The 424,443-nt window shown below is 41.0% G+C and overlaps 19 protein-coding genes and 1 long non-coding RNA gene across 28 annotated transcripts; 16 read left to right on the top strand and 4 right to left on the bottom strand.

Annotated features, from left to right (window-relative positions):
* Positions 1 to 13,540: 13,540 nt before the first annotated feature.
* On the top strand, positions 13,541 to 20,519 carry LOC146981286 (ectonucleoside triphosphate diphosphohydrolase 2-like). The gene is made up of 9 exons (XM_085786353.1): positions 13,541 to 13,696; positions 14,693 to 14,810; positions 15,819 to 15,969; positions 16,093 to 16,252; positions 17,167 to 17,394; positions 17,978 to 18,250; positions 19,063 to 19,182; positions 19,734 to 19,868; positions 19,995 to 20,519. The coding sequence occupies exons 1-9, from the start codon at positions 13,586 to 13,588 to the stop codon at positions 20,199 to 20,201; spliced, it is 1,503 nt and encodes a 500-aa protein (XP_085642479.1). The 5' UTR covers positions 13,541 to 13,585; the 3' UTR covers positions 20,202 to 20,519.
* A 650-nt stretch (positions 20,520 to 21,169) lies between these two features.
* nelfb (negative elongation factor complex member B) lies at positions 21,170 to 30,807 on the top strand. Its single transcript, XM_085786354.1, has 13 exons — positions 21,170 to 21,412; positions 22,726 to 22,886; positions 22,985 to 23,084; positions 24,070 to 24,300; positions 24,375 to 24,560; positions 24,669 to 24,781; positions 24,866 to 24,968; positions 27,432 to 27,527; positions 27,651 to 27,793; positions 28,344 to 28,450; positions 28,693 to 28,834; positions 28,971 to 29,079; positions 30,331 to 30,807. Exons 1-13 carry the CDS (start codon positions 21,311 to 21,313, stop codon positions 30,487 to 30,489), a joined length of 1,752 nt encoding a protein of 583 aa, XP_085642480.1. The 5' UTR covers positions 21,170 to 21,310; the 3' UTR covers positions 30,490 to 30,807.
* A 1,754-nt stretch (positions 30,808 to 32,561) lies between these two features.
* arrdc1a (arrestin domain containing 1a) lies at positions 32,562 to 43,218 on the top strand. The gene is made up of 8 exons (XM_085786358.1): positions 32,562 to 32,710; positions 35,217 to 35,327; positions 35,693 to 35,743; positions 37,612 to 37,766; positions 38,431 to 38,613; positions 38,896 to 39,072; positions 39,720 to 40,287; positions 41,958 to 43,218. The coding sequence occupies exons 1-8, from the start codon at positions 32,593 to 32,595 to the stop codon at positions 41,993 to 41,995; spliced, it is 1,401 nt and encodes a 466-aa protein (XP_085642484.1). The 5' UTR covers positions 32,562 to 32,592; the 3' UTR covers positions 41,996 to 43,218.
* A 1,460-nt stretch (positions 43,219 to 44,678) lies between these two features.
* Positions 44,679 to 62,719, top strand: ehmt1a (euchromatic histone-lysine N-methyltransferase 1a). Its single transcript, XM_085786355.1, has 22 exons — positions 44,679 to 45,139; positions 45,726 to 45,831; positions 46,062 to 46,144; positions 47,440 to 47,665; positions 48,036 to 48,181; positions 48,405 to 48,548; positions 49,301 to 49,608; positions 49,755 to 49,838; positions 49,948 to 50,036; positions 50,371 to 50,477; positions 51,752 to 51,874; positions 53,240 to 53,341; positions 53,442 to 53,546; positions 55,300 to 55,454; positions 56,062 to 56,229; positions 58,253 to 58,397; positions 59,137 to 59,214; positions 59,375 to 59,490; positions 60,467 to 60,553; positions 60,674 to 60,752; positions 61,261 to 61,436; positions 62,188 to 62,719. The coding sequence occupies exons 1-22, from the start codon at positions 44,768 to 44,770 to the stop codon at positions 62,300 to 62,302; spliced, it is 3,114 nt and encodes a 1,037-aa protein (XP_085642481.1). The 5' UTR covers positions 44,679 to 44,767; the 3' UTR covers positions 62,303 to 62,719.
* A 1,405-nt stretch (positions 62,720 to 64,124) lies between these two features.
* Positions 64,125 to 149,730, top strand: cacna1ba (calcium channel, voltage-dependent, N type, alpha 1B subunit, a). The gene is made up of 50 exons (XM_085786359.1): positions 64,125 to 64,201; positions 64,247 to 65,354; positions 67,747 to 67,853; positions 71,525 to 71,664; positions 87,637 to 87,728; positions 88,861 to 89,013; positions 90,255 to 90,442; positions 98,316 to 98,419; positions 104,436 to 104,551; positions 104,906 to 104,992; positions 106,073 to 106,154; positions 107,237 to 107,454; positions 108,601 to 108,713; positions 108,818 to 108,930; positions 109,007 to 109,138; positions 110,373 to 110,445; positions 110,533 to 110,650; positions 110,785 to 110,852; positions 111,655 to 111,761; positions 113,603 to 113,668; positions 115,547 to 115,582; positions 116,499 to 117,257; positions 119,354 to 119,547; positions 119,959 to 120,079; positions 120,355 to 120,484; positions 120,574 to 120,633; positions 121,250 to 121,356; positions 129,309 to 129,405; positions 130,414 to 130,574; positions 130,688 to 130,825; positions 131,061 to 131,262; positions 131,975 to 132,139; positions 132,465 to 132,575; positions 132,660 to 132,743; positions 133,989 to 134,105; positions 134,316 to 134,381; positions 134,489 to 134,580; positions 135,301 to 135,451; positions 135,833 to 135,960; positions 137,196 to 137,292; positions 140,425 to 140,530; positions 140,960 to 141,067; positions 142,724 to 142,806; positions 143,381 to 143,547; positions 143,722 to 143,845; positions 144,295 to 144,414; positions 146,167 to 146,205; positions 146,611 to 146,839; positions 147,408 to 147,616; positions 149,090 to 149,730. The coding sequence occupies exons 2-50, from the start codon at positions 64,937 to 64,939 to the stop codon at positions 149,642 to 149,644; spliced, it is 7,251 nt and encodes a 2,416-aa protein (XP_085642485.1). The 5' UTR covers positions 64,125 to 64,201; positions 64,247 to 64,936; the 3' UTR covers positions 149,645 to 149,730.
* A 2,392-nt stretch (positions 149,731 to 152,122) lies between these two features.
* Positions 152,123 to 153,916, top strand: LOC146981291 (uncharacterized). The gene is made up of 2 exons (XR_015036578.1): positions 152,123 to 152,420; positions 152,459 to 153,916. It is a non-coding gene; the product is annotated as an uncharacterized LOC146981291 (long non-coding RNA).
* A 581-nt stretch (positions 153,917 to 154,497) lies between these two features.
* On the top strand, positions 154,498 to 162,365 carry dpp7 (dipeptidyl-peptidase 7). Its single transcript, XM_085786360.1, has 13 exons — positions 154,498 to 154,647; positions 155,187 to 155,313; positions 155,394 to 155,533; positions 156,270 to 156,433; positions 156,878 to 157,013; positions 157,129 to 157,210; positions 157,763 to 157,929; positions 158,878 to 158,938; positions 159,069 to 159,187; positions 159,633 to 159,789; positions 160,549 to 160,613; positions 160,698 to 160,768; positions 161,880 to 162,365. The coding sequence occupies exons 1-13, from the start codon at positions 154,561 to 154,563 to the stop codon at positions 161,989 to 161,991; spliced, it is 1,488 nt and encodes a 495-aa protein (XP_085642486.1). The 5' UTR covers positions 154,498 to 154,560; the 3' UTR covers positions 161,992 to 162,365.
* A 3,967-nt stretch (positions 162,366 to 166,332) lies between these two features.
* man1b1b (mannosidase, alpha, class 1B, member 1b) lies at positions 166,333 to 177,731 on the bottom strand. The gene is made up of 14 exons (XM_085786361.1): positions 177,455 to 177,731; positions 176,724 to 176,843; positions 174,261 to 174,369; positions 173,248 to 173,366; positions 172,406 to 172,539; positions 172,220 to 172,326; positions 171,859 to 172,035; positions 171,580 to 171,728; positions 170,294 to 170,482; positions 169,723 to 169,913; positions 169,493 to 169,613; positions 167,640 to 167,834; positions 167,396 to 167,527; positions 166,333 to 166,710 (listed from the first exon to the last, which is right to left on the bottom strand). The coding sequence occupies exons 2-14, from the start codon at positions 176,826 to 176,828 to the stop codon at positions 166,504 to 166,506; spliced, it is 1,935 nt and encodes a 644-aa protein (XP_085642487.1). The 5' UTR covers positions 176,829 to 176,843; positions 177,455 to 177,731; the 3' UTR covers positions 166,333 to 166,503.
* An 812-nt stretch (positions 177,732 to 178,543) lies between these two features.
* noxa1 (NADPH oxidase activator 1) lies at positions 178,544 to 190,589 on the top strand. Of its 2 annotated transcripts, none has more exons than XM_085786362.1 (16): positions 178,544 to 178,729; positions 179,298 to 179,471; positions 180,321 to 180,403; positions 181,406 to 181,514; positions 182,054 to 182,185; positions 185,292 to 185,399; positions 185,673 to 185,732; positions 185,815 to 185,852; positions 185,947 to 186,085; positions 186,288 to 186,356; positions 186,479 to 186,566; positions 188,086 to 188,192; positions 188,870 to 189,021; positions 189,470 to 189,572; positions 190,053 to 190,176; positions 190,306 to 190,589. In XM_085786362.1, the coding sequence occupies exons 2-16, from the start codon at positions 179,298 to 179,300 to the stop codon at positions 190,410 to 190,412; spliced, it is 1,593 nt and encodes a 530-aa protein (XP_085642488.1). In that variant the 5' UTR covers positions 178,544 to 178,729; the 3' UTR covers positions 190,413 to 190,589. The 2 variants fall into 2 exon arrangements, with proteins under 2 accessions (XP_085642488.1, XP_085642489.1); XM_085786363.1 differs by having other exon boundaries at positions 188,098 to 188,192.
* Positions 190,590 to 195,907: 5,318 nt separating this feature from the next.
* On the top strand, positions 195,908 to 227,345 carry whrnb (whirlin b). Of its 2 annotated transcripts, none has more exons than XM_085786364.1 (12): positions 195,908 to 197,075; positions 210,164 to 210,340; positions 211,259 to 211,384; positions 217,469 to 217,743; positions 219,561 to 219,597; positions 220,595 to 220,780; positions 221,186 to 221,377; positions 222,385 to 222,459; positions 223,690 to 224,380; positions 225,133 to 225,311; positions 225,987 to 226,112; positions 226,878 to 227,345. In XM_085786364.1, the coding sequence occupies exons 1-12, from the start codon at positions 196,362 to 196,364 to the stop codon at positions 227,052 to 227,054; spliced, it is 2,955 nt and encodes a 984-aa protein (XP_085642490.1). In that variant the 5' UTR covers positions 195,908 to 196,361; the 3' UTR covers positions 227,055 to 227,345. The 2 variants fall into 2 exon arrangements, with proteins under 2 accessions (XP_085642490.1, XP_085642491.1); XM_085786365.1 differs by having other exon boundaries at positions 196,323 to 197,075; positions 225,990 to 226,112; positions 226,878 to 227,298.
* Positions 227,346 to 235,440: 8,095 nt separating this feature from the next.
* Positions 235,441 to 251,829, bottom strand: stxbp1b (syntaxin binding protein 1b). Of its 3 annotated transcripts, none has more exons than XM_085786367.1 (20): positions 251,735 to 251,829; positions 246,970 to 247,019; positions 246,791 to 246,872; positions 246,335 to 246,411; positions 245,522 to 245,600; positions 244,194 to 244,297; positions 242,494 to 242,642; positions 242,024 to 242,108; positions 241,380 to 241,510; positions 240,944 to 241,051; positions 240,725 to 240,785; positions 240,090 to 240,155; positions 239,875 to 239,955; positions 239,483 to 239,621; positions 239,070 to 239,179; positions 238,055 to 238,156; positions 237,377 to 237,462; positions 237,119 to 237,273; positions 236,282 to 236,405; positions 235,441 to 235,777 (listed from the first exon to the last, which is right to left on the bottom strand). In XM_085786367.1, exons 1-19 carry the CDS (start codon positions 251,769 to 251,771, stop codon positions 236,293 to 236,295), a joined length of 1,815 nt encoding a protein of 604 aa, XP_085642493.1. In that variant the 5' UTR covers positions 251,772 to 251,829; the 3' UTR covers positions 235,441 to 235,777; positions 236,282 to 236,292. The 3 variants fall into 3 exon arrangements, with proteins under 3 accessions (XP_085642493.1, XP_085642494.1, XP_085642492.1); XM_085786366.1 differs by having other exon boundaries at positions 235,529 to 235,777; positions 236,270 to 236,405; XM_085786368.1 differs by lacking the exon at positions 236,282 to 236,405.
* Positions 251,830 to 255,347: 3,518 nt separating this feature from the next.
* Positions 255,348 to 278,783, top strand: niban2b (niban apoptosis regulator 2b). Its single transcript, XM_085786369.1, has 14 exons — positions 255,348 to 255,634; positions 265,360 to 265,490; positions 265,744 to 265,872; positions 265,962 to 266,067; positions 267,265 to 267,432; positions 270,136 to 270,251; positions 271,288 to 271,392; positions 271,797 to 271,959; positions 272,862 to 273,049; positions 273,248 to 273,403; positions 274,373 to 274,486; positions 274,835 to 274,942; positions 275,502 to 275,613; positions 276,853 to 278,783. The coding sequence occupies exons 1-14, from the start codon at positions 255,580 to 255,582 to the stop codon at positions 277,836 to 277,838; spliced, it is 2,637 nt and encodes an 878-aa protein (XP_085642495.1). The 5' UTR covers positions 255,348 to 255,579; the 3' UTR covers positions 277,839 to 278,783.
* A 975-nt stretch (positions 278,784 to 279,758) lies between these two features.
* Positions 279,759 to 295,686, top strand: npdc1b (neural proliferation, differentiation and control, 1b). Of its 2 annotated transcripts, none has more exons than XM_085786370.1 (9): positions 279,759 to 280,158; positions 287,935 to 288,105; positions 289,652 to 289,741; positions 289,838 to 290,053; positions 291,347 to 291,413; positions 291,839 to 291,920; positions 292,485 to 292,564; positions 293,215 to 293,314; positions 294,078 to 295,686. In XM_085786370.1, exons 1-9 carry the CDS (start codon positions 280,089 to 280,091, stop codon positions 294,147 to 294,149), a joined length of 948 nt encoding a protein of 315 aa, XP_085642496.1. In that variant the 5' UTR covers positions 279,759 to 280,088; the 3' UTR covers positions 294,150 to 295,686. The 2 variants fall into 2 exon arrangements, with proteins under 2 accessions (XP_085642496.1, XP_085642497.1); XM_085786371.1 differs by having other exon boundaries at positions 287,938 to 288,105.
* Positions 295,687 to 299,179: 3,493 nt separating this feature from the next.
* LOC146981299 (alpha-(1,3)-fucosyltransferase 7) lies at positions 299,180 to 300,347 on the top strand. Its single transcript, XM_085788149.1, has one exon. The coding sequence runs from the start codon at positions 299,180 to 299,182 to the stop codon at positions 300,212 to 300,214; it is 1,035 nt and encodes a 344-aa protein (XP_085644275.1). The 3' UTR covers positions 300,215 to 300,347.
* Positions 300,348 to 303,005: 2,658 nt separating this feature from the next.
* LOC146981300 (lymphocyte antigen 6G-like) lies at positions 303,006 to 308,680 on the bottom strand. 2 transcript variants are annotated; one of them, XM_085786375.1, is made up of 4 exons: positions 308,666 to 308,680; positions 304,399 to 304,449; positions 303,613 to 303,720; positions 303,006 to 303,445 (listed from the first exon to the last, which is right to left on the bottom strand). In XM_085786375.1, the coding sequence occupies exons 2-4, from the start codon at positions 304,445 to 304,447 to the stop codon at positions 303,291 to 303,293; spliced, it is 312 nt and encodes a 103-aa protein (XP_085642501.1). In that variant the 5' UTR covers positions 304,448 to 304,449; positions 308,666 to 308,680; the 3' UTR covers positions 303,006 to 303,290. The 2 variants fall into 2 exon arrangements, with proteins under 2 accessions (XP_085642501.1, XP_085642502.1); XM_085786376.1 differs by lacking the exon at positions 308,666 to 308,680 and adding an exon at positions 306,403 to 306,496.
* msh3 (mutS homolog 3 (E. coli)) lies at positions 306,875 to 344,692 on the top strand. 2 transcript variants are annotated; one of them, XM_085786373.1, is made up of 24 exons: positions 306,875 to 307,174; positions 307,298 to 307,412; positions 308,679 to 308,977; positions 309,528 to 309,761; positions 310,085 to 310,201; positions 310,297 to 310,414; positions 310,516 to 310,655; positions 311,199 to 311,365; positions 315,356 to 315,465; positions 315,749 to 315,863; positions 316,642 to 316,726; positions 317,329 to 317,438; positions 319,502 to 319,634; positions 321,230 to 321,417; positions 322,101 to 322,269; positions 322,502 to 322,566; positions 323,271 to 323,387; positions 323,638 to 323,745; positions 324,678 to 324,792; positions 325,197 to 325,354; positions 332,992 to 333,178; positions 341,932 to 342,064; positions 342,222 to 342,390; positions 344,405 to 344,692. In XM_085786373.1, exons 1-24 carry the CDS (start codon positions 307,037 to 307,039, stop codon positions 344,487 to 344,489), a joined length of 3,375 nt encoding a protein of 1,124 aa, XP_085642499.1. In that variant the 5' UTR covers positions 306,875 to 307,036; the 3' UTR covers positions 344,490 to 344,692. The 2 variants fall into 2 exon arrangements, with proteins under 2 accessions (XP_085642499.1, XP_085642500.1); XM_085786374.1 differs by having other exon boundaries at positions 306,909 to 307,174; positions 307,301 to 307,412.
* A 685-nt stretch (positions 344,693 to 345,377) lies between these two features.
* rasgrf2b (Ras protein-specific guanine nucleotide-releasing factor 2b) lies at positions 345,378 to 389,122 on the top strand. 2 transcript variants are annotated; one of them, XM_085786377.1, is made up of 29 exons: positions 345,450 to 346,199; positions 364,279 to 364,385; positions 365,469 to 365,616; positions 368,862 to 368,951; positions 369,040 to 369,176; positions 370,045 to 370,161; positions 370,332 to 370,411; positions 371,592 to 371,785; positions 371,921 to 372,030; positions 372,121 to 372,239; positions 373,195 to 373,355; positions 373,471 to 373,537; positions 374,037 to 374,173; positions 374,687 to 374,769; positions 375,117 to 375,365; positions 376,742 to 376,834; positions 378,412 to 378,905; positions 380,894 to 381,019; positions 381,541 to 381,630; positions 382,362 to 382,468; positions 383,480 to 383,592; positions 383,725 to 383,785; positions 384,427 to 384,530; positions 385,272 to 385,356; positions 385,443 to 385,640; positions 386,120 to 386,199; positions 386,307 to 386,424; positions 386,529 to 386,597; positions 386,728 to 389,122. In XM_085786377.1, exons 1-29 carry the CDS (start codon positions 345,924 to 345,926, stop codon positions 386,818 to 386,820), a joined length of 3,906 nt encoding a protein of 1,301 aa, XP_085642503.1. In that variant the 5' UTR covers positions 345,450 to 345,923; the 3' UTR covers positions 386,821 to 389,122. The 2 variants fall into 2 exon arrangements, with proteins under 2 accessions (XP_085642504.1, XP_085642503.1); XM_085786378.1 differs by lacking the exon at positions 376,742 to 376,834 and having other exon boundaries at positions 345,378 to 346,199.
* A 4,429-nt stretch (positions 389,123 to 393,551) lies between these two features.
* On the top strand, positions 393,552 to 399,640 carry LOC146981303 (creatine kinase U-type, mitochondrial-like). Its single transcript, XM_085786379.1, has 10 exons — positions 393,552 to 393,752; positions 395,510 to 395,685; positions 396,069 to 396,267; positions 396,353 to 396,448; positions 396,562 to 396,783; positions 396,914 to 396,999; positions 397,846 to 397,969; positions 398,141 to 398,275; positions 398,377 to 398,502; positions 399,351 to 399,640. Exons 2-10 carry the CDS (start codon positions 395,534 to 395,536, stop codon positions 399,465 to 399,467), a joined length of 1,257 nt encoding a protein of 418 aa, XP_085642505.1. The 5' UTR covers positions 393,552 to 393,752; positions 395,510 to 395,533; the 3' UTR covers positions 399,468 to 399,640.
* A 1,720-nt stretch (positions 399,641 to 401,360) lies between these two features.
* Positions 401,361 to 402,211, top strand: LOC146981304 (uncharacterized). The gene is made up of 3 exons (XM_085788150.1): positions 401,361 to 401,505; positions 401,613 to 401,714; positions 401,902 to 402,211. The coding sequence occupies exons 1-3, from the start codon at positions 401,448 to 401,450 to the stop codon at positions 402,069 to 402,071; spliced, it is 330 nt and encodes a 109-aa protein (XP_085644276.1). The 5' UTR covers positions 401,361 to 401,447; the 3' UTR covers positions 402,072 to 402,211.
* A 4,388-nt stretch (positions 402,212 to 406,599) lies between these two features.
* Positions 406,600 to 413,751, bottom strand: LOC146981305 (corticotropin-releasing hormone-binding protein-like). The gene is made up of 7 exons (XM_085786380.1): positions 413,540 to 413,751; positions 413,308 to 413,395; positions 412,600 to 412,757; positions 411,231 to 411,441; positions 410,023 to 410,177; positions 407,685 to 407,805; positions 406,600 to 406,928 (listed from the first exon to the last, which is right to left on the bottom strand). Exons 1-7 carry the CDS (start codon positions 413,618 to 413,620, stop codon positions 406,774 to 406,776), a joined length of 969 nt encoding a protein of 322 aa, XP_085642506.1. The 5' UTR covers positions 413,621 to 413,751; the 3' UTR covers positions 406,600 to 406,773.
* Positions 413,752 to 424,443: the final 10,692 nt, after the last annotated feature.

Genomic DNA, 424,443 nt, shown 5'->3' on the forward strand with positions numbered 1-424,443 from the left:
TCTATTCTTCACTGACTTTCCGCATCCAAAACTTAAAAGCTTAGATATAGGAGACAAAAAAAAAAAAAAAAAAAATGAAGAATCAAAAGTATATGAAAACTGTCCAAAACATTATAAAAGTAAGTAAGTTAGTTGAAACCTACATCATCCTACAAAAGCCTTGAAGAATTCGGAAAAAAAAAAAAAGAAAAGAAAAAAAAAAGCACGCAAACAATTTGACCTCTAAAACAAGTCACTGGGGAACTGGCCATTTATTAGAAATTAGTTATGGATGGAGAAACATGTGACCTCCTGCTCCCAGAGGACACATCAGGCCATTATATTTGACTGGTTTGGGATTTCAAGGACTCACTGATAACCATTTTCAAGATTTATTCTGTCATCAGGTGACAACAAGACTGTGGACATATGTCACTGATGTCACTGGGCCTCGCAGTCAAAACACGTCTCACACCCCCGAGGAATTCCTCAGAGGAATCCTTTCAAAATAAGTGTCTCCAGCTTCAGCCAGGAGAGGAGTTTTCTTTTCCCTGTAGGAGGAGTCAACAGCACAATAGTAATGATAATCGTCTGTGAAATGAGACGTGAGACGTATGTAGCACAGTCATCAACACATGGAGAAACAGAGGCAGAAAGAAAATGTGTTCCTCTTGTTTATTCGGGGACTGTTTGTGTATTTGCTGATTTATGGGCGATGCTAATGAATATTCTACCACTGGGTTTTCTCTCTGACTGGCTCTGATCCCAGTGTCAGAAATCCTACAAGAAAACAACAGCTTTACATTTCAAATTATGCAGCAGTAATGTATATTATTACATAGTACATGTTGGCAAGTTATGGCTAAATGAACAAGAGCTCCATGTCTGGGCAGCTCTGTGTTGATGAGAGGTCAGGGTTGAATGGACTGACTGGTTGGAACTGAAACAAAGACTAACCACTCATCACAACTGTGCTGAGCAGAGGATTCTCATCGTCGGTCCATTTGTGTACATCTTCCTGCTGCTTTCTTGTTGTTTACAGTGGTGTCTGCTAGGCTAATGCTCCCCTTCTGCTCCCCCTTTTAAAAATGCCGGTTGTTTTGGTGCTTTCTGGTAGCGTCAGAGCCTGCTCTAGCTTTAGCCAATCAGCCTAACCCTTAACCTCGAGCCCCACCCAGGAGCTTTTCAGGGCCGAACGGAGTACCTACCCTGGAGTAGGTACTCCGTTGGCCCCCGTAAAAGTTCCTGTAAATGGCCCTGTGGGGGAGTTTCCTGCAGTGGAAACACGCACCAATGGGGCTGGCCCCGTAAAATTACCCCGAAGTTCCTGCAATGGAAACGCGCTTGTGGATGAGCTCTGAGAGATCTGAGGCTTAACAGCCCTACATGTTCATCCTTTCATAACCACATCCACCGTCTTCTAATGGCTCCTTACAGCAAGATGTCGCCATGTCAAAAACTGCTCCATGTCATCTTCTAGATGACAGTGAGTTGAGTGACTTCAGTCTCCAGACCTGGATCCAGTACCATCAGCACCATCATTGGGATGTGGCATCTTAAATGTGCATCTGACTTAGCTATCAGCGGAGACGATGTGATGCAGCCAAGTCAACATGGAGCAGAGTCTGAGAGGAAAGTTTCAACATCTGCTGGATCCAAGACATGAAGAACTGAGGCTGCATCTTCCTCTTCCTCTTCATCTTTGCCCTCTTGATTTACAGGCGCATGGTGGCAGCTCTCGCTCATCATCCACCTGCTCCTGGTATCTGCTGCACTTGCTTTCATTAGCTTTTTCCCACCTGGTCCATCCTTCTTGGTGTCAACGTCCAAATATTCAGCTCATTCTTTCGTTCTTCACGCCTGCTCCATCTCGTCCTCCTTTCAGATACATTCTCTCTTTGACCTGGGCTTTGTCAACTTCGGTCCTAACCCAAGAACATGTGCCCTGTTGCCACCATTCTTGGTTGTCTGCCTCCCACAGTCTGGATCATGAAACTGTGGATTTGTCCGCCGATTGATCCCAGGATACACTGATTGACTCCTGCTGAGTAAAGTTATGAAGAAAAGTGTCATTCCCACTGCAATGTACAACCAACCGCACTTTGCTGACTGCAGCAGCAAATAGTCAGCAAAAAATTGTAGAAACCCACATAAGTAGATGTGCGTATACAGTATATATATATAAAAAAAATATATATATATTGCATGCAAATTAGCAAATAAATGATGAAAATATGAATAAACGACATATGTATATGCATAAGCTGGTATGTAGAAGGTCAGATACTTAACATTATGAGTCACAAACACACAAAGTTCCCAAAATGCAAAATATACTCAACATGTCAGAGTAAAAGTTAATTGCCATAGTTCCCCCGCCTTGTATTGGTCTTACCCTGAACAGCCCCCTCTCCACCACAGCATGGCCGCGGTGCCTGTTCTGCTGAGAGCCAGGGCCCCCGGCAGTGAGCTCAGTCCCAGCTAGTGTGCTTTCAGTGGAGGGGCTTGATGTGGGGCTGCAGCAGCTGTCTGCTCCCTCCTCCCCTTGCTGCTCTGATCTCTGCTCTGCAGTTCACACCTGATCAACAACGACTGCACTTCACACAGGAATTTTCCATTTTCTATTTTCTGTCACCCTCCAGAGCCCGGCCCCACCGCCACACAATGGGCCCCAGACCAACGGCAAGACAAGTGGTGCCCTACAACTACAGCACGCCTGGTATGTCAGGCCTGCTTCCATGACTCTTGCTGTGGAAGGAATGGAGAGTCACTGTTCCTCCATTGTTAGCAAAAGCCACCAACATTAAGTGATCAGAGACAAAAGTGAAAACGTTGAATATCACAGCAGAGTGAGGGAGCTGGGGAGCTGAGGTGCTATGATTAGTGTTTTGCCACTGATTTGACTTTATATCCCCTGGTAACTATACAGATTCAATTTCACATGAGCTTGAAATGTCTGAATGATCTTTACTGTTAACAAGAGCTGTTATTATAATCCATCATCCTGCTGCCATGAACCACTACAAAAAGCTTCTAAAGCCTTCAAAATTGTCCATAATTGTTTGTTAGCATTTGGTTGGTTGTTTGAATTTGCTTGATGCTGACATAGAAGGTTTAACATTGACTCTGTCTGAGATCCATCTCCTCCTAAAGTTCATTTGGTTTCCAAATCTCAGTCAAGTTTCTATCTGACCTCGGCCTCACAACAAACCACAATGACGATATATCCACACTTCAAGTTTTAGTTTTAAACATTTGCTTTTGATGTCCACACTACTCCTCAGTTACCAGACCTCTAAAATGACATTTTAATTTACAAAAACTCAGAAACTGAAAAATTAACGCAGACTCTATTGGTCACTCATTGATTGAGGCACTGGTTGCTCCTAAACTGACCTTGTAAATAGAATAAATAAGATAAATATGAATAAAATAAAACTAATATGATGTAAATAATCATATTATTATTATAATTAAATATAATCTAAATAATGTAATCAGAAATGAAATATGTGCAAGGGTGTGTGTATGTGTTTGTGTAACAGGCTGAGTCCTGGTGGTGGGGGGAGTGGTCAAGTTGAGTCCTGGTTCAGGAGTCTATCTATGGCCTGAGGAAAGAAGCTCCTCCTGAGTCTCTCAGTTTTGGCCATCATACTCCTAAACCATTTTCTTGATCTCAGCAGCTGGAACAGGACATTTTAATGCTACTACAACCGTATTTGCTATTGCTTATTTGTGTATGTATATAATTGCTCATATATGCGTTTTCGGACGTGTTAGGTGGACGAGGATCGGTGTAGACATGGCCAGGTTTGGTTTGGTTTGGTCTGAGGGGGATTGTTCAAAGTACAAAGATTCAAAGTTGTAAAAGTGATTTGGATCTCAGTAGTGGATCAAGATACTATAGATGGATATACTTTATTGATCCCAAGTGGTACAGAAAACAAATTAAATGGGACCAGTATATGAAGAACTACTTAGAAGGTGATACAACTGTGGATGGATCAGGGCCACTGAGGCTTGGGTCTCGTCTGGCTTTGAAGGAACCTCAGAGAGGAACAATGGGCCAGTGGAGGCCAGATGTGAGCAGAGATTGACGATTGAGAGGGGTCAATGACGGCTTTTGTGGAGGTCACCGCCAGGTAAGAGGGCGGGTGTTCAGAGCCACTCAGAAAACCATCAGTAACATGTTCCACAGACATAATGACATAAACAAACAAGGCTTGGTGTTACCTCAACTGAGAGGAGGGAAAACTGCCCTCACTTAGGGGATGTGGTGTGGGGATCATTTTTATTTCTTACCTGTCTGTAGTCTAACAGCAAAACGAATCACAATCAAACACTTCAGTTACATTACCCATATTGATTTTTAACTCTAACTCTAAAAGGTCAACCACACTCTGTCCAGACTAGAGGGGAGAAGTGCGTTACCTATGCAGGAGCAGCTCTGGGGTCAGGTGGCCTTGGAGGGAGCAGCGTAACAGGACACTTTCAAAGACAGCACTTAAACACTTAAAAAACCCACAAGTGCGTCTCTCGTTTCTGCTCACCTGTGAAGCCCCAGCATGGAGCCCCAAGCAAGTCGCTACAGGACCCACAACCACGGCTGCAGTCAAAGAAGAGCCACAAATGTTACTGCACATACAGTGTCGACAGAGACACGATGTAGAGATTGCAGGAGTCATGACTGGATGTTTTCCTCTCTTTCCTCTTTACAGAGCAATGCATCTACATATGTGTATAGTTCAATGTTTCTCTGAAGCAATGTGGTCTATAACGCATGTATAGATATATACAAACATACATACATATATATAGCATTTATAGACTATATATGGAATGTGGAATAATTTCTTAATGAAAAAGACATGTGTTGTATACATCCTGAATCCTGAAATACACACTATGTTGGTATTATTTGAATATATGTAAGTACAAATATAAAAGAGAGACATGTTTAAAATTATTGAGAAAGTTAGAAGAAGAAAAAATTATGTTTCAAATATGCTGATAAACCTTTAATCTTTCTACTTTACATAAAACATATATCTTAATATAACCAGAGTATTTATAGCTTATAAGAGCCATATGTCACAATTATATACCCCCATACCAATGTGACAACATTACTCTTGAAGTTAGGCCATATGTAATGTATTACATTTCAGTGATATCAACAGGTGAAACACATAAAACAAAACAAAAAACAAAACAAACATGTACCTGTGGCAGGACTCCTGTTATCCAGGAGTAACGGGGCAGCGTCACTTACTGTCACAGGGCTGGCTCTCACTTCTTGAGTAGCTGCTGGTCAAGAGGCCTCAATCTGACGGGGCTCTGATAACAGTGTTTGATCTTGTTTGCTGAGTGGAAAGCAAACACCGCTCGGTGTCAAAGACGTTTACAGTAATGCCATTAGCCTGCTCAGCTGGGTCACAAGTGCAGCAACTAATGGGGTGATGGAGTGAAGCTTCACACAGGTGTTAGTGCTGTTATCCTGTGAATAATTACTTTTTAATTAAACTGTAATTGGGTGATGTTGTTTTTCATGGTAAACATGTCTCCCAGAGGAGTGAGGGTAGAGTACAATTTATCTGGCAAGATAAAATATGCGGTGTGAAACTCAGCCATTCACCTTAAAGAGTTTAGTTTAGTTTAGTTTAGTTTAGTTTAGTTTAGTTTAGTTTTAAGTTGAGTAATGGTTCTGTGGTTTAAACTGAGATGATACAAGTGCAGGGAGCAACATCATCATAGTTACCAAGTTACCAAGAGCGCGCACACACAGAGACACACACAGCATGTGCATGGGAGGGAAATTAATCTGTGTAATCTCATCCCTGGTTTGCTCTCCTGTGTGTGAGTGTCAGAGCCTCCGTGATTAGTGTTGTTGTTGTTGTTGTTTTTTTAAATTCTTATAGTTAAACAACTGACACCCAGCCAAGTTCTTGATGGCTCGGTGTCCCCTCCTTTCTGAAGATATGTTCATCCTGAGCCTGGTGTGATTTATGGGCTCAACGTGTGGTCTGATCACAGCAGCAAAAGGGGTAAAAATTAGCGTGTTAACCAGGGTGTCATGTTCACATCACTGCTGATGGCGCTGACCTCTGCAGCGTCAGGGTGAATTGGTTTTAGTCTCAAAAGGCAATCAATTGTTGACATTTTCTGACAGTTTTTTTTTTTTTACTATTCCTATTCCTTTTGCAAGTCAATTGATTTAGTGGTTTAGAAACACTTCTTAGTGGGACTCCTTGAGAAGACCACAGTTTACCCCTGAATATAACCAGACTCCTAAGACCTACTGGTGTAGACAATAGTAACCACGGGGGCTCTTACAAATGTTTATTCACCCAGATGTCCTGATTCCAGTGTTTCTGCTGGGCTGCAGGCAGGCGGGAGGGGTCGACTCGGCCCCCAGCGAGGCTCTCAGGTTCAGACAGGAGGCATCAGCAGACTGAAGCAGCAGTCAACAGCAAAGCAGAGATAAAGCGTGAGATCTGACAGAGGATACGGTTACATGTCACTTCTGATAGCTCCCAGCATTCCTGAGAAAATGTCTGCCTATACCTCACTTCAGCACCCCCCCCCCCCCCCCCCCACCTCCTTCTCTCATTCAGTTTGACAGGCTATGCTGCAGATACAGAGGTACAAACCAGTGTGTGTGTGTGTGTGTGTGTGTGTGTGTGTGTGTGTGTGTGTGTGTGTGTCGGGGCAGTGATAGACAAGCTTTACTCCGCTTCCCATCACTCCCAGTATAGGTCCAGTCACACTCCAATTAAAAGAGAAGCAGCTCTGTTGGTGCAGACAGCAGGATAGAAACAGAGAAAGGATCTCATAGCCGTTCCTGACAGCGTCTGTCCTCTGAACCAAGGAAGAAGAAGAAGCTGAATGGGGAGAACCTCTCTAATCCATCATGGTTGTTTGGGCTTGTTGGAAGGTGTTGTTTCAAAATAATGTGTGGCTCTTTGTTTTGGTAGCAATTGTGTTTTACAGTATCTAATTAGGAGTGTCAGTGTCTCTTCCCCAGATGTGTAGTAATAATCACACTGCTATTTTAACTGTCATATGTAGCTACACAAAACAATTAATGCAATGATTGCTAGTCCCACTCTGATACAGGAGTGATGAGCCTGATCAAAACGTGATTTTTTGACATTTGACTGGATAATCCCATTATTGTGAATGATGCTGACTGACTGGTGATATTTGTAGCTACGTCCATCCTGTTCTCATCAAAACAATATCTGAGTAAAATTTTAATGTAACTTATTCAAATATTGCTCAAATATTCACTAGGACAAAATTTTTCTTTATCTATTTATTTATTATTGTTTGCACTTACAAACATGTAATCATAAAGTGACCTACATTTTGGTGGCTACCAAAAGGTCAAGGTCATGGTGACCTCACAAGACGGTTTGGCTTTATGAACACAATATCTCCCAAAGGGAATCCATTCACATTTGGCACATTGATTGATGATGAGTTGGTGGCCAAAAGTAAAAAAAATAAATAAATAAATAAAAAAAAACTGTCATTATTACTTCAGAAAGCAATTATGACAAAGTTGTTCTTGTTTTATGATTTCAGTTGTAACAGGGATGTGACTGAAACTAGACGAGTGGTGGAGGCAGATCATCATGAGGAGATGATACTGTTTTGTTTTTTCTAAATATGTTGTCCTGGGACACACATCACCAAAAGTTCTCACAATCACAATATTGGAATGACTTTATACATTTTCCTTCAAATTTGCAAAGTATAATGAAATGTGAAAAGGGGACAACATCTGAAGACTTTCTCTCCATTGTACGTCTGACCACCACACAGTCTTTAGAAATGTCTTGAGAATTGCTTGAGCCACCGCCCCCGACTCAAAAAAAAAAAAAAGTCAGACCATTCTGTAGGCCAAAATTCAAAGACGATTTTGCAGCATTAAAAAAAAAGCCTGTGGCTTATCTCCCAGTGGAGCGGTGCCCTGTGGGATGCCCCCCCATCCGTCTGACACACATGGAGGCAGGGAAGCTGTCTTGAATGGGGGGACAACATGGTCCTTTACAAAGACCTGTTATAAACAATTAGTCCTGAGCGCCAGGGTTTTGATTTGACCATCTAATTGCTGGTTCAGGGCTGCCAGAGTGCATGAGGTAGCTGTGAGGGCCGAGGAACTGTGAGGGCCCTTGGGGAGGGCCACTGTCACACAATAGCAGCCTTTATTTCACATTCAGCTTCTACAAAGGGGGTGTGCTCAAAAGATTTAATCCCTCATTCAAACTCGACAAAAAAAGTCATTCATATTGAAAAGGTGGATACTACACTGTTTCAGGTGCCTCCTGTCTGCCTCCCTAAGAAAACACTATTACAGTGTGTCAGAGTTTTCCTCTACGGATGAACAAGGCAGCGAGGAACCTGATCCTTATCAGGATCACCTCTGGAGCCTCAAAATGGACTCTTTTTCACAGAGGTCTGACTGACGGGCATCCCATTCCTGACTGCAGCATGTGTAACTGATGAGTGGCTGACACACAAATGCATGTAAAAGGATGGCACGGTGGTACAGGATTACAAGTCTCCTCCACTGCAGCTTGAGCCTCACATGAAAAACTTCCCCCTATACCTGCTCCTGTTATCACCTCAGGAGTTTACAGTGCTGTGTGTTGCATCGGGAAAAGAAAGGCGAGGCAAGGTGGAATGAATTCCACACAACGTCAGTGTGTGCATGAAAGAGATTATTTGACTTGACTTAAGTCATGAAGGATGGAAACCAAACTAACTTACTCATCTGTGTCTACGAAATACAATATTGTGTTGACGCTACCTACTTCACTGCAAAGGAGCAACATTTCTCAGATGTAGTAACAAAAACAACTAAAAAATCTAAATCCTTCTATCTGTAGGCCCACCCCTACAATGTGTGTTTATTTACTTAGCTAATATGAAATGGAAGATATACATTCATATCACTAGCAATACAATATTTTGTTTTATTCATTATTTAATTCTGTGATGCACGAAAATATTAAATGAACCAAAATGCTACGATGAAAAAGCAATCCATAGGATCAGTATGAACTGGTCCCATTGTTTCAGATAGGCTGTGATCCACTGGTTTAGTTACAGTAATCGGGTTAAACTTGTGTAAACTCACCCTCTTTGATTTCAGTAATGAGTACAGTGAGTTTTGTTGTTGTTGTTTGTTTATAGCTGAAAGTTAAAACTACAAAAGTATGACGCAAGTTGTATTGGAGTAGAGTTACCATTTAATTTACAGTCCTGGGACAAGCCCCTTGCCAATGGCTTTCCATGTTACTTGAGTGTAATTACGTTAATGTCACTTAATTGTCTGCAAAGGAAAACGCATCCAGGGTTAGACTGGGTTTTCCAGCAGGCCATATGCACCTCAATGTGTGTTGCATTCACATTCATCAGAGAAAACCCTAAATTTCTCTATCACCTCAGCTGACGGAGATGGTCACTTCAAAGCAGGGACCGAGTCACAGGGGCAATAGAAGCCTGGGACCGACAAATGCACAAGTTGTAAAACTTAACAAGGTGTGAATGCCCTCTGTGTGCCCTGGCTCTCCAGTATGCAGGGGCAGCCTGTAAGAAGTGGAAGCAGCGCCTGTGGTACACTGCAAAAAATGTTGATTCAGGAGAGGCTTGTGATTTCAGGCTGAATACACTACTTCTTCAATACAAGCAATACAAACTGAGAGACAAAGACACCAGAGAAACCAATTCACACACAATTGACATCCATTAAGGCGAGTGTTTGATCTACTTGATGATGACTTGATGAAGGTCTGGTTTATTGAAAGCCTGGATAAATGGATGCTAACTGATCAGACAGATTGATAAACATAACAACACGATTAACAAGAGACCTGAAGTCCATTGTTTTCTTTACAGGGATGATCAACTGGGGAAAGTGACAATGCTCATCTTCAAAGGAAAGCTGGTCATAAACTGTGAAGAGTCAATCATACTGTATGTTTGTGTATGGTTCAGTCTGACAAGTGCTGATTGCAGCTATGAAAAACAACTCATGCCTGATTTGGCTTTAAAGATACAAACACCACTGATGCTATTGATATTATTCATTGATATGTTCAAAGTTAAGGAAAACCACCTGTTTTGTTCAGTCAGTCAAGGAAAAACACGATTAAGGGTTTAAAGTTGTGCTGAGCACCACTCCACTACTTTGGGGCTGTATAATTGTATAGTATTGGGGGGGTTGAAAAGTGAGGGGACTTCATGAAAAATCCTTCTTTTCCTGGGCCAGGCCTCCTACAGCCCAAAACCCTTAACCCAACCTGTCCCAAGGTTAATTGCATGCCACTAATGAAACCAATCAACAGTGACAGAGCAGCCTGAGGATTGCACTGTTTAATATAAGCACTGTGTCCCAGCATAGGTCAACCGCCAATGGTGCAATTGTTAAAAAATGTGTAAAAAATGTTGTCCAGGTGACAACCATTTATGAAAGATGCAGCCCCAGAAATGGCTCATAGATTATGAATGTTTGCACCAAATTGCAGAGTAACAGCAATGAAGACTGTTTCTCTCTGAACTACTAAGTCAATTCAGAATCACTTTAATCTACTGCTATATCTCAAACAGTTATGTCGAGATTTGTAAGTCTAACAGACACATGTCTGGGGCCACACTGCTGAGCTCACGTGATTTATTGTATGGACACATATCACAGCTTTCCTTTTCTTAAGTGAGTATGTTAGAGTGATCCAGTTTGCTATGGCTCCTCCAAGATGAATCAGTGCAGCTGATTCCAAAGTATTAACACACCGAAAGAATATCCTTCCAACAAATTGGCTTTCATTTTAGGGGTCAGGGTTATTAGGTTTATCTGTCAAATAAACACTAGCAGCCGGAATATATAATAAATACAACAGTCTAAAGCGCCAAGTACAACATACCATTCCAACAGAGCTGTTGGAAAGTTGCATAAAGTTGTCTTCCTTCAACAAGACGGCTTAAATGACATGTTTTTTACAGTGCAGCAACTCTTGGGGGTAGGAGTGAGTGTTTGGAGAGGAAACATCAGGTGGTTGGTTGGACCAGTGGGCATGGACACTTCTGATTTATCTGTGCATTTCAGAATTATGTTGCCGACCTCTTCACCTCGCTACCATTTGTGTCACCCCCAAAGTTCTGTTCAGGCAATCACCCCCACCCCCAAACCTACCAACCACAGAGAATTACCCCCCCTGTCCACCACCACCACACACACTTCAAGCTGCAGTGTCATCTGCAGTTCGGTACACACACATACACACTAGTCAAAAATAAACAGTCACACAAAGAGTCGAGCTTTGATTCACCAGGTTGCTGAGGAAAAAGAGGTGGTATCACTGACCAGTCATATCTGAATAGAGGTCAGGGTATATTGAGCTTTTACATACTAAAATATAAAAGCAGGTATCCATGTTAATCAAATGTTGTGGTGTGTTTGGTGGTTATGAGAATGGACAGTGTATAGAATATACAGCATTGCCTATGTGATGCAAAGAGATTTTAATCAGTCAAAATTCAGTCAATTTTTCCTATAGCAGTAAGCCACTGAGTCATATAGCAACATATTGATCACATGAGGGGATTAAAAAACTTTAGAAATGTTTGTGTCTTCAGTGTGACAGTGTGAGTGTTCAGCAGCTTTTTCATTCTATAATGGAAAAAACAGAATATGTGAATAATACATTACCGTAACTCCATCTACCACTATCTGGAAAACAGTCAATTCTGTGTCCTGCTGAAACTGCCATTCAGAATTTAGAGTACAGCACCCTCTAGTGGATAAACCACAGGGTCTCACGTGTTGGTTGTACCCTACAAACTGGCAAACCTTCAGCCAATATTATAAAAGTTTTTTTATATCATAATTTAATTGTTTGTTTGTTTGTTTGTTTTGATAGGAAAGGATTGTTTTAACATTTTTACTTGCAGTTACTGTTGTGTGAAAATAAAGAGAAAAAAACCCTCAAAACAACTGATTAAAGGAAGACTTTATCAAGATGTTTTGAGATTTTTTTTTTTTTTGTAATATCAAACACTGTAATCTCTTTGAGCCAGCTCACAGTCATCTGGGTAGAGTCCTGACAAGCTTTACACACCTGTATTTTGGGCTAGTTAATCCTGTTCTTCATGACAGATCCCCTCAGGCTCAGATTGAAGTTGAAGCATGCATGATATAATATTCAAATCTCTCCATATATGATCTGTTGTGTTGAATGTGGACTTGGACTGAGATAGTGTACGTCAGTCAGAGACTTGTCCCGAAGCTACTCCAGTGTTGTCTTGGTTGCATGCTTTAAGTCAGTGCTGTGCAGAAAGGTGAGCTGTCACCTCAATCTGAGGTCACCTGCGCTCTGGAGCAAGTTTTCTTCAAGGAACTCTTCTTTATTCTGCAACTCCACATTCCTGCTGCTGAGGACCCAGTTTCAGGTAAAGTACTGATTCCTAAATTCTCCAAAATTCACGTCTTATGAGGCCACTAAGCTCCTGGAAACACTCAAGTCAAACAGGTTATATCATTGTGTTCTGCAGTTTCCTTATGAGGGTTTACAGAAAATGTCATGAACTTTCTAAGTAGACTTATGTCTTTTGAAATCTAGACAGTTTATATTGAAAGTGGAACTCAGTCAAGTTGTTTATGCATCTCAAAGACAACTGAAGCAAAGAGGAAGCATCTGACCACAGACCGATGACTCATAGTGAAAGTTATGAAGGTTACTTTCCAATTAAGCAGCAAAACATTTTTGAAAACGTTTCCTCTTTGTCATTTTCGATTATTCAGTATAGCCTGATGGGCAGACAGGGCGTGATAAAGTGAAGGGGTCATTTTGAAGCCGTTGTGTCCTGTATAGTTATTCCAGAAGTGCTGTAAAACTTCTGATTATTCACGTGTGTGTGTGCAGCTGGAGGGGAAGTAAACTATTCTGTGGTACAAATTAAGTACATTCACTATAGGTGCTGTACATTTGTGAGGCAGGCTGCTTGCACTTGAGTATTTATTTTTATGTAGTATGTATTTATTTATTTATTAATATTTTGGTATCCTCCACATTTCAGGGCGACACATTACCTATACATTTTTGACTTGTTTTCAAAATAAAAACTTCACATTCAAAAAGATATTGCTACTATTGAGGCTACAACATGGGTGAGTTATATCTCTTCCAATTGGTCTCATCAGACCTATACTTCAATCTAAATTGAGGAAAAGCTTCAGTGTTGTTATAATCCTGTCATAATCATGTTATAATGACACCTCAGGACAACTAACCAGAACATTTCACTCCTTGTGTTAGCATTGTCTGTATTGCAGAGGCAGGCAATGCCTCCAATATTTGAAACACGTGAAACAAGTTTGTATGAACTTTAACGCAATAATTGTAGTGTCAAACATGTTCAAACTGTGCCAGGTCTTCAGATTAATTCTTCCTACACATAATTGCCACGGAGAAAAAAAAACGTCATAAATTTAGACCAAACCCACTGCATGCACGCCCTTTATTCCTCTGGGTTTCCCTAACGGGCACTAGATGCTCGCGCGTTTTTACGCAGAGAGGATCCAAGCGCACCGGTCTCCAGCATGGCTCTCAGCTTCTACATCCCTGCCTTGGTGCTGTTGGTACTGTCGATAGTCGGGATCTTGTTAGTGGTCCTTCCCGCTAAACAGGTGGAGGCGCCTCCGGAGAACATGGTAATTATCACTTCTGCTCTACTCGCGCACACACAGGTTACTGTTGGTAATCACTGTGGGTGCATCAGCTGCCCCCACACAAAAAATGCTCCTTTAATACAATTTAGTGTTTGCCCACTAATAGAGAAATTGCTCTGCACGGAGTTTTCAGGCTGATGATCTGAACCTTCTCTTTTACTATAGTCTGAAAGTTAGATTATTGCTTTGTGGGGTTTCCCCCCCTTTGTTGACCATCATACAGACATTTGAAAACGGTGCATGAATAGATCTTATCCTGCCATACACAGTCTTTGGTGTTTGCTTGCAGAACAATGCATGAAAAGAACTTAATGCTTTGAAGATATCGTTGCAAAGAGCGCACACACACAAAGGCAAGCAAAAAAGAAGTGTTCTGAATGACACAATAGCTACAACCACGTAGCGTGTGATGAGAAATCAACAAATCATGAAAGGGAAATATGTTCGCAGCCAGAGACCACTTCAACCTTAAAAGGCAAAAGATCAACACGTAGCTTACAGCAGTTTGCAGTTTAAACCAGCTATAGGCTACTGTTGCCACATCCTGTCCCACCCCAGTGAGGTGATGAACAGAACAAGCCACCACAAGTGGGACAACCTTATAGAGAAAATAGATTTAACACTTTATCAATGTATGTGGTACGATTATGTGATATTTTGGAGGACTGATATAGTGCCAAAATCCAAAAAGTACATTTACAGTAAAGATAAAATAATATATACTTTAAGGACTATACATTAAGTTATATAATCCTATGCCAAAACATACACTTTAAACAGAAAAATAAATACATTTAGAAGTTGTGAGAAAGAGTGAAGTAAAACCAAATTAAAAGTTATTCATTCAATATTTCTTTTTGGAATTTTGGAATTTCAAAGCAATATATTGGCACATAGTTCACATTCTGAGCACCATTAGCTAAACAGTTATGCTGTATGTTCTGGCCCCATGTTGTATTTTCATGCTGTCTGTTGTAGTATGGAATCGTTCTGGATGCAGGCTCGTCCCATACCTCCATGTTCATCTACAAATGGCCAGCTGACAAGGAAAATGGCACCGGTATAGTCACCCAGCACAGCGAGTGTCATGCAAAAGGTGAGATTTTTGGACTAATAATGTTGGTGCCACATACTGTAAGATACTTTTGACCAGTACAGGTTTTTTTCTGGTAAAGTTAGTCATGATCAGCCTGGAAGAAAGCATTGTCTGAGAGGTTCTGCCCAAAGAGCAGGAAATAAATAAGAATTATGTTTTTGTCAAAGTGCAAATACGGTACAATGACGAAAATTTGCCCTCAGGTACTTTTCAGATTTTTTTTGTCTTCCTTTGGTGCTCTCAGGATTGAAATATTAGGTCTATATTTAGTATGCATTCCCAGAATGCATTATGGTGAGTTCGATCTTCCTGACATTTAATCCTGGGGTAACAGTATGTGATGGCCACATTTCCAGCTATCAGAATCCGTCCCCCCACTCATTCTTGTGACCATGAATGATGCTCACATTCACATTTGATTTTCATTTATAAAAATTACTTTGCCCACCACCACTAATTACGTGATCATATTTATTTACTATAGGAAGATGGTAAATACCTTTAATGAGATGAGATGAGGGCAGACCAGTCCTAAAGTATCTCTATCACCTCTCTGCTTCAATTATTGGACTCAAAGTTTGATAACGTCAGCTTTTGTCTTATTTCATACTTTGAACTTAGTTACACATGAGTATTGGGTAATTCCAAAGCCTCTTCATGCCACCGCCATATCTGGATACAAGTGGAAGTTGTGTAATGTGGCTGAACAGACCCTTGGTGGTTAAAAGGACACTCTTACTTTCACTTCCACAAAGTTATTCTGTAAAAAAAATTCACTATGCCCTCTCCTTTACGAGACATTGGCTAAGTGGTCCACTTCCCCACCAGCTCCTGCCAGCTTTTTCCTCTTTTTGCTGACATTTGCTTCCAGAGTTTCCTTACTGAACAACAGTCTTAAGTTCAATGAGTGATTTGTCCTTTCAGACAAGGAAGTTCAGTTTTTGAGAAGGTCAAAAGGTTAGGCTCAGGTCTTTGTGAGCAAAAAAACTATTTCCCCTGTCTGTCAAGGTGGAGGGATATCCAGCTATGCAGGTGACCGTGGCGGAGCAGCAGAAAGTCTGAGGCTGTGTCTTGACCAAGCTATGAAGGAGATTCCCAAATCCAGACACCATCAAACTCCACTGTACCTTGGAGCCACTGCAGGAATGAGGATCTTGAAGTTAGTCAACTTTCCTGTAATATTACACTAATGTCATTGCCTCATGATTACGCATCACAAATGGATGCTGCAAGAATTGAATATTGTCTCATTCTCCTTTTAACTCTCACAATGTATGTACAGAAAAGTCAACAGTACAGAGGCCGATCGTGTCCTGAAAGAAATAGAAAAAAAACTGCGGTCTTACCCTTTCAATTTCAAAGCGGCAAACATCCTCAGCGGAGCACAGGAGGGCGCGTTTGGCTGGGTCACAGTCAATTATTTAAATGAAAACTTTGCAAAGGTGAGATCTGATCCTTCTTTCAAATCTGGTCTGATCAAACATTGTCCCAAGAACATTTGAATTTGTCTTACACCATAATCATCAGTGTGTCTTTTATGTCTCATTTCTTATTTCACTCACACACAAACTGTATAATTATTTATTGACATGGCCTTTATATATATATATATTTATATTATTATATATTTATTTATAATCCCCCATGCACTTTGTCTATGTTTTTTTTTTATTATACTGCATATGCACTCTGGTCGGATGCAAATTGCATTTCGTTGCCTTGTTTTTTTTAACATGTGTAAATGAATTCAATCAATCAATCAATCAATCAATCAATCAATCAATCAATCAATCAATCAATCAATCAATCAATCAATCAATCAATCAATCAATCAATCAATCAATCAAGTAACACCACTACTCGGGGATTTTGTTATTGAGCTTATGAATAATATTAGTCATACATTAGTCATAATAATAAGTAAGTAGCGGCCCATTTCTTTGTAATGACTTGTTGTTTGCTTGTCATTTCTGCAAATGTTCTGCAAAAATATATTAATACAGTAAATAAAACTGAGATCTGGGGCCATTTGCAAAACATCTGGGGTTAATGCCCTGGATTTCCAGGCTGAATGACATCTCTGGCACAGATCCATCTGGCAACTGCAGGTGGTTTCACCACCTTTTAGGATCAGGATTCATCCTGTATTTATCTGTATAACCCTTCAGTGCCAAACACATGATAGTTCACTCTGAACTAAACCAAAGTGATGGACCAACTGAAAGACAGCAGTGACAAAGGGCCCCAGTGGTTGTGTGGCTAAAAGAGTCTCAGTTTGAAAGTTGAAGTGTTTGCTGAACGTTGTTTCCTGAGTAAATCTGTCTATTATCCTAACATGTCACATCTTGCCTCTCAGTACGGTTTTGCAGGGCGCTGGCTGCATCCAGGTAGAGAGACAGTTGGGGCTTTGGATTTAGGTGGAGCTTCCACTCAGATCACCTTTGAGACATCAGAAAAGGTGGAGGACAGTGGTGACATGATGGAGCTGAAGCTTTACGGACAAACGTACAAAGTGTACACCCACAGCTTCCTGTGCTATGGCCAAGACCAGTTCCTGAGGAAGCTGACAGCTCTTCTTATCAAGGTAAAGTTGAAAAACAAAAACAAACATTGAGTAATAAAGGAATAAAGGCTTATAAGCCTGACTTGAAATAAAGACCATACCCCCACCAGAGGGGTTAAAGGAAAAGATCAGCTAAATGATACCTTCTTCTACCAACTTCCAGACTGTAATAGAAATCCCCTGTCTAGCTGCAGTATGTTTGCACAAAGATACGCTGGGTGAATCTCCACACTCACTACATCAACCTGATTCATTCTGTGTCACTCTGAACACCTCCTGTGTGAACACAGTGGGAGCACAGGAGCGGCCTCTGTTGTCGCTCTGCAAACATGCAGCTCACACGATGCTGTCTGTGTAGACTGGGAGTTTGATGGGAGGATCAATATCACCCTCACTGGGACAGATAGCAGAGTAAACGAAGCTGGAGAATAAATAAGAATAAATGAAGCTGGAGCTGGCAGCCAGTTAAGCTCAGTTGCTTATCATATCTGTTATGCATGAGAGTATCATCATCCTGCCTAACTATTGGAAATATGAAACTTTTTCACTGTTGCGGTGGGACAAGCAATGGTGTCATATGTCTTTCTCTGTTTGCCTCTTTCAGACTCAAGGTGTAAAGTCCTTTGTGCGCCACCCCTGTTACCCCAAACAGTTCAACATGACAATCAAGCTGGGGAAAGATGTGTTTGATTCTCCATGTACTACAAGCTACAGACCATCCAAGTTTGATCCCCAGATGTCTGTGACAGTAGTGGGCACAGGAGATTATGAGAACTGCCTGGGCAACGTGAAAAATATCTTCTCTCTCAAGCCGTGCAATTTTTCCAAGTGCTCTTTTGACGGAGTCTTCCAACCCAGTGTGAGAGGAAGCTTCATGGTGAGGGAGCATTTCAGACACAAGACATAAGGACACACCATACAAAGATTCATCCATCCATCAGTCAATCCATCTATCAGTCCATCCTTTAAGGATTGTGAGGAAAGTGGAGCCAGTCTCATCTGATACAGACTAACAATTCAGAGTTTCAGGAATTTAGAGTCACTAATTAACTTGCATGTCTCGGAGTGAGGAAACCCACACAGGAATGCTGATCATACATAGAAAGGTGCTGGCTGGGTGGCAGATATAAACCCAGAATCTTCTTGCTGTGAGGCGACAGTGCTTACCACCGCCCCAGCATGCCTTTACACAGATCTTCTTGTTGTTCGTTGTCACATCTATTCTCAGATTATCTTTTCTGGCAGCACTTCTCTCAAGGTCTGTTGTACAGTAGTTATCTGATGGGTGGCACTGTGCAAAGGGTCATGGACAGGAAATGCCACAGATCTTCAGAAAGATTACTGCAGCTTTAGTCAGTCTGGTGCATTTCTATGGTCCCCTGGATAAATTGGGAAACTTTTAATTTAGGACCAAAGATGTACAACAGAGTTTATACCTACCTGCAAGATATCAGGAAGACAACACTGTGGCCTTGTTGGAGTTTTAAATGTAGCTGCCTAAACTAAAGCCTAAAGGCCCTAAACCAGTTATCTCAGACACTGAAGACATTTTCCTTGTAAGTATGAAATACACTGTAGGCTAAGTCACAAAGAACTAAAACTTCAGCCAATGGATGTAATATAACAGAACAAAATGTTAAGTGTTGTGCAACTAGAGTCTGGACTAACTACGTTCCCATGTCTCCATAGGCGTTTTCGGCCTACTTCTTCACTCACAAATACGTCACCCAAATCTCCAACATCTCCATCACATCCCCCAGTCAGATGAAGGCAGCAATCGAGCTGGTCTGCAACATGACCGTCCCTCAGGTACTCTCGAACACACTGCCTTTTGTGCCTAACCCACTACAGATAAGGATTCTCAAATATGTTCATGATTAAAACCAACAAACAGGCAAGTAGACCCTGATGTTGGCTCAAAAACAATCTTATCTTGCTACTGAATATTGTAGACATTTCTATACCATTTTAGAACTGGATTGCCTTATGAAGGATTTATTAATGGCTTATAACTAGTTTATTAATTGGTTTGTTAACACTTAAAAATGTGTTCGGCCTCAAATCAGTTACAAAATTTTGATTCCCCCACCATTCATCATCTCTGCCCTCCATCCGTATTTTCACAACCATTTATTTACCATTTACAAACATTTGTAACCAAGGCTCTTCAACCAGTTATAAATTATTGTAAGTCACTGATAACATTAAGAAGATGTAAACGTGTAAAACTTGGTTGTAGCCTACATGTTTTTATTTGTGATGAATAACGTGTCAACAACTAAATCAATAACCAAGTTACAAACCAGTTATAAATCCTCTATTGTCTTAACGTTGTTTACTAAGTGCATTTGTTCTCACAGATGACTGCAAAGACAAAGCAGCCAGAGAAATACATGAAGAAAGTCTGTGCTGTCGCCACTTTCATCGAGGTCCTCTTAACAGAAGGCTATGATTTCAATGAGCGTTCCTTTCCCTCTATCTCTTTCAAGGAAAAGGTGAGGAGTGAGGGAATTAACTAAACATTTATGCACATCATTTGCTGGCGGTTTAATGTAGTGTGTGTGTGTTCAGTGTATGCCGTACTGAAAACAGGTTGGTGTGCTGCTCTTGTGTTGCTGCAGGCAGGAGGAGCGGCTGTAGGCTGGGCTTTGGGATACATGCTGATCCTGAGCAACATGGTCCCAGCAGAGAGCGCCTCACTGATGAAGGCTCTGCCCTCTGGGCCCTGGATCGCCATCCTCATCATTTTCATCGCTCTCCTCCTCTTTGGAGTGGGTCATTTTCTGATAACCTACAGAAACACAAAAAATAAAGAAGGCATGGTGTGAGGTGGCACACACACGGAGGTGGTGCACCCACCAGTCCAAACTATGGTCCACTTAAGAGTTTGTCCCTCCAAGTTTTTCTGTCTTCATTTTCCATTCCAGTTGCAATTTAGTTAGGGATTTTTGAAATTGTTTGATGTCCTGCATTGTTTTCTTTGTAAATCTACAAACTTTCTTGTTGTGGAAATTCACAGTGTGTTTTACTTGAAATGTCAGAATAAACCAGAGTAAATATTTAGGTGCTCGCTAAAACAACAGATTCTGTCCTGTGTTTAAGTTTCTTATTTGCATGAGACTGGTCAACACCAAAACCCTTTAAAACCACTGAAAATGATTTGAATGACTGAACATTTGTGGTGAATCCTGTTGTGGTAATAAGATAAATATGACTGCTCAGTGAAACCTTTATAATTCAGGTTTTATCCTGCAGAGCAACAATGAGAGAGAACCCCATTAAATGATATGAATGATAAGGAAAGAAGCATCATTGCTTCCTGTATTATCTCCTTTTGGAAAAGGAAACACTGGATCATCCTTTGCCATTCCACGATCCTGTTCATAACTGTCCTGTCTCAATAAAGGCCTCCAAGGCCCAACATTATGTTACATGATCTCAATAGAAAACACTTGTTAAGGGAACTGTGACATCTGCAGTCCAAAGCAGGTCATGAAAATGTTTTTATAAACCCAAAATATGAACAAGAGAGGGACCTTTTGAGGATTCAGATGGGCAGTAGGACATCCTGGGGAATGCTATTTTGAATCATATTTGCCAAAAATGATAATAGATTGATAAAAGAATAGGCTACAAGGGCAGTAGGTGACAATAATGATCAATAAGGTTGCAACATGCCATCAAAACGATGAAGACCATCGACCATTGATGGGCTAGGAGAGGGGGGAACTAGTAGCTACCTCAGCTGCTGTTTCCGACGGACCCTTTTACCAAGTTGCACCACAGGAAGTTTGCTGTGACAGCGGAAAGCGTAATGTGTTGGTGTGTTTAGTAGAAAGCGGTTGTATTTGCGACTGCAGATTCACACACTAGATAGATATAATATTTTTTTCCCCCAAACATAATTTCACCCATTGATGATTGAACGGAAACGAAGATGTTCGCGGGGCTGCCGGAGCTCGGGATATCCAACGGAGAGGACCTGAAAGAAACTCTCACCAACTGCACTGAGCCTCTGAAAGCCATTGACCAGTTTCAGGTAATAAGACTTCTGCTTTACATGGACCATGTTGTGTGAATTACCTGCAGCTACACACACCGTGTTGTTGCATGATCCTCCGTTATCCAACATCGGTTCATTCATCGCTGTCGAAATGAATGAAAGACTGATTAAAGACGCGGCTGCAGCTCTCACGTGCAACAAGTTATGAAGCACATCTGGTTACGGATGTTGATAATGTATGTGAACATGAGAGGTTTAACGCGCCAATACCATTTATAGTATAAATACGATAAATACAGACCGTTCAGACCAAATTGGAAACGTTGCACACAATGGTGGAGGTCCTAACGATACAATGAGAGGGGGCGTGAGGAGGAAGAAAATGTTTTTTTTTATAAATTAGTTTAGCGACTTGTATCAGGCGGTGTGACTTATTTGGTTAAGAGAGAATTAACTTAACTATTCAACCCAAACCCGATGCACAAAAAAAAATACTGAAATGCATCTGAATTGTCAGGATGAAACGAGCTTCCGGTTCGTCAGGTAAGGGTCCCGACTCCGACCTCGTTTCATCCACTGTCCGTCTGTTGCTGTGGAAACCTCTTGATTAGAGCCACAGGTATCAATCAATTATTATCAGTTTAGCAACATTACGGAATATAATCAAAATTATGATATTGAATGAAAGAAAGTCCTAAATAAATGAGGCAATAATAGAAATGTAAGTAAATAATTATAAAGCAAATAAACACATATAGATTCATAAATAAATATCCAAACTTTTTCTTATTATTTACGACCTATCTATATATTTCTGAGGACTTAATTCAGTACCATGTTCGAACCACGCCCCCTCATTTGAATAAAACAATAAAAAAGAGCGGGAATACATGTGACCTCAGGATGTAGGCCAAACGTTTTTCAAACATTAATAAATGTGTAATTATCAAGTATAGTTCCCCTGAAATTCATGAAAAGGTCATTACAAAAAAAATAGAAGCTATTTATTTATTCATGAATCCTTATATGGCTGTTTATTTACTCACTTAGACAATATATTATTATAATATATGATCTATTTTTGTCTTATGGTGAGGTCGATTGACCTTTATAGACAAGACAGGTATCCATTTCTACCCATAACTCTGATTAGTTCATTTGATTTGTTTAATCATCTTATGTCTTGAAATAGGTCTTTTAAGGAATATGTTCAGTCAAATAAGCAGTTGTATCTGCAGAGATTTCACTAGTGTGTGAAATGTCTTTAGTTCTGTTTTATCAGACATCTGTCACTGTAAATGAGCAAGAACTAAACCCTGACGAGTCTTCAATACTTTACTTTACTGCAGATGGAAAATGGCATCCTGCTGCCGACGCTACAGTCTGCTCTTCCCTTCCTCGACCTCCATGGGACACCTCGGCTGGAGTTCCACCAGTCTGTGTTTGACGAGCTTCGAGATAAGCTGATGGAGCGAGTCGCCACCATTGCAGAGGGCAAGGAAGAGGACAGGTAATTTATCAGTCAGTTTTGTTTTACAAGGAACAGAAACATTTCCCTGAAGGAACAAGCCTGAATGTGATTGTGCTTTGTTTTGTCTCCATGTACAGATATGGGAAACTTGAAGAACTTCTGGAGAAGAGCTTTCCACTTGTCAAAATGCCGTCCATTCAGCCTGTCGTCATGCAGGTGCTGAAGCATCTCCCCAAGGCAAGTGGTTCAAAGGCTGCAGCATATTAGCATGTGAACAGTTCAACAGTCTTTTACTTGCTTAATGTTCTCTTGACTTTTATTTAGACTTTTTTATACTTCACTTCTTCTTCTTAAGGGAGTATCTGATGATGCCAGACCCTCTAACGAAACAACTCTTTTCATATGTTGAAAGACAATGAAAAGGAAAAGACCTCTCTGTCTATGTTGAATTAAAACACAAACAAAACAAGCTGCAGGTTTTTCCTCATGACACAACCAAAACAAAACACATATAAACCACTAGGCCTGTCACAATTATGACATACTTGCCTGATTGCAATTATTTGAGCTGACTGCAATTACTTTGCATAATCGTTGAAATCGTTTTCATTCATCTGTATAAAAACATCTGGATGAAACTAACAGAAATGTCATATTTCCATCATTATTTCCTCATCATTTTCCACCATTTGACTGAGGTTTGACTGGTCCTCTTTCAATGACATCATCACGTTGTGCCCCTTTCTTATTCTTCTGCTACGGTTCAATGACACATGTGTGGAGTGCCACAAACTGTTTATTTCTAATAATCAATGACCGCATTTCGATGAGCATCTATTGACATTGGCATCATAGATTTGGTTGCACAGCCAATAAATGGCTCTTCTTCTTCTTCATAAGGTGTGTGTGTATTATTAAACAACGTTTAGATACTATAAGAAATGCATATAATGCAATGATCACAGAAAAACAGATTGAATTGTTAATCGCAATTATTTGTAGATTGTATTTCATGATTGTGACAGTCCTACCTAACCACAGTATTAGGGTCATAACCTCTGTTTAGACAGTGATATCCAGTCCTGTCATCAAAACACCAAAATGTGAGGAAATTCTCTGAATCTTATGGGGATCCATCCAATAGTTGTTGATGATAAATCACTGAGTTGTCATTGTTGTAAAAGGTGTTATGATGATATTTACCACATGCTCCTTCTTGTAGGTGCCAGAGAAAAAACTAAAGATGGTCATGGCTGACAAGGAGCTCTACAAGGTGTGTGCGGTGGAGGTGAAGAGGCAGATCTGGCAGGACAACCAGGCTCTGTTTGGAGACGAAGTGTCCCCGCTGCTAAAGCAGTACATCGTGGAGAAGGAAGCAGCTCTGTTCAGCAGCGACCTCTCCATCTTGCACAATTTCTTCAGCCCTTCTCCCAAAACACGGCGCCAAGGCGAGGTAAGTGACCGCCATCAGATTTCCCTTAAACCAAAGTTAACTGTTACTAACGTTGAGTTGTCTGTACGCTACAGGTGGTCCTGAAGCTGACGCAGATGATCGGAAAGAACGTCAAGCTGTACGACATGGTGCTGCAGTTTTTACGAACTCTCTTCCTGCGAACGCGAAACGTCCACTACTGCACCCTGAGAGCAGAGCTGCTGATGTCTCTGCACGACTTAGACATCAGTGAGATCTGCTCTGTAGACCCCTGCCACAAGGTAAGGGCAGCACAAACAGCCTGGGTTTCCTTTGTTTTGGCCTTCCTTCTGTCATATCATATGTTTCTTTTCTTTTTCTTTTTTTTTTTGTCTCGTCTGCTGTGACAGTTCACTTGGTGTTTAGACGCCTGCATCCGCGAGAAGTTTGTGGACGGAAAGCGGGCGCGAGAGCTGCAAGGTTTCCTGGACGGAGTAAAGAAAGGACAGGAGCAAGTCCTAGGGTAACACACAATGAGAACGAACAGATAAACAGAGCTGCTCATCACCATTGAATGGATGAATGAATGAATGCCTTTTTGTTTCAGGGACCTGTCCATGATCCTCTGTGACCCGTTTGCTTGCAACACCCTGGTGCTGAGCATCATGAGGAACCTGCAAGAGCTGCTAAGTCAGGAGGCTTTACCCAGGGTGAGCACCCTGTGTGCAAGGACGCTGTCAACATGATAGAAAGTCATGCTGATTGTTGTCCTGTTATTCTAATGATTGACAGCAGGGGGCGGTCATGTGATAAGAACCGCCTTGGGCTGTGCTAAAATGATCTCGCGAATCCTCTTCTTATCAACCTCAATGTAAAACGAAATGAGGTAAAGAAAAGAAAATTCATGAGGGCTTAAAAGAAGAGTCTGAGTACACTATCAACTATCTACAACACATATGAATAACAATCGTCCTTTTCTAACTGCAGAAAACAAAACAAACAGAATTGCGATGTTGAAAAAATATACAAATTGAGAAAGTTGAGCCACTAAAAGTAATTAACTATAACTAAATAGTAAAAAAGAGCTGAGCAAGAGGTCAGAATCTATTTAGACATAATAGATTCATTTAAAGCTTTTATTCATCCTGCTTTACACAATGGGGCTGAGTTTAGTCAAACAACCTTTATGTATACATGTGTAGCTGAGTATTTTGTTTCAGTCGATTAGACAAGGATTTTTGTCAGCTCTGATGCTTTATAACTACAGTATGTGTGGCTGCCGTGGTAAAACAGTGATACGTTGCTTTAAATGTTGCAATAGCAAAGTCCAGTGTTTCCTCTACTGAGGCAGAGAAGATAGGAAACTCCTCTCGTTATCGCTTTTGTTTTAAAACATTCAAAACATGAGGAAGGAAGTGCATTCATCATGTTTGTTTGATCACAGGGATACGGACGGGATGTTCTGAGGTCTCACATACAAACATTGTGTAACAGTCAGATTTATCATGTGTAAAGTCTGAGAATTTATATTTTTCTTTTGCAGATGTGGTTTACCGACCAGTTTAATTACAATATGCTTAATTAAAGTCCCACATTTTATTAGTGATTTATTTAATGTGTCAGTCCATAAGAAGATATGTTTGTGCTTTTAAGAACCAAAAACGATCCAAATGTAGTTTTACATCTCCTTTCTCAGACTTCCACCTGTAGCTCGAGTAACAACAGGTAGTTGAGCCAATCAGAGGGGAGGAGGCTCTGATCCTCTCTTCTGATTGGCTCAGCCTTGCAGAGCTTTGTTTACTGCAGGGGTGTCAAAGTCATTATAGTTCAGGGGCCGCATTCGGCCTAATTTGATCTCAAGAGGGCCGGAACAGTAAAATGATCGCATTTGCATATTAACCTGTAAATAACAAGAACTCCACATTTTTCCCTTTGTACTTTGTGCAAAGTACATTATTAAGATGTGTACAGTTTATGAGCTATCCTTTTTACAAAAAAATATGAACATTCTGAAATTTAGGGCTGGGCAATATGAACCAAAAGTAATATTGTAATATTTTTTTTAACTGAATGGCAATATAGGATATACATAGGCCTATAGCCTATTTATACTATTTCCATGATGTAATTATGAGTTTCCACCAATTAGCAGCCAGTAGCCTAGCGGCTTAATATTTTTGTCAGAGGCAAATCCTTAAAAAGGCTGTCAGTTCTAGGTCAAAACCACATGTGGCAAATGACAGACAATTGTAGGTATTGGGCTGATATTAAATTGTAGCTATAGGAAAAATACATCTCCCTCTCTCTCTCTCACACACACACACACGCACGCACGCACGCACACACACACACACACACACCTGTAGCTGCGCTGTCCCTCTCCTCTCTCTCTGTTCCCCTCCTCTGTTGCTTTGAGCTCCCAGCTGTGCGTGGATACGTAACTACAGGTTATATCTGGCTTATCACCGGGCCAGTTCTGCCCCCAGGCCGGTTCTGCCCCACCAACCCGACCGGACACGCCGGTTCGGATCGAGAATTTGCGCTAATGAGTCCGGCCACGTCGCGCCGGGGCTTCATCAGCAGGTCGGACCGTGTTGGGTTTTAACTTTCAGGCCCAGTGAGAACTTGAGCCGAGCTGGACCAAGAGCAGGACTCTAGCGGTGAATGTCGGTGCTGTCCTTACACTACGCAACGAGCCGCTGTTGTTGTGTTGTAGTAGTCAATACGTGAGAGTCGGCGGCTCTGTGTCTCTGTTGTCCGCTGCAACTTGAGGGAGGGAGGGGCGGGGGGGAGAGGAGAAGTGGCGCTCACTCAATCTGTGAGGGAGGGGCGGGGGAGTGAGCTCAGCAGACTGCTGAGAGAGGGCCGAAAGAAACGGAACTCCAACATTTGTCCCGCGGGCCGGATTGGACCGCCTGGCGGGCCGGTCCCGGCCCGCGGGCCTTGACTTTGACACCTATGGTTTACTGTATTTGTTCCATTTATGCTGTAACGTGTCGTGGTTTCCTCACACACCCCAGTGTATCAGCAGCATCTGAAATGCTTGTGTGTGTGTGTGTGTGTGTGTGTGTGTGTGTGTGTGTGTGTGTGTGTGTGTGTGTGTGTGTGTGTGTGTGTGTGTGTGTGTGTGTGTGTGTGTGTGTGTGTGTGTGTGTGTGTGTGTGACTGAACAGGACAGTTCAGACCTGATGCTACTGCTGAGGATGCTGTCACTGGGTCAAGGAGCGTGGGACATGATCGACAGCCAAGTCTTTAAAGAGCCTCGTCTGGTGCGTACAGCATGTTACCAAATCTCAGCAGACTGTCTGAAGGTCTATTTTTTTTAAAACCAGCTGAAGCTCCTTGGTTTTTAACCTATTTTAATCAGTGACCAAATGTGTACTCACCTTCAGGATCTGGAGGTCGTGACCCGCTTCCTGCCCGCCATGATGTCGGTGGTAGTTGATGATCACACCTTCATAGTTGAACAGAAACTTCCAAGTGAGGAGAAGAGCTCGCAGGCGTACCCCACCGCCCTGCCCGACGCCTTCAACAGGTAAGACACTGCAGGAGGAGACCAGGTGAAAAGAAATAACTCACATACAATAAGATGCTTTCATCAGGAGCAGCACCTGAAAAGTTCAAAGAGGAAATCTTTACCTCAACAAGGTTTATCTAAAAAAAAAAAAAAATTGTATTCAGCTGTTCAATCGGAGAGTTTCTGTTTGTAACCAGAAACAACAACTGGTTCACAACAGCATCTTAACCGATAAACAACTTTAATTTAATCTTAAGTTTTACTGCAATCAAGAATGACTGATCTTACTGACTTTATAGATCATGTATTAGGACCAAAATTTCTGGAGCGGTCTTTTATGTCTCCCATGTATCTGATGTGACTGATGTGGGATCAGCATTATGATAATGATAACTGTTGTTGTGTTTATACTGTGAAAGTTCATTATGTCTGCTGAATACTTTGTTTTAGGTTCTTTTTTTAGACAAAGAAGGTTTCTTCACCTTGTTGAAACTAGTCAACAAGGTAAATAAACCCTCTTTGTCAAAAAAAGGAATCCAAAACAAACAAAATGTTGTGTTTCCCTCAGGTACCTGCAGGAGAACAGAGTGGCCTGTGAGATGGGTCTGTACTACGTCCTCCACATCGCTAAACTGAGGAATAAGAATGCCTTACAGAGGTTACTGCCGGCCCTGGGTGAGTGTAACATTTTAACTGTTCATTTTACTGTCATCATGCTTCTTCCAGGTTTCTAGTTTCTCTTCTTATTGAAAAAATTGAAATTACGGTAGTTAAGTTAGTTTTCATGGAGGACACTCTGCTGCGAGAGCTGGTTCAGTTTCTGTCGGGGCTCCTCCTCTAAAAGCCTGGTCAGCTTCACCGACTAAAACAAATCAAGCAAAAGACCAAAAAGACTGACCTGTGCTGTTTACCCGCAGTGGAGACCTACAATGACATGGCCTTTGGCGACATCTTCCTGCACCTGCTGACTGGACACCTCACCCTGCTCTCCGACGAGTTTGGATCTGACGAGTTTTGCTCTGTTGTCTTTGACGGCTTCCTCCTCACGTCTTTCTCCAGGTGGGTGCTGCAAACCCACAATCAAGTGTAGCAGATGACATCATGATCATTATAAGACACTAAGTGGAGTTTTATTTCTGTTACATTGAACTCAAACATCACCACAGTTTGTGTCTCTTGTCTGAATATTTTCCAGTAAGGAGAACGTCCACAGACACACCCTGAGAATGTTACTGCATCTTCAACACAAAGTGCTGCCGTCATACATGGAAACCCTCATGAAAACTCTTGAACCTCCAAAACAGGTTGGCCTTACCCCCCCCCTTCAGCTTGTGCTTATGGACAGTGCTTATGGCTTGTGCAAAATGGACAGCAGTGGTAGTGATGTGGTGAATCAGAGAAGAGCTCTCCCTCTTCTCCGTCTGCCTGCAAACTGGGTCAGGAGCTGTGTGTAATTTACACACATGGATGGAGCTGTAACTTCATTAATTATAAAAACTTCTGGTGTGACAGTGCTCGTACAGTTTGCTTCCTGACCCAAATGTTTCTGTGCACAGCGGACATGTGAGCCGCTGCACAGATCCACACTCTCTGCAGTGAAGTCTTTTTATTTGGAAAGGCAAATCTCCATCACATACATTAATTACAACCATGAGTCATTTAAGGACATAGGAAAGGATGGATACAGAAAGTCTGAGTCCATACTTCCCTTCTGGGATTTTCTTTTACGGACCACTAAATATTCCAGTTGGGAACAATAAGAAAACAGAACAGAACTGGGGAGTGCACCACCTCAGACAATCAAAACGTTGTGTTTCAAACAATAGATAGATGCCCAAATACAAAGTTTCACATTTAAACGTAATGTTTACATTAAATACATTTTTAATATGTTTTTGGATCTCTTCCTAGTAAGGTCTTATTGTCTGGCAGTTCCAAAAAATATGTAAGTGGTTGGCTCCATTAGACCCAAAGTTTAGAACAAGCGTCCCTGCTGTCCGGATGTTGTTTCTGAATGGGTGTGACTAAAAATCTTGCAATATGTTTCCAGCAGAACTCCTGCCATGTGTTTGAGAACCATTGTAGCTGGCTTTTACTGTTTTAATTGCAGTAATGTGTGCAACATTATTACAAGCATGGATGTGATCTAATCACTGAAGTGAATGAAGAATTTAAAAAAAAAAGATTTATTGTATTCAACTTTAAAGTTACTGTAGTCAGTGTGGAAATCCATGTAAAACTGCTGCCAGCAGTGTATTCAGGTAAAGGTCTTTCTACTGTGTTGTTATTACTCATTGCAGAGGTGAACTGCTTCATCACTTTATACATATTACCAACAAGTTCAAATGGTTTACATTTTACAAAGAGCCGTTCACATATCGTCTAAAAGTCATTCTGATACATCACAGTAAGACTACCTAACAAATCAATTCTGAATGGTTTATAACTAGATTATTAATTAGCATAGTGTGTAGCACAGACTTGGTTGTTGTTCTATTGTTTGTGTGTGTGTGTGTGTTGTACTGACACTGTGATGCTGTGCCCTGTAACCACAGTGTAGTGAACCGGTCAAGGAGCTCTACACAAGCCTAATGGAGAAGCTGGAGGCACAGAAGAAGAGCCCACCACCGCCAGACGAAACTCCATCCCTGGACCTCGGGCTGCACCCGGTCACTGTCCCCACCACCGCCTCCACGCCGACCACACCCATCTGAGACGGAGGGCTCAGAATCAGTGACTGAGTGTAAATACAGCTACCAGACGGCTTGCTGTATTTTTTTTTTTTTTTTTTAAATCATCATTATTATTTTTTTGTGTAGTTTCTTTAGCTGCTGGTCTCAGAGGAGGTCTTCCATCTCTTCCAGCAGCCAGAGGTTTTTCTTCAAGGGGGGGGGGGGGTCATGACTTTTCTAAAAAACTTTGTGTTGCAGCAATATTGTCCAGATATACAGAACTTTCATATGTATCAGTATGTTCCACTTGAGATGTGTCAGTAGTGCAAGAAAGGTGTAAATAAATGGTTATTAGCAATACAGAGTGGTTATTGTGTGACAAGGTGCAGTGCAACATCTCATGCAACACTGCAGCACCTCTGTGCAGTCGGTGCCTGGTGTGTCGGCTTAAACAGAAGAAAGTCTGTTGACCTCAGTGGGTGACTCCCATAGACAGGTAGTATCACAGAAACACAACTGTTTGCAATAAGACTTTTTCATTTATGGCAACTTGTATTGAAAATATGTTGAACCATCATTGTGAGCACATTAATCCCCATCCTCATGTGCATCCTCAGTGACATTTTGTGCATTTTAATTTGGCTGGTGTGATGGAAACAACATACATTTTTTCAAGGGTGCATACTTTACCATCGACACCCTCTTGCATTACAAAATAACATCACACAATCTATTTAATAAGACTTTCATTCAAAGAATCAGATTCATTCAGATTTTTACTGTTTCAAACCAGATCAAGCCATTTCTGGATTAAAACATACATTTTCCTGGTGTCCACTACAAGGTCATTGCTGGTCTATTAGGTGGGGACAGCAGGCCATCAGAATATGTATGCAACTAAAATGGAAAACAAAAATTCACTTATCATTCAGTGTATTCACAAGCAGCCTGGTCGTTTACATAAGGCAAGTTGATTCATTGATTTAGACTCTGACTTTACCATCTCTGCTGCCTCATCACAAGTCGGAGGTGAGGTGTGGGATTTGACAAACACGGGAGAATCTAATGAACAAATCTGCTAAAATGCTAAACTAAACTGTAAGAGTAGCTGTTCAGATATATCTAAAGCCTGTAAGTCCCAGACTGTATTAAAAAGCAGCTAAACCTGTGATGGCCTCTGAAGGCTGTAATTACAGATGACTGAGAGAACAACCGAGAGACAACATCTGAGAGAACAACCAATGAGGATGAAGAGCAGTTTCATGTCATTAATGCCATATGCACCTGTCAATATACTGTATAGCCTAATCCACTGATGTCATATAATGGGGCCAAAAGTCTGAGACCCATTTTCCAGAATGCAAAGACATATAAGAAAAACATATATAAGCATCTAGAATTTTTATTTTTAGGTGAATTCAATAAACTTGCACATTAAATTACAAACATTTTGGTGTGATCTGTTTATATCACAAAAAGCAATTCTGCGGATATTTATACATTTACATATTAAATTCCACTTTGAATATTTCATAATAGGCCTATATTATAGTAATATATAGTAATAGTAGTATAGTATAGTAAGCTTGTGAAGATACAAAATCTATTAGCTTCTTCCACATGGTCCTCACCTGCAGCACGGTGGACTTGTGATTTTAGACAATACATTTTTTTTCAGGGCAAACCTGATTATTATAATTTTCTTTCTCTCAATACATGATTAGCTCAACACAAAACATATGCAAGTAAAGGTATACAGACTCAAATACAACAACATTGAATACATACATACAACAAACTTACAATTACTGCATATCAAACAAAGTAAAGAATAAATAGGGTAGAGCAAAAATAGCTACATAGAAAATAGTTCAAATTAAAACATTAAGATAGGAGTAAGAAATATGAGGTTTATAAGTAAATGTTGAATCTTAAAAAACAAAAAACAAAAGTAACATTTCGTAACTGAAGCTAAAAACCACAAATAACATTGATTTACAGTCCATAATAAATCTAGCGAGCAAACCTGATAATCTTCTTCTCAACAGGTGGGTGACGTCACGTGGGGGGCGGGGCTGACAGAGTGGTTTGTGCGGGTGCGCACAGGTGATGCCAGTATCGCCTCAGCGGCTCGGGGAGAGAAGTATGGGGAAACTTCAGGAGTTCGAGATCGAGTTTGACAAAAACAAAGTGGTCTACAGCCCCGGAGAGTCCATCTCTGGAACCGTGACCATCAAGGTGGGCCAGGCGCTGCCGTGCAAAGGTGAGAGTCCGACAACAGACGCAATTATTTCCTGCAGCCAGGTGGAAAATTGTCGAAACCGCCTAACAAGGAAGTGACGGACAACAAGAGCAACTGCTCCACTTTGGAGAGTGTTTTTCAGTTTGGACTCTCTGTGTCTCTTGTGTTTATGACCTTTAAACTAACATCAAATGGCAATGTAAATTATTTCTACCTCACCTGGTTTATCAAGTACTTTATTGGGCTATAATATGTTTAATTCAGCCTCTAATGCGTTTTAATGCGACCTCATGGGAATGCTGGGTGTTTTTCCCTGTTGTATTACAATGGTCTTGGAGACAGAGATGTCTCCAAGATGTTTGAGTCACATGATCATAGTTATATCACACACCGACATTGTCAAAGCCAAATGATTTAGAATTAAAATTAGTATTAAATCATTATATTCAATCGACCTTTCTTTATTGTGAGGGGCCTCCCTCGTTTTCACTGATGCAGTGATGACATAAACATGGATACTTAGATGTATTCACAATAAAAGCAATTACATTGAGAAACAAATGTATTTCTAAATCGTTCAAGTGTTATCAATAAATCCATATTTGAAGACATTGCCCTGAGAAGCATGTATAGTGTAATCCATTCATGAGAGCAGGTATGATATGGTCTGATTCACTTAACTTCACTTTAGATGATACAACTAGAAAAATATATAATTTTCAAGACATTGAGCCGTCATTTGTAAGGTTGAGTATTTTCTTCATTAATTGTTTGGTTTGTGAAACACCAGAGAACAGTGAGAAATGCCCAGAGCAATAGAATACATTTATAAAATGAGTCAAAGTAGAAAAACCTTCTAACATCTAAAAAACCTGGAACAAATTGTTTACTTTACAAAGAAACACAATAATAGTTAAGATTTTTTTTTTAATCACATACTCTCCCTGGTACCATCTATCAGTGTTGACATTTAAAACAACTGAATGAAATGAAGTTGAATTGACCAGTAGATCTGAGCCCTACATTATGAGATGAGTTATGTGAAAACCTAACCCTAACCTCAGCTTTTGTTATTACAAAACATTAAATACATTTGTGCAAATTTCATGGAGGGAAATCTACACACTTGTTTACTGTGACAAGTGACAACTCATTAAATATAAACCAGTGTCAGGGAAAAAAAGGCATGGTCCCTAAAATACAAACACACCCTTTTTTTCCCACATTGTTTCCATTACACCATTTAAATATCTTTTTTGTTGTGAGGATTAACGTCACTAAACTCTAAACAACAATGCAGCATAAATCCCTCCTCAGTGAGCATAATTAAGATTTGCAGATTTTGAAGTGTGAACCTACTGTAACTTAAAGGCCCAGTTATTATCAGTGATCATCATCACTCATTAGCACGTTTTGCCCTAATTATGAAGTGTTAACTAGGCTTTCTCTGTGCGGTCATTCATAAGTGTCCGCCCTCTGTGTGTCTGTGTGTGTTGTGCGTGCATACGTGTGTGAAGGAGTTTCTGTTTGAAAGCTCGCCAGGCCTCCAGTCTGTTTACATTCCTCCCCAGGTAGAGCTGGTCAGACTGTCAGCTTCACGTCGCCACCCACCAGGAAACACACTCTGTAAATCAGTGATCGATTGTGAAGTGGGTTGGGCCACGAGTTTAGGGACATTTATCTCGGCAAATATTGACACCTAATTAAAATCTGGCATGTTTGAAGTTGCCGGCCGCCGTTCCTCTCAAGATATGATGCCTAGTTTCTGAAAGACATATTCTGCACCTAATAGTAACTTTTATCAATAATAGCCTAATAAATATCTATCTATTTAGATAGATTTCTGCACCTAATAGTAATTTTTTATCAGTAATAATAAATATAAATATCCATCTAAAGATTTTTTATATAATCTGTCAGCAAAAATCTTCAACATTAATGGTTCACAATTTGCTTCTCTGTATGATAGAAAAGTTTAGAGATTTAAAAATATCAAAAAGTGCTATGAATCATAGCAATATGCACAGTCTGGTCGTCTGTAATAGAGCGGCTGCTGCTGAGTCATGATCACAGTGCAGGATTTTCTTGAACGTTTGTTGACAAGCTCGCCTGGGTAAACTAGAGTTCAGGCAGTACTTTCTTCAGTAACAGAACTGCAGGAGTGCAGGGTTTCCTAATAGCCACTTCTCTTCTGTCTCTTTCTCTGGGCTTCAAGTTTAACACACTTGTGCTTGACTGACTGAGTGATGAAGTTACACCTCCGGTTGGATAAATGCCACATGACAAAGTAATCAGGTCACACCATTTGTCAGCAGGCCAAGTGTCAGTAATCGTTACTCTTCTTTAAAAAAAAAAAAAAAAAATGATGTAGTGCCAACTTGGCTGGTTTGTTACGAGATGAAGCAACTTCTCAGGCTTCTTTAACTTATCTCTGTGTGACAACAGGAACAGAACATTTTTAAGTGAGAATGCTTTTTGATGTCCTACATATTAAAAACGTTCTTATGTACCGTATTCTCGCCTGCAGCCATCAAAGTGAACTGCAATGGCTTCTGTGGCATCACCAGCAAGGTGAACGACACCGCATGGACAATGGAGGAGCAGTACTTCAACAGCACCATCTCAGTTGCAGACAAAGGTGAGCATTCAGACACCTGGGACGCTAACTACAGAACTGATCTGAAGGGTTTTATCTGTCCCTTATTCACTATCAGATGGATGATGACTTACCGTGACACAACCAGCTCAGTGCAGTCACAGATTATCGTCACTGGCGTTAAATACTTCCTCCCCTGGGAGGAGAGGTCACAATATACAAAATGAAAATACTGGCTATGGCCACATTGAGGAGAATTAACTGCTAAAAAAAGACTGAACGGTTAATAGTGTAGTAGTGAAGCTTCTGTTTTCTCTCCAGAGGTAATGTTGCCGGTCGGAAAACGGCAGAGCGATTGTCACTGTTTCCATTACTGAATGTTATCTCTGTCTGTGTCTGTCATACAGGAACCCTGACACAGGGAGAACACACTTTTCCCTTCAAGTTTCTCATACCAGGTAAGAGCTCTGAGTGATGGGATGAACCCCTGTCACTGCGCATTCTTTCCTATGTGAGAGTGTGTTTTGTCCTCACATTTCACCACTTGACAGACGTGTCCTGGCAGGATGATATTTACTCTACTTCTGTTCAGTCCAGCAGCACCGAGGTCGTGACTTCCATCCCGTCATTCACTGGGGCTTATTAGTTTTGTGTGAAACATTGCAGTGATTTCCGGGCTGATGAACAGAGATGAACACTCTCACACTCTCACATTCACACCTATCGGCAATTTAGAGTCGTCCATTAGCCTGCCGTGCTTGTTTGCTGTGGTTGGACTATGGGAGGAAACCAGAGAACCCACACAGGCACAGGGAAAACATGCAAACTCCGTCCAGGAAGGCCTCACTTAAACATTTGACTTACAGTAGCTATAGTTTAAAGGAGCTGTATGTGGGTTTTGCTTTTGCTACACAGCAGGGGAAAGGCAAGTTTATTGGTATAGCCCATTTTTACAAACAGTTTGTCTCAAAGGACTTAACAACAGCCTCTGCCCTTAGACCCTCACATCGACTGAGGAAAAACTCCCAAGAAAACTCCTGATTTTATTTTCAGTTCCGCTTTTGGCTTCCAAAAATGAAGAAAATGCCATAAAATCAAGAGATATAAAGACTGAGAAAAATTATTACCTTTACAACCTTATTGAGAAATATGTTTTGGATGTTGGCTCTCTACACCATATTTGTTCTGCTCTGTTTGGGTAAACGCAACATACACTACATAACACATCTATGACTGCAGCTCTTTCCAAGAGTTTTAAGTGAAAAACATTTAATCCTTACACTAATGGTGGCTTCATTGGCAATACCAACACTTACACATGGTTACTTTAAAGCAGCTACAATGAAAATCTTCATACTAAAATGGATTCACTGGAAGGAACCCAGAGAAAGTTATCAAGAGCCCCCGAGTGCTGCAGAACATGTAGCTCATTAGCTCATTGTTCAGCTATGCTATAGCCTATGCTATGGCTTTGTTTTGCGTTCACCTTTATTATCTCTAACCTTTTTTAATCCAGATATCATGCTATATTACCATTAACAAAATGCTTCATTATGTGCTTGTGATAAAAAGTGAGCCTGAACAGTGTGTGTGATTTATAGACGGCACTACATACTGTACTATTGACAAACATAAATTACATAACACAACAGAGTCTACATCTATCCAGCAATACCAGCTCTCCCTTGAATGTCAATCTGGCTCTTATTTTCATAGTTTTGGCCCTCATTGGTTTGCTGTACACCCCAAGTCTGATAGTTGAGGTTGTAAACAAATACCCAGGCCACTGAAACTTATCTGGAAGCAACAAAGGCTTTTGATTTATGATAATTCGACTACTTTGCTTGTGTTTCGTCACGTGTCTGACGTTGTAATGATGCCAGCATGTTGTATTGTAAAGGGATTCCTGAATTGTGTTTTATTCTTCGAGGGCAGCTCATCCTGTCTCTCATTACCTGCCCAAACATTTCTGCCACACTTCATTATCATGCGCTGTTAACGTGTAAGATGAGAAAACAACTTGTGTTTAGCCTTTGTGCAGCCGGTCACCTGCTGTTAAGCCTCTTCAACAGTGAGAGGAACAACTCCACAGAAACTCAAAACCAGCCCGACCGGTCTTTTTCCTGCTGTGACTCTGTCTTTTGAAATGTGCCTGCAGGTTACTCAGGCTTTTTTCACGTATTGTTTTCATGTTTACATTACAACACTAGAGAATTGCTTATTTGTCAGGTCATGGAATAGAAACATTTCTCTACATCCACATACATCTACTATTCTGTATTTGCTGTGTGATAAGACTAATACAAGTTTGATCTCTCCCCCGCAGCCACTGCCCCAACGTCTTTTGAAGGAAACTATGGTCGGATTATATACAGAGTGAGGGCTTTTATTGACACGCCACGATTTGCCAAAGACTACAACAAAGAGAAAGCTTTTTACCTGCTAAGCCCTCTAAACCTGAATGAAGTGCCAGACATATGGGTAAGGCAATGATTACATAATGTGTATTGTTAGCTCCTGACTGACTGGATGAAGGTCATGTTGTTCTTAAGGGTATGGATATTTAATTTAGAACAGCAATATGTGACAAATAAAAAACCTGTTCCACGATAAGGAGCTGTAAGGAACAGGGGGGTGAATCACACAATGTACAGAGCATGACTGCTGAGTCACCGTCACCGTCTGAGAGTGAACCACTATGGGGGATGTGGCCACATACAGTATGAACCAGCTTGTTGCCTCGGGCCAAGTTCGTTAAGTTGTTCCTGAGGCAAGGCTAAATACCAGAAGTGGTAGTAGTATCCTCTTGTTGGAGACACTGACTTTGGTCTGTTTACACTGAGACACTTGAATTTTACCTGTATTAAACGTGGGTTTAGAAAAGTTCTTTATAAATAAAGATGATTATTATATATATTTTGCATGATATAAGGACATAAGCAACACAACAAATGGCAAAATTAGATACAAATTGCTAAAAACTGCTAAAAGAAAAAAGAAAAGACAGCATCTGTTGCCCATACAGGATATTTAACATTTCATATACGGAGGAAAAGACGGTCTTGACTCTTGATATATAAAAGTTATGTGTTTTGTGTCAGTCTTATAAACCGAGATGTGTTGATGCTTCCCCCTCTCCCCGCAGGGAACCTGTACATCTGCAGTCACCCAGCAGTTCACCTACATGCTGGTGAAAACGGGCACAGTTGTCCTGAAGGCCCAGTCTGACATGAAGGGCTACACACCGGGCCAGATCATCCAGCTGACGGTCGATATCCACAACCAGTCTGGGAAGAACACAGGCAACATGGCAGCCAGCCTGGTGCAGGTATGTACAATAGAGTGAGCCACGAGCCACACACATTTATCACCCCCTGGTTATTATACAATAGGCCTAGTATATTATCGTGTTACATTACCAGCACATTTTTTAATTCACCATGATAGTCAGATTATTTCAAATATGAATATTCCCAAACATGACCAATCCATAAAACAGTCACACACACAGCATACACAGGTCATCATCATTTGACAGTGTCTTATTTTCAGTTGAGGCCCAACATTTGTTAAGTACAGTTCATGAATATCCATGTCCACATGTTCACAGAGAGTGACCTACGAGATGAAGAAACCCACCCATGATATGAGAACCATAGCAGAGGTGGAGGGAGGTGTGGTAAAGGCCGGCAAGGAGGTGCAGTGGAAGGAGCAGATCATCATTCCTCCTCTTCCTCAGTCCTCCCTTGCTGGCTGTGAGCTGATAAAGATCGAATATTATGTTAAAGTAAGTTATGTTTATTACCTTATACTATATTACATTATATTAACTATATTTTCTTTTGTCTTTGATTCTGTTTGCTTTCAACTGTGCACCCCCTCACGTCTATGTGACTTAATACTTATATAATAATTAATTCAACATTTTGGCAAATTCGCCCATTACCATAATCCCTATAGTCTTAAATAGGTTCATTACCTTTAATTGTCGGTGCATGTTGTTTTTAGATCGGCGGGGCAGAGACGTGAGCTGCTCAGCTAACGCAACAGAGGCGCACGGTACTTTTGCTTTTCCCTCATCAAATACACAATCCAACAACTCCAATGTAGTTTCGTCTCTGCATTTGTCTCGAAAACAACTCTGTCTCGTAATATTACATTATTATTTCATAGCGTGGTGAATGTGCAGGTCACAACTTGTCCACGAGTGCATCCTGGAGCTGTTGGATTGTGTATTTGATGAGTTTGGCTATGACTTATGGCAGTAGGCGAATTTGCCAAAATGTTGAACTATCCCTTTAACATATTGGCCTCAGAGCTTGCTTTACTTTTATTGCAAATTTTGCTTCACTAGATGAGAATTAAACACAGGATACATTTGTGGGTATTAACACTGTCACTTGACATCACCAACCTTAACTTCTGATTTAACAGGTCAGTCTGAAATCTCCAGACGTCATGTTGACATTACCCATCCATATTGGAAATGTGTCGCTGGACAAAAAGCGGAAACCGTCCAAAAAAACAAGTCCCTCTACCTCTGCTGTAGCTGAGGGTACGCCAGCAGCCTCACCCTCTGCGTCTGCTCCTGCGTCCGCACCTCCTCCTGATGCCTCCACCTCCGCCACCGCTCCCATGCCAACAGCTCGCCCTGCCCCAAAACCTGCTCCCCGTCCCACCCCTCGATCCAGGATGTCGTCCCACAATGCCCCCAGTGCTCCTCCAGCTGACTACGATCAGGGAGCAGCGGGTGGGAGTCCAATGAATGACGGCTTCTCCAACAAGCGGCAGTCTCAGCTGGTGTCGCCTCATGCCTTCAGCTATGCTCCTGGCCTCTTTTTCCCCCAGAACCAGCAGCCCAACGGGCCTGGCACCGGACCGTCTGGGCCTACGTTTGGTGGGTCCCCTGGGGGCTCATTACCTTATGCACCTGAGCATGGTACTAGCTCATCAGCACCACACATCCTGCCTCCAGACTATGGTACTTCATCTTATCCTCAAGGTTAGTTGGCATTCACTCATTCTGTCTAGACTCTGGTCATGACAGTAAAGTTTCACTGGTTTTAAAACCGAACTGCATTAAACACCAGATCAGATTCTACAAGATCCCAAGATGGACAAAATCCAGCATTTATAGAGAGAACAGAGTCACACATGATAATGCCTCCTCCTCTTTAAAAGATACAGCCTTTACAACCTAATGCAACCCAATACGTCAGCTCTGCAATAACTTGTACCACTATGAAGCTTGTCACCTCTATTGACACAGAATAATAGATGAGTTAAGTCCTTTGCATGTAAATGAGTTGGGCAAAAATATTAGAAACCCTGTGTAACAGAATCCCATGAGACACCCCAGGAGTGTTAGTGACAGATAAGGAAGAACCTGTAGGCTCATGAATTAGCATTATATTGCTCAGGTGCAGTCCACATTCATTGAGTGTTTTGATGGTTCTACACTGTCTATAATTGCCTCTAGTGTCTAAACGTGTGCAGACAAAAAATGAAAATTGAACTGAATTATTCAGTTAGTTTGGGCCTGTACCATTTGAAAATGCAAACGTATGCTATTTGTGCTATTGCTCAAATAAATAACTCATAATGATGTATAATGAAAAAGTATTCAAGTCATTTTCTCATGGGCAAGTAGTTTCCACACATCTGCATGCATGTTTATAATTTTTCTGCATTATGACAACTGATCTCTGAGCTTCGGAAGCTGAGTCGGGCTCCGTGTGACAAGCATGCTTGTCTATAGCTAACCACTGGACAATGGCAGAAACCATAGACCGATGTGTTTCAAGCTGGCTTCCAGAGATGATAGCCTCCTGTGGCCACAAGGGGGCAGTAACTAACATGATGGATGCAAAAGGGAAACATCAGATCCTGGGACTGAAATGTGTTCTGAAATGAGGGGAGAGATTTCACTTCCTCTTTGGTATTGTTCCTAGTGGTTGCCCAAGGATGTCCGTTGCCTCACAATGGTTTGGTCCACTGCCTGCTACGTGCTCCCACTCACCACCCCAGTACGAGTGGTTGTGAGTGAAAAGGGACATACAATTGTTTTTCAGTGCTTGAAAATACAGACATACTGGCTACCCCACCTGACTGATGTTCAGTCTATGTGCAGCCTTGAAGGAAATCCTGCAGAAATTACTTTTTAGGGCTGAAAAAGGCAATTTGGTCAATCCAACTTAGTAAGAAAAATAAGTGAATAAATGCAGTATGTAGAATGACTCAAGTCTTCATTTCATTGAAATGTCACTGATGGATATTTCATATTAAAAATGCATTAGGGAGGCCCAGTGTGCAGAGCTCCCAGGAAAAGTTTGAATCTGAGGCAACTTGATTGTGCTTTATTCAACTTTTCTTGGATGAACATAACCTGGATGACTAAGAGTCTTCACAGACATTTCACAAGAAATAATACACTTGGCATCCACAATTCAAGATCAAGCTCAGTGAAGCTGGGTGGTCTAAGTATAGCCAGACTAAGTGATAGAGGCTGATGCAGCCCTCTGAGACATTAGCTATCATCACCACTTTAGGGTTTCATGCAAGCAGACAGCCACTCGCCAAACTTGTGGCTGTGGTTGTCTTACGCTCTGAAAGTGAACAGTGTGTTATTTAACAGTGTTCGTATACTAACTACTAATATTGTGTCTGTTACAGAGGCTCCTCCCACATACGATGAGAGCTGCAACACATGAAATCTATGGACCACCACCAAGAAGATTATCAGTTAACTTCCATATCAGTTCAGCAATTCATCTACCATGTGGATGAATTTTCAAAATAAGTGCCCTGTCATTTTCTCAAGTTAGAACTAACTTGGACAAAATGATTATGAGATAAAAGAAACCTAATGTGACCTTGGCTAGTAGAATAGTTATTTTTGTCCTTAACTCCCAGATTTTATGTAAGTTTCAAGTTCCTCTACATGTACTGTATGAGAATCTGCATTTTGAATTGAAACAAATGTGAATTGACCTTGGACACTGCTGCCCAGTGAACAAGTAGCTTAACTAACCGAATCAGGAGTTATTCAAACTTGCCACCAGTCAATGCTGTCTTTTTCTAAAAAATATCTATCTTTTAATCTTTTGTTTTAAGCACTTTGAATGAGAGGCGAGAGAAGAGGGAGAATTGTTGTCTGTTCTTCATACAGGAGTTAAGTTTTTAGTTGTAGATTATTTATAAGTAATTGACATCTGTGATGTCAAATTTGAAAATTCCATCTATGAATCCCGGTGTTAAACATCTCATTTAGATTTTGGTGAAATATCTCTTTTTGTTTCCAAAGCCAAATAAGAAATAAAGCTGTGGGATTTTTATTGAAAATATGTGAAATCATCTTTCATTTTAATACTGGAGAGAAGAAGTTGTTCTGAAGGATATTTTTTATTTGCCTTTGAGCAGGAGTTTCCTAATTTGAGGTATTACCCACAAATTGCTTTTACATGCTTTCTACCTTTTAGATTTGTGCGGCTGTAGTGCAGAGATTTCTGCCATTTTTGATTATTTGTTTGTTACTTTCATGTCCTTAAACTGTGTTGAAATGACTGTAGACTTACTTTCAGAAGTGGTGTTGTAGTTACATTGTTCTCCGTCTACTGAATCTGTGTTTGTCCTGTTCATGACATCATGCCCATCTGATTTATGTAACAATAACCACATCAGGTATTTGAGATTCTTGATGCTGTTCACATCAACCGTTTTAATCAGAGTTATGTAACCACATTTAATTTAGATTTTTGATCAAGTTAAATCTATCAAACAGGTAGAGACACGTGTATTTATTGTTTTGAGTGTTTTTGAATCACTGTTTGGATTCCAATAAATCAGCCTGTATTTTTTGTAGAATGTTCAAGTTTGTGTTTTTCAATACGTCAGAAATAAATACAAATGCAATCTCTCTATATTTGTTTCAAATATTCAATGTGTGCCTTTTGCCCCACATACGTTTTCATAAAACAGTAGGCCCCTACTTAGATTTATTTCAATATGTCTACAGACTGAAAACCTTTCAGTCTGTTGTGTTTGGCAGAGCAGAGTGTTACTCTTACCCTGTAGCCTACATCATAAAGGTTTTAGCCATAGTTGAAGGTTTACGTGTAGAGTATTATTCAAATCAGTCACTTTTCCCTGTGAATTTTAGCCTTATGTAAAATATTAATAGGGAAATCTGAATTCTTTTGTTAACAAAGATCCTAAATTTGACTGTTGTTAGTCACATCTGGCAACACTATCCAGTCTGTGGCCAGCTCCAGAAGTACTGTGCTGATTCACAGTGAAAGAACAAATATCCCAAGCGTTTAATATCATTTTCACACAACACACTTATTCACATAACACGGAAGCCCACCAATGTGACGTGCATTAACTCAAAATATGTTGTTCTTGAGATAATTTCTGTTTATATCGACTCTGGATGTTTTTCTTTTATGACACTGGCAGAAATAGGCTTCCATATAGTAGTAGACAAGTGTTTTTGTTTTTGTTTTGGCACAATACAATATATACAAAGATAGAAAATGTTGAACCAGCTTCCAAGACAAAGGGGAAAACAAAACACAGAATACAACAAAAATAAAATAATGTGAGGGTCTTATTCAAGAAGGGTAAACAAGTCCAGTAAAGAAAAGAGTTTCTGGGCATTTTTGTTTTTCATGTAATATGCCTACAAGGATTTTTTTGTATAGCTTTAGTTCATTCTTCCATCCGTTTATGTGGGGCTTCACCTTGAGGTATTTGCATCTATGAATAAAATGTTTTCCAAGTGTAATTAAATTGATCAGCAAGAAGTCGAGGTTCTTCTCCTTTAGCTGCACTCCAACTTTAATAGACATCCAGGTCAAAGGGCGCTGACAAGTCAAGTGAGCTGTGGGGTTTCATGATTCCGTCAACACGTGAACGCAGCACGCGGCGCGCGCCTTTACGTCGTGCTTTGCTATGCGGGCGAGGGCGGAAGTGGAAACTCTCGTCTTCCTGTTCATCCCTTCTCATCCTCTTTTTTTCTCGTACACAGCAGCAGCGCTGAGTGGAGCTGGTAGGTCGAAACTCTGCTACTCTAACTATTCACCACGGTCTCGTTTCAACTGTGGCTGATGTTTTTTTTAAAACGTTGTTTTCGCTCTGTTTGTCTCCGTTGACTCCCCGGCTACAGAGAGAGACCTGCTGCTGCTGCTGCTGCTGCTGCTGCTGCTCCACCACCAGGCTGCAGCTTCTTCCATTTTTTAAAACTCAAGAGTAAGTTAAACCTGTTAAATAGTTTTGTATTCTCCATTGTTTGCATGTTGGACGTAGCAAAGAGGCACACAGTGCATTGACTGCTTAGTACTTCAGTGGGCTGATATTTTCAAGGGTGGAATAAAACTTCTGTCAACTCCACAGGTGCTACTGAGTCCCCCCCCCCTCCTCTCCTCTCAACACGCACACACAAAGTCTGACTGGCTTTATCGGGCCAGGACCGCAGGACAGTTATGGATCAAAGTGGAGTCAGTGACGGGCCTGGGTCAGGCAGGAGACCCCCCATTCCCTCTGCCAGTACACCCATTGGTGCCAAGAAGCATGCAGCACAGAGTGGTCCAGTGCACAAAGTGAAGATAACTCCCTTCCACAGCTCACCCATAGTCAGCAGTGGTGGAGCCCTATGCAGCAAAAGACCAGAACAAGCCTCTGGAAAACAGCTGGCATCTCCCGGCGGCCTGTTTCTGGATACATCTGGAAGTCTGACTGCTCCAACTCTCAGTGAGAAACACACTGATGCTGCTGTTGCTGCTGCTGCTGCAAGCTCACAGGAGCAAACACCAAGCTCAGACTCTTCAAAGACTCCAATGGGAGAGAAAACACAGGCAAGTCCTTCTCTTATTCTGGTTAAAAGATTATGACGTGTGTTAGGTAATTTCATAGAGCTACATAATGATAAATATGGGATAAGCTAGATCAGTGAACTTTTCATTTTGACAGCGTTACTGTATCAATGTTCAGTCCATTTATTGTAATTTAAGACATAGGATGTAAACTTTGAAAAGATAAAGGCATCAGCAAGTAGTTGAGGTAATATGAGTTTTTTTAAATTTACATGTACACCAAATGTGCTTGCATTTAACCTTTTCTTTACTTCTTGTGTAATTCCCATGCTTTTGATATGAGCATTTCATCTGCAATTTGCACAGATTTATTAATATAAGTGCATGATTGCTAATCTCAATTATATAATTTTATCTGAGTGCTTGAGGACATGAGATACAGTAATTTTGTGAAACCTTAAAAATAAAAGCCAGATAAATGTAAAATAAATCATAAGTCTTTGACCTATAAAATGGTAGTAGTGAGTTAAAAGCTCATTTTAAAGCGTATTTAAAGGTGATGTTTCTTTGTTGTTGTCTTTCTTATTTATGATATGAAAAAATAAAATATGCTGTCTTCTCTTCAAAGCCTGCAAGCAAGAAGGCAGCGCCTGTCACCACAGGGCTTAGTCACAGCCAGAAAGGCAAAGGCAAACAGAAGAGAGCTGTCGTCCCCTCTACTAAAGCTCAGCCAGGTTAGTTCATCCTCACTTCTGCAAACTGTCAATAATAACAACAACAGCGGTATCATTTCTGGAGAGTTACAGCACATTAATATCAAAGTTGCACTGATTCATCAGGTCATACGGTGTGTGTAATAACACGTTTCCCAATGTCTTAATGATCAGTCTCTAAAGGATAGACTTGAGCCTATCATTTCCTGTTGGCCTCCGTCTCTCCTCACTCTGTGCTTTTCCCACTGTAGCTGTGAAGAGGAAGAAGAGGAAGATGGGAATGTACAACCTGGTCCCCAAAAAGAAACCCAAGGCCCTTAAACAGCACGAGAAGGTAGGTCGATTCATTTATTTTATCCTGCATGTCAGACCTCCACCAGCCCACTGTCAGTCACTCACACATTTCAGTGTCATAATCTTCAACAGAACCACCAACAGATAAGAAGTAATCTTTTTTTTTTTTAAATAACAAGACCAGTGATTTGTGAAAATAAAATCAGACCTATGCAGCATTGCATAGTTAATCAGTTGTTCTAGTTTGTGATTGACAGATGCTGTCATCTTCTCCATTTTTTAATCTCCATTATAATTTCCACCCACACATTTTGAAGTTGTGTGCGTGTGTAAAAAACATTTCCCAGTAAGATTCTCTGTAGCAGTCACCAGCAGGGTATGCATCAATTATTTATCTCTTCTGGAGGTTTCTTAGTTTCTAGAGGGATTTCATATTTAAAAAAAAAATGTCTTGTGTATCTTTTTCCAATTGCCTCTGAGGACAGGGCAGTCCCAAGAAATATGAAGTGTTTGTGTTTTGATTTTCCCACTTTCTTAAGCAAACAGGAAGAGAGAGAGGGTGTAATACCTTATGTATATAATACACCTTAACTCCCTGCATTTCTGTGAGCTGGAACACTTCCATTGGTGTTTCTATATTGTTGTCCAGTGTTCGTCAGATACACTGATCCACCCTCCCTTCTCCTGTTTTGTCTTAATGTGTGAAGGTGAATGTGTTTGACAGACTTGAATATATGTATGAAGTGACTCTATTACCAGTATCTGAATTGGCTTAGCTTGGCTCTGTTACATTTTCACTTTCAGATTAACATAATTTTGCATATATTGAGTAAAAAAATCTTGCTTGCACAAGGTATTTCTCTTTAAACATTTCAAACACTGGAACTGTTTTTATTTAATTCTTCTTCCAAAACACTTGTCATCATAACAATTGATAAATTGCTTTGATAGATTTTACTCACAGGGGCTTCACTGGCAACAGCTGGTTTCTAATCAGACTTGACAACTGATTAAAGCAGGGGGCTCACTGTGGCTCATTATGCCATTTGGCATGGATATTTTAGGACATAATAGATTGTATATTCACACATTAGAAGAAGAGAGACTGTATAGATTAAACAAGTATTGTCATGCCCCTTTCATCTAGTCAACAGTAGCAAAATAAGAACATGGAAAAATTATGTAATATTGCAAAAACAGTTGAAAGATAGTACCATTAAGTGGTGGTTTGACTGGGAAAACACATGTTTTTCTCTTTTCCCTCACTAAAACCTGCCTGTTTTATATGTATCGTACAAGTCTGTATAAGTACAAGTGTCACCTCTTTCTAATCAGAAAGAGGAGCCAAGTCCCAGTGTGGAGAAGCGACCTGCAGCAGATGAAGAAACATTTATCCCCTCAGAGGCTCTGAAGGTCGGAGAACAGACGGCTGTCAGTAACGAATCCCTGACAGAAACGGAACCAGAAGTGGGAGACAGCAGCCATGTTGAATACACAGAGCTGGCTTTGGACTGTCTCGACCTGAAAGCTCAGGAGGAGTTGCTCTCGCCCCCACAGTCAGGTGATCACAGCATCTCAGTCACTGATTTGAGCTAAATTCATGATATAACTAAAAAGAACAAAGGTACTCGCAACTCTGCAGGACTCAGCGTAATAATTTATTGTGACGTACGTTTCGAGCAGTAGAGGTCTGACGAAGAGCATACCTCTACTGCTCAAAACGTACGTCACAATAAATTATTACTCTAAGTCCTGCACAGTTGCGAGTACCTTTGTTCTTTTTAATTTGCTTATTGTTTTTACTCAGCACCTGCCCTCGTTGGTGTGATGTGCGTGTCTACTTTGGTTTTTTCTAAATTCATGATATCCCATATTTCTTCTACAGTCCAGTTTCTTGGTGTGTAGTGAAACAATATGATGTGTTTGTGCAGGTGTAGTGGCGGATGCTAGAGTGACAGAAACCCACCTGGCTGAGGAATTACCTCTATGCTGCTGTCGTATGGAGACCCCTCACTGTGGAGGCAGCCTGTCCACACTGGAGCAGACCTGCATGGCCATGGAGAGCACAGATGGAATAGTAAAGATCATCTAAATAATACAAATAATAATAATAAAACACTTTTTGATAAATGTCCTCATCCAGCCACCAGACAGGGAATACAAGTTGGATACAATCAAGATAAAACCTACAGTATATCAGTCCTGGGGCTGGAGGAGGTCATGTTGAGTTCAAATGCACCAGTGTTAAATGGTTTTAAGGCATATTTTTTTTTAACTCCTCCTTAACTGTCTCTCCATAGCCGAGTCGCTGCCAGAAGAGAGTGATGAAACAGGAAATGATGCGTCCGTCCAACTCGGTCCAGCTGCTGGTTCTGTGTGAGGACCACCGGGCCGGTATGGTCAAACACCAGTGCTGCCCTGGCTGTGGACTCTTCTGCAGAACGGTGAGGGGAACCTAAGTATAGATATTACTGTATACACCAATCAGCCATTACATGACTGGTGTGTATCTGTGGCCTGTTTTAAGAACTCATTCTGAATCATTAGTAATCTGATTTGATACATCATTTGCAGTTTGAAATATTTCTCCATGACCTCGTTGCTTGATACAGTCAAAAGATACACAGATCAGTAATATCATTAAACCAGTCACATGGTTTAATGTTATGGCTGACTGCTGTACTGTATATTCACAGTAGAAGTGATCAGTGAGGATTCAGGAAAAGATTTCAAGATTTTTTTCACTTTCATTGTCTCTTCTCCTCCGCATGTGTTTGTTCTTTGTCTCTCTATAAACCCTTTTATTTTTCTCCAAGGCCATCTCCCTTTCATTTGTTTCTCATCATCTGTCCACCTTTATCTTCTTATTCATCTCCCCCTCCCTCCCTCCGCTCTGTCTTCTCTCTCCACCCCCCTCAAACTCTGAAACAGTGATTTCTAAGCAGAGGCACTTGAACATCAGGGTGTACTTTTGCAGTTGCCAGGGGCTACGTGGATGAATTGTTGAGTAGTTCAGCTACTTTCAAAAAGTGAAATAACAACATCGGGTTCAGAAGTTTGGTTTTGAAGTCTCTCAGATGATTTTTAAATCCTACAGAACAAAAAGAAACTTGACATTGTCGGGGTCTGGAATATTTAACTACTGAACTTTTTGACCTTAATGTTGCCTTTTCCTTTTCCCGGGTCTGTCCAACAGGGCACCTTCATGGAGTGCAGGCCATATGGCAGCATCTCCCACCGCTTCCACCGCAACTGCGCCTCCATCTTGAAGGACTGTAAGTTTTGCCCCCACTGCGGAGAAGATGCCAGCGGGGCGAAGGAGGTCACGGTGCCGAAGCCTGACCAGTCACCGTCTGTACCCAGGTCGAACCCCAGGCTGTCACTTCCAGCTGTGCCCACTCTGGCCACGCTGCCCTCAGGACCAACCAGGCCTGCTGTTCCACAGGTGCTCAGAGCGAAGAAGACCAGCGAGCCTCAGAGGAGCAGAGACGAGAGCCCGAGCAGGTAACAAGACATGTCCTCTAATCTTACATAGAAGGATGGTGATAACATTACTTTTTGATATGAGTAAAATCACAACTCTTGTATAAAAATATGTTTTATTCCGACTGAATTCAAATAAAATCTTTACTCTTGTTTTCTCCTCGCAGGTTAAAGGCTGAGGCTGTTTGTGCTGCAGAGAGACAACCTAAAGAGTCACTGGAGAGCATCTTAATGGCACTGGATGACGAGAAGTAAGGTTAACCAAAAAATATTTTGACATCAGTTTGCAAAGAGGTGCAGCCTGGCACCCCACTTTGCACCACAATATAAATAATTGATTGAAAACTTTATTCTTTTCAGTCTGAAACCAAAGAAAGTGAAATACCCCACAAGGCAGCTGTACATCTCTGCAAAGCAAGGAGATCTCCAGAAGGTCATTCATCTCTTAGGTAATCTAACACATGTGATTAGAGATGTAGTGGCCTCAGCTGTAATAACTTACACTTCACACTCACAGAAGTCTTTTAGGTTTACAGCACTATTCCAAATAAAAACCTAAGTATTGTAAAATTGAATGTGACTCAGTTGGAAGTTTCAGTGTAAGGGTTGGAAACCTAACCGATGAGATCCGTTGGTTCTCTGAAGTTCACAGAACTCGCAGTCATGTACCGTAGATGAAACCAGCTGCTGTAAAGATAGAAGATGGTGAACTGTAGTGACTGAGCGGATGTTTTTTTAATATCTGTATTATCACATCAATGCAACAAACTTTGTATGTTACAGTTGATGGGAAGGACCCTAACTTCCTGATGGAGGGCCAAAGCAGACGCACCCCTCTCCATGCAGCAGCTGCTGAGGGCCACCACGAGATCTGCCACATGCTGGTCCAGGTGAGGACGGGTGGACAAGTGTATTTCTCACCGGACAAAAACTGCCAGACTCAATAGGGGCGGGGGAATTGATACAGCATAGTATTTAAGTAGTTTGTGGGACAATATTTTGTATCAATATACAGATGCCGTAGTATTGATTTTTTTATTGATCTTATGTAAATTGAAAACACGAAACACAAACACCGAGAACTTTATCTTATTAGATATTAGATTAGAACTGATGTTGACAAAGTTTTTCTTAAGGGACATACTTTGCAGTTGAAGGTAATAAATTGCAGTGTATCACACTATGTTAGTGTAGGATATCACAAAATCTTTAAAATCGCAACAATTGTGACTTAAATATTGTGTTAGTATCATATCGTGGAGCCTCTGTTACCCATCCTGCATATTTAGGCCCAACTTTAGGTCTTGAATTAAAAACATTTTATCAACCTTCTCAGTTTCCTCATACAGAGACATGGCAGTTGCAACCAAACAATAAAACAAAAGGTTACATGCAAATTTTACATGCCAGAGTGAATCCCTTTTTTTCAGTACCATGGACAGTGCCAGACAGTGGTGTAGTGCTTCCTGTAGAAGCAGTGATCCATTTCACAGGTCTCAGTACATGTTCATAAAAGGAAACACTTTACTTTTATAATAAATTATTTCCTACAAGTCGAATTTTTCTGGTGAGCAATGTTACTTATATGTACTATGGGATATTTACATTTTTCCCTTTTTCATAAATTTTTCATAAAATTGCAAATTTCTCATTATGTTTCCACTTACTCATGATGAGGTATTTAGTGTGTAGATTATTTAGGGAAAAAAGATTAAAAAGATCTAAAAGATTAAAAGATTATATGAAGAAACTGAATGGAGTCTGAATACTTTTTGAATACACTAACTCTCTCGCAACTCCCACTGCATATCCTATTACAAACTCATTTTAAAATGATGAAAACATTGGAAATGCAATTTATTTTGTAATTTTAGGTGTAAAATTAAAACACTTTTCTGTTCTTTCACCAAAAGAATAAATTGGATTCAAAATGTAAGTGGAAACCTGAATTCCTATACTCAACCAAGTCGACAAAAGTTTGATATTTTGTTTTCTGTAGTCTAGACAGTGTTTTAAAGGCCTAAAACATGTTTGGTACTTAGCTGTCACTAACTGTTACCAAAACGTCCCCTGACCTGTCCAGGAATCCTGTCTGTGAAGGTCAGTGACGTACAGTAATTAGTGTTGTTGCACTGTGTGTGTGTGTGTGTCTGTGTGCGTCCAGGCTGGAGCCAACCTGGACATGTTCGACGAGGAGCAGAGAACACCTCTGATGGTGGCCTGTGAAAACAACCATCTGGACACAGTGAAGTACCTGCTCAGAGCTGGAGCGTCCATTAGCCACAAGGTGGGTCAGCACGGTCTAGTCGGATCATCTCGGTTAGTGTTAACGTGTCCTCGTGCCAGATTCTGCCTCTTCATCCATCCATCCATTCAGTCTCACTCTATGAGCTGCTGCCACTGCTCAGTCAATTGAACTACTATTTTTTTTAAAATCACAAACTCAATCTGATTACTTTATTGTAGCCACATTATTAGTGGAGTGTCTCACAGGAGCAGTAAAATATAATCCACGCCTACTTAAATAAGTCAGGAATGACCCTCAGATCAAACAAACCAATAATTTTAGCCTCCTCTAGTGGCTGATTTGTGCCAACTTTAGTACAGACCTTCAGAGTGACATGACTGTCTAGTGGTAATAGGAGTGGGTGTTGCCAAAATTTGCAGCACTTCCTTTTTTTTTTTTAAACAAAAGCTTATAGGAAGTTGTTACTTTGTTATTTGTGCATTCTTTTGCTCATCAGTTGATTTCACCAACGTTTGGCCTCAGAAACATTACAATAAACATGTAAATGATGAGAGAGAAGTGTCCCCGTTGCTGCTGAAAATTAATAATCAGCACACAACACCATCCTGATGTCACTTTACTGAGGGATTTTCTCCTTGTTTGATTTTAAAAACATATTTTTGGGCACAGCAGCTTCAGATCAGTATCAACCTCTGTTGCACCTCACAGAATCACATCAGCTGCCTGTAGTATAATATTCTCTCGTCTAGACTTTCAACTTGACCTTGAAACTGGGAACTCTTCTTCAAGTGCCCATGTTTGGGCCTTGATGTGCTAATGATCAAAACTCATGAAACTCTTAATTGAGAGCTTGTCCAGCCCAGAGAGTGTAGTGGCAGCACTTGTGCAATGTACAAAAGCAAGGACAGTGAATATTCTTGCATGAAACCCAATGCGCTGAAAGAGTATTAAAAGTGTGAGGTGAGTGTGTTAATTTCTTGCAGGCCTGTCTTTCAGCACAGTGCTGTTGACAACCAGAAAATCTACTGATGCAGCTTTGAATGTGATTTTGTGCAGTATATGCCAGGTAAACTTTGATGGTAGAAATATAGAGTGTAAGTATATGGAGCCCTGTAAAGTTTTGCTCTGGAGGGAAGGAGGACTCTGTCATTAAGTGATAAACGTACAACATTTTAATTAACCTCTCCATCTCTAAGCCTGGGCTGGTCTCCAGAGGGAGGGAGAGGATTAGGTACAGAAGATTTCTGAGCTGTGAGACACGTCTCTCCTCGCTATGTCTTTTCCAATGTCTTCTGAGTTTTAACTCAGGGAGTCCAAGCACCAATGAAATGCCCTGTCTTTTGACGTGTTACAGTGGTGGCAGCAGTGCAGTGTTGTTCAATGTGACTAATGTTGTCATCTCAGGATATCATGGGTTTCACCTGTCTGCATCTGGCAGCTAAACTGGGACATTATGACATAGTCCATCATCTGCTGTCCAAGGCTTCCAAACACATAAACTGTCAGGTAAAGACATACATTACTTCATTGACTAGCTGCTGCTTAGACCTCATGCTCTGTAAATACAGAGCCATGTCTTTGAGTTTCACGTCATGTCTCTGTGCAGGATGATGGGGGCTGGACTCCCATTACCTTTGCCATCGAGTATAAGCACAAGGAGCTGGTCCGCCTGTTTTTGGCCAAAGGGGCCGACGTTAACATCAGAGACAAGGTCTGTTACTGGTCTGACTGCTTAATGACTGTACCACACACACACACGCACACTTGCACATAACCATACCTTTCTATTTTTACTCTTCATAGAGTATGACTTCTGATAAGGGATAAATGAGTTTGAGCTCATGGGGTCCACAATGTTTGAACAGTGAAATTTAAGAACAGTACACAGGCAGTTGCTGCTGTGTCACCTTGATCAAGGAAAATAGATAATGCAAATCGTGGGAGGATGTAGGTGTAAATATAGACCTTTCATAATAGTTAAATTAGTCAAACATTTCTGTTTTGAATGAGGACATTCTTCTTGTTAAATCAATTAACCTTGTATGTTAACCCGTTTAATCCCACCGGCAACAATTGTTGCCAGTCATTTCTTCTAACTTCTGGAAGCTCTAAAACTGCTGTTTTAGCTTTGGGCATCTAATGCAAGTTTTAAAATGAAATTATATGCTGTTTACTCTAAAGTGTATCAATTTCATGTAAATAGTGCAAAAGGTCACATGACCAGGCCTCTTTACTTCCTGTTTGCACCTCTTGGGGGAGATGTCTGCCTCAAACGTGTACATGAGGAAGTAAATAAAATACTTTAATTAACAGATATAACTGACATTTTTTGTACATATATTATTTAAAGGGTCTACTACTGATATGTAATGAGAATTATATGCCTGCATGCATATTTTGATCATAAGGAGAGTAGATGTAAGCACGGCAACAATTGTTGCCGCTAGCATAACACATAGTCACATAGCATTATGCGAGATGTCAAAGGTTTTAGCTGTTTATTCTATTAATCTTGTGTTTTTTTCTACACAGCTTAAAAATATCAGAGGTCTTGGATCTTCTAGACCTAAAAAGACCCCAAAGTGATGTGTGTTGTGTGTGTGTGTGTTGTGACATGGTTACCAGCCACATCCAATATACCAGATTTTGTGACGGTCCAACTGCAGTAGGCTATACAAACTAAACCCGGACCCTGTTGATTTGTTCTGCTGATGTATCCTTCTCTGAGGGAGCTCACTGTTGAAATGCCAAATGCCTATTCAATGCAAACCAAAGGAAGGCACTTGATTGGAGCATGGATGAGTTGCTGACTTTTCATGGGATTCTGCTCACATATGGATTTTATTATTATTATTACTATTAGTAGTAGTAGTAGAAGTAGTGGTAATAATAGTAGTATGGCAAGCATGGCAGCAGTCAGTTTATCAGGGGCAAACCAATCTGGTTTGAGTACAAGTTGTGGAGCCTTGTTTCACCCACAGTGTGCATGTTTTACATGGAGCCCTATTGTGGAGTCCACACACATCCGCCTAAAAGTAGCCTATAGGACAGGGCCCAGGTGTAGTCCTTGGTCAAGGTAAACAAGCAGAAGTTCCTCAAGGATGCACATTTGTACATGCCTTGTTAAAATATGTTTCACATGTTAGTGTCAGTTTTAATTTTTTATATGTGTAAATGGGTCAAATTATAGAATTTGTGAAAATTTACTATGCAGTTTCCCACCGGCAACAATTGTTGCCGAGTATAAAACCTAAATTTTCACTAACAAAACCAACATGAAATGAAAAAAAACATACATATTATGTGTTAGGGAGGTCCAAGGAGTGAAATGTATGCACTTATTTTGCAGGGAAAAATTTGGGATTAAACGGGTTAAGGACAGGATTTGTAATTGCCAAACACGATGAATGGCCCCCCTGCCTCCCTCAGTACCGTGACACCTCTCTGATGTGCTCTTTGTGCAGGAGGAGAACGTCTGCCTGCACTGGGCGGCTCTGTCGGGCTGTGATGATATTGCCCAGGCTCTGCTGGAGGCTCAGTGTGACCTCAATGCTGTTAACATTCACGGAGACTCCCCGCTTCATATCGCTGCCAGAGAAAACTACCTGGAGTGTGTGACGTGAGTGTTTGTTTCCCTTTCATTATACAGAACTTAATGTTATGTCCTGACCAGCCCATTGTTAACAAAATGGATGTGATGCAATTACAGGTGGGGATAGACTATTTGGCAACACTCTTTCAAAGTTGTCATAAAAATACATAAATATACATAAATACATCCAAACCACTGCATATCCTGATCATTGAGCCATATAACACTATAAAGTTCGGGATGGTATAAAAACTCATTAATCGAGAAGTCTCTAGAGATAAACTCTTAAGATAATGCTTCACCCTTCCTTCTGAAAGAATCAACAACACAATCAAAGACAGAACTCAGCAGAGTGAAGCTTGTTACAGCAGCAGATTAACACCAATGGATTTCTTTAAGCATATATCAATAAACCTTTGTTCAGGTGTCCACATACTTTTGGCTAAGAAGTGTATCAGGTATTGGCAAATATTTCCCTGAAATACCCCCAGGATATTAGTTTTAGCTACAAAGCTCCTGTTTTGGTTGCCACCCCCCCCCCCCCCCCTGCTAAATAAGCTTATTGTCTTTTTAAGCTCGCTGTTTTCTCGAACACAGTCCCCAGGCCTCTAACTCAAACATCCTCCGTGTACAGGTTGTTTCTGTCTTGTGGAGCCGATGTCACTCAGAGGAATAAAGAAGGAGACACGCCTCTGGATTGCTGCGTCTACAGCTCCAGTGTGTGGACGGCGCTCAGCACCAACAAGAAGCTCACTGATGCCAGGAGAGGCAGGGACTGCTGTGGAGAGAGGATGCTCAGCAGGTAGTGTGCATGTTGAGACTGTGCATCTGTGTGTGTGTGTGTGTTGTTTTTGATGCATATTTCTGTTCTTATTGTTCCTCTGTGTGCAGAGGTATATTCAAAGACGGTTTATAAACCAAGACCTTTCATGACGAGTCAGCTTCCTGTATGCATGTCACGTGGGCTTCTGCACGGCCACGCCCCTTTAGAGAGACCAGAGGCAGCTTGGAGTGTATTGATTCCTATGGGACAATTTAATGTGAACACCGATTATGGTCGGGCCTTTCTCCCCACGATCACTGAAGCAAATTTTGGACTCATTTTTCACAAGCCACATCTCTTCTGAACAGTTTGACACCAAAATGGTAATTTTCAGACGGAGAGATCCGGAGAAAATCCACTTTGTTCCAGACCTGTCTCTGTCTCTACGACACACCCTCGCGAGATTTGGCACCGATCTCCTAGGCAACGTCAAACAAATGGCCGCGAACTCCCGTGAAAATGATTTAAATTATTTTTGGCATGCTAAATATTACTGTTAGTAGTGTAAATATTTAATGTTATCATAAGAAAATATAAATATCTCACTTTCATCTACCTACAAATTGTATAAATCCACACATACGTTCGCAGACGAGGTGGGGTGACGGTTGGCCACGCCCATTTAGAGAGACAGGAAGTGTATACCATTTCATATCATTGGAGCAGCCGCTCATGGAGTATCTTTCCATTTATTGAATATCTTTGGTATATTCACCTGCCCTATCTCTGAAACACATTTGAAAATGACATAAATATGTCCAAGGTAAAAAGGGGACTACTAGGTTTATTTGATGTACTGCGGTTTTATATAGTGAGGGGTTGTGCAAGAGAGAAGTCGAGGAGTTCTTAGGGAATGTGATAGTTGTTGAGTTTAATTTTCACTCGAGTTAAAGACCCAGAGTACTTGATTTTACAATCACCGAAGCATTCAAAAGATATACTATGTCAACATTGTTGAACTGTTCCACAGTTACAGAATGACTGACTGACTCACTGACGGTAGACACATGCAATAAAATGCTTGCTGAATGTGATACAGAGGCTGTCAACATGGGCATAAAACACCTGAATCAACAGAACTGCCAATTGGAATTAAACAAACGTTAGTAAGACATACAGTATGCTCTCAAGTTGGATGGTAATTTTTTTTTGAGTCAAAGACTGGAGTTGGTTCTGGTGAACACAGCAAATATTGAAAATTAAATGAATTAAATGAAATTCTTTATTTCTAAAGCCTCTCACTCTAAAACGCTGACTTAAGATCATAGTCTGTTTCATCTCCTGCCAAAATTTCAAATACAGCTTTTCAAACATGGCAGACAGTGGAGGAGGTGGCTGGAATTGGTTTTTCTGCCTTGAAAATTAATTCCTCAGACTAAAAGCTCTACTTCAAAGGAAGAGTACTTCATTGAAATATAGGTCAAAAGTATAACATTTCTCTTTCTTAAAGTGTAGTGGAGTAAAAGTCACCAGTCTCTAAAAGAAATAAAATAATAAAGTGAGTGAATAAGTTGGGCTAAGCACATCTGGACCCCAGATCTGTATGTAACACGCATACATTAGACTGATAAGTATCTGGTGTTGATCTCTCTTCACTGAACTAGACTCAGGTCTATGTCCTATGTATCTTGTTGCTCCTTTTCTCTGAATCCTGAAAATTTTGCAATTTTTTTTTTAGAATACAGGTGTTTATTAAACATTGTCCATATCCATTTGGTGTGAAGTCCAGAATTGGTACTCCCCATGTTTCCATTACTTGAAAACATGTGATATTCTCTTGATAAAAATACAGACAGGTAACAGAGTTGGAGAAAAACAACGTATATTGTCTCAGCCTCTATACTTCCTATCACTGATTTTTGTGACTGACTTTTCACACTCCTCAAACCATCAGTGACCCCTGTGATCTGTGGAGTTGTTGAGTTCTCATCTGTTTTTTATTTTTTATCTCTACTATATGTTTGAATCAGATTTTGAAGATCACAATCTTTCCCTTTCTCAGGGACATCTCTCGGGGATATGAAGCTGTTCCTATCACCTGTGTTAATGCTGTCGACAGTGAGCCCTGTCCTCAAAACTTTAAATACATCCCAGACAACTGTGTCACCTCCCCACTGGACATAGACAAGGACATCACTCACTTACAGGTGAGTTCCCAGCAACGTCTGCTGTCACCGCAAAGACTGCAGTTCTCATGTTCAGACTCAAACCAACAATGGGGTAAATCCTACTGACAAGTATTGCATCTGTATCTAAAGCCGGATATATCCTCTGTGCCACAGGCCTCCATTGTTGTCCAACTCAATCCCACGCACACCCTCCTGCTGCCAGAAATATTCTCTGGAGCACCAAATGGTGATTAATCCACCTCTGAAGATAGTCCACAAAATGCATTTTCCCCCCTTGTTTGAGTATCTGCAGCCGGCCACTGTGGGAAAGGCTTGTCAGTGACCTGTTTTCAGGACAGCAAAAATACAACTAGATATTTGTGACTCATTCCACGCTATGTTTGCATGCCTCCAGAGCTACAAGAATATTATTTCGGACTGGCTGCCTATCAGTCCCATTCGTGTTGACTTGATATCTCAGTCATGCCTCGACAGAACTTCCACTACGGTACAAGGCACATCAGGACAAACTGATGATACTTTGGTAGGAGGAGAAAAATGAATCAAACACTTCAATCAATTTTGAGTTCACAATCAGAAAAAAGTCATCATCAAACATCCAGTTTTCACCTGTCCAGATTAAAGATGGAAACTCTGCTGGCTCTCTTTTTCTCTGAGGATTTTGTTTTATTAGAATGAAATACTGTACATGCAACAGATAAAAATGACAAAGCATCGAAATGTATACTCCTAACAGCTCATTGATTGTGTCATTCAGCACTGCAGCTGCACAGACGACTGCTCATCCAGCACATGCATGTGTGGTCAGCTGAGTCTGAGATGTTGGTATGACAATGTGAGTATGTTTTTATCAAATCATGATTTTTATACTATGTTACTGCCGGTTGGTCTTGTGCGTGTTCCCTCTAAAATAATATAAAAACAGGTTTTCTGAATGAAAGATTGGTTTTCTTTAAACTAATTAAGGAAAATTATCCATGTGCATGATTGTGCAGGAGGGTCGATTACCTCTGGACTTCTGTCAGAGGGAGCCCCCAGTGCTGTTTGAGTGTAACCATGCTTGCTCCTGCTGGAGGACGTGCAGGAACCGAGTGGTCCAGAAGGGACTGAGGTACCATATTCCACTTTCTGAGATGTTGCATGTAGCTCTTCATCTAATAGGTCCCTCACTTCCTGCATTTCCTGTTGTCAAAGCCCAGAGGGTATTTTTTAAAATTTAGCTCCACAAAATAAAAGCCCTCTTTGGTTTCCTCGGGGGGAAAGATGTTTTAAAAGAGGCAGCAGCAGAAGACTTTAGTTTGCACCAGCAATGACTGAACGCAGAAAATAAAGTTCCAACATGGCTTCCCAGAGAACAAATCAGAAATTATCCGCAGATGGATGAAAGTGAGAGCAGGAACATATAAGTGGGAAAAAACACCAAACAGTAAAGACAATAAAGTCAAACAGGATCTACTTGGAAAGTGTGGAGAGCTCTGCTTGTCTATCTGACATATCCACATGGACAAAGTAACTCAACCTTCAGCTTAACCTCTCTCAGACTGAACTCCTTTTGGTCTCTTTATCACAATATGAACATCAAAATGTCCTCATCATCTCTTACTCCAGCCAAGGTACAATTGTCTTGTGGTGGACCTCCCTCTCTTCGAGGTAAAAACCTTACAGTTGGTCTACAACATGGCAACTTATCTTGGTCTTTGGTCAGCTGTAAAGGTCACATATCATTGTGCTGCCCTCAGATTGACTTCTGGTTTCTTCTACCTATACTCAATCATCTCTCCCAAATGTCCTTCATAGTAACTTAATAAAATTGTTCATTTGTAGGTAAAGTGTAAATCAATGTGCAGGAATATCTAGGAAAAACTGTTTCTGTGTTTGCTGTGTCCACCTTTTTTGTTCTCATCTAAGGAACGAGTAGGTGACGGTGTATACACAGGAAAGAAAGACTACCTCTCTCTGTTGAAACCATTTTCAGAAATATAATCAGTGTCATATTTTGTTTAATTTTCCTCTTAAGCTTGAGCTGCTGCTTCGTCAGCTGCTCGATTACATAACTGTCTCGGTGGTGGTGTTTTTGTTTGTTTCAGAGCCCGGCTGCAACTCTTCAGGACACAGACGATGGGCTGGGGAGTGAGGGCGATGCAGGATATCCCTCAAGGAACATTCATCTGCGAGTGAGGACAGGCTCTCATAAGAGAAACGAATGAATTCAGTGTTTTACAGCATGAAATATTGAAGAGCAGCTGAGCTCTGAGCTCTCTCAAACCCCACCACCCCTCCCCGTGCTTCCACAGGTACGTGGGGGAGATCATTACTGACGCAGAGGCTGACAAAAGGGAGAACGACTCTTTCCTCTTCACCCTCGACAATAAGGTGACTTGACTAGTTGACCTGAATTTTTTAAAGCTGCAGTTGGCAATGGCGGTGGTTTTTATTTTTCATTTTTTAAGGGCATTTTGATAGCATGGGGAGGGGGGCTTATACTAAGGAGGCCAAAAATGATGCCAGGAGGCAGCATTTCTAATTACGTGATCTAACTATACAGCAAAGTATGTGTGTGTGCGTGTGTGTGTTAATTCCATTTGAAATCATGACTTATATTGCAGTAGCAGTGTATGCTAAAATAGTATAATTTTTTTTGCATATCATTCAGCACTAATCACATTCTCACTCTCTTACTCTCTGATTCAGCTTTGACCTAGTCTGCTCACTATAGTTGTAGTTGCATTATTAAAGACATTTCAGGTGCCTCACTTTCTGTGCGACCCAACGTTAGAGATAGTCTCTGGAAACTGTTGTCTGGTTGGCCGAGTGCTCGTCTGTGTTGCCACAATGCCTCATCATGTGACTGTGACTCGTCTGTGGTGATTGTCTGATGCAGGTGAAAGACGTACACTGTATCGATGCAAGACTTTTCGGAAACATCGGCCGCTTCATCAACCACCTGTGTGAGCCCAACCTGCTGGCTGTGAAGGTGTTCACCATGCACCAGGACCTGCGCTTCCCTAGGATAGCCTTCTTCTCCAGTAGGCCCATCAAAGCTGGAGACCAGATAGGGTGAGTGCTGGAGAAACAACCTATTCCTCTTACTGTTCATTAGAGAAGAATGAAAAAAATGACAATTGGTGCGTTTACATCGACTTGAATATCCCAGTTATGAGCAATATCCCATTTATGATCATATTCGGGATACTGCGTTTACATGCACACAGAGAAACCTGGTTATTCATATCCCTGTTTACACAATGAATACTAGTATCCCGGTTTCTGATTACTGCATCTTATTAGTGCAGGTGCCTGTGATGTTTATTTTTCACAACACAAACTGCGGCAATTTTGAAATCTGTTCTTGCCGGTTTGGCGCTGTTAAATGTTGATTGCGTTGCATATACGGCTCATTCATCTTATATAATCTAGCAACAGAAGAAGAGAGCGACAACATGTCCTCACCACTCTCTGCCTGTCACTGCCATCGCGTTGGACGAGGGAGATGTGGATGAAATCCGCAGCCGTGAATGGTGGTCCAGTATCATGTTAATGCAGTTTATGGATTCCGAGTGGAGGGAAAACTTTCAGGTCAACTTTAGTCGACTGTGTGACATATATGATGTGTGCGTTCATTGCCTGCACCTGCGCAGATGTAGCAAAGGTAGCAAAACTACTGGTGTATCCTGGTTTCTGAAATCGGGATATGATGTTTACATGCACAATCACAAAAACGGGATTTAATCCGATCATATCTGGGATAGTCAAGTCCATGTAAAACGCACTGAATGATGATGGGCTGCTGTGGTCTCTTCCTCTCCAGATTTGACTATGGTGATCACTACTGGAGGGTGAAGAGCAAGTACTTCAGCTGCCAGTGTGGGTCTGTCAAGTGCCGCCACTCGGCTGCTCGAGAGAAGGTCCCTGATGGCCACTGATCTCTGTCCATTTCTGACATTGCAGAAGCCACAGAACATGTTTCGTCAGGTAATCACCAGCAGGATGTTACTGTTTTTATCTGAAGTCCACGTTTTAAAACAGTAAATGAAATATGAATTGTGGTCAAATGTGTCATCCAAGAACTCAGGATGTGACTTATTTATACATGAGGTCAAGTTTGTGTATGAAGAATAAGAAATACTGTATGAGAGTGGACCTGACTAGTTTTTAAAGAGCCAAGAATCAGGTTAAAAAAGCTTAACATGTGATTTTATCAACAGATTCTCCCTTTAGTACTGCAAACTGTTGTATCTGTGAGTTAATAATGAGCTGAACTAATGTTAATGGTAGTCTGTCTGAACTCTTCTATGAACTTTTTACTACATGCCTAATTAGCAATTAAAAATTTTAAAGCATCTTTTTGTCCTGTTTTGTGTTAATGAAAGTAGAGACACAAAAGCTCAGTGAGGTCCAATACTGAGGCCTTCCAGTTGTTTGATGGGGTTCAGGTCAGGATGAGGTCTCTATAAATTATTCCACACCAATTTATAAAGAAAACTATAAAGTTATGTCAGTCTCAGTATAATTTATTCTGACCTCTTTTTATTATATTTTCTTAATTCAACATTTCAATCCCGCTTGTTTTGTTTTTGTGGTTTGGAAGGAGGATTTACCATTTGTGTATTGTGAATAAAGTTAGTTTAAAAAAATAAACTTTGTGAGGCAGGTGGAAAACTGTTGCATAGTGGATAACATTGCATTAATGTTTCCGATTTTGGAAATACTGCTTCTAAGTATCCAGGATCCAGAACAGTGGATATTCTATTGTTATGCTTTTGGCCATTTAATACAGTTTGAGCGTTGGAGATATAAAATAACCTATGGACTATAGGATTCAGTAACCAACTAAAATCTCATTATCAACACCGTTATGTTTATATATTTTTTTGTGAAGATTGAAGAAGGGAACAATGACTATATCAACTGAAATCACGATCACTTTATTTACCAAAATGATATGCAATATGATTTATTTTGTGGGATGCTAAATAAATTAAAAAGGGAATGACTTTGATATCCATGGGGTGAGACTGAAATCCTTGAATACACCAAACTTGCTGGGTGGAAATAATTATCTAAAGAATCACACTTTGAGATATTTGCTAATTTTTTTTATTATTATTTTTTTTTAACTCTCATGGACTGACCCTGATTTTTGCTGTTTTAGAGGCTCAATATTACATCAGAAGATTTGAATAATTAATGGAGTTTTCCTGTTGCCATATGTGTGAATTACAGACAGCTCATATCACAATTTGCAGTAAATACTAATGAATCCTAAGATTTTTTTTTGTTTCCAAACAATGAGCCTATACTACTACTAGCTATGTTATGGTGTTAATAACTGAACTAATAAAGTTAAAATCAATTAGCCTTCATAATGGCAGTCCTATTGTCAATTGGTATTTGGTTGTTTGTAGAATCTTTATCTTTCAGGTCAGTTCATTTTCTAACTTGTTTCTTCGTGTTTTTATCAAACCAGTGGTTCTTTATTCTTGTTTGCCAGTAGTTTTTAATTGCAGTTGTCTAGATAGAATATCATGAATGCTGCCTTCGAGCAAACCCCACAGTCACTGTCAGTATAGTAGGAGTGCTGGGGCTTTTTATCTAGAAACTCTCTAATCTTCTTCCTCGGTGCTGTCTGGAGGCTTGGCTGGCCCAATACAACATCTATGTCCTGCGTATGTTGAACAGCTTCATACTCTTTCTTTCTTTTTCCTCTTTCTCGCTCGCGCTCTCTCCTCCCTGTTGCTATGGAAACAGGGCCGGCCCAGGTGGAGGAGCCACTTGGCTGGCGTCTTGTCGGTCACGTGTGGGGGAGGAGGAGGAGGGGGTGTGTGGTGGTGGTGGTGGTGGTGGTCGGGGAGAGTGAGTCTGAGGAGGATGAGGAGCAGCAGCAGGAGCAGTGGAGAAAGTGATATCTCTACATGCACATTAACAACGGCCACTTCAGGGAAACGACGAGCCGCTCAGTCCCGTGATTTCCTCCTTGGTTACCGCTCGAGAGAGAACTGACACAACTGACGGCGGCGGCGTGATTTGTAACCGGCGGCGTCCAACGGTCCAACGGTCAACTTGCATTTAAAAAAAAAAAAGAACGAGTCTTGTATTTTAAAACGGGCGGAAACGATGTCGTTTTTGGACGTTTTCTGGAGGTAAACGCGTCTGGGACCTCTCTCCACTGTGACTGGTTCTGGTTCGCAGTCTTTTTTCTGTGTCGTAGTCTTTAAATTTTTTATTTTATTTTTTGTTTTTACCCGGGGTTTGGTTTGGTGGAAGGCGCATCCTGGATGTAGCTTGATGATGATGATGATGATGGACTTGTAGCGTTGACGCCAGTGCATCATTAGTACCACTCTCTCGGAGACGGGAGTCTGTCTGGGAGGCAGGAACACCCGTGGCAAAAACGATGCATCACGGGAGTCTGATCATCTGAACTTTGAGCAACAATTTCATGTGGGAGAGACAGGCGGCGGCGGCATGGGAGGCGGCGGAGCTGAGGAGGTAACAGCCTGACGCGGAGGAAAAAAAAAAAAAAAAGAGCCTCCCTCCTCTGCTTGTTTTTGTTGTGAATGTTTGACTCCTCTGTTCGTGGACGACACACGCGCGCACCTAAAGGACCTGGAGACGTACGGGACGACAGTGTGTGTTGTGATGCTTCTTTTCCATCTCTTCTCTGTTGTTGTCAGTTTTGGTTTCTCCAGCAAGATCTGCGCTTCTATCCCAGAAGAATGGCTCGCTTTGAAGACGAACTGTCCAGTCGCTATGGAGGCAGCTGTCCCGCGGGCCCGGCCAGAGGGGCCAGCCGGCAGCCGGGGCCTCTGGGGGGGCAAAGGGTGTACAAGCAGACGATGGCCCAGAGAGCCAGGACCATGGCTATTTACAACCCCATTCCAGTCAAGCAGAGCTGCCTCACCGTTAACCGCTCTCTGTTCATCTTCAGCGAGGATAACATCATACGGAAATATGCCAAAAAGATCACCGAATGGCCATATCCTTCCTGCCCAGTCTTACCCCTCATACATGCCCGCGCCTAATTAACCTAATCTGTTTAAGGTCCCGTTCTTAGCAGCACGGCAAACATGTAGCCTATCTAGAATATGATATCTAAGCCTAAGCAAGATGAAATGGCACAGCCTCAAAGCCTGCAATTCTACAATTTCCAAAGAATCATTTCAATCACTGAAATCTTGAACGTCCACAGTTGGTTCTCCTGTTGTTCCCACAGACTAAAACACAGGGCTGCAGCCACAATTGAATCCTCCATCCATCATTTTTTATTGTGTAAACGTGCTGTTAAAGGTCTTCCTTCACAGAATATCTAAACATTGTCTTTGATGTGGCCCAGCTAGGCAGTCACATATGAGGCTTGGAGTCCTTTCTTTAATGAGATCAGTTATTACTAAAAGGAGGAATAAAGGATCTTTTGTTACACAGACATGGTATCTCATCTTAGACCCTCTCTGGGTAAGGTCAGGGAGATTCTTGTCGCCTTGTTGTCTCTGTTGTTTGTGCAGTTGGTCAAAACAAGCATGAATTTTGTTAGAGTATTAAGTACATCAAGGCCTGGATTTAAAGTCCATAGACTTAATGACATCATGGTGGAGGTTTACTTGCCAGACACCTGTGTCAGTGGCATATAGGCTGTAGTCTGCAGATGGTGCTGTCCAGAGTGCTGAACTCCCAGCAAACAGCAGGCTGGCCTCAGCATCAAGGCGGTGGCAATCTGCATGGGTGTGACACCGAACAAATAAGCCATAGCAATAAAATGCAGCAGATGCATTTCAAATGAGCTGCCGGTTCGTTTGTAATTGATTTAGTTTGCAGTGAATGATTTTGTGAGTGTGGCGGCCACCTGTTGAACTTAGTGTATCGACTCACCAACAAAATAACTTCTCACTGGTGTATATTTGGATACTTTTGTAAAGAAAAGTCAATGTTAAATACCTCATATGGTAATGAGTGTTAGAGGTGTTGCAATTAATTCACATTTGTGTAATAGCCTCCATTACTTAAGTCACTGCTTGATTACCCCCCGGTGCTGAACAAACATTTATCATGCTTTGATGTCGTATTGCCTTACTCAGTCTTTATCCTGATGCGGAGCAATCATGACAGCGCCAAAGGATGATCTATTGTGGCCCAAAGCAGCTGGAGCCCATTGGCCGGCTGTCTTTCCTGAGGATGCCCTCCTCATGGCAGAGCAGGAACAGCCCTGAGGGCAAATTGGGGTGGTAGAGCTAATGACAGCAGCGGCGCTCTGCAGGGATGTTGAGAGACCCAGTAATCTGTACAAATCTGTGAATTATTTCATGAAAGAAGAAGTGAGGGCACTGCATAATGACGAGGATCCCAATAGGCAGAGATGATAACTGTATTTTTTATGGGCGAGGATGTGTGAACTTGTCCTACAACTGGTTGACATTGCAACTCCAAATCTGCACGTCAAATTCAGTCACTTGTAATAAGAAACAATAGTCTGTGAACTCAGCATTGTAATTTCCTCCGTGGCTGTGGCGGGATCTTGTGTTTGCCATGTAAGTTCATCAATCCTCTTCAAGTATTGCTATGCCCCAATTTCAAAATGTAGAGTGTAGTTAATACATGGGCTGCATAGTTAATTGAAATATACCCAAACTTGCCATATGGCCAATTGCAGTATCCCAATTACAGGGCCTGCCTCTGGGTAAAATGTGTCAAATGTGGAAATGATTCCAACTACAATATCTGGAAAAATAAGTTCGGTATGCAAAAAAAAAAAAAAGTTACGCATATCATGCAGCTCTAGTAATTACTGTATACTTATCTAGTAGATAGAGTCACTTTTTTTGCAGTGAGTAATTGTAACATCGCAGTATGTTTTCAGATGAGTCCACCTTGTCGGATTTCTTTAAGAATGGCACATGTGCCAGGAAAGAAAAGAAGACATTACTCTATCAGAGCCTTAAAATCAGCTGTTTATGGCTTCCACCTCTCTCTCTCTCTTGCACTTCCTCCGCCGTCCCTTCAGGAAAATAGAATTAGGGTCAAAAAGTGTATTTACAACACACCCATGGGTGCATAGATAGGCGCAAATGAATTTGCTATTTTAACAAATTTGGGTGATGAATGGGTATGACAACTGAAATTGGTCTGAAACTTTAAACTTTATTGCCAGGTGTAGGAGTTAGCCCTCAGGTATCTAGTTTGAAGGATAGACCAACAGACACCAAGCAACAAATCAGCTGCAATGGGTTCATTGCCAGTCATGGTTTTGACAAGTTAAGGATGTTTTATTTGTTAACATTGGAATTTCATCTGATGTTTTTATGTATTTGGTTTGTTATTTGCATGGTAATTAGACTGTGAATTTCCTGTCCACACATGTTCCTTAATGCTCTTACTCCATTTGAGTACATGATCCTGGCCACCATCATCGCAAACTGTATTGTGCTGGCTTTGGAGCAACACCTACCGGCCTTAGACAAAACACCAATGTCAGAACGTTTGGTGAGTACACGACTCCTCCTTATTTCCTACTGTGCAGCTCTTCATGTTCTAATGGTGTAGAAAAGATAAAGACCTGTAGCCACTCACAGTGACGCTTTGCTGTTATTTTTGTCCTGAGACATTTTTGTGTGTTTTGTGTCTTTGATTTCTGTTTATAAGAAATAATTGTAAAATTGGCTCCAGTTTGCATAGCAGCTCACAGAGGTGGTCTGGTTGTTTTCAGCTGCAGACTCTGACTGCTGCAGTGAAGTAATGGACTTATGCTCTGCTTAATCCAATATTTCCCCTTTTCTCTTCCATTTGTTCATGGACTTGAACAATTCAGAGCCAGAATACACCGAGTGAAAATAACGTGTTTTAATAAGAGCTGAGAATGTGCAGCACGTTTGACGCTGTTGTCTATCATTTGCAAACAACATTTGGAATATGTTATATATTTTGTCACAGGATCCCTCTCAGCAGTGTAGGTTCAGCAGAACCCTGCAGAACTGCCTTTGATCCCCACTGTGTATAATTACCTCTAGTTACCCCTGCTGTGCACTACCCCCCACCCCCAGCTCTCATGTTGAGTGTGTCCATTGAAGAAGTGAGTGCTGCGTGAGCCTTGCTGTCCAATCAAATAGCTGGTGGTGGCAGGTGCAGGGGCAAATGTCACTTCTGAGACCCCGTAGCTCCCAGCTTTCATTGATCTCTCTGAGACGGGGATCCTGTCTGACACGTACACTGTGGAGTTTATGATGATACTAAGTGATCAGACACGTGCTGTCAGTACTGTCCCACAGAGTGATAACATCCTCTTCACAGCATTTTTGTCTTACCTTACCTATATCATTACCTAACTCCAGTAAATGTTCTGCTGAGGAATCCGTGTGCTGACAAATCATTAGCAAAACAGACTTTTGTTGAAAATATATGATTAGAAAATTACGAACATAAACAAGGTTTAAAAATACTTTAGAAATAAATTAAATTATAATAAATATTGACACTGATGGTTAAAAACTCATTATTGAGTTCATTATTATTTTGGCAACCACTGGCTTAAGCAACAAATTTTTATGAAGTGAACAGGGAGGGTGCTCACCAGACTGGTTGGCATAAATGAGGACCATGCGGAGGTGGACCTGTGAATGGAAGGATTACAGTATATGAAAGGGGTTTTGCTCAAAAAACAACTCACTGGTTCATGGTGGCACCAAATATAATCCTTACGATTTATCTTGTGGACAGGGAGCCTGCATGTGTCCCAGTCGATGATTTGGTGCATGTGGTGCACTTACCTTTTCCCCATACTTTTTGACCTCCCAGGTGGAGGATGGAGACTGTTTTTGTAGGGGTGCCAGCCAGGCAGTGTGATGCTGACACTCATGAATATAACGATGGAGCAGTCCATCACCAGCTGTATGCACAAGTTGATCTGGTATGACTGCATAATCCTTACGAAGGACAGTAGGAAATTGCCTCTGTGCTAGAAGGAACCCTACAGGGTCTTGGTTGTGATGGACCCTGATGTTGACATTTGAGCTCTAATGAACAAGAACAGGTAGTTCAACATGATAGATAGACCCTACACACCTCCCAACCTCTTTCACCCTTACAGCAGGATGAAGAGTCACTAGATGGGATCCTGGTTGGCTGGGGAGCCACTGGCCGCTGACTTTTTCATATTTCAGCCATCTATGAGCAGCAGCAACTGTCTTTTGCTCTGGAGGAACTGTTAGGGAGCCAGTTCATTTCAAAGACTTAAACTAATCCACATTGTCATATTGTTAACTGATGTGACAATGTGGATTAGTGCGTTTCCTCACTATAATAGCACATTGTTTCGACGTCTGGTGTGTCTAGACACTATGGTGTATCAGCTAGTGTATCTGATGTCCGATTAGGATTAGAGTGACATAACTGTGTTAACATTGGGACATACGAGCATAATGTCATTTACTGATAGTAAAAGATGGCAGGTTGCTGCTAGTGTTTATGAGCCTGTTTAATTTTTTTTTTCAGTAGGTGTGGAAGATCTTTAATTGAGTTGGATTTTAGTAAAATGGGAATTGAAGTTCCTTCTGGTAAGACGTTGCTCAGTGTACTGTATTTATGAAAGGTAATAATGGATGTATGGTATCTAATGTGCTGCTTTTGTTGACAGTGTGGGGGAAGCTGTAACGTTTTTCTATCTGGTTCAGTCTACAGAGCCATCGCGTTATTATTTCATAATCTTATTAAGCACAGGCACAGCTCATAACCCTTGGCTACAAATGCAAGCAGTTCCACTGGTGAGCGGCTGGAAATCATTCCAGTAAAAACTGTTTTAGTAATGGATCTTTGTGTTTGTAGGCTAAATATGCACTTGCATGCATCTTATATGTGGACAACGCAACGCCAGCACCTTGTTGGATAATATTACATTGTGTTGCGAGATGAAACATACAAAAATGTAGTATCAAACTTATAGTTGCCTAAATGATCACAGTATTCATCAGTATTATCACAGTTTTGTTAAAATACACTGAAAATGATTCATAATAGTAAAAACAATGCTGCATGTGCACTCTGTAAACAAGGGGTACCGGTAAGCATTTTATTTTCATGCTATAATATGTTTCAGTCACAGATGCTGTAGACACACCTGTCACTTTCCCTGCATGGTGCTGTTAAACCAGAAACACTGGTGACATTGAGCTCAGGGGGCACAGCTTAGTTTCTCTCTACTGCCTACTGTCTGAGCTCTGTGGTTTACCCACTTAAAAAACACTTACACCCACTGACTTTGGTCTAGTATGATTTTAGAGGCTCCATGACAGCCCTGTCACTGGTCCTGCCAAACCCACGTTGCTCGCCGCGTCTGAGAGACGGTCGCTGGTTGATGCTGACAGAACCTAACATGAGATTAATTAACCACGGTAATCAACCACGCCGGTGATAGTGATAGCCACAATTTAAACAGTAATACTAGCCGACTGGCCTTTCTGTCAGGATATAGCATGAAACTGTTTCTGCTTCATCTCTAGTGGCCAAGGAAGAGTCAGGTTCAACTTTTTGCTGAGTCATCAGAGGAGACTTCATTTTTTCCTGTAGTACTAATGTTAGTCTGAATACACCGTTACTTTGAGAATTATAAACAGGATATCTAATGCAATATCTAAAATTGATGAATGCTGATTTAAAATCAACAAAGATGTAATCAAAGAGGCAGAGGGGAACAATCCCATTTTCAGTAGTTTTTGCATTGGCAACAAAAGTCACGTACAAACTAACATTCTGCTGGTATGTGTCTTGCTTCTTCTAACAGCTTTTATTTTTACATCACTTTCATAGGTGTCCCTGAATGTACCATCGTCAGAGAGTATGACCAGACACTGAAAAGAATGTGTTATTTTTGCTAAGTGATTTGAAAGATTTTGTGTATTGAACTGATCAAATACATTTGGGTAATTTGTGGTGAAGCACTGAATCAGTCATCCGCTGATATGATTATTTGGCTTAAACAGAGTCAAAGAGAAAACTGCTAAACATCAGAGTGGCCTGTTCAAACATACTCTCATACTTCTTCTGTTACTGTAGGAGACATTCAGGTCTGAAGCTGCATTTAAAGATTTTAGTTGTCAGCATCTAATTTGACTTACACAGCCAACTAGTAACTCCTTACTATAATCTCCCTTTTTTCCTAACAGGACGACACAGAGCCCTACTTTATTGGAATATTTTGTTTTGAGGCTGGCATCAAGATCATCGCCTTGGGCTTTGCCTTTCACAAAGGCTCCTACCTACGTAATGGCTGGAATGTAATGGACTTTGTGGTGGTCCTAACAGGGTGAGTAGCACTAGCCTAATGGCTTATACAGCTCCTAAGTGACAGAGCTGATGGGCAGCAATGATTAATGAAAGGAGGGGATAGCTCTGCTCTCCTTCTCTCTCTCTGTTGTGTATGTGTGTGTGTATGTGTTTGTGTGTGTTTTACATTTCTAATGATCAGTGGAGGCTAGCCATTACAGATGGCAGGGTGTTTTCTGTTTCCTTCCTGTCTGAATAAATGGAGTCTTAAGGTGGTATTGTCTCCATCAGATGTGCAGAGGGAGATCCATTTACACACAACCGTGCAGAAGATTAGTGCAACGCTGAAATATTTTTGCGTTGCACCAGCACTGATAGAGAATTGATGAAAAACCATTCAAATTGTTTCAGGCAGTAGTTTTTTTTATTGGACCCAAAGGGCACGACACAGGCTCAGAAACAGCTGACATATTAGGTTTTTTATTGTAAAATCCTGCAAAGCTGGCAAAGGCTGGGCTGGTGGAGGCGAGGGACTGACACTGCTTTTAACTGAGAAACATGGACTGTGGCTCGAATCCTCATGAAACTGTGCAACTTGAGTTTGACTGCAGAGGGATTGATAACCTTTTTAAACACAAATGGCCCAATGTAACGAGGTGACAGTTTCCTGGATGTAGCTCTTAAAGGGAAGTTAATGGATCCTTCTGGCCTGGTTCTGGGAGCTAGGGTCGGGTGTTGGACGGCATGTGTTTCTTACCGTGCTATTCCAGACGTCGAATCGCGTAAACGGCGCTGGAGACAAAGAGCTATGATCTGTAGTAGTGGTCAACAAACAAGGCATGATGAAGGGGTTTTTTGAGCATATTTATTCCAGGGTAGATGTTGTATTTAGCTTCTGCCTTTACCCCTTTTTCCTTTGTGTCTGCTGTGTTTTCCTGCTTTTTTGTTTCTCTTTTGTTCCCATTTTATGTCTGTAAATGTCTGTGTGTTCATCTCTGCACCAATTCTCATTCAGCATGATCCCATCCCATTGGTTCATTATGGAAGTGGATGTCTGATACTGGGTTGGGTGCAGTGCTCTTACAGTGGGCTAATCCACTATTGACTCCCCCTGAACGTAACTATGATTTGAACAGACAGTTGCTGGCGGTAAAACTAGCATTGGTGGAGTAGAGACACTGGCATAAGAGGGCTTGCCAAGCACTTGTTGTTTGGACAGATCAAGTTAGCGTACTCAGGGTAAAGCCTCTCACTTTACTCTGAGTGCAGGTGGTGTTGAAATATATAGGTTTGAGTGTCAGCATCCATAGTAGGCCGCCAGAAATATCTGTTTAAAAGAGACAGGGTGTGGATGATGTCAGGGGGACAGGAGAGATGAGGCGGATCAGCGGATGTAAAGGAACAACTGACAAACAAAAGGGAGGGAAACACAGCAGACGCAGTGGGAAAGGTGGAGAGAGTCAACAACCGTGGCTTTATTAGTTTTTTGCAAAAGTCTGGAGAATCTGCTCATTGTGGCCTGATAAATTGCCTTGGCAGGTAATGACTGACCACAGCAGGCACATGGATTCTGTATCTTTTCCTACTGGATCCAGGTTTTCCAGATTAATCTCTGAAAAGCAGCTGTTTTTGCATGCAGACTTGTGCAGTACAGACTTGTAAAAGTGTTGAGTTTTTATGGTTATCTGTAGTAAATAATAACCTTAAAAATTGAGCTTATGATTAATAAATACTGTATTATTGCCAAATATGCCAAAATCATGAGCCAGTTTCAACCCCTACAGCATCATTCAGTGTCAACTGAAAACAGCGACTGGTAGAAGGAGAAGAGCAGAGAGAGATACCTCTAACTGGGCTTTCTCTTCCTGGTATGTCTACTTGAGTATGGAAATGTTGTACTCCACAGCCACGTGAACATCTGGCAGTCTGTCAACAGCATATGAGTACACTGGTACACTTTCATTGGTACATTTGTCCGTGGCTCCAAAAAAAAAAAGACAGCTCTAGTACAGTATGCATATTTGAGGGGAATGCAAAGGAGTTGTGGTGGGCGGTGTTCAACTGATTGAAAGCAGGCCAAATTATTGCCAGGGTGAATTTCTTTTATACCAGTACAGTCTTCTACTGTACTGACCTTGTTCTCTTTGCTAGCAGCTGTTGTAGTGTTGTAAACAATGTGCTCCATCCATTTCAAACCACTTGAAACTTGTTACCACGTCAACTCAATTTAACCTTATACCCCTGCAAGTAAGCACAAAATCTGCCTCAACAGACTGAGCCCCTCTCTCTTCTGTTCAGGGTAGGAAATGGACATATTCATCTTTGCCCAAAACAGAACTGGAGGTTAAACTGGAGGGTTGGGGGGTGGGGGCTTGTCTTGTCCGTCAATAACCTCATATCACACCAGTATTTTTATCCTGGTGAATCTAGCATAGCATACAGTATGAGTGGCACAGACAGTCTCCATCGGCACTAATAGCCGCAATTAAACATTCATTCCTTCTGCTCCGTGCTGAGTTTAAGGCAGACAGTGAGGGCAGAGTAACAGTAGTCTCGCTCGCCAGACCCTCCTCCAGAGAAGAAGGGAGTAACAGTGATTTCTTCAGAGCATCAGGGCAAAAGTGAGATACAGTATCCATAAATCTGTTATTGTCATTTATCTGCTGCTTCTCTGAGGCTATGTTCATGCAGACATGCTGTGCAACTTTCTCATCATTCAGCATCAGTGTTGTCAGTGCTTTTAAAAACATCATGAATGTTGTCATAGCTCATTGCCAAAACCTACTGAAAGGAGTTTACATATCTGTTAAGCATGATTAAAGAAAAGGAAGCCTCAGAGCCTTCTTCGTGAGAAGATAGGCTGTGGCTTGATAAGGGCCCTGCTCTGCAGATTTTGTACATTTTAGTAGTATCACATGGCTGACATGTTGTTTTTGTCGGTGGCCTGTTGCTCGTCAGCACAGTGAACTAGGTGGGGGGCTGGGCTACATTACCCAGCAGCACACACAGTGCTTCTCTCAATTGCAGACAAAAGTGTTAACTGCAGGTGATCAGTGTTAAGGTGATTTGTGGCTTGGAGCACAGTGATGGGTGGAAGATCAATTGGTGCATCTCTAAACCAAATTTGTTATTGGATATTTAACTGATTGTTGCAGCACTCGGTAAAACTGACTCTCTCTAATGAGATACAACTGCTGTAATGTTGACTTCCTCCCAGCAGTTGATTGTACTGCTGAAATGATGCATGTCCTACACAATATCACCATTTAGTTATTGGTTTTGGAAACGCTCGGTAAGCTGAAAGTAATGCTGCCGGACCTGTTCACTCTGTCAACTCTGATTGTCTGTGGCTAAGTAAACAGAGAGAATCCCTTGGTATTGGATGAGAAAGCTAGTACGGGAATAGTGTTGTTGGTGTGGGGGGATGGAGAGATGGAGAACAGTGGTGGATGTTGGTGGGGAAGGGCGGTGGTAGTGGTGGAGGATGCTGTTACACTGCAGAAAGTCCCTGGGCGCTTGCTGGTTCCACCAGGGGATAGCCTGGCCTCTCTTACATAATGATACAGAGATTTATTTGGCCCATCTACTGGGGTTTATGTCAGGAACCTCACTGCAATAAACAGAGACTCTGCCAATTCCCAAACCCCTCATCAGTGGCCCAGCCCCACCCACTGGAAGTCAGGGAGCCTTTGTTCCTGTTGGCAGAACAGACAGGGAAGCAGTCCATGCAAATTGTGATAAATGCCATCTATGTACCAGAACGATGCAGAGATCTGTGTGTGTGTGTGTTTGCATATGCCTCCATAGGGATTTATCCTAAGACCATTGTTGTTGTATGTTCTATCCCTAAAGCATTAGTGTCATAAATGCTCTAAAGCAAACACTGCAATTTAGATGTTTTTTCCTTCCTTCCAGGCAGTATCACTGGATTTACATTCATTTGACCCGTGTGAAAAATTTTATTAAAGTAAAATTTAATTACCTAAGTTGCCCATAAGATCTGCAGCTCATCTGAGGTAATTTATTTATTTTTTATGCCAATTTCCAGACACTAAAGACACAAATTGAGCGGCAACTCTACATTTAAAATCAATGTAAATGGTGCGAATGGAGCATCTGGTGCGTCAGGAGCGTCTGAAACGGTGCAAATATAGTTGGAAAAATGTAACTTTTCATGCAACATCACGCCTTCTGATTGGCTCACCTGAGATGGATATTAATACCAATTCTCACTACACAAACAGCAGCTTGAATTTGTATATTTAATGTTTGTTCTTCTTCACAGTTTGTCCATTTAGAACACAAAACTATGTCATGAGCATGGCTTTGATCTTTACTGTCCTCCTCTGTTTTCATTAGTAGGGCTGGGCATTGCCACGGATGTCCTGAATCAATTCAATTCTGATTCACAAGGTCCCGATTCAATTTGATAATAATTTAATCACAGACATTTCTATAACATTGCCAATTGTAATGAAATTGTAGTGGTAATTCTAAAGTGCAAGTGCATGATTGGCATTTGGAAATCAATCAATGCACCTTAAATGTCAATATGAAAACTTGTTTTTATTATTTCTCTTGAATGACATGTGCTTTAGTGATCAGATCTCCAAGCGTGAATGGAAAATACTTTTTCTGCATTTGCATGCAAAAGGCAGACATTTGTCTTTGCTTACATGTGCAGAAAAACAGGTAGGCCTATGTTAAAATGACAAATCATAACACAACCCAACAAAACACATTTAAAGGGATAGTAGCATTTTTTTTTAAAGTGGGCTTGTATGATCTACAAATAGCCCCTAAGTACTTTAATTGCAGTAGCAGACTCTCTGCACTCCTCCTGTTAGCAACGCCAGCCCATAGCCCTGCCCAGAGATTTACAACATACATTGTTGTGAATGGACCCAAAGAAACGGCCTATTTTCACGGCCTAAAAGAGGTTTTACCTGAAAAAAAAAAACACAGTTCCATTGTTCGCTATAATATAATTTTTTCCAGCCCCTCAAAGTGCAGGAAAAACACAGTTTTTATTTGGACCTAACCAACTGCTGATCGGCAGGCGCTAACCCTGGGCCGGAGGGATACGTGAGTTGGTTAGGTCCAAATAAAAACTGCGTTTTTCCTGCACTTTGAAGGGCTGGAAAAAATTATATTATAGCGAACAATGGAACTGGGGGTTTTTTTTCACGTAAAACCTCTTTTAGGCCGTGAAAATAGGCCGTTTCTTTGGGTCCATTCACAACAATGTATGTTGTAAATCTCTGGGCAGGGCTATGGGCTGGCGTTGCTAACGGGAGGAGTGCAGAGAGTCTTCTACTGCAATTAAAGTACTTAGGGGCTATTTGTAGATCATACAACCCCACTTTAAAAAAAATGCTACTATCCCTTTTAAGATACATGTCATTTACACAATGATACAATAAGCTGCAATACAAATGAGTACCAGGTGCTTGATATTTAGGGCTGAGCTGGGTTTGGGAGAAAGAATAAATGGATGATAGATATAAAGTGCTGTGTACTGAGGTATTAGGCTGACTCTAAAAAAAACAAATATATATATATTGATATATTGTGTGTGTATATATATACACGTCACCCTGTCCTTACTGACTAAGGTATTTTATGGCAGGGATTTGGAGCAGCTCTATGCGCTCATCTGACCAGATGTCTTTCTGACAGTTTCACACATCCAGAGGAGAGTGTAAAAGACACATATTACAAGATTGATGTCAGGTTTTTTTTTTAATGAAGAATGATTTGAATCAGAGAGTCTAGCAGTATGTGTGTGTAATTATGTCTGATCTCTGTCAGTGCACTTGTGTGGATGTATTTTTGTCAGTGCCTATATGTATGTCAGCTGAGGGTGATGAGTGTATAAGTGAGGGTTATTTACAGGTTGTGAGGGCCCATGTGCAACCAGTCTCCGCCACTATGTGTGTATGTGGATGGGAGCGGCCGGGGCAGCCATGATTGAATTGGAGCTGAGCAGGCTGACATGATAACCATAATTGAAGGGCCAGATGGCGGTTAGAGGGCATTACTACAGCGCTCTGCACATCTTATCAGTGTCACGCTACACTGACAGGTTGAACCATGTTGTCAAGGTAGACACCAAATCACTCGTATGGAGCGCATGCAGCTGAATGTACACACACAGTCCATGAACATGCATGTACACACGTACACATATACTGTATCAACAAATTACCTTTCCACGATGATCACGTTCATTTCCTGCAGGATGTGCTGTTTTGAAAGCCCACAGTAATTAGTTGTTAGCAGTGAGTCACTGACTATGAGCATCCAGCTTATAATTGTAGTGCTGATCAATGGATCAATGGCAGCAGAGCTCAGGTGTTCAGGAAGCTTGTTCCACAGGTGAGGAGCAGAGGAACTAAAAGCTGCTTCACCTTATCCAAAATGTATCATTAAAGTTCACCAATTAACACAGTAGCATGTTCTCTTCTCAAACCAGTCCCTCCAGAAAAACATGATTATGTGATCGCATAATTTAATGCATAATCAGCCAAAGTCCGCACATTTATGCAGGGGCTGCATTTTTTCAGAGACGCCGCACTTTTGCCGCATAAATTGCAGAATTCCACGCAAAATGCGTGGGATATGCGGGACATGCACGATTTCATAATCCCCGCGTTTTCGTTGCAAAAAAAGTCACATATATCTTATTTGAAAAATGTTGCGTTTACTTCACACAAGAGCAGCCATTTTCCTCCTGTTGCCTTGGGAACATTATGAAGCGATGTCATCGGAAAGCTGCAAACCCCGCGAAAAGACATGATGAAGTCCACGAATAAGTCTCATTTGTTTTTGCCAACAAAAATAAGCGCAAAAGACTGAGCAAATAGCTACCTCTGTAAAACAGGAAGCACACATTTTATTTTATTGTTTAATTTATTCATTTTTACAGAAGTTGTAGCGTATTCTTTTTGTAAGTTTGAGCCATGTGTTTATTATGGTCTGAAACAAAATAGCACTTTCTGTGATGAAGTATGCTTGCTTATCATAGGAAGTCATTAGAATAGAAATGACTCTTTACAAGTAGCCTAGTGAGAACAGAGTGTTGGGGGAGTCACTTTTTTTTTTCCTATTCATCAAACTGCAGTTTTTGCAAGTTCCTGCAATTTTTTGCAAATTACCACAATTTCATTGCATAAAATTGCATAAATATTTTTTTATTTATCACAAAAAAACTCCAAATTCAACCTGGGGCTCTAAAAAGAAAATCTTCAGAATCCATCATTTAGAGCTAGGAAACTAGAGCCTCAAGTTGAATTTGCACGGAATTGTTCTTTAATCTTGTGTTTTTGTTACATTATGAATTATCACAATGTATTTATGTTTGGTAACCTTGATTTGACTTCAGTCATTTCTTAGAAAGTCATTTTTCATAAATCCCAAGAAAGGGGGGAGTGAACTGTGCTGGGCAGCTGGCTGTTATTTATATATACATGAGAGGGGAGAGTGACAGTCATGGCATCTGCACAGGAAGAGAGCGATATTTTTGGTCCGTCTGCCTCTTCTACAGTACGACAGGCCTCTCTCTCCCAGTGTGATTATTAAAAATTGACAGTGGATGTTTTACATGGAAGCTTCCGTCAACTGCCATCGTAGCACAGCTGGAAAGAGGTTGACCTGTCTGCAGCCAATAACAGCAGCAAAGTACAGCAACAAAATAGTCAGAGAATACAATTGTAGAATTGTTTTCCTATTATGTGCTACTTAGGTCTTAGGTTTGCAGTGAGTCCTGTCACATTGTGCATGTCATATTTATAACTGAGATTGGGGAAGCTGTCAGTGAGGGATAAGGTGATCAGACAGGAGTTAACAAACCCCTTACTTATCTGATCGGTAGTTGATTGATTTGATATCTGCTGCCGTTGACAGCTGTGGGCTCATGATGGCCAAGGTGAGCTGGAACCTGGAGCTCCTGTTTCACAGCTTTTCAGGCGATGAAAATAATGATTTGTTGTGCTTAAATGTTAAACTGAGAGATTTTGACAAGTGTTTTCACCAGCTGTCTGTTCATCATGTGACAACTGCGGAGCTGACTGACATTTCCTTGATTGAACTGGCTGCACCACACCATATGACATGAACACGACATATTCCTGTTACAGTTATGGTTCAGATACCACACACTTTTAAGGGGGAATGTATTCTTGTGTGGTACTAAATCCATATTTGATGTTTAATCAATGTGCCGTAAGTTTCAGTACAACTTTGACCATTTCCTTTGTTCTTGGTTCTTCAATCGCTTACAATGTATAGAAACATCAATCATAATATGAACGAGATATCTTATTTTATGGACATATGTAGGAAATTCAGAATTCAACATTCTCCTATTTTTGGTAAGTTGTGTTCAGGATCATGTTGGCATTCAGATGGAAGGTTATTTTATGGACATTGGTACTGTTTGTTAAACAGACTGTTATCTGTTTTATTTGGCGATGCCAATCTGCCCCCTCTCTTCCTCTTTCCCTTGTTGTCTGCACAAGCAAGAACGCCCCCTGTTGCTGACTGGCTCAAATTGTTGAGTCACTTTGTTTCCTATTTACAGAGGCAGTGCTGTTTAGAAACATATTATACACAGAACAGGCAGCGAGCCAATTGTGCAGAGATATTCACTATTTAAAGTGTTCATTCTGTTACACACAAGGGCTCAACCTACTATTGACATAAGAGACAGTTCAATTCCATCCTACTCTGACACCATTACCCTTTTGAACATGCCATCAACTGATCATGCTGCAAATCACATGTTTGAGCAGAGTGTTTGGGGAAGAGGCTGGACTTGTGTCCCGCCAGGCAGGTCTGACCTCTACCATGTTCCAATAAGATGTAGGGAGTTGCTAATAAGAGCATATATCTGCCTCCCTGTGCTCCCACCCAGATCAATACTGTATTGAGCTGAACACAGAGCGAATACATTCACTCCAGCACTCCTCTTTGTAGCCAACTGGATCCAAACAGCTGCTGCAGGATTTATGCAGTGGCTCATTCATACATCGCAGATCAAAGCCTGCCTCACATAGCTTAGGATAGCTCTACTCTATGTGTGATGGTAATATTTGAGTAGAATGTATAATTTTTTAGTAACTTGCACAACAGGAATAACGTGGCTCTATTTTATGCTTTTATGGTACTTTTTCACCCAGGGAATCATAAATTGAAAAAAGAAAATGAAAAAGAAAGAAAAATTGAATAATTGATAGTCAGTTCTCTTTTTTTAGGAGAAGTTTCTCATGAATCTAATTGATACATCACAACTGCCCCCGAAAAAATCTTATTAAAATCATTCCAGCCTTTGAATCTAAAAGCCACAACTCAGCATCTTTGCTCCATTTGAATTTAGAATGAGGTCAAGTATTGTGACTGTTCTGACTGTGAAGCTTGAAGACCCTCTGTTTCTTGCTGTTGCAGATCAGGTAGTGGTTTCTGTTTCTTTTCATTTATGTCTGTTTTTTTTCTTTCTTTTTTTCTAACTAACATTTACCTTTCTTCAGAAATTACAATTTTATCCTTGAACCTCTGTGTCTCTAGGTAGATTGCGTTTTTTGATTACCGTACTTACTAATCACTTGTAGACATGAAACTACCGCTGCCGGCTTCACCCTATTTCATGATTATACCAGAGAGTTAGCATTACTGTGAGTGATGACAGTGATGAATTACTTTGACTTAATTTGACTCGTTTTGACTTGTTGGGTGTTTATGTTGAACAGTGTCAAAAGTACTGCTTCCTGTGAAGCAGGAGGTTTACCTTGTTTGATCATGAGCTGCATTTTAACCCATAAGAGAAAGAACACAGTTGTTTCCCCTCTTGAGGTCTGAAAGCACAGTGACTGACTTGAACAAGAAGTTATACTCAGATCCCCTACTTCATTATCGGGGGGATTGACACTGCTAAAGATGTTTATCAATTTGTGCTCCAGGGTGTTAATGCTGAACAGTGTCAAAAGTCATTATTGTGAAGGGTACGGATGCCATTTGATGATATTGGTTCATATTCTCCCAGGCAGTCCTAAATTGAGTGCTGATCATGATAAAGCTTTTATCTTGTGTCATAAATACAAATCACCACAAATGAATATGAAGCAGATGCTGAATACTGCAAATAAGACTATGACTGACATGTTTATAACAACATTCGCAAATTACCAATCAAAAATGGTAACCTGCAAGAGACATCAAAGCAAGCACCACTGACACATTACCAACTTCTAGCTACTACTGTATATCTCATAATTTGTTCAGCAAGACAGAATTATATTAGCATTTATTTGGAGTTGCATTTGTGTTCACCCGATTAACTCAGTTTGTGTTTGTGTTGTGTGAGAAAAATTGAAAGAGAGTGAGAAAAATATCTGGCATTTTAGCTACTAAAATGCTCACTATATTCTCTAGGTAGTTGCTGTATTTGGTTCTGGGCATCTAGTGCAGAGGAGCGGAGGAGAAGAACATTTACCAGTTCTTGCTCTTTCCCTAACCTTGTTCTGGGAGTCTTCTTTGTATGACTGTTTGTGAATTTCACCAGTGGTTCTCATACATGAACCAGTGAAGTGGATGATGCCCCAACTCCATCAGCATTCATTCTCTGAGAATGTTTTTCATACAAGCAAAATTGGAAACAAACTCATTACTCAAATATCTAACTCAATCATATAGAATCAGAAATAAAATTGTGACCTTGTGAATCGGACTCAGTTGATTCAGGAAAGCGCTGGCAATACCCAACCCTGACAGACACTGTTGAGTGTATTTTCATATCACCCTTTTTTTTTAAACAAGTATTGTCACTCTGGTGAATCTATTCTGGGCACTGAGAGCAGCCAGCCATTCAGGTGTTCAGAACAGCTTCAGTCATGCAAAGAGGGTTATCACAATCTAGATGATCCAGACGCAGGATCCTGTGGACCTTGTGATGATGGCTCTGTGGTTGGAGCTAATGCACAGTTGCACACATCTGCCTTAAAGCTCTTGGAGAAGCCAGACTGTGGCGTTTGTACAGTGAGCTCTTCTCTAATGAGCCTCTCTCTTAAGAAAAAGGCTGGAACAAATAAATGAATAATTGAGTAGGTTTCACTGTGGATGAATTAGCCCAGTTGCAGAGTGCATTTTATCCTGTTTGATAAGCACTGTGCACAGTATTGCTCCAGTGTACATTACCTGAGGTACATTATATGTTCTACTTTGAATTAAATATTGTAAAATGTCTATTTTTATCTGATATTTTGCGCTGAAATAGGATGGAGTGTTAATCCAAAACAGAATATTTCCCTATGAAAACAGTTTTTCAGTCAGACAATCCAGGATTTAGTCTCCGGGATACAACCTCAATTCTTTTTTTTCTAATTGTTTGTCTCTTCTTCACTACAAATGACCTGTGATGACGTACTTAAAGATATAGAGATCGCATCACTGGTTCTTTATGAGAAATGCAAATAGCAGGTTTGTTGTCTATTTTAAATAACTCCCACTGTTTCTCATTATAGTGCATACAATGCCCAGCTGGGGACCTGTGCGTGTCTGTCACACATACCACATACATAAGGCATGTATACTTAGGCATAACATCATTGTAAACAAATCCAAAATGTCAATATATTTAATTATAATTTTGCTCCTAAAATGGAAATATTGTCCTCCTCCTCCTATACTGTTGTGAGCCTGCCTGTTTTTCTCAGCAGCGATCTACAAGAATTTTGCAGATTTGTGGCTTTTTACTGTAGAAGGTTTATTGCGCATAATTTTAGTAACTACAAATGTAGTTCATGTCAGCAAGGGTAATCTTTAGGTTGTATTTCACCTCAACACTGTGCTGCCTGTGATGCCCTGTGTGTGTGTGTGTGTGCTGACACACAGACCATAATTGCTCTCCTCCACCTGTGTGGTTATGTCATCGCTACAATGTACTTTGTGTACTGATTATAAACTGCATTTGATCACAGTAATTAGTCACTTGTTCATCTGTTAAATCAAGATGTTTAACAAAATGAATAATAATGGGCCTCCATATATTTTCAAACATTTGCTGCTTAGCCTTTAATATATAGAAAATCATTCCCAGTGGAAAGATTTACAGTATAACATCAAACAACATGATAAAGCCTGAAGGCCTTACTGTATCTCAATTAGAGATGAAGCGGTTACTGGTGTATGTCATGACAAAAATGTTAGATGGTTGGTACCATTTATATCCCACTGTGACTGTGAGCAATTACTGTGGTTAATTACTTTACTTAGTTAATATGAATCATATAAAATGAAAAAAAAATGTTTACAGTGTTGCAACAGACAAACCCAGTACTACTACTGGTCCCTATAGACATACAGTAGATGTTAATGCAAATAATTCACCTGGTAAATCAGTTTCAGGTTGTCTCTCACTTACTTTTAACAACACCAAGACAATACTGATAGCTGTGGTCATTTGAGATATTGTGATCATGATACTACATTGTTTCATGGTGAGCAAAACGAAATGGCCTTAGTGGGAAAAATCTTGTGAGCGACGAGAAAAATCTCGTCACACCCACTGCCAGGAAAGAGATGAGGTGGAGAATGCGTCAGAGCCAGACAGACAATCTCTGCACTGATGTGTTTTCTTTCCGGACTGATGTCTCTGAGACTGCCGATCGATCGATGTCCCAGGAGGTGTTGAAGCCCCCCACTGCATTCCCACCAGCACCACCTCCTCTAGGGAGCTGATTGATCTGAGGGCTGAATGTTGGGGAGGGTCGGGACCCAACAGGCAACCAGGCAACCAGCCACTTCTACCTCCACCTCCACTCGGCTACTGGGCGTGTATCTCTGCATGCTACCTTGCTTGCATTTTCAATCTGAAAAGGAAACCAAGCCAGGAAGCATGCTGCTGGAAGCACTAGCTTGTGGTCGCAGAGCTTGAGTGACTGTGTGTTTATACAGGAGGATCAAATGAACCCATACATCTAATGTATTCTGGCTGAGGGCCACTCCCAGATTGCAAGTCTTGAATAGGCTCTCTCTCCAGAATTGGTTATTTTGCCCCATTCAGCTATGTTATCTCTTTGTCTAGATGCCAGACAGTGATGAGCGTTTATTGAGCATGGTCTGTCATTATGTTAAGCTGATGTTCATTTCATGAATACTGGCTATGGCCCCAAGCTCTGGCTGAACTCAAAGTATTGATCTGCACTTACTGACCATCACAGAAATGGTCCAGCGCAATCTGAACAGAAGGACATATTTCACTTGTGAAATATTGTAGCCCTGTTCTTCAACAGACGTGGAGATAACACCTGTAACCAAATGTAGAGAGAAAAGTGTTCCAACAGTAATTTCTTGCTGCTGTGTGTTTGTTTAGACATCCATGCTTTTTTTTTTATCACGGCTCTGCGCTGGTGACAGTCAGAGTCATGTTGTTTGTCAGGCAGACTGTCCGTCCGTCTGCTGTTCTCATGGACATGATCTCAGTCGTATAAGCAGGTCTTACTAAAAAGGTGTTTGACTGTTTGTCTTTCTGTTCAGAGTGATGTCATGTGACCACATCTCTCTCTCTCTCTCTCTCTCTCTCTCTCCCTCTCTCTCTCTCACTCACACACACACATGAATATACACACATTAGTAGAATAAACAGACATCTCAAGATGAGATCACAGAGCCTCTATGACAACAGTTTGCCTCTCTACACAGGTCAGGTGAGCTTAACAAAGCTCCACAATCATGCAGGCAGACTGCTCTTTTTTTTCTTTTTTAAGTGAAGCAGTTATGATGTTAAGCACTCTGCAGTTATAAAGCTATGATATTGCATAACAGAGCCAACAGGATTGAAACTTAATTGCATCATACCGTCTCAGTGGATGGAGAAAAGTAAGTCGAATGCAGCAGATGAAGGCTTTCTTTATCTGTTAGTTTTGCTGTGGCTACTTTCATAGCAGCACACAGAGATGAGAGTGCATTCAGAAAGTCTTAACACCCTGTCCATGTGTTATGCTGCAGACTTATGCTTTAATTTCCCCCCTCAACAATCACTTATAATGACAAAGTAAAAACATTTAATGGAAAATTAGTAAATTTATTAATAAAAAAAAGCTGAAATATCACATTGACAGAAGTGTCAGAACCTTCAGTATTTAACAGCCTCTCGGTTATTATGGCATGCCAACCTTTACACACCTGAATTTGGGGATTTTCTGTCTGGTCCACTTAAGGACATCCACAATCCCATTGTACTGATCAGCTTTGCCTTAACCCAGGCCAGTCTCACTCTCCCTGTCTCCTTGAAAATCACCCCAACAATCTGATGCTGGTGTGATGCTATTCAGTTCAGATTGCTGGCTTACCTCTGACTTGATCTTTGGACTCATGTCCTCATACCTGTTCAAGAAGTTTATGTGAACTTGCTGTTGAAAATAAGTACCACAAACTATACAAACTATGACGTCCAACAGTTTGTTATTATATGAAACCACATAGGGTTATTTATGTGTCATTTTCAAAGGCTTACTTCTAAGAGGAACCAATGCGCTGGGGGCAGAGAGGGTAGGGAAGTGACGAGAGAAGGACTTACACATTGGTGGTTGTGTTATTTCATATTGACAATGAGAAAATATTAAATTGTAATAACTATTGGTGATCTGATACACCAAGCGAATTGTCCAGATAATATTAAAAGCATTAACATTTTCCCTGACACCATAAAAAGTGTAATTATTGTACTAACAGCAGTAGGACAATAATTTAATTGTTTTTCTTATCTCTAATCTGCTGCATGGCTGCCCTTCTTTTGCACAGATATAATTTGAGTGTGTGCTTACGTTAAGAAACACATAGTCGGGAGAAGAGCATTTGACTCTCACTGAGCCAGTGTTCATCTCCTGGCTGTTTGTCTCTAATGAGATCAGTGGAGCCTCCTTTGTTTCTATGGCGACACCTACCAGTGTTGTCTCTTGGAGAGGCTTCCTCTCTCTGAGCATCTCTCTCTGCCTCCCTCCCTCCCTCCTTCCCTCCCTCCCTCTCTGTCTTTCATCTGTTGATATCCTCCCTGTTCTCTCACAGACACAGTCTTGTCTTCATGTCAAACCCTATGTCAAAGATAGAATTAGTTAACCGTGCTTTGGTATTGAACTTGTTTCCTTGATTGATGTCACCCTAATCATGTAAGAGAAAACCATCAGTCTTGATGTGCAGTAAGGGGTTAATGACAGTTGCTGTACATACATAGGGCTCAGGTTTCGATTTGTTGTTTAACACTGGATCTCAGCCATTGACAGCTCCACTGCTCATTAACAGTTTCTGAACTGCAGTGTTGTTTTTCCTTGGTAAACCAGACTCTGGATAATATGTAGGATAATACTGTACTCATGACCTAGACTCATGCGGATGTTTTTAGGGGGGAATCATATGAAATATATAAATTTATGGCCGGTTTGAAGAAGGCTGGAGTTATATCAAAGTGATTTTTCAAAGCGAAGGATCACATTTTGCCGCCCTGAGGGCCTCCTCTTTCTGATTAAGGAGGATTTTGATGTCACTGCTGATCCAGAGTTTGCTGTTTGGAAAGCAACATACAGTTTAACGTTACAATCAGCATTCAATGTAGTCAGTGGTGTATTTAACACTTCTTTTAAGGTCAGTGTTTTTGCTGTTGTCTTCATGACGCACATGAGACTTCATTCACAACGTGCTCGATGCTTCACAAGTGCCTCCAGTTCATCTCACTTTTTTTTCCAATTTCTCTTGCCTTCAAGTCTACTGTATTGTCTCCCTTTCTAGCAAATAAAACAAGCAATTAAACGTAAACGATAAAAAACAACAACTAGTTGGCTCCTATGTACAGTACTTCTTGTTGTCTAGTGCTTCCTCCGTCAGGTGGAACATGAACTGAGTTGAATACAAGGCAGATGTGCAAGCAGAATTTACATGTCAGATCTTTGCTGCTACTATAGAAAAACATACCGCTACAGTCCAGGTGTCCTGTAATCTTGATTCCTTGTTGTTGTGTGTGCAGGATCCTGGCCACAGTGGGGGCTGATTTCGATCTGAGAACACTGAGGGCAGTGAGGGTCCTGCGGCCGCTCAAGCTGGTCTCTGGGATTCCTAGTAAGTTACTTTCACATGTTGCCACATGTCTGTCACTACCAGTGGAACTTCTGACACTGTATGGCTCTTGAACAAATTAGAGAGACACAGCTGGGGATGTGGAAAGCCTTGAGGACGGGATGATCAACACACTGTGTCTTTTTTGTTCCATCCACACACAACCAGTAAATATAAAATGACAATGTTTGCTTTGGGGCATCTGCAGTTAGTCATCATAATCCATATTTACCACAACCAACAACCTCGACTATGAAAACGCATTAACGTCAATATTTTAAGTTGACATATATTAATTTATTTGGACATATATTTATATTCTGTTAATCATTTATGGTAACACAATGGTGAAGGATTACCTCATTTGTAAGTGTTGTCTTTTCATCAATGGACAGAATTGATAAATACGCTAACAGAGTCATCTGCTTTTGCCTTAGAATTTACATTGAATAAGTGTTTGAGGAAATTACATTTGGAGGAAAATTAATCATTTAGATTAATCTGTACAATTTTATTCAATAAAATAGTTGATCATCATCATGTAATAGGGCCTCATCAGAGAGAAAACCCTGATAGTGATGCAAACACAGGATGGTTCTGTGTCTTCAGGGTCATATCTTCAAATTACCAAAGATTTCATTTGAAAATCAATAAAATGGGAAATGCAAAAGGACACTATGGGACTCAGGGCCCGCATACAGGTTTTTTCATCATTCATCGTAGGTAATGTGATGTTAATTGACTATCATCACCCAAACAAATGTTTCTGTCTTTGTTTCAAAAATCTCTACCCCAATTTGTTTCCTTACTTCAGTGCAGCGATTCATCTTCAGATCCTACAGTGCCCCCCTTGTCAGCATTACATATTACATTCAACTCATCATAGTAAGATCTCCAACTTCCTGTCTCTTGTGCAGATAAATTATTACTTAGTAGAGCACATGAGGACAACAGAGCAGTTGCTTCATCACTTTACTTAACGTCTCTTGGATTCACTAAATATACCAAAGGTGTCAGAGCCTCTGTTGTGAACCTGTCTTTACTACCTCCCCATTGTATTGCTTTTAACCAAACAAAACCCCCCAAAATAGAGGAAAAAATGTAAACGAAACTGTCTTTCTCTTGCGTCCCTCAGGTCTTCAGGTAGTATTAAAGTCCATCATGAAAGCCATGGTACCTCTACTGCAAATCGGCCTCCTGCTCTTCTTTGCCATCCTCATGTTTGCCATCATCGGCCTTGACTTCTACATGGGCAAGTTCCATCGCACCTGCTTCAGGACAGACACAGGTAAGAAACAGGAGTGGGCCTTGGGCAAACTCTTGGCTTTAATCAAGAGGATGCTCCCACTTATCTGTGTAGGCATAAACATTGTTGGTGCAAACATTCACTTGTACACAAGGACAAACTGATTAGACTTTGGTGGCAAAGGTCAGTGTGACGTCACAAAACAACGCTTTTATGAATAACTCAAGATTTCACACAGCGATAAGTACAATTTAACACTAATGGTTCATATTTCATACTGTATAGCTCTGGATAAACACGGATGAGACCTGAGACTTCTTGTTCGTGGATCATTGTTGGAGAAAAATCACAAAGATACATTTAACATGACAAAGGAGGCAAATTCATTAAGGAGGGCTAACTAACTGAGGGAGATCCCACTCCTGACAGACATACAGTAGATGTTCTGTTGTTAGAGGTAACGGCCATTTAACAACAACACAGAGAAAAACATTAGATAAATTAAGTGTAAGCATAACGTTAGTGGCTTCTAGTGTACCATGAAGAGCTGTGACAGGCTTCACAGTGTTACTTGCTCTGAATGCTGACCTGAACCCTATCATTACTTAATAATGAAGGATGTGAAGTTGATCAGTGAAAACAAGAACATTTGCATCATTTGAACTCTAATTGTAAGTCACTCTGGATAAAAACAGGAAATGATGCCAGTAAAGGTTTCCAGCTTGTGAAGCTGAACCCATATATTATGCATTAAATGGCATGTTTCTCAATATCAGAGGTACTTTAAATAAGACTCCAGCTTACTCTAAAAAATAACTATGTTTAGTAACATCTGACTGTTGATTTTGGGCCCCAAAAAAACACATAAAGAGCAGGTTTGAAATAGGATTTAATAAGGTAAGGCCTCAACTGGGGCTTTGGTGGGGGCTGGAGCTGGGACACACAGAGCTGATCCAAACGCAGATAGAGGCTGACTGAAGGTTGGTGACTGAAGATAGGAGGGTGAAGCAGGTAACAGCCTGGGTGGGCAAGAGTGTGGGATCAGACTCTGGAGTTCACGGGAAAAAAGGAAAAAAATATGTAAGCAATAAAGTCACAAGTATAGAAAACACACTTCATAAGGTTGAAAAATTGACCAAATGCTTGCTTCCATGCTGGTTACTGAACAATATGGCGATGAGTGTAATACAGGCACAGAGTTGGCTCATGATTGAACAGTGATAATGTCAGTCTTTTTCTGTGATGTGATTGTGCAGATGCATGTGTTTTTTTTTTGGCTGTAGGCGAGCAGGCAGAAGAGTTCCCCTGTGGCCTGGAGGCTCCAGCGAGGACCTGTTCAAACGGCACCGCCTGTAAGGAATACTGGATCGGACCCAACTTTGGCATCACCAACTTTGACAACATCCTCTTCGCTGTTCTCACTGTTTTCCAGTGCATCACCATGGAGGGATGGGTGGACATCCTCTACAATGTAAGTCCACTTACTGTACTGAAAACATCTGTAGTTGTAAAGGCACCATGTCTGTCGGTAGCTGGGGTTCACTGACAGCCCCTCCCCCCTGGTTTTAGAAACATTTGCCACTTTATGTTGTATTTCATATTTCCTATAACCGTTGTTGTTGGAGGAAACAACTGAGATGTGGTGATTCTAGTGTAGCATATCTGATTAATATAATTAACTTCATTTCTGTTGAGCAAATGTAGCTGCATCGATTCTGAGATGAAGCTCCAGTGCAGCCAGAGGTCAGCAAACAGGCTCAATCTAACAGATGTGGCTCTGAAAGCGTACAGTAGGTAAGCTCGTGTTCATCCCCAGCAGTGTTATGGAGGATGCACAAGCTGTCCAAGGTTAATAGGCTGACATTACTCTGTTAATGCATCAAAAAAAGAAACATCAGATGATTTGCTGCCTTTTCATCTGCACTAGTTAACAACAGCAAGGCAGAAAACATCATTAACACACTGTGCAGCTCAGAGGCAACTCACAGCTACCAGCAACTTTTAAGGTGGAATAATTTGTTGTGAATAAATTATTACATGTCAATGTGACAACTTTGATCATGCCATCTGTTTTCATTAGTTCTCTTGGATGACATAGGCACTAGTGACGATGGGATGTTCAGGTGCTTAAAAACATGTTTATTTCTATAATTTTAATTTGATCATGTAACAAACAAATGCTGTGGGAAAAAAAGGTTGATGTTGTGTGTTACAGCTCTACACCTATGAGTGCAAATTAATGTAAAGACAACATTTCTGCTACCTCTTCACACGTGGGCTGACTTTTATTGTAAGTTTGTCAATAAAGTCAGGCCTGCTCATTTGCAGCATTTGTCTCAGGGAGTCAATGTTTAGTATTTCATCAGACCTACTGAGAACTAGGAAACTTTTCATCAGCATCAAAATGAAAATAAAATTACTGAGGTTAATTTGACTCAGACTAGGTTTTTTAGTCTCCAGGGCGAGTTTGTCATGCGTCAGAAACTAGTCACGGTGTTGCTATGTAGATTTTTTTGGGGGTTTCTAAAACCTTTGAACACCAAACTTCGCAGGTATTGCACACACGCACCAAAATAGATTAGAAATATCTAGTACACTAGTCCAATGTCCAAAGGTCAACTGTCACATAAAGAAATACCACATCCATCCCTCCACATTTACTGTGTAATGGCCACCACTTCAGCGCGATCTCTTGCAATTTGTGAAATCACAGAAACTTTCCCCATTTATTATTGATTTTTCAACTTCATGTATCATCCATCTACCTACCTATCTGGCTATATGATATTCTTTCAAAAGCTGCCACCTTATCCAGTTGTGAAATCAACTCCTGAAATTGTGGCTTGGATGTACTGTAGCTTCCCAGTGTCTCATTATTATCTCTTTGTCAAACATGATGCTTGTCTGAACCCAATTAGCTAGAGGTTTTACTTTATGCTCGATGGATTCAGCATAAAGTTCAGGCAGTGTATATATAGCTCCAGACAGAGTTGATTATCTTTCCCTGCTATTTCTGTGAAGAAAAAGCTTTTGGTTACAAAAATGTCTCAGTAAGTTATATTCTTAGCCGGTGTGACCAGGGCAGGGAGTTTTATAAATACTTAAACACACAGTCTGTATATTCAGCCTCTACTGTAGGTGTCTTCAATCAAAACAATAACAAAATACTAAAATCCTCTGTCTGGTTCAATTATGAGGTTAAAAGTGGCCAAGTAGTAAAAAGGGTCTGTGGCTGAAAGCGAGATAAAAGTCAATGTTGAGATTCTGTCAGACAAACACAACACTGACACATGAAGTAGATGATATGATGTCATTGACAGGCAACCAGTTTTTTTACATTGATGTCCTGAGGTTTCAGATTGATACACAGTAAAACTAAGTGAGTTAAGTGAGTCTGTTGTGTCGTCGGCAGACCAGTTGGCTTTTGCTCAGATAATCTCTGTAACCCATTCACCCCACATACTCCAGTGGGGTGGTATTTGTGCTCCCTGCTCAATATTTTATCACAGGCTATGATGGTCTGGTTGCCAGGGTAGAGTCTGTTTTGCCTGCAGTGAGGATGCTTGTGTGTTACTTCGCACTGTGCTGTGGTGTTTGCTCACATGATTCCTGAGACGAAGCCTCTCCAAAAGATCAGAGTTGGCTAATTAAAAAGGTTTAGAGATGGAGGAGGTGGCGGCTAATATTCAATTCAACCCAGTATGCAGGAATGTTCATTTAATAAATACTAATTGGAGGACAAAGTAAAATAAGAAATCAAAGGGGTGAGGTGAACTCTTGTATGGACACACAACCTATGGCCAAGGCCTGATTTTATAACTGGGACATCATTTTTACAAAGACTAGATCTGTGATTTCAGCAGCAGCACACACACATTCAGGTGACCCACCATGACCTGAGACAGAGAGTCAGAGACCTGAGAGTCTTTTTCTCACACAACCCACAGCCTTGTTCTGGTCCCACAATCATTTTGTACTAATTTACTGTAACTCTAACAGGCTTTTATCAGAGGTTCTTTATGTTTAACCCCCTCTGATATGTAGAGTTCATCATAGTCATTAGTATGAAGCCTTGTGACTGATGACTTCTCTCTGTCTCTCTATCTCTTCTGTTCGTTCGGCTCAGTGCGTCTTATGTTTAGTTCTTCCTCTCCCTCCTATAGTAATAATGGTATTGAAAGTAGTTTATTTGTTGAAATGGACACAAGGCTCAGTGTATTGTACAGTAAGTGCTCCTCCTCTTCCCTGTAGCTACTGAAACTAGAGTTACTATCATCAGTCAATCAGTGACATTCAGGATAATATAAGCCTTTTGAAAAACACAGTTAACGTGCAAATGAATAATACAGCAAGGCAGCACAGATAATGAGATCATTTAAATAATTTTGGCAAATTATTTTGAGCTGTCTTTTCATGTATGGCACATACAGTCATTCATGTGTATTAATAAAGAACATAGTGTTGGTTTTGGGTGTTCTGGTTTGGTTGTCTCACTGTACTGTATCAGTATGACTGCTAATCATCTAGCAGCTAATTACACAAGTCTTGTTCACCAAACAATGATTTAAGATAGTGGAATTAACAAAGGTCCTTATTGGTTATATCCAAGTAACAGACTCTAAGGAAATCATTGTGAATGAATGATTTATATTTACTGCAGTAATGATCCCAGCTTCACTTTTTAATAATCATTATTAACATCTTCTCTTCCACCATCTTCACTAAGATATAAAGGGTTTTCCTCCATCATCGGCCACTGTCATCATTCACATGATGAATAATCCCCATTAGGCCGAGGCGTTAATCCCGAATTAGTCCATATGGGGTCTAAGGGTTGGGGGTTAAATTCACTTCTTCATCCATCATTAGCCAGCTCTGTTTCCTGTCCTCTGGCTCACTGACAGAGTTGCATTGTGTTCTGACTGTGGGCCCACTTGCGCTGCTGTTTTGGCTGAATATGATGGTGGATTCTCTGATTGAATTGTCAAGTCAGGAGTGAAGGCTGTCTCATCCCCTAACACTGAGGGACCCGTCTGTGTCCTCTTTATCAAAGTGGCCATCCATCATGGCTGTACAGGGTCTCATCTATCTCTGACAAAGCTGGTGACTGTCTGATGGGGATGGAGGGCAAAACGCAGACTGTTAATTTCTCATTAGGAGACCCCCAAGAGCTCTGAGCCATAAACTCTGGATTCTGACAGGTGCTGTCATCTGTTAGTGCTTTGCACGACCTCTGTCTACAAAACCTTCAAAACTGTACCCAAACCAAAATAAGAATAAAATAGGGTAAAAGCTTCACATGCCTTCAGCTGGAAGTTGATGGAAAAGATTGTGTTTTGGGGTTTCCTAGAAGAAGTCCCCAAGGAGAGAGCACTGGTGGCTTCACCAAGCTTTAGGGTCAGTTGTGGGAGTCCCCTCCGGCAACGCGATGGCCACTCACCTGTAAACAACGGGGACTTTCAGATGCTATCACATTGAGCTCAGGGGAGCAGGATGTTCACAAGCTGAAGGACAACAACAACAAAATACAGTGTGGTCCATTCACTGCTACTCGTCCTCTGCTGCTGTTTCAACCGTAGCAGTGATACAGTGATTTTTCTGTTAGAAAATTACCCCTGAAAGATATACCTCACTAAAATATTTGCAACCTCAGTGTTGTGTGTACTTATTGTGCCCAAGTTAGTGCTGAATGAGAATAATCAACTTTTATTATTGTAAATCTGGACACATTTCAGTTTCCAGACTTGCACAGACTGCAATCTTTGGCTCAGGCGCCTTGCAGCTAGAATTCACATGGAAAATGCCCAGTGTGTAGGTGTTTGTTTGCATTTCATCAGCGGTGTTGTAAAAGCTGAAGCGGGCCCAGACTTTCAACTTGAGAGACTGTGTTTTTTTCCCCACCGTTTATGCTGTCTGCCAAATTCCCCCCAAGTTTACCTTCATTTGAAGCTCCACCATGAGGAGTCATGAAGTAGGAGATTAGAGAACCTGCCACAATAAATAATATTTTAAGAAAATCAGCAAAGTATCACAAGAGTAAATGATGCAATGTATCTCTGTAGCAATATTTTATCCCACCCCTCCCTACAAACTACCCCTGTCTGTCTAACTGACTTCACACCAAAAGCGTTGGGAGCGTTACGGCGGCCAGAAGTCATTCATTTTCAATGGAGACTGGCGTCGAGGGGCGTCGGGAGCATCGACACGCGAAGAAGTGTCGAGAGCGTCAAATTAGAAGTTGAGAGAAGTTCAACTTTATGCAAATGAGGAGTGTCGCGGTGGCGGCGGCAGCCAGTTGCAGACCGGGAGTCTCACAGCGGGGGAAATTGAGAGCGCCTGAGTGGACACATTTTCCACGGCCGCTGGAGCTGAACAGAGCGTTGAAAGCGTCTGCTGCCCATGCTGCTGACGCTCCCGACGCTTTTGGTGTGAGCGCACCATAACAATACTTTGAAAAGGGTCAAATATAAAGATATAGGGGCTGCAGCATTCAGTGCATGTGGTCTATGAAGGTGTGACTCCTTGTGCCCATCTGACCAGTTAGCACAGTCCTATTTGCTATTTGAACATATGTGTCAGGTTATGACAAGTCTTAGTCCAAAGCTAAACACACAGCTCGTTCTGTCTGTCTGAGTTAGTAGCTGTTATTTCGGGCCTTCAGCTCCTCAGGCCGTCTGGGTGTGGTGTTTCTCGTGAATTGAAGGCTGTCTTCAGGATAACACATTTAGGGGTAGAACATGGATACTAATGGCTTCACTATTGCCTCCTGTGCTCTCTCTCGCTCTTTCTCTCTCTTTCTCTCTCTCTGTTCCTTTAGCCACGCTCTGAGCCGGTATCACCCCAACACTGGCTAATGCACTAACAAACCCAACCCACTGCATGCATTTCCAGCTCACAGCTACATTATGACAGATGACTCTGCCCAGAGCACTGGCACTGGCAGCAGTTCAACATGTATTTGGTGGTGATACAGCCTTCCCACCTCCACTGCTCCCCGCTCTATGTAGACTAATCATTAGAAAGACAAAAGTGGTATTCTGATCTACTGTAATTGCTGGATGCTGTTATAAATAAGCTGTCTTGGGTAAACTAGTGTTTGTATTTCTATAACAAAACAAATTTGTTGTAGCTTCAAAAATAGTCAGATAAGGAGGACAGTTTAGCAAAGCAAACAGTATATAATATTTACAGTAACGGATAACATTGTGAATGTCCCTTCCCTTGTATTTCTGTAAGATACGATATATTTCATGTAAAAACTGTCGATGCACCTCTGGCAGGAAGCTGTGTAATTGTTGTGTCTGCAGTCACTCTGCTCTAATCTCCTCTGTGGTGCTAAGTGGGAGTATGGCAGCAGTTGGCAGCAGATTTAATTAAAACAGCCCTGTTTACTGTATTTTGTTCCACTGTGCTTTATGGTGATTTCAAATGTTTCTTTGTAAAGTCTGCTAATTTTCTTCAGTCATAAAAAGAGATTTTACAATATTTAAATGTTTAAGAAACACTGTTTTTTTTCTCAGCACAAGCTGAAAATCACACACCCTGATAGTGTTGTGACCTTATTTATGCATAAAAGCTGAACTATGTCCTTAGCTCAAATAGTCAGAGAGTAATTATGTACATTTAGTTACACTTAATTTTATTTTAAATGTATTCTGTGTTGAGGGTTATTTTTGACAAATATTGTACTTGACTACCTTTATGAAGTACTCATACTTTAAAGCAGTTTTAGCACTTTTAGTAGATGAATCAATTTACTTTTATTCTGAAAATGTGATAGACAACTCACTGTGTTTGTCTATTGTCATGACAACTTTGTAAGGTTTTGTTAATGTGTGCAGGGGATAGACACAGCTGTGCAGATTGCCAGTTCATATCCGTATATGTCTTTTAAACGAGCCATTACAATTGGTTTCAGCCAGTAATTGCTTCAGCACACGGTTTTTAGCAGTAGTGTGACTGTGAGCACCAGGTGTAAGAAGGTCTGCAAACATGAATACAGCAGAAAGGCCCCAGGCAGGGTGGAGGTCACAATGGAGAACATGAGCCTTGGATTGTGGCTTGTTGCTGTTTCAAAAGCAAATCATATACACAAACTAATGCATCGCTCCAGCACACCACCAACACTCAATTTACAGAACAGACAGAATAAAATAAGGAGTGGCTGCATTATAGCAGTCAGATGGAAAGTCAAATACTGTACAGCTCAGTGCTTCTCTGATGATGAGTCTTGAGAGTTGAGGATGCAGTCATGAGACCGATCAGGCTGTAACGTCTGTGTGTGTGTGGGTATCTATGTCTACATCTCTGCTTGTACTGCTGAAGCGTTGGCTAGGTTTCTAGTGTGGGATGAACTCAGCCAACCTGCATAGAGAACTGAACTCAACCTCAGCCAGGCCCTCTGCTGTATCTACCTACTGTAGGTGTAGGTAGGTCAGTAGTACCATTTATGAGCAATTGCTTTTTTGCTGGTATTTGTCAATATCGTCAGGAGATATGTCAGTCTCATCATCTCCACACACACAATGTCTGAAACAGTAAACATCAGGGACCAATGTAATTTATTGTTTGTGAGTTGTTAAATAACATGAGCATCTTCCTCCTCTGTCTTGACCAGCTGATTCATGTTGTCTGGAATGTTACAAAATACTGAGAGACAGACTAACACATGGTCATCTAATGCAGTGGTTCTCCAGTGACCCCCAGGGTCCTTCAGAGGGTTCAAGTCCCCAACTTTTTCTTGAAATTTTACCACTTTTTTTTATTTTTTTTTAAAGAAATGTTACCAGTTTCTTCTAGAATTTTTAAAAAAATTTTTTTGGAGAAATGTTAACACTTTTTTCTAGAATTGGTTTTGAAAGAAAAAAAGAAAAAAGTTTTTTTTGTTGTTTTTTTTTACCACATTTTTCTAGAAATGTATTAACTTTTCTTTCTTTTCTTTTTTAAAGAATGTTTACCACTTTTTTCTAGAAATTTTTCTTTTCTTTTTTTTTGGATTTGTTCCACTTTTTTCTAGAAATGTTTAAACCTTTTTGGAGAAATTGTACCACTTTTTTCCAGAAATTTCTCTAAAATACCATTGACATCACATACATTAACTCAAAAAGTAACGTTCTTCAGTCTCAGAACAAATAATTGTGGTGTTTGCTTCAAATTTTTGTCCAATGGGGGTCCGTTGTCTAATTTGTGTCAATTTAGGGGTCCTTGATGTAAAAAAGTTTCAGAACCACTGATCTAATGAACAATAAGACAAATTCTGATTAATGCCAACTTCATGCTTTAACTGCAAAAGGTTAACAATATTAATAGTCATGTTTTTTATCTCTATTTTCTTATGTGTTTAGGCGAATGATGCATCTGGAAACACATGGAACTGGCTGTACTTCATCCCTCTCATCATTATCGGTTCCTTCTTCATGCTCAACCTGGTGCTAGGCGTGCTGTCAGGGTGAGTACATGATTGTGAGGATCACCTGAAGAGGGATGATCTCAGAGTCCTATAAACTTGCAGCATAGTGGAACTTTTATTTCCCCCATCTGACAGGCACAGATCTTATTGGATAACTTTCTTCTCATGGTTTTAAGATGTTAAAGGGGAACTATGAAAGTCCGGTCGCTTTTCAGCTGTTTTGCTAACCCTCCTCCCTGGTCATGTGCATTTGTTTTCAATGAAGCCGGCGAGAAAGCAACCCATGGAGTGGGGAATAACGTGATTTATTAACGATGTGTATATTTGTTTAGTTTTAACTGTCATAAACAAGAGATTACAGGTTATGGAAAGTGTTTGTGTGGTGGTGCAGCTGAGACGAGAGCTGGGACACTGGGTCGGCAGCACTGATCTTGCAAGATTGGTTTTCGGCCATGACGCTACGTGGAAGGCAGAGAGCCTCCATTCTCCCTCTTACAAGTCATTAATTTAATTACTCCGAAGCCGTTAAATTAAGGTTAAAATGTAGCATAGTTAAGGTAAAAATCCTGTATACAGTAGTTTTCTCTTTAACACTTAAATCCTGAAAGTTGTCCAAACTTGAATATTAATGTTTGGCCTTCCCCTGAGGTTTCCTCACTGACACTTGACCTACCTAAATGTGTGGGAACTTAACATAACTTGAACTGGAACTGGCTTCTGGTATTTGGTCAAACTTTGAAATCACACTTAATTAACTCATACACTCACTCTAACATGAGTTACATGTGTAACATACAGTAAGAGGTCAAGAGAAATTGTGCCTCAGTCTTTTTTTGCCAGACAAAAAATCAAAGTTACCCCTGGTTTAAAGCTGTTTGAGGTAGCAGTTGGTCAAAATACGGTACAAGACAATATTAAAATGACAGAAATTGTTCTTACAATGTATTTCAAAAGCAGCCTCCCAACATTGATTACTACCAATAACCTTCACCAGCCAGAGAGCCTTCTGATCAGTCAAACATTGCTTGTTCTTGAAATTTTCACCATAAAAAGATCAAGCAATTTCACAGTAAGCTTGTTGAGCCTCTTGTAACCGAGTTTATGCTCCCGGTTAGTTCTCTGTCAGAGAGGCAGACAACTCCAATGGTTGACTGTTCCCTAAGCTTCACCCCCCATTGCTAATGCATATGAAGCTTTTAGCTCTCCCACAGCATATACTGTACTGTAAGCAGTTTACAACAAAAATAAATTCTAGTATCTGTCTCCCACACAGTGGGAAGTACTAGTGAATGTGTTTGTTGTGTGAGCCTGCTTTTTTTTTTTTTTTTTTACCTGAATCAGAAACAAATGCAGTTCATCTGTTGCAGCCTGCTTCAAGACATGGAGAAACTCAAAGTTTAACAGGCCTGCCATGTCTACCTTGGTTGCTAAGCTATTATTGAACTGTCAGTATGTGATATATAGTACTATAAGTGTAAGTATCATGAGGAAAATCTCGAATATCAACATACAGACAGCTAACATACATAGATGTTCTCCTTGTCTGGACTGTCTGGAACTACTTTACATATTTGGACAAATTCCACATCTCCAGCAGCTTCCATGTAATAATCATGAGGGTTTATTAAAACATCAATTCACATGATTGTACAAGTCTGCTCCACCAAGAACAGACAGTGCAGAGCATGTTGGTGTAATTCTGTGGAACATACCCTCCCTTTTTATAAAGTTGTCAGGGTGTTATTACCTTTGAAAAGAGCATCATGGGAGAAGTGTTTTTATTGCCTCTCTTGTAAAATTGCTTTGCAGTTATTATCATCTCTCTTCAGCACCAACAGTCTGTGAGTGAGTGAGTGAGTGAGTGAGTGAGTGAGTGAGTGAGTGAGTGAGTGAGTGAGTGAGTGAGTGAGTGAGTGAGTGAGTGAGTGAGTGAGTGAGTGAGTGAGTGAGTGAGTGAGTGAGTGAGTGAGTGAGTGAGTGAGTGAGTGAGTGAGTGAGTGAGTGAGTGAGTGAGTGGCCTATTAACCATTGCTCATTCAAAATAAATAGGCAGAAACACTATCAGAAGAAGACACAGAAGACACTGTTACAAATTGCAACACTAAGCAGATATAAAGCCACATATTTCCCCCAGGAACTGTTAGAAACAAAACATAGGTAAAGTGTACAATATGTTGTTCTCAGTAAAATCTGATATAAAGTCAACCATTTGTTAAAAACGACAAAAAACTGTCCTGTCAATTTCAAGTTGATAGCTTCTACCACAACTGCTGAGTCTTTGCATTTTTTTTATATTCTCCCCTGAAGTTATATAAATATACAGTAAGTCTATGTGTGTTTGTGTGAACTGTTCTTCCTTTTTTTCTTCATCTATTTTATCTCATTCAGACTGTCAGGTGGATAGATGAGGACAGAGTTTATTCATGTTCACTCTCCTGTTGCTTAAGGCCATTACTGTTTGAAAGAAACCTCAGTACTCCATGTTCCATCTGGTTTCTCTGCCTTTACTGATCAAGCAACTGTAAATCTTTTTTGAAATCAGACTTACTGTTTCTGTACTGTTACTGTTACTATAAGTTTTAAATTGTTGAATGATAATGCATCTCAACTTTTTCTGGGTAGCTTTATGGCAATTAACTGGCTGCCACTGGGAGTGGAGTTTGACTAAATTGAATAAACTGCGAAGCCAGCTCAGCAGAGCCATTGATGTCACCGTCAGGAAAATTATGGACATTAATATGACTGCAGAGTTTTTTTTTCTTCTTCTCTCTTTTCTTAAGTCGACACATGTAAAGTAGTGTGCTCGGCTTTCAAAGTTCTTGTTTCATTATTTGCTACTACCACCAAGACAGGACACTTTACCTTAGCTGTTATATATTTTTACCTTCGATAAACAGCTTCGGAGTAAATGACTTATTATGAGGGAGAATGGAGGCTCTCTGCCTTCCATGTAGTGTCTTTTGGCCGAAAACCAACCTGGCAAGATCAGGGCCGCGACCCGGTGTCCCAGCTCTTGTCTCAGCAGAAACCACGACACAAACACACCCCGCAACCCGTAATCTCTTGTTTATGACAGTTAAGACTACACAAATATACACACATCGTAACGCGTATATGATAAATAACGTTATCCACCGTTCCATGGGTTGCTTTTTCGCCGACTCTTTTGAAAACAAATGCACCTGACCGGGAGGAGGGTTAGCAAAACAGCAGAAAAGTGACCAGACTTGCAAAGTTCCCCTTTAAAGGTGGATTTTTCTTTCTCAAACTGAATCATTTGATGAGATTATTTTAAAGGGCACAGAAAAAAGCAAACCTAAGTGTTTCTGTAGTGCCATCAGCCACCCTCATTTTCTTATTCACATACTGTGCATCCATCCTGTACTGTAGGTAGAAATTAAAGCCTTGACTAAAGCGTTAGAGGGCAGGTAGCCTTTTGCTACCCCCTTTGCGGTTCGGTTGTATTATCCTCCCTGTTTCCTGCTTTCTCCACAGAAGATGTCAAATGGCCTTACAGTTGCTTTGGAGGTGGAAGGTCACTGATGCTGTCTGGCAGGGCCATGCGGGGGCCATGTCACTGTTTAAAGGCCACGATCTGAGCTTCAGAGCAGGCATGAGAGCAGATACATGCAGGGTTGAGAGGCTGCAGAGCCCCAGGGGCCATTCACTCAGCTTTTATTCCATCAGTGTGGACGGTGTGGGATGAGATGTGGGTGTGATCAAAGTTTAAGCCACAATCGCTTATTCTACAAAACTGCCCTCACACATCTGAAGCTTATCTAACTTCTATGTGTCTTCCTCGTGTCAGATAAAAACGCAACTCCAATTTACAAAACAGTATACAACCCACTTCACATAATTGCTTGTTCTGGAGGTTTCCAGAGTTATTGCATTGTGTGGGATCATGGGAGATTTTGTCTTCATCACCATTACTGTAACCTCTTCCCAGTTTGGAGATCCTTCAGTGTCAGTGGTTCAGGAAATCAAACAGACCTTGTGATTAAAACTGAAGAAAGTTTCACATATTAAGTCAGTGTCTCACCAATTCTGTGAAGATAACAGAGATGTCAGGGAAGACTTAGATTGTTTTTAACCTTTGCTCTAATTGTTTCTGTGATAATGCATGAAGCAGACATTTATCAGGTTTTTTTTTTTTTACCAGCAGCTGAATTATCCACAGAGCCGAGTAGAAAATGTTTGTTTTAAGATAGAATTCAACAGTTCCGGTTCCAAAATTTAACTTGAAAATATATCAAAGACTAAAACAATAAAGAAAAACTAATATTGGAAAAATATCCTTGCAGTCTACTCACTAAAAAGCCATTTTCATCTTAAACTATGAGCCATGTTTTCCTGCTGGTTGTTAGGTGCCACTGGTCAGCAGCACAGGTGTCATCGATTATTACCATGGTAACCTTGGTCTTTTAGGCCTGAGTTAGCCTGGGACTAACGTATTTTGCTTAAAATGAGCGAGTCTGTAGTCTTGAAAAACAGTCTGGCGTGTCTTTGACTGATTTGTGAGCAGCATGAAGACGAGACCAGCACTAGTCTGACAACACCATATTGAGACACTGTTGTTACATACTGCACATACAAATACATCCAATGAGCACAAACATACAGATTCAATTCATTTCATTTTCTCCAGAAAGAGACTGATAGGTTAAAATATGTAGAAATACATTCAGTACTGTATAATATCCTGCATGGCTGTTATCAAACACAAGCCTTCAAATGCACAGAATATCAATATATAATGTATATCAACAGAGTTTATGCAAATACACTCTCACACTGTGCACTCAACCAGCACACATGGATGCACTGCTCACACATTACACAGAGAGAGACATGCAGCCACAGAATAAGATGTAGACACACTGGCAGCACATATACAAACAGAAACACCCTAAGGAAGGCAGGCAGGCAGCCACTGCAATGCAGAATAGAGCTTCCCTCTCTGCTGTGTCGGAGACACACCAATCACTGAGGGGTGGGGGTGGACTGGAGATCCCCTGCTCTGTTATTTCAATAGTCTGCCCTCCTCGTCTCTTACTCTCTCTCTCCCTCCCTGTCTCTCCGTCCCTCCTTTTCTGCCTCGTTTCTCACATATCTCATTTTCCACTCTCCTCATTTAAACCGCCTTATTGTTATGACATATCTCAATCTGCATGTTGTACAGCAATGCAGAGGTAATGGACATTTTTATCTGTTATAAGAAGCGTGTCGTTTGATACTCTCACAACAGGAATTCATTTGATTGATATTTTTCCCCGTCTAAGATACAGTAAGTATCTTTAAAATGTGCCAAAACTGTAACGAATAAGACCCAATTCTTATAAAAGTCATTATGCAGCCTTCACCATATAGAATTCAATTAAACTAGTTTAAAGACTACTTTCACATAAACATTAATTAACGTTTTTCTTTCTCCTTCTTTTGTGTGCAAGGAAATAACTAAATATAAATAACTTAATAAATATGTTCTCATGTATTGATGTCCAGGCTGCTGCACATGTGCTTTCTGCTTTGTTTCACACACTCCTTAGTTGAACTGTTTTTCTTAGTGTGTTTTGGACATGGAGGGATAAACATCTATGCTGCCTCGCTGTTTTCAGAATGATTCAAAGTGTTTATGTTTTTTTAAGACACTTTCTAATGACGTTGTTTTATATAATTTCATTCCAAGTCAAAAAGTAAAGTTTTGAGTCCTCTGCAAATCTTTGTTTTTATGAAGTCAAGCTTGACACCAGACTTGTGTCACATGACTGATGGCACTTGATGGATGCTGTTTAGAAAAAAAGACAGAGACAGGAGAGATATGAGCATATTATGTAATTGTGAGACAGCCCTGCTGTTGATGTTGAGTTCTGCTTTTCCACAATATGACAGGACACAGACTCTGTCTTACCTGCTTGGAGTCAGCCTGCTGTATATCTGCCAACCTGCTTCAGGGTCTGTGTTGGCCTGTCACATCAAATAAACATTTCTCTCTCTTTGTGTGTGTGTGTGTGTGTGTGTGTGTGTGTGTGTGGACTCTTTGTGGTTTCTACAGGGAGTTTGCCAAGGAGAGAGAACGAGTGGAGAAGAGGCAAGAATTCCTGAAGCTCCGCAGACAACAGCAAATAGAGAGAGAGTTAACTGGATACCTGGAGTGGATCTGCAAAGCAGGTCAGACACACACACACACACACACACACACACACACACTCACATACATCCATTAGCTTTACCACTTGACCATGCAGGGCCGGAGGCAAATCCAAGCTGACACAAGGTGAGGGTGGGGTACAACCAGGACAGGTCGCCAGTCTATCACAGACTGACGAGACTCACTCACTCACATTCACATCTATGTGTGGAGGGAGCCATGCAAGCACAGGGAGAACATACAAACTCCACCCAGAAAGGCTTTAACAGTTACATTTTAAAAGAAGCTAATTAGCTGTAATGTGATGTAAACTGCAAAGCTGACATCAAATATGAGCTAACATGGTTAAAATGAAGTGTGGACTTGTATTGCAGAGGAGGTGATGCTGGCTGAAGAAGACAAGAACGCAGAGGAGAAATCTGTAGATGGAGCTTGGTACAAAAGGAAACACAACAACTCTGGTGAGTACGGCTGTGTTTAGAGTCCGTCATAATCAGTTAGTTTAAAGAAATCCAACACTGTACAGTTTTATCGCCATGTTAGAGGCATAATCATGTGTACTAAATATACCAGAGCTGAATCAGCACACACAGAGAGCTTGTATCTAAAAAGGAGACACGACTATTAGGGTCATATCATTGAGCTTTTTGCTGATGCTGTGACAGCTGCTCTGTTAAGGTACATTTTGTTTCATCAACATTTCAAATTTGAGAAGTCTTTGTTTGTAGCAGCTGGTGGTCTTTTCCTTTTCCTTCCCCCCTTTATTTTTGCATCACTAACTTTTTCAGTACATTACCATCACAAGCTGTCTTGCATTAGTGCAGCTGTGCTCATAAACATGAACATACAGAAAACGCAGTATAGTCTTTTTCCAATGTGTGTCTGAAACGCTAATGAGCAAGAATATCAATATGCAGAAGTATCAACAGTAAATCCACAAATAAAATACACTATATTGAGTTACTTGATTTAGCAAATTAAAATCGGTTTGACACAGTTTTGGTTTCATTAGTTAATGAATTGTAGTTCCTGGCTCCTCAAACTACTTCATACTTATATAGTACATACTTAAAATTAATATACTTAATACAATATTTTTAATATTAATAGTATAATATTAAAATATATACTGTATATAATATATCAAAATTTGCTAAACACATTTATAATAAGGGTAGGAGTGAGTTAGCGAGGTAAGGTAAGTGGCAGGATCCATATTGTTAGACTTGTGTTTGTGTGTGTTTACTCACACGTATTCTCCTGTGTGTTGACGTCTCCTAGGGCAGGATGCTGTTCCAGCAGTGTGTGTTTATGGCTTTGATGTACAAACGTGTGTGTAAATGGATGAACGTACTGAGTGGTATACAGTAGAGAAGCGCCGTATATGTGCAGGTCATTTATCATTTACATAGTGGAGAATGATGAGCTGATTTAAAGCAAAAAATAAATGAATAATAGTAAACAGATGAGCAATAGTTAAGAAAAATAGTTACATCATTTTTTTGCTTGTGTATTGATCTTTTTCTATATTGTATTTGCAGTGCTAAAAAGGACGAAGAAGAGTAAAAATGACCTCATCAACGCAGAGGAAGGCGAAGATCACTTCACTGACATCTCATCTGTTGGTGAGGATGATACCTGACATACAACATTTACCATCTTACTCCAAGTCTCCAAACTTATCACCAAGAGCTAAATGATGACAAAGATTGAACTTGAAAGATAAACACAAAAACATGATTGTAAAGAGACATGATCCTTCCCAAGTCATAATAGTCATAGTCTTAGTATTACAAGTAAAAATTGTGTGCATTTCGCTGTGGACTGAGGCTTTGATACTTTATAGAACCTAGACCAGCTTTATGATTACATGGACAGACCTTTAATAGTGTTAAAAAAAATACACTTCACAAGTAAAAGAAATTAAATTTTCATTTCTTTGTGTGCTCAGGCTATATACTGTACATGTCATATCTGTCCAGTGCTCGTGATTCCCAGGCTCTCTGGCCATGTTTCCTATTTCTCTCTTCATTAGCTGCCAAATAAAATCTAACAATCCAATGACATTTTGATAAAAGTCACTGAGAAACACACTGTTTGTCGCAGAGTTTAAAAAGAGAACACACTGTTTTTACTGTGATGTGTTGGTATCGGCCTGGAGGTGTTACCGTCAGAGTCAGATGTCTGGATTAAAATAGACGAGGAAATAATTAGCCCACTCGTCTTCCTGTGCCACTAATGAAATTCTAATAGAACCATTTTTCTCCTTCCTCCTTGTGTCCTGTCCCACTTGACATTTGGGCTTGATTTAAGTTACAGAGGGTTTAATATAGTACGGGCTAAATGGGAGCAGAGAGAGGAGACATGAAGACGACGACACTGTGATCTCAAAGAGCCCAGGGCTTCACTGTGGTTACATCACAGTTAGAGCTTGTCACAATATGGAGAATGTACTGAATAAGTAAATTATATCACATTCATTCTTTCAGCCGCACTGTGGCGATGGAACTCACCTCTATAAGAGGTATGCTGGGCCGTAGACTTAAATACGTTGCTCTGGTGTGACATTAGTCGAATCTTGTATTGATGGTAGAACCAAGGCCCAGGGTGAAAGTAACTCCACTCAAACCTAGTCGGGATTTGGTGAGAATACCTCAGTCTTAGGCTTGGTAACTTTATTGCCGTTTTGTATGTTTTGTCCCAACTGCCCCCCCAGGGTCGCCGTTTGCCCGAGCTAGTGTGAAAAGCAAGAACGAGAGCTCGTCTTACTTCAGGAGGAAAGAGAAGAGGATCCGCTTCACCATCCGTCGTCTGGTCAAGTCCCAGAGCTTCTACTGGACTGTGTTGTGCCTGGTTGGGCTCAACACATTGTGTGTGGCCATAGTACACTATGACCAGCCTGAGTGGCTCACCTTTGCCCTATGTGAGCATGAGTAACCCAAACAAATACTGTGTCATAATTTATTAGTATAATTGTATTATACCAGTTGTGCATATTAGCCATTGACCTGGTTCCTGCTACACAGATAAATCAAAATGAAACAAAGTAATAACTCTTACAAATAAAAAACTTGAACTCATAATCAGTAAAATCCTCTATTCCCCTAAAAGGTTTCACCCACCCCGCTTGTTCTGCGACCAGTAGCTTATGGTGGATAATGTCAAAGATTGCTATACATGTAAATACCTTTAAATGTCTGATACGGCCTTAGAAGCATTGCATTAAAACACATTACTGGCAAGTGTAACTGCAACAGCACCAAGGGACGGGTACGGAAGCAGAGACAGGCCCGACTCACAAATATTTTGTTATCTGGATATCTCAAGATACCAAAGATCGTTATCTTAAGATAATGAGATATTGTCAGGAGAAAACTGTTTTTTTGTTATATCAAGATAACCAGATACTCATCCTGCAATCTGGAGATAACAAAGCTGCTTTCTCCTCATAATTACATACTGTTAATAAGCGATGAGCTGTACCAAGCCAGAATGACCTCATATATCACTTGATAATATCTCATTATCTTATCTTATTTCAAAACAATATTTTCTCTGCTTATACTTCATTATCCCAGGGTCACAATATTTTTGGTAATAACAGGATAATAGGCTGTTTTTCACCCGAGATAATGGGGAGTAACATGAGATAACCGGAGTAGGATGTAATGCTAGCCTGTTAGTGTGAGCTGTGAGAGGACAAAATTCACATTACAGTACTAACAAGGCAAAATACTGTAGAACTAGGTGAGGTAAGAACCTCATAGCTGTTTAAGCATCTGGATATACAGTAGACCAACCTCATTAAATCCTGCCCATTGGAAGATACTTCAAATAATTGAAACATGACCTTAGTCATTTAGTTATTTAGTGATATTGTATGACATCTGCTTCCCTTTGTTTTCTTCTTTGTCAAATAAAAACATTGCTGTGTTGTCTTAGACATTGATAGGGAAACGGCAGAAACACATGAGCAAACACATGTCTCACACACTCCAACATGGGAGAGTGACAGTGATTATGCCCTAAAGCTACATTGATTTGTGTGTTTTCTTCTCTACCTGGGCAGACCTGGCTGAGTTTGTATTCCTGGGCCTGTTTCTGGCAGAGATGTTCATGAAAATGTACGGCCTGGGACCCCAGAACTACTTCCACTCCTCATTCAATTGTTTTGACTTTGGGGTGAGTGGCCTCATTCAGCTGGGAGTTCACAGTCACTGATGTTCAAGATTGTTGTTAAGTGTTTGAAAAAGAAAACTTCTGTACTGATCCAGCTGTGTTCACAGGTGATTATTGGGAGTATTTTTGAGGTGATCTGGGCCGCCATCAAACCTGGGGCTTCATTTGGGATCAGTGTCCTGCGAGCTCTGAGACTGCTCAGGATCTTCAAAGTCACCAAGTGAGTTATCAGAACCATGTCTGTGTGCTGGGAACTCTTGGTCATGTCGGATATCTAACAGCTTCTCTGTGTGCAGGTACTGGAACTCTTTGAGGAACCTGGTGGTGTCCCTTCTCAACTCCATGAAATCCATCATCAGCCTGTTGTTCCTGCTGTTTCTCTTCATCGTGGTATTTGCTCTGCTGGGCATGCAGCTGTTTGGTGGCCAGTGAGTATTAATGATGACAGTGATCACACTAATGGCTCATATGTAATGCGACTCCGGATAAACAAGGATTTAAATGAAACGAGTCATAGTGGAGGAAGCAGACAGCCACCAGGTGAGGTGATTGTGGTTTAGCTTGTTCTGAAATGTCTCCAGAAAAGCTGTGAAAGCTGAACAGACAAAGAGTTTAAAGGGTTAGAGGAATAATGGCTAGCGCCCGTCCTGTCAAGATCTTTTTTTTTCAGCAGAAGTAAGTGATATATTTGTGTTAATATAAGTCTTAAATAGTTATATCTTCCGACAGCAATCACTTACATAGAGTGTTTGGTCTGAAACACGGGTCTCTCAGTCCCTCTGCTCTGCTCTGAGCCGAAGAGAAAACATTTATCGTATCCTACAGTTTTTATCCAATGAGGAGAGAGAACGGCATGCAGGGCTGTGTGTGCAGCCAAGGGACGCCGTGAATGTGGCGACGTAGCGGCGAGGACTGTTATGGTGCGTTCAAGGAAACTCGTATTTTTCCGACCGTGAAGTGGTACCAGTTCGATCTGGTACGAGTTCACCGGTCGGAAGTTACGAGTGGCCGTTATAGTGACTTTCACCGTGGAGTGGGTTGCCTGGAACGCTACAAAGTCGTAAGTTGTGACTTGAAGCTGTAATTTACGATTTCAAAAGCCTGCCTGGAACGCAGCATTAGCGAAAACGACCGGACCACTTACTTCTGCTTTAACTGAACGTTTAGAAATATGGACTTATCAAAGTCAAATAAAAAAACAACCAGGATTAGATGAAAATAAAAACATTTTTTGGTAAGCTTGGAAGCAAATGCAGTTTCCCCTTCTTCCTTTCTGGTTGTCTGATAATGAGATCCAGACAGAGGAAATATTCTCATGGATTTAGAGACTGTACAAGAAAGATTCTGCTGCCATTTCCAGCCCTCACCATTTGCATCCCTAAAATTGGAGGTAGATGTAATTAGGTCCCAGTAGGCAGACAGAAATACAAAATGTCAGCATCTGAGCAAGTCATCCATTAGACAGGATTAAACACTCTGAGATCAGCCAAAAGGTCACAAAGACTAGGCGCTCAGATGACACAATCATAACAGGTATATATTACACTGAAATACTGTGCAGCAGCCTCATGGCGAGGACAGTAAGCTGCTGCGGAGAAGTGAATGTCACCATGTTGTGTGTCGTGGCTTTAGGATTTATTTATTTATTTATTTTCCCTGCAGGTTTAATTTTGAAGATGAGACGCCAACAACAAACTTTGACACATTCCCAGCAGCAATTCTCACAGTCTTCCAGGTAAAGGTCAACTCCGTGATGCTTTTTATCCTGCTCTGCTTGAACCTCTGAACTGGACTCAGAAACCAGGCTGTGTCTCCCCTGCAGATCCTAACCGGAGAAGACTGGAATGCAGTCATGTACCACGGGATCGAATCACAGGGGGGCGTTCACGGGGGAATGTTCTCCTCCATTTATTTCATCGTTCTCACTCTCTTCGGAAACTGTATCCTCAATCGATTCAAACAGCCTTACAGCTCTGTGGAGGTTTATCATAGATTTGAAGAACAACTGCAATTGTAAATATTGATTATGTGTTTATCAGTCATTTGAGCTTTTCCTGAAACCACAAATGACCAGACACACTCCTCAATGTCTTCTTGGCCATTGCTGTTGATAATCTTGCAAATGCCCAGGAGCTCACAAAGGTGCAGTATTTGATTATGGCTTAATATATCCTGGCCTCTCAGGGTTTCTCATATTATGATTTCTATTTAGCTGCTGAACAATGAAAGTGGACACTTTCCGGTGATTTAGTTCATCCGTCCCATTCTCGTAGATGCAATATCTCAGTAAATCCTTGATGGATTTTCTTCAGAATTGGCTCAAACATTCACTAGAACTCAAGGATAAACTGACTTAGATTTAGGTGTCAAGGGTCAGAGGTGAGTGTGACCCGCCTTGTGACTATTTTGTAAATGCAATGTCATGAATCATGAAAACCCAGGGGGAATTTCATCACTTCTGACACACTATGACTTCACAAAACATTTGGTCATAACTCGCATAATAATAATAAGACACAAATAATAACACAATTTAACTAAAATGTAGGTAGTAGTGACAACATTTTTTATCCAAGAGGTCAAGTTTCAACTTCAGTGTGACATCATACTGCTCTGAAAAAATACTTCTGGCCATTATTCAATGCTCTAACTCAGGAACGAGAGACTGTGACCATAATTATTTCCTCCAACTTGACTGATTTGAGGCAGAAAGAACTGTGAGGTAGCGACACTTGTCCACATTAAAGACCTACCAGTAATGTGTTGGATGAGGCCCACTGAAGTACTGTAAGACTGTGGAACAGTAGGTAGCAGAAGGCAACTGACCGGCTTTCCAAAACAGGAGCATAGTGGCTCAAATGATCAGAACAACAGGTAAACGGGTAAAAAGAAAAGACTTGCTGTATGTACTGTTTGTATGTATGTTTTTGCAAATATTGTCCAGGATGAAGAGGAGCAAGAGGAGGCCATCAATAAGAAACTTGCCCTCCAGAAAGCCAAGGAGGTAAAGGAGGTCAGCCCCATGTCAGCCGCAAACATTTCCATCACAGCGTAAGTCAACCTCTTCTAATGATTGTTCCGGCTTTCTGAAATCTCTGCACTTTCAATAACACACAGTCACAGAAGAGACACACAGGGGTTCAGGGGTTTGTTCTACCTAACCTACCGCCCACACACTAAAGCCAGTTCATCAGTATGTCTGCCAGGCCAAGGTCATTGTTTTGTCTTAGTTCTTGTCAGTTTAGATTATCATTTTTGTTGTTGTTCATAGCAGTCAACATACAGTAAAATGTATCATACCATAAATGTTTCAGGTAAACTCTCCTTTGCCATCTGTAGAAGAACAGCAACATGATCTGTATACTCTGTATTTTGTAACAAACTATTATTACTGTTATGTGTTTACTGTGAAGGCTCATTTGTGAACATAGAGGTTGTTTAACACAAACATAATATGGGTGCTTCTTCCCAGGCATAAATAATCTCATTGGTGGAGTTGAACCTTAAAGAGTTTTTGAGCCTCTTTGGAACTTCTTTTTGGGGTTGAATGCCAATGAAGAAGATTACACACAAAGGACACAACGTTTTCTTTCAAGTTAGTTTAGGTCCCCCTAATATTTTCCTTAAAGCATTTAGGTATTTCAGTTAAACCATTGCACAAAATATATTCAGCTTTATGGAGCTTTTCAGCATCCTTTACCTCATAGCTTTCAGTTTTACAGTAAACAGGACAGGGCTGGGTTTGTCTGGCTGAGTGAAGTCTAAATACATGCAGTTTAGGGTGAATTACACTCTGAATTTGCTGTTGGTGTCAATGTGAGTGTGAGTGGTTGTCTGTTTATGTGTCAGCCTCTCGCCCAATATTAACAGGGATAAGCTCTAACCCCCACCAAAACCTTCAGGAGTAAACAGTAAACTGTCGGTAATGGATAGATGGACATATACTGTACCTTTATCAACTACAGGGACAGTGAAATTGTGATGAATCTTAAGTGAATGACCTGAGAAACTAGTTAGTGGACATTTTGGAGTAGAAGCAGTTAGAGAACAATATATTGGAGCTGCTGGAGACCAAGAGAAGTGTAAATAGGCCACTGCCGACACGGTTACTTACCACAGCAATTTTAAAGTAGGGAGTTAATACCGTGATGTGGGTTTGCTCGGCTGCCAACAAGTGGCCAACAAGAACAACAAAACACAGCTTTAAATCCTGCAACTTCTTCATCCAGGACAGTGTTTGACTACTCCAAACCTGCTGTGAAAACCAGTGTGCTAGTCAGTGGAAGTTCTTGCCCACAACTGAAACCAGTGGGACCAATTAAATAAACCCATTAAAACACATTGGGACAAATTTTCATCATTGAACTCACAGTTTTAGTTTTTAGTCAAAGGAAGCCAAGTTCATCTGATCTCCCATCAATGGACTTCAATAGAGCGTGGACTTGACATGATTGCCCATGGTAACACTTATAGTAACTGCTGCGTTATTTTTTCAGCTCCACCCATGAAATTATTCTGTATCCAGACCACTCTGCCTTTTCTCGTACCCATACAACTCAGTCTGCATCACCAGTCGTAGTGACATGTTACATGTTAATAGTTTTTTGTTTAAAAAGTGTTAAAAGTACAGTATTTACAGTATAAGTGGTAAAGAAAACCTTGGAATAGTGAAATGAGATAGAATTGTCCCCCACAGCCTATTTGTGACATTTCCTTTCTGGTTCAGTCTCAGTGTTGTGTTTCTGAGCTTTGACCGCCCATCGCACTGAAATGTGAGGAAAGGCTAAAGGACATGAAGAAAATGGAGTAATGTCGAATGGTGTCTGGATGTTCCCTGACTTCATCCTATATGATGTCCCCCCCTCCCCCATTTTTGTTTTGTGCATGTGCAGTTTTCTAACACGCAGTCGAGGTAACGCGCATTCTAGCAGCTCATCCATCTGCAGCGTTAACTCACTGTGAGTTATTACCTCTCTGATACAATTTCTAAATCCTCCCATTGCCCCTCTTCCATCGCTCCTGCTCTGCTGCTACACCCTATCTCCTCCTAGTGTGGTCATTTCATCTTTCTGTGTAAACTGTCCAGAAGAACATGACAGTCCTCCATGCCCGCATCTTGTGATAGAGTTGCGTGTGTGTGTTTCAGTATTCCCATTCCTGTCCTCTGTTTCTGTTATTTCCCTGTGATCAGCAAGGATCACCGGGTTGTGTTTCAGTGATCATGGTACCTGACTGTGTATGATCAGCATCCTTATGTGTGAGAATGATTTTTTGATCTCATGATACTGCATATAATCGTTCATGCTGTCTGTGATATGATTCATTGCCCAAACTGCTGTTACCTGTTACATTATTACAGATAAACACCTGCTCAGCAGAAACAGACAGATACTGAGTGACTCACAGAAGTTGGACACAGCAGTTGTTGAGTCACTCATCAGTCTTATTTGTAGTGAGTCAGAATGATGAATGTGAAAACAAAACCAGTGGAATGAAACCGTTATTTAAGGATATGGCAGGTGAAATCTTGTATTTTTCATATTGTCAACAATTCCTATGAAAGCAGGCATGTATTGAGGTGAGACTTTGGTGAATGCCAATTTGTGGCAGTCACATTATCACCAACACTCAATTACATATAACTTTAAGACCTCATAATTAAAGTGTCCACAGGTGTTGCATCCAGAGTTGTCATGAAGGAGGAGATTAGCTGGAGAAACCCAAAATGCTTTTGGACAGGCTGTAAACATTTTTGTTTCTGCTGTAAGGTGTGCGTGTGCGCGTACTGTATGAATTTCTTTGATTACTAGTTGTAGTTTTTGGCTGACTTTCCATTGGATTTGTTGACATTGAGAAAATACATCTTCAAATGCAACAGAAACACTTGTACACGTCAACCTTAGTCCTTAGACTTTACCACATGATCAGACTACTCAGTGTTTGCTTCAGCAGGCTGCAACAGTTTCTGCCATAATCAAACTCTGTTGCCATCCAACAGAAGATAATTCATCATTACTGTTTAATTACATGTATAAGTCAGCTTTAGGGCACATTGTTGAACTGATACTGTAGGTTTAACATTTGAGAGACACAATATGTGCTTTGAATTGGTGATTAAGCTTCATCTTTGTTCTACATATTTCTGAGGATTTGCTTGGAACTGTGATTTAATTCATAAAAATTCTACACATTTTTGGAACAACTAAGGAGTCCACACTGATGTTAATTCTAGTAACACTACTTTTAGTGTAACTCTGGCTCTCTCAGGCCCACACTACTAGATTTTAATTTCAAAAACCAAACACTTCCACCCACGCCAACACACCTGTCTCATGTACATTGGACATGTGCAAGCTGGTGTAAACAGGAAGCAGACTACTTGCTCTCGAGTAAACCTTTTGGACTGGAGTGGTGTGGATGTGGACAGGAGGCAACAACGTAGTAAAAGAGATGCATCTCTTGAAAATGTAGTAGTGTGGAGGCAGCCTGAGCAGTATGATGCCTCAGTATGCTCCCCTCCCCTTTAGGTTACTCCATTGTAATGGCTCATTATGTCAGGAGATGTGTCCTGTAGTGAAACACTGACACAAACACTTTGACAGACAACTGTTATGCCAGCCAAACATCAGAGCTCTTCATTATTCCCCTGCTCCCTCGCAGCAAAAGCAATTTCTTTTGGGTTTCTGTATAATTTTCCATCTCTACTGTACATGTTGTCATTTTTCTGAAGCTTATCTGCTCCCTCTGTGCTTCTGTCTGTAACTTGTTTCTGTCCCTTTTGAAGTTCCTTCTCTCCCTCTCTTTGTTTCAATGTTGCTCCCTTTATGTGTTTGTAGGAGTTATGTCTGCACCCCAGTCCATCACTACCTGAGGTAAACCCAACCGCCTGCTAACAAGGTGGTGGATGATGATGATGATGATGATGATGATGATAACATGCATAAAAACATACATACTCATATTCTCACTATTTACATCCCTTAACACAAGAACCACATAAATGAAACAGACCCGCCCTGCATTGTTTTCATGCACACCATGTTAGAGGCTTCTTTGTTCATTCAGTGAATCCAGTTCCATGTTGTCCATCCCCCTCCTACAGTAGCAGGAGTTTTGAAGTGCAGTGCAGTGTGCTAGCTCTAAGATGAGTATGAAGAATGTAATTGAACCATGGAGCTTTGAGAAGATGGAATAAATAATTTTCTGTTTTCTAATCTGTGCGGTGTACAGATGTGGCTAATATGACAAGATGCCACATTAAAAAAATGGCATAGTTATATGTGCAGTACAGCAAAGAAATAGTTCTGTTGTTAGTAAGTTCATACATATCAAAAGTGCATGCGTTCAATCATTTCACAAATACTGTATTAAAAGACATTGACAGAGAATATGTCAGAGCATGGCGACATGGCCATGCTTGGCTGTTGTTCAGACGCTCTCCACAGTAGACTGTGACAAAAGAACACAGCGGTCTGCTGCGTTAAAGCACCATTGCACCTTGGTCATACTGTAAATCATCCAAGCATGTAGGGACTGTTCAAAACCTTCAGCTGGTTTTATGTGCCATGAAGTATAAAGTGCATACACTGAATGTGCCACACCTCAAGTGGAACCATGCCTGTTAACGTATCCATTGGAAAAGCTGAGAGCTTTTGTTGACAAAACTCTGCCATTGACATCAAAGTAGAGAATTCACAGAAAATAATTTACTTTTTACATTTAGTATTTTATTGTGATATCGGTGCTCCAGTGGTTATGATTTGTCTGGTTCTTGTGGTTCTCCCCCAGTAAGGAGCAGCAGAAGTCAATGAAGACGACGAGGTCAGTGTGGGAGCAGAGGACCAAACAGCTGAGGAGGCAGAACTGGGCGAGCTGCGAGGCCCTGTACAGCGAGCTGGAGCCTGAGGAGCGTCTCCGCCTCCATCTCCGGCCCGACATGAAGAGCCACCACGACCGGCCGCTGCTCGTGGAGCCTTGTGACAGGCCTTTGCTCGCGGGCCAACCGCACCACCATCACACGCCCTGCCTGCCCGAGGAGGCCGAGACCGCCGCCGACCCTCCTGCGACCCTCCACCAGCCTCGCCGTCACCACCGACACAGAGACCGGACCAGGACGAAAGACGAGACGAATGATAACGGCGACACTGGCGGAAGACAACACGTCCATCACAGTCGCTCCAAAGACCACGACGGCAGCCGGGGCAAAGAGGGGAAGAGCGAGAGATCCCGTAGCCGAGAGGGAGGCAGGAGGCATCACCATCAGAGCTCCATGGACGACAGCGGAGGAGTCAGGCCCGAGAGAGAGCACCGCCATCATCACTCACACCGGCAGTCCCGGGTGGGAAAGGGAACGGTAAACAGCGGAGGCAGGGAAGAGCGAAGGCGGCACAGAGATGGATGTTCTTCTCACAGGGACGGGGATGTTAACTCCAGAGGAGACAGTGGGGCCAACGGAGAGAGGAAGAGACACAGGACTCTTAATTCCAGGGGCCAATCCACAGCTGAGGGAGAAGAGTCCAATGAGAGAGAGAAGAGCCAGAGTCACAGGTGAAAATAATCTCAAAATCTTCATTAACTCATTTTAGCATTGGTCCAATACGGATTCACTTTGTTTACATCGTGTGCAGTCAGAAAGTGATAACTTTTGGGCTCTGCGCAGTTTCTCTTCAGTTGGTTTTACATAGAAACATGAGAAGCTGGCAAGCGTCATCACTGCATCAGAAAGTATCAGTAGATTTCCACATTTTGAAGAAAACAAAAATTGATTAGATATGTTCAATCCTACCATGCAGCTTTTCATATTATTTGGAAATTTAGTTTAATCCGTGTGTTTGATTATTTTATGTGACTTTTTAATGGACCCCAGGAAGAGTAGCTGCTACCAGGTGTAGCAGCTAATGGGGATCAAATCTAAATCCTCCCAGTGATGCCATGGTATGTAAATGTTTAGCCAGATCCATCAGCTTTAGCCAAGTCAAACATGTCACTGACAGTGGTGACAAGTCGCCGAATCCACTGTTTCTCATACATTGATTCATTTGTGGCAGCCCACCGCAATGTCAGCATTGACCCTCACTATTGATTTTCTTTTTTCTTTTTTACTATTTCAAATGAGTAAAATCGTATTTCATCCCAGAGCACATTGATTCACTCACTTCTCTTGGTCTTGGAGTTCTCTTTCTCTCTCTGTCTTGGCTGGGCTGTATCACAACATTTTTTTTTTTTCATTTGTAATACAGAGCCAGATTGCGGATACTTATGTATTTTCATGTAGGGGACAAAAGTGTTATTATTTATGAGGCATGGTTAGCAATCTTTTTAAGGGTTGTAGGATTTATTATCTTCTACCTGTGAGACCTGAATTTGGTTCCCAAGTGGAGCAGAAACAAAAGTGGCTTCAATCAGACTTTGGAAAAAAAAAAAAGTATGTGTGTTTATATGTGTGCCCCTCATAGACTGTAAAAAAAAGGTGCCCCTGCATTCATTATTTCTAGTTAGTTAAAGGGATAGTTCAACATTTTGGCAAATTGGCCCATTGCCATAATCGCTATAGTCATAGCAGTAGGTTCGTTACCTTTAATTGTCGGTGTAAGCTATTTTTAGAACGGAGGAGTGGAGCGGCAGGCTACTCAGAGCTACGCTATGGAGGCTAAAGGAATTTCTTGGTTTTCCTCATCAAACTCATCAAATACACAATCCAACAACTCCAAAAGGCTGTCGTGGACAAGTTGTGAGCTGCACAATCACCACGCTATGAGATAATAATGGAACGTTACGAGACGGAGCTGTTTTAGAGGTAAATTCATGCAAAACCGCTGATGCGTGTTGCGTTCAGGGACAGTTTTTCAGCAAGCAGTCTCTGTATTTACCCTGTATTTACCTCGAAAACGGCTCAGTTTCATAACGTTCCATTATTATCTCATAGTGTGGTGAATGTGCAGGTCACAACTTGTCCACGAAAGCGTTTTGGAGTTTTTGGATTTTGTATTTGATGAGTTTGATGAGGGAAACCAAGAAATTCCTTTAGCCTCCATAGCATAGCTCTGAGCAGCCTGCCGCTCCGCTCCTCCGTTCTAAAAATAGCTTACACCGACAAATTAAGGTAACGAACCTACTGCTATGACTATAGCGATTATGGCAATGGGCCAATTTGCCAAAATGTTGAACTATCCCTTTAAGGGTATATTTGTAAGGGTATATATTGTAGTTAAGTATATTGTATATTTCAGGAAAGCCATAGAGAAAGAGATGAGGGGGTGATGTGCATAAATGGCAATAGCTGTGGCAAAGAGTGGGATGAACTTATTTGTGTTCACAACATATGAACATGTTCATACAGACTGCAACATACTGTGTAGAAGAGAGAAAGTGAAAGTGGTATTGATCCTATTGACAGTAGAATCAATTTTCAAAAACCAGACATAGCATCAAAAGCATCAATATTTTTTGAGTCGATCTGCCAACCCTTATCTCAAATGCCAGATGTGACACATATAATAAATATATGAACCCGTCTTCTGTCTCACGCTGACAACAGACCCTCTGGACTGGCTGACTGTGTGGGAAACAAATGTTAGGGTTGTGGTTAGCCTCCACGATACAGGCATGAGATATTGATATGGAAGATGCTGTTTCTGACCTAGGGACAGGTTTGGTGATTCAGAGGGGGAGTCTCTGGCCATCTCCCCTCGGCAGGACTCTGGAGGCGCCAGCTGGCCTCCTGACCGGGTGGAGGACTCAGATAACCAGCGGAACGTGAGACGAACCGGCCGAAGCTCCATCCACGTTCCTCCTGTGACCGTCACCTCCCCACCTGGAGAGACCATCCTCATGCAAAGTCAGTATCACATTAATGTGACTTCATTGGCAGCCATTTAATTGAAGATCTCTGTGCATAGCCCCAGATAAAACAGAGGAAAAATGTGAAATTATGGTTCAACAGGATCTGAGACTTTCTATGAAATCATGTCACATGTCACACATACTTGTGTCTACATGGACATGACCACAACATAGTGTATGGCTCGCAATAGTTTAGTCTTACTTTCATCCTACACAGCTCGACCTTGGTTAAATGGTAACAATAAAGAATTCCTCATTGTGCCAAGAACATACAGTATATCATTTATTATCCAATTATGCTTTGAGGACATTCAAATAGACGACCACTGCTGGGGGTTCTGTGCTGTTCAATGACAGTCTGCCATGTCTGAGATTGTTGCTGCAATCAAACTGTCTGTGTTCACAGTGAACAGTATTGACTGTGAGACAATGCCCATGAATGAGAAGACTTTGGAAGATCTAGGTCAAAGTGGGCCCAGACCCATCCTGCCTTACAGTTCCATGTTCGTCTTTGGACAAGCCAATCCGTGAGTCACCTTGACCTGCTTTGTCCAACATGCTACAGAATTTAGACTCTTCAGAAACAGGATGATGGTCACCCTTTTCTTGAATCTTATCACTTTTCATGTCTAGCACATTTTAAATTTGAAGTGTTGAATTTATTTTTCACTTTATCCCCCTCACACCCAATACTCAGCCTTCCACTCAGTAGCTGCTGTCACAACTCAGTCTTTGTTACATCTTGTCTCCTGCTTATTGTTTCTCTCCCTCTCTGCGTCTGTCCCTGTCTCTCTCTCCTCAGGGTGAGGCGGTTATGTCACTACATTGTGACTATGCGTTATTTTGAGATGTCCATCCTGGTTGTCATTGCCATGAGCAGTATTGCTTTGGCAGCAGAGGACCCTGTCTGGACAAATGCCCCTCGCAACAATGTGAGACACACAGTGCACATGAACGCAACAATACAAATACAAATTAATTTTGTTATACATTTTCAGTACTAATTCTTTCTTTATTTTAGGTGCTCAAATATCTGGACTATGCTTTCACTGGTGTTTTTACCTTTGAAATGGTGATCAAGGTAAGCATGTACATAGGCAAATGCACAAGTATAACAGTTATAATAATGTCACTGTTTCTTTGTCTTTCACTGCATTTTTTAAACTGACTAAAAACTGAAAGTACTTAAGTAATGAATGTGGAGTGGACAGCAAGGCAGTCTGTGCCAGGCCGTCACCTCACAATGACAATTATAGTGCACTCAGGAAATCAGTCTTCAGTTCCCTTTTTATTGATAATCCATTGTATTTTCATATAAAATCACCATTGTTTACTGTCTCTCACTGATGAATATAACACAGAGGTGATCAAACATTTAAGTAGTTCAGCACTAACACTTTATAAATGTCCTCATAAAGAATTATATGTACAGGTTGGTGTTTAACTGGCTGAGCATTGCATTCCTCCACCCAAAATTACATTACATTATTGATTTGTTAATAGCCAGTTATCATTAACCATCACAATATTATATGATAACTAAAAAGATATATAGTTGAACTGACCAATACAGGCTTATCATATGTCAGAAATAAGGCAGTTTGAAATAAATACAAATTAAACATATAAAATAAACTTACATTACATAGTTTAAAGTGAAATTAATAAAATACATAACAATGATGTGTTTTGCTCAGATGGTGGACCTGGGCCTGTTGCTCCATCCTGGATCCTACTTCAGAGACCTGTGGAACATTTTGGACTTCATAGTAGTCAGTGGAGCGCTGGTGGCTTTTGCATTTTCGTAAGTTCAAAAACTTTTACTACATAAAATAAGATGGATCAATTTGTAAATTGTCACTCCTGATCATCAGAGTTGGTGTAAGCGTGTGATGTGTCAGGGGCAACACACAGTAGGCTACATACTAAATCTTAATGAGAAACAGTTGTAATTTGGTCTGTGTTGCACAGAAATCTGTCCTGCAGCTTCCAGTCTGCTAATGTTCATTATAGGTGAAAGGAACAGCATGTTTAAACAATAGTTGTAAACCAGAAGAGAGCAGAGGAAGATGAGCTCATCTTTTGGTAAGGGTTGACCAAATACAGTGACTGTCAGGGTCTGTCCGATCTTGAGTGGGTCCAGTAATTAGTGAACTTCCCCTTGATGGACTCATCCCAGGTTCAATGGCTGAATGTGCATTATGCAAATTCTATTGTAAATTAATATAGTGCTAACATTAGCACGATATATAATTATAATATAATAATTTAAATGGTGTTACAGATATGTTGTTGCATTTTATCTGTGATTTAGTAGCCTGTGTGTTTATGTGTGTGTCTCTGTGTGTGTATGTTTGTGTTTGTTTGTGTGTGTGTGTGGGTGTTGTGCAATGTGTTTAATGATGATCCTCTCCCTGTTTCTGTGCTGGGATCGTTTTGAAGGAGTTTCATGGGGTAATGCCTCCTCTCTCTCTCTCTCTCTCATCTTGCTTGTCATTATTTATGTGTGTATTTGTGTGATAGAAGAAACACATGCACTGCAAAAACAAGTAATTTCCTCACATATTCAGTCTTACGTCTTACATAAATGTATTCAGGTTTTCTTTAAAGGTGCATCATAGGATGGGAAGTACAACTTTTCAAGAAGATACTTTTGTTTATTCCTGTATAAAATGAAAGTGAATAATAATTCATTTTTAAAAACCCATTATCACATTTTATTATAGGTGTAGTTTTTAAGTGAATTCCATTCATTATTTGACATAGAGGAGTGTGGGAGTTAACTTGTTTGTTGTAACCACTGAAATTGTATTACTGCCTCACAGACTAATCTAACATTCACAAACACAGAAATAATTATTAAATGTGATTTGAATATTGTTCCTACATAAGTTATATTTTGTAGAAGAATTTTAGTAGTAGTTGTAGAAGTATTTTAGTTGATTTCCAGCGTTCCCTGCACTTCCCGAATTCTTTTTCAAAACACACACAAAGTGATTACAGTGAATTGTGGTCTAGAGGCTTCTGTCAATAGACAATCATCTCATTGTCTACTGACACTTCACTGGATTCTTTCTGCATCATTGTTACTTCTTGGTGCAGAGGTTGTGAGCAAAGTCAGCTCAGAAATTCAAGATGCATCACTTGAACAGACTGTAAGGCCTGCAGTATATGAATTGAAATTGCTTGTGAGGATGGGTGTCTATTTTTGCAGTGTTCACTGTTGTGCCTAGGACACATTCCCATCTCGTCGTCCATCTAAGACCCTCCTGTACTTGACCATCATGTGCTTGGCTAAAGGTCTGTCCTCCATACTCTCCTCTGTTATGGAGGGGCATGTCACCTGCGTGTTCACCATCCTTATCTTCCTTAAGCCTCTTACGGGAGGTTTTTTCATCAGCACTTTGGCTCGACACAGCTCTGCTTGGACTGGAATGATATCATCAATTTCATATTCTCTGTTATTAATTCACTGACTAGAGGCTCGTTATGAGCAAGCTGCTGTTGGGGGGGGCATGAGTACATCTCAGAGATTATCAGTCTTCTCAATGTTCTTAGCATGCCTCTTAGTTCGACTGTACGTCATGTATGTATGTTAGCTATAGGTTTTTAATGACTGCCCCATGATCATATTCCTCATCATTTCCATTCACATGCAATTTATTTTATTCCATCTGACTTAACGTGTATCTGTCCAACTCAGCATTATGCTGCGAGTGGGGATATATTTACGTGGTTTGGTTCCTAACAGCGAGTTAAACCCATATACAGTTCTTATCAGCGACTGACAGCTTGTATAGGTATTCAGGAAAAAATGAATGAGACATTATGAAATGATTCTAACTACTCAACCATCTGCAGTAGTAAACTAGCACTACTTTTAGGGTTTACATATTATTAACCATGGCATCCATTTGTTGGTGTTACTTAGATTATAAATATATAAATATATAAATATATATCCGCACTGTGTGGGAACTGGTCCTGGATAGTGCTAGATACAGTATCAGGGCTCAGTTGCACAAATCACTCCAAGTCTTCCTTCAAGTCAGACTTGAGATTTTCTTAAAATAAACACATTTGCACAAAACACACTTATGCCTTCTCCTTAAGGATTCCTTAAGATTAGTTTATTTATTTAGGATTTTCCTCTTATTTTGTTTTATACTGAAGAAATCAGTGTTATGTAAGCTGTTGCACAGAAGAGGTTAGTAACTGGAGTTCCTCTGACTCTGTAGCTGCAACATGAGTTGAGTGATATGGTGATAAATGAAGAAAATGAGCATGCCTTGAAAAGAATGCGAGAAGATTACTCCCTGAGCTACAGTAAGGAGAAATTAAACCAAAAGTGTTTTAACTACTGTAACTTTAACTCATGGTACAGTTAAAAAGTTACTCTTGGTGAGCAGTTAAATTTTGCTGTTTTTAATTTCACATTTACAAGTAATTGCATTATATTAAAGCAACCTGTAGTAAACAAATGCAAAGACGCAGGATGAATAGGTTGCTGAGAGTTAAAAATGTTTTCAGTTTCATAGTTACAGTACTTTACATGCTGTCTATATTTACTAATTTTGTATTTCATAAAGTCTCATTTATTATGTAACATTATTTCTAGTTTTTATTCCTACATACTGAAATCTTCAACAAGTTAAATCAGACTTAAACATATCATTTTCAAAGGCTACTTGGCCTCAGGTCAATTTTTCTGCAAGTGGTTCAAAATGCAAAGCCTTTTTTGATTGACAGCTGTCACTCACTATCCATGCACGTCTCTGGAGCTCAGCCTGCCTGCCATCCATCTGATCAACTGCCTACAAGGATAACAAACCATAGCATCTCCATGAATCTGTCATCTCACCTAGTGGAGCCTCTCAAGTGTTGAGCTCAGTCTGCAGCCTACTGGTGCATTCCATGTTTGATGCTGCAAAGCGCAATACTGCCTTTCCATGTCAGCATAACCTGGTTTTTAGGGCTGGGATGATATTTCTTTTTGTTTTATTATTAGTTTTATTATTATCATTTAGAAGAAGCTTAGAAGTTGGCATTTGCTCTTTTATTTGATGTTTTGGTTGAGTGAAAAGTAGCAGCGTGCAACAAGTGTTGAACAAGTACCTGTTTTAATTGCTGAACAGTCTTGATTTGTTTCTTATAAAAGGCACATTCAGCGTCTAATCCCACCGACTATTTTCTCCTCATATGGCCTGATATTCTTTAGTTGAATCCAGTGTGGAACATAGTCCTTACTATTTACTCATGCAGTTGTCTGCTACCAACCAAAATATAGACAACTTTACGTTATCATTTATGGAAACTATAGTGTTTTGATGTGATGCAAACATATGCTTTTTTTGATTGTATGTGTGAAGCATCGATAAATGTGCTGTTCCTTGTTTTACCACTGTTTTCCCCCAAGTAGATCGCAGCAAGGTGTGACCAGGTGGGGAACCCTCCTATGCCACCCCATCCCCCTCCCTGATCCCTCACCCTATACCCTACCCTAAACCCTTTCCCAACCAAATCCAACCCTCTCTAACTACCATTCTTCTTCTGGTTAGATCAGCTTCATGTGCAAAATATTAAGCCCATATAAGCCAGTGACTCAAATGCCTTTTTAACACAACAGTAATCTCTGTCTGACAGCTTTCAAGTGAAACCTGCCGCTGCCTCCCAAACATTCTTTTAACCATTTCATTCCCAAATGCCTTCTTGCTTTGCATATTTACTTTATATTTCTGTTCTAATTAGTTCTTTTAATGACCTTAACATAAGGATAAGCAGTGATAATCAAAGTTTAAAGTAGTATTTAACAAACAAATTGTTTAAATTGCATTTTGGAATGAAATCTGTTATGCAGAGGCTTTTCCTTGCGTGTTGGACTATCCATCTTTGCTCTCTTCATCCACTGTCACCAAACTCTTTACACTGAATTTCCCGTCCTTCTGGCTGAATTCACATGAGTTCTCTAGTAATAGCATGTGAAGTCTTCCAGCTCTCACACTACACATAAAGCCAGTGTTTATCCGCATGGGGGGCAAGTAGCCAGAATGATATTGTTAGAGGGTGAATGAACAGTTTTTTATACACATATTTATTTCTTAAGATAAAAGTTTAGTCATGTGTAGCCATTGGGCATCCTGCTGTTTAGAGGGCCACTAGTGTGGATATGGGCATTGTTATTGTGGGAAATGGGAGAAGCAAAAGATGACCAAAATTAAAAAAATAAAATTAAAGATTACCAAAATTGTACTACAGTACGCTCAGCTTAGGTCGCATTCAGTCATCATAACAAAACAAGAAGATTAACCACATCATTTTGTGTCATTGATTTGTTCAAATTAGGACACCCCCCCCCAAAAAAAATACCCTGAATGTTCATGTGATCAGTCTGAGTACATACTTTAGTTTCTTTGTGACAGTAATGCAAGTGTGAAGTAAGAAACGTAGAATTCTTTCATTATGGTATTTTATATCTTTATTTCCTGAAGTTCATGTTATCGTGAAGGCTAATCGAAGAAATCTGAACCAGTCCTCTAAATTATTCTTTAATGCATCCTGCTCGCTGTGCGATACATGCTTATGCTGAGAGAGGCAAATGTGTTCTGAAGTGTAATAGAGTGTTGAGAGTTGAAGAGATTTAGTTTTCATGGCTAAGCTCTCTGTTCTCACCCCAGAAAAGGATGAGGAGAAGGTAATGAGGCCACACCTGAACTAGATGCCCTTGTTATCATTTGAGCCTTTATGTGGCCCAAAGCTTCACACTGTAGCCCCTGCAACAAGTCCAATCTCTCTGTTTCCTCACTGTATCTGGGTGTTGAGGGGTATTCTTTGAAAGCTATCAGAATATCTCACATGGTTTTTGCCTCAGTCCTCCCTCTTAGTGTTTGGTCTGATAACACTCTGATCAAATGTTACTGAAAACACATGCTGGACTAATTTGCATCAGAGCATGGAGTTGTTGCATGTTATTTAACCAGGGGGGGGCAAAGGGACCTCACAGAGGAACCATGCCCATGCTGTTTGTCACCCTACAGCTAATTTGCCCTGTTGCCCAAAGTCTAGGATTCTTTGAAAGCTATATTTCCCAACATTTTTTAGGAGACATTAGAGAGTAGTCACTCCAGGCATGCGTTGCAAGATTCCTAGTTCAGCAATAACATTAACAGACATTAAACGCTGAACAAAATCTGTATTGCTTCTCCTGGATCTGAAGTCTTCAAATCACTGCCTCCTTGGAATTAACTTTTCCAGAGAGGATGAAGAGCGTAATTCTCCTATACTTAAAAAAAAAATAAAAATTAGACAATGAGTATGCCAAATTTATAAGATTTCTTCAGAGCCTTACTTGTCAAGTAATAGTATTTATGTTAAAATATACTTTAATTTGATTTTGTATAGTGTACTCAATTTTGCCCTCTACCTTGTTGAAATGTTGATTTGACACCTATTGATTATACACGTAGCATTTTCTTGCCAGGAACGGCAGCCATCTCAATGTGTTATATCAAAAGAGTAATAACCAAGTAGGATCTGTGCCAAGTTAAGCACTTGTATCCACATTTGAAAGCTCTCCAACCCCCTAACCCTCCTGAGCTACCATGCCAGTAATATAGTAAGGCTTTTCCAATCTTACAACTCTGCCTCCTTTACATAGGACCTGCTGCTAAGATTCAGGAGTTCCTTTAAGTTTCCACTGCTGAACATCAGCCACAGTTAGGACCATCAGTTCCTTCCTGGGCTTCATTAGGTTATGACTTCCGGTCAGAATAAAAACCAGCCCCACCAAATGTGAGGCACTGGTTCTCAGACAGATGGTAGACTGTGTTGTGGCCCAAAAAATGAGAATGCAAATTGCATCAGTCAATTTTAAAAACTTTACACAGTGATTGACCAGGTGTGTGTGTGAGAGTAAGGAGGGAGTTTGAACTTTCTTTTTTCAGCCTTCACACAGCTGGCAGGTTTACTTTACGTACAAATGACTACAACGTCATCTGGAGTGCCTTCAAGGCACTAAGCGTGTGCCCTGCGACACTTATTCCCAACTGGATGACTCATCACATCTAACTATTTTCCATGAGAGCAGGAATTTTACTACTTTATCTCAAGCATGCTCCCTCCGAACCTGAGGCTATTTTTGTATCCTGCAACTACAGGGTTTTCAAAGACACCCAAAAGTCTTCACTGCTGTGGTGGATCCCACATAGCCAGTTACTGTATGTCGTGACTGGTGGTTGTGGAGAACAGGATTCTTTTTTGGGGAGCGTAAATAGTGGAAGAGCTTTGTACCGAATGGGTCAAGGATGTAGAAATTATGAAACCAGCCAAGGGTGGACAAAAAAAGATGTCACATCTTTTTCCCCACCATTGTGATGTGTCACACAAATTGTGTTATGGGAATGAAACATGCTATTGTCCTGCTGCTCTATGATCATTTTTGTATGTGATGCCCCACAACTGATGTTTTAGGGTCATTATTTTTGTATTACACTGCAACAGTGTTAGGATCCAACTCTTCCCCTGTATTTAAGTATTGAAGGAGACAGGTATCATATTGACAAGGACTTACCTGTTTATAACTGTAGGAAAGGCTCAATTCTGAAATTGGGATCAGTGCCCTTTTTGATGTCCAGTGCCTTGCCCACCTCAAATCACTAAAAATAACACAGGTATCATACGCAAGTATATCAACTGTTCAAACCCCTGCCAGGCAACTATTGAGACTTTATGTGCAAACTGCACATTAGAAACAAGGTAAATCGGAGTTGTTGTTTTTTTCTCGCATTTTTCTCACATCAGACAATGACATGATGAGTATGAGCCTCTGTCCCCTTATGTTACATTGCTGAACCTGCTATTTGCCAAAATGTGTTTTTCGTGTTAAGTGGCAAATTAGTTTAACTAAGATCTTAATCCTGAAATGCCGACCCGAGACATGTTGTTGATTAAGATCCCTCATGCACGGTCTTAAGTATGACCATATTTGCATGGAGGATAATAGAAGCTTTTCTGTGGATTGACTGCATGTTCAAAGAGATTTCAGGCTGAGTTGTTCATGTAAACCAGGATTACATGATACCCACAGCTGAGCTGAATGGTGAGGAGTTACATGTCCTTGCGTGAAGCTGCCTGTGCTGCGGAGCATTAACTGTGCTGGAATGAATGTGCCTGGAAGTGCTAGAGATTTACCCTCCAGGAGTTGAATAGCTGCAGGGAATGCATTTCTCTTGTTGAGCTGTCTGAGCCTCCATCCAGAGGGCATTTCCTCTTTGAGGGCAGCTGCTGGGTGAGAATCATTCATGGCTTTTTGATGAAGCCAAACGTAATAAATTGTGACAGAGAGTGGCCATAATGTCAGATACACTTTAACTGTTCTCTCTAATGCGTTGGAGTACAAAATCAAACCCTGATAGAAAAAATCAGCACATTTTCTAAACCAGATATATAAATGAGAGCCTGCTTTACTTGCTGAAATATATATACCGGTATACAGTATATTTCTTTTTTGCAAGAAATGTAACCTCTGCTGTATAGTTTTACAAACGCTGCTTTTTTCAGAAAGCTGTTGTCTACCTCATTAACCCAGCTGATTTAATCAGATTTCAAAATTAGTCAAAATTAGGACTTTCCTGTTAAGATCTGAAAAGCTCTTTCTGTGCTGTTTATCCAAATTATTAATACTGAAAAACAAAAGTCTGATTATTGCAGGTTGTTTGTAGATAATTATGTTTGTGGTTTAACAATGATTGCTTTCCACAGGGGGACCAAAGGCAAAGACATAAGCACTATCAAGTCACTGAGGGTTCTCAGAGTACTCAGGCCTCTCAAGACCATCAAACGTCTGCCAAAACTCAAGGTTCTGCCCCTTTACTGTTTATTTTCTTTATATATTTTGATTCATTTATAAAAAACTTTGCAGAGCTCAAATGCAATTAAGGCAGCAAATCGTATTGGCACAGGAGGAGGTTTTGGTTGGGATGGTCTTTTTACATTTATTTTATGCTTTATTTCTTTTTTTGTATTTGTGGAAAGTATTTTATATCTACTGATCACACACACACACACACACACACACACACACACACACACACACACACACACACTGTCAATATGTTCACAAATAATATTAGAATAAATCTACCTCCATGTAGGATCTTCATACCAGTTTTGTTGAAATATAATAAGCCTTTTGATTATCAACCTGATAACATGGCAGTGATATTTGATGATATCTCAGTGCTGCCCTGCCTTGAAACACACTCCATTATAACCTCACTTCAGCTCAGTAGATACCAATCAGCTGCCAACATGCACTCTACTTTCATGCTTGTTTGAAGCGCAAAATGCCCAAATCTATCTAGTTGCAAAAGAAAACAAACAGCAGATCTGTCTCGGTTGCAGCACCTGAAACAAGAATAGAATATATAGACTGTATGCATGTGACCTGGTATCATGCTGGGCAAAATGTAATCATTATGTCAGTGAAGAGCCTTTCTGCTCTTTGCTCTCAGCCCCATCTTACCTGTGTTTGAATTCTGACAAAATGTTCTTGTGTAAGTGAATACGTTTTTAGCTGCATGCCTTATTAATTGCATGATAATGCATCTCACATCTCATCAGGACCCATCAGGAGTAGTCCCAGTAGCCAGTATCCTCTGTGGCTAGTCTGAACATTTGTTCCACTGAGATGGATATAGAATCACATTCAAACTTAACTTTAAAGACAGCTCTGGTTAAGACAGCGGTATCCTGACAGTTTTCAACCATGTTAAAACGACACGTGTGTATTTGTGTGTGTGTGTGTGTGTGTGTGTCTGTGCGCGACTGTGTGTGTGCATGTGTGTGTCTATTTGTGTGTCCGCAGGCAGTGTTTGACTGTGTGGTCAACTCCCTGAAGAACGTGCTGAACATCCTCATCGTTTACATCCTCTTCATGTTCATCTTTGCTGTCATCGCAGTTCAGCTCTTCAAAGGCAAATTCTTCTACTGCACAGACGAGTCCAAGGGTCTGGAGAAAGACTGCAAGTTGGTCTACCCCAACTCACTCTTCTTCTTATTTTAACAACTTTCTACCTGTAAAAGTTGGTGTGTTTGTACCCGTCTCCACTCAGCTTTATTCATGCCTTCATGTCTTCCAGAGGACAATTTTTGGACTATGACAAAGATGAGGTAGCTGCCATGCCCAGAGAGTGGAAAAAATATGAGTTCCATTACGACAATGTGCTGTGGGCCTTCTTGACCCTCTTCACTGTCTCCACTGGCGAGGGCTGGCCAACGTAAGTGCATCTAACTGATTAAAGTTTTTCACTATACTATGCTACTCAAGAATGAAATGATTAAAAACTTTGGTGGTCAAAGGTCAAAGGTCAGTGTGACCTCACAAAACACTTGTTAGCCATTACTCAAGACTTAACACAGTAATTATGGATAGATGGCCACAAGGAGGTGATTTACTAGATTTGATTTATTCCTGAGTTCAGACTTGAAGTTGAACTTTACTCTTGTTTGCAGTGTACTGAAGCACTCTGTGGACGCCACCTTTGAGGACCAGGGCCCGAATCCAGGATACCGGATAGAAATGTCCATCTTCTATGTGGTCTACTTTGTGGTCTTCCCTTTCTTCTTTGTCAACATCTTTGTCGCTCTGATCATCATTACCTTCCAGGAGCAGGGAGACAAGGCCTTGTCTGAGTGCAGCTTGGAAAAGAACGAGGTAAAGCAGAGACATGCAAACACAAAGAGGAGTGAGAAGCTGATTTCACCTCTGCACATATACCTTCATGTGAAAACATATTTTTAATCATGCAAAGTAAAAAATAAAAGAAATCCTGTGGCTTCCCTCCTCAGTGACAGTCTCTTAACAATAATTAGTAGCAAATTGTACTTCCAAGTTTTAACCCTATGTTGTTAAATGTGGAAAAGTGCTGTAAAAACAGAAACACCTGGCTACACTTTCCACTGACAGTGTATTGTGTTCATTGAAAACACAAAATCACTGACCAACACGGAGCCTCTGATTCATTACAAAGCACCAACCCAGGGATGAGAGACGATGGATCAATGTTGCCAGTCTGCACGGCAGATAACAGCCCACTCTTTGAATCTGTGACAGTGTGTATGTGTGTGTGTCTGTGCGTGATCTGTAACTGTATGATGACAACGCTCCCTGCAGTTGTGTGTCTGGGCCCTCTGATTCTGAGCAGAAACACACACTCAGCTGGCACTGTTAAAGGAGGTGATCATCCAGCAGCTTACAAAAAAAGCACATTTTGTGGTGAAGATGGTTGATCAGTTTAAACCAGTTTGAGAGCTGTACAAACAGGTAGCAAAACGCATAGAGAGCTGTTTAATCCAGTTACCCCTGGATGCCCCTCCCTTTAAAATGATGAAGACAATGCAGCAGAGGTCTGGTTTCTTTTTTACAGAGGGCTTGCATTGACTTTGCCATAAATGCCAAACCTCTGACCCGCTACATGCCTGAGAACACGCAGTCCTTCCAGTACAGGATGTGGAAGTTTGTGGTCTCGCCTCCATTTGAGTACTCCATCATGATCATGATCGCTCTCAACACCGTGGTACTCATGATGAAGGTAAGAAGTCTGACTTTTACCACATTTGATGTAGTTGAACAAGCTTGGACAGTCCTAGATCCATCAGCTTAGGAAAAGATCAGTTTGACATTGAAACATGTTCCCTCTCAGCAGCAGTTACAGCAAGCAGCTGTTAAGCTCACCTTAGCATGAAGACTGGAAACAGATGGAAGCAAACTCTTTGTGTTTATCTAATATTAATTAGCAGGTTACATGTCAATTTTAATAGATGGACAGCAACAAAGAAAGTAAATGTATTTCCAAAAATGTTGAAGGGTTCCTTTGGTGGTGTTCAACCTACATGTAAAACACTCCTGTCTTTCAGTTCCATGGAGCTCCAGACTTCTATGAAGTAATGCTGAAGAACCTCAACATAGTCTTCACCACTCTCTTTTCTTTGGAGTGTATCCTCAAGATCATTGCTTTTGGTCCCCTGGTGAGAAACAGTCACAGAGCAATCCTACACATGCTGATGAATGTAAGATAAATACCAACCAGGGATTTCCTGCTGTTTTCTCAGAACTACCTGAAGGACGCCTGGAATGTGTTTGACTTTGTGACAGTGTTGGGCAGCATCACTGACATCCTGGTGACTGAAATCAATGTAAGAGCACCCACTCCACTCTCATCTCAACAAAGCCGAATGCACTGTTGTCATGGTAATGGGCAGGGGCAGGGACAGTCTGAACAGCAAGCTTTTAGCAAACAAGTTAACTGCTCGTATCAGCAAAGACAATCACATGGCACTGGTCCAGGGAAGCCCGGAGGCTCTGGACAAAGACAGAGGGAAGGATTGTGAGTGAGTCTTTTGTCAGTTGAAGGATTGATAACGGAGGGCTGACACATGAGCTGAGGATGAACAGCTACCTCAGAGAGTAATTTAAAATACTCTGTTGTGTTTGACAGTTTCTTTATTGGTATATAAGTGCACATTGTGTAGCAGCCTTTGACTGATTTACATGTGCAAGTTTTTTAACCTGTATCAGTTGCTGTTTTGGAATATGACTGTTCCTGTTCTCTCACCCCCCCTCCCTCTGTCTGTCTCTTGTTGATTGTCATCACTGGCGTTGCCATGCCCGGGTCCCAAACATCACTAGACTACGGTGAGTGACAAGCTGTTGCCATTCTCTCTTAGCTAAGCACATAAAACTTAACCTTGACCATAACCCTCTATGTTTTCTTCGAGCACATGGGTTTCTCATAAAAACAAGAAGATAAAAATAACAAAGGAGTACCCACTTTGTTATATTCCTCAGTGTGGAACCATTGGACAACGGGAAGGAACAAATAGAAAGATCAGGGGGGAAATTAGTGTGTGGGGTAAAAACCATTTATTGTTTAACTCAAACACAAACTACATCATTGCAAAAGGTAACTAAACACGCTCCTTCAACAAAAGGAGACGACATGCAGCACTCGCGCTGCCATACAGTGCTCTACTGGCCTCCACTTGGCTTCCTGTCTCGGAGCTGCGTTCTGCTCATCTACTCTGGTGGAGGAGTGACACCTGGAGGGAAGGAGAGAGCAGCAACACCAGACAGGGGACATAACACTGATTTTATTAGCTGCAGCAAACACGTAGACAAGCAGCTTCTCAGAGTTAATGTTTGAGCACCCTACTCTAGCACAAAGAGTCAGCACTCAGATGCTGAAACAAATTTGAGATCATCACTATTTCGTTTTTTCCCTTCATTATTAATGTAACCACATTCAGCTTGGGTTTGGTGATAAAAGTTGTTAAAGGGGGTTTGCATGCTCAGAATTGGTCACCTGATGAAGTTAAACTTTAACAATGTTGTGGTCATCGGTGGTCGATAAGGATATGCAATGTCCCATCTGTGTCTCACAGGACAGGCTACTGAACCTGAGCTTCCTGAGGCTGTTCAGAGCCGCTCGCCTCATCAAGTTGTTGAGGCAGGGCTATACCATCCGCATCCTGCTGTGGACCTTCGTCCAGTCCTTCAAGGTGCTCACACATTCACACACACTCACCGTTGAGCTAACACAGACTGTATCAGCATCCACGTGCACACAGCACAGGCTAGTCTACTCTCACAAACTCACACATCCATACACAGTATCTCCCTGCATGCACAAACTTAAATATCCTGACTGAAATAATTCAGAGTGCATATTAATAATTAAGTGTGTTTTGGTTTCCCATTGTTCCCTTTAGGCCCTGCCTTATGTTTGCCTGCTGATTGCTATGCTGTTCTTCATTTATGCCATCATTGGGATGCAGGTGTGTGATGCCCATGATGTTTACACAGGGTTTCAGTATTAAAATGTTTTGGCCAGAATGTGAAAAATATGACATTCCTGAGACATTTTACTGTGTCTGTGCTGTAGGTGTTTGGCAACATCGACCTGAACGAGGACACCGCTATCAATCACCACAACAACTTCCGCACATTCCTCCAGGCTCTCATGCTGCTGTTCAGGTCCAAAAGCAATATATACATTGTGTGTGTGTGTGTGTGTGTGTGTGTGTGTGTGTGTGTGTGTGTGTGTGTGTGTGTGTGTGTGTGTGTGTGTGTGTGTGTGTGTGTGTGTGTGTGTGTGTGTGTGTGTGTGTGTGTGTGTGTGTGTGTGTGTGTGTGTGTAAAAATATACATCATACAGAATGTAATAAATCACTGATACAGTTGAACAACAGACTTCCAACAGAGGCCTATACGTATCAGTGGTACTGTTCCATGTTTATAATGAGTCTATTCCCTGGCGGATCACATATACATACAGATCAATTCAATGTGACAACAAATGTACATAAGACAAGAGTGCGCAAGAATACAGTAATGCTCACTGGAAGAAAAGTGAAATTACTCTGCGTGAGGCGAACATTTAAAGCAGATATTGGTTTGTTTCAGTTGCCATTGCCAAAAGTTTCTGACAAACATTTTTTTCTGGTGGCCCTGTGCACATCAACATACTGCTCTGCTAGTCTGCCAGTGCTGCCAAGCAGATCATCTAACTGGGACTATGCTGATCAGAGCCTCTTTGCAAATAATGTACCATCTGTTTAGATGGACTCATGAGCACGTTAGATCTGACTGTTTTCCCTAGGACTTCCACATGGGTAGACAGTCCTGAAATGCTACCAGACCTTTACAGTATGTCTCCTCTGTGTTTCTCTGTCTCTATGTATTTATGTGTATCAGGAGCGCGACTGGTGAGGCCTGGCACGAGATCATGCTGTCATGTCTGAGTCACCGACCCTGTGATGAGCAGTCAGGGACCCAGGGAAAAGAGTGCGGCAGCGATTTTGCCTACTTCTACTTTGTCTCCTTTATCTTCCTCTGCTCTTTCCTGGTCAGTACTGACACATCCTCTCTACATTTACTGTATCTGCCAGCCTGTGATTTATTCTGTCAGGGAAGCAGGAGTGTAAATCAATGTAGTTCAACTTATAGTGTATGTTCATTGTTCAAGCATTTTACCTTATTACTTTATGTTTAAATGTGTAGTTTTTATGCTCCTAATACTACTCTAAGACCGAGTCTGCCTGTCCTCTTGTTAAGTTGATGTTTTGCAAACTTGCATTTGCTGCTGTTGTTATACACACTTTATATTCTGCACAGGTGAGCTTTGCCTCTGTAAATGGCAGAAACACACAAAATCAGTGTTATATTGTTATAATGCAATATATTCTTACAAAGTTAGCTACTTCTCACCTACATGTCTGTGTTCCAGATGCTGAACTTATTTGTGGCTGTCATCATGGATAACTTCGAGTACCTAACCAGAGACTCGTCCATCTTGGGACCCCATCACCTCGATGAGTTCATCCGGGTCTGGGCCGAGTACGACCCGGCTGCGTGGTATGTTCAGACCGGGCTCTGAGCCCCAGAGAATATCATACAGAGTAAAGTGGAGGGAATAGACACCCTAACCTTACTGCTCTCTTCCCTGGCCTCATACACAGGCCTGATGCCTGTACCTTGTTGTATGCAGTGAGCCCACTGATGATCATTGTTTTATTTGAAGCTATCCTGAACGTTTGTTTATTTATGTGCTTGTTCTTTTCCACAGTGGACGGATTTCCTATAAGGATATGTACAATTTGTTACGCATTATCTCACCCCCACTTGGCTTAGGGAAGAACTGCCCTAATAGGGTAGCATACAAGGTTTGCATATACCAGACATTTCCGTCACTAGGGTGCTTCGTGTACCTCTATACCAAGAAACTTTTAACTGAATGGCTGTGCACCAATGAAATCGCCTTTAGTCTAGCACCTGCCCCTTCAAACTGACTGGCTTTGGTTGATGATGCCGGAGTGGAAACAAAGCTTTCAAAGCCATGGCACTGTCCCAACATGCCACCTGCCATGCCTACTTTCTCCTGTCTGCAGCGTTTAGATGGATGACACATTTTACTTCCCATTTCTATTCAATTCAAAGATTTGAAAGGGTTAGGGTCATGAAACACAAAGTCTTGAAAAGTCTTCAAGACTTGAAATAAAAAGCACCCTCAAAGAAGCAGAAATGTGTGACCACATTCAGATCTTTAAAACATCTGAATTGGATCAAAAAGCCCTATGAGGAATTTAATTTGGTCTTTTAATGAAGACATTTGCGAGAGGAAAGTCAGGCTATGAGGCATTGAAACCTTTGTCTCTGTGAACCCTGGTTGAAGTACCAGTGGGATGTTTGCAAGCATGCTGTGGCAGACATCCCCGTTACAATGCTGTCATTTCTCTTCCCTCCCATCAGCATCCTGTGTCTTGGATCAGTCCATCCTCCACTCTTCTCTCCCCTCCTCTCCTCCCCCACCAGATTCACTCGTTACCATCCCATGTTTCCTCTCAGGGATCCTAAACTCCACAGCGATGCATCCCAGCGCCCCGCCACAGTGGCCAAGGATGTCATCCACACTACATCTCACTTTGGGAAATCTATTAACAACAGATTTCTGTTTTTCCTTTCCATTATTGTTTCCCTCTTGTTTTGTTGATTTGTCCTGTTTGTTCCTCTTCTCCTTCTCAAACTCCCCATCCTTCTCTGTTTGGGTTTTGTTTTGTTTTTTTTGTTTTTTTATTTCCTTCCCTGTGAAGTGGCCGTATCAAGTACCTCGATATGTATCAGATGCTGCTCCACATGTCCCCACCCTTAGGTTTGGGAAAGAAATGTCCACCAAGAGTCTCCTACAAGGTAGACCCTCTTCTTCCTCTACCTTCTTCCCTGTGCTCGACAACCTTTTCTTCCACTGGCGTGAACTCAAGCCAGTGTCTGTGCTCTGTAATGTTCCCTTGTTTCTTCTCTTTGTTTTTGCTAGCGCTCTCATATTTTTGGTGTAAGCCCCTCCCTCATCTTTACTGTCTTTACTGTTTCTTTGAGCATAGCTGCTTGTGTGGGCTACTTCCCATCACTAATGATTATAACAGAGCTTGACAAAACAAGACTTTTAGACGTGTTAATTGAGCTATGATATGGTTTATGGAGGACACTTTCTCCTATGTCACTATTTCCTTTGAATCTTTGAATGGTACACTCTAGTTGGGATTTTATTTTGTGGAGCAGAGTGTGTGTGTGCGTGTGCTTGCTTGCGTGTGTGTGTGTTGGTGTAATTTTTTCTATGTATTGCTTTTCACTTGGTGGTTCTATCTTTGCTTCCCTTTTCCCTTTCATTCTGTCTCGCAATTCATCTCAGTCTGTCCACTGTTGGAAATATTTGTGTGTGTGTGTGTGTGGTGTGGGTGTGTGGTTATATGTGTGTCTTATTGTATGTTGGAATGTTTACTGCTGCACAGCATTAACAAAAATGTCACCGTGATTGTGATTTTATCAATTCACTTTTTACCTGATAATAACATGTGATTGGCATCTGAATATTTATCTGAATCAGGAAAACTGAGCACAATATGATCATGTATCATGTTGTGCTCAGGTCAGATCTAACCCTAATGGCTATGAAAAGCAGAATAAGTTAATCCAGTTAACAAGGCTACATATTTACGCCTTAGTCTATTACTCAAGGTCCTAACACAGCAATTCAGACTTTGACGTAAAAATGGTCAATACTTTCTATGTAACCTGAAACTAGTCTGAGAGGAGAAGGCAGGCAACCAAGTGATTGTATTTACCTGTGGAGCTACTTAGTCATCAAAATCTGATATTACAAAGACGCATTTGTCTGTGACATTCAGAAACAAGTGCTCATCATCTCACAGCCTTTACTTAAAAGTGTATAGTCAATATAGAAGTTAGTGTTTCAGGCCCAACATGGTAGATGGAAAAAGTCCATGAGTACCCGATAATCCACTCTGAAATCTACACACAGGACTGGGTGTAAATGCAAAGGCCCCTGACCAGGAGTCATTATCAGATAACTAATCCAGATGCAGATTGCATGTTGATACCAGGTTGAGTTTTTTTTTTAATTAAGCTGTAAAAATGTAAAAAAAAAAAATAATAATAATAATACTAAAAAAAAGTAAGAACTGGGGAAGATTTACTAAGCAGAATATACATTATGTCATTATTTTTAGACCGCTGCTGGTCTTTGAAGTTCCTAGCTGCTGATGTTGTTGTCTATAATTGGTTGTGCAGCCTGTGGTTGTGTGTGTGTGTATGTATGTATGTATGTTTGGGTGAATATGCGAGTTAACATCGTTAAACATGTATGTGTGTGTGTGTGTGTGTGTGTGTGTGTGTGTGTGTGTGTGTGTGTGTGGGCTTGTTCTACTATATTCGTGGGACCTAAAAACTGGGAGCCCACAAGTTGAAAAGTTTTTTTGAAGGTTAAGGCTGAGAACACACTGGCTGTGTGGTGGGTGTGGCGGTTGCAGATTTTGTCTTGATTTTCATTGTTTGTGCCCATGTTAACGGATTCAGCATTTGGTACAGTAAATCATGTGGACACAGTCATGAACACACAAATATGTGCGGGATGCAGCCGCCACACGGTTCCTGGCCCTATGCTGGGAACACACCGCCTGCACTGCGTGTGCGTCACAGCTATGGAACGTCTTGGGTTTCCTTCTGGCACCCACGGTACTGTAACTGGTTAGAGCGGACACATTGCATCATGGAATATACAGAATTGGCATCTCTCTCTTTTGCTGTGTTTCGCAGCAAAACTACACAGAGAGAAGATGATGTGTTATTCACATGTACCAGCAACATTACAAAAATTTTACTCCTCCTCCTTCTACTAGTCAAGAAAAAATATGAATGTAGATGCAGCTGCATGTGTAGACAGTGACACTTTACATTTTTTGTCAAGAATAAATCAGAAATGAGTTTATTATGTAAATGAATCCATCTTGCAGTGACCTGCAAACTCGAAATGCAGAGAGGACACAGCAGAGACGCAACCACTGTGAACACACGCATGCATGCTTCTCCGCAGCAGTTCAGCAGCATCAGCCTCCACATTTACACAACGCAGGCAGTGTGTTTTTGGTGAAGACTCAGTAGAATCAGGCCAGAGTCATTGTTAAGGATGTGATAAGAACTAGGGTCAGGCTTTCAGGTCTAATGGTTAAGGTAAATGCCTTATGTCAATAGTGGGTATCCATGAATACAGTAAGACAAGAGGTTTTGTGTGCGTGCGTGTGTGCGTGCGTGTGTGTGTGCGCGCTTGCTTGCCCCTGAGCTCTCCATCCACGTCTCATTCTGACTCTGGTCTCTCTTATTCTCTGCACTGCCACTGAGAGCACATGTATATGAATGCTTTTTGTGTTCAGGGGAGCTCAACTCTTTCAGCAACACATCATTCTGTATCTGTAGCATCTAGTGGTCCCATTAGTCCGATATGAACCAAATATTCCTGTTAAGGCTGCCCAAGCTTGGTGGAATGGACACTTTGTATTGCTAGCCGCCACTATACATGTAGATATACACAACTTCCTCAACTCCAAGTTGACAACCACAGAGTCGAGCTCCTGCGACTGCCGAGGCACCTCCATGGTTATGCGTTACATGCCTTCTCTCACCTTTTTTTCGGTCAATGTCAGTCTTGCACCAGTGCACTTTGACTTGCAGCATAGTGCATACTGTAGCAAATAGCAGTGAATGTGAATGTCTAGTTTGTCTCCTTTGTACGCACCTGTAGAGGAAGCTTTTTGTGTGCTGAACTTAAGTCACAGTAATATTTTTGTCAACGTGGCCAAATATTAAAAACATGAAAGCAAATTTAGCAAAAACACCAAAGAGAGATGACAAGAGTTTGATCACTGCAGCACACAGATTGATTTCTCTGTGTGGATTCTGTGTTATGATAGGTTTGTTAGCACTTCCTGATCTAACGTGTATCTGTCACCACCCGTCTCCACTCCTCAGCGTCTGGTCAAAATGAACATGCCCATCGCTGACGACAACACCGTCCACTTCACCTCCACCCTGATGGCTCTGATTCGCACTGCCCTGGAGATCAAACTGGCCTCTGGTCAGAGAAACACAACACACATGATTAATAAAAAAAATATGGGATAGACTCATGTAAAGACATCCTCTATGGTTCACCATTTGTATTTAGTCTAATTGAATTGAATTGATTCAAAGGATAAAGTTTCCCTACTCTTGTCACTGAATGGGCTTTTACATAGGCTCAATATTCACTGCTCATTCATCTGTTGACTGACTCTGTGTGCTGAGCAGTGTACTAAGTTTAGCTGTGGGCTAAGCAGGTCAGAAATGAAGCTTACATACTGTATATAGATCACAGAAGTTGTCAAATAGGTTATTGTATCAAATATAGTTATCACAATTTAAGTTAAACTCTTGTGACTTGGCTCTACCACAACACTTTCCTGCTTCCTCTCTTTGTTTTAATGAGGAGGGTTAAAAATCAGTTTGTTTTTCTGTGGATTTCTAGGTATGGTAGCTCAGCGACTGTCTGACGCTGAGCTAAAGAAGGAGCTGTCCACAGTGTGGCCAAACCTCTCACAGAAGACCATGGACCTGTTGGTGACGCCACATAAACGTAAGTATTTTACCATCTTTCTTGATTTTGAACAGATTTCTTTGTAATGTATAATATAACACATGGATTTATCTATTTCCAAATTTCTAATTAAATGAAACAATTATGTCAAAGTTCACCTGTAAATTTTCACACGACATCTTGTCTTTTTTCTCACATTCATGAAAGCACATTGTCAGTACATAATTAATTAGCCTGGATTTCCCAGGGTTGTTACCATGGTGACAGCATGTAATGAGATATTCTCCTTTTATGTGCAACAATGTGCTTTAGATTTACATCTTTTCAGCATCTCTCAGGGCCATTGATGGACAAACTGAATGGAGAAAATACTTAAGGATATTGGGCTGAATATGATGGTTCAGGTTTTGATTAAACCCAGATTCAGACATGGAGCAGAGAGGGAAAGATGTCAATCTTAGGTAAATAGTTAAATGGGGTTGAAGGGTGGTGAAGAGCCAGGGTGGAGGCAGACTAAGCCTGAGCTAGTGTCTGCCTGAAGACTGATGTCTGAGGTGGAGTCTGGCAGCTGTGGAGGCAGTGTGTGTTGGAGTTGGTCTGGATTAAGGGATCACTGAAGCACAGCACGGAAGAAAACCAGGTTAGCGAGGAACACAAAGGAAATGTAAATACCTGGAGGCAGTGGTGGCTGGTGCATTTTTCTCTACCAAATAACAAGAAGCAAACATGTACTAAGAGTACACTAGTATATCAAAACAAATGAAATGTCTGTTTTTGTTTTTGCTGAAATGAAAATGTTATAATAACATATAACATAATAGCAAAACCCAATGAAGTATGTTTCCTCAAAGCAGACCAGGTAAACATTTTTTTTGTCTACGTCCTTACAACAGTACAGTACAGTCCTGTATTGATAAGAAATGGAAAAAACAGTTATTGTTTAAAATTTATACCATTAGAATTTGAAAAAAGACGAATCACTGTGGACGACCCAAGGGATGACTATGCATGTACAACTTATTACGATAGTCAATTGACTAAGAAAATGTGCTCCCAAAACTTGTGACCGATCAGAATCGTGGCATTATAAGTCTGTGACAATTTACATTTTATTGAAGATTATACATTTTACTCACTAACTATATAATGATTTGTATTTTACCTGCTCATTAAAAACAGTATGTATTTCAAAGTAATTATTTATTCACTGACGTATTATGTGGGGAGTGGTGGGGCAGCACCTTAGCTCTGCCTTTATATAGTCAACTACCAATGCTCCGTCATTCATGATTGATGAAGTTCATGATTCATGGAAATGGGGAGCACTCTTCAATTTAAGAGCCTGTTTAAGTTTCAAGAAATCTTTAATGAAAGTCAAAGATGAAAGTTTTTCTGTTTTAAGTACTTAGAATATGTCCAGTTCTGAGCTTTGCTTTTGCTGCCACCTTTTGTTGGCTCTGCCAAACTACACAAGCAGTGTTTTCACTAGGTTTGTTTTGTTTACCTCAGAAATCTTTTTAATTTCCTGTGCTGTGAAATAATCAAATCACTCACATTAAGAGGTTTTTTTCTAAAACTAAACCATTAGAAAGACGAGCAGCCAATAGACATGACTGGAGGAGGGATGAATGAGTCAGCAGAATCTCCTCTCCCTCCTTTCTACCCTCCTCACATCAGTTCTCGTCTCCTCCTCAGACAATGAACTGACAGTAGGGAAGGTTTATGCAGCCCTCATGATCTTTGACAACTACAAGCAGTATCGAGCGCGGAAACAGCAGCAGAACTCATCTGGCTCCCAGGTACAACATCAACCCCACACACACAGATGCACGCATACACCCACCCACTGAAGCACATGAACACCGAATGCAAATCTAGTACAAATCTTTATGCATGTGCCCACTCCGATTTGTGTTTGCTCACACCGAGACACTGAATTGACTGCATGCATACACACATGCAATGAAGATGTTTTTGTGTCCACCAGCCTTTCAGTGGTGGATTACAAAATCAATCAACTGCTTCCCCAGTTTAATGTTAGAGTAAAAGCACTGATTGGGTACCGAGAGTTCGTATTAAAGGCACAGTCACAAGCCACAGCCTAAGACAAACCTGTGTTTGGCTGCTGCTTGGAGGTTATTTGTAACCTTGCACATGTACAGGTGTATGTTTGTTCCTCCTGCAGATTTACACAAATGTACCACACACAAGCATGACTGCAAGAGATGAATATTTTGGCCCCAGTGTTAACATCTCAGTGGCACAGAGCCACTGCTGTCATATCTGGGTTCAATAATATTCTGCCTGCTGCCTCTGAATGTCTTGAGCATGTTGCAATCCATCCCTCCTCCACAGTGCAAGGTCGGGGCTCTGTTTAAGCCATTGCTGCCTCTGACTCACATGCAGGAGACTAACAGTGTGGAGCCTCCCAGCATGCTTCCGCCTCAGCCAAAACCCCATGGCAAACACCAGCCTCCGACCAGACCTAGCTCCACCTCACTCAACAATGGAGGCACGCCGTAAGTTCAACGCTTCAGGATATTTTGCATCAAGAGTAACAACTGCAGTTGTTACTGCTGCAGTGCTGCAGATGTCGCTTTCCAACCACACAAGTTTAGAGGGACTCTCTTATTATTAATATTACTATTATTATTATTATTGCTGTGCTGAACTATGACTGCTGTAACACACAGGCCAGATGACAACATCGAGGAATTAACTCCCTGGGAGAAACCCAAGGAAGGGCCCCGGTCTAAGACTAAAAGAACCATGTCAAGGGGCCCTTCAGAGGACACACCAGACACAGCCCCCATTCAGGTACTGACCGACACATGGTGTACAGATGCATCTCAATAAATTAGAATATCATGGAAAAGTTCATTTATGTCAGTGACTCAATTCAAAAAGTGAAACTAATACTTTATATAGATCCATAACACACAGAATGAAACATTTCATGTCTTTATTCATTTAATTTCTATTAATTATAATGATTCTGGCTTACATTTAAAATTCAGTATCTCAACACATTTGAATATTACAAAAGACTGATTAAAAAAACATTTTAAATATGGAAATACTGGCCTTCTGAAAAGTATGTCCATCTATATGCACTCAATACTTGGTTTGGGCTATTTGACTTGAACTACTGAGATGCACCTGTATGTGTGAAAGTGAACAGATGTTCTGATCTGCTTCAGCTCAGTGTCACGTGACTGATGTATTGACACAGTTTATACTGTGTGTGTGTGTGTGTGTGTGTCTAGGAGTCAGTGGAGATGCAGAAGATGGAGACCAGTGGCAGCAGCACAGTCCCAGTCTCTGGCACAGGACTGGAGAACCAGGGCAGAGCTGTTTCTATGCCTCGCCTCTGTGCTGGGCTGCAGGTAGCTGCACCTCACCCGAATTCTATTTCCACATCTTTCTGACTCACTTCTCAGTCAGCTCCTTTTCCCTTTGTCCTCCCCCGATCAATCTGATCAATTAAGAGATTAAATCTACACGCCAACTGAGCAAATGTGAAGGTGTCTGGCCACTTCCTGAACCACTAAATGATTCCAGGGACCCATGCAGGTCGTTGAATACACCTGAATTAAAACTGCAATGAGTTATTTTGTCCATTCAACTATTTACATTCTTTTTAGTTTAATTTGTTGACAATGCTTTTATAAAACAGCTGCCATTTCAGTTAACAGTAATAAGCAACAACAGATTATGCTTTTTTAAAAATTATTATTTATGTCATATTTATGTTATTTGGCTGTAACGCAATTTGTGCCACAGCTGGACTGGCATTTAACTAAGACAAACATTTTCCTGACCTGCACATTAGCTTACTACTTACACTACTACTTACACGTCACCTCAGGTGTGTGGTGATGTGTCCAGACTTCTTTTCCTCCTTTCATCCTTTTCTGATGGCCAGAATTCAAGTGTTATTTCTGGAAATATGTTCATCTGTAAGACAGATAACAACCATTAATGTGACACTGATTAATGATTAATAGAACATTTGTAAAGCAGAGTGAAATATGGGGTCAGAAGTCCCAGAGCAACTCTCAAACTAGTCAAAACTAACTTTCGTACTGTATAAGCCATGATCATTTTCCACATTGATTTTGTTTAGAAAATGTTCCTTTTTCGTTGCGATAACTTTTGTCTCAATTTTACCTGAAAAAATAAACACTGCAGCACATTTCTAAATGGAGCACCCGGTTAAGTGAACCATCACATGGAACATTTCTACTGAAAAAGAATGGAAGAGCATAGACTCACGATTAATCTGGTTAAGGCTGAGAAACCCTAATTTCCTGAGTGATGTTGATATTGATCGATTGAGGCCTTTAAAGTGCATTCCTTTCACAGCCCATTTGGAAGAGCTGTTGTTGATCCTACTTTCACTGCAGAGAAGAAGTCTACAGTAATCTGATTAGATCCTGGCCGGCCACCAGCTATTTGTCTAGTATTGTTTTTCTCCTGCTGCCAACTGAAAGGATGGCATTGCCTCCAAATGGTTCTGAGTCCAGTATTCACTGGAAAGGAAACGGGTAACTGGGTTACTGTAGAAGTGAGAGAATAAGCAGCAGTATGAATGAGAAGTACTGTACAGTATGCAGAGAGCCAAGGTGGCAGGATGGCTTGCTGACTTGTTGTCTAATGTCTCTGATGTTTTGGAATAGAGTGCAGGAAGTCGTTGAACGCTGGCCTTTTGGAAACTGCCTGCTGTTGCTGGAATATAATGAGAACTATGCTGTGTAGTCTCAACTCTGGGGTCTCCGGTCCTCAGCTGCAGTGACTCCATGTTGGAGACAGAGCTTGAGATATTTTCCGGTTGTCCGTACACACATGGACGTGATACCTCAGTAACTCCTTGACAGACCTTCTCTAATTTACTTGGATTAACTGATGCCAAAGTACATTTTGCAGCAAACGCCTGTGTTTTACTTTTACTAAAGCTCCAATGTAGGAACATAGCTTGAGAACATACACTGAAATAATGAGATGTTGTTTAGAGCTCAAGCCACTTTGTGTAGGATCTGACCAGGACTTTCAGTCAAAGATACAATCAATTTTATCTTCATCTTTCTTAATTTACTTCATCTCTTTTTCTGCTGTTCTCTTTGTCTCCTGCAAAACAGCGGGGCCAACCACGCCACTCTCCAGGGACCCATCTAACTGTACGTACACACACTTATCTGTGGATTGACACTGGGGAGTATTTATCTGGTCCAGCGAAGTGAACTCTTAAATCCACAGGACCGGTTCTGTAACGTCAAGTCCAGATACACTGTCATGTTATTTATTTATTTTTTAAGTATATTTTTTTGGCATGTCATGCCTTTATTGATAGTACAGTTGAGAGAGACAGGAAATGGGGAGGCAGAGAGAGGGGGAATGAAGGAAAGGGCCGCCTGCAGTGAGGACTGTAGTAGTTTAAAGGAGCTATTTGTGAGTTTTGCTACTGCTGCTGGCCGCTGGGTACAAATCAGGTGTAGTCACAAGATGAAGATGGAGCTACATGAAACCTACAAGTACTTGTGTCCGTTTGGGTCGGCAGTTTCTCTCTCTCCCTCTTCCCTCAGTCTGTCACTGATGCAAACACCATGAAGCGCTCGGCCTCCACTGTGGCCCCGCAGCGACCCCAGGAGGTCAACCTGAGGGAAGACACCCCGGACAAACCCACCCGGGAGCGACCCCACCACCATCACCACCACCACCGCTGCCACCACCGCAAAGACAGAGACAAAGACAGGGAGAAGAGGCAAAGGTCTTTAGACACACCTATAGGTGGACCTACTCCAGGCTCTGCTGGTCAGTTTACACCTACACAAATACACTCACATACACAGATGCTCTGTATTCCTCTGGATATCTCAACGTGTCGAGCAGGAAACTTACTCTGCTGAAGATCTTAGAAATAATGTCAGTCTGCCTTGTGAGTGAAGTAGTAGACAGCTGTGTGCAGAGCCAGACTGTCAAGAGAAACATGTCAGAAGACAATAAAAGTCCTTTGGTGTTACAGTCTGAGTCCTCCGTTTCATCTGCGGCAAGACACATAGCAAGACAACAGGCTACATGGTTTGGACCAACAGTGGCTTTTATAGACTAATGTTAGGTATTTAGTCTGGATGCCTCGATCAATCAGTCATGAGTAAATCAGCATCATTGCTTCCAGCCACACTACAAACTTAAAACACCTGTAGTTAATACTCTGCTCTCTGTAACTGAGAGAAGTACTGTAAATCTCTTAAATGTCTTGTCAAGCACTCAAACCTGTCATCTGCCCCAGTGAACCAAAATAAAGGCATCAAAAGATTGAGGAGGCAGAACTCTTAACATTATCTCCAATAAAGAAACTGTGCCCTCTCCCTCTCACCAGGAGAGCGAGCGTCTGACCCAGCTGCCTCCAGAGAGCGAGCCCACGACCGCGGACGTTCCCGAGAGAGGAAACACCACCACTCCTCAGCGGACAAGCAGCGCTACTACTCCTGTGACCGCTTCTGCAGCCGGGAACACTGCCACACCAAATCTGCCACAGCGAGCTGTGCAGCCTCCCCCAGCGAGGGGCAGGACCCCAGCAACAAGCAGGTGGGGGGCGGACGCAGGGGTGTTGAGTAGGGCCAGATGAGGAGGGGATTTCGAAAGGTGTAACACATACTCCATTTACACTAAACGACACTGAATCTCAGAAATCCACTGCTGCTGTTCATAACAATAGAAGAGAACTGATTTAGACGCATGTCAAACACAGGGCTCCAGACTACCCCTAAAGTTTGAGACAGCAGTGCAAGTAAATCTTACCTTAGACTGGTGAAATGTGGAAGGGGTGACTCAGATAATCTGAAATCTGTCATTACAGGTGTCAGGTCAATGTGTGTGAGGATCATGAATGAAAAGAAAATGTGAATAATTTGCTTGCAAGTGGATTTATGCCCCTAAATTTTCTGCTTGCGCTCTCAAAATTTTAAGTGAAGGGCCACTGTAAAAAAAATAAATAAATAAAGTTAGTCTGTAGCCCTGAACACGATCGAACTGGGACAGTTGAGGTGAAGTTTCATATAACCATATCTGATATGATTCTGTTCAACATAAGATTGTCCACCTGCACACAATCTATCAAGCCAAGAGGGCTTTCTAACAGTTTCTTACTGTGCGTTCACACCAAAAGCATCCAAAGCTTCAAAAACACCAGAAGTCATTCATTTTCAATGAGAGCCCAATGACCTGAGCGACCAAAGCGTCAACTGCCGTCAGCCGTGCATTCAAAGCGTCCAAAGCTTCCAAAGCATCACCAGACGAGAAGTTGAATCTCGGTTAACTTTATGGTAATACAGCTATGACGCGGTGTGGCAGAAACCAGTCAGAATAGAGGTGTCCTTCTGCTCCTTTAAATGACCAGAGGGATCGAACTTTGACGTCAGTCACGTGAAGAGCGTCCAAAGCGGCTAAAAATATTTTGAAGCTGACTTGTCTGAAGCGCATCCTCGGGCGACTTTGCCTCTTTGGAAGCTTTTGGTGTGAACGTACAGTAATTTGGTAAAATAAAGACTTGTTAAAGCCTGCTGCCAACAAATTCTGAAGTGAAGGAACATCAAACAGAGGAAACCCGTAACCTGTGGCATATAAGAGTCTCAGATCTATTTATTGTCAGTTTCTTCATTAAATTACCCACAGACAGTTTGTTGAAACAGTGAGACTGTGCAGGGAAGGTGAAAGCTGATGAAGTGTAACTGTGACTCTTTTGCATGCTGTTGTTGCCTTTGGTGCAGCCTCTCATGGCCTTTCACTTCTTTTCCCACTTTCTCTCCTCATCATTCTCCATACATTGTGTCTGTCTCTCAATGAATGCTTGTTCTTTCATTGTGTCTTGTCTGTCTTTGTTTTCATTTGTTCCTGTCATCGTCTTTTGTGTCATCACATATCACATTTTGGTGTCTTTTCTTTCCTTTCCTTTCCTCCCTCTGGCGGCCCTGTCCCTGTTTTCTCCCCTTGACCTCTCCTCTCTCACATATTTTGCTCATCGTTCTCTCGTTTCAAATTGCTTGTCCAATTTTAATCTAGGGCAGTGGTTGGGTTAAAGGCAGCCCAGCGGTACTGAGTTCCAGTTCTAGCACGCCGAGCCGTGGACGTCGGCAGCTCCCCCAGACCCCCCTCACCCCACGGCCAGTGGTGGCTTACAAGACTGCCAATTCCTCCCCTGTGCACTTTGTGTCCAGCCAGGCCTTTCTGAGTCCCGGGCGTCTGAGCCGCGGCCTGTCGGAGCACAACAACCTCCGACACAGCATCTCCTGCCACTTCCCCTGCCCCGTCACTCGTATCAGCTCCGAGCCCTTCCTGGGCCGGGGCCACGGCGATGCTCCGGGAAGCCCCTATGGCAGCCTCCGGGACCAGCTGGATGTCTTCCAGGATGTGGTGTCAGTGTCGCCTAGCCCTCGTGCCGGACGCTCATCTTGGACCGCACTGCCTTGCATGATAGGAGCCCTGCTTCCGGCTCCGCAGCAGAACCTCGGGTTGCCCAATGGGTTCCACTTCAGCTTCGGGGGCAACACCAGCCCAGGCTCTGGCGTCAGGGCACCCAGGTATTACCAGGAGGCAGAGGAGGATGAATGGTGCTAGCATGGCTTTAAACCAACCTTTTTGATGCATTTTTGAGGAACTGTGATGAGTTTTATCATCTTCTTTGAAGGCTTTAGTTTACATTGTCACTGTGTATGTTTAATGCTGTATTTAATCCTAACTTAGAGAGCTAAGTTTAGGGAGAACACGGGAACAGGAAGTGAGTGAGCAAGAAATGGTCATCTTTGTCAAAGGGCACATAGCATTATGAAACAGAGGAGCAGACTTTTTGCCAAAATCTGATCTCTTACAGTAGCAATCCTAGATTTGCTTTGACTTCAGTGTTTTGTTGCAGTTACCATGTCGACTCTCAAACCGCATCACATTATGAACACAGACAAGACATTACAATGTCATATCTCTCGACTTTTGGATGATCAACCACCAGACCTGCTGTTTGTCATTCATTCATCACTCCGGTCCGTATTTCAGGGAAAAAAAATCAAGTAAACAAAAAGCTGCTGTATTTCCTTGTTGCGTGGCAGGTCGACTTCTTTCAGGCATCTGATTTACTCAAAGCAGGATTCTTTGTAAAAACTTAAAGCAACATAAACTGTTTTTCTGCCATTTTGCAGGCAGTTCAACATGCTTCATGTAGGTGAACCGTCTCACATGTTACAAATACATGCTTCAGTCGATACAGAGCAACATTAGTGTTCATCTGGAGTTCTGCCAGGGGTGGCTCTCCTGATAGCTTTGCTCTGATCTCTATGAACTCCAGAGAAAGATCTGGTTCTTTACCTGCTAAATGCTCCACTGTGTTCACCAGCTAGTTGCTAAGTATTTCTGTTGCTGAGCAGACTGTGTTGTGGGTTTATAAATTAAAGTACACAGTATGCAGAACTTATCAAAACGGTGAGGTCAACATGATGTGCAAAAAAAACAAAAGAAATATTTTTGGCAGATAGTGTGATTTGCAAATCATTTGCAAATTCACATAGACGCATCCGTTTTTCATTTGATCTTAATATGATCTCTGTAGCACCACAACACTTATGGTGCTAACAATGTCCAACAATGTTGTGACACATTCGACCTTTATCTTCTGTAAATTGGACGGAGCTTGAGCTGAAAGTATAAAAACATATCCAACTAACGATTAAGTATTTGTTAGTGCAGCTTTAATCTTTAGATTAGAAAACATGGACACACACATTTTTATCATTATCTGCTCCGTTTACCAAGGGAAATTCATTTTGCAAATGTGCTATATAAAAATAAGAATAAAAAATAAAAATGAGATTATTGCTTTCATCAAAACTACTCTGCGCCACATACACAATAATCACAGAGGCACATGAAGAGCCAGATTTTCACGACACTGTAAAACAGCATAACATTTGATTTTTTAGTCCAGTTGTTGAATCAAACTGTAGCTGAGAGTTTTGAAGAGCATTTGAGAGTCAGCGTGGTCGTGTCAACAGACAGTGAAAGCACTGCATGTCATGGAAAAAGGACAAAACCCAGGTTAATAGTTCAGTGAAACGATACTTTAACATATTGGGAAGATATTGTGACACCGTACAAATAGCTGTGATGTTTAGGATCCAACCATTCTCTAATTATGCCTAATCCTTTATGACATTCCCTTTGTGTGATGACTTGCTGTCCAACAGGCAGCCATGATTGTTTATCTGTTAAATGTTTCTTGCAAACTTCAAAGAGAGAAGGAACCCATGCTGGTGAGACCTACCTGACTGATTTGTTTTCTACAAAAAAAAGAAAAAGAATAACTTGTAGATGTTCTCTTTTCTTTGTGTCATTTTTTGTATGACATGAAAAAATAACTATGGTGTGTTTTATGTGACTTGCTTTTGGTTTGCCATCGTTCCAGGTCAAATGTTTCTTACAGACTTCTTTGCAATGTTTTAAGACAAAGTGCCTATCCTTTTAGATATACTGTAGAAAAAGATGCAATTTCAACTGTTTTCTAATGCATCCCACTTGAGTAGATGTTTGGTTTATTCTGTATGTAGCTCTGCAGGAAAACATGTTGTACAGAACGCCTTATCTGCACGGAGAGAAACGAAACGTACAGTACATTTAGACGACAGGAGACGTGATTATTTGTCTTGTTTCTGACAAAACCTTAAACCACATGTAGGTGGAGAGCAAGAATAACATTGTGGAAATGCCGTGACAACTGCATAAATATATCTATCCACATACATTAACGCCAGTTACACATTGTGCATATTTTTGGGGGGAAAATGATGTCATAGTGTGAGCCTCACAAGCTCTTGTTTGGACTGTTGAGTGTGTGTTGGTCAGCTGAGGTCTAACAGGAGTAGGTGGACGAGGAGAGGAGTTGAACAGTGAGCACTTTCTGATTTAGGAGCCAGAGTAGCAAAAGATGATGCTGTCTATTGTTTAAATCAAGTCAGGCCTTGTGTGTGTGCATGCGTGAGAGTGTGAGAGAGGGATTGTGTGTGTGTGTGTGTGTGTGTGTGTGTGTGTGTGTGTGTGTGTGTGTGTTGTGGATATACAGTACTTTTAACAGTTTGTTTCATGGAGGGTTCTTTCTTTCATTTTCTTCTGTAAAACTGGGAGAACATAGATCTGCAAGAAATAATAACACCAGATATTTCCAGCAGCTACTGACCCATGGAGTTTGACAACAGAACACGTTACAGCTCATTTCACTTTTAAACATCAGGCTTTGGAGTCAGGATGAAAAGGTTTCCTTTTGTAGAACCCGAAGAAGCTGAAATTAAGAACTTCTCCATCCACATCAAAATAAATTAAAACCACACAACACAACTGCATCATAAGTTGTGTCCCAGATCCACACCACATGTGAACTGACCTGTGCAGTAGAGATGCCGTTGATGGAAGTAGAAGCATCAAATGCACAGAACAACAAAAGTTAGGTCACAGGACCATATAAGAATTCAGCTCTGAAGATCACAAAAATAAAAGAATAAATTCAAGGCATGAGGCATTAATAGGCTCAAGAAAGATCTTGGAATGCAAAAAAAATGAAGAATGAGTGTTTCATTTTTACTTGTTAAAAGCTCGGCTTCCATTTTGAAGGAAGAAATTCTCCAGCTGTCATATTCGTAGAAGTAACGTCTCCACACCGCCGAAGGTCACAGAGCTCTGGGGGACCGTCTGGTGTTGCCTGAACCTGTACTCTGCTCTGATACTGTACATGTCGGCTTATCTGTTATATGCAACTTGCTCAATTTACATTCACATGTTGACGTACTGCTGAGTTATGACATCACAGTGAACCAGAGCTGAACCTTTGCAGCTGCTGACTGGGCGGACGGCTGGAGACTGGTTCCTTGTTTAACCACAGTGATGCACACACACTACATGGGCCTGACACAGAGTAGGGCTATGCAACAAGACAAACCCATTTCTTCATCCATTCTGTAGCTTTACATGCTGGTCTCTTCAGATTCAGGCTTCAGCATGAGTGTGACCAAATCTTTTATAGAAAACGCTTTGAAAAACATGCAGACAAAAAGACTAAAATACATAAAGGCACAAAGTGTAAACAACAAACAGAATATTTAGGATTACAGCAACTTTATACATATATTTGCATGCATAACATTTATCCACTTTGACAACGTCAAATGGAAATCCCATGGCTCAAAATGAGACGAGGTGTTTCCTGTTAGATCAAAACAAAACGGTTTTCATAAAACAGCTTTGAGCACTGTCCACGTGATTACCATTGTCAGACAGGAACACGCTCTTCTGCAGATAGATCACAGTCATTATTTTAAAGGTTTTGTGATACTACGGCAGAAATATTCTCACAGTACCGGTACCATCTTAAACTACGTGGCCTCTATATTGCGTCAAATGAAATGTATCTGTGTCCATGTCTGGACCAGTCGGCCACCAAACATTAGAGGCGCTCCAATCTCTTAATTTCTGCATCCTACAGTACCGGCCACGGTCAGATGCAGCTTTTTCCTGAGAAAATACAAATGTTTGCATGTTCTGACGATGTATGTGCATGTAGAACACTTAGTACTTTTAGATACTCTGCATTATTTTGTTGTTGATTTTTAATATTTGATATAAACTGTGGGGTTTGTTGAAAAAGACAAATTTCTATTAAGAACAGTATTGAACATTGTTGATAGTTCCACCCCCGTGCAGCAGAGCTGGAACATTCCTTTATTTGGGATTCGGTGAAATGTTTGTTTGCCTGATTTTGAGTTCCTTCGCCAGCCTTTGAATTCTACAGTTGTTTCTACATTAAACATTTTGTATGAAGCAAAGTTCCTTGAAATAAAAAAGAATGAAATGAAACTGTCTATGATTAGTCAGATGATTGTGTGAGTGTTTGAGTACAGTGGTGCTGGATGGAGTCTCCTGGGTAATTGTATGTGATGATGGAGGTTCACTCTTAAAACACACACAAAACATCAATTTGACACTGGAAGCACAGCCCTCACAACACAAACAAATAAATAAACATAAATAGTACTGGATATACTGACAACACATTTCTAATGGACACCAGTGGATGGGTCAAAAGACAAACAGCCAGATTTCAGGCAGAATAGATAGATAGATAGATAGATAGATAGATAGATAGATAGATAGATAGATAGATAGATAGATAGAACCTTTAAATTCAGGGCCACATTGAGAACTTTTTTTTTCACAGACTTCGAAAATAAAGTCGTAAATTACGAGAATAAAGTCATAATATTACGAGAATAAAGTCATATTGCACATAATATTTTAACCTGTTGTTTTAGAGGAGGAAAAAGACTGACGGCTTCATGTCAGCTTCATGTTCTACTAAAATCTCGCCGCAACGAGCCGCACCTGAACGCAGCACGGATGAAAACAAAAGTCACATGATGCTTGCGGCTCGCGCAGGCGCACTGGCCACTAATGAAGCGAAACACGACTGTGGCGTTAATAAACGCGAGTATCTGAAAAACATGGGGAGGATATCGGAGTTTTTGGCGGTGACAGTGACGCTTTTGTCTGCTCGGGTGCTGCTGGCGCTGCCGCACACCAACTCCCAGGTAATGAGTCAGTTTCTGTCCCTGCTGTGTCTCTTTTTTCTACACCTCAGTTCCGCTTCTGAGAAATCTCCGTTCACACGTATGGAGTCCGGAGAAACATATGAAACAGGAGTTACATATCGATTGATTGATCGGTCTGGTCTTAAAATAGCAGAAACGTTTCAAACTCGGCAGTTGGCCAACAAATTAAGAAATACGTCGACCTTCATTCAAGTAAAACTTTATTATGCAGTGGGTATGATAATAAACTACATAAAGTTGATGTTTTTACCACGCAGGGCTAAGCATTAGCCATACTTATGTTGAAGGAATATTCTGGCATTCAAATAGTAAGATATTATGGGATTGCTAGTCTTGAATAGAGCTGGGTGTAACACTGCAACACTTCCTGGGCTTCCAGACAGATTTTTAGGAACCACAAAATGCTGAGTAATGTTATAATCTCCGTTTGACCTGGTGTGTAAAGTGTAAAGCCTATGTTGTCAGAATCGAAGTGATTCAGTATGTTAATATTCTCCATATTTCATTAACATTATTAGCCCAGAAAACATGATGGATTCGAGACAGAGCCCCAGTTCACAGAGAAGTATTTCACTCAGACTATGGATCACTTCAACTTTAACAGCATGGGGAACGGGACATTCAGTCAGCGTTACCTGATCACAGGTAAGACCAGTGTCCTCTTATAAACGTGTCAAACGTTTAACCAAATGACTCATCGTGTTGTGTGATTCCTCTCCTTCTAGATCAGTACTGGGAGAAAGGCTCTGGCCCGATTTTCTTCTACACAGGCAACGAGGGAGACATCTTTGAGTTTGCCCTCAACTCTGGGTTCATCACGGAGTTGGCTGCTCAGCAGAGGGCGCTCGTCATATTTGCTGAACATGTAAGAAAAACGTGTGACAGTGCAGTTAAATGCAGACCGACAGTGCTGTCTGTGGAAATACTGACTCAACGTGTCTTGTGACAAAGGCGAGGGGATGGTTATGGTTAACGTCGACTTATATGATCATATGATCAGCTGATTTTTACTTCCAATGTTCCTTTCAAATTTTACAGGGCAATGCCTGCATTGTTTTACTTGGTCATTGGTCAATCAATTTATTTACCGGTATTTATTTTTCACATTACACAACATTTAATACAGGAAGAGTTTTGTAGGAATTGAAGTGTTGAAATGCATTTTTGTCTCTGTGCCTATGGTTTCGTTGACATTCTTCTCTGTATAACCACAATGTGCTCTCAGCATGTAGGCTATTGTTTCCCCATAGGAAGTCATAGGACCTTTGAAACAGTTAGTCACTCCAACACTATGACTGTGTTCAGTGGATTAATCCATAGCTGGCGCTCACCAGGGTGGTGTGAGTGGAATTAGATTAAAATTAAGCTGTAAATAAAATAAATACTGGTTAGTTGGATACACCAATTGTTTCTTGACCACAGGAAAATCACAAATTATTGCCTGACTGGTCCTTTAAATGCACTCTCATCTGTTCATCTGGTTTCTATGAGTATTTTTCAGTGTAAGAAAAGATACAGCTGGCGTGTCCTGTTGCTCTGGCTCTGCATCTGCTTTGAAGCTCGGATCAAACAGTTTTGTCCTCCTCCTCCGTCTCTCACAGAGATACTACGGCAAATCTCTGCCCTTCGGCAAAGACTCCTTCAGCATCCCTCAGGTCGGCCTGCTGACGGTGGAGCAGGCTCTCGCCGACTACAGCGTCCTGATCACCGAGCTGAGGCGGCAGCTGTCGGCCTCACGCTGTCCCGTCATCGTGTTCGGTGGCAGGTAGGATCCACCTGCCTGTTGTCGGTGTCGTCCACCCGCCGTGTGACTTTGTTGTGGAGTTTGTCCGAGTTTGTCCTCCTCATTACATGACACATCATTACAAAACTGGTTCTTTAGTCAGTGCTTTTATAATGTGGCGCATCACTGTGTTACAAGCCACAAAATGAAGTGAACACTGTATTTGAATCATGTGAACATGTTCAGAAATCAGATGCCATATTTAACAACCTGTCTTTCACAAGTTCCCTCTATTTACCTAATGCTGTCTCTGCTCTCAAGTATCAAACAGCCCAGTGAATGACATCAAGTTTCTCTTTGCTCTGATATCTGATAGGGGCCAGGCATGCTATGCCCACTGAAAGAAAAGATACAGACAGCTAGTATTAGGTCTTCTTTGTTTACTCTGGTGCATTCACTGTACACTCTCTGCTCTTGTCTCTGCAGTTATGGTGGCATGTTGTCGGTCTACATGAGACTGAAGTATCCAAACATAGTAGCAGGAGCTCTGGCTGCCAGTGCCCCCATCCTGTCCACAGCCGGCCTGGGAGACTCCAAACAGTTTTTTAGAGATGTTACAGCTGTAAGTGCACAGATAGTATTTTCTCCCTCTGTAACAAAAACTGTTCCAGTGGACGTGGTAACACTATAGAAAATAGTATACATCTAAGTTCACAGCTGTCATTTCTCTCTTGAAGGACTTTGAGAGCATTGCCCCTGAATGCAGAGACGCTGTGAGAGGAGCTTTCCATCAGTTGAAAGATTTGGCTGAACACCAAGGTAAATGTTGTTGCCATGACCTTCATCTTATCTACAGAAAATTGAATGCCTTTTATTTTAACAAGACCTTGGCATGAGCAAGAAAACACTTGGATGTGGACAAGGAAGGTGGTGGGCAAACAGACAAAACCAGACAGATAAAAACAAACGGAAGGAAAAAAACATTTGATTGATCAAATGTGAACAGCATACAGCACACATGACACTGGGTTAATTCTGATGCCACTTCATATTTACATTTATATCTTCAGGTGGATTTAAACTCATTAAATGATGAAAGTGAGTTAGATCTTGACATGTGAAATGAAACAAACACATCAACATCTGCATAAAGTGAATTTGGACTGATCAGGGCCTTTTTCCAATCTAGATGAATTATATCTGTGTAGCTTGAAAGATGAAGAGACCTGGTGATAAAAGTTATCTTCAGTCGGCTCAGTAGATATAATGCAAACAATTTTCATAAAAATGCCTCAAGTGTAAATATTTCAGTCTAAAAGTACAGCCAAACGTAACCTAATACCTCTCACTAACTCTGAGTTTTGTTTCCAGATTACAGCCGCATCCAGTCAGAGTTCAGTCTGTGTAAACCTCCGTCGTCTGCTCAGGACATCCACCAGCTGTACGGCCTGCTGAGGAACGCCTTTACTATGATGGCCATGTTGGATTACCCCTACAGCACGCACTTCATGGGCAACATGCCCGCCAACCCAGTGAAGGTACTGTATACATACACAGTAATGAAACCACAAGTCGGTAGCCTACAGTGCTGTGCATGAGGTAGCAACACCACATATACTGAAACTATTCTGAAAAACAACAGAAACTTCTCATTCCACCGTCCCAAGGCACAATAAACAAATATATAAACAAGGCCAACAGATTACAGCAGCTGTGGACCAGCTGTGGACCTCAGCTGTACAGCTGCAGTTACATCATTTAAAACCCAAGCTAATATTATAGAGAAGACCCTAGAGCAGTGGTTCCCAATCATGACCCCATTTTCACATCACAAATTTCTGGCAACCCGGCGCCATCAATCAAGATGTGTCAGCTCAGATATTTTTATATGCTGCATTTTATTTGAACTCGATTTATATTTGAGAAAATGAAAGTATAGAATACTGTTGTTTAAGATTATGCATGTGTGGTGTTTTTAATCATAATTTAAAAAAAAAAATTATTAGTTTAAAAACATTTTTATCAGTATTTTTTTCTTATCAAATACTAGACATTTCAGGCGACTCCACATGTGGTCCCGACCCCAAGGTTGAAAAACACTGCACTAGAGACAACACAAAAGACACATACAGAGAAAAGAGGAGAGGAATGAGAGAGCAAAAAGACATAAAATAAATAAATGTGTGGAAAGGAAAATGTTCCTTATGGGTCGTTGTCATCGCAGCACAAAAATTAGAAAAAAAAACAGTTTACTACAGTAGTAATGCACATGAAAAAAGTTTCAAACAAACAGATGAAATGAATGAATGACAACAGAAGAAAATGGGAGATACAGATATTGATGTACAAGATGTGAAAGTGTAAATTCTTATGATGTGCGTTTCTGTCGTGTGTGTCTGAATTAAAGGCAGGAAATTAGCATAAAGAGATCAAATGAGCAAATATGAATTTCAATAAATCTGATCTCGACTGACTTTGGTTTTCAGGTGGCTTGTAAAACCATGCTCAGTGGATCTGATCTACTGGCCAACCTCAGGGACACTGCAGGTAAACTAGAGTCCACAGGCCTAAAGACTCAGAAGTGCAGAAATGAAATGCAAACCAGTCTTCTCCTCATCCATGTTGTGGAAGTGGAGATCAGACACTGAAGTAACCATCATACTTTTCCATCCTGCAGCGATCTTTTACAACGCCACGGGCGTGCTGACCTGCTTCGACACGTACAATCTGTATGTGCAGTGCGCTGATCCCACTGGATGTGGACTGGGCTTCGACAGCCAGGCCTGGGACTACCAGGTACTCCACCATCCACCAACACACAGCGCAGCATGTGCAGCATCTACACAGTATTTTATATGTAAACAGGCCTTTATCTGCTCATGACGCCAATTTACATTTAGTCTTTTTATGGAAATTTGCACAAAAAGTTACATTTTATAAACATTACACTGCTCATGTAGTCAAAGTTAATACAATACAAATAAACTGAACAAACACAGCCATTGAAATACCATTTGAATGAATTACTATTGCATTTTCACTAAAGCAGAATTCATGTGTCAGTGTTTCAATGGCAGCATTTGAATGAAGACTTGTGGAGAAGTGCGAGTCCGTTTAAGAAAATGCAAGAAGAGATTGTGTTTCCTTCTTTGTGGGACAGAATCTAGTTTGGACAACAGAACCACCTCATTCATCTTAACAATGATCTGAACCCTGTCCCTTGCTCCTGCTGCGTCTTCAGGCGTGCACGGAGATCAATCTGTGCTACGAGAGCAACAACGTGACGGACATGTTTCCTCCCATGGCCTTCACTGAGACAGACCGCCAGCTCTACTGCTCCAAACGCTGGGGGGTGGTTCCCCGGCCCGCCTGGCTCCAGACCCAGTTCTGGGGTGATGGTGAGTAGTGACGGGTGATACATACACCACCAGACTTCTAAAACTTAAAGGTCAATATCGACAAGGCAATGAAAAAGTCAGTTGAAAAAGTCTGTTTAATATCTGAATAAAATGCTTGTATGATGTGTTGTATTTAAGCTAAATGACTCTGTGACCTTTTTCAAATTTACCCTCTGTCAGATCCATATAACACCAGAAACAAGCATTTTATACTATACTGAGTAGGAAGTATAAACCTAAAGTTTACATGAGCCTGATACCACTTCACCAAATGTCACTATATTGTTTTAAAAAAAAAAAATACCAAAAGCACCTGCTGCTATTAAAATATACCTATCAGCCATTATAACCACTGACCTTTATCAGGCTAAATGTTTTCCTGCAGCATTTGATCATATTGTGATTTTGATCACGTTTTGATTATTTATTCAGACTCAGTACCTACACAAGGTGCTGGTCTATATACTATGTCCAGAGAAGATCTCTTAGTGCTGTTGAAAGTGGAAACATAAACCAGAGCACAACAGTTAAGTGGTAAAAAGCACTCCCATTAGTTTTGGACGACCTTGGCTCAGTCAAGGGCAGCAACAGATTAGTGATGACATGGTACATGATGATGATGTACTGTAAGTCATCATTTTAAAACAGGTACCATTTTGTAATTATTTAACACTTTGGAATAGATGATTATTTTTTTTATCTCCACATTTCTCCTCCACCTGTGTTGTGTTTTCTGATGAGCTCTGCTCCTGTGTTCAGTCCTGTCTGCAGCCAGCAACATCATCTTCTCCAACGGAGATCTGGACCCGTGGGCCAATGGAGGGGTAAGAGATGAAACCGAGTCGGAACGCTTTACTGAACTGTTTCTGCTTTCAGCCCGACTTCATCAGCTCTCTCTCTGTCTCTAGGTCCGAAAGTCCCTGAGCTCATCACTGATAGCTGTTAATATTGCTGGAGGAGCCCATCATCTGGACCTCAGGTACAGCCAGCTGTTGGGCTCTGGTCACTTTTTTGTTTTTGTTTTTTAATTTACACACATTAAAGCAGAAGTAAGCGATCCGGTCGTTTTGGCTAATGCTGCGTTCCAGGCCGGATTTTGAAACCGTAAATTACAGCTTCAAGTCACGACTTACGACTTTGTAGCGTTCCAGGCAACCCACTCGTGTTTTTCCGACCTGTTTTACCTGTGAAAGTCACTATAACGGTCACTCGTAACTTCCGACCCGAGAAGTCGTACCAGATCGAACTGGTATGACTTCACAGGTCGGAAAAACACGAGTTACGGGTTACCTTGAACGCACCATAACGTCTTGTCAGCCGATGGCGTTAGCAGCCCCCGCCCTCGTCATGGATCTACTGGTCTTCGTCCCTACGTCGCCACATTCACGCGCATCCCTTGGCTGCACACACAGCCCTGCATGCCGTTCTCTCTCCTCATTGGATAAAACTTGTAGGATACGAGAAAAGTTTTCTCCTCGGCTCAGAGCAGAGCAGAGGGACTGACAGACCCGTGTTTCGGTCCAAACACTCTATGTAAGTGATTGCTGTCGGAAGATATAACTATTTAAGACTTATATTAACACAAAAATATCGCTTACTTCTGCTTTAATTGGGAGTTCTCACCAAAGGTTGTCAAAGTGGCTTGTACACTTTCTGGGAAACCTTTTTTATAGTATATTTTTTGGGCTGGGAAACCTTTTTTAAATCCCTGTTTGCATCAAATTAAATTGAGTCGTCATCTGGTATTGGAATTGGATGAAACGGCTCTATAATGGTTAGAACACACCCGCTCCCAGAGGTGCAGCAAAGGCTGCGACAACGTGTTTAGATTTAAATCATAAATAAATGTTTGTGACTCTTGTGTTTTATGGGAAACTCAGGAATACTCTTTGACACACAGCGGTAAATATGATATTAAGATATTGTGGACAATATTAAGGTTGGAGCTGAACAATTTAAACTAATTCATCTCTGTAATGAATCCCTGTAAAGATCATTTTACAACATAATCCTCTCTCATAACTCTTGGACACACGAAGAGCAAAATCTCAAAGGACTTTTCTCTTCTTTCTCTTTCTCGTTTTATGCAGAGGATCCAACGACGCTGATCCTGTGTCGGTGATCACTGCCAGGAAAACAGAAGCAGACTTGATCGCTCAGTGGGTGAAGACGGAGAGGACCAGATTACAGCTGTCACCTTAGCAACACCGCTGCAGAGTCTGAAGCATAAAAAAACTTTTATTTGTAAAACCACCGAGGTTCATTTGAAACCTCTGACCAGAGGAAATACTGGACCGAACAAATCCATCCACTTCTCTTCTGCATTTTAATTGAAGTAGGTGGGTGTAGAGTACTGTATGTGCTTTGTGCTTCCCACTGATCGCATCATTGTATTCTGGGTTGTTGTTTTTTTATTTTATTGTCAACACTTAATGACTCAATGATTGACTCAAATGTTTTGTTTCTGGTGAATAAAATCTCTTTAATTTGAATGTATCGATACAGAATTAAAGCAGATCCAGTGTTGTTTACACCAACAATACATTTAGCATGTTTGAGAAATCTGAAATAAATTAGATAAAGATAAAGAAGACATTTAATAAACATTGAACGGATGCTGCCGCTCCTCCACGAGAAGAAGAAAGCTCTTTAACACGTGTTCCACATTCATATATTAAAATCCCTTTCTACAAAAATCACAACTTAACATTGATCGAGGACGTGTTAGGTTTGACACAAACGACAAAAACAACAGAGCTCTTTGAGGAAAAAGAAAGTTGAAGAGAACATTTAGGATATTTCGGTCCTGTTTCGAGGGTTGATGCCGAGAGGACAGATGTCGGGTTAAGAATATCAGCAGTGATCGGATGTAGACGGCGGCCATGTTGATTGTTAAATGCAACTGACACTGTGATGATCCTGTACTAATGATTTCATCAAACCCACAGACAGTTGTGTGTTTACCATTGGCTTCTATTTACAGTAGATCAAACATAATGCGAACACGTGGGTCTGAAACCACAGTTCAGGTGTAAACTCCACACTATCTGCAAACCACTATGACAGTATATGAATGAAACAACAAAAAACTGACCACATGTTCACACAGTAACAATATTCTTAAGCCCTTAATTAAAGCAGCTGTTCCACTTCCACTGTAAAACTGTGTGTAAAAACTGCATTACAGCTGGACTTGTCACGTAAAAACACAAGTCTAAATAAGGTTTAAAATGTTTCCATTCTGGTGACAGCACTGAAAGTGAAGTTAGGATGAATGACAACAGATTGTTGGGCACCGATCGTCAACATTAAAGCAGAAGTAAGTGATATATTTGTGTTAATATAAGTCTTAAATAGTTATATCTTCCGACAGCAATCACTTACATAGAGTGTTTGGACTGAAACACGGGTCTCTCAGTCACTCTGCTCTGCTCTGAGCCGAGGAGAAAACATTTATCGTATCCTACAGTTTTTATCCAATGAGGAGAGAGAACGGCATGCAGGGCTGTGTGTGCAGCCAAGGGACGGCGTGAATGTGGTGACGTAGCGACGAGGACTGTTATGGTGCGTTCAAGGAAACTCGTATTTTTCCGACCGTGAAGTGGTACCAGTTTGATCTGGTACGAGTTCACCGGTCGGAAGTTACGAGTGGCCGTTATAGTGACTTTCGCCGGTAAAACAGGTCGGAAAAACACGAGTGGGTTGCCTGAAACGCTACAAAGTCGTAAGTTGTGACTTGAAGCTGTAATTTACGATTTCAAAAGCCTGCCTGGAACGCAGCATTAGCGAAAACGACCGGACCACTTACTTCTGCTTTAAGACTTGAAGTCAAATCTGGCTGTAAACGGTAAAACCTCACAGCTGGTAGGCATCTGTATATCTGCAGCCTTTTTGTTAAAGTCTGTTCAGTGGCTGCAGTCTAATGTAGAAATGAAATTAGTCATCGGTGACATAAATCTAAAAATATTAACATCAGTCACCCACACCAGTGACACCGTTATCAAAAGCGCTGAAAATATCTCCTTTTTGTTCGTTTTTTTCCTGAAAGATGTGGCTTTGGAGAAGATGGCTTTTCATTGGTGAAAACAAAATTAAGAAAGAAAGAAAAAAACAACAACCTGGGATTGATCATATTTTCAGCATCTTTGGCTCAGGAATTATGCTGAAACAATCACAGAGGGATCAAACACACAGAGAGCTTGGAGGCGGGGTTTAAACACACACTCTGGTAAGAGAGTAGCGTTATGTAACTCAGATGACTGCTTTGAGGGACTGCTGGAAAAATATCAATCCTCATTTCATTGTTCTGCTGTAAAAAAAAAACAAAAAAACAACAACACTCAAACCTGCAGTCAGCTGATGGATGGTAACAGTTTGAATGTTGTCTGGAGCAACATTAAAGGCACATGTGAGGAAAAACACAGAAGGTACAAAATGAGTTTGGTCTCAATTCAAAGTCAGAAGGTTTTTTTTTTTTTTTTTTTAAGAAGAACTGGGATGTAACTTAACTGTTTTTACATAAAAGACTGAAAACTGTTCTGTAACGGCTACGACAACTAAAAAAAAAAAAACGCACAATCCAGGCTGTTAGCATAATGGTAGCTGCAATTACATTACAGCTGAACAGAGACTCTACAAATCAATATAGTGCTAAATTAAGACACACAATCTAACAATTTCTTTCCGTTGAGAGAGAAACACAAAAACGTCACAAGGAAGACGACAAGACAATGAACAGGAACATTCAGTGAACCCCCATCCCATCCAAACACATAAATCATTGACCACCACCAATCACTATCCTCATAAGACAAAAGCTTCACACGCAATCAGATCTGTTGTTGGGCAAAAAAAAAGAAAAAGAGTTCATTCTCTGTGCTGCATTCATGTCATATGGGGGAAACGGACCTTTCTGTTGTAGTGAGCCATACCTGACAGACTTGAGTGTTTAGTTCTGATTGTTAGTTTATCAGCAATTTTTTTCCCACACCTGACATTTCCTTGTTGATGTCTTGACAGCTCTGAGTTTGTCAGTGAGCGTGACCACTTGTTCGTCGTCGGTCACGGACCACCAGTCACTTCCTGTACAGCAGATGGCTGTGTGGCACCGCGATGTAATCATTTCTATAACAAGTGCACAATGGAGACGCTTTTCTCGCTGTCACTGAACAGCCCGCAGGACACCAATTATTGGATAACAATTATTAGATAATTACACAGGTTTTCCATCAAAACAAATGGAACAAGAAGTGAAGAATAAATAGAATATATGGAGGATGAGTTGATGTGAACCAGATTCATTTGTCACTTTAAACAGGACAGACTTAAGAGACAAATAAGGGGCAGCAAGTTAAATACCTGACAAGACAGTTTGTTATATTTAATATAAAGAAAAACTGTCCTGCCAATGAATTTGTAACTACTGCACTGTTAATAATAGCCACTTTATACCTCTACTACATTAACACTGAATGTAATATGTACAGATTCTGCTTAAATAAAAAATATTGTATAAGCTCGGTCTGTGGCCCCGCTGTTGTCTCTTGGTAAAACTCACCTGTGCTGAAATGGGCCAATTACCAGATTAATTCAAATTCATATGAAGATGCTCTGACTGGATTTTATGAGGCTGTTTTGTGTGCAAATAATTTACGGAGACATTTGTGAACATAACTGGGTTGCTAGGATGAAACATATATTCATATATTTAATCCATGCAGCTTCAGCACATTTACTCAAAGTAGAATCACCATGCAGCCGTACGCCTCTGCCATAACACTATTTCTATTTGAGGTTGATGTTGTGTTCACGCCACAGTGACACAGCAACCCTTAAGTCCCAGTGAATGGTTGCGGCACAGAGACATAAAGGATCTGTAAATTCCCCCATATCCTGTATGACATGAATGCAGCACGGCATCAGGAAGCTTCAGCATCTGAGAATAGTTTCTAGCACTTAATGACTATAAACAGTGTGATGAGGAATTAGCTCACATCCTCCTGTACAAACATGTGAGCAGGGCGTCAGGGTCCAGGTGCAGCAGGCAAGTGGTTGGTTTCAGTTCAGATTGTGTGTGGCTGCTGCCGTCAGGACACACACACACACACACACGCTGCTACAAACGCAACAACCAGCGCTACGGTCAGACACTCAGATACTGGCTCTGTGTCACAGTGGATTACATTCTGTTTCTGAAACCTCTCCTCTTGTTAGAAGAATATAACGCAGGGGTAAAATCTTTTTTTTTTTTCCTGGCATGGCCATTTTTGATAGAAAGTGAATATGAACAACTGATAGTAAAATAGAAGCTATGAGGAGCTTTAAACTGAATATAATCGACCCAGTCCTCAAACACATGTCCGAGCCCCATGCTCCTTCTTCCCCTCGACATGTGATGAAGACAGCTTCAGTTCAAGTCAGTCAGGTTTTTCTCCTCGGTGCTGAAGTTTTCTGGGTGTTAGAGGACAGAAAGTCCTGTGCTTCTGCAGCACGCAGAGATCCACACCGCAAAAATGACCCAGAACACTGACGAGGCATTTTCTAAGTTGGCTCACTGATACAGAGGAGACTAAGCTACTGTCTTGGTGTTAGACGACCCTGAGATGTTCTGTGTTTAATATGTGCCATTTGAATTCCTGTCAATGTGTATGTGTGTGTGTGTGTGTGTGTGTGTGTGTGTGTGTGTGTGTGTGTGTGTGTGTGTGTGTGTGTGTGTCATGCAGTGGAAGGCCATATAGGCAGAGGATGAGCTTCAGTGTTGAAGACATACTGGTCTAGACTGACCAGGTTGGGGTCATCTGAGAAGAGCAGGTAGAAATATTTCAGGGTCTCCCCCAGGAAGAAGCTCTCCATCTTGTCCCGGGGGCTCGGGTATTCTGGGTCACGCACATTATTAACGGAGGTGTAGCCGCCGGAGGAAACCTGAAACACACACAGTCGCACAATCCATTGATTATATTGTCAAACATAAAAGAGTAGATTTTTCTAGAGTGAACCACAATTTAGCGAGCTACGTTACACAACCCCAGAGCATAAAAACACAAACCATCCCTTTAAAGTGATAGGAATAAACTGCCTTTAATACGTTAAAAAGTCTACACTCTCCCCAGTACTTATGAGAAATCACATAGGAGATAAGTTTGGCAACATTTTTTTTTTTTAAAATAAGATACTGGCTGTTTGAGTAATAGCACATTGCCCAAGACCTGCTGTGAGCCGTTAACAACCAGTTTACAAAGTAGGAAGGTGAAGCCTTTAACGCCAACAGCTTTTTTGATACATGAATATTTTTGGTCAAAATTAAATTCGAACTTTCACACTTGATGGTTTCCTTTCTCACACTTTTATTTGGTAGGCAAATTTTTTTGTCAACAATTATCATTATTACTAGCAAAAGAGGAAGTGGTTCTGTGGGTGAGTTTCTGCCATGATGGAGATCTATCTAAGCCTGTGGCCTGTTGTGACTCCTCTGTTTACTCTCAACATGAACAGAAGTGTCCTCAGTTGGACTGTCTATAAGGACATGATAGCTAAATGTGGGATTGTCATTCTGATGTTACAAGATTAAAAAATATTCATCTTCATAGATAATCTCTTTTTCACCTACCATGGTGTACTTGTTAAAGCTTTGGAGAATCTCCCAACCCCATTCCCGGTACTTTTGGTCCTTGGTAAACCTGTACAGGTAGAAGAGACTCTCTACCGTCTCTGGTCGTAGGAGGTTGTGTCTGTCTGCCAGCTGTCACAGAGAAAATAACAGAGATACAGACAATACAGTTTTAATATCTGATTTGATAAATAGGAGTCATCACTCTGTGTACACATTCTTCAAGTTCTGCCTCTCTACGCACCTTCACTTCGATGTCCCGGGTGCTGCCCTCGTGCATATTGAAATGGACGATCTCTGGACTGAGGCCGGTCTCCATCTGGACGTACATCTGGTAGCAGGTCTCCATTAGCTCTTTAGCCAGATCCATGTGATCGGCAGGCAGGCCGTTGTGAGCACCGAGGGCCAGAGTGCCCGGCAGGAAACACACTAGATGGTCCTGAGTTAACAGAGTTTAAAGGGACAGTTCAACATTTTGGCAAATTCACCTATTGCCATAATCCCTATAGTTTAGCGGTAGGTTCATTAGCTTTAATTGTCAGTTCATGCTGTTTTTAGATCCGCGGGGCAGAGACGTGAGCTGCTCAGCTAACGCAACGGAGGCGAAAGGTACTTACGCCTTTCCCTCATCAAACTCATGAAATACACAATCCAACATTCTCCAACACAATCCAACATCCAACACGTTCTCGTGGACAAGTTGTTTTCGAGGCAAATGCGTAGCCGGAACTACATTCCTGACACAGCTGCTGGTCGGAGTGATTTCAAAAGTGCAAGTACTGTAGTTCAGAGTATTTGCTTCATGTGTCGTAATGATACATAATTATACATGATTATTTCATAGTGTGGTGGATGTGCAGGTCACAACTTGTCCACAAGAGCGTTTTGGAGTTGTTGGATTGTGTATTTGATGAGTTTGATGAGGGACAGGGGACCTTGTACCATTCACCTCCATTGTGTTCGCTGAGCAGCTCACACCTCTGCCCCGCGGATCTCAAAACAACATGCACCGATAATTAAAAGCAATTAACCTACTCCTATGACTATACGGATTATGGCAATAGGCAAATTTAGTCAAACTGATTTTCAAGTCTGTTAAATAGATTTTTTTGAGACATACTAGTGTTGTCACGATACCAACATGTTGGTACCGGTATCGGTACCAACATGTTTTTCGATACTTTTCGATACTTTTCGATACTTTTCGGTACTTTTCCAAATAAAAAGAGAACACAAAAAATGTCATTATTGACTTTATTTTAATAGAAAATCTTAGAACTATAACATATGTATCAGTAATCAGTAAATCAGTAAACAGTTACTGCTGCTGCAGGATTAAATTTCCATCTATATTAATCTGAACTCTTCCTAAATTAAAACATTAGTGGTCTGTTTAAAAATGAATATCAACTTGTTTTCTTTGCATTATTTGAGGTCTGAAAACACTGCTTCTTTTTTGTTATTTTGACCAGTTGTAATTTTTGGGAGAAATTGTTATCAGTAGTTTATAGAATGAAACACAAACGTTCATGTTACTCAAACACACACCTATTGTTTCCCATACGTAGACCAAATTGATTCTGCCCCCCCCCCCCATCAACGCAATATCGTTCCGTTAATTCATCTCCGCGTAGCGCTGCTTCGCTGTGTTCACTCACTCACAGAGAGAGAGAGAGAGACAGAGAGAGCATGCCAGTGGTGATCCGCGGTAAAAACGAAACTTATTAACGAGTCTGTGGCGGCCGTCTCTCTCGCGCGGCGCACACACACACAGATACACACACAAACACAGGCACAGGCACATGGACAGGTGGCGCTGTAACGGTAATAATAAAAAGCACCTTGCTTCATTTGTGGCTCACTCACTCGCTAGCCTCCGCTCAAATTACAATGCGGCGACGTCACCGCTGCCGGCGGCGCAAAATGAAAGTACCGGTCCCATCTAAGCGCAGTATGGTACCGTTTTAAATGCGTCAGTACCCCGGTACCACTCTAGTACCGGTATACCGAACAACCCTAAGACATACATTCTTATCTTTCAACAATAGATAACAGAGAAGCAGGAGGAGCCTCAGGATGCTTCTGAGTGTTACTGACCATTTTCGGGCTGAACTGTCCATGTGAGACCTCCCCAACAAAGGTCAAGCCATTAGGAGAAGATTTCTGCAACAGGTTCTTCTTTACACCCTCTATTGCCTGCAGGTAGTCCTCCAAGAGCCTTCACATACATACATGCAAAATTAGTCTTTTTTATTTTGCATAAAGCTACAAAGGTCTATAGACTTTCTGAAAACGCTGTCAGTGTTTGTGTGTGTGGTCCGACTCACTGGTCCTCCTTCTTGCCTCCCTGGATCCACTGCTTCAGCAGGTATTCATAGTAACTGTCGGCTCTGGCTCCCAGTGTGTAGATGCCTTGATGGGTGAACTGTCCGTTGTTTGTGTTGATGAACATGGGCACGAGGCCATCCAGCTTGCCGTCTAGCTTATGGACCTGATTCATCACCTCAGCCACCGCAGCCTGGAAAAATCAAGGTTGGAGGTCATAGTAGTTAAGCTGGGGGGATTTTAGTGACACATTATGTTTCTGCAAAACAGATTCTAAATCTCTATCTGGAATATTTTAATACGCGACCACAGTAAGCTTGACACATTTTCTTCTAAACGAATTTAATAACACAAAATACACATCTCAACAAAACAAGCCCTGCTCACATAATGAACTCATAAACTGCACAGCCACTACACAAAGGTGATGGAGAAATATGCTATCATCTTAGTATATGTTTAAAAGAAATACTATTTTTTTTTCTAACTACAACTTATTTTGTTGCAGATCATTCAGTCATGGCTCAACAATAAAGGCTTTCTAATTTTCTAATGTCTTGGGCAGTTTGTCACCTCATACTGTGGATCCTGGGTGAGGCGGCTTAGCTCCCTGAACTCCAACTGGATGCTTGTAACCTCAGCCACAGTGCTGTCTGAGGTCCAGCGAGGGGGGTGGGCTATGCCTTTCCCGATGTTCACGTCAGAGTAGGGGATCTTGGAGGGGGTGTTGAAGGCTGGCATCAGCCTGGAGCCGATGTCTTTCTGTGTAGGAAGAACATGGATTGAGTGATTGAATAAATTAAGCTTTATTTATTTATCACTTATTCTTATTATCAGTGTATTATTTATCATCTTTTATGCATCTATTGTATTTACAGGGTTATTTTTCATTTTTATGGCACAAAAGCATCAAATTACAACACAAACAGAATAAAACACCAAAAACACAGGTGAGATGGTTACATGTTTATGTCTGTGTGGAGTTTAAAGGCTTTGTTTTGCATTATAGTTAAAGGGATAGTTCAACATTTTGGCAAATTGGCCCATTGCCATAATCGCTATAGTCATAGCAGTAGGTTCATTACCTTTAATTGTAGGTGTAAGCTATTTTCAGTACGGCGGAGCGCAGCAGCTGGCTGCTCAGAGCTACGCTATGGAGGCTAACGGAATTTCTTGGTTTCCCTCATTAAACTCATCAAATTCAACATCCCAAAACTCCACAGCGCTTTTGTAGACAAGTTGTGACCTGCACAACCACCACGCTATGAGATAATGACGGAACGATACGAAACGGAGCCGTTTTCGAGGTAAATACAGGGTAAATACGGAGACTGCTTGCTGAAAAACTGTCCCTGAACGCAACGCGCATCAGCGGTTTTGTATGAATTTACCTCGAAAACGGCTCCGTTTCGTATCGTTCCGTCATTATCTCATAGCGTGGTGGTTGTGCAGCTCACAACTTGTCTACAAAAGCGCTGTGGAGTTTTGGGATTTTGTATTTGATGAGTTTAATGAGGGAAACCAAGAAATTCCGTTAGCCTCCATAGCGTAGCTCTGAGCAGCCAGCTGCTGCGCTCCGCTGTACTAAAAATAGCTTACACCTACAATTAAAGGTAACGAACCTACTGCTATGACTATAGCGATTATGGCAATGGGCCAATTTGCCAAAATGTTGAACTATCCCTTTAAAGTATCAACCATTTTGTCTCATAGCTTTGATTTGAAAATTGACCTTTGGTTTCTTTTCTTTCAATCTCATTGACAGTGTGTGGCCGGTGAGGAGGGGGTCTGAAAGTCTCAAGACTGCGTATGTGTATGATTTGTTCTTTATGAATGAGGGAGAATGTGTGTTGACTCACAGCTTTGTCCAGGAACAGTGCGTCTCCAGTCAGATGGTAGGTGCCCAGCAGACCTCCCAGGATGCGAATGGTACTCTCGAACAGGTTGACATTGACATTCTTGTTGAATGTGAGTTCTGTGGCCACCCATGCCTTTGCTTCTTCAAATTCTGCAACACAATAACAAGAATAAATGTAGAAAAAGTGATTTGAGAAAGCTCTACAGATGACAACCACTGTTCTTTGCGAGCTTTCAGCTTTCAGGAGATTAGATTTTTAGTGTTGGAAAGCACAACCTACCTTCTTTAAGCCCCAAAATCCACATGGTGTCCAAGGCATCAATAAGCGTCAAACCGAGGCCAAACCACTCGCTGTAGGACTTAGAGATGGGTCTGAGCTCATCGTGACCCCAAGCAAATTCCTTATATCCCTTCCATGCATGTCTGAAAGCTTCCCGCACTGCCTCCGGCCAGCTGACTACATCAAAACACAATACGCACCAGCCAGTTCAGTATCTCATCTTAGTCAGTCAACGGATTGATTCAGAAGGGATTGAAGTGTTTTATAAAGTGAATATTAGATGTAATGGTATTAATTGTGATGTATTTTGTATTAACTTGCAATTTTGCTACACAGAAAAACACAATAAAACAGCAGGTACCGGGATCTTGAGATGGTTTGGCCTCTGGGTTGACAGGTGGATCTTCCTTTTTCCGATCCTTGGTGCCCTCTGTGGCCTGTTCGGTGTCGATCACCGCCCCACGCCAGCTGAAAGTGACCACTGGATTTAGAAATCAACATACACAGACAAATCTAACTTGCTTAAGATCAAAGGGGGAAGTCTCACCTTATGACATTCTCCTCTTCCCCTTCTTTCTTGCCAACCGCTGGCTTCTCCTCAGCCACTGTAGCTGAAACATTTCCTCTCTTCTGAAGACGATTCTGAAGGACAGGTGGTCCTCTCTTATTGGATAATTTCCTCTGTGACACAAACAAGAAAACTTATTTTACCATTTATGTCTTCTCTTCATGTGAATAGATTATTAGGAAAGGAAAGCAGATAGGACATCCTTTTCAACTTTGGCTATTAAACAGATACTACTGTGACAGACTAATTTCCCTGTGAATACATTTATGAGAGGATCATATTTATTTCTTCTCACAAAGCCACATTGCTGAATCAGTGCACCAGGGATATTAAACGGAACTTTGTTCTGAGCAACAAGTTATTTATAACCTAACCATATTAAATCGAGCTGTAACCAAACAAATTACAATTTATTCCAGCCTCTCATTTTGATAAATGTGAGATGACTTGATGAAAGTAACTGATTTCAAAGTGGTGTATATTTATATGGCACTTATTGCCTTTTTTTTTATTTATTCATTTATTTAACCTAACCCTTTTAGACATATCATGACTTATACTTATCAGGTCTCACAGCTGATTTACCGCACGTATCAAAGCAGAGACCTTGAGGAGAAAGAAACTGGATTGCGTTGACGCTCAGATCTGGAGAAGGCTACAAATAAAAACCTGCTGCACTGAAGGCTCCAACGAGCACGGTGGACTGCATCAATCTTAGACAGAAGAAGCTTAGAACAACCTTGTCGTTAGGTGCCCAACCCTATTCACGACCTTTGGGAAGCCAGTGGTACTCTTCAGAGAACAGTGAGAGAAAATCATACCTGGGATAGTTGATCAGGCAGTACTGGTTGGCCCTGCTTGGCAGGCTCAGGCAGCACATTGGGGATGACAGGCTTCTCAAGGCTCTCGGTGGCCGAGTCTCGCTCCACATCTGGAAGGCCTAAACACACAGATCAAAATACTTGAATCAAGACTGAACCAAACTGATCCATGAGTTATAAAAAGTTGTATGCAAATTCTCGGGCACCACTGGACAGATTTCATAGTTTGTTGACACTGAACTGAAAACAAAAATTTAAAGAGGAACTATGCAAGTCGCTTTTTCGCTGTTTTGCTTACCTTCCTCTCAGCCATGTATATTTGTTTACAATGAAGTGGGTGAAAAATCAATTAATAGGGCGATAGATAACGTTATGTATCAAATACGATGTTACGACGTGTATATTTGTGTAGTTTAGTTTAGTTTAATCCATCATAAACAAGAGATTACGGGTTACGGGGCGCGTTTGTGTCGTGGTGGTGCAGAGACAAGAGCTACTAATTAGACAAAAGTTATTAGTTACTAGTGCAAATGTCACCAGCTGATAATTTCTAATGACAATTTATGACGTGCCTCACAAGTCCCTGAGAATCTATTCAGGTACAATGAGGTGTTGAAACTGCGACAACAGGTAGAGAGTCACACAAGCCACAGTTACAGTTAATTCACTTATTTATCTTTTTTGTTTTTCACTTTTATAAATTAATTTACCAAAAAGCTGACCTGATGTCAGCTGGGATTCACCATCTCCTCAGCAGCCCTAAGGGATAAGCAGTGCTGCTAACAAATACAAAAAACATATTTGCTGCAGGGTTGTATTTACTTCTTTTCACTTCAAACAACAAGATATTTCATGTGCTGATACTCCTGCATATAATTGTGCGCTTATGTGTTCACACTCGCTGTAAACAAGATTGAGCAGTTTTTCTCATATTGGCATTCGATAACTGCAGCTGCTGACAGCATGCTCACAAAGCACCCCATGGGAGACATCGAATGTATGAAGAGCTTTACCTCTGAGGTGTTCAGTAACAGTGGGATAGGAAGCAATTCCACAAATAAACAGAAGGATGCCGGCGAAGAGAATGAGGCTCCGCTGCAGTCTGGACAGCTGCTTCCATTTCTGCAAGAACATAGAAAAAGAGGAGATATTCTTATAAATAATGACAAAAATATCACATTATAGCATCTTTAGGCTGCCGGGCACAGATCAACATAAATAACAATTCCAAGGTGAGACCAGCACCGAAACAAACCAATTTCTGTTACTTTGTAGCCTGTGCATCTGACTGATAATTAGTGTGAATGCTGGAAGCATTCACACTATTGTTCTTCTGTTCGGCCATTTTCTTCCGCCTTTTTTACGGTCTTCTTCTAGTCCTTCATACTTTGTGCTATTTCAACAATTCATATATCAAAACGTGCAGCTTTTTCTGGACTTTATCGGATGTATTCAAATTTTTCATACTTTTTATACTTTTTCAAATATTTAACTTTTTCTGATTTTTTTTCCCCCATAGAGAATGCATTGGAACAGTCTTCAAACTCTTCAAATCTTCTTACTTCTTTCAGCCACTAAAGCTTCACCATACTTTCTGCTAGAGACTTCATTCACATTCTAAGCTGTAGACAAACTTTTTAAGTGTTCCTCTATGACTCAGCTTATTGATATCTTCAACAGTTTCTGATATTTGGCTGTTTTAAAATCATTACGTTTTTTGACAAAATCCAGCTTTATAATGGGTGTGTATTGCGTCTAACGAGCAGAGCTAGAGTGGTGCCAGAGTGGAGAGAGGCAAAAAAACATTCTAGAGTTTTTCTGGCTAAACTGTCAGCACGGCCACAAATTAAACTCTAGAGACACATTATTTTCTCCAGTTTTGTAGCCACACTTGTCTTCTGGCTAAAATTCTGGTCAAAAATGCAAAGAGACTTAGATAATAATTTAAAATATTTTTTAAATGCAGCCAGGGAGCTCTCTGCTCTCATTCAGCCCAATGCATTTTTTTCACAGCAGCAGGAGAAGGAGCTCAACTTTGTAACTTGCTGTTAAGTGCTTTTTAGTTCGTTTTAATTCACCAAAAAATAGTCACAGGTCACAAAAAAGTCCTCTTCTTACTTGGTGTGGCTAATTTCTGCACTTTCCTTACTTTTTTTTTTAAGCAGAAGCCAGTGATCCTCTTATTAAAGGTTTTCTTTGCCCCTCACATACTGTCTCTGTCTGTAGCCTAGTGGTTAGCTCGCTGGGCTGAAGACCTGAAGGTTGCTGGTTCAAATCTTGCCTCAACAACAATTATAGTGAATTATTTTCCCAGTCGTCCTCTGTTGACTTCTGATAACTTGCTTCATGTTGAAACTGCTGCTCTCAGCCTGAAGGCAGTGTGCTCTCTGTAGCTGAGTGGCAGAGTAAAGGTTTAGTGATCATGAGGTCATGGGTTCGATTCCTACCTCAGTCATTTCACATCATTGCTTGACTTTTGATTCCAATTATTCAGCTGTCATTGGACAGTCTTTGATTCCTCATAGTATAAAGCTCATTATAACTCAGGTCCTCTGTGGCCATATGGTTAGTGTGTTAGGTTACCACTCATGGAGTTGTGGGTTCAATTCCTTCCTTGGACATGTTTCTTGTATGCCATTCCGCATGTCTTTGTCAATTTATTCTGCTAATTCAGCATGGTTCAGCAATGGCTTTCAGCATTCACACGCATTTTCCGTTTCTAGTTAAGTGTACAGTTGATTATGTGCATCTGTCTAGAGCTGAAGCAGTAACATCTGTCCTGCAACAAATCCTCCAGTTTCATAGTGGTACTAGCACCCAACAAAGTATCCAATGGTTGGATGATTGTCAATAATCTGTATCCCAACCGACCCTAAAGAAGCCACAACTTTTGATTCCTACATGTAGCTTTTGGTCCAATATACAGTAGCACTGCATCGGCAAAACACCTCCTGTGAAGGCAACCAGCTATCTAAATCTTAAAATAATGCCTTTTGATACTTGACCATAATGAGACTATGCAGTTTTTCACCTTCCCTTCCCTTCTCTTTTTTTTTTACTCAAAGGATCACAAGAATATCTTAAATATGTAATTTCAATAATATGTTCAGTAGAATGGCAAACATAAACTTGGACCTGTGCAAAGCCCCGGGAATGACACCTGAAGAGCTGTGAAATGAACTGATGGTTTGGTCTGAATACTGTATCACCAGTATATCACCCAGGGCAAAGCACACAACTCTTCATTGTTACACAGAGAAGAAGAGGGAGCTAATGCATTCTTCAGGGTATCTTTATCTTTTTCTTTTTCCCACAGATATATTGACTATCATCAGCAACTAAAGCCAGGGATGGGGAAAATAGGACACAATAGTGCTGCTGTCCTTTACTGGGTCTTAGCAGGGTGGGAAACCAGAGCAGTGTGAAGATGAGAGCAGAAAGGGAAAACCATCTACTGTATGATGCAACCCACTTACCCTCCAGCAGGACTGCCTCCTCCACTGCTTACTGTTATTGTAACTTCCACTTCCTTGTCCTGTAAGGCTTATAGATACATATTCCCGTCGAGATGGTGTGTGCATGTCTGTAACCCAGCCCTGAGAGAAGGCACAGTGGATAGAAATGGCAAATGACAATGATGAGGTGACATAAACAGTAGGGGAATTAGCATGCCATGCCAGTCTGGCTGATACATAAAACTGTGCTACAAACTAATACAAAAATACCACATAAGAAGTAACGTAAAGCTGCTTAATACTGGCTCTGGTTCATTATCAGGGGGTTATTTAGCATTAATGTGAGAGCTCAGCACAGCTAAGCTACTAGCTGCATGGGTGTAGCTACATCATAAGATGCAAAGTTAAATCAACAGGCTGACTTAACTAATGGGCACTGAATATTGGCATCTCGGTAATGTGTCCCTGTCACGGGCAGTAGTTTGAAAGTAGCTTGCTCTAATTAAAGAATAACATTATTTCGTTAAAGAGGCTAGCCGCTGTTATTTCGGCTGCCTCATCGATGTGCATCGGCGGGTTGAGGTGACGGCTGAGACGGTTAGCAGCTCAACTGTAGACCGAGGCATAGCTTGAGGCCTAAAATAACGGACACTGTAGGTTAAAAATAATGTGAAAGTACAGCAGAAATATTATCTGAAGAAATGTTTTGCTGAAGATAGAAATATATAAAAACAATATTCTGTCATCATTACCTTGAAAAGTATCCAGCATTACAAATGCGACCAGTCTTATCCAGTAGCACCCAGCAGCGCTTCAATAAATAGCCGTTAGCTCAATGTTGTTACTGAAAAAGCCTCGGGGGTCTCTTCATGTCTAAATGATTACTTGTTACTACACAAACAGTAAAGAGAAAATGTGCTAGTCGGATGTGCTCCACTTGTAGCTGACGATGTGATGCCGCTCGCCTACAACAACAAATGATACAGACGCTACCATGCTGCGTTCATGGACCTCTCGAAATGTGGTAAAACACTACCATAGACCTTTACCTACGCAGCAGCCTCAGGCATTGGAGCCTCTGCATACCAAAGGTCATCTGTATACAGAGGGGTGACAGGGTTTGAACAGAGCACATTTTACATCTACAGCAGCCTGAGGGTATATTTTACAACACTGACGACGGATGTCCAAATGATTATTTTTTTTTGTCAGTTTTGAAATAGCCTACCTACTTTTCCCTCTACAGTGTCCATGATGTTATACTGCTTTTACCCGTGGCGTTTCATTGATGGGTAGGGCATGTCGTACTACCCAACCTGTGCAGCAGGTCGACCCAGTAGACCCAGCATGGAAGACATTGGATGCTTTTCCTTGTTTTTAAAAATCAAACCTATTCTGTGTCACTTTATGTTTACAATGACTTTCTGGGACATGAAGTCGTTTTTCTCCATACTTCCTTCTCTGTAACTTTCCTCATAAAAGAATATCAGAGGTCACACTAAATAGACCTCATTCAAAACTTCTCTTCTGTAGATCTATGATGCAAACTGCAGTGTGTGTTACCATAATACAATGACTCAGTGTTCTAGATATCTTAACCTCGATATTTATGACACAGATAATGCTGGATTTCACAGTCATCGTCGCCAGGTTTAATCATGTTTAAACACATCTGTGTGTAGAAGGTGGATTTCATACATTCATACAAAATATTGTTGACATATCTTATTATTACTTTCCAATTTACCAGTCATGATTTTAGTGATAAAATGGGTTTATTACATCTTGTTCAGTCCTGTGTGACTCATTTATATAGCTGTCATACGTACGTGCCACAGAGGTGAATTCCTGAGCCTCTGTTGGTCCTTTCTCGGGAATGTGGATAGGGAACTTCCTTATAGCAGGAGGGTGGAGACTTTGGAGACCTGTTTCATTCACTCACACTTCCCTGTTGGTACAGTGTGGAGGACCGCAGGCACCGAGACACAGACTGACCTTTCACTGGGTTTCTCAATTGGCAGCACAAGGTAAGCAGTCTGACAGCAGGCAATATATAAAGCTGAACAACGTGTGCATAATAAGCAGTGGGTGAAGTTCAAGGAAGTTTTTATCTTTTAATTTTTTCTTTAATTTCAAATAACTACCAGAATACAGAGAAGGTCTTACCTTATTTGTCTTTGATCCAGATCCCACAATTGTCAAACTTATGGTTCATGTGACATAACCTTTTCCTATGTGGTTACTTGTATATTGACAGTGGCCAAATCATTAACTGTGAATGTGAAGCACTCAATGCTGCTTTGCTTTTAATTTTTAATACCTAAAAACTCAAAAATCGAAAAAAAATATCAAATATGAACCCAGTGCAAGAGTTTAAGTTTTTATTCTTAAGTTTATGATTAAAAGTAAAAGTGACAGACTTGCACTTTATCTTCACTTCATCAGTGTCACAGTTTGTGGTTCAGAAGAACAAACCCTCATGTCACTATAATTTTCTTTAAAAAAAAATCAACAAACATTAGGAGAAGCCACCTCCACTTGATATTAATGTCCATGTTTGTTTTTTTGTTTTTTATTTGCTCTTTTCGCTCCAAGATGCTTTACACCGAGTTAATCAAGTTGTGGGATGAGTCGGTGCAGGCTGTCGACGCCAAGGACTGGCAAGGAGCTCTGGACAAACTCGAGAAGATTACTGAGCCCACGTCTCGCACTCTGTTCAATACTGCCGCAGCTAACCTGGCTCTGGGACAACTGGAGGAGGCCCTCAAGGTCTGTGTGTGGACTGACGATGTCATTCCTGTCACTATCATGACTGTGTCAGATCCCATGATAATAACTTTACTGACAACTGATAAATTGTCCAATAAGTTTTATTCAATCAATGTCATATGAAAGGGGATGATGCTGTATTGAACATCAGCATGGCTGTGATTTGGTTGTAAGTACAAGGCTGCAGGTCTGCATGCTTTTGTTGAATAAGTGGCAGATTACCTAAAGGTTTAATGTTCAAGAGCATGCTACCTACCTCGGATCCTATCAAAATGGAGCAGGCTCTAGCAATATGCTTGAGATGAATTTATATAGACATGAAACTCAAAATTCAGGGACAAACATCAAACATCGCACCTAATCAGGAAGTTTAGGGTCAGAGGCGCTGCATGTTGTTTATTTCACAAAACCAGATTTTTCAGACAAGCATACTGACATTGTCCTGAGGAGTAATTTGCATATTGTAACCCTAGGATACTCTCTTCAGTCACAGTCAGCCACCTGTAACAGTTAGTATCCTCTCTGTTGTGTTTTTTTGGCTCTAGTTTTGTGAGACAATGTAGAAATGTAAAAAGTTCTGGCTCAGTCATGGCTGTGGGGGGGTTGCCACATTGTTGTTTACTGTCACTGTTTATTTTGCATGTTTATTATTTTCTTGCAAGAATCTGGTTTTCTACATTCATGTAGCTGGTGCACCACCATGTAGTGTAATTGTTGGTGAGATACTAATGAATGCAAGCATCAGTACAGTACAGTCTCTTGAGCAAACTCTTAAACCAGCTGCCTCCCACTCTCCATCAGACTGGCCGTCACCATTGAAGAAAAACTTGTCCTTGTCCTTTTCCTCAGGCTTTAGACCTCACCCTCGTCAAAGATGAACGTCTTGCTGTTGGCTTCTTCCAGAGATCAGCAGTGATGATGCAGGTTGACAGGTAGGAGCCATCACCCTGTCACCCACACTGATCTCTCTCTCTCTCACTCACACATGAGACAGACAACGTTTCATTCAAAAATACTGTGATTGTTTTGTGAAATGTGCATAGTTTTGTGCTAAAGGTCACTTAAAGACAGTTGTCCCTTCCTAAATGTAATGTATTCCCTGTTGTAACTACAGTAGTGTGTGACGTCACAGTCGTATAATTAAACCTTCTGAATGTATAAATGGAAAGACTGAATGATTGACCAGGTGGCAAAGGGAGTACTGGAAAAACATTTAAAAATCGAAGAAAAATACTAAATCACATAACAAACACAATAAAAACACATAAAACACCAAACTCAGGAACAACAAAAGATAACAGACAAGAAATCACATGACTCTCATGATGGAGTAAAAGCCAAGAAGTTAAAAAAGACATGATTTTAAAAAGCTTCTAGGTTGGGGGGCATTTTGATATGTGGATAATAACAGTTATGGGCTACTGCTGGAAAGGCACAGTTGTAACCTAGTTGTCAAAATGGCAAGATGCACCTGATCAGCAGACCTAAGAGACCTAAAGGGGCTTTGGACATAAGAGGTCAGAGTTATATTGGGAGGCAAACCCATTAAAGCAAACACAAATCTAGGAAACCAGTGGAAGGAGGCTAAAACTCGGGGGTAATGTGTTTTCTCTTGTGGGTTCCTGTTTAAGGATGAGCAGCAGCATTTCAGATTAACTGTATGAAAGGGAGAAAGCTTTTAGATCTTGCTTGTGTGTGTTATATAAGGACCAAAGTGTAAAAATAACACTTTGTGGTCTATGGGTTTGTGGGGTTACATATCTTGGATGGGCACAAAAGTCTTTCCTGGGGACATTTCATCACTATCACTACCAAGTGATAATCAACTAATGTAACGCTCCAAATGAAGAGCTGTAAAAACATAAAGCTTGTACAGATGGTCCCGCTTGTTATCCATCACTGTTTGTCTGTTTTCTGCATCACTCTCTGTCTAGGTTGGAGGAGGCTCTGTCTGACTGTATCTGGGCACAGAAGTATCTGAGAGGAAACATGGTCATTGACTACAGACAGCTGGGGCTACGATACAAGCTGTACATCTGGCAGGTCTGACACGCGCAGACACGCACGCACACACGCATGCATGCACACTCTTGGGAGCTAACAAAGCTTCATTGATGGAGGCTGATGAAGAGGTTGCACAATATCACATATTTCTTACAGTACAGATAAGACATGCTTGAGCTTCTCACAGACAATGCACCTGCAGTGTTGCACCTGGCCGGTGACGGTAACATTACCAAAACTCACATGGATCAAGATGGTGTAAAATTGTCACAAAGGGCTACTGACAGAAAAACATTGCATTGAAAATTGGTTGGTAGCACTTCACATTACAACTTGGTAATAGTGGTGTAATAATATGATAAACAATTAAGTGACACTATGAAATTACCAAAGTAATAATCAGGCAAACATATGTCCATTAACAATGCACAGAAACAGGAGTTTTGATTCAGAGTCAAGTCAAAACTCAGATTTCCATTAATTTTTTAGCTATTACTGGATGGGGCCCTGAGTTTGTGTGTGAATTTAATTTTCATTCATAAAAGCATTATTAAGATATGATCTCATTCCCCCTATAGGTTTTATTTAATGCAGCAGCTGTGTACTCTCGTATGGGCGACTGGAAGCAGGCCACAGAGGTCCTGATGTCAGCGTCTCAGGAGAGAGGAGGTCGTGGGGGAAACATAGAGGTGGCTCTGGAAAGTGTTGGGGTGAGTTTCACATCTTTCATAACAGACTGGAAGACATAAGATACTAAGTTTGGTGACATTTCCTACATAACTGTGCAGAAAATTGAATAGTTTATACATTTGATGAGGATGGTTTGCTCTTCTGCACTCACCTTAAAAATGAAACTTCCTGGAAAAAAAAACTTCCTGTAGCTTCCTGGAAAACAGCTAATTGTTGTCTGTGCTCCACTGGGCGATGCTGTTGTGCAGTTTATGACATCACACCAGTAGCAGGTTGATATGATATGATATGATATCAGCTCATAATCAAACAGCAGCAGGTAGAGTAGATATTGTATGAGCAGTTCAGGTTGAGGAGTTGATGACTAGCCAGAGCTGAAGAAAACTTTTCAGGTGAGAGGGGAAACCTTAGGTTGCCTTTAGCTCTAAGTGCACATGACTGTATGGAGGGTTTTTGTGTGTGTGTGTGTGTGTGTGTGTGTGTGTGTGTGTGTGTGTGTTGTGGTGTTAACTTTTAACCAGTGTTTGGGCGTTGCTTCCTGTTTTTTGCTGTGGCTTCAGACCAACCGTCTAAATCCTCAAGCAGACACTTGAAGTTGTGTATTAGTGACAACCAGCCAAAACGTCTGTAAAGTTTAACGCACAACTTTCAAACAATAAATCAATTAATTTACAAAATACCTGAACATTACAGCAACATTTCTAAGTTAAGCAGTGCTGTGAAACATCGGTAACACTTTAGATTAGGGAACACATATTCACCATTAACTAGGTGCTTATTAATATGCATATAAGTAGCTTACTAGCTCCTTATTATTAAGCATGTATTAACACCTTATTCTACAGGGCCTTATTCTACCTCTATTACACCATGAATTAAGATTTTTCCTGATATTAACTCCTAATTATTGCTTATTCATTGTAAATGAATGCATTGTTGTTTCTGAATAATGATGTGAATAACCAGTGGCTTATTGGGGCCTTGTACAGAACAGTAATTCTACCTTTATCACTCTGAATTAGTATAGCATTAATACATTAATTTACAATGAATAAGCGATAATTGGGAGTTAATATCAGGAAAAATCTTAATTCATGGTGTAATAGAGGTAGAATAAGGCTATGTAGAATAAGGTGTTAATACGTGCTTAATAATTACTAATAAGGAGCTAGTAAGCTACTTATATGCATATAAGCACCTCGTTAATGGTGAATATGTGTTCCCTAATCTAAAGTGTTACCGAAACATCTTACATTGGTATAAATGACATGTACTAAAGTGGAAAACATGTGGTTCTGATGTGGCTTGGTAGTAGCCTACTGCCCATTACACAAGGTCAAGAACAAAAGAAAGCCTTCCCACTTTTGTAATAAATCCCACCTCCTGCCTCCTGTGTCACTTTGACTGATGACCCAGCTCACCTTGATTGTACCCACACCTTGACACGCTCTCACACCAGAAAGCTGCCAAGTACAACCACAGGCTCAGCAGCTCCTCTGGAGCAACAGGGGTCGGAGGAAATGAGGTTGGGACCACTGAAGCCCCACTCACTGAGAACGACATTACACTGTGATAGATACCACAACACAACCTGTTTCAACATGAATGACATCACAGGAATCAAAGAGGCCCTGTCATTGCGTTTTATGTGATATGCTTATTTATAAAAGGTGTGGCTATTGTTATTTTAATGAAAGCTATTGTACAACTGTTTCACACAATAAATACAGATTGTTCAGGCCAGAGCTGTTTCAGAATAACCAGAGGTGAAATCAATATAAATAATAATAATAATAATAATTCATTAATTTTGTATAGCGCTTTTTCAGTGACCCAAAGACGCTTTACAGATGCAGTAAAATACAACACAAAAAATATAAATAAAAAATAAATAAAAAACTTATGGGTAGGGGAGGTTAAATGCTTGGGTGAAAAGGAAAGTCTTCAGTCGGGATTTGAAGAGGGTAAGTGATGGAGAGTCTCTGATGGGCTGGGGAAGGGAGTTCCAGAGGCGGGGTGCAGTCCGGGAGAAGGCACGATCGCCGTATGTTTTTAGCTTGGATTGTGGTATGTGAGGGAAGAGGTAGTGGAGGAACGGAGGGTTCGGGTGGGGCGGTGGCAGGTGAGGAGGTCAGCTAGATATGGGGGGGCCAGGGAGTTGAGGGCTTTGTAGGTGAGGAGGAGGATTTTAAAGGAGATGCGATCTTTGACAGGGAGCCAGTGGAGGGAGTGAAGGACAGGAGTAATGTGATCACGGGACCGAGTGTGTGTGAGTAGGCGGGCAGCAGAGTTCTGGACCATCTGGAGTCTATGGAGGGAGTGAGCGGTGATGCCAGTGAGGAGAGAGTTGCAATAGTCAAGACGGGAGGAGATGAAGGCATGAATGAGGGATTCAGCAGCTGGGGGGGAAAGACAGTTTTTGATTTTGGCGATGTTGCGGAGGTGCAGGTATGAGGTTTTAATGACTGAGTTGACGTGAGGATCGAATGACAGGGTGGGGTCCAGGATGAAACCAAGGTTACGTGCGAGAGGGGAGTGGGTGATGGTTGCATTATCAATGGTGAGTGAGATGGGACCAGATGTACGGAGGGTGGATTTGGTGCCAATGAGGAGGAGTTCAGTCTTGTCAGCATTGAGTTTGAGAAAGTTGTGGGTTAACCATGATTTTATTGCAGAGATGCAGGTTTCAATGTGGGCGAGAGGTGGGTTCTGGGTAGGATTTGTGGTATTGGTGCAGAGGTAGATTTGAATGTCGTCGGCATAGAAATGGAAGTCCAGTTTGAAGTTGCGGATGATGTGTCCAAGAGGGAGCAGATAACAGATGAAGAGGAGGGGGCCAAGGACAGAGCCTTGGGGGACGCCCTGTGTGACAGGGGAGAGGGGTGAGGTGTGTCCGGAGAGGGAGATGAAATGTTGTCTGTCAGTGAGATATGAGGTGAGCCAGTCCAGTGCGGTGCGGTGCCCTCAACACCCAGCTGGCGCAGACTGCATGTTTCACAGATACTGTCACTTTAGAGTGATTTTGTAATTCTAAAAAATTCCTTTCAGAAAGTTAGTACATACATAAATACAGTCACTGTGATTTTCATTAAAAACAAAACATTTTGACCCCAACTTTAAAAACAGAGAAAGGAGGTCCTGGCTCCCCTCATGGTGCCTGAGGATGTGGTGTTTCGTCCCTCGAAACAGGATGTGGAGCAGCTGAAGCAGAGAGACTTCTTGGGCAAAGCAAAGGTAGGGTATCCAAATTACCTGTCAATGTGATAATAGTTATAATTATCGCTCATTAACTTTTTTTTAAGGTTTTAAAAGACCTGCGGATGAACAATTACCTAATTAAAATGATAATTTCTTCCCAACTTTTCTGATTGAATATGTTTGCCTTCAGAAACTGAAGCTATCTTTGATTAGATACAGAACAATATCTGGGTCAACAGAAGAAAAAAAAAAGTTTAACATTCAAATGAAATGTGTGGGATTTGGTAACATATGATGTTCTACTTGCAGGTGATTTCCTCCATTGTCCCAAATGATGATTTTGGAGGCTTTGAACCTCTGAGGCTGCAGGTAATGAAATGAAAGATGAAAGATGATGTGATGCTGTCGTCACTCTCTCCCTCGGCTGACTGTCCCTCTCCCCTCTCCTCAGAAACCTGGTTTCTACGAGCCCAAGATGGATGGAGCTCAGTGAGTTTTACCACGATTCAAACTGACATTATCACAAATCTTAAAAAAAAAAAAAAGCTGTGATGTGTGACTGGCTTTGTCTTTTCATTGTCAGGGATTCTCGATACATGCGCCTTCGAACCCCTTACATGGGTCGGGGCCCAGGACAGCTGACGGTGCCGGGAGGGGCCACAGTGTTTTTATTCGGCGAGGAGGACAGGGATGGGATGGCAACTGTCATATATGATGGACAGGTGAGGAGAGAGAGAGAGAGAAAGAAAGAGAGAAGAGACAGGCAGGTAGAATGATTTCTTTCTGCCCCCTAGTGGCCAAAGGTTAATAAAACTAATCCAAATCTGCAGACATAGGAATCTTGTGTCATCAACCCTGGTGTGTTTTTCAAAACAATGTATTTCATGCCAGTGTCTGATGTTTAGTCCTTTATTTTTTTTTCAGAGAGGACTTCTACCAATGTCGTTATTGGATCCTGCAGATGTGAAGACGCCCAAAAGCAAAAAGGACAATGTAATGTGTTCGTCCGTGCAATTAATGATGTGATGATGACGACACACATTTCTCACCATTGGGAAAAACAAAAACATGAATTGCAGTTTTCACCGACCTTCCTGTCTTGTTTTGTCCCACAGAGTGTCCCCAGTGGTATTCCCCTCCCACCAGGACTCAAACCTCCCACCCGTCCTCACTCCCGGTCCAGCGCTGCAGCTTCTCCTGGGGGTAATGATTAATCCCTTTGCCCTTCTAGCCTATTTATTATACTTGTTCTAAAACCTCATTGCTCTGGAGGGGAAGCTCTCTCCACCCTCTGTCCTCTGATCTGATCTGCAGCAGTCAACACTTTTGCTTATTATCAGTATAAGAGAGACATGTTATAATGGAGGTTTGAGTGAAACCACTTTTTTTTCCCTCGAAGATTATGTTTTAGCAATTTGCCGTTTTTAGACAGTTGACAATCTAGAGAGAATATTAAAATCTGCAACAAAAGTATAACTGCACATTGACTCATCTACATTTAATATAAAGCTTGACCCATGTGAGTCACTGTCACTGACTTAGACAGTGTGAGTCAGTGACAGACGTTAGTTGGAACTAAATCTTCAGTCCATCCTCATTGTTTCAGTCTTATAAATTGAATTGATTTATTTTCAGTTCTTGGTGAATCATTTGCTCATCTGTAGACAAATGAAACACGTACAACTGATCTACTGTGCACTGACGACTGACTCTGGGTCCTTGGGTTCAAGAGTAGACTGAAGCATAGATGATACCCACTGAAAGGGTTTTTATGTATTTTTGATTAATTTGATTAAAAAACAATCAAGTGACACATTGTGCACTTTCTAATTATATTGTAAAACATTTTAATAGTTAGAGCATGAATGGAAAGATTTATCACACGAAATGCTGTAAAAAGACAACAGCCATCCATGTAATCTGAGAACCACTGCAGCAGTAGTTATTTAAAAGGAGCTAATTTGTAATATCGTAATTGACCACAGTCTCCATTTTTCCTATAATTACAAAATGATTATATCTTTCTAGGAGAACCCTCAGGAAATTACAGCCCTGTAATAAAGAATTGCTTCAATGCTTTCTTTGCTCAACTATAATCTTATCTAAGAAGATTGCCATTGAAGCACAATCCCAGTCAAATGGTTTAAATTATTTAGATTGTAATGACTTCAGGAGAAATATTACAATCTACTTTCACTTTTGTTTTTTTGTTTTTTCTGCCACTTCTTGGGCATTTCTGCCTTTATTTCAGCTGTAGTGAGAGAGAGACAGGAAAGTGGGTGGGGGTTGTTGGGCTCAAACCTGGGCTGCTGCAGTTTCGACTATAAGCCTAACTGGTATGCTCTCTGCCAGGCGAGCCACCAAGGCACCACCCTACAGTACATCTTTCTCATTTGGATACTTTTATCCAAAGTGAATAACAAATGAGGAACATCACTAAATGTAAAGGAGAATTCATGCTGATCACATCTTGTGTTGTTGAAGACAATGGCATCAATAAAAAACAAAGCACAAACAGATAATCCAAAAGAGTCAAGAGTTAAAAGTTTAGGCAAAATGATGAAGAATTATTGAACACATGCATATGGATTTTTAAGGATTGATAATTCACATGAGAATATAGTGGATAACACACTCCTAAAACACAACATGTACCTGACTAACCTTTCAATAGACTTGTATTGTGTGTGCTCAGACTGTACCTGCATTGTTTTCCCTGCAGTCCGTGCCTTAGACACTCCACCTCCATCCTACACCACTGCCACCCACGCACCGCTGCCAGCCTCAGAGCCTCCCAAGTACACAGCCAACGCAGCCAGCAACCAGGTAGTGCTCCCCTCTGAAAAGCTTGATTCATTTGTATGAGCTGAAAGGTGGAATCACATGATAGTTCTCTTCCTCTCACATCCAGTTTATGTAACTGTTTGGTCTCCTACAACCCTGTGTCTTAGAAATCACGTTTATATGCAATTAAATGGCAACACAAACTACATTTTGTTTGGAAATTAAAAAATACTAGATTGTTGACACATGAAAACATTAAACTCACCTTGAACTCCTGCTGGCACATTGGAAATAATGGTTTTCAAACATCAAAAATCCTGCATCTCATAATGTGCTCAACAATCTGTATCAAACCCATGTGCACCTCACGTAACTTCTAACCTAATGGTGTATGTTCCTGTAATGTGTATAGAACAAAACATAAGAATAATTTAGATTTGACTTTTTATGAGGCCTGCACATGTTGTTATAGCAAATAAATTTACTTTACTTTACCCAGGACTCAAATTCCAAGGACAGGACAAACTTATTGAGATATCTCAAAATGATAGCCAGCTTTTAATGAAAACAAAGTGTCAAAGGGGTAACGATGATAGTAAGTACTATTGCTGCTACAAAATAACCACATAAAAGTAAAAGTAACTGGAACAGATCCAGAATATTATCCTCCAGATGCATTCACGCAATGTTTTTAATGTGTTTGTGCTCTTTGCTCCTGGCAGACCAGCTCAGCTCAGGCAGAAGACTCTGTGGTGGTGAAGGTCCACTACACGTACACTGTGGCTATGTCTGTCCCTCTGGACACCCCATATCATGAAGTGAAGGAACAAATTGCACAGAAATTGGGCCAGCCTGCATCTCAGCTGCGCCTCAGGTAACTGCAGTCGAGCCAACCCACTTCTGTCTACATGAATTTCAACAAGTGATGCTTCATTTTCTAAAAATATGCTTTCTTTGTCCGCAACTACCCTGTGGGTCCAAAATCTGCTCCAGCTAAGAAAACCTAACATGAGATATAGGACACTGAGGCTACAGCTCCTCAGGCATGAGAGGAACTGTAATAAACAGCAGAACAGATAAAAACACATCACAAAAACATCATAATGGGACCAGTTCATTTTGATAGCTGTCCAAATATGTGTCAAAGAAAAACAAAACTTGTATCAGAGCTTTGATTTGCATTGATCTGTAACAGTTTTGAATGAAGTCACTTCATTTCTCATTTTTGATATTCTGACAGCCCACTTTTGCCTCCAAGATGCCCTCAAATTCTCAGCTATTTCCTTGCCACCAGTTCACTTCACTCTGTTTTCTCTCTTCAGACATAAGGAGCACGGCTCCCGGGTACTGATACCACTGAGCGGGGAGCCAGGCCACACCATACAAGAGGTGGCTGAGGCCGGCAGAGCCACCCTATGGTGCCAGGTGAGCATTTAACAGCGCAAATACCAGATCTTAAAATTGACATCAAATGCACTAGGTGTCAAAAGGTTTGTAGTTGCCCCTGAGCAAGATTTCACCTCTGTCAAAGGAGCAGACACTCAAACAGTGGGTCAAAGCTGGAGAGCCCTGTGGGTTAAAATGCTGAGTACTGCAGTGTGCTAATTGCACAAAACACACTTAAGTCTTCTTCTTAACTTGAGTATTTTAAGGTTTTTCCTTCACTGTTCACTGTAAATACACTTACGTTTTGTCAGTAAGTCACAGGCATTGAGCACTGTGATACAACGGTTCAGCCGAAAAGCACAAAACACAGTTCAGAGCCCCATTTATTTTTCACACAGTGAAACAGGAGAACATTATGTTGCATCCTCATGCCCAAAGTCACCCAAATTTAATGGATGAGTTGTCCAGGTTACTACATTGCTGCTAGGCTAATAAAAACGTACTCTCCTCCCCCTTCAGACAGAAGACCCCCTGGCCAATCGTAACATCCTCTACCAAATGCTGGCTCTCTATGACTACACTGCTCAGGGCCCAGAGGACTTGGAGTTCAGTGAAGGAGACACAATCGACATTCTGGGTGAAGGTGAGGCCCTGCAGGTTAACCTCACACCAGGCTGTGTGTCAGTGGTACTGTGATCTGAAATGTTCTCCCACTGCTGTATGCTCTCTTCAGATGTGCCTCATTTTGTTTCTTGCTTACTCTCTCTTCTAGTTAATGAGGAATGGCTGGAGGGGCACTGTGCGGGAAACATCGGCATCTTCCCCAGCGGCTTCGCCTACAGGGAGACCACCAACACTTACCAGAGCTCCCAGTTATAAAAGAGGACAACAACGTACTGTGCAGTCATCTCTAATAATCTGTAAAATAGTTTCTCTCCCACATGGTATCACTAGTGGCTCAGAGAACGTCTTTGGCACTGAAGAATATGTTTACAGTCAATCTGCTGTAGTTTTCCATCTATTACATTCTGTATATTCTGTAATATTATGATATTCTGTATGAAATATGTCTATCCAACTTGGTATCAACATTATGCTCCTGTAATAATTCTATAGAGCTGTGATCTTGGTTAGGTACGTTTTTTTTAGTAGCCTCTATTTTGGGGGCTTTTCAGGCCTTTAATGGATAGGACAGTAGAGGGACATGAAATGGGGAGATATTTTTTCTCAATGAAGTTACTCAGAGTGTTTATTGAATATCAGTGAATACATTTATCCCTGTTGAGAAAGACAGCAAAACATCCATAGCAAGTTAAAAGTTACAGTCTTGAACAGTGTCCAGGAGCCTCATTACTGCAGAGCAGAGAGAAGGAGCGGTTATCACTTATTCAGAGAAGCACACTCATGTCTTTGAGACAACTGATGAAGGAGACTGAAATATCTGAGTTGAAGAGCTCTTTGTTCCCATGAGACTAAATCTAAACTTGCAACAACACCACACTCAGTTTGTTACACTTGCTTATGTTTGAAAATGGGCAAGCAAGCAAAAAGCAAAGATACATAATTCATCACAGTCATTCAGGAGACCTCACACTATTACATACTAAAATGCAATGCAGTGGAATTACAATTGAGTTGGTTAAAGTATATTATTTGCAAAAATAATTTTGATCATTTGCATCACAATATATATGGTAATTAATGCAATTTATAATTGTGACTAATTTTAACTTCTGTTTCCTTGTTCACTGATAAAAAATGATATATATCTCTCAGTCTTAAAGAAACACCAACACAAAGCAGACTTCCCAGGATGCATTTAAGATATTACTGATGTGGTAACTACAATGGACAGCTATATCAAAAGCCAACATTATCATGTTGATGGTCATTGTATGGTCCCTAGTTTTAATCTGGTTTCATGCTGAAACTGAAAATTGTGAGGAGAAGTAGAGGACCAATAAATTAATTTAGTGTGTAGCTACTGGCTGTGCATGTGCCTTTCTCAGAAACATTGCCTTTAATCAAATCCATGTCAATCTCTGCTTGATCTTTGCTCCCTTTTATAATGCTGCAAGCTGCAAAATCAAATAGGCATTTTTGACCGACTGACTGTTACAGCTCAACATACATCATGCATCCAGACACCTTTCACATCATCTTAACTGTATGTCTGGGGGGTGGACTAAAGATAGCCGTTCAAGTCTGTGTATTAGTTAGACAGGGGGGAGTTTAACTTCCTCACAACTGTGGGAAGTTCACTGCCTTGAGCATTAATTGCCAGCAATGGAAATGTCAGGTGCTTTTAGCAGCTGCCACAGATGGTGGATGTAAAAATGGATGAGATGGGGGCACCTGAGCAGCTAAGAGCTCCATTCAAATGGATTATGAAACAGAGGCCTCTAATTACTTGGCTATTCTCCCAACACAGAATCAACACCCACCTTCCTCTACTATAGCTAGCCTACTGGTAACAGGGATGAATCCTGTGGGAGTTATATTAGCTATAGAGAGTGAAAGCAGCCATTCAAAATGACAAATGGAAAAAGCATCATGGTGTAATTGCAAAATAGTGCAATACTTAATAATAATAAAAAAGACTAAACAAGGTCTGCAGCCACTTTACATGTCTGTAAATTAACTCACAGTGGTACTTTGAGCTAAATTAAAACACATTTTACAGTTTACTGTGTTACTGATAATCTCTGTCTTAACACTCCTTTAAATGCCACTTGGCAAACTCCAAGCAGGCTGACAAATACCTCGCAGGTCATAGCTCTACCATGACAGCTGTTTTTGATGGAGTGCAGGTGGCCTCCTTCCTGTGGATTCAACCAAATCTGATGTCCTGCCAGAGTGAATTTTGGAGGGGGAGGTTTGGTGTTTCCAAACATCCTCTATTCAGAACTGACTGAAAGAGCCAATCCATTAAAGACATTAGGCCTTAATGAATTTTGAAATCAATTCTTGCCAATAACATCTTGTTCGCTTCTTTTGGACCAAATGTTTACTTTCTCATGGGTAGGAGGGAAAATAGTTTGTTTCAGTTCTGGAAAAGATTAACTCTAGCCTACTTTGTGAATTGGATAGGCTACAATAAGATTCATTTTTGGCAATAGCCTAGACGTGAAATGCGGTTCTTGCAATAGGCCTATTGCACAGGTCAGTAGGCTATCTGTGAAACTGCAGTCACAGAAAATAATGGAGAAATTCATGACTGTGTTAAAAAGGGAAATCAAACATGCAACAACACTAGTGACAAGTTAGAAAAACACCTGGGGCTAAAAACTAAATTATTTCATGTGTTGTTAAAACCATAGTTAAAGCCATAGCCACACAGTTGAGTCGCCATTTTGGAGTGACGTCATTTTACCTTGGTTGGTTCCATTGGCCGAGGAACAGACTCACCTGGCTGGCGCGGGCCGCAGGAGGGAATCGAGCCGGGAGCTACACCGGAATGCACGGGCTTTCGAGTTGATAACGTACGGCGTCTGAACCGTAATGGTCCGTGTTCAGGTGGAAAAAGTCTGAGGGCAAACAACAAACAAGGAGAGCGAACAGCAGCCAATTACTGCTGTTGTGCAGGGCGGTATTAGCTAGCCTACACAAGCTCATCAAAAGTCAGGTGTGCAGTGGTTGCTGGAGGGACTTTGAGATTAACATAGCCCTAGCTACTTGTCTTAGCATTTCCCCTTAGGATGGTTGACGCTTTGCTGTTGTCGGGGGACACGTGAAGCCAAAGCTGGCTGAACCCCCCCCCCCCCCCCCCCCTTTTTTCTTTTTCTTTTTTTTTTTTTTTGCATGCAATGCAAATGGATGAAACACGAATGTGATGGAAATGGGCAATAACATCAGAGGATTGTCTAACTATTGGAGAGCTGGTTGGGAAACCGGGAGTTAAGGTAAGAAATATTTCCTGGAAATCTTGGAGGTTTGCATTGATCAGCTGCTGTGGCCTTGTGCTGAGGAATCAAATGTGTGGTGTTGATTGAGACATGTGAGTTTTATTTTATTTCAAATTGTTTTTTATTGAGTTTTCAAAAGTGTGAGAAAAAACAAAACAAAACAGTTTAAACTGACAGAGAGCTATTAGACACAATTGCATGAATACCATACATGGATCCCATCTCCAGTGTGCGTCGTTTAATGTAGGTAGCCTACTACATAGACAGTTTTTCTTTCGCTTCAATTTGTTACATTTTCAATAGTCAGAGACATGTGAGTTTTGTGTGCATTCATCCAGTGATGGACATGTATAGGCTACTAGCCCAGCAACAAGATGATGAGTTTGGCTTGTGTCTTGTGTCCCCTCTTATCTCTAAATTCTTGCCAATGGATCTGAAGCAAGACTGAAACTCACTCCCAATAACTGCAGCTTGAAGCTTATTCAGTCTTTTCATTTTGTGGGTTTTGCAAACAAGACCATATAGAAATTTGAGATTGTTTTCTTAATATTGTGTTTTATCAACACAGTGTTTTTTCTGAACTTTTGGATTAGAAGACAGACAGTGGCTCTGCTGGTCAGTGTTAGCTTTAACTTTGAGAGGGAGTAGATTAATGTTGTCTCAACAAAACCTCACTCACTATATTCTACTTAATTTAAGCTCTACAACGTAGGTTTGTCACGTGTCAGTCAAAAGCATGGTGATATCAGCCTCCAAAACCAAAGATAGTGGGTGTAAGCAGATTTTTCTTTAAAAAAAAGGGGGGGGGGGGGGGGGGGCATTTGTTCCTTAACATTTTAAGAGTGTTGTTAAAAGAAGAGGTGACTAAACATGAGACTGTCCCAGCTTTTTGAGTTGCTAAAAAAAAATTCAATGAGCGAATCACTTAAAAAACAATTTAATTTCTGAGTTTGTAATAGTTTCACTTGAATATGGACTTGTGTTACAAATCATCACAATTTGTTTCTATTTTCACAGTGTCCCAAATCTTTTGGTGACAGGGTTTTAAAAGTTATTCATCATTTGTTTTTGGTTTTTTTTTGAGTGATTTAGCCTTGGTCCCCACACACCACAAAAGAGTCAAAAGGCAAGGCTGCCATTAACAAAAACTTTGTCACCTAAGACAGCAGAGCTCTGCTACAGTTAGTTAGAAATAATTAACCATTTGTCCAAATATCACAAAACGTGGAAGATAAAATGCTGTGCAAATGCTGGCAGCATTATAATTCAATGTCAAAAACTTTGAAAGGCTGGAGCGTCACACCGTGTGTCATATTGACTACATATTTAACTCCTACAAGACAACATGAAGTTTAATAGATAGATAGATAGATAATTTATTAGTACAGACTCTGACTTTGAACTGCTTCTCCTTGAGTTCAAATAACTGGAACTTGTTACAGCCGCATTGCTGTTCAATTCAGTGTCTCTTTTAAATGTTTTTCAATTGCCTACAGTATATGTGCAGAATATGCTTTATTTACCCGAGTATGATTTTCCCTGCTATAATTGCTTGTTGATCAGCCTGTCATTCCTGTTGAATAAGTCCATATTGTTGGGAAACTCTGATCACTCGACTCGATGGGCATGATGGAAGTGAGGAAACTATGCATTTCATTATTTGTTTACAAGAAAAACATCACAGTCAGAAGACAGTAGGTGGCAGCAGGATCACTTTACTCGAGGGATCGTGCTGACTGGGTGAGAAATCTGGATAAGTTTGGAGTTAAACAGCTTTGACTCAACCTCCACAAAGTGGGAGGCCCCACTGGGCCCTCTGTCAGGAGCCCATCTCTTCAGCTGCACCGTCGTGTGGCAGAAATGTTTCCGTGGGACTCTTATCATGCAAGCGGGCCAGACAGAGGGAGCTTGTTACTGTCATGAGGAGGAAGACTCTGGGTTTCTATAAATAGCTGGGCTGTGTAAAAATAGCTGTGGGCTACAGTTATGACAAGGAGTCTCAGGGAAGTATTTGCTATAATGCAGCTTGATCAGCTTAAAGGCTGACGGGCAGACACCTCCACTCCTCTCTGCACCCACATGAAGCAAAACTGTTTAGAGATGATCCCAGAGCACACAGGTTCACAGAGCTGCTCCATCCAGATAAAACACAACTGTCCCAAACAGAGCTTCACATCCAGAGCGTCTGTTGAGGAAATTATGAAATCAAATGTGTGAATTGTGACATTTCACCAGGCAGTTTGAAGTTATTTGTAGCTGAACTGTCATTCCTGCTCCACCACTCCACAGAGCATGACATCAGCCAGAACTACCATTAAATAAGAGTGAATAGTGTTGTCAGTTTCTAAGCAACACCTACACACACACACACACACACACACACACACACACACACACACACACACACACACACACACACACACACACACACCTGCGTCATTTCCTATACACTGAGGGGTCTCTGAGCTCAATTCAGCTCAGCCAGTCGGTTGCGCACATTCAAGACTCCGCCGTGGAGACGGCAGACTCGGAGTTTGTCTCGAGTGAACGTGTTGAACAGCAGCAGTTATCAAAAGGCACAGTTGAGTTGTGTGATACTCTACCACGGACTCCAGTCTGACGGGTTTTTTTTTCCTATTATACGGGGCATTTACATTGAAAGATTGGAGGATAACAAAACCAACAGGGGAAAAGACGCTTTGCTTTGATGTGAAGATGCTTGTTTTCACTGGGACGTGGTTTGTTTTCGGCTGACACGCCGTACACGCGCGGCGCACACAGCCAGTTTACGCGCGCTTATCCCCGATTACCTGTTGAAGTTGCCCGATGCGCGGTGAGTTGTTGTTTCACCTTAGTGCTTTTCAAGTGGGAGACTCGACCGGTCCGTCCCGTGTGATGCTCCGTTTCCCCGTTATGTTGTAGGATGAGTGCTGATCTGGAGCGAGTGTCGCTCAACACATCGCTGACCTCGAGCGGCTCGGGTGGCCGCGCGCTCTCTGCCAACGTCCGGAGGCTCCACAACGCTCTCAACCTGCTGCTCAGCGACCTGGAGAGAGAGCACTTCATCCACTGCCTGAATGTTTACCACGCCAAGCGCAACGTCTTCGACTTGGTCCAAACTCTCAACGTGATTCTCAACACGGCCGACAAACGCCAGCTGCTGCCCATGTTGCGCCTGGTCATCCCGAGGTCCGACCAGCTGCTGTTCGACCAGTACACGTCCGAGGGTCTGTACCTGAAAGCGGACCTGCTCCCCAGCAACGGCAGCGCGGAGGGTTTCGGAGAGGAGGGTGACTCAGCTCTGCAAAATTATGTCAGCTCCATCCACGAACAGCCGCTTCCCTCGGGCTGTCCGGACGGTTTCAGCAGCGCCGCGGCGCAGCTCTCCGCTCCCATGCTGCAGCAGTTTCCCGAGAGCTTCTTTGGAGAGGTGCGCAAAGTCACCCTGACGCGCTCCAGGAGCCACGAGGGTCTGGGCTTCAGCATCCGCGGGGGAGCGGAGCACGGCGTGGGGATCTACGTTTCCCTCGTGGAACCGGGGTCGTCGGCAGAGAGAGAGGGACTAAGGGTCGGGGACCAGATAGTGGGTGTGAACGACCTGGTGTTCAACAGTGTCACTCACATAGAGGCGGTGAAGGTAGGATGTCATGCAGGGGGACCCGGGGACCCAGGGTGTGTGAACCTGTTACTGCAGCTGCAGACCACATGTAAACACATGAGCTCTGGGTGTAACATGGGGCAGTTGTAACTCTCACAACATCAGTGTTTCCAATCAGGAACATATTAGAAATTACCATATTCAATCTAAATCTGCTTATTGAGTCCTTATCATGTGAGGAAGCAGCAGCCTGTAAAATATACACTGACTGTTTTAGAAGGAAAAAATACTCATTTTGAGGTACTTCATTTAATAAACCTGCAATTACGTATATCATTTGGATAGTGTTGGTTAATTAATTATGGATACAGTATCTTTATCATGCCTGTTGTAGGTTAGTTCATGGTTGTAAGTCTGGATCATAACAGCAATACACACACACACACACACACAGCTACTCTGTTGCAAAGTTATTATAGTGTGGAACAAAAAGCTTATTTGAAGTTCTTCTCATAATCCCTATGCAGTGTGTTTGTGTAGCAGAGTAGACAGCTACACCATATAATAGCAAACACATGGATCAAGTTTGTATTAAATTTTGAACACAGTCTGCCTTGCTATTAAAACACTGGGAAATGCAATGCTGCAAAAATAGTTTTTAAAATGCTCAATGGCTGCAGAACCAAGATGAACTCAAATGTTCAATTGCAGATAGAATATACTCTCTCTTTCTCTAACTCTGTCCTCTCTCTGTTGGACTTAGTCTGGTTGCTTCATGTTGTCATCTCACAGACACCAGGACTCTTGATGAGATGCAACTAATAATCATTCACTTTCGGGAAAGGTCCATCTGGTCTACACAGAAACCAAGTCCCTGTGGAGGCCAGTCACTGCATTTACCTCTGACCCACCGTCTAAAAATAGCTTGTGTATCAAAGATCCTCTATAACAAAAGATGGTGCATCACAAAGCATGGTCGTGATTGCTGTAGGAATTCATTTCAAAACATAAAAAACTAGAGCCCTGATTTGGCAGCAGTTATGAAGAAAGACAAGTTTAATTCATGGTTTCACATAAAGGTCCCTCCAAACTCTGATTGGAAAGTATATTGTCCACAGAAGTTAAGCCAAACCAAGACAGAGAGAGAGAGACTGTGAGATCCTGCAAGAGTTTGTCACTGAGACAGAAACAGGTCTTGAACAAAGTAAATGTTCTCCTGATCTGTCAGAAAAATGTCATTTTGACATCAGAAAGTTCGTGTGGTGTGAAAAACTGATACAATGTTTATTTTTGGTGACTATGAAGAGAGAGAATCTTACTTTACTCCACTTCTCCTGTTGGAGTGAACAGACACAGACCGCAGCTGCTGGTCTCCTAAAGGGGCAGGGACATGGAGGAAGCAATGTGACACAGGGACAGGAAATTATATGTGTATCCTAAACCTCTCCTTCATCAACTGTCCCTGCTGTAGCATTAAAATGTGTGTGGGTGTCTATAGTCTGTTATGTGAGGGATACTCACAGCAGGAAATATTTGGTCCGGATAGCTATACTGTATGTTGCAGGCTACTCTCAGTGATGGAAATCTGGAAAATTGGCTAATTACATGGAATCATCATATATGGGATGTGCGATTTTATATTTGATTGTCTGTGTCTGTGCTGGTCACTGCTCAGGATCAGAGAGGGGGTTCGGTGGTCTTTTTGTCTTGTTAGGGCTATACAGTCGAATTTATCTATTCTGTACACAATGTCTTATTGTCACAAACTGGAGATTTGTTGTTTTCTCCACTTTGCCTGGTTGTCCATTTGTTGATCCTCAGGATGACCCTTTGACCTGTGGTCTGGTTGTACATTTTCTTCAGTGTACAAAAAAAGTGAGAGTCTGTTTGTGAGAGAAAAGTTGCTTGCTCTCTGATTCCTGTTATTTGAGTTATGGACAGAGTATTGTGTCCATAACTCTGCATGTCCTTGCTGTGAGCCTATTTAGTGGTCTGTGGCTGATGCCAGACCTGATATGTCTGCTACGGATCATAATATAAAGGAATGATAAAGAATGATCAGTATTATTGCAGTAGAGGTATTCAGGGAATGTTTAAAAAGTTCTAAACACATGACCTGCAATGCGATCTTTAATCATTATGTTAAAATAATCAAATATACAAAAGCTCTGTGAGTCACAGATCCCTGCTTCATGCCCACTCTCTGAACAAAGGAATTTTTGTTAGATTTCATGCTGTAATGTATTTCATAGCACACTGACGCTGTAAACAGACCTGTCACCTGTCCCTCTCAGTGCTGTTACAAGATGTAGATGAAACGCCGACTCATACATCAAAGCATCTCAGGTAGAGGATCAGCAGCTGATAGCTCACCTTTTTGCCACTTGTCCAAACAGGTAACTGTTTAAAATCATGTATAGGAGGAAACTACAAAATAAAAGCTGACACGATGAACACAAACACGAGGAACTCAGAACTCAAACACAGAAAAAAGCAACAAAAACACAACACATGAAAGCATCAACAAGGTGAAGACATAAAGATATGAAACTGAAGGTGAGGGGAGACGATGAGACACAGCCGAAACTTTGCATTAAAACATTGTAACTGTATTTGGTCAAAATGTAAACACAAATATTGATGGCATACAACAGCTGCAGTCTGCTGCGCCAGGCCAGTGCAGAAAGGACTTAATACATTTTACAAAGAGATAAGGACGCCAACTTTAAGGCAAAGCTCTGTAGAATAAAGCTGCGGGATCTGTTGGATCTTGGACTGCAGCCAGTAAAAGCATTTTGATTGAGAAATTCTGTAATGTAACAACAGAGTGGCAGCAATCTTAGTAAAGAAAACCTCCTGCTGACTTCCCTTATTGACAGAGAAGCATGAGAGAGGAGAGATATTTAATAGAACAAATGCGGCGACGGTTTCAAGCAGTAAAATAAATATGTTGTTCAGCTGATGTCACTATGTTTAAAAATATCTTGGAGGATGTACTTTTTTTATTGTCCTAGACATACTTGTTTTGCAGCTTGTATTCAGACTGTCTGACTGGAGAAATCTGTTATTACCTTGGAAGATTTTCTCACTTAGTCAGACTTGAATACACTCTACCCTCAACAATATTTCAATCAGAAACAACCTTTCCATGCGGGTGAAAAGCTCAGACCTTGGACGTCGTCTTCTTTATGAGCAAACAAAGAACCTTTACAGTCATCTTTACAAGCCTGTATTGAATGAGTACAGCAGCGTGAGGGGAAAATAAGCTGAGCACATTGTTTTCTTTTACCTACATACTAACACGTGTGGCATATGGAGGGAGTATCTGGTTTATTTTGCTGTCTGCAGTGAAGCAATCGGTAATAGGCAAGACAGGTTTTTGTCCTGAAGCAAAAACTATAAAGGGGGCACGTTATGTTATGTGATTTTTTTCTCTCAATTGAACACTGTTCTTCATGTTTAACGCTGCCAGATGTCTCGAACATGTGGCGAGTGGTGGTGGTGGTGGTGTGCAGTCTTAGAGATTAGGCATTAAGCATTTGCAATTATTTGGTGCCAGTCGTCCATTAGGTGGCAGTTTTGTACAAAAATCATTAAATATGCTAAGATTATTTTTCCAATTCATTTTGAATGATGAAACGGCACATAATCATCTACTATATGTCCTCTTATAAAAGGTCTGTTAAAAAGTTTAGGTGGCACTTACTGAGGTGCCCAAAGCTGCAGTCCCTGTTAATGACCAGTAGTGTCTGGCTCCAACAGTGAATCAGTCCCCATAGACTCCCATCCTAAAATGTCCAACTTTACAGCAGAAATAAACATTGTCTACAGCTTGGTACAAATAACTGCACAGGTAATTCCTTACTTATAATTAGATCTCACAACATATATAACTCAAAACATACTGTTACTGACTTCAATTATGGGTCCTGTGAGGGGTTGGAGGTATATGAGAAGGGATTGATAAGTGGCTGCTAGTGCTACACATAGATGAAGGTCTCCATGTAAACAGATTTAGTCTGGATTTAGTCATGTTACTTGAGAGCAAAATAGTGAGAAACTTGGTTCAACTTTTTCATCTTTCTATCGAGAGAAATCACCTTTTCAAATAGCAAATACACTTGTGCCAAGGCCGTGGTGGAAAGCGACTGAGCGGTCTTAAGTCTGTTGTGTTATGTTTAGTGGCGCCTATTGTCAAGTCTGTTACACACAAATTTGTTGAAAATAAATCAACTTAAATGTTGGGATCAGTCAGGTGAAACAAAACAGTATAGAGAATGTGAAGTTACGTCACGCCGTGGGATGTTGGGCGCCATCTTTGAAGGATCGCGAATGTAAACACTTGCTCGTCTCCCTAAAAAAAGTTCCCCAAAGTCGCTTAAAAGTAATCATGGTGGGGCAGCTGCTGCGTTAAAAAAAAAAAGCCACAGTAGTATATGCACCAATACCAAAACGAGATAGTTCACAATGTCTGGATAAGTCAGTGGAGGGAGTAAATCTGGGTCTTGAATCCAGTCCCCACTCTCTGTTTACGTTTGCGTTCCTCCAAAGATGGTGCCGACGTCCCACAACGCAAAGCGGCGTGACGTCAGCTTCACATTCTCTATAGACTTACTTTGTGAAAGTTTGTGCAAGAACCTCTGCAGAGGAGCTTTTCATCATGATGACCAGAAGATTTATTTGTATTCCTATAATATAAAATATGTTGTATCAGCTGGTGTGTGTGTGTGTCAGGATTGGACTTACGGGTCAGTCTAGTAACAACAAACAGAATCTAATTCTGTGTGAAACACCGCAAGTTCAGCAGTACACTTTAGATGCAGCGTGCTTAATGGGAGATGACACTAGATTGGTTAACTGGGTCTTATGTCCAAAACACTCCCATAAGTACAGCCCTCTTCAAATATACACCAGGAGCAGCAACTGTTTTTTCTGCCATTGAAATGACTATTGTTGTTTGTTTGGACTGGTCATTACAATTTGGCTCATAGATGTAAAACTAACTGTTGTTCAAATTTGCGTTTCTATTGCATTTTTGCTCACACATGCACAAAGAATGTACTGTATTTTCCTTATCCTTTTCCCTTCATCATCCATTCAGGAACCTTCCTGTGCTGAAATCCCACACAAACAGAGCAAATAGGTATGATGCTGTTTATACACGAACAAGCAGAGGGCAAAGACCTTGCAGAGCCTTCACAAAGAGCCACAAATATAAATGTTAAGTAATAGAAATAAAGAAACAGAGCAGCAAAGTGATGTAAGGCGGATAATAATAAAAATTTATGACAGCCTTTTTGTGATGAAGCTGTTTGATCAGATGCTTAAAACTAAACTCAAGCAGAAAGCTGCTCTGACCTGCTCGTATTAATAGCAGCATTACTTTAACAGGAAACAACATGAGCACAGATTCTGTTGGGGACTTCAGAGATAAACTCATGGATGAGACAAGGCAGGAATATTTTCCATTTTCATATTCACAGCAGAGTGGTTTATATTGGGAAATGATTGCACAATTATCAGTTTTCATATTGGTGCCTACTGTACACATGCACATCTGGAGGACTTTGTCCATCCTTCAACATTAAGCCTTACCACTAATTTTTAAGTGATTCTAGATGAAGAGATAGTGTCACAGGGCTTCTCACAGCACATACCTTGAGCATGGGGGGGCTCTGTATTGTATCAGTTCATTTGTCCTGAGCCTGCAATCTAAGGGTTAACAAGAAAGGAAGGCAATCTGACTTAGAAATCAAGGGAGACTGTCTGAGACTGAATGGGATTGTCAGACTGTCTGTGAGGGAATGCTTTCTGTGTCTTTACGTAGTGATTGTGTTTAGAGGTGGAGAAGTCTCTGAACGTAGACAGAAGGAGGCCAGCAGGCTTTTTTTTCTCCTCAGTTATTCACAGCAGGTGTAAACGTGTTCCTTTTTAGTAAGACGTTATTTTGAAGCCCGAAGTCCACAGTGTATAGTCTCTGCTGGGATATACTACTTTGCGATAGCAGCTGATCAGGCTTTGTTACCAACCTCTCTCACTATACTGTACGCTCGCTTTTCCTTTGTCCAAGCTGTTGCCTTCATCTGGCTTGGTTTACTGGTGTAAACTCCTCAAGTAACTCCTTGTGTTTGCCTCTCAGACTCTCTCTCTCCCTCTCTCCATCCATCACATTTTTCTTCTTGATCTCTCTCTCACCAGCCCTCCCTGGTGAGACTCGTGTGCTCAGTTGTGTATTTCTTGTTTGGAAACTCTGACAGAATATTAAAGTTGGAGACCCTCCACTGAGGCTGCGTATAGTGTATCAGCAAAACCTGCCTCACTGCATCAGACTTAGAATGGGAAGAGATAGTGGTGGGATATAGATATTCAGTGATGTTCATGCTGCAGAGAGAGCGTTGATCTGTGTCTATATACTTCCATGTGAAATAAGTTCTGGGAGCTGAGCCTCGCTGTTCCCTGTGTCTCTGAAGCTCAGCAGTAAATAACAAATAAAACAAAAGTGAATGGAGAAGAGCTACTGAAGGTTTTACAGTTGGAAAGTTGAGCTCAATATACACAAACATGGTGTTAATCATGGATATCTTTCTATATGAAATAGATTTTTAAAGTTGCATGTCCTTCTGAAGATGTTGAAAATGACACTGATGCAGATGCTGTTATTCACTTTGTTCATTATCATATTAGTTGTGTGATGTGTCTGCTGATCATAGCATAGTATGCAGACACTTTAATCACTGAGGAACTTTTAGAAACTTTCAGATTAAAATATGACATTTTTCTCTCCCTCACTCGTTTCTGCTGTGTTTTCAAGGTTGAATTGGGTTTTATCTGAATCGTCTGTCTGACATTACCGAGGAGGTGTGCTTTTTCAGTATAATGTCTGGAGATCTCTTCTCTCCCACCGTAGCAGCTCCACTCTGAGATGCACTTGTCTGGAAACTTCACATTTTACTTAACACTGCATAGAAACATTTTTTTTTCTTTTAAATCTAATTTATGATGAGTGCCTTTTTTATTTCTGAAAATAAGAGTGCAATAACGATGCTCCGGGCTGGGTGTGACTATCAAACCATACCCAAAGAGCCTCAGCAGTTTGTCACCGGTTGTCAAAGCTGGCTTAATGAACGAGAACAACAATTAATGACTAGACAGCGTATGGTGTGTAGTTTTCTAGTTTTCTAAGTTCATTTTGATTATTATTACAGATGATATTAGTTGCTGCATAATATACAAGTATAGTGTTTGTGTTTGAGCAGCTAATTATCCATCTGTTTGCAAACATTTGTTTCATGAGGTTAAAGTTGTGTGGTCAAGCTTCTACTACCACCATGAAGAGGTGTGTCTGTCTGCTGCCAGTATTTTGGTCTGTCCTTGTTCACCTCTATGAAATCCTCCTCACTGCATTGGTGGTTTTCAAGTATATATTTGAACCAGATGAAAAATCTTATTGGTAGGATATCTGAATCTCAGGTTTTTATTTTTATTTTTTATTTTTTTAGAAAAACAAGCTGAGTAAACGTCGAACAGCTCAGCTCTCAGCTGCTGGAGACGTCGTGTCCTGTGTCCACTGTAGAGTGCCTGTGAATCTTTCTAAGTGAATCTCCTCTAAAGTAATGTCCTGGTCTGTTTGTTACGGAGAGGAGCGTGTCTCCCTGGATAATTCAGCTGCTGGTAAAAACCTAATGAGAGTCTGCTGCATAAGTTATCAGACAAAACAATCAAAACAAAAGTTAATAACAATCTTGGCTCCCAAATCTCCCCTGACGTCTCTGTCCTCCGTACAGCTTCATTTATTCTTTATAATATTATAATCACTGGCTCTGTTTGATTTCCTGAACCACAGACACTAAAGAAATCCAAACTGGGAGGAATCTGCAGTAATGGTGAAAATATCATCTCCCATTATTCTGTAATTGTTTTCAGAAGTTAAGACATTTTGTTAAAAATGGATCCAGTCCTCCAACCTGAACAAAACACACAGGTAGTTCTTTTTTTTTTTTTTAACCCTCTAATTTGACTGACAAGAGTGTCTCTTGAAATAGCACACCCACGGCAGCAGGAATACAAGGCCGTGGTTGTCATGGTTACAATACTAAACATGGGGACTGTTACCGACGGCACGTACTGACCTTTGTTGCCATGGTTATTATAATAACGATTGGTCTGGTAAAAGATGGTGATGTGCATCAAAACAAAATCCTAAACTTGACATGATGTTATTTATAATGGGTTATCAATGGGACATATAAATATGAATGTGTGGCTCTCAACAGCAGTAATGAAAGGCCTCTTGTTATTTCTCATGATCTCTTATGTGCTACATACTTGACCCACAACCCGTCCAAACCCCCCAAAAAAATCAACTACAGATCAGAGCGTGAGTTTCAACCAGGGGAGACTTAACAGGAGAAGCGCTGTGCTGCCACAGAATAGACTTATGTATGATAATATTTAATACAATGACTGTTTTTAAGTTGTGTTTTAGTCATGGAGATTTACGGGTCTGAAAGTCTCCTTAAAATTCCTTCACCAATCAGCTCCAGGCCAGCGGTTGCTATGGGCAGCTGTGGGCTCAGCCCACACAAAGTGAAGAGAAATGTTTGGTTGTGATTTAAAGCATTACATAAGCACCGTCAGATGTTAAATGAACACCGTGGGGCGGTGTACAAGCACCATGTGGTGCTGAATTGAGCTCAGTGGGATTTACGCACGTTGCACTGTTCAAGTGTATTTGGCTCCTCGTCCTGGTGCTTTTACTCTGTCCTCTCTTCCCCTCATGCCACTTTGGCCCTGTTGTTCTAGGGACGAGAGCTCCAGCCAAATCCAATCTGTTTTCCCACTGTGTGACTTCAGCTCAGCTTTATGACCTTGCCTTGGCTGATTCCTTTGGATTTGTCTGCCTGTGTTTGTTTTCTCTCTCGTGTATTAAACCTTTTTGCCGACTAATGAGACGGTTGAAACCTATTTTTGTGTCCAAGTTGTTTTTTTGAGTCCCTGCCACGGGGTTATGTTCTAGTTTTGTCATCAAATATGACTTATCTAGGTGAAAAAAATACCACTTTGAGCCAAGCTTGTTTTCAGAAACAATATTAATTTCTTCTGTTATAAACCAGATGAAAAAGAATTAATTTAAATGAACTGCTTCATTCTGTGTGCGTGAGGAAAAATAAGATTACATAATCAGTCGCATCAGACCTTCAACAAGCTCTGCCTCGGATAGCTCCATGGACGAAGAGGAGGAGGAAGTATTTCAGTGGGTGAGGTTATCTTACGCTGTCAGGACCAACATCATGTGACGGTTGGTTGCAGAACAAACCTTGTTGACGGCTCGGCTCATTTGGCTGCTTTTTCTAAAAAAACTCCACTGCAGGAAGCTGCTGTTGTGTTTCAAGTGTCCTTGAACAAAACTTTTTTTTTTTTCTTCCCTGACTGCGATAACAGGCATTAGTGTGCAAGAGAGGCCGACGGGATTCAACTCCCCTATGTAGAGGAGAGGTGGTAGATGCGGCGGCTTACTGTAATACATGCATGCATAATAAAATGTACGTGTACAACATATGTATGTAGGAATGTGTGTGGGTGTGTGTCTGTGTGTATGTATGTGTGTGTGTTTGCTTAAGCAAGAGGGAGAGGGCACAGTAAAGGAAACAGAGAGAGAATCAGGTGCAGTAACTGTGATAAATGAACAAGCAAAAGGAAAACAGCTGGCTCAGGAGATTTGAGGTGACAGTCAATTTAACTCAATATACTTCCTCCATACACACACACACATGCACTTTAGTCTTACTGAAGTTGTGAGGACACTAGCTGACATAATGCATTTTCCAGCCCTTTACCCTAACGTCACTACTAAATGTCTAAACACCTCTGTAGCCCTGATTCTTATGGACGGTACACACAGAATAAACTGGCAGAGACTTTTCTGGAAATGACGGTTTGAGGCTGACGTAGTGGTTCGGTCACAGTGAAGGGCCCTCACAGTGGCCCCTGGAGACTGGGTGACCAGCACTGATGTCTGCATTGGCCTCTTGTCCCACACATCACCCCCCTTCCCCCCCCTCCCTGAATAAAAATAAACCCATCTACCACTTTTAACATAGCAACGCTTGCCTCCATCCTCTCCACATCCACCTACCCATCCTGCTCCATGCAAGACCCACTGAGAGCTCCTCGTCCACCCACTCCATCCTCCATCAAGCACCGTGGGGATTCATATATAGCCCGAAATTGCACTTGAGTGTCACTCGTTTGTGCTCGTGGCGGGGCTGATCTTTGCCTCTTTCCATCTCTGAATGGCTCTGAGCCTGCAGAAATGTTTGGCCCAGAATAGAAAGCAGCTACTTCTGCCTCAGCCTCTAATTTACTCTTGTGATACAACGTTGAACAAAGTGAATGGACCCGCCTGCAGAGACTTTCTTTGTCATGTCTGGTATTTGTTAGTGAAGCTCTAGTTGCAGACTACCATCATTCCCTCACTCCAATTTATCTGGGTCGCTCTTTTTATCAGAGTCTGTTGAGGAGCCTGATACTAAAATATTTTATCAGGGCTATAATTGAGTAGAGGACGCACTGCGCTGTAATGGTGGGTACATCCTTTAATGGCTTGTTTGTCTTAACTGTGTGATGTCAGAGTGGAAAATGTAATTTTAAGGGCCCCGTTTTATAAAGGACAGATGAAGGAAACACTTTGTGTTCCCTGTGGAATGATAATGAGTTTTAATAAATGTAATTACTGATGATGGGTGAGCATATTTTTCAGTAGCCTATCATGTTTGTTAACCGCTGCGTTTGCTGCTTCTCTGTAAAACCACAAAAGTCCTACACTCACACACTGAGTGACTAGGTAAAAACACAAAAAAACACAATGATGACAATACCAGGAACTGAGGAAACACTATCATCATAAACTTGTACTGAGGAAAACACAGATTAAAGAGCGATAAAGATAAAATAATGAGGAGTTGAATTAAAAAGTAAAACTAGAAATAAAAGTATGAATAAAATGATAAATAATAAAAAAGGGTCTACGACAGAACAGTAAGACAACTGACTGAATGACTGAATATATAAGTGGAAAATTAGACTAATTACTAAAAGACGGACTAAAAAGATAGGTTGAGTTTGCTTTTAAAATTTCCTGCACTTTGTGCTGCCCTCAAAGAGGCTGTTTCACAGTGATAGAAAGACACCTCACTATGGGTTTTCACTGTGAGTTCACACGACACAGGCACTTTCATGACTGTTGCTTGAATAGACACAATATTTTTCTGGTTTAATTATCAGTAGATGAAACCAGACGAGTATATTTCAAGTGACTGCTTCTCTGATGAGTAGTCAAAGGAGCAGGTCTTTGCCTCTGTCATGGTTTGCCCTCACAGGACTATTTTGGGCTTTTAGGTCTCTGTGTGTTTGGACATTTATCCACCTCCACTGTGTTCTGAATGTGCTCTGCCTGAGATCAGTTGAATTAGTCGTTCTATGCTTTTCCACCAAGCTGAATTTCTCAGAAAACAAAGTATGAAATGATGTAGATGAATGGCCGTTACATGACGTACAATAACAGCATCATGTCCCCTTCATGATCCCTCTGATAGCTGACTCTACATCCTGGCATCTAGCTAAACCTTGATTATACTAATCACATGACAAACAGTTGAGGCCAGTGTGTGGTTGATTGACGTTACCGTAGTTTATGTTGATGCATGATTTGAATGTCAGTGATCTTAGTTATCTCACAGTAAGTCCCTGGTGTCTGGAGGAGACTATGAGTGAGTGAACAGTAACGCCATTAATTTTCTACATCCAGACCTAAAACCTAAAACCAGCCCATTCGTAAGTGAATAGAAATAACTGTCACTGTCTTCTGTTGACACCCTGCACTAAGACCATAAAGCCAACTGTTTAATTCTCTATAATTAGAGACCAATCACCTTTCACAGCAGCTTTCCTTCATCCGTCCTCATACCTCGCCAAACAGAAATAACTGAGCTGTCACACAAAATGGAGAACTTTTCATGTCCCATCAAAAAGCTGTTGTGCCACTGTAATGGTGACATATCTAGGAGAGCTGCGAGATGAGCATCATCCATCACAGACGTAGGGCAGCGGCACAGACCAGACCCAGTTTCCAGCAGAGAGAGGCAGACTAAAATATCTTGCTGAGGAGAAACCAAATATCCTGCGTGGAGACACAGGACTAGAATTTAAATCATATTTCTTGAAAATAAGTTTAGAAATGTGTCATTCAAAGATGCACAAGTGGAGGATAATGTTATGTCTTTCTCAAAGGTGCATCCACAGTGTACATCAGTCATACTTGAGGTGAGTGTACAGTGTACTTAAAGGAGAACTGTGGTAAATAAAGAGTTGTAAACTTATCGCATTTGCCTCAGTTTATGGTAGATACCTTTGATTTTTTTTGGGTTAGGGTTTGTGGATACAACAGATCAAAGCAGATTTTTTCCTCTGAGGCCATTCATTCGAAAATCACATTAGCCAATTTCCAATTTTTCAAAAGGCCACCATTTTCCAAGATGGCCCCCATTTCTGGCATAGGAATCAAAGTTTACATTATTTTACCCATCAGACAAATCTCAGTGATTTTGCTATGTTCGTACTGACAATGTCAAATTCACAACACTTAAAGGGATACTTCACCCAAAATCGATGATTCACCAGTGAAGGCTTTGCAGAACTTTTGGAGTCATCAAAATGCTTTTGGAGTTCCAGGGGGAGGTCCGGCTATCGATTTTTGGAATAATGAAATTTTTTTGCACTAAATGGTGTCTGTCTATGATTTTTTTCTATGATTGTTCTAATTCAACAGGACATTTATAGGACCTTTTGTCATCGGTTTAATCCTTTTCAGTTCCCTGAATTTCCCCTTCTACATTGTTAAAGATGCATGATTTGAGACGTGGATAATTGATATGGAAAAAATGTGGATGAGCTTATTGCAAAAAGTGTCATTTCCACAGAGCCCCCAAAGACCCTCCCTCCATATCATATTTCATCATTTGGTCATCAAGACCATGTTGTGGGAACAAGTTCACCTGAAATGATTTTCAGCAGGTGTTAAGCCGCCTACTGTATCTACTGTATGACGTCACCCTCCTCTCCTGTTGCAGGTGCTGAAGGGATGTAAGAAACTGGCCATGTCCGTGTGTTCGATGGGTCGGATCCCTGGAGGCCATATCACCAACCATGTGTACAGCTGGGTGGACCCTCAGGGCCGGAGCGTGTCTCCACCGCCCGACAGCCAGGACGCAAACCCGAGACAAGGGTCTGGCATGGAGGAGAGGACGGTAAGAGCAGTTTGTGTGTGTGTGTGTGTGCGTGTGTTGTGTTGTGGTGGTGAGGCTAAAAAAGAAGGTCGGGTGTAGAGGATGTGATGCATTCTACAACCCAACATGAATAAAACATCAGAAGCAGAAAGACATAAATGCAGTGCAGGCTTTCTAAGGCTGTACTTTTCTATGAAAGCAAATATACTGTTGGATGATTTTGGAAATTCAATTCAAAACAATTTATTATCGAGGACGACTCCAAAGTTTTTGTAACTGTCCTCCCACTCACGTCTGACAGCATCATTTCAGCACTGGAATATGAATATAATCTCTGAAGTCATTCTCCCCACAGGCCTGTGACTTTTCCGCCCCTCAGGAGATGATTTAGTCAAACTGAATCATCTAAAAAATGCATCTGTTACTATGTTTTCTGATCATCATCAACCATTACACACTGATTCACGCTGAAAAAAATAACCTAAACAAATCCTATCTCACAACAAGGCAGAATGTAAAAGAGATTATAACTTCAAATGCCTCCGTTCTTTTGTCACACTTGAAACGCCCACATTTGATTCAGTTTTTTAGGCATCTTAGTCATATAAATTAAAAAGTACTCAGCATACTCAGTTCAGTTGAACACCTCCTTGATTTAATTTCATCATTACGGTTGAGTTGAAAAAATCCATCCTCTGATTAAAGCAAATCTTCATTTGAGTAATCTGATATTGATTCAGTGCTGATTAATTAGCCAAACCAATAACTGGTCTACCTCTAGTAGAGAGCAAATAGATGGCTAATAATAGCAAATAAACATAGTAATATTTATACAGCAGATATACTGTTTTCAGCATGCAACTACTGCAGTTTCTCACTACAACAGGAAGACATGATTGTCAATCAAGCTGAAAGGTGTGAATGGTTCCTTCTCCACAGGTTAACCTGAATATGGATGATGGTCGCTCTCTGGGCCTAATGATTAGGGGTGGAGCTGAGTATGGGCTGGGGATCTACATCACAGGCGTGGACCCTGGATCTGCTGCAGACGCTGGTGCACTAAAGGTACTTACAGTAGAGTTAACCTGTCCTGACAAGCATGGCTACATCACACCACAAAGCCTGCACAATATCCCCGGTTGAATGAGTTTAATTGAAACTGTGGCAAAGGATCATTCCTTGAAGTTGTCCATAAGAAGGTGTTACTCAAGCCTCGCTGTCTTCGTGACGAGGCTGTATTTGAGTAGTGCATTCCTGCTAAATCAATTAAAGTGTGGAAAAGTGTGTTGGAAAAATATTAGGTATGTGCTTTCAGAAGACTCACAACAGAAAAAGCAAAAATTTTCGCACATCTATCTCCTTGGCAGGTGCATCGGAGGATGACAATTAAGTCCAAATGAAACAAAGAAGAGCTCCCGCACACATGGCCAACTTGCAGAATTTATTGCCGAAACGTCGCAATAAATTCTGCAAGACTCACAACAACCATAATAGTCTCCAATCCACCTATTGTGTATGTTTTTGGACTGTGAGGGGGGAACCAGGAGAGAATCGACTCAGGCACAGGGAGAACAATCAGTTGAACCAAACCCAGGACCCTCTAGAGCCGCTGAGAGGCAACGGTGCTAACCACAGCGCCACCATGCCACCCTCATCTGCAATGTGGTGAATGTGGTTAGATTAAAATTCAAGACATTTCCAACATGACTTTGTGTATCTATCCAGCAGTTTCACTCTGACTGTCTGACATGCACTGAATTTCCACCTTCGGCTGACATGGAATTGCATCATTGCCATTATTATTTACCAAGTGCAGAGAAACACTTTGACTGCTCCTTCAAGGTTGTCTACAGTTGGAAGTGCATTTTATTTGTGGTAGAACATCCCTTAATACTGTCGACAAACTTTCAATCTTTGTATTAAATGAAACGTTGACATGAGGATTTCTGGCAGTGCGTCAGCTATTAACATCTGCCACCGGAGTCTTGATGAACCTATTAGTATTCCTGCCACCTGCTCACTATTAGACTGCTAAACCTGTTGTCATCGCTAACATCTGCTACCTGCCTCACAGCCTCAGTCAAGCAGCTGACTTCATCACCATGACAGGCCTGCAGAAATGCTTCAGCAGCCCTTGCTAAATCTGTGCTGTGTGCTTTCAGGTCAGCTTTCTGCCTCAACAAGCAGGCCACTCTCACTCTGTGCTATTTTGTAATTTGCCTAAGGGAAGAAGAGAAGTGGGGAGTGTTTCCTACCTGTAAACAATATGGTTAAAACCTAAATATGGCTTCAAACTTTGTGGACTGTGTGTCCGACTTGGGATAAAAATAAAACTTGAAATTTGATTGATTTAAAAACAAACAAAAGAAAGGTTTAAAAGGCACTGAAGCTTGGAAGGCATGCTCCCTGAAAGTCGTTGTGACACCTTTCAGTTTACTTGACACTGGGATGAGAAGTTACTTTTATTATTGCGGTACTTTTATTACGACTGGCTTGGTTATACTGCAGAACTGGACATTTTGACAGGCTCTGAAAGAATATATGAAAGCAGGAAAAAAAGAAGAGCGCAGAGAGCGTGAAAGAGAATAGGGGCATATAAAAAATGTAGTGGATGTTTTCTCTTCACTTCCATTCACTAGTCTGCAGCCAGCCATTGTCTGTGGACGTGAGCTGCTGCCCATCCTCACAGTGTGCATGAATGTGTGTGGTGGTCTAGGACGGTGCAGAAGAATTTCATTGCATTAAGAGAAAGAGGCTGTATATCCTCTCCTAGGACCCCCGCCCACTCTGTGTGGCAGTAAATAAGATGGAGGGCTGGCGACATACAGCTGCAGGTCATCATCACAAGTCAAGTATAAAGAATTTTCATTAGAGCTGGCCAAAACAAACTAATCTTTATCACAGCTGTTTTTGCAAGTCGCATAAGGTACACACTGGTAAGTATTGCCTCCAGGAAATCTCTGTACGCCCACAGTCTAAGCCCAGAACCTGACGTGGCAGATGGTTTCTTACACAGACTTTATTGGAAACCATTTGGAAAATGAATAAATGCTACTAAGACGGGCTCCACACTAAAAGATTGAATTTGATTTTTAAAATTTTTTTTTTAAGTATTTTCTTTTACTTTTATGCCTTTAATTGATAGGATAGTCAGAGAGAGACAGGAAATGGGGAGACAAAGAGGAGAATGACATGCAGCGAGGAGCCTCTGTATATGGGACGCCTACTCAACCCAGTGAGCTATACAATGCCTCCGATTTCTAAATCTTAATAAGTTTTAAAAAACATGGAAGAAAAAGTGACTTCAGGAGAAAGACAAAATGTGACGGCGATCACATGGTCAGTCCTGCCATGCACTTTTTAATGCAGTGAGTGTATAGTATATGGGTGAAATCCTGGCTAAGAAGATTGTATAGCCATTAGGCACAGCCACAACACGCAACAGTACACAAAATCTGGTTAGTGTCGCTTCCTGGCTAGCTCGCTCTCATTGGTTACTCTGAGTACTTCCATTAATCATGTTTACGATTACCCTCTCTTCTCATTGGTTACCTGTCTTTAACAGATGAATGATCGTTGTGAATGCAACACAGCATTACCGTTCGTTCAACACTATTTAGCTCAGAGTGAAATGGCTGAGGGTTGATAGTTGGTCTGGTGTAAAGCTCAAAGCAGCAGAATTAGCTGGACACAGTTTGAGATTGCAATGTTTCTCCTGAACTCAGCGTTGCTGGGAAACTAGTAGATCTATGCAGCTGTGTGAATGGCCCTGGCTGAGGCCATAATACTAATTTATATTTGTGCAGCGTAGTGACAATTGCTGTTGTCCATTCATTACTTAAAGAGAGTGAACTGTTGAGCCATATCCATTAGAAAGTGATATAAATCTGCTCTACATTTCAATGAGAGGCTGTTTTCTGACCTTGAAGACATCTCTGCTGCCTGTGACACTTGATTTGAAAGATAAAGATGAACATATTTAATTCATTGTTTGTAATATTTAATATTATTTCAAAGGGAGTAGATGGCATCTTTCCTTACTCTCAGGATTTCATATTTCAATCATTAAACTATGTCTCTTCTGAGAGATTTCCTTTACTCATGAGCTAACTCTTTGCTCTCTGCATCTTATGGTTCAACTTGATCTAAATGAGAGTTTGTCCCTCCTCAAGCCACAGGTTTGTTTATCACGTCCCGCGTCTTTGGCAAAAAATCAGAGTCTGTTTCTTAAACGGCTAGTGTCAAATTAAACAGATATACGAGTGAGTATTGGCCCTTTATTCAGCAGTGGATTGCAGCCAGGCAGTTTATCTAAATCTGATAAGACTCAGCTAACACAGGTCCCATAAAGTTTTTCACATCAAGAGGAAGACAGTCCTGAGGGGAACGCTGGTTATCAGTGTGAATGTGGGACATAATTTAACTCTCATTATATCAAGATCCTGACAAATTAAGATGAGAGTGTTTTTTTTCCCTCCAGTAACGACATCACTGCCCTCCAATGTCGAGGACGAAGTGATCAACATGGAGGATGTGTCTGGTGCTGAAAGACATCCAGAGTTTTATTGAGGAGTAGAAGATGTCCCTCTGGTAGATGCAATATCAAGTGAATGCTGATAACGACTTTAATGGAGTTTGTCATCAATTTATTCTGCTTTTATTCCAAACATGGAGAGTTTCAGACCCCGTTGAATGTCCCACTCAATGTCAGGTTGTAAATTGTGGAAGAAAATGTAGCTGTGCAGCTGCTGCTGCTGGAAGGACACAGTGTCTTCTGTTGCAGGACGTCTTTCAGGAGTTCATCATAAAAGTATAAAAATATCAGAGAACACTTAACAAATTTTTTATGGCCTGCACAGAACAACATTAAAGATGAATTTCCAATAAAGATTCAAGTGGCTAAAGCTCATGTTGCCTCAAGCACAGGTAAAGTGGAGCAACTGCAGAACTAAAGGTGGAAGGAAAGGGTTGACAGAAGACAGAAAGAAAGAAATAAATACACATTTTTTCTGGATGGATCAGATGAGCAGCATTAAGTCTTGTGTGATCTGAGCTCCCCGTCCTCTCAATCCTCTCTGGACCTCCCACTTGGAGGAGAGTGCTCATCGGCGTCTTTGAAGTTTGTCATTGTTGATGGCGTAATCCCCTGTACATGCATCCCACTCACTGGGTTTCAGTCTGATTGGCTTCACTTTTGGGGCTGGCTGCTGTCACCTCTCCCAGCTCCTCCAATCATCTCCCCCGGATAATTCCCAACTCTAGTGCAGTTGGCCTTCTTTAATGACAGAAACTAGACCATCTGTATGATGGTAGAAGAAAACCTGGCCTTGTGATGGTTCAGTGGGTGGTAGCTATATGAGGAGATTTATAGGGTTCAACTCACAAGTGCAACAAACCTACTGAACAAGATCCAGATCCAGACTATCATTGATAAATGACTTGTTTCAATGCTGGTGGTCCCCCGACTTCTCAGTCTGTCCAACACATTTCCCACTTCTGTGTTTAGTGTTACTCTGCAAATGTTAATGTTAGTTCGCTAACATGCTGAAAAAAGTATTAACGAAACATGAGCGTGTTATAGCCATGTGTGGGTGTGTTAGTATGCCCACATTAGCATTTAGCTCAAAGCATCAGGGTGTCTAAGTACAGTACAGCCTGATAGAGCTGCCGGCAAGGTTTTTTAGTCTCTTCATGCAAATGTGTCCAGTGTTTGACACTAGTGGACGTCTTACTGCGTTGAACAACCTGACAGAGACACTGAGTAACATCGTGATTCCCTTCAATCATTCTCTGCTTAAATTCAAAACCCCAAAAGCAGCAACACCGTACTTGATGTACAACGTTTCATAACAATAGGACTGTTGCACAATCTGTCACATTAAGATCCCAGTGCTAGAAAATGAAATGGAAGTGGGACAGGCCAGCGGTTATGAAAGCAGCATTAGTGTTTTGTCTCGGACTTCAGAGCAGTGACCGATGATTGGTTCTCATGAATAACATGATCATCGCTGTGACACTGTCCTCTTACAGTCTGTGTTTAAAAGAGCCTGGACCTCACCTTTTGTCTGGTACAAAGGAGGACAGTTTGCTCCGGTGCAGCATTCGTTTTTATGTGTGTGTCTGTGAGTGTGACACCGTGCAGACAACTGAACCAGAGGGGAAAGTGAGAGCGACCTTGGGTTTCACTGAGGGTTGTAATGAGCTGCTAACACCACCAGCCTATGGGCTTGTTTGTTATTTATAGGAGGACAGACTCACTAATTCCCAGCTCTATGTACTGTACTGTATCTATCAACACAAACCACTGCTTCATTTCTCCATTTTTTTTAAACAGCAATTATTTTTGCTGGATGTTTTCAGTGCAACAATCCCTCAATCCCTCAAAAGACAATAACAAAGGGCCGGTGCGTGGCGTAGTGGTTAAAGCGGCCGCCCCATGTAGAGGCTATAGTCCTCAACGCAGGCGTCCCCGGTTCGAATCCCGCGTCGGGCAGACCTTTCCTGCATGTCATTCCCCCTCTCTCTGCCTCCCCCTTTCCTGTCTATCTCACTGTGCTATCAAATAAAGGCTATACTGTTGCTTGGTAAATGCAAGTTACATGAACAGAATGTGCGAGCTCAGAGATCGAATAACCACTTGGTGTTATGTTATGTCCTTAACAAAGTTAAAACAACAATAGAAAAAAGATAGTTACTGGGTTGTGTTGGTGGAGGTGTGACATCACAAAGTTACAAATGTCCTGACTCCTGACGGCTGGTTTTGAACCTCAGTTTCTGAATAGTTGTGAGACGGTGTTCATTTTTCTGTGTGAGACTTTGGTACTTCCACATTATTGATATAGAAGCTAGACCTGCTGTAAACTCAAACTACTGTACACATGTCCTCTACAATACAGGAATATAGAGAATCTACAGTGCATATTCCTACAGTCAGAAAGCACCTCTATATGATATGAGGTAATCTCTTACAACATGATTTTGTTACCAGAAGACTTTTGAATGTAGAGGAAATGGAAAATCTTTTGCGTAATCTCTGGTTAGCATCCAGAATTCCCAGAAACAAACCTACATGCCGATCTTCCATGCTTACCCGGCATCTGTGTCAGTCTATAGTGGGTCGTCATTGATTGTTTAACTGGTCTGTTGCAGGTGGGTGACCAGATCCTGGAGGTGAACGGGCAGAGCTTTGTCATCATCTGCCACGACGAGGCGGTTAACATCCTCAAATCAGGACGCCACCTGCTGATGAAGGTGAGGGATGTCGGTCGCCTGCCTCACGCACGCACAATGGTGGATGAAACCAAATGGATCTGCAGTCAGGGCATAGCAGAGACCAGTGCAACAGCTAACCCGAGCTCTGTCACCAACCCCACGGCCGCTGCTGCTGTCCACACTAATGCCAGTGCCAGTACCTGCAGTTCGAGGTGAGTACAGTTCGGTCAGACAAATAAGTACTAGAACTGTCAAAAGCAATGGTACATAAATGCCCACGTTGTGCAGGCTGAGCTGAGAGGAGAGATGGGGAGGAAGGAGAGAAACCAGGAGCAGCAACATTCAAACACTACTAAGCTATTTGTTATAATGTTCAGAGTGATCGCTAATGATAATATGTCACGTGTTGAGCACAACATCCATTATTTTCAACAATTAGTTTTGTGTAGCCTGGATGGAAAGCCTTGTGTCAGCTGGTTTCAGCACTGTATCTGTTCTCTTCTCTCCTCCTCCCTGCAGTCACATAAACAGTTTTATAAAGCAGCTGCATTCACAATGAAGCTGTTCATTTTTACATGTTTTGTGTTTCTGCTGTCAGATGGAACGGAGCAAGTATGTAACTAGTAATTGAAACACAGTTCACATGATCTACTGCAGGTGGAGATAGCAGTACTTGTTTTGCTCTTCAATCCCAGCTTTACACCCAGCTTTATACCAGAAACGCATTTCTCTCTTCCAGGCAACAATCGATTCTCAATCACACATAGTTCTGATCTTTAATTACCACGTGGATTTGTAACAAAGCACTTTTTGTGTGTGTTTGCTTGTTGCTTCTTTTGCAACAATGAACTTGAAAAGAACTGTCGCCCTGGGAGGAGGAGCTTCTCTTTGTGTGCGTCTGCTCCTCTGTCTCTCTCTGTTTAGACTCTCACATTTATTTACTTGAGTGGGTGTTTGCAGCCTGCCTCAGTTCACAAGGTTTGTAGGAAGTACGAAGAAGAAAGAAGAGGGGAAAAACAGAGGAAGCCAACAGAGTGAAGTTGTTGCTAACGCAAAGGAATTAGCAGGTCTGAATAAAATGTTAACAACAAATACCAGCAACCAGAAATAAGACAATACATGCACTGCTGAGAGATAAAGGGTTTCCACTTAGTGAAACACCAGAGTGCTTTTAATTTGAAATGATTACAGGATGTGTTGTGTTTGTTTTAACCTGTACTACATTTAACAACTCTCCATAACAAACAGAGGGAGTTGGACATGAAGAGCTGCCTCTAATAAAAGCCTGTTACCTGCTGGAGTTGAAGTAAATAAAACTATTATGGAACTAGACAGAGGCTGTGAGCTGCATGAGAGAGGAAAGATAGACAATACAGCTGAAATCACAGCTGTGTTTTAATTCATTTGTTTGATGATCATGTGATGATTTGACCATAGTAGTAGGTCCACACATAATACCATAGGCTTTGCCCTGGTCTTATTTTGAATGGACACCACATTTTCCAGAGTCTATATAATCAGTGCCTCTCAGTTTCTGAGACAGAAACGCTGTCATTTTATGAACATAATCTTATCTAATAGAGATGCCATCACAGAGAGAGGCTCTGTTTGGGGACAAGAAAACCCTGCCCATGCCCTGTCATGGAGGATTGTGTTTGACGTCTCCATTGTGTCTGACAGCAGAGCAGTGTGTGGAGATACCGCTCTCCCTCCCTCATCCATCTGTCTCCAGCCCCTAATGGAGTTGGCCCTGATTGGGAGTTAGGGGAAGTATAAATTCCTCTGCCGGCTGCTGCCTAATAAATCATTCAAGTTGGCTCTCAGCTACACACTTCATTAAACTCATGTTGCTGCAGGCGGGGCAATAATGTTGTGTTTTGTAATGTTCTACATGCACAAGAATTGGTGAGGTAATACATTCATGTTGATGTGTTGCTCTCGACAAAGTGTTTTGTTGGATGATTATAAACTAAGTGGAGGTGATTTGTGTCTTGAATATGCTTTGCATTGTTTTATGCTTTGTTTGCAGACCATCGTCAGCCAGAGCCACACATGTATTAGGAAAGGTAAGAATGGCAGTCGTGCATCACCCTGTACATACTGTAACACTAATGAGCATGTATGATCTTGACTTGTCTGACTCGGCATGTTGTATGTCCATGTCTGTCCCGTTTTGTTTTGAGTTAACCAAATCAAACACGATGCTACTTGAATTTTAATCTTGTGATGGTGGAATACCAGGAGCTACTTATGACTTTCTGCCACAGTCTCCAGTCAGCTCCTCTAACTAAGCTGTCTGACCCAGTTGAGACTCTATTATTTAAGGTGAATATAATGCAAGGAACTGCCATTCCTGTGTCAAAATGTGTGCAGTTTTGTAGAGAACATGTCTACAGTATCATATTCTACAATCTTTTTGTTTTCCATGTCCTGCAGTCAGTCCGTTCTTTTGAATAATCTAAACTATTACTCCAGTAATGTGTGCAACTGTGATGTTTATCCCCCTTTACTTGCCATGTGCCTGCTTTCTGATGGGACCTTAATGTGGCAAGAAAATTAAGAGTCTAAGACCTGTGGTGCTTGTTGGTCGAGTGGTTGTAAGACCATTGGATTTTGCTGAAACTCAGTCTGCCAACAGTGAGAAAAGCTATTTTCAAGTTGAGCCGCAAATGAAGAGTAAACCACTGATGGCAAACAAGTTGATTTGGTCTGACTGTGAACAGATCAGATATGTGTGTGGAGGATTATGTTGGGAGGGTGGGGAGTCTGAGACTTTCTCTCTGCATGCTACAGACCATTTTTCTTTTCTTTTTCTACTATCATGTTTTCTTTTGACAGTGTGACAGTGGCACAGTGGTTCGCATGTGGAGTGTAGTTTGCATGTTCTCCCTGTACCTGTGTGGGTTCTCTCTGGGTACTCCAGCTTCCTCGCAAAGTCCAAAGACATGCACGCTAGATTGATTAGTAACTCTAAAATTGCCTGTGGGTGTTAATGTGAGCTAAGCTATGGATGTTTTCTTTTCATCTTCCCTCACATGTCTTGCTATCTGTCCCTCCATCCAGCCTGCACTGTACAGAGGCGTGGGCCCGCCCGGTGTGCTGCTGTCTCTGGAGCAGCAGGCCTACATGCTGCTGACAGAACCAGAAAGGAAGACCATGGGCTACTACCTGCAGGAGTACCAGGACGGACACATAGGAGTGGAGTCTTTGGTCATGGCTCTGTTCGAGCTCTTCAACACACACGCAAAGGTGAAACAATCCTGTGTGCATAACTTTTTATTGTCCCCCTGAAACATTTCCATTGTGTTTGTGCTACTCGCAGTTGTGTGTCCTCTGTTTGGCTGCTCATTTCTGTATCTGGTTTTGTTGAGTTACTGTATATAATAGAGGAAAAGAAAGAAAAAACATCAGTCATTATCAATGTGACAATTGATTATCAACAGTAAAACAAAATAAAACATGGTCTTGTATCATTTTCTGTGGAGAAAAAATGGTTATGCCCGCACACTGATAGTCACACAGTGATTTTTATTGCACACAAACGTGTTTTCCATGGTATTTGTATTGCCCTAGGCTGCACCTCAGGAAAACGTGATGTGCGTATAAAAAACCCTTGCTTTCTTATATCATTTTCTGCCATTTACTTCCCTGCAGCTGTCCATGTTGTCCGAGGTGCGGAGTCTGGTTATCCCCCAGGATCTTGAGCTGTACGACAGGCTGGTGTTGCACCGTGAGCGGGAAGCCCACCAGCCCTGGCATGGAGGCCTGGGAGTGCCGCACCTACAGGGCCACTGCAACCACACCGCCTCTGTGATCCATGATGGAGGACAGACCGTCCCCGCCACGGTAAAGCCCTTATCTGCTTCCACTGACATTCAATATAGAAATGAGACTTGATAGAGCATGATAATCACTGAAAGAGATTTTTTAAAACTTTGCCAAGGTTACTTTGCGCTAATGACCACCTTGTTACAGCCTCTAGTTACATGGCTGCTTCCCAAATCATCTGACAGAAAAATGAAATGATTTATGTGGTAGAGTATGATGCAATAATGCAGGGTGTGCTGGCGTACTGCCACACAATGCTAATTCATTTCCTAACATTAAGCCAATCAGATCTCACTGAATAGGATGAAACAGTCTCCTCTGTCAGAAAATGTATATCCTTGTGTGAAAACAGTTAGGATATTTGATTGGTAAGCCTGAGTTTAGACAACTGAATCCTTATCTCAGTAAAACCTAAGCAGATAAAATCACCATGGTAACCTCTGGGTGGTGGGGGAGGGGGGGATGTTTTAAATCAGCTGATAAGATAGCATCTGAGTTATCAGTAACATTTTACTGACATTTAAATTCTTCTGTTGAGATAAAAAGAAGTGAATTGTGTGCCATATCTGGTCATCTTTCATTGGTATGGCTAGGCTCAATGTGTGATATATAGGCTAATATTAAATATGGAAAACAATGGTTGGTCTGGTCCAAATAGTCTCTGAGTAATTATGAGAAGTGCAAAACGCTGTTGCAGAACAAACAAACAATCTACGAGGGGCCCCACCCTGCAACGTGTAGCAAGAGCTGGGTTTTTTTGGCAGAAGGGGGATCTTTACTATATACTGTATTAGGCAGGTAGTCATGATGTTATGGCTGATTGGTATATGGTTCAGGTTGTGGTTTTGTTCATACTGAGTGAAATGTGAATTTTCTATAACCGACTTTGTTCTTACTGACTTGGACTCTGCACACCGCCCCGAGGGGCCGTTCATGTCCTTGTAGCATTGAATAGGCTAATGTTGTTATCACAGATTTGGCCCCTGCAGTACTAAAGTGCTTCATACTCACACTCTTTCTTTCAGACTGATGGCTGTATTAGCGACTGGACACAAAAAGAGCAGGAGGAAAACACTAAAGCCTTACAGAACATCACACTGGTACGTCTCATTTTTTAAAATTTTATCTTCCAGAAAAATTGGGCATGCATAATTGCATTGTGATTTAATGTTTCACAGAGCATATAATATCCAGAGGACAGATTAGATTAAAATCCCCATTAGAGAAATTCATCGGAGCTTTGATGGTAATCACATCCTACAGGAACAAGTGCAAGGTTAACCATGAGAATAAGAAACAGCATATGCAACAGAGCTGCTTCACATTAATCTCACGAGATCCGTAGTTTATCTGATACAGATAAACTGCTCGTTATAAACTAACCACACAAACCTACCACAAAATCAGAGATTATGTTTAACTCGAAATACTACAGAGCTTTAGAGGTGTGGAATGTTTTTACTGAGCTGCAATTTTGATGAATATTTATCATCTTATTCTGAATAAAAAATGAACAGTTGGTTCACAGTTATAACCAAAACATTCACCACTGGCACCAATGAAGTTTTGGTAAGGTGTTTGGTGAATCCGAACGGGGAAGCAAGGCTCGGCCCAGGTTGTGTCCTGACTGGGAAAGTCGTTGATCAGTGGAAAGAATAATTTGAGCTGCTGAACTCAGCTGACACGTCATCCGTGAAGGAGGCAGAGTCTGAAACTCAGGGGACGTCTTATCCATAACCCTAGTGCAGATCACTGAGTAGCGAAGCTCTCAATTTACTCGTCAATTTTTGCTCCAACCCTCACCTATGTGTCATGAGCTTTGGGTAGTGACTGAAAGAAGAGAGACTCCAGATGAAAGCGGCTGAAATGGGTTTTCCTCCGTAGGGTGACTCAGCTCAGCCCCAGAGACAGAGTGAGGAGCTCAGACATCCAGGGGAGTTTAGAGTAGAGCTGCTGCTCCTTTGCGTCGAGGAACCAGACAAGGCTGTTTGGCATCTGATAAGTTATGCTTCCTGGCAGCCTCCGTTTAGAGGTCTCATGGGAATGCCCAAGTGGGAAGAGACCCCGGAGCAGCGGTTTTCTCTCTGGCCTGGAAATGCCTCGGGATGCCCCAAGAAGAAGAGCTGCTGGAGAGAGATGTTTGAAACTCTCTGTTTTACCTACCCAACCCCAGATAAGCAGGAAAAAATGGATGGATAAATCAGCACTGAAAGTTTTAAGGATAATAACTTATACATTTCTGTCTTTCTTTCATTATGTGTACATGTCAGAGTGGGGGGAGCAGCTCCATTAATCTGTGATTCATTCTGTTGCCTTCTTTTTGCTGACAGGATGAAATGCAGGCGTCTGCTGAGTTTCTGTGGAGCGCTCCTCTCCAGGCCCAGAGCCGGCTGTCCAGGGAGAAGGAGCTGGGCCGGAAGTCTCCAGTCCGGCTGATGCAGCCCGGTTCCAGCCAGCTCTGCGCCGGCCCCAACCAGCTGCTCCAGGACTGCCTCCAAAAATCGCTTAAATCCCTCCCCATCGCCCACCAGCCCTCCCCCGCCTCCGTCGACCACTCGGGCATCGGAGCCACCCATCACACCTCTCTCAATGCACTGCATCACACTTTCTTTCAGCCCTGCGACGCCGAACACCTCAACCACCCATACTTTGCTCATCACTTCCACCACCATCCCGGCCACCACCTCAGATCTAGCTCGGGACACCACACCTGCCCCGGCTTCCTGCACCACCGGGACTCTGCGAAACCGCAGGCGTCCGTCAAGCTCTCCTCCAGATCTTCCTCCTACGAGAAATCCTACATCTTGTCGAAGTCTGCGTCCTCTTCCAAAGCGGCATCCCCCTTGGTCTCCCCGCACCCATCGCCACATCCCTCGCCATGTCCCTCCCCCTGCCCCTCCCTCATCACACCTGCTGCTCCACCCTGTAGTCCCGACCCCCACTGCTCACCTGCCCTGCCTCAGAAAGTTATGGCAACCGACATGAACTGGCTGTCTGCAGACTCCAGACCACAGCAAAGAGGTATGAAAGTATGCAGCAGCACATGTCCGTATTTGTATTGTTTGTGCAAAACCCATGTTTTAACCCGGTTTTAAACTAAATTGGCAACTACACATGTACCACTAAGCATATGGTGCCATATACCCAGCTGTGTATCTGGCAACAGAGTTAGTATGTGGAGCCAGCGCACAATATTTCAGCTTTGATCCCAACATCCTGAAAGAAAATTGGGTTACATATTGTACATTAAGTACTGTTCTCCCTCGATAAGACAAACCAGATTTTCTCATTAACAGATTTATTTCCAAACATTCAATTTTCCTTCCTTTGATAGGTGTTAGGCCACTGTCAGTGAATTCAACACCTCCTGCAGATGGTTTACATTAAAAGGCTAATGAGGAATCTTTGACCAGCAAAAGCTTATTTATTTATTTATTTATCTTTTGATCTATATTTTTTATTGTACAACTGCACAGAAACTATTTTCTCTGGCACTCTTGTGGAAGGTAACTAATCACATTTATTTACATATTTTACATAGATAATCTCTTAAACATATGTTTTTCAAGCACACATTTTTGAACTCAAGGCAGCTGGTTTGCATCAACAGTAAATAACAATAACATCAGTGAGAGCGCATCTCTTGCTTTCTGCAAAGCAGCATCATACTAAGATGTAACTCAGCTCAGGGCACAATCCAAGACCAGACCTGACCCCTGTTGCTCTGCATATATTTACTGCTCCATAAACTAAGACGACAATGTCACATCCAGGGGCCACGCTGTCCCAGCTGTCAGACAGTGGCCAGACCCTGAGTGAGGACAGCGGGGTGGACATAGCCGAGGCAGGAGGCCTCAGTAAGGACGGCAGCCCTCGACCCAGCAAGAACCAGAAGCGCCATCTTGAACAGCCAGGGGCCCAGTTCTACCCTACTTCAGGGGCCGTCAGACAAGTGAGTGTGTCACGCTGTCGTAACCACTTAAACACATCAGTTGATTGGTCATGGTCGCATTGTGCTGAGGTCACAAATGTAACTAATTAATCTGTATTAAATGTGTGAGTAGTTTATCATGAGTTTGTGAATTCAACATACTGGGACTTCCTTAATTGCTTTTACTTCATGGAGTGAAGCTATGCAAAGACAGTTTACATCATAGCCTATTAACTGCAGATACAACAGTGTGATTAACGATTATGAGTGATAATTTGCTGTCTCATAACAGTGAACTGTGGTGATTATCAAACCTATTCACAATGTTCCCACCATCTCTACACTCTGTTTTAAGACAAGCTACCCTCAGCATTCAGTTCACTGACTTCACCTTTCTGAAACAGTCATATTTGAAGTAACAGCAGCTGATCATTATTATTACATTACTGGCTGGCTGTCTTACCACTGGAGTGTTCATTGTGTAGATAAAGAGAAATCTGAACTGCAATTTCATGCAGTTCATGCTGCAACAGTCTTCATGGTGCATTCATGGTGCTACACTTTGTTTCTGTCCCATGCTGCGATGTTGAACTTTTTCTGTTGTTTCTCTTTTTCCAATTTTGTCTGGTCTCGATCTGAAGACTAACTTTCTGATCTAAAGATAAACTTAATCTCAGTATCTCTGACCTCTCCCAGCAGACACCAGTGCCAGAAGCCACTGCTACCTTGGTACGAGTGGTGAAGAATGCCAGCACCCTCGGCATTGCTATTGAAGGTGGAGCCAATACACGCCAACCTATGCCACGCATAGTCACCATTCAGGTGAGACGGTATCCTAGTAGTGTTTGGCTGAGCTTTGGTTAGAAGCTACACATGATGAAGATTTACTGTTTTCACCGTACAAGGCCTAGGTTTTTACCTACCCTACCCTACATATACCTGATCATAGGCTTATTAGCATTCTGAGACAATCCACATCCTCCTGTTGATATTTCCTTTTAATGCCACTCACATTTTATGGCATAAAAATGTTCAAAGGTGTGAGGATGAGAGGCACTAATATTAGATACAAATGTAATAAGTTACAGCTTCATCTCAGCAGAATCCAGCCTCTCAAACTCCAACCCAGACTAGTGTATGATGTAGGGCATCATTGACTGAGCTGTGATTTATCTGGGATCACAACACTGATCCCACTCACCAATGTCTGTAAAGACACTCAACCCTTAAAGGGCATTTCCAGTCATAATCAATGTTTATCTCAGATATCAGGTCACCTATGATCAGTTCATTTCACACCATCCATACTCTACTCCCAACTGCAGCGTGTGGACGTTTATTCGTTTTTGTTCAAGAATCTATCGTTTTTTCAATGTTCATTAATGGGCTTTGGACTAATTTTAAAATTGTTCTGTGGTTGCAAATAATTCCTTTTGGGCTGTATCTGTTAAAATCTTATATAGAAGGACATATAAATCACTCTAGCAGTGCAAAGACTTCTGACTTTAGTTAGACTTGTTGTATGAAACTGCACACATGCATTCTCTGTCTGAATATGTTCTGCCTTTTCTCCTTCTGTACTGACAGAAAGGAGGCTCAGCTTATAACTGCGAGAAGCTGAAGGTGGGCCTGGTCATCCTAGAGGTCAATGGCATCTCTCTTAGAGGTCAGGAGCATAAGGACGCCGCCCGTATCATTGCAGAGGCCTTCAAGTCCAAAGAGAAGGACTACATTGACTTTCTGGTGATTGAGCCAGGACTCTGATATGAAGATTTTGGACTTCATGCAGCTAAGAAGACACCATTTTACTGCTTGAGGGAACCATATGAACTCAATCATAATATATACATCATGGCCCTCATTTTAATCTAATGTTACATTCTTTGCACTCTCAGTCTTGAGTTATCCTTTGTATGAAACATGAAAATGTCATATGATATCTGAGTCACTCTGGAAGGAGGGAGGATAATTTATGTTCATCACAATTAATCAAATCAAATCAAGTTTGATTACTCTAATTTTCATTACAGAGGTACCCAGTAAAATGCCGCAATACTGTAAGTGTATATGAAGTGAGTCTGGTCCAATAACAACCACCAAGTGAACAGTCTAGCCACATTGTGACTTTCTAAATACATAAATTAATAAATCCAACATATTCTCATTAGGTTAATAAGAAATGTAATTCATTCACAGCTATATTTCCTGCTAAACATATTTCCTTTATGAACAAAAAACAGCAGATAGAGCGCTCATGTGGGTTCGTTGCAGTAATAGTATCCAGGAAGGTGGTTTTTGGTCGGGATATGCAATCAAACTGGAACAAAACGGGATCCAAGGCAACTCTTCTCTGGTACAAAAAATTAAAAAGCCTTTATTGAATGGCCAGGCTAACATTAAAAACACCAACATGTTTCGGCTTCATCAGGGCATATTTCCTTCATGATTTACATATATCGTTTATCACATTATATAGTTTCTGATAGACAGAGAAAATGAACTAATGTAAAGACCAAATAAGGCCTGTTATGTTAACATGTCAAACCTGTGGCTGTGGACTGACGGGGACTGAAGACAATGATTAAGGCTGTGGATGAAAGTGCACCTATTGTATGTGGCTCCATTTCATAATGTAAGTGGGTCCACACAACCTAATTTGCAAACAGGTTAGCAGGAAACACGGCTTAAGTTTACTTATAACATCATATGAAGTAGTATAATAATAGACAGAAAATGTAAATGTACTGGAGAATTTTATTCTTTATAATTCTAATGTTCACTGAGTGTAGGATGTTTCTATATCAGTCCTGTCTGCTCAGAAATGACATTTATATTCATATATTTATTTCGTTGAAGAAGTTGCCATGACAACTTAATGAGGACATGTTGCTCAATTGTGTTGATTCTGAGCAACTGAGCAAAACAGTTGTTGTGAAACTGTTATGTTTAGACTCACAGCGCAGTTAGGGAAACAGGGCTTTGGTCTAATACAGAAAAAGTTCACAGTGACTTCACAAACAAGACGTTTCTTTACATTTAACCGAACCGCCGTCTTTCCCATTAAATGCGCCTCTGTTGTACACAGGACCATGGGAGTGAACACACATCACTGCTCTTCATAAATGTAGCGCTTCATTTGTTTTTCAATTAGAAATACATCATCTCCAGTATACAGGCTGGTCTATATGAAACTTCATCCAAACATACAGATGAGATAATGGGGGTCTTGTATGATTGATCATATCATTATCCTGCTCTCTATGGGATGCTAACGAGATGAATCAGGGAAACACTGCTCAGATTGTTGTAATTAAACTGTGAAGAACAGAACAGAGGACAGATATACCAAATAAGAAATCACAGAGTAAAGAGTGGCACTTATTTTCCATAAAAAAAAAAGAAAAAGAAAAATATTACCATAATAAAATCAAAATTAATAGGTCCACCTAGCCCAGACTTAAGCAGCCTACTGTGAAGGACTTACCATTTCAACTCCATATAAGATAACAGCTGACATGGCTAAGATAGGTACAGTAGCTTAAATACTTGGAAATATTCAGTGCAGTCAATACTAAACAAAAACATGGCGTGCATGATCAGAAATCTCCCTGTGATAGACCTTTAATTTAACAGGTCAGGTTACCGTGATTCTGTTTCAATTTGTTTTAGGGGTGAAGCTATAATATTTGCACAAATAGTGCAAAACAAATCAAACTTGAAAACTAGAGAATAAGGACTCTTGGAGATGAGTTCTGGGTTCTGTCAGTGTCTCAGTGGTTCAGCCTCAGTGAAGTTTGACAGTAGACGTTTTGTCTTAGCCACTCTTGATCTCATTGTAGGCCTCTATGCAGGCAGTTGATGCGAAATAAAACTTGAATGCGTTTGTTTTTATAAAATACCATAAGAATAGGCGGGCATTTGCAGGATGGCTCTTTCTCAAAAAGAAATAGTGATAATAATTAAAAAGTTCCAAAACTTACTCTGCTAAACTTTTGCTGTTTACTTGGTTTTAACTTGGGTTATAGAAATAAAAGACGCATGGAGATGAATGGCCAAAACAGCAAGATAGCAAAAGCTGCAGCTAAGAGCATGGCTCAGGGTATTGGCTATGAGCCGTGGCTAAGCATTGGTAATAGGCATTGCCAACAGCACAAGGCTGAGAGCTCAGCATTGAGAGAACTCAGTGAAGAGCGAAGTGGAGCTAAGCTAAGGGGCATGGGATGTGATCAGCAGTATTATTCCTGGTGCACGTTTCAGAGGTGTTATTTATCTTCTCCTTTGTTTCAGCTTAGAAAAGAGTAAATTTCCATGACACTTCTAAACTGTTAAATCTAAAGTTTACGAGATAAACTTACACATCTGCCCTCTACCATGACCATGAAGTGTTAAGGAAGCAACATATAATCCAAATGGCACTTAAAATGACAGAAATTAACAATTCAAAAGTGGGTTTCATCAGGCCTCAATTCAAGCATAATACTTGTTGTGAACTGATGAAAAACATAAGCTGTCACTAAATCAAAAGTCTTAAAGTCCCTTGATTATAATGATAATGCTACAGTATGTAGTCTGTTGTGTAAAGGATGCTGATTGTATGGTCACATGAAAGATATGGTTCTAAGATGTTATAGGATATTGCCGTCTAGATTATAGAAATACAGGAATTTATTTAAATACATGTAAAAAAAAACAACATGCACGTTACAGAATTGTTAAATATTTAATTTTATATTCCTCTCAGATCTGTGTGTGCTGGTCACCACTGGAATGTGGGTTTTAGTTTATGGCTCCATCTAAAGAGGGGAAGGGGGAGACTGTAGATTGTGTGTGCTTTAAGGGCAGAGAGTTCAGAATATAGACCTTAGCGACAATCAGTGTTTTTGTTGTTACTTTTTCTACATAAATAATTATCAAATGTCAATACATAATTTTTTTTCATTACAAACTGGAGATTTGGTTTGTTTTCTCCAATTTGTCGGATGTCCATTCGTTTTAAAAAAAGAACTGTGTCCAGCAGAGTTTCTGAAAGTCTCTTGTTTTAAAGACTAAGTGGTGCGGACGGCAGAAGGAAATGTAGCAGAAGTGATGTGCTTTAAAACTAAAATGCAGAAGTATACCTAGCCTTAATGGCTTGGAGTGCCCCTTTAAAAGCATTTACTGTATATTTGATTTATCTGACTCTGTTTCAACAGAGGCCAAACAAATTGTTTTCTATTATATCCACAGTATACAATTTTTTTCATAATCAAATTTGAACCCGGACTCAGGACAATCTAAAAATACACTAAGCTAATTCAGCAGAAGTGCAGTGCAGCATCTGTTGAGAGGGATGTAAATCACATGTCCAGCTTGTATTTGGACTGTTTCTTTCAAAACACATAGGCTATTTGTTCCACATAACCCAAGATTTATTTTTTAATCATAGCCATAATCCAAAGTAATACACTCGGGCCAACTAGATAAATATCAATATTTGCTTAGATAAATGCGAACATGTGCTTGTTTTTCTAATGAATATCATCTAATCATCATCATGTAATTTCCATTTTACAGTTGTGTTATATTATTATCATCATTATTATTATTATTATTATATACCCTATTTGTCAGATATCTGAAAAGGAATATTGGACCATAAATTCAAAACACATGCACTCTCATGCCTGCATCGAACGAATGCCCTGCAGTAGGTCCTCCCTTTATGAGAATCATAAAGTCCTTGAACCTGTTTGAAAGTGGTGCTGATTTATCAACATGCTCTTAAACGTCACATGACGCACGCCGTAGGACGATAGTTATATTTTTGCAGTCAAATGATATAATCCCACTTCACTGAGATAGTACTAGAGAAATGTAGGAGTTTAGTGATAAAATGTAATGCAACACTAAATAGTCTGGATCAAGGATTATATGTTGGTGAGAATACTGTTTTAATGATGTGTTAAAGACTAGGTTTTTTTGTTTTTTCATTTTGTGAATGCAAATATTTTAGCAATATAGCTTATACAGATGAGACTGTGCACAGATTTATAGAGCTGTATGTACAGTAAGTGGTGAGAGGCTGGAGCATTTTGTTAAATACAGTTATGTAACCTCCTTTGTGGCTGATGTAACTGCTAATGTCTCTTGTGTGTTTCCCTAGCACAGCTGTCTCAGCACAAAAATATCCTTCAGAACAAATCACTTATTCTTGTATATGGTTCTCTTTTTTTTAACAGCTGGAAGAATGAAATATGCCCAAATAATCCCCAGACGCAATAAAAAAGGTCTGATCAAAGTAAGCCTCACATCTCATGTTGCATACTTGGTGAAACAAGCAGAATTTTAAATCTGTTCAGGTGTGTAGTACTCTAGCTAGTATCAGCAGTGTACAGTGGCTGGTGAAGGCAAACACGTGGCAACAGTTTAAAACACTTCACACATTTGGAGGGCCGAGGTACATATTATTCAGTTTATAAGCTACTGTAATGCTAGTGCTAATGCATTTTCTATTACTCTTTTACAGTATTGTAAAAACTATGGCCAAATCTAAAACCTTTTACGTCATCTCTTCTTTCTCTCCAAATTCTTATTCATCTGGTCCAAGGTCAAAGGTCAAATGTCTAGTCATACGTCTGGCCTTTCAAGCAGCATTGGGGGTCTTGTCTGGACATGCAGCATTTTGTCTATTGCAGTTTGTGATGTTCATGGTATTTCTCTTGGCTTTCTGCCGCAAATATCCATTTTTATTAATTATATTTTTTCTGTCTCTTCTTTTTGAATCTACGTCGCTTTTGAATTTGCAGGTTGTCTCTCCTATTAGAAATGTTCTGGGCTGTTGCAGCGTCTTTGCTCTTGTCAGCCAGGGTTGTACTTTAAGACAAGAGGAGTTATTCTTTAATGTGTTATATTTTTAAAGGGTAAGTATTTTTTTTCTCAGACAAATAGAGCCTGCGCCATAAACCAACCATGTGTGTCCTACACACACATGTTGCTAGTGTCTCCTCAGATGAAATCTGTAAACATAAACACTTGGAAGGGGGGAAATGGGTCTCATGCCAGACTTTTATTTCTTCAATGCCCTCCACTCATGGATGTGTGCTTTCACTGCTTTTATTTATCCTCTACACAAGTATAGTACATGTCAAAGCGGGTGTGAAAGCAGAAGTATGGAGATGACAATTATGTTTAGTCGGCTCCAGGACAATGAGACCAGCCATTTGTTAAATGGACTAAAAAATGTGTTAAGTGATTGACTGATTTAAAGACTCTTTCGGAAACATAACTGCAAATGTAAAATGATCATGGTCATTGATCACTACATACATAGCTTTGCTTGACGTAAACAGTAGCTGAAGGTAATTGGGTGGGTGGAAATGTAAAAACTGAAACAGTGGAATTCCCTTTAGTTATATTTGACAAGATGTTGTGGTTATATAAGCTTGTTTGTATCCACATAGCAGAGGTGGACATGAGTTCACCTGCTCTGCGGTTTCTATAGTGTTGAAGTGACTCACATCCTCTACTCTTCTCTGCTCGCACACTGGATGAATAAATTGAGTTTGTGCCAGATTGGCAGTAGAGCTTTATTCTGAAAGGAAATGTAATGTCTCTCTAATGCTCGAGCTTTAGTCAGAGTAGTATTCACTGGACGCTCACTTTTCTCACTTCCCTGGTTTGTTCGCATTTTAGTTTGTCATAAAAAACCCAAATGCAGCTTTCGAGGGAAATGACTCTAAAAATAGTCACAGTTGAGTCCACATGTTTCAAGAGCCTTGTCATCTCCTGCTTTCAATCAGCAGCTGGAAATGGCTCCCTCCAGTGATTTATATAATAATTACAGCTGAAACTTTGTAATGTGTAATGTAGTAGGCTACTGTAACCAGGTAAGTCACACTGAACCTCTAGGCTGGGTTCTAACTCTAACCTCGGTGGCTAAAACCATCTCTTGCCCACTGTGGCAGAAGGCCTTTACAGTCTTATGGCTATTGCTTCTACAATCTTAATAATCTATAGATTTATTGTTAAGACAAATTGTTATTTGAAACATTTACAGTATTTATGGGTGCTGAATTTAAAAGTTTAGATTCATCGCTGATATTTTGAGTATTTAGCTCACTGTTCTCACATTTAGCTAATTTTTGTAAAACAACATGTTATATACAATTGCTATAAATGTCTATACATAAAACATAAATCTAAAGCTAAATGTGAGAAAAGTGAGCTTAATACGCACAATTTATCAGCGATGTAACTGTAGCCTAACCGAAATGTTACATTCGGCATCCCATAAGTCCCAAGTGTTCCTGCGCAACCATTATGATTTAGAGGCCAGATTTTGGATTTATTGGACAGGTATTGCAGTGTTTTCTCCTTTATTCTTTCCCTTGTTCCCCTTGTGGTTTGTGGATGCTGTTACTCAACAGCTGTCAGTGGTTCTGCAACAACCTTGTTCCAGATGTCTGGGTGCTTCATGCTGCCCTTAAGGCTGCTGAACCACAACTCTGAGGTGACCTTAGGACTGTCTGTGAACAAACTTTGAATCCAAATAGGACTAAAGATTCATTTGTGGCCAGTTGATTAAAACTCAGTGCAAACTGAATAGATATTGACTGAGTCACTTCTTTTATGCAACACATTTTTTTGTCTTGTTTGAAAGTGTCTCGCTGACTAATATTTGACATTTTGAAAGTTTATCAAATCAATTTACAAGTTAACACTCTTTTTCAAACTTGAACATTTTTAGAAAAAGTCTTTTTGGCCAATGATTCATTCTGAGCGGAGAGAAGACAATGAAACAATTGACACACAAAGATCTTATTTTGACAGTCTTAATCTCTCTTTCCAGCTCACAAGGTTTTAGTGTCATGAATCACTGAACCCTGTGAATCAAACCATGTTTCAGTCAGATGTTCAACTATCCCTTCATAAAATGAGTACAAGTAATGGACAATGTGTAGAATTTTTGCAGTGTTTTTAAAAGTATGGTTTTGTTTAATAACAAATAAATAAATAATAAAATTGCACCACTACAGTTGTTTTATCTGCAGTTTACTGTATCACATGAATGTAAATAATGTATGTTATTGCTGAGCTTACAGGGTGGAGAGCTGACTTCAACTAAATCTAAATGATGGAAGCTTAACACACACAACCTGCAGCAAGTATGTTTCATGCATGGACATGAAAACACATATTTAACATTTGATATTTTGCATATTGACTTTTCTCTTCACAGAGGTTAGGGTTAGGATCACTGGTTACAGAAAAGCACTATACAACAATAAGCAATGACAAAATTGATGGTAAAACATGGAGAACTGACAGGAACCTGAATCTCTACAGGACAAAACTACAATGTCAGAAACATTGTTGATTATTAAGACGATGCACGAGAGACTATTCAACTAAGCTGTATAATTATCTTCAAATGCTTCATCTACAGCTACAAATATCATCAGAGTACATTGGCATTTTCAAGGTCAGACACATGACTGTGACTCTGGTTATTTGTACAGTGTTATATGGTTGCTACAGTGAGGCGCTACAGACATGGCATGGAGCAACACAATAAATGAAGAAAGTGGTGTGTTGGTGTTGGTGGGATAACAACAGAAGCGAAACTGTCTCAGATCCATGAGTTTGTTCCAATATATCTGTGAAGCAGTGGAATATTGTCTAAATAAACTCTCCTGAATCTCATCCAATCATTTAAACTGATTCACACACATTACTCTACTACGGAAACCAAGAGTGGTCATTCTTGCAAACATCCTTTAATCTCAAGATAACACAAGGTCTTCATCCTGAGATAACAGTTAATTATCCTGTTACCTGGAGATAACAAAGTTTGCTTTTTCTTTTTAATTATCCTATTTCTCAGGTGTGATAAGAAAACTAGGGATGGTGCATTGATTACAGTCAGAGAATATTTCATTCAAAGGCAGGAGAAACACACTGCGCCTTTTCACACAAGCTCATTTTGATATCAGTCCTCGTCAGCTAACGAGTTACTAAGGATCACTGAGCAGTACTGTGACTTCATGTAGTGAATGAGGCTCGGTCATAATTGTTTTCTCCTGATAAAATCTCTTAATCTCAAGATAATGAGTTGTATTGAGATAAAGGAATAAAAAATATTTACAAGCATGCCCCCTCTGGGCTTCCACACATTCCCATAGAAAGTCATCCCACAATTCACACTGACTAATGTTAATAACATTTTGTCTCTTCCAAAAAAACAAAAAAACACCTTTCATCAACATCAACAAACTGACTTCAAAATACAATTTCAGGGCTGACACAGCAACTGAATGGTGCACAACATCAAGTGTATATTTGATGCAACATGCTGGAGGATGTAGTGGAGGGGAGGGGGGTGGGGCCATGGCTGCCGTGGAGGACTGACGGGGGGAGCACTACAGGAGCTTCTTAGCTGGTCTGCTCATCTTTGTCTAAGTTTCTGAGGACATTCAGAAGGCGAGATGGGGTGAAGATCTCAGTTGATCCTGAAAGACACAGGAAGAGGATATGAGATTTGAAACTTGCACATCTTTGAGTCAGGACACAAAGTGAACATGAAGAGAAACAACGAGACACACAAGCAGACTGGGTGTCTTGTTTCCATGTAGGAAGATTAGGGGCCTGCTGAGTCCTAATACATCTATGATTTGTCATGGTTTATAGACTGATGGATTACACAAATGCCTCAAATACCTTATAATACCATATAATACAATACAATACCATATAATACATAGACTATGTTTTGTTTTGTTTTTCTTGTTTTTTCAAGGGGGTCTCAGTGCTCCCATCACCTTTCTCCCCTATGCAACGGCCCAGTATGAAACAACAGAGGACCAGTCAGCTGCTCCACACATAATGACACTGTAAACATCACTGACAAAGGAATAATACAGGGTTGGAGTCACAGGTGGGACACATTGGGCACATGAGTGGGTTGACGTGGTGGAACACGGATTCACAAATCACATTATGACCTCTGTATTTACTTCCAAAAGTCTTAGTCTTCTGCAGGCGGCTCCTCTGTGCCCTCTGGTGGGGCATTTGGGTCCAAGAAGTCTGGGTGCTGTAGTTCCTTTAGGTACTTAGGGGGGGTGAGAATGTGGGTTGAACCTACAGGGGACAAAAGCCTGCAAGCTCAACAAGGACTGAAACCTGGGGGAAAACCTTGTTTGTTAGATAAGATACACACACGAGATTGATAAGAGACAGGAAAGATTAATTTAAAGAGGTGCTGCCAAATAAGAGCACTCTCCTGGCAGATAAGCTGTGACTGAAGGCAAACAAAGTGAGAAAAAAGTCTGATAAATGAAGCCTGAGGCTTGGAGGCTGGATGAACTGCAGATCATTTTACAGATTCACTTGTTTTCTGCCTCTTCCTGTTCCTGACGTGGCATCGATTTCCTCTAAGTTTCAACGAATCAGCTCAATGGCAGACAGTGATTAGGTCCTGTCTGACCTCTGTCAGGCTGCAACCAATCTGCAAGAGACTGTGTTTTAATTCATTGGTCTTGTGCGGGTCAAACGCTGTTATGTGTACTTCTGAACATAAAACAAAAAAATATAAAGACATATCAGTGCATGACATCCACTTGACATCCAGTCTCCAATATGGGCCGATCTATGAAAACAGCTGGATGCTCCATATTTCCAGTTTGTTATGCAGACTCTGTTTGAAATGATCAGGTTTCATTTCTAAAGACGTGATAAAGCTGCTCCAGAGCTTTCGAGAACAGTACGCAGCTATCAGAACAGACTTAGTCAGATGATACAGTGCAATACAAGCAGAAATACCCCGGGCAGCTTATTCTGTCCAGTCAACTCACCAATCAGGGCCTCCCACTTGCCATTGGCCTGGGTGACCTCATACACACACCGCATCTCGCTGTACGTTACTCCTCCGATAATGAAGATGATGATCCTGGGCCCTGTCTTTATCTCTGTGGGGCCTCTGTTCTTGTGCCAGTTACCATAGCGAGCACTGGATGGTGAGAAAAAATTACATTTTTCAAGAAAATATTTAACACTAGCGATTCATTGACACAGTGCAGTGTGTAGTTTACTGGCTTTCCTTTACCACTCACCTTGATGGGGCACTGGATTTGGAAGATACTTGTCGCTGGGAGATGTATGGGTACTGCTTAGGGTCAAGCTTGTCCTCAATAGCATCCTACGGGAACACATAAATAATAAGAACTTTACTGCAGTTTGCACCAGTGACAGACTCAACTATGTTACAGTTCTCATCCAGAATACTATCTAAAGCCTCATACAGATGAGTGTGTGATATTTTATGAGCTCCTCTGTAATTTAACTCCTTGTTCAGGAGGATTGTATCATTGCAACCTGCATATTTTTACAGCTCAGATCAGAACATCAGCTAAGATCTTTGTGTATTTGTTTGTCAGTTATTCATTCATTCTCTTCCTGCTTTTCTGTGATTTACTAACAAGACATTTTCTATTTTGCAAAATAAAAAAAATAAAAAACAGAGCTGCACTTTAAAATACATGGACAACAGAATATAAACAATAGGGGGATCAGCAAATGCGCATAGACAACAAAGATAATTGTGGCTGTGGAGCTCCAGAGAGAAGCCTGAGAGAGAAGTAAAATCAACAATTGTTGATCCAATTGTTGATTTGGGTCAACAATTCAAATAAAACACGGCAGAAGAAGAAAATATGGAGCTTTAACAGGAAATATCCGGTAATCCCAATGTCCCAGTGTCCCAATGTGTAGTCGTAGCGTACGAGAAGTACCTCAATAAGGTCCTTGACATGAGGAGTCCACCTGGAGAGCTGGTAGGTCTGCTCACTGACGCGTTCTTTACGATCCGGCTTCTTGGCTTTCTTGGCTGTGCCCTGTAAAGAGACAGCACCAGTCATGCATGCACACATCAGCAAATCAATTCACTGAGACAGTTGAAGAGTACATCATGTTTTAGTTTTTAGCCTTGAGTCAGTATTGGTCACTAGTGGTCATTGTGCTCCTGCGCTGACAAAATGACACTAAAGCACAGAGACATAAACACACCTGTTCATTTGGGGTTTTTACATCACCCACAAAATCCACACAAAAAAATCTACAACAAAAAAGCTAGGAGGTGTGATATCAGATATGGTCTTGATAATATTCTTTTGTGCCACAAAGCTCCTTTGTTTCCAAAAATGATTAAAACAAACTGGTGAGCCACAGTGTTGCACTATTCATGACCATGAACACACACACTGTAATTTATTCAAAGCACATCTCACAAATGCCATCCTGCGGCTGGAAATACTCATTCGAGCACCAAATGCGAATTAATCTGCTGCTAAAAATAGTTCAAAACAAATGCATTATTTCCTCTTTGTTGAATAGTGCTTGCTAAAACTGAAGTGTCCAGCTGTTTTTGGGAAACTACTGAACCACCCCTAATAATAAAACATTTTCTGAAGTGCTGCAGCGTGTTGAGTATTCAGGGCCACCGTACTCTAAAGCCTGAGTTTGCGTGTTACAGACAGGACCGAGGACAGAGAAATGAATGACACATTGTTGCATTTGGTTTTAGGAGATTTTGTTGAGAATAGGGGAAAACACAGGATATCACCAGTCTGAAAGCTATGTGTAATCTAACAGTAATTCATCTGTGTGTATGTTTGGTCTTGTTGTGTTGTTATTACATTTAAGTGTGTAACTGTAGTTCAGACACCTTAAGATTAAATGTTCCCCTTACAAGAGCCATTTTTCTGTGTTAATAATGAGGCACTGAGGTTGTGGGCCAGGGCAGCTCACCTCAGAGATAATGGGAATGCCCATGTGGGCCATGTTGGAAATGATGTCACTGTCCTCTGGTGGGATGTTGGCATGCTGCAGGAGCTTACACAGGTTCTCCTCACTCACCCCTGACACACACACATACACACATGCGCCACAGATTTTCAGTCCCGACATGCAACACACACAGGTGAGAGCATGCACATGTACAAATGCGGTGTACTGTAATGCCTTTCAACACAAGGAAAACTGAGAATTGATTAGCAACAAAAACAAACAGAGGACATGACACATGACTGAAAATATGTTATACTTCAAATCAAATATTGTGTTCAGTTTAAAAACTTCAAATATTGTCATCATAATGCAAGACTTTTTCCTCCTCTCAACTATGAATGGGATTAGAAAACCAACAGGAGTGGACAGCTGACCGTTCTTGAGGAAAATGTAGAGCAGGATGATGCGGATCTTGTCAGTGACGTTGACGTTGGCGTCCAGTAGAACGGGTACAATGAGCCTCATGGGATCCTTGATTTTCTCTCCCTCTGCATCTGTGCTCATGGCCAGATCCTTGAAAACAATAGAAAACAGAAGGAGACATTCGTTCATTTTGATAACACAGGGTCAGAGGTCACTGAGATGGAAATCTACAGTAGCTGAGACAGTAGGAAAGCTTGTTGTCTTTGATGAGGTCAGTTACACCCATGGCTACAACTTAACAATTTTTACAAACTGGCAACATAAAAAAAACACAAATTTATTATATTTACTATTAAATATCATTATTTTTTATGTTCATAATAAAATAATCTATTTGGTTTACCTGTTCCACACGACACAGTTTGTCCACAGTGCCCTGGTAACGGTTCATGCAGTCCTCTGCCAGGTGGAGATGGGTTGAATACTGAGGTCAGAGAGGTCAGAGAGGTCAGAGAGGACACCTGGCCATAGGAGCCTCATCTTTCATGAGATGAGACTCTGAAACTGTGACAAAGCATATACATATACATAAATGTTCTGTAACACTGAAGCTCTTACCTTGCTCAGCTCTTTTTGATACTGAGGCATTTTCTTCAGCATCTGAGACAGTTCTTTCATTGTGGTCTGAAAGAAACAGATTTATGATATAATTTATTCTGTTATGTAACCTTGTTCACATATCTTAAGTGCTGTTACTGTAAATAATTTCTAGAGTACTGCACTTAGTTCGTTTTCCACCAATTTCCTTCGAATCAGAAGTATAGTGTTTTTTTTGCTCCACTACATTCACTTTTAATTACAGATTAATATTTTACATACAAAATATATACTGTGCATCATTTTTAAATCATCATCTCTTCTTCTATCCGTGGCACTTTTTAAGCATCTAGTGTTGCTTTAGTAAATCAAAGTGTTTGTTTGGCCTGTTTTGCCTTAAGACTGCAAAATGAACAATAAATGTATTTCTGTATTGATATGAATTTATTCATATGAACCACAGCCATGACAGTTTGGGGGTAAAGGAAATGTTGTTAATCTGAGTATATTTTTGTTCGTGCTGTATCTTCATCCCATCAAATACAAGTACATAATAAAAATGAGTGCTGCCTGACACTTTTGCTCTCCTTTTGTCTCTGCGTGGCTGTGTGACAGTAATAAAGTAATACATCTGGAAAGCAGTGTGCACTCTCTACCTTTTCTCCAGTGTTCATCTTTTTGCTTGCAGAGAATTCTTTCAGGGAACGAGTCACAGCCCTGTGAGGAGGAGTGAGAAACACAGAAAGTCGGGAACACTTAGTGAATGAATGAAATGTGATTTTCTGTGTGTTGACACCTCTGTGGCAGCTTTTCACAGAGCTTTAGGTTTGTGGTAATGGAAGTTAGTTTTCCTGGGTGAGGAGAGCGTCACTCACGTTGACACCTCAGCGATGTGTTTGTGTCTCAGACTCATCCACAGGTCATCGTCCTCGTCCAACAGAACCTCCTTTGTTCTCGTCTCTCCCATCCCACTGGTCTCAAAACTGAAAGAGGGCGAGAGAGCAAAGTCTGTATGTGTTGACCGAGGAGAGGGAGTTTTCAATTTGTTAAAATAAATTACAAAAGATGCCTTTAGGAATTAAATGTTTTTTCACTGCAGACTGACAGTGAATTTAATAATGTTTATGGTAGTACATTCATCTCTTGGTGTCTTCCCTCTACTAAGACTGACTGGGCACTGTTTTACCATACTGACTGAGACATTTGACCCAAATACCACTTTAATACATAACCCCAAGTAAGTGAGTAAAGTAAACAAAATAAACCCCCAGACAAACAGTGAAATGTGCACCATGAGCTGTGGTATATTACCTGTAGACATCATTCTCGATGCCCAGCAGATCGTAAGCCATGGCCTGCAGCGTGAGCTCATGTAGGACAGGTGTCACAGGATCAAAGCCCCGATCCAGGATGAGCAGCTGAGTACGAGACTTGTCTGGACCCTGAAGGCATCAGAGCAGACACACAACAGGATCTGATTAAAAGAAGTTTCACGTGTTGGCACACACTCCACTCCAGTGACTGGTAATATCAGGTGTTAGCAGCCACAGTCGGTGCTTCCTCTGATTTTCAGGGTAAAAGATCTAGAGTCTGCTGCACTTTGTGTCGCATGCAGTACTCACTTGGCCTTGGCCACCTGGCAGTATTCACTCTTACTTAATGGATTTGTGTTGTTGTTGTTTTTAAACAAACAAACAAAAACATTTAGCATGAAGATAATTTTTCTTGAGCTCACACTAAAACTTGTAACCTACCAGTGATGCAAGATTGTTTGGGGCAGATGTTGGTCATATTATGACTCATGTAGCTCACATATGACTATATGTATAAGTACTTGCAATGTATTCCCACTTTCCCAGGACTGTGTCCAAAGGCCAGCAATACATCAATACTATACTATACATATACAGTACCTACAGTACTCAACGTTAGTCATTTGGTCATCCAGTACCTACCTCTCCCATGGTGGGGTCATCAGCCTTGTAAGCATCCAGCTTCTCCTGAAGCATCTGGGCCAGAACTGCACAGTCTTTGTACTCCCTGAAACCACACACACACACACACACACACACGCCATCACACACACACACACACACACACACACACACACACACAGCACTTGTAATGTTTTACACATGAAAGAGATCAGTCACATGAGTCACATGATGTTATTTCACAGGTAAATTCATGTTTCATGTTTAAAAACACCAGCCTATTGTGTAATTTTGGCTGCTGATGTGAAATGTTATTTGCATTGTGTGATGTGATTTTTTACATGTGGAGAACTTCATAATTGAAAGACATCATTATTGTTGTAGTAGTAACAGTAGTATTAGTAGCAGTAATAGTAGCAGAACTTCCTAAAGAACTGCTGTGAATTGGACCTTAAACTGAAGGGTATATAATGAGGCGTGGTCTGTCTCACATTCTGTATCGGACTCCAGGATACTCTTTGAGTGTGGCGCATAAGGTGGCGATCTGCTCAGCACAACGCTCCAGCATGTTGTTCTTCACATCAGACTTGAAGGGGCTGTAGAAGTCCTGAAAGGCATCGACTTTGCCCAGGGAGAAGACCTGAACATATGGGACATAACAGGGAGACAGGCCGAGGGTCACTCTCAGTTTCATCCTTGTCCTGAATTTTATTTGACACAGGTATCCGACATAAAAAATATCATCTGACTGTAACTTAAAAATATGTCTGAAAGCAATTGGACCACTGTTTTATTCAGTGCTTTTAATGTTATTAGTACCACTGACTCTAAAGGAATCCAAGATGGGAGGAGCTTGTAATGGTGGTGAAGATCCTCCACTATTTCATGATGTCACTCAACATTGTCACTGTTTTGATTGTGAACCCCTCTCGAGACAGACGTTACAGACTGTCACTTTAATTATATTCAGCTTTTGGGAAAAAATAATAAATGAAAAAAACATATTGGCTTCCAGAAGCTTCTGGCTCAGAGGACTGGCGCTGGCAGTGAAAAGCTGACACTAATTAAACCGTTTTCCGCCCACACTCACCTACAAACAGCATGTAGCCTACACATGCATCCATCTGTTCCTCACAAGACAACAATCCCTCTGCTTTCTCCTGTCAAACAGCTTATCTGCTCCCCATTGCCCATGAGCAGTGGTCCCATCAGCCAATCAGGTAAACGGATGAGAAGAGGGTGGGGCTATCGGGTGGGTAAGATTTGTCCCTCCCTCTCAGGATTAAATCTACAGGACAGCAGCAGAGGATTGACAACTAAAGCTGATCCAACACAAAACGCTGTCAGTCTGCTCCTCATAAGCACCGTTCTCCCATCTATTGAGGAACTGTGTCAATAGCACAGACCCAGGTGAAGGGTGTGGGGGGTTAATAAATTCTCATTTTGTTTTTTTAGCATGGGCAAGAGTAAAGACCCTGCTTATATTCTAATTCATCCGTTTCTTTCCTTACAATTTGCAAAGAAAATAACTTTACAAATGATCTTTCAACTACTAGAGAAAACAGTCACTGCCTTTTATCATAGATGTAATAATCAAACTTCCAGTCCAAAAGCCTACTCTTAATCCAAATATTTTGACCAATATCCAACACTTCATTTTTGACCAGGACATTACATTTATGCAACAATAAACAAACCCTATTCTTCTACCTGTGCAACATTGGGAAAATTAGGAACATCCCTTTCCCGAGACGACGCTGAAAACCTATAGTCCATGCATTTGTTACCTCAAGCCTGAACTACAGAAATTCTTTATGTAATATCCCAATAAAAGGCCTCCAGTGGATTCAAAATGCTGCAGCATGTGCACCAAACCAAACCAGAAAAAGAGACCACGTATCTCTTTATTAGCTCAATAGAAAGAGAAATCGAGAGTCATAATACTTTACCAGACTCTTCAGGCTGTGTTGTACAGTAGGCTGTTTGTGTGTAGTAATAGTGATAAGATGATGATAAGCTGGTTGATTCACAGCAGTGCAATTAAAGACATACCCAGTTTCCACTCAACCTTTTAGCATTAAAAAAGTGACACTATAGCCAGGTCTCTCCTTTCAAACTTCACTCTTCATATTAGGGTTAGATAGTTTTGAGTGGTTGCCATGGTCTGATCCCAGACTAGACAGCGTCTCACCTGTGATTCATAGGGCAGAAAGGCGACATGGATCTCAGTCAAGGCCTTCATGGCTTTGGAGGCTCTGGATTTAGTCAGCAGTCCGAACAAGGAGTCTGGGATCGCTGCAGAGAGTCAGAAGAAAACATTGTGACTGACTGAGACAACCAGTAGTTAGATAACATAAAGATATCAACCTCGTCGGATTGCTTATTCAACACAATCCCACTGATTAATGAAATGTATTTTAACAGTAATATGTTGTACCCATCCCTCATCGGTGTGTTGCATTTGTTCCAGGTGTTAGGGTCTATTCATGTTCACAACTTTATTCAGATCAGGTCTGACTGTCCTAAAGGAATTTTTATTTTAAATTTCATTTTTTGAAAAATTATTGGTGCTTGATTCTGGTACTTTCTTCGGATCTACTGAAGACATAGCCTGACAAGCCAGACTATATCATTAAAATGTATACCTACACCTACACCTACTTTGCACCTACGGAGCAAATATATTTGCTGCCGCTAGGGTGCGTCTAGATTTCTAGGCTACTGAAGACATCCAAATCCAATAAGAGTTCAGCCATACACTCCAGCTGTACCTGCTTGTCAACACTAGTGAGCTGGCTCTTTTAAGTAAATGACAGGATGATCTTCTCCGCGCCACGCCACGCGGACTGTGACTGTATGTTGTGCTAATGTTGTGCGTGCTGTGCGAATCATGTGATTACAAGCATGGCATGCTAACAGTTTACAGGTAGACTACAGAGCAGGAGGGAGGGAAACAGAGAGAGATGTGGTGTGTTGCGTAGAGTTGTGTTGCTTAGTTTAGCCTTGCATTGCAGTGCATTGTGGTGTAGCGAGATTTTTATACAAGGACCAGATGCATTGTGTCTGTTCAGTTTTTGCAGTGAAACAATACAATATACTGTACGTTGATAGCGTTTGATTCTCTTGCATGTGATCTTTTTTATACCAAGCATATTGTAAACTTATGGTATTATGTAACTGATAATTACATTGAATTATTTAAGTGTTGCCCATTAAGTTGACATCATTTTTTTTTTTTACCTCTTCTCATGAAATGATTGTGATTTATTCTTGATAGATAAAGTGTATAACTTCTCAAAACTTTACTGATCAATCTCCTCCAAACATACCACTGTGAAAATTAAACCACATTAACCTTTATAATAGGAATAAAAAGAGTAACGTGTCTGAAAACAAAATGATTCCAACTTTGTGTGCACACATTTATTTGAGGTAATTCTGTTTTTCAAAATGAGCTTTGAAAGTGTAAAAATGTTCTATCTACAGTGCAGTTTGTTGGTGTGGACTGGATTTACTTACTGTCGGTGAAGAAGACGTGAGCAGCTCGGTACCTTGGAGACGACGGATCTCTGAAGTCATCGATCAGACCTTCGACAGACTGACATAGCAGACAAACAACGACTTAACTGACAATTCATAATTCTGTTCACAAAGTTAGTGAAAAGAAACATCTAATAATAATCAGTGGTTATGTTTCCTACTATATATATATAACTATATAACACAGACTAACTGTAACACTCTTGGAAGTATTCACAAGACAAATAGAAATACTGTAGGCTGCTGGATCCAGTTGCACAAAGTGTTTGACACTTACAGTAAGATTGAATTTTTGCTTTGACCCCAGAAGTAAAAATCAACAGTTTCCATGGAAATCACTATATTGTCTCACAAATCCACTCGTATCTTCTTATAATCTTATCTATCTCATTCTTGTGGTCAAAGCATCAGACACAATGAGGTGAATGTTACAGCACAGTGCAGAGGAGTGGGAAGAGCACACCTGAGTAAAATGAATCAAATCTACAGCCATATCAATTCCTCTTTGTTGGGAGTTAAGGTTTTTCCTGATCCCAACTCTTGTCAGGATGTTCATTCTCTTCGTTTAGACCCAAAACTGAGTTATGTTGAGGTTAACATTCAATCAGAGGAACCCTAATTTTGCTGAGGTTTACTGTGCAATGTGACTTTAAGTGATTCCTTGGGGGAAAAGAAACCTTAAGAAGAAGACTTGTGGGTGGGAAATCTTACTGTAAGTTAGTCTTACCTTGGATCAAATGGAATCAAGTGGTTCTGTATCATACAGTATGATTATATACACTGTTCATTTACCTCATCTGAGGGCGTGATCAGGTAGATGGCCTCCATGCTGGGTAGAGGCTCACGGCGCTTGCTTATGTCCTCTACAACTGAATAGCAGAGGAAAACAATGACGATCAATGAAGGAACAAGAGACCTTGACACACAGCGCAGGTTTTCATTTGTGTCATTTCTTTGTCAAGTCCACACAGTTAATGTTTGCCTATTGCTGTGTAGATATCATTTTAGCCTTTACTTTAACAGATACCAAAGGGGCCTTCTTTGTGAGACTGTAATATACGGCATGCAGGTAATGCAAGTATTCCTCTTCCATTAGTGGCCACAAAGATTTCAGCAATTTAATCAGCAATTGATTCATATTTGTATGGGGTGTTCGCAGACTCTTTTACCTGAACTGAATTTGATCTAATAGCACTACATTAGGGTTAACCTGACTCGAAAATGTCCAGCCGGTAACGGCGTACTTACTGGTGATTCCTTCCGACATGATGTCTGTCATCTTACAACAAGAGGAAATCATCCTCATACTCAGCTTGTCCACCACCAGCACCTGAAACACAGATGCACACAGCAGCAGGGTTTTACCTTTATATTCTGAATGATTTTACTTATATTCAATGAATGAATTATAACATCAGGTCCATTACCTTCCATTTCCCTTTTTCTCGTGCCTTCTTGATGACATCGTTCATTATCTCTGTAAAGACAGAACATTTAATTACACATGTTTTAAGACATCAACATAAAACGTGAAAATAAACCAAATCACACTTCACATGACAAACTCAATCTCAGCAGTCACATGAAACAAGCTAAATGTATCATCATTCAGAAACTGAGCCTTAAAACCAGCTGTCATGACTTCTGCCCCAAACCCTGCCCCCCCCCCCCAAAAAATAAACATTTGCAGGATTTGATTTGGCTGAATGTTTTACATGAAATCTTCTATATTTTTTAATGTATCAGTTTGGACAGAGTTGACTTAAATTTTGCTGGGAAAAATAATCAGTGAGCCCCTATTGATCTCTGTGCAAGCTGCACAGTGTATGCAAGAGCTGGTAATGAGCAGTTTGTCTGTGAAAACTTCCATCCAGTGTTTACATTGGTAAACCATACAGTATGGAGGGGTGCGTGTAGAGACGGGTCACTGGTCTATCACAGGACCAACATAAAGAAACAAACAACACACATATCCCTTAAGCCTCAAGCTTAATCTATTTAGTAAAATCAATGGATTTACACAATATATAATTTTAGTTTATGATTTCTCAAGTGGAATTATTACATCTCTAGTAGTTTTGTAGTCAAAGTGAAGTATGGTGTAGAAATTTGAAGCAGAGATTCTGTCAGTATTACTTAAATACAGATGAAATTTCTGAGATGTCCGTATAATGGCCAAATATATCAGCAGAAGCCTTGATAAGAGTAGCATTACACTCTGACCACATATGTGCAATCTCATCACAACACAATTTTGCAAATCCTTTTCCGCTGGGAGAAATAAATGCCTACACATCTGCAATAACTGGACAGCAGGAAACAGAGGAACAACATGATCCTCTCATGACTGAGGCAAGTGTACAGCAGCAGCCAAATAATATCATAATCATGATTCATGTATAATCGATAATAAAGATGGAATAATATAGGGAAGTGAGTCAGCTGAGGTGTGAATCAAACTAATGTTTGAGAGACAGAATCCCATGTTTCACAACATCCTGTCATTTGTGTTGATGAGCAGCAGCGTCCCAATTTTCCCCACTAGGGTTTTAAGTCTCGTCCAGTCTGTCAGCCTGAACATGAAGGGCCCACTGCAATCACTGCATCTAATCTGCTCCCAATCCTCTTACCCCATCCACCGTTCTGCGCCGTTTCTGTGTCAGCGGATGTGACGTCTCTCTCTCTCTCTCTTTCTCTCTCTCACACACACACACACACACACACACACACACATAGGCCTACATACACACAGACACACACACACACACACATTATCCAAAACAAGTCAAAATGTCCTGTTTCCACAGAGGGGCGGGATGAAATTTCATGCAAAGAGCTGCTCCTGAGATTTTAGAGATACATCAGCAGGACATTGCAGGGACATGATACATGATGATATGAAATTGGAGCAAAACCTTGGTTGTTTGTCACAGATTTCAAGATAATTTGATATGATTTATCATAAACATTTTGATCATTTATTGATCAGATCATGGATTGGATATTTCCAAAACCCTGTCTCCACTCAGCCAGAATCTGTTGTCTGTTGGAAAACCAGTAATGACAGTAGGCTAAATGATAAATACATCAATGAATGGTCCTGTTTATCCAATTAGTCATCAGGATTAGGTGTAGGTGTTGTGAAGGAATGGGGCGCCTGACGAGCAACTTTCATAAGCAGGATCAACAACAACAGGCTGTTGCTGTAGCTGATAGATCCAGTTTCAGGATAAAGTGGTTTATCACAGTCACTCGTTGCACCGATCTGAAGACAGCCCCTCTTCTTAAAACACAAAACCTCTACATCGCTGCTAAAAGCACTGCTATGTCCATGTTTTACAGAATCTGAATATGAATATGAATACTTTACTGACCCTGAAGCGGTAATGAAGTTACATAAGAGTTGCTCCCTTAGGAATGACAACAAAGAATAATGAATAAGAATTAAAATTATAAGGATAAAAATAAAAAGATAACCAGAAAAAGTAAAAAATGTTCTTTCAATAAATGTATATGATAATTGGAAACATATGCAAAGATATATCAAAGATTGTACACAATAGTAATATAAATGCTACAACAAGATATGGTGTAATATCTGTTTGAAATTGTACCTTTTTTTAAACAACAGTAGAATATTGCGCAGAGAAGAAGTATTGTACTCATTTGTAATGTTGCATCAGAATCACATTTTTTATATAGTGAGTATAAATGAGATGAAGATGTGCAGGCTACTAATGCCATGTGCACTAACTTTTGAACTGTACACTGACAACAATTCAGAGGGTCCCTCTCCTCTTTAGCCTTGAGGATGGAGTTCGACCTCATCCTCGGTCTAAATGGATATTTGTACAGAAGGGACTCCTATCAAGAGTTCCCAATATATTAATTCAACCTGGCTGTATGATATAAAACTTGATGGCACAAATGTGTTCACTGGTAGAGTACAGAATTGTACTTATCCTCCCTTTGACCACGGAGTAGTTGTAATGAATTGAATTTCTAATTCATAATAATAATACTTCATTTCATTCACTCAGCTTGTTGATTCGCTTAGACCCTTGCTGCCTTGCTCTCTCTCTCTCTCTCTCTCTCTCTCTCTCTCTCTATCACACAAACACGCTAACAACAAACCCATCTGTCATCGTCTGACTGGCCGTCAGAAGCACCGGTATCAGTGGGATGATGGGCCGGGGAAAAAAACAAAACATCAGTAAAACGTTTACTGTCTGTCTGTCTCCCTTCCAGCCTCGTGTGCCTGTCATTCAGGGTGCTCAGAGCGCGTACTGACACTTGTTGTTTAGCTTTGTGTATGTTTTTTATTTATCACAAAGTACTTGGCAATTAAAACACACTATTTGCAGTGGACCATCTACTGTATCCTAAGATAATCATCATGCGCTCACATAAGCATGAACATGGGGGAGGACAGTAAACCAGTAAGAGGCATCCCGACCAGCCCATGATGAGGGAGAACATTCACCTTAAAGTCTACTGTAAGTGATCATTTGTGCAACATTCGAACAAATTCCCTTTAGATGTTCCTGAGACATCATATTCATGAATGGACAGGACAGAAAGGTGGAGGTAAAGACAATCTCCAGCCACAGCTGTTGCTTTCATAAAATGGTCTTTGTCTGAAGGAATTACACTTACACTTGCAATCTGTATGCTGAGGTGCTTGTCTCACTCTTGTGCATTTTAGTTTCCACTAAAAAATCATCATGAAAATGTTGCTTTGTTGATATATTTCACTTTCATTCATGTAAAACCCATCAGTCTCTGGTCCCTCGACAGCATCTGATAGCTTCTACAAAAAGACAGCCTGAATATTTAATATGTCCTGTTTCTGGGAGAGATCTGCTGAATGCCAACTACATCTGTTAACTAGATGCCACAGCAGAAAAAAAATCATTTTCCTGGAAGATCACTGATCATATCACAAGATTGATATCACCTTGAATTCTCAGCCTACATCAAGCTGTAAAATATCAATTAACAGAAATAACACTGACCGCTTGTATTACAGAAGTTAAAGAGTACTTTTTTTCCTTATTATTCTCTTTGCATCACTGAAACTTTGTTGTTAAATCTCTAAACCAAAATCAACAAACTAATCACTCAATAAACATTTATTGATTCATTACCAATATTAATATTGTATTATCATTTAAAAGGGATAAACATCATCCAATTGAAGTTGTCACCAAAACTATGTTCCTACTGACATCTTTGGATGGATATGTTTATACTGTAGTGGGTGTATTCCAGAAAAAGACATCAGTATAAACCCATTACTTTGATAATTCATTAAACCTTTATAAAATAGTGACTAAATGCAGTTACAGTATTATTTAGTATTCATTAGCATTTATCAGCACTGAATGGTCTATCATGCACTTTAAAGTGGATATGAGGACCAAACCTGTTTATGTTTGAGCATCAGATCAACAATTTAACGTTTTCCTATGGAAAGATGCATTTTATAATATCGTAACACTTTCAGGTAGAGCTGTGATATCACTTATTATTGTTGACATGCAGCCTGAAGTTGACTAAATATCTGCAGGGATGTTTTATAGTGGAGTGTGTGCAGCTGACAGCAGACACACACGCTTGTTTCGTTGTTACTGTGGATCTTCCCCCTGCACCTCACCTCCCCTGACAATGATGTCACAGCTCTTAATCCACACAGGCAAAGATTAGCGAGGAAGGATTTACACCAAACCAGGACCGTGCTCTTATATGAAAGACAAACACTAATAGTTTAACGGGCCAATGACAACACAAACCCCCATAACGGTCTAACAGAACGGCACCAGACCACTTGCAGCCTTATAATCCCGCCATGGATAAAAAACAGAAAAACAAAAAAAGCGCACAAACAACTATCTACAGAGCCGCATGTGGCGGATTGAATCTGTGCTTTTTTTGCGCAACGAAGTTCCCACAATAAAAAGCAAGTGGGGGCAGAACCTGCGTTATCCTACAATAATAATCAATAATCGGTGCATGTATCTACCGGTAACTCTAGCTCCTGTCACAGTGCGGGTTCGAGGCAGCACCTGCCTGTGCAATCATTTAAATGTCAGTGGACTAATAATGATCACATCAGCTGTGGACGACGCCTTTCTCAACATATTAGGCTACAAAAGTGAAAATATTATTATAAATAAAATAATCAGTTCTTACTATCTCCAACAATGGCTTTTAGTCCCAGTGGTGACATGATGACCCTTTCGCTGCGCGTCCAGCTACAACTGATTGATGTACTTCAAGCGCATGAGAATAAGCCTCTTATTTCCGTTCCAGTTCAATTCAAAATAAAAGCCTTTTGTTGTTAAACGTTTATCACTTTTGTAAAATTGTTTAAACCAATTTCTCATCACGGAGTCCACACAAAAAACATTCAGCCTATTGCCTCATCTTTCAAAAATTATCATTCTCAGTTTGATCCTGAGTAGAAAGACAAAAAAAAAGCAGCATTCACACTAAAAGAATAAATTCTTAATATAGATAAAAAGAAAGTCATAAAGTCTCACTGGCTGGTTGTGTAAAAACATACATATTGAGTTATGTTCTCATCAAACTGTAGATGCCCCTGCTAATAGACTGACAGATTCACATCTTGAGAAGACGAATAAAGAAAACATTAAAAGTTGTCGTTGCATCTCAAAAAAAAGAAGAAGAAATGGTTTTGTTCTCTTTTTAAATATAGTTTTTTGTGCTTGATCGTGTATTTTTGTTTTAAGCTGATTGACTGTCTTGACATATATGTCACAAATGCTGGACATCAGGGCATACATGTACTTCCTGACTAATTCTACAAACATTTTTGGATTATTTCAAAATTTACTGAAATAATATAGGAGATTTTCTTATTTTATTTTATTTTTTTTATCTTGGGTCTCTGATCCTGCTGCTGAATGCAATCCAATTTAACAGTTGTTCATGGCTTTTATTTTGAAAATAACGTGTCAAATCCAGAAACCCGATGTTGCTATTCTGTTCTGATTTATTGTAACAGAAGTATGTCAAAAGCCAATATAATAAAATACAATACATAATTTGAAGGACAAATAAAAGTGAATACAGATATGTTCCTTTTAGAATCGAATTAAATCCATATTTTAATATTTCAGTGTAAGAAGAATATATTTTTCGATTCCCTGCTGGATTTCCTGAAAATCCGCTGCAGAGTGCAGGTTAGGCCTAGATGAACGATATTAAAACTACTCCCTCATGTCCAGCAAGATCAAGCCAAGGTTATGGTAGTAGCCCATCAAGGTCTGCACCTCAGGCAACACCAGAGAGAAAACACAGTTGGTCTGACAGCCATGAGAGGGCAGCAAAGGAGAAATAACCAGAATACCAGCTTCTCATTGGAGCCATGTGTGTCTCACTGTTTCTGTTTGTTACACAGTCTCCAAATACACATTTTCCCAAAATGTAAGTAGAACTTATAAAACTGAGCCTTTTTCATGGTAATGCTTGAGTTAAACGACTAATAACAACCAGATAGATTTGATTTACGTGGATGAAGCCTTAGCAATTAAACACATGGGTACAAACACACAAATGGAGATAAATAGTGTGTTGACACATCCAGAGTTTTCAGAGCAGCTCTGGAATGTACCATGCTCTGGCACTGTGCACAAGATTTTAATTTGCAACAGCATGTAACAAATCCAGCTGTAGGCCTGTGGCATTTTTTTTTTTGTTTCAATTTGTTGTGTTTTTGTTTGTCTGTTTAAAGATGTTGTGAGTCATCTTCATAGACTGCCAATTTCTGGTTTAGTGAAACTGTAACCAAACTATAATTAGCTTTTCTAATTTCTCTTCAGATGACTGAAACGAACATCTCTACATTGCCACATGGACGTAATATTTGTGTTCCTGTTTATAGTAAATAGGGGCACCACAAATCCAATGTCCAGTTCCGGTTAATTTAATTTTGACGGTGATTCATTTGATTGTCATCTCAAGTGTATTTTTAAATGTTATTCTATTTTTATTTTTGATTGATTGCTGAACTCAGTATTTGCAGAATTAATAAACCGAGTTGACTGCAGGCCACTGTAGACTCAGGAAGGAGACCACACAAAGGATTCAGTCTTTCACCACCACTGCTGTAATCAGTGGAAAGAGGCCTTTGAAATACCATTCAAACATTCATGTTGAGAGATAAGAGACTCTATAAGAGATCTGTAGAAACAGTTCTCAGACTTTATCTGTTGGTCTCAGGACTGTGACACTATGACTAAAGCCCTGTAGGGTGTGTTCAAGTCCACTGGTGCAAGTGAACAGGTGAAAAAAGGAGGTTGCCTTCAAAAGGATTGAACTTAATCTCTTAATTGTTTGGGGTGTGGCATTCAATAATCCAGTCAAAGTGCTATTCCCACATCTTTTTTAAGGCCTGGTACACTACTGGATCGTAATTATATTGCTCACTGACCAATGTTAGGACTTAATAAATGACTGGCTTTGTCCTGGCATTGGAGATGAGGACTCATTGATAAGGATGACAGGAAAGTGTCTGCCAACTAGTGGGACATTTTTAGAAGGTCCCCTATTGACTGTGAACTTTAGGCCTCACCTAATGCAGTACAGACAAAAAAGAAATGAGAGCACTGATGATTTTGTAGCAAGGAGAAGAGAAGAGAGAAGAGATGGCAGTGAAATGTCAGTTTCCTGATGAAGAGCTTAAAGAATGTCTGATTGACCATATTATTGCAAGCACATCACATGATGCACTGAAGAATTATCAATAAACCCAGAGGCGTTTCCTTAGCTGTGGCAATGCACAGCTTCATCATCTCAGTCTGTCATACTCTGAGAAAGTGTAACAGTTGTCAGTTGCCAAACCCTGGCTGAAAACCACAGTGACATTGAGCCGGACGAGTGCTTTGATGGAAAATCCACAAGATACGAAGAAGAAGAAAAAAAGACAGCCCACTGCAAGGAAAAAGTTGAGAACACTTGCATACATTTTCATGTGTTACTTTAAAGAAATAATTGTTGGTTATGCACAAAAGAGAACAACACCACCAGGTTAACATGTCAAAGTCTGTGGGATACCCCAGTTGAGAAGAGATTTGTGTTTACAGTGTTATGTGTGTAGTTATACATGACCTGGATTGAGGGAGTGATATGATTCATTGGGCGCTGCACATGATATAAAGTGTTCAACCAAATGTTCATTCTGGTTATCTTGGTAACAACACTTCAGATACTATAATAACTGTGAAATGATACTATGCTATTAACTCAAGACCAGGGTTAAGTTGGTCAGTCATTTTCTTCTACCTCACTGAAGCATGCTCCAACAGCACGCCAGACCACACCTCATTATAAGACCTGCACACCCACGGGTGGCCTCAGATTGGTGAAACTACTATTTAAACAAGGTTGTGGCTGAACAGGAAAATGACAACTACACCCATCGAAAAAGCAGCAAAGTAAATTGTGGTTAGCTTTGCCCTGGTATAAAATAGGGCCCTTGAACTCGTGACCTCAGTATTTGACTCTTTCTCAACTACTAGGAAAAGCCATGTGGTATATTCTATTGAGGAGAGTTGGGGAGATGTGAAATCTTCTATCTAATTTTACATTTTTTCTCACATCATAATTCTGTTAATAATGTGAAAATTAAAAACAAAAACAAAAAACTACAACAACCACGTTGCCCTGATACCATCTTTAGTTTTGAGGCACATTTCCCAATTTTCCCCACATGCAGTGAACGCACCACCACTGGAGGGTGGGAGTTCCTCTCTTACTTTGAAGGAGGGTGTGTCTGAGCGAGGAAAAAGACCAACGTTTGTGACTTGGCTGACTTATTTTCTCTTCCCCCTCCTTGTCCGGAGTGTTCGCCACCGCCCGTCTTTTCCTCCGACTTCACTCAGTCTAAGTTTTACCCCAGAGGAGGCGGAGGGCTTCTACAAGTGTCTGTGTAAGGATTATCCTGCCTTTGTCTCAAAAAGACTAGTTGTAGACCTGCAGTGGAGTCAGTCTGGGACTTTTGAGTTTCATCCACCATGGGGGACGTCATTTCCAGTCACCTGGATGAAGCCAAGCGGGAGATTATCACAGGTGAGCAGCAGTCTGCGTCTCTGGAGTGTTTTCTTTTCATTTTGGTGCTCGCTGTTTTTTTTTCGCGTTTGGCACATGTGCGTTTTTACGCAGCGGCCGACCTGAGACAGAGTCATGTTAGGAGGATGTGGCACCGCTCATTGCTCTTTAACCAGACCGTGAACGTGTCTTCTACAGCCGCTGGTGGTATCACTCTTATATCAGTATTGATCTGCTGTTGTAATAGGTCCCTGTGTGTGTATGAGAGAGCGTGAGAGTGAGAGTGTGTGAACAGGGCAGTGGACAGGATTTTAAAACGCAGGGTCATTAGTCTGCTCAGCCCCCCCCCCCACCACCACCACCTCCTCTGCAAGCATGACCAAGTTTTCTTCTCATGTTAACACAGTGTATGACCCACAGTACAGTATGTGTGGCTGTTTTCTTAGAGCTTTTAATCCATACATTAACTTCTTGTGGTTAGAATTACTGCATTTCCTCATGTTTTGCCTTCAAGTGCTCTTATCATTTATATAAATGGTTATCTACTTTTTTAAGCAAACTTACATTGGAAAAATGTAAGTTTAGATACATTATGTAATGTAAACACACCTATGTTTCCAGTTAGGTCACCAATAGAGACAACAGGTCTGATTGAATAGCTGTGAATTCTCTCAAGTTCTGCCTGTCCCTGTTGTAATGTTAGTGCTGTCATTCTTGTACACATTTTTTACGATGGCCCTGAAAGCTCAACGCATTACAGCTTAAGAAAACGCCTGCAATTACACAAACGTGCTGCAGAAACTCAACCTGCTCAACAGATAGTTGTCAGGTAGCTTGATTTTAATGGAAATCTGACAAACCTGCATGACAAACCCCCCCTGCCCCGGTCAACAGACAGGGTGGAGCTGCATCCGCCAGCCCCACCCTGTCTATTGACCTTATCAGTTGATTAACCAGGGTTAACTCTCACTTATCACAGTTGTCTGGGCTGCAGCTAACTAGTATCTAGGTTCTTAGGACTGATTCCTGTGGGACACTATGACAATTTTCCACACTGATTTCCACACAAGTTTTGAGGTGAAAATCAACAGAGGTGATGCTATGTTACCAGCCAAGTGTCATCTTATTATTTCATTTAATGCCTTGAGTTGCCAATTCAGAATGACGCACATACACAGAGACACGCATACACAGTACACACACACACACACACACACACACACACACACACACACACACACACACACACACACACACACACACACACAGGAGATGTGTAATCTGAGGAATGCATGAAAAAGTGTGTGTGTGTGTGTGTCTGGAAGGACACAGCCTCCTCCAGGCCTTGAGCTGCAGCGTTGCACAGCCAGTAAGCCCAATGCCAGGCTGGCTTCAAGGGAAGTGCCTGGATTTATCATTAAAGCTGTCCACACACACACACACACACACACACACACACACACACACACACACACACATGCACACATTCTCTCCACTCTCTCTTGTTGCACTGAGAAGGCAATAGACGACTGAGCTAGAGATGAAATATGTAAACTACATTTTGTGGACATGATTCTTATCAGAGTTGATGTAATCACATTCATAGATAGCTCATTGTATTCACGCAATGAATTACGACCACTTGATGAATGGGCTGCACCTATTTGTTGTCATCTGACAGTGAGAAAAGAGAGTTTCCTTTTATTGTATCTTGATAAGATTAGTGAGTGTGTCCCATGTTCCACTTTCCTAATCACCTCCAACACTGACCTCATTCCACTTCAGAGGGTGATACGGGGGTTGGTAGGAGGGAAATGACCAAAATCACAGGGCTAAACTCTCATTTCCTCTTTGGAAGCTGGCACGAGTGCACCTGTGTGTCACACTTCTGTATCTAAATCACAAGTCAGTAGTTTTTATAACATCCCATTTTCCTGTTTTCATTGAAAGTTAAGTCCAGCGAATACCAAAAATGATTACAGTGCATGATGTTACATTATATCCATGCAAGGTTATGGAACCTTGAGCCAATCACAGCTCACAGAAAGTGAGGGTGGGGTACACTCTGCACAGGGTTGACAGCGGGTGAGAGGTTTGTCTGTGATAGACTCACATTTGTCACATTTGTATGGTGTCACAGTTAACCTGACGTGTCTCTGTGGGAGGAGCTGGAGAACTTAGAGAAAACTCACATACAGTAGGCACAGTGATAACATGCAAACTCCACATACAGTCTTCTTGCTGAGGCAACGAGCCACTTTCCCACCGTGCTGCCCCGTTGATATTTAGTGAGCATGTGAAATTTCTAGCGGCTGCAATGTACTGTATACCGCTGCTACTTCTGCATTGCTGACTTCCACTGATGTGGTTATGTCATTGCTATTTTAGAGCTGCTCTACCAGTCAACAGTGTAGAGTCAAAATCCTTAATGTAACACACTGTATACTTTTTGTTGTATTCACTGTCCACCTCTAAGTCTGACACCTCCGATTTATCTTGGGGCACCTTCAAGGTACGACTGGTCTGTGAGGCATGATTCAGCTTTTCTGTTAACTCTAACAGGGTCCCCCAAACCTAATGGATAATTTGAAGTCATATTATCTGTTGGATACCAAAGATAACAACCCAATAAACCACTGATAGTACTTGATACAGTAGCACTAGCTTGCAGGACAGTAACAATTAAGAGTAAAACGATCTTTTCGTCAGGGTTGCAAATTACAAGTTATTCTCCCAGAATAACGTATCTAAATGCTGTTATTATTACAGTCAGGTTTTCAATGTTTTTTCCTATTGAGATTCCAAAAATGTGTATCTAGTTGACCACATTCACAAAGTGTTCCCCTGTGTAGTCATACTCAGTGTGGTGTGAGTGTTTTGTGCGACAGGCCAGGAAACAGGAAGTCCCAACGTGGAGTGTTTTTCCCCAGCTCTGTTAAATCTCCAGCCTCTGGAGCGAGAATGAGGTGGTCAACAAGCTGGCCCTCTGTGGCCCGCTGAGGTGCGACACTCTCACTTTCAGAACACACCCTTCTCAGCACAGAGACACTTTTTAAATAAAACGGATACCTGTGGCTGCTCGGACCCCACAGTATATGTACTGTACGCACACCTCAGCTGGAGGCAGAGCAGGTCTCACGAGGTAAAGCTCTATAAAGTCAGAGCCGAGCCTGAGAATGCTTCAGCTGAGGATAAAAACCAGAGAAAAAGGATAAGTTAGAGGGTGGGACACTTCATGAAACCTATGTAAATAGAAATCAGAGGGAATGTTGTGGAGAGGAGCTGCTGTGGCTGTCTGAACAAAACTGTCCCACTTTAAACATGCGCTGTGAAAAAACTGCTCTTTGGAGATGTTTGAACTAAAAACGTCCTCTAATTACATCAGTACACATGTTTACATCTAACTGAATTTGCTCTCATTTAGTGTTCGAGATACTTAACACGAGTGCAGCTGCAGCTCCTGCCTCAGCTGTGATGGGAACAGTCTAAATTTATGAGTCAGCCTATGGGTCTATCTCAGTGGAATGTTTTTGTTAAGACACTGTGGCGAGAGGAGGAGGGGGCAGGGGCTTCTCCTGTGCGTCTATTAAATCACAGTCTGGTCTTAACTCAGATCTCTATGATCAAGACGTGCTGAAACTGTGGAGCTGATAAAACATACTGCCATCATGTAAACTCTTAGTGGTGTTGGTTAGATAAGATCATCACAGCGATGGAAGACAGCACACGGGTTTCATTAGAGCTGATAGCTGGACTCAGCACTGCTGAGGGCCCCTGGGCAATTAGTGTGGTAGCCAGCAGTAGCACAACAAAGAGTCTGGTGGCCTCCCAGCAGCGGCTCACACAGCTCCCTCAGGTTCTTACAACATCTGAATCTGAAACTCTGACTTCACTAAAAGATCAATATTTGTACCTAGATACTTCCACTTTACTAAGTATATCCAAGGCATGTTTCTACTGTACCCACAGAATGTAAATAAAGATGGACATAGCCTCCTGTCTCATTAAAAGTTACAGAAGAGAGGTGAGCAAGGAGCTGAGATTTGGTCCATGCTGGCTTTTGGAAGCATATGCTCACCTATCTATCACTCGAAAGAGGCCACGCCTTCAGTTTGTCAGATTTAGCATTACACTTTTAGAGACCACAACTGCTTTTTTGTATCAGTTCTGATGTGAAGTTTGGGGATTGACTTCTTGTTGAAGCCAGACTCCTGTGGTCTTGGCTTCATAATACAGCATCTGAGACTGCTGCTTGAAAAAGATGTAGCTATGAGTTTGTTTACAAATTAAAATAGTTCAAATACTCAAAAATTAAACAATAAAAATAAATATGTTTTTACAGTAATCCCCTCATGCCTTCCCAGGCTTATCTGGTGACCATTAGGAAAAGCCTGACTAGAGATGAAACTATATGAAAATCCTAATTATTGTGATTAAATTAGATATATTTTGAAAACCACAAAGATAATAAGCACCATGAATAACAATAATGTCTGTACAGAGACGACTGAGCTTCTTGTGATCAGAGGTATATACCTCACTGCTGCCTCTGATGATCCCTGTCATTCAGTGCAGTGTCTGAAAAGTTGGAGGAGCTCAGTGAGACAAACATTGACAGGGACATGGACTGGTTTGAATTTAGAGTGAAACAGTTACTGCGTGGGCTGCGTCGTTTTATGTTGCAATGAGAATTAACGGTCTTAGAGCAAAATGTAGAACCTCGAGGGGGAGATTCAGAGTGACTTTCATGGAGGGATATGCAACAAATGATTTTTTATAATTACTAGTTACTGTTACCTAGCAGCGTAGTGTTGTGTCTTTTTCATCTGTAGCCGATGTTGTACACATCTCCAGCTTTTCTGCTGCTTTACTCTGCTGTTAATTTCTGAAAAGAAGTGGCAGCTGTTTGATTGATGTAGCTTAATATTGCCACATAAAGTCTATGGACACCCACAGTGGTGTCGTAATGTTTCTGTTCTGATTTCCCCCCTTCATAGCAGTGAATGTAGGCTAAAACAATTAACTCCTAATGCGAACATCAACAAGTAAAAAACATTGCAGTGCAGCAGTTCTTTTCTAATGTACATAATAAGCTCAGAGTTTATATTTGTTATCTTGTTTGTGGAATATCTGTATACTCTATGTTTGGTAGCTTAAATATGTCATAACATTTGATAGTTTAATTGTAAGGTCATCATTATTACCTTGCAACCTTTGTTACCTATATGGCCTGCCACAGTCTAAGTAATTAATAGGCAACACTGACAATAAGTGGAATGTATCTTGTGAACACTATATTATTGTCCAGGGGGCAAAATGATGAAACAGAACACATCCATCTTTAGATCCTAGATTGATGTGAACTCGTTGTCCTTCTTAATCTATTATTATTCCACAGAAACACTCAAGTGTTGTTTGTGAGTAAATTGCTTCAGTACATCAGCTTAGTCGCCACATGAATAGGACTGAAGACAAGCATGGAAGAATCACATCCTTAACTAATGGTGGATAAAAACACCCCGACACTATGAAATCAATCTCACACACAAGCGCTCACACACACGTCACTGTCACTGGCTTCCTGAAAGGCCCAATCAGTACTGCTGAGGAACAAAAACCTAAAACACACACACACACACACACACACACACACACACACACACACACACACACACACACACACACACACACACACACACACACACACACACACACACACACACACACACACACACACACACACACTCATCACACAGTCACCACACACCCTCACATTGATGTAAGCTGCCGCTTTGTTGGGGCTTCTCTGTTTTGGCAACAGAAGTGCCAAATTAGGGATTTTTGAGTTCAGGAAGTGGACAGTCAGTGGAAATCCTGAAAGGTCTACTAACACATATCAATATAGTCAGGACAGTCAGATAAGAGCAGTATTATCTCTCAGTGTATCCCCTGCTGTCTTCAGTGGTTTGAGATGAATAAGGCCTTTGATTCCTCCCGGCTGCTTGATGCAGTCTGGTTGTCATGTGATTACGCTGATTGACTCGTCCAAACCACTTAGAAGCAGCTGCTGTCCGTCAAATGGATGAAATGGGCTTCTGCTGAAGTTTTAAATACTTTTACTACTCACAAATATTTTTTACTGGTATTAGTGTCTTTGGGCTGAGCCAGCTGTTGGAGGGAGCTTTTGAAACAGGTCTTACACTGTAATAAATATGCCAAAGGTCCCAAGTTATTGTCAGAGTGACAGGAAGGAAACTGTAAAGGGCAGCGGCCAACAGGATTCATACTTTGACTTTAAAGGGTGAACCAGTCGTGGGTCATGCATTTTGGTTTGTGGGGTTTTATGTCGCCTTTGTCGCACAAGCTTTCTCATGTGTAATCATCGTCATGTGGTGCTCAGTACTGTGTGACTAAGATGAGTGAGAGAAACATTCACATTATTGCATTGTTTCTGTCTGCGGTGGATATTAGATGAGTCAGCCCTGAATGACCTATTGTGCACTCATCTCGCAGAGCTTTTGCCCCACCCACTCAAAGGGGGAAGTCAATCTGATGTGCTACAGTTCAGAAAGATCACTGCCGGGATCAAATATGGTTGACGACGAGTCATAGATCTAAGATGACATACTCTGGAGTCGGGCTTGTTATTGGACTGGAACAAAAAAGAATGTGTCAGTGCTTCATGACAAAGGTTCATGCTGACTTGACTTCATACTGTATCTGCAGATTAGTCAGCTGCCCATCTCCTGTTCAACCACATCTCAAAAGTCCAACTGGATCCAGGTCTGGAGACTGAGTGAGGAGGTCACTGAAGTTCACTGAACTCTCTGTCAAGTAGATGAAAACAGTTTGTGACATGGAGCGTGATCCTGCTGCTTTATAAATAGTGAATAGAGGCCATTAAAAGTGACGGTCATGGTCAGCAACAATGCTGGGTTAGATGGTGACAATCAACCATGCTTGATTGTATTTTGATGACAGTGTTCCTCATGAGGCAGGTTCATTGATTCAGACTCTCTGCCGTCTCAGTACAAATCCAGATTCATCAGGACTGGTGCTCCAGGGTCAGTGATGGTGAGTCTGTGTCCACCGCTGCCTCAGGTTTCTGTTCATGACAACAGGAAGTGGAACATGACAGGGTGTTTTCTTCTACTTTTTACAGTCCATCCACCTCAAAGTTTGAGGTTTTGTTCTTCTCTGCTCAGCACAGTTGAGGAAAGTGGTTATCTGAGTTACTGTAGTGTAGCCTTTCTGTCAACCAGCTGCAACCAGTCGGTCCATCTTCCTGGATCCTGTTGTTGCTACATTCTGGAGAAAAACTCTGCAGGTTGTATGTGAAAATCCAGAAGGTCAGCATTTTGAGAAACACTCAGACCAACAATTACAGTCGGAGTCACTGAGCTCATATGTGTCCTCATTCAGATGTTTGGTGAGAATATGAACTGAAGCTTCTGACCAGGTTTAGAAGTGTCTCTAATAAATTGAGTGTCTGTTGTAGGGTTAAGCTGTATGATTGTATGGCACTTGGACTTCCCTTACCATCTCGCCCCTTCCTCCATTTTTTTTGTTTTAGCTAAGGGCCACATTCCTCTTGAAACTTCCTGTCCAAAGAACCAGAGAACAATTCCATTGATGTTCACCACACTTAACTCACTGGTTCTCACAGAGTAAAACTTGAGAGTGTGGCCTTAGATATACACACAGGGAGAAACTATTCCCCTGGTTGTTAGCTCTTAGGTTTTTTTTGTGGACTTTGGTGCTAGAGAAGCAAATGTGTTTCTGAAGTATGATAGACTATGTGGGAGAGAGGTGAGGAGAAGGGCGAGTGTGATGACTCATACTGAGGGGAATGTGGAGGAGGAATGGCTCACTCTCTTTGGTCACCACCAGGATGTTTATTCAAGATCATTTGGTTGAAGGAGGAGCTGAATTTGGGAAGACCTACTACAAAGAGATGATTTAAATTGAGCTTTTACACCTCTGCTGTTACCAGATTCACTTTCATCTCAGCTCTGTGAATATGGAGCCAGTGCCGTTTAACATTTCAAAGTAATCAGAAAAGTTAACATTCATTTTGACATCACTATATTCTGCATTGTAGAACAATGCTGAGAACATCAGTGACTAAATGAAATGACACATGGAATTATTTAGTTAACTGTATAAATAAAGCAAGATGATTTAGGCTGTTGACACTTCCCAGCGGCCTCCTTTTGCTTTGACAGCTTTGCACGCACTAACCTAACTTCATGAAGTTGTCACTAGTTTTCAACAGTCTTCAAGGAGTTCATCTATGCGCCTGTTGGCCGATTTTCTTTCACTGTGCGTCCAGCTCAGATGAGTTCTGTCCCACCACTACATGCCCCCCCCCCCCCCCCCCCCCCCCCTTGATGATTTATTGTGGGAACCGTGCATGCATGTGTTCCACCTAAGATGCAGCATTTGGAACCACTTGCATTTCTTGGCCCAAAACATTTCACTTCATCTTGGCCTCCCTTAGTGGTGGTTTCTTTGCAGCAGTTCGACTGTGAAGGCCTGATTCACATGGTCTCCTCCAGACAGCTGATGTTCTGTCTGCTACTTGAACTCAACATTCAAGGAGCTGTTGCTAACTGCTGATTTGTGAGGCTGAATGAACTTCTCAGCAGCAGAGGTCAGTCTAGGTGTTGGTGCTTTCATGGGACAGTCCTCATGAGAATCAGCTTTTGCACAGTTTGAATGTATCTTCAGTTGCACAACAATTTGAAGATGTATTCAAAGATGTAACTAATGAATGAATGAATGAATGGATAGATATGTACTTAATGTTTGCATCCTTTACCATGGCATAACTGGCATATATCTTACAAAACAGTGTTTTTTATGTCTGACTTGTTGAGAGGCTGTAAGCTGCAGGGAGTAGTTGTTCTTTCCTATCCGACTCTCACCTCTTTATGCTGTCATTTGACACGCTGGGAAAATGTGGCCATAAATGGACATATTGGACATAAGCAAGCATTTACAACACATGTTGCACAGGACTTGCACACATTTGCCTTTTTTTCACATGAGAGACTGAAATAATGCTACTGGCACACCAACTAACTCTGGGAATATGATACAAAAACTCTATTTTTAGAAAAACTGTCATAGTGTAAAAAAAAAACTGTATGCACAAACAAATACGGCTTATTTTTATGCATTCAGACACAGAATACTTAGACTCATATTTCAGAGTTTCTTTAAGATCCTAGTAATCATATTGGATGTCATGTAATAGTTCTTGTGAAATTAGAACAAAGGAAATGGAGGCTCAAATACATCACCAACACAACACCACTGTCACCATGTAAAGTGTTGATGAGATATGGATACAGTGCTTCAAAGAATCGATAAAGTATCACATAAAATATTGCAATATTCTAGTGTATCAATATTTTCTTACACCCCTACGCTTGGTACATGGTACCATGTGTGCGTGTGATTGTGTTTTTCTTGGCCTGTGGAAGTTTCTGTGGAAATAGCTGTTGTTCTGAATCATCTTGATAAAACACTGATTGCAATGACAGTTGTTGTATACCGCACCCTGGAGCTGTACCTCTGACTATGGTCATTGTTTGAAACACAATGTGAAACACAATAAGCATCACAGCCATTGTACACACGTCCACATTCAATGTGTGAATATGAAAAGAATTGTAGAACATTTCTTGGTGAACTTAGTGACTCCACTTTCCTAACCCTCTGTGTGTGTGTCTGTGTTGCAGCTCGGACCGGGGAGGTTATGAGTGAGTTTGGGCGTCTGTATGAGCAGCAGTACGCAGTGGCTCTCTTCAATAACATTCGCCTTGACATAGAAGGAGGAGGTGGCCCACAACCCCAGCTGCTACACCGCAAGGTAAAGCTTCCTCTTGTTTTTGCAGCCGTTTAAGATGCAGTCAGCTCTCTTGAGGGAAATAATGCTAACTGACTATTAGACTAATTTGATATGTTTCTAATACAACATAAACACAGGCTGGCTTATTCCCTGCTTCATTAGTGAAAAAGAAAATCTTAAATGATCCAGCCTGTGCTGTGTACTGTCATGCACATGTGTCTGTTTGCCTTTTGTGGTTTATAAGCTTTGGGCTGAGATCTGTTTTTGTTTCCAGATTCCTGTGGAAAACAAGTCCATCTTCTCTGGCTCGCTGCTCCAGTATCTGGAGGAGAACAAGAAATGGAGGAATCACTTTCTCTTTGTCCCAGACTCCTATAACATCAGTTATTACGACAACAAAGCGGTAAGTTGTCTGTCTGTACAGTCTGTTCCTAATTGACGCCTCACTGTCTGACTTCACTTGTTAACTCTGCTCTCTGTCTTATCTAACAGGCTCATGACAGACGCCTCCATCCCAAAGGAACTATCAGTTGTGCTGGCTACAGAGTGCTGACGTCTATGGAGCAGTACCTGGATGTGCTTAGCAGCAGCCTACCTGGTAGGCAGGGGGGGTGGGGGGTGTCGTGGTGGGAAACGTGAGCAGAAACTGAGGCTCAGACAAATACATTATATAGGATATTTTTCTCACTTTCTATCATGGCCCTGGTATCTGTTGTTGTTTTTAGCCAATCAACAGACGGGTACATCGTCACTTGTCAGAGTGCTTGTGTGTATATCTCATAATATTCAAATTTGGCACAAATGTGTACTTGGATTAGATTAGATTAGATGGATTTGGTGGACAAAGGCCAAAGATTAAGATCACGATGACACAGGTGAACACAGACATAGTATAGTATAGTATAGTATAGTATAGTATAGTATAGTCCTTGTCTTTCATATTGAATGCACTTGCTTTTCCTGAAGCTGAGACCCTCAACCATAAGTTGTTTTTCCTTGTGTCTGCTTAATGTATCTTTAAATCTGACACCTGATGATTACACTGTGGACTGTTTATAATTGTGTTTTATTTTTGCTTTTATGCTTGATGCTTCGTTGGTGTTGCTGTTGTGTGTGTTGATTGGTGTTGCTGTTGTGTGTATATTTGTGATCAGGGCGTTATTGTAAAAGAGAGCTTGCTCTCAATTGGCTTCCCTGAATAAATAAAGGTTTGAAATGAAATGAAATAGTATAGTATAGTATAGTATAGTATTTCTCAAGTGATCCAATCACAAATAGTGATATCTAACACAGGCCTCCCTCCTCCTTCCCACTTTCTTTAACTCTCACTTTCAATCTCTTTCTCACTCTCACTTTTACAAGCTAATTACCACAGTCAACTGTCATTTGGCCAAAAACAAGAACTCATTATCTGCTTATTTGAATATAAAGCTGGGAGACCCACCCCACCTCTCTCTCTCCCTGGGGTCTCCAGCTGTGTTTCTTCTGGGCCATGTCGCTCACCTGTCTGAGGGCCGGGTCTGTTCTCACCCCTCACTGATGTATTTTGATATTTTATATTGTATGAAATTATGATTAACCTAATATATTACTGTCATATATTATTTTATTCTGTGTTATTACCTACTGAACATCATCACAAACATCAGTGTAGATGCCTTTTAGACAACTTGCTGTAGGTTTGTCCCTCTTATTGATCTTGTCGTGAAGACTACACTATATTTAAAATGTATGGAAATACATTCATTATAGAGATTATATTATAATCTAATATATTATATATGCCTTTTTTCAGGTGTGAAAGCCAAGGTGGGAAGTTCACCCTTCCTAAAGTGTGCCAGCCAGTTTCCTCTGATCCTGTGGCACCCATACAGCCGTCACTACTACTTCTGTGTGGCGACGGAGAAAGAGCAACAGAAGTGGCATGCTGTCCTTCAGGACTGTGTTAGACACGCCAACGACGGTGAGTCCTGCAAGAGATTTTTGACCCCCCATGGTTTGAAATGTACTGTTTTGGTCCGTAGTGGGGCTACAATATTCAGAGGGCATTTTCAGAGAAATCAGAGGAACTGTTTTTTGTTTGTCTGCTTTGCTTTAAAATCGGATGTGATTCTGATGTGTGGTATTGGTACTTGGTTTTTGTACTAAATGGCAGGAGTTTGAGAGGCGTGTTGAGCAAAAGTATCAACCAGGTTTGTGTAACCTGTGCCTCCTAGCAACACACAGCTTTTTTATTTAAAAAAAGGGTATTAATCAGATGATTCAGATCATGAGAGACATCTGACATTTCTGTCAAACGCTATGGACTGTTTTCATTACATACAATATGTTTCAGTACAGTTTTATTCAGGAAACATTTGTGTGTTTTGTTTTTTATCCTAACTGACCCAACTGAGCAAATATACCTTAGTGCCCAAGAAAGGTGTATGTGTGGGAAACACTGAAATACATTATGGCATCATGCCATGACTCATGTACCTGTCAGCCAAGGCTCCCAGCTCAGATTAGCATTGTGCAAGAGGTAGGAGCCAGGAGGAACCGTGACTTACAGCAGGAGCTTTGTTCTAACTTCACCTCTGCTGTTTACCTTAGCAAAGTATTCATTAACTGCCAGTTGCTGCAGTTTATTCAACAGGCCTGCACAAACACTATCTACAGTTATTTCGAGATGGAAATGGGAATGGAAATGGACAAATGAGTTTTTGGGACTGTGAGTGGCAGAGAAGACTTTATTGAGAGGAGATAATCAACAGAGAGCATTTGATGGTATCAAAAAGCATCTGATGGGAGCACTGGCAGCACTGGCACTCTGCTGCACCAAAACTCACATAGTGGTTTAATCTACTCTGTCCTCATATACACTTGGAGCAGAGACAACAGGACAGCCAACTCAAATCAGTAGCATATGCCTCCTAGCACGCACCAGCACAGATCCGGACAATGCTAAAATAATAAAGGGGCCTTAGCCATCACATGTTATGTTCAGATATGTGTCTCTGTTGGGTTGAAGAACCATTTCCCATGATGAGGCTTCAAATAAAGCCACTGCTGATGTCCCGCCGAGAGCATCTGTAGGGACCAAAGGTGTTCAAGAGACTGAATACTGTCTGCACCGAGGGGTGGACAGACAGAGAGCACTGCTGAAGATGGCAACTTGTCACTCAAAGCAGCCACGCCCTCATTTCTGTGCTACTACGCCAGTAGAGTTGTGGTTTTAATGGTCATCAGAGGAACTGCAGCGTTGAACACGTCTATTAGCTTCATTTTCATTCTCAGCCTCTGCCACATGGTTACAAATAGTTAGGTCCAGGAAAAACCTCTATAAGTTTCCAGTCATAAAACCAAAATATGAAAACCAGGACAGCACACTATTTTGCAAGTTGAGCAGATTAAAATACCTGGATTTTCAGATTTTCATTTGCTCCTTAGTGTCTCAGGAGTGCAGTGCATCGATTGGAGGCCTGTGTGAATGGAGAGGGCAGTTGTTAAAGTGAAACACCAATAGTTAACATGCCTGAGCTGTGAGGTATGAGCAGCTGAATGATTCCCTATGTTCTCCATCTACCACACAAAGCAGTGAGACCTGCACTGGCTTTTAATAGCTCTGTTAACAAGGTGTGAGTGCACCAGTTTCTCCCCAGGTCAAAGACTTATTGTCTTTCACACTGTGGGTTCTGTTAGTGTTTCACACAAACAGAGCGTAGTCCTCGTGCGCTGAAGCTTCTGCTACAAGTTGAGAGGAACAACTGATGAGATTGTAATGCTCCAGGAATGAAACAGAAATATTTGAGGTTTGACCGTCACTCTTGTTACACACTCTTCAACTTCAGTGGCTTACAGTAATGACATCCGAATGGAAAATGACTTCCACCTGCTGTTTACTTCAATTATCTCATCCATAATATTCACATAATGGTCATGGAGGGAAATGCACATTAAATTGTATCTGCTGGTGCCAGTTGTCTTCTGTTTCTGTCTGTTGCTTGTTTCTCTACTGTAGGCAGTACTCATGTTGGAATGTACCCTTTAAATAAATGTATTTTACCAAGCAATTTCATTTTCTGCTTTACCAGGCAGCATACTTGCATTTTCTATTTGACTTGTTTGCCATTTTCCATACGTATAAAACTGGATTTTATTGCACATTTTATTATTTTATTATTACCAATTGAAAAGATTGCTGTTATGTCTACAGTTTGCCGTGTGAGCCTAGTAGTTCATTAAAAAAGCAAGATATCAAGGCTATAAAACTCCTCCTGTATTTCCTGCTCTCCTCTTCATTATGTGGGTGTGGATGCAGCCAGCAAATAAAACAGGATTTTGAAGAGGAGATGTTAAAAAAACAAACAAAATAATTTAAAAAATATGGCTCAGGGCTGCGGCTGCAGCAGTCAGGATGCTAATGGTTAGATATTACTGAAGAGAAAGTCAGTCTTTTCTAAAGAACTCCAGGAGGCTCACTCCTTTCTTCATAAGGTACTCCCTGGCAACGAATATGCTGCATTCATGGTGTCCATGATATTGAAAGTTGAGCTCAGTGTGTGTGCTAAGCACTGAAATAAACCTCTCCCATCCTGATGGAACTTTTACAGTGCCAGTTTTGGGATTTGAGAATCACCCTAACTTAAATGCAAACCCCTAACAGCTGCGAATATTTTCACCCCAGGTTTATCGGAGGAAGATAAAGTCCAAACACCTGCATTCACTGACACAGTGCGACTCTACCGCCAAGCAAAGGGACACTACGGCACCTGGGAAATGATGTGTGGTGCACCATCACAGGTAAGGTGGAATAAGTTTTGTATGCCTCATCTCTGAAGAAATAGACCAGATGTAGGTTCACATTTGACCTTTGTCCTCCAAAATGACACCCGTTCATCCAAGTGAATGTTTGTGCCAAATTTAAAGAAGTTCTGTAAAGGTAGTACAGAGATATTGCATCGATAGGGATGTGGCAGATGTCCCAATGCTTCTTCCTGCCGCCCAAACAGAGGCATAAAAATCTGGAGTGTGGAGCAAAAAATTAATTGAACATACCCGGTCCAACCAACTCTTTTTGGGCAGGCTCTATTCTTTCAGTACTCTTTTCTTATATGACTTGTTTCCAGCTGTCAGCTGATTCTCCCTGCACCAGCACTCAGTAACAATGAGCTAATCTTTTTCCTGCGCCTGTATACAAGGTTACAACTTCTTCCTTAGTGAAAATGGAGAAAAAAAACCTCTCTGTATTTCTCACATTCAGTTCATTTTCAGACATTGTTGTCATTGTTGTTATTGTTTAAAGTTCGACTCAATCAGTATATTTTCTAAGCAGAACACACGCACACAGACTTCTGACTTCTACATCCTGCCGCTCAACTCTGTTTGAAGCTAGTGCCTTGAGGGAACATTAGCAGCCACTAAAATAACACATCTGAATCTCTGGCTAAACTGAAGAAGCATTTGAGTTGCATTATGGGTAATGCGGGTGCCAGGTTTTGACAAGGATAAAGAATGTATGGAATTTAAAAGATGATATCTCTGCCTCTTCTATGTCGATTTCTGTCTTTTGATCAAGGAATGAGGTGGTTGTAATACTGAAAACGTGATAGGCTACTCAAATTGTGTATTTTATTCTTCTGGTTAAACTGGTTTTATTTGATGCTGATTAGATAAACTCAATACTGGGGACTCAATGTGGAGTAAACATCCTGGAGGCAAGGGATTTCTTTTGGCTCATATTAAACTGAGGTCCTGGAGAGAAACTGAACCATGCTCAAAATACTAATTTGAACAATTGAAAGACACTCTGGTTGTACTGATGTATTTCTTCTTGTAGATCCTCTCTAACCTGGTGATGGAGGACCTCCTTCCTGAGCTGAGGGAACTCATCTCACCCCGCCTGAAAGGCAAACTACATGAAAGGCAGAGGAACTGGATGCTGGTAAGAAATGACCTCACACAAATTACACTTGGATTTTAGTAAAGAAATTTTTATGAATTTATATTTTTACCTTTTAGCATCATATGTTTTGAATGTCTTACTCGAATATGTTAATTCTAAGAAATAATGAAGTAAGTTTCAATTAAATTAATAAATGCATTGACTGCATTAATGATTAGTGGCTTGGCACTTGGTTGCTATCTCTGTGGGTGCAGGTTGTAGACAATATACACATATACAGACTGGTTACTATTTGTTTTGTGAAACCTGGCAGCCTCATGCTCAGCGTCATCAGAGTATCATGCAGGGGCAGTGCCAACTCCAAACTAAAATACTAAAGCATTAGTATGCTAGATTGATTCATTTACCTTGAGCAACCGTGTGTGTGTTTGCTGTGTGTGTAGATCAGCGATGCAGTTTACAGCCTGGTGCAGGGGCGGTGCCAGACCCAATATGAGGCGCTGCTGCAGAAGTGTGAGGCGGCCAGTTCTTCTCTAGACGCCACCATAAGAACAGACATGGACCAGATCATCACGTCCAAGGAGCACGTCACCAACAAGATCAGGGGTGAGTGACAGCAGCAGCTTTTACTGCAGGGAAACAATTTCACACTGTTTTTATTCGATCCCTGTTTGAGAGTTTCATTGCTTATTGCCTAATAAAATGTATTGAGCATGAAGTGTGCCACCACAGTAGCTATAGAGTGATGGGCCTGTTGTTTTGTGCTGCAGGAGTTTGAATAGTATTGGTATTTTTCAGCAGTTGTTCCTCATTGTTGCAAATAATCTCTGTTTGGTTTGACAGCAACTTCAATTTTAAGCATTACACAATAAAACATGTGCAGATTTGATTTTATCATATGAGAAATCCACCCAGAATTCAGTCTCATTTTATCTTTTTAAACACACTGAGACCATTGGACAAGCTTTCATTTCCTGACACTTACACTATCACAACAGTCTGTTCACCAGCCTCAACCAAAAAATCTTGTCACGGGTTCCAGACCGAACAGAACTCAGCTGCCAAACTTTTAATAGGATCCAGGAGAAGTGACCACATCAAACTGGTTTCGGTCTCCTTGCAATCGCTCCCAGTACATTTCAGAATTTTTAAGATCTTACTGGTGACTTTGAAAACTTTTCATGGCTTCTCTCTGGCTTTGTATATCTGACCTTTTAACATCTTATGAATCGGCCCATAACTTGAAATCCTCGGGCAGAGTTATTTTACTTGTTCCTGAGGCAAAGATAAAAACCAGAGGTGACAGAGGTTTCACAGTCAGAGCTGAAACTGTGGAAAGAGCTGTCTGAGGAAATCAGCTCAGCAGAGCCAGTGACTCCTTTTTAACCCTTTTATTATAGAGCTTTTTTTTCAATGTGACATATTTTCTCGACTACTTTTTTGGCTTTGGTCTCTTCCTGTGGTCTTTTTGCACTATGATTATCATTATTATTCCTATCCCCCCACAGCGGTGGTTCTCCCCAAAGCCGAGAAGCTGCTGAAGGTGAGCATCCAGCCCTACATCAACTCCATTCTGGATGCCCTGATGGAGCCGACCAGCCGAGGTTTCTCTGAGGTCCGCGAGGTGTTTTTCAGAGAGCTGGTCGACATGAGCAAGAACACCCTTAATGACAGCAGCAAGGAGAGCGTAGCACAGGTAGGGTACAGTACAGTACAGCTGGACTGAGACTGGGATAATGACAGGATGTTATGCAGACCATACATACATGAACTGGTCTATCCTGTAATTCTAAACTTGTTTATGTAGCAGTGATATCAAAACTGCTTTTTGAGTGTTTTTTTTTTTTGATACCAATAAACACCGTTACCCCTTCCTTCTCCTCCTCTTCCTCAGCACATGGAGAAGATCTCCCTTTTGGCCTTCCACCCTGTAAAGATGCACAGCTGCTATGAGAAGGTGGAGCAGCTGAGTCTGGAGGGTCTGCAGCAGAGGTTTGATGTCTCCAGCCCCTCAGTGTTCACCCAGAGGGCTCAGATCCTCATGAGAGAGGTAAGTCTCAGAAATTTGCATTTACCCATGGCCCCCCTTCTGTCAGCTTCATGATAATTGTCATTTCTATCCGTTATGATGAGTTTCAACATGTTCACGTTGATTGTGAAAATCTGGGAATATGATGACATTAGCACAAATCTGACAGGTGAAGAACTAACAGCACACCTGAAATGTCAGTAATAATTCCCCCTCTGTTATGTAAGAAGCGCTTTAGGCCTCAAGCCTTATGTGTCAACATGAGATTTTAGCCTTTCAAAAATGAAACACACCAATCAGAGGATCGTTACACTCAGCATACCTGAGTGTAACTTCTGGGTTCCTACTTGAGATGCCTTTGCTAAACTCACCAATTTTTACTTTCTCCTGAAATTGTGTCTTCATGGATTTTAAAACTACAAACAATAAAGCAGAGATAATAGCTTTGGGTGTTTATCTAAGTTACCAATGTCTCCAGTCTATAGTAAACACGAGGAAAGTGTTAGACAGAAGAAACATTTATATCACATTGTCTAAATACTTTGTTTTGTTTTGTTTTTGCATTGAGTCAAGCTGAGCTTTACCAGGCCTCCAGTCACAACTTAATTCCTCCTCTAGTCTCCCTGTGTGGCGATTTCCAACATGTTTAGCAAAGTCAACAATGTGAAGTTTTGGTGGTCGGGGTTTAACTTGTGCTGACAGCCTGACACTGTAGAGAAGTGAACGCCCTCTAGTGGTGGTTCAGTCAGGTGAACATACTGTAAAACAGAGGGGAAGACATTTACATGATGTATCTTAAACTTTGTGTGTATTTCACAAGACATTGCTGTACTTCACACAGTCCAACAGTGATTTTACCAAATGTATTGCCTTTAAACTTCAACCAACATGTCTATGCAAAAAAATGTATACAATGAATATAATAAAACGTACTCAGATGGTCTCTAAAATGTGACACATTGGCCTCTCTCTCCTCATCTGTGTCCACAGCAAATGGACGATGCAGTGTATACCTTTGAGCAGATCCTTCACCAGAGTCTGGAGTCTCAAGGCACTGAGGATCTTTGTAAGACCATCCAGCGCTGCCAGGACAGAGTCATTAAGGTAAAACCAAAAGAAAGAAACCCTGTGGGCCTTTGATTTGTCATTGTAGGAAAGGCAATGACAATGACAACAATGTATAAACATCTGGGTGAGCCAGCCTACACACTTCCAGGCCTTCATGTCAGATACTGCTTTTTGTAAGTGGTCATAAACCAAACGTGAAGACCCAGCAGTGTAATCTCTAATACTATACAGTACTGTACACCAATCAAGCATAACAATAAACAATTTATTTGTAATGGTGTGACTCAAGCCATGAAGCTGTGCAAAATAACTAAATCAATGAAAAAAATAAATTCCCAAATCTGTGTGTGCTAACGATGCTTTCTTTGTCTCTCCTTGGTTCAGAAATTTGACTACGACAGCAGTACGGTGAGGAAGCGTTTCTTCCGCGAGGCTCTTCTTCAGATCTTCATCCCCTACATGCTGAAGCAGCTCAGCCCTGCCTGTGCTTCGGTGAGAGCCACAAAACTTTGTCACTAATTAGATGCATTCATTCATTATGTGCTTCACTCAAAAGTCACAGGGGAAATATGTTAAATGATAAGTGTTCTGCTATTAAATGTATATAGTGTGTAAATTGTAAAATAGAGATTTTTAAAGCAGATGTTGATTTCAATATCATCATCAACCTTTATTTAACCAGGCAAGTTAGCTAATAACTCATTGTTATCAAAGGCAACAGCTTGGTAGGAGGCAAAAGACCTCCTAAGGGAAAAACATAAGAAAACAAAACAAATGTTTGTATGTTGAGAACAGGCATATTAATCTGATCTGTGCTTCATTGAGCTGGTTGTGTCGTTCCATCCAGCTATACACATGAATGAGTTATAACAACATGTAATAACACTGTGTGCCTGACAGATGGCACTATATTCCTATAATTCTGTACACACTTTTGTTAGATACAAACCTGAAAAGGCATGCAGTCATTTAGAAAGATGTTTAGTTGAGACAAAAAGTCAAATGAGTTGGAGGTTCTGAGTTTTGTTTTTGTTGTTGTTGTGAACACCAGGAGCTGCCGCGCTTCCAGGAGCTGATCTTTGAGGATTTCTCCCGCTTCATCTTGGTGGAGAACATCTTTGAGGAGGTGGTGCTGCACTCGGCCATGAAGGACATCATGATGGGTCAGTCTATAGAGTCTCTTTCTACATTCACGTAGTATAATCCTTTTTTTATTATTATTCACTAAAAACAAAACAATTTGAATCTCCCATATTTTTGATGTTTAAGAAACAATTCCTAATTTTTGCTTTGTCCACTGTTCCCAGTAATGTCTTTGTGACTATATCATAATTAGCAGCAAGTTACAAATACAAACTATTTCTGTGCGTTCACACCAAAAGCTTCCAAAGCGTCAAAAACGCCGGAAGTCAATTCATTTTCAATGAGAGTCTGGCGACACTGAGCATCCAAAGCGCCAACAGGCGTCGCCGCGCTTCCAAAGCGTCCAAAGTGAGAAGTTGAGCCAGGTTTAACTTTAGGGTAATTAGCTATGACGCGGTTCAGCGGCAACCGGCGGCAGCCTGTCAGAATAGAGATGTCGGTCGGCTGCCTTTTTTTTCTCTTTTTTTTGTATTTCGGCTCCCCAATGACCAGCGCGATCGAACTTTGACGTCAGTCATGTGACGAGCGGCCAAAGCGGCTGAAAATATTTGACGCTTTGGAAGCTTTTGGTGTGAACGCACAGTTAGCCATAAAATCAGTAATTGTACAAACACAGATAAGCTCCAACTTTTTCAGGAAAGAACCATTTGATGTAATGTGTCAAAATGACATACAGTAAAGACACGTTACACATTTATGCATGTTTGCCTGATATTCACTCGAGTAGTCAAACAATAACTGACAAAGAAAAATGAGAAATATGCCAGTTCAACACTTTCTATATTTTGCTTAAAACCATACCTGATGATGTTATGGGAGAATGTCTCCCTACAAAAAATTAGTCCGGAAGTGATTCGATTTTTTGCTTTGTGTTTCATTAAGGTGCTGTCTCTAAAGAGTCTCATAAAATCACTAAATCTACTGTTAAAGTCGGCCTGTTGGAAAGAACAGAGAGGCAAAGCTCCTGTGTTCCAGTCAAGGCAATAGTAGCAGATCCAGCCAATCAGTCACACCACCATCAATCCACGTTTAGACTGAGGAAATGTTGAAATACAGAAATGAATCAATAAATACACAAATTAATAGATAAAGAGATTAATGTAGAAATACAAAAAAAATACATATGAGCAAATAATAAATGCATTTATAAATACCAATAATGTTGTTATTTTGTATTTATTTATTTATACTTATGTCATCATTTGGCTTTTTAACTTTACTGTTGATGCACATTTTTCATCTCTTTTCTCTGTCTGTAGCTGTGAAGGAGGCGGCGGTCCAGAGGAGACATAACCTGTACAGAGACAGCATTGTCCTTAGTAACAGTGACCCCAGCTTGCACCTACTGGGAGAAAACCCCTCCATTGACTGGGCTAAAGAGCACAGCGGAGGAAAGGAGGAGGCGGATGGAGCAGGGGACGACACAGAGGGTGACGTTGAGGGGGAAGATGGCGAATCCCAGAAGAAGAGAAGGATGAAGCAGGTTGTTTCCATGATTCAAGTGGAGGACTCTGTGGAGCTGTCCACTGAGTCGAGCACAGAGGTGCCCAGCAATGATGACATGGCAGAGAGGGATGAGGAGGAGGCAGAGGACGAAGGAGATGAGGGAGAGAGCTCAGATGGTAAAGCTTCCCCTGGCCAGAAGGAATCTGAAAGTCTCAAAGCATCAGAGAGCTCTCCCGGGCTGTCAAACGGTCCCGTCTCGAAGGAAGAGAAGGCCAGATGTGAAGAGCAGGTTCAGGAAATCCTGCCAAAGGTTGAGTCTGCTACAGAAAGTTCTTTGGCCTCAGAAGAGAAGGAGACAGAGAAAGAGATGGAGAAGGAGACGGAGAAGGAGGAGGAGGAGGAGGAGAAGGAGAAGGAGACGGAGAAGGAGAAGGAGAAGGAGAAGGAGAAGGAGGAGGAGAAGGGAGACAACAACCAGTCTGTGCTTGAAGAACAACCACCCTCCATCCAAGAGGTGTCAGAGGAGGTGTTGTCCCCAGCGCCTGCAGCTACAGAAACAGCTTCAGAGAATCCTCCGGAGGTGACCGCTGACCTCCCCCCACCTCCGCACGATGACAGCGGTTTCCAGTCTCCTACCAGTGATGGAGCGCAGGAGGAGGAGGAGGCAGCTGCCTGCACAGTAGTTCCACCAGCAGCAGCAGCAGCAGCAGCAGCAGCAGAGGAGCACCTTAAGGAGGAGGAGGGGACGACAAGTTGTACCATCACAGCAGAAGCTGAGGCCAAAACCCCTGACTCCTGAGAGCAGAGAGCAGTGAAGAAACTGTTTCCATTTGTTTCACCTAAACTAAACTGAATCCTGCTCTGTTTCTGCTTCTTCTTTTTTTTCGACAGACATGAAAAACACTTCATGCCGTTTGAACCACATCAGTTTTCCATTTCCATTAGTTCTGGGCATGCAATCACTCAACCAGTTATTTTCACCAAGCTGGGCTTAGGTACTGTCTTCCTTTTTATTCATAAAGGTTTTTGTTTAGTTTTCACAATTTTGGATCTGGCAGAAAGTCCGCAGCAAACTCTCACCTGTCAGTCCTCATACGTTCTCTTCACCTGGTATGAATGTGAGCACAGTGGACGACTTCAAGACTTCAATGGTTATAAACATGAATGGCCTAGTTGAGGTGCATTTAGTGAAGTAGGTGCTCTCATTATATGCATGTGCAGTTCAACCTCTTTGAGGTTAATGTTTATAACTTCTGTGGTATTTGTATTTCGGCTTATTGAAGATTGAAAGTGTGGTGTTGGTGTAAACTCACTGCGGTGACTAACAACTCAATCCAAGTGTTATAAAGAAGAATCCAGAACACATGTTGGTTGTTATTAGACCTGACGAGCCAACAGAAAATACTTTCCAGGCTTCATCATCTTGACTGTCTTCATGTTCACTGACATCTCAAGACTTGACAATTTCTCGTTTTGGTGGGAGTAACACTATTTTATGACTTTATCCCTTAGCAAAGATATTTTATGTATATATACTTGTTTATGAAGTGGTGACCTACCAAAATGTAATTTTACATAATTTTATATAATTTTTATCAGTGCTGTTACTGATATCTCTCCAACACCTGTTTTATTTATTATTTTGCACCCCTTCCCCTTTTTTGACCAATTTACTTTAAGATATATTTTATTCTTGTTTACAAATGACTGTTATTCATAATAAATCAGAACTGATTAAATACTATCATTTTGTCTTCATGATTTTTACGGTTACCACTCGAAGGATAGAGTAGGATAGAAGATGCATAAAGTTTCTTCACATCTACCAACCCAGTCATCTCAAGTAGTTGACTGGGAGTCAGGATGTGAATGTCTGGGAGTGAGGGCCACATGTTGACAGCTGACACCTCCTAAACCTCTCAGTCCTGAAAAGCAGTGAGATGAGACATTGGCTGCTGCTGTAGCTGCTTCTCTTTCCTGCCAGAATATTTTGGAGAGAGTGGTTTGTATTGTCTAAAATGTCCTGCATCTTCCTTTGCATGCGTCTTTCAACAACTGTCCTGACTGAGTCCAGACTCCTGCTGATCACAATCCCAGATTGTTTTCAACTAGCTCAGTAGCTTCAGTAATTCACTGCTGACATCCTGTACACATCCGTCAGAGTGAAAAAGGCAGGGAACCAAGTGTGAACTGCGGTTTCATAGGATTCGGTAAAGAACAGGTACAGGTGTAAAAATCTGTCAAAGTGCCATGAGAAGTGTTAACCAACAGGCAAACTGTATTGAGATTGAGACTGAGATTTGTGCTTGATACTGATACTTGATCCAAAAGATGTGTGATAGAGAGACTGTGTCAGTGGCTGTGTGCTGTGTGCTGGAAATTCCTTGTGATTATATATTAATTTCTGATTTATTTTTGACAGAAAACTTTAGTAAATTGTCACTGCCTCCACATGCTGCTGTGACAATGCTTTATTTTTTCATGTCTTTTTCATAGTGAATTGTTATTATCATTGGTGGTAGCAGTAGTCTTAGGTAGTAGCCTAGTAGTAGTAGTAGCTTAATGTAATGTAGATCCTGTTCTACACGGCAGGTGGCGACTTGCACTTAGAAGTTGGTGTTGCAGTGAGGAAGGGCAGCAGAGAAGAAGCAGCAGCAGCACCGGAGCGCAGCGTGCTGACATCACGGACTGACTTGGATCAGCAGCAGCGATGACGCTCAGTCAGTAACAGGAGTCAGAGCATCAGTGCAGCAGCAGCAGCAGCATCATCATCAGCCTGGAGGAGCGGACACACAGGGACACTGGTGATCTGAGCCGCCGCCGCCGCCGCTGCATCGTCTCTTCATCTCCCGGTTCTTATCCTTACCTGGGTCCTCTCCTCCCTGAGCAGCAGGGGATGGGGGGGATGAGGGAATGATCAGCACCGACTACCTTCCGCCGTCGCCTCCTCCTCCTCCTCCTCTTTCTCCTCCTCCTCCTTCTCTTCCTCCTGCTCCTCCTCTGGTTGATCTCCGTGGCCCTTGACAGTCGTCGGTGAGCTGCGTCCAGGATGCGGGCCCCGCTGCTCCGCCAGGCTGCGGTGTTTGCGGCCCTGTTGGCGCTGGGGATGTGTCTGACAGGTAAGAAGACCCGGTGGCTGCTGCTGCTGCCACCTGCTCGGCTGCTTGTAGAGCACCGGGCCTCCAGCATCAGGCTGTAAAATCCTCTCCTCTCACCTCTGACAACAAATGATGACCATGTCACTGTAGTGGTGCAGTAGTAGCCTACTTGATTGTTTACACAACCTAGTAGTGATTTGCAATTGATTGTGTAACATTTTAGTTATTTTCTTTTCATCTTTTCATTTTCTTTTCTTTTTCTTAGCAATTAAAGGACAATGTAGGCTAATGCATGTTTAATAATTAGGAAATAGTTCACATCATTGATCTTTTTAAATATTATTATGATGATTCCATGTGCCTGTTACTTTTTCTTCTTGTTTTAGATATGATAGGCCTATCCTAAAAACAGATCTGAAAGTATCAGTCTGACTGACTGATACTTTCAGGTCTATTTTGATTGATTATGTCAAGAAAGAAGAAAACTGACAACAATTTTGATAATGACCCATTGAGCATTTTCACTTTGGTGTGATGTGTTATACACAATTCCTCATAAGGGTGTCTTTCACTTGACACATGGATCTGGAAATTATCAGAAAATGCTGAATGTTATGGTCACTACAGTGATTTCTGAATAGCTTTATATAGTATGTGAAGTAGTGGTGAAGTTTGTGTGCAAGATCAGTCACGACCACAAACACACATGAAGGCTTCAGTGTCTCTAGGCATCTCCAGCCAGTGATGGGTGTTGCTTTGTGCGGCTGTGAGACCGTGCAGCAGAAATCACATTAGACAGTGAGGTGGGAGAAGGGTGATTCAGTGGCAGAGAAATAGATTGGAACAGGATGTTTTCAGGGTGTGTGAGTGGGTATGACGGTGGTATCATGGCAGAGGTGTCGCCATGGGGCCTGGTTGTCCTCAAAAACACATTCCTGCTGTCAGAGCGTAAGAGGTCTCCAGAACTGACCGAAGATGACGACCATTTAACCTCTCAGGGCTCACTGTGACATCCACACAATCCCCTTTTGCATTTTGAGTCATAAGGTAAATGGCAGAGATTGACAGAAAAACAGAGTAGTTGTGCGCTCATCCAGTCCTATTTTAGGCCAGGTGCCGGATAGTCATAGGATCAGAGAAAAAGGAAAAAGAGAACATCTGCACACTGGATTAAGGCTCCCAAATGTTTTTGGGTAAATCGACCAAAGTGGTCTTCCAAGATAATCCAATGGCAGAGATTGAACATCATCAAACTGAGACACAAACACGCCTTTACACCACTACTGTATGTGACACCGCTGTGAAGCTCTTCACAGAACTTAGATGGCCGCATTATTTAATGCAGTGTGACGCGGTCTGGCTCTGATCTGAGAGCCACGACTCACAGCCCGACACACGCACACCTTTTGGAGTGTGATGGTGATCCATCTCCTTGACAGCTGATGATCTGCTGTGCTCCGTCTTTTTGCTCAGTGCAGCACTGCTCTTTACATGATAGATAACATTCACCTTGCAGTGCATCTTTGTGGTTTTTCCTTTAATATATATACTGTATATGTGTGTGTGTGTGTGTGTGTGTGTGTCAGGGTTGTCCGGTAATTATCAGTTTAACTGTTACTGTGCTTATTTTGAGGTTAATGATCTAGTTGTATAAGCAGTGGCCTGACTGTAAACACTGGAGTTGCAGTATTTGGCGCTGGTCCTCTGGTCTTTAATAACAATTAGGGCTGTTTTTTTTATGATGACTCAATGAATTTATAAATTAGAGTTCTTCACCTGTTCTTGCATCAGCAGGATGTTGTGTGTGTGTGCAGCGTCATGGGATTTTATTGTTTAACTACATTTATTTCAGCAGCTGCAGTAACCCGTTGCTTCATCATGCTATAGAAATCAAACATACTGTTATGTTTGCATTCTATTCAATTGATGTGAAAGCAGCTCCATAGGGTTCAGGTCTGAAGACTGAGCTGGTCTCTGTCTTCATTAGCTACTTCTGACAACAACTTACAGTCCTACTTCCTGCTCGACAGTATTGTCCTAATGATGCTTCAGAGGCTGTAGTAACAGTAGGGCCTATACATCACATAAAACACAACATATTAACATAATATAGCCTACATAACTCAGTTTTCATTGCACTGATTCCCCAGTCTCTCAGTGCAGCAGCCAGTTGCTTCTTTGTTTTGGTATTTGAGGACAGACTCATTGGAATCCCGCTGATGCTGTCTCGACCCGTTTTGCTCTGATGATAATCTGAGCAGATGAGATTTGTGTTTGTCCTCTGTGTTTGCAGTTGGCCTGATTTTTATATGCCCAATCTGTGAATAGTTGATTTAGAAAGCCTCATCCCTCAGGCTCTTACTCTCTAATGTGTTTTCACAATTTGAACTTTGTGCTGCAGTGTTCATCAACATGACTGCCACAGTGAGCACAGTGAGCTGCCACGTCTTCTTCTTTCTTGGATTTTATGATTTACACAGACCTCACAGACTATCAGCAAACAGTCAGAGGCACCACCTAGTGGCACAACAGATACTTCAGTCATACATTTTCTGACTGTTCTGTGTTGTTGGTTAATAATTAATTAAATTATCAATTGGAAATTAATGGACATTTATCAATTAATCACTGACAGTTTCATTCCTTTCTGTGTCAGTTTAACATCTTCGTGGTCCAGGGCTGAATCCTTGTCACTTCAGAGTCCCTGTCATGGCCAGCTGGCCAATGTTGTTTCAAGTGAAATAAAAAGGGCTCCTTAGTTTTCTCCTTAGAACATTTCTGTTATGATAAATTAACTTCAGTGTATTATCTCAAAGCCCCTTGAAATATCACATCATTTTCATCCAACTGTAACAATAAGGTCAATAACTGTCATCCTTGTGCTGATACGACCAGTATTAGCAGCTAAGCTCTGGGCTGAAATGAAGGTAGCAATTCTGGGTTCAGTGTCTTGCCCAGGGACTCGGTGACACATGTGTGAATTACACAAGCTAGAGGGAGCTGGTTATCGTCTCCTTCTCCTGAGCTGCAGCTCAGTAATTGTCAATTTAAAGATGCTTCAGCGAGGTTTCTATTTCTGCATCTGCTTTTTACTCTGAGCCATCTATTTTAAGACTTCTTCCTGTGAACCCCCGTTTGAAGCTGTGGATGGATGGAGCTGCTGCTTTCTGCATGGTGTGAATCAGGAAAAGAAAACTGTGTTAATTAAAATTCTTTACAATGTTTGCTTCTTGACTCATCCTGACCTAGTGGAGTTCTACAGGTAAAAGTCAAGCTGCTTTCTTTCAGTTGTGCTTCTTTTACCTGGTGGTTTACCAAATAAAACCTGCAGTATGTTTTTGCACGATTGTGATTTTATCCTTCAGTTGGCTCACAATTTATTTATTTATTTGTTTATTTCGGGCATGTCAATTAAATCATCATCATCATCACACTTCATATTAGTTCAAATAATGCAATACACATGGCCGAAAGGGAAAGCGGGAGAAGCTAAAGCTTATCTAGTCCCGCCCCCCATGGTTCTGCAGTGGGATGCAAATTTAGGAAAAACCATGATCTGTCCCACAAATTGTTCTCAAGCTGAGTGGAACATGTGGTCACATCGAAAAATTAAAAGCACTTTCCTTTGGCACTACATTTTTTGAACCACTTACCCCCCATATTCATACACACAAGCAAACCTGCTGAGCGCAGTGTGAGTGAATGTGAGAGTATTCAGAAGTATGAGATTCTACTGTCCAAAGTTGACAATATGGCTGTGGGCTTCTTCTTAGGAAGGTTTATACTGAAGAGAAATGAGCTCAAGTATCTGTGCATCATCAATGATAAATAGCATGAGCACGATTGATCTGTCATTTCAGCATGCTGATTTCATGCACTGGTGGACTGCACATCGGGAGCACTGGGACATTTCCCTGCCTCGAACAGTCAACCTCACCAGTGCAAATATAGCAAGCAAGAATGAGATGGACCAATCAAACCCACTTATCTGGCAACCAACATAATCATGCCTGTAGGCGACGCACAGTAATTAAAGATAATACAGCTCTGCTGTCTTAAATCTGTATCCGTGTGCTTACGTGCAAGGTCACATTGTTTCCCTCAGGTCTGAAATAATAATAATCTAGTAGCAGTAACGTGCTGCTAATGAATGAATAAAGTATGAAGGATCTCAGAAATTATGTTATTGTCACCAAATATATGTGCAGGAAACACTGGGTCAGAAATAAGGAAAAGCTGAGCAGAAAGGGAGAGGAGATAGAAAGCCCATAGATGCAGCTAAATGCTGTTAAAATAAGCTGCTGTTGTAATGTTCACTGGGAGGGCCGGTCAATCAAAAACTGGGCCATGCCAGCACTGGGTCAACAGGCTGCAGTTACGCCACTAACACAGTCTGTGCAACACCGTGATGAGATCAATAGCGCCAGTTGTAATGACTGGTGTTTTAGTCAAATGCAAGAAATATCAGTGACAGCAATATAGTTTGTGTGATAGATTCGCTCTGATTTTGGTATATTGTAGCCTGCAGAGTTAGGTGTCCGGTGATGGAGTCAAGTTCACAGTCTAATTATCCACCATTGATTTCATGTGATCCTGGACATGGTCATGTATGAGTTCAGAAGAAAAAAAGGTTGAAGTCTGTATCAGCTCCTCATGTGTTTATTGTACAGTAGATCAACGTTTCGATCACATGGATCTTCGTCAGACGAAAATCCATTTTCAATCCAATTTCTGCAACTCCAAAACCCTAAAAGCTCTGAAGGACATGTAGCTCAGTACGTCAGTGCTGCTACTACAATTTAAGCTGTTGAATAAAATTAAAATCCTAAATTCCAAAATTTGCAGTACTGCTGTGAGTTTATTGGTTTTCCAAGAGAGTCCACTGACCCTGTTTGACAGCCGGAGGGACAGTGGTGGCCCCGAGTAGTTTACAGTTGTCAATAGTTCACAGTTCTCTTCTGCAAGTACAGTTCATTTGAGATGACGTCAAAGTGAAAAGAAAGAAAGAAAGAACATGTTTCACCTTCTTTGACCAAACAAAGTGCTAGAAGTTGCTAGGAAACAGTGACTTTATTTGACACTGATAATCTCACTGGTGTTCGGAGAGTCGATGACCATGAGTGACTGAAGCATAAAGGTCTGATAATACATGTTCTTATGTGCAGAGATAAAGCTTCTCTGCAGACACTTCTATTTGAATATGGAGGTATTCAAAGCAGTGCAGCTGGCAGACAGTTTTCACAGTGTGTGTAGCAGGTGCGCATAGACTTTGTCTACTGATGTCTGCACAGTTATATACCGCAGGTTGTATGTGCTGTACATAAGAATACAAACCTCTTACCTGAACCGAGACTAAAAAATGAAGTTCTTCTACTGATGACTAGAGTCTGGTTTAATGGCTTAATGGCTTACATTTATATTGCGCTTTTCCCAACACCCAAAGCGCTTTACAGAAACCATTATTCATTCATACCACATTCACATTTAGTTTCTACTGCTGATTTCCTCCCTCGAGAAAACAGTGTAGTGAGTGAATCTCTACATAACTCACCTTTTTTACATTTCATTAAGGCTTAAAGTTATATGTAATTGAAGGTTTGGCCTCACTCCACCTGTGCCCCTCCTCTATGCTCATTTCTAGATTAACTGTTTGGGTCGGAGTCCAACGCTGCCAAGATGCTGACAGCAGGGCAACTCACTCTGAGCGTCTAACCTGCTGTTCAAAAACCTGTGGGTTACGTCAGGGAGGCTACATTCATCTTTATTGACAATGTTGGTTTGTCAGCAGATTGTGCCAAAAGTGCTGAATTTACAATTCTCAGGAAATAATATGGTACAGATCATGATGTAAAAATGTGTTTGATCCCACTGATGATCTGAATGTCTCAAATGTGTGTAGGATTGTTTGGCCTTGTGTCATTTTAGTTGAATATTGTGTTACGAGAGTCAACACACATACCTAAACTGATGTGTTTTTCATGGTGGTGATATTTGCATGTGCTACTTGCCCATATTTCACTGTCTTTAATGTTGAGTTCAACTTGGTGCTTACAGTGTCCTCACTGAGGTGGGGAAGGGGTTTGGTCCATGGGTCTTTAGACATCTGTGAGCTTCAGCTGTTTTCCTGTGCTTAGCTCTGAAATGAATGAGCACAGCTAGTTCATTTCAAACACACAGAAACGGGGCCTCAGTGCACCCTGCTCTCCATCAGCAAGTTGTAAAGCTTTTGCATAGATTAGCACCGCTGTTGTAGTCTGCAAGATTAGGCCACTGGGAGTGTGTATGGGCCGTACAGTTTGATAGCTGCTTTGGCCATGGCATTAATTATAACGCAGCCAGGACCTTTATACACACACACGCACACACACCACAGAATAGTAAGTCATAAAAAGTGTTAAAAGTAAGCCTCTAATTTTATAGAAATGAACGCTTCACCTGCTCTCAGCTGTTATCACTGATGGTCTAATCATTTCTTTCCTTGTGCATTTGTCATCCTTTCTCTGCTCATTACACCAGCCTGAGACAAACCCTCCATCCTTGACTTGTGCACTCGCGCTGTGACTCACCCCTTATGATGTCACACCTCCTCAGTTGCCATGGACGTTCTCATGGCAACCAGTGTCTGGGTTCCAGCATAGCAGAGACAAGAGCGATTCTGACAAGGAGGCTGAAGGGGTTAATATTGATAGTTGGCTCTAATTATTTTCCACTTCTCGAGGCGAAGAGTCCAGTTTTATTCTGCTCTTCACACCGGTGCTGTGTGTTCACATGTTTTCTGTTATCCTCACAGGTAAATGGATGCAGTGTTACAGGAAAACAACAGGCGCAACAGATACTCCCTGTGGGGAGGTAGCTATCTGCAGCAATGCTCTAACTGCTCAATGGGGCTGTTGTGGAGAAAACTGGATGAAAAATCCAATGAATCCTCTTCACCCTTTAAACTGATGTCTTCTTCTCTCATGTGCAATAAAGCGATGTAAAGAGGATGACAAGATTATAATCTAAAACACAATCACACTAAAGGCCGTGATGTTGTCCTAAATATAATTTTCCAAGCTGGCATTTTCCCTGAAATGCCTTGTGATTATATCATCTCTGACCTTCACATACACATGCAGTCAGGACAGTTTAAAGCAATCTCCTGTGACTTCTGTGTGACTCAGGGAGCAGATTTCCAGCGTTGATTTTGTATTTTCTTATACACGACACGAGCGGAAAAGAGTTGCTTTGAATTTCCGGCTATTCCCGTTAAGATGCAGCTACATCTGCAGCCTTAATTAACAGTTAACAGTAAAAGCTGAAAGTTAAAACTGGATCCATTAAACAAAAAAAATCAAAAAAACATTGTTGTATAGTTGATCTATACATTACATATACTTTTGGAAAATTCATGTTGATGCGTCAGTTTACTTTTGAAAAACTTAATACCACTCATGTTTGTATATGATAATTATAAAGCCAGCAGCCTGTTAGCTTAGTTTAGCTTAGCACAAACACTGGAATCATGGAAAAATGGGTAACACTTGCAAGTTAGGTAAATATTTGCATATCTTATCTGTTTAATTGATACAAAAGTGTGACACTTTTTTCGATTTCCTTTGGACTTCAAACGTCAAACAAAGCTGTTTGTGCTAAAATAAGCTGCCATAGTTCTGGTGGTATTGGTCTTTTCTTCTAATGCTCTGTGAAAAAGATTTTTCTGAAATTGTCTCTCTTGTTGGTTTTAATGATTGTTGCACTGAAAATGTTATTCCTCAGAGCGTCGTTTATAGTTTTCCTTTGTTATATCTTCATCAGCAGGATCCCATCTGTGCCCCCGGAGTTTAGACTGTGCCCGAGAAAGACGACACTTCTGCCAGCCTGGCAGCTCACGCTGCGGCCCCTGCCTGCGCCCTTTCGTGGAAAACTCCCATGGCCGATGCGTGGTCAAGAGGAGACATTCCTCTCATTCTGCTCACATCATTAAAGGTAGGTGCTCTGCGCTCACTCTGGCCTTGTACACTGTACCAACTCAGTCAGTTAGTCATTTGGCAATATTTGTAATTATAGGAACATTATCAATCAATTGATTTAATTACTACAGAGGCTACAAAAACGGCCTCTGTGAGTTGTTCAGTTGTTCATTTAAGGGATTGGCTCTAGCAGTGTGTGACAGGATATGACTTTTATTGGACTTCATATTACCCAGTCTTCCCTGAATGTCACATGATGATAGTCTCACACTGAGCACACCTGCATGCACATGTGAAGTCAGAACACCACCTGGAGAGACGATCATTTGATTTACATGACATTTCCATTGTGTGGCCTGATACACAGCTACACGTTGTGTGGTCTCTGGCTCCATCTGTCCTGCTTTCACACAGTCTGTACAGGAACTAAGCTATGAGCACGGTGTCTGGCAGTCGCTATAATGCACGACTGCGTTAACCAGCCTGCTGTGACCACCCACGAGATGTGCAGGAGTGCAAAGTCTCACATGCAGTTTTAATTTATTCTAGCTTCTTCTCTTCTTCTCTCTTCTCTTCTCCTTTTCATTTTTTTCTCTGCACAACACAGAGGTCGCAGCAGCAGAGAGGCTTCTTTACCTTCTCATCCTGTTTTTCCTCCCTGTTGCTGCAGTGATGCTTTTCATTCATCACCTTGAGACCCACCAGCCACCTTCACATCCATATATCTGTCTGTCCTGGTGTGTTTTTCATTTCACTGTCCTCCCTGTCCTTGCTGCCCATCCACCGACACACACACAAACACAGGTTCACACACTCATAGTATACTATATATAAAAATAGACGAATGAAAACTATTTGGCACATTTGCCACCCCAGCCTTGCACTCACAAACACACACTTGTATTCTTCCTCCCATGCAACAGACCTAAGGCAGTGTGATGATCGTGCAGCACAGGGTCACAGGAAGTGAATGAGCCTGAGATCCGTCATTACAGTAAAACGATAACAAGAAGACCGCCGTTTTGTTTTGTTTTTCTGTTTTTTGTCACGTGAGGCAATGTTGTCATTTTCTATTGAAAGAAATTCTCAACAGCATTAGCTGATGATGGGAAGAATAGTGTAATATCATTATACAAGGAAATATGTCTGATTTGGAACGGTTGTTCCCATCCATAATATTAGGATTTATGGCATCCTGGAGGAGGCAGAGAACACCTAGATACTGCAGATAGATAGATAGATAGATAGATAGATAGATAGATAGATAGATAGATAGATAGATAGATAGATAGATAGATAGATAGATAGATAGATAGATAGATAGATAGATAGATAGATAGATAGATAGATAGATAGATAGATAGATAGATAGATAGAGCATCCTGACAGCCCATGGGTCGAAGCTTGTTTTGGTCTTGATGATCCTGCACCTTCTACCAGAGGGCAGCAAAGTGAATATGTGGTGGTTCATGTGTGTCATGTCTTGTAGGTATATGTCTAATATCCTTGCTTATCCCTTGCATTTTATATTTGCAATGAATTCTGGTTATGTGTTCTCCCAGGTAAGACAAGCACACACCCTGAACTGGATGAGGAGATCGACTTCCTGGCTGCCATCATCAGTGAGCAGAGAACTGAAACCAGGCTACCAGGTAGTGGAGCAGCTAAATACTTTACCCCTGTTGTTGGTATTTTCTGCTACATCTCTGCTGATGTAATGCCTCTAAACTGTCCTTTCCGTATCTCAGCTCCACCCTCCGAGGATTTCCCCAGAGTCCGACCCATAACCAAGCAGCTCAGTGAGCTGGGCCACACTCACAGACCCTCAAATGCAGAGCATGCTACTGGCCAGATTGTCCCGTTCACCAGAGTGACTCCACCCACCACCACCACAAATCACACCCCCGCTCTGCTCAGCAGTCCCGTCATCCTCCCCTACCCCACCAATGACCGCGTCTTCATCAGTAAGTCTCTTGTCCTTTAACCTCAACCTGATTTGCTGAGTAACTAGTCCTCTTTGATCAGGAGGATTTGATTTGATGATAAATATTTATTAAAACAGACAATAAAAACAATGCATAATACAGCGTTCCAGCCAGTGCCTGAATGACAACGATGTTCAGAAAGTTTCCTTTATGATGTCATGGTCTGGTGACTGAAAATAACAGTTGAAGAGATTCTAATGTTCAGTTCATTTCACATCTTTATTGTCCAATGTCGGGACATTTTTGCCACACTCTGGCAAACAAACAATAAGACATGGAAATGTACTACACAGGGAATGTAGAATACAATAAAGATTCATGTAATAAAAGCAAAGAAGCACTGCAACAAATAAGATTACAGATAAGATGACAATCCCGTGTTGCAGCAGATGGTCACACACAGCAGATTGTAAAGGAGGTGAGATCAATTTGTATTCATTAAAATATTGTGACTTGATGGATTTATGCATAAATTTCACTACTGCCATAATTTAGCAGTTTGATATTGCTAATGTAAGATTGGGCAGTATTTACATTCCCATTGTAGCTGACAGAAGGCTGCTGCTTCAGGACCCTATATAAATAATAATAACATAATAGAGGGCTTAAAATGACATAATTAGTTTGCACTCTTAATATTTATAAGAGCTCTCATACTGAAACTGATTTGTTTGGCAAATACAAAACAAGCTCTGCCAAACGAAAGTTACTGTATGTTTGATTATTCCTATTTTTGTGCATTATCTTATATTATATTAAGAGGGTAAACCAGTATAACCACATACACAAAGCGCCCTCAGGTTGCTAGTGCTGGAATCGCAGATGGCGCTAAATGCAGCCTCAATAAAGAAAGGTGTTGGAGAGTATAAAGATGAACAACAATCATAAAGTAGCTATCTGCAGCAGAAAAAGCAGTCACATTGCAAGGGGGGAAGTTTTCCTGTGATGTCAAAATCTTAAAAAGAAACTCGAAATTATTGAGTCCAGTAAAAGACCTCTTTTGTCAGGACAAATGTCAGCACTGCACGCTGGGAAATCTCGAGACTGGCCTCAAGGTTTCAGAATAGAGCTTGTATGTTACTGTCATTTAGTTCTGCCACACTCCATTACTGTCATCACTGTTTTCACTGTTGGTGATGACCAGAGCACACAAACACTGACACTCTGCTTCAGACACGTCTCCAGAGCAGTCAGGCATCATGTCCTCCTCTGATACCTACAGATATGCACAGCGCTCTCTGCCCCTAACTGTCTGTATGTATTTCTTTTCAGCCATGAGCACCATCTTCATCGCGGCAGGTTCATTGGCTTTGATAATAGCCGGGGCCTGTTGGGTCAGGTAAGATGATTATTCCTCTTTCTTGGAAAAAAACAAATATTAGTAAGTCATGTAAGTAGCACTCACAGAAGCTTTGAACACTGGTTGCTAGTCCTGCTTTGGATAAGGTATTAAGTCCAGGGAGTCAGTGAAATTATGGAGGTGATGTGGAGGAAACAAAAGAAGAAGGTAATTCCTTCCTGGTGGAAATCTTTGATATTAGAGAAGGTCTTGTCACGCTAAATAGGAAAAGTGGGTCAATTATTTTTTAATAGCTGTTAAGTCTAAAGTGTTTTCAGTTGTGTTCACATCTTAATTGGTCTAATTTTCTGTTTTGCTCCCAAAGAAAAGTAGTGCCATTAAGTTTTGACAATGTAGCAGGGGGATTTTATTGTGCAAAGTTGTGTGACATGCCAGTCCGTTGCAAATTCATTTTTTCCCGACAGATTGCAGAAAGGTGTGCGTCTCACTCGGAAGGTGGACTTTGCTGCTTATGGACTGATTGGAGCCCAGAACTTTGACACTACGGTGAGCAGAACATTTTAGATCTGTCCTAGATTACAGTAAGATGTGTATAATATAATGTCATGCCCCACTAAAAACTATATTGTAATGTATTGAAAATGTTAGTTGTGACTATTATTTGTTGATCTTATAACGTTGAAATACGTTATTATTTATTATTAGTAATGCTGCAGCCTAAAGCATGGCCATGTGTAATATGACATATCTTTATAACAGAAGAGAATAGAACTGTTGTCGTGTATGTTTAAACCTTTGTGCTTAATAACTCTTTGAGCTTAATGACACAAGAAATAATAAGATGTCATTATATCATCTTAAACATCTTACATATCTAATATACCTTAAATGAATGCTTTTAAATGGAAGATCATTCACCAAATGTCTTGCTGGGCACCACATAAATGACCAGAAGGACCAGAGGGACCTGCCCTTTCAGCAGTTTTACAACATGAACACGTGCGGTACAGACACATGGTAGAAAGTAAAGGCCACCTGAACGGTGTGACTGTGATGTGGATGAGTACCGCTGACATCCTCATGACCCTTCTGCCCTGCACTTTGTTCTAGCCCGGGGACAAGAAACTGGCCCACAGCGCTCAGATGTACCACTACCAGCACCAGAAGCAGCAGATGCTCTCCTTGGAGAAGTGAGTCTTCCTCCACACACGCACACACGCACACGCACACACACACTTCTTTCCTTGGCGTGTATGATTCGCCTAATAGCTGTATCCCCCTCCAGGGCCTAAACTCTGAAACCCCTAACAGATTAATTCAATCAGCCGGTCAGTATCTGAGTGAGAGCATATAAAGAGGGATGAGAAAGCACTTTGTTTGTTTTATACAGCTGTAGGTTCAGGACTTGTGATTCTTTATTTCCCTTCATTCACTCCCTGTTTGTAAAGAAATGATAATGTTGATCTGATGTGATGAAAGCAGATCTTTAATTAATTATCATATCATCATTAGACAGACAACTACGCACAGTTGTGAATCACCGGTGAGCTCTGTGTTTATAACATAATGTCTTTTTTCTTTAGTGTCGGTAACTATTCTTCTACATATTACTTCTACTATTTCATAGGCAATGTTCACCAGTTTTTTTTAACACTAATGGCATCCCTTGGTAACTATGGTAATTCCAGATTTCCTGCAGAAATGTTGACTCACAGAATCGTGAATGGCTCAAAATGTCTGCTACAGAGCTCTTATGCCCTCTGTCTGTCTGTCCGTGTGTGTGTGTGTGTGTGTGTGTGTGTGTGTGTGTGTGTGTGTGTGTGTGCGCCATGTGATGCAGACACAGGGATGAGCACAAAGTTCCTGACTCAGGAGCATCCACAGACGAGGAGAATGAGGACGGAGACTTCACCGTGTACGAGTGTCCTGGTTTGGCACCTGTGAGTAAATCATCTTTGCTTTCATTACAGCTGACTGCGTCTGTATAATCATCCACATTGCTAAATCTGCTAAATCTGTTGTCAGTGGAGACCTTGGATCAGCAACCCATGGTTGATACAGGCGGCTGGAACAGAGCTGCCTGCAGGCCAGGAGAGGGGACCTGGTTTAATGAAGGAGTAATGAGCAATACAGATTTGAGTATCCGACAGCGCTGGGTATTTTTTTAAGTCGTGGTAACACAATCAGACGCAGCTGGAGGGACTGAAGTACAATTACTTCCACTCACATGGACACACACACAAAGTCTTTTTTTTTCTCAGGGAAGTTCAAACTGAGTGAAATGAGCTGAAGCAGCACTATGATCACATTACCAACCGTTTTCGAAATCTAGATATGAGTCATCATGAATAACTAGCCGATAATATTTGTTATGATGACAATGGTATTGTTACTCAAAAAGACAACCTAAGAATCACTAAATTAAGCATTGTATAAATCACCTCAATTAACTCTTACAATTAATATTCACCATGTTTAATAAAAGCCCACAGGTCAGGAAACTATATGTAATATAATTCGCTCTGATCCCTACTATGTGTCTTTTTTTATTCAATGGTTATTTCATGGTCTCAACTTTCTCTACATGCAGAAACAGAGGGTGTTTGAAAATAAGGAACATCATTTCTTGTTCTGTTAGAAAGTGTAGCTGATGCAGCTCCTCTCTCTCTCTTTCTGTCTTTATTTCTCTCTGTCCATCTGTAGACGGGGGAAATGGAAGTGAAAAACCCACTGTTTGACGACTCCACCCTCTACCTTCAGAGGTTCCACAAGTAAACTCGGACATTCAACTCGTCGTGTGTACAAATAGTTTAATTTACTCCTCAGTCCAGTCGCTTTAATGGAGAGTGTGAGGTAAACGGAGGAGGAAGAGCGTGGCGTTCGTGGACAGTGAACAAACGTCACCGGGCTGGTTTCTTGTTTGAAGCAGGACTGAATCTGGGACCAATGTCTCCCATCCTACAGCCACAGTCTCTTATTATGTTATCTGAATTTCTCCTAGTTTTGTTTACAAGACTGTAATTAACCGTTATGGAAGAACTGAGAATGACTTCTGTCAGGTAGCACACACATATTCAATATGATATCCTTTGGTAATAGAGCAGAGTCTGATGCACAGACAGTTTTCAGATGCCACTAACCTAAGTATTTCTGTCAGTTTATTGATAGATGGATATATTTATTGATAGGTAACTACTTAATTTATCAGGTTTTCATTTGGGCTTTGGTTTGACTGAAGTATTTTTAAAAGGAAATGTAATTTTCATATTTCATGCAGCACCCTGATCTCACTGTTATGTAGCCTCTCAGTCTAGTTGCTCTATGCATGAATTGATGATGCTGCGTATGAAACACGAGAGCTAATTATGCATTTTACAGGTCTTACAAGTTTCTTGCCAACTTGAATGATTTCAAAGGAATTTGAAACGTCTTCATGTTTAACTCTGACACAGAGTGAGGCCATGCTGTTGCTGAAGTGGCTGGTCCCCATGGTTTTGTGATCTGTATTTAGCTGCTAATGTACTGTACAGGAGAGAGATCTGACCTCTCACTGTGTGTCCGTTCACATATTCAACTAGACTCTCGATTGCTGTGTCAAATATTGCGCTGTTTGCTTTCATATCATTGACTGTGTTAGCAGGGTTCCTACACACATGTTGTGGTTTTCAAGTTTTTAAAGCATTATACCCATTATATGTGTTGTGCATAATACTTTTTAGCTGAAATGTCATAGTTTTGTAGATTAAAGGTGCAATATGTACATTTTTGCTGTCGCTACATAGCCAATATTTACATTGGCAGCTATCTAGTCCAGTAGAAATGTTGTGAGTTCAGCATCAACCTTCATTTCCTTTACTCACAACAGCTGTGCCCAGAGGTGAAGAGAAACACTTGCTTTTCTTTTCACTCATACTTGCTTCACACTCACACTCACCCCCGAATCACACTGTAGCCTCCAGTCCGCCCTCAGTTCACCATGAGAGGACGTGACTCATTTTTGCAGCATGATGTCTTTTTTTTCTTAAAATATTTTTTTTATCATTTTATTTTCTAAATGACAACTTTATTCTTCTAATTTTATGACTTTATTCTCGACAGTTAGACTTTTTTTCCCTCAATGTGGCCCTGGTACTCTGTTGTAGTATTCTGACCTCACAGGGAACTTAAATGTAGCACTTTTACGTGTAAAGCAGAGAGCGTCCACATACCTTCACACAGCTTCTAAACATTTATTAGTATACAGACAATGTTTCAATCCTGTCTTTTACGGATTTTGACGAACATGACAAAACTATTGATAAAATATTTACCTACACGACGATCTTACACGATAAGAGACTAATTGTAATCTGCAACCATTTTAAAACTGTCAACATAGCAAACACACAACGGAGCCAGAACAGCATAAATGGAAACACATACTAATAAATCTGCGATTCTTATGTAATTAGAATCAGCTGATTTAAAATTAAACTTGCTCGAAAAGAATCTAATTTACTTAAATTAGGCAGACATGACAAGTCTAGCCAGAATATTCAATTAGATGTTCCAATGTTATAGTTTTACAAGTGTGAAAATCATCACCAAAACTGAATTCAGGCCATAGTTGGTGCAATTCCATTTTTACAATGTTAAATTAACTTTCACAATGGTAATGCCAACTAGAAGTTTATGTTAAACTTAAACTGTGGTAATTATATGTTTCTTAAACATAACAACATCACATTTTTACATTTTCCCAGACATAATCACAACCTCAAATTGAAAAACGATTTTATTCAAACATTGGCTTCTCAGAACTTCTATACAGTAATTCAGTGTGCAGATATAATATGCACCAATCTAATGTTGTCTTCCCTCATACCAGGGTGGATTTTAACAATGGTAGATATGATACATGACAGATAAGATTAGATTGGTGCATCCCTGTAACATACTGTATTCTCTGCTTTTTTCTTTTACCGGACCAGCTCTCTTCACTTGGACTAAATAGTACTGCAAATGACTGGAAGTACGCAACTACCTTTCTGTATTTTGCATTGATCATACAGTAGATGATATTACACACTAAGGATGACCCTTAAAGTCCAGTGACAGAAGTCTGGCAGGGACCACAGCTGTAAATGTGTCCCGTCGCTGTTGTTTCTCAGGAAAGCCGCTGTCTGTGGCACCTCTCTTCAGCCCCACTCCCACAGCCTTTCAACTCTCCCCAAAATAAAGGAGCATATTCAACTGTACGTGACCTGCACACGTACTCAAGTGTCAGTATGAGAAACATGTATAGCAGATACAAGGAAGTATTAAGACAAGAAAGCTTTAACTGTGTTGTAAAGATGGTTTATTGTAACGCACTGAGCTTGTAGAACAACATGTATTGGTTGGATGTACTGTGTCAGGAATGACCAGAAAAGATACAATTGTCATGTTTTTTGCCTTTTCTAATAATACCTGGCTCTTCTTCCCCTTCACCAGTGCTGAGAGCTAAACAACCCAAGCTGCTTGTCTTGTCATTTTCTCTCTCTGATGATGACTAGGTCTCGTGAAGGAACTCTAGAACAAGGCTGGCTCTCTTTGATAAAGACTGTTTTCAGACTACATATAACAAGTTCTATACACTAAGAAGGACTTCTTTACACTATGTTTAGCATGCATGTGGATATATCAGAGCTGAAATGGAAGAAATAAATATTTATATAATCTGAAGTCATATATGGTCTGTGGCATTGTTTGTTCAAATGAAATAACAACACACTCATAAGAGGAGAACATTCCTGAAGCGTTCATTCACCCCAAATCCTTGGATAAATCACGACACACAAAAGGGACTATTTCAGAGCCAGAGGCATATTGTTTTCAGTTTATTCATCTACCCCATTCTTGTGGACACCACTGCAGAACGTATTCAAGTATGGCACAAAGATAAGCTAAACTAAGATAAAATAAACTAAACTAAATGTAAACATTTTATATCCTCTAGAAATATGCGCTAGGTTTGCTTTTGATCCATTGCAAAGAAATGCAGTGGCGTGTGAAAGTATGGGGGAGACACAGAGACACAGAGACCAGGGGGAAAAAACAATTCGTTGAAACAGTTAAGATGTGGTTGGTGCCTACAGGAGCTGCCTAACACTGTGCCCCTTTCCTCTGCAGAGCTGTGAAACAGGAAGAGGAAGACCAGCTTGTGGTTTCCAAATCTAGATCATCAGTGCTTCAGTGCCAATTCTGCAAACAGCAGATGCACAAGCAGTTAAACAGGAAGGTACATGAGAATGAAACAAGGTGGTACAGTGATAGATGTCGGTAATGTGGGGTGTGGGTGACACCTAAACCTAAAACCAGCTAAACACCAGAATAAAAAAACCTGTCCTCTCTAAGAGTAAAATCTGCATGATGTTATTTCAAGTTCATTCAGGTCTATTTTATATATTAGTGTTAAATGTGTTTTGAGGTATTTTACGTTTTATAGTTCTTTTATAATAAGATTTTTTTTTTATTCCCTGTGCAGCTCATTGGTAGAATGTGCGTTATCTTTATTATTGAAGAGTATTCAATTTAATTATTAATATGATGATATTATTAACATAACATTTTCTTTTTTCTTTTTTTTTTTAAAAAAAAGGACTTTTCACACAGAGCAAGTCTAGACTGGTTCTTTACAATGTATTCCTTTGGTATACAGAAAACGTCAAAACTCTTTTTAGAGGTTATGTAAGTGGTTATAAAGTATGAAAAATGTTTTATTTTCTCACCGCTTTTGATCTAGTGACCACAGACATAGTAGGTTGTACACTAGTATGTCAACCCCTACTGGGTGGGTATGTGTGTAACTGTCAAGTAAGAAATGAGTGGCAGGATTTCCTTTTCTAGGATGTATTAAGCAGGACAACGTTCTGCGGGCAGCAGCTTGATGCCATGAAAATCCTGGTAAGTTTATTTTATTCAAACCCTCCTGCTTATCTGACAAATTTTTGCTGCAGACTGATGTCCTCATTGTTTATATATCTTTTTATCATAAAATGTTCTGTCTCTGAAATGATGTCGAGTTTGTTGTACCCAGTTATGTGGGTGTGCCACCGTTAGAGAGACGCTTTTGACAGTTATCAGAAGATGCTTCGTCATCAATACACACAAAGAGTTCCCACACTACTCATATCAAGTTATTTTAAGTATTTATTATTAATCATATTGATAGAAAATCTGTTCTCTGATTAAAAAAAAAAAAGACTGACCAGTCATCAGTTTATTTCATTGTCATTTGATTTTGATGGTAATTTGTGTGACAAAAAGTTTGATTTGTATTTTGTATTGATTGATTTGTACTTTTTTTTAAACCATGAAAATACGTTTTCTTTAGCAATTAGTGTGCAATACTGATGATGACACCTTAAAGAGAAGTAGAACTAATACTGACAACACAGAGAACACAGACAGCAGTGCATATTTCATTAAATCATCTGCTAGTTTACAGTTTGTTATTATCTGGTGCAATTTTCACACAAATTATTCAAAATAATTTACCACAGTAGAAAAAATATTAAACAATTTTATATATTTTTTTTTTGTTTACATCTCTACTATGTTCACTTGAAATTGAGCTCACTGAATTATATAAATGATAGTTGTCCGAGAAAACAATCTTTTTAATGTGTTAAAAAAGAACGAGATATGTGGAGTTGTTGTTCTTGTTAACACCCTCTGCAGTTCCTGCATTGTAACCCTGTGAAAGCATTGCATCGTATCTCTGATCTACCCTTCCTTCCTTTCAAGTTCCAAACCAGTGATCTGTGCCTTTTTTTCCAGTTGCCATGACGACATCTGAATTCCTCCTTTTCCTCACCCTCCTCAGCTTCCTCTCGTCTTTGTTTTATTACACTTTGTTGGACCAGAAACTTCATCTGCAGAAATATCATGCGGACGTTCCTCAAAGAAACATCAACGTCCTGCTGTGGCACTGGCCATTTGGCCGCTCCTACACACTCGATGGGAACAAGTGCCTGCAGATGTACAACATCAGCCACTGTTCGCTCTCTGATAACACCTCTGACCTCTCCAGTGCCGATGTGGTCGTCTTCCACCACCATGAGCTGAGTTACAGTCTATCAGCGCTGCCCTTGAACGTGGATCGTCCAGTCTCCCAGCACTGGGTGTGGATGTCCATGGAGCCTCCCATCAACAACGAAAACCTTATGCAACTCAATGGCCTCTTCAACTGGACAATGACCTATAGACGTGATGCAGATATACCCATCCCTTATGGAAAGACCATTAGAGGAGAGGATAACTCCAGCTTCCAGATTCCTGCTCCAAATCGCTCCTGCCTCATCAGCTGGGTTGTCAGCAAATACAATCCTGACCAGGCTCGGGCTCATGTTTACCAAAGTCTGAAGAAGTATATCCCCATAAACGTGTACGGCAGTTGGAACAAAAGACCTCTGACTGACAAGAATCTGCTGCCCACCATTGCAAAATGTGTCTTTTATCTGTCGTTTGAGAACTCTCAGACGAAGGACTACATCACAGAGAAGCTCTGGAGGAACGCTTTCCAAGCAGGAGCCATCCCAGTGGTTCTTGGCCCCAGCAGGGCCACATATGAGGCGCTGGCTCCTCCCGGTTCCTTTATCCATGTCGAGGACTTCAAGAGCATAGCACAACTTGCTGCCTATCTGAAGCATGTTGCTGCAGACAGGCAGGCCTATGAGCAGTACTTTGAATGGCGTCACACTCACAGAATCAAAACCTACACTGATTGGAGAGAAAGGTTGTGTCAGATCTGTGTCAAGTACCCAAGTTTACCCGCCAATAGAGTCTACCATGACCTGGAGAGCTGGGTCAACTGCTAAGACTGTCTTCTTCATGCTCTCACTGTTCTGTAACCAAATGCAAGCATAAAATACCACACGAGATATTCTTCGGTTGGTGGTTCACTGTATGAAAAAGCAGAAGTGGGAACTTCAATCATAAATAAACATGTGTCAAAACCACAGAAGCATGTTCCTCTTGTCACATTTTGAACAAAGAAACTTTCAAATTCAGTGAAATGTCTGTTTATTATAATATGATTTTTTTTAAATGAGTTTTTAACTAATTTTAGGTGTCTGAAAATACTTGGTTAACTTAATTAGCATTTTGGAAGCAACGGGAATATCAAATGCTGATTAAATGTACAGTACCTGATCATTCTTTCTAGGTCTCATGATGCCACAAAAAATCTGATTAACATTACCCCCAACCCTGGTCAATCTGTTTGGGGTTCAAAACCCTTATGGATATTTTTGCTGCATGAGATGGAGATGGAGTGTAGGTTTCAATGCAAAGAATCTACAAATTCCTTACAAATAAAACATCAAAAACATGTAACATGGACCAAAACAAATGGGCAAGCCGCCAATGCTACTGTAATAGGCCTACTGTTAAGTGTTTTTTTTACACATACAAACAGGGCAAGAAAATGTCGAGGAAGAATAACTGAACAGTACAATTTACATGACTGACTAAAATGTGAGACAAATAAAATAAACAGCAAAACTGAAGAGTGTTCACTAGGCTACTGTTGACTCAAGTAGCAGGCCCCTTGAATTCCTGTTGGGACTTTTGGGATTGTTTCCGACCTTGGAGATCCAATTTCAGGAGGCCAGATTAAACTCCAATTTGGAGTTTAGAAATTCCAGCTTCTGACCTACAACTGGAGCACACCCTTAATTACACTTCACATCAGAATTGCATTCCTAGCCTTGGGGAAGACTTTGCCAAAAGACCAAATAAACCCTTGTGTTGACAAAATGTTCACATTCAGGTTAAGTCTCTTTTTTTAAATTAGATTTAGGGTTATAATTTCTGCTGTTATTGACATGTGAGGATAACATTTGAACAGATTTTTTCTCACGCACAGTCAACTCCTCTATCAGTTTCAACATTTATAATTTGACCTCATTAAAAGCCACACCCATTTACCCACTAGATGAAAGAAGTGTGATGATGAGAAGATATAGATAATCTCTCTCTGCATCTCTTGCTCTGTATCCAAATTAACAATTAATAAACATATAGCCTTCTGATTAACTTTGGCATGTGTAGAACTTTTTTACATCTTCCCAGAAGTATACCGGTAAGTAAAAGTAGATTTCAAAACAAAGAGCATTGTTTAGCCTAGTTTTCCACTTATACACACATATCTGAGCGTGGATTGCAGCTGAACAGGGTGCGAGTAATGACGTGATTTCTGTAAACTATGCAAATTTGGTGTTGCCCTAGTGAAGACAGCAAAGCGGGTACGGCATTGCATTGTCGCTTCCTGTTTCTACGGCAGAGCCAATGTTAGATGACTAGTAGATGAAGTGAATTATCAGGAGCATGCATGCTGTGATCGAGTTTGAACAGAATAGCGAAATGAAATCAATCTAATGGAATTTATGAAGAGGCAAATAAAGATGTTGTTGAGCCACAGTTAATAAGAAACGCTACGTTAAATATTATTTGTGAGGAAGTAAATGCAGTTGTGAAAAAAAAAAAAAGACCAGCAGATGAAGTTTTGGGAAGATGGCAAGATAAGGCGAAGGCGAGGTGCAAAAGAGAGATGATAGGCTGATAAAACGTAGGCGAATGTAACTGGTGCTGAACAGCAGGTGGAGCTCACTTTCTGCGATGAGCAGGTAACACCACCCTACTGCTCTGGAGGGAGGGATCGAAGATGTGGTAAAGGCTTTAGGACAGTCTATGAGTGATGGTAGTGTCTCTCTGAAAAACTGGAGACTGGAGAGGGAGGAGTCTGAGCACCAGCAACCTCATGAATAACTGTTTGCACGTTCTCCTCGCCAATATTTTCCACACCAGGGTAGAGGCACCCCATACTACTACAAGACTAGATGGATAGTGCGTTTGTTTTGCGCGTTTGAAAGACACGATCCTCAGTGCGCAAAGTTTGTAGATCTGCATACAGCGTGCAGGTGGCAAAAAAGGTCCTGTGCGCAGGTTTGATCATTACTTTGATGGCATTTTGGGACCATCTGAGGTTGACTGAGTTAGTGAGAAATGATAAAAGTGTTTTGTTGTTCTTAGTGCAGCTGTGAATTTGGTTATTGGTTTTGCGTAGCCTAAATAGCAGGACGAGTTCGTATCAATCAGGCAACAAACCATGACACCTGATCTGGACTTTTAAGTTTGCTGTTTCAGTTTCAGGTTCCTGATACTATGTGTCTGCTGCCTCTTAGTCACATTGTCATCTGTTTTGTCAGTCAAAATGTCTACTGCGAAAATAAGCCCATGTCTTAAGAGGACACTGCTGCTTCTGCAAATTGTATAGGCCTTTAACTCCTTCCAAAGCATTAAACCTATTAATTGTCTACTGACGTAATTTTTACTTCTTGTTCTGTCATTGATTTTTCTAAATATGGCTTCAAGACCAATCTATTTCGACCTATTGCGGTCGTTTTCATAAAATCTATCAGTTTAATCTGAACTGAGATTACAGTGATTCTGATTAAGCCTATTGTAAATAACCCCCCCAACCCCACATCAGATCTAAGATACAGTGAAATGGGGAGGAATAAAAATACAGTGAGATGATTTTTACATTTAAGGACACAATTCATTTAATTCAATATTTTCTCTTAAAAAAAAAAAAGATTTATTGTATTTATATATTTTTATTGATTCACGGTTCCAGTAAACAATACATCCAAAGAGAGTCACATTTTCATTTTTCTGTATAATTGATACTGGTTTAAATATTCTCACATAAATTATGAGTGCTAAAGCAAAGAGTGAAAAGGGGGCCAAACAACCCTGGTCTCCCCTCAGATAGAGGGTATCAATTCATATCTTTTCAGTTTTAAAATTTGTTTATTTAGTTGTACAAATTACATTGGAAAAAGAGCAGCACAGAAATGTAAAATTCTTGGATGTAGCTCTCCCAGAGCCTCAAAGAAAGACTGTAATGACGGCTGAGGATACCAGCAGGAGGATGACACTAGGACCAGTTGGCACAGCACTGTTACACAAGTCCCCTTCACAGCAATCCATGGCACTCACACATGCTATGCTGGTTTGGCAGCCCTTGGTAACCATGTCGTAACCTGCAAAACATGATGGGAAAACACATAAACTTATTATGTTGTGTAAAATGGCGACTGAGCATTTATTACAAAAACATCCTGCATCAGCTGTTTCATTTTTGTCGTGTAGGGGAACTGTGATATGATATGATATGATATGATGTTCTGTTATGTAAAAACAAACTTACCGTCCAGTCTGAGAGAGTAACAACGGTTGAAGATGACAGGACAAGATTTGGTGTCCGTGCAGGATTTAGGTGCAGCGGCTGTGCATGTGTAGCACCTTAACCCACATACTGCAGAGAGACACAGAACTCAGCAGTTCAAAACATGCCACATTATTATTACCACTTTGCAATTTTAAGTTCATTTGCTGCCTTAAAAACACGAGTTAACATAACTTGAAAAGGCAACTGGTATGAGTATTAGTTAAACTGAAAAATGTGGGCTGAAAGGGTGTCTAATTGTATGTTCCTTTGACAAGACAAAGCACCTTTTTTTCAAATGGATAATGTAATATAGTTAGTTTCAACTCAAAATATCAAGTTCAAACAAAAAAATAATGAGTTAAACAACTAGTATAACTGAATTTTGTGAGTTGAAATGGCATATATTGACAAGAAAAAGTTTAGAATATCAAGTTCAAACACTGATTATTAATTAAACAATCTATACCTTCCTGAGTTTGTAAAGTTGAGTTCACTCGTGTTTTTAAGGCAAGGCAAGGCAAGGCAAGGCAATTTTATAGCCCGATTTTACAAACAGTTTGTCTCAAAAGGCTTTACACAGCATCATGCCAAATCCTCGGCCCTTAGACCCTCACATCGACCGAGGAAAAAATACCAAGAAAACCCTTTATACAGGGAACAAGTTGGAGAAACCTCAGGGTGAGCAACAGAGGCAACAATTGAACTTGAGTTTTTAAGTTAAACCAGTCCAGAGCACATACGCACAAGTCAATAGGTTTTTCTTACCTGTGGAAAGAGTCATCAACAGGATCATAGCTCTATATAGTTGCATCATGACTGTGAAGAAAACAGTTTGTTAATCAAGCTTGTGAGACAGAACTGGGGAGAAACCTCTCTCTTTCAGTGCAACTTCTCCGTCTTCTTTCAGACTTTAAGCATTAGCATTTTCTTACAAAGCTTCCTCCCAAGTGCCCTGAATAACGCCGGCCCTAAAGTGACCTCATTGTTCTGGAGACAAGCATGTATGGAAGATTAACACTTTACAGAACTGAAAACAACTCCTTCCTATCAGACTGCAGACTATCTACTAGTCTGTGTAAGATCTGTGTTTGTGGAACAAAAAAAAGATCTTTTGTGTTATTTATTTACACGTATAGTACTTTTTTTTCTCTCTCTCATATCAGATGTTGTCTGGATGGACAAAATACTTTCACTTCCTTCTTTTGACTCACTCTCAGATGACATCCAAATAAGCAATGCCTACGGATGAATTTAACAAAGGGAACACACATGTTGCAAATAAGGAAGAGAAGCCTAATTTGAATGGAAAATTCTTAACACAAGGTGACCTTACTGCTGATTCATTTGACTCCCATGACCTGTAAAGACATGTCAGCACTGTTGCATGGTTCACCATGTTTGAATATGGCTTGACTCAATGATCTTTTGTTCACTTAGATCAAATAAGTGTTTGTGATTCCAATGTTTTCTTAAAAAAATGAAAACAAAAACCTTTCAATCTAATCATAATAGCTAGTTGTATTTCCAGTAGTTTTTCAAAGAGTTACAATACCAGTCAAAAGTTTGGACCCACCTTCTCTTCCACTGGTTTTTCTTTATTTTATTTTTTTCTACATTGTAGATTCACACTGAAGACATCAGAATTATGAAAGAGCATATGGAATTAAGTAGTAAACAAAAAAGTGTTAAACAAAGCAGAATATGTTTTGATTTTTCAAAGTATTTGATGGCGGTTTTTAACACTCTTGTCATTCTCTCATCAGCTTCATGAGGGCGCCACATGGAACAGTTTTCAACAGTCTTGGAGGAGTTCCCACAGGGGCTGAGCACTCAACAGAGTGGAAGCTCTGTGGTCTAAGTAATCCCAAACCAACAATTGAATTTAGGTCACATGACAAATACAGTAAAACTTTAATGAGCACTTTTTTTTGTTTACTACATAATTCCATCCTTCATAGTTTTAATGTCTCCAATATAAATCTGTGTCAAGAGTGTTCAAAACTGTCATCAAAGCAAAAGGTGGCTACTTAGAAAAATGTTAAACATATTCTGCTTTGTTTAACACCTTTTTGTTTAGGCCTACTACATGATTTCATATGTGCTCCTTCATAGTTTTGATATAAGTGTGAATCTTGAAGAAAGTAATAAAAATAGGGAAAAATCATTTAATGAGAAGGCGTGTCCAAACCTTTGGCTGGTAGGCTACTGCATAATACATAGCCTAGGCAGAGACATATTGTAGAAGGACTTTGGCCTAGGCCTATAATTACATAATGTAACAATAGGCTTTATGCCGAGCTCCACTACTTCTTGAACTTAAACAAGCTCCAAGCTCTATTCTGATGTTAATTGATTTATTCACTAACGTTTTTTTCAAAACTATCACAAATAGGCTACATTCTTTTGTCTATTAATCTGTCTGACTCTGACCTCAGTAGTCACAACAATGGTCAGACACACCTGGATTAATCAGTTTGTCCAACAATGTAAGACAGGAAGTAAAGGAGCTTATTTAAGTTCAAGAAGTAGTGGAGCTCGGCCAAAGACGGTTTGGCATAAAGCCTATTTAAAATCATTAGGGGGGGGGGACAAAATAATGTTTTTGTGATAGTTTTGAAAAAACGTTAGTGAATAAATCAATTAACATCAGAATAGAATAGAATTCATGAAAATTTTTAAGGTAGCCTAAATTAAATTATTTCTTAATGTAGCTGCATTATGTTTATAAAACGTTTAATATAGCCTGTTTAATAAAGAGCTTGGGCTTACCTTATAAGGCGTAGCAGAGATTTGTCATGAAACGGTTGAGCTGCCTGGAGGTGGAAGTGATAGCCTACCTCATTTGTTTAGAAATGAAGGTTTTGAGCACTTATTAAATACTGTGTTGTACCGGAAGTGATTTGATCAATTTCAAAATAAAAGCGTATCCGGATGACGTAGATGAGATGATGTGTCAAGAGGAGATGAAAAGTCCTTCATGTCTGTACTTTGGTATGGCTAACTAATAGTGGAGGCTAAGACAGTTCACACAGGAGTCAGTAATAATAATAATAATAATAATAATAATAATAATAATAATAATAATAATAATAATACAATCCCCCATCTCATATATTTTTTAACCTTCAATCGAATCCGACTACTGTATGTGTGCACAACCTTGTCAAGCTCAATTGTTTAATTTTGAAAGGTGTAACCGGAAACTTTTATGTTCTCCAATTGACTTGACGTTGGCTGCGTCATTTATGCGTCCCCGTGATCTCAGCAAATGCGCCGCAGTGTTTTGAAAAGCCGGGTAGGAAACTGAGGCTAAAGACCGGTGCCACACCGACGGGCTGCACGTTATGTGCACATATTTCTACGCATTGAAGTCCGTGGCGTAAATAAAGAGATAAGAGCAAAGATGCCAAAGTCTCTGAAAAAGTCCTGCAACGCTCCGATCAGCAGGTACTTCACAAAATTTAGCAGCAGCAGCAGCAGCAGCAACACTCACTGTGGGATTAAGCAGAAGCCTAATGAGCAGCAGGTTTCAAGGGGCAAGGTGAGGTGTTCTTCATTGAGTAAAACTCTCACACACACGCAGACATGCACAAATGCGTGGATCAGATATGCTCGGGTTGTGAATGCTTTTCAACACTGAACCTGAGCTGCTTGTCTCCTGCAGCAGAAACTTTCCTCTGAAAATGTTGGACTGCCATCAAAACGAGCAAAGCTGTCTGCACCGGATCAGCAGGTGGAGGATTTGGACTGTGAGCTTTTACCCTGCCAGAAGAGTAAAGGTGAGTGTACGCACTGTACTGTAGACTACACCTCAAACCCAACCAGCCTCAGCATTACCACCATTCAAATACATCAAACAGCATGATTTGCTATTGATATTGAGTCTGTGAAGTTGACAATGTGAACACACAAGCTTAAAACAATGGGAATTTTGATCATTGGAACATAATGGTAGGCTATTGTGACAACCTACAGACAAAGTGCAACCGCAACCATGTGTAGGTTGTTGATGAAAAAGAGAAAATTATTTCTAGAATTTGCACAGCATTTACAGTGCCTTGCAAAAATATCCATACCCCTTGAACTCTTCCACATTTTGTCACATTACAACCACAAACTTAAATGTATTTCATTTGAATTTAATGTGATAGATCAACACAAAGTAGCACATAATTGTGAAGTGGAAGGAAAATGACACATGGTTAAGATTTTTTACAAATCAAAGATCAAAATTGAACTTTTGGCTGACATACAAAATGACAAGAACACTGCACACCAACCTGAGCACACCATCCCCACCGTGAGCTATGGTGGTGGCAGCATCATGCTGTGGGGCTGCTGTGCTTTTTCTTCAGCAGGGACAGGGAAGCTGGTCAGAGTTGATGGGAAGATGGATGGATGCAGCTAAAAACAGGGCAATCCTGGAGGAAAACCTGTTAGAGGCAGCAAAAGACTAGAGACTGGGATGGAAGTTCACCTTCCAGCAGGACAACGACCCTTAACATACAGCCAGAGCTACAATGGAAAGGTTTAGATCAAAGCGTATCCATGTGTTAGAATGGCCCAGTCAAAGTCCAGACCTAAATCCTATTGAGAATCTGTGGCAAGACTTGAAAATTGCTGTTCACAGACACAGACGCTCTCCATCCAATCTGACTGAACTGTAGCTATTTTGCAAAGAAGAATGGGCAAAAACTGCAGTCTGTAGATGTGCACAGCTAGACATACCCAAAAAGCCTTGCAGCTGTAATTGCAGCAAAACGGTGGTTCAACAAAGTATTGACTCAGGGGGGCTGAATACATATGCACGCCAAGGTTTTCAGATTTTTATTTGTAAAAACCTTCAACACCATGTATCATTTTCCTTCCACTTCACAATTCGCGCTACTTTGTGTTGGTCTATCACATAAAACCCCAATAAAATACATTTACTGTAAGTTTGTGGTTGTAACGTGACAAAATGTGGAAAAGTTAAAGGTGTATATACTTTTTCAAGGTACTGTATAATAATCATAATAGTAATCAGTCTTACTCTGTTTTTCAAGCATTGAGTCATGGAGCAAGAAGTCTCTGCTCCTCCACCCTGGAGAAGCTGAAAGGCTTCAACTTGACGGCCGAGCCCACTGTCAGGAACAGTGATAGTCAAAGGGAAGAAAAGAGGACAGAGGCTGCTGGCAGTAAAATCTGTGATGGTGGAAGCAGCGTTTGGCCTCCTCAAGATGTCCCAGATCATCACAGCAATAAAAACAGACCTCAGTTGGCAGAGGAGGAGCAGGAGGATGACGGTTCGGCCGAGGAGGAGTTTAATGAAATGGCGAGTTCAGGAGAGGCTGCTAAAAAACAGGTACCGTTATAATTACTGACTCCATCACACAGTACTCACCTGAGTGTGTTTTTGGCAGCACAACGGCCAATGATGACAGTTTAAGCCCCTAATAACAGGAAGCATCTGACACACTATAGCGTCCATGAGCAAGACAGGGCCAAAAGCCAGCTTCCTTATGGAGTGGAGGGTAGGATGAGGTGTTACATGCAATAGTGTGAGTTGTGTGGAGAAAAGAGCAGCCTTGTATAAGGTTGGAGTTTCATTATTTTTTGGTACAAATATTTGTAGGTCAAACTGCATTTATTCATCATTATTGGGTTTTCAAACTGCCATATATCAATATGGATACTGTCTGGTCAAGAAATCTACTGTGGTATCTCTGTAAGTCTGTAAAGATAAAGATGAAATTGTAAAGGGGCATAATCTTAGCATAATGTGGTTTTTTCCTCACACACAAACAAGAACTGAAAGCGCCAAATGGGGATCTGTTGCTGCTTAAAAAAAACTGTGGCTTTTGCCAGGGTGAACCACTGTTTTGTGGTGTGTGTGTGTGTGTTTTTCTTTGCAGCCATTCGTCTTGTCTCAGTTTGCAAAGTCAGGAAGAGGAGGAGTTGGGGGAGGAGGGAGAGGAAAAGGTGCCAATCCGAATCCTCCGTCAGATGCCAGCGCCCCCTCCAGACGCTCAAAAAGCATCTACACTCCCCTGGAGCAGCAGGTCATCCAGCTCAAAGAGAAACACAAAGACGCCCTGTTGGCTGTGGAGTGCGGTTACAAGTACAGGTTCTTTGGGGAGGATGCAGAGGTGAGAGCTGAAAAGTATCCATGCAAACATACACATGTTTCTTTCTTTGCTGGTTACTTTGCATTGTTTTAATATCATTATTATCATTATGAATATCAGTATTACTACTGGTTTATGTCAAAAATTAAACGTGCGTGCCAGCACCTTTGTCTAAATTAAACCTAATTGGACTAAATTCAAACCAAAAACAAATTTTAGTCATCATGTCAAAAATTAACTGGAGTAATGAGATGGTGGTAAATTTGAGAAATTACCTGAAGGCTAAATTTGGCCTCAGTTATTTTCAAAGGTTTCACTGATGTCATCTTTGTGTGTGTGAACAGATTGCTGCTAAGGAGCTGAATATCACCTGTCACCTGGATCATAACTTCATGACGTGCAGCATCCCCACACATCGCTTGTTTGTCCATGTCAGACGGTTGGTGTCCCACGGGCACAAGGTATGAAGTAATGTGTAGTACAGTATATTGCAAATCCAGGCTGTCAAGAGCCACATTGTTTCTCGTCAAAATATACCATTGTCTTGAATTTTTAGGTTGGTGTGGTGAAGCAGACGGAGACGTCTGCGATCAAGGCCTTGGGGGTCAATAAGAACGCCCTGTTCACTCGTCAGCTCAGTGCTCTGTACACCAAGTCCACTCTGGTGGGAGAGGGTATCCTTGTAGCCTGTGAATTTCTGTGTGCACGTGTCCCGAAAAAACTAGCTTTGACCACATGTGTGTCTACAGCTCCTTGACAGTTTGTTTTTGTTGAGATGTGAACCCGCTGGGCAGACTGGAGGATGTAGAGGAGGGGGTCTGTGGGGATGTGGCGGTGGACCCACCTGACAGCTTCCTGCTGTGTATCAGTGAGAACTGGAATAAAGTCAAGACGCAGCTCACTGTAGGGTTGGTGGTGAGTATGATGGGGACAAAATCTTAAAAAAACAAACAAACAAAAAACTGATGCATTTAATGGAGAAAAATTGGAGGATTACAATGATGTACACATTGTGAAAAAAAATGGTGTGTATGTTTTCATGATTTGTTTATCTCTCCCTTTAACGTCTGTTGTTAATTCTTTTCTTTTTCTTTATTCATCAGTGTGTTACAGCATTAACCAGAACATCTGGTTATAAAAATAAAATAAAAATATCACAAGATTGCACATGCTGAAATGGAAACATGTGTCCATATCACAACAGCCCTGACATGGAGAGTAAAGTTAATGTTAATGTTGGGGGGTTATGTTACTACTACTACTTCCCTTATCTTTTTATGGAAATTTTATTTAAACCTGTATTATATATTACATTTGAAGGAGTTATTTTAGAACAAAATAATTTGATTCTTGAAATCAGACCAATGGTCCAAGCATCACAGGAAGATATCCTCCTTCTTGTTATGTACCTGTTTTTTCTTTGTTATTACTTCAGTGCACATGTGTTTGTGTTTGCAGGCCGTCCAGCCCAGCACAGGAGACGTGCTACTAGACTGTTTCCCTGAGGGTCAGTCTCGCTCTGAGCTGGAGACTCGTCTCTTGAAGATAAACCCCGTGGAGATCCTGGTGCCCTCTGACCTCTCTGAGCAAACCCACAGACTCCTACAGAGCATCGCCAATGCCAGGTAATCTACCATCCGGACACAAGGGGGCACTATATACCCATTTACCACACAACACCATGTACTGATGTGTTGACGTGTGTCTGTGAGTTTCATTCTGAGGGAGTGTGTTTAGATTTCCCCAGGCAGGTAGACAGATGTTTTGTCTGGACTGTTCATTGGCTCAAAAAACAAAAGGAAATCAATGCAGGTTCATATTGAGGTGATATGATGATGGCCCACGGCACCCTGGGTACCACTGCTAAAATGTTTTTTCAAAGTTTATAAACGGGCTTTACCCTTAAATTGATGTTTTTGGTGGGTTATATGTTAGATGTATCTATGGTCAAACATGTAAAATAGTTATATTTGTTGAAAAAGTTAAGAAAGGCTGGTTGGAGGCTCTGGAGGCCAGCAGTGATAAATGTCTTTGCCTTTAGAAATTAACTCCATCACAGTTTTTCCAAAGTGCAGCTGCTGGAAAGTCAGATGTTGCAAACTATGGTACATGAAGGTATACATTTATAACCAATATTATCAACACTATTGTGGAATACTACTCTAGTACTACTAAGTAAACTTTTTAGGTGTTATATATAAATAAACAGCAATAGTCTAGTGCTTCTGGGAACAGCTGGCACCGGTTTTGCTTGTGAAATCATTCTCTTATTCACGTTATTTAAAAGATATTTTCAAAATGTGCCTTTTGATGTAAAGTGTTAGAAAAAAATCCAGTGCAACTCAATAAAGGCCAATAAAGTTTATATTAAAAACGCTGTGCAGCTCAGCCACCTTGGAGCCGCATGTTACTGTAGATTAAGTTTTAGTTTAACTTAAAATCACATAAGGAAGGACTCTTTTAATTATAACAGCAAGCAAGACTTCTTTTAATGTTCATATGGGCACCTGACTGTTGTTTTAAAACAAAAAGACAAATTATAAATATGAACCTGTACTTTAAGCACATAACTGAGACATCACAGTCAATAAAACACCATTATTCCAAATGACAGAGATTTGGCTGCAGTGAATTTATCCTAGTGAGAAGCTCAGCACAAGAACATGAGGAACAGCAGGAAGTCGTCAGGGTTTATGTTGTACCAACAAGCCTCTGATGCAGAAGCAGACACCGGCTGCTGAATGAAGCACAAGATCGAAAAAGAGTTCAACACTTTGTTCCTTGTTTATCAGTCGACTAACAGCTCTGCCAGTGACAGTGCTGCTGTAACTGCTGTATTGCAGAAACCTGTTGCCTCCCATCGCGTCACCGTTTGGTTCATCTCTGCTGACAGTCTGCACCCAGCGCGTTCACACCAGTGGGGACGGGTTCCTCTGGAGGCTGCCTGTGATTGTATTATGCTGTGAAAATGAAATGAAGAAGTGGCAGCGAGTGGATTAGATTAGAAAGGAGATGCTTGAATGAATGGGAGGGGGTGTGTGCTGCTGCTTTTGACTCCCTGAGGGTGCACATCACTAATTATTCAGCTTTTTCTGTTACATTCCAGTGGCTATTTTTCTTAGCCTTTCTTTACCTTCTCACTTTAGATTTAATTCTACAAGTTTTGGTTCATTTGTATTCAATCCTGTCTTTCTTTGTCTCTTCCTCCTCTTCCTTTTTTTAAGCTGTCTGTGTTGAGTGATTACCGAGGAGGGGGGCCTGTAAAGGCCAGTCCAATTATTGTGTTTGAACAGCACTGCTCTCTAGCGTTGTGCTTATCAGCGGCAAGACACTTCTCACTTTGCATTTTCATACAAATACAGGGCAGCTTTGTCCATTCTCCTCAGACATACAATTTGACACATGTGCTGTGTATACTCACACACAAACACAGCTATGCAAGGCCCCTTACAAATCCTTCATATCGGCCTCCTCCCAAGACAAGTGATTCATTTTTGTCTGTAATCATGATTCATCAGACTGAGAAGAATCACACTTAAAATGCATAAATGATTCTAAAATAGATGTTTTGATGGACGTCAGCTTTGACACTTGCAAATATTACAGTAATGTAACAGCAACCTATTAAGACGCACAAAAGCAAGACCCACCCAAGTGAATGTTGGAGATTTTTGTGCTTGTTGACATTACGTCGACAGCCTCTGTGTCCCTGGGGGGCGTGCTGACGAGACGGCCCCCAAGGCAACAAGCTGTATGTGTGTCCATGGAGCGGCAGGTAATGAGTCCCTGGGAGGTTGGCAGTAGCTAGGTGCAGCATTAGTTTCTTTACTCATCCAGCAGCCTGGACTCATGAGTCAGGATCAGAGCGGTGACGGGGATCAGAGCGACTGAAAAGCTCAACGGCTGATGCTGTCAATATATAAATGTTCTCTGTTGGCTTTCCCAAAGATTTTAAGTCGACGGCTGACGCTCTTGAAAGTTGATATTACATCCTGGGTGGATGGTGGAACTGCAGTGATGTATTAAGAGCGATCCATAGTGTGTGGTCTGTGTGTGTGTGTGTGTGTGTGTGCTTCACAGAGACTCAGTCAGAGACTAATCGAGCACCTTAATCTGTTGTGCACATTAACCTCTGATCTCTGGGTCTCAACATTCTGCTTTAACCTTTAGCCATCCCTGCTTCGTATTGATTATCACCATCACTGTGCTGTGAGCATTTGAAGAAAAACTAAATATTAGAAAAGAACCGTGTGGTTTAAGATGCAGTCAGTGCGTCTCTTTTAAGCACCAAACCCCCCTCCCTTCACATCAATTGAATTGAATTGAAATTTTAAGTGCTGACACAGTAGTGACTTTCATCTGCGTACCAACATGATTCATGAATTATAACAACTTTGATTATTGCACCATCATCAAATGAACGTTATAATTAGGTTTGAATTTGTACAGTTTGTGACTAAATGCCTGCAGAATTATTGCAGAATTGCCATCAGCCTCAGCTGTACTTTGTGTTTCCTGCTATTTGGCACTGTGTTTCTGCAGACTTACACAACCGCATGTTAACATTGCCACTCTGTCTCTATCTATATTAACAAGCTGACATTAGCATGAAGCTTCAATTAGCGTTGTTGTGCTTATTGTCCCACAAAGCCGCTGCTTTCATGTTTTTTTTTTTTAGTTTTAAGTGGAGTTATCAAATCCCTGATCAGTTGTTTGAAGTATGGATGTGGCTAAGGAGGTAGAGTGGATCATCCACCAATTAGAGAGTTGGTGGTTTGATCCCCAGCTTCTCCAGGCTGGTGGTTGAAGTGTGCTTGGGCAAGATATTCAAGTGTAAGTGAATGGGTCAGTGTGGCAAGTATTGCAAAGCACTTTGAGTTGTCAGTGAGACCAGAAAAGTGCGATGACCTCAAACCACCACACTGAAACGTCCTGAACCCAGGGTCACGATGCCGCCAGGGTCCTGGCTGTCAGGGCGTTGTAGCAATGCTACACTGCTTCCCGCTGTCCCTCGATCAATACCTGCAATCACTGATGTTCTTGTAAACCTCATAATATGGCTCAGTTGACTGGTTAAATGATTAATGGTCCTAGTTGTACTGCAGGCACAATATGCAGTTTATTGATCACACTATGCAATCTTTGTTCCCACAGTCCTGAAGTGAAAGATGATGATTCTTGTGTGTGTGTGTGTGTGTGTGTGTGTGTGTGTGTCTGTGTGTGTGTGTGTGTGTGTGTGTGTGTGTGTGTGTGTGTGTGTGTGTGTGTGAGAGCAATAGAGAATGTGAGAGCATTAGGAAACGGAAGACAGTAAATGCTTCAGCGCTGTGTCCAGAGCCACGTGCTCGCCTTGGTTGCTGTGGCAACAGCAGAGCGGACAAAAGCAACCAAGTCCTTGAAAACAGCGATGCCTAGATAGTGAATGGAACAATAGGGTGATACAGGGAAGTAGCAGGGAGATGCAGGGGAGCAGTCTGTGTGTGTGTTTGCCTGTGTCCCTGTGTGTCCCTGTCCAATTCTTCTCGTCTCATTAGACGTCAGATGTTGCGTTTCTTTCTTTCGTCACAAGCATAAATAATAATAATAATAATAAACACTCATGTTGCCTCCTCCAGTGTCCAGGCTGATGACCGCGTGAGAGTTGAAAAGAGAGACAGCGTCCAGTTTGAGTTCCCCTCGGCGATGAACACAGTCACCGAATTCTACAGCCACACCCACGAGAAAGGTGCGCTTGTCATCGCTTCTCTTTTCACACTTTCATTCTTTATTATTCCCATCATCAGTTGCTCGTACACTGTCACAGCCGTTCTGACGTCAAACACTGGATGTGTCTGAGGAGTAGGCCTGTGAACACTGTGTGTGTGTGTGTGTGTGTGTGTGTGTGTGTGTGTGTGTGTGTGTGTGTGTGTGTGTGTGTGTGTGTGTGTGTGTGTGTGTGTGTGTGTGTGTGTGTGTGTGTGTGTGTGTGTGTGTGTGTGTGTGTGTGTGTGTGTGTGTGTGTACTCTAGGCGCTCGCTCTCTGTCGAGTGTGGCGTCCTTGGAGAGCCCGGTGATCTGCTGTCTGGGGCCGCTCATCCAGTACCTCCAAGAATTCAACTTGGAGAGAGTTCTTAAGAGTGAAAGGTACACACACAGACCCACACACTGTACACAAACAAACACACTCGCACTCGGCAACACCGGCTAAAAGCTTCATAATTATCGAGCGTTCTCGGTGGGCAGTGAATTCCTGGGTCTCCAATTAATTTTCAGAGTTGGATTCCAGTCAGGAATGTGTGCGAATTTACGCATTAAACCTGCAGCAATATAAAGGAGCGTTTTACAACTTATTTTTACACTTGTATCACTTTGAACTGCTGTATTTATCTCCTCCTTTTCCCTTTTTACCACCCTTTAAGCTGAATGTTAACATTGTACAATTTATGCAAAGTCATAAAGTTGTGGAATTTTCACAATCATCTCATTTCAAAAACGGCTCCCTTTAGGCAAATTCACATCATGTCTTTAAACTCCTGTAGTTGTAAACGGTGCAGTGGTGGATCGCTATCTGCTTCATGGCTCAATACTTGGCTGTAGAAGCCATCTAACATTCATTAAAACGATCACTTTTTCCAATTTTCCATTCTCCAACATCATATGTAAGTAAGTGTCAGGGGTTCTAAGTTGTAGGTGGATAATGAGGTGAAAGTGCAAAAGAAAAGCTACTTTAAGTGTCAGTTTGGTCGGTTCACCATATTTTACATTGTATTTTACACTTTGATTGCTTTGTCCTTTCTTTACCTCATTTACAACTTTACACAAAGAGAACACCAGGATTGATTTTGACTTATGGGAAATGTATGGAAATTGTCTTAATAAGAAAAATTGATGAATCTAAAATAATATCTTTTGTGCTCCATAGCTCTTTTCTGCATCTGTCCTGCATGTCTGAGGGTATGAATCTCAGCGCTGCCACTCTCAGGAACCTGGAAATCCTTAATAATCAGGTAGACGTACATCTCAGCTGACACTGCTCTCATCTCCTAGACACCGATTGCTAAATAGGAAAGTCTGTCTTTGGCCTGGTGAAGAAAAACCAAGTGTCCAAAAATGAGTTGGATGTCACCAGGTAGATAGACACATATTTACATATGTCGATGCAACTTTCCACATGATTGTCATAAAACCTGGAGAAATCAGTTTAGAGTCAGATTCGTTCAGTGGACTGTAAAAATTTAATGCATGATGGAAACTGAAGGAAAATGTTCAGTGACTAGTCAGACGTGCGTGGGTGACGGCTCAAAAGTTCAGCATGTCTCCACTGCTGTGGCATGTGTGTCAGACGAGCAGGCATTCTGCACAGTAAACACACACACACATAAACGACACATTTGGAGGTCAAACCAGGTCCAAGCCACTCACTGCTTGTGGCTCATTCATTTAATTACTAAGAGAATGGCTCTTTCTATCTATGCTAAAAAAACAACAAGTTGTAACACCATGTGGACGTTATATACAAGCGGCATGTATAATGTACACATGCTGCTTGTATGTGTAAGCTGTTTTTTTGTGTTTATGTGTGTCCTTATGTGTGTCCTTTAAATGATAGACAGATGGCGGTGTGAGGGGCAGTCTGCTGTGGGTGCTGGACCACACTCGCACACCGTTTGGCAGGAGACTGATGAGGAAGTGGGTGACCCAGCCCCTCACAAACCCACAGTAAGTACAGGATCACCTGCTCTGACTCTCTCTGCTTCTTTCACTCTTCCTGACATTCAGTTTTCACAATGCAACAAAATTAATTTCCACATCAGGATTTGTTTTTCTGCTCTGTTAGACCCTAACTCTTATTAAGCCCTGGAAAAAGCCTCTTATCAGTGATTATACAACTTTCATGTCATACGGTTAAGATGGGATAGATTTCCCTATTTAGGATTTTCAGGTGGTCATGTTATCAGACAATTTAAGCTTAAGGATTAATAGCCTTGATGATATAACATTATATCCATGAGATCTGGGTTCAGTTACCTTGAACAACCGACTCTGGCTCACATGAGGCATCAGTGTTTTTCAGTCAGTATTACAACTGCTCCCCCAAAAGTTCTGCTTGTTGTGTAGTTTTGTCAGGATATACTGTGTGTGTACATGTATGTGTGGTGTGGTGTTTAAAATGCCTTGCTGGAAGAATAATTTCCCCTCATGGGGCAATAAAGGTCTGACCTGAATGTGTTTGACTGCAGACTGTAGGTGCACCGTCTGGGAGGCCAAATGCAGGGCAAAAAAAAGGCCCGGACCATTAACTTTACCTTGTGTCACAGTAGAACAGAAAGCAAAAGTGCACAATTATTGTTTTTGTTCAATAATAAATGTTTTTTTTATGACTGCTGTTTTGAGGAATTAATTATCGGATTTAGTTTCTGCTTTCTGGTGCATTTAGAGTATGAGCTTCAAGGGTCAAATGAGTGTTTAAATGATCTCCACAGTCCAGTTTTTAGTTCTGTTACTTTAAATGAAATGCTCCTTTTTCACATCTAAGTAAACATTGTTGGAGAGGATTGATAATCTGAACACTGATGTGTTTTTCACTCAATAGAGCAGCTGCTCTTATTTTCAAAAATAAAGGCACACACAAAAATGCTGAAATTGACTCACAGCACTTCTACAGTACTACAGAAACCTCTCAGTTTTAATACTGCAGCATTATTCCAGCTCTCTTCTCTGCAGTGTAATTTTATAATCCATATATTGATTGTGCGAGTATTTCTCCTTTGTGTGTATGTGTGCGAGTCCCTCCCTCTCTCCCTGTGCGGGGATTATAGCCGAGGATTGGTCAGTGCTGTTGGATTATACAAATATCTGAATTAGAGAATTTCGACATCAGTAAAACCCAGATTACACCCGGCCACATTAACTCACAAGACACACTCTGCAGATGCACACAGACACTCGTACACATGTGCACGCAAAGACACATGTGTGCGTATGCTGTCTATAGTTATTATATCTCTAAACTCATCTTGATCTGCTTTTTCAGTCAATGTTCTCTTCATGACCATAGAAAGGTCTTTTGTTGTTTGTGTCTTTCAATAGAAGATTTTAGTACATGGTTGTCTGCAATTCAGACATCAAGTCAGTTTTTTTTTAAGTTTTTATAATCTATAATCTCACCTTTAATATTGTGCCTCACATGGCCCTAATGCACTGTAAATGTCTGTTTTTTTAGTTTAACAGACCTTTCAAAGTGCTTTATAATACTTACCAAATTCATCTATTCACTGACACATTCATACATCACACACATACACACTTTCACAAACTGGAACAACCATCGGAGGCAACGTGGGGTTCAGTACGTGACCTGGGGGAGCCGGGGATCGAAGCACCAACCATCTCATTAGTGGACAAGTAACCCACTCTACCGCCTGAGCCACGGCCGCCCCAGTTGATTAATAATCTGGATACTCTCAGCATCTACCCTGTCTCCAGAGATGATGTGCCAGAGATCCTTTAATTAAAACTAATTTAAGGGGGGAAAAGCATGTGATCTTGCTACAGTATAGATAAGACTGTTCTTTATAGCTGAAGAGAAGTAATAGGCAAACCACAGCACATGTAATGAAAAGAGTTCTTCAAAAGGAGCAAGTACCTCTCACTCAAGACAGATTCAGCCCACTAAATGACTAATTTTCTTTGGTGATGATGTTAAATGAAAAGTTTAATTTCTATCCTTTTTTACTTTCATTAATGTCTTCCCTATTCCTGCTCCTCCCATCAACCCACAGATCCATCTCTCAGCGGCAGGATGCGGTGCAGGAGATCTTAGAGTCGGATTCTCTAGCTATAAATTCCACCAGGTCCCTGCTGTCACATCTACCCGACCTGGAGAGAGGCATCTGCAGCATCTACCACAAAAAGGTAGGAAGTAATGAAACGGGCATAGGTCAGAGCACGGAGCGCCAGACTGACAAGTGTCTCCATCAGTCTCACACACCTCTGGCCGATTCAATTTCTGAGATCTGTGGGTGTAGAGAAATAGTTTAAAACTGCCAGAAACAACAGCCAGGATCACAAAAGTCTTATACAGGAGCAGCAGACCTCCATCCCCTCACTGTTTTGCATGAGAATTAAAACCAAGATCTCTCTTTCTTTCTTTCTTTCTTTCTTTCTTTCTTTCTTTCTTTCTTTCTTTCTTTCTTTCTTTCTTTCTTTCTTTCTTTCTTTCTTTCTCTCTCTGCTTCCCTCTCTTTGTCTCTCTCTCTCTCTTTTATGGCATGTCTCTTGATTAACAACGGGGAACAGTGGCCTCAGTGGCACTTACCTGATTGTCTGACACAGTCTCATTTCCCGTCGGACCCATCTTCGAAATGTCAGAAGGCTTCATCTCACATATGTGTGTGTGTGTGTGCACAGAGATGAAAGCAGCAGTGTGGTCTGAGTTTGATATCTTGGTTCACATTCAACTTTCTGACTCCTTCACATATTGTTAAAGAAAATCATCAAATATCACTGAACACACATACTCTCACACACATACCCACACTGTCTGTCTCTCTCTCACACACACACATAGACACACACACGTAGAGTGCTTAATTGTCATTTCGCCCATCTGTAGATAAATGGACCTGTGTGTAATGGCCTGTGTCTCTATGGCTCCATTGACATAATGGGAGGGAGGGCACGCTTCTGGTCTGCACTCACTGTCTGTTTGGGTTCATAAAAGAGCAACAAGGGGTCTGCTGACATCTAGGACCATTAAAACTGCAGCATGTGATTAATACCATAAACCATTGTCGGCGTGACACTCATTAACCTTTCATGACTTGGTACTACACTGTGACATCACCAATGGCTATATGCAGTCAATATGATTTACAATATTACTTCTCCTCAGAGGTGAAAGCAGAACATTGATTAATCATTAAGTTAATTTCCTTTTAGATGTTCACCAGTTTTATTTTTAAAAGCCGCAGCATTGATCCTGAGGAGACATAAAACTGTTGCTGATGTATACAGCTGCATTTCCTACATTGTGGATTGTCATTATTTATAGAAGGAGCTGAAATCTGCACAAAATAAAATAGACTAATGGCAGAATTTGGTCAGAGTCAGAGTCACTTTATTTCAGACTGATGATATGTAAATAAAGATATCAGGACAAAATAAGTGAGAAAAATCCAGGCAAATTCTGTGTCTACATTTCCGTGACATTTGTCACAGACAGTGCACTAAAGCAGCTGTGATATTTAGTTTTGTTTTGGGTGGGCGGGGGGCGACTGTGCCGGCTTTTCTCAACGGTTGCTCTTTAAGCTTTACTTCCATATTCAATGCAGATGAGATTTTGTGATCTAATCTCGCTGGTGTACAGAGTCGCATACACACACTAAGCAGTGGGGAGAAAATGATTTTCAGCTACCTTTTGCAGTTGAGATACACCGTGTCAGAAGCCACCACATGCTCCACCATTCACTTCAGTGAACATTCTGCATATCTTTGTGTGTTTGTTCCAGTCCTCCACGCAGCAGTTCTACCTCATTAGTAGCAGTCTTTCACGCCTGGGGCTGGAGCTGCAGGCCTTACTCCCCGCCATCAAGTCACAGATCAGCTCCACGCTGCTCCACGGCCTCCTGTTGGACACTCCTGATCTGCTGGCTCCGGCCCACGACTTTCTCAAGGTGCTCAATGAAACAGCGGCCAAGTGAGTATCCAGAGGCATTAACAGTAATGGAGGAAAAGTCCAGGAAATGCTCAACTAAGAATGTTTTGATAATAATGTGATTTTTAAAGATACCTCATATATATATAAATCTCCATTGATTGAGCTCTTTGGTGCTTTTTTTCCCCTTTTCAAGTCAGTTCTTCAGGCATTTTCTGCCCTTATTGGACTGAACAGTGGAAGTGTGACAGGAAACAGTGAGAGGGAATGGGGGGAACAGACACTTGGTAAATGATCTTCCCATGTCATGAGTTGAACCTCCTGTAATAGTGCCAGGGCCCATATGGGATGATGCTGTCTAACCGCTCACCCACCACAGCACCCCCATGGTATTCTTTTGACTTCTGTACAAAGGATTTGATTTGATTCAGTTTCCGACTTCATTCAGTTTGATTCACTCTGGTGCACAAGTGTTAGATCTAGAAATAAATCTTACGTGGTGACATCGAGCCCTTATGTTCATATGCTGAAGTGGGAATGTTGATTGTTGTTGTCTGCTGTCGCTCCACGTAATGTATGATCAGCAGTTGGCATGGAGTACGAGAGCGAAGGACCTCCTAGTGACACATGGATGATTTCCTCTCCTCTCGGTTTTTCACTGCTGAAGAAAATCGAGGTGATGGGCAGGCTGATGTCACCGAAAATGTCTTTGTGTGTTTGTGCAGGTCGGGGAATAAAACCGAGCTGTTCTCAGATCTATCCGGATTCCCGGTGCTGCAGGAGAGGAGAGACCAGATCCAGACCGCCCTCAGTGAGATTCAAGACCACCGCAGAGAAGTCCGAGTCACACTGAAGGCCCCCGCATTCGAATACACGACCGTCTCTGGACAGGAGGTAGTGTCTGTGTGTCTGTGTGTCTGTGTGTGTGAGGTTTGAGCGACAATGGCCTGTCATGTCATAGTCTGATTAGGTTGAAAGACTGACTCACAGTGATGATCTGACTTCTGTGTGTGTGTGTGTGTGTGTGTGTGTGTAAGTTTTGATCAAAAGTGACACATTAATTTGTCTGACTGCTGAGGCCTTATTTATGAAAATCTTCCTCCTCCTCTTCCTACTCTTCTCTCAGTTTCTGATTGAGGTGAAGAACTCGCTGTCATCCACTGTACCACGCAACTGGGTCAAAATCAGCAGGTCAGCTCACAGCTGCAACACACACACACACACACACACACACACACACACACACACACACACACACACACACACACACACATACAATTACAAACACCTTGTATTCTGATATGAGACAACGGAGAAAATGAATAAAAACCGCTCTGTGGTTTTAAATATCACCTCTGAGCGTTGTCTGAGATGTAGCTGTGTTGCTCTACATCTTCTAACTACATCGTCTCCAGAACATTTACGTTGACACTTTCATCCCACTTACAAAATGAGGAAGAACACTGAAGCGTCAGTACAGTAGCAGACCTTGAAGTTAGTATTAAGCACTAAATCTGCTCGGTAAGTTGTAATGCAATGAGATCAGGCAAGGAGGTGCTCAGTAAGAGAGGGTTTAGGCATTAGGGTGTTAGAGGTTTTAGGAGAGGAGGTGCCTTTTGGAGGAGAGTACCAGCGAGTACTTTGCTTAAATTTGGTGATGGAGCTAATATAAGATGGGTTGACGCTGCACTACTCAAAACTTTTCACATTAGCTGTGTAATGTTATGTAAAAGAGGATTAATATCACCTGCCTCTGAAGTGTGCTGCTGCTGCTGCTGCTGCTGCATTTGAAAATGGGATGATGGTGACAGCCAGGGTGCAGGAACTGAGATTCGTCAGATATTTAAAATATGGACACAGTCCAATCAGACGCTCTCCTCCTTCTTCCTCTGCAGCACCAAGGCAGTCAGCAGGTATCACTCTCCTTTCCTGGTGGAGCACTACAAGAAGCTGCTGCAGCTCAGGGAACAACTGCTGCTGGACTGCCAGAGGGAGTGGATCGGCTTTCTGGAGTATGACACTCTCTTGCATCCACACACACACATGCACATACACACACACAGATTATAAACCCAAATGAAGAACTGTTCAAAACATGCCAGTCTGTGGTGCAGGTACGTAGATGCCTCCGCAGCTCTCAGCCTGCCAGAATTAGTCCATTTTAGTCAAGTGCACTGTCAGTGCCGCTTTGTCAGAACACAGTATGCACTCACCTTAATTTACACTTGAAAATCTTTTTCCTCCCTCTCTCTCTCCCTGTAGCCAGTTTGGGGAGCACTACCACACCATTAAAAGGGCTATTAGTCACCTAGCAACCATGGACTGTCTCTTTTCGTTGGCTGAGGTGGCTAAACAGGGGAACTATTGCAGGTGATGTCCTCTCGTGATGACCGTAAATATAAGTGTGTGAGTGTGTGTAAGTTTGTGTTGTGCATATATTGTGTGTGTGTGTGCATTTATTGTATGTGTGGGATATTGTGTGGTTGTGTGTGTGTGTGTGTGTGTGTGTGTGTGGGTGTCCTGTGTCATGTCCTATAGTCTCAGACAGGCTGTGTGTGGGAGTGTGCACTGGGCTCAGCAGCGTGCTCGGCCAGAACGCCAACATCTCTCCCCCACACACACACTCACGCACACATAAACTGACATACACTTTTACACGTATTGTCTATTTCTACACGTCTCAGTACTTAGGGCTTACTTCTGTGTATTTGTGCTATAGGTCCACACTTATTGTATTGAGTAGAGATTTATGCCTTCAGTTTAGTGTGTGAAATATAGAGCATTACTGACACATAGACAGCTCACAGCTGTGTGGATAGAGTGGATAGTGTAGTAGATAAAAAAGTAGAAAAAATAAGTTACAGAGCACTCTACTGCAATGATGAATTTAATTTAATTTTAAATATGTTAATATAATAACACATTTACCGATGTTTAGCATCCAAAATGTAGTGTTATATTCACTGCTTCTGAGATCTCCCGATAGCTGGATATTGTTCATATAATGTCTATTTGGAAATGTCTGTTTATCTGACATGTTTTTGTTATATATGTGTATGAATATGTGTGTTATTACATTTTAACTTATTTTTAAATTTTTTATCCTCTAGAATCAGTATCGTCCATTTAAGTTCAGTATTGGTCAGTCTCTAATATTTGTACCTTTTAAATAAATGGGAAAGTGAAAACACTGTGTCAGTTTTAATAGTTTTGGCATTTTCACACATGTACTGAATGTGTGTGGTGTGTGTATGAATGCGTTTTATTGTACATGGCAAACTGAGTGTCTTCTCTGTGTTCAGACCAGAGGTGTGTGCAAATCAGCGTCAGATCCTGATCAGGGACGGGAGACACCCTGCCATAGACTTACTGATGGGAGAGCACAATCAGTTTGTGCCCAACCACACTGAACTGCAGGTACACACACAACACACACACGCACAGTCGGAGAGCTATGATACAAAGTTGAGCCAAAACGCACACAGACGGTTGCCTGCTCACTAACTCATTGAGACAGTTCTGAAACAAAATTGCAACAGTACTAAATGCATAAATACACATGATATCCACACACACATAGACACACACTTCCTTGCTTGGTGGGTGTAGGTTAATCTTGCAACAGAAGCACAAGCCAGTAGGAAGAGAAGCCAAGCTTTCAGTCCACCCACCTCCTCAGCTGTGCAGAACAGCATGCAGATATCTTATTCTGTCTCTCTTCTCGTTTGCCTTCTGTCTATGTCACTGTTACCATTCTCTCCTCTCCTCTCCTCTCCTCTCCTCTCCTCTCCTCTCCTCTCCTCTCCTCTCCTCCCCTCCAGGGGGATGGCAGGAGAACTATGATAATCACTGGTCCTAACATGGGGGGTAAGAGCTCCTACATCCGCCAGGTGTCCCTGATCTGTGTTATGGCTCAGATGGGCTCCTACGTCCCGGCCTCTGAAGCCCGTCTGGGGATACTGGATGGTATTTTTACAAGGTATGAACACAAACACATGTGAAATTTACCTCTGCATTTGTTTTTGATGTCTCAGGGCTCCAGACTGCCCCTAAATGGAGGCATTTTGGACCTAAAATTTGAGACAGTGCAACTAAAATTTCCATCTACTTGTGCAACCAGTATTACAGGTTTTTCTTTCCCTTCTTTTTTCCTCTTGGTGAAATGTGCAAGGAGCAACTCAAAGAATCTGGAATCTGTCATTACAAGTGTCAGGCCAATGTGTGTGAGGACCATGAATGAAAAGGAAATGTGAATATTTGCTGTGCAAGTCGATTTCCGGTGTGCGCCCCTACATTTTCTGCTTGTGCTCCTAAAATTTTAAGTTAGGGGCCACTGTGCTCCTAGTAAAAAATGTTAGTCTGGAGCACATGGATGATTTTTGACCCCTGACCACCAAAATTTATCAGTTTGTCCTTGAGTCTTTGAGAAATCTCCTCAAGGTTCTGCAGAGAAATTGTGTTTACAAGGCCAGAACCATGTGTTGTGACATCACAGTGACCTTAACCTGGTGACCTTTGACCTCTAAAATCTCATTAAGTAATCCTTGACTTCAAGTGGACATTTCCAGTCATTACTGAGAAACTGTGTCGACGAGAATGGAAACAGACATGGACAATCTGAAAACTCTGGCTCTGGCTGTTACCGGCCTGGAGGCATAAAATTTAACTCTACAGCAACATCTCCGTCCAAAAACAGTTCACATTATGATCCACACAACACACAGGGCTGCTCATCTCTGACAAAATGCTCCATATGATAACTGCCAAGAGCTACTGGAGTTAACTAAGAAATATGTTAATTTGTAATTTGGGCGAACCGACATTTATCTGAGAATCTGCTCATGAATTGGCTTCAACATGCAGTGTGGCTTTTACAGGAACAGGAGATGGATAACGGCGATACAGGAGAAAAAAAAAAAAAAAGAACACAGCTCACATTTAACGGTCTCTTGGGCACAGAAGCATGTCCATGTTTTTCCTGGCAGGCATATTAAAGATGAGAAATCACACACACCACAATTACATGTACACATATTCCTGGTCTATTATGTAAAAGTGATATAACCACAGTGCCATGGAAAGCAACAGTCTATTTTTTTATATGGATGAAGACAGAAACACTCAAGAAGTGATACCTATGAGCGTTTTCTAGTCTTGTCTCCCGTGACCATGACAACACTGATGGAGCACGTTGCACTTTCACCTCTGCAGATTCTGTCTTATTAATACCAATAAACATCAGGAAACCAGGGGGGAAGTGAGATTCAGTTTTTTGCCCTCAGGTCATGCCTGAAGTTGATGCACCAAACACCTTAGTTTCCCTTACGTCTCCTTCATCATCTGTGTCATGGTTGGGTTGGTTTACCATCGCCTCTTATCCCACTGCATTTCTTTACCACACAGGAGGAGACGTGGGGAGTTGAGTAAGTACGAGTTGTTTGACAGACCGGCTCCATTGTTCTGTCACGGTTTAGTGCGATGCGGCTCTTTCTGTATCGTAGGAACTCTTAAGACAATAAGGTTTTGTGGGAGGAGATCTTTCTTTGCCGCTGATGATTGTTCTCATAATGATGAGAGCAGCTTAGAGCAGCAGTAAGCTCTGCATGTAGTTTCCAGCCCTGACTACATATTAGTGTGGAACACAGGCCAACATACGGTTTGGTCTCTGCTATTATGCCGGTGCTGCACTTTGTGATTAGACTAATGGCTTGCAGATGTGTGTAATTGTATTTTTTTGCGGGTTTAAGCATGTTCTTATGTATTAACCCAGTGGGAGACGGCCACTTTACAGTACATCAAACCTGTGTGCATGCGAGTGTGTGTGTGTGCAACTGTGCACGCGCGCGTTTCCTAAGATGGGGGGGGGGGTTCTGTATTTCATGTTATCTTAGTGTTAATTTTTTGCTATTATAGGGTTATTAGACTGTTCGATTGTGGAGGGTTGACATTGTACAGTAGTAGAGATGATGTATATTTTCTGTAAACTGGAAACAAACAAAAAAGAAAATTTAAAGTAACCTTTAGGCTAATCAGCTCAGTTGGATAAGCTCGCAACATAAATGTGTTAGTAAAAAATCTTGGAACAATTCACTATGAATAAAAAGGCTGTATATATGAATCAAAACCACTAAAATCGGCAGAACAGTATAGTATCTTTTTTTTTTTTACAAAATTCAGTGGACACAAGCAGATATTTAGAAGCGCAGATCGTTTTCGAATTGTTTTTGTTCTTTCAAAACAAAAATGATTTCTATTTCCTGGTAAACTAAGGTAACTGATGTGTTCTTCCAGCGTCAGACAGCACGTGGGCACAAAATCCAAGTGGAAATCAGTCTAACCTGACCTGGATTCTGGGGTGTTTTATGACTTTATATTATATCAGCCAGTTGGCAGTAAATGAGGGAAAAGAGCTGTGTGAGTGATTTGTAGCTAATCACTACAGCTGGACTTGAACTGAGGACGTTGCGGTTTCTGGTAAAAAGAAAAAAAAAAAGCCTTCAAACTAACACTGTGTCACCTCTGTGCTTCGGTTGCTCTGTTTTTATAAACACTTGGATGTTTCAAGAAAACGGTTAAAAGAGCCCATTCAAGCTTAGAATTACAATGAAGGAGTAATGATGTCACCTCGATGTCAGAAACAATGAGTGTACTTACTTTACTGTGAGTCTATATAAGTTGGTACAGAACCGAGCATGTGTGTGTCTTTGATTTGAGTTTTAGGTTAACTATGTGTCTTCCTGCATTTTAGAGCTAATTAATGTCCACAGAGACAACACACACAGCCTCACTGTAATCTCTGTCCTCTCTTCACCTACATCGTTACCTCTGTCGTCCTCCCCGTTTCTAATTGGACTGCTCAGCCTCCGTTTTATCACAGGGAGCAAAGATCCTGAGGAGAATGGGTCTTGATAATAAACGCTCGATCAATTCCCACTGCTGTGTCAAGCATAATAGACGCAGCGGTGGGAATTGCTTCATCTTGTGTGTTTGTGTATATGAGAGATGTGATGTGTTTATGAGTGAGAGCTTGTGAGTTTTTTACCAGAGTGGAATAAGCAGACTTTGTGGGTTGGGGGGTAATTAGATGGTGCGTAGGTGTTTTAATGGGATATCCTGTCTGAACTGATCCAGATGATTGATGATCAACGAGGATACAATGAATAATCTGGAGATTGGTTTAAAGCTGCGTGCTGCCTCACATAGTCTTGGTTTTATCCTCCTGCCCACTTCACTGTGCTGCAGGATTTTTACACATACTGTATGCCTTACAGTGGTTTCTCCACGACTGTCTGTGTGTGTGTGTTCTTTTACAGACTTAACCAGAGTAAGCCAACAGCCTGGTGTGAGCGACGAATATGTGAATGTGCATGTATGCAGCTGCTGTATGTGCGTGTTTTCTTGTTAGTATTGAGCCCTGAGGGTTATAGAGCACTTCTTTCATCACTTCATGGTTGTTATGGAAACAGCAAAAGGAAGCAGAATGTAAAAGTGTGTTTTGAGAGGGACCTTAAATCGACCATGGACTCCTAGCAGTGATTATACAGTGTTTTACTTCCACAAAGTCTTCACAGGCTTCACGGGAGGGGGTGGGGGTGGGCTGGCTACCAACAGGTCTCTGTGTAACATCATCCCCTAAGTGGGTGTCGTAACATGTGGAGAAATGCAGGACCCTAAATCCACTCATTCGTTCCTCCGGGGGTTTTTTGTGTGCGGAGTCAGAGAGCCTGCGTCGTACAAGCCTGTTTGGGTCTTTGGTGTTCTATAGCAGGGATTCCCAAACAGTGGTGCGGCTGCTGCGTGACATGAAAAGGGTAATGGTGACGCTATGGTGTTATGTGTTAACTCAGACATTATATTAAATGAGGTTCTCACAGCGTTAGTAGAAAAATCCAAGAAAATCATTTGTTGACCTGAATTAGAAACGTTTTAATAAATCATTTTGATAAAAAAAAAAAAAAAAAAAGTATAGCCAAAATGCAATTTAAAAAAAAAAATGTATGTGTCGGGCACGGGGGTGTGTCAGCTAAGTCGGTAAGTAGAAGAGGGTGCATGGCCTAAAAAGTTTGGGAACCACTGTTCTATAGGACCTTGAGGTTTAACCCAAACTCTGCAGAAATCTATAGTTCAAAATGATCGGACAACTCCAACTGTAACTTAAAATAATTGAAAGGCCACATGTCCTTTGCTTTTGTACACAGCATGCTGTGATAAAGATAAGGAATAAAGCCAAGCAATACACATTTTTAAGTCTTAACGTGGATAACAATAAACTAGCTGCATCCCAAAATTATAAAGCTGCAGGATATAAAACCATTCATCCTTTTCAGGGTGCAGGGTCGCTGGAACCAATCCCAGCTGACTTTGCCAGTCTTATCACAGGGCGGACATGCAAAGACGAGCAACATCACATTCACATCTGTGGGCAGTCTAGAGTCCCCAATCAATCTACTGTTCATGTCTGCACTGTTCAGACACAGAGAGACCCGGGAATCGAACACAGAACCTTTTTTCCTGAAAACCTATAGTGCTAACCGCTGAGGCTGTCCCACAAGAGGATATTGCACATTTGCTTAGTTGTCCTATGCACAAGTATTGTAGTGAGGAATGTATACAGCAGCTGGAATGTAAACATCTGTACTCTCTGTAAATGCAGCGTATAGGGGTCAGTGACAGTGTTCGATAGTGTTCAGCTCTCACATGGCTCTGGGCCGGAAACCTGCTCTTATGTCTGTTTGTTCATGATATAATTAACCTGAAGTGTCTACCAGAGGGCTGCAGGTCAAACACATATGTTTTGGGGGGAGAGAGGGTCTTTCAATGTGTCGGCTGCTCCGCTGAGAGCTGAATAAGTCGTCTAAAGGGAGCAGTGAGCAGCTGATGATTTTCCGGGTGGTACTGATGGCCCTCTGAAGGGCTCTCCTGTCTGCTGATGAGCAGCTGGGGAACCATGCAGAGATGCAATATGTTTGCACACTCTTGATGGAGTAGTGGTAGCTGGAGGCCAGCAGCTTCTCCTGCAGGTTTTTTTTTTACCCAGAAGCCTAAAAACGAGGACCTGGCCTTTCCGCACGGGGAAAAATGACTCTCTGAGTCCTGCACCATCAGACCTTCGGACATCATATCCCTGTCGGCTGTCTTGTCTCCTCCTGAGATAATTGTAAACTCGATGATGGCTGTTGCTGGGATGAGTGGTGGCGCAGTCATGAGTGCAGAGGGTGGAGAGAAGGGGGCTGCAGCCCTGCTGGGCGCTGTAATAGTGGATGAGAAGTGGGGGCATCATCTAACAGTCTGGAGGCGGTGAGAAAGTTGTAAGTTAGTAATGAAACAAACGGCAAATATGTGAACTGTCGCTATGGATAAAAACTGTGAAAAATAAAATAAAAACAAAAAAGAAAACTGTTAAAAGATAATTAAGAGCTCAAGCAGCTGAGAAAATATAACACTGGGGCTTGGCTCTTTTCTTTTTTACACCATTGTTAACACTGTGTATTTATTTTCCTGTGTTTAATGTAATGTAATATGTGGCTTGGGGTTCAGAAAAACTGTTCCAGTGAAGTCTAACAGCAGGAGTTTGAAAGACATCAGTGCCGGGTGTCAGTCTCTGATATGAAACAGCAGAGCACATCTCCTCAGTGTGTCACTTTGAAAATAGATTTCTCACTTTGAAGTTTCTGTGTGAGAGTATTGTGGTTGTCTAGTCGGTTTCTGGTGTTTAGTATTGTGGTTGTTCTTTGGCTTTCAATTTTCTGCTCTAAAAAGCTAAAGACTGTTGAAGCTAAGTTTATAAGCGAAAGCTGTCAAAGTAAGAACAAAATATTGATAGAATAAGAAATGAAATAAGTCACCCAGCAAAGAGGAAACCTCGAGTGATTGATAAACACTTGAAATGTGGCTAAACAAGCTTTTCTGTGTGAGGTGGTGGTGATGATAAATGGAGGCTATTTTCAGAACCAGTTTGTTTGGCGGGAAGAAGGGACTAAATGAGAGCAGCAGGACACCCAGCTGGTGGAGGGTTGTTGTGTTTCCGCTGTGCTCCCCTCCTCAGCGGACAGACAACACGTGTCTTGCTTTTCATCTGATTCTGTCCGTCCTCTCTGCCATGCAGTATAGATCCGATTGGCGCAAATGTCCCCTGAGTTTCAGACACACACGCACGCACACACACAATCACTACATAAATTGCCTAATGAAATGCAGCAGCATGTCTGCCACACCCCTCTTCTATATGGCGTGTGGTGTAACCATGGTAGCGCAAGGTGCCGCAGGATCCTGCTGGTTGTTCATTGATAGGTATGGTGTTGAAGGTCAATCAGGACAGGAATAGACAGATTTTTCGGAGTGCGAAACGCCGACTGGAGGAGGTCTGCGATCCAGCTGGTGGAGTCTGAAGTTTTCATCACATGCGTCACTGCTCTGTCTGTCAGTCTGTGTCACGGAGCGTCACAGGAGCTCTCGCACTGGCTTTGAAGAGCTCAACAGGTTGCCATAGTGTCTCTGCGGTGCAATCAGCTCGTATCTGTTGACATGGACTCCACAGATGGAAACATCAGTTGTATTTAAGGTTGTTGTATTTTCCGCTGTTTCAGTTTCAGATACCTTTAACGTCTCTTATTTTGCTTGCATGAGCTTTCCAAGTCTCAACAAACCCCATTAACTTGACAAATGTGTTGCATATCCCTCACTTCTGCCTGATGAGGAACACCTGTTCATGAGGTAAACATTCACCCAAATGGCCTCAAAATGTATATACAGTATATATAAGCCTTATATATCATAGTATATAAGAACATTACCCTGTGTTTGTAACAAAGTCTCAGTTACAAAAATGTTGCCAAAGCCACACAAACACACTTTATTTCATGCAGTCAGATTGTGGCCAACAAATTTAGCAGTGGTATGAGAGGACTGGAAACAACAATATTAGTAGTACAGCTGTCTGCAGTGCGTCATCACAACAGCTTTGTACTGTGATCCTGCACAAACAGGAATGATTTAACATCGGGTTAAAAGCTTAACAATGTCTTTGTAAATCAAAGCAGTCCACAGGCCTGATGACTGCATAGCCCACAGTGGGTGACGTTCCTCTGTCTGTGATGATGCCATGATGATGGTGACAATATGGTGAACAGAATAATTGATTTGTTTGGTTAAACTGATGATGCCCCATTTAAACTCCAGCTTAATTCAGATTAAAGCATTATGTACATGAAGGTCTGAAATGCCCATGAATTTTGCTGCAAGTTTGAGAAAAGCAGTAAATGTCTCAAATCCTCTGCTCCTCTTCTTTCTGCCTCCTAAGATTGAAGCTGTTCTGTTGTAATTCTTGCTTCTTGGACAAGGCCCCTTCAGATGTCCTACTTGGTGCATCAGCAAAACCTCTGTGAGAAGAAGAAGAAAAGCTTTTACTTTTTTTTTATAAAAATGGCTGACCTTCCATTTTTCTGTCTGTGAGTTGGTTTGGGGCTTTCTGGAAGAACAGCAGCAGTTTGTTGGTTTTCTCCCTGTAACAAATCATTCTCCATCAAAATGAAGCTGGTCTTCCAATATAACCACACATACGTCCCACCATATTACCTTCAACCTCTCACATCTTTTTTTTTTCTTTATGATTATCAGGATGGGGGCTTCCGATAACATCTACAAAGGACGCAGCACATTCATGGAAGAGCTGACCGAAGCCTCCGAGATCATCGCCCTCGCAACTGAGCGGTCATTGGTCATCCTTGATGAACTGGGACGGGGGACTAGCACCCATGATGGGATCGCCATCGCTTATGCCACCCTGGAGCACTTCATCAGAGATGTAAGTGTGTGTTTATATTTGTGTGTGTGTGTGTGTGTGTGTTTGAGCTCTGTAGTGATGATTTGGGAATAAGACGGTTCTGAATATTTAAAGAGGGAAAGAGAAAGAGATGAGAAATGAGAGGAGAGGCACTGATGAGACATTTGGGGCATGCAACTGTTTGCGTAGCTGCTGAATTAACAAATAACTTAAAAACCATGCTTTCCAGAAACACAGCCGCGCACACACATGCACGCCTATTCTACTTGTTGCCATCTCCACGAGCATTGCAGGATCTTGATGCCCAGCCCAATTAGCCAATCAAATTAATGGCTCTCGGTCTCAAATGAAGAGGTGCATGTGCACACTTGAATATTTGTGTGCATGCATCTGTTTGATTGTGTGTGTGCTCTGCCGCCTGCTGAGATTGTTTCCTTTGCAGGGAAATACGAGCCACCAGAGAGACCTCAGCAGCAGAGCAGCTCAGGAAAACTGAGCAGAATTGCAGAGAAGTTTGATCTATAGTGTTAATATCCTATTAGAGAGCAGGAACAAAAGAAGAAAGAGAGCGAAAGTGACCCCAAGATACCTAATTGTTGAAGGGATGTATGTTATGCTGCAGCAGGCCTCATTTACCTTCAAGAAACGCCCACATAATCAAGGTTGATGACAGGCTGTCCAGGGTCTAGCGTTTGCTCTTGCAATGGATCTTATGCCTCCAAATGGGTCACCGCCATTTCTTAATAACATGTTTCCTGTTCCGTCTTGTCAGCTGTTGTAATAATGATGTGCTTTGAAAGCAGGAAGGTGCCATTTTAGCTAAAGGGAGGAGAAGAACAGCTCAGAGACTCATGGTTCTCTGAAGAGTAGAGATGGGGCAGGAGATATACAGTACTGGGTATTTCAGCAGTTCATGGAAATCAGTATTCCTGTTAGAGAGACTGTGTGTGTATGTGTGTGTGTTATCTGCAGGGATTATGTGAATGGCTGATCAGGAGTCCTTTGGGCATTGCACAATGTTGCGTATCTCGGTTTTGACAGAACAGATGAGTGGTACCCTGAGAGAGGAGGGAGGATGTTTGTGTCATTGGATGGAGTTATCAATAACATCACTGGCAAATGAACTGTTGTTTCCTTGTGGAGAACCTGGTCAGTCTCGTGAATGCTGGTGAGTCATCGTGTCATGAGATCTTTACGATTTGGATATGGAGATGTGATGCTCTTCTGCTCTTGGATACATCAGATGTGTCAAATAGTGTGAATGTACATTAATTAGAGGCAAATTATTTGTGTATTTGCACGTGACATTTACACACTGTGTTTGACTGTGTGGGCAATCTTCTGTGGAGGCAGGTGTTACAGCTCTTTGCACTTTACCATCGGAGAGATGATTGTAACTGTAAACAGAGAATGAAATACACTTGAAATTAAAGGTAGGGTTGGAGATTCTGGAAAAAGGATTCTAGCAGGCCATAAGTCAAAATCCCAGCCCCTTTCATCAGACCTCTCTCTGAATCCATGCTATAAAGGGCAGTGAACTACTGTACACACTAAATGAATCCTTATGTCTTTAAGTCTGAATGTCAGAAAGCAAAAAGACAATTTAAAGCAGAAGTAAGTGATATATTTGTGTTAATATAAGTCTTAAATAGTTATATCTTCCGACAGCAATCGCTTACATAGAGTGTTTGGACTGAAACACGGGTCTCTCAGTCACTCTGCTCTGCTCTGAGCCGAAGAGAAAACATTTATCGTATCCTACAGTTTTTATCCAATGAGGAGAGAGAACGGCATGCAGGGCTGTGTGTGCAGCCAAGGGACGCCGTGAATGTGGCGACGTAGGGACGAGGACTGTTATGGTGCGTTCAAGGAAACTCGTATTTTTCCGACCGTGAAGTCGTACCAGTTCGATCTGGTACGAGTTCACCGGTCGGAAGTTACGAGTGGCCGTTATAGTGACTTTCACCGGTAAAACAGGTCGGAAAAACACGAGTGGGTTGCCTGAAACGCTACAAAGTCGTAAGTTGTGACTTGAAGCTGTAATTTACGATTTCAAAAGCCTGCCTGGAACGCAGCATTAGCGAAAACGACCGGACCACTTACTTCTGCTTTAAGGAGGGGAATAGGGCAACATTTTTTTAAAAACTGAATAAACCAAGATGAATAATTTATAGTAAGACAATACATGATATGTCTAATCTAAACTTATGTAAACTATCTAATTTACTAAATTTAAAATACAATAAGCAGCCAACTGCACCAAAAGGAACGCCATCCATCAGCCCAGGTCCAGCAACCTGCTAAACATACTCGATAGCTTATACTACATGCTCCTCACACTTGAGGAAATAGAAAGCGCCCCCCAAGGTGCTGATGCTGCTTCAGTCCTCAGTGACAGATTCCATTCATAGGCTCCTGGAGTTTTACCATCAAACTGTACTTATTTCTTTTCTACCTTCTGGGTAATCAAAGCTGTGTCCATGAGAACTGGCATTTTGCTATTTGTTTATTTTCTGTTTTCCAAGAGTTTATTCAAAAAAGCCCCAAATTGCCCCTAGTTACCTCCTTTTCAAATATAGATGAATAAACATTTATCTTTGAAAACCTCCTTCCAGTTTTAATGTTTTGCCAGTTCCACATTAATCTTTGGACAGAATCTCGGGGTTATGTAATTCTGCTGGAAAACGTAGAATGAAAATGTGTGTAAGTAGCAGCTAATGCAGCAGGGAGCTGCGGTTGGCAGGAGGAGGCAGCTCTCGAACTACCTGTTGTATAACAGCATTGATTTGTTAGAAAACGCTTGCTATTAAAGGAAAGACAAATAAAAGAGCACAAAAAGAGTTGTGCTTTGCAGAAAGAGGCCTCCTTGGTACAGACAGACCTGCAGAGTCCTTCATGCTCACTCCTCTTCCTCCTCCTCTTCCTCCTCCTCCTTGCCAGACTCAACTTACACGTCAAAAGTCAAGACTACACTTCCTTTGACTCGGTTGTTATAGTAACACACCTTTCTCTGTCCCCAACACTCACAGAAGAGGTAGTTAAGAATGTAGATGAGTTTCATAACACCACTCAATAAAAGAGACAACCTTGGCGCAGAAAGAAAAAAAGAAAAAGAAAATGGGAAAGCAGAGGAGAGAGAGAGAGAGAATCACTAAAGCTGTGTTATACTGTGTTTTCTGGTGAAATCATGACCAGCATGAGAGCGGTTCACTACATGTTTATCTAATTTAATTCCTGTTCAGCTGCAATATATGAAGCAACCCATACTGTCCTCTTTTTTTTAAGCCATTAGCCACTCTCAGACTCACTTGGACTCTCACTTTTCAGCACATCGCTCTTCACTCACACCGTGACTCAGAGTTGCACGTTACAGCACATGCATCGTACAGTAATACTGCAGTTTAGTATCTGGAGAGCATCGGGCTGCGCTTCACACCGGGACTCTTCAAACTCACCAAAGCTCACTTTTGACTGTGTACTAATGGGTGAATTTCCAGAAGAATGTATTGTTCCACGTGGGCGTAAATGGTCTGATGTGCTCACGCTGATGCACAAAGCTCCTACGAAGACCCACATGTGCTCCACTGCACTGCGTTGCTCTGTACTCTCTCCACTGTACTCGTACACATGGATAAGATGTTTGTCCGTTTCTCTCCCAGCTCACTTTGATTGCACCTCTTTGCCGAGCAATCTAGCGGCTTCAAAGTTTGACTGGGAGGATTTTGTTGGAAAATTCATTGCACTTCTTCACACAATGTTTAGAAGCAGTGGTTACCCTCAGGACCCCAGAAGGGGTTCCCACAAGGTGACGCAAGGAGATAGAGAATATTTTTTTTAATATATATATTTTTAGTATTTGTATTTTTTCTCAAAATGATGTTTATTTTCTTCTGATGTAAGCCTGTGCATATTCTCATTTGTCCAGGTCATAGTATCTCAAAGGAGTTTAAATCGAAAGCAACTGGACTTGGTTATTTGTCTAGGAAGACGTTTCACCTCTCATCCAAGAGGCTTCATCAGTTATCCATGTGTTCTTCTGATGTAACTACAATTTCTCACCCACACCACCAGATTGAACATTCAACACTAATTCTTTTAGTGAATTCAAGGAAAATGTCATCGCTTGTCAATGTGATTACTTTTGTCCATTCTCATATTAACTATAAGTTTAAGGTAACTTAAACTATTGGTACAGTAATTGATTAAATTTGATTGATAATGTGTAAAACACTATCAAACTGTGACATTTGTCCATCACAGTTTATTGCAGTCTAATGTGCTTTGTTTTTTTTTGTTTTTTTTATCACACCATGTATTAGGAGCTCAAAATAGCTACAGTAACGTTCATTGTATTTCCTTGAAATTCAGTGATGTGTTATCAGTAAATCACACCACATTGTTGTCCAAATACTTGCTCACACTTTGTTTAGTGTGCAAGTTAGCTTGGTGTACAGTATTTAAAAAAAGTGCAAGTTCTGAAACAGAAACATTGATGCATCCTGTTGCCAGTAATTGAGATTATATAAACTGGCCATATGCCCAGTCAATCCACAACCATATCCAAGCCTGCTAGCTTCACTCAGAGATGAGGAGCAGGCAACAGAGGTCTGGTGTACTCGCTTTTATATAGTTTACTACAAAAGTTTTTTAAAACCAGAAATTCATTTTTATTTTTTCTAACTTTTTTTTAGATATGCGCGTAAACAACAACCTGTATACAGACTTTGACACAATTAAAACTGTAGGAGCTGCCTCTGAATTCATTTTTGCAACCACAGAGGTAAAGATGCACTAAAAAGCAACAAGCCATGTCAGCATCTTTAGCAGTCAGTTCTTACTATTGGACCATGGATGTTACAAAAAAGCTACAGATATACTAAGTATTTCCACTTTAACAAAAAGCCAAAACGTGACCTTCAGGAAAGGATTGCCTGCCTGGAGGCACCTTTCATTGACCCTGGTTCAAATTAAACCAATGAGAAAACGACTCTGACTCATAGCCGAGGTCAGAGGTCAGTGAACCAAATCTCAAAGCACTTTGGTGAGAGCCTCGTTATTTGTGAGGTGTTGACTCGAGTCTAATTGGACAGAGAGTAGTACCAAGACAGAGAGTCGGTAATAGTGTCGTTGACACCTTTAGCCTTATCCTCAGAATCAGATTAGTGAGTGGAAACACACCTGCAAGCGCACACACGCTCAAGTCTTGACAGCATGTTATTTTGAAACAGCTGAGGAGAGAGGAGAATGCAATACAGGTGTAAAAAAAAAAAAGACATTTATAATAGGAGGAGAAATGGACAAGGTGATAAAACACAGTGTTTTCTGTAGCACCTGACAGATCAGCAGTCTGTGAGATGCTGTATTATTGGAGCCATAAAGTGTTCTCTGCATCTCTCATCCCTCACCCGAGAGTCATCTGAGCGAACCATGTGTAAGTCAGAGCTGCTTTTCAACGGAAATCCTCCAGATCTTTGGCAGTTTTTCTTCCCAGGCTGTAGCTAGCTTTTATTTTATGTTGACCAACTTAAAGCTTCACTAATTAGTTTTTTCAATCAACACAGCGCAAATGATGATGTTTGAAACCTGCAGAGAATTAACAAAATGGCAGTTCCCCACCATGCTTATCGAGTACTTTGATGGCTTTCCAACTTACTGTTTTGATTTTCTGGCCACGACCTTTGTTGTGGTTCAGCTGACCCCAAGTGGCCATTAAGTGAATTTCTGATTTAATTATTTTTTCATTACTGAAAAATCAAAAATGATGAAAAAAAAAAAAAAAATGCTGAAAAGCAGTTTCCAGAATTCATTCAAACCAACTATAAATATTCAATCAAATTCAGTTTTATTTGTGTAGAGCTAAATCATAAAATACATTATCTCAAGGCACTTTACAGTACAGGCTAAGGTCAAGACCTGATTTTATCATAGAGAGAAACCCAAGAGCTCCCACAGAGCAGAGCAGCACTTGGCAACAAGAGGAAGGAAAAACTCACTTTTAACAGGAAGAAATCTCCAGCAGAACCGGGCTCAGGAAGGGTAGCCTACTGACTGAACTGATTTTGTTTCAAATACAAAATAGGGGGGGGGTATGGAAATTGAGAGAGACCATGAACAGCAGCTGATTGTTCATTGTAATGATAATCTGTAATAACAAACAGATTGATATGTAGGAAATAATTTTAATTAGAATAGTTGTTGTGGCAGATCTGGATCCTGCTGCTCTGAAACAAAGATACCGGATGTAGCAGCTAACTGTTTGACTGAGAAGATTATTTGATTATCAAAATTGGCTTTAATCAGTCGATTAATTGACTAATTTCATCAGATCGTCCAGCTCTGCAGAACAAGCCTGTCAGTGTTACCCTAGGGTGGTCTGGTAATGAGCTGCCATTAGCACCTAATCAGACCATTATCCCGGCTGCAGCCTCCCTCTGCCACACTCCATTTGTTCTTCACTTCCAGTGTAGGTGGACAGGAATGATTGAAGTTGCTTGTCTCTGTGTGTGCATGTGTGTGTATTGTTGTACATGCATTTCAGCGGGTACAGGTCTGTGAGTCTCCATTGGAAACATGTGGGAGTGACCCTGCGCTTCACTTTCAGAGGGAGGTATTGCTTTTGACATGTGACCTTTCTTAGACTGAGCTGTTTGCAGGCCCATCCCGAAGCCAGCCGAGTCCTGCAGCTGCATGTGTGTCGCGATGATGTAAGACCGGGGGCCCTGCTCTACCATGAGAACTCCTGTATGATTTGTTATCATTACAGCTCTGATTGAACGTAATATTCATTAATAACATTTCGGGGGTTATTAATGCAGCATTGGTAGTGTGTTTTTCATTGGTTTTATCATGTTTTCAACACAGGTTTCTGCACTCCCTCTTCCATTTACATGATGAGGTTGTTAAAGTAAGCAGGAAGAAGGAAATGCACTATGTTTTAGTGAGAACTCTTAACAGCTGCCCTGAGGAAAATGTTTGTTCACACGGAGGGAGTGAGAGTGAGTGAGTACATGAGTGCACTTACCACACACTTTTTGTGGTTTTCATGTCTTAACCTTAACGCCAGAGTTCAGTTATGTTTCATTCAGCCCAACAGAGATGAAAGCAAAGCAGAATGAGGTGAAGTGCTTTCACTTAACTGAATATGTCTCCAGAGCCTGGAAAGCAAAAGAGTGCAGAAAAACGGGGGCAGAAATCCTTAAGAAACAAGAAAAAAACAAAAAAACAAAAGAAGTCAGTGAGCTGATGGAGGGGAAAAAGTGATATGTGTGTTTATACCAGTGGCAATATTCACAAAGCATGCCTTCAAGTGTTGGCTCATCACACTACAGGGAACAGAGACAGTTAGCAACACTGGGCCAAAGCACTGTAGATGTAGACACTCTGCTCTTTGTTTTTCAGCTAGTGTTGCCTAATACATTTGCTCTGCTACCTGCCATTTGCTATATGTGTTACTGTTACTTTTTACTGCTTCAACTTCTCTTTAATACAAGGGTTAAAAATCTTTGAAAAAAAGTTACTTTGAGCTATTTTCTAGCCACTTTCAGACCTTCAGGTCCAGATTGAAATCTCTAAGTATTAGAAGGATTGATGGGAATTTTGCTCAGACTTTGGTGGATCTCCTCCCTCCTATACCTTTTGGGGTGGTCTGTGTGGGCCGAGGAGGTACAGCAGGTTGTTGACTACCAGAGGGTCAGTGGTTCAAGCCCCGCCTCCTCCAGTGCACATCTCGAAGTGTCTTTGGGCAAGACACTAAACCCAAGACTTGCCCCGATGTATCGTGTGTGAAATGCGCAACATGTAGATAAAAAGTGCAGTGTGAATGTGTGAAAAGTCCTACATAAATGCTAATCCATTTATTTACCATTTTGTCTTTAGCGCCACTAGCAGGTTGACATTTCTGGGTGTGGGTTAGTGAAATATGTCATCAACTAGCTGCTGGATTATTGCTATGAATTTTAATACAGACTTTCATGTCCCCCTCAGGATGAAGTAGGCTATAATAACTTTTAGTGATGCCTCCCAGCTGCCTTAGCTCCACTTTTTGTTTAAAAGTAATTGGCAAATAATAACGTGATGAATGCTAAATTCAAACATGTAAGCTTTGTCAATGAGAGCCAGCTGCCAAACTGATGTTAACTTTTAGCTCAAAGCGCTGGTATATTTTAACATTATGGCTTCAGGCTGTTCGTGAAAATGTTTCTGTTTCTCTCTTGTGTTTTATTTGACTCATCACTGGCTCATTTGCTTATGTGATCATCATCAATCTATTAACACAGCCTCTTCCACCTGGTAAGAAAATGTGATCTGCATATGGATGTGTTAATCAGATAGTGACAAATACAACATCGGTATCGCAACGTGTCCGTCGGTTTTGTTTTTGGTTTATGGTTTTCTTGGCTGCAATCTGTGATCAGATCTCCTTTTTTTTCACTGGCACGTTGCAAAGCTGGCGAGTAGGAGGGCAGGCGTCAGTTCTGTTTTCAGTAAAACTAAACATGACAGGTAGAGTCAGAACAAGTGATATTACTCTGTAGCCTGTGCTTTTTTTTTTACTTTATACGTACCAAAGACAGAACAACACAGGTGACAAGCTTCTGGCAGGTCGGTGCAGAGCGGTAGTGACATTCCTACCTGCAGTTGTGCTCGGTTTTTACAAGAGCAGATACCCAACTCACCCTGTTTATGCAGTTTTCCTGCATTTTGTTTGGAGCTGCCAGTGGAGTTGCCCTGCATAAGACTGCTCCGGGTGTTAATTCTCTCTTTCTTTTTCTCAGGTGAAATCCCTTACCCTGTTTGTGACCCATTATCCTCCGCTGTGCGAGCTGGAGCGGGCATATCCTGAACATGTGTCTAACTACCATATGGCGTTCCTACTCAATGAACCTGACATCATTACCGACGCTGATGGTATGTGTGTGCATTTTCATGAACGTGTAAAAAAAGTTTTATGGTGGAAATTATGGGTTCGCCTGAACAGTGTTACTTAGGCAGTTTCTGGATTATTATCGCTTGTTGAATTGTTGAGAATTGAATTTGTGTGCAATGTATGTGTGCATGCTGACAGATGGAGAAGTTCAGCCAGAGTTCGTCACCTTTCTCTACCAACTAACTGAAGGAGCTGCGGGGCGAAGCTACGGCCTGAACGTTGCCCGATTGGCTGACGTCCCAGATCCTATACTGCACACTGCTGCTCGCAAAGCCCAAGAACTGGAGAACACGATTAATGCCAGGAGGTACGAGTGAACACACATCTTCACTCTAACTATTTTGTAATGGGTAGCGCATTTACACATCAAGATCTGTTTACTGTTCACAGGGAGAGCCACTCAGTCTGTGAAAAACATTTGTATAATGTACTTTGAGGCTCTGGAGGAGCTGTTAAAAGACTGTGACAGTACTGCTCTCTCGGGACAGTTTGGGACTAAAAACATTATAATTATAAACATTATAGAATTATAATAGAAAGCCTGTGGTGCAAACAGTAGGTGTTTTAAGGATGTGGACCCAGCCATGGTTTAAAGTAATGCAGGGGGCTGAGTTAGTGGGGGTGTATTGCCTCAGTGAGACAATGAAATCCCCAAATTCAAAGGCTTATCGGGCCACAACAAGGCACAGGGATTTGCCGTAGGGAACAGAGGATTTTATAACTCTGCAGAGTTATCAGTGTATCAACATTTTATTTATCTTCATGTGACAGAAACAAGGTAAACTGTAGAAATGCACCGGTAATCTATGATGCATTTATTTTTGCCAGATGGCATATTGTTGTGGTAAAAGTTGAGCTTGGATTGAATTTAGGCTTGTGTTCTTATTGCCTGAGTGTCCTGTGTCCTGTGTTTGGATCCCCTCTGTGTTACCAGACTCTCAAAAATGAATGGGTCTGAACGCCACGTGACACAAAAGCTATAAGAAGTTGCATTATGGGGAATTTAGCTGCTTTGATTTTTAACCGGTCTTCTTAAAACCTGTAAGTGTTTGACTACATGGCTGAAATACCGTTTATACAAATCCACAAATCACAAAATATCCTGTTCCTGTGTTAATGGAGAGTTTCTTAAATATCATGAGGTACAAATGGAGCCAGATGGTTTCGTGTCATGAAGTTATAAAAACTCAAAGCAGCTACACCGACACTAAATCCAATGTTTGTTTAAGCTTTAACGCTAAAGTGAACTTGATTTCCTGGTTGCGCTGACACATCTGAACCAGAAAATGTACCAATATTTCTGGAAAATCAGACAGGGCACAGATTAATAAGAGCAGCTCAGAGTTTGCCACCTGATGACATCAAGGAGTCTCACAGAGGATACACAGACACCTACAAGCAGCTTTATGGCAGGATGTTGTCTGGTGGGAAAATCCCTGGGTGCTGCTTAGAAAAGACAGAATTTTTTTTTTAATCATCTTGCTCCAAGTCTTGATTTTAAATTAATGTGCCAAATCTGGCTATTAACCGAAGGGCAATTTTAATTAGTATTAAATGTGCTAGAATTTCTTTTTTTTAAATAAATCTAAATTGAGAATCTTTAACAGCTTTTGTTAAATTTCATGTCATTGCATATTTTCTCCCAGGGAGCACAAATCTTATTTTCCCTCGGCTAATTTATTTTCCAAGTATTGAGGAGAATACTCCGTGCGCACTAATGGGGAAAGGGAGAGAAAATGTATGTCCTTTTCATGCTGATGGAGAAATGATTTTTTCTCCCAGGATAAACCACATACTGCCTGGCAGAGATGTTCAGGGATGCTCACGAGTGAGTAAGGAGGCAGAAACGTGGCTAATTCTTAGTCCTTTGCTGTCAAAGCGTCAGAATATTGCACTTTTTCCAAACACAGTCTTCTGTCTCTGTAAATTTGTACATGGCATTTCCTCGCTCTGTAACAGACAGCCTGCTGGGAGTTGAGTGCTGCTTAGACTCTTCCTAAGTAATCCTCACCATATGAGATATCCGTCACCACACGCACACACACAGAGCCATATCTCTCTGTCAGTGTAATCCCCCCTATATGAAATGTTTGTCCTTTGTTGGACTGAAGCCACGCTGAGTACACAATAATCGTACACAGGAGAGCTGAGCTGCCGGTCGGAGGTTAAGAACTGGGATTTTATTGTGCTCTCACACAGCTCTGTGCCAGACTACAGTGTGTTTAGGCGCGACACATAGGGGGCTATGTGAGGATAGAGCTACGATTGTTTTATATACAGTGTTTTGTTAAAGCAACATTACTCTGTCTCTGCCTCTGTAGGAAGAGTAAGAAACTTCTCTCAGACTTCTGGAGCATCTCGGACAGATCATCCCTCATGGAGTGGCAGAAGTCACTCGACTCTTGACGTGGCTGCAATACTGGTCAACACCATCACCACCAACACACACAAAGGAGAGACGGCCAAAGCTACCGGTGAATTAGGATGCTCGCAGAAGATACAAGTTCACAGAAGTAAGAATTAGTTTCAGAGTGGACTCAGAACTGAATCATTTTCATCACCGGTTTCCTAATATCTGGTTAGGTGGTTGAATAAACAAAAGAAGACAACCTTGTCGCACCTGTCATTCTTACTTCACTTTTTTAGTATTGCACTAACATTGTTGAACTCATGGTGGATGAAGAAGAAATAAGGAAAGATAAAAATCAATACCATAGATGTCATCTGTTTCTGTTTCCCACATTGCTCAACCTCGTCCACATTGTGGTGCCTACACATTGCATCTTTTATGGCCAACAGTTGAGTTGCACAATGCACATTCAGGTGAGTGGCAGCTTGCATTGCCTTGAACCAATGGCTTCAAACAGATGTGAGGAGCTCGGCTACAGAGGCCAAGTAAGCTCATGACTTTCTAACTCCACACCCCCAGACTCAGTCCCATGTGGCGCCAGTGTATAACTACTCAGGCAGCTCCCTGTGGAGCCTCGGAGACCTGTAAACACACTTTAATGTGTAAAATCTGTAGGGTTCACTTTCAAGTACGAAATAAGGCATTTCCTCTTGCCAGGCAGAGTGTCAAAAAAGAAAAATACAATGATGTTAAATTGGTTCGGGCAAGGTTGAATATTGTATTTATTTAATGTATTTATTTAATTATTTATCTTATGACCCATTAATGTATTCACTAGTCTGCTCTTTGGCCCAAATCCATTAATAATGCAGAAACAAATCACAACACTTGCCTCTGAGAGAAATCTGCATTACATCTCTCTACTAGCTCTCTCTCTCACCCACACACACACACACACACACACACAACCAACACACGCTCCGCCTTTAATTCAGCCAACTCCAAGATCAGCACCCATCACCGGAGAGAGAGGAGTAGAGAGACCTAGTGGGAGAGAGTGGTGTGTAAGAGAGAGAGAGAGTTAACCACTGTCATACCGGTTACAGCTTATCTCCTCTGCGAGCGTGTCACTGTCTGTCCACTTGAGGGAACAACGCTCTCTCTCTCTCTCTCTCTCTCTCTCTCTCTCTCTCGTCGTTCAATTATAGTCGCGTGTTTTTGTTTTGTTTTTCGTCGCCAGCAGTATGGATTAATTCTGGTGCTTGTGGGACTCGAACACCTTTGTTATGAGTTCCTCAGCTGAAGCGCTTCCGTCAGCGGAGCAACTTTTCCGTGCGCCACGGCGCCGCTGAGCTGCCGCGCGTCTCTCGGTCGGAAAGTTCACACGCAGACTCCGGTGAACATGGGCTCACGGTGAGAACTCACGGCTTGCCCCCAATTTTCGTCCTCTCTTCCAAACCCTGGTGCGATTAAAGAAATAAAAAATAAAAATGCAAAAGAGCGTCCGTTACAACGAAGGGCACGCGCTGTTCCTGTCGGCGGTCGCGCGTAAAGAGGGAACCAAGCGCGGCTATTTGAGCAAGAAGACGGCGGAGAACAGCCGATGGCACGAGAAGTTCTTCGCTCTCTACCAGAACGTGCTCTTCTACTTCGAGAACGAGCAGAGCGCGCGACCTGCCGGGATTTACCTGTTGGAAGGATGCACCTGCGAGCGCGCGCCGGCGCCCAAGATGTCCACGACGGGGAAGGAAGCGCTGGAGAAACAGGTGAGAGATTTAAAGAAAGCAGGAGGGCGTCAGTGCACTAAACCCTGAGAAGCTCCCACATGTAATCTCACCTGCCTCAACAACTTCTCTCTGACAGCCCACTGACAACCAGGAACAGACATGGTAACACATGCATAACAAAGGGGAGCACAGTTTCTGGAGGCTATTCATAGTGTTGGTTTTCAGATTACTAATTACATAGTTAAAACAATTACCACAGTAAAAAAATAAAAATAAATATATATACAACATGAACCAGATCCCTTGTGCTTGAACTGACATCCATGTACTGAAAAGAGCGAATGGCTCATGCAGCATCAAACTAAAGTGGAGCATTTAAGCCTCTCTGCTCTCCACAGTTTCAAAAAGCCCTGCAGTGTCAAGAGGAGCTCCAAGTGCATTCTCCCAGAACAGGTGACCATCCCCCAAGGATTCACATGTGCAAATGGCTGATATAGGAGACAGTGGTTACAGCATACTACAGCAGCAGTAGGCTGTTTTTTCCAATTCCTAATGACAACAATGTTCAAACCACAAAATGTAGGCTACTTGATCTGTAATCTGAGAGTGAACCCAATAATCTGTCACATTTTTATCATGAATGCAATGAAGTTATTGCCAGCAAACATGAAAAGATGAAGCAAAACAAGGTTTCAGCTCAAAATTCAAATGACACTGCAAGTCAAACAGTGCAAGGAGCGATGCAATGCAGCAACAGGTTCTTGTGTTTAACCCTATGATGGCTGCAAAGTATGAGAGCCCTTTGAAGACATGTAGCCAATCACATATACACTCCAGTAAATCTATTTACATTTAATGAAAAATGTATACATTGGATGCCATGTTTTCTTTGCATGGAATATTACTTCAAATGGAAATATTTTTAAACAGATGTGCCTCATCTAGTTCAACATGCTGCAATATTTAACATCTTAGCATCCTCAGAAATCTGTGATTTGAACTGTACAAAAAAAAAAGCAAATCTGTTAGTAGGCTATAGGTGCCCCTGGAAGTCGCCTAAGCATTATTGCTTCAACATCTTGTTGCTAGGAAACATTTGAATTACCATTTTGCACATGCGTTTCATTCAGAAAAAAATTGAAATGCACATGGTCACAATTCGCATCATTTTAAGGGTTGTCTCAATCAAAGCATCAGAAAGCAGCATGTGAAAAAAAGCCTTGACTTGATGAAAAATAATTACAGAGCGAGAAAAAGAGTGATTTCTTTTTCTGATCCCATTTTCAGCTGGCCTTGGCAGCTGTGTTCATGTGTGTGCACAGGCATCATGCCCATTTAAATGTGGGGAGATGAATACAGTGGAATGCAGTGACTTTTTATTTTATTTATTTTTTTACACTTTTAGAGAGTATTAAAGAGACAGTGAGTGTATGCACAATTGATCATGAGAGCTGAGGAGAGGTCAGATATAGCCACCAATCACCATGTAGAAATATTTATCTCCCACCTACTTGTACAGTGGACGTCTGTCTCTTTAAATGAACACTACGTGTAAAGATAATTCATTCCAGATGTATGCAAATGGAGGAGAAGGTTTAAGCCAGGAGATTGTAGAGTGTGGTTTTAATCAAAGCACGAGGAAAGTAAGAGGAGGTTTTCTTCACTGTAATGGAGTTGTGATTCAGGATGATGAAAGGAGGACAGATATGTCTTTTGAGGGCAAAATTACACATGGCTCCGACTGCTAATACTGGCATAGATGAAAGCATGAAACCTGTCTCTTATGATGTTAGCAAGCCGGGCAATTATGATCTTATTTTATCCTCTCTTTACACACACACACACCACACCACACACACACTGTCTGTCTCACTCTCCATCCCCACCTGTCTCACACTCACACTACAGCTGTGATGTTTAATTAGGGCTATTTTCTCTCTGTGCTCAGCTGAAACCTTGTGTGCTGCTCTGTAAGGGTATCACTACATCACCACACACTCAGGGGGGATAAAGCAAATAATGAGAAAAAAAAGGTGTGTGTGTGTGTGTGTGTGTGTGTGTGTGTGTGTGTGTGTGTGTGTGTGTGTGTGTGTGTGTGTGTGTGTGTGTGTGTGTGTGTGTGTGTGTGTGTGTGTGTGTGTGTGTGTGTGTATTTGAGATCTTAATCAGGGAGAATTTCAGTTCAGTCTTGTGCAGTGTTGTGAGTGAGGGTTTTGTTGGATGAAGTGAGAGAAGGCCTTCCATATCTCCATCAGTACAGTAGCTCTTGCTCTTTACTGTTTCTGTGTGCAGTCGAGTGAGTCTGCCAGCAACCTGCAGTATCACACCCCCACAGCGAACCACAATGCAACCACACAAATAACACAGCTACTGCCTCCCGCTCACTTTCTCTCTCTCTCTCTATGTCTCTCTCTCTTTCTCTCTCTCTGCATTGTAGATAGACACAAACCCTTCAAATAATTTTGGAGAGGATTCACAGTGGTTTGAATGGTTTCCACAGCGACTGTGGATATGCACTGCTGATGTGTGTGTGTGTGTGTAAGTGTGTAAAAGGCCGGCAGATTTAGCTGTGTATAATTGTGACACTATCCCTCCTCCCATCGTCAGGCATCCAGTTGGTTATTGATCCCCAGAAGGAGTCCTGCAGAGGCCACGGACCATTGAAGCCATTATATACAGTGTGGTAGAGTCATATGTCAAAACACAACATTTCCAAAGATAAAAGAACAGGACATGACATGAACATCTTATTTCTGAGAAAAAAAACTAAATTTTTTTTCAGAAAATACAATTTTTTGAAACTAAAAGATCTGTCTTGTTAATTTTCATAGAGCAAATCGATGGATATTCTTTTGTGTTCACATTGTACAGATGCTCCAAACAAATATACTGAAAATATGCTTTTTTCCCCCCGTTTAACATGTTTTTGTGATTATTGGAAAAAGGGAAAACACATGTTCCTTTTTGTGACTGCCTCTCTTACAGAAACAAAAAATCAGTTTGGCGTTTTAGTAGCTTCAGTGTTGCCATCCAAAACTAAGTGCATCCAGATTGTTATGTATACTGCAGCAAAAAGATTCACAGTCAAACTTTGGACTTGTGTAGGACGGCGCTTCGTGTGTGAAATAATCAAAACCAGCCACACTTTTTTATTGAGGTGGAACCATGTTGGATGTTTCCAGAACGTAAAGTTATATAATGTAACTTTCACATTAAAATATCAAAAAATGACTCGCATATCACATATTTTCTCATCCTATGTTTTGACCTTGGTGATTGTCTGAATGTTTCATTTGGTCTTCTGTCAGTATTGTGGTTGCCTGCAAGAAGCTCAAAATTGCCTTTTATCTAATTTCAAGCCACATTTTTAAGCTACACTTTTTACAGCTCATTAATTTTCAATTATGCATTTTCTACAGATGAAGCATTTTAGTCATAGGACATATAGATATTAAGTGAGAAAAAAGCCAGGCAAATATTAGGCACCTCAGCTCACAGCCCATTCGAGATGGCTCTCATCCACCAAACAGCTCATCACTGCTTTATTCTGTGGTTTTAATCCCCTGCTCCATTGGTTATGGAGAGGATAACACCTCTGTGATAGGTCGGCAGCAGGTGAAACCTCCTGAATGTCTGGTTCATAAGTTATCAGAGAAACAAGCCAAGGAAACATTAGGCAGTCTCGCCTCCCAGCCCTCTTCCTGATGTCCAGGGTCTGCCAAACGTGTCGGTGAAACAGTGATATTTTATGTGAAGTCAGTGTTTTTACTGGTGAGAATGACCTGGTCTGTTTGTTTTGGAGTGGAGGAGACCTCTGTGTCTAATTCGGCTGCTCTTAGACATGTCCAGGATGACTGATACTGAGGGAAGCGGAACTGGGCGAAGCTTGTGGCCATCGTGGTGGAGATAACAGCTCCTATGACCCCACACAGCATCTGCAAATGCCACCTTTTGTTATTGTTTTGATTGAAAGACCCTGAGTGGTAGAAGTTACATAATGAGCATTTAAGACCATCATCAAGCATGCTTTGAAAGGGACAAATTGGCAGTTAAGGGGATCGAATGTGCGACCTTGCCTCCATCCATGCGTAATGCAAACGGCTGCAGTACAGTGAAAGAGGAACTGTCATTATTAGAAACTCCAAGCAGGGGAGAGACACGAGTGGTAATTCGCTCCTGTCTGGTCTGGGTGCACTGGCTTTAATAAAGCAGGATTTTGTTGAGCTACGGGCACACAAGGAGTCTTCACAACCTGCCTGATTAGAGTTAATGAAAGAAAAGGTGGTGTGACAATGAAGAGCTGATTTGTTGGTGCTGACTTCCTGGCGTATGCATCAATAGACATGTGCATGTGAGCATAATTACTTCTCATTAGAAGACTTCTCTAGCTCTAAACGCCACTCTCAGATCCTGCTTATCCTGATTGTCTGTATCAAGTAGAGGTCGAGCAATGGGACATTTTATCAACTATGCATAACAAGTGAGGCTCTAATGGGGCCGATGGCAGTCTCCTCCCTATGGTACTGACAGCTACATCATATTATTGCACCAGACAACTTAATTCATAAACTATAAGCATGAAAAGGTTTTTGGTTGATGTAGAAAGCTTGGAGTTTTCTCTCAACACTGGCTAGCACCACATAGCTGGACCTAAAGGCATCTTCAGCGGCTCCTCTCTCTCCCTCCTGATGTCCTGTGTTTGATGGAGAAAAGCTGATTTTTTCACAAAATTACATTATTGTGTTTCTAGGATTTCAATTAGGTTTTTGAGAGAAGCTGCCTAAAAATACACGTTTTCTGGCAACCCTGCATTTAGTCTGCAGAATCTCTCTGACCGTGCTGTGTGTGTCCCACTTTCTACGTGTTTGTTAGCGCCGTACACACACACACATATACAGAGCATTGGTTTACCAGAGTTTGACACACTAAAGATTGATGTCAAACTAAGTTAAACTGTGGTTAGATGACCTACAGCTGAACCAACAGGCCTTAACCAAACATAGCCAGCTTGGGCAGAAAAATCTAACCAAAAACCACCTCATGCTTATAAAATATGAATGAAATGGTAAGTTGCAAAGGTGTGAACCTGGTTTTGCCTCTATCTATAGATCTGTAAAAACATGATGTACTGTAGCTTTATACAGTAAAATGTTCTATCAGTGTCTTATCAGTTCAAATAAAACAGGTTTTTCACTTACAACAACATCATTTTTTTTCATGCGCTATCGGCCGCTTGATTGATTATCAGCGTTTCTTGCTCCAAACCATCGTTATTCTATTGGTCTTTAAAAATCCACTATCGGCTGACCTCTGGCATCAGGGAACCAATTCTCCCTGTAATCCTGGAGTCTGATCTGCCTTCCTCTGCAGGATGCTTTTTATTTTGCTCTGAAGGTTTCTGTCAGGTCTTACAGCCATTGCAGACCTCATTAGTGTCAGATAAGAATTGAAAGTTGCCTTTAAATCTGTCTCTCATATTTGAAATACTGCACCAATGAAAGTGTGAGTGACAACAATAATGGATTTTACTTTTAAAAAAAATACTGCGGATCGGGGCGGTGTGTGGCACAGTGGTTAAAGCGGCCGCCCCATGTAGAGGCTATAGTCCTCAACGCAGGCGTCCCCGGTTCGAATCCCGCGTCGGCCAGACCTTTCCTGCATGTCATTCCCCCTCTCTCTGCCTCCCCCTTTCCTGTCTATCTCACTATGTGCTATCAAATAAAGGCAAAATCGCCAAAAAAATATACTTAAAAAAAAAAATACTCCGGATGACAAATGTGTACATGTCTGTTTTCTTTAGCAAGTAGTTTCTCACCTGAAAAACAATTTGTCTGCAAATAGACAAATATTCATGAATTTAAGTTAAAGGGACAACGAGGAGTTTCTAATCGGTTATAAAAAAGTCTCACGTTAATGTGGATGAATCTCCGCTACCCACACTTGTTAATGGGCCCATTTTCGATAAATATATCATTCTGTCTCTATCGTTATTTTGTTACTATTAGTGGTGGCGGAGATGCTGGTCGAGCCGACCAGCGTTTCTTTACTTTCAGTTTCGCAACGAGTCATGAGAATAACGTAGCTGAATCGCCGTTTATGGTCGGAACTACGACGGTATGTGAACCTCTTTGAACCTCTGACTTTAATTATTGATGAATGAAAACATGAGTCCGTCTTGCGCCGGTCAAAAGAATTTTACGGTGTGCGCGGAGGCTCATAAATGTAGTGTGAAAACGCTTCGCTTTTCCAAAACTCCTCGTTGTCCCTTTAATGAATGAAGTTAATTTTAATGGGGAACTATAAGTCTGGTCGTTTTTACGCTGTTTTGCTAACCCCCGTCTGGGCTATCTGCATTTGTTTGAAGCTGGTGAGAAAGCAATCCATGGAGTGGTGGATAACATTATATCATATACAAAGTTACAATGTTTATATTTGTGTAGTCTTATCTGTCATAAACAAGAGATTACGGGTTAAGTTAGGTGTGTTTTTGTCGTGGTGCTGCTGAGACAAGAGCTGGGACACCGTGTGACACCGATCTTGCAGGGTTGGTTTTCAGCCAAGAGATGCTACATGGAAGGCAGAGAGCCTGCATTCTCCCTCGTAACAAGTTACAAGTCATTTCTTCATCAGTCCATCACAATTACTACAAAGCTGTTTAATTGAGGTAAAAATGTAGCAAACCAGTTCCTCTTTAAAGAAACAGCTCCATTTTGGCAATAGGCTTATTTTTTCTCAGAGAAAACCACAGCAAGTCACTAGAGCAATTTATAAATATTTTCATTTAATTATTTTGCTATATAGTTGAAATTATTACAGACTAAGAAAATTGCACGATGACATCAACAGTGTGAAAAGCAGTAATTGAAAATAAAAGCTATGCATCTGGGTCTGTGGAAACTGGAGGAGAGAGCTCTGTATTCGGAAAGGAGCTCATCATCTAAACTGTTACCATCTCTGACCGAGGGTCAGAGGCTGTGAGGGCAGGGTCATGTTTAACTATGCAATAAAACGAAGAATGGTGTTATTACAGGGCCACAATTAAGATTTAGCATCACCCTACCTGATCAGCCAGGGACCCCTGGTCAAAGTAAACACGACTGACCAACAGCTAAATATTAGGTCAAAATGCTAAATGCTAAAATACCATTTTGACTTATACATTGGCTTTAGTGAAGGGTGCTCCCCATTCCTTGTGTTTTTAATCATCCCTGCTGCTACTGTTGAGCGTGTTCAGCTCACTGTTTAAAATCTTGGCAGAACTGAATAGATTTTTACATTGAGAGTGAATAAGCGGAGAAGTTGGATTAAGAGCAGATTGTTGGACTTCAATGTGCAGTACAGTACAGTAACTGACTGTTGTAACTTACTGTATAGAGGAGAGCATCAACAACTGTGTTGCCTGGAAACGCAGTCTTTTCTTTGTGTTTGTTAGCCGCAGCCACTGACCATCTAAAGATGCTTTTTAATAGTTTCATACTGCAACTATCTCACTGCACATGTAAAGAGCCAGTCCAGCTGCAGCTTCTTTCTTTATTAAGGCTATCCACCTCCTGGCTGTAGGTCGATGCTGAACAAAGACTCACAGTCTTGATTTTCTCAGTCAACCCTTAAAAAACCAAACAACTCGATTCTGTTATATTACATTGTTCCTTTAAAACAATCAGTTATTTCATGTTTCATAATTTCATTTGAATGTTCGGGTCTATTCATAGCATAAATCCCACAGAGATTTATTGTCACATTCCTCAGCTTTACCAGACTTCCAAACTTGATTTTCTGACTTAAATCACCCCCACACATGACTCTAAAGGAATGCTTATACCGCTAAGATCTGCTCGATGTGAAAATAAGCAGCTTCACTATCTTCTTTGAGATATCAACTTTTGCAGGTAACGTGTCAGTCTTACGTTGATGAATTGTGGTGCTGCTCGATGCCGCTTTTGATCAACTTTGGTTAAAAAAAAAAAAGTATGGCTTTTATACACCTGACTCCAAACGTGATACAAAAATGTTCTACCATATTGTTTATCTTTGTCAGGACAGTTGATTTTTGACATGACTGAAACCTCTCAGTCACCACTCTGCCTCAGGTCAGGCTCAGCTGAGGTGAGAACAACACAAAAAAGAAACATCTTAGCAAGTGTTATAGTCTACTTGCCAGCCCATAGGGCCCCATTGTGAACCCGGAAATGTTGAGTACCCCAAAGTTTTATGTTAGAAATATATAGTATGGGTCCCCAGTATTCAGAAACTGCCGGATGCTAACTTATATATATTGGGCAATTAGCACAATTGACATAATTAGCATAAATTAGCATACTTTGCCTATATGGGCAGTATTTCAACAAAATTGACTTGGCTGATCTGGGCAATATTGGAGTGGTTTTAGGGATTATTGATGATGCTGAATCCATTTCTGACATTTTCAAAATTCAAAATGGCTGTCTAAACCGGAAGTGACCAGATTTTAACCACCAGTGGGCCGATTTTGATGGATTTCAATCTGGTCACTTCCGGTTTAGACAGCCATTTTGAATTTTGAAAATGTCAGAAATGGATTCAGCATCATCAATAACCCCTAAAACCACTCCAATATTGCCCAGATCAGCCAAGTCAATTTTGTTGAAATATTGCCCATATAGGCAAAATATGCTAATTTATGCTAATTATGTCAATTGTGCTAATTGCCCAATATATATAAGTTAGCATCCGGCAGTTTCTGAATACTGGGGACCCATACTATATATTTCTAACATAAAACTTTGGGGTACTCAACATTTCCGGGTACTCATTGTTGGCAAGTAGACTATTAGGTTTGAATCATCACATCCCCTCCTGTTGCAGTGCTGGGCTGTTTATGGGGACGCTGCAGGTGTTAAGAGCTCCCCAAGCTCCCAGCTTCTGCACTCTTCACTGGCATTATCGCTATTGCTGGGTCTGCTCCCATCTATTATATAGACTCCTCCTGTCACCGGCTAAAGGTGCTGATGTGCAGAGGTGGCACAGGGAGAAGGACACATGCACCCTCTCACACATCCCACCAGGAACATATATGATAAACTATACAACAGCAGGCAATAAGATTGTTTTATGTGTTTGTCGTGCAACCATTATAAACGCTGTTTTCTAGAGTCATGATAGGCAATTCTCAAGAATATACTTATGTTGTGAAACAGATTTATGGTGTGTTTAGAGACCTCTGCTGTTGCATTGTGGGAGTCAGAGCAAATTCTCCAATTCCAGGATCTACAGTATTACATAATAAAACCTGTATTGGAGAATTGTGTGGCAGGATATTTTACCAACAATTCGTTCTGGTGATGCAGTTACAGAGCAACTATGAAGCAACAAATTTGTAAGATGGAGGGAAAAAAAGCTTGATGTTGGTTGCATCATACAGTATGTTGCATTTTATATTCCATGTGTGTGTTTTTGAGTTATATAGAAGAGAAGGACAGCAGTGTAAGCAAAGAGTGGAGGAGGGGAGCAATCTGTTTAATCTCCAGATAAACAGACAGGTAATCCCTGATGAGAGTGTTCTGAGGCAGGGACAACAGTTATTCCTACTTATGTACAGTGTGTGTGTGTGTGTTTGTGTTTGTGTGAGAGAGAACTATGCAGATGTGTGAAAGTTGTGTGTGTGAGAGAGCGAGACAGAGACCCTTACTCTGTCAGAAGTGGAAGTGAACAGCATGGAGGGCGATGAGAAAACAGCAGGATGTGGGATGTTGATTCTGTGATTGTCACATTAGCTGGTGCATCATTAGTTGAATGCAGTGGTTACATAAAGTATTGCTGCTGTTGGATTAATGTTTTGAATCTGCTTACAATGATGAGTCTCCAGGAAATAAAAAAAAATCTGTTTTTTGTTCCTAGGCTTTTGTATGATGTTTGCTCTGGCACTTTGCTTACACTGGCTGCCCTACAACTACAACAAAAATGGAAGGTGAAAAACAAAACACATCTTCTATACCCTTTGAAGCTCACTAATTATACCAAAGTTGTTTAATCCCTTGAACACAGATCTGTTAATTTGTGGTTTTAAAAACAGTTCTGTGTCAGACTTTCTGGTTGCAGTGACTTCCTGTGAGGCCTTAATAACTAAAATAACTAAACTAACCGGCCTCTGCAGACTTTAGTTGAGTCATAATCTAATGTAGCTCTCCGAAAGGAATGAATGTATTTCCCAAAATGTTAAACAATTATCTAAGGAAGAGAAGGTTGGCCAATGTCTAAAAAAAAAAAAAAATTGTTTTGGAGGTGCTGTTCAGCCACCAGCCAATTACTTTGGCTGGTGGCTGTTGCATTATACATATATTGACCTTATCGTTGTGAATAAAGGTAAATAAACAATAATTTATATAAAATAAAATAAAATCCAATAGTTGTCAAACTGTTCCTAGTAATAATAACTACTAATAGAATGTGTTTTTATTCACTCCATTACATCATTTATTATGGCAAACATTATGGATGACCTGACCACTTATTAAAAAATTAACAGAGAATTTTTGTGACCATAGCAATATACTTTTTTTGTTCTTGTCCTTGGATCATTTTTATGTATTTTTACGCTCGGCACAAAAAAGACATTATTGCCCCTGAGGGAGTGCGACAGGAGCTGAGAAATGAGAGGAATACAAAGTCGAGAGAGGCAGATTGTGAGTTTGATCCAGAAGATTGGTGGGTGGAAAAAGTGAACGCACACCCCTCCTCTCCAATTTATCTTTCTAAAGCGTCCTCTCACACACTTGTATTGTTTCAGTAACTGGTTTGATAATGGGCAATAATAATGTATTTTGTGCCTTTGTGCATGGAAATTCTGAATAAAGATGATAAGATCTATAGATGAAATCTTTTGCAAAAAGCAGAAAGCTTCTCTCTGTGCAATCTTTCAGTTTTTTTCTGATAAACATCCACAGTAGAGAGCTATGGCTTTAAGTACTCTTATTGGGTCTTTCTACCATATAGGACTAATACTGCAATATTTTTTCAAACAAAAATATCAGCTATTTGTTTTGAGTATGAAGTCAATAATCTCTTGCTGATATGTTGGAAACATAGTGTTCTCCTATGAGAACTGCTGACAACAGGTGGTTTGAGATTATCTCTGTTTTGATAATCACCCACAATCTCTACATGTGGTTCTTCTGTAGTACCTCACTTTGTTGTTCTGTTCTTTTCAGGACAACACCACGTGGTCAATATACACCCACACAAGTCTACAGGAAATCCAGTGTATGGATTATATCAGTTCCTCTGTCCTCTTTTGTCTTACACACACACACACACACACACACATGAATCAGGCCTACTCTCTGTTGTATTTCTCTGTAATGGTAATTATCACCCTGCGGGACACAGGATCACTGTGCAGAGCCTGCTTCTCCACAGCAGTACAAAGGTGAAGGCACATTATACAGCAGCCTCCACTGAAGCCCACTGTTTCTAGTTTGTAGTGAGCATATATGATCTTAACAAATGAGAGGAGACAAAAATGTGTTTTTAATCTGACAGATGTTTACTGCAAACACACATTACAAGGCACAGCCAACCTGTGATTGTTTTTTCTCTGCAGCACAGTATGATATGTTCCCAGTTCTCTTTGCACTTATCTATTTCTTGCTTGCACAATATTTTGCTATACACATATGTGCTTTTTGTGACCTGCTTGGCTGCTAGTTCCACTAATGCAACTTTTGAGTTGGGTTGTGATTAAAAGCTGAATTAGCACTTTTATATGCCATTTGTGTAGTAGAACATCAACACTTTAGAAGTCATTACATTTCAATTAGGTGTTTGCCTAATTTGTGCTGCAGAACACACAGTGGAGCAGCTTTTGGAAGACGTGAACAGACCTTATTTTCAATAAATCTTCATTTATTTCAACTCTATTCAGCTACTGGTTTCTATTTGTTTACATAATACTGTATGAAAACGTTCTAAATTAAGGCTGTAGTTGTCAGACTTATCATTAAAGGAGCTATTTGTAAATTTAGGCTATGTTTACACGGATGGATCGAAACAGAAAATGCAAAAGTGGCGTTGCGTTCTCACTTTTTATTTCGCGTTTAGAGAAGCGTTTTTTGGGCTGTGAATCTGCGTGCATACAGTACAGTGATGTAAAAGGTTGTAGAATTCTATGTTGTATGCAGGTGGCCAGGGCGTGCAGACTTTGTGATGTTGTGTGGCAGACAACACCACAAAGTCAGTGCATAGAACCTTCCTTCTCCTTCTCTTTTCAGTAATACTGTTTGTAAAGACTTTATTAGAGCTGCCAGGGCAACTCAAAGGTCCGACGGATATAATCCGACATGTTTGTTGTTATTTTCCTATACTGAAACATGCCTGTGATGTAAACACCTACTGTACGCGATGTGAGCAGATTGGAGCAGACTTTTGCGTTTTTTACCCTTTAGATGGGAAGGCGATGGTGGAGCGCTTTTAAGATTTCCACTCTGGATGGAAGGGTGGTGTTTCACTTTTTTGTGTTTTTAAGCCCGAAAAACGCTGTTGCCGTCTAAACGAAAGGAACATTCGATAAAATATTTAGTCGTTTTCACCCGCGTGCATTGTCGTGTAAACAGGGCCTTAGCCAACATTAGCATTAACAGCTGGTTACTTATCAGTCAAGATGAAACATTGTGAGCTGTGGATAGGGTTAAAACGATGTAGTCATTAAGCAGATAACATGGATCCATAGGTCCATGAAAGTGCTTTCTTGCATGTTTGTGCAATGCAGCAAATGCAGAGCCTGACTCTGTCCTCTCTTTAGCATCTTGGCATATTCATTAATGCTTTTACAGCGGGGCTCCACACTATCGTTTAACTTTGAACTAAACTTTGAACTAAACTTTGAAACAACTTTGAAGTTTCTTGGGTGGGTCTGATGCTGATGGAGAGGACTGCAGAGTTGAACCCCACAGTCTTATATGCGCACACACACATGAATCGGATCTCTCTGTTGTATTTCTCTGTAATGGTAATTATCACCCTGCTGTGGACAACAGCATCTTTTCTATTTTTGGTAAAATAGAAAAGATGATCTACCAAGAAAAGGCAACCATTGCTGTGGAAATCAATGCCGATGGTAACCCCTGTTTTGCGTTTGTCACTTTATTTGATTCAACGTTGTGCCAAGGTTAGCATGGTAACCAGCTAGCATCAGCCCGCTTTGTCACTTTCTGATACCGAGTCACTGTCCAATCTGCCCTTAAGTTGTGTATTATAACCTTAAATATTTACCCCACTTGCTTAATGCTAATGTTGGCGACATGGCAAAGCGTGGCTTCTCTATAATGATAAACGCACCTATAGCCTATCCCTCTATTCACTTACTGTAGCTTGATAAAATCCCTCAGGACTATGTGGCCATGTAGTTTGACATATTCCTCATCAGGTAGCCTATATGGCAGGGGTGTCCAACATGCGACCTGCGGGCCAAAACTGTCCCGGCAGTGGGTCCAATCCGGCCCTCAGCATGAATTTGCCGAGTGTGAAAATTTTAAATTTCACATATTTTTATCAAGAAATTTCAGGTGGTTCATAATATGTTTTGTAAAAGGATAGTTCATTAACTGTAAACATCTTAAAGCAGATATCAGTGGAATGTTTTTGTTAATATAAGTCCTAAATAGTCCTATTTTCCGTCAGCAATCACTTACATGAAGTATTTCAGCCTACACACGAGTCTCTCCGTCACTCTGCTCTGCTGTAACCCGAGGAGAAAATTTTCCTTGTGGGATACAAGTGTTATCCAATGAGGGGAGAGAACGGCATGAAGGGCTGTGTGTGCAGCCAAGGGATGCGCGTGAATGTGGTGACGTAGCACGAGGACCAATTGATGCCTGACAAGGGCGGGGGCTGCTAACTCATGGTGCGTTCAAGGAAACTCGTACTTTGTGTTTTTCCTTCCTGTGAAGTCATACCAGTTCGATCTGGTACGAGTTCACGGGTCGGAAGTTACGAGTGGCCGTTATAGGGAACTTTCACAGACAACAGGACGGTAAAAACACGAGCTACGGGTTACCTGGAACGCTACCAAGTCGTAGTTGTGACTTGAAGCTGTAACTTACGGTTTCAAAAGCCTGCCTTGAACACAGCATTAGCCGAAACGGCCGTGCCGCTGTTATCTGCTTTAATAATGTACTAAAACAGAGGAAATTCAATTCGATTTTTAAAATATATTTATTGGTTATCATGCTATTGTTTTACTGGTTAGGCCCACTTGAGATCAAATTGTGCTGTTTGTCGCCCCTGAACTAAATTGAGTTTGACACCCCTGCTATATGGCATAGCTCCACCCAATTTCCACCTGACTAGAGGTCTAATCAGCCAGTGTGATTTAAAACACTCTTGTGGCTGCACATGGTCCTTAAGAGACTGTTGACTGGTTTTCATACAGTGTAGAAATGAATTGAAAAAAATGGTGAACTGGAAAATTGGTTAGCAAAAATGGAAAGAAGCCTAGACTTGGTTTATTGTTAAGTAGGCAGAACACACTGGTGCGGTCTTAAAAACCCGTGGGGGAACATAACATATGCACTGGAGCCTTTATTGCTGGTTGCTTTCTTCTGCTGTACAATAGAGTCTACTTAACCCATATATACTATTCACCAATGCCCATGTGTGACGCTGCTGTGTCAATATTGTAATTCAACCACCTTTCAGTATCACAAGTGTATACACATTTAGCCCCAGTACAGTGGGGATAAATCTTTTAACACTTTCAGCATACGGTACATGCCTCTTTCTACCCCGTAAACAACATCAAAGAAGTGAAATGCCAGTTGCTTTGAAACACTGAGCTATGAGAGCCAAGGGAGAGAGAGAAAGAGAGGGAAAAAAACAAAACAAGGTCCATCCCTGGAACTGTACAACACAATTTGGCCTCTCATCAGTGCAGATACCAAAGCAGAAGGCAGTGTTGCATCATTAGTGGCTGTTCCAGTCCCTTATCATCAGCGCATCCCAACAGCAATTCTGTCATCTCTGCTTTTAAATATTTAGAGCAGATGAGTATTTCTGGATCCCCCAGCCATCGTTTGCCTAATGAATCTATTACCACCAAGTCCAGTTTCATCCTTGACTCTTTAATCTTTAATAAAGGTAAAAGTCTTTCATCACAGTGCTGAGGTGAACCTGAGGGTGTGTGCTTGTGCTATGTTTTAATTTCCTAACGTTAGGTCTCTATTGGTAAGTGATGTGGAGTCAGATGTTGTTTCCAAGAACTTTTCATGTGGCACATCTGGTGTCTCAGCAGGCAGCTTTAAATGACTGACCAGAAATTGCTTCTGAATAATGAAATGTGCTGCCCTTCATTGTGTCTGTGTCTCGCTCTGTGGTGGTAAAACACTCACGCTGTCAGTTTCACAGTCTCATTTTCCTTAATAGCTGTTTCTCAGCAAAAAAAATGGTCGTCTCAGGTGAGTGGTAAATTGCTCGTTAGTGACATAAAGAATGAAAGAGTGGAAAGGATCTCTGTCTCTGGGTTTCTTTTACCTTCCCTCTCTGTCTTTGTTTGTCTAAATTACATTTTTACAGTACAGTGAAGGCCCTGTGGGATGAAGCCTATTTGAAGGGAGGGCGAGCTAGTTGTCCTGAATGGTACTGTAGAGCAGGGTAGCTGCGTGCTTACAGCTCAGAGAGAGTTGGACCTGTGTTTACTGTGTTCCTCTTCAGCTAATATTGATACAGTGTTATCCAGTGCAATGCATTATTTCTACGAGGACCAGCTCAATGTGAAATCCTCTACACAGGATCTTATAACATTAAACTTTAATGTTTTGCCAAGGGGCAATTGGGTCGCTGCTACAGCATAAAGTAATAGCGTAGCTACAAACTGACACCTTTAACACATCTTAAGCAGAGAACTTCTTAACACAGAATTGAGTACAAACGACTTACTATCTATCTAGAGAGTCCCAAGGAGGGAATAGCGGCACAGACTTAGGCTCAGTTCTTCATCAGATTTAATAAACTGACACGTTAGCATATGATGATGATATGCTCTATATAATATAAAGAATGGTGATGCCGTATTTAATATAAAGACTGGTTGATTGGAACTAACTTGGAAGTATGTCGTACTAATAAGTAGAGCCACTGTGGGGTTTCTATTCTATGCATCCTTGAGCTTGAACAGATGTGGTCAGTGTATTTTCTTCCTCACAATATATTTTGCAAAATTGTTTTTTTTTTTTTCACCACGTTTGCAAGGACATTGTGACGCTTCTTCACCATCATCAGCTGTCAATTGCAGACCATTCTCATGTGCAATGCAAACAAAGATGTTCATGTGAAAACTGTTTGTTTTTTTGCCTGAATGTTTCTATTTTATGCTACAATATTGTACATTCATATATCTGTTAGAATAAAAAAAAATACAATCCATTATGACATAATTAATTAACCAAAGCTTAACAGTCAGTGATACTTGTATTACAGTAACATAATAATTCACATTTAGAATCCTCTGTACTTTTACTTAATTGTAAATTTACCATTGCGTTTATTTACATTATTGTATTGCTACTTTAAGTATATTTAAAGTAAATATATTCTATAAGACAGCTAAATTGTTGTCTGTCCATGTAATGCATAGAGCAAAAATCTATAAACCTTATAAATACAGACTTCTATCTGAAATGTGCTTTGGCTCTGATTATCAATTCAGGCCTCTAAAATCCGCTTTAATCTGGATTGATTCGTTTTTCCACTGAATGGCTCTTGCTCCTCATGTTTTAAATTGCAGGATGGATCAATAAAAGCATTAAATGAATAGAGGCAGTGCTGAAAAGCAGAAAATGGAAAACACAGCTGAAGCGTCAGATATCGGGTTGCCATGGAAATGTTATCTTGTTAGGTAGTGACACAATTTAGAAATATGTATTGGGTTAAGAAATATTATGTAACAAGTCCTTCTCCTCTCGCTCTCTCTTCCTCTCTGGCTCTCTTTCTCCTTGTCAAACACCGTTAGAGCACAGATTATTGTTGATGTAATAAAATCCAGGCAGCCAGTGAATCGAAATGACACATACATTAAAAAAAAAAGCAGGGATAGTAGGTTGAGATGGAGATGGAGGGACTATGTGTGTGCGTGCTCCAATAACCTTAGTGCCTCTGCCCCGGCCCATCCCCACTGCAGGGGCCAAAGCCCATGCATCCTCCTGCAGGGTAAACATCTCTCCTCTGGACTGTGTTTGGTTCACTGAATCCTTACTGAGAGAGACACAAAGAGATGAAAGTATGGAGGGATGCAGAGATGGAGGAGGAGGAGGAGGAGTGGGTTTCGACAACAAGAGAAGTGAGGATGCTGGTTGAGCTGGGCAGAGGAGGTGGAGTGGGATGGTAGGTGAAGTGCAAAGAGAGAGGGAGGAGGAAAGAGGTGGTTGGATGAAGAGAAGAGAAGAGAAAGTCCATGTACTGTAGAGCTGAGCCTTCTCTGTTTTCCCTGACTAAGAATAGCAGCTCTTCTGGTAACCCAGTGCCCCAGGACATCACCATTTGAATAAAAGCCTCTATCACTTCATATAATGTCTGGTGTGTGCTCTTACTGTAGGTGCATGTCTCTCTGCTTGCATGTGTTGGTATGTATCTGTGTGCGAGAGTGGGGCAGCATTTTAAGGGCAGATACTGAGGGAAGCTCATCAGAATAATAAGAGAGACAGACAGGAAACGAGAGACTGAGAGAGGGAAGAGAGAAACAGAGAGAGCAGGCTAATTGATGGTGATGATAATAGGCTGGTGGAAAAGGAAGGCACAGACGAGACTTGATGTTTTATTTCAGCGAGCAAATAACTCTGTCGTGTGTGTTGAGCCACCCACCCTCCCCCATCCTGTCTCCCTCTCTGTCTGTGTGCTCTGCTTGGTTCATGTGAGGCCTGTGTGGAACTGTATGCAGGATGAATTGCTGGGCAAGAAAAGTAGCGTTTCCATATGTCGTACCATATGTCTGATTAGCTGCGGCTGTCGCATCTCAAATGAGCAGCCAAAACATCATTGTGCTGTAAAGTGAGACTGCTGACATCACCGAGGAGTGGTGACGCTGAGGCTGCTTTGCTCTCAGGGTCGCAGATATAAACCAATTTTCTCTTTCTCTCTCTCTCTTCCTCTGCAGCACTACTTCCTCATCGTGTTTGGTCATGATGGGCAGAAACCTCTCGAGCTGCGGACAGAGGAGGAGAGTGAGTGTGATGAATGGGTGGAGGCCATCCAGCAGGCCAGGTATACACACGGGGTTATACAAATGCTATTTCCTATGGGGATAATATTAGCTGTGTTTATTATGTTAGCCAGAAAATGAGCACTCACTCCCTTTTCCTTTGCGTGGAAAGGAAATAGTTTATCGAGTAAAATTGCATGACCACAGTTTGATTTAATGTGACAGGACATTAACATTAGAGACCATTAAAATGAAGTTAAAAGGCCATACTGGTGGTTTTGCACATTAAATATAAATCATGTATAACTGACCACAAAGCTGGTTGTTTCCCAAAGAATACACTAACTTGTTGCATTTCTTTTAGTTCATTTTAGAGCTGATTTCACTGGAAACATGTTTTTTTTTAAATTATTCTTCTGCATCTGGACCGCAGTTGTAGCAAGACTGTCACTCGCTGTTTAATTCAGAGGCTATGACATGTAGACTAAGTTTTGACAATCAGCTGTTGAGTCCCTGCATTCACAAGCCCCAATGTGGGAAAAAACAAACCTCCAAGATAATGAAACTCACTGATCTGAAACGTCTGAGAAAGATAATGAACACTTTATAGTTTCAAAGCAGGTGGGAATTGTTTGTAATTTTATAGCTGGTGCTTTACAAGCTCGGGTTTATTAGGTGCTTGCGGTGTCATCCGTCTGTCTTGTATCCAAGCGAAGCAATCAGTGACTATTCAGACTGTTTGAGCTGCCGACACACACACACACACACACTTTTACAGACACTGAATGGATTCAAACCACTGCTGGACAGTAACAAGTTAGAGGGAAATTATGGCATCTTAGAGAGTAGAGTGTGCTCAGCAGAAATATATGGTAGACTCATAAAAAAAAAGATAAAATGTACCAAACCATCAGTATGATCATTACCCGATTCACCCAGCAGCATTAATTCACTAGTGTTTTTGTTATTCTCTTACTTTCTACTATTACACATGGTAGGGGACAGCAGCAAGCAACAAGCATGCCTATGTTGTGTACAATTAGTCACAATACAGTCTTGTTTCTTATTAGTGTCTTATTTATCTGTATGAGGTTGTGTGCATCCTCCTTTCTGTAAATATCTGTGGACCTCTCCTTTATTTTCAGTTACTCCGACATCATCATCGAGCGGGAGGTGCTGATGCAGAAATACATCCACCTCATACAGATAGTGGAGACTGAGAAGGTGGCTGCCAATCAGCTGCGCACACAGCTAGAGGATCAGGACACAGAAATTGAGAGGCTCAAAGCTGAGGTACAGCAGACACACACAAGGACACACTCAAACACACACACAGGCCTTAGAGGTGTAATCCTCAAGGTTTTCATTCATCATCAAACTTCATTTTCATTACCAAGAGCAAATGTTGGCGTCTCCACATCAAGCAGGATTTGTAGATATGGAGGATTATAACTTAAAGGCATGTGTATCATTTACCTCACTCACCCATGCTGTTGGAGCAGGAGGTGGAGACGGAGGGAGAAACTAATGATTCCAAGCAATTCAGGCTCTTATGGAAATGTTAACAACTTACAAATATCACATACCTCCTACAGTATGATGTCACTCGGGTGGCTACAGGTTCATTTGGTCACAAGTAATGATGATTTGATTACGGTAATTCATTCAGATTACTGTAAGTCAAAAATGATTTGTTTGACATGGGTTTGACATAACCAAACAAACAGACACAGGATTAAAACTTTCTTGAAAATATTTTTTATTTCACTCACTCACTCCGCTGTCATCAATCATGAATCACACTTATATATATCAAAACGCTGTGGGGGTGTGTGTGATTTCCTACAGTTTTGTTTATGGCAGCGGAGGGAGGAGTGGGTGTGAACGGTGCTCAGTCTGCGCTGAGCATAGGAGGAGAAGCCCACTCCTCAATAAAAACAGCCCATCAGTTTCCTCACAAACAGCCACCAAACCATTACACTATCGAACGCAACACATTTCACAGCACAATAAATCAGACGTGCACGTTCCACTTGCACACGCAACACACACCTGACCTCAACATTGTTAATCAGAACTAATTACGATTCTCCCTTTCTCTCTCTAACGCACACACACATACACACACAACGGCAGGCAGTTATTGGTTTATTGTAATTAGATCAATAGCTCTAATCTTCCCGGAAGTAAACAGTGAATGAGTTTACAACGCTGTCAAACTGTTTCAGAATCATTGCTTATTGACTTTCACTGGAATTGTGTTGTGTTGTGTTTCGTATCATTTTACAAAACTCCTGTGTCCAAATGAATAATTTCAAGCAATATAGCAAAATAACTGTCAATGTAACATATTTGACAAGTGTGTCTCATGTAGCCTAATGCAAAACATTGGGTCACAGTTAAAACATAAAACATCATGCTGGTTATTTAGCATTTAGTCTTCAGAATTGATATTGGAATACATTTTCTAGTTAGTGCCATTTTAACCACATTGTTCAGTGTACTGTAAGTTAGAGAGCAGTGTGTCTGCAGGAGCTCAATTCAACTCCAGTGGAGAAGTTATAGCAAAGCTTCATGGGTCAGTGATCTAATCAAACACATTTTTTAAAATGTTTCCTGGAAAAAAATAATGTAGAATGTAAATTGTATCCTAAGATAGAGTTCAGATTTTTGCTAATAGAAATACACTCTTAAGTTTTGCTGTCATTTAATGGAACTATTTAAGTTTCTCAACTGATTCAATTATTCTTACTGTAATAGGAAAATAGTAAACTAGATAATTCAGATATTGTGGACCAAAACATTGACGCTGCAGTGTTTTAAAATGAAACAACTAATTAGAGATTTAGAGAGAATATTCTTTCTGTTATGTACCACAGAAGTGGCCAGAAGGCAATGCACAGTTATTTTTAAGGTACAGGTGTTTGACTGAAATTGAAATCTGGTCCATGCAGGAGTCTGGCCCCAGGGGATGCCATTTACTCATCCAGCTGCTAACATCTCCATAAATCACCACCACCACACACACACACACACACACACACACACACACACACACACACACACACACACACACACACACACACACACACACACACACATCCCCCTGAAAGACATTTCCAATTCTGTCTTTGCTCATCTGTGTCAATAGTCAGTAGTATTAACAGCTTGCTCATGTGCACAGGAAATCACACGTTGTTGAATGGATTAGTCTGTAATTCTCCCTCGGAGCAACAAGTGGATCAGATACAATACTGCTCACTTGTTATATCTCATTGGCAGCATACAGTGAGCCAGGTTTATAATGAAAATGCTAACGAAAGACGTTTTATATTAGGAAACATCTGCCTGTGTAATGGGGCTGCTCATGAAAAAGGATTAGACTTGGAGAGCCAGTGTGCAATTGATGATCCATCTCATTAAAAACATACTCTTGTTTTTTTTTTTTTATGTGTGTTGCTCCGTGTTTATGAATAATTAAACCAACTAGCCACTGGAACTGTCAACACTTGGCAGACCGGTTCCTCTCCGCTGCCATTTGCATGATAGTGCTAGTGAATAAGAAAATGAAGATGAAAGTGTGTGTGGCTGTAAAATGGCTTTGGTTTCATGTTTCATGCTCCTCTCATTATGTGATAAACTGATGTTGTCAAGAGGCCTGGAGGTAAAAACAAACAGGTTTAAGTGATATAGTGGCAAAGCAGGTGGTTACCAGAAGGCAGTGTTGCTAAGAAAAAACCTTTTACCAGCTATGGTTGAAATTCATTACAGAGAAGTGGTGCTATCTATTATTAGGTTTACAATGTGAAGTGAGTTTCTTTCCCCCCACAGTTTTATGACATTTTGAGCCTGGCGTATTCCCTCTGTGATGCATTTCATGTATGGCTCACTTTTCAAACCCAGTAGATGACATTAAATCTGTGGTAGGTGGTTGGTTTTTCTCACCTGCAGCAAGTAAATGTCACATGTCTAAAGGATAATCTGACCTTGCTGTCTGAAGGGAGCGTTTCACAGCTGCAAGAAATTATGCACAAACTGACATAATTAGATAGATTGGCTCTAAAAGGATTTCATATTAGGGTAACTGTAGATTGGCCTCTGCTAGAAATACATGGCAGTGGATTATGCTTTGTCTTCAGTCCCTGCTGTGTCCTACAATGCACTACAGGTGATCAGACTCATAAGAGCCTTCATTTGCTTACTGTCACCAGCTGATAGCAGCCACCCACCCCATCCCCTCCCCTCCCCTCCTCCCTTCCTGTGTCATTCTCTGTTTCTGAATGAAGGCACCAGATTGTCAAAGATGAGGAAGTCTGATGTTTATCTGGTGAAAACACACCAACAGTTCACTGAGCACGCACTGAATGACTATCACCTACACAATATTCAAACAAAAAGGCTGTTGGTCCCATTCAGCATATAATATCCTCATCACTAAAACCTTATCACCTTATACCTCAGAGGACACCTGCTTCTTTTTAAATGTACATTTTACTTAATGTCTTATATGTTGTTTTTGACTGAATTTCTCTTAAAAGATTATAGCTCTGAACAAAACCAAGGAGCGAATGCGGCCTTACCATGTCAACCATGAAACTGAAGACCCAGACATCAAAAAGATCAAAAAGGTAAATAAATCAATTTCCACATGTGTTGTGTGTTTCTGGTTGCTGTGAAGTGAGATCTCTTATCTTGGCCTCTCTTGTGTCCATTCAGGTGCAGAGTTTCATGCGGGGTTGGCTCTGTCGGAGGAAGTGGAAGATCATCGTTCAGGATTACATCTGCTCCCCTCACGCTGAGAGCATGAGGAAGAGGAACCAGATTGTTTTCAACATGGTGGAGGCAGAGACAGAGTATGTAAATGTACATTATGCCTAGAGGGGTACAGTAGCTGTAGAAAAGTTGTCATTGTTGGTTTGCACTACATGATGTTATCTCACTTCACATCTCAGATCAGGGAAGGATGCCAATTGTGATGTGTTAGCAGTGTGCAGCAGGATTGGATGATATGATGATGAATACTATGAGGAGACAGAGACGTGTCCATGCTTTTTATGTTATGTAATGAACTAGGTGTAACTTTAACATCTCATGCCGTTTGAGATCATTCCTGCAAATCAAAATTGTCCATATTTCTTAATCAAATTGAGTTTTATTGAATCACAGTCACATTATTACACTCTAACTGGCAGACAAAAATCCATCCTCAAATCTCCTGATTAAATGCTTTAGGGCAGTTTGTATTTGCACCAAATTAAACTGTGATGATTGTGCTGTAATATAGAAAATCTGAGATAAATATGATGATATAAAAAGTAATATTGGACTAAATAGATTCAAATTAAGTGTTATATGAGCACTGCTCACACACAGATCATGTTACAAATCACATCTTGCTTGTGGCAAAGACGGTGAAATGGTGACTTCAAAAGATACTTTAATTTCATCCAACATGCTCTCCTATAACAGGTAAAAAAAGTCATCTATGTGCAACTGTGTATTAGCCTACAAAATAAAAAATAAAAAAACTCTTAAATATATATAATTGCTTGTGTATGTGTTAAGGAGAGAAATATGAATTCCTACAGCATTGCAGTCTGCTGTAGGTGACTAATCCAAAGCCTGTGCAAGGATAAACCCAGATGGTTTTATAATAAAGTCATAAATATTAATGTTTTTCTGTTCATCTGTCTGTGTGTGTGTGCGTGTGTGTGATGACAGGTACGTCCACCAGCTGTACATACTGGTCAACTGTTTCCTCAGACCTCTGAGGATGGCTGCCAGCTCCAAGAAACCCCCCATCAGCCATGACGATGTCAGCAGCATCTTCCTCAACAGGTGTGTACTGTATGTGTTCATCCAACATGTTCTGTTTGTATAATTTCTCCATTTAAATTGATTACTCTTTAAGTGTTAATTACGCCGCAGGCACAAGCAGAGACACATGAGGATTAACAAAAAACAAAACAACAGTTAAATCTCTTTTGTACTTTTGTTGTATTGTTCAGTGAGACCATCATGTTTCTTCATGAGATTTTCCACCAAGGCTTAAAGGCGAGGATAGCCAACTGGCCAACTCTGGTGCTGGGTAAGCTGTCACTTCAACATATACCACACAAAAAACGCACAAATACACACTGGGTGCATACCGTTTCCTCTCCAGTACTCAGTGACATCAAGGTCAGGTTTTCAGTGGTCCTCCAAATCCAGTTGGTCTCATTCAAACGTCAGCCTTGACGTCTTTCTGCCTTTCAGACGCACATGCACACACACGCTCATTTCCCTATCTCTGTATGCAACACACACAATCATTGTCTTGACAGACAATGACCACTTAGACCAGAAGGCATCCCACAATTTCTCCTCCGAAAACAGAAGCGCCCTCAACAGATAAGCATCACCTAGGAGACAGACGGCTGAAAGACGTGGCAGCAAATTACTTGTGACAAATTCAAAAAGGAAAGGGTCCACTGATTAAACATGCCACCCTTATCTGACTCCCTGCTTCAGGCGGGCGCTGAATGGAGATTTTTGGCCAATAGTATGTTTTACTTCAAATCTTTTGCAGATTGTTTGTGTTCTTCTTATTAATGTTTTGTATTGAAAATATGTAGCTTCCAGCACAACTTGTTTTTAGATTATGCACAAATGGGTATGCCAGTACAGTATGTAATGGAGGCACAATGGGTTTCTGCAGTAGCTTAAAATGAGCCATTTGTATTTTTTGCTATTGATACATAGCCAGTATGAGCATTAATGGTAGTTTACCTGCCTGCTTGGATGAAACATTGTGATTTTAGCATCGAACTTTATTCATTTCATCACTATGAGCCGTTTCTAGCAGTGGCAAGCAATGGCATTGTTAACTCTTGTCACCCTCACAACTGTTCTTACTGCTAACAAGCTAACTAGCACTTTGTCACTTTGATAGCACTGGTCAGAGGGTGTATTATCACCTCCTATCCTGGGAAACACAACAATGGCTGTTCCTGGCAAAGAAACCACGTTCGGTGGCAGAGGACACGTACAAATAGCCCCATGTCTGCTACACCAGATGCTATTTAATTTCATGTCACAAAGATGCTCAAATTAGCTTCCTTTTCCTATTCCTCTCTTTACCACAGCTTCTCTTCTCTTCCCTTGTATTTTGTCTTTTTGATTTTGAATTTATTTTTTTTCCTTTTATCTTGACCAACCATAAATCTAAACATCAAAACGGCCTGCATTGCTGGCTACTATGTGGTATATGTGTATGTTTTTGTTTCCAGCTGATCTATTCGACATCCTGCTGCCCATGCTGAACATCTATCAGGAGTTTGTGAGAAACCATCAGTACAGCCTGCAGGTTTTGGCCAATTGTAAGCAGAACAGAGACTTTGACAAGCTGCTGAAACAGTACGAGTCCAACGCTGCCTGTGAGGGAAGGATGCTCGAAACCTTCCTCACGTACCCCATGTTCCAGGTAGAACTTGGACACCGACACACACTCATTTACTTTCACAAATACGTGAAGTGTTGTCTCAATTTATTGCCACCAACTGTCTTCTATAAACTCTTCATGCATTTTAAAAGAGCCTTTTTCCACATTCACTTCAAGATCCCCCGCTACATCATCACTCTACATGAGCTGTTGGCACACACACCTCATGAGCATGTGGAGCGCAAGAGTCTTGAATTTGCCAAGTCCAAATTAGAGGAACTGTCCAGGTGTGTATCAGGTTGTCAAAATGATCAACTCTCCTGACGCATGTGAATACACTGAATACTGAACTAACTGGTGTGTTTGTGTGTGGCCAGAGTAATGCACGATGAAGTTAGCGACACAGAGAACATCCGGAAGAACCTGGCCATAGAGCGGATGATAGTGGAGGGCTGTGACATCCTGCTGGACACCAGCCAGACCTTCGTCAGGCAGGGTGAGCTTTCATGTGCTGCCAGCACTGCTCAGCAGACAGAAAATCTCTGAGGGTTTACGTCACAGTAACATCCACCTGTCTGCCAACTTGTACTCAGAGAGCGCAGACATGGTGCTGTGGTGGAGCTCAGTCACTGAATCATGACATTAGCCACTGTAATGCTTTCTGGGAGAGGGCAGATTTGTCTCTGTCAGCACACCAAGGGAAAATGTGACTCTGACTTTGTTGTGGTGTTAACCTCTGGAAAACTTGTTTTTTCATTAGATGTTGTGCTGACTCTGCTCGATCACATCCTATGTATGTAAAATGCCAGACTTACTAGACTTCATCCACTAAAAGTCGCCATTCTTTCACAGAACAGATAAATGGATTACCTGATGACTCAGGTCTTAGCTTGGAGTGTCAGAACAAACAGTGTGCTTAATCTAATAGAACAAAGTCGTTCTTCATCTCAAATCCACTAAATAATTTGTATTTTATTTACCATCGCTGACCTGAAGCGACAAGTTATTAAAGGGACACAGGTTCAAATCTTGCAAAATCTTAATTCTGATCCAGTGTTTCTGAGAAATTCACTAAATTCATATCTGCACTGGTTGTCAGCAAAAGATATTCTAAATATTGAATAATTCTGCTTGTCTTTTTTGCTGTAATTGTGTTACAGTTCAGTAGATGACAGCGATTTGACAGATCATGACTTGTTCTGATCCTGAAGAAACAAAATGTCACCCTTGAATCTTAACATTTGAGTGATCTCCTCTTTCATTTTACTATTGCAGATCCAAGTGCACACACTTATGCACACATGCAGAATTTATAAATTGTGTTTACAAGTTGTTGTTTTTTTTTTTTACACATGCATGTTGTGCCACTGGAAAAGCTTAGTAAAGCCAGCCTCAGCTTAGTGTCAGCTTAATGAAATGTAATGTAATCCTGTGCCCCTCCTGCACTCCAGGCTCTCTGATCCAGCTGCCGTCAGTGGAGCGAGGGAAGCTAAGTAAGGTTCGTTTGGGTTCTCTCTCTCTGAAGAAGGAAGGAGAAAGGCAGTGTTTCCTCTTTACCAAGCACTTCCTCGTCTGCACACGCAGCTCCGGAGGGAAACTCCATCTTCTCAAGGTGAGTACACCTCAACCTCTGCAGTTTAACTTTGTGAGAAAATTTGTTTTCTACATTAAAAGTAACACTCAACTGAAGTGTCAATAAAAGCTTGTGCATCTTCTTTCTTTTGCAGCAAGGTGGAGTTCTGTCCCTAATAGACTGTACACTCATAGAGGAACCAGATGCCAGTGACGAGGAGTGTAAGTTGAAGCAGTGTGTGCATGTTAGTCGACACACATGCAGCACTTATTGGCTCATTTAGGCCCTCCAGCACTTATGGAGGTTAATTAGATGTCAGACAATAAGTGTCCAGAAATGACTTCCCCTTAAATATCAGATGTTCATCCCTTTAAATGTCAGGTTTTGATCTTTTAACATTGCAGTGCCATCATTATTTTTTTTCTGCGGATTCATTTTGCAAATAGGGACTTCGATGAAAAACCTACACACGCACACACAAACACACCTGCTGAGAAAAGCACGTGCATATGCACACACACTTGCCTTCAACACACACCTTTAACACTTAAGCCCCAAGAGTGTGTAGAATGGAGATAGTGGGTCTGTTTAATTAACCCTCTGTGTGTCTGTGTGTGTTTGTGTGCGTATTTTTTTCCCTGTTATCGTCATTAAAATGGTCTGTTGCACTGTAGAAAATAAATAAATAAATAAACTATTTCTTTCTCCTCTGCCATGCAGCTAAAGCTGGTGGTCAGGTATTTGGTCAGCTGGACTTTAAGCTTGTGGTGGAGCCATCGGACTCACCTTCCTTCACCGTGGTGTTGCTGGCACCATCTCGTCAGGAGAAGGCTGCATGGACCAGTGATATTAGCCAGGTAATGCACAAAGTCGCACAAACACACACACGCCCAGACAAACACAGAATAACAAGAACCTCCAAATAGCAAAAGCATGTCTCCGCTGGGCATTGCGAAGGCTTAGTGATAAGTAAACACAGACACGGGTGCAGTTCTCCAGGGGCGGGTTCAGCTCACTGCCTCAGTACTTGACAAACAGAGTAGCACTATAGCGCTAAGCGTGTCAGACTGGATTAATTCTTAACAGACAAAAAAAGACACTGACAGTCCTCTTTTTCACACCATCTTCTTTTTAGTCACACTTCAAAACTATTCTTTGAATTTGTTTTGAAAGGGACCACACACACAAACAAATGAGTGCCTAAGTGTTTTTCCATGAGGACGATATATGAAGTTTCAGCCTTCTGCACCAATGAACGTCTTTGAATACTTGTAATTCAAACAAAAAAGTGAAAATAATTTGCATATGGTATGTTAATCTCTCACTCTATTTTGTCATTATTTACCTTCCTTTCCTCTCTGTCACTGCAGTGTATAGATAATATCCGCTGTAATGGTTTGATGACCAGTGTATTTGAGGAGAACTCCAAAGTCACTGTGCCTCATATGATCAAGTAAGTATGTTTATGTGTGTGAAGAGGAAAACCATCTCTTCATGCCGCTGTTGCAAAACATACCTTTATAATGAAGCATATCTGGGTGAAAATGTCACAGTTGTGTTGATGTAACGTTTCTAGGCTGTATGTTATGTATTATGCTTTTTAATATATTGATTTATACCTGCTTGATGGTATTCTTTGGTCTTATTTTTTACCGCCTTTCTTTAAAATTAGTGGATTTTTTAATTAATTTTGTTTTTGTTGAGCTCCTTTTCATAAACTTTTCCTTGCTTAGCAGCCCAAACAGTCACCCATGCTTGGTTATGTGTGTGTGTATGTGTGTGTACGTGTATATCCATCAGATCCGATGTGCGTCTCCATAAAGATGATGTTGACATTTGCTTCAGCAAGACGCTCAACTCCTGCAAGGTCCCCCAGATCCGCTACGCCAGCGTGGAGCGGCTGCTGGAGAGGCTGACCGACCTGCGTTTCCTCTCCATAGACTTCCTCAACACCTTTCTGCACACATACAGGATCTTCACCACAGCCACGGTGGTCATGGACAAACTGGCCGACATCTACAAGAAGCCGTTTTCCTCCATACCAATCAGGTCATACTGTGCACACACACACACACACATAAATGTCAGCTACAAACACACATAAAGACAGAAATAACATAGATGAGGAGGTGATCGCCTCATATAACTTCATAAAATCTACTACATTCTGATCCGTCTGGTGTCTGTGTATGATTTTGTGCTTATACAAACACGAACACAGAAGGATGTTTATTGGCATTTTGTGAATTTTCTTTACTTTCTTTCTTTTCTTTTTCTTTTTTCACTGTGTGAATGATGTAATCAGGTGTGCTTCCACCTCGGTCCACAAGGTTAAATACATACTGGCTGAAATACACACCAGCCTGTGTGTGGGGACCAGCAGAACAGATGCTCCAACAAAGTTTCTGGCACAGCCATAGGAATATATTGTGTATCCAATGAGAGGTCTCTTTCTCTCTCTCTCTCTCTCCCCCCTGCTTTCCCCATGCTCTCTCTTTCTTATTAGGCTCTGGCTGCATCAGATTCATGTGTTTATATTCCTTCCTCTGCTTTACCTCAATTAGCTTTTCAATTTGAAAAGCTCTGCCTTTCCCTTTGCCCAGGGGCATGTTTGAATGCAAAGCTTTATTCACCATGACCTGTGGCCTCCCTCTCACTGGGAGAGAGCAGGAAAGATTCATGCAGGTGTGCAGGTGCAAGTGTGGTACAGGCATGTGGGGAAAGTCTGCTTTCTCGAACCTTTACTTAAATAGGATGCGTCCAATGTTTGCCCTTAATGCCTCTCCAGTTTGGCACATGAGCAGCGCAAATGTGCCTCTAGTCAACTCCCCTGTTTATTTAAGTACAATAGCATCGGTACAGAATGAACAAGATTTATGTTTTCCAGTTGTTTGTTAGTAGGTTTTTTAATCTTCTTTTTGTTCATCTATTATAGTCATCCATAGCCTTGTGGATGTCATCTTTCATGTTTATCTTGGTAATACTAATTTTGAGGTCTATTAATGGCCGTCTTATGGGCAAAGATAGGTGCACGACAGTTTCCTGTGTCTCACACAGATGATTAGATTCTCTGCTGTTATGGACACACATGCTCACACTCTTGCAGCAATAAGGTTATTAAACATTAACATAGGTTCCTTGCACTGGATTTCTCTTTCTCCCATGTGGTCAGTATAGGTCAGTATCTGAAGACATGCTGCTGCTCTTCCACTCACCCCCTCCTCCTCCTCACCTCCCCCCCTTCAAACACACCTTTCCTCCTCTGAGAGATTCATTTTTCATTCTCCCACCATCTTCTCTCAAACCATCCTCTGCCTCTGTCACATCCCCCACTGGCATTCACATGTCTCGATCCAACCGTCACACCCATCCATCTAATCATTTTTCTGTGTCATCCATCTTTTTCGTGTCCCCTCCAACTACAGGGCGCAGTACCACTCATTTGACCGTCTGTCCATCTCATCCATCTGTCCCGACTACAGCCTGAAGATCAAGAAGATAGCCATGGATCAGTCCAAGTAACCAACTCCACTCTCTCTGTCCTCCTTCTTACTCTCTTTTTCCTACTTTTTCTGCTCGTTCTTCCATTCCTCTGGTCTTAGTGTGATTCTTCACTGATGCATGACTTTCCCCTTTGACTCTTTAGTGACTTCTTTATCTTTATAAGAATGAATGACAACAACTCACAGAGGTTGTAATTTCATCCGTTTGAGACATTTTAGGTTGATGGTACAAGAACAGGGATGGGAGAAGGGAAAATATTTTGTAGCCTTCAGTCTGCAGCTGGTCTGTAGCATGTTTTTCTCACTGTGGCATCGCTTCCTCAAGGCTGGTTTTTCCTTCTGTATCCATATTGATCCTTCTTGTCATTCCTCCTCAGTCTGCTTTTTATCCTTCTGTTGAGCATATTTTGGTGCTTGCTTCTTATTTCTGGTGCTTGGTTCAGATTTCCTTCTGCATTTCTCCTTTGGGCCTTTCCTCCATCCTCCCTTTATTTCCCTCCACCCTCTTTCAATCTGGGATGCAAATTCTTCTTCTATTTCCTCCTGAATACCTGGCATATGTGAATAAATGATGGCTGTGTTTATCTATGCATGATTACTCCACTCTTGATGTAGGTCTTTACACTCTGAGCAGTGTTAACGTCATCATGAACAGAAAACCCAAATGCTCGCTAATTAAAACTTTTGCACCTCCATTGCCTAGTAAATAAGGCATTTAAATGTTGCAAATGTAACCTACAGTAACGGATAGAGCTGAGTGCTTTATGTTGACTATGATGCTCCTTTCAGGAACAGGATCAGATACTAAATTCCCTTTCGGTGACTTTCTGCTTTAGGGGTGTTGAAAGGCATTTACACTAATGCTGGTTGAACAGTTTTTATACATAGTCCCGACAGTGCAGCAGCACAGTGATCCTAGACATTCAACAAAGACCTTTTTCGAGCTAAACACCAAGACAGTCACCTAACATCAGCCAACCTGTACAAACTTAACTTACTAAACTCTAAAGTCAAGTCAAAAAGCACCTTAACTTCAAGCATGAAGTCCGTCCAGTAAGAGTAGAAGAGGAGAGATGGTACTGGTGAGAGAGAACCAAAACAGTAAGGGTCCAGGTCATAAAAACAAAAGATTTGTGCTATAAAGCTCCATGGGGCTAATGGATCTGTAAAGTCTAGTAACGATTCTTTGTGGGTCTATCACTACAAGCTACCTCTGTCACATATTTTGAACTGATAAAGAGAATGATTAAAGCAGCTTTAAGTTTATGTGAACCTTGCTTTCTATTAAAATATGGGAACCATGTATACAAAGGTGTTGCACTATTAATCAAACTCTAAAAGTCAGAGACATTGTTCTTTACAGTATGAATTCTGATGACACTGTATGACATTTTTTTTAACCCTAAACCAAGGATTTATCTCTAATACAGGGAAAGCCTGAAAAAAAAAATCCATTGGTTAACAAACCTTTTACAGTCTGGGGGATAGAGACTCTCGTATTGAGTCATAATCACTTGTTTGCCTGAACTCTCGCTTTATTGCTCTTGTAATATCCTAGTATTTTGCTAACATATTGCTTTCCCTCCTTTCAGGTCCTTGGAGCTGTTCTTTGCCACCAATCAGAACAACAGAGGTGGCGAGCACATAAACGACAAATCTCCTCGTCTCTGCCGCAAGTTCTCCTCTCCTCCTCCTCTGTCCATCCCATCCCGCACCTCCTCCCCTGTCCGAACACGAAAGCTTTCCCTCCACTCCCCCATCAGTGCCAGGGTCGGAGGCCTTGACCTGACAAGTCCTCTGTCAAGCTTCGGCATCAACCACAATACGTCGCAGTCTGCTGCCAGCAGCCCGACGTCTGCCCACACCCCTCAGACCCCGACGCCTCAGACCCCGACCCCAACCACCTCTTCTCCTCCTCCGCCTCCCTCCTCAACTTCTCCCCCACCTAACAACTCCAAGACACAACAAGACCAGATTCCTACTGTTCCTTCGTCCCCGGACCAGAGTCCCGGGCCGACTGCAGAGGGAGAGGAGGCGCCCAAGATCGACCCCTTCTGTGGGAAACTGCGACGGAGCATCCGTAGAGGTACAGTACACCACAGTGTCCGTATGAACACAATACAAAAACACTTTTACTCCCATTAGAGCTGTGTTCCATTTATGTTACACTACCTAACAACAGAGAAATAACAACCCACACACATGACAAAAGCCAAAATTATCGAATCCTTAAGTACGTGAATGTAAAAACACTGGAAACTGACAACATTTTGATTTTAAATAAGTAATAATCTGACAAAGAGTTCCTTAACAGCACCTGGGCAGTTCTTTTTGCACCTTTAACAACACCAAACATTGATACCAGGTTGTAGTATAGTTCTACATCACTTCAGTGAGGAGAGGTTACACCAGAAAAAATGTCAGAAAAGACAAGATACAATATTTCTCAAACATAGTAGAACCTTTTGGATGTTTCAGTGCAATCCAGAAATACTGTCAAAAGATGATTATTATGCTTTTTCCCATGACTATGACAGGCTGGGGCTGTAACAGCCTGTATGCAAAAATGTGAAGCATTAAGCAGATGATAAAACTCTTCTCCTGCATTACGCCATGTGCTCCGTATATAAACTATATATTCTCCATAACTGAGCATCCACATGTACAGTCTTATTGGGGTACTCAAAAGCTCATGAAGAGCTGGAGGTCACTCATCAAACGACGCAGTGTGAAGTGTTCTCTATAAGAGCAGAACAGGCGCCTGGTGGGACATCATTATCTCCTCGCATTTGTGTGCTTGAGTCAACTAAGCTGACTTCCCACCGCACATGCTCAGATCCTCTAATAGTAGCCTGGACGGGAGACTGGAGACAGTGTTGTCAGGCTGTCACGGTATAAGAAGCAGCAACGCCGAGGACAAGCTCCAGTTAGACCCTCATTAGCATGTGCATGCACACGCGCCTAAATTGTGTGTATGTACTGTATGTGTGCCGATGTGCATGTGTGAATGCATACGTGTGAGACAGCTGCTAACCGCTGCTAACTGCTCACCGGGAGAAAAAGGCCCTTTAGTGGCCGTGCCATCAAACCACCCTCACTTCCTCTACATAGTCAGTTCCTTAGCCCCTAATCAGTCCATAGATTTCTGCACTGTATGTAGGCCTACCTGTACACATACTGAACAGATATTTCCATATCTTTTATTTTTCTATTAATCTTGCCCTGTTTCTTGGTCTTTCCTCTCTTACTGACAAATTTTCAAGTGTGACGATCTGAAGAGACGTTAGATGAAACCTCTCACAGTTTGAGACGACCCTGCCTCTCTGTCTCTTTCAAGTTACATCAAAGTGAGATTTATCTCAATGGAACATTTAGATTTAATCGCAAAGCAAAGCACCTCAATACACAAGCAGTAACACAAGCATCTAGAGTAGGGATGCTGGTAATAAGGCGGAGTGTTTACTGTACTCAAGGCCAAATGCAAAAATGAACTTGTGACAAATTAAAGGAAAAACCTGAATAAATATACCAAGTGTCGACCCAAGTGCACACCTGTGGGAGACGGTGCCACAGTTATCATCAAAGCATCAAAAATGAAGAAATATCATTTGGAAAATGAGGTATTCATCCCTCCAGAAACATGTAGATTCATGTTGAGGAAAACTGAGGCTGTTGTGGAGGCTTGTGTTGGCTCACACTTAATGTTGATTTTTCCTCCAATTTGTCACCCATTTAAACTGTGTATTTTGGTTCAGTTGTAATCCTTGCTAATGCGCCAAGACACACTTGAATTATCGCTTCTTTTCTGGTCACTATATTCATGTATTTATGTTGGAGTTGGAGTGTTTAATTTATTTATTTATCTATTGTATTTAAAAAAAAAAAAAAATCGGACTGAACTGAATCATCTGAATTGAACCGATTGGACATTTTCTGGGTGAATGAATCAATGTAACACACAAACATGTGGAATTACGGATGATATTGTTCTTCATTATAGTGGAGCAGCAGCAGTAATGACCAGAGCCATCATCATCACTGCTACTCTTGTTCTTCTCCTCTCCTCCTGTCCAGCTGTTCTGGAGTCAGTGTCGCTGGAGAAAATCATCCCAGAGTCTCCTCAGAGCAGCGAAGCAGGAGACATGTCTCCATGTCGCTCTCCCTCCACACCTCGACACCTCCGCTACAGACAGCCTGGAGGTTAGACTGTGTGTGTATGTATGTGTTTATGTGTGTGTGTGTAGTTTATGACTCATAATTAGACCACAATGTCATAGGCAGAGGCCTCTGCAGTGCGCAGCGTTGTGCTCACTGATGGGCAGCTTGGGACCCTGGAGGCTAACATCATTGGTACAGCAGCAAAACAAAAAAGTCAAACCCCAGACCCTGTGTGTTTGTATCAGAGTTTTGGGTTAGTGGAAGTTTTTTCCTTGGGGTATGCCCAGTGAAATTGATTTCCTGGATGGCATGAGTATGGTTGGTCATGCGGACTGAATTGTGCTTACAACAAAAAATACAAAAATGTTAATGATTGGCAGTGTTGCTTTTGCCAGCTATGAAATTATCATTTCATTTGACTCACAATGTCAGGGGAAAAATCACAATAAAGTAATTTTAATTGGTTGCTATTGTAATCCTGTCACATATCAGAATGAAAAAAAATATATATAATTTACTGTATTGTTGCTCTTGATGATAATTATGTGTTTGTGTGTCTGCAGTCCAGTCAGGGGAGAACTCACGCTGCTCAGTCTCTCCTGCCTCAGCCTTCGCCATCGCTACAGCCGCCGCAGGACATGGTACTCCACCAGGTACACACACACACACACACACACACACACACACACACACACACACACAGATTGATTAAACATATTGTGAAGTTTTCAGTGAATTAATGAAGGGGTGTTGTTGAAAGTGAATGTCAATAAACTATAGCCAAGGTAATATGGAAAAGTGAGTCTTTAATTCAAACAGCCTTTTATTGTTGACAGAGTGTTAAAATAATACTGCAGACCAAGTTTATCATAACAAGGTTTTATATATTCTGAGGGAAACTAGAAGTCATTTTTTCTTCTGCAGAGTATATACAGTATTTTAATATAATAATCAATGTAATATCATATCATAGGCTATAGGCCTGGAAAAGTAATAGAAGAAAGTTGTCCTTTTACTTTCTTTATAAAAAATAGCTCCAGTATAGGATTTTTTTTATGTGCAATTAATTTGTCAGTGTAGCACTACGTGGACCAAGTAAAATACTAAAACTCTGTGTCTGTCCAAGCAAACACTTTTGGTTTTATTTGTTCAGATATGACATTGATGCTATGATAGAATAGAAACTAAATGAATTAATAGTTATAGTCCTTACACTCCACATTTAACAGTTTTCACACATTTCAAAAGAGTTTCTCCTTGTGATATATTTACTTTCATCCACATTATTTGAACAATCGTGTTGGATCTTGCCGTCAGTGGTGGAGTATAATACATTATGCAATCGTAACTCTGAAGCTTTCGTTTTCTCCTTCTCTTTTTCCAGTCTTTACTAACTCTGAGAGAACTTGCGATAAAGAGTTCATCATCCGCCGAGCTGCAACCAACAGAGTTCTCAACGTGTTGCGTCACTGGGTGTCCAAACACTCACAGGTCTGTCTGCACCCACTACTCCCACTACTGCCTGTATATGTGTGTGTGTGTGTGTGTGTGTGTGTGTGGAGCTGGGTTGGATGCTGTATTTTGCTGTGGTGGTCAAGTCTGTGGTCTCATTAAAGCAGGTGTCTGATGCGTTCTCTCCCTGCTCTGTTGCTCTCACTTGAGCATGTAAACAGCCGCATGCACACAAACACACACCACATAATGTTGCCGTGTCAGTTAGACGAGCAGCGCAGCCCGCCTCAGTCCACCTACCCACTCTTCTGCTAAACAGCCAGTGGTGCCTCTAATGAATCGAATATCAAGGTAATTGCCTGGCTCCCTGTGTAGAGGTCCTTCCAGTCCAACTGCATCGATCTGTTTTATGTATTTTTCTTCAATAATACAAAATGCTGCGATGACGGGCCAGCTTTAGCCGGCTTATTAACACACAGACAAGCACAAACACACACATTTATACACCCACTCACATTTTTCTATCTGAGGCCAAAGAACAAAGAGCTTGTTAAAACCGACCTTTGAACAGAAGTTCAATTGAAGTGGGGAGGAGGGAAGGGAGAAAGTGAAGGGACAGGAGGTGTAAAGAAGATTGGAGGGAATAAGAGGGAAAGGAAGGATGATACAGCAGTGACAGATGATTGAATGGGGGAGATGAGAAGAAGTAATTAATCATAACCCTAAGGGAGAGAAGAACGGGATCACCTGTTGTGTGTGTTTGTGTGTGTGCAAGGTGTATAGACCTTTGTAATTCCTCATCTATAAACAAGAATATTCTTTTCACCATGATGCTATTCAGTTATATCAGTCAAATTCAGTTATGTCAAATATCCTTATAAACCTAAATAGGATATGGAGTAAATAGGTCAAATAGGTCTGGGTCTGGTTTTTATTAGAATTAAATTGAGTTTTATGTTGTGATGCAAGTTCAGTTTAAGAAACGTTGCGGTGAACCTTTTAAGTCAGGGTCCTTTCACGTACAAAGGTTTATTTGTGCTTTGTGTTTAGGACTTTGAGATGAACGGGGAGCTGAAGATGTCAGTGATCTGTCTCCTGGAGGAGGTGCTCAGAGATCCAGACCTTCTGCCACAAGAGAGAAAAGCTACTGCCAACATACTAAGGTGCAGCACACACACACACACACACACACACATACACATATACAGCTGCACAGATAGCTGCACGTTCAGTATCATACTGCACATGTATGAAGCACTTGAATGCAACACTACCCTCCACTTCCACTCTCCTAGTGCCCTTTCTCAAGACGAGCAGGATGACGCCCAGCTGAGGATCGAGGACATCTTACAGATGGTGAGAAAACTGCAGCACATCAAATCTTAAATTACCCTTTGGTGAGCCATTGAAAACATTTTGTTGTGATTTTATGTTTAATCAGTTTTTATTCCTTTGGACCAGATAAACAGCAATGTTTATCTGACAATGGTTTATAAAAAAAGATAAATTCCACAACTTTCTGCATAATGTGAACCTCTTGCTACTGCAGACTTTCTATTTGACATGGCATTTAATTTCAATATGAATATTCATGTGGCCCTCTATGAGATTACTTGCTTTTATGAAACTGTCTCCCTAATGTATTTACACATTAATACACACCTCCCCTAATTTCCTGGTACTCCCCTTTGCCAGTTCTTGGGATGAAAACAATCAGGGCTCAGGAATGTCTCTGCTGAATGGTCTTGGCTGAATAGTATTTGGAAATCACAGAGAGACACACACTGGCTTTGTCAGAAAGTTAAAAGTGCATACTGTCCCCCCCTTCTCCTGTCTGTTGTCCATCTCCAGCAGATTGTCAAATGTCAAAATTCAGATTAATCGTAATGAGCCTCTTTAATCGACATCTATACTGTATCTCCTTGTTATTAGGGCTTTGTGTTATGCTGTGAGTATTTGTTTACTGTGTGTTTGTGCATGTCCCTGTGTGTGTTTAGGCAGACTGTCCGAAGGCAGAGTGTTTTGAATCCCTCTCAGCGATGGAGCTGGCTGAACAGATCACTCTGCTGGATCACATTGTCTTCAGGAGTATTCCTTACGAGTCAGTCCTCACCTCACACACTGTCACCTGCATCAGGCCGAGCTACACAAAATCAGTTTCATGGCTACTGAGACCAGCTACTGCACAGAAAACTTTGTTTTTACAAGGACAACATGAAAAAGTGACGGCATTGCATTATAACTTCACCACTTCAAACATCCAGTTATTCTTTATTAAGATATTCACATACTGCTATGCTGAAAGTTTCTCCTTCCATCCAGCTTTGAGAAACATCTGCAGCAGATCATTTGTGGTGCATACTGTATTTAATTTTCTGATAATGAGAATTGAAAATCATTTTTCAACTCAATGATTTAGACCAATTTCCTTTGCTGTTAATTGGGTAACACGCACAAGATGTGATTATACGTAAACAGTAACTTTTCTAACATCAAAAATCTGTGACCTGAGAGAGATCATCCAATTCTCCAGCGTGTTATATTAAACTAGTTGGAAGAATAAGGAAATACAAATAGCTTTTAAATATCAAAGCAAAGCTGTTTTGTAGTTTCTCATGTTGAGATTTTGGCTAAATGGCAGCAGAAGATTTTCATCCAACAATAATACTCTAATCACTGTTCAGTTCTTGTTTTTTCCCCTCTTTCTTTGTGGTGCTTAATCACCAGGAAATCCTGACAAAAGATGATAATAACAGTAAATCACTCATATCTTGTGAGCCTGGTGTGCTGTATTTTAGATCTCATTCAGACCTCTCACATGTTTTTTCCCTCCTTTTCTCAGAGAGTTCCTGGGCCAGGGCTGGATGAAGGTTGATAAGACGGAGCGGACGCCCTATATCATGAAAACTAGCCAACACTTCAATGACGTGAGCTCTTTCACTGCATCTCTGACTCCGCTGTCACTTTCAAATGTATCTCCTTTTTATTTACTCCCCTCTCTTCCTTATTGAAGATGAGTAACCTGGTGGCATCACAGATTATGACCCACACAGACGTGGGCTCGAGGGCCAACTCCATAGAGAAGTGGGTTGCTGTGGCTGACATCTGTCGCTGTCTCAACAACTACAACGGAGTTCTGGAGATCACGTCTGCTCTCAATCGCAGTGCCATCTACCGTTTGAAGAAGACGTGGGCTAAAATCAGCAAACAGGTGGAATAATTCCCCATCAATCCTCTCTATGTATAAAAACACAGTTCGCACTAAGTATTTCACAAGTGCATGTAAAGTTTTTTTTAGAAGCGCAGAGGAATAGGAGAAAGTTCCTTTGTCTCTACATGGATGTCTCGTGGTAGCATTGATGTAATTAGAGAGTTCAGAGACAAGACAATGTAGCACGGCATTCCCTCGTCGTGCTCAGTATCTTTCTCTGCTTCATTCTGATGAACCCTAAATCAATTAAGGCCATAATCATCCAATCACCAGACAGTCTGTCTCTCCACCAAGCCATTCTGCCTCTTCAGCTCTGAGGCTAATTTGATTTTTGCCATTTTATTACTTTTAATCATCATCTTTTATCGAGAGTAAGTGGATCTTAGGTTAATGCAACTGTCTTTTTTGGCCCGAGTTGTTCATAATCATCTTTTAACTGATTTTGTGATTTTGAATGTGTCATTTGTCGTCTCTCTCAGACTAAAGCTCTGATGGACAAATTGCAGAAGACTGTGTCCTCTGAGGGGAGGTTTAAGAATCTGAGGGAAACCTTGAAAAAGTGAGATTTTTCACAAATGAGACAAATAGAAATGAGTTTTTCTTGGCTGTTTAAAAAGATAAAATGAAAGAAAATCTTTCACACTTTCACACACTGTCCCCCAACAGCTGCAACCCTCCATGTGTGCCATACCTGGGAATGTATCTAACAGACCTGGCTTTTATTGAGGAAGGGACGCCCAATTTCACTGAGGAAGGTCTTGTAAACTTCTCCAAAATGAGGATGGTAGGCTCATACGTTCATTTAAAAATAAAATACACAACGTCATCAACACATGTACACTCTACTACTTCAACATCAAATCAACTTTAATTCTACATTTGCTTTAGATATCCCATATCATCAGAGAGATCCGACAGTTCCAGCAGACTCCATACAGAATAGAGCATCAACCCAAGGTATATACTCTTTTCTAAGCATCACTTCTTTCTGCAAATACATTTCTATCTATTCATCTAGCTGTTAAAAATGCTAAAATTGGCAGCTATGTGAAACCTTTAATGGCACTAATTAATGTTTTCTCTCCAGGTGACCCAGTACCTCATGGATAAGACTCTCATCATGGATGAAGACACGCTCTATGATCTGTCACTGAAGATTGAGCCCAGGCTTCCCGCCTGAGTTACAGCTGTTTGTGGCCAGCAGGAGAATGTCAAACCTGGACCCCCTCCCCCAAAGGGCGACACGCCCACGCAATCTCATCAATCAAGAGGAAATCAGGAAGTTTTGAGAGCGGCATGAAGATGGAAATAAAGGACTGATGTGAGAGATAGCTTGAGAGCCTCGTGTGAGGACAGTCAAAGGAGCTTCAGAGTTTTTACAAGCGACTGAGAGCGCATGAGAAGTGGACAGACTGCAGATTTGTAAAGTGTTAGGCTGATTTGCCTTGAAGGCACACAAGCTGCGTTGCATGAGGGTTTTGAGGAAATGGCATGTTGCTATGTGTGTGTGTGTGTACTCATCATTTCCTCAATGGAGAGTGTGGTTGCACAAGACATCACACTTCCTCAGATGGCCTAAGAGAGCAGGAAAGGCTGAGAGCATGGAGGAGGGAATCAAATACAGTGGGTATAACAGAGATGTAGCATATACAGATAGTGTGACAGAGAGATGTCTGAGCTCGTGTCTCTGTGCTGTTGTCTGTGTTCATGTTGCCTGTGCAATTCTGTGCCATGTCCCGGAGCAAAGAGACCCCTAAATTGCTTTCTGTCATGATGGTCACTGCATAAAACTTGCATGATTTCAGCTTGGGATGTAACTGTGTAAAATGGCCTTCAACCTGACCCCTGACCCTCAGCTTAGCATGCTTCACTCTTAACCTGGGTGACAACTGAGCCACTATGCACCCTCAGTGGGCTGGGTACGGCGAAATGCCTTTAAGCCTTCAAATATAATGTGGAAAGACATTAAAACAAGACAAAAAGATTATCTGAAATGGAAAATTTGATGCATTTGGTTATGAAGGGTCTGATATTTTTCCATTTATGAAACAATTAACTCTTTGTCTTTAAACAGCCTTTTCCTAAAGACTTCCCATGAGAATGGAGAGCTGTTTTTTAAAGAAAAAAAAAAGTCCTCATGAATGATACACAAATTATAAATTTCACTTTACAGTGCCTTCCACTAGTGTAGGTCAATTTCCCCACAATTGCCAATTTACAAGCAAAATTTTTATACACAGTAAATCCTGCATTGAAATCCTCAGATTTCTTTAAAATATAAGATAGACAACATTCTCATAAAGCTTCTTTTTTCAGAAAATAGGTCATGTAGACTTAACAGTAGCATGTTAGTGAAAACACAGTGAAGTCATTGGCGCATCTAATTGTCAGCAAATATCTCCCTCTAGTGTTTAAACCTTGCTATAACCTTCTGCTGACCCAAAGCTTTTGCAGTGTTTGTGTGCATTTGACTTTTGTTTTTGTTTTTTTAACTCTTTTTTTGTTGTTTTTGTTATTTCATTTTATTTAATTTGCTTTTACAAACTGTCAAATTCTGACATGTGTAGTCAGGTCTCAGTGTGCAACCTTTGGATGTACGCTGGGACAGTTTTTGCACTCCCTGAGATGTAGCTTTGCTTGAGTGACAGTATGATCGTTATTTACCATGCTATTTATTTCATCAGATACTGTATTTATATTATATTTGTATATAGTGACTCCACACATATCATATGATCAATTAAACTTTGAATTGTTATGCTGTGAATATTATTTTTCTTTTGTCTTTCTTGCTTTTATGTTGTATTCTAGTTTTGCATCCCAGGCTCTTGTATTGCAAGAAATCTGTTTAACTTTATTCTGAAATTTAGAAAAGAAAAAAAAGTCTTTTGAAGGTTAAAAAAAATGTAGCATTTGAAAAATAAAAATTTGTTTTCCATATAGCTGATATGATGAATGTAGTTGTCCTGCATGCACACAACAGCTGCATGTTGTGCATGTCTGACTGGACGCTCCCTGTTCCTTCTTCCGCTGCTTATCTATATTAATATTGTCTCTGTAGGTGTCAGGAGGCTCCGTTAAAAAGGCATAAAAATGATATCTTGTCTATCAAATCTGGAATGTTAGTCTCTTGGTGTGTACCGTACAAAGTCAAGCATAGTCTTTAGGCTGTGTCATCTGCAGAACAGTCTGTTGTTATGCAGTGTTGGACGTTACGCAAGCCTCAGTGGAAATGGAGAGCCTTCCTCATAAAACAATAACCTTTCTCCAGATTGATTAGAGGAAATGTTTTCAGGCTCCGCTTTTGGGAAAACGTGTCATTTGCACTGCTCCTGTAATTCTGAGTGTCTATGTCACGTACAGGTTTGGGAAGATTGGATGCTATGTTTGTACTGTAATATGATTTTGTGTATTTGTGTGTTTATTTATTTGTTTGCATTTTTCACTCGTAGGTGCAGGAGAAATAAATTCAACATGCCTTATGTGTTTGCGCTGTGTAATCATTCCAATGATATTAAGATTTTTTTTTCACTTCTGCTTCCTCTGGCAACAGCTGCCCTTCATTTTAACTCCCATTGCATTACGGCAACATAACGCAGGGCTCCAACAACCGTGTTTCAGCTATGATGTTTGTGTCAAACTACCAACATCGAAGCAATTCTCTTGTTTGATCAGAGTACAGTTACATATACAGTAGATAGATGTCTCAGTAGAATTAACCCAACGTAAGAAATGATTTACCTGGGATTAACCATTTATTACTGTAACTCACATGTACACACTCAAGGCAAGAATCTAGACTAAACTAGATTATAAATTCTACATTGTCAAAGCAGACTACAAAACTTGATGCAACTCTTACAGCTAACCTGGGCTATTTGCAATATCCATCCTGTTTTGAGGTTTACAGGGAAACACACACACAGTGAGTGAGTGCAAAGCTGAAACAACAGTTATTGTGCACTCTCTATGGCGGTCTATCTATCTATCTATCTATCTATCTATCTATCTATCTATCTATCTATCTATCTATCTATCTATCTATCTATCTATCTATCTATCTATCTATCTATCTATCTATCTATCTATCTATCTGTCTATCTATCTATCTATCTATCTATCTATCTATCTATCTATCTTCCATTTTACAGATTAAGGTGCATAATTGAACAATGTGAAAACCTCCATGCATCTTGACATAGTGCGCCCTGGCACTGTGACAATCCTGCCCCTCTGTGGTCAAGAGTGGCACTGCCTCTTCAGTAAAGGACTGACCTGCTTATAAGGTGTTCATCTCGCTAAACCATCTCAGTCTTACAGTAATGGAGGTGGATAATTAGGGTGGATTCATCCATCATTTACTGATCCATTAAATGACCATCTAAGTTAGGAAGTGGAAACACTGTTGAACAGTTTCATCTGAAGTGAAAACAACAGAAACTGTTACTCATTTGTGGGTGGTGCAGTAAATAACATCAGAGTGAAGGAAGAGGACAATGGGGAAAATAGCATGGTGTAAAGTCCAGGCAAGTCATTGCGACAAATGTTGTTGAGGGGGTGTCACATTTTACTGTGGGATTTCGTGACAGTTTTTAGTGCAGATGAACCAGCTGGAGGGCAGCTTGCAGTTGTGGGTTGTCATCTCCCAGTGGGAGTTTTATAGCAGATCAACCAACACAAATCCTGTTTCTAGGGGACAGATGGATGGCAGTTAGTTCAAGTTTATCACAACACTGAGAGTGTGACATCTCACAGCCTTTTCCAGTCAAAGACAAGACAGCAGCTCATGGGTTCAGTGAAAATTATAAGGCCGATTACAGAAATGCTGAGAAAAAAAAACACATTAAGGTAACACTTTACAATAAGGTACACAAAATTAGAGTAGTTAATGAGGAACTAATGAGGAACTAATGAGTAGTTAGTGAGGAATTGAGGTACACAAAATTACAGTAGTTACTGAGGAACTAAGGTACACAAAAGTAGAGTAGTTACTGAGGAACTAATGATTAACTAACTATTAGTTAATGGTCAGTTCTTCAGGAACCCCTGATCAAATTTCAGACGAGTAGTTACTGAGGAACTAATGAGGAACTATTAATGATCAGTTCTTCATTAACTCGTGATCAAATGTCATAGATAGTTAATCACAACTTGATGATTAGTGAACAAGTTACTTCATCAGTACAGAATCATTACTCAATAACATGTTCAGTAGTTAACCTTTATGACCTAAAGTGACACATAATGAGTGGTTTTTCATTTCTTCATCTTCATCTTTACATTAGTAGCCTAGTTCCTTAAAAAAAATCACAGACAGCAGGATTCTTGAGAAGATTTTATTCATTAATTTCAGACCACATACACATCAATATGACCATCCATGTTGCCTTCAAAATAAATATGATGTTTGTCACATGTTTGGTAGGCTAAATGAATGTATCATGGGGCTGTGTAGTACTGTATACTGATCACACCGTGGTTCACAGTAAAGTTGTTTGAGGTGCACAAAATTTAGAGTAGTTATTTACTATGAAACAAATTTGGAATGAATGAGGAACTCAATATTAGTTAATGGCGAGTTCTTCAGTAACTCCTAATCAAATTACTGAGGAACTAACTATTACTTAATCATTAGTTACCCTTTTTGTGTACCTTAAGGTAAAGTGAGACATCAAAATGAGTAGGTAATGAGTACTGAATCATTACTTAATCATTAGTTACCCTTAGTTATATTTTTCTTGTGTTCAGACAATGAAATCAAGGGTGATGTTACCTGCTTGACAGTTTCGACTGTGACTCCAGTCTTCCTCAGAAGCGTCAACCACTGCTGACGTGTCATTTATCAGCTATTTATCAGCTATTTATCGGCCAGCTGATACGTCAGGTCAGGGGTTCCTGAAGAACTGACCATTAACTAATAGTTAGTTAATCATTAGTTCCTCAGTAAATACTCTAATTTTGTGTACCTCAGTTCCCTAACTAATTACTCATTAGTTCCTCAGTAACTACTTCTCTGAAATTTGATCAGGGGTTCCTGAAGAACTGACCATTAACTAATAGTTAATTAATCAGTAGTTCCTCAGTAACTACTCTACTTTTGTGTACCTTAGTTCCTCAGTAACTACTGTAATTTTGTGTACCTCAATTCCTCACTAACTATCATTAGTTCCTCATTAGTTCTTCATTAGTTCCTCATTAACTACTCTAATTTTGTGTACCTTATTGTAAAGTGTTACCCACATGAAAAACAGGCTTTTGAGGTGCCGTGTGATGCACGGGTAGTGACAACTGTGTGATCTTAAAAGCCATAAAAGAATAAAAAAAAATGTCACAATACATCTGCTTTGTGCTTTGTGCCTCCTTGGGAAACTCTTTCTATTTCTCCAGTCCCCACCCTTCATGACGTTACCGAAGTGAACTTCACTCTCAGTGATATAAAAGAGCTATTAAAACACACGTGAAATACTGTAACACTTTGAGGAAGTGGATATATTCTGAGCAGGGCCGTTAATCTTGTTTACAGATAAAGTGTCCATGACCCACATTTTGATCAGTCCAAATAGGCCCATTAGCATCTTTAATTTGCATGATAACTAATGTGTCCTTTATTTCTCAGAAAAATAGCAAATCACATTTTCATGTATTTTTCTCTTGCTTTATACCTGGATTTGTGTAACTGGAGACATGGGTTAGAAAACACAGATAAAAGCCACAACGTTGATACATTTGGTGATAAGTAAGAGATTTTCAGCAGGAAAATATGACACTGTGTTTCAGACAAAACACAGAACATTAGTTGAAGTGTTGCTGCTGAAAGACACTTGACCAATATTGCTGAGAGCCTTTGAGTGTTTACTTTAGGAGTTGGCATTCAAAAGTCGGTGCAAGGCCTGAGAAATAAATTGATGATTTTTAAAGGAGTGGCCCTCCAACAACAACAACCTGAGCAATTTCACAAAAATAGCTTGAGCTTCATTTCTCGATGTCGACTTTTTCCTCTGAACATAACCAAATGAATGAATACTTGACCTTAAACGGCCTTTTGACTCCTTGAACATATGTTTCTTAGACCTTTTGTGTCCGACTTACAGTAAGTTTGGAGCAAGTAAACTGAGGACTGAACCTGCAACATCATCAAAAGCCCCAATGAGAGCTATACCTGTCTGACAGACTTTGAGACTTCACTGGGTGTTGGGTTTCAAAGTTTATTGAGGCTTTCAAAAACTGAACCTCAGGGTAGCATGTCCACAGTCTTTTAATACATTGAGACAGCTTCACTTGTTCTCAAGAGGAATAAGTAGAAGTGTTGCTGGACAGATAGCTTAAGGTGTTAGACGACTATGTGGTAGCTTTAGGTTCTGGGGTTTGAGTCATGAGACATGCATTACATTTTGAGTCCAAGGAAAAGGAATCATAATCTCTAAGAAAACAAGCTCCATCAAATATCTTGGGGAGGGAAAGACCACCATGCAGGTCTGAGGTCCCGTGTTCAATCTTCAGGATCTACGGTGAATTATAAAGTCTAGCTCCCAAAGTAAACACAGTTCATGGTGTTAGAAGACTGCTTGGTAACAATCAAGGTGTCAGTTTGATTCTTTGGAGGCTCAGCAACTGGGAAAAATCCCAGCGTGACGGCTTCAGTGCTTGGTTTGAATTGTGTCTATTACAGGTACCTGGAAGGTCAAAACCAGTCCTTCGACAGACGACAAAGGAAGAGGCCTCTTTTTGCATTTGTGTGTATATTGATTTAGCCTTTATCCACATCTAATGATGCAGGGTTCCCCACTAATACGTTTAAAAGAATTGGTCTGGGGATAAGTGCCGCCATGACACTCAGAAACCTGTGCGCATGCATGTGCGTAAGTGCATGTGTGAAGAGGCAGGCAGACATGCTGACTGACAGTAGAAAGAGGATTTTCTGTCTGTCGCCCAGTGAGAGGCTAATCCTGAGCCAGTGTCCCCATCTCTCTCTCTCTCTCTCTCTCTCTCTCTCTCTGATCCCATCTCTGTTCTTCAGTCTGCTCTCTCTCTCTCTGCAGATCGACCCTCTCTGGACTGAGCTGCAGGACGCACATCAGCACTCTGCTGCCTCCTCTCTTCCGCTATCCTCAGGTGAGTGATGGACCCTTCCTCTTCACTTTTAATCCCTCTCTTTTGCAGATCATCACTTTTTCCTTCCTATTACCACGCTACAGCCCAGTGGCTGTTCTGGGAATTATGTAAATTTATTTTAAATATCATCTGTTTAGGTTTGGTATAGGGGCATCAGTTTTGCTCTTAAAGTAAAATAGGTATAGGTATGAATAAGTATGAATAATGAGATAAATAGGATTTAATATACTTATATACTTATACAATCTACACACAATACAGCAGTATTTTTATCGGCTGTTTGATCCTTTAGTTTGTTCTTTTCTCAGGCAAACATTTTCATCACATGGTTTATCTTACACAGCAGCCACCTGTAATATTAGTCTCTAAATATGCCTGATATCAACAGGGAGCAGCCACCTGGCAGCAACTGACTGTTCATTTTACATTTAACATCGATTACAGAAAATCAATTAAATCTAACAAACATCACTTGACTTTTCCCATCTCAGTTAAAGTGCCTCTCCTCATTACTTTCCCTTTCCTTATTCAATCGTATAGTACCTGATGGGAATCCCTCTAATCCTACCTTTTCCATCATCTCTTTTAATTGTCCTCACACTCTCTAACCCCTCCTGACCTTAATCTGACCCTTAACCCATTTCACACAGCCCCTCACTCCTTCATTCAGTTTCATCTCTCCACTGGTCTGTTCTTTTTTCCAAGTCTATTAAAAACATTCCCTATACTTTTCCAGTAGGTAATTCAGTTCTCCCTGACTTCCTCCTGCTCTCCCTCATCTTTCTCAGTACATGTTTGACTCCTCCCCACCACCTACCCACTCTCTGTCTTGGTTTCCGTCTTGTGTGAGGTCAGTGACCGACCCAGAATGTCTGAAAGGATCATGTGTTGTTCGGGGCTGATGCCAACTCCAAGTTGGCCTCCTAAGTTTAATCTCACCGAGTGCTACTATCAATAGTGTGTGTGTGTGTGTGTGTGTGTGTGTGTGTGTGTGTGTGTGTGTGTGTGTGTGTGTGTGTGTGTGTGTGTGTGTGTGTGTGTGACAGAGAGAGAGATGTGGGTGGGTCAAATGTGACTTTGACCCAAAAGCTCAAGACAGATAGACAATTTACATTGTGCAACAATACAGCAGCCTCTCCTGGGAGAGCTGAAATATTGATTTATAACATTAGGGCGACTTATATCTATTTTTCTCCATTACACTTATTATCCTAAATTTCAGGATGATAGGTACAACATCAATTACAGTTTAATGCTTCTTTACTTGGCATCAAATCTGATATTTGATTGACCTCATCTCAGCAATCAGTATTGGATGGGTTGAGCGGTGGGTGACATGTTATATTAATATGGCGGTATCTCTCTCAGTGTCCAATCACAAATCATCTGATCACCTGAGCTGCTGATTCTCCCAAGACGACCAATCACAGAGCTTCTGTCTGCTTGTAGAATAATCTCAGCACACAAGCTGCAGGCATATCTGTTACTTAAGGATTTGATTGGTTAATGCAATTAGCGGTTTTGGCTGAGTGTGTACCTGTGAAGATGTGTGTCAGTAAATCTTACTGTAAATGTGAACTTAAGGCAACTATCCATCGAGTAACAAATACAAAAGGGTGAATATATATTCAAAAACTATCACAGCAATTCAAAAAGATCCATTGTCCTTATATCATAGGCATCACTTGAGAAGCAGCAAAGGCAGATTGAAATTTGTTAGTTCATCTTCACATCTTTGCCCTCTGACCTCTCTCCAGGCAATTACCTATATCAGGTAAAACATGGCGAACTCTTTCACCCGTGTAATTTCTGGTCGTAACACCGCAGTGGTGTTGGCCAGCATTGGAGCTGGCACCATGGCATCTGGATACCTGCTGAGTGACACCACTGGTGCTGCTGGTGCCTCTGAGAGGAAGAGACTCTACCCACCCAGGTACGTGAGTGTGGATGAGTTAAACTGAGGCAGGACGGCATTCCTCGGTGGACAATAAAGATTTATTCTATTCTATCCTCATCATCATCATCACCAATGACAATTCAGCATTTTATATATTTCTGCATACTGAAGTGTCCAAATCTGCAGATCATACAAAAACAAAACATCATTATAATACTGCATGATCATGACTGAGCTTGATAACATACCATACATAGTATGCATGCAGAAAGCCTGATCCAAAGTTATGACACTGCTCAATTTCAACAGCTGTTTCTGTTGAGCCACATCTGTATATGCAGAGTTAGTATATCTGAGAGTTGACTGAACAGCTCAACTAAGTTAATTATTTATCCACTCACTCTTTCCACTTTCCACAGTGCTGATTTCCCTGACCTGAGGAAGCACAACAACTGCATGGCAGCAGCCCTGACCCCAACTATCTATGGACGGCTGAGGGACAGGGAAACCCCACGCCACTGGACCATCGACCAGTGCATCCAGACTGGCGTAGACAACCCTGGACACCCCTTTATCAAGACCGTTGGCATGGTAGCTGGGGATGAGGAGAGCTACGAGGTAGGAGCTCGTAACCACTGTGAGTTATTGGATTTGATCCTAAACCATGGACAAACCTGAACCTTAATTTTTTTGTTTAAATCAGGTGTTTTCTGAGCTGTTTGACCCTGTCATCAAGGACAGACACAACGGCTATGACCCTCGCACAATGAAGCACCCCACTGACCTGGATGCTTCCAAGGTTACACCTGCATTTCTCTTTACTCCTTTTGCTCTCTGTATCACATGATGTCTTCTATACGTCAATTCCTGCATCCCCTCCTGCTTATGGTGACCTTAATATTTTCTCCTCAGATCACCCAGGGAACGTTTGATGAGCGCTACGTGCTGTCAAGTCGTGTCCGTACTGGTCGTAGCATCCGTGGACTGAGTCTTCCCCCCGCGTGCACTCGCTCTGAGCGCCGTGAAGTGGAGCGTGTGGTGGTGACAGCTCTGTCTGGCCTGAAGGGAGACCTGTCTGGTCGCTACTACAGCCTGGGAGACATGACTGATAGGGAGCAGCAGCAGCTTATTGATGTGAGTGCACAATCAAACACATTTGGACACACACAAACACAGACAAGGTTAGTTTATGTCATATTTTTAACTTCCTTCACCATCTAATACCCCACCTTCCGGTTCCTCTGTCCCTTCACTGGCCCACCAGGAGCACTTTCTGTTTGATAAACCTGTGTCACCTCTGCTCATGTCAGCTGGGATGGCCAGAGATTGGCCTGATGCTCGTGGGATCTGGTAAGAGTATAGGAGAAATTTAGTTTAAAAGAAACATGTCTGGTTCTGTAGCTTAGAGACCCTGCAAAAGCTGTAGTCACTGCATACAGTAGTTTATCCAGTCTCACATTCACAGCCATTGCCCATTTGTTGGGTTGAGCTGGGCTGGAGACATCAGTAGAAAACCAACAACTGCTAATCCATGATCATTTCCAGGCTATAACTTCTTTTGAGCAACAAATCAGTGTTTTGTTTAATTATATTCATCAATTTTATTAACCAAGAATGGTTATTAAAGAATTTTATGGGAATACTGTCCACCAAACAAGTGGACCAACACGACTGGAGAAAAGTTTATTATGAAGTAATGTCCTTTATTTTGTATAATTATGAAATAGAAGATTATGTAAAAAACTAAACAAAAACAACAACAACAACAACAACCAGGTTCAGGGTCTCTCACGTTCTAGATGTAGATTTCTATGTGTAATTTATTATACAATGTAATAAAATTGCATTGCATTGCATTGCATAATAATGGAGCTGAATCGCTCATAGTGCCCCAGAACTCCTTCAGACTATATAAATACCCCTTCTTACACTTTTCAAAAAGCTGCTTTTCCTCTCTTCTGAAAATCCCATGTCTTTTATCATAAATCTAAATTCAAGTTAATTTTATTTTTTGATAAAGTACTGTAGTTCTTATCCCCACCCCACCTGTGCCTTTATAAACTACGACCAGCCTGACACTGAAGGCACATGGTCTGCTGAATGTGATGTGTAAAAGACACTTTCTTCTCTTCATATGATTTAGCTGGGAAATAAATTGTATGTAAAATATCAGCTCTGCCTTCCTGATTGTCTCAGGCACAACAACGAGAAGAACTTCTTGATCTGGATCAATGAGGAGGATCACACAAGGATCATATCCATGGAGAAAGGAGGAAACATGAAGAGAGTGTTTGAAAGGTTCTGCAGAGGTCTTAAACAGGTATGTCTGTGCATCCTCTTGCACCACTATGGGTCATTGTGATCTTTTTAATCCTTGCCTACAAGAAAATATACAGAAAATATTCAAATTAACACATCAAACTAAAAGAAACAGGACTTGCTCTGCAAAAAGTTTAGTTTTCTCTCTGCTTTCTTTTCATGTATATTCTAGGTGGAGCAACTAATTCAGGAGAGAGGTTGGGAGTTCATGTGGAATGAGCGTCTGGGCTACATCCTCACCTGTCCCTCTAACCTTGGCACCGGGCTCAGGGCTGGTGTGCATATCCGCCTGCCCTACCTCAGCAGGGTATTTCCGGAAACACTGCACACACACACTTTCTGTTCCATACTGTGGTTCTCATGTCTGAAAAATGAAATGACTGAGCGTGTGTGACGCTTATGATGCAGGACCCTCGCTTCAAGAAGATGCTGGATAACCTGAGGCTACAGAAGAGAGGCACAGGAGGTGTTGACACAGCTGCTTCTGGAGACACTGTTGACATCTCCAACCTCGACCGTCTGGGCAAATCCGAGGTAAACACTTGAGAAGGAAGGCAACAGGTTAAGTAGAAGAGGAAATGAGCAGCAGGTACAGGGAGACAGAGTCAGACTGAGGAGAGCAGACATCCCAACAGGTGTGGGCTGTGAATCACCATACCACCTGCTGTTATCTAATCTGTAATCCAGGCAGAGATGTGCCACTTGAGGTTAAAAGACTTCTGCCACTTGATCTGAGCCTTTCATGCAGCACTTCCTCACAGGCTCTGAGAAAACAGGCACTTCAGCATCAAGTGCTACAAAAGGTCAGAAATGGTTAAGGTCAGGGCTATAACTAGGGGTTCCTCCAGTTGCACCAAAGGAGGCAGGAGCATGCAAACCTGAACTCAGGGAATTCACTGATAACTTATCTGTGATAAAGTAAGCAATTTTATGCATTTATAGGGCCATAGAAACCAAACAGATGCCAGCTAGAGTTGGATGGCATGGCAAACAAGTCAGTGGTTCTCAGCTGCCACACAGCTGAAAGAGTACAAGCACAAAAGTAGCCTATATGTCCTTTATTAAGTATCTAACTTCAAAAAGTATAAACAGTATAAAATAAATAAGCTTAAGCCACTTATTCTGTCTACAAAAGTATGCAATTTAAGCAAAACTAAATTTCTTCCTCTGTATACTGATGCTCATTACAAGCTGACAAAGTGTGACAATTCTCAGTTTATTCCAGCCAAACCAACTTCTTCTAAAATGAAATAAAATCTGACACTTGAGTCTCAGTGGCCACAGATAATTAACACGGACAATTAAAATGAACCTGTCTTAACAACTCTGCACATTTTGGTCATGTGATTTTTTTTTTCTTTTTGTTTGCTTTGTGTTCACAGGTCGAGCTGGTACAGTTAGTGGTTGACGGCGTAAACTACCTAATTGAATGCGAGAAGAGGTTGGAGAGGGGGCAGGACATCAAGATCCCCGCCCCCATCCCTCAGTTCAGGAAGTGAACGACAACCTCTGCTTGGAATCTTGGAATAGAGGAGGCGCTCCAACCGCTGGTCTTTTAAATGTTGGTCTTACAAGATATTCATGGCATGTGTATCACTGTACTGACATACATGCACCATTAATTCATTACATGTACATGAATTCTAAACAAAATAAACTCTTGATGAACTGAGTTGCATCACTGGCAGGTTTTGAAATGTTGGGTGGAAAATGTACAGGAATCTAAACAAGAAAAAAATAGTAACTAGAATTTTAGAGTAGCCTACTTGTACATTAAAAAACACAAGATAATATTATAAAAATCCACTACATTGCTATGGCAAATATTAAAGCACCCTCGACTTCTCAGTCGTCAAACAAAAAAACAAACAACATAGGCTACTGTGTGGCTCTTTGTCATGTTTCACACTGAGTTTTTAGCAGCTCCACCAAACAGACATTCCCTCTCTCATCTCCTTTTTGTACGTCTATTAGGGTAGAGTACCTCTTAATCAGCTCTTGTAAATCAAATCCATCCAAGCCACGTAACACTTCCATAAAACTATAAACAAATGCAAAACAAGACCATAAAGCAAAGCTGTATCGAGGTTCAGAAAGCACAACTCAAGTGCAGGCGAAACACACATACACAAGGCTGAGCTCCCAGCTCCTGACAGAGATGTTTAGGTCATGGCCAGCTGCCAGACCTAATAAGATGGAGCTATACTGGACAATAATGCCATGACCTTTGAAACTCTACAATATGAAGTGCTGAAGCTGATGTGTTGTACTGTGACTCAGACTACAGTGGGTTCTTATTGTTTTTAATGATCATATATATATATAAATTTGACCTAAGACAAAGGAGGACATGAGGAATAAAATGATACACAAATGAAGGATCATCCTTCCGGAGCAGGTGGTGGTTAACCTGGCATTCAGACCTCACCTGCCTCCTATACAAGGCATTTAATCCAGGGGGTAAAAGGCCAAGCTATAACTGACACCAGACAGGCCACAGCAAGGTGGCTGGTTAACAACCGGACCTATCCAGTTTCATCTTAGGTGAGAAGAAGTGGGGATTACACTTTATGGATAAAGGCACCCTGCCATGAGAAATTAGTGTTATAATAATTAGAGTGAATGGTCCCTTTAAATCCCGGTCAGAGAGTCGCTCTTCCTTTTCTGGCAGCAGATTAATGACGTAGATCTATTAATGCTATTAGAGATCTAAACTGAAGAGCTCAGAAACTGAGTCTCTGAGCTGAGTGTGTGTGTGTGTGTGTGTGTGTGTGTGTGTGTGTGTGTGTGTGTGTGTGTGTGTGTGTGTGTGTGTGTGTGTGTGTGTGTGTGAGAGAGAGTGCTGAAGAAATAATGCACCAATTATCACAACTGAATGAGGCTAGGATTTATTTGATGGACATTAAAATTAGATTTTCTGACGTCACACAGAAAAGATGTGTTTTTGAAAAAAACAACAAAAACACATCTTTTCTGTGTGACGTCAGAAAATCTAATTTTAATGTCCACATCAGCATCTGTACACTACTGTACTAATATGAAGCCAGTTATGATAGCAATATTCTGCTAAGGTCACTGTGGATCGTTTTGGCTGTGAACGTGTGTGTGTGTGTGTGTGAACAAGGATTAGTTACACATTCACATCTCTGGGTGTGTCGGCTTCACGCGCTCAGCTTTACTCCAGATGGCTGCAGTGTTTCTAGTAAACAAAAGACAAATAAAATTAGTTTCAGTGCAAGTTCTCCAGTTAAGCAACCTCCTATTGACACTGGAACTCTTTTGAAAAATGAACTGATGATGAATTAGACAGAACTGTCGAGAGCTAGATATCAACACAAGCTATAATTTATTATGGCCGTTGGTGGACACTCCCCAGAGTTTTTTTTTTGGCCATAAAACAGGTAACGAGGTGGACAGAGTTCATTTGACATCAGACATCTGAACTGTTTTCAGTTCTCTGCACTTAATCATTTGATCAAATGCACAAAATGAGGCTGTGTGTGTCTTTAGCTTTCCTCTGTGTGATGCTGTCCACAGGTAAGAACAGGAAATACGAATTGCACAGAATTCAATAAGGGATATCTTTTTTTCTTTTCTTTTTTTTTCTTCTTCCAGCTTCATTTTGCATTCTCCTTTACCCACAGTGTCCGGGATAAGGTGTTTCACCTGCTGGGGGGATAACCCTGGCACCTGCAATGAGATAAGGATGTGTCCTGCTGGGTATGATCACTGTGCCTCTACAATAAGTAAGTTTAATACACCATGACATGCGGCTTTAATAATGTGGATTACTATATGTAAGGTGTGATCTTTATTTTTCCTGAGAGGATCTAAGCTGTAGCATCACTAAAACGTTGTCTGAGCTATAATTCTGTCAGCCTCATCATATATAATAACTTATCTAATAGAGCCTATCATGTCTCTCCATTACAGTTGCTGAGAATTTGGTCAGCAAGCACTGTATGAGGAGTGATGTGTGCAATAATGTTTTCTCCAATGGCGTCCGATGCTGTGCTGAAGACCTGTGTAATGGAGCAAAACACACGCAAGTCTTTGTCCCTCTTCTTCTGGCGCCCTTTGCTGTTATCAAACTCTTACTTTGAAACCAATTGTGACATTATTATGCGATACAAAGTCTAAAGCTGAGTTTTCGGGAGAAGATCAGCCCTCAAAGTGGAAAAATAACCGTTAATCAAACAACTTTGGAGGCAGCCATCTTTGATATCTGTATATCTGTAATGTTTCTGATGGTTACCTCAGTATGACTTGAACAGATGTTATATATTTTGATAAAGCCTATTTGTATATATCATGTACCTGTATGAAATGATATTGTAAGTAAATATATTTGCAAACTTTTTATTTTTGCCAGATTTTTTCTGCATAGAGCTGACTGGATTCAAAAATCTAAAAATCTTAATAAAAAATAAACAAAGAGTTTAAATTAAAATTGCTTTGAGGCATTAAAGATTAAACAGAGAGTAAATTAAACTGGGATTGACTGTCAAGCACTGTCCTGTGATCAAAGATGGCAAACTGAACAAAATTCACATTTCTCACAGTAGAGGGCAGTATAGGAGAAAACAGTGATACTAACCAAAGCCCATACATATTTGTGTGTATCACTTTTAATTTTCATGCCAAATTTACACATTATATGTTATTAAGTAAGGATTGTTTAATTAAGTGGTCACTGTGGTACTAAGGTTTTTAGATTTTTGACAGTGGATTGTTTTCTGCATTGTATTAGCCTGTGACAACAACTATGACTGATCACAGACCAGTTTTATGTGGCCAGGTCGGAGTTTGGTTTACTGAGGTAGTTACTGTGCATTGTAGTATATAAGGGACTGTTGTGGCACTTCTTATTTGATACAACAAGCAAGTTTAATCAAAGACTTTTGCAAAGAGACCCAAAACACTTATGGGGGTGCAGAGTAAAGGAGACGGCAGATTAAACAGTTCTGTGGGTTAAACATTATCTATCAAGGTTACTCTCTGTCTCTCTTTAGACAAACAAACAGCATCTTATGGTCATAATATACATATGATATCAAAGAACAACACAGTCAGGACAATGTGATCAAGTAACTCAGCTCACTGTAATTTTTATTACAAGGCATGTTTGTAACTCTTGACCTTGTGTGCACAGATCGAGGCCTCACCCAGCACATTATCTGATCAAATCTCAATTCAAAGTGTTTTATTACACAGAAACTGTAAACAAACTCACAGCACTTCAGACATCCATTGTCTAATGTTTATAGTCAATATTACTTTATGATATCAATGTTAGTTAGTGACAGATGTATCATTGTGACACGTCACCCACAGATCTGCATAAAAGGACTGATTTTCACATCACCTCTTCAAAAAATTCCTTACAGTACAGTAACTAAAAAATTAATCACGACGCACAAAGAATTTTGTGTCTTCATCTGCACAATTGATGCAGCTTCATAAATAACACTTGTAAAGCACTGCAATTCAGAAAATGCCTCAAAGACTGTGGGGTGATGCAACAGAGACTGACACCTCCAAGTAAACCTCATATATACAGTACATGTATATATGAGAACAATGTGAACAATGTGCTGTAGATAATTAGCTGTGATATGTTAGCGCAGGGGTCGGCTGCTGATGTTGAGTTGGCAAGTAGATTGACTTAATTCACTCTAAAGAGGCACAGAGAGTCTCAGCCAAGATCAAACTGGTTGCCATATGTTGAGCAATGTGTGTGTGTGTGTGTGTGTGTGTGTGTGTGTGTGTGTGTGTGTGTGTGTGTGTGTGTGTGTGTGTGTGTGTGTGTAACCAATGAATGTTCGTTCACTGGTGTAAATGCTGTAATGCTCCATCGGGTATGTGTACAACATATATATTTAGATATTCTTGATATCAGGAAGCCATCAGGATGTTTGTATATAAATACACTCTGTTATATACTAGAGACCATCACCTTCTATAAATGGGACAATACGGGATCTTTAATGATTATTTTGCTTTCGGACATTAGAATAGAAACTTTATTGTCATTGTATCAGATAAAACGAAATTGGAGATGCTACTCCTAACTCTCCTCCTAACACTCCTTTAACTGTTAATGCTTCACTACTACTAGCCTACTTAATTACAATATAATGTTTTTACACTGTGTGAGTCTTAATACTCCTTTCATCACTAAAGCAAAGTATTTTAAAATAATCAGAATATACTATCCAGTAACATTAGGAGTGAAGACATGAAGAGAAAATCAGTTGGGAAACCAGAACCTCTGCACAGTAGGTGGTGAATGTAATGAGGTGCAGACCTGTTCTGTAAGTACAGGGACTGTTGGGCGAGAGAAAAGGAGAGAAGTCATTATAAAGAAGCAGCAGCAGAAGACTTTCATCTCTGTGGCATATTCACTGAGCAGTTCAGTGTGAATAATATCTTAAATAAAGATAATTTCCTCTTTCTCTCTGACTTCAGTGTTATTAATAACATAAGCATGTCTCTTTCAGCACAGGGTCACATTTCATCCACAGTGACTTGTGACCCCTCTCGGCCAAACAAGTGACAAACTCATTCCCACTCCACCGTCACAGATCTCTATAAATACATTGCATTATTCAAGACTGCTGTGCCCAGTGCTAGAAACAAATAATCAGGCTTTATCCCTTTTGATGGCATCCAAAGTGCATTTCATTCTCTAATGAAGACTGAAAATTGCAACACATCGAGCGAAAAAAGACATCCGCTGGTTAATTGAATCATCACGGCTGAGCAGATTTGAGATTAATTCCACGTAAGGAGAAGATCAAAAGCGAGTCAGTGAGAGGGATGTCAGGAGGAATAAGAGCACCGAGGCTTGTGGGATAATCCCATTAAGAGCTGCACATTCATTCAGACTGAGGATCCACAACTGTACAGTATATGAGACATTGAGGATAAACAGTCAGTATTGGAGAGGAGGTCCCAAGCAAACCTGTGCTCTCAGTTTAAGAAGATTGGGGTGAATTATTCTGTGCTCTCAGTATAAAGCCTTTCTAATTATGATTTTGTGCAATGATCAACCACTATGAAAGAGTTTGTCTCTGGAACAGATTGGATTACAAAAAAGGAAAAAGAAATGCATGCGTCATTGCTTAATACTGATTGCCAACAACATATTTTTAATACACTGGAATACACATTTATACTGTACATATACACACATGTATCACTGATGACTACACGCCAAGCATTTGATCTAAAGCGAGAATTTAGCACTCCATGTGTTTGTGTGTGAATATTCACATCACCATATATGGCACAAGTAACCAAAGTTTTTCAAATCCTTACAGCTGCAGCAGTATATGCTAGTGTTGGCTAATTGGTACAAAATAACCAGAACAGCTAATGCTAATCCAAAGGAGGCTAGTGGAGTAATATGACCTTTGACCTGATGATGCTGTTAGGTGCAAAGTTAAGAAAACATTAAGGTTACCATAGTTTTTCCTGAGTTGGTCAAGTCATGTGCTCACCATCCCAAGAACAGTTTGTAAATTTAATCTTTCTTTATTCTGAAAGATGTAGAGACTGTTTTTATGCATTTAATTCCTCATGCCTTGATCACTGCAACAGCCAATGCACTTGATGTCACCGAAAATGTGTGAATTGACTCCAGACTTTTTCCACCAGAACCAAGAGGTACTGTATGACCATATCGCTCCTATTTTAGCTTCTTCACACTGACTCACACACAGTATGTTTGATTTATTGTTTACTTTTTTTTTCTCCCATAGTTAAATTTAAGACATTTTAGTAAAATATGAAATCATTTTATTAATGTCTTAATTTGAAGTTTGAATCATTTTTTTTATATAATGTTGTGGATTATAGATCACTAGATTGGGATCATAATTTATCTTTTACACTATAAGTTTGGTTTATTTTGATGTATCATGTAACTTTATTTTGCTTCTAACATTTTGTAACCTCTGTTTCAAAAAACTTTTATTCATTTACACGCATCATTATCATTATCAATATCATTATCACCTTATTTTGCTAAGATGATAATAATGCTGATGATGATTATAAATTTCAGGATCATGGTGGTGGTAGGGGAGTCTTTGCCTTAAGATTCATCCTCTAAGAAGTTTCTGAGATGTTTCAGCAACAATGTAAATGTTGGACAGTTTTGCAAGTAGATTTATATTCTCAGTGCCACATAAGCACATCTAGTATTTTGAGACGATGGTTTTGAGACGTAAAAGTGAAACAAGCATAGAGTGAGTATGAAAGTCTGTATGACATGGGAGTAAACTCATAAAAGCAGTACATTAAAAAATATGCTTTATCATGCAAGTCATATTTATTTTTTAAATTGTCAAGGTCATATAAACATGAGACAGTAGAGACGTAAAACCTCCCAGAGAATACTGAAGCAGATATAAACTAAGAACAACAGAGGAACGGTTTGCCAAGAAATACAATCTATCACAGGTTTTCATGACAAACACCTAAAAAGAAAATAATCAAATCCTCTAACCTGTAATCCATACATTTGAGATTAATAAAATAGTTATTCAAATAAATATGCTACGATCAAAGCTAACATACAGTAATAAGGGCACTGAATAAAATATCTGGCAAAGACAATACAAAATATTTAATGATGTTATTGGTCCAATAGGCCACTTTCATTAAACTGGTATGTTTACAGAGAAATGCATGGCTGTGTGATTGCATGTGCATGTGCATGTTAATTTGTGGGTCTGTGTGCGTGCACTTGTGTGTACCGTGCATATGTGCAAGTGTGTGTGTGTGTGTGTGTGTGAGATCTCATTCCACAGAGCAGAAGTTATCCAGACTGTTCTCTCGGGTCTTGGGCAGCTCGTTGTGTTCCAGTAGTCGGTACTGGAAGGAAACGCGGTTGATATAGTTCCCACTGGACACCAGCCTCACCACCGAGTTATCACAACCAATCTTCATCTGGGCTGAAGAGAGAGAAAGAGAAAAACAGACACTTTACACTGGAGCACATTCAGAGCATTCTTGTTCTCCAGCCAGGCCTCCTTAGCCTGGTTAGGACAAGTGTCTGAGCAGGACTAATCTTTGTCCCACTTCATTGAGATCATGGTCAATCAATAAGGATAATCTAATTAAGTATAGAGCAGATGTTGTATGTAGGAACTGCTCATTGACATGTTAATAAAAATGTTTGATCATTGATCACACACTTTTTGGGCAAATCATAAATATTTATAGGTTTACAGGTGCATTGATTGGTACTGTACATTGGTTGGTTTATTTTTGTAATACTAATACAGCATCAGATAAAAATCAGGGTTGTAAAGTTCAATTTGCGTTATAATTATTTGGTGATTTCCTCATGAGGTGAAACATCGCCACATGAGAAATGTTCCTATTATCTTCCCATCTGCAGCATGAACTGTCGTCTGAACTGTCCTCACTGTGAGAGGGTGTTGTTGCTGTAACATTTTGGTGAAGATGAAATTAAAGTTTGGATATTTTGATCAATCAACATGGTGGTAGAAATATGCCAAACTGTGTCAAATAACAAAAAATGGGGTAAAATACAGTCAAAACCAATGGTAGACGTAGTGTAGCATAGCATAGCATTGCATTGCAAGGCGAATTAAAGAATTACAAAATATTCTGATGGAAATCTCCTGTTACAGAGGATCTACAGTGGAGGTAGTAACCTGGGGTGGGGGCAGGGGGAGACTCACCAAGCCCACTGAGGGAGAAACAGAGGTCAGCGACAGGAAACATCTTGGAGGTGTCCACCCCGTTCCCTCCCAGCAGTTCCACGTAGTCACCTGACCCCGAGCAGCCAGACCACAGCTGCCTCTGTAAAATACAAACAACAAAGAACTCTGGTTGTTTGTTTGTTTTTAAACACAAATGGCAAATATGTTGAGGCATTCACATATACAGGGTAAAAACAAAAGGGGGAAGAGGATGACCAGGTGGGTAGGGGGAATATATGAGATCTTTGATTTTACATCACTGTATTTCACTGACAGACAGTTGGTGACCTAAAAGCCGTAACACTGCAGAGCATTAAGCGGAAAACAAGGGCCGTAAAACGGTCAAATCAGTTTTGAAAAATTGTAACACTTGACTTTGGAACAATTACAACTTTCCACAACAGTTGAGTAGAAATGTCAGATTGTTGTATTTGGCCCAGTAAATCCAGTACTTACAGTTTATCATCATGTCAGTAGTCTGGCAACCAGTGTCACACCAGCTGCCAAAATCTTCATCGGTCATGGCTACGCAGCAATAACAAAACCTTCAAACGGCACTGATAAATATTTATATCATTCTGTCATATTTTATGTGATTTTTTTGATTTAAGGAAAAAACGATTAATCACATTTTACGCGTAAAGCGCTTAACTACCACGTACTTAAAATTTATCGTAGTAGTTGTAGAAACTGTTTTCAAGTTATTGTGTTATTGTGATCTTCTACAGTATTTGAGTGTGTGTGTTTTTTTTATTCTTAATATTTCTCAAATCTGCATTGACAGATTTTTTGGCCACTGCAAATATGTGAGCACAACATAATAATCAATCCCATTTTAAGCTGGACTTGTTACCACACACAGCAGTTACATTGCAACATTATCATCCATTTGGAGTTGTGTTTCTCAGATGGTAAATGCAAGTCCAACATTTGTTCTCTGGTTTTTGGCCTCTACTAACTCCTGAGGGAAATACAGTATCTGGCTCTTAAGCTGCTAAATGTTCTACTATGTTCTGTCTGCCTTCTGGTGCTCAGCAGGTAGAGTACAGTGGGGTTTCAAAACATTTTTTGGTGCAGACAGCTGCCTACTGAGGCCAAGATGATGCTATGAGAGCCCTGAAACTAAATTCATCTGAACAATGAGCTGAAACTCATTATAAAGCTCTGCAAAGTCAAGAGAGCAGCAAATTTAGTGAAGTTTCTCCCATTACTATTGTTTTCACTTTGTTATTTGATTCATTGCTATTAAAATAATATTGGTTCTTGCTGCTTAATGTACTTTGACTGAAGCATTTTTCTTTACTCCAATTTGAACTCATTTTATTACATAATGCATGTGAAAATGCCCAGCATCTGTAATAATATATTATATTTACCATATAGGGTTAATACACTACAAACTGTGATGATTGTGTTTAATGATTAGTAGATAACTGAAACGCCAACATAACTATAGTCTGCCAACACAGATGTTCTCTCTCTGACTTATTGTAATAACAATAGTAATACTAATAATAATAACCTCTATTTATATTGAATCAATCAGACATTTTGCCTTTGCAGTCTAATTAGACGTTGCAAATTCCTGGCCAAACAGAACAATGATTGTGGACAACTCTTCAAAACCCTGGATCATTTTCACTGACAATAGTTTTAGTTTTCCTCCCAATGTTTTGCAATTGATTATTGCTATGATTTCCACACATGGAAAATACAAGACAAGGTCAAAATAAGGCCAATGCAACTTCATAGTTTGAAATAATTTTGGACATTTTCGGGTAAAATGTTTATCACTTTCTTGAGGGTTAGGAAGATAGGAGTTAGTCTCTAGGATTTTCCTAAAAAAACAAAATATAGACTTATACAAAAGAAATCCTGCGTAACCGTCAAGGCTACAGGCTTCTACTCGTGTGGTGGTGACTTTGTCTGCAGAGCTGCTGCCCTCTGCCTGGATTATGATGTTTTGGTGTAGTCGGGTAATTCATGGGCGGGGAGCTCGGTGAGCTTTCCCCAGCCCATGACAGAACGCAGGTGAAGTTGGGCATGCGGTGCCGTGAGCATGCATAAAACACGGAGGCTGGACACCACCAAGCCTGGAGAAATGGCAGATACACACTTCCACAAATGGAAATGAAAATACAGTCGGAGTGAGGAGCTGCAGCGTAGGGCCCAACGGGAGCCTTGAAGCCAGCAAGCGGGTCCACTGTCCACTCACTGCAGCGGCCCTCCTACTCCTCGTGGCATAGCCCTCAATGTGTGTGTGTGTGTGTGTGTGTGTGAGTGTGTGTGAGCGTGCGCGTATGTGTGTGTGTCTAACCTGTGGGCTGAGCTCATTGCTTTTGGCCTGCCCCAGGCTGAGTTCTGTCAGTCGGATCTCCACAGGATAGATGATGGAGAAGCTGCAGTTCCTGTGCTGGTGTGGTATCACCATGGTGAAGCTGCCCTCTGGACTCTGAGACATGATGTTACAGGCTTTACACACACGCACACACACGCACACACACGCACACACACACACACGCACGCACAGAAGCAGAGGTTTCAAATTAACAGTTCCCCATCACCAGAGAAACTCATTATTGACACCTCATGTTACAAATTGGACATAATCAAGGCTGACTGCGGGGAGGGGACACAATTAGAGCTGAGCATGGAAATCCAATTCCAGTTCTGATGACAAAGATAAGAAAATAATGAAATCTGAATTGATAACAGTATGGTAGACTAGACAGGCATCAACAGGAGTCGGAACACTTTACTCCTGCAGGCATGTTGTTCATTTGGAAACATTTTCATGGTATGAGAGTCTTGCCAATCAAAGCCGAGGGGAGAACTATTAGAATAAATAATATGGAGTGTTATTTGTACTGCAAGTGCAAGATCTAAGGGACTTTGACTGTTGTTTATGTGCGTACGGTAACACCCGCTCACATTTATGAATGAATATAAATGCGGAACTATAGGTAAATCACATCTTTACAAATATGGACAGATTTTATTCACTTGGCTTGCGATCAGATAAAGTAAAGGGACAATACTATGGCCAGCTGCAGTTAATGGTCAATAAAACCAAACATACTGCTCTGAGATTTATACTGTTTTGCTACAGATAATCCATTTAAACCCCCTCTTTTGTCTCAGCGCTCTTTCTTTGTCTGTGTTTGTCTTACAGCCAGATTGTGATTGTTACATTATGTTGCTTGACACAGTGTTAACACCGTGTTTGTCAAGCAGCTGGAAAACAGGTGCATCCCTCTTATTCAATCTCTTGCTGTCGCTCTCGGCCTTGATTAATGCTCAACCAGGCGCAAATGTCCAGGAAGACACACATGCATGCGCACAAGCAAGTACCACCAGTCTATCCCTCATCTTACAACACAAACAGCACAAATCTGATTTAGATGCAAGACCTTGGTCCTGCTTTTTTTTTTATCTTTCTCTTTTATAGACTTGATCACTGTTTATTTTGCTTTCAAACTTTTAAGCCAATGAATTGATGAATCAAAGATGTGCAGCAGGACTCACGGAAAGGGTTGTGCAGCTTTTTGACTGCAAGGGTGAAGCGACTCTCGGGGCTGTGAATGCGGAAGAAGATCATGGCGACGTTCTGAGAGGAGCGGCTGCTGGATCCTGGCAGTGGAGAGGAGCAGTAGTCTGTGTAGCGCTGGTGCAGAGGGAGCTGGTGATCTCGACTGCTGGGGAACTTATCCCCCTTAAGAACCCAGCCGTCAAACATCTGCAGGGGGGGCAAAACATTTGAGCATAATTTTGCATGATGAAAATATCTAATATGAAACATGCTAGATTTATTTTATCAACATAGAATTTCCCTCATACCTTTGTTTATATCTAGGAAATATACTTCTGATATGACCCAAAGGTAAGCAACAATTCAGAAGTGAAACATTGAAACAATCAATTTAGATACAGTATATACCACGGCTCTAGCTGCCAGTATGAATTATAAACTAGTAAGAACTGCCAATTTTGTCAGTTTTGAGGAGGACAACTGGTGAAATACACACACATTGAGATATTAAAATAACATTTTGGACTGTCTCACAACTTTTTTGGTTCATAATGAGTACAACATGAAAATAATTGGGAATTAGAAACTGTGCAACTAATTTTTATGGTGCATTAGAATGCAGATACACAACAAATGCAACCTAAAAAAAAGGGTAAAAACTGACGACAGCAGGTATTCAGTACAGTTCATCAACGTGTGAGTCTCTGGGTTAGGATTCATTTTACCCTCAGAGGGTAATTGAGGTGTTTTTTCTACTGCTGTCAATCCAAAGAGATTCACAGGGCTAATCACAATGCTGAGTCATCAATCCAATTTGATTACCACCATTATCCAGTGACAATTTTGTGCTATAAATATCCCGTTAATCATATTTAAACAGACAAGCGTGTTGAAAATACAGAGACAGACGCTTGGCATTTGTTTTTGTTGAGCAAGATGGGTGTCTTTCTCTTCATGCGGATGAGATGCAGGTTACACAGAGACACTTCAAACCCAGTCAGTGTTTAAAGAAAAAGTGGTTTGCAGACCTTCTTACTTTCATGTTTTACCACTTTGGCCCACATGAACTGACAAGGCAATGTAACTGGCAGGCTTGGCTTCAGAACCAAAGCCTCCACTTCCCACACTTGCTGTGGGTGACGTGACCAATGCAGAATGTGGCGTTTGGCCGTTGAGCGCTTCCTTAACCCTGCCTGGCACCATTTTAATCAAACAGAAGGAAGATGAAATAGATGTCAGGGTTTAAAAAGGCAAAGCACTGAACTTCCGGTCTTTGCTCGCTCCGAGAGGTTTGGGTCGATGTGTGGGCGGGCGTTATGTTTTGGTGAGCAGGGATGGGTGGGTGGGTGTTGGGGTGTGGGCAACCTTAATGAAATCTCCAGCGCTGCAGTCGATGCTGACGTCAGACAGCTCCAGACTGATGACCTCACTTGGCTCGGCGATGATGAAAGCAGCGCAGGCCAGCTGTGGCCGAGATGCAACAAAGGTGAAGTAGCCATCAGTGGCCAGCATGTCCAAACATCCTACACACACACAAACACACACACACATTATATTATGACAATAAAGGGATTCCCAAAGCACTTGTCACCATATTTTTACCACAAGAAAACTTTGAAGAAAACTGGTATATTTTCATTCTCAGAAATTTGTCTTGCACTCAATGTGGGATTAAGGTCAAACACAACAAATCCTCCAGTGTCCATAAGACACAACAAGTGATGATTAGTGGACTCATACAGTAGCTCTGATAGAGCTCTGAGGAGCTTGTGCCATGATGGACTAAGAGAGAAAAATAACTCTGATATAAGTGGAACAATAAAGATTGATTGCTGTCATAATTGGTAATGTTGTTATGCTTTCTAAATGAAGTTAATACAGTTACAGCACGGACAACATATGTATTTACTGAGCATGGACTGACTGACTGATTGACGAGTATCTGCCTGGACGCTGGAGCTGCTCTGAATACTTTTAATTATGTAAAGCGTTTACTTGTTGCTTGCCAAGTCGGTAAACAGCGCTAAGTACAATGAGCTAATGAATAAAGCCATTGTTTGCAGAAGCACTTACTGAGAGGTCGGCGGAAAATAAAATCCTCTGATTCTCTTTTCTGGTCCAAAGTGAGCAGAGAATATAATCCATCTGCCGCCTCGATGTCCTGGATCACACAGGACACAAACACACGTCAAGTTCCAGGTAGTGGGTTTACTTTGAAGGCACCAGTTTAACCTGCATGGCTTCATCACTTCTTCCCTTCCTTTGGTTTAGTTGAGTTACATAGAAAACAAAAACGGCATCTTACCTCAATATAGCGGCTGATCCCCATCCTGGATGAAAGGGAGATGAGGAAGAGGAGCAGCTGTGTGCGCAGAGCCAGCGACATGCTGAAGTGTCTCGGTGAAGTGTTTCCTGAAAGGGGGGGGGGAGAAGAACAGCTCCGGCTGTGAGGTGGCAGCTTTTATAGCAGCACATGCAGGCAGGCAGGCCTACATCAGAGGGTCACTGAAGAACTATACTGAGCCGAGGAGACTCAGTGATTCACATAACGTGTGAAAAGCTGTCATTCAAAGCCACATGAATGTACTTAAATATGGGCGGCTGTGTGGAAGATGAAAACAATTACCTAGGTTAGAAATGTAATTAAAGCTAATTTCAGCCAAATTTCATACATTACTAAGGTATAAACTAATCGACTGTTTAGCAGTTGTTACATTATATATACTGTATGCTATCTTCATGGTAATTTACATGAAGATAGCATGATAAATGTTGACACTAATGCTGAGTTATCAAATCTAAAACACATTTCACCCCTGATAAATCAGTTTACACCTAATTTCCTTTGGAACTACAACTTAAATTAACTTTATAGGCTGATTTTTAATACATTTCGCAAATGAATGGCTATAATGTCTGACACAGAAACACACTGTGATGATTTATAACCCACAAGTTAAGAGGAATTTCACATCTGAGATCTAGCTATTATTACACAAACTACAATACAAACAAGCAACAAATTTCATGTGTAATTATTTTCTACCAGATTAAATTAAATTTTGTGCAAAAATGGCACGTGAGCTGCACTGACCTCAGTTCAGTTTCCAGAAGCACAACCTAGGGTTCGAACATGCAGCCCAGAGAAAACAATGTAGTGTTTCGGAAGCCAGTGAGGGATCATGGGGCAGGTTCTCTTTAATCCTCTATGAGTTACAGATAAACAACCTGTGGGAAGTTTTCTGTCAACACTTTAAGTAAATCACCTGTATCACTGTTAATCCCTGATATGCATCACAGTTGTTTTTCTCAACACCTCTGTTACATACATCATTTCTAGGAAACAAGGATCGTCTGTTAAGGATGTCGACCAACATCTGCCTCCGCTGATTTATATGGAATTTCCAGCTGTGCCTTGTTTTCACCTTTTATCTCACCCTCCTCTGTTGCCTTGTGGTCAGTCGGTGTCTACATACTGTAGACTTATTTGCCAACTTCTGGCTCATAAGCACGGATAAGAAAGGGAAAATTAGTTTCAGTTACTCTTTAATAAAGCTCTCCATCCTTCTGTCAAAACAAAGAAATCCTGGTTAAGTTTTTGTGGTCTGATTCTCTAAAAGCAAACAGAGATTGATACTGTGGCAGCAAAAACGTATCGACAAATCCAAAGGAGCAACTTCAAACTTTATTTCTACTCAAAATGGAAAAACACATTCTGTAACAGGAAAATACATTCAGTAGAGTGCAGACTTGCAGACTTGAGAGAAAAGAACTAAACTTCATAGTAAATGACTCGTATCTGACCAAAAAAATAAAATAAAATCTTCTTTGACCTGTGTTCACCAAGTTAAGTGTAAATCAGCTCAGTACTTTTTTGTGTAATCCTGCTGACAAAGCAACAAGCAAACACACACACACACACACACACACACAGGTGAAAGCTAACCTCTTTAGCAGAGCTGATAATTTAGGTGCTGACACTAATTTTGCTTGACCCAAGTAAAAAAAAAAAAGATCATCACATAATCATAGCAGAGGAGAATTATGTTTACATTACAGTTATTTTATGTTGATGAGACAGGCAGCTGCAGTAGAGCAACTACATTCAGCCAGAGAGAAATCATCAAGTGTACGGTTGTGTTGTTCCTTGCACGTCTGTGTGGACAGGTGTTCACAAGAAGAGACACTTGTTCAGTTAATGTTTGACCACATTTGAGTGTATTCTGCCGCTGAGATCCAACCAGAGAGCCAGTGATTTAATGTACAGCTGTATTCAAACACGCAGCATTGATGACATTTCGTAACAAAACAAGAACAAAACAGTGGAGAGAGTTCATTCTGCACAAAGCAAAGAATAAAAAAAAAGAGCAGATGAATAGGAGAGGAGGAAGAGTCAGAGGGAGAGTGAGAGAGAGGGGGGCCTGTGACGTAATTTGGTTTGGAGTGACATAGCAAATTCATTTAGATGAGACTAATTGTGGGTGTCCATGCTGCCACTGTGAAAGGTCAAACTCAGATGTAGCTGTGTGTACGAGATGATCATCGCCCTGTCAGCGTTCATACACGCTCCTGATGGAACAACCAACACGCTCTCTCATTCATCTGAAATGAAGACGAGAGACTCTGTGAGAAACTCTGGCTCGCAATTATCTTGAGCTAATGATAGCTGACATTTTCTCATAGTGATGAAGGTCTGCGATGCCGTACACAGGAGTGTGAACTTAAAAAAAGACAACAACAAAAAACAAAACAATGATGAGCATAATGAATAACATTTGGTGTAACACCCCCCCTCAGTCTGTTGTCTAAATACTGATGACCTATTCAAGGTGTATTACCTTCATCTTAAAAGCCAGTGGTCAGTGATAATAATTAGATGTCTTGCAATGCCCTAGTGTTGAGAAGATGTCCGAACCTATTAGGCAAAGTCTCACAGCTAAAGTGTGTTTTGCTAATGTGACAGCAGAAGGAAAGGAAAATGTTAGCAAAATGCTAGATGGTGTGTGTGCGTGTGCGCGTGTGTGTGTTTGTAGGCTTATTTCATATGCCAGCATGTGCTACAAGTGTTTGTCCCCTGGCAATTTCTCAGAAGTGCTACCATGTGTGCAATGTGGCGCTCTAATACATACAGTACTGTAATTGTTTAAATCCAATTTATTAAATGAATCGATAGATTTTAATGAACAAGTAACCCCACAGTCACATTGTACTGCTCTAAATGATGAACAGATATATCAATTCATATTATGTTGGTCTGTTCACATTCTAATATAATCTAATGTAATCCTATCTAACCCCCCTGCCCCTGATACCCCCTAGCTACAAATCCTGTCCTCATTAACGTCCACTGCAAATGCGTCACATTGCAGAAATTTGGATTCTTAAAAAATGCTACAGTGGCAAGATAAAGCCAACAATCACATGAAGAAAACATTACAGCATACAAAAGTATACAGACTTCAAAACACAGACCGAAAACTGTATCCATACTGAGTTAGCAGTGACATCAGTGAATTCTGTTTGTGTTCCTGCTCTGACGCTGTGTGAAAATGTAACATGAAATTATGATATCTTTGAAATTGATTGAATTCAGAAAGATCCCTGTCCTCATTACTTGAATAAATCCTAGTGGAAGTGTCGGCTGAGTCAGTCCCAACAAGACAAAAGACTACAGCACCATCTGGTGGCAAGTGCAGGACCAGGTTGAGATTATTTGAAGGTCTATGAGGTGCAGCTCGAAGTGAGGAGCAAGGACACTATGGTTTTCTTAAAAATGTAACCTATTCTTCTCTGTAAGTTTTTTTTTAAAAGATAGAAGCAAGTCAGGAAATGTTAAAGAGTGCAATTTTGGAGTGCCCTCTGTGTCTATGATGATTGGCTCAGCAGGCCGCCCCTCCATGTGGTCAAAGTTAAATCACAGTGATTGTTGACTCCACACATTAGCGTCTTAACCCTGCCTTGTACCTCAGCATGCAGCCTCCTTCTGCACACCTGCTCCCGGGCAAAGATAGCACATATAGCTAAGTGTTTGCTTTGTTGTTCCTTGTGTGTTGACTCCCCCCCCCCTCACACATACACACACACACACCTGTGTGCGGATCTGTCTGTCAACGCAGCGGTCCAGCCCAGCTCTCCTTACTGCCTGACTGACCCATTCATCTCCTGTGGGGGCCGTAATGAGCCCACCCTCCCTGTTTGGACCGACCTGACAGAGAGAGATTACTTTAAAGCCTGCATGGATTTTCTTGCTTGTCCCCTCCTCCCCATTCCTCTCCCCTGAATGCGGTTAATTCAAAGTACATTAATGAGGAGCGATGGATAACACACTCTTCTTTTAATTACCTCCCAACCGAGTTCTTCAGGGGAGGTCTGGTGACTCCCATCTGATGCTAGGCCTGTTTGTTTGATTTGTTTTTACTTGTAAAAGTCTTCTATCTAATACATTTTGTGATCGTGTATGAATCATGTATGGGTCAGTGATGGAGACACTGCACATTAAGGTAAGAAATAATAGGATATGCAAAACTTAACTTTCCTTAAAAAAAAGGGCTTGGGTACTCTTATTCTCTCTCTTATTCTTTTTGTGTGCAAGGTCGTTGAGAGTCACTCACAAACTTCCCTGTGTTAAACAATTATTGACAAGGTTACTGGACAAGTCTTTACTATTAAAGAACATAATGATCACAATATACTATATGTTGATAATGCTGAGGTATTGTATATATACCTGAAATACTGGGACATCTTGTGTCTGGCCTGGTAAAGCAATGAACACATTACCAGATTGTGCAGTGATGATTGATGGTGCATGCAGATGAACAGAATAATTCAGCATGATTGTATAATTATAGAAAGCTCCGTGGAATAATTTTTCTCAGGCAGCAAGAGGCCTCTTTACCCAATGAGACACCATCAGATAGACTGACACAATCAGAAAGCAGTGGCCCCAGATCTATAGGAAAACATTAGCTTCAAAGTTAAACAGTATCACATTATACACTTATGTATATTTGCTGTTGTTGTTTGTGCAACTAATACGATGTGGATGCCCATGTTTGGCCTTGTGTGAAAGTACAAGAATGGGTTGAAAAACTGATGGAAAGGATGGAGGGACACCATTGACACTACTGTTTAAGTATTTGATCACTTGGGGCGGAGTTTAGCTCAGTTGGTAGAGCACCCGCCCCATGAGTTGAGGCTATAGTCCTCGCTGCAGGCGGCCCCGGTTCGAGTCCCGCGTCGGACGGCCCTATCCTGCATGTCATTCCCCCCATCTCTGCCTCCCATTTCCTGTCACACTCTCAACTGTCCTATCAAATAAAGGCATGAAAAGCCAAAAAATATACTTTAAAAAAAAAAGTATTTGATCACTTGTTCTTTCAAACAAAAAACACAACACAGCCATATATTGTTCAGAGGGGGTCCGTGTAAAACAAATGAGGGATGCTGAACACACCTGTATCAACACAGTTTTTTAAATCAAACTACATTTTTAACACAAATTAACAAAATCATATATATCTTTGAAGAGTAAATGGACGGCATACAGTGCTTCTCTTGTCTCAAAGCTTTACACATTCGACCATTCATACAGCGCTTTTACGTATATTACCCTTTTTTCTACCACACAAACATTCACACATCAGTGATACATTAGGGGCAGGTTTTGGTTCACTATCTTGCACAAAGACACTTCAACACGTGGAACGGGTGATCTGGAGCCACTGCAGGCTCCCTTTGACTCAACTCTGACTATAGTGTCTTATTCAATCTGAACAAATAAACCGTATATCGTCCTCTAAACATACAGTTTGAAGTTCTCTGGGTGAAGTTCCCTAAAACTCTGAAGCATGTGTGCTGAGGTGGTTGGGCCTTTGACACTCACTAAATGTGTTCCTTCATCATTCACCCTCCACTGTGGTCTGGTCAGTCTTTTCCAGCCTAATAAACATTGATTAGTCCACATAATCAATGCACTCAATGACAATGATTCAGTGCACTGCATAAATGTATCGACTGCAATCAGCTATAAACAGCAGCCCTGTTTTTCATGCATTTTCTGCGTTTTATTAGCAATGTTTTGATAGAACCATAATTGTACAACTCTCTGTGGCATCAACAGACATATTTCATTAAGTGATACCGAGATGAGATAAAAATCTATTGACCATCTGTCTAAATTCTTAAGAAATAAATAAATAATTGTATGAATGAATAAAGAACACGCGTGAACTGTGATCCTCTCAACTCCAACCAGAAGGTGGCAATGTTTAGCTGCTGTTGGCTTTAAAGCACTGCCAGTTCTTGGTTGCTGCTTTCTTCAAGTGCTGCACACTGATTTGTATTTTCTGTTTTTTTTTTCTTTTTTAGCCAAGGTGCATGAACTGAATAAACACAAACTGTGACCAGAAATGAGTTTTCATTGTTGAAAATTCGGTTACAATCAGGATTTCAAATTAGGAAATGAAGAGGATCAACTGTTGGCTATTATAAACCACAAAACCATGTAGGATTACAAAACTAGCTCGGCCACCTGCATTCAGGTTCAGGATGTAAAAGGACATCTAACCTACCGGTCTGGGTGAGGAGAGTTTTTGGGGAATACCATAACACATCTATCTGCTCTTAGAGCGTCAACGACACCATCCAAGATCCAAAAAAGATCCAGATTAGATCATCTTTCACTTAACAGTTGAAATAATAATACAAAAAATGTCCAGAAGGAAAACCCCAACGTGAAGCATGTAACTTTTCTATTCCTGGTTTCTGTGGCCATGCATGACCAGGTCATGTAATGAATGTTGATAAAGTAGAAAAGCTGGTTTAATCAGGACGGATCACTGTGCAGAGGTGGAGAATGTCAGAGAGAGCAGGCACAGATGCTTAGTGAGAAATCCAATATTGACTGTCGGGATAAATGTCCTGCATATTCTCTCATCTGTCCCAGGGGCCGTGGTATTATGCCTCTCACGTTAGCACTCCTAATTGGATTAAAAATGGCTTGTTATTGGGAGAAAAATGACTGAGAAAACTATCATGATTATTGCCTCTCAACAACGTTGGCTCCCAGAGCTGAAGTGGTGAAGTAATTGTCATGGCTTTGGAAAATGTCAGAATCGGGTGATGCAGTCTCTTTAGAAACAAATAGCTTCTTTGATTGATTGTGTTTTCATATCAAACCAATGGGAGTCGATGCAGACACATTCTCCACCTTGTACATTGTGTTATTCTGGTATAAAGCAATGCCACATCAAAGTCCAGCAGCAAAAAGAATTAATTTGCAACTTCCTTGTTTTATCCTTTTTTAAATTGTTGTATCGTATCAACTATACTTTGTGTGTGAATATGTGTGTGTCAGTCTGTAGGTAGACATGTATTGTATATGCATGCACGTGTGGCTGTGAACACACGCATGAACAGAAATGAAACAGACAAATCCATCAGACGTCCAATGGGTTTTGGTTTGTATACCACCAGGAGCACCCATTAACAGAAAATAAATGCTTGACGCCATAAAGCTGACAGTGTCTCATTCATACTGACACTCTGGCTAAATTACACATAAAAGCACTGATAACATCATCATTAAATATTGATTTTAAGGATGGTTGAAACGAAAACACATCCACACATAGTCGTGCAGATGAGGGAATTTGGATGAGAGTCAAAGCAGAAACAGAAAGGGCAGCTACAGTGGCATCTCGTGAGAATACGAGACCGAATATGAGCAGAGGAAGAAAGAGAGAGGGGGAGAGAGGGTGAAAAGTAAAGAGAGGTAAAGGGATGGAGGTGGTGGTGGTGGTGGAGTGGTGGTGAGGGGAGAGGGGAAGGGGGGTTGGAAAGAGATTTAAGGCTGAGGCTCAGAGCAGATGTTAGTGTTGATGATGATGGATGCAGGTTGTTGAGATGCAGAGTTGTTATCATGAGAGGCACTCGCAGCCTCCTCACAGCACACTTTCCCCCCAGATGTCACTGTGTGTGTGCGTGAGTGTATGTGCACGAGTGTGTGTGTGCACAGCAGTGGATTGGGGGGAGGGGAGGGGGGGCTAAAATGAGGAAACCGCAGGCCAAAATTACAAAATTAGGTAAACACACTCAGACATACGCACACATTTTTTTTTATCTGTGTTGTTTTTATAAAGTTGTAGGTGATAATTCTTTTTTTTTTTTTGTAGCTCAAACACATTGAATCCAGTAAAGAGAAAAAAATGCATTACAACAAAGGAGAGTTTGGAGACTGATTGGCACAGATGAGGATAATGAACAACTGTGTGTTTCCTCTTAGGCAGGAAACACAGTGAAAAGCAACTTCCTCTAAAGGTCCTAATTGGACTAATTTGAAGATTTTTCACCTCAATCTCACACAGGAAAGAGGTCGCATTCTCTTGCATTAAACCATGTGTCACTGGGCTACCACACACATCCCTGCAATAATCCAAATTCACCAAAAAGCATACACACTGGCTGCACACGCACACATACATAGGCAGCAGGTGGTGTGTTGAGTGGAAACCTGCTCGACACTCTAACCAGATAAAAGGTGCAGGACAGAAACATGTCGGTAATTGATTGCTAATTAGTTCTTTTGTTGTCGTCCATTGTGTCCTGACAGAGCCTTGCCCCCGAGCTGTCTATTCACTCACACACACACACACACATGCACACACAGATGTAACCCCAGCAGGCCTCCGCTATCCAACTCTTGAATCCAAATACACAAGAATTTACAGTGTAAACGGTGGATTTTTTCCTCCCTCCATTCACTTCATAGGTATTCACAGACAAGAAGACACACATGCAAAGTCTCATTTCATCTCAAATCCTCCTGACAAATCATACTACTGTAGTGCAGCACCACCTTCCCTTGTCAGCTGCATCCTACATTACAGTATGAGTTGCAGCAGACTCTACCTATATGTGCCATTTCCACTGAGTCGCCATGCCCACATCTCTCTCTCTCTTCCTCTCTCATCAGTGCATGAGAAATTACCTAATGAGGAATGGGTCGCACATTTCCACAAACTCATTAACCCGCGAGCGAGTGAGACTAATTGCAGCGTTTGGGTAATGTGATTTCACATCTGTTACTGCAGCCCAGGACACAGTAGTCAGCACAGGGCTGGATCTAGTGGGCTGAGCCTTGCATAGAGCTAGATTTAGCAGAACAACCCACACTCGGAGGCTGACACCGCTGCTGCTCCAGCCTGGATGGGTGGAGCAGTCAGTCAGTTTGGCTGTGGTTACAACATTTGATCAACTGTTGTCATGAAATATCTTGTAATTACATTGCTGCTGCTGGGTGGGTGGGCCACTTGCATTCGTTCTGAAAAAAAAATTGACTAGCTAGAGCTGGAATTTGTGAATGCGTGAAGTAAGGGGGTAAGTATAAAACAAATAAGCAATGATGAGATTTCAAACAGACATTAAATTAAAAGAAAAGAAGTGGCATTATGGTGGATACTGAAATTTTATGTCAGACTCAGAGGGGTGACAAAATCCTTTATTGGTTTACACTTCAATGAGTGTAAACAACCCATCTTAGTTTTTTTCTTCCAAGAATGCATTAATAATTTAATATAAATGTACCCAAGAAAAAAGTATATTTTCAATTATCTTCAGGTTTACCCTCCCTGCAGAGTTACTTATGCTATCCTCCACTCTGTAAATAGTGTGGCTTGGCTGTTGTGTATCAGTCTGTAAATGTAATCACAGTGTGATCCCTTGTCATGCTGTTGTATGGCTCACTCCTAAACAGCTTGAAAAATGATGTGAAAACAATAGTTTCTTACTGTACGTTGGAAAACTTCAGGCTATTTCATTCAGACTAATTGGGTATAACAGAAACATAGGGTTTGACACACACACATTCACACAAACACACACCAATGTGAAAGCACAGGGAGGAATAAATGAATTTTTCAGGGTCTTGACTTGGGTTGGTATTTTCAATAATTCAGTAAATTACTGCAAACAAATTTGTGTTAATAGAAAAGGTGGGAACCAACTGTTTAATACGGGAAAAGTAATATACTTTTGTTAATTATGATTAATCCTTTGCTTAACCCCCCTGCATTGTTACCGAAACTCCAATTATAAGTTTACAGGCAGTGGGACTGCTTATGGTAATGCCATATCTCATCAATTACCATCCCGTGACCGTAAATTGGCCTCAGCGCTGACAACGAGATGAGGTTAACACGCTGATTAATTTGAGCTGCTGTGATTTCAGGCTCAAGTTGACACTTATAATCTTTGACACAGACAGAGAGGTCCGCTCACTTTCATAATGGAAAAATTTTATTTACTACTTTCAGAAGCTGCGTCTGAGTTTATAGACATTAGCCTACATTTCACATCAGGATAATTTGAAATTGAAGCCACACAAATAAGGTGAGAGTTTTTTTTTCTTATTACAGAGCTGATGGGCAAGTAATGACGGATTTTAAATAAATGTCAAATGATCAAACGGTGTAAAAGCTAAACTGTTTAGTGCTGTTTATCTGTATTTTCTGTCTGTTGTGACATGCGTGTAATGCAGCAAAACACCATACAACCATGGGCCTCATAATGAATCAGAAATAATGAGAACATGCCAGTTTAGCAACTCCAGGATGGTAGTGTCAGTTTATATTCATAAATAGAGGATTGTGTTTGTCCATGGCTGTAAAACACACAAACACACACACACAACTGATAGTCCTACCATGTTTCATGGATGCTCAAGCAGTAGTTCAGTTGCAAACAGGAACTGAGCTGCAACATACATGCAGGTGTATGCTGATATTTAAAAGTTGTGCTAAATTGCAAAAATATTCCTATGGGAAACACCAAGATCAACAAGGTTTATTATCTCATTGATATTTTTTGCTCGTCACTCTGTTTGACTATCTAAGCTCCCTCAATAAGCATCTGTTTGTTCTGCATTAAAAAGGTGAAAAACACATTAATGTTAATAGTAAAATAACACTATGCTGTAGGTCAACATCTAGTACATTGGCCAACAATAAAAAGAAAATGCATCTGAATAGAGTCAGTCTGTGTTCATATTTATCCCACCAGTTTCTGTGGGCCCTGAACTGCACTACACTACATTGGTGTGAGACTGCAGATAACACAGTGGTTTCTATAGACACTCCACTAGGTTATTTTCTTTAATTATAATTATATGAATAATGATAATAATGATAATGTGAAAGCTACATGCTTATT

This window comes from Trachurus japonicus, chromosome 9 (assembly GCF_045865225.1).
Source record: "Trachurus japonicus isolate A0001 chromosome 9, Traja_1.0".
NCBI lineage: Eukaryota > Metazoa > Chordata > Actinopteri > Carangiformes > Carangidae > Trachurus > Trachurus japonicus.

Excerpts from the sequence above, each read along its gene's own strand:
- LOC146981286 (XM_085786353.1), top strand. The coding sequence starts at position 13,586 with ATGGCTCTCAGCTTCTACATCCCTGCCTTGGTGCTGTTGGTACTGTCG. Across the intron at positions 18,251-19,062 it reads GTGTGAGAGGAAGCTTCATG|GCGTTTTCGGCCTACTTCTT; the intron begins GTGAGGGAGCAT and ends ATGTCTCCATAG. Across the intron at positions 19,183-19,733 it reads GCAACATGACCGTCCCTCAG|ATGACTGCAAAGACAAAGCA; the intron begins GTACTCTCGAAC and ends TTGTTCTCACAG.
- nelfb (XM_085786354.1), top strand. The coding sequence starts at position 21,311 with ATGTTCGCGGGGCTGCCGGAGCTCGGGATATCCAACGGAGAGGACCTG. Across the intron at positions 24,782-24,865 it reads GGACAGGAGCAAGTCCTAGG|GGACCTGTCCATGATCCTCT; the intron begins GTAACACACAAT and ends TTTTTGTTTCAG. Across the intron at positions 29,080-30,330 it reads CTCTTGAACCTCCAAAACAG|TGTAGTGAACCGGTCAAGGA; the intron begins GTTGGCCTTACC and ends CTGTAACCACAG.
- arrdc1a (XM_085786358.1), top strand. The coding sequence starts at position 32,593 with ATGGGGAAACTTCAGGAGTTCGAGATCGAGTTTGACAAAAACAAAGTG. Across the intron at positions 32,711-35,216 it reads CCAGGCGCTGCCGTGCAAAG|CCATCAAAGTGAACTGCAAT; the intron begins GTGAGAGTCCGA and ends TCTCGCCTGCAG. Across the intron at positions 39,073-39,719 it reads AGATCGAATATTATGTTAAA|GTCAGTCTGAAATCTCCAGA; the intron begins GTAAGTTATGTT and ends CTGATTTAACAG.
- ehmt1a (XM_085786355.1), top strand. The coding sequence starts at position 44,768 with ATGGATCAAAGTGGAGTCAGTGACGGGCCTGGGTCAGGCAGGAGACCC. Across the intron at positions 50,037-50,370 it reads GAAGGTCATTCATCTCTTAG|TTGATGGGAAGGACCCTAAC; the intron begins GTAATCTAACAC and ends TGTATGTTACAG. Across the intron at positions 56,230-58,252 it reads GGAGAGAGGATGCTCAGCAG|GGACATCTCTCGGGGATATG; the intron begins GTAGTGTGCATG and ends TCCCTTTCTCAG.
- cacna1ba (XM_085786359.1), top strand. The coding sequence starts at position 64,937 with ATGTTTGACTCCTCTGTTCGTGGACGACACACGCGCGCACCTAAAGGA. Across the intron at positions 110,651-110,784 it reads TCTCACTCTCTTCGGAAACT|ACACACTCCTCAATGTCTTC; the intron begins GTATCCTCAATC and ends ACAAATGACCAG. Across the intron at positions 135,961-137,195 it reads GAGTACGACCCGGCTGCGTG|TGGCCGTATCAAGTACCTCG; the intron begins GTATGTTCAGAC and ends TTCCCTGTGAAG.
- dpp7 (XM_085786360.1), top strand. The coding sequence starts at position 154,561 with ATGGGGAGGATATCGGAGTTTTTGGCGGTGACAGTGACGCTTTTGTCT. Across the intron at positions 158,939-159,068 it reads CAACCTCAGGGACACTGCAG|CGATCTTTTACAACGCCACG; the intron begins GTAAACTAGAGT and ends TCCATCCTGCAG. Across the intron at positions 159,188-159,632 it reads GCCAGGCCTGGGACTACCAG|GCGTGCACGGAGATCAATCT; the intron begins GTACTCCACCAT and ends CTGCGTCTTCAG.
- man1b1b (XM_085786361.1), bottom strand. The coding sequence starts at position 176,828 with ATGCACACACCATCTCGACGGGAATATGTATCTATAAGCCTTACAGGA. Across the intron at positions 172,327-172,405 it reads GAAGAGGAGAATGTCATAAG|CTGGCGTGGGGCGGTGATCG; the intron begins GTGAGACTTCCC and ends GGTCACTTTCAG. Across the intron at positions 167,528-167,639 it reads CCCGGGACATCGAAGTGAAG|CTGGCAGACAGACACAACCT; the intron begins GTGCGTAGAGAG and ends TCTCTGTGACAG.
- noxa1 (XM_085786362.1), top strand. The coding sequence starts at position 179,298 with ATGCTTTACACCGAGTTAATCAAGTTGTGGGATGAGTCGGTGCAGGCT. Across the intron at positions 185,733-185,814 it reads TTGAACCTCTGAGGCTGCAG|AAACCTGGTTTCTACGAGCC; the intron begins GTAATGAAATGA and ends CCCTCTCCTCAG. Across the intron at positions 186,567-188,085 it reads CGCTGCAGCTTCTCCTGGGG|TCCGTGCCTTAGACACTCCA; the intron begins GTAATGATTAAT and ends TTTTCCCTGCAG.
- whrnb (XM_085786364.1), top strand. The coding sequence starts at position 196,362 with ATGAGTGCTGATCTGGAGCGAGTGTCGCTCAACACATCGCTGACCTCG. Across the intron at positions 210,341-211,258 it reads CTGGCATGGAGGAGAGGACG|GTTAACCTGAATATGGATGA; the intron begins GTAAGAGCAGTT and ends CCTTCTCCACAG. Across the intron at positions 224,381-225,132 it reads CTCCAGACCACAGCAAAGAG|GGGCCACGCTGTCCCAGCTG; the intron begins GTATGAAAGTAT and ends TGTCACATCCAG.
- stxbp1b (XM_085786367.1), bottom strand. The coding sequence starts at position 251,771 with ATGTCACCACTGGGACTAAAAGCCATTGTTGGAGATA. Across the intron at positions 239,180-239,482 it reads CTACATTTTCCTCAAGAACG|GGGTGAGTGAGGAGAACCTG; the intron begins GTCAGCTGTCCA and ends TGTGTGTGTCAG. Across the intron at positions 237,274-237,376 it reads AAATCCAGTGCCCCATCAAG|TGCTCGCTATGGTAACTGGC; the intron begins GTGAGTGGTAAA and ends CTCACCATCCAG.
- niban2b (XM_085786369.1), top strand. The coding sequence starts at position 255,580 with ATGGGGGACGTCATTTCCAGTCACCTGGATGAAGCCAAGCGGGAGATT. Across the intron at positions 267,433-270,135 it reads TGTTAGACACGCCAACGACG|GTTTATCGGAGGAAGATAAA; the intron begins GTGAGTCCTGCA and ends TTTTCACCCCAG. Across the intron at positions 275,614-276,852 it reads CATGAAGGACATCATGATGG|CTGTGAAGGAGGCGGCGGTC; the intron begins GTCAGTCTATAG and ends CTCTGTCTGTAG.
- npdc1b (XM_085786370.1), top strand. The coding sequence starts at position 280,089 with ATGCGGGCCCCGCTGCTCCGCCAGGCTGCGGTGTTTGCGGCCCTGTTG. Across the intron at positions 291,921-292,484 it reads CCCAGAACTTTGACACTACG|CCCGGGGACAAGAAACTGGC; the intron begins GTGAGCAGAACA and ends ACTTTGTTCTAG. Across the intron at positions 292,565-293,214 it reads CAGATGCTCTCCTTGGAGAA|ACACAGGGATGAGCACAAAG; the intron begins GTGAGTCTTCCT and ends CATGTGATGCAG.
- LOC146981299 (XM_085788149.1), top strand. The coding sequence starts at position 299,180 with ATGACGACATCTGAATTCCTCCTTTTCCTCACCCTCCTCAGCTTCCTC.
- LOC146981300 (XM_085786375.1), bottom strand. The coding sequence starts at position 304,447 with ATGATGCAACTATATAGAGCTATGATCCTGTTGATGACTCTTTCCACA. Across the intron at positions 303,721-304,398 it reads GTTGATGACTCTTTCCACAG|TATGTGGGTTAAGGTGCTAC; the intron begins GTAAGAAAAACC and ends GTCTCTCTGCAG. Across the intron at positions 303,446-303,612 it reads TTACTCTCTCAGACTGGACG|GTTACGACATGGTTACCAAG; the intron begins GTAAGTTTGTTT and ends CATGTTTTGCAG.
- msh3 (XM_085786373.1), top strand. The coding sequence starts at position 307,037 with ATGCCAAAGTCTCTGAAAAAGTCCTGCAACGCTCCGATCAGCAGGTAC. Across the intron at positions 310,415-310,515 it reads GTCCACTCTGGTGGGAGAGG|ATGTGAACCCGCTGGGCAGA; the intron begins GTATCCTTGTAG and ends GTTTTTGTTGAG. Across the intron at positions 317,439-319,501 it reads CAGCCCCTCACAAACCCACA|ATCCATCTCTCAGCGGCAGG; the intron begins GTAAGTACAGGA and ends ATCAACCCACAG.
- rasgrf2b (XM_085786377.1), top strand. The coding sequence starts at position 345,924 with ATGCAAAAGAGCGTCCGTTACAACGAAGGGCACGCGCTGTTCCTGTCG. Across the intron at positions 372,240-373,194 it reads CCAGACCTTCGTCAGGCAGG|GCTCTCTGATCCAGCTGCCG; the intron begins GTGAGCTTTCAT and ends CCTGCACTCCAG. Across the intron at positions 375,366-376,741 it reads TTTTCCTCCATACCAATCAG|GGCGCAGTACCACTCATTTG; the intron begins GTCATACTGTGC and ends CTCCAACTACAG.
- LOC146981303 (XM_085786379.1), top strand. The coding sequence starts at position 395,534 with ATGGCGAACTCTTTCACCCGTGTAATTTCTGGTCGTAACACCGCAGTG. Across the intron at positions 397,000-397,845 it reads CCTGATGCTCGTGGGATCTG|GCACAACAACGAGAAGAACT; the intron begins GTAAGAGTATAG and ends TGATTGTCTCAG. Across the intron at positions 398,503-399,350 it reads ACCGTCTGGGCAAATCCGAG|GTCGAGCTGGTACAGTTAGT; the intron begins GTAAACACTTGA and ends TTGTGTTCACAG.
- LOC146981304 (XM_085788150.1), top strand. The coding sequence starts at position 401,448 with ATGCACAAAATGAGGCTGTGTGTGTCTTTAGCTTTCCTCTGTGTGATG. Across the intron at positions 401,506-401,612 it reads CTGTGTGATGCTGTCCACAG|TGTCCGGGATAAGGTGTTTC; the intron begins GTAAGAACAGGA and ends CTTTACCCACAG. Across the intron at positions 401,715-401,901 it reads TCACTGTGCCTCTACAATAA|TTGCTGAGAATTTGGTCAGC; the intron begins GTAAGTTTAATA and ends TCTCCATTACAG.
- LOC146981305 (XM_085786380.1), bottom strand. The coding sequence starts at position 413,620 with ATGTCGCTGGCTCTGCGCACACAGCTGCTCCTCTTCCTCATCTCCCTT. Across the intron at positions 412,758-413,307 it reads TATTTTCCGCCGACCTCTCA|GATGTTTGGACATGCTGGCC; the intron begins GTAAGTGCTTCT and ends GTGTGTGTGTAG. Across the intron at positions 406,929-407,684 it reads TTTCTCCCTCAGTGGGCTTG|CCCAGATGAAGATTGGTTGT; the intron begins GTGAGTCTCCCC and ends CTCTCTCTTCAG.